Here is a 490,247-nt window from a genome sequence, read left to right as displayed (position 1 = left end):
AGTCTTATCAAAAGTGTTTTATGTACTAAAAAAAAGAATCACTATGACCTTCCTTAGACTTGGGTAGACAGTGTACTCTGTCACAAACACAGCGAATGTTCCATCTGCTGCATTGCAAGTGCACTGTAACCTGTAGCACTTGTAGTACGGCAGACCAAATATCCTCCATATTTTGTCAGAATATCCCATCCGTCGAACTCTAAATAAGGCCCTTAATCTTTGAAGAAACCCCTGGTTCACTTCAAGGCATGCAACTAACAATTTTTTTGTTTTGTTTATTAAAATGGGATCATTGTATTGGGAGTTTGAATTTCCTTTCTAATATTTTAATAGGTCATTCTCGATGTGATCTGTTTATTTAATGTTTTGGTATTTTCTTGTGATACAGATTATTTTTTTAGCGGAATAGTGCAATAACATTGTGCAGTATTTTGCAGAATGAATTTATTATTCATTGCAAATTTATGCTTAGCCCCTTTCACGCGGGGCTAATTCCCCCACGGTGCGGGGAGGGGGAGGGGCGGCGCCGCAGTGCTCGTGACAAGCACAGCTAGTCATGCTGCACAGTGGAGCTGTGCTCATGACGAGCTGGGCTCGTCACGACTCCGCCCACTCCTTTACAACTCCCGCACAGGCGGGGAATTAGCCCCACGCGGGCCGTCCGCTGCAGTTATGACGAGCTCAGATAGTCATGAGCACAGCTCCACTGTGCCACATGACGAGCTGAGCTTGTCATAAGCATGCAAGGGGTTAATACTCCATCTCCAGAGGAACTTCATGTTCGAGGCATATGAGCTGCAGATCTTACACTGTGCATTAGATCGCCACCTGGTGTTGTGCTCGGATGATTGCATGTTGTTGCCGTCTTGGAAGAAGTCTTTGTTGTCACGAGATAGGTGACTCCTCCCTTGGACGATAGTACGCGTCCTTTCGATCCAAGAAGACTATTCGAGATCGGAGGGCCCGTCGACGCGACGTGCAGAGATCAGCTCCTGAACCGGTGGATATCTTCGAAGGTCCATGTGTCCCCGGGGAAGATTCCGATGATCTCCAGATCGAATCTGACACAGACGACTCCGATGACTCCATACCATCAGGTCAACGCGTGAGTACGACTGCCCCTACCCCAGCCGAACCACCTAAACCAAAGGCTAAGGTCAAAACTCCGCCTTCGGGCCCAGTCGAGACCGAGACATTGCTTCTAAAGCCCCACCATCGAGCCCGGCTCTGAAGAAAGTATTAAAGCCTTCTGGTAGCTCCTTACCAAGCGACCGCACGTGCTGATACGACCAGCTCCCTCGGCACTGAAACCGAAAGAAGTCCCGGTTCCGAAAAAGACCCATTAACCGTTGACTCCTAAAGACAATACGGCACCGAAACCAATGAAACCTGCTTCCACCCCAAAATCTTCGGTGCTGAAACCCACTAAACCTCTTTCCAATGCCTCCAAGCCCTCGAACCAAGCCTCGACTCCGAAAACGATACCTTCGTTGCTGAAAACGACCCCACAGGACTATACAACAACTCCTAAGGCTAAAGACAAACAAAAACCAGGCCCGGAGCCGAAAAAATCGGCGCCGAAAGCAATTTCTGAACAAGAAGAGCTTTTCAGACCTGATCCTCTGCAAAAGAGGATATACATAGACCCAGAAACAGGACATGTTTCCACCACAACACACAGGAAAAGGAAGTCCGATACAGCTCCTACACCTCTAGTGCCGGTCAAGAAGGACTCTGCCACATCTCCTATGCACCCTTCTTCTCCTGTATCTCCCTCTCCTGCTCTCCCTTTAAACATTTCACCTCAAAATTCTCCTCTTCATTTTCCACAACATACACCTCTTCAGGATGCTGATGATGATCAGTATAGCATGGGGGGAGGGAGAGACCCAGATGACCCTTTTCCCTACCCTACAGGTTCACCAGACTGGGAGTATCCAAACTCACAGGATATACCAGATATTCCTGACCCACATATATATCCATCTAAACCTTCTCCTCCAGAAGACAATATTGGGTTTGGACACTGAATTAATAGGGCTGCCATCTACCACAATGTCACCATGCATTTAGATGAGGCAGAAGAGGACTTCTTACTAGATACTTTTGAACCAATCCAAAAATCTGTGCAAATACTGCCAATGATTAAAGGAGTCATTAAACATGCACCAGAAGTGTTTAAAGATCCTGTACGGGCTAGAATCTTAAACCCAAGGATAGAGAAAAAGTACAGAGCAGCTCCTTGGGATCCTGCTTACATTAAAGGACAGCTACCCTTAGACTCCCTACTAGTTTCAAACACTAGGAAAAGGGCAAACTCACAAACATCAGGAGAAGCACCACCTCCTGATAAAGAATTCAAAATCATAGATGATTCAGGGAAAAGAATAGCTGCCCAAGCTAGTAATGCATGGCTCATTGCTAACACACAGGCCCTCCTAGCAAGATATGACAGGGCTCACTATGATCAGCTAGAGAAGCTCTTACAACATCTACCTGATCAACATGGCACAAGCAGAAGACCTCCTACAAGAGGGTAATCTTCTATCTAATGCCTCCATTAAATGCGCACTAGATGTAGCAGACACTGCATCCAGGGCAATAAACACCAGTGTCCTTCTTAGACGTCATGCGTGGCTACGCATTTCAGGATGTAAGCAAGAGGTACAGACCACTATCTTAAATCAACCATTCAACCATAAACAATTGTTTGGTCCAGAAGTAGACCCAGCCCTTGAAAAAAAGAAAAGAAACTGATACAGCCAAGTCTATGGGAGCTCTGCAGTCCACCCAAGCTAGAGGCTCCTTTCGTCGCTCTTTCTACAGAGGAGGCTACAAACAAGCTGGAGCAGACAATTCAGCTTCCTTCAAGACAAATACGCAAGCATCCTCTAATAAAGGATACTTTAGAGGGGGCTACAGAGGTAATAACAATAAGGGAAGAGGTCGAGGTAACAACAACAATCGATCCTCTTCTACCATTAAACAGTGACTTCCTTCAGCTCCCCCAACAGCATACCACTCCTGTAGGGGGGAGATTAACACAGTTCCTACCTGTCTGGAACTCCATCACAACAGACAGGTGGGTAAGACCGATTATCCAGTATGGTTACTGCTTAGAGCTTACAGCTACCCCTCCAAAATATACCACCCAGACAGCGTCCAATGTCCACAGAACATCTAACGCTGCTCCAGCAAGAGGTTCTCTCATTGCTACAAGAAGATGCAATAGAGCTAGTTCCATTGCAACATCAAGGAACAGGGGTAGACTCACTCTACTTTCTAATACCCAAAAAGGATGGGACACTAAGACCAATTCTAGATTTGAGGCCTCTCAATTTGTACATACACTCAGATCATTTTCACATGATCACTTTACAACAAGTGCTCCCATTATTGCAACAAGGCGATTTCCTCACTACACTAGAGCTCAAAGACGCCTACGTTCACATTCCTATACATCCTTCTCACAGGAAGTATCTCAGGTTTGTGCTAGAAGGACAACACTATCAATTCAAAGTCCTTCCATTCGGGGTAACAACAGCACCGAGAGTGTTCACAAAGTGCTTAGCAGTAGTAGCAGCACATCTCAGAAGACAACGGATCCATGTCTTCCCATACTTGGACAATTGGCTTATAAAGGCCAAGTCATTCAACCAGTGTGGTCAACAGACATCTCACACAATTCAGACACTGCACAACTTGGGGTTTACAATAAACCACACCAAGTCACATCTACAGCCCTCTCATGTACATCAATACCTAGGGGCTACCATGAACACCAGTACAGCTCTAGCTTATCCAGTCCAGCCAGGATACAGAGCATTTAAACCGTAATCTCAAGGTTTCAAAACCAACACTCTCTCCCAGCCAGAGTGTTCATGCAACTAATAGGCATGATGGCATCTTGCATTTTTATTGTACCATATGCAAGACTGCAAATGCATCCATTGCAGGAATGTGTAGCACATCAGTGGAATCGGGCACAAGGACAACTGACAGACCTGGTGTTTGGTGGACAGCCGCACACATCGCTCTCTGCAATGGTGGAACACCAAAAACTTGCCCAGAGGGTGGCTGTTCCTCGAGCCTGTTCCACAGATAGTACTGATAACAGACGCATCCCTGACAGGATGGGGAGCACATCTGCTCCACCACACAACTCAGGGGAGATGGACTGCTCAACAAAAGGGGCTTCACATCAATCACCTAGAGTTGCTGGCGATTTACCTGGCACTAAAGTCCTTCCAAGTACACATACAAAACAAGGCTGTCTTAATCCGACACGGACAACATGACAGCCATGTACTACATACAGAAGCAAGGAGGCACACATTCCCTGCAACTGTCCCAGCTTGCACAAAACATTTGGAGATGGGCCATTCCACAAAATATATATCTGCTTGCAGAACACCTTCCAGGAGTTCACAATCAGATAGCCGATCTGTTAAGTCGACAGAACAGATTCAAGAATGGGAACTACATCTGCAAGTTCTTCGACCATTCTTTCACAAGTGGGGTCATCCCGACATAGACCTGTATGCCACACAAGAAAACTCAAAATGCCCAACCTTCGCCGCCAGGTTTCCACACCCGTTGTCCAAGAGCAATGCGATATGGATGACCTGGTCAGGCAGATTTGCGTACGCTTTTCCGCCAACCCCACTAATACCACTAGTGGCACGCAAGCTCAGACAACAGTCTCTCAAACTGATCCTGGTAGCTCCCACATGGGCACGCCAACTGTGGTTCACCACAGTGCTAGATCTCTCCCTAGTTCCACACCAAAGACTGTCTCTGACACCATCAATGCTAACGCAGAACCATGGAGACATCAGGCATCCAGATCCAAGTCAACTGAATCTGGCGATCTGGCTCCTGAAGTCTTAGAGTTTGGTTACCTTAACCTACCACCAGACTGAATGAATATCATTAATGAAGCCAGAAGACCTACTACTAGAGCTTGCTATGCTGCAAAATGGAAGAAATTACTGCATTAACAATCAAATTGATCCTCTAGATGCTTCCATCCAAAATATCATCTGTTACCTTCTCCATTTACAAAGATGTAATCTAGCTTCTGTAGTAGGGGATCTCTGTGTATAGTAATAATCTAGTGAATAGTCCCGCTCATGTGCGGGGACCCCGGAGCAATCAAAAATAATCTCTTAAGCTGTCTTCTTTGCAGTACTGCATAGACACTTAAGAGATAATTAAAGACGGATAATGCGCCTATACATGCAAGGCTACACTGTCCAGTACTTCAAGTACTTCAACTTGCACAGCAACTCCCTCCACTTTCAGTTCTTTTTTCCGGCTCCTGCTAGCAGGACCCTGGAGCATTGAGCTCTCCCTTTTTTGGGTTTTTCTACAAATTGTGCACTTTTAAAGTGTTGGGAGTGTGTTCACTCGACGTGTTTTTCCCTCTTCTCATCTTTGCTGGAGTTTCCCTGGTGTTTTGGCTGCTCTTTTATCAAATATGCCTGCCTTATTTGATTAATGTCCTGAGTGCTCCAGGAAAAAGGCAAAATCGGATCCTCACTGGGTGTGCATCCTGTGCCTGCCTTCTTCTCATGTTCCTGAGGAGTGTGATATCTGTCTACAGTTCCCTAAAAGGAACCTGAAGGACAGGGAGAAGACAAGGCTCCAAGGCTTGGAGCAGAGAAGGCAGCAAGGACAAGGTGGGTCTGGCCATGAAGGGGCTCCTTCCTCTGCCCGTGCGCCGGCCTCTGGGGGGCTCCCCAGTAAGGAAAAGGCCAGAAAACGCCACCGGTCTCTGTCGACGTCGATAGCCTCGACGTCTGCGTCAAAAGGAATGACCACAGTCTGTTCCCCGTCTCCCCAGGGCTCTGAGTCAAAGCGCTGTCGACGTTCGACATCGAGGGGACTGACGTCAAGACCTCCGAGGTCGACGTCGAGGACTGATTCGTCGTTGAGGCATCATCGATGTCGAGAGGGGTCAAGACGCTGGCGCTCGCCGTCGAGGCGACACCGCCGGTCACCGTCGACACGCAAGTCAGCGACGTCAAGGCGAAGATCAGCGTCGAGACGGAGATCGTCGTCGGGAAGACGATCGAAGTCGAGGCACCGACCGTCGAAGCGACGACCATTGACGCCGAGCAGACGCTCGTCGACGTCGAAAGGACGCTCAGTGTCGAGGAGGAAGCCTAGACGTTCTAGGACTAGGACGGTGTCCTCTGCTTCAGCGAGCACACGGTCGCGGCGGCACGGTCGCTCTTCTACGAGGGGTAGGGCCTTGATCGCCCCCCCCCCTCTGGTCAGAAGAAGAAGAGAAGGAGAGTGAGACAGTCTCCGGGCTCGGTGTACTCTCAAGTCTACTCACCCTCCAAACCGAGGTTGCCTACACCTCCTCCTTTACCCGTGGATCCTCCTCCGCGTTCTCCGACTCCTCCTCCACTGTCTCAACCTCCTACTCCTCCATCATCTCTGGTTCCTCCTCACCGTCCTCCAGCGGCTCGCCAAGGTCTATCTCGCTACCTCATTTGCTGACACCGCCTACGGGACTGCCGCAACCTAGGCTCCCGGTTCGGCCTCCACAGCGCCCTCCTTTCCGGCCCGCGGACCGTCCGAAGCCGCGGAGGTCGAGGTCTCGCTCAAGACAGAGAGATAGGTCCAGGAGTCGCCGTCACTCGTCTAGACGGCGCCGTAGGAGGGACAGGTCTAGATCCCGCCACACGGATTCGTCCAGTGCCAGGGACTACTCGCCGGCCCTGTCGGACCCCCCTCGGACGAGGGTGTCCCCGATAGACGACATTGTCTCCTTCCAGGAGGTGTTGCTGCGAGTAGCGGCTAAGCTGGGCATCACACTCACGGTGCCCGCGCCCTTGACTTCTGTCATCTTCGAGACCCTGCACAAGAAGCAGTTGTCTCGCCCCTTGTTGCCGTTGGTGCCAGGGTTGGTGGAACCCGCCATGGAGCTCTTCCTCACCCCTGCGGTTACGAAATCAGCGCCGTCCAGGCCGCAAAAGAAGTATCGGGCCCCTGACGCGTTTCTTCGCTTGGACCCTGCGCCGGACTCAGTGATTGTGACGGCGGCGAGGAAGCAACACGCCACCACCCAGTCATCGACAGTGCCTCCTGACAAGGAGAGCCGCTGGATGGATTTGGCAGGCAGGAAGGTCTGCGGGACTGCCTCCACGTCTATGAAGGCCGCAAGGGCCTCAGCCTTGTTGGGACGTTATGATCGGTCCCTCTGGGAGTCCCTCCCACGGTTCGTGGAACTCCTTCCCCGGGATAACAGGGAGGATTTCCAAGAAATCCTTAATGAAGGGCTGATGGTCTCCAACCAGGTGATCAGTTCGTCTGCGGATTCCTCCCTCCTGGCAGCGCACGGATACTGTCATGGGGTCAACCTGAGGCGCCACGCCTGGCTGCGTCTGACGTCCTTGAAACCCGAGGCGCAGCAGAGGGTTGCCAATCTACCCTTCTCTGGCGAGACCCTCTTTGGAAAACATGCGGACGAGGAGATGGCCCGCATGAAGGCGGAGGCGGAGACCTTGACGGCTGTCGGATTGGAAAAGCCGAAGGAACAGAAGAAGACCTTCCGCTCGTTCCAGAGTCGGTACGGGGCGCAAGGTAGAGGGCAAGGTCGACAGGCCTGGGCAGCAACAACAGCAGCAGCAGTTCCAGCGGCACCGTTCCAAAAGCGCCAGAGGGGCCGTGGTGGTCAGCAGGCTTCATCCGCGACCAAATGCCCGGCTGTGTCTAGGCCCTGAGGTGCTTCTTCCCCCTTATCCGTTACCTGCTCCGGTGGGGGGAAGCATCCAACATTATCTGGCAGAGTGGAGAAACATTACTCAAGACAAGTGGGTGCTGAATATTGTTTGCAATGGATACAGTCTTCGGTTCACCAGTCCGCCTCCAGCGATTCCACTGGTTGGCTCGCAGTTCCGGCTGTGGAGGCCGACACCCTGTTAAGAAAAAGGGCGATAGAAGACGTCCCTCGCTGTCTCAAAGGGGAAAGGGCCTTTACTCGCGCTTCTTCCTGGTGCGGAAGAAGGACAAGAATGAGTTCAGGCCCATTCTGGATTTGCAACAAGCAAACAAGTGGATTCGCAGGGAAAAGTTTTGCATGCTGTCTTTGCACCAGATTTACGCTCAGCTGCAAAGGGGAGACTGGCTTTGCGCGATAGATCTGCAAGATGCGTACTTCAATGTGCCCATTGCACGGAAACACCAGAAGTTCCTGCGCTTCCTCGTTGGCACCAATCACTATCAGTACACCGTGCTACCGTTTGGACTGAAGTCTGCACCCAAGACGTTTTCCAAGTGCATGGCTGTGGTGGCAGCGCACCTGCGAAAGAACAAGGCGTTTGTCTACCTGTACCTGGACGACTGGTTGATCAAGGCCTCCACCTTCCAGGATGCACAATTGCACTTCAACAGGACGGCCGTCCTGCTGAATCGGCTGGGGTTGCACATAAATATGTCCAAGTCTGTTCCGATCCCGGTCCAGTGCCTGCAGTACTTGGGAGCCTCCATCAATACGCTGTCAGCAAGCGTGTCTCCTTTGGAGGAGAGTCGCTTATCACTCCTTCGGAAGGCTCAGGCTCTCTTAACTGCTCCATCTACCACAGTGAGGACGGTGTCTTCTCTACTGGGGTCGATGGCCCCTTGTATCTTCCTCACCCCACATGCGCGCCTGCACATGAGGCAGCTGCAGGAATGTTTGGAGGATCAATGGGACCAGAGGACAGGGTGCTGGAACGACTGGATCCAGTTGTCTCTTCATGCCCAACAGTCCCTGAGATGGTGGTGCTCGGCGGAGAATCTACTCAGAGGGTTTCCTTTCCACAAGGATATCCCGACTCAGACTATCGTGACGGATGCGTCTCTCCTGGGCTGGGGAGCGCATTCATACCATCTACAGATCCAAGGAACGTGGTCTCCGGCGGAGTCCACGTATCACATCAATTTCTTGGAACTCCGAGCGGTTCACTTGGCACTGAAGGCCTTTCTGCCGGCCTTCCAGACCAACTCCTTGCTTGTACAGACGGACAATACGACCACGATGTATTACCTCAAAAAGCAGGGGTGCTCAAGAACGCGCACACTGTCGCAGGAGGCGCAGGCGATCTGGCACTGGCTGCTAGCCAGAGGACTGACGATAACGGCGACTCATCTGCCCGGTGTGCAGAATGTTCAGGCGGACGCCCTCAGCAGGTTGCTTCAAGAAAACCACGAGTGGGTCATAAACGACGAGGTGCTCGACGACATCTTCGCCATGTGTGGCACTCCAGACGTGGATCAGTTCGCCACTGCCGAAAACCGCAAATGCTGCGACTTCGCCTCGAGGTATTACCAACCGGGGACTCTGGGGAACGTGTTATGGATCAGCTGGTCGAACAGCTTTCTGTACGCTTTTCCACCCATTCCCCTGATTCCGGCGGTGCTAATCAAGCTGGCCCAGTCCCGGGCGCGGATGATCCTCATTGCTCCGGAATGGCCCAAACAGTGGTGGTTCACGGACCTGCTTCATCGTTCGATCCTACCTCATCGGCGGCTTCCGTGTCAGCCGGACCTTCTCACGAAGTTCGGAGGGCAGATGGTTCACCCCAGCCTCTCGTCGTTGAGTTTGGCGGCATGGCTCCTGAGATAGTGCAATATGACCACTTAAATCTTCCTGAGAATTGCATGGACATATTGAAGGAGGCTAAGAGCCCGTCTACTAGGACCTCTTATGCTTACAAATGGAAGAGATTCTGCATCTGGTGCATGTCTAAGAACTATGATCCGACGACCTGCAAGGAGGATGTCATCCTTCCATACCTTCTGCATCTGGCTCAGTCTGGCCTTAATTTCCATTCCATTAAGGTTCATCTGGCTGCATTGACTGCTTACAGAAAATGCCCTTCGCAGACGTCCTTCTTCTAGATTCCTGTGATTAAGAATTTTTGGAAGGGTTGAAGAAGGTGTTCCCTCCTGTTCGGCTTCCTTCGCCTGCATGGGAACTGAATGTGGTGCTGTCCAGGCTGATCAAGGAACCTTTCGAGCATATTCACAAGGCTTCGCTGCAGCACCTGTCTTGGAAGGCGGCGTTCCTCGTGGCCATTACATCGGCCCGCAGGGTGTGTGAGAATCAGGCATTTTGTTGCCAAGAACCTTATACTGTGTTTCATGCTGCTAAGGTTGTTATGCGTAGTCACCCTAAGTTCCTTCCCAAGGTGATTTCTGATTTTCATGTTAATCAGACTATAACTTTACAGACTTTTTTCCGGAATCCTTTCACTCCAGCGGAAAGTTCTCTTCATTCCCTGGATGTTAGAAGGGTGTTGAAATTCTATCTGGATAAAACCAAAGACATTCGCAGGTCCGACCAATTGTTTAACTATGGGTCGGTTAGGACTGGTCTGGCTACTTCGAAGCAATCTATCTCTAGCTGGATTGTGGATTGTGTCTTGTATCTAGCTTTGTTATCAGAAAGCGAATAAGACCTTAGGGGGTAAGCCTAAGGCTCATTCCACCAGGGGCAAAGCGGCCACTACTGCTTTGCTTCGTAATGTTCCCATTGCAGAGATCTGCAAGGCTGCCACTTGGAAGTCGGTTCATACCTTTGCTAAGCATTACTGTCTGGACTCTGATGCCAGAGCAGATGCTCAGGTCGGACAGGCTTAGCTGCGAAATCTGTTCGCATATTAGTGGTGTTGTCTTTTTTTCTCCACCGCCGGGTTGTTTTTTGGATGGGCTTGCCGTTCTATTCACTAGATTATGACTATACACAGAGATCCCCTACTACAGAAGGAGTCGTTTCTTACCTGTAACTCCAGTTCTGTAGTAGGGGTATCTCTGTTATAGTCATAAGCGCCCGCCCTCCTCCCCGGTGGAGACCAGGATGAAATGATGAATGCTACAGGTCTAGCTGATACACCTCCAAAAAGAACTGAAAGTGGGGGGAGTTGCTGTGCATTCTGAGATACCAGGAGAGTTCTGGAAAGTTTCCTTAAAGGCACGGTATACCTTTTAAAGCCACATAATGGCAGCCTATGGGGGCTTGTCTGTCCTGTCCTTACTCTCTATCATTCCAAGGATTTGGTGAAGGGGGGGAAGTGTTCTCCATAGTGAAACCTGGCAGACAGGTCTAAGTGTGATATTGATGGAATATCCTTGCATTTCAAGTAGAAGTACTGGACAGTGTAGCCTTGCATGTGTAGGCTGCATTATCTGTCTTTAATTCTCTCTTAAGTGTCTATGCAGTACTGCAAAGAAGACAGCTTAAGAGATTATTTTTGATTGCTCCGGGGTCCCCGGACATGAGCGGGACTATTCACTAGATTATGACTATAACAGAGATACCCCTACTACAGAACTGGAGTTACAGGTAAGAAACTACTCCATATTCATCTATACGTTTACATCTTGCAGCCATTACAGCATATCTACAAAACAGACAACATGTCATTATTTAGAGTACCTGCAATCAAGGCTTTTATGGAAGGATTAAAGAGAATCATTCCTCCTAGGTTACCACCATCTCCAGTGTGGAACATAAACATTGTGCTTACAAGGCTCATGGGGCCCCCCTTTTGAACCTTTACATAAATGTGAATTGCAATTTCTCACATGGAAAACAGCTTTCCTTATTGCTATTACCTCTCTTAGAAGAGTCCGTGAGATACAAGCTTTCACTAAACAAGAACCATTTTTACAATTACACCGTAACAACGTGGTTCTACGGACTAATCCTAAATTCCTTCCTAAGGTAATTACTCCTTTTCATCTAAATCAATCGGTAGAGTTACCAGTGTTTTTTTCAAAACCCTGACTCTGTAGCAGAAAGAACTCTACACACACCATATGTAAAAAGAGCTCTTCTCTATTACATTGATAGGACTAAATCCTTTCGTAAAACAAAGCAACTGATTGTAGCTTTCTCTCAACCACACAAAGGCAACCCCATTTCAAAATCAGTAATTGCAAGGTGGATTGTTAAATGTATACAAATATGCTATCACAAGTCAAAACGCACATTAACCGTTCCTCCTAGAGCGCACTCCACACGCAAACTAGGAGCCTCCATGGCTTTCTTAGGAAACATTTCCCTAGACGACATCTGCAAGGCAGCAACATGGTCTACAACACACACCTTCACTAAACACTATTGTGTGGATGTGAAAGCTGCACTAGGCTGAGCTGTCCTCAAAACCCTCTTTCAAACTACTGCAACAGATACAGGTGACCACCGCTAGGGGAGACACTGCTGTACAATCGATGCACAGTGTAAGATCTGCAGCTCATATGCCTCGGACGGAAAATGCTACTTACCAGTATGCATCTGTTCTTTGCATGTAGAGCTGCAGATTCTTACATGCCCTCCCGCCTCCCAGGGGCCTGTATCTGTTCCAGTTCTAGCTTAATTAGATATACACGCATGGACATCCTTTCTTCTTTCTACAAACTCCATCATTTCCCATCATGGCGAAAAATAATCTAAGGATGGAGCCGATGCCCATGCGCACTATCGTCCAAGGGAGGAGTCACCTATCTCGTCACTACAAAGACTTCTTCCAAGACGACAACAACATGCAATCATCCGAGCCCAACACCAGGTGGCGATCTAATGCACAGTGTAAGAATCTGCAGCTCTACATGCCAAGAACATATGCATACTGGTAAGTAGCATTTTCCTTACTGTCCTGCTAAGAGGCAGGATCCTGGTGTACTTGTATATCCAAAAGAAAGTCGTCTTCGTAAAATGACAACCAGCTTTGGCCCAAAGTTGCTTCAAAAGTGAGTTTAATTGGCAAAGTCTACCCTACGCGCTTTGCAGCGTCCGCTGCTTGATCACGAGTAAGGGCATGTCAGAAACAAAGTTGTATACAATGTGCGTAACATTCACTTCACCTGACCGTGTAAACAGACGATACATTCCGTTGTCTCTTATTAGATTTGAAACGTATACAGAGGCATGTACTTGCAACATTTTAGCATATTGATTGACCTTATAATTTTATCAAACTTTGTAGTGCACTTCATCTCATGACAGCGGCTTGAGAGAAACCAGCGCTTTCTATTCAAACTGCAATTACCCATAATACAACATTGCAGTAAAACGGCGTTCCGGTACCAAAACTATTCAGCTTGTCAATACTTCATTGCGTTTCTTGTATATATTCAAGGTTTTGTGATTTCCGCATAGTATGATAATACTATACTATGTATATGGACCTGTAAGGTAGTTTTGCTAATCTGCCTACTGGGGCTTAATGTGGAAATCAAAGACCGATGATATTGGGTTATATAATTGTTATTAAGATAATTATTGCACTGAAATATATATTGCGGCAAAAATACAATATGCGGTACGTGATGCGATGTAAACGCAATCACTGTTATGTCTCCTCACTAGGGCATGGTATAAAATGTCCGGTAAACCTTGAATATATACAAGAAACACAATGAAGTATTGACAAGCTGAATAGTTTTATTGTTTCTGACATGCCCTTACTCGTGATTAAGTAGCGGACGCTGCGAAACGCGTAGAGTAGACTTTGCCGATTAAACTCACTTTCGAAGTAAATTTGGGCCAAAGCTGGTTGTCATTTTACGAAGAAGACGACTGTTTCTTTTGGATTATTTGGGGTTGGCGAACCCCGCCGCTGCCCGCCATTGCGAGCGGCGTTGTTCTGATTGTCAAACTTGGCTGGATATAATACATTTTCTATTCAAAATAAGCTTTAGTTGATTTAAACAATGAAATCATAAAAGCACAATACATAAAAGTTAGCATCATGTCTTACACGTCCATTAAAACACTAAATCCAAAAATACAATCATATTAAATAGTTAAAAATAAAGAAATTACATTGTTTTTCTACTTCTAATCATGCCCTCATGTATTTAGTCAGGTGATTGATAAATACTTCAGATTCTAAAAGTTGTAATTTAAATAAAGCAGGACAATACGGTCTCAGGCCTAGCTCCTTTAAAATTGGCAAAATCCATCTTTTTCGTAATAAAGTATAACATTTACAAAAGAACAAGATATTTATAGTGGACTGGGTAGATATGTCCTCACATGGACAGGGGCATAAAAATCGGGACCAGTCATTCATGTTTGGGAACAATATCAATCTGTAAAAGTTGCCTAGGCGAGACCGGGTCAACAACATCCTGTCATAGCCTCCCTTTTCGGTTGCACCCCTGGCTGTATTAGTAGCAATTGGTTCTCTCTAACAGGTTTAATTATGTCAGTAGAGAATCTAATAGTCTCCAGGAGATCCATACATGCAATCTTTAGGGATATCCTTGAGATTGAAGTAATGCTGGCTGGATTGGGAAAGTATTCTGGGCAACCCAGATCGGCCACAACATTTTTTATATATCTAAGCCATGGGATGCGAGACAGTCATTTAACACGTCACGAGTAAAGCCGGTGGTGGTGCAAGACCAGATCTTGTGCCAAAGTAGGACCGGCTGTATTTTAATTAAATCCAATAAGTACGGCAATCCGAGTTCAGCATGGCAAATCTATGTAGCTGTACTATTGGCTACCGCTAATAAATATCTCAAGAAAACATTCTTGACTATTTGTAAGGGTTGTACATCAGCAAGACCACAGATTCAGGCTCCATACATGTCCGTTGACACATTTAGCTTTGAAGAGTTTTATCAAATCAACAATAGGTCATTTTCCCAGTTTTCTTGCGAAATTCACCAGTGCTGCCGTAGCTTTTGCGAATAACAGTTTTCTTGATGTTATAGCATTTGCCCAAGAGCCCCTTTTTCCAAAGACAATTCCCAAATATGAAAAGCTGTTGGCAAATTTGACTTTTTTATTGATAAGAATGTCTTGGCATTTTACACTATTGTTACCACACTTCATGACATATGTTTTAGTGATATTTATGCGGAGATCTGAATTCGACATGAAGGTTACAAAGCTAGAAACAACTCTCTGCAGCCCTATTTGTGTGTGAGATAGTAGAACAGCATCGTCTGCGTATAGTAATGCTGGGATTGGTTGGTTGCAAATGCGTGGAAAGTCCTGACATTCCCTAGACAATACTGTGCCTAGTCCATTTATATACAGGGTGAAAAGAAAGGGGGCTAGCACGCACCCTTGCCTTACCCCCTCCCCGACATAGAATTTGTAACTACACTCGCCTGAGCTTCCATATCAAACACTGGCCTGTGCATCTTCATAGAATTGCCTTAAAAAGTTGACAAGTTGGGTTTCCACACCCAGAGCCTCTAAGTTGTTCCAGAGTTTAAAGTGGTTAACACAGTCAAATGCCGAACTCAGATCGACAAATGCCAAGAAAAGGTTCCCACAATTAGCTTGTATGCATTGGCCCCAAATAAGATTTAAATTTAGGCCTTGTTAGATGATGCCTAATCCTTGATGGAATCAGTTTTGCAGTTCCGTGATTACACCCATGTCCTCAGCCCATGTCTGTAGTCCATTTAATATAATTCGCCCAGCCACTTTCATAATTGAGTCCAAAAGTGAAATTGGTCTGTAGCATGCAGGATCGTCGTGATCTCCCTTTTAAAAAATAGGTACGAGAATTGACGGACCATGATGGAGTAGAGCCCAGCTTACAGCAGGCTTTTAAAACGGACGTTAGTTGTGGGCCCCAAAGCAGAGTATTAGATTTGTATAAGTCCACAGGGGCTTTCCCTGCAGGACTTGCTTTAATTACAAGCATAACTTCCACCACAGTAAAATAGATGTCAATTGGGAGAGAATTCGTTGGCTGGGTTCCCGAGTCGTGACAGGGCGTTGCCGATGATGGCATACCAGCACTATCATCATATACTTTGGAAAAGTGGGTCATCCATTGATCCTCACCGATGCTTATCTCAATGGTGGGGTTTTTGGGATCCAGAAAAGGGGAGTTCACAGCTTTCCAAAAGCCTGTGTTGTCTATTCGTTCAGAGGCTTCTTGAAGGGCCCGCCATGCCTCTGATCTAATGGCCTCCTGACAATCTATAAGCGCAATTCTATATTTCTTACTGACCATCTTGATTTCAGACTGATCTCTGGCTGGTTTATGTAATGCATTTTTTAATGCTGCGTGGACTTTGGAGCAGTTAGTATCTAATCAACCCATCTTGTTAGTATGAGGTTTTTTATGTTCTACTAATAAATCCCTCTTTATCTCCGATGATATACTAAAAAAGGAAGATGTCGGAATCTGCAGCAGTCTCATAGAGACAAACTGCGAATTCATGTTCACAGTGGGTTAAGAGTGTCTTAGTGAATGCTAATGGATCTGTTCCGGACCACTTCATTGTATATCCATTACGTCTATAAGAGTGATGTACTGTACTAGATGTTCAGACTGGCCTTTTATATTTAACACGTTAGATGGAAAATCTATGGTGACGCTAATAGGGAAGTGGTCACTATAAGCAATGGTATGGGGTTATAAAGTTATGTATTCTACTTGCATATCTATTGAGTACTAGTACATAATCAATAATAGAACACATCCCTCGTCCATTAAAGGTGCAGCTAAACGGTATTGGGGGCGAACATAGTTCGTTAGCAAAAACCATATCAGCTGAGAACTTAATGGTGTTTAGTTTGTCCCCAAGGGGAGAATGCGAGAAGTGGGTAGCATCAGTCCCATCATCAGGCGTTAGACCACGTATACCTCTATCAGCATGGGAGCACAATGTGGTGTTAAAATCCCCTGCCCAGATTACACACACATATCCTTGTTTGTCTCCATCTGCATAATATACATTTCCTTCTGTAGGTGCCTCAAAACCAACTCTGCCTGATCTTTTCGAAAATTGTTGTAAACATTCAAATGGGCAGTACAAAATATACAGTTTCAATACCTGATAAGTTTTTGAGGCCGTAAATACTAATTTTTTTACATTCACCCTATGAGAAACATGAGTACATAAACCTCCCTTCTTCCTCCCGTGGCTGGATAATACCCCCGGGGTATGAATTGTTTATATCCGTTATTATGCAGCGTGCCGTCTACCCAGGTTTCCTGAAAGCATAAGAAATCAAAAACTTCTACAAAGTCTATCCATGCAGGGTTAGAATGTTTTTCATGCAGGCCTGCCACATTCCAAAATAATACTTTGCTTAATGATGTCCTTTCCTGTCCTTGATTGCTAGTCGCAGTACTAAGTTTATCAGTAACTGTACTAGTGTGGTAATCTGCGAGTGACCTAGGGTTACGGCAAGGAACAGTAATGTTTGTGTCCTTTATTACGTTTGTGTCAGCTCGGGGGAATTCGACCGTATCATGGGGGGTCAGTTTAGAAGTAGTATTGTGCAGCACCTTGACCTTGTTTAGATCTGCACAATTCCCCGGGACATCAAGTCAGTAGATGTCCTCCAGTGTGGGCAATATGTCAAATCTGGTCTGTGTGGGGATGCCAAATATATTCGATGGGACACCGTAAGGACCTCTCAGACGAGAGTACGTCAGCATACGGCTCAGGGGAGGATAGAAATAACCGAGGGGCAATACATTAATGTCCGTGGTCGTAATACCATCGTGGCCAAGACTAGAGAGGATCTCCCCTGTCAGCTGTGGTGTTCTAAAATACCGGATTATGCAATCTCCTGGGAGTGTTTTATCCCTTCTCCCTCCCAACCTAACCCTTCTTGCCATCTTAAATTCTCCAAACAGGGCCTCTGTTGACCCGGTTTTAGTACCGAGCCAGAAGAGAGCCTTGTTTCTCAGTGCGCCCCATGTTTCGGTCGCCTGCAATGATAAATGAGGTACATTGGCCAGGACTATAGTAAAGGGGGTGGCAGATCAACCTAATACCTACATTATCTAGATTAATTAAGCGGGACGGACCAAGACTAATTTGACCCAGTATCTGACAAACCTTTACCCCTGTAGAATTATGCCTGTGGCCATTCTTATTACTTGCAAGTATGTTCGAAAAGTTTCAACCAATGTCTATTTGGTTTTTATGAAACTCTGGTATTCCTTGCTTGATATGTGGCTCGTTATGGTAAACCCCCTTTGGGGAATGGGCAGCCTGGGAGGGCGGTGCATCAAAATCTGGTCCTACTGCCAAATTCGGTGTATTAGTCAAGGGGTTATTGGGAAGTTCTCCTATACATCTCAAAATATCTTCAATAGTGATCACCTTGTCATTAAGTTCTTTAGAGCATCAGCAAATGTGTTTTGCAGACCATCTATTTTGAGACAAATTTGATCATGGTCCTCGTCATAGCTATTTTTGCATGTAATCGAAGCTGAAGGCCCTTCTCCCCCCCCCCCTTCTCAGATTTAGACTTATTAGTTCTTTTTCACTTTTTAACTGGCGCATAGGGCCTAGTTGTAGGTGCTTCTTTAACAGGGGTCTCTTGTGTTAGCTCCAGGTTCCTATGGTGGTTGTGTCTCACATTCCTGATCAGATACATAGATATGATCAGACACGTCCTACACGCGCCCATTCGTGTGAATTTAGGTGTTTTCATTAATTATGGTGTCTGGGTGTGAAAGACGTGAGGCTAAATGCTCTGGGTTTGAGGATCCCATGAGTCCCTCTCCCACCTTAATACCTTGATTTAACGTTTCTTCTACTGAGTGGATTTCTTTTTCTATGGCTCCCATTGCTACTGATAAATACTTCATTAAAGAGTTTTGAGACCTTCCTGCCGCCTTTCACGTGCTTTCAGCTTTTCTTTTACCCATTTCTCCCACTCGAGCAATTTAGGCTTAACCTCCTGCAGATTGAGGCACGTAGGTGTAAGCCCCCACAAATGTTTCTTACAATCAAATACTATCAAACTCCTGAAGAACTATACAAATGATTAACAACCACTAACAATGCAAAACAATACGTTAAATGTAGTAGTCTCGAGGTTAAACAAATAAGAGATAAACTGGGTGTGTACACGGTCCCCTTGCTGATCTCTACTATCTGCTCTCTGTATGATCTACACAAGTCCCGGACTGAAGTTCTGTTGGGTTCAATTAGACTGCAGGCAGGATAGCGTCCCGTGATATACTACAAAAGGTATTCGGAACTCACCCTCAGTAGCTATGAGCCCTGGAGCAGAAATCATGTGAGAGAAGATGTGGCCCAGCCTCGTCCGGTCTAGGATGGGCTAAGACAGGGCCATCTTGGCACGGGCCGGGCACACCCCACGCACGTCCCGCTCTGCGGGATGCGTTGGCGACTCTTGTAGTGCTCCTGCGCTCGGTCACAGGTATTGCTGCGATCAGCACCTCCCTGGCCGGCCAGGTACCAGGGGCAGCTCTGAAGTGCGGTGTGCTGACTCTAAGGGATAAAGTGCAATGCAGTCCAGTTTAAAAGAATTTCCATTAATTGTATTTAATTAAAATAGCCAGTTTAAAAACCAGAAAGAGACCCTATTTAAATAAGAGACAAGAAAAACGTTTTGACATTTTTTTAAACGAAAAATGTGAAAAAATAAAGGTGATGTAGCCAAAGTTGATGGTTCTCTCTGCATCGACCTTCCTGTTAGCGAGCATGTGGCAGCCCTACCAGTCCACACCATGCTAGAACTTAACATAGGCCGGGAGCATTGGTGCTTTGATCAACAAGCCCTCTTCCTCTCAGGGGCTATCTTGAGGTTGTGAAGCACCAAAGAAACAATACCCCTTTTTTCAATGCCCCTCAGAACTTCCTGAAGCCTTCACTAGTTTCTGGTACCTGACCTTCTCCCTGTCCCTAGAGTCAACCTGTATATTCCTATTACAGAAAGGACTCTGTTTGGGATGATGAGAATCCAGAAGGCAAACAATGCAGACACTGGAAGCCTTTTTCCTGCCACATCAGAGGCACTTTACAAAAAGATATTGTCATTTACAAAAAGAGATGTTATTGTTTAAAAAACAAAAATTGCATCGGGAAACAGAATTATTTTTTTTTACTCACAGGCCTAAAAGACATTGAGCGTTGGATTAGAGAAGGTTTTCCCAGCAAAAAGACCAGCAAAAAGACCAGGAAAGTGACCAAGCACCGTGCTCCGGGATCCTGTAACCAGGATTCCGAAAAATAGAAATGTCTTACCTGTTATCGTCAGGGCGTGATGGATTACTAATGAATGCTCTTGCTGTCTTAAAGGAGCTGTACCATTTTCCTGCCTTTGGTGTATTACATGGTCCTTCTTTTATCACATTGTTCCTTTTATAAGGTTTTTGAAAGAGTTTTCTTTTCACTTTTATATAAATGGTGACCTCTGTTTTTAAATATTGACTTCTTTCTTAAAGAAAAGTATTGGAAATTGGCCAATACAGCCTACATTAGACTTTCAGAGTGTGTTGCCTTGTTTCCCCATTTAAAAATTGGCTTTTCAGAAATGAAGAGTGTTTTATATATTTTACTAAAACGCACTCACTGATGGCTGTGGAGGGGCGGTAGGGAGGTGGATTGCATTTAAGTAACTCTACTGAAGATTCTCCTAAAGAAGAGTTACAAATACAGGTCAGTAACGTCCGTCCCTACCGTCTGGTGGCTTCAGGCAACCACTGTAGAATTTCGAAAAAAACTCCCTATGAGTATTAAGAGCTTTCTATTGTCCAGCCATTTAGTGTAGTTACCAAGCTGTGGTTGGCATCTTCCACGAAGACTTAGCCAATGCAATTCTTTTCAATTGGGGGTGGCCTGCTGTAACCACCCTCCTTTGAAGTTGAACACATTTTACCCTCAATGAAAGTAATCCTCCCCGAAAGGCAGGTCTCCGAGAGCAAAACGCCACTGCAGACGCAATCATCCTTTATTGAAATGGCTACGTCTACATATTTTGCCCTGACATCCTCCAAATACTTGACATCCATGTCAGTCTGAAAGCATAGAACTCAAACTTGCCCCTAGCGAAAGTCCCCACGACCCACTTTCTGCAGATCATTTCAACTACAACAGATACCCCTATGTTGATATCCAATAAGCCTCAAACATACCAGCAATTCCAAATGATCTAATTTCCGCATGTAATACAGATCTCCCCTGAAACACTGTTGCTCATCACCTCCCCTTGAAAGAATACCAGTATGTACGCCAAAAGATGTAGTGTGATACCTGCTTGACATGGATGCAGGTTTTAATGGAGAAGGCATAAGATTTCATAATGACACGGAGCAGGACAGGTCAGCCCAAATAACGAGGCATACCAGAATAAAACTAGTTTATAATGCCAAGGTTCTGCAAAATGATCATGTAATAAATGTAGCTTTAGTTGGGGACTGTTTGAGTAGTTCCAGTTATTACCATGTCAGCTATGTTGACTGTGGAAGGGATGTCTTTATCAGAGCTTTCCAACCTAAGGTATTTTTTTTCCATATGTCAGACACGTCTTATATTCTAACCTTTTTTCTTTGTACTTTTTTTAGGTGCATGTATGCTGCCTTAAAAGACATGCAGAGCACCCTCTGTCATGGAGTAGTACTTCACACAACATGGAAGTCTGCAGCAAATGAAAAATTTCCTTGTATACATGAAGGAAAGTTTCAATTCTATGAAGGACTCGGAGGCGAGGATTATGCTCTGCTTTCTTTATTTTCCAACACCAGCAGATTTAACATTACAGAAAAAACTCTTTCTCAGGAACCCCAGGGAAAGGGCAGTCTAAGAAGTCAGACCATCAGCATCCACACATGTCCTCAGGGTCCGGGGAATGCTGGGTTATCTCCTCTTTCTTGACTGCAAACCGTCCAGACGTCAAAGAATTCCATTAGTCCGTTTTAGATGTGTCTGGTCCTGAAAGAAGTAAGAGAATATCGAATGAACCAGAACTTAACCAACACAAGGCTCACAAAGGTAGTACACCGATAAGAAGCAATATTATCAGAAAGATACAAGGATACACAATTGCCAATACGAATACAATTATACTTTGAATAGTAACAACCTTAAACAAAAAAATATTGAGACCAATACTTATACCTTACGGCGTATTGATACATAAGCTATGGTGGGAGAGAGTGACTGACTCCTCAGGAACTCTGGGAGGGAATAAATCTCGCCTCCGAGTCCTTAATAGAATTGAAACTTTCCTTCGTGTCTACTAGGAAATTTTTCATTCTATGGCAGGACCAGAGGAGAGGATTATCCTAGTTCCAAACTTGTCCACAACCAGGGAAGCCATGTCAATGACCGGTTTAAAATAGAATCTCTTAAACATTGAGTCTTATGACCAGTCAGCGGCATTGATAATATCATCGAGACGAGCTCCGAGGGTAAAGGCTTTGGAGGCCATCACTCCTCACTGAATCAGCACCGAAGTGCGAGATGCCAATACCCGCTTCCCGCATGACCCATCTTGCAATGGTGGGAGAAGACACAGCCTTGAAGGGTTTCCTGAGAGAGATCAGCAACTGGTTTGCACGGTGAGTACGAAATTCATCTGTCATGCTCTCATAAGCCTTGAGACAATGCACCACACATAACTTAGGTTGTCTATCAAAAGCCGGATACAAAATTACCCTGGAGTCCGGTCTGGTGCCGGGGGGGAGAGTGCGGGGTGGGCGCGGAGGAAACCCAACCAAGGAGGTCTAGAGCATCAGAAACCATCCTGCAGGAGACCAAACAAAGGAGCATGGCCAACTTTGCAGAGAGTTTCTTGCGAGACAGGTACCTATTTGAAGGCCAGGATTTTAAGAGATGCAAAACTTTAACATCCCACAGGTGTGAGTACCTAGGAAGGGATAGGCGAATACCCCTCAATAATTTACATACAAAAGGATGTTCCCCCCCCACTGCAGTGCCCTTTACCGGGTCATGGCCCGCCGAAATGGCTGACCTGTACGAATTTATGGTGGGGTAAGCCAAATCCTCTGTGGCCAGGGACGGAGTCTCCAACGTTGCCAGAAATCCTCCAAGCCATGAGGGGCATTAGATTCTGCAGGACTAACGGGTGAGCCCTCATTGGGGATCCCGAAGAATCATGTGATCGAGTAGTAGAAGGATTGGAGTATCCCAAGAAAGTTCCAGAAGAACTGGAAACAAAACTTGGGACTTCCAATAAGGTGTGACCAGCACTACCTTCGCCTGCTGACGTCGAACCTGCGCTGTGGGGCGCATGATCATCACAAACAGTGGAAAGGCGTACCCCGTCTCCAGGGACCAGTCCTGAAGGAACGAGTCTGTCTCCGCCACTAGAGGATCCGGTTTCCAACTGAAGAAACGGGGAAGCTGATGGTCCAGTCGAGAAGCAAAGAGGTTCACCGAGAAGGGGTCCCAAAGAGAGTGGAGCCTCTGGAATACTCTGGTATCCAATAGCCAGAGACTGACATCTGACCATTCTAGGGAGCCCCAGTCCGTCACCACATTGGCTGCTCCCTGAAGATACTCCGCTGTTACTGAGACACTGTTGTCCAGGCAAAAGGTCCAAAATTCCTTGGCCATGTCCGCTACGACCTTGGATTTCGTGCCCTCCAGGTGATTTATTTAGCGGACCACGGACACAAATTCCATTTTGAGAAGGACATGACAGCTGATCCTGTCTTTCGTCCAGCACTTGATGGCGAAGAAACCAGCAAGAAGTTCCAAGCGATTGATATGAAGACGATGTTCGTCAGCGGTCATTTTCCTCCGGTAAAGGAGTCCCCGCAACGTGCTCCCCAGCCCGACTTGCTGGCGTCTGACTCTATGACGATGTCCGGAGCTGAGCCGGAAATAGCCCTCCTGTTCCAGGCCTCCGTATGGTCCAGCCACCACTGCATTCCAACCTCACCTCGTCCTTGAGGGGAACGAGTTCGGAGTACTGCAAACCCTTCCTGAGGTGAGGGGCTTTCAGCCTTTGAAAGGCCCTGTAGTGCATGGGCCCCGGAAAGATGGCCTGTATGGAGGAGGAAAGAAGGCCCACCACTCTGGCCACTTGCCGGAGAGAGGTGGTGGGCCGGGCCAGCATGCGTCAGAGCTCCTGCCGTATCTTGGAAACTTTCCTGGAGGGGATACTTAATGTCGTTTTGACCGAGTCTAGAATAAACCCCAGAAACGTTGTCTGTGGGTCCGGAATCAAGAGAGATTTCTTCCCGTTGATGATAAAAACGAAGCTCTGCAAGAAATGCACCGTCGTCCAGAGTTGCTCTGTGAGCAAGGTTGAAGACTGAGCCAAGAGAAGGATGTCATCGAGATAAATGAGACAGAAGCCTCTTGCTCTGAGGTACTCCACCGCAGGTTCGAGCACCTTGGTAAAGCACCAAGGAGCCGGGAAAAGACCGAAAGGGAGCGTTGTGAACTCGTAAACCTGGCCTTTCCACAGGAATTGGAGAAACCTGCGATGAGGGGCAAAAATCGGGACGGAAAGGTAAGCGTCCTTCAGGTCGAGGCGCACCATCCAGTCGTTTGGACGCAGGAGGTCGCACAGCAGGTGGATTCCCTCCATTTTGAAATGGCGGTAAACCAACCAGCTGTTGAACTCCTTTAGATTGATAACCGGGCGCTTGTCTTGTCCACTAAAAAGATGTTGCTTAAGAAACCGCTTGGGTGGAGGGAGAAGCCCCTTTTTGGAGGAGATCGTGAACCTCTTCGTCCACCAGAACCGTCTGCGCGGATGTGAACACCAGAGGTTGTGGACGGCAATCCTGCCTCTGGGTCCCGTAGAACTCAATGTGAAACCCTCTTATGGTTGAAGAACCCAAGAATCTGCAGTAATAGTCTCCCAATTGTGAGCGAACAAAGTCAACCTGCCCCCACTCGCAAATGGGGGTAAGGGGAGAGACTCACCTGATTGATTTTGGAACTGGCCTCTGCCTCTTCCTCTGATGCCTCTGCATCTTCGAATTCTGCGAGACTGGAAAAATTCTTGCTTGGGCTGGTCACCCACCTTCTTGCAGCCTTTGTTGGGAGCTTGAATGTAGAAGCGGCCGGTCGAGCGCCCCCACCCACGACTGACCCAAACAAAAACCTTTGGGTTGAACACACTTTTGATGGAGGCCTGCGCCTTATCAAGAGTGGTGAAGGTGGAACGAATTTCGTGAGCTCCTTCACAAAGGGCTCACCGAAAAGTCCTTCATCCGCCACTGCTCCCACCTCTGAAGAGGCCAAGTCCCCTAGCTTTGGGTCCACTTTAAGCACACGGAGCAGCGTCTCTCTGCAGCTAGGGCACAGTTCGCATTCCCCAGGAAAACGATAGCTCGCGGGGCCCAGCCGGCATACTGATTCTGGGGAAAGAGTGGAACCAGAGGCTTTCGCCTCCCCCGCCAGATCTAACATTTTTGTGAGAGGCCCACAGACGTCCAGTAGCTTGTCCTGGCAAGCTTTCCAGGACCTATCGATCCCTTTCTTGGGATCTCAAATATACTTTTGGAGGGAAGTGGCCATTCTGGCATCCATCTTGGGGATGACAGCTACCTTGCCCGGAAGGGCAATCTGGGGGCATTCCGCCTGCAAGCAGGCCCCAACGCCTTCTCTAGGGGGTTCCTCATTCTGCTGGCAACTAATTGCGTTTCCTTCTCGCTCGGTGTCCACATCGAGGAACGGGGATGGACTAAATCCTCTGGGACAAGCATGTCTGCAGTTCCCTTGGGTGCACTCTGTTAGGGGCGCCAGGGCCTGGACGGGCCTGGCTCCTCAAGTGACTCCTCAGGCGATTCATCACAGTCCTCATCGTCGCCCTCCGGAGTTAAAGGGCTTCCCTCCTCTAAGGGATATTATTATTATTATTAATATTATTATTAATATTTAACATTCGTAGAGCGCCTAGCTACCCTTAGACATCCCCGCGCTATTTTGACGACAGTTAAGGACCAGCATACGAACAACCTTATTGAGGCAGATTCTGGAAGAACCACGTTTTAAGCTGTTTTCGGAAGGATAGGTGGTTGACAGTTGCACACAGTTGCTCCGGAAGTGAGTTCCATAGCCTAGCTGCATTGAAGGAGAACATCCAACCCCCTGATCCAGCTCTCTTTATTTTAGGGATTGATGCCCGCAGCTGGTTCGCTTATCGGAGGCCTGTCTCCAAAAGGGTTTTGTGTGCTATGCATAAAGCTTTAAATTTAATCCATTCTGCGATTGGCAGCCAATGAAGTTTCCTCGGTGTAGGTTTCACAGAGTGGAGGTAGGGGGTGTGGTAGAGTAGCCTAGCTGCGCAGTTCTGCACCATCTGCAACTTCCTTATAGTTGCCTTTGTAGTTCCTAATTATAAGGCATTTCCATAATCTAGTCGTGAGAGCACCATTGCCTGTACAATGACCCTTCGTGCCTGACTCGGTAGTAAAGGTAAGACTTTTCGTAGCATTCTGATAATTCCAAAGCAGCCTGCTGCCACCTTGATAGCCTGGCTCTTGAAGTTGAGAGATTTGTCTAGCCAGACACCTAAACTCTTTATATGCTCTTTCGGGGTCGGAGCTGGTCCCAGGCATTTTGGCCAGTTTAGTCCTATTTTATCCCTTGGGGGACCTGGATGCTTATTCAGGATCATGAGTGGTGTGTTTCCACGGCTGGGGTACCAGCCCGCTAGATAATGAGGAATGTAGTACCTCTAGCAGGGCTGGCAGGAGCGTTTCTTCTACTTTGCGGAGTTTTGACAATGGTGCTGGGTCTAGCTGGATCTGCCATGGGTACAGGGGAACGGGCTAAGAAGGCCGCTTTAAGGCGCTCAAAGGCCCCCACATCCACGGCCGCCTCCGCTTTACGCTTGGGACATGGGGAAGGGGGGGTTGCTCTCCCCTGAGGCATAGGCGCAAGCGACGGTCATAATGTGCCTCTCAAAAGGACCCATGGCTTCCTCGACGGCTTGGTGGATGGAGGCATCCACAGCATCGCAAAAGGCATCGTCCACAGGGAGAACCTGAAAGGTTTCCTCCTCAAAAAATTCCCCTTCCATAATAGTGAAGGCAACACTTGAAAGACTAAAAGTCAGGGGTATTTGGCGACCATAAGGGTACTAGATTTTTGGCAGAGAAAAACCCCTGATGTATTTGGGCCATGCAAGCAAGTAATTCTGGGTACCTAACCCAGGGGCTTACACCCACGAGATAAGGGGGTGTTCACTGCTGAGGAAAACTCTCTTTCCCTGACCGGCAGTTAACTAAAAGCCTGGGCTGGCTCCTTGAGGTAATGACAGCCTTTTATTAAATGCTGGCTCACTGTGCTGATTCCGGCCCTGTATCGGGTGTCAGGCTGCAGACAACAGACCCGAGATCGGGTGTCAGTGCGCCAGGCTATGTGGTCTTCACGCTCGGTGGGGACGCAGTGGCAGGAACTTCCTGACGGAAAGCGTTCCCGCCGAGCGAACGAGTTGGAGAGACGCGTTACACGAGTGCCATCTAGCGGCCGCCTATACACCACAATCCCACAGAGAAAGACTGCAAATGGAGCGATGAGAACGCTCCCATGGTCGCAACAAAACAAAGGACAAAAAAAACGCAACAATTGGGCGCAATGCTTGGAAAAACAAACAACCACAATATTTTGAATAAAAACACAGCACTCGTGCACTCAGCGCATAAAAACACACAGCTAGCGCAAACCCCAATCAACATATGAAGAAGGGGAACACAGCGATCGCACAATGACACTAAATACAAGTCACCACAATGTAAAACAAGCATTTACAATGCAATGGTTTCGCCTTTTGAAAAGTTTGAGCTATTGGCATTGTAAATGACAAAATTTGTATTTATGTGTTAGTTTTGAAAACCGATAAATAAATGGCATTGTCATTTACAATGTCAATAGTTTAATCTCTGGCAAATGCCACACAAAAACACACAGACCCACACACACACATACAGACCCACACACAGCAACAGAGCTCCCCCCCCCCCCCACACACACACACACACAGAGCCACACACACACACAGAGCGTTTCCTCTGCTTGTTAACGTTTTACACATTATGGAAATTACAGTAAACGGACCGAGTGTGACAGGCGAATGGGAAATGCTATCAAAAAGGAGATCACCTTGTAAGAGCCAGAGCACATACATCAATAATCACTATACAGGTAGGTGTTAGCAGCTCATGAGCATGTACTTACATCTGCTTAGGGCATGCAGTGAAACAGGTCCAAATATGTATGTAAAATGATTTTGCAGACAGTGAGCTTTCTTTAATGGAGGCCCAAAAGAAAGGACCTGCAAGGGAGAAAGTGGGAACGTAAACTTGAAAAACGAAATATCTCAATGGACACCACTTTTGGGTGACCACCCCTCGGGTACACATGGGTAGTTTTCAGATTTGTTTCCACAAATAGCGCCCACTCCTTTAAATCCACTCCTGCAGTAGGTGCATTACAATAAGGCTTCAAATCCATGTTGCTTCTTTCAAAAGGAGCACGGTGTTCTTTATTTTAAATGTAAGGGGATGGAATGTGAAAAAATACCAGGTGGAACCTAAACCGTTCAGATAAGACATTGCTGCCGACTGATTTCTACTCTCTCTGTACAGATAGCTTCTAATTAGAAGATCGATCATGTGAGCGTGCATCGGGGCTCGGCCTGAGTTTATAGAGCCACCGTAGGCATTCACACTGCTTCCTGGAAGCCATGTGGCCGGCAGATTCTGCTGCATTCATATATCTAGCAGCACAGGGCGGGTCTATATTCCCAGGCCTTTCCATCGTGTCCTAACAAACGTGCCTCGGTGCTGGTGTAGTGCCTAGAAGCGTCACAGCATGGTCTGGAGCCCCAGCGGGATTTAGTTTATGGAACTCCGAGTTTCTGCACTCTGAGCTGCCGGGATCACGCCGAGAAGTTAAATTACATTTCAATTCTCTGCTGACGTGGGGAGCACAAAGCCAGAGCTTGGTAAAAACTCGATTGGCCAATCTCTTTAAATAACAAGTTTACTGTGCAGTAAAAATACAAAATGACCGAACCTGCCTCGGGCCTTCTGTGGGTCCACACTTGGAATGCGGAACATACCGCACACGGACAGCGGTAGGGGGGGAGGGGGGCGGGAACGGGCACACGGACAGCGGGAGGGGGGAGGGGGGAGGGGGCGGGAACGGGCACACGGACAGGGGGGAGGGGGGGGCGGGCACACGGACAGCAGGAGGGTCCAATCTCTTTAAATAACAAGTTTACTGTGCAGTAAAAATACAAAATGACCCGACCTGCCTCGAGCCTTCTGTGGGTCCACACTTGGAATGTGGAACATACCGCACACGGACTGCGGGAGGGGGCGAGAACGGGCACACGGACAGCGGGAGGGGGGCGGGAACGGGCACACTGACAGCGGGAGGGGGGAGGGGGCGGGAACGGGCACACGGACAGCGGGAGGGGAGGGGAGCACTTACCTGGACTTCTTCCAGCGGCGGTCGGCCTGGAGAAATGACGAAAATAAACCACCGCCCACCGCCGCATGACGATCGTAAAGGGGTGGGATGAGTAAAAATCGCGGGAACGCCCGCGAATCTGCTCGCAGAATGACGAGCAGATCTCTCTTCCAATGGCTAGCCTCCATTTATGGAGCTAGCCAATGGAAAGAGAGGGTGGGACAACACACACATACTGTAAACATTAGATTTCGCCTGCGCCGAAAAGCTGCGCGCTGCGCAGCTTTCGACAGGCGAAACCTAAACACACGGAAATAGTGCCATGAACATAGAGGATATGGAAGCTACTTATCTGCTGGTGAGCAGGAAAAGAAAGTGGAGATATTCCAGGATTCCCCGTACGCTGAGGACATGCGTGGATGCTGATTGGCTGACCTCTTGGACTGCCCTTTCCCTGGGGTTCCTGGGAAAGAGAGTTTTTTCTGTAATGTTAAATTTGCTGGTGTTGGAAAATAAAGAAAGCAGAGCATAATCCTCGCCTCTGGTCCTGCCATAGAATTGCAGTATTTGCATAGTTCATGCTCTTTACTGCCCTGGGTTTGATGGCAATCCATGAGCTACTTTCCGAGACTCCCCTATGCTCTTTCATTTATTTGTATTTATTTGAAAGAGTTTATATAGCGCGAACATGACCCAATAGGGTATCCGAGCGCTGTACATAAAAGCAAGCAATATAACCAGGAGACAATAAAGAATAGCCCAAGTCATGGGAGGTAAACGGCAGATTAAAATGCAGTGTAGAACATTACAAACCGTGTAGTTGACCGGAAGTACAGTACGTATGTGGCCTTAGGGACCATTATTTCAAGTAGCTATTCAAGAGCAACCCTTTGACTTCTTTTTTGAATGTGGCGATCAAGGGGTTAGTTCTGATGTTGGGAGGAACCGAGTTGCATATTCTTGGAGCAAGACCAGACAATTATCGGTTGTAAGTTCTCTTTTTATTGAATTTTTGGGCTTCAGCAGTAGATTCTTAGAACTTCTTAGGTCTCGGTTCAAACCAGATAGTTCAACTTTTTTTGCCTGATAGACTGGAGTGTTCTAGTGCAGCGCTTTGTCTGTCAGGCAGGTTATCTTGAAATGGATCCTTGCTTCGAAAGGGAGCTACTTGAGTTGAATTAGGTCCGGCGTGAGTCATCACGTTTTCTAGAAACTGTGATGAGTCTGGCAGCAGAGTTCAGGGTAGCCCGTAAGAGTGCCAGACTAACTTTTGGAAACCTATCCAGGGTCACAATTCCATAGTCTAAGAGGGAGATAACAAGGGACTGGACTGTTCTGCATGTATTGAGTTGGTGATTGGCTCCTCAAATTGTTGCACTGATGTGGTCCTTCATGCTCCGGTGTTTTGTCCAGCGTTATGTCTAATGATCTGGTGGAATCCACATGTGAAGCGCAATTGAAGCCCGTTGTTTGAGCTAGGCTTGTATGGGGGTAGGATGATTGTGGCGGGCAATCAGGAGGAATTTCGTCTTGGTTTTTTTTAGCATAAGGTGTTTGTGAGTTAGTCAATGTTGAGTGTTCACAAGAGCAGAGTTAAGAGTTTTGGTATTGTTAGGTGAAGAAAATGTTAGGTATATTTGAGTGTCATCTGCGTACGTGTGATAATATAGGTTTGAACGCTTCAGAATTTCAGTAAGTGGTTCCATGTACAAGTTGAAGAGCGTGGATGACAGTGCAGATCCTTGAGGCACCCCAATTGAGACCGGGGTGTTGTTAGAAAGGGAATGGTTGACTTTGATTCTGTGTGATCAATTGTGTAGAAACGAGGCAAACCAATTTAAAACAGGACCAGATAATCCAATCCTTTTTTCGAGAAGATCAATCAGGTTATGTTTGACCACGTCGAACTCCGAGGAGAGAACCAGGAGAATATGTAGGCTGCTTTCATTCTGGCCAAGTAGTCTCAGAGGGCCTCGACAATGTGTGTCGGGGCAGATCCGGTACTGTGAGCGGCTCGGAAGTCTGATTGGAATTGGTTGAGGAGTTGAAACTGATTGATGTGATTACACAGTTGCGTGTGCACACATTTCTCAAGTAGTTTGACTAAAGTCATGATATTGGAAATAGGTCTGAAGTTGTTAGGATCATTTAAGTCTGCATTTGGCATTTTAGGTATGGGGGTGACTTGGCCAGTCTTGAGGCAATCATGCCTTGAAGGAGAGATTCATGGACAGCCCTAGAACATAGTGGGAGTATGGAGGGTATAAGTTCTTTGAAAAGCTTGGCGGGAATAGGATCCTTTAAATGATTTGAAGGCTTTAACAATTTTATAGTTTTGAGTAGCTTAGCATTGTCTGGTAGAAAAAAGGATTTCCATAAAGCCTGATTTTGTAAGTGAGTGATCCATGGAGCCAGAAAGAGGGAAACTCTACAAGGGGAACGGTGGGGCAATGGACTGGGTCAGGCCCAGTGTATTTGGTGAGGTGCGCTGTAATTCTTGTTCGATCTTTCTTGTCTTTTCGATGAAGCGTGCGGAAAGAACTTCACTGCTAGGGGTTTAGACGTTAAGTGTAGAGTGTTGATTAGTTGAGTGATTAGCTTGTTGTTTGATAATTTCGAACTGTTTTTGCGGCCTGTTTTTGGCGTGGTTGAGCTGAGACCTGAAGTGAGCAGTTTTGGCACCACGGATATGTTTGTTATAAGTGCTTCTTATCGTCCTCAACTGCTTATGGTTTGTTATGGAGGGATAGTTTCTCCATGACCTCTCCGCCAACTTCAGTTTGCGTCTTGACTCATTAAGAAAGCAGTTGAACCAGAGTTTGGAAGGTTTCCTGGGTATTCTTTTGAGTTGCTTCGGAGCAACTGAGTCAAGTATATCATTCATGGAGTGAATGTAGTGATTGGTAAGTTCATCATGTAGAGTTCCAGCAATGAAAAGAAGATCATCTTAAATTTCAAAATCTTCAAGTGCCACTGTAGTTCTTTCTCTTAGACATCAGTGAACTTTAATAGCTATTTAGGTCTGTGGGCCTTGAATTGGCTTTGTTTCCTTTAAGCTACTTTTACCCATCTATGTATGTTCCAGCACATTTGGAGGACTTTCAGTGGGCAGTGTGAGAAGTTGGCCTGGTATAATGTCCACTATTCTAGTGGGCACCTTGCACCAGTCCAATCGATCCTTATTGATGGTAGGTTATAAAGTCAACCTTATACAAAGCTATCCTAGTGGTTGCTGTGGAGAGCAACCTTCAGGCTAAGACTTGAAGATGAGTTAAGCAGTTGTTTTACCATTTATAATCCCTTGAGTACCAAATAAAAGCACACCACACAAGGTATATATCAAATATATATGTATTTATTCTAAACACAACCCCTCTGCACTCTTTATGAGGTTAGAGGTAAAAGTACAATACAAGGAACTTAATTAGCATACGATAAGTTGCACAGCAAACGTTTTGCCCTAGGGGCCTCACAAACCATATACTAAAATAGTGTTATAAGAACCACGTGAGGAATAGAAAGCAGGCCTAGGGCCTGGGGAATCGCTGGGGCTTCTAGGAACAACCAAGGGTTAAGATGTATGAGGCCCACGGGAGACGCGTGCAGTGTCTAAACACAGCTGCAGGTTACCATTGACTTTCTATGAAGAACGAACAAGTTACAATTTTAAAGATTAAGGGTACAAAGAGGTGAACTGCGATGGAACTCTTTTAGACTAGGACACTTGGAGAGTCAATACCCACGGGAGCACCGGAGTACTCGTGTTACCTCACCCAGGGAAGCCGGGTGCATAGGTGTCTTTTCGTGGCGGGTTTCGTCGTCAATTCCAATGGAGAGCTGCGGAGAAGTGCTGCAGGTGACCAGAGGAAAAGTGTCCGGGAGGATCCAAGGGTGGATCGGAGATGTGAAGAACCTGAAAGCAGAGGAGACAAAGTCTGGGCCACTAGCCATTGACCAGGGCGGCAATAGGAAGATGCCACCAGATGTCGGGTAATGTCATTTGAAAAGGTGAAGTTTGTCTCTTCAGCCACCAGGACCAGGAGGCGTCAACGACCAGGAGCTGGATTCAAGCTCCCCACGAAGGATCTAGTTGACTGCGGTGTTGGTATCCGGATTGGACCCAACAAGCCTTGGCAAACACAATCCTTGCAAGATGTCGAGATTGGCTTCGGTGCAGACCAGCAAGTTCTGAGGAACTTCTCCTTTGCAAGGAAGTTGGAGAAAGCCTGGAGCAACCAGGAAAGCAAGTTGATTCAAGGATTAGTCTTCTTGGGAGCTCACTAGCCAACGGACTAGGAACCACAAAGACGCGTCGAGCTGAAATGCACAAAGAGGCCCACGGGACACTCGTGGAGTGTGGGCCTCTGAGCTTCAGTGCAAAAGGTGCTCGGGGCTGGGGCTTCAAGCACCCCAATGCACAACTTCGGGATACCTCGGAAAGTCGATGCAGGTAGGAAAATTCAGGATGTCCAGGAGTTCCGGTCCCACGTCTCTCGTGTCTGCCACGGGTCTCAGCTTTGCTGGGAGCGAAGGTCGGGGTCAGAGATGTCTGGAAGTCCATGTCCTGTGTTGCCAATTCTTAAGGGTCCGGCGGTTGTTCAGTTTCACGCCAGAGCTGGGGCCCCAGCAACCGGTTTGAACTGGGAAATGCATGGAGCACCTTATGTGCCCCAGGCAGTGTCTGGAAAGCATTCACTGAATGCAGCCCTCCCTGCCCCAATACACTAAGAGCCTGTCTGGGGAGGTGCCAGCACCTCCCTGGACAAGACACCTACTGTCCAGGCCACCCCTGCCGGAGTTTCGTCCAGCAGCAGGAGGGCAGACTCGTGTCTGTGGCAGCAGCATCCATTTTTGTGATGCTGAGGCTCTGTTTAACCTGAACCGGGTAAACCAGTAACTACATGTCTTCTCCCTCTAGAAGGGTGGAATGCTACCCCTGCCGCCAGGACTGGCGTGGGGGTAGTACTCCAAAGTGTTTGACACCTTACACCACATGTTTTGATAAAGCCAAACCAAAGTTGTTTTTTTGTTTTTTAATTTAAAATTTTCTAATTTTCAAAAACCTTTATTCAAGAATGAAAACATGTCATACACAGTACATCGTGCAAATCCACATTTCTCCACAGCATAATACCGTTCAAGTTAGACATTTAGTGGCAGATAGATTACATTGCACAGCAACACAATAAGCCTGGAATGTTGAAGGCCCATCTCCACTGTACCAAGGCCACCACCCCCTCGGAAGCACACTAGAAATGGCAGCAGCAATGGGGGATCTGATAAAAACAGCGGGGGCGCTCATGGGGGGCAGTTGCATACCAGCACCGGTGGCCGCCGCGGACCCAGGGCCAGCAGGGAACGCGAGAGAGGCAGCGCCGCTGTGGTGAGATCAGGAGAGAAGGTAGGCGACCAAGGGGCCCCAAATCTCAACAGGGCGAGATCTGGCAGGCATTAGGTCCCAGAACTCCGATAGGAGAGTTTGACAACGAGAGGCATCCTCCAACCGACGTTCTACCTTCAGAGCAGGCCGCCGACCCCAACACATGGCCACTCTGCGTCTGGCTAGAACCAGCAGCATCGATATCAGACGCCGAGAGGCACCTGGGCAATACTTAACGAAACTGGTAGCACCTCTATGAGCCCATAGGTGTGTCTCCCATGGCACCAGTGTCACTATTTGCTGTACTCATTAACAGCTCAGTTCGTGAGAAAAAACGAGTTTACAACATGAAGTTCTTTGTTTTCAAATGAATTGTATTTGTATATTCCATCCAATATTCATGACGTGTAACAACTCATATTAGTTCCAATGCATTTCGGTGTTTATATCCACCTTCGTCAGGGAACGTCTTACTTGCTGTTAACGCTTAGTCCCGTCACTCCGTGTGAACTCACACGGAGTGACGGGACTAAGCGTTAACAGCAAGTAAGACGTTCCCTGACGAAGGTGGATATAAACACCGAAATGCATTGGAACTAATATGAGTTGTTACACGTCATGAATATTGGATGGAATATACAAATACAATTCATTTGAAAACAAAGAACTTCATGTTGTAAACTCGTTTTTTCTCACGAACTGAGCTGTTAATGAGTACAGCAAATAGTGACACTGGTGCCATGGGAGACACACCTATGGGCTCATAGAGGTGCTACCAGTTTAGTTATCTACTTTACACTCCAGGAGGGGAGTGATTCCCATGTCAGCACAGTAAAAGATTTAGAAACAACAGGCGGTGCACCACCCTTTTCCACGAAGCAATACTTAACGAAGCCAAGAAGGCACAGGGGTGGATCCGGCTGTAACACCGCACCGGTAATGTCAGAAATGGTGGAACACACCGCCCGCCAGAACTCAGAAACCTTAGGGCAGAGCCACGCTAAATGGGCAAAGTCCGCAGCAGGAGCAGCGCAGTGTACACAATTATCGCCAGGAGTAAACCCGAGCCAGCAAAGCTGCACTGGAGTGCGGTACAACCTATGCAAATATTTGAAGTGGATCAGGCGGAGCCGATAATTTGGTGACAGCTTTTTCGTTTGATTACAGCAGTAGAGCCAGTCGGCTTCCGTAATGGCAATACCGAGGTCCACACTCCATGCCTCCCGCGCACAATCCGAGGAAATGGGGGCTGACACTAAGGAAAAAGCGTGCAGTTTGGTGACTAACTTTTGCGGTGACTGGCAAGTGTATATGAAGTCCAGAGCCGGGAGGGTGGGCGGGGGTTGAGGGAATGTAGAGTGCAGCTTCCGGCACGTGGCGCACAGCTGATAGAATAAAAGCGTGTCCTGCAGCCCCGAGGAATCTGGGAGAGAGTAAAAGGCGTCATCAGGGTACAGATCCGCCACCGTCCTCAGACCCAATCGCGAAGCATGACGGGACATGCTGGAGGACTGAAGGGAAGGGAAATCTGGGTGGATTACAATTGGCATGGAGTTGGCAGAGAGTAGCGATAGACCAGAAAGCTGACTCAACCTAGACCAGGCCCAAAGCAGGGTCTCCACCATGTCGACCTCCGCACAAGGGTGCATAGCTGTCGCAAACAAAGCCGTGGACAAAAAGCCAAACCAAAGTTAGCATTAACCGCAAGGATTATAATGCACTTAAGAGTATATGGTATGGCTATATCATAGATCAGCTATAAGGAGATGGTTACGAAAGCTGCAGAGGGGCTCAGTTCATGCTAGGGCACCCTCTCACACAAAACAAAGCACTCTGCCTCCAGGATTGTCAAGGCCTGCCATAGGAGTGACTTATAAGTTACTATGTGTCTATATATAAGGTAGATATAGATATACTATATCTAAGTAAGGGGTGATTACACCACCTTACCCAATCTGTAAGTACAGACCTGTGGTGTCAGTTTGGAAGGCTAACCAGGGGTGGCACAATACATGCTGCAGCCCCTGGTAGGCCTAGGGTGCACCTATGCCCTGGGTACCTAGGGTACACTTATACAGGGGCTCACAAGGGTGACCCAGTAACCAATCTGGGATGTACCTAAAGTACATGGTATCCATTTAGAGAGAGAACAGCTAGCCTGTGGGCCTGATTAGCAGGGCCACAGCCATACTAAAGTCGAAAAACAAGAGAATCACAGGAAGCAGACCCTACTCTCCTACAGGCAGCATTGCCATTTTTATCAAAAAATACTTTGACTTTGACTCAAGACCCTTTGATTGTTCAGCATTGCTCTTTTTGTGGCTTTGAATGCCACAGCCTCTCTCTAGGATTGCCCTCTGGCCTTCTTTGCTAGTAGCTGTGTTGGACTACAAGACTGTGCTGACAGCTTCCAAGTGGCCCAGTCCGACCCTTGCATGGCTTGACTGCACAAGGGAAGGAGTAGCCACTGGAACCCTGCTCTGTGCTGAAAGTAATTGCATTGTCCTTTTGGGAAGAGTTATTTTTAGGTCGAGCCTCAGGCATTGCTTTAGAAATGCTTGTTTGGCGAGATTATATTAAGGCTTTCAAAAGTGTACCCAAACTGCGGATTAGGTACAGTTCGTGTGAGCCAGGCGCATGCACATCACCAGCCACATCGCACACCATTTGTCTGAGCCTCGGCATCAGACTTCAAAAGAATCCGCTCCCTCCCCCTTCAGACTTCAAAGGAATCCGCTCCCCCCCCCCGCGCCACGCAATGCCGAGAGCTTGTTTTTTTAATTTTATTATTTACAAAGTGAAAGCTTGTTTAACATAGCATTAGCCTCAGCTGGAAGTAGTGTTTTTTTTCTTTTTGTGACTTGCGGTACAGTTTTGTTTGCCTTTGTAATTTCGATTGTGTTTATGCTCTCTGCATTCCCTACATTTTCGTATTATATCTGTTATCTATTATAATATTATCTGATTTCACCAAGTTTTCTCATTATTTTGTCATTTAACTTGAGATGGAGTGTATTGCAGTTTTATTTTTTTTGAAAGGCGCAGCACTTCTAATCTGAAACACAGGCTGCCCGGTGTTGCTATTCTTCTGGGTGGCACGCCATAAATGCTAAACAATGGCGGACACACATGTCGCTCTTCTATTTTGCCATTGTTCATTTGTTAAACAGCGCACAACTCTGAATCTCCAACATAGACTGCCGGGTGTTGCTATTCCTTTAGGCGGCATGCCATTAATCTTAAACAATAGCGGCTGTGCAGCAAAGGTGTGCTTCGGTTTTGTCCCATAAACTGTAGTAGTAGTCAAGCGATGCATACATTCCTGCTTGGCTGCAGGCTCACAAGCAGCCGCAGAGGTGAGTGTCACCGGCTCATCTATGTAATAGGATAGCACGATAAGCTCCCCCTCACAAGTTTACTATGGGACGCATTATGCTGCCACCAGTACTTTTTTTATTCTTCTAAAACATAGGCGAGGTTCGGGTCCGAGTCTCCAAGACTGGATTAGGCTGTAGGTGCCTGGTCTGGAGACCAGTGCACCCTCTGGGCTTTGTAATCTCGTCTTTCCACTCTCGCACACACGGATATGATTATTCATATGCTCGCATATCGGTCGAGAGGGATACAGTGAGTAAAGGCTCCAAGTGTTCACATACCAGGGGTATGGTGTTTGAAACTGGGGTAAGGAATGGTGCCTGCATGGAAACCGACTCTGGCCATCATAGGATTTGTAGTCTGTCCTCAGTACCTTCTTAAATCACGGGCAGTTTGCTAACAAAAACTGACATTTTCTCCTTGCGTATTTAGTAATTTCTTATTGGTTACTCAATACTAATACATCATTATTTTTCATGCCGCCTACTTAGAGAGGTGTACAGTACAGTGGTGGATTTATTGACCTCGTTGTTTGATAAATATTTATGTCTGTGCTGCTCGGAGGAGCTAGCCTCCTACCTCGCTAGCAGCTTTCCAGCTGCTGCACTTGCGTCATTCTTTTCTTGCTAACTTCCTTAATCGGCCTCTTTTTTAATGAAAACATTATATGGCTATTTTCTATGTCATAGTGTGATGGTGAGAGTTTGATTCTGAGAATAAGTCAAAGTATTAGTGAATGAATTGATGGATGAGTGAGTTTATGAATCAATGGGGGAATGCACGGATGGATGAAAGGTTAGTTGTTTTTTGAATGGGTGACCGATTTGGTGCATTGATAAATGCATAATGTGCCGATTTTGGTGTATGGATGAAGGAGTGAGTGAATAATTGAACTGATGTATGAAGAGGAAGTGTGTGCATGAATTGATGAAAGAGTGATGGATAGGTGAGAGCATGGATTTGAGTATGGCTAAAATGATGAATGAACGCATGGATGATAACATTGTCCTATTTTGTTGTGTTAAAAGTATTATTTAGAATGAATCGCACCTTCTGTTAGGACTCTAGAGTTTTGCAAAGATTTCTAAAGTTCATCTCCGTGATTAAACTAATAAAATATCGCTTCATCTTCAAATTCGTTTCAGGAGTATATTTTGGTCCATAAAGTTGGCTTAGTACAGATTGTCATGTTCCCTTTGCTTCCATGTGTACTTTTGAAAAAGCGATCTACTGTTTTTTTGAAAACTCAGTTCATCTGACAGGAGCCGTGGCTGTGAACGAAGATTATTCCACGCCTTGATTAAATTACGTCGACATGTTTAATTTGTGCTTCGTTGAATAATCATCACCTCTTCATATTTGACACATTGACGTTGCCATGTCCCTTTTAAGCTTAGTAGGAAGGGTTTTCATAAACCTAGAACTTTTGACGCAGGGCGCAGATAGTGTAACCAAACTGCACTCTAGTTGAAACCGACGTACTCTTGAGGATAGTGGTGATGTGGTCATGTTTGATATCCACAGCGTATTAAGGACCTAACTCTGGAATCGCAAGTAGAAGTTGTGATCACCTATGCCTCGTCGCCGACAAATCCTAACAATAGGAGGAGATAGAGCCTTGTATGAGGATAGGACAACATGCCCTAACAATCAAGCATTGGCAAAGCCTGTTACTCTGCCTTGCATTTTGAGTCATGATTAAATGCATTAACAATCCTGATGCACTGAAAAAACAAAGGAGAACTGTGTATTGCATTCTGTACAGAATACTGTTATAAGTAAAATAAATGAGGGATAATTCAGTGTACTTTTGAAATGTAAATAAATCCCTAATGCGTTGCAAAACTAGCATGCGATAGGGGATGGAATGATACATAGTCAGTAACATGAGGTGAGAGAAAATACACCTCTGGATGGAGTCAAACTCCATTCTATATGTATTTTAGAGAATTTTTGAATACTGCATTGTTAAGCCAGACCTAAGTAATTTGAAACTGTCTTTCTTGGGTATCGTTCAGAATTAGATTTTAAGATGGATCTGGCACCTGGAGCCCAGCTATTCATGTTCCTTGCCCTATATATATATATATATATATATATATATATATATATATATATATATATATATTCACTGAAAAAACCATAGGTTATAGACCATATATAGTTAGGAATTAGCATTTAAAAAACCTTATTTTACTCACACAAAACCATTGAAATTCCATATATAGTTAGTTGCACTAACTATATATCGCGCACCCGCAATCCACTGCTGATCATGTCACATATTACATCATTCATGACATGGTCAGTGACATCACTGATGACATCACTGATGACATCTCAAATGACATCACTGATGACATCACTGATGACAACATCCAGTGACTGTATGTTTCTGTAAAGTTAAAATATGTCTTACATATTGAAGAATGAGTGGATGTATAAGTGTCTGGATGAAGGATTTAGTAGGTGCGTGACTGACTGTATGAGTGAGTGATTAAATGTGTCTCACTGAATGCATGGGTTAGTGACTAAACTGTCTTAATTTGTGCATCATTATGTCTGTTGTGATGTAAACTGCTGCATGTGTTGATCATTAGCTATACGAGAGGCTATATGTGTTATTGATTGGTTGCCCAAGTATTTGTATGGGAGATTGAGTTTGTGTAGGGGTGGCTGGGAGGTGTGTGACTCTGTGCATAGATGTGTGAGCAGTTGATTCACTAGGTGTATGAGTTCAAGAGTGCATGTGGAAACAGCTACATGGGCAGTTGACTGTGTGCATGAGTGTATTGATGAGTGAATGGATATCTCAATGCTACATGTCATAGTAAGTACATATGTAAAACACAGTACATGTGAGAGTTGGCATATATAAATAACTGTGCATGAGAGCCACTGAATGTGTGAGTGGTTGTATGGATCATTGTGAACTTGTATCAGGGATTGTATAAGAGAGTAAATATGTGTTAGTATATGTTTGAATAAGTAAGGTGTGTATAACTGTATAGTTGAAGAAATGGAGGTGAGATTGTTTCTTTGCATGACTGACTAGGTGTGTGAGTAACTCCATGGATGAGTGACAGTGTGTGAGTGTCTGTATACACTGAGTGTATCTAAGGTTATATTAGAGTCTGAAGAGGTTTATCGTATTAGCACAAGAATGATGTCAAATGAGATGTCATCATTGATGTCATCAGTGATGTCATTTGAGATGTCATCAGTGATGTCATCAGTGATGTCACTGACCATGTCATGAATGATGTAATATGTGACATGATCAGCAGTGGATTGCGGGTGCGCGATATATAGTTAGTGCAACTAACTATATATGGAATTTCAATGGTTTTGTGTGAGTAAAATAAGGTTTTTTAAATGCTAATTCCTAACTATATATGGTCTATAACCTATGGTTTTTTCAGTGAATTTTCAAGGTTTTGTAAATGCTAATTCCTAACTATATATGGTCTATAACCTATGGTTTTTTCAGTGAATTTCAATGGTTTTTTAATAGCAAATATCATAAACTGTCGAATGTCAAGTACGTGGTAAGTAAAAACATTTTCGTGTTTATGCACACTGATCTGCTTTGAATGCTGCCCCCCACCCCTCATTTCTATTAGGAGTACTCTCTCTTTGCAGATAGTGAAGGGTAGTTAACGCAGGCCTTTGCCCCCGTTGTAATCCGTCGTGCCTGCTTCTCTCTCCATTTGATTGATTGTTCTCTTTGGTTCATTCTCTATTTACAAACAAGCACAGAGTCGCAATACTCTGTTTAGTCTTTGCAGATAGCGAAAAATCGTGTAAAAAAACAAAAGGAATCGAGCAAAATCAGTAGGCCACTAATGGGATCTCTTTTTGACCTCGCTAAAATAGAAACATTAGGAACAACCTGTTGAAAATAGCAATGTGTATGTACATAAGCGGCGTTCATTTGTGTTTACAGTACCCCTTGTTGATTGTTTGAATCGAGCATTGAATTGTTCGAAGTTGGTTCTCTTAAGGATCTTCTCTGCCTGCAAACGAGGAAGAATAGGAATATTCTCTCTCCCTTTGCAGATAGTGAAGGGTAGGTAACGCAAGCCTTTAACACGTCGTACCTATTTCATTCCTCATTGATTGATTGATTGTCCGAACATTGACTGTTTGGGAATTAGTTCTTTTTGGAGGTATTCCCTGTTTGCAAATAAACGTAGGAAAATCTTTGCAAGTAGTGAAAGGGTACGTAATGCGGACCTTTCTCCCCCGTTGTAATCTGTCATGCCTATCTACTCCCCACTGATTGATGCACCTGTTTCACCCGGACCATTTACTAGAGATAGGTCATCTGGCCCGACCAGAGAGCACCCCTAGTGAAAAGGACATATGCAATAATAACGAAGTGATCACTGTATCCTGTTAACAGAAACTTTAGCATGAAACAACCTGGAAAGAAAAGAATAGGAAAACGAAAATCAGTAGGCCACTGATGAACTTTTTATTAAATAACAAACAAAGAAACGATAACAATACGTAATGATAAAACCTATTATTGTCCTAGAAACAAGAAACGTTAGAAGTAAGCCCGTAATAAGAAACCTGAAAACATCGCCCCTCACTGCCCCAAAACGTGTCTGTCCCACCGCCTGCCACAGCCAAATAACGGCAAACTGGGAAAGATAGAAGTCAGCAGACATCCGCCCCATTCTAGAAACTTCCAAAGGGCAACAGGTTTTCGGCTACGCCCAGCCGGAAGCAACACATATAAGGCGGGTCCTGCTGCCACGCCTCGGCCAGGAGATCATCACGTAGGGTGTAGCCGGAGGAGAGGCCGAGGCCAGCGGGACCCGGCCAGGGGGATTGACAACACTGGAGAGTTTCAGGGGGGGGATTGTCCGTGTCCTCGACCCTCCCCTCTCTCTCCCAGTCCGGCCGCGGTGGCCCTTGAGAGTTGCAGGTTGTCCCTCCACACTCTCTCCCGGTCCGGCCACCAACGGCCGGAGCTGGGGCCGACGGGATCCGGCTGCAGCCGATGAGCCAAGGAACCCGTTCATGAGGCCAGAGCAAAGGGCGTCCGGCCGCCATCCACCGGAGGTCCGGCCCGAAGACGGACTGGACATTTCTTCTTTCTTCTATAATTGCTGCAACAACCCTGGGGGGGGGATGTCTTGCACATGCCTCCGACCCCCCCCCCCCTCTCGTCCTCATCGCCTGGTCCGGCCATAACAAATGTCAAGCGAGACGCCGTGGGGTGCACTGGGAGGGAGAGACGGTGCGAACAGGCCTCTCCCGCCTCCCCAGGTGGAGGCTTCTCAGCTGCACCCTCAGCGCTCCAGGCGCCCGGAAAAGGATCCGGCTGCAGCCGATGAGCCAAGGAACCCGTTCATGAGGCCAGAGCAAAGGGCGTCCGGCCGCCATCCACCGGAGGTGCGGCCCAAAGACGGACGCGACATTTCTTCTTTCTTTTATAATGGCTGCTTTACTCATATTTATTATTACAGAAACCCTGTCTCCACGAGATTTTAAGGGAGAAAATCTGTTGGTCCTGAGGAAGGTGGTGTCAATCCACCGAAACGCGTAGACCTGGCGTACTTAGTCCTCTAAGTCATCTGGACTACCTCATGCACAGAAAACGTTTGATTGTATTGTATGTTGTGTGGGTAACAGTATCAAGTATGCATGAATAGTGAGTGATTGTTGTTGTATGTGTGGATAACAGGGTTTTTTCCTTTAGTATTGTTTTAAAAATTTTTTTTTCTGATTATGTATAGTATTTATTGATTTTGTATACGATGAATATGCTTAACACAAAAAAAAGTAGAAAATGAAGGTAACTCATGCGCAAAAAAAGTAAATGAATAAAAGAAAGTAATAAAAAATAGTTGCTCATGTAATTTGTGTGTCATTTGGGATTCTATTTATATTTATCATTATAGTTTGAACTATGTCGCATATGTAATCATAAGGCCATAGGGGAATTTCTCTTTATTCTGTTTATATTGTCCTCTCTCTTCCCTGGCCAAAAGTAAGTCTCAGAGGGGGTCCCATTATTTTGCTGTTTTATAATGGCTGCGACAACACTGGGGGGGGATGTCTTGCACATGCCTCCGACCCCCCTCATCCTCATCGCCTGGTCCGGCCATAACAAATGTCAAGCGAGACGCCGTGGGGTGCACTGGGAGGGAGAGACGCTGCGAACAGGCCTCTCCCGCCTCCCCAGGTGGAGGCTTCCCAGCTGCACCCTCAGCGCTTCAGGCGCCCGGAAAAGGGTTCTTCCACTGTGGCAATGCTGCAACGTCTCGCCCGGCAGGGTGGAGCCCGTCCGCTCATTTGACCCCGCGATCGCCAGTAGCTACCGAACTCTCAAAATGGCGGTCGACCTGGCAAGAGCGGGCCCAGCATAAAGAAATGGCCCGGTCACTGGTTGACTCCACCACCGTAGTCCTCCACGACCTTGAAGATTCTAGAGGAGCCGCGGGAGTCTCCGACCCCCGCAGACACCCCCGATGGGGAATGACTGCCATGATCGCCCGTGGAGTGACGAAACTGTATCCGCGGGACGTCGGCGCTCCCATGCTGCCGCCAGCCTCAGTTTGAATGACTAGAATCCTGCAGAACTCAGTTCCGGTGAAAGCACAGTGTGACCCGGTAGGAAAAATTGTTGCACCCCCTCCCCTTTTTGACTGATAGTTCAAACCACCGATCCTTTCCTTTGCCCTTTTACCGGAACTTTGGACTGCCTCCCCCTCTTTTACATTTTCTAGAGAAAACAAAACATTAACCACTACATTAGCATAGCAGTTGACACCAGAACTGTTTTCAAATTGAAAACCAACAACATCTTCAACAGAGTCCTTTTTGTTTCTGCTGTGACCCTGCTACAGCACAGGCATTGTCCCCAGCAGTAATTCTGCAATGCCGGTAAGTATAGCTGTGGTGCCTACTGGACTCACTCACCCCCGCGGCGCCCCACGCCGTTATTTGCTGGGCGGCAACTTACTAGACATCACCTTCGTGACATCCAGATTTCAGCGCTTTCTGCTGCCTTGGAACTATTCGCACAACAGACCGCTACTGACAATCCACCCCCCGGGACGCCCCACGCCGGATACCCAAATCAGTGCGGCACCCAGGCAACATCTTCTGAATTTTCATAATTTGAAAGAACTAGTAACATGTCCTCATCAGGAATTTCCTCATGAAAAGTCTGCAATGATGATTCTTGTAACTCTATGGTCTCCAAACATTCGATAAATTCGCCATCAAGAGATTGATCAAAAAAATCATTCAAGTCATCTCCTCCTTGTGAGAATATTTCATTATTGGTGCTGTCAATTTCAATAAATGTATTGGATAATTCAAAAGAAATTGCCACGGTCTCTTCGTTGTTTAAATGTTTTTACTGTTTTTGTTTTGTTGTATATATTTATAAGTTATTAAAGTTTTATAATCCTACTACTTTGTTGGAGTGCTATATATTTTTAATATGACACATAATTGTAAAAACTTTGATGTACAAAGAGTCATCCCTGGAATCTTCCGCTTCAGGCTCGGTCCCCTCCCCAATCACAATACAGGATGGTTTTCAGATAGTAGGAACACGTGTGGTGTGACGGATCTCATCGGGTGTGGGCCTTGATCTACTATAACTCCTTTGAAGAGGGGTGATTCTTTACAGCTGGGGCCATAAACTACATCTGCAGGGCTAGCTGATAGCCTGGACAATCGGACACAGAGGAAGAGGAGTGTCAGAGGGTGCGGTAGTGAATAGGGCGAAAGGGAGGTGTCGGGCGGGCACAGAGTGTGATTCTCAGGGAAGAGCAGCGCAGATGGGGGGAGGTTTATTGCCCATGCATAAGACAGAGAGCGGGGGTGACCAGTGCCTGGGGAAGATGCTTGCGAGGGTGGGGAGCCATGCTACGAATCGACAGCGTGCAGAGAGTGGGTCTGGTCAAGGCATCTAAAATGGCTGCCGTGCACGACAAAAGTGTGGCATTTCAAAAAAGGCAAGATGGCGCAGACAATGTTTTTCAACACTTCCTCATTTCCTTCGAATCGAACGTTAACAGACGTTGGTGCATATTACCAAAGTTAAGCGATATTTATCGCTAACGATGCTTAGCAACGAATTTTTTACCGCTAAGCATCGTCAGAAATTATCGAAGATAAACCTTGCTATTATCAAGGTTTATCGCAAATGCGATAAAAAACGGCCGCAATGCATGAATATCGCTAAAAAGTCAGCGATATTCATGCATTACCGAGATAATGCTCTTAGCCATGTTATCCACCTCCCATTGGATAACATGGCTAAGAACTGCTCAGGGCAGGTGTTAGTTTTTGGAGATATTCGCGCTTAGCGCGAATATCTCCAAAAGTTGGTAATAGGAGATAGATATCTTGCATGTTGTAATGCAAGTTATTGTGGTATATGGAACTCATACCATAATCTCTCAGGAAAGCAGAAACTGATCCTTTTGGGACCGCCTGAGAAGGCCTAGGAGGTGAGGGGTACTCTACTTTGCCCCCTTTTCACGTTCCAAACTATTTTTTTTACTCTCTTCTGTAATTACACAAAATGGCAGCGATAAGATGCATCAGAGACAGACAGTGAGAGAAAGGAGGCCGGAGATGAAGAAGAGATGTCAAATACACATTGGAGATAATATAGTGGGAGAAGGGAAGTAAATATGAGTAAACTTACCATGTAACATAAAAATGTTGCACTCTATACTATAAGTCTCATTTTATACTACAATCACTTCGCTACAACCTCATAAATTAAAAATAAAAATGAATAATGTCTCAAACAATTTTTGATTTCTAAATATAAATTTATTCTTCTGAATTTTCAAAATTTGAAAGAACTAGTAACATGTCCTCATCAGGAATTTCCTCTTCAATCATCTCATCTGGAATCTCCTCATGAAAAGTCTGCAATGATGATTCTTGTAACTCTGTGGTCTCCAAACATTCGATAAATTCGCCATCAACAGATTGATCAAAAAAATCATTCAAGTCATCTCCTCCTTGTGACAATATTTCATTATTGGTGCTCTCAATTTCAATAAATGTAGTGGATAATTCAAAAGAAATTGCCACTGTCTCTTCATTGTGAGCCATTTTATTTTGAAATTGCTTGCTGTAAATTGCAGAAAAAAATAATCACTTTCATTTATCGTTTTTAGTAATACATAATATAAAACTAACTTTATCAAGTATTTAGTATAACAGAAGGACTGTAAATAAATAACAGAAAACATTTTTCAAATTATCTTCAAGTGTACAACATAGTTCCCCTTACAAATTAACAACTCACCTTTTTAAAAGTAGGAGAAGTGTTAGTACTGTGTAAATCAAACACCAGCAATTGACCACCAAAAATTCCTCACAAATGTACCTCAGACAGTAGTATCACAAAATGGCTGTGGTTTCCTCTCATTTTAGATATATACATAACCAATTAACTTTCATCACACACAAATACAAAACCAAAGTAACATTTTAATTGGTTCTAAATTTCAACACTTTCAAATGTGTTTTCCCCATGCAATTTTCCATAGGACATTTAGATACGTCTACAGCCTGAATGGCTGAACGGAATTACACCAAACTTGGCAAAATGGTACATCAAACCCAAGAGGTCAGGGAGGATCTACTATGCCCCCTTATGGTCATTTGCCCCTTCGCTTTGGCCTCCTCTTGTCTCTCGATCCTACCGAGAGACAAGATGGCGGCCGCTACGGACTGTTTGGAATGTTTACAGACGCCGGAGAACCAATCAGCTTCGCAAAGCTCCGTAACGCGAAAAGTACGCGAAGCGGAGCGCTGTTACAGATATATATCTTTTTTTGAACGTTAATTTCTCAAAATCCACTGGAGCACATATATTGAGACCTAGCAAAGGCACATCGGGCTACCAGTCCCTACAATTTTGCCAAGTTTCGTGCAAATCCATTCAGCCGTTCGATTATGATTATTTTATTTTTTTTTGCCCCGCGGGCCCTTTTAAAACCTCCACAACAAACCTAGGGGGTCAGGGAGGATCTACTATGCCCCCTTATGGTCATTTGCCCCTTCGCTTTGGCCTCCTCTTGTCTCTCGATCCTACCGAGAGACAAGATGGCGGCCGCTACGGACTGTTTGGAATGTTTACAGACGCCGGAGAACCAATCAGCTTCGCTTCACAAAGCTCCGTAACGCGAAAAGTACGCGAACTGGAGCGCTGCCTGGTCCGCTGTTACAGATATATATCTTTTTTTGAACGTTAATTTCTCAAAATCCACTGGAGCACATATATTGAGACCTAGCAAAGGCACATCGGGCTACCAGTCCCTACAATTTTGCCAAGTTTCGTGCAAATCCATTCAGCCGTTCGGGCTAAAAGTGAGGCCAACCGCCCTATGGAAAACTCAATGTTAAAAACACGTTTTGGGACCCCCTTTTTTCTCGGCCCCCCCTTGACGAACCCCCCCCAAATTTTCAGGGGCTGCTCAGACACAAAATGTTCCATTTTCCTGAAAATTTCAGCCAATTCCGTCCACAAACGCCAAAGTTATTAGACATAGAATTTTCAAAAATCCCATAGAGAAAAAATCCTAACTATATATACCTACTGGCGACCGCCAGTAGGTAATATATATATATATATATATATGTTTATACAAATTGCCTGTGGCATGACAGGCACACTGCGGGGCTCTTCTCTCCGGGCTGAAATGTCTCAGCGTGCTTCCCCACGTTGCAATAAATAGTTTGCCCGACGCGTTTCTGGGGGACTCCACCCCCGTCATCAGGGGCTGCTTCCAATCAGTTCTCGGTGTGTTTCACTTGATTTGTGGACGTTTTTCTAACAAGCAAATCCCTAGGCACGCATGTGGCCAGATGGAGTTATGGGACTTGTGGTCCATGGTGAAGGCCAAACCTCGTTCTTCTTGGGTGAATAGAGTGTCAATAAAATACCTTGAGTAGGCTTGCTTTTCGTGCTTTGGCGCGCTGTTATGAAATGACGAGTCCCGCGCTTCTTTACTGCCAATAAGTTTGGATGTTTGAAGCTTCATCCTGCCGCTCCTCGTTTCACAGCGGCAGGCGATGGTGCCCTCTCCGCGGCCAGGCTGCCGCGAGAAAATGTTTATACAAATTGCCTGTGGCATGAGAGGCACACTGCGGGGCTCTCCTCTCCGGGCTGAAATGTCTCAGCGTGCTTCCCCACGTTGCAATAAATAGTTTGCCCGACGCGTTTCTGGGGGACTCCACCCCCGTCATCAGGGGCTGCTTCCAATCAGTTCTCGGTGTGTTTCACTTGATTTGTGGACGTTTTTCTAACAAGCAAATCCCTAGGCACGCATGTGGCCAGATGGAGTTATGGGACTTGTGGTCCATGGTGAAGGCCAAACCTCGTTCTTCTGGGGTGAATAGAGTGTCAATAAAATACCTTGAGTAGGCTTGCTTTTCGTGCTTTGGCGCGCTGTTATGAAATGACGAGTCCCGCGCTTCTTTACTGCCAATAAGTTTGGATGTTTGAAGCTTCATCCTGTCGCTCCTCGTTTCACAGCGGCAGGCGATGGTGCCCTCTCCGCGGCCAGGCTGCCGCAAGAAAATGTTTATACAAATTGCCTGTGGCAATAGAGGCACACTGCGGGGCTCTCCTCTCCGGGCTGAAATGTCTCCGCGTGCTTCCCCACGTTGCAATAAATAGTTTGCCCGACGCGTTTCTGGGGGACTCCACCCCCGTCATCAGGGGCTGCTTCCAATCAGTTCTCGGTGTGTTTCACTTGATTTGTGGACGTTTTTCTAACAAGCAAATCCCTAGGCACGCATGTGGCCAGATGGAGTTATGGGACTTGTGGTCCATGGTGAAGGCCAAACCTCGTTCTTCTTGGGTGAATAGAGTGTCAATAAAATACCTTGAGTAGGCTTGCTTTTCGTGCTTTGGCGCGCTGTTATGAAATGACGAGTCCCGCGCTTCCTTACTGCCAATAAGTTTGGATGTTTGAAGCTTCATCCTGCCGCTCCTCGTTTCACAGCGGCAGGCGATGGTGCCCTCTCCGCGGTCAGGCTGCCGCGAGAAAATGTTTATACAAATTGCCTGTGGCATGAGAGGCACACTGCGGGGCTCTCCTCTCCGGGCTGAAATGTCTCAGCGTGCTTCCCCACGTTGCAATAAATAGTTTGCCCGACGCGTTTCTGGGGGACTCCACCCCCGTCATCAGGGGCTGCTTCCAATCAGTTCTCGGTGTGTTTCACTTGATTTGTGGACGTTTTTCTAACAAGCAAATCCCTAGGCACGCATGTGGCCAGATGGAGTATATATATTTTAGGTCGATTCTGGGCAGTGCATGCACTGCTCTGTGAGGCATGCTGTATTGGATTATGGACTTGAAGACTCGCCCACTCTCTGCCCATATTTGTCATTGGCTTGTCATTGTCCTTCGTAAATACTGGCTTCTGAATCCTTAATAGGCTTGTTAGTCCCTGCTTAGTACCGCCTTGTCTTCGTTTGTAACCTCGCATAAGGACTGGCCCTTTTACTTTGGTTGTTCCACAGTACGTCTTATTTAGTCTGTAAGCACTATTTTCAGGGCCGGACTGGCCATTGCGGGCACTGGGCATTTCCCCAGTGGGCCGGAGAGGTGGGGGCCGGTTTTGTGCCAGTGAGGCCGCTTTTGTCACTGGGGGCCGGTAATGCAGCAGTGCTGCACTATATCTCCCCTGTAAGAAAAGTGGGAGCGGTGCTTCTTGCTAGCTCCCCCATCCCTCTCCGCCAGCTCCTAGGGCTGGTCGAACAGCAAACTGCCAGGGCTGGTTGCTGTTCCCAATCCACCACTGACTATTTTGTTTAATGAGTTTCTCCTACCTTAGGCACTACGTGCTTTCCTGCAACATTCAGCGCGCCATGCACACTTTCACCGGGCACTTTAAAAAAAAAAAAAAAAGGACTTGTTTGTCGACTTGACAAACAAATGCTTTGTTTGGTAAAAGTGCCACGTACCGTGCTTTTACTTTAGGTCTCGCCTACAGCATTGCTTTAGCAATGCTTGTTTGGCGAGATTATAGTAAGGCTTTCAAAGGTCTACCCAAACTGCGGATTAGGTGCAGTGCATGTGAGCCAGGCGCGTGCACATCGCCAGCCACATCGCACACCATTTGTCTGAGCCTCGGCATCAGACTTCAAAGGAATCCGCTCCACCACATCAGACTTCAAAGGAATGGGCTCCCCCGCAACAGCAATGCCGAGAGCTTGTTAAATAAACGTTCTCCTAAATGCATTGCAGCTTTCTTCAAAGGTACTGCAGTGATTTTAAATAAACGTTCTCCTAAATGCATTGCAGCTTTCTTCAAAAACGTTCGCTCAAATGTTCTTCCCGTCTCTCCCACCCTTCCATGTTTCAATCTTTCTTCTTGCCCACCTCGTCGCACTCTTCTCTTTCCTCGCATATCTCTCTGACTCTCTATTACGTTTCCCTCTCACACATCGCTTCGTCAGTGGTAGGACGCGGTTTGTAAATACAATTACTATCTTCAGCCACTCTTCCCATTGTATCATATCACTTTCCTCGCTTTCTTCTCTCCCATTCTTCATCTCCACTATACTATTTCTTGCAAGCTTCATGTTCTCCCTTCCTCTTTATTATTATTCGTGTTCCTATTTCTTGTTCTCCCCTTTCTCCACCCTTGAGCTCACATTTTTTTCGCTCCACTGTCCCTTCTCTACCCATGTCACTTTCCATATTTCCCTCTTCCTTATCTTCATTTTTGCTTTTCCATTCTCCTCCTCTTGCTGTACTTTCCCTCCTGCCACTCTCATCGTTTTTGTTCTCTTGTCTTCAGTTCTTCCTTTCATTCCGCCCCATATTTTACACACCGTCCCTCCTTTCTTATCTCTCGTTTCTCTTCCTCTTTATCTCCCACTCGTTTTAGCCAGACTTTCCCTCTTTTTAATTTTCACTTTCTTCTCCCCATTTTCTGCCTGAAGCTAAGGTTAATGGGTCTGTCTGAATTCATGAAAGCCAATGAAACAATAGCAGTAAGGACATAAAGTAACTACAAGGAGTCTACTTGTTTGTTTACAGTCCGTGTCACCTAATGGGCACTGCGCACGATCCCTCTTAAACGTCATTGTATCTTGAAAACATAAGGATGTCAAAGTAACGCACGCTCTTGTGTATACACTCTTGCTCTTCGTCTTGTTTTCGACTAGTCCCCTCTCTTATACACCTTTCTTCTCTCGTCCCTCCTCTGCTTTGCCGTCTCCCTTCCACGACCATGCCACCTCTCCCCACCCTGTCCACTTTCCTCTCATCTTGACTCTCTCGCATTTACTGTATCTACCCCCTCTCCATCTTGTCTTCTCCGCCTGCCCTCTACGCCACCCCCTGCTTTCCACAACTTCCCTATTCGCCGCTCTCTCCTTCTCTACTTCCCGCTTCGCTTCTCTCTCCCTTGTCTGTCTCCTTTTTTCTCTCACTGCCTCTCGTATTCAGCCCTCCATACCACCACATCCACCACCACAACATCCACCACCACCACCACATCCACCACCACCACCACATCCACCACCACCACATCCACCACCACCACGTCCATCACCACTATGTCCATCACCACCATGTCCACAACCACCATTTACACCACCACCACCATTTACACCACCACCACGTCCACCACAACCACATCCACCACCACTACGTCCACCACCACTACGTCCACCACCACTACGTCCACCACCACTACGTCCACCACCACTATATCCACCACCACTACGTCCACCACCACTACGTCCACCACCACTACGTCCACCACCACTACGTCCACCACCACTACGTCCACCACCACTACGTCCACCAACACCATGTCCACCAACACCATGTCCACCAACACCATGTCCACCAACACCATGTCCACCAACACCACGTCGACCACACCCACCACGTCCACAACCACCACCACCACCATGTCCACCACCACCATGACTACCACATCCACCACCACGTCCACCACCACCACGTCCACCACCACCATGTCCACCACCACCACCATGTCCACCACCACAGCCACCATCACTTCCACCACAAGGCCACTACCACGTCCACCGCCACCACGTCTACCTCCACCCACACCACATCCACTACCACCACCACATCCACCACCACGTCCAACACCAAGTCCTCCACCATGTCAACCACTACATCCACCAGCACCACATCCACCACCACCACAACATCCACCACCACCACAACATCCACCACCACCATAACATCCACCACCACCACATCCACCACCACGTCTACCACCACCACGTCTACCACCACCACGTCCATCACCACCACGTCCATCACCACCACGTCCATCACCACCACGTCCATCACCACCATGTCCATCACCACCACCTCCACCACCACATCCACCACCACGTCCACCACCACCACGTCCACCACCACCACGTCCACCACCACCACGTCCACCACCATCACGTCCACCACACCCACCACCAACACATCCACCACCAACACATCCACCACCACCACACCCACCACCAACACATCCACCACCACCACATCCTCCACCACCTTGTCCACCACCACCTTGTCCACCAACACCATGTCCACCAGCACCACGTCCACCACCACCACCACCACACCCACCACGTCCGCAAACACACCGTATACACCACCACCATGTCCACCACATCCACCACCATGTCCACCACGTCCACCACCACCACCACGTCCACCACCACCACGTCCACCACCACCACGTCCACCACCACCACCACCACGTCCACAACCTCCACGTCCACCACCACCACGTCCACCACCACGTCCACCACCATCACATCCACCACCACCTCCACGTCCACCACCACCACCACATCCACCACCACCACCACCACCACATCCACCACCACCAAGTCCACCACCACGTCCACCACCACACACACACCTCCACCACCACGTCCACCACCACCACGTCCACCACCACCACATCAACCACCACCACATCCACCACCACGGCCACCACCATGAGGCCACCTCACTCTATCTATCTATTGCCCTCACTCTATCTGTCGCCCTCCCTCTATCTATCTGTCGCCCTCCCTCTATCTATCTGTCACCCTCCCTCTATCTATCTGTCGCCCTCCCTCTATCTATCTGTCGCCCTCCCTCTATCTATCTGTCGCCCTCACTCTATCTATCTGTCGCCCTCACTCTATCTATCTGTCGCCCTCACTCTATCTATCTGTCGCCCTCACTCTATCTATCTGTCGCCCTCACTCTATCTATCTGTCGCCCTCACTCTATCTATCTGTCGCCCTCACTCTATCTATCTGTCGCCCTCACTCTATCTATCGCCCTCACTCTATCTATCGCCCTCACTCTATCTATCGCCCTCACTCTATCGTCCTCACTCTATCTATCTACCTATCTATCTATCGCCCTCACTCTATCTATCGCCCTCACTCTATCGCCCTCACTCTATCTATCTACCTATCTATCTATCGCCCTCACTCTATCTATCGCCCTCAGTCTATCGTCCTCACTCTATCTATCTACCTATCTATCTATCGCCCTCACTCTATCTATCGCCCTCACTCTATCGCCCTCACTCTATCTATCGCCCTCACTCTATCTATCGCCCTCACTCTATCTATCGCCCTCACTCTATCTATCGCCCTCACTCTATCTATCGCTCTCACTCTGTCTATCGCCCTCCCTCTGTCTATCTATCACCCTCACTTTGTCTATCGCCCTCATTCTGTCTATCGCCCTCCCTCTGTCTATCTATCGCCCTCCCTCTGTCTATCTATCGCCCTCCCTCTGTCTATCTATCGCCCTCCCTCTGTCTATCTATCGCCCTCCCTCTGTCTATCTATCGCCCTAACTCTATCTATCGCCCTAACTCTATCTATCCCCCTCACTCTATCGATCTGTCTATCGATCACCATCACTCTATCTGTCTATCGATCGCCCTCACTCTATCTGTCTATCTATCGCCCTCACTCTATCTAACTATCGCCCCTCCCTCTATCTATCGCCCTCCCTCTATCTGTCGCCCTCCCTCTATCTGTCGCCCTCCCTCTATCTGTCGCCCTCCCTCTATCTATCGCCCTCCCTCTATCTATCTCCCTCACTCTATCTCCCTCACTCTATCTATCGCACTCACTCTATTTATCTATCGCATCACCACAGCATCACACAGCACCACAGCATCACACAGCACCACCACAGCATCACTCAGGGGCGCCACAACATCACTATGCGCTACCACAGCCTCACCGATCGCCACAGCATCACTCGTTGCCACCACAACATCACTCAGCGCGACCACAGCATCACTCAGCGCCACCACAGCATCACTCAGCGCCACCACAGCATCAATCTGTGCAACCATTCAACAACAACTGCTTCAAATATGTTCTCTCAATGTTTCAAGCTTTATTACAAATGTCACAAAAAGATGTTAATATTTCACTTCTGTTCTTGGATTTTCATCACAATAAAATACACTGAACATAATCTTCACAAAAGTTATTTACAAAAGTTTAAGCTATTGCCATTATAAATTACAATAGGTTTTATTTAAGTATTAACTATTAAAAAAATAAAAGCCTTTGTTATTTGTAATATCAATACATCTAAGTCACGTAAATACAACACATATTGCATTACAAATGCTATAGGTGTCACATTTGAGAAAGTTAAAACTATTGGCATTGTAAATGGCAAAGCTATCAATTTCGGTATTTTCAAAAACAACACATAAATAAAAAATGTGTCATTTACAATACCAATAGCTCAAACGTTCCTAATGCGAGACCTATTGCACTGCAAATGCTTGTTTGCTTAGTGATTGTCCATTTAGTTCTTCAATGGCAGCTTTCAGGTGGCCCTTGATGGACTCGACAGTGCATTGGATTCTGGTTGGGAGATTTTGCCTGAATTCCATGTGCCTTTGGACATGCTGAAAATTTAAAATCTGACCATCAACCATTTCAACCTCTATTTTAAAATGGATTTGGAACCTCACTGAATTGGACTATTCAATTTCTTGAGCCACTCCGTCATATGTTTGAATTTTTTCAGCTGCATTTGCCAAGGCACATGACCTTAGCTTCATCTCTAATCCTTTGATTGCTAATAAAATAAATTACATTATCCATTCAGACACTTTGAACTAAACATCTTCTCTGTACCAGTGGCTTTATAGGGCGTGGATGTGTAGACCTGTCTCCAATTTTACCCAATGAGATCTTTCATATAAAATAAATTATGCTATGTATCTACCACTTGCATGCCCCAAGTCAAGTTAGTGAAGTATGTAAAGCTAGTCTGGAGAACATAGCGTGAGGTTAGGTCTTTAACAGTGAGCATTCTCATATATTTTGCTTGCAGTGCCTGCTTTCATCCTACAGCAAGAGTTGTCAGTCTCCTAAAAATGTACTATAATGGACTTGGGACCGCCCCTTCCGTCTTAAAATTTCCTTTGAAATCCCTATTGATTAGCTTGCTGTGCCTGAAATTAATCTGACGACATTCCACGTAGACCTACAAGCCACACTGTTGTATGTAGAACTTAACCACTCAAATTACTTTAATATTTCACCATACTAATTCACCAGTAATCCTTTATGGGGTTCTGGAGTAGCGTGGTACTCGCCAAAAACGCTTCAACACCCCATCGGGGGTAACAAGCGCTATATAAATACAAAACTTTTTTTGTTTTCTATCCTTCTGCTATCTTTCCGAATCCAAATAACTGACTAACCTGTCCACCACTTAAATTACTTGCATATTTCACTATACTAATTCAACACTAATCCTTTATGGGTCCCGGAGTAGCGTGCTACTCGCCGAAAAAGCGCATGGACACCTCGTATGGGGAAGAAAGCGCTATATAAATACAATTACAATATATCCGTTTCATCCAGAGTACCGAACTTTCACAGAACACATTTAGGCCTTTGTTGAAAATTATTTTCTTAGACATGTCTCATTGCTGCGCTACTAGTATTCTTTTGTTATTATTCACATTTATATTCTTTAATGCTCAAAACAACCTATACATTATTTGCTTCCTTGAGGCACAGATCTCCTGGGGTTTTCTCGAGGCTGTAAAGTCATACATGCTCATGTGGCACAACTTCTTGGTGGCACAGCATACTGAACTATTTTTAAATAGCAATCTGGTGCGGAATCAGGTGATGGGAACAATGTTATGATTGGATGAAAATGTATAAAGTGTTATAAATATTGTTTTTTTATAACACATTTTATTGGGTTTTCAATACGTAGCTGCTAGAGCAAAAAAAAGGCCAATCGTTCGAACAGGCCCTGTCTCGTCCCACCCTCTTTCTGTTGCCTTTAGCAGCTTCATAATCGAGAGTAACTGTTTCTAGATTTTTACAAATCATAACCCCCCTCCCCCCCAATTCAGTTTAGTTCTTTTATTATGAATTTGCTCTTACAAGGACTTTCTCAGTGAGTCACGTTTGTTCGAGGACAAAGCCATGGTACTCTTCCCAGGCCTCCCATATCTTGGCAATTTTTTTTAGAATATCCCCTGCCCTTATGCGATTCTTCTACTTGGGGTTGGGGGTGTTGTTACATATCCCTTCAGTGATAAGCTATATCTCTCTTCGCCACCGCTAACCCCAGCCATAGTAAGATAATTTATATCTTTTGCAGTCAAGGTCGTCAGTTATATGAAGGGTCATTTTGGGGTCCGGTCTCAGTGTCCATCCCAGTACCGTGTCCAGGCCCGTGAGCCCTGCCTCCCAGGAAGGGCCGGACCAAGCACAGCCCCATACTGTATAACAAATCTCCTTCTGGTGAGGATCATGTGAGACCGGTCGGAGAGGCCAGTACCCCATCTCTCATAACCTATGTCTTGTGAAATAAATTCTGAGTAGATATTTCAATTAAATAAGACAGAACCTGGATGCAGTGGCCACATCTCTCGGGGCCACGTTAGCCTCCCTCCATTCACCTTCTTCAAAGGGGCCCAGGTCCCTTTCCCAGGCTAATTGCAACCTATGAAAAGAATCTGTGGTATGGTGTATCAAAGTACCTTGGTTAATTTGTTGTCACCCCGTACCCCCCACTAGAAGTTTAGCTTCTAGTGGACTGAAGTCAGGGAGGTCCTCCAGTTCAGCTGTGCAAAAGCATGTCTTAGCTGAAGGTAGCGAAAAAATTGACTGATGCAAAATATATTTCTCCAGGAAGCCCTATTAGGATTTCAGTATTTTCCCCTTCATCTCATCGCCATTGGTCAATATATCCCATTTATGCAACCCCTCAAGCGCTGCTACTTGTGCCACTGTTTGTCCCTCCCAAAGAGGCATTTTCTCATTTTAGTATCCCTCCCATCCTAACATCCTTATTGAATCTTTCCAAATTTTAAGCATTATTCTGGGCGCTGGAGGAAGCGAGGATTTTGGTCCCCATACAATAAGTGTGTTGCTGATTCTACATTCATCGCCCACTTTTCATAGGTTGATCACCATGTGTGTCGTGTTGTCATTCCTTTCAATTGATTCATTGGGAGGCTCTGTAATATGACTCGATGTGCGCAGCAGCTATACCACTGTCGGGTAGACTGAAAGCATTTGGAGAGAGCTATCCGTCTGCCCCTCTTACTCCAGAGAAAACCCAGGAGGGTGGAGTTGACCTTCTCAAAAAAGGAGTGTGACATTTCAAGGTTGATCTAAAAAGTGTGGCAAAGGTACCATCTTAAATATTGCAGATCTGCCTGGTATTGACAGGGGTAGTAGTACCCAGACTTTAATGTCTGCTGCCAATTTGCGCATTAAGGCTCATATGTGCTGGTCGCAGGACATAGTGGCATTTGGGGTGAAATAGACCCCAGATATCAAAAGGCATCCTGAACCATCTGGAGGTCACTGGCCCAAGCCAGATCGTGGGGCATGTCGTTAAACGTGATATAAAGATGACTTGCATATAATCATTTGCAGGCCAGACATAGCTTAGAAGAGTCAGACGATCCGAGACAAACGTGAGCCCGAAAATAGAAGGTACATTATAAAGATGATGTCTACATATAGGGATGCTTTGTCTCAAATTCCAGAGTCCCCTCATCTGGGCATCTATCTGGAGCCACTCTGCCAGTGGCTGTATGGCATGGTAGTAGCAAACCGTAGAGGCGGGGAGTCCTAGCCGGGTGCCCCTTCAAATTGGGAAACTAGCTGGATTCTGCATCCCCAATACAAATCTCAAGTCAAAATGTCTGTATAGCAGTAGTAGGTAGGGATGCCACCCATCAAACTCTGGCCGCAAAAGTGACCAGTCTGGTCGTTAAAATGCTGATCTTAAAAGTGACAGGTCTGGTCTTAAAAATGACAGGTATGGTCTTAAACTGCTGGTCTTAAAAGTGACAGGTCTGGTCTTAAAAATGACAGGTCTGGTCTTAAACTGTTGGTCTTAAAAGTGACAGGTCTGGTCTTAAAAATGACAGGTCTGGTCTTAAACTGCTGGTCTTAAAAGTGACAGGTCTGGCCTTAAAAATGACAGGTCTGGTCTTAAACTGCTGGTCTTAAAAGTGATTGGTCTGCTTTTAAAAATGACAGGTCTGGTCTTAAAATTCTGGTCTTAAAAGTGACAGGTCTGGTCTTAAAATACTGGTCTTAAAAGTGACAGGTCTGGTCTTAAACTGCTGGTCTTAAAAGTGACAGGTCTGGTCTTAAAAATGACAGGTCTGGTCTTAAACTGCTGGTCTTAAAAGTGACAGGGCTAGTCCCAAAAGTGACAGGTCTGGCTGCAAAACAGGGGTAATTGCGTATGTGTTTAAAAGTGCGTAGAAAAGTGTGTGCATGTAGGAGGGACATGTCTGGGCATGTTTAAAACTGGGGGTTGTAGGCAGTTGTTGGCTGAACAGCTGCGGAGTAGTCCTGAGTCCCCAGCTCAGGGCCTGGGAGGTGTTTTATTTTTTGGAAAAAGTGTCTTTCTTCAGAAGCAGCTGATCGTAAAAGGGGAGCATTAAAATGTAGATTGTGGGGAACCCATAGTATGTTTTAAAAGCACAACCGGGGCCAGTGTCCCAGGAAGGCTATGGCATGTAGGTGTCAAAGTGGTAAAGGGTCCTCACAAACCTTCCTATGGCAATTCTCAAAAATAAGTTAATACAAACCTGTTATAAAATAATAAACCTACAGCCACCCAGGAGCTTTGAGATGTGAAAAAAAGACAGGTACCATGTAGAGCCAAAGCTGCCCATGACATCTGGTAGGTTGTAATTCACACACCCCAAAACTCATGGCCGCAAAAGTGACATGCCTGGCTACAAAAGTGACAGGCTGGTCCCAAAAGTGACATGTCTGGTCTTAAAATGCTGGTCTTAAAAGTGACAGGTCTGGTCTTAAACTGCTGGTCTTAAAAATGACAGGTCTGGTCTTAAACTGTTGGTCTTAATAGTGACAAGTCTGGTCTTAAACTGCTGGTCTTAAAAGTGACAGGCTAGTCCCAAAAGTGACAGGTCTGGCTGCAAAACAGGGGTAATTGTGTATGTGTTTAAAAGTGCGTAGAAAAGTGCGTGCATGTAGGAGGGACATGTCTGGGCATGTTTAAAACTGGGGGTTGCAGGCAGTTGTTGGCTGAACAGCTGCAGAGCAGTCCTGAGTCACCAGCCTAGGGCCTGGGAGGTGTTTTTTGTTTGTGGAAAAAAGTGTCTGTCTTCAGAAGCAGCTGATCGTGAAAGGGGAGCTTTAAAATGTAGATGGGGGGGAAACCCATAGTATGTTTTAAAAGCGCAACCGGGGCCAGTTTCCCAGGAAGGCTATGGCATGTAGGTGTCAAAGTGGTAAAGGGTCCTCACAAACCTTCCTATGGCAATTCTCAAAAATAGGTTAATACAAACCTGTTATAAAATAATAAACCACAGCCACCCAGGAGCTTTGAGATGCGAAAAAAAGACAGGTGCCATGTAGAGCCAAAGCTGCCCATGACAACCTGAAACAGGTTGACATCTGGTAGGATGTAATTCACACACCCCAAAACCCCTGGCCGCAAAAGTGACATGCCTGGCTACAAAAGTGAGTGACAGGCTGGTCCCAAAAGTGACATGCCTGGCTGAAAAAGTAACAGGCTGGTCCCAAAAGTGAGAGGTCTGGCAGGAAAAAACTCTGGCCTTAAAAAAATGACGGGTGGTGGCGTTTAGGATTGGAGATAGAGCCTGTTCCACGGGTCCAGCCTTCACAGGAGAAGGGCCAAACAGCTTTAACAACCGGGGCTCATTATAAAAGTGTCAAGAAGGTGTAGAAAGTTTTGCGATTGACACCCAGACATAACTATATCTCAAACATGCTGCTGGTCTGCAATGGTGCTGTAGGACTTGTAAAATCTCAATAAAATATGCTTACAAACAAAATACAACAGTATGATAAACTTCCTTTTAAATTGTGGCTAATGGAAATTTTGGGGGATGGCGACTTCAGGCACTATTGTGAAATTGCCAAAAGCTGGGAGGAAGAGAACATTTGCTTACAAAGACTTCTGACAGATGTCGAAGGACTGTTGAAAAGCTATATTCCTGATTTCAAGAGGGGTGGAGAACATCATTTTCCTTCAGGCGATGACATTTTTGGCCACACTTTAACAAGATTTACTGCATCAAGTAAGAGCTTAAAACCATTTAGAGCAAACACTTGATGGTTGCACAGGAATTGTATTAGAAAGATAAATGCACTTATGGGCTCTTATTCACTTCAAGTTATATATGGGACAGAGTTGCTCTACAGCAGCGGTTCTTAACCTGTGGTCTGGGGACCCTTAGGGGTCCGTGAAGCCTACTTGGGGAATTCGGGAAATGAACATTTTAAACATTCTGTAAATATGAAAGAACTGGAAACTTGAGGCAAAATATTAAGTCAGTATCCTTGGATTTATTCGTGGGAGCAGTGCACATGTATCTAACAGAATATAGCATTGATGATGAGTGGACTCAGCTGAATTTAGAAAAGCTTCATCATCCCTGTTAACATTTAGATTTGTTTGTATTTTTTAATGAAATTAAATATTTCAGCAATTATTTGTTTGCTGTTTGTGTCTGTATTTTTTGTATTTGTTTTGCAATTTAAATCATCGAAAATGCTTAGTGCGGGTCCCCTGCTTCCAGGAATGACTAGTGAGGGTACCCGGATTCCATTAATGAAAATGTGAGCGGGCCCAGTTGCAGTAATGATTAAGAAGGGGTCCCCAGAAGTCAAAAGGTTAAGAAACACATCTCTACTGTATTGCACTTCTAGACTAAAAAGAATGATACACATCCCTAAAAAAGGAGTTAAAACATCTCCCTCAAATTATAACTTGAAAGCTGTGCTGCCTTCTTCAAGCAAGGTTTTATCTAGGATAGTATGTACCTCGCTTGAAGACTGAATTTAGATTAAATTGACCTATTCATACCAGACACCTCCAAGATAAGTCTGGCAAAAAAAACGTCATTCTAATACTTTGAAAGCTGGTTTCCTGTAATGTGTGAAGGCCATCATTAACGAGCTTTCAGGTAAAACGCCAATCAATATGAAACATTGGTATGGAATCAGACAGAATTTGGGTTGGGTAATTGAGAATGCCAGTGTAAAATGAATGCTGGAAACCTGCGAGAGACTGGTGAAAATATTTTGCACTTGGCAGGTAAATCACTGAATTATAGGAGCTGGCACATTTTTTACGAATAAGAAAATGTCAAAAGACAGATAATTTGTATTGCTGAAACAGTTCTCCGTTTGCAAACTTGAGTTACACCCAAGAATTATCATAGAAGTAGGCACTCTGAATATCCAATGCATCCAATCAACACAATTTGCAGAAAATTAATATTTGGAGAAACTATACAAAAAGAATCCAGTAGTTGTATTAACCGATATAGGTAACTATGCGTAGTGGAGACACAAGGGATGAGGTAAAAGACCTGTTGTTTTGATTCTGGAATAACAGAAATGTAAATAAAAAAGCAATGGCTATCATTTATGAACACATTGTATTCACTGCAATATTATGCCTCTTAATTCTGGAAATTATTCATTTCCAATTGTACTGTTTGATACAAACTGTATGTTTCATTCAAGCATGTACCCTGTAGTTTGACAAAATAATAAATTTTTAGATTGGGAATCAAAATAAAACAATCACAATAAATGACAAAATTAAGCGATAATGTATAGTATTTGGGAAATTGTTTTCATAAACCATTAGAACCGCCGGCTTTCCACATACTGCTTACTTTAGCAATTCTCAAGTCGTAATCCTGGCCTTTACCTTATACAGTGCTCTGCTGCTGCTAATAAAGCACTATATAAATAAATACTGATACAAATAATAAACCCAATAATATTTTTGGTCACATTACCATAGCTATGGATTGACCAGACAGCTCCAGGCCTTTTTAGGTTTCGTCCATAGCATGCATGCAATATCAGCAAAAGCTATAGTCCTTAATAAAAAAAAATTAATGTTAAATCTCAAAGGGGCTTAGAGACAGCCCACTGCTTACCTTTACTTACCACTGGTTGAGTCCCACATGACTCGTTTCCTTGCTTCCCATTGGTCAGCTGCTCCTCCTGGACTCCAGCTTCCTCCTGGGCTTCAGAGACTTTGTCCATGTCGTGGAGCATGGACAGAGTACTGCTTTCTGTGCGCAGTGTCCTCCAACTGGCCAGCAGGTACTTTTATTTTTTTTTATTTTTTACTTACCAGAAAGCTTTCTGAGTGTATGCTCTTTAGTCCCTCTCCTTCATCCCTGTTCTCCTACTGCTCCAAAAGAATCTTTCACCCACCACCGATGTCGTGAAATAGTTGGCGATGTCTTTGCAGTCTGTAATGAGTGAGCCACCCGAACTGGAGAGGACAATGACTGTTGATGATCGGGTGCAATAAAGACAGTGTATTATATTTCTCAGTACCCACAGAGTGCGGAAATCAAGGTATTTCGTTTCTAACACCCATCTCAGCTGTGGGTAGTCATGCACCACTCTAAGGGGCAGCTCCACTGAAGATAGGTTGGAGATGCTCCAGGCCAAAGTATGTGCTCTGATCACCCGTGTCTCTGCTGTGGTAATCAAGAAGTAGCTGAGGTATGAGAATGATCTGTGTACACTTGAGTAAACAGCAAAGACGTGCTCTCTCGGGTAGAGCGGTCTCCAATTATCAGAGAGGCCCAATGCCTCCAAGAAGCATGCCACCAGCGAAGGACGATTGGGATGTACACCTTACCCTCCATCTCGGTGTCTGGACTCATTGATAACCCCATTCCAGTTACCTCCTGGAATTAGTGATCCCCTGGGTAGTGTTCCTATGAGTTGCTTTTGGGTCTCCAGAAAGACTTGTGCCATAGGTGGTGGGGCATCACCATTGACTAAAGTCAGGGGGTCATCGTCCAGAAGACCTGTGATTGCCATATATCTCCCAGATTTGTCCACCCGTTCTCATGTGACTTTAAAGGGTATATGGTGCAAAATAAGGAATGCAACACCTTTAGTGCCCCTTACAAAACAGGAGTGGTAAAATCCGTGTAGAGCCAATACTAGCCAAGAAAGGGACTTTATTACCGACAAGGTGAGTTTCCTGCAGGAGCAGTACATAATCCGGAAACCTCTTTGCAGGCACGGCCCCTTTCTTTACTTTATCTAAGAGGCCATTAACATTCCATGTAATGATTCATAACTAGTAAAATAGGAACAAAGGTAAAGATTTCACCCCCACATTGAAGAGAACTAAAAGGATGGGTTGTTTCTTCCTTCAGGTTCGCCTCCATGCAACCCTACCAAAGGCCTGGTCCCCTCCTAACGGATTGTTTCACAAGAGCCTATGCTGTTCGTCGCACACACTGACGAGGTTATGGGGGCCAACCTCAATTTCCCCCATGCTGCAAAGTATGTGCAAGGCTTGTGTGATGTGATGAGTACCATTGAGTTGGGTAACAATAAATACCTGTTATTCAGCGCCAAGATATGCTTCTGGGTGAACGTGTGCTTTACATATACACAATTTTATGTCTAGGGCATTGTCATCATTCCAGTGTCACTTCTCTCTTCTGCAGCCCAGGCTGCATCGTCCTCGGTGTCATGTTGCGTGTTCGCCTCCTGGCTGGGTTAAACAGCTGGTCCCTAGTATTCTCAGAGCGGGAGCAATTTCTGTTAGAAGAGCGAGTTTGAGACTCCCATGACTAACACTGCCTTGCTGCCTGCTGACCGCTCGTGAGGACTCACCTTTAGCTTTTTACACGCGGACCTTCCGCCAGCCTCCCGCTGCCCTGCCGCTACTCCAACTTAGAGCGGGGACGCAGTGAGGAGACCGGCGAGGGGCGGACTCCATTGTCCAGCAGCCCTTGAGGTTCGCCGCGTCACCAACAAGCGCCAGGAGGCGCATAAAACAATCTCCAGCCCCACTGAGCGGGGGACTAACACTGCCTTGCTGCCTGCTGACCGCTCGTGAGGACTCACCTTTAGCTTTGTACACGCGGACCTTCCGCCCGCCTCCCGCTGCCCTGCCGCTACTCCAACTTAGAGCGGGGACGCAGTGAGGAGACCGGCGAGGGGCGGACTCCATTGTCCAGCAGCCCTTGAGGTTCGCCGCGTCACCAACAAGCGCCAGGAGGCGCATAAAACAATCTCCAGCCCCGCCTCGCGGGACGCGAGCGGGACGCCCGGACGAAGGGCGGACAGTCTTAGACAGTCCGAGACTGTCCGCGACTGGACTGGGCCCTACTCCATGCCCCTCAAGTAAGAAAAATAGCTATTGCCCATCCATGTTACCGCATAAGTGAATCTTAGCCGAGCATCCTACTTTGTTATCCCTGTACCGCTTGAGCCAGTGACGTTATACATATTATTTTGAAGTGTGTCCGATTAACAAGTGTTAAGTATGCCTAAAAAAGGACCTCCACCTAGTTCCAACACCTTAGATAACTATTTAGTCCAGGTGGTTTCAAAAATAAACAGCGAAAGGAGACACTCACTGGGATTAAGCCAGTCACCTGTTCTCCAACCTATGAGCCCAACCCAAGCATCCTCACATGTAGATATCGCATCGCTGGATGCTCCCATTGACCTGTTAGATAATAACACACATGTAGGTGATACCGATGATCTTAATATCCTCCCGGAGGGTGAGTCAGCAATCCTCGTCGTGACAGACCCAGAGGGTGAAGTTGACCTTGAACCCGAGTCACGTGTTGCAACTACAGATGAAGATCCCTCTTTATCAGATCAGGAAATTCGACCTGCCAGAACATGTAGAAAGACTCAGCCAAAACGAGTCGGCTTACGATCAAGTTTAAAGAGGAAAAGGGCATTACCCCCTGGGAAAACCAAGGCCAAAACTGTGGAGCATGGGGTCGATGACGTAAAACGTATAATGGATGATGAGCTGTTCCTTAGGATAGCCGACATGATTGAATGTAAAATTAAGTCCATTATCAAGCCTATGGTCGCTAAAATCGACAAATTAAATGCTGAGATAAAAAAAATGGGTGGGGCCCAGAGTAAGGTTGCTGGTGAGGTTGATAAAGTGGCAACACTGGTCTCAAAGTTGGTAGAAGAAACTGGGGAGAACATTGTGAGTGTACCAGAGGAGGGGGATGGCGTGACGCCATCTATCGGCTTGATCCAGGCTCCAATAAGTATTAACAATCACTTTGTGGCTACAGATGGAGGCTTGGTAACACCAAATATTCAGCCGGTACTACGCCATGACATAGATCCCCTCCGATTTATAGTCGAAGCCTCCCCAGTGGTACTGGTGCTGGCCAATGTACCGCCGCTGGCGAGTGGGCAGCTGGAATCTCCAGCATCACTGTCCAGTAAGGCGCTGCACTGGTTAGCAGGAAAATGCAGATGGCGCCAGGAGGGAAACAGCAGCTAGCGGGCGAAATCAAGACAGCGAAAAGGGTTGCCTGGATTGGGAATCGTCCAAAAAGATTCAAAGGAGACTGTGTAGCTGTGACTTTTAACCATCCGGCCGTCTTACCCAATGTCTTGACTAACATCCTTCCGCCACAAAGAAGAAATGGGACTATTGTCCCCCTCACTCTAAAATTTTTCTATGGCAAACAGCAAAATGTAACATTCCCTAAAACCCCGGGACTTGGGTGGGAAACTGTGAGAAATAGATGGGGACCGAGGGCTGTAGCCGATGAATGGGGAATGGAATTGGGTAATAGATTTGGAATCCTATCAGGGCTCAATGATTGTGATTGACTTGAGAGAGGATATAAGATTGCTTGTCCCATACCATCTGGCTATCACCAAGTGGGAGATCCTATAGCTCAGACACCTACCTTGGCAAGTGAAACTCTCACGTCTCAGATAAGAACTATGAGCAAACAAAATACTCGAGTGGGCCTAAAAAGAACTAATGATCTCAATAAACCACCTGTTTGCAATACTAACCACAACGCAAATGAAAAAACAACTTCTAATCTGGTGGTAATAGAGAAGAGTTTGAGTGAAAGTATTGCATTCCAGGAGTGTAGGACTAGTCAACCCTCCAGCATGGATCTACCCAATGGAAATGTCTTTGCTCAATCGACCCTGCTGTCTTGGAATGTCGCAGGTTTAAAAAACAAAGCAATATCTTTGGATTGGCTAGCTTTCCTGGATACTAAGGATATAATCCTTCTCCAGGAAACCTGGCAGGCAACCCCGGAACCAAAGCAAGGTTACCTACACTTTTACATCCCAGCCATACCGAGCCTACGGGGAAGGCGAAAGGGGGGCCTGGTGATATGGGTAAAGCAGGATAGTGGGTACTCTGTTGTCCAGTTGGCTACAAACAGCTCTGATATCTTGCTAGTCAAACTTCAACGATTAAACTGCAAGGACCTCTTTATTTTTAACATCTATTCAAGGGGGCTTCTGGGTGGTAAACCCACTGAGGCAGTTGACCAGCTAGATATTCTCTTTAAACAATATTGTTTGAACGGCAATGTTATTGTTGCTGGTGATTTTAATTGTTGCTTTGAACCCCTAGACAATTATGACATAGACCTCACGGTGGAAGAGGACCATATCTGGGAAATCCCTCAGCTGTCCCTATCACCTATTAAAAGATGGACAGAGGCCGCATTGCAACTTAAAGTCTTATGTGTGGAGCACGGGTTACGGGCCACTAATGGAAGAACGGGCTCTGACAAACAGGGTTCCTCTACCTTTAATAATGGTACATCACACAGTCGTATCGATTATATCCTTACCAATAAGGAGAATTGGTCCTGTGTTGATGATATGTGGATAGAGCCACGGGTTGAAAGTGACCATGACCCACTAATTTTGCTATTTAGGCTGTTTGATCTCCCTAAAAGTGAGGGCCAGAGGGAAAGTGTGGAAATTGCCCTCTCGAATGACAGCAGACGAATCAGATGGGCCAATTGTGTAACCAATGAAGATAACGTTGCAGCTATGAGGGACTTAACTACCCAGGCTATTATAGACCTGAGAAATAATTCCACCGCGGAGGTCCCAGTATCTAACGTTAGTGAGATCCATGATGTTTTTTTAATAAACTGAGATTTTATTTTATTAAAAAGGTTATTAAAAGACAGAGTAGGCCTGTAAGGAAGGAGGATCAATGGTACGATAAATCCTGCAGGGTAGCCTACAAGTCCTTGTCAGACGCAGTAAAGACTAAAGACATAGTCAAGATAAAGTATGCCCGAGTTGTGTATAAAAAACACAGCTCAGGGCAAAAGGTGAATGGGATGAAGATTACTGGAGGGATCTTTTGAGAGTTAGCAAAGAAAGATCGATGTCCTCCTTCTGGGATATGGTTAAGTGGGGAAGGGGGATCAAAAGAGGCAAACCCATGAATTATTTCCCACCAGACGCTTGGGTTACCCATTACGCGACCCAGTTTGCTGCTGAGGTTGGAGATCAGGATGGGTGCGAGGCACCCCTAAATACAACTGTGAGTGCAAGCTACCTATCCTTTACTAAAGTTGATGTCCTAAAAACCCTGAACAGCATCCCAAAAGCGAGGGCCCCAGGCCTCGATTCAGTTCCTGCAGACCTATTTATGCATGACAAGGACTTCTGGGCTTCTTACATCCAGTTGCTACCTAATGGCATTGCGAAGGGCTCGCCTATTCCTGAGTCCTGGAAGGGAGCCGAGATTATCCCAATCTTTAAAAAAGGGGAGTGCTCGGATCCAGGTAATTATAGGCCTATTAGCCTCATCGCATGCATACAAAAAGTAGTTGCGAGGCTTCTGTTGCAGCGTATTCATGGCTGGATAGACGAAAATGACATTTTGTCGCCCCTACAGGCAGGGTTCCGCAGCCATACTAGTACCATCGATCAAGTTTTTAGATTTGTTTTATTATATTGGCGTGTAGTGTTACTTGGGGGGGGGGGGGTATGCTTTTTGCAGCCTTCGTTGATCTTAAATCATCATTCGACTTGGTCCCTTGTGTTAAGTTGTGGAAAGCCCTACAAGAACAGGGCATCCCAACAGACATCCTGTCGTTATTAATTAGATTGCACGAGGACAATTTTGCTCAAGTCCGATGGAACCAGCAAGGTAGCATAACTGACAAATCTCCATAGCAAGGGGAGTACGCCAAGGATGTGTACTAGCCCCAACCCTCTTTTCGCTATATATCAACAGGGTGATCAGGTATTTTGAGCAACAACCAACAGATGCACCCAAGTTGGGTGGAAGGCTGATCCCCCTGTTGATGTTTGCGGATGATACTTTATTAATTTCCAAAACACAACAGGGCCTTCAGAAGGCCATTGGAGTTTTTGAAGAGTTTTGTGCAGACCATGGTCTCGTTATTAATACATTTAAAACGAAATGTATGGTCTTACACAAACAGAAACACGTCAGAGGGAAGGTGGTTATGAACGGGGTACAACTGGAACAGACCCAGGCCTTTAATTACCTGGGTATTACCCTGTCATCCAAGCTAGATTGGAAACAGCACACCAACCAGCTGGTCACGAGGCATGCACAATTGACAGGAGCACTAACCAAAGAATTTTATTCATCATACACTAGGCCAATTACCCCGGTCTTAAAGATTTACAATGCTAAGGTTGGAGCAGCGGTCCTTTATGGGGCTGAGCTCTGGGGACCCAGTAACCTCACAAAGTTGATTGTTGCCCAAAATAAATTCTTGCGCAACATCACTGGTCTTTCCGGTATCCACTCCTTTGATACCTCTCCACTACGATTTGGGGTCTCATGGCTTCGAGGATATGGCCAAATATAGATCGGTCGCCTACTGGAGAAGACTGTGGGTAATCCCGGAACTCTCACAGTATGCTCAGGGCTTCCTTGAGGTTAGAGTCTCCGACAAAGCTCGTAAAATACCATGGATGAGGGAGGTGAAAGCAATTTACATGGCTATGGGCCTATCTCCATTGTGGGATGATCCTGTGAGTAATGTCTTCCCACCTAAGAAAGCACTTCGTGATTTGTATTGGAATATGGTTGGGGCAAAGACTTTTGGTCGTTGTATCGAACCATCATTCACAACTGACTTCTTAGAACTCAAGCAAGTACCGGCCCTTGAACCTTATTGGGATTGGATTACCATTCCAGGGGACCGGAAGAAGTACCATCAACTAAGGATAGGGACATTACCACTAAATGCTTTGGCTGCGAGGTGGCGCGGGAACCAAAGTTCGGTGTGTCCCTTCTGTGCTGAACAAAGGGAAGACACTGGGCATGTATTGTTCGCCTGCCCAGAATACAATGTACCTAGAAGATCCTGGCTAAAACCAATCTGTATTCAGTTAGGCCTCAAGACTGCCAGTGAGGCCATTAGGATTTTAAGAACTGACACCTCTCAGCCAGTAGTTATAGCCATGTCTAAATTCCTCCATTGGATGTGGATAATTCGGGCCCGCAAAATGAGCCTGCAACAACCCTTGGGCCCGCTGTTATAAGCTGCCATCTGATTTTGTAAAATGCACTAAGACTGATGTATATTACAGCGAATGAATTTTGATTTAATACTATTTTAATTTTTTTAAAATAATATATTTATAGATTGTAATTATGAATTTGTTAAATTTTTATCAAAAGTTGAAGTGATCAATTATGGATTTTACTACTTGATGTGTGGGGGGGGCAAGTATGATTATGTAAATGTCTTTTATGATTGAAAAATATCGAAATAAAGACTATTTTGAATTTGAATTTGACTCCCATGGCAGCCGACGAGGATTTGATGGTGAAGAGGGACTGTCTTGAAATGGTCAAGAACCTAGGACAAGGGGGACCCTACTCACAAGGAACCAGGGTAGTTAAATGATTAAAGAAAAGAATGGTTCCTGTGGAATAATATCAAAGTGATATTGATATACTTATGCACAATGGCAATGAAGAGGGTTAGAGCGATGTCAAAAGGAGAAAAGACCTCATACACCTTACTTTTTGTATTTCACAATCAAGTTTATATAGTTCTTGAAAGAAATCAAGATATGCACAAGGAAATATCACAGTAGTGCGTAGTGTCCCCGTGATAAAAAAGGAACCTAAAATATTGGTGACATATTTGTGACATATGTACAAGATTTCCAATTAATCATAGAGTCGACCATTTTGTAAGTATATAAAATGTACACCACATTTCTTATACAATAATAAGTGTTGGTTTAATGGTTCGCTTCTGTTATCTGCCCATAAGTATATCAATATCACTTTGATATTATTCCACAGGAGCCATTGTCTTGAATTGGTAGCAGTTGTCACAGCAAACAGTTTAGTTTTTAACACAATGCTGTAATTTGCATTTTTTTAGTTCAAGTAGAAGTTTATTGAGATGAACAGATATTGGTATTACAAAAAACAAAGTGAATACAGCATCAGCAATATGGATAATAAATTAGGACATCATAAAAAGTATCATAAGATAAAGTAGGGAAGAGGGGAAAAAGAAAGGGAAGAGGGGAAAAAGAAAAAGGGAAATAAAACGGAGATGAGGCTAAAAATTTAAAGATTACAATCAATGAGGCTATATAACATGGGAAGCAACGCACAAATATGCGGAGAATTAAATACTAGAGAGGAAGAAGGAACAAAAGGTTATTCAAGGGGGTTTCGAAACTTCTTGCTGAATTGGGGGTAAATGAAAGGAACGTTTGGCACAAACATCCAGGTAAAGGGTGATGGGGAGCCATAGCGCAAGTCTTTTCGGGGCTAGGGTAATGGGATAAACAAATGCAGTATCCAGTCTGTGATTATAACATACATTGAACCACCAGGCTTTAAAAGTAATGCCCTTGGAGTCTTTCCAGTTAACAGTAATTTGCTGAAACGCAACGGCTAATAACAAATCAATAATATGAACATTTGCTTCAACATCAATCCAGGAAGAGGAAAGTGAGCCAAGGAAAATGTCAGTGATAGAAAAGGGGGTAGAGGTCTGGAAGATAGAATTGATTTGATTCCAGACTTTAGTCCAGAATGCGTGCGTATGAGGACACATGAAAAGCATATGAAAAAGTGTGGCGTTAGGGGCGGAGCAAGACCAGCAGAGATCCGGAGTCAAAGGGAATCGTTTGTGAAGGAGAGATGGCGTATAAAGAAGTCGATTGTAAAGGAAAAAAAGTGTTTGTGTAAGAGAGGCAGCCCTAGAGGACTTGCGAAGCTTAGTCCATATTTTATCCCACAAGGATGTGGGCCAGGATACAGCGAGATCAGATTCCCACTGCTCTTCAACTGTGGTTTTAGGCCTAGGTGATGGAGGGTTGTGAAAGGAATGATATATGGAGGACGCTGATGAGTTAGAGCGCAATTGGGTGTGTAGAGAAGAAATGGGAGTAGTAGAAATCGCAGGTGAATTAGAATGAGAGAGGGAATCATATGCAGACATAACTGCATTCTTGAGTAGGATGTATTTGTGGACAAAGGTGGAAGGGAGAGAGAAGAGTCGACTAAGAACTGGAAAAGGTGTGAAGACAGATCCAGTGAAGAGTTGGGAGACCCAGATTAAACCTCGCTGCCTCCAAGTTTTCCAATAAAAGGGTTTCAATTTGATAAGAATGCTGTTATTGTACCAAATCGTGGAGGCGAGAAGTTCTGTAATGGAGGAGGGAGGAGCAGGAGCAGAGGCTAAAAGTAGTCTCGCAGTATAGTTGTGAATTGGAGTGGATAGAAATTGGGGTTTGCGGGAGAAGGAGAGATACTCAGCAAAGGAAAAGGGAGAAAGAGAAAGGCGTTCGAGTTCAGCCCAAAGAGGAAGAGGGTCAATAGGATCTTTAAGCCAGATGGCAGCCTGTTTCAGGAGGAAGGCTTTATGATAAGCGGGAAAATTTGGAAAATTAACTCCGCCTTCTGATTTGGGGAGGCGTAGGCGCGATAAGGACATGCGCGGCTTCTTTCCAGACCAAAGAAATGAGGATAAGGTGGAATTAATTTTAGCAAAAAATTTGGCAGGGATGGAAACCGGTATATTAGAAATGGTATAGAGGACGATTGGGGACAGCGTCATCTTAATGGTGTCGAGACGGCCCCACCAGGAAAGATATAGGGGATGCCATCTAGAGGTGAGGTCAGCCAGCTTCTGAGTGCATTTAGTAAGGCATAACGAGATAGTATCTGAAACAGAAGGAGTAATATGCAAGCCGAGGTATTTTATATGGGATGGACTCCATTTGAAAGTAGATGTAGCAAAATCAGGTTTAAAGGTGAATTTGGTGAGAGGTAGGATTTCGCATTTATCGCTGTTTAGTTTATATCCAGAAAGATGGGAATATGTACGAACTTCGGCAAGGAAGGCTGGGATAGATACAGATGGATTCGAAATGAAAAGTAAGATATCATCTGCATAAGCAGCTAATTTAATTTGTGAGTGAGCAAGAGGGAAGCCATGAATGTTTGGGTTTTGGCGTAACTTAGATAAAAAAGGTTCTAGGGCAAGATTAAAGAGAAAGGGGGAGAGAGGACAACCTTGTCGAACTCCTCTGCCAAGGTCAAAAAATGAGGAAATGAGACCATTGGCACAGACCGCTGCTCTAGGATTTGCATAAAGAAAGGAGATGAGGGAAATAAAATTAGGGCCAAACCCAAACCATTTTAATGCGGAGAAGAGGAATGGCCATTCTACCCTGTCGAATGCCTTCTCGGCATCTAAGGCGATTGCGGCTAGGGAACCATTAAAGCGTGACGACTTAGATAAAACATTAAAGAGGAGTCTGGTGTTATCGGAAATGAAGCGGCCCTTAACAAATCCTGATTGTTCAGGGCCAAGGAGATCTGGGAGAAAAGGATCTAATCTGATGGCTAAAGATTTAGCATATATTTTATAGTCAATGTTGACAAGTGAGATCGGTCTGTAATTCTTGCAATGTTGGGGATCTTTGCCCTCCTTTGGGATAACACAGATATAAGCATCTGAAAAAGTGCCCAAAGAAGCACCACTGGTCTTGAAGGAATCAAGAAGGCGAAATAGTTTGGGCAATAAAAGAGTGGCGAAGTGTTGATAAAATTCGACGGTAAAGCCATCTGGGCCAGGGGCCTTGTCTTTCTTAAGTGAGTGAAGTGCAGTATGCAGTTCGCGAATGGTAAGGGGAGTTTCAAGGGAGGCTAGGTCAACAGGAAAGTTGGGAGGAGGGTGTATGCTGGAAAAGAAAGTGGAAATAGAGTGATCAGAGGGTTGAGTGCCGGAAGAGTAAAGTGTAGAATAGAAGCGAGAAAATACCTCCAGGATATCAGCATCTTTATGTTGCAACATTGAATTAACATCAAAAACAGACTCAATATTCGATTTGTTTTGTTTGACTTTCAAATAATTAGCAAGTACTCTCCCCGCCTTATTTTTCCCACCATAAAATTTCGAACTGGATTTCAAGAGGTACAGTGAAGCATCATCAGTAGACTGTTTGTTGTAGTTCATTTTCGCATTAACAAGAGCTGTCAAACTTTCCTGGGTATGAGAGGTGTAAAAGGAATGCTCTAGGGTTTTGATCTGAGATAAAAGATCATTGGTACGCTGACGAGCAAGTTTACGTTTTGCCGCAACATGTCTGAGGATAAAGTCTCTGGCTGCAGCTTTGTAAGCGTCCCATACAGTGAGTGGGTAAGGAGGGGGTATCGTTAATAACAAAAAATTCGGTAGTAAACTCAATAAAGGTGGCGGTAAATTTGGGATCAAGAAGGAGGGTATTGTTGAATCGCCATCTTTTAGGACCAATGGATTTAGGTAAAAAGTCAATGTTGATTAGGACTGGGGCGTGATCAGAGAATACAATGGGGCCAATCTCAGCTTGGGTGAGGGATTGGGAGAGATGGTGGGAGAGAAAGATATAATCAATGCGGGATTGAGAATGATGGACCGGGGAATAGAACGTAAATTCTTTATCGGTTGGGTGACATAATCGCCAGGCATCAATTAATTTATGTTGGGAGATGGCGTGTGTAAAAAGCTTGTAGGATTTATTAGGAACAAAAAGAGATTTGGAATGTCTATCCAAAAAGGGGTCCAATGGTAGGTTACAATCGCCTGCTAAAATGAAATTATCATCAATACAGTCAGTAATACGAGAGGCAAACGCACTCCAGAAAATGGGACTCCCACCTGTAGGGGCATAGACATTGAGCAGGGAAAAGGGGACACCTTTAGAGGAAAGTTTGACAAATAACCATCTGCCATCAGGGTCAGAGTCAGAGTGCAACACTGAGTGAGTAAAAGACTTCCGAATTAACAAAACAACACCATTTCTTTTGCCATCACCAGGAGCTGAAAAAACCTTTCCCACCCAACCTCTTTGGAGCTTAGCAGCCTCACTGTCAGATAAATGGGTTTCTTGTAAAAAGGCAATGTCTACATTAAATTTAGCTAAATGGGAAAGTATCTTTTGCCTCTTTATGGGCGAATTTAAACCTTTAACGTTCCAAGAAACAATGCGTACTGACATCAAGAACGAGTAAAAAGGGAGAGTGTAGACAGGAAATGGAAGAAAGCCTCATAAAATTCGAGAAGGGAGTAATTTGCATTTTTAATTTTATAACCAAGCACTAAGTCACAGTTTCCCAGACTGGCCAGCTCCACATGAATATTATCAGTTCAGTCCATCCATCCCCCACACCAGGCCCAAATTATTCAGCACTACGTCTGAAATCCCAATTCCAGTAGCCTCGGACTCCCCTTGAAGAGTTCTCCCGCATCATAACTCCATGCCTCACCGCCATGCGCATGGCGTCATAGTCTTAAGAGCCCTCATCCCCACCCCCTCGCTCAGAGCCAAACTTTAACCTTAGGTTGTGGGGGGCAGTGTCAAGCCTGTTTTCGGCATTCTTGCGCTTTATTCGTTCAGGCACGGCACTCTTTAATCTCACACCCCGGCGTAGGGCAGCGTCGCACTCCCTTCTCCCATATCGAGCCTGTCCCCTGCTCATACCAGCAGAGTACCGAGTATATCCCTTGTACCCAGTGTGATCTCACTTACCCCCGTCTCCCATGACGCCCCATCATACACACATAATGCGGTTCGTGCACTTATAAACACAAACACATTTTTAAATCGCCTGTGAAATATTAGACACACACTGTTTCATTATGACCCAAATACATTTTTATAATGACCAGCCAAAGGCGCCTGAATCAAAAGTTGTAGTCCTTTTATGTTTTGTAACTATTTTAAGTAATCATTGTAGGAAGCGGCATAGTGTGCACAGATTCCAGTGAGTCCCCAAAGTTATGGCAGAGGTTAAAGTAGATAATACCTTACTCTCAATTTAGTGGTAGCTGGGCTGAGCAGTTAGGATTATCAGAGGGTAGTGTGAATGCATTTGGTATACATACTCATACAAGGCAGGAACACACACTCAATGACTGACTCCAGGTCAATGGTTGTAGAAAAATATTACTTTAGTTACTTTTAATTCTAGGAACCAAGTTGGACTCAGTTACAGGAAAGTAATTTATATGCAATACTTTAAGATTACTGACAAGCAATTTGCATAGCATGAACAATACTTTACATGTGTATGAAAAGCTTTTCAGTATAGAAATAAATACTTTGTATTCAACATCGTACTTCGCACAATACAGTGAGAGACAAATGCAATCATTTGGGAAAAAGACAGGTGAGTAACTTACAGGTTAGTAAACGGTTTTGAGATTTACTCTCTAGGGGACTTGGTCAACACTAGGTCAGAGTCAGACAAAGGTAGGTACTGCATCACCAGCGGCACTGGGGCGGCCGGGTGCAGAGGTCACTGGGCCCAATGTTATACTATGGAGGGTGGGGGCAATTCAAAGAGGCTCCGGTTACAGGTAAGCACCTGTGGTTCAGGGACACAGGCCCTGGGGGTTAAGGTCAGCAGGGAAGGTGCCACAAGTACCACTGAGACTGCACCACCAGCGGCACAGGTGTGGCCAGGTGTAGTGTGGGACCCCATTGAAATCAATGGAGATCCTCGGTTGGGGATAACGACTGCAGGCTTGGTTCTGGAGGCTGGTCAAAGGAATCCCACATCTGATGAGATAAGTTAGATGGGGGTGATGCGGGACACATTTGGTTCTGCGCTGCTAGGCCTGTGGGCTACAGGTGCAGGGGTGTTTTTAGCCGTCCGGTTTTCTCACCAGATCCAGTCGTGGGGACACTTCAGGTTGAGGCTGCAGGTGTTGAGGGTCAGTAGAGGTTGTTGATAGATAAGGTAGCACAGTTATTGCTGAGCATTTGGAACTATCTTTACTGGTGAAGAAATGTCATCAGCAACACAGAAAATTCAGGCAGTTCAGTGACCAAGCCACACTAACACCCCCTTGCTGTGCCTCTTTAATTTTCTCACCCTGACATAGAAGCCAGGGGTGCAGCAGACAACATCTTCAGAGATCCACCTCATTGTGTTCAGCTTCCAGCACAAACGCCAATGTGAAACCTTTGCTGTTTTGAGTCTGCTGGCCTTCATTTCCTTATCCACTTTCTCCCTTCCTTTTCATCCATCAAAAGTTGAGGAGGGTCTCCATAGCCTTTCATCTGTTGCTTTCACAGATAAGCTACTTGCACAGTGGATAATAACCTGCTATTTGAATTTCATTTTATTAATTATACAAAGCGCGCTCTACCCCAGAGGATCATACTCGGTACATGCAACATGATGATGTTAACTTACTTCATGGTACTTATAACAATATATAATTAAATACATTGTGAATGACGTTGATATACAATTATGCAATAGCATTTGTAAGGGGGGAATAGGATTAAGGATAAAGTGTAGAAAAGTGGGACAAGGGATACTTGGGAGAAAAGGAATAGGTGTGAACAAGTCAATTCAGTATCCACGAGGGAGTCACGTAAAGCTAAAAGATGCTGTAGACGTCCAGATGGGCCAATATCAAAAGAAGTTGAGACTGGGGAGAGGGAGTTGTGAGAAGGATAATTCAATGAGAAGGTATCTTCATGTAAAGATTCATCAACAGACAGAACAGTCTTAGATGAGTGAAGAGAAGAGGTTTCATTTTTTTCCTGAAAGGTCAGTAAGAATTCAGATGTTCTTAGATCAGCTGGTAATGAGTTCCTTGAAGCATTGGCTGCACCAAAGAATGATGCTCTCTTCAGTATTAAATCACTTGAGTTCAAATGGTTGAATTTATGAACTTGTTAGAATATTGATACCATGAGGGTTTTAGTGCTAGGAAGAAGATAAGATTGTTAAGTGTAGTATTTTGCAGGTAATGCATGCTAATTTATATTTTATTCTGGTCTCAAGTGGCAGTCAGTGAAGATCTTTGAGGACAGGGGACGTGTCCTGATCCGAAGATCATTTTGGCCACAGAGTGGAAAGTTACTTTGATCGGGTTTAAAGGGAAGAAGATTCCTTGGGGGAAATCGGCCTAGACTTAGTTTGTTGGTGGATTTTTGTGTGCATTAGATGTTGTAATGAGCTGGCCGGTAAGTCTCGGTGGAAGGTTTTGCACTCACTCATTAGGGTGGGTGACATATGTGTTGGCTCGTGTGAAAGGCATATCAATTCATACCATCTTTCTAGCAGAGACCTATTTCTCACTACTCCTGTGAAATACAGCTGTCTGGATGAGGAGAGCGCACAACTACATTTAAAAGAGCAGTGCTTCAAAACTTTCCGATTTGAATGTAGAACTTGAACCTCATCTTGTATGAATTACTCACAAATCATGGTTGATGACGATCAGCAGTTACAGCTTTCCTTCCTGAGGACGGTGTGCTAAAATGTGTTATATTTTATTTTTTGTAGGCTGTGCCCTCTGCACACGATTGGAGCAGCTGTGACATAACTGACTGCTCTACTACCTTGCATGCTCCTCCGAAGTCACTAGTGGTGAAGTTGCAAGATGTTGAACAGCACTGCCTGGCATTGGTGACCTGCTATTGCTGAACAAAACAATTCTTGTCGAGTCTTGTACCTGTGAGGGAACATCAACACTACAAGCCACCAGCACCTTGTCTTCTGGCAGCGGAATTGTGAAGCATAGATTTCAAGCTACTGTTAATTAAAATACGTGTAGCAAAAAACAAAATGGGTGATCTGGGGATTGGATGGTTCCTCCTGTATTTTGCTATTACACAGTGACAGTTGCCACTTTCTAGTTATGATTCGACTGCATTTGCCACTGAAAAGGATGTACATTATTATTATTTGTTTTGCATATACTTTTTGGTCAAGTGGTTTGATCGGCACCAAAATTAGCAGTGGCTTAGCATAGTCAGCCACGGTTTAGCTTGCAGAGTTTTGTGCATATCTTTGTAGGGGGAATAAGTAATGGAAGGGCTGAGATGTTTTCACTTTTTTGCTCTGAGGGGAAAGTTTAATTAAGCTTACAGCCACAACCGATGCATCGATTTACACCAGACATCCTTGAAGGTAAACGTAACTCATAAAGCATGCTTTAGCTAATGTAAATCTGTTTGGTAGTTGGATATTTAAGTATCTAAAAAGAAGTTGCTGGGTGAGCTTGAAAGGGATAACACTTTTATATCTTGGCTGTGATTGATTTGTGATGCATGTCAGTCACATTTGAATTGTTTGGAAAAGGGATTGGCTGGAAGGCTCTTTGTTCCACAAAAGTGGGTGAGTACCATGAGAGGTGTCCAACACCAGGAGTGTATTGTGTGGGACTTAGAGGTGCGGAGAACTAGAGTGCCACAACAGAGAAAAAAATGAGAATATAGTGTGTGGTTTTAGTCAACACATGATTGCGCAAACCTTCCGTTTACGCAGGGGATTGTCCACCTTTTTATGGTTCACAACATTTATACAGGGTTAAAAATAAGTGTCAGAAAGAAAGAGGGGAGACGTAAAAAACAGAGGTGGCAGAGATTAAGTCCATGCCGCGTAGGCTGGGTTCCTATGGTGAGTTTGAGGCTGGGCCTTACTGCATGTAGGGCTGTGCAGCCAAAACCAGCAGCGCACATCTTTACGGTGCAGGCAATAAAGTGTAAAGTTAGGAAATCTAGAAATTCACCGAAAACAGGCAAAACTGATGTATGGTTTTGGCTCAAGTGCTGTTATGTTGCACAACATGTACAACGCAACAGTATCAATGCACAAAACAACCATTTTCAAATGGCATTTTCTGTGGTTTGCACGTGTTAGAAATGGGGTCTCTAGTTGGCAGAGGTATGCACCCTGTCCATGTAGGGACCACCACTGTAATCTGGGTAACTACATACACACTAAAAGATTACCTGTGCTCACCATCTGGTAATGTGGTACAGAGTTGTCAGGCTTATCTAAAGAGGCAATGTATAAAGTATTTGTGCAACACACACACACACACGCGGCATAGTAGCACAATAAAAACACCACAAAAAGACTCCATACTGGCTTAGAAAAATAAACAATAATTTTATTAATACATCAAGACCAAAACAACTTAAATCAATAAGTAGATGTTGAGTAATGAATTTTTAAAGAATAAAAAGAGTTCTAGTCATTAGAAGCAATAAGCGCCTGTGGGGGTTATCTCATCGCACTGCACCGGGGAAGAGTCATCAGTTCAAGTCGACCAAGATGGAGCGCAGGCCGCGGACAAGAGCCATGCAGGTCGGGTGAACAGAGTACCTTGCTCCTGGTCGCAACAGCGAGATGCAGGATGCAGACTGGCGATGCGTCGATGTCGAGTACGTAGTCAAGGTGATGCATCAATTTTCTTCACGCTGTGGCGGTGATGCGTTAGGTCCGTTGAGCAAAGCACTGGTTCCGGGTGCAGTCGTTGCAAGGCGATGCCCAGGGTTAATCCACACTAGAGGGGCATTGCTTCGATCTTCTCCACGCAGTGCCGGCAATTTGTTGGTTCCGAAGCTGCGGTTCCTACTGCAATCTGCCAATTCTACTGCAACTGGGTCGATGCGCCGGTTCTGCTGCATGCAGACTGGAGGTGCGTCTATTTCTCTGGTGTAAGTAGCTGCGTCCACTTCCAGTGAACCAGGCACAGGAGCAAGGGTACAAACTTTGATAGCCCTGAGTCTCAAACTACACGAGGCAAGACCTTAGAGATTACTTTGGTTAAAAGGGAGAGTCGAGCTATCCCTCAAAAGGGTCAGAGAGCAGCAGGGCAGCAAAGCAGAAAGAAGGTCTTCCAGATCAGCAGCCTAACAGAGTGTTAGTCCTTGATGCAGCACAGCAGTTCTTCTGGCAGAGTTCAGTTAACAGTCCAGAATTGTTTGATTTGGAGGGATCAGAGCCCCATTACATATCCTCAGTTGTCCCTTTGAAGTGGGGGTGACTTTAAAGAAGAGCCTTTCAACTGCACAGAAGCCCTTCCGCCCCAGCCCTGGCTCCAGACTCAGTATGAGGTATTCAGCCCTTTGTGTGGGGACAGGACACTGCCTGTTCAGATGCAAGATTCAATCCCTTCCCTCCCTCCCAGGAAGAGCCATTAGAATGCAGATGAATGCTCAGACACACCTAACCTTCCTGTGTTTTTGGCTGTCTAGAGGGAATGCACAAAGTGTCACCCACCCCAGACATTTACCGGAGAAAGGATGCAGGGACACAGGACTGTAAGAGCAGAGAAATCTCCACTTTCTAAAAGTGGCATTTTGTATATAGTTCTGTTAAATCCAACTTTACCATTAAAGAGGATTTATCATTACATTTTCAAAGATCTAAAACATGACAAAGCTACTTCTTTCTAAACAGTAATTACAACTTAAAAGTGTATTATGGAATTCCCAATGTTACCCTATGAGAGGAGTAGACCTCACAGTTGTGAAAAACGAATGTAGGTGTTTGGAAAATACATGCCCTACCTTTTATTTACATTGCACTCTGCCCTAATGGATACCTTGGGCCTACCTTAGAGTGACTTTTGTGTAATAAAAGGGAAGTTTAAGGCTTGACAAGGGGTTTTACATGCCAAGTCGACATGGCACTAAAATGCACACAGGCTCTGCAGTGGCAGGCCTGAGACATGTTTAAAGGGCTACTTGTGTGGGTTGCTCAACCATTGCTGCAGGCCCACTAGTAGGATTTATTTTACCGACCCTGGGCAAATGGTATACCACTTTACAAGGGACTTGCAAGTAAATTAAATATGCCAAACAGGTGTAAACCAATTAGACCATGTTTAGAGAGAGCACATGCACTTTAGAACGGTAAACAGACAGAATATCGAGGTTTTTTTTTCCGACCTACAAGAATATTGAGTTTTAAATATTGAGGGACAAGAATATCGACGTCTAGAATATCGTGGTATAAAATATCAACAGTAAGGTAAGAAATATTGTTCTTTTAATATCGAAGACAGTAATATAGTGGCCCATTAGGATGGCAGGCGGACTATGTCCGCCCGCCATCCCGACGTAAAACGGGACCGCCTGCCATAACGGCGGTCCCGTGGGGGCCATTAGGATGCGCCCGCCACGCTGGCGGGCGCATCCCGCGCCGCAATGCTAAAAATGCACATTGGCACTTCAATGCACAATATGACAGGCACCTGTGCACAAGTGCAGGGGGTACCATAGGTACCCCCATGTGCACCCCCCCAGTCCCACCCGGAGTCCCTGGGGGCCCGCAATGGGCCACCACAAGACATTCCTGCATGCCTTTCAACTCTGCCACGGAAAAGCATGTCCCCGCCTTCACCCTAATATGATGGCGGTGTCTAACAGATACCGCCACCATATGAAACCCTTTTCCGCCTGGTCAACTCCTTGACTGGGCGGAAAAGTGGTGGACGGTCTTTCCATCTGCCGCGGTGCGGTCTCCCCGCCATAGTAATATGGCGGGGGGAAATGGGGGGCGGGCAAGGAAGGATGTCTGGCGGATCGCCACCGCCTGCATTGCGGTGGCGATCCGCCCGATATCCTAATGGAGCCCATAGTTTGTAAAAATATCATTAATAATATCAATATTTATACTAGTGTTCTGTATTTTAGTATGTTTGTTAAAAGTATGTGATGTAATTTTTTTGTATAAGTATGGCAATGTTTTTTTAATGTATGTGTTCAATTTTTAGCAATTAATAATTTTATGTTATTTAATTTTTGCGTAATTTTGTTCTGTAGCCGTTGTGGGTTTATAGGGGAATAGGGTGGGAAGTAATTTAATTATAATAAACACATTTTTAATGTTTATTTATTAGTATTTATAAGTAATTCAATAATTACCTATTCATTCGTTATTAATATTTTATTAATGGATTTATTTATTTCCCTGCTAAAACGCCGCGCACTTGTTTGTAAAACCTCGGACCCAGCCTTCCTGAGACACCACGCCTCGCCGGACCCGCTCCGCGGGTCCCGCTTCGTGGTGTGTGGCTTCTGCTCACCTCTGGGGCAATTTCTCTGACTTTGACACCGGCAGGGCTGCGAGGGTAGAGCGGAGGACTCCAGTGTCCAGGAGTCTCCGCGCGCCCGTTTTCAGCTGGGCTCCTCTCCCTGCCGGCCACGCCCCCAACACTCCAGGATTTAACGGGCTGACAAGGGCTTCACAGGTGGATTCCCTGCCTAAACGCCGCGCTTCGCGCACTTGTTTGTAAAACCTCGGACCCAGCCTTCCTGAGACACCACGCCTCGCCGGACCCGCTCCGCGGGTCCCGCTTCGTGGTGTGTGGCTTCTGCTCACCTCTGGGGCAATTTCTCTGACTTTGACACCGGCAGGGCTGCGAGGGTAGAGCGGAGGACTCCAGTGTCCAGGAGTCTCCGCGCGCCCGTTTTCAGCTGGGCTCCTCTCCCTGCCGGCCACGCCCCCAACACTCCAGGATTTAACGGGCTGACAAGGGCTTCACAGGTGGATTCCCTGCCTAAACGCCGCGCTTCGCGCACTTGTTTGTAAAACCTCGGACCCAGCCTTCCTGAGACACCACGCCTCGCCGGACCCGCTCCGCGGGTCCCGCTTCGTGGTGTGTGGCTTCTGCTCACCTCTGGGGCAATTTCTCTGACTTTGACACCGGCAGGGCTGCGAGGGTAGAGCGGAGGACTCCAGTGTCCAGGAGTCTCCGCGCGCCCGTTTTCAGCTGGGCTCCTCTCCCTGCCGGCCACGCCCCCAACACTCCAGGATTTAACGGGCTGACAAGGGCTTCACAGGTGGATTCCCTGCCTAAACGCCGCGCTTCGCGCACTTGTTTGTAAAACCTCGGACCCAGCCTTCCTGAGACACCACGCCTCGCCGGACCCGCTTCGCGGGTCCCGCTTCGTGGTGTGTGGCTTCTGCTCACCTCTGGGGCAATTTCTCTGACTTTGACACCGGCAGGGCTGCGAGGGTAGAGCGGAGGACTCCAGTGTCCAGGAGTCTCCGCGCGCCCGTTTTCAGCTGGGCTCCTCTCCCTGCCGGCCACGCCCCCAACACTCCAGGATTTAACGGGCTGACAAGGGCTTCACAGGTGGATTCCCTGCCTAAACGCCGCGCTTCGCGCACTTGTTTGTAAAACCTCGGACCCAGCCTTCCTGAGACACCACGCCTCGCCGGACCCGCTCCGCGGGTCCCGCTTCGTGGTGTGTGGCTTCTGCTCACCTCTGGGGCAATTTCTCTGACTTTGACACCGGCAGGGCTGCGAGGGTAGAGCGGAGGACTCCAGTGTCCAGGAGTCTCCGCGCGCCCGTTTTCAGCTGGGCTCCTCTCCCTGCCGGCCACGCCCCCAACACTCCAGGATTTAACGGGCTGACAAGGGCTTCACAGGTGGATTCCCTGCCTAAACGCCGCGCTTCGCGCACTTGTTTGTAAAACCTCGGACCCAGCCTTCCTGAGACACCACGCCTCGCCGGACCCGCTCCGCGGGTCCCGCTTCGTGGTGTGTGGCTTCTGCTCACCTCTGGGGCAATTTCTCTGACTTTGACACCGGCAGGGCTGCGAGGGTAGAGCGGAGGACTCCAGTGTCCAGGAGTCTCCGCGCGCCCGTTTTCAGCTGGGCTCCTCTCCCTGCCGGCCACGCCCCCAACACTCCAGGATTTAACGGGCTGACAAGGGCTTCACAGGTGGATTCCCTGCCTAAACGCCGCGCTTCGCGCACTTGTTTGTAAAACCTCGGACCCAGCCTTCCTGAGACACCACGCCTCGCCGGACCCGCTCCGCGGTGTGTGGCTTCTGCTCACCTCTGGGGCAATTTCTCTGACTTTGACACCGGCAGGGCTGCGAGGGTAGAGCGGAGGACTCCAGTGTCCAGGAGTCTCCGCGCGCCCGTTTTCAGCTGGGCTCCTCTCCCTGCCGGCCACGCCCCCAACACTCCAGGATTTAACGGGCTGACAAGGGCTTCACAGGTGGATTCCCTGCCTAAACGCCGCGCTTCGCGCACTTGTTTGTAAAACCTCGGACCCAGCCTTCCTGAGACACCACGCCTCGCCGGACCCGCTCCGCGGGTCCCGCTTCGTGGTGTGTGGCTTCTGCTCACCTCTGGGGCAATTTCTCTGACTTTGACACCGGCAGGGCTGCGAGGGTAGAGCGGAGGACTCCAGTGTCCAGGAGTCTCCGCGCGCCCGTTTTCAGCTGGGCTCCTCTCCCTGCCGGCCACGCCCCCAACACTCCAGGATTTAACGGGCTGACAAGGGCTTCACAGGTGGATTCCCTGCCTAAACGCCGCGCTTCGCGCACTTGTTTGTAAAACCTCGGACCCAGCCTTCCTGAGACACCACGCCTCGCCGGACCCGCTCCGCGGGTCCCGCTTCGTGGTGTGTGGCTTCTGCTCACCTCTGGGGCAATTTCTCTGACTTTGACACCGGCAGGGCTGCGAGGGTAGAGCGGAGGACTCCAGTGTCCAGGAGTCTCCGCGCGCCCGTTTTCAGCTGGGCTCCTCTCCCTGCCGGCCACGCCCCCAACACTCCAGGATTTAACGGGCTGACAAGGGCTTCACAGGTGGATTCCCTGCCTAAACGCCGCGCTTCGCGCACTTGTTTGTAAAACCTCGGACCCAGCCTTCCTGAGACACCACGCCTCGCCGGACCCGCTCCGCGGGTCCCGCTTCGTGGTGTGTGGCTTCTGCTCACCTCTGGGGCAATTTCTCTGACTTTGACACCGGCAGGGCTGCGAGGGTAGAGCGGAGGACTCCAGTGTCCAGGAGTCTCCGCGCGCCCGTTTTCAGCTGGGCTCCTCTCCCTGCCGGCCACGCCCCCAACACTCCAGGATTTAACGGGCTGACAAGGGCTTCACAGGTGGATTCCCTGCCTAAACGCCGCGCTTCGCGCACTTGTTTGTAAAACCTCGGACCCAGCCTTCCTGAGACACCACGCCTCGCCGGACCTGCTCCGCGGGTCCCGCTTCGTGGTGTGTGGCTTCTGCTCACCTCTGGGGCAATTTCTCTTACTTTGACACCGGCAGGGCTGCGAGGGTAGAGCGGAGGACTCCAGTGTCCAGGAGTCTCCGCGCGCCCGTTTTCAGCTGGGCTCCTCTCCCTGCCGGCCACGCCCCCAACACTCCAGGATTTAACGGGCTGACAAGGGCTTCACAGGTGGATTCCCTGCCTAAACGCCGCGCTTCGCGCACTTGTTTGTAAAACCTCGGACCCAGCCTTCCTGAGACACGACGCCTCGCCGGACCCGCTCCGCGGGTCCCGCTTCGTGGTGTGTGGCTTCTGCTCACCTCTGGGGCAATTTCTCTGACTTTGACACCGGCAGGGCTGCGAGGGTAGAGCGGAGGACTCCAGTGTCCAGGAGTCTCCGCGCGCCCGTTTTCAGCTGGGCTCCTCTCCCTGCCGGCCACGCCCCCAACACTCCAGGATTTAACGGGCTGACAAGGGCTTCACAGGTGGATTCCCTGCCTAAACGCCGCGCTTCGCGCACTTGTTTGTAAAACCTCGGACCCAGCCTTCCTGAGACACCACGCCTCGCCGGACCCGCTCCGCGGGTCCCGCTTCGGGGTGTGTGGCTTCTGCTCACCTCTGGGGCAATTTCTCTGACTTTGACACCGGCAGGGCTGCGAGGGTAGAGCGGAGGACTCCAGTGTCCAGGAGTCTCCGCGCGCCCGTTTTCAGCTGGGCTCCTCTCCCTGCCGGCCACGCCCCCAACACTCCAGGATTTAACGGGCTGACAAGGGCTTCACAGGTGGATTCCCTGCCTAAACGCCGCGCTTCGCGCACTTGTTTGTAAAACCTCGGACCCAGCCTTCCTGAGACACCACGCCTCGCCGGACCCGCTCCGCGGGTCCCGCTTCGTGGTGTGTGGCTTCTGCTCACCTCTGGGGCAATTTCTCTGACTTTGACACCGGCAGGGCTGCGAGGGTAGAGCGGAGGACTCCAGTGTCCAGGAGTCTCCGCGCGCCCGTTTTCAGCTGGGCTCCTCTCCCTGCCGGCCACGCCCCCAACACTCCAGGATTTAACGGGCTGACAAGGGCTTCACAGGTGGATTCCCTGCCTAAACGCCGCGCTTCGCGCACTTGTTTGTAAAACCTCGGACCCAGCCTTCCTGAGACACCACGCCTCGCCGGACCCGCTCCGCGGGTCCCGCTTCGTGGTGTGTGGCTTCTGCTCACCTCTGGGGCAATTTCTCTGACTTTGACACCGGCAGGGCTGCGAGGGTAGAGCGGAGGACTCCAGTGTCCAGGAGTCTCCGCGCGCCCGTTTTCAGCTGGGCTCCTCTCCCTGCCGGCCACGCCCCCAACACTCCAGGATTTAACGGGCTGACAAGGGCTTCACAGGTGGATTCCCTGCCTAAACGCCGCGCTTCGCGCACTTGTTTGTAAAACCTCGGACCCAGCCTTCCTGAGACACCACGCCTCGCCGGACCCGCTCCGCGGGTCCCGCTTCGTGGTGTGTGGCTTCTGCTCACCTCTGGGGCAATTTCTCTGACTTTGACACCGGCAGGGCTGCGAGGGTAGAGCGGAGGACTCCAGTGTCCAGGAGTCTCCGCGCACCCGTTTTCAGCTGGGCTCCTCTCCCTGCCGGCCACGCCCCCAACACTCCAGGATTTAACGGGCTGACAAGGGCTTCACAGGTGGATTCCCTGCCTAAACGCCGCGCTTCGCGCACTTGTTTGTAAAACCTCGGACCCAGCCTTCCTGAGACACCACGCCTCGCCGGACCCGCTCCGCGGGTCCCGCTTCATGGTGTGTGGCTTCTGCTCACCTCTGGGGCAATTTCTCTGACTTTGACACCGGCAGGGCTGCGAGGGTAGAGCGGAGGACTCCAGTGTCCAGGAGTCTCCGCGCGCCCGTTTTCAGCTGGGCTCCTCTCCCTGCCGGCAACGCCCCCTCGGTGTAACCTTTAAAAGGAGGCATCTGACCCGCTGCGCGGGAGCGACCGGGAGAAGCCCGGGACAAGGGCGGGACCGTCTGTGGCCGTCAGGGGCCAAAGGAGGCCGGGCCGGGCCCATTCCCTAACATCTGCGGAAATCTCCATTTAGGTTATGCCCTCGCCAACAGTGTGTGAAACCCCATCAAGGGAGGGTGTATCTAGTTCCGGGACGCTGGACAATTATTTTAAACCTTCTAAGGGAGAGGTGGCTAAAGAGACCTCACTAGAGAAGCGTAGGGCGGAGCGTAGGCGCTCCATTGAATCTATGAAAAACAGATCTTTGACAGATATTGTCCCCTACCCAATCTCCCAAGAGGATGGTATGCTCCTTGACAGCCCAATCCCCTTGACCCTTGAGGACTTTCCCCTTCTATTGAGGGAAACCCCATGTTCCTCAGGGTTGGCATCAGGTAAACAACCGGTCCTGGTGGTTGATACTCAGTCCGACACTCCGGTCAACCTTGTAGCTCAACACTCTCCTGCACAAATGGGCAAGAAGAGCAAGTTAAAACCTACTGTTGCTGTTCAGGTGCATAGGCCTCCGCCTAGCAAACGTATTAGGAAATCAATAGGGGGTGGGGGAAAACCTAAATTATCCCATCTTGATTTTGGCAAGAAACATTCCAACCCATTTTTACCAGGGAAGGTGGGTGAGAAAGTCTCCATTATTCCTCCACCAAAGGTCCAAGGTCCTATTTTAGAGGTTACTAACACGAACTTAGAGGCCAAGGTTTCTACCAAAACCCCCCCACCCATATCACTAGAGAGTATTGAAATTCTATTTCGTTCCCTCCTGCAGCCCATTAGCGTTAGTTTAGAAAAAGTGGAAAGCAGGCTCACTTTACTAGAAACATCCCTTACTACTTTGCACACCGTAGTAATTAAGTAAGTGGGTTCCAAGCTCTCGGCTGGGGACCATCTGGAAGCAGGAGTTGTAAAATCAGCTAATGTAGGCTTGCCCCATCGTGTGCCTTCTGCCCCTTCTTTGCAGCCACTTATGGCTATCAAATTCCAGGCACAGCATCACAATCAAGATAACGGGTTAGCGCAACTATCAGATTGCCCTCCCCAAAGATTACAGGTAGAGCATAAGGAAAGAGGCCAGGAAACCGGTAAAGGCACCCCACACTCTCCGGTTGGGCCCTCCCCAAGACCAAGGAGGCCAGATCTTCCGCCTGAAGCCAATAGCCTTACAGTAGTCTTAGCAGGTGCCCCCCATCTACGATCAGGGGAAAAAGAAGATTATTTATCCCTCAAGAAAAAGGTTATCAAATGGCTTAATTGGAATCGGCCACTGCCCCCTTATTTAAATAATGAGATCATTATGGTGAGAAGGGTCCCGTGGTTAGGGAAGACCAGGAAATCAATAATAGGGGACTGTGTCCTGGTAACTTTTAAAGATCAGGGTACAGTGCTGCATATATGTGAAGGCGTCAATAGATCCCTGGATTCTACTATCCAGACCCTGCCAGTTTCCTTCTTCTTCCCCCCTATTCGCATGCATAGGGCCCCAATGCATGATGAATGGACAAGGGTGGATTATAGACGCAGTCGCAAGGACTACAGCCAACGTCAGCACTTCCAAGTGCCAGAAACACCGTATTCTCATTTTAACCGTTTTAACTGTTTGAGTGCCCTGGATGGGGTTGATTGACTTGCTGCTCACAAGCCAGATACCTGGGATAACGGGGCCAGTAGACTCCTGGAATCTTCTATTTCAAAAATTGGTTTAGTTTCTGGCTTGGCGGATGTTCAAGGGGTTCCCGAAATTGATATCTGTGGCCCTTTCTACATACCTGTGGTTAATGATGACATAGCTGAGGAAAGCGCACAGGACTCTTTGACAGTGTCTGATGGCTCGTCTAGCCATTCTGAGCCATCCTTTTCTATCGCAGCTCCTGCTTTAGGCACCCTGATGGAAGGGGTACCTGGAACTGATGGCCCGAATCCCCCTGGCCTGGCCGATGTGGCGTCTGACCAGTTGAAGTTAATTTGTTGGAACATTGCGGGTCTGGCCAATAAACTGGGCGAGCCAGACTGGGAAGATTACATTAAAACGGGAGACATTTGCATGTTCCAGGAAACTTGGGCACGAGAGGACTATGGGCACCAGGGCTATGCATCATTTTCCATTCCAGCACGGTGGGAAGGCAAAGGCCGCCCATCTGGTGGGCTTACGATATGGGTAGCTTCTTACTTGGGATGTGTGGCCACTAGACGACCGCTTAACTCTGAAGATATACTCGTGGTTTCGTTAATCTGGCCGAACAATGTTAAACTGGTGCTGATCAATCTCTATTCTAGGCCGATGGGAAGGGCAAAGGAATCACCAACCATTGATGAACTATCGAGCCTCCTATTAGAACTGCCGAATGATTCATATTATGTGGTGGGTGGGGACTTTAATTCCCATTTTGAGCCATTACCTGGCCTTGTAGAAGGGCTTTCAGCGGAAGAAGATGCAAGGTGGGCAGTTCCCGCGGTGGAAACATCCCCCGCGAAAGCTTGGTCCCCACTAACGCTTCAAATTACTGCGCTTACCCTAAGGTTCGGAATCAGAGCCTGTAATGGGCGGATGAAATCCGATATCCCAAGTAAAACCACCTATAATAGACGGGGGAGAGAGTCGCATTTGGACTATGTTATGGTCCAACTCACGAGGTGGGCTACAATTCGGGATTTTAGGGTGGTAGAAAGGAATGAGAGCGATCATAATGCCCTGGAGCTTGACCTGGTGTACCCAGGCCCTTTAGCCTTGGGGCCTACAGTTGAAGGGAACAAACCCGCGCTCCTCCTTGATAACACCAGGAGAAGAATTAGGTGGGAAAATATGGTCGCAACCAAGGACAAACTTCCCCTACTATATGCTGAGATTGTCCCGATTTTGGAAGTCGTGGGAAGTTGTGACACTAAGGAAAATGATATAGACTCCCAGACTAGAGTATTTAAGGCACATGAGGACCTCACAAAAGTGGCGGCACTACACTTAACTAGTAGTCCACGTAAGACCAGAGCAAGGCCCAGAGGCAAGGCATTGTGGTACAATCGAGCATGTAGACAGGCTAAATCAGAGCTTCTCAAAGTAGTCAAGGAGGGGGTAGGAGGAGAAGGCCTGAAACATAGCAGGCAAGCATATAAAAGGCTCCTTAACCAGGCTAAATTAGAATGGGAACAAAATCAGTGGGAAGAGCTCACAAAGGCTTTGGCACTCCAAAATCAACGGCTATTTTGGAGGGTAGTCAATGGGGGGTCAGGGAATTTACAATCGGCACTGGAGCCAAACATAGCGCCTGGGGTTTGGCAGGCCCATTTCCAGTCGCTCTATAGTTCTGAGCCAGGAGAACTTCCGGCACCTATCGAGGAGGAGGGGTCGGGCCACCAAGGGGAGGTAATTACACTGGGCGAGGTCATTGTCGCTATCTCGGGCCTGGCTTCTGCGAAGGCGCCGGGACTAGATAGCCTACCGGGGGACTTGTTCAAACAGGAGCCCATTGTTTGGGCACCTTATTTCGTGGCCCTTTTCAACAGTGTTCTTGGTGGGATGGAAATCCCCAGTACTTGGCTGGGGGCAGAGGTGGTCCCTATCTTTAAAAAGGGATCCCCTCTTCTCCCAGCCAACTACAGGCCAATCAGCTTGATTGATGTCCCCCAGAAACTGTTTGGCAGGGTCTTGTTGAACAGGCTTCAGGACTGGATAGAGGAGGTGGGAGCCCTCAGTCCTTATCAGGCGGGGTTTAGGAAGGGGGTATCCACAGTGGACCAAGTATTTAGATTGAATTTAATCTATTGGAAGACAGCAAAGTTCGACGGCGGCAGTCTGTACACAATTTTTGTGGACTTACGGGCCGCTTTCGACCTGGTCCCCAGGGGGAAACTCTGGAGCGTCCTGGCAGAGATGGGCGTCCCCCCAGACATCCTGTTAATCTTGCAGAGGCTCCACCAGAGTAACTTTGCCCGAGTGAGGTGCGGGAGGTCGGGGGAGTTGACTGACAGGTTCCCCGTTGGCCGTGGGGTAAGACAGGGTTGTGTGCTGGCGCCGACCCTGTTCTGCCTCTTTGTCAACGGGGTAATCGCCCATCTCAATGCCACTGATTATACCGACGCCCCCAAACTAAATGGCCGCAGGGTGCCCGCAATTATGTTTGCGGATGACACCCTGCTGCTTTCAAAAACCCCTATGGGTATTCAAAGGATACTTGACTCCTTCACTGCATTCTGCCTTGAAAGAGGGTTAGAAATTAATGCCACTAAAACCAAATTTATGGTTCTAAATCCGAGCCATAAATTGCGCCAGAATCCGCAACTGGGAACTGCGCGGTTGGAGAGAGTGGCCACCTTCGAATATCTGGGTGTGACCCTCAATGAAACTATGACCTGGGGATCCCATCAGAGCAGGGCAAATCTTAAACTCGTGCAATCTACGGGAGGTATTGCACGAATAATGATCGGCTCGTCATATCGGCCATTGGGCCCCTTAATTCAGATATATAAGGCCCAGGCGAGGGGAGCAATTATGTATGGGGCCGAACTGTGGGGGCACACGCCCTGTTATAGCCTCTCTCTCACAGAAAACAAATTCATAAGAAAGGTGGCTGCTCTCCCCCAGAGCACACCGCTTCTTCCATTGAGGCTTGACTTAGGACTACGACCACTAGCGGATGAGATAGGTCTGAGACCCATAGTCTTTTGGCGCAGGCTATGGAGCAGCACTGATCTCACGGACTACAGGGCAGAACTGGTCGAACTATTGAAACACCCGAAGGTGCTTAGTGTCCCTTGGGTCAAAAACATTCAAGCTACTTGTATGGATTTGGGGCTCCCCGATTTATGGACAGACCCGGCCACGGCAGCACTTAATATCTCCAAGAAGTCCCTGTCGACTCTAGATCATGAACGCAAATTGGCAGGGGCTATAGCTGCCCAGTCAGATGGGTCCCTATCAGCTGTGTTCCTACAGAGTAAGGACACTTATAGGCTTGAAAAGGCCCTGGACCCCATTTATCCCATACTTGCCAGAAAATTGTACCTCCAGTGGCGGTATGGCACATTACCCCTCCGGTCTTTCACCAGTCTGTGGCCGTCGGCTGCCCCTGTAAAGCATTGCCCTGTGTGCGAGGATAGGGATGAAAATGACTTGCATGTTGTTTTTTTTTGCCCAGCCTATAGGGCAGCCAGAAAGTATTGGCTGCTTCCATTGATAAGGAATTTGGGTGGCAGGGAATATGCACCAATGTACAGGATTTTAAAAACTGATGTTACTGGCCCAACAGTTTTCGCACTTTCTAAGTTTTTCTCTAATGTGTGGTATATACGAAACCGTCTTTTAAAAAATGTTGGGTAGTGTTTAAACATTTTTTAAATTCACTTTTTTATATATATTCAATATTTTACCCGTAATGAGATTTGTATATGTGTATTGTGCATCTTTTATGACCAAATGGTCGAAATAAAGATTGGAAAGATTTATTTTTAGGAGCGGGTTGTGGGTTTATAGGGAAATAGGGTGGGAAGTAATTTAAATATAGTAAAGTAATTATACATTTTTATTTATTAGTATTTATAATTAATTTATTATTTATGGGTTATTTTTTTTAATGATTAAATTGATAATTTTGTCCAGAAGTAGGTTGTAGGTTTATAGGGGCATAGGTTGGGAAGTAATGTAATTAAAATAAAGTAATTAATATCTTTTATTAGTATTTATTTTATATTTATATTTTATAGTGTTTGTGGTAATTTATTTTAATATTTAATTAGTAAGTGTTTGAAAAGTATAAATATTTAATTGGTAAATATGTTAATTCTGTCAAATTTGTGGGTTTATAGTGGAATGTGGTGTGAAGTAATTTATTTATAAATTATTAATAAATATTTTTAGAAGTGTATTACATCGCAGCTCTGGACCCGCTTGAAGACCTAGTCGGCTGCCTTGGATCTCTGTAACAAACAGCCAGAACCCCTGCCGGAATCTCATGAGGCATTTCTGCTAATCGCAAGTGAATGCCTTAAGAGGGAACTCCCCTCTTACACATGGTGCACCTTAGAGCGTGCAACACATTTTTGATCTAACTCATAAGCTGGTTTAGATCTTACACTTCACATACACTTCTAGGTCCTGAGGAAAGCCAGAACACATCCAAGGCCTGGCTGAAACATGTAGACCGTTCTTTGGATGTAGGAGCTCCTAATTACCACTCCACGCACATCCACTGCCTTGTTTTTACTACTGCCAGTGGCCCAAACATTAAAACAAACCCTGTGATTAATGGGACAACTGCACAGTTTTAACGTCACTATCACATCACTTCATTGCACACTCAGTAAAGATACCTGCTCCGCTGTCAACAAGGTACAAAAGGGGGTGGTGATGGCCACTGGATTCAAGCAAGCCGGGCTGAAGACGGCTGTAATGCCAGAAACCGGTCCTCGGAAGCTTGTTTCCGGTCCAGGGAAGGTATGGCTTGGCAGTTCGGGCTGGACTGTTCCCATGAGGCACAGGGTCAGACTGATTTGCATATAGCCATGTCTGAACTGGGGTGGCAGAGTGGGCTAAAGAACGGTGATGGATTAAACCCAGATCGTTTGACTGGGTGTGAGTGTTTGATTGGTTCAGATGCTCCGTCCATCACCACCCCCTTTTGTACCGCTTTTGGCTGCCATAAGTGTGGCAGGGTATGCTCAGACGTGAGTCCCTTGCTCACTTTGCCACTGGATTCAAGCAAGCCGGGCTGAAGACGGCTGTAATGCCAGAAACCGGTCCTCAGAAGCTTGTTTCCGGTCCAGGGAAGGCATGGCTTGGCAGTTCGGGCTGGACTGTTCCCATGAGGCACAGGGTCAGACTGATTTGCATATAGCCATGTCTGAACTGGGGTGGCAGAGTGGGCTAAAGAACGGTGATGGATTAAACCCAGATCTTTTGACTGGGTGTGAGTGTTTGATTGGTTCAGATCCGTCCATTACCACCCCCTTCTGTACCGCTTTTGGCCGCCATAAGTGTGGCAGGGTATGCTCAGATGTGAGTCCCTTGCTCACTTTGCCACTGGATTCAAGCAAGCCGGGCTGAAGACGGCTGTAATGCCAGAAACCGGTCCTCGGAAGCTTGTTTCCGGTCCAGGGAAGGCATGGCTTGGCAGTTCGGGGTGGACTGTTCCCATTAGGCACAGGGTCAGACTGATTTGCATATAGCCATGTCTGAACTGGGGTGGCAAAGTGGGCTAAAGAACGGTGATGGATTAAACCCAGATCTTTTGACTGGGTGTGAGTGTTTGATTGGTTCAGATGCTCCGTCCATCACCACCCCCTTTTTTTTCACCACCCCCTTTTGTACCGCTTTTGGCCGCCATAAGTGTGGCAGGGTGTGCTCAGACGTGAGTCCCTTGCTCACTTTGCCACTGGATTCAAGCAAGCCGGGCTGAAGACGGCTGTAATGCCAGAAACCGGTCCTCGGAAGCTTGTTTCCGGTCCAGGGAAGGCATAGCTTAGCAGTTCGGGCTGGACTGTTCCCATGAGGCACAGGGTCAGACTGATTTGCATATAGCCATGTCTGAACTGGGGTGGCAGAGTGGGCTAAAGAACGGTGATGGATTAAACCCAGATCTTTTGCCTGGGTGTGAGTGTTTGATTGGTTCAGATGCTCCGTCCATCACCACCCCCTTTTGTACTGCTTTTGGCCGCCATAAGTGTGGCAGGGTATGCTCAGACGTGAGTCCCTTGCTCACGTTGCCACTGGATTCAAGCAAGCTGGGCTGAAGACGGCTGTAATGCCAGAAACCGGTCCTCGGAAGCTTGTTTCCGGTCCAGGGAAGGCATGGCTTGGCAGTTCGGGCTGGACTGTTCCCATGAGGCACAGGGTCAGACTGATTTGCATATAGCCATGTCTGAACTGGGGTGGCAGAGTGGGCTAAAGAACGGTGATGGATTAAACCTAGATCTTTTGACTGGGTGTGAGTGTTTGATTGGTTTAGATGCTCCGCCCATCACCACCCCCTTTTGTACCCCACGCTGTAAACAAGGCGTTGTAGCACACCAGCTACACACTCTGTGTCACCAGGTGGACCCGATGATGAAGCATGCCACCAACTAGGTTGGTGGGTGAGGGCCTCATAAAAAAGAAAAAAGTTTTTTTCTTTTTACTAAAAACAGTCTATCATTATCACGTACCCCCAGACTAGCTCTTCTTGATGATAAATAGTAATTTTTACCCCTACGCTATCCAACACTTTTCCTACTGTTGCACTCACTGGAGTGGGAATAGTAATTTTTACCCCTACGCTATCCAAAACTTTCCTTAGTGTTACACTCACTATAGTGGGAATAGTCATTTTTATTCCTACGCTATCCAACACTTTCCCTACTGTTGCACTCTCTGGAGTGGGAATAATAATTGTATCCACTCCGCTATCCAATATTTTATTTACTATTTAAGTTAATGTAGTGTCAAATGTATTTTAAAAACCTACAAATATTGTAATATTTTAATTTATTATACATATATTTTCTTTTTCTTTTCATGTTATTTGTCTATGTGTATATATATGTTTATAAATTTTAATATGTTTGCAACAAAATATAATTTATAAAAATAAGTATTCATATTAAGTAAATATATATAGTATATTTACTTATATGTATTTAAATTTATTTTTACATTATATGTATTAATTATAATTTTAAACATTTTCTAATAATTCTAACAGTGTTTATTTTAATTGTGTTATTTAATTTATTTTAATTTATTTTTTTAAGCATAAAAAAACGATATTTTTAACAACGATATTTTTAACAACAATATTTTTTTATCGATATGTTTGTACTTACCATTATGTACATAGGACTTCGAAATTCTGGACATTGATATTTCGGGTCCGATATTTTTGTCGTTGATATTCTGTCAGAGATTCACTTTAGAACTGGTCAGCAGTAGTATTGTAAGTGTATTCAGCAAAAAGAGGAGGAGGTAAAACGTTTGGGGAAACACTTTAGAGAGGGACATTTTCCAACATCACTTTTGCTCCATAACCTAGTTTTTAACTGTTTTTCCCAATTGGTGTTCTTATAATTAATATTTTCAGTTGGTACTACTAAGGATAACTCATTTAAAAGTAACCAAAAAGTGGGTGTTTTCGGTACGTCACTGCAAATAAGTAAATGATCATTTATTTATTTAGTTGCCTATTTAATTTTCTAATTTGAACAATAATAACAACAAATAATAATAAAATAGGGTTAGAATGAATAATAGGTGAATTTACAATTATAAAGGTAATTGATATACAAATAATATAATTTAAAATATATAATGTATTATAAGCTCAAAATAGCAATTGAATTCATTGCAAACCTAGCATAGATTACATAATTTACAATTGCAGCTATGCAAAAAGCACTAAACCAAAAAAAAAGTGTCAGTAGGTGTAGGTTCAATGTATTTGCTCATGATAGTGTCAAAAGCATTAACAACGTACCTGAATGATGTATTGGTCCTCAATGTAGTGATAGGTCTATATAGAAACATATAACCACAAGGGAACAGGGTCATATAAGGAATCACCAGTAGCTGCCATATCCACCTTAAATAATGTTGCTTAAGGTATGTAACTTTTCTATGATCGGATTCTCTTTGTTGTTCATAAACCAGCTTATCTCCCCATATGTGGATGCTGCAATTATTCCCACAGAAAGGAGATGTTTTTTTTATACAACCTATTAAAATCAAATATATTATTGCAGCAAAGAATTGACTAAAAACACCACTCTAAATTGCTGATTTTAAAACTGAAAAGTAAAGTAGTATCTAGTTTTCCATGAGCAGCCACTTACATTGCCACTTTCAACATTACAGAAGTAGCCCTTTCCTGCAGGGTCAGGATGGCATATTTGTAAACAATGGGATTCTATCAATGTGAGTGGTGACTAATTTTATATGATATTCTCTAAACTTGTGAAAATACTACAATGTGAAAATTAGGCCTCTCTGCGGGTGGCAGAATGAGGGCACTGTGTGTTTTTAAAATACCCCTCACACACTATGAATCCCATAGTGTCATTCTCCCATCATTGGGGTCTTCCTGTCCCTCATCGGGGCGGGGCGTGCTTCAACCTACGAGTGACGCAGGAGCACTTCTATTTTTTGACAATAGGCTATGTGATGTGATGAGGATAGTGGTATGTGTTAGGGAGTGTAGGGACCTGTTTACGTGAATGGTGGTGTAAAAAAAGGGTAAAAATTCCCTGGCTAGTCGAAAAAATTAATTTTAATGGCTTCGCAAGCTGGGAACATTAAAAAGGGGTTAGTAAGTAGAATTACAAGTGTAGTCTACTTTGTCGACATGACATGTTTCATAGGCAGACCTCTCCTGCCTACTCATCAGGACCTCTGTTGATCCCTACAAAAATACTCAATTCTAAACTAAATGTTAAATGCCTATGGTCCTAAAACTTAACAGCAAAAATCGGCTGCTAGGTTTAGCCTCTGGGCTTGAGTTGGCCCTTAGTGAGGCACTATCATGAAAAATTGTCATGAAAAATTACCTAATATGGTCTATTTGAAGCATGGTATGATAGGACCTCATGAGCCTGCATCTTAGGGTGATTAGTTGACTGGTTAGTGACCGCATGCCTAATCTGGCTTTACTCCATACCCTTCAGCAGCTCCGTGAATCATGCGGTGTTATGCGGCTGCTGAAGGCAGTGGGGATTGGGGAGAGGGCTCTGGCCCTCCTCTCCTCCTTCCTAGCTTTCTGAGAGCAGAGGATACACTGGGACAATCTACAATATGATATTTTCCATCTCCTGCGCGGGGTACCGCAGGGATCGGCCTTATCACCGACCCTATTTAACATCTATGTCACTCCGTTGTCCAGACTCATCAGAGAGCATGGTTTCACTCTGGTCTCATACGCGGATGACTCTCAGATCATCATATCCGTATCAAAAAAATCAGAGGCTACAACCATCAGCTTCCATAACTGCCTGACTGAAATCATGAGCTGGATGAATCAAAACCTTCGTAAAATTAACACAGATAAAACGGAGGTTATGGAGTTTGGTAAGGGCCTAACTCTGTGGAATCAAACATGGTGGCCAACAGAGGCGGGTGAATGTCCCTGCCGTACAACTAAGGCTAGGAATCTAGGAGTGATCCTCGATAATCAGCTAAAGTTCGCAGGCCAGATCAATCGCCTAACGTCCTCATTTTTCTTTCTACTGAAGATCTTACTCAAGATCCTAACTTTCATCACACAGGCACTCAGGAAAACTGTGATAGTAGCCCTTATCCTTTCCAAAATAGACTACTGCAATACACTTTTCCTGGGCATTGACAAAGCACAGATGACTAAACTACAATCTTTACAAAACGCCGCTGCGCGACTACTATTAAATATTCCTAAAGGTCACCCTACCTCCACTAGTATCAGGTCACTACATTAGGTCCTCACCCAACAACGAGTGGAATTTGAGGCCCTCTGTCTGGTTCACAAGGCACTGTATGGAGGAGGCGCCATGGATATTCAGAAATAGTTTTTATGGTATTCACCCACAAGATATCTTAGATCTACGAATGCGGGTCTTGTACAAATTCCCAAAACCATCACAGCAAGATGGGGAGGCAGGATTCTATCCTACTGTGCAGCTAAACTGTGGAACAAGATGCCGGCTGCTATGAGGCTGCAACCAAACAGGCAGCATTTCAGGAAATTGCTCAAAACCTGGCTGTTTCCCTCCAACTAAGTGAAGGCTCGAACTGAGCAGCTCTCCCTACACCTCCCTAGCACCAAGACGCCACAGCAATTGAGCGCTTTATGAATCTCCTTTACCTTACCTTACTCTGTATATATTTACCAATCCATAGCTGTAATACTGTGCTTGGAGTGGTAAAAGGCTTTGCCCATTTTACAGACCGGCATGGAGAGCACTGCACTAATTCTATGCTTAAAGACTTTGCTGTAGGAATGGCAAAAGACGTTGTCGCTTTCTATCGCGGCGTGGATGGCACTGTGCTAATCCTGTGCTTAAAGACTTTGATAGAAAAGCAGACATTTGAGGTGAGCAAATTTAGAGTGTCGCTGGTGGTGAGGGTGCTCTATACTGGAGCTGCTTTCAATCTAAACTGGAGAACTACCCAGAGTTCTCTGCTTCTTTTTTTGTATAACTTTTACATCACTCTATACCTGAAAGGATATGGGGGCATATTAACAAGCTGTGCATTACAAAACGCACATCGCACATTTCACTATCGCCGGATTTTTTCGCCGTGTTAGCACGTTATTATCAACGCGCAACACATAGGCGATAGTAAATCCTGCGATAGTGAACATTAGCGCGTGAAAACAAGCATTGTTTTCATGCGCTAATGTGTGCCTTGATAATATGGGGGGGTGGATTCAGCTTTATGATCCACACCCCCATGTTATCAATGCCTAACGCCTGGTCAGAGCAGGCGTTGGGAGACCTGCGATAAACGAGTTTATCGCAGGCCTTTTCCTCCCAACGCCTGCCTTGGTGATAGGGTGTTCCCACCTCCAACCACATTTTACATGTGGTTGGACGCGGGAACGCCCACTTTGCATGTCATTAGCGATGTTTCTCGCCGACATGCAAAGTGGGCTTGAGGCAGGCGTTGCAATGCCCTTGTAAATAGATCGCTGGAAGTATCGCCGCTCGGCGAATTGTGCCGAGAAAGCGGCGATACTTCAGCTTGTTAATATGCCCCATTGTTTTGACTTATACTGGGTGCTCCCTTGTGTCTGTACAAAGGTATACCTCTCTGAAGAGCTCTAATGAGAGCAAAACATGTGTCAGGGGTTGCTTTTATTCATTTCCAGTTGGCTTGGACGGTATTTTACCAATTGAAAGCTGTAATACTGTGCCTGGAGTGGTAAAAGGTTTTGGACATTTTACAGCTCGCCATGTATAGCACTGTGCTAATCCTATGCTTAAAGACTTTGCTGTAGAAATGGCAAAAGACTTTGGGGCATATTACCAACAACTAGCGATAATTATCGCTATGTTGGCTTAGCGGCAATATTTTTATCGCCGTGCTGCAGCAATTTTTATCGCTTAGGAACCTTGCTATTATCAAGGTTTATCTCCTAAGCGATAAAAATCGGCCGAAATGCATGAATATCGCTGAAAAGTCAGCGATATTCATGCATTACCGAGCTAATGCTCTTAGCCATGTTATCCACCTACCATTGGATAACATGGCTAAGAACTGCTCAGGGGCAGGTGTTAGCTTTTGGAGATATTCGCGCTTAGCGCGAATATCTCCAAAAGTTGGTAATAGGAGATAGCGATGTTAGCGACTGTTTCCAGTCGCTAACATCTTGGCACGCCCACTTTGCATGTCATTAGTGATATATTTCACTGACATGCAAAGCGGGACCCAAGATGGTCGCTATCTCCTACTAGCTGTCGCTAACTGGTGATAACGACAGCTAGGTAATAGGGAGATAATGTTATCTCCGCTTTCTTGGCTTTTAAAACCAAAAAAGCGGAGACTAACCCCCTTGATAATATGCCCCTTTGTCCCTTTCTATCTTGGCGTGGATGGCACTGTTATAATCCTATGCCTATAGACTTTGATAGAAAAGCAGACATTTGAGGTGTCGCTGGAGTTGAGAGTGCTCTATACTGGAGATGCTTTCCACCTAAACTTGAGAACTACCCAGAGTTCTCTTCTTTTTTGCACACATATATATGTGGTCCTGTATACTTCCGTTAGATGCTGTCCTTTTGGTTTTTAAGTCCTGAGGAAGACCCGCATGATGTATAGATCAATAACACACGATCATACGGTCGAAACGTCAAATAAATATCATATGTCCCACGTTAGCCATCCTACAATACAAAAAGAAAAGTATAAGGATATCCTGAACTTCAATTGTTTGGACATTTGACTATGTGTTTTTCATGTTTTCATGTTGTGTACGTGTAAACATTGGGAATTTTAGATTTGTCACATGATATATGTCAGTATAATTTAAAGTTTTGTATGTATTCTGTATGTTATGGACAGCTGAACAATATATTGAATTGAGAAATTGCTTTCTGTGTTTTGTTTCGTGGGCTATAGAATTCTTTTTGATGCAGGGGGCTCACTGGATGTAACTCTAAATGAAGCTCTCGTACTCTGTCTGAAAGGGATCATTTTTAGGCCCTCTTTAGCAATGCTTAATGAATAGCATTGTGCGCAATTCTTGGTTAAGAATTGCATCACCAGACAGAATTTCTTGTAGTTTGTAATTGTATACCCAGGTTCTGAGGGACACATGGCAGCCCCATTATACTTAATGACACAAATGTTTGTAGACCGGACTTTGCGTGAAAACCATGGGCCAGATTTGCTAACATTTTGCGTCATGGTTGCACCTTTGTTGTGACACATCCATGACGCAAAATGCTGGTAGAGATTGACAAAGCCACTCAAAGGGGCGATTTTTGCCTCCTTGTGTGGATTTGTTAAAAAAATATAACGCAATGCAACAACTTGTGCTGCATTGCGTTATATATCATTCTGAGAGGCGGTCCATGGGTGGAACATGGGTGTCCCTGTGCATCCATCATGGATTTCATGCAATCCAAGATTTTCAAAGGTTTGTGAAATCGCTACGCCTCCCAAAGGATGGCATAATGAGGAGAAAAACTTTTTTTATCTACTTTATTTCCTCTTTCTATGTGTGCTGCAATGTTCAGCACACATAGAAAGAGGAAAAAGCATAGAGAGATTGTTTTGTGCAGGAAGGCATCCCTTCCTGCACGAAAACAGTTCTTGTAATACTGGCACCCTTGCACCGTTGTGCAAAGGCGCCTGCGTTGGCACTAGGCTACCTAATGTGCGTCAGCGCTATGAGAGAGCAGAAGTGTGCCATATCTTAGCAGATATGACACATTACTACTCTTCCCCCTGGTGCGCAATACAGTGCAGCAAGTGTCTTTGCTACACTACATGGAGTGAAACGTTAGTAAATCTGGCCCCATGGGTAAAAGCATGGGAGCACCCATGTACCACCCATGGGATGCTCCATTGATAGATATTGGTGGGGGAAGGAGTAGAACTTGACATGATAGGCTGAGCTCAGGCGCTCCTTGGGGGGAGAGGGGTTTTTTTCTTGGGAAGGGTCGTTACAAAATGGAAAAGTGGACACAAGATCTCCCTACTAGACGGCTGCGATTGACTCTTGCTGTAAGAGTGATTTCTTATGGTTAACGCCGCCCGGCCTCCGGGATGTGGGCACTCGGGCTGTGTAACGAGATTTTAAGAGTTTTGTGCGTTGCAGCAGCCGGGTGTGGAACTATAGCATGTGGAATATAATAATAATAATAATAAATTCTTTATTCGGTTAATCACAAGGATAACCATAAAAGACAACAATTTCAGCAATTTATAAAATACAATTAATACAATATACGTATATTAAAAAAGTCATTGTTTTTACTTGTACATAAAGCTACAGGTTTTTCCTGTGGTTCACGATGGACTTTAAAAAGTTTGTGACTAGATAGCAAAGTTCTTCGGACTCTAGTGATTGCAGGCGATAGAAGGCCGGTCGACACTGTCTCAGACCCCACCTCTTGCATATCGGGAGGATCCAGCTTTTTCTGTGAGGGTGGTAAAATTTACAGAACATGATCACATGGATGTTCGATTGAGTAGATATCCCGTCGCAAGGACATGGGAATATGTAACTTTTATATTGTCTGCAATAAAAATATATTTAAAAAAAAATGGGATGCTCCATTGATGCAAAGTAACACAAAGCAGTGCAAAGCACAGCTTTGTGTTGATTTTAGGCACCTTTCCAGCTCAGAAAAAGTTTTGCGTATGAAGGTAAATAAGAAATCAACATTCTGTGCCAGTTGTGTCACTTTTGGTAACTTTGCACTGGTGAACAGTGTTGATGAATCTGCCCCACGCTCTGAAGTATCCTAGGTTGGCGTATGTGTAGTTGTTGAAGGGGTGAGTTGTGATGCTGTAAACTGATGGGTATATTTTGTGCGCTCTGCCAGGTGGCAGGTGAAAGTTGGTGTAGTGGCTACTTGAGATGTGTGTTTGTACCTTGTTACATGGCTACTTACATACCTATAAAAAAAAAATATATATATGTGTGTGTGTTTGTGTTTTCAATGTACACCTTGGTCATGTGGTCTATTCCATTCTGTTAGCTGTGCTCTCTATTTTAATCACTTCACAGGGTTATTTCTGCTTGTTAATTCTGTGCAAATTAACCAAAGTTGTGATTTAAGAGGACTGGTTCCAGTGATGAAGCAAGGTCTCGGAGAAAAGAGACTTGCTTGAAAGCAATCTGCTTGTGTAACTCACTAACAACTTATTAATAACGTTGAAATGAATACGCAATCACAAACATTTGGGTTAGTGAAGCTTGTGTATGCATATACCAACGCAGATAACATTGAAAAAGGAATAATTCCACTTTGAAAAGGAAATCTGCGCTTGCGTCACCTACATCTATGTAGGATGACGAACTAATGCTTGGAAGGAAATTATGGCACATGAGCAGAAGCTATAAAAATGGCGTCTAGAAGACTTGCATGCATGGTACCTGCTTATCTGAGATAAAAGCAAGCTATCTTACTAATGCTAACGCTGGGATAAGTTTAATAAATAAAATGGGATAGAGTAGAGGTGGGTGGTATACAGTGCAAACACTTTAGCTGCAAAAATTAACACCTGTCTTTTGGCTTTTATCATTAGCGTGTATTTAGGCCTTTCTCGCATAACTGAATGAGCTGAGTGACGCTAAGTCTGCACATGCCTACTGAGTGAAACCATGAAGGCCATGACAAAGCAGTTGAAAGGGAGCCAAGATCGAGTGCTACAACGTGGGAACAGGATGGTGTAACGTTCAACCATGAAGAAACACATTAATATTAAAACCAAATTTGTTATAGTATTGTTACATCTAGCACATGGGAATAAAGTTCATGAATAAAAAGTAAGGGGTTGGGTTTACGAACAATGGTTTAACTGAATCTTGTGACATGTAAGCATGGTGTGATGAAGACCCCCCCTTTGCCTGACCTATCAAATTTCGTATTTTCCCTATATTGAAACATTAATGGGTGGAACATGAAGAACAAACGGTATAATTAAGATAGCTTTAGTTAGTTAATCGGATGGAGACTTGCTGAATGCGGTGCGGAGAATGAAGGTTTGCTGCTGGGGAGAGACGCTGATGCTGTGAGATGCTGAGTTGCTGATGAAGACCTGGTTGCAGAACCTGAAGCAGAACTTTCTATCCTAATTTAATTTGGGTTAGATTAGAAGATTGCGGAAGAATCTCGAGGAGGAAGAGATTGTCAGAGAGGGTTGTGGCGGAACGGTCGGTATTCTAGAGAGGTCAATTATCCTGTCCTGATTCCTGTCCTGAAGTCTTTGTCTTCTGAATCTATCTCAGGGGACCCAAACCAGTCCTTTGGCCAGGGGCTGGGTCTTAAACACCATCCTTGGTAATTATAAATGTCTATTATTTGCTAATATTCTTGATCTTTTCTCTCTAATTTCAGCATTGATTGTTGCGTGAGTCCGAGATAAATGGATTGGCGCAGATTTACAAGCCCCCTGCGCCTCTTTTACATCGCTGTTGCGTCACTTTTGTGATGCAGCGGCAGCGCAAAAGATGCGCCATGGTGCGGGGTATTTACAACGTGACACATCTCCCAGATGCATCACGTTGTAAAGCCCTGCACCAGAAGGAGGCGTTCCATCACAGGGGAGGGCGTTCCGGCGCAGGAACGCCTCCCAAAAGTGGCTGAGTGAAATCTACAAGATTTCACTCAGTCACTTTTGGGCCCATGCTGCGTCACAACCCTGCGCCGGCTTGAAGCAGGCGTAAGGATTGGCGCAGCATTGTGGAGATAGGGCCCCCCAGAGCATTGATGGAGTTGCGTCGCGCTTGCGACGCAACACCAGCAATGCACCGCTTTTACGGCACAGATGCATGATGCATCTGTGCCGGTTTTGCCCCATGGTGCGCCGCATTGTAAATGCGGTGCATCCAGGGTGGCGGAGCTGCGGCGCACAATAACTGGCGCATCCCTGCTGATATGCAGGGATGCGCCAGTTATTGTAAATCTGCCCCATTGTGTTTATTAATTGAATTTTCTCTCCTATGAATGATGGCGACTGCATTGTATTGAGACTATGCACATGCATCTGAAAATGTAGATAAAGATTTTAAAACTTTCTTGAGTCTGTGGTGATTTACTTAAAATATAGAAAAGTTAGATTATGTTAATTATCGCCATCAACTAGTTCAACTAATGGTCCATCGACCAGAGGAAAGAACTTGTTAATCTGTGAAGGGTTAGTTGAAAAATGAACAGAGGTATTGAATAGACTGATCCTAAACAGTTTGTGAAATTTTTCTAAAACGTGACCCCCCAGCGGTTTAACCACTGTGAGTTTATGGGCCCAGGTGAGTATATGGTAGTGGAGTATCTGTTGTTGGTTAACCGCTGGATCACCAGTCTAGCAACAAAGTTTCTCTTGCTCATATAATCTCCTGATTACTACTTCTTCTCAAACAAAGAAATCAGACGATGCTTTCATAAGTACTCAAACAAGGTGACTTTAAAATAAATTGGATAGGAATATGGGGGCATATTACCAAGGGGGGCGATAGACAATTATCTCCGATTTAGCGGCCGTTTTCGGCCCCTAAGCGGCGATAATTCTATTGCCCCATTAGCAAGCTGTCGCTAACTGATGTTAGCGACAGCTTATAGGCGATAGCGAGCGGTTTGGGGCCCGCTTTGCATGTCAGCGATGTTTATCGCTAATGACATGCAGAGTGGGCGTACCCAACCCGTTAGCGACTGAAAGCAGTCGATAACGCTAAGCGCGAATATCTCCAAAAACGAACGCCTGCTCAGACCAGTTCTTAGCCATGATATCCAATGGGAGGTGGATAACATGGCTAAGAACATTTTGTCGGTAATGCGTGAATATCGCTGTATTCTCAGCGATATTCACGTTATCGCCGGAAAAATTATCGCTTTGGAGATAAACCTTGCTAATAGCAAGTTATCTCAGCGATAATTTCCGGCGATGCTTAGCGATAAAAAATTCGTTGCTAAGCCTAGTTAGCGATAAATATCGCTAATCGTTGGTAATATGCCCCAAGGTTTCAGAAAATGAAAGTGGAGCAATTGGCTTTTAGTATTAACGTCTCTTGAGATGAAGAAAAAACTATGGCAGCGGTGGAGCCAATCCTTATATGCCTTTTCCAGTGATGAAATACTGATATGAAAAACTAATATATGGCACAGCATCAACTGATCCTTTATTGTACAACTAGCAGCCCGTCCCGACGTTGTCCGGGTATGAATTGCTTCCGGCCAGTAGTATATTGTTTTGTAAGATTTCGTTTTGATAGCATTTCTTATCTGTGACAGGCCTGTGAAACGCTCCGATTCACAGTGCACTGCTGATGCACTTAAGAGTGAGCGTTCAGTAGTGTGTGAACTCGAATTTCCCTACTTTATTTTTCCTTGCAATATTATATAGCGCGAACTCGACAACATGGCATGAGCACAATTTACATTACAGAAGAACACATTCATTTGTGGTAGGCACGGAGAGACAAAGCGATTTGCCTGGAATCACAGGATGTTGAGCTGATGCCGAGATTCGAACGTAGCTCCCCAGCTCTAAAGTTCGCAATTCTAGAACTTGTGGCGGGAGGTGTGTCTAAAAGTGTATGTCGGTGCTGGCCATCAATGAGAGAGACCTGTGCATTTTTCAAATCGGAGGTGAAAAAGTATGAGTATGTTGCTGGAGAAGTGGGCCGCCGTGCCACCAATGTACTTACCGGGGGAGGGTGAACACCCATTATTCCGCAACTTTCTTTCCGCATACCATCACTCCGCAAACTTTCATTACGAAAGTACCATGACTCCGCAATGCCATTATAACGCATGGCATTACATTTTATATGCTTTTACCACGCATACATTTACAACGAAATTCGTTGTAAATGCATGAATGGTAAATCCATGTTTTTTTAAAAATGTTTGGATAAGGTAAGTATGAGTATAGGGGTATATGTTTTGGGGTACTGAGGTATATGTTTTGGGGTGTTTGGGTATTTTAAGGGTTCAGATATAGTTTTGGGTTATGGGGTACAGGGGTAGTTTTAGGGTTTAGGTATAGGTATGGGTTTTGGGGTACAGGGGTATTTTTAGGGTTCATGGCTAGGTTTGGGGTTTGGGGTATAGGGGTACTTTTAGGGTTCAGGGGTAGGTTTGGGGGTACAGGGGTATTTTAAGTGTTCAGGGCTAGGTTTGGGTTTTGGGGTACAGGGGTATTTTTAGGGTTCAGGGCTAGGTTTGGGTTTTGGGGTACAGGAGTATTTTAGGGTTCAGGGATAGGTTTGGGTTTTGGGGTACAGGGTTATTTTTATGGTTCAGGGCTAGGTTTGGGTTTTGGGGTACAGGGGTATTTTTAGGGTTCAGGGGTAGGTTTGGGTTTTGGGGAACAGGGGTATTTTAAGGGTTCAGGGCTAGGTTTGGTTGTTGGGGTACAGGGGTATTTTAGGGTTCAGGGGTAGGTTTGGGTTTTGGGGTACAGGGGTATTTTTAGGGTTCAGGGCTCGGTTTGGGTTTTGGGGTATAGGGGTATGTTTAGGGTTCAGGTGTAGGTTTGGGTTTTGAGGTACAGGGGTATTTATAGGGTTCAGGGCTAGGTTTGGGTTTTGGGGTACAGGGGTATTTTTAGGGTTTAGGGATAGGTTTGGGTTTTGGGGTACAGGGTATATTTATAGGGTTAAAATGGGTTAGTCTTTAAGGGTGTTGGGGTATTTTAAGGAGTATGGGTGGATTATGATTATGGGGTGCAGGGGTATTTAAAGGGAGCAAGGTGGACACCCGGAGCTGGAATGTACAGAACCTGGGAAGAAAAAACAATGAAATATTGGGCTCAACGCTTGCTTTTTTTTCCGTAATCCCGCTCACGCCCACGCCCCCAGCACACGCCCACAGCACACGATATGAGACATGGCATGAAGGACGGAACGTACCACACGCCCCCAGCGTTTGTCACGCCCCCAGCACATGCCCAGAGCACAACGCAGACACGCCCACAAGGGACTACTTTGCTGGCATGGTTCTTTTACCTTATAAATGTATATGGTGGGCGTCTGCATAGCCTATGTCCTTCTGCTGCAACTGCCCTTTCCAACGCTGTATTGGGTGTTGTGATTGGTGCTGTGGTTCCTGAGATTACCCGCCTCAAAGTTTTGGGCTCTCTCTTTATTATATTAGTATAGATGGGATGCCTTCGTTGTTATCATAGGAGGTGTTCAAGATTTTCAAGAACATTATTGAACATCTATGCTATTAATGTTAGACATCCCCTCACTGTGCCAGAGCACCCTTAGAACTCCCTAGAGCTCATATTTACAAACTTTGCGAGGCACCCTCGCAACACAACTAAATTTAGCCCAGCGTAGGTGGGCTTTTAAAATGGTGAAGAATTTAGGGCTATCGTTTGTGTCACAATATGTCCCTCGAATGCCCATGGTAAACTTTACTAAATATTGGGCATGTTATTTGTGTAATGACTGCAGTCCTCTTTGCACCTATTTAGACCTTACATTTGTCTGTGGGCTGTGGATTTCTGTGTCCTGACTAACATATTGCTGTCATTGTCCCAGCATAATTTTCTATAAAATTGGAACTGCTGTCTGTGGAATGAATGGTTAGTTGATCACTTATGGACAAGGAAGAAATTCTCCTTTTAAAAAAAATAACTTTCGCCAATGACTTTTTGCTTCCTTTCCTTTATAGCATCATAGTCTTGAGTTTCCCCTGATATTTATAAACTAAATACAATATGAATGTATGTTTTTCATTTTTAGATCACATTAAAGGTGACGCTGTTACATAAACTTATATCATTAACAGAATAAGTGGTTTAAAAAGCAAAACTAAGAGGGGCTTAGACTCTGCCCTAATCTTCTCTGCACGTTTTTTTATTGGGCAGAAAGTGTATGCTTTTACAGAAAAAGAGTGCCTAAATTTCACTTTTTACGTATGGGAAAGCATATACTCAATACAAGTGGCCTGAGTTGGTAATGGTGACAAAATTTATGTCAGGTGTCACAATTATGAATGTTAAGACATAGGCAGTAGAACACACTTATTTATGGTGAAAATCGTATGCTAAAGGCAATACGCCTTTAAGGATGAATTTTTATTTTACTGTATTAAAGATAGTTATTTAATTACATAGGATCTCACAGATCCCAATATTATGCAAGGATCTTGAGGGCATATTACCAAGGAATAGCGATATTTATCTCAAAATGCGCTTAGCGCATTTTTTTTTATCGCTGCCTATCGCTGGATGTGTTAGCGGAGAAAACATGCTATTAGCAACGTTTTTCTCCATTGTGCTAAAATATCCAGCGATAGGGGCGAAAAACGTGAATATAGCTGAGAATACCTCAATGTTTACGCATTAGCGACAAAATGCTCTTAGCCATGTTATCCACCTCCCATTGGATAACATGGCTAAGAACTGGTCTGGGCAAGTGTTAGTATTTGGAGATATTCGCGCTTAGCACGAATATTTCCATCGCTACGCCTGCCCTGCTAATAGGCGATAGTGACGTTAGCGTCTGCTTTCAGTCGCTAACTGGTTTGGTACGCCCACTTTGCATGTCATTAGCGATAAACATCGATGACATGCAAAGCGGGCCCCAAACCGCTCGCTATCGCCTAAAAGCTGTCACTAACATCAGTTAGCGACAGCTTGCTAATAGGGCAATAGAATTATCGCCGCTTAGCGGCCGAAAACGGCAGCTAAAGTGGCGATAATTGCCTATCGCCCTGCTTGATAATATGCCCCTTGGTTTTGCTCATCCGCTGGACCAACACCAGGGATAGAATATGTGTATTGTTATAAAACTATCTAGGCCCTCTTAGGAGGAGTTGCATATTATTTTGCTTGCTGTAATTTTTATATATTGTGTACTTGTTTTTCATTTTAAGACTGCATTCCTCATGGTTGCCTTGTGGGAAAGCTTATGCTCATTACAGAAGGCCTGAGTTATTTATAGTGACCAGCCAATTGTGAAGACCGTAGGCCTGATTATTTCAGGGGGAAAGATTATGTCAGATAACTATGGGGCATATTATCAAGCCTGTGCGATAAAAATATCGCCGCTTTATCGGCCGAAAACGGCTGATAAAGCGGCGATAATGGGCTTGATAATATGCTCTAAGGAATTCCAATCGAAGCCCATGTTAGATGTCTTCACATCTAACATGGGCTTCGATTGGAATTCCATAGAGCATATTATCAAGCCCATTATCGCCGCTTTATCGGCCGTTTTCGGCCGATAAAGCGGCGATAATTTTATCGCACAGGCTTGATAATATGCCCCTATAGGTCTTATTTTGTTAGTATGAAATATGATGACAAGGACAGTAGCCCTGAATTAGTTACTGTGACAAACATATGTCAAAGCCAACAGGCCTTTCTGAGTAGATTGTTATTACACTGTGTTAAACCTGCAGACAGGTGATATGTTCCATGGAATCTTACTGAATAATGTATTAGGCCAGGGTTCTGGTATGTTTATCCCCTTGCCGACCCCGTGGTAAGAAGATTAGCACAGTTGTAATAATTGTTAGTACCTCCTAGGAGAGGTTGTAAATTGTTTGCCAACTGTAACTTTGTACATATTTGTAATTGTATGCGCCATATTTCGCTTAGTATACATTAAAGTACTTTTTAGGTCTGACCTGACAGGGTTATCTGTCTACCAGGATCTTGTAATCAAAATATTCATCATATCTAAATTTGTCCATTCATAGATGGACTTTGGGTCAGTCCTTTTCAGTCATTCATCTGTTTAAGTCCTCTCTGGCTTATGACTAAATGTATGCCGTGATTGGTGGAATGTAAGATGAAGGTTTGGAACCATCAGCAGCATAAATTCTGGCAGACATAACTGGTGCAATCCCTGGTGTGATCTTGTGAGATGGGAGCTGAGTTCTCATCACAGCAAGGCTTACAATGGTACATATGTTTCATGATCGTGTTCACTTGATGTTGACTGGACCACCACAATTTGCATGCTTTGTGCACTTGAGTAGTCAACCCAGTCATTGTGACCAATCCAATGGTGGTGTTGTGAGGCCTCCGAAACCTAAGCATAGTTATATAGTGATTGTGAAAGGAAGTTAAGGATTGGACACTGCGGACTCTGTTGCCAGGATCATGGGCTCTTCGGTTGCCACAAGAAGAAGTGCTTGGCTTAAGTCGGAGTCCTCTCTGGATGTGCAGGCAACACTTCTGGACCTCCCCTTCGATGGTTTTGGGCTGTTTGGAAAGAAAGCAGATGCAGCCTTGGAAAGGTTTAAGGACATCAAAGCCACAGCTAAGTCTCTGGGCCTACAGGCGCAGCCTAGCGGTTCCTCTTACAGGAAGTACAGAGGTTTTGAGAGGTCGTCCTTTTAGACCCACAGGCATTAAACAAACTGTGTTTAATAGAAATAATTATTTTATTCCTAAAAGAAAACTATTTACAAAAAATGCCTTGGAACTGTGGTTTTTACGAAAAATATGCTTCTCTCTCTCCATATAGAATATGTATATATTATAAAAACATACAGTCATTTACAGTGTAACATCTACATACAAAAGTGTCAGCACGATGGCGATACATGGAGGATCCGTGTAGACATTCTTTATGGTGAGACCATCGCGTACTCGTCCCTGCTGTGTGCTCTTAAAGAAAGACCGGTTCAGGAAGCTCCTCTCTGGGCTTTGGGTGGCACAGAAACCCCAGGTTCTGTGTAGCAGCACTTCGCATAACCCTTACATTGCAAGCGCCGGGCATGGCTTAGCGTTTAGTGTGAACTTTGACCTTTGAGAACAATGAACTGGAAATTCACACAACCTAGTTTGATTCTTCAAGTGTGGATATTGTCTATTCTTGCAATGCAAGCACTTATCACTGGTACTCAAGGCTGGATCTGCTGTTGTAGGAGATGTGTGATGCCTTGTGTAGAGGATGTCTGAAACCAAGCAGGGTAGAAAGGCAAAACCATACATTCATCTCTGCAGAATCTAAGAATGTGTTTATGTTATGCTGACCTGCATGTGCTGAGATGGTTGTCATACAATGTCAAGCCCCAATTCAATTTGATCTGTCTATGCCTCAGCTGGCCATTTTGCTATCCAGTGAATCACTTTGGTTATGTCTGGGTCTTTTGTTTCTCTGTGGCCCTTTTTTACTCTTAGCGGCATCTCTTCTCTATGACATTTCTAATTCCAAAAAAACATCTTTCTGCTTCCACATGGGCACTTTGCCTCTCTGTGGCCCTTCTGTTATGTAGTTGCTTTCTTTGCCACTTTTAGTTCTCAATGGGGCCTCTGCTTCATTTTAGACCCACTGATTTTCTATGGTTCTTCCACCATGCTATGGATTTTCTTGTTCTCTATGTACTTCACTTGGCCCTTCATCTTTGCACCACATGCTTGTTGAATGCCCGTTTAATTCTCTAACGGCCTTCCTTTTCACCTTGGAGTCCTTGCTTCTCTGTGTACTTTCATTGGTATGGATTAGTTCTTCATTTATCTTGTATGTCTCTGTGGCTCTTCTGCTTCTCTGCCTGTTAACTTGCTTCTCCATGTCCCCTCTGGTTCTTTAGGATCTTCTACGCTTCACTTCTCTGTGGGCCTTCAACTTCTCTATGGGCATCCTGTTGTTTTATGGGCCTCCAGCTTGAGTCTAGGTATCCTACCTGTCTGTGGGAGTCTTCATTCTGTATGAGCTTCCGGCTTCTCTGTGAGTCATCTGCTTCACTATGGGCTTCCTGCTTCTTTACAGGATTCCGAATTCTCTATGGACCGTCTAACTCCCTATATGTCTTTGGCATCTCTTATTATGGGCTACTTCTCTGTTGGCTATTGCTCTCTATTTGTTACCAGCTTTTCCATTGAATTTCTGACAATCCTTGGGCATTTTGCTTCTTCATAGGATGTCTGCTTCCTTATGAATCTCCTGCTGCTAGCTATTTAGACCTTCTGTTTATCTACTGACCTTGTGTTTCTTTATACGTTTTTGTTGACTCTCTGCTTCTCTGTTGACTTTTTGCTTCTCCTTTTGCCCTTTCGGTTCTCTAAGTTTCTACTTCTCTATTAACTTTCATCTTCTCTAATAGCAACCTGCTTTTCCTTGGGCTTCTTGCTTCTCTATGATCCTTCTGTTGCACTGATGACTTTCTGAATATTTATGGCCATTCACACTATGGGCTTTATGATCATTTTTGGCCTCCTGCTTATCCACAAGATTTCTGCTTTTCTAATGGCTTTCTCATTCTCTATTGGCTTTCTGTTCAGCCTTTCAACAGTTCAGTGGACTTCCTACTCCTCTGTGGACTTTCTGCTTTTTTATGGGTCTTCTGAATCTCCATGGCCCTCCTGCAGACTGCCCTACATCCTTTCTCATGTGTCCCCCCTAGGAACATGCTGCCTTGCTATCAAACACATCTCATTGGAAGCACATTATTGCTCTCCTGGCTCCTAATAAATCTCTTTCTGTGCTCTTTAATATACTCTCTCTGTAGTGTTTACTTTAGAGATGAACTGGGTACTGTTGCTCATGTCTTTCTGCACCTGATATTTGGTTTTATGTTGCTTTCGTACTATTGCATGTCCCTATACAACCCATTCCTGCACATGCATCTGAAAGGATGTATTTTAAGACTGTTAGCCAACTGGAGTTGACTGTGCCACCCAATAACTGACCAGACACCCCTTGAAGCAGTTTAAACTTCAAGGGTAAGGAATAACATTCAGGCACTCCTCAATAACACAGCACAAAGTTGAAAATCTCCAACTTGTGTAAACAGCGCTCTATGCGAAACATTCCGAATTGGCACCTTCGCAGTTGCAGGCGGTCACCTTTTAAGTTGCATTTCTCCTGGAAAAACAGACAAAGTGCAATTTCTTTGGGGTCATGTCTCTTGAAGAGAAACACAGTCCAACCTAGTGATAAATGTTTTCTGGTATAAAAGTCTAATTCTTCTTGAAAAATGTGAAGCGGCGTTTCCCCTCTGCCCCAGTGGGCTCGTCCCCCTGCTGCTCGGGGTGGGTCCTGCAGATGGCTCTGCTGCCTCTGCTCCCATTGGCGTGATGGCTGCTTGAGAAGGAGTAGGCAGTCTGATTCCATTCGTCCTGATGTTTGTCCATCAGCTGCTGGTTGATGACCCTGTGCATATCATCCTATGAACAAAAGGAGAGAATGCCAAAAATGAGAAATCAGGCCAGTAAAATTGAACAGAAGTATGGTGAACAAGGGAACCCGTGTTAAATGGCTAAGGACCTCGGGTAATTAGTATTTTATCAAGAACAAAGGTCCTGAGCTTATCAAATACTTAAAAAAAAAATATAGGGGCATTATTACCAACGTTAAGCGATATTTATCGCTAACGATGCTTAGCAACAAATTTTTTACCGCTAAGCATCGTCAGAAATTATCGCAGATAAACCTTGCTATTATCAAGGTTTATCGCAAATGCGATTAAAAAACGGCCGCAATGCATGAATATCGCTGAAAAGTCAGCAATATTCATGCATTACCGAGCTAATGCTCTTAGCCATGTTATCCACCTCCCATTGGATAACATGGCTAAGAACTGCTCAGGGCAGGTGTTAGTTTTTGGAGATATTCGCGCTTAGCGCGAATATCTCCAAAAGTTGGTAATAGGAGATAGCGATGTTAGCGACTGTTTCCAGTCGCTAACATCTTGGCACGCCCACTTTGCATGTCATTAGTGATAAATATCACTGACATGCAAAGTGGGGCCCAAGATGGTCGCTATCTCCTACTAGCGGTCGCTAACTGGTGTTAGCGACAGCTAGGTAATAGGGAGATAATTTTATCTCCGCTTCCTTGGCTTTTAAAGCCAAAAAAGCGGAGATAAACCCCCTTGATAATATGCCCCAATATAATACTCATAGACTTAAACAAGAACTATGGCTTGATTTCCAATGTCCAGCTGGACAAGGATTTATTTTGAGGATTTTTTGGAAAATGAACGAATAGAGCAAGAATCAAGAAGACTGGGCACAAGCCTGTACCAAGTCAAGAAAAGAATAGAAGAAATAGAGAAAATTTAAACAGGCAAAAGGGTTGGAGCAAGTGGCAGCTTACAATACAATGCAATCTTGTGTAAGCATGCACAAACAGTTACTGCACTTAATATATACGTTATAGAAATCCAGTTCTGTTACAACAGTCGACGTGACGTTTCGATCCCTAGCTCAAATTATGTACTGGGATCATCTTCAGGACTAATGTTATTGCTATTGCCTGAGCTGTTTCAAAGCCTGTGGGAATAAACAGGAGGGAAAATGGAGAAAAGGCGTTTTCAATAAAAGCAAACATGTCATCCAAGTACGCGTTGTTTCAACACATATTAGTGAACTGTTGCGCCGGTGAACTTCAGGCAGTGATGGCTGTTAAAAGGATAATGGATGTGGTGTTTGGGATGGTGATAAACCGACTATGAGAAGTAGATTGAATACAGACATGACTTGCTGGTGCCCCGTGAGGGAGTTCGGCCAGAGCGTGTTCTCCGTGATGGCAAAGGTGATTGTGCTATTTTACAGTTAGTGGGAACCACCCAAAGGCCTGGTTTGCACCTACAGTCAACCGCTTCTTATTCAGACGCCTCGCAGGAGCTCACCCGCCGACCTGGCGCGGTTAGTACTGGTTCGTTTTCAGTCACGTAACTCACTACTCCACCGGTCACCGTCCTCACCCTTTCGCCGCATCGTGCAAACCAGGCCTTTGGGTGGTTCCCACTAACTGTAAAATAGCACAATCACTTTTGCCATCACGGAGAACACGCTCTGGCCGAACTCCCTCACGGGGCACCAGCACGTCATGTCTGTATTCAATCTACTTCTCATAGTCGGTTTATCACCATCCCAAACACCACATCCATTATCCTTTTAACAGCCATCACTGCCTGAAGTTCACCGGCGCAACAGTTCACTAATATGTGTTGAAACAACGCGTACTTGGATGACATGTTTGCTTTTATTGAAAACGCCTTTTCTCCATTTTCCCTCCTGTTTATTCCCACAGGCTTTGAAACAGCTCAGGCAATAGCAATAACATTAGTCCTGAAGATGATCCCAGTACATAATTGGAGCTAGGGATCGAAACGTCACATCGACTGTTGTAACAGAACTGCATTTCTATAACGTATATATTAAGTGCAGTAACTGTTTGTGCATGCTTACACACGATTGCATTGTATTGTAAGCTGCCACTTGCTCCAACCCTTTTGCCTGTTTAAATTTTCTCTATTTCTTCTATTCTTTTCTTGACTTGGTACAGGCTTGTGCCCAGTCTTCTTGATTCTTGCTCTATTCGTTCATTTTCCAAAAAATCCTCAAAATAAATCCTTGTCCGGCTGGACATTGGAAATCAAGCCATAGTTCTTATTTAAGTCTATGAGTATTATATTTTTTTTTAAGTATTTGATAAGCTCAGGACCTTTGTTCTTGATAAAAAACAGTAAAATTGAACAGCACAGCTATATTGACTGCTGAATTTATGGATCAGCTCCAGTGAGATCTGACATTCAGCTCCAAGCCCCACTTTTGAGAAAGAGGCCCCGTGGATGAGGTTGCGAGCCCATAACACAAGATCCTGCAGAGTTATTCTCCCGTTTAGTATTAATGCACTAGTTCGTAAATTGCGACTCATTCGGATTGGAAGCCATCACAGAAATGGTGACCTGCAAATGATAACTGACCACCATGTATGTGATCGCCTTTCAATAAAGTAAACATTTTCTAATGCTGTCTGTTTTCCTTAAAGGAAACAATGGTACATTTAAAACTAAAAGTTGACTTTCTTTATTTTTTATTAAAAGTTTGCTTTATAGTTAGCAGTGGTCCAAAACCACTTCCTGTTTTCCAACACACGTTTCATTGCATTCACAAAGGGCAATGGGTCCCAAGTAACACCTTCCCTTTGACTAGCCACCCTAACTCAAAGTGTGATAATTTTCAGGGTATATTTATCATCACATTATTTCACACAATGCTGCAAAAAAACTTGCTATGCTGTGTGAAGAGGAGAGGGCAGTAATATGCCAGATCTATCAAGATATTCCTGCTCTCTTCCTGCCATGGTGCACAAACAGCTGCCTAGTGCCAACACAGACACCCTGGCACCATGGTGCAAGGCTGCCTGCGTTGTGAGCAGGATTATTTGTGCGTGGGAAGGGTCGCCTTCCTGCACAAAAATACCCCTCTAAGACGTTTTCCTCTTTCTGTGCGTGCTGCAGAATGCAGCACATGTAGAAAGAGGAAAAAAAGAAAAATAGAGATATTTCTCCTCGTTACTACTCCTCAGGGAAGGCATAGCCTTCGAATGCATTCCCAGATCTACAAGTATTGCTAAATCTGTGAATGCTTCAGATTCGATGAGTGGATGTGTGATATATCCACGCTCCACCCCTGGAACGCCTCCCTGGGACTTCCGCTGCCTTGCATTACTCCATATAGCAAGCCATGCAAGGTGGCATTGTGTGGCTTGGTAAATCTCATTATAGGTTTTGGATCGCCCTGCACCCCCTTGTGTGGCACAAGGGTGACACAAACTCCTTGATAAATATGCCCTTTAGTGTTTTGCAACTGGATTTCGGTCACAAAACATTGGTACACCTCATACGGAATCGCTCTTTGGAAGGGGTGTCTACAACACGCTCCTTCCAAATAGTGATTTGGGTTTAATTCCCAACAAAACGACGTAGCGCTGGAAGCTATTTTGCTGTGCGGAGCTACGTAATTTTAAAAGCACTGGGATACGTCATATTTACGACAATAGACGCATCCTTGTTATTTCCCCTGCGCTGGCGCACACTTGGCTGCCATACGCCAATGCAGGCACCCTTGCACCATGGTACATGCCTTGCACCCAGAGAAAAACAGTACAACATCTTAGTAGATACAGCACTGTTCTGCTGTCTCCCGAAATGCAGGATGCTGCACCCTGTTGCATGAAAATGTAGTAAATCTTCCCCTAGACTTAGACAAACTTTAAAACGTTTCCCACTTTTGGGTGATTGCTGTACAGTGCAGCACACATGCAAAGTCAGAAACATTTGGAGAAATAAAAACAATTTCACTAGCCTTAAAGAGGTGTTATTTTTTGGCTCAAAGCCCTGTTTACAAATGTTTGTAGGTAGGTATTTGCATCTAAAACATGGGTGGTTGCATGGGAACACCCATGTACCTCGGATGTATTTCATTACAACGCATGCTTTTACCACGCATGCCTTTACATCGCAGTTTTTACAACGCATGCTGTTACAACGCTTAGTGTTAAGGGGTGCTGGATAGTGAATAGTTTAATTTACTATTCCAACTCCAGTCCCCGTGGATAGTAGGGAAGGTGTTGGATAGTAAATTAAATCTATTCCCTATCCTAGAGCGACCCCCAGCGATATGCGTTGTAATGACATGCGTTGTAATAGTTGCGTCGTAAAGGCACTGCGTGGTAAACGTTGCGTTGAAAAGGATGTTCCCCATGTGCCACACATGATATGCCCCTTTAACCAAAGCTAGCTTTACTTTGCATTACTTTAAAGCTACGTTTTAGCAAAAATAAAGTTTTGCCCTGGAAAGTAAATGCTAAATAAACATTTTCCAATGGTTTGCGTTACTTCTATGATAGAAACCTATGACAAAATGTTAGTAAATCTGCCCTCAAGTGTACTGCCTCCGATAGTCGATGGTGGTTACTGTCTCCCCTCAACAAGTTAACACTTTGCGGTAGCTGCTAATCAGCTACAGGGCACATGGACTTTTCCTGCAACTGGAGTGAGAAGAAAAGTCTGATTAGTATCTCACAAAAATAAGTTATTTACCTATTACCAGGAATGGGGAATTTGCTCCGATTTACAGATTTGATAGGTTTATTCTAAAATAGGAGCGAACAACCCTCAACCTTTCCCAGCAAGGTTTAACTTTCCCCATAACAATCTGTCTCCCAGTTAATATAGCAAGACCAACCCATGACAAATGAACCTTCTAAGACCTGGTTTGGCAGTTTGGGCTGGACTGTTCCCATGAGGCACAGGGGAAAGACTGCTTTGCATATAGCTGGGTCTGAACTGAGGTGGCAGAGTGAGCTAAAGAATGATGATGGATTCAACCCAGATCTGTGACTGGGGGTGAGTGCCTGAAAAGTTTCAGCACTCCATCCATCATCTCCTTGTGTTTGAAATGAACCTTCTATATCAGTCTCCCTGCAGCAACCAAAAAACCACTACAAGATTGCCTGTCTTTCCAATCAGGGACAATTTGTGATGGGTAGGTCGGTGGTGGAAGAGCCTGGGCCTGGGACAGTGCCACTTTCAATTGTTGCCCAGCAGCCAATCAATGTGCTGTAAACACAGAGGCCCAATTGTCATGAAGGTCTATGCTAGCCTTTACTGGTCTGCGATCCAGCGTGGGCATGCAGCAGTTTGTTGTCATTTTCAATAATGAAGTCCACCCTTCCCTATAGCCCATCCGTACAGGAGACTTTGGCACTTTTAGAAATTGAACTTTGATCCGTGAGCACACTTAAAAAAAATTGGTGGATTCCTCTCTATTAGTATTTCAGCCTCTCCTTATTTTTTAGCAGTAATTTTGTATCTTTATGCCCACCATACCTTCAACAACTGTGCATATCCCGCCATGTAGTGGTTTAAGTCACGGAGGCAGATTCATCAAGACTTTGATCTGCAGCAAAGTCCCACAAAGGGCTGCAAAGTCTTGCTTAATGCAGCACACATAGAAGTTGCAAAACAGCATTTTAAAAAAATTATTGTTTTTGTGCAGGAAGAGAGACCGGTCTGTACATAAATAATCATTGGCCTTTTAGTGTTTTCATGTGAGCTGCACAAAGCAGCACGCATGAAAACAGCAAAAATGAGGATAAATGAAACATTTCTACTTGTTGCGCCAGGGTAAGACCAGGTTTTCCCTGGTCCTAATTCTGGCACTGCCTCCTATTTATGCCTCCCTTATAAATAGGAGGCAGCGTCAGAATCAATGGGTGTTTGCGGTGGAACACCCAACGCAACACCCACTGCCCACCCCTTTCACACTAAGCATAGCGTGAAAGGGGGCCTTATTTACAAGGCAGCGTTAAGCCACGTTAAGTGGCTTAACGCTGCCTTGTAAATAAGGCGAAGCCCCTATCGCCATTACAACGTAATTGGATGTGACGTTCCAGTGGCTATATGGGCTTGTAAATATGCCCCTCAAGGTCCGATTAATCAAGGTTTTGCATCACGCTTGTACCACGCATGGGTGACGCAAAACCTAAGTGAGATTTATCAAACCCTGCATGGCCTCATTGCGTGTCCCTGTCAGGCTTAATAAATCTGGAGTAACGCAAGGCTGCGCAAATCGCTACCTTGCGTTACTCTGCAGAAGGGAGGCGTTCCATGGGTGGAGCGTTGGTGATTCCACACATCCACCCATGGATTCTGACGCATTCCCAGATTTAACATTAGTAGTAGACCTTGGAATGCAGCAAAAATTGCTGTGGAAAGGCATAACGAGGACAAATATCTTCATTTTGCCTTGTTTTTTTCCTATTTTTACGTGTGCTGAATTCTGCAGAGCACAAAGAAAGAGAAAAATGTCTCTCAGGATTGTTTTTGTGGAGGAAGGCGTCCCTTCCTGCACACAAACAATCCTGCCTACACATGACGCAAGGGTGCCTGCGTTGGCGCTAGGCAGCCGAAAGTGTGCAAGTGCTAGGAAAGGAAAGGAATGTGCCGTAGAATGTTAAATAAGGTGCATTCTGCCTTTTCCCTTTCATGCAGCACTGCGCAGCAAGGTCGCTTGCTGCGTTCCACTGCGTGTAAAAATGATTATTATGGGCTTGAGTTTGCATTTCCAAATAAGCTGACCTCAGTTTTGTCCCCATTTAACTTTAGGCAGTGTTTTTGAAATCAGCGAGACATCTCTGACAGGTAGTCCACTAGGCTCTTTTTGCAGGTGTCCACATCCTTCCCGACTGAAATATGTCGTGTGTCATCAGTATATGATATGTGGATGTTAGCCAAAGGAGCCAAAGGAGCCAAAGGAGCCATGTACACATTAAAAAGTGTTGGGCTCAGAGCCAAACCATGGGCAACACCACAATGTATGGTTACCTCATCAGATATTATGGTTGCAGATAAACTGCCTGAGTACATCCTATCAGGAAAGAGGCAAACCATTATAGAACGTCAGAGTGTATCCCAACATCTGAAAGATGGCTTTGTAGAACAGCATGCAACACTAGGGGAGATTTACTAAGATTTTGTGCTGTGATGCAAAATGGTGCAAAATCTTTTTTTCCCAATTTACTTTAACAGAAAAGTATTGCAACGCAGCGCATAGTTCTCCTTCCTTTTCCGACTTTGCATGTGTGCTGCACTTTATAGCACACATACAAAGTGAGAAAATGTTAAATTGAGTCTGTGCATAGTATTTTGTACTGGAAGGGTTCTTTCCAGCACAAAACCTATGCTAGACTCACTGAAACACCCTTGCACCATGACGCAAAGATGTCTCCCTGGTGCACGGCAGCTGATTTGAGTGCTGGCGCTAGTGAGAGGGGAGGATAGTGCCTTTTTTTTAGTAAATAGGGCACTCTCCTCCAATCTCCTTTTCACGTAGCGCAGCACAGCTTTTGCGGCTGCTGCAGTGCGCTATATGAAAAAATAGTAAATCTGCCCCACTGTATCAAACGCAGGGGAAAGATTGAGTAAGAAGAGTGCAGTAGCCTTGCCCTCATCGACAGCACATCTGATGCTGTCAGTTAACTGCCCTAAATGTACACTGCAAATAATCTAATAACTGATTGCTTTCCAAATACTTGGTGAGTCTCAAATTCACCAGTTTCACCAGAATCTTCACAGGGAAGGGAAGCAATGAGACTGGGCTAAAGTTGGCTAGATTTGTAAGATCGGCCCCAGGATTCGTCAATAATGGAAGTAGTAAAGCTTTTTGGCAGAGCCCAGGGACCTCTGCCATGCGCATGAAGCTATTCATGATGTCAGTCAAGTGCAGAGCAAGAGTCATTGCAAGTTTATTAACCGCATGCGCGCTAGCGGTTTTCCTGCTGCGCGCTGAGATTTTAAAAATCCCGCGTTACGTGACAAGGTCAGCTCGTCATCCGGGTAGGGCAGGTTACGCCCATGACGAGCTGAGCTCGTCATGAGCGTAGAAGGGGTTAAAGACAGAGGGCCTCATTTACGAGGCCCCTTGCCGCACTTTTGTGCTGCCGGAGCATCACTTTTTTTAGGCTCTGGTGGCGCAATGTGCCATAGCATATTTACTAGGCCGCGCAAAGCCACTTTAGGTGGCTATTCATGGCTTTTAAATATGTGCTCTTTTCACGCAGAACACTGTGTAAAAGGGGAATTCCAAGGGTGTTGCTGTGGGTGTTCCCATGCAACACCCATGGGCTCTGAAGCATTCCCAGATTTACAAGAAATTGTAAACCTGGGAATGCGTCAGATTTGAATGCCACTCCAGGGGTGGCGTTAAAGTGGTGCATGTGCAGCACACATAGGAAGAGAAAATCGCCTCAATGTATTGATTTTGTGCAGAAAGGTGTCCCTTCCTGCACAAAATCAATCAACCCCACAACGCAGGCACCATGGACCATGGTGCAAGGGTGCCTACATTGGTGCATGGCAGCCCATTGGGTGCCAGTGCAGGGGAAAAGGACAGGAATGCGCCGTATCTAAGAGATACGGCGCATTCGTGCCCTTTTCTTTTGACGCAGGGCAGTGCAGCAAGATTCCGTGCAGAGCTGCACTGTACCAACACCTCATAAATAAGACCCAAAGTGTGGACAACGATCCGGGGGTCGGGGGCTGACTTTATATTATCCATGATGTCGAGGGCTTCCTGTTGAAGAACTGTCTCAAAAGCCCGCCAACTAGGCCCATCATCCATCGGAGGACCGTCTTTCCTCAACTCCCGATTAATATCAGGCTGAGGATCAAACCCTGTGTAAATCATATGGATCATACCACAAAACATATGCTAGGTTGATTGCATAGTCCCAAGGATGCAGGGGTGGATCTATTAAAGGCCCCTGGCTGGAATAACTCCTTCCCAATGCGAAAAAGTTATCTGGAGGAACACTTGCTCTTATCAATCTTTAGGGTAAAATGGTTCCTTCATGCAAGCTTCAGGGACTCATAATAACTGCTTTCAGCAGATCTAAAAACTTCTTTTTCTATGCTACCTTTTGAACGTCACGTTTCTTTAAAGTCTCTTGCATCTCTGCTTCTCTTCTTTCAGCTGGGGGATGTACCAGGGTGCCGGAGGACGATTCCTACGAGAATATTTGTAGAAATAGGGCCAATAATGTCCAGCATCGACCTCAAGGCGGAGGAGAAATTCCTGGCCGCTTCATTCGGAGATGAGGTGTCCGTAATCTCTATTAAATTAGAAGTTTTCTTGACCGACTCCTCCACTAAGCTCGTCCAGTTTCTGTGGGCCAGATGTAGGTAATTCATATTTACTGACTCTTAAATACCGAATTTTACCGATTCGGTATTTAAGAGTCGGTAAATATGAAGGGGGGAGATGTAGGTATTACAGATTCTGTAAATACCGAATCGTTAAGATTCGGTATTTACCGAATCTGTAAATACCGAATCGGTATTGCCCATTGATTCCTATGGGCCTTGAAGCCCATAGGAATCAATGGGCAATACCGATTCTGTAATTACAGAATCGGTAAATACCGAATTTGGCAAGGGTGCAGGGGGTGTCACTTTGACACCCTCTGGCACCCCAAAAATAGGCATGTGTGCCATGTGGCACACAGACATGCCCTAAGGGCATGTCTGTCTGTCACATGGCTAGGTGTGCATGCACACATGTGCATGCACACCTGAATTCGGTATTTTAACACCCAATTGGATTGGGTGGTAAAATACCGAATTTGTAGGGCCTTTGGGACTCAGAAGAGTCCCACCTACATCTGGAAGGTACCGAACCGGTAAAAATACCGATTCGGTATTTTACAGATTCTGTAAATTTACCGATTCGGTAAATTTACAGAATCTGTAAAATCTGGCCCCCTACATCTCAAGATGCCAAATACCGGTCGGAAACGGCCGAATTCAGCCGTTTCCGACCGGTATTTGCCACCTACATCGGGCCCTAAGTATCTTATATTCCTTACTTTTATTTGCTGCAGGCCTCCCAAGGTGGGAAATCTTAAACTGCATAAGGAAGTGGTCCTACCATCCCAGGGGCTCAAGCACCAACTCATCCATGAACCTGTTCATGAATAGAAGATCAAGAGTATGTCCTGCCACATGGGTAAGGCCCTTAACCACTTGCAAATGATTTCCAGATCCTCCTCTAATTTATAATTGCTGGGATCATTTGGAGCTTCAAAATTATAATCAAAGCTCCCTGTTTTCTGTTTTTACGGATTTTTGCAGATAAATACAGACAGAAAACAATATGTTTTCTGACTACATTTATTTTTAAAAGTGGATAAATACAGAAAAGTGTGCTCTTTTAAGTGACTCTCCGTGCTGTCTTTCATGAATTGTAGCCCAAAAGCTGAGCAGAAGAACTTCATTGGCAATTAAATACAGGATGAAATTTCCATAAATAATGGCATATGTCAACATACATTTGTGGTATGATAATATATAGTCTATGTATTGTTACATAATATTTGGCAGCTTAAATAGCTAAACCATGGCAGACATCAAACTATGAGTGTGTGTCTATCAGATAAATAAATTTGGAAATGTACAGTTTTACAACTTCGTTTATATACAAAACACAAAATAAATATGGATAAATACAGATAAAATGGCCCAAAAATAAATATGAAAAAACACAGACGGAAATGTTAAAAAAAACATAAATACCATAAAACTGGGAGCCCTAATTATAATTAAAATCTCCCACCAGCAGAAAATATTCATATTTTACAGGCATGTGGGGCTAGTTTCTCAAGTAACTTGGTGCTGAAGGTAGCCTTGGTGCTGGGAGGGCTATAGAGAAGTGCCCCTCCCACAGGGGGAGTGTGGGAGTCAAATGCGATGTGAAAAACAATTATTTCTGTAGCAGTAGGCTGCATCATTTCCAGAGATTTACAATGTAGGCCCTTCTTATATATCAATGCGATCCCTCCCCCAACCTGACCCTTCTTCTTGAACATGATGATGTTACATCCCACACGGATTGCAATAGCCCCATCCAGCCCTGATGCCTCGTTTAGCCAGGTTTCAGTAACGAATACCAGGTCAGGCTCATTATTATTGATGGTGTCCCATATATTTATCGCGTGCCTAACCAAGGAGCAAAAGAGGTAAAATACAAACATTGAAGATTTGGAAGCTGGAACTCCCAACTACCCTAACCCCCCCCCCCCCAAAGTGATTGCCATATTAGATTTATTAGAGGGCCTCTCCACAAATACACTAATAGTAGCATGAATGATGTGTTGATGACTGCACGACCATTGCAATGGTGGCATGTAAATGACCCTTTAAAAGACCCTGCAGTGCCTATGCAACAGAATCTAGCAGACTTTTGTTTTGGTTGTAGGGCGAGCAGCTGATCAGCGGAATAATTATTTAGTCAGGGAATACCTGTATGAAAAGGGCCAGAGTTCCAGGGGCCTCATTTATGAGGCCGTGCTTGAGTTTTGCGCTTCCGATGCCTCACTTTTTGTGACGCATCGGCGGCGTAAAACATGCCTCCTGATGCGCACTATTTACAAAGTGACGCATCTAAGCAGATGCGTCACTTTGTGAACCCCTGCGCTACATTATACCTGCGTCAGGTATAATGTATGCAGAGGGGGCGTTCACCCGCAAAAAGCCTCGTAATAGTGACGCAGTGAAATCTATGAGATTTCACTGCGTCACTTTTAGGATGCTGTTGCGTCAAAATCTTGCGCCTGCCTCACAGCAGGCGTAAGACTGACGCAAGCCCTTTCACATGGGGCTTTCCCCATGTGAAAGGAAGCATTGCTGGAGTTGCGTCACTTTTGTGACACACTCCAGCAATGCGTCACTTTTGCGCCTACAGATACGTCAGAAATACTGACGTATCTGTAACTCCTTGCGACATGATGCGTCATATTATAAATATGACGCATCAATCATGTCGCAGGGAGAGCGCAGTGAAAAGTGACGCATTGCTGTTTTCACGCAGCGATGCGTCACTTTTCATAAATGAGGCCCCTGGCATCTGGTGTCGTCCAGGTGCATATGCGCTTGCCATAAGCATGCCAGCAGCGTGCTGCTGCCATATTTATGAGGCTGACTTCCCCCTGTAGGGCCCTTCTCTTCCCAACCACTGGCACGCGGCCCAGAGAAAAGCCAGCATTAGCATGAAGTGCAATTAATCCAAATATTTTTTTTTAATATTTTTATCACAATTGTAAATAAGCAAAACCCACAACAAAAAGTGAAAAGTCCATTCTGCAGCACACATAGAAAGAGGAAAACACTTCTCGTGGTTGTTTTTGTGCAGGAAGGAGTCCCTTCCTGCAAAAAAAACTATCTCCCCAAAGCACAGGCACCCTTGCACCATTGTGCAAGGGTGCCTGGTTGGCATATGGCAGCCATTTGTGAACCAGCGCAGGGTAAAGCACAGGTATATGACATATTATTATAAATATGTTGCATTCCAGTGACTCAGTGTGGCACAGCCAAATGGCCTGAGGTGCCGCGCTGAGTCACTTTCTCGTAAATTTGGCCCTTAAAGAACACCTGGTGGGTATATTTATTCAATTTCTACACTTAAGTGGCAGGCATATCACTTGCATTGTTCGTGCTGAGCACTGTAGCACACATGCAATGATATATAAACTTGTTATTGGTCAGGCAGACCTTAAAAGTGCCAAGACATATATACATCATTACAAATTACATATTCCTAATTCATTAGATTCTACAAAACAACTCATTGGTACATAAACACAGTTTACATATGGGATAAAATAAGTAAATAGGAAACTAAATTCATTAAAAATCATTTAGCTAAAAGGATTTACACATTTTTTTTAAAACAATGAGTTATTGAGTCTCAGGCCTTCTACTGTTATAAGTTGATATGTTGTGTACTTAAAACAGTCCAGACTGCTGTTCACTGGTCAGGGTTAATAAATCGCAATAGAACAATTTGACAGGGTAAATAATGTCAGTCATAACTTCCTTCTATACCTCCCCAACACACCTTAACCCCTTCGCAGCGGGGCTAATTCCCCCGCTGCGCTGGGGGGAGGGGGGCGCGCGCAGCACTACGGTGCTTGTGACGAGCTCAGCTCGTCACGCTGCACGGTGGCGCTGTGCTCATGACGAGCTGAGCTCGTCATGACCACGCCCGTTTTTCAGAACGCTCAGCACAGCGGGGGAATTAGCCCCACGTGTGAGCGCCGCGCGTGTCATGACGTGCTCAGCTCGTCATCAGCACAGCGCAACTGTGCCTCATGAGGAGCTGAGCACGTCATGAGCACGGGAGGGGTTAAAAGTGCCATTACATATAAGACTGTAGATTGATGCGCCCTAGGCCTTCAGCTTTGATATGTTGGTACATTATATGCTTTAAAACAATACAAAGTGCTGATCGCTGACCAAGGTTAGGGAATCGCATTAGAACAAGTTGTCAAGGTAGATGGTTTCAATTGTGCCTTCCTTCTGATTCCCCACATATGGCTTAAAAACTTAGCGGTCATGGTGAAACGAGGAGCAATGCTTTATTTCTCTTTGTTTTTGCTGTTTCTATGTGTGCTGCATTATGCAGTACACATAGAAATAGCAAAATGCCAGGAATCATTGTTTATGTGCAGAAAAGTGTCCCTTCCTGCATATAACCAATCATTAAAAAAATGACGATTTGCAAATCACCATGTGTCATTGTTTATGCCCAGGAAGGGACACCTTCTTGCACATAAACAATCATTCCCCCAATGCAGGCACCCTTGTACTATAGTGCAAGGGTACAACCTGGGAATGCGTTGGATACCTCAGGCTCCCCTGCCCTTTTCTTTTGGTGAACGGCAGCGCAGCAGGAAGGCTTGCTGTGATGCTGTGCATCAAAATATTGCATATGAGGCCCATAATATTTAATTGAACAACCTAGCGCCAATTTCATACATTGTTTCACAGGGTTTCAATATGTTGCCTCTAAACCTCACTTGGAGAAGCCATGTACAATGATTAATTCTAGCATTATGTTCTGGGTGTGTTTTAATGTACGCTTTCCATAAGCGTAAGGGTTTGCTTGTAAATTGTACTAAAAATAGGCAGTACACCTTTTGAAGTATTTGTTGAATGTTTATGAGTCTGTAACTCCAATGTATTCCACAAAGTGGCTTTCTTTCGGTAGGTTTTGACTGAGGCACAAATTCCAGGGAGGGGCACGATGGGAAGTAATGGGGCAGAAACTGCCAGAAGGAAGAGGTATCCACTCATAAGCTTCTTAGCTCCTTAAGCGTTACATGAATATCTGGAATATCAAACAAATAAAAGGTGATGGGAGGATGCTTGCAATAAATCCAACCACTGGAAATCTCTTGGGGTAGCATTCCAAACTATAATTCGTTTAACCATCATGCCATCTCAGATTAGATTCATCCATATGCAAATCAGTCAGGGCCTGCACCAATAAGAAAGGTACATTATGCAAGACCTCCCAATAATGATAGAATATTAGTGAGTATTTTTTTTTATCAGTATAGGTCTGTGAGGAAAGGACTGTGCATATGCTCCTCTACTCCCACATTTACTAAAGTTTGCACAGGCACTCACGTGGAACCAAAGTGACACAAAATATAGGGGCATATGTACAAGCCGCTATCGCAACCACAAGGTCAGTTTTACTGACGTTGTGGTGGCGATAGGTCCTTTGCCTGATTTAAAAGGCAGCATTAAGCCACTTAATTGGCTTAATGCTGCTTTCTATATAAGGCCCCCCTTTCACACTTTGGTTAGCGTGAAAGGGGTGGACAGTGGGTGTTGCGCTGAGCGTTCCACCATAACACTCATTGTTTTTTACGCTGCCCCCTATGTACATGGGTGGCGTACATAGGAGACAGCGCCAAAATTAAGACCATGGAAAACCTGGTCTTAAGTTGACGAAATGAGGATAAATGCATTATTTCTCCTCGTTTTTGCTTTTCTCATGTGTGCTGCCATGGATTGTTTATGTACAGGAAGGCACGCAGACACCCTTGCACGATGGTGCAAGGGTGCCTGCGTTTGCGCCACACTACTAAGTGTAGCGGCATCGCAGGGGAAAACACAAGGCTGCACCATATTGCTGTAAATATGGTGCAGCCCTGCGTTTCAGAAGTGGCAGAGAGAGGCGTTATGCCAGGAAGGCTAACCTCTCTCCGCAACTTCCTTGTAATTATCCCTTATAAAGTTAATTTGCCTACCATTGGAAAGTCTACCATGCTCAGTGTTAATTTTGTGTTGACTGACAAGAGAGCAAAACTTTATTAAATGTGAGTCCTGGCTAAAATATTCAACAACTTCATGAAGTACCATAGATGTGATAAATATTGACACCAAGGGGTTCATTTACTAATGCTCTGCATGGGTGCTCTCATGGCTGAATGACACAAATCATTGCATTGTTTACTTACCCTTATAAATAAAAAAAAACAGGTACAAACACACACCCACCCCTCCACCCCCACCCCTACCCCACACCCCAAGATACAACAAAAAGAACATTTCGTCAAATGGAGTGCAAACTGGAATAAATATGGCTGATGTAAACGGCTTTGGAAACAACAAAAATGATAGTCCGGTGTGCAAGTGTGATGGGACAGGTGTACGAATAGTAAACGTGGTAATGAGCACATGCATGGAATGAACAGCGACACACTTCACCAAGCAGTATTATCATGCCTAATGAGCAGCGGAGGAAGTACGTGCGTGACTTTCAATAGAATGGCAGGCACTTCGGCCAATGACCAATGGCAAGGATGGGCTTGGAACATGCCTGTTTCATCCCATCTCCACAGAATGCAGCCATGATGCACGTGCATGGGAGGGAGGGAAGTAGTCAGGGCTCCTGCTTGTGCCATCTTCACAGATTGCAATCATGATGGATAGTTAGAGGCTAAAAGAATAGGCATAGGCTGAGAAAGGGCAGGGCCGTGGTTCTACCATCTTTAGACAAAGCAGTCATGAAGACACAGGCTCAGGATAGGGAGGCACAGGCAGCAGAGAGGCTTAGGAGTTGGAAGGGGACATGCTTTTGCCATCCCTAGACAATGCAATCATGATGCATAGGCGCTGGATGGGGGCAGGACACATGCAATCCGAATGGGCAGTAATTACGATGGCTGCTGGAGGGGCAGATGGCATACTGCTACATCCCTGGATGATGCAATTTTGATGGACAAGCAGGGGACTGGTAGAAGGGCACAAACCATGCATCTGTTGCTGGAGATCAGAGCCATTTGAATCAGGTTGTGGCTGTAATGGATCCCTTAGCAGAACATTTAATGGGTAAATGGACATATTTCTTTCAGTGGAAAATGGAGTAGTAGTTGCTGGGATGTAGATGAAAGGGGTCAATAGTCTTTGTAGTAAAGTGCTCAATGTGAAATGGAGGTAAGGGTTTACTGGTAGGGCAAGGAAAGGGGTGGCTGATCCGTGGTTATAATGGGTTGCTAGGCCGTGCATGTAGGAAGGGAGTCACTGGGTCGTAGAGGTAAGGCTTACTCAACTATGAAGGGAGGTTACTGGACTGTGGAGGTAAGGAGGCCACTGGACTTTGGAAGTAAGAAGTCACTGTGGGGCATATTATCAAGAGGGTTTATCTCCGCTTTTTTGGCTTTAAAAGCCAAAAAAGCGGAGATAAAATGACCTCCCTATTACCTAGCTGTCGCTAACACCAGTTAGTGACAGCTAGTAGGAGATAGTGACCATCTTGGGCCCCACTTTGCATGTCAGTGATATTTATCACTAATAACATGCAAAGTGGGCATGCCAAGATGTTAGCGACTGGAAACAGTCGCTAACATCGCTATCTCCTATTACCAACTTTTGGAGATATTCGCGCTAAACGCAAATATCTCCAAAAGCTAACACCTGCCCTGAGCAGTTCTTAGCCATGTTATCCAATGGGAGGTGGATAACATGGCTAAGAGCATTAGCTCGGTAATGCATGAATATCGCTGACTTTTCAGCGATATTCATGCATTGCGGCCGTTTTTTATCGCATTTGCGATAAACCTTGGTAATACCAAGGTTTATCTGCGATAAAAATTGCCGCAGCTCAGCGGTAAATTTTTGTCTCTAACCAAGCAATAGCGATAATTATCGCTATTGCTTGGTAATATGCCCTGTATTCTGGAGATAAGATGTCACTGGAGGTAAGGGTCAACTGTGCTGTGGAGGTAACAGATCACTGGATGTTGGGAGTAAGTGAGGTATATGTCTTCCTCAGATGGACCATGGGGTCATGTTCACTAAGCTGTGGCCATAAGAGATCACTTTGCTGGTAGGTAATGGGTAAACAAAGCTGGAGACAAGGAAACACTAGCCACGGTAGTAAGGCATCATGAAGCTGCAGAGCTGAGGTGCTAACTCATTTAGACAATGTCTCATAATGGAGACTGCAATTCTGAGTAAAATCTGATGATGATACTCTTGGGCAAAAGCCAAAACTGAGTAAAAGCTGTTTCCACTAAAACCAGTATGTTTGAAATCATGAGTTTGAATTCAGAGTCTGATATATCTAAAAACCTACTTCCAATAAATTTCTGAAGTCAAAGGAATTGTAATAATATTTGTCCGTCAGATAAAAAATAAATGGAGGGGCAAAGAAAATGTTCACAAGGTGTGGTAGTCTTTTTTTCTTTGTCTAAAATTCTGAAAAGAAAAAAAGGAAGGAGCTAGGAGAGAAAAAATAAGACAGCCATTGGAGGAGAAGATAAAAAGGGAAGTATTCCAAGTGGTCTGGAAGGGAAAGGGTGGTAAAGGTCAGTTGGGTAAAAACAAGGCGAGAAAAGAGACAGCTGTTTCAGAAGCACCTCAGTGAAGGGGACAGAGGGATTTAAAGCAAAAAACTCAAAGAATGAGGATATGTGGTGGCACAGGTGGGAAGTCTCACTGATTTTTAAAAAAGAAACAGACATGGAGGGAAGTGGGGGTAAGGTGAGTTTACCAGGGGTCCTCCTTTAAATAAGAGCAGAAGAATTCAGGAGGAGAAATGTAACTAGTGAAAAAACTGCAACGCAAACTTTCCTCATGTAGGAATTCATCAGGTTGTTTCAGTCAACCTGGTGAATCTCACTCAAGATGAAATATTTGTGGAAACTGTTTCGACCAAAGTCGGTTGTCAAACCAAACCAATTTAAGCAAAATGATTTCTTCATCAGTTACACATAGAGCCTTTTTTTCACTACAGGTCACTTGGCTGGATAGATCAGAGATCAGTGGCTGTGGAGGTAAAGGGGGCATGATTGCTTGTTGAAGGATGGGTAGAGCTTCATTAGATGTGAAGGTAAAGGAGCAGACTTCTCTTTGAGGATAGATTAGCCTCGGTGTCTGTAGATGAAAGGAAGCCATGCATCACTAGCAAAGAAGAATGGAGGTTGCTTCTTTGACTGTGAAGATAAAGTCATTAAAGATTCTATATTGAAGAATGGGATTAACTTCATTGAGTCTGAAGGTACAAGGCACGCTTCTCTTCAGAGGAATGGAGTTAGTCTCATTGGCTCTGGGAGCCATGCCTCTCTATTTTGGAATGGGGTAAGTTTAATTGGCTGTGAAGGAAAGGTGGGAGTCAGACTTCTCTTTTTAGGAAAAGGTTTAGTCTAATTGCCTGTGAAGGTGGGGCCCAGGCCTCTCTACTGCAGAATGGAAATACCCTCATTGTCCATGGATTTGGAAGTAAGGACACATGCATCTCTGAAGAATGGAGTTAGTCTCCTTGGCTGTGAATGCAAGAGGCAGTAAGGCTGCTTGACTGTAGAAATTTAGCAGCCTCATTAGCTTTAAGAGTTAAGGAGCTTGCCTCACCACTGAAGAATTTAGTTACCATAATTGGCTGTGAATGTATAGGGGCATGCTCCTCAACTGACAAATTGAGTTACTCTCATTGGCTGTGGAGGTCAGGGGGCATGTTCCTTTGAACAGCAGGTTCTTGAAGTAGTTGAAGCAAAGCCATGAAGGGATGACACAGTTTTTCCCCCACACAAAGCATGGTGGTACCAGATGGCAATGACAGCTGATGAGGCGTGGTGAAGGATGGAGCTCACCTCAAAGGCAGGAGGGGCTTGCGACTAGCACTGTTGGTGTGGGAACTGGGCAAGGCTACTAGATCAGAAACCAGAGGAGCCAAATAGTGAAAAGCCCTGAGGAAGCAAACTGGAGCAAGAGAAAAAAGAGACAGCAAACAATGAGGTCAAACAAGTTGTATAACAAATACCGTGAAGGAGTTCTGATAAAACCAACACCCTGGAGTCCTTAGAACTTTATTTCAGTCAATGGGGAACAAAGTTGTTGTAAAGCTTGGCAGCCGCGGCCCAGTTAATTTTCCCTGGTGTGTCGAATCGCCCCCACGCCCGGCCCCACCGCTCTTATCTGAACGGGCCGCGGCTGACGCTTGGACAGATAGTATTTCTCAAAAGAAGGATGAGCTTGAACATGTGGACATACAGGAGGTTGTATGACCCCAAGACTGGGTAAAGAGTATGTAGCTGGTGAGTTATAAAGCATGGACATTCAGGACATTGTAAAGAACTAACAAGGGGCAAAGTTCACCCAGCTGATGAGCCCCAAAGGGGATAATGTTCAGAAGGTTTGCTGGGCTCTAACATAGGATAACATTCAAGCTGCTGCTGGGTTCTAACCTGGAGTAGAGTTCAGGAGTCGACTAAGCTCAATATGGGGTGAAGTTCTGAGATGAGCACAAACATTGGGAACATACGTAACAATGCTAACCTCGTTGTAAGATGATGGTAATACTGAGCTCAAATACAGCGAAAAGTTCCAGAGGTCAAAGAACTCTCACTTGAGGTAAAATTCAGAAGCTCTAACACAGGATAAAGTGGTGACGCTGACATGGGCGAACAGAGGGAACAATCCTAAGGACGCTAAGATGGGAGCCATTCATGGGGACACTCGGGTCTAACACAGGGCAAAGCTCTGGAGGTTTACAGAGCTCTAACATGGTATAATGTTGTAGCAGCTGCTGAGCCGTAACATTGACTAATGTTCAGGCGGTTGCTGGGATGCAACATGTTCAAACTGCTGGGCTATAAGATGGGTGGTAGGTGAACACTAGCACAGGGACTCTGAGGAAACTGCTAAGCTCTAACATTGGGTAGAGTTTGAGAAGTTTCTGAGCTCCAACAGAGACATTCTGTCGGCTGCTGAGAACTCTTGGGAGTTTTTGTGTAGTAAAACTGAGTCAGTGTTTCATAAGCATTAAAATATAATAGCTATCACATCTGTGGGAGGTTCTTTTGCTTGTCCGGTGAATCCTACTGGCCTTTCTTTCATAGACATCACCTTGTTATGGAAATCTCCTGTTTGCCCTGCAGGCTGGTCCACTTCTACTCTCATGCTGGTCATCAACAGGGAGACTCCTTAAAGGGAAATTCCTCAACCCAGAAAAAAGTGGCCAAAACACCCACCGTGGTTTCCCCCCTGCCCTATGATCCAGCTCTGGCCTTACCTGCCATGCCTCAAGCTGCTGTGACAGGTTTAGTTTCTGCTGAATGGCATCCAGGAGCTGGCTATTCAGTGACATCACGTCTATCCTACACTTCGCCAGCTCCATTTCAACAGCATTCTTCCTGAAAAGTAAAAAAGATGTCAATTCGTGGGGAGAATGGGAGGGTTCAGCAAAGTATCACTGCGGTACCATTGACTTCATGAACACTGAAGAATCATATTGTTGATGATATGAAAAGTACATCAGAGCCTCCAACTAGATTGTTGGCTGAAAACAGACATTTTGGGACTTACTCTGCAGTCACCCAATGAAATACAGTTAGCAAGTCAATAATGTAGAGATTAAGGAGCATATTTACACCAAGGCAAGTCACCTTGCTGCGCTGCATCATAGGGAAAGGGGCAGGAATGTGCTGCATCTAACATTATACGGGGCTTTCCTGTTTTTTGCATGCGCTGGCGCACAATGTGCTGCCTAGCGCCAACGAAGACAACCTTGCACAGTGGTGCAAGAGTGCCTGCGCTGTAAGCAGGATTGTTTTTGTGCAGGAAGAGACATCTTTCCACTTTCTATGTGTGCTGCAGAATGCAACACACATAGAAAGAGATAAAAACAAGGAGACATATGATATATCTCCTCATTACGCTGCACCTGAGGAGGCCTTGCATTTTAACACATTCCCAGGTCTACCAGTAATGGTAAATCTGGGAATGCACTAAAATCCATGGGTGGACGCATGGGAACACCCACGCTCCATCGGTGCAACGCCTCCCTGGGACAGAGTAAATCTAGATTTATCAAGGTCACTCATGGTGGCCTTGTGTAGCTTGAGAAATTTAACTTAAGAGTTGTGTCTCTCTTGTGCCCCATTGCTTGGCACAAGAGCGATGCAAGTCTCTAATAAATATGCCTCTATAAATACATAAGTAAATGCTAGTTTGAAGTTCCAAAATTACTGCACAGGTACGGTTAATCCGATCTTTCTCCTACTACATTTATAACCAAACACCCTCAAGCTTAGAGTGTCTCATAAATTAGGCAAAACAGAGAAACAAACTCCAGGTAGTTTGGTGGGGACAGAGATACAAACTCTGGGTAGTTAGGTGGAGAGCTCCTCTTGCTGGAGTACATCTACAACACCAGCAAAACTCTGCCCACCTCAAAGATTTAGGGCCTCATTTATGAGGTCCTACCAGCACTTTTGCGCTGCCAGAACATCACTTTTTTGATGTTCCAGTGGCGCAATGTGCCACTGGCATATTTATAAGGCCACGTAAAGCCACTTACGTGGCTTTTCATGTCCTTATAAATATAAATATAAAACTGCATGAAAGGGCATTCCATTGGGTGCTGCTAGGGGCTTTCCCAGCAACATCCATGGCTTTTTGACACTGCCCCAGATTAACGAGAAACCGTAAGTCTGAGGCAGCACCAAAAACATACGCCTCCCCAGGGGAGGTGTAAGGGAGGCACAACAAGGAGAAAGAGCAAAAAGCCTCCCATGATTGTTTTTGTGGAGGTAGGTGCACACTCCTGCACAAAAACAATCTTACCGACATGACAGACATCCTTGCACCATGGTGCTAAAGTGCCTGCATTGACTCTGCTGAAACGGCACCAGCGCAAGGGGAGAGGACAGGAATGCACTGTATTAGATAGATACGGCGCATTCCAGCCCTTTTACTTTGATGTAAGGCAGCCCAGCAAGGTGGCTTGCTGCACTACCCTACACCAAAACCCCATAAATGAGGCGTTAAGTATTGTAAGCAGCCTTGAGTTATTAGACAGAATTCTCTCAGCATGACAATTTCTACTTAACTTAGAAGATTGTGGACACCAGGTACTAACTTATGTACAAGTGCTTGTTTTGCTTCAGACGTTGGGCTAGTTGTAAAGTTTTCACTACAGTATGGCGATTGTAGCTAGTATGATCTTTACCACCTTCAGACCTCAGTTATTTTAAGTGAATAGTGCTCTTTGAACAAGTTTTGCATAGAGTGTACACTGTTCTAAGTAGATAACTTTTAATACTCTGTGGTGTATTGTTCATGAGTGTTTCACTATCTACAGTGTGGTACAGAGTAAACTCTTTCTATAGAGTAAACAGTGCTAACAGTACCCACTTTTCCACGTATATCCTCTTTTTTTCTTGATGTAAATTCAGTCACTGTCAGGGGTTTGATACAGGTAAAGACTGTTCGTAGTAGGGCATTAGTTATGTAACAGAGCTTCAGTATCCGGAGGAGCTTGGTTTTACCTGACCATTGTATACAGATTGAACACCATGTGCAGGACAGGTTACGCTTTCATCTGTGGTTCATAGTCAACATGAACTCGGCTACCCATGAAGTGTATGGTATAGGGTAAATGTTGCACTTAACACAAGCTTGCTTTACCTTTGGGGATTGATGTGTGATAGCGGTAACGATGCTTCAGATAATTCTGAGCGATATTGCACTCACTTTCCTAACTCTAATGCTATGCCTGTTTAAAGAGCAATGTGTACAAAAGAAGCTTGGATGACGCTATAAGTGATGTAATCAGTGGTGTCATTAATGAGGTAATTTGAGATGTCATCAGTGATTTCATAAATGTCATGTAGCACAAGTTTTTCAAGACAAAAAATTATACTAATTGAATCAAACGCATTCACAAAGCCAAATTCTTTGTATTTCTCATTTGCAATTAAATGCAATTTATTTGAATTACCATGATTATTAATAAATGTGGTAACACAGTTGCTATTATGTTGCAATTGAAGACAAAAAGACTTTTACAAAATGTGGTGCTCAGGTTGGGGGGGGAAGGGAATGGAGTGTAAAAGTGATTATAGGGAAAAAGTGGGGGTGCACAAGGGCAGGGTGGTGTGACATATATACATCATCATCTATGTTAGTGCTGATCCGGCCTTTCTAAAAAAATGTCAATTGTTCCATAAAAAACACATAGCACTATATGAACACTGCCGCAATGATTACAGTTGTCCTGGCTTGTGTAGAGGTTGTGGTCGACGTTTCGACCCCTCTGGATGTGCTAGATAGATTCATCCTTAGAATGGGGTCTTCCTCAGGACTCGTGGAGTATGGAGCACCTAGTTAAACATCCGTTGTGAAGAACTATGCTTACTACAATGTAAACACCCTTGCACTATGGTGCAAGGGCATCTGCGTTGGTGCATGGCAGCCAAAAGAGCACCAGCGAAGGGAGAGAGTAGAACAGCGCCACTTCTTCGAAGATATGGTACTGTTCTGCTCTCTCCAGTTCATGCAACACAGCACAGCAATTTTTTTTTTGATAATCAAGTTTATTGGAGTTTTAGGTTTAAAGCATTTTATTGCATTTCCATGAAAAAACAATACAAAAAATGAATACAGTCATCGCAAGGAGGCAGTGCAGAGTCTCGGCCCCAGGAGCGCCATCAGTATTCCAGACATTACAATCGGAACATCTTTCAGAGCCTCGGGCTAGGTGTGAATACAGCGACGACAATTTCACTAACCAACATTCCCTGCCCCAACTCCCCCCCTCCCAAACCCCCCCTTCCCCCTTCCCCCGTGCTGAGCGAATGCCCTACCCCCCTGTCACCACTGCTACGTGTCCGCACCTCTCGGCAGGCTCTCCACTCAAGCCAACTAGGTAGGCGGGCTAGTCAGGGATGTCAGTCGCATTAGCCTGAGATATCGGGGACAAGTGATTTCTTTGAATTCTGACTGTAGTAAGGTATGGAAAGATTGCCACAGTTCCTCAAACCTATCCACTTCGCCCACCACCATGAGGGACAACTTCTCCATTCCCTTGGTGCCATAACCTATGTAACCAGCCTGTAGTGGTGGGAAGGGTGGTGGTGCACCAATAGATGAGTATGTTTTGAATCGCTGAGCCTAAGGCGATCGCTATCTGTCTACCCTTTCTGGACCTCAGAGGATACATCAAACCGTTAGGTAACCCAAGCAGGACATAGGCTGGGAAGCGAGGCAATTCAATGTCAAAGCTCTGGTCTATCTCATCTAAGATCTTCTTCCAATAAGGACTCAGTAACGGACAATCCCACAAGATATGTGTCAGTGTGCCAGTCTGTCCACAGTCTCGCCAGCAGGTGCTCGTGATGGTACGGTTCATTTCATGCAGCCTCTGAGGCGTGTAATACCAATAGGTGGATATCTTAGTGAAGGTTTCAGTGAGCCCAGTGTGGTATGCAGAATGACGCGCCCGGTAGGAAATGTTGTTCCAGTCTTTGTGACTCAGCTCCCTCCCCAGCTCCCGCTCCCAGCGCTCCCGTCGGGGTTGTGAATGTGAAAAGGGGGGGTTGTAAGAGTCGGTATAGATCGGAGATGAGTTTGGAGTCAGAGGAGCGCGTCGCCAGCCACATCTCGTATGGAGTGAGTTTCCGATCAGCCAGGCTCCGTACTTGCGGCTGAAGCGCCCAGTGGCGTACCTGCAAATACCGCATACGTTCAGTCTCGGGCAGGTGGTAGTCCCGCCTGAGGTCCTGAAATGATACGACTCCCTCCGGGCCGTATATGTGAAACAAAGCACTGCATCGAGCTGCCCGCCAGAGCCAGAACGCTCCAGGTTCCATCCCGGGTTGGAAGTCGGGATTCTCAATCAATGGTGTAAGTGGTGACGGGAAGGTGGTGAGCTTGTGCGTAGCATTCACGGCATCCCAGACTCGGAGCGGAACTTGCGTGATAAAGGACGCGTAGAGATTGGGGGGGCGGTGAGCTCTGCGCATGAAGGGTATCTCCTGTAGGGTTCTGCCCGCCACTGCCTGGTCCTGAAACAGCCAATGTTTATCAGATTCCCACTTGCTCCACTCCACTAAATACCGCAGTTGCGCTGCCTGGAAGTACTTATGTAGATCCGGAATGCCAAGTCCACTGGACTCAGGTGCCAGCGTGGACAAGGCTCTCTTGAGCCTGGGTTTGCGACCCTGCCTGACAAAGCGTGCGATGTCGGCCTGAGCCTGTCGGATCCATCCCTTCGGGGGTTGAAGCGGCAGGGCCCGAAACAAATACAGCACCTGCGGTAAGAGAGTCATCTTCACCGCGGCAATCCTCCCCAGCATCGACAACGTACCTTTGCTCCAGCGGGACAGTTCCTCCTTAATTTTCTTGCCTAAGGCTGCATAATTGGCTGTCACCATGGCGGGCAAAGAGGGTGCCAGTAGCACTCCCAGGTAGGGAACCAGATCCTTAGACCAACTCATGGGGAAGCGTCCTTGTAACTCAAGTCTCGTGGCAGTGGTCAGCGAGATGTCTAGGGCTGCCGACTTTCTCATATTCATCTTGAAACCCGCTACAGTGGCGAAGGCGTCCAGCTCGGCAATGCAAGCGGGAAGCGCCTCCCTCGGGTTATCAAGCATTAAGATCACGTCATCCGCGTATAAACTAATGGTGTGAATATAGCCCCCCATCCTGACGCCAGTCACTTCCGGGTTCTGACGAATCCTCTGGGCAAATGGCTCCATGTAGAGAGCGAAGAGTAGCGGTGACAACGGGCACCCCTGTCTGGTGCCCCTCTCTATCGTGAACTGGCTGGAGCTGCAACCATTCACCCGCACCACCGCGGACGGAAATCTGTAACAATTGAATATTAAGGTGCGAAATTTCTCACCTATACCTAGTTTGCAAAGCACTTTTTCAAGGTAAGACCAATGTACTCGGTCGAACGCTTTCTCCGCGTCAACCGAAAGCAGCATTCGTTCCCCGGGAATACGGGAAGCCTTCTCTAGGATGTGGACCACCCTCTTAGTATTGTCCACCGTTTGCCTACCGGGGACAAACCCCGCCTGATTCGGGTCCGCTAGCCCCGGCAGGTGAGGAGCTAGATGCGCCGCTAGGATCCCTGTGTAGAGCTTGAGGTCCACATTCAGTAGTGAGATCAGCCGGTAAGAGCCGCATTCAGTTCGGTCCTTCCCAGGCTTGGGGATAACCGATACCGTTGCCCGAAGCAGGTCTGGAGGGATAGCCCCCGGCTCCGAAAAGGAGTTAAAGAGCCACGTCAACAGTGGCGCCAGTTCTGGGCAAAACGTTTTATAGAAAAGTGGGGTGTAGCCGTCGGGACCCGGGGCCTTCCCATGCTTGAGTCGGGATATAGCCGCAATCACCTCCTCGGGGCGAATGTCCCTCTCCAGGTGTTCTGCCTGTTCCGGGGCGAGGGTGGGGAGGTCGACCGAAGCGAGGTAATCAGCCTCAGCTAGGGCCGAGGAGGGTTCGCCCGTATATAAGTCGGCGTAGTATCGACGGAACCCGTCCGCAATCTGGTGATCCTCCGTAGCTTCGGTCCCGTCGGGAATCGACAGTTTCTTAACCCGTTGGTTCTGGTGTTTTACCCGAAGTTTGTTCGCGAGAAGACGTCCGCACCTGTCGCCGCCAGTGTAATACGCGTGCTTCAGGCGTAGCACTGCATACTCCGCTCTGTCCATGTCTAGTGCAGATAGGAGTTTCCGGGCCGCTTTGAGTTGCCTCCAGACTCTGGGGGCCCCCGCCCTCTGATGTACCCGTTCCAGCTCCCGCACCGGGTTCGTAAGTTCGTCCCTCTTTTGTTGTCGTTCCCTATTCTCCGCCGAGGAAATGGCGATAAACTTACCACGGAGCACCGCCTTCAAGGCGGCCCACTGCGTCGCTCGGGTGGTGTCGCCATTATCATTATGCTTCTGATACTCACTAATCGAGTCTCGCACGTGTTTTACAACCGTTTGCTTATGCAACAGGGTGTCCCGAAGGCGCCAGACCCCCCGTGAGGGAGACACCGGCGGCAGCTGGAAAGAGCCCGACACTGGGGCGTGATCTGACAACGTAAGAACCCCCATATCGGAAGCAGTCGCCAGTTCGCAAAGCGGTCCCGTAACCAGGAGATGATCTAGTCTCGCGTATGTCTTGTGCGCGTGGGAGTGGTAGGAGTAGGGCCGGGTAGCAGGGTGTAGGCGCCTCCACAAATCATGCATATCGAGATCTCCCAGGCGGGACTTACTCAGTTGCGTGAACTCCCCCGCTTGCGGGCGTCGCTGCGCAGATCTATCTAAGGAAGAGTTGAAGACCATGTTCAAGTCCCCTCCAATGAGTATGTGTCTATCTGGGGTGGTCGCAATGTCCTCTAGGGCCGAGTGTAAAAACAAGTCTTGGTGGTCATTAGGGCTATATATCGAGCCCACAGTAAACAGCAACCCCCCCATCTTGACCCTGTAGACCAGGAGCCTCCCCCTCTGTTCTGCTACTTTGTGCAAGACCTCTCCTTTAAACTTTCTAGATACCAAGATTGCAACCCCCGCGGTCTTGGTGGCCCCTGAGGAAAAGAGCTGTACCGGGAATTTCGGTGACCTCAGCCTGTGGCAATCTCGGGCTAGGAGGTGAGTTTCCTGCAAGAGACAGATGTCTGCCTGGGTGTTTTCGAGTAGGGACAACACTGCTCTACGCTTGACCGGGTTGTTCAGCCCTTTCACATTAAGGGTAACTATCTTAAGGGCCATTAGTGATCAACGTGAGGGCAGCACTTAATGAGCCCGACTCTCCTCCTGGGACGTCAGTAGTGACCGTAGTGTGATATGGTGGTGCGGGGTGTAACAAATGCAACAACCGACCAGCACAACACCCGAAACTCTGTAAATGTGGTGCGAGGTCAAAGCAAGAGCAACAACAAAATACGACAGCACAATACATACCCCGAATCTCCCCCCCCCCCTGTCCCCCAAACTTCCCTCAACCAGCCCAACTCCCCGTCTCCCCTCACCCCAACTAGTGGCTCGCCCTCCCCCTCTCCCGCCCCCCTCAAGCCCAACCGTTCAAAGAACACCATTGTCCCAGTCTGGTCCGAAGTGGACAAGCCCGTGGAAAGTTATTCGAGTGGACGTCCAGCCACCACCTATGCCCTCCCGGTGCCCCCCGGAACCCTCGCACCTGCAATAATGATGAGGCCAAAACGATCTCCCCCCGGAGTATGCTCAGGCCGTCAAGGCTATATCGCCAGACGACGCGGCTCTGGACGCCTCCCGTATTGCACCGTCCATTTCTGCTCGAACCGTGGGCGAGTCGGGTCGCAAAGGCGTGGGCGTGGAACGCCGCCTCCGCGTTGTCTGCCACCCATCTCTAGTGATGCGGCGGCGTTGAGGCGTGGGGGCGTCTTCATCTGTTGCAGTGAGTCCCAGAACTCCGCAAGTGTCCTGAAGGGACCGAAGCTGATGCAAAGTCCCGTTCCAACGGAAAATGATCCGAAAGGGGTGGCCCCAGGAGTACTGCGTGTCGTGTTCTCGCAAAAAGTCTGTGGCGATTTTAAATGACTTGCGTTTCTGCAGCGTGATCGTTGATAAGTCCTGAAACAGGGCCACCGGGTGTCCTCGGAAATTCAGGGGTTGCCGTCGCCGTGCCTCGCGGAGAATCCTCTCTTTCAAAGGGAAGTCCGGTAGGAAGGCCAGAATGTCCGGGGGCGGCGCCGAGGCTCGTCGTGGCGGGCCCACTCTGTGCGCCCTGTCGATTCGTACAGGGAAGTCTCCGGGTTCGCCCAGTATGTCGCGAAACAGGTCCCTCAGGTAAGCGGCTGCGTCTTCCCCTTCTGCGTTAGATGGAACGCCTCGGACCCGGATGTTGTTGCGCCTGGACCTGTTCTCGAGATCCTCAGCGTGGGCCTGGAGATCGATCTGTTGGTCTCTGAGCCGCAGGACCTCCTGCTGCAGGTGCGTGATCTCCTCATCTCGGGAGTGGCCAGCCTCTTCCATGGCGGACACTCGTTCACCCAGGGAGTCAACCTCTCTCCTCACCTCTCGAACCTCTCCGGCCACCTCCTGTTTCAGCGTTTGAAAGTCCTCCCTGAGGGTGCCGAAGAGCGACTCCAGAAAAGATCTGGTTACCGGAGGCTCCCCCCCTTCCGCACCACGAGAGTTCGTCGGGGGGCTCGGTGCAGGCTGACCCCTGTCCTGCCTCGGGGCGTTTCTGCTGAGCATTTCGGGTAAGGTGCGGTCTTCTTTCTTCCCTCCTCTATTGCCTGACATTACGGAGGGGGGGACGTGCCCCAGTAGGGAAGGGACCCACAAAGTTCTGCGCGGTATGGCGAAGCGGAGGTCGCGATGTACACCACAGCACCTTTCGGGGCGTCACCCCCCTGTCCAATCTTAACAGGCAGGTTCACAGAACCCCGAGGGTGTCGATCCAGGTAAAGCTGCAGTAGTCCGCCCTCAGTGGCTGGTCCCCCCGATTGCGCCGTGGAGAAGAAGTAGATGTCCTGAGGCGGTGACCGGTGAGCAATTCGCCTCTTCTCCAGAGGCGGACCCCCGCGTCGGTAGGGCCCCCCCCACGTCCTCGGGTCGGCGCCTTTGTTACACCAGCCCCGCTGGACTCAGAGCTGCACCCCTCCGTGCCTCTGCGAGAGGCGCCCCGGGCCGGTCCCTCTCCTGGTCACTGCCCGTCCCCGCACTCAGCGCTCCACCCCGTGCGGGATGTTCCACGTGTCCAGAGGGCCACCGGGAGGGCTCCCGAAGCAGCAGCCGGGCTCCGTCTTCGTGTATGGGAGGGCGAGGAGGCCGGGGCCAACCCCTGGGCAAGGCCGCGGGCTCACGCGTTCACTCCGCGTCACCGCCCCGGCCGCGTAGATCACTCCGGAGTCGGATCAGGGTGGGGGCTAGACTCTGTGCACGTTGTCACCGGGGCTGTGCCAGACTCCCCCAGGTGTCCGGTTGTCTCCACCAACCTGTCGGGGGCCTGGGAAAGGGTCCGGGAGTCGGCGTGTATATGCAGGACTCCTGGTCTTTCAGAACCCCGTTCTTGCGTAGCAGCCTCCCGCTGGCTCCACCCCCGCATCACCTAGGCTGGGGCGCCTCCGTCATGTCGGGATTCTCCGCCTCTCGACCTCACCGGCGGTCCGCAGCGGGAGTGCTCCTGAGCCGTCGGTCCCCGCTGTGTCCGCAATGGGTCGCCGAAGCCTCTCGCGGGACCCACTGCGGATCGCGGCTGCTGGCTCTCCGGGTTCCCGCCGACCCTCGGCCTGCTCGCGGTCTGGGGACGTCTCCGGCGAAGCGCCGCCGGGTCTGCAGGGTCACAGGAGGCCCCAGGCAGCGCCGCTGCCCACTCGGTCGTCTTGTGCGTCTTTTCCGCTCGATCTGGGGGAGATCAGCGGTGCAAGGCGGTGTAAGGGCTCCGGGGTCTTGGGAGCCCGCGGGGAAAGCGTCCTCTCAGCCCGCCATCTTGGCCACGCCCCCTTATTGGAGTTTTAGAACAAAAATACATCGGTAGCAAATCAAACACATTATTAAGATAAAGTATAATCGAGAGAAGACGGCAGAGACTCACAAGGCACTGGTGGAATGAGTACGACACTTGCCTATAGTCATACATGTACACGACACAATCAAACCCCTCAAACGGGCAATAAGTTGACCAGATTGTTGCTATATTACGCTTCGCCACCGCCACCACCATTCCCAGGAAGCGTTTATCGGCCCGGGATCCATCAAGGCCATCGAACACACCTAGAATCAAGCGTAGTGGGTCGTGGGGAACCTCCCACCCAAGGGCTTGTGTAAGCTCAAGTTCCACCCCCCCCCCCCCCCCCCCCCCAGAACGGCGCAAGAACGGGACACTGCCAAACCACGTGGTAAAAATCTGCTGGGGCGCGTCTGCAGCGCGTGCAGGCTGGGAGGGCCACATGTGGGTGCTGTACAGGCGTGCTGGGGTGAGGTATGCCATATGGTGGTAGTAGAGTTGGACTAGGTGCAGTATGGAGGAGGTTGTCAAGGTCCTGGGGGCCATAAGGGTGTCTCTCCAATCCGCCTCTTCCAGAGGACCCAGCCACCCCTCCCAGCGGGCACGGAGCCGGTCTAGGGACGCCGGGCCATTGTTCACCAGGAAGCTATAAATCCGCGACACCCCCACTCTCCCTAGGTTCCCCATCATCACCTGGGCCTCCAGGGGACTAAATTCCGAGAAGGAGGTGGGAAACGGAATGTGAGTGTGGAGGGCATGCCTGAGCTGTAGGTACTTGTAAAATTGGGAGAGAAGGAGGGAGTGGCGTTGTTGTAAGTCTGCGAAGGATCTGATATGGTCCCCCACCCAGACGTCTCCCAGCAGCGAGATCCCGATGAGATCCCAGCTACGAAAGTCCTGAAGAGACGAGACCTCTTCCAGCCAGGCTCCGCTCTACAGGGGCGTCTGTCTAGTGAGTTTCCAGTCCCACTTACAGCACAGCTATTTTACGTGCTGCTCTGCACTGCATGAATCGTATTTAAATGTTATGTTATGTTATGTTAGATACATTTATAGCGCGCTCAGCTACTCAGAAGAGTGTCCCGGCGCGTGCAAGGTAAAGGCAAGAAGTGCCAAGGAATTTAAAAAAGAAATGTTTTAAGTTTTTTTTTTTAAACATCACGTGATCCTCAATACTCCTGAGCGCCAAAGGTAAAGCATTCCAAGCCAGACTAGCTTTCTTAACAAGTGAACAGCCACCCAGCCTGTGGCGATTAAATCTGGGGTCTGCAACAAAAATTGCGAAGAAGAGCGCAGCTGTCTTGCAGGCGTGTAAAAGACAAATCTTTTCTGAAGGTAGCTAGGGCCAGTATCATGCAGGGCCCTACGAGCCATGGCAAACATCTCGAACTGAATTCGAGAAACCACCGTGTTGACAGGCCTAGTAAGAGTCTAGCGGCAGCGTTTTGAACAACCTGCAGTTTGCCCAAAAGATAGCCAGGAATGCCCACATACAGGGCATTCGCGTAGTCCAAGCGAAACAAAATCAGTGCGCGGACCACTGTTTCTCTAGCTGGTCCTGAAAGAAAGGGAAGGCATTTTTTCAAGGCTTTCAAAGTACCAAAGCACGTCCCGACGAGTTTCTTAACTTGTGTCGAGAAATTCAAATTTTCAGAAAACCATATGCCAAGATTTTTCGCAGTGGTATTCCCTGTGCTAGGCATAGGGAATCCGGGGGGCCATAGCTTTACTCTGAAGTCGTCTGGAAAGGTCCCATACAAAAGAACCTCCGACTTACCTTCGTTGCACTTCAACTGGGCTTGAGCCAACCACAGAAACACAGAGGCGAGACAATACTGAGCCAACTGCACCGAGGCGGCATCCCTTCCCCAAGAGAAAAGCAACTGCGTGTCGTCCGTATAGGCCATCACCTTGGCCCCCAATGACTCCGCCAGAAACACCAGCGGAGTCAGATAGATGTTAAATAAAAGGGGACTAAGCGATGACCCCTGCGGAACGCCAGTAGCCAGCTGCTGAGGCTCAGAAGTACACGGGGGGAGCCAGACCTGTTGCGTTCGGACTTCAAGGAAATCAGGGCGGACATGTACAACCAATGGCTGATACAGGATCATGAGTATATGCCTTATTGCTCATATCCCTTGTCTAACGCATTACCTCTCAGCACTTGTTCCTACCCAAGCAGCATGCGTATTCCACGTTAATCATTTATTTTCTAAATAATTCGGCCTCTGTATGTAAACCCATCAATGGATTAAAAACCTGTTTGATGACGACAGCCTGGGGCAGTGGGCTTTGGATCACAGCTATAGGGAGTCATCCCAGATACCCCCAAGGTGGATGCCTCTATGTTTTTAGATAAACACATTTTTATTCAGTTTACAGAAGGAATGCGCAAAATAAATGAAAAAAAACAGGCCGCAATTACAAACCCTAGCTGTGGACGGTGGAATTAAGCACAACAGGCGAATCTATAAAAGATTCAAGATACGCATATATAAAGAAGTCTTTTACGTTACAGCTGTTGCTTTGATCGTGGATGCGGCAAGCGCTTGTATTTATAGCTGTGAGGCGACACTCCTGCACTCAAGGAGCATTATTTTACAGCCGCCATTATGCATTGGGGTAACGCGGGAGCACTCCATTCCAGCTCTGCGTCTCTGCAGGGCCACTGGTGCACTCCAGGACTGTCACACTTTTCTTTACAGCCGTCACTCTGCACTCTAGGGCTGTCACAGCACCTTATCCAGGCTCCCAGCCTGCATGCTTAGATTGCCAGAGAGTTGCACTCTCCCATATGAAGAGCTCTCAAGCTGCACTCCAAGGCCACGTGGGCAGCTGTCACTGCACTCACACACCTGCACAGTATTGTGCCAATCAGTCACTCTCATGCAGTTATCGGCGTCCTGATTCTCGAAAAACATCTCTTCGCAGTCAAGCACTGATGATCCTTCCAGCGTGTTCTAGAATGTTCTGCTGGGACTGGCGCATCCCAGGACCAGCAGCTGGTCGTCATGGATACAGGAGATTGGGCGCTCTGCTCATCATGACTAATGTATAAAGAGCCAGCTCTGTTTGAGGGACCATCGCGCACAGCATGCAAAGTGAGGCGGCCAGGGGGCTGAGGAGCCCGGGGCAGCGTCACTGAGGTATCTGGGGGAGATGCTACCGTGAACGCCGCACTGGGGGCACCTGGAGGAGAGGACCCCAGGAGGGGGGGTCCTCTCCTCTAGGGGGAGATGCTACCGTAAAAATACCGCGAAGTACCGCACAGGGATACCTGGAAGAGAGGCCTCCCATGATGGCCATACTGAGGCAACTGGGAGAGAGAGGCTCTAAATACCCCACTGGAGGTACCTGGGAGAGAGCCTCTGAACACCTTACAGAGGTCACCTGGAGTACCCCACATCACCGGGGAATACCTGGGAGAGAGAGGCTCTGAATACCGCACTGGGGGTACCTGCAAGGGAGGCTCTGAACACTGCACTGGGGGTATCTGGGAGAGAGGCTCTGAACACCGCACTGCGAGGCGCCCATGAATCAGCACATTAAGATACCTGGAAGAGAGGCGCCCATGAATCAGCACATTAAGGTACATGCAGAGAGGCGCCCATGAATTAGCACATTAGGGGACATGGCAGAGAGGCGCCCATGAATCAGCACATTAAGGTACACGGCAGAAAGGCACTCATGAATCAGCACATTAAGGGACCTGGAAGAGAGGCGCCCATGAATCAGAACATTAAGGGCCCTAGAAGAGAGGCGCCCATGAATCAGCACATTAAGGGACATGGCAGAGAGGCGCCCATGAATCAGCACATTAAGATACCTGGAAGAGAGGCGCCCATGAATCAGCACATTAAGGTACATGCAGAGAGGCGCCCATGAATTAGCACATTAGGGGACATGGCAGAGAGGCGCCCATGAATCAGCACATTAAGGTACACGGCAGAAAGGCACTCATGAATCAGCACATTAAGGGACCTGGAAGAGAGGCGCCCATGAATCAGAACATTAAGGGCCCTAGAAGAGAGGCGCCCATGAATCAGCACATTAAGGGACATGGCAGAGAGGCGCCCATGAATCAGCACATTAAGGTACATGGCAGAGAGGCGCCCATGAATCAGCACATTAAGGGACCGAAAAGAGAGGCGCCCACGAATCAGCATCTTAAGGTACCTGGAAGAGAGGCACCTGTGAAGCAGCACATTAAGGTACATGGCAGAGAGGCGCCCATGAATCAGCACATTCAGAGACCTGGAAGAACGGCGCTCATGAATCAGCACATTAAGGTACATGGCAGAGAGGCGCCCATGAATCAGCACATTCAGGGACCTGGAAGAGAGGCGCCCATGAATCAGCACATTAAGGTACACGGCAGAAAGGCACTCATGAATCAGCACATTAAGGGACATGGCAGAGAGGCGCCCATGAATCAGCACATTAAGGGACCTAGAAGAGAGGCACCCATGAATTTGCACATTAAGGGACCTGGAAGAGAGGCGCCCATGAATCAGCACATTAAGGTACATGGAAGAGAGGCGCCCATGAATCAGCACATTAAGGGACCTAGAAGAGAGGCGACCATGAATCAGCACATTAAGGTACCTGGAAGAGAGGCCCCCACGAATCAGCACATTAAGGTACATGGAAGAGAGGCGCCCATGAATCAGCACATTAAGGTACCTGGAAGAGAGACGCCCATGAATCAGCACATTAAGGTACATGGAAGAGAGGCGCCCATGAATCAGCGCATTAAGGGACCTTGAAGCGAGGCGACCATGAATCAGCACATTAAGGTACCTGGAAGAGAGGCCCCCACGAATCAGCACATTAAGGTACCGGGAAGAGAGGCTTTGAATGCCACACAAGGTACACAGGGAGAGGCCTTCATTCCCATACTGTGGTATATGGTGTAGAGCCCCCCCTCCCAATCCTCATGTGAGGGTACATGGAGGAAATACCTCCCATCCCCATCCCCATGCTGGGGGACACAGAGGAAAGGCTCCCAATTCCCCCTGCTGGGCGTAGATGGTGGAGAGCCCCCAATCCTCCTGCGGGGGTACATGGAGGGAGGCTTCCTATCCCCACGCTGGGCGTACATGGAGGAGAAGTTCCCAATCCCCACACTCGGGGTACATGGAGGAGAGGCCCCTCATTCGTACACTGGGGTAAATAGAGGAGCGCCCCTGTGAGAAGGTGGTTCTGACCATCTGAGCTTTTGAACACCTGGGGGCAGATTTACAAGAACTGGCACATCTCTGCATATTAGCAGAGATGCGCCATTTAATTTGCGACATATAAAAAACCCTGCGCCACCATGGATGCGTCGCATTTACAATGTGGCGCACCATGGTGCAAGGATAGACAGATGCATGACGCATCTTTTGGCGTAAGGGCAGCGCACTGCTGGAGTCAAGTCAAAAGCATGACGCAACTCCAGCAATGGTCAGGAAAGCCCATTCCTATCATGCTGCGTCACTCCTTACGCCTGCTTCAAGCAGGTGCAAGGTTTTGACGCAGTGGCATCGTAAAAGTGACTCAGTGAAATCTAATAGATGTCACTGTGTCACTTTTACGAGGCTTCCTAATGTCGGAACGCCCACCCTGCATACATTATACTTGACGTAGGTATAATGTAGCGCAGGGCTTTACAACGTGACGCATCTCCCTAGATGTGTCACGTTGTAAATATGTCGCAACATGGTGCATTGTTTATGATGCTGCTGCATCACAGAAGTGACGCAACAGCAGCGTAAAGTTGTTGCAAGGGGCTTGTAAATCTGCCCCCTGATTTTTAAGCTTTTACTGTGGGAGAGCCTCATAAGCTGGGACTCACCCACAGTGAACTCATGATGAAATGGACTGCATGTGGATTTCACCTGTGTCCACCTTGGAGAAGAGGCCACTGCGCTGCAACCAGGGTAAAGGGCACTGGCCCGGTTACAAGAGGACACATGTGCACACGTGTGTGCACCCGTGTAAGGACTGCACAGGAGAGAGCCCTGTTGTGCGCAGCCCACAAGCTGGTATAGATAGAATGGTGTGGCGGGGATTATGCAGAGTTGGGTGGTGACATGGAATAGGCATTATAATGTGGGGGATACACATGTAAGGGAAAGTCAGTGTGCTTTACTGTTTCACTGTAGGAACACTCCATTACTCTCCTAAGGAGACAGAGGCCACATGGGGTAGTTTCAGTTCCCTAGGGCCTACAAATTCCAGACATGCACAAAGTACACTGTAAGTTGTGTAAAAAGAAGAATTCTGCTGAGTCCAAAGCCATATATGTACTGCTTGTGGGTCATCCAGAAATGTCATATTCCTCTGACTCTGCTCATAACTAGAGCCCAGCCAGGTTTGACCCTGCCAGGCTGGATTAATTACCTTCCTCCCTAAGCTGTACCATCAGAGGCCTAGCCCTCCGCTGCAAGCATTCCCAAGGGCAAAGGTCTTCTCTCCAGGAAGAAGAGATGGGGTGAAGCTGCAGGTTACCAGTCAGAAGCTGTCACCCGGTGCCAGGCACCAGGCCTGCTCTGGACCCTGCCATGAAGTCAGCAAGTGGGTAAGAGGGCTTTTCAGAGACCATTTGGCATGAGACCCCTGGACGACGCCATTTTGTACTATCCTGTGCAGGAAGGAGGGAGCAGGGCCAGAGAGGTGATATGTTGCTGCAGGATAGGACAGAAGTGCCTTCCTGCCATCCCCCTCAAATTTCTCTTAAGAGGTCTTGCACAGGAAGAGGAGCTCTCTCGGGTGTGGTCTGGCTGAGGAAGACTGGTGCTGGAACCTGGTGCCATGGGCAGTTGGAAGGAGGAACCCCCTGACTGTCCCAGGACTCTGGGCTGCACCTTTGAGGAAGTCCAGGGCCAGTGAGTAGACGCCTGGGCCTTGCGCAAGGAGAAGAGAGGCCCAGAGGAGAGCCAGGTGAATGGCTGGCACAGGGAGCCAGTGAAGACAGCTCCTTGCTGAGTCACCCTCTTGGAAGCCAGGAGGGTGGTAACAAGTGCTCCAGATGGCTAGGGCTGGCCACCAGGAGCGAGAGGAGGCCAAGTTTGTCAAAATCGGCTGCAGGGGGGCTGAGATATGCCCCTCAGAAGGTAGGCATTCTTTGACTTATGATCAGATCGACGGCAAAGAGCGTGGGGCTCCGCCGCCGGTCTTCGATGTGCCCCCGGGGTGGGTCAGGTCCCGGGGGCTGCCCCCAGATAAAGGAGATGCAGTGAGCGCTGTCGCTCCCCCGATGAAAGTGCCTACGGGGCCCAGACTCTCCATCCTGGGCCCCGAGAAGCAGTCGCTCTCCCTGTGAAGAAATTCCTGGGGCCCGGGACCCCCAACTCTGTGCCTGCAGAAGTCAGGGAGCGCCTCCCCATGAAGGTGTGTGGAGCCCAAGATTCTTCCTCAGGCTCTTGTGCCATTGAGGGAGAAGGGGGGAGTGCCGCCACACTCCCCTGCAGCAGGAAGTAGGAGGGGGAGTGGCGTTGCACTCTCCCGAGACCCCTCCCACCCAGCTTCAGCCTCCGTGCCTGGGCTCTGGCGGCAGCACAGGAGGGTGCTGGCTAGTCAGTGAGCCGGGGAGAGCAGCCAGGGGTGGGCTCCCCGAGCTGCTCTCCAATTACCAGGATGCAGGATGACCGGGCCCCTCGAGGAAGTGAAGATGTGGTGTGAGGCCGCCAACGCAGGCAGGGCGGCTCTCCGAGGAGCAGCAGGAGAGCCGCTGTGACAATATGCACAAGGAGGGGGAAAAACGCCCCATAATGCCTTGCAAGGCATGTTGAAGCCTGCAGGAAAACCTGCGTTTTCAGCGTGTGGTGACCCCAGGAAGATGGGGTCACTGCCATTTGTGTGTAAAGGTGTAGGGGGAGCTGCAGGAGCAACGAAGACTCCCCCAGCACAAAAGTGGAAAGTTCCCACCCTAAGTCTCTGGGGACTCAAAGGAAATAACCCTTCAAGGATTCAGCCATTGTTTTAAGTCAACCTAATGCTGAAACTTTTGTTTTGCAGCTGGGTGTTGATGTTTTTTGACTGCACTGACATGTGAGAGGGTGAACTGGGTATGTTCTCAGGGATACATTCTCTAGCACCTTCGCTGCGGCGGCTATTCCGCCGCAGCGCTAAACGGGGTGGGGGGCCGCGCGGTGCTCACACGCTGAGCCTCGGGTGAGCTGTGCTGATGACGGAGCGGTTCTGTCATGGCCCTGCCCGCTCAATAGAACGCGCCGCGCAGGCGCGTCGGGCGGGCCATGATGGAACCACGCCGTCATCAGCACAGCGCCACCGCGGCTGATGACGGAGCCGTTCCGTCATCAGCATCGATGTGGCTAGTGGTGAAGAGGTACAATTGCACTAGTGTTGCCTTTACATAATGTTGTTTTTTTGGGGACTGGAAGTCACATATAATATGTGAAATGATAAGTGAATTGGAAATATGTTGCTTGGTATTCTTGCCAGGGTGCCTGGCTATAATTACATAATCATATGATTAAAAGTGGGATGCTTTTTAGGGGTTGTGATTTACTTGCAATATACCTGTTATCAGATATGAAAAGTACCTGTCATTCTAAGTGCAGCTTAGACATGTATTCTTGTTACAGCGTTAGTTGAACAACCAGACTGTCAGCCACTGTGATTAAAATGTGTTTACTGTATGGTCAGTATGAGATGCTCAGTCAGGGTTATGTGTCACTATGGCAGATGGTTCCAATATAAATGCTTGTTGAAATAATGGGGTGGACTGCCACTGGCGTGGTGCCAGTGGGAAGGGCCCCCCGCTCCAGGCTATGGTCAACCTACTGCATTGGGGGCAAGATGATGTTCATACATGTGAGTGGTGATACTAGCCCCGCCCCTGGGAGAGGGGTGGGAATCTTATGCAATGTCAAGAAGTATTTCCGACAGCTTATGTATATTTGTAAATTGATGCATAGTATTGAGTAGTGTGTGTGTGTAATATATGTACTCTTCCTTTTTATGAAGAAAAGTACAGACTGGACAATCAGTTATTGAGTGTTATTTCTGCGTACCTGTAAATGGCGATTACTAGCCCACACCACCTCCCTTGAGTAAGCCTTAGACTGCTCTGCAACGCTACTCTATGAGAGTCAGGAGCTACAATATGGTGTTTGGTTCCCAGTGAAGGACAAATGTAGACCCATTGTTTGAGCAGGCCTCACAACTAATGCCATGTTTCCCAACAGCCCCCCATCCCCTCGGTGGGGTACCTAGATGAGAGGCCTCAGCCCCACACTGGGGGTATATGGAGCTCAAGCTCCCAACCCCACCCTGGGGGTAAATAGAGGAAAGGGCCCATCCCCACACTGGGGGCACATGGAGGTGATACTTCAGTAAATTCCCGGACTGAGGTATCTGGAGTAAGTGAGCAGTGAAATACCACTCTGTGGTTCGAGCAGAAGACGGCCCCCTCAATCACCGCGCTAGGTTATCTGGAGGCGAGACTCCCCTCAATCACCACACTGGGGTATCTGAAGGAGACTCTCTCAACACAAGGCTGGGGATACCTGGAGAAGGACCTGTCAATCAATATGCTGGGGTACACAGAAGAGAACCTACCAAGATCACACCCTCTGGAGGCTGGAGGAGAGGCTCCCATCCACACACTGGCTTATCTGGAGGAGAGGCTACCATCAGTCACTACTTGGGTGGGGGGACCAGAAGGGTATCTGGAGGAGAGGCCACCTGGGCTGTACCTGAAGGGTACCTGGAGGAGAGGCTGCCGTCCCCACATGGGCTTATCTGGAGGTGTGGCTACCATCAATCACTACATGGTGGGTACCTGATAGGGGACCTGGAAGAGAGGCTGCCATCAATCACTACACGGAGGGTACCTGATAGGGGACCTGGAAGAGAGGCTGCCATCAATCACTACACGGTGGGTACCTGATAGGGAACCTGGAGGAGAGTCTGACATCAATCACAATACGGTGGGTACCTGAAGGGTACCTGGAGGAGAGGCTCCCATCCCCACACTGATATATCTGGGGAGAGACTGACAGCAATCACTTAGCGGGGGTACCTGAAGGGTACCTAGACGAGAAGCTCCCATTCCTACACTGATTTATCTGGTGGAGAGACTGACAGCAATCACTATGCTGGGGTACCTGAAGGGTACTTGGAGGAGAGGCTTCCATCCCTACATTGACTTATCTGGAAGACAGACTGCCATACATCACAATGCTGGGGGGGGGCATACCTGAAGGCTTCCAGGAGGAGAGGCTACCATCAGTCACTACTTGGGTGGGGTGACCAGAAGGGTATCTGGAGGAGAGGTTACCTGGGCTGTACCTGAAAGGTACCTGGAGGAGAGGCTGCCATCCCCACATGGGCTTATCTGGAGGAGTGGCTACCATCAATCACTACACAGAGGGTACCTGAAGGGTACCTGGAGGAGAGGCTTCCATCCCCACATGGGCTTAGCTTGAGGACAGGCTACCATTAATCACAACGAGGGTTACCAGAGGGTATCTGGTGGAGAGGCTAAATGGGTGTGGGGGTACCTGAAAGGTACCTAGAGGAGAGGCTACCATTAATCACTACTTGGGGGGACCAAATGGTGTGTGGAGGAGAGGGTACACAGGGGTTACCAGAAGGGTACCTGGAGAAGAAGATGCCATTGTTAGCTAAGTGGGGGCACCTGAAGGCTACCTGGAGGACAGTCTACACAGGGGTGCCAGAAGGGTACCTGGAGGAGCGGCTGACATGAATCACTAAGCAAGGGTACCTGAAGGGTACCTAGACGAGAAGCTCCCATCCCTACACTGATTTATCTGGTGGAGAGACTGACAGCAATTACTGTGCTGGGATACCTGAGGGGTCCTTGGAGGAGAGGCTTCCATCCCTACACTGACTTATCTGGAAGACAGACTGCCAATCATCACAATGCTGGGGGCGTACCTGAAGGCTTCCAGGAGGAGAGGCTTCCATCCACACATTGGCTTATCCGGTGGAGAGGCTGCCATCAATCACTACACAAGTCTACCAGAAGGGTACCTAGAGGAGAGGCTCACATACAGGGACATATTGATTGTTGAAATCCCAAAACCAAGAAAAGCAAAACTTCAAAACAGGCCTTCTCATCTCTGGCTCCAAGACTATGGAACTTAGGGGCATAATTACAATATTTTGGTGTATGGCAGTGCAGCAAGCCTTCCAGCTGCGCAGCCCTACGTCAAAAGAAAAGGGCAGGAATGAATGAATGAGAGGATTGATGTAGCGCACAGCTATTCGAACTAGAGTGTCCTGGCGCTGAGGGTAGACAAGTGGCAGGTCACTGAGGACGTAGCTACAGTAAACAGCGTATTCCTGTTCTTCCTGCCAGTGCTGGCACACAAACTGAAGCTGAGCATCAACGCAGGCAAACTTGCACAATGAGGCAAGGGTGTCCTTGTTGTTGGCATGACTGTTTTTGTGCAGAAAGGGACACCTTCCTATACAAAAACATTCGGGGCATATTATCAAGCAGGGCGATAGGCAATTATCGCCGCTTTAACTAAGCGGCGATAATTTGATCGCCCTATTAGCAAGCTGGCGCTAACTGATGTTAGCGACAGCTTTTAGGCGATAGCAAGCTGTTTGGGGCCCGCTTTGCATGTCAGCGATGTTTATCGCTAATGACATGCAAAGTGGGCGTACCCAACCAGTTAGCGACTGAAAGCAGTCTCTAACCCTGTAGCACCCCTTAAATGCAAATTGTAACAGGTGTTGCGCACACACATGTCCGAAGGACATGTGTGTGTGCAACATGCAACTTAGAAAAATGCTTTTAAAAGCATTTTTCTTAGTTTTCGCTATTTACCACGAGGTTTGACCTCGCGGTAAATAGCGGGCCGAAATTGCGAATTCGCAATTTTTACATGGATGATGAATTGCATTTAAGGAATCTCAAATAGAGATTCCTTAAATGTAATTCCTCGCAAAATAGCGAAATCGCTATTACCGATTTTTGCATTTGGGATGATGAATCCCAAATGCAAAAATAGCGCTCGCAAAGGGCCAGATTCTCAGAATCTGGCCCTTTGCGAGCCGATTTCGGCTTGAAGAATCAGGCTGTTAGTGCCTGACTATGAGTGGGTCGGTTAATTCCGACCCTTGCGTAAACTCCTGTTTAAGCTTGGGTCGAAATTACGAGTTTTGTTTTATTTACTGCATCTGATAATTATCGGCTACGTCAAATACCTCAGGGCTCGTTAACTTTCGGCAGGTGTAACCTGCCGAAATTTAACAGAGGAGTAGTAAACGGTACTTTCCGTACCATACAGCTTTTGAGGCTTTAAACACCAACATCTGCATGTTATTCCCCATAAATTCATACCAGGTGCTATTTATCACAACCAATAAATAACTATTATTATTTATCAGGTACACTAAATAGCGCCTACACTCGTATACAGGGCTTCAAGCTCACACAGGCTTGGAGGGCAATGGAAGAGTCAGTTACCTTGTAGACTTTATGTGCTCTTTTTAGGGACCCAGGCCATAGGTTCAAGGAGGAGACACTTTTCAGCTCCCCTCTGCTTCCAGGCAAAAGCAAAAAGCCCAGTACAACTTTAGAAGATGCCATGGGCCAGAATCATAATAGTATTGCGTTGCCCTTGCTTCACACGTGTGGGTAGATTTACAAACTTTTTGCCTTTGGTTACCAGCACAAACGTATTATTTTCTAATTTACTTTCCAATGCAAAACTATTTTTACACTGGAAAGTACCCTGAAAGTAATGCATAGCAGCGCAAAGCACAGCTTGCGTTTCTTAGCGGCGAGGGGGCGTTACATGTGTGGTACTTGGGCGTTCCCATGCTACCACCTACGCTATTTGACGCAAAACCCTATTTACAAACAATGGTAGACAGGGTTTAGCGCCAAAAGTTAACACCATTTGAAATGAGGTGTTAAGAGCAAAAATGTTTTTATTTCTCCTTTCTTTATGGCTTTGCATTTGCTGCACTGTGCAGCACACATACAAAGTAGGAAAAGTTCTAAAGTGTGTCTAAGCATAGTATCTTGTACAGGGAGGGTATACAAAACCTATGGTAGACTCTGGCACGCAACCTATCACTAAGGTGCTAAGGTGTGTGCCTGGTGCACGGATGCTGAAATCAGCGCAGGTGCTAGTGAGAGTTGAAGAGAGAGTCATATCTCTGTAGTTATGGTGCTCTCCTTCTCCCTTCCTGTCCTGCAACGCAGTGCAGAATGTTTGGCTGCTGCGCTGCGTTCCGTGACTTTTATGTTAATCTGGGCCTCGGTGTCGCAAGGGCAGCACAATATTTAAGTCAGATTTACCAAGCAATGCGTGGCCCAGCGCTGCTTGGTAAATCCGGAGTAACGAAAGGCAGCGCACGTCACTGCCTTGCATTACTCTGCCCTGGGAAGGTGTTCCATGGGTAAAGCATGGGTGTCCCCGTGCATCCACCCAAGGATTTTGGTGCACCCCAGGTTTACCAAGATTTGTAAACCGGGAAATGCTGAAAATGCTAAGCCTTTCCAGGTGAGGGGGAATGAGGAGAAATATCTTTATTTATCTACGCAGAACACTTAGAAAGAGGGAAATGCCTCCAAGGATAGTTTTTGTGCAGGAAGGTGTCTTTCCTGCACAAAAACAATCCTGCCTGCAACGTAGGCATCGTTGCACCATGGCGCAAGGGTGCCTGCGATGTTGCCAAGCAGCAGATTGCGCTTCAGTGCAGGCAGAGAGCAGGAGTGAGCCATATAATGGTAAATATGGCGCATTTCTGCCATCTTCCTTTCAAGTAGTGTAGCACAGCATGGGCCAGATTAATCATAGGGTTGCGTTGTCCTTGCGTCACGCAAGGTAATGCAAGAGCAACACGAACATTAAAGTAAAATTTCCCAAGCAATGCAAGGCCAACTTGCGTGGCCTTGTAGTGCTTGGTAAATCTGGAGTAAGGCAGCACAGGCTGCTGCTTTGTGTTACTTTGCCCCAGGGCGGCGTTCCATGGGTTGAGGATGGGTAATCCCACGCACCCACCCGTGGATTATGGTGCACGCCCAGATTTACGATTAGTTGTAGACCTCGGAATGCATCAAAATGCTACCCCGCCCCTGCGGAGGCGTAGTGAGAAGAAAATACCTTTAATTTTCCTTGTTGCCTCTTTTTTACATGTGTTGCATTCTACATCAGCAAGAGGAAAAAGCCTCAGAGATTTGTTTTTGTGCAGGAAGGTGTCCCTTACTGCACCATGGCTCAAGGGTGCCTGTGTTGGTGCTCGGCAGCACATTGTGCGCCAGTACAAGAAGAGGGCAGGAATGTGCCATATAATGTTAAATATGGTGCATTCCTACCCTTTATCTTTCATGCAGCAAGGTTGCTGCATTGCGTTGCATTGCGCTTGATAAAATGATCCCTATATTTTCTTGTTGCATTAATTTGCATGGAATAATGATTAATATGGATCTGAATTTCTTCTTCCTAGCCACGGTGAAATTCTGGGATATCAGGGCATAGCAGCAGGGGGAAGTAGGATCCAACACTCTCCTCTACAAGGTACCCAGCATAGCTCCCAGTTGTCCCTGGCCTGTTAGCTACACTCCAGAGAAGCCTTTGTTATGCTTCATTTCTGTGTTGACTAGAGGTGGTGGTTTCCTTCACAGTCACTTCCAGAGTTTGGGTACAAGGTAGAGCACAAACCAACACAGACAACAAGCAATATCTTCACTTTCTTCATCTTGTCTTCTCCAAACTCTCTCGTCCTCTATTTTCTGTGTATTAGGAGCCACAAGAAATAAGTAGAACACAGTAGTCATAGGTAGAAGGCTTTTGACCTCTACTCACATAACCCCTACAGCGGGCTCTCCTAAATTGTTCAGCAGTTCCCCTAGCTTATGTGTTAAACAACCCCAGAAATTGCAACACCATAGGATTTCCAAAATTGCAGAAAGAAATTTCCATTGCATGAGTTGGCAGGTCGATTAAAATGAGGTACCTCCCTCTCCCGCCCATCAATATCTTGCTCAGTTTGATCCTGTTTCCCTTTAACGCCCCTGAGTGATGAGAGCCTGGTAAGCAGAGGCCAGCATCAAATGCAGGACCACACTATAACTGCTCTCATATAGCTGAGACCAAAAGTCCGGGTCTCAGTTGAACTTAAGATCAAAACTTAAGTTTAACTGGGACACAAGTCTAACTTTACGACTCTTAAATCCCCTTTGTGAATACCGAAAGTCGTACAGTTAGACTTTCGTCTCAGCTTACCTTTGTGAATCAGGAACCATGGGGCATATTACCAAGGGTGGCGATAGGCAATTATCGCCGGTTTAGCGCCCGTTTTCGATTCTATCGCTCTATTAGCAAGCTGTCGCTAACTGATGTTAGCGACAGCTTTTAGGCGATAGCGAGCGGTTTGGGGCCCGCTTTGCATGTCAGCGATATTTATCGCTAATGACATGCAAAGTGGGCGTACCCAACTTGTTAGCGACTGAAAGCAGTCGCTAACGTCGCTATCGCCTATTAGCAAGGCAGGCGTAGCAATGGAAATATTCCCGCTATCGCCAAAAACCAACGCCTGCTCATACCAGTTCTTAGCCATGTTATCCATTGGGAGGTGGATAACATGGCTAAGAGCATTTAGTCGCTAATGCGTGAATATTGCTGTATTCTCAGCGATATTCACGCATTTCGCCGCTATCGCTGGATATTTTAGCACATTGGAGAAAAACGTTGCTAATAGCATGTTTTCTCCACTAACATATCCAGCGATAGGCAGCGATAAAAAAAATCGTCGCTAAGACTATTTAGCGATAAATATCGCTACCTGTTGGTAATATGCCCCCATAGGCTTTGGCATAAAGTCAGACTGACTAAAGTAGTGTTATCTGACTTTGCACCAAATCCTAAGTGAAACCATGTTCAAGCAAGGAGTCAAGCGGTATATGATTTGATACACCTAAGTGTAATTTGTGTGATTTACACTAAAGCGTACATCTGACATGTCTGACCCCTCTGCGGTTGTCTACACAGAAGGGTGTACTCTGAGTACAAATAGTACTCAGAGTACACCATAGTACAAAATAGTACTCATAGTACATACATAACATAGTACTCATAGTACATAACATAGTACTCATATTACAAAACAACAGGCTTATCTCTTCCACTACACTCTTTAAAAATGAAGTAAAAGCTATCCTCATGGCTAAATACACTTGAACTATTATCTCGAACTCTGGTAAGACTATGCACCGATCTGTACTACATGTTTGATCCCTTTGCTTATTTGTATTGTTATCTTATTACCCACGTGATTGGCATTGTAGCCACCTACTTATACTGTTTGATCTATTGATATATCTGTCTGACTATGCTCCCTCATGTACCCCTCTTTGTAATGCGCTCTGATATCTGCAAAGATCTTGTCCGCGCTATATAAAACTTTCAAATAAAATAAATATGCTACAGATTGCTGGTTCAACTTTGCACCATAGGGAAATCATGCAGAACAGCCATTTTTAGTACAAGCTCGACTGATGATGTCATCAGCAGTCATCTCTTGCTAAATCTTATGCAAAACTTTGTAGTCCTTCACACAAAGCAGCACTGTAGTTTTCATACAGACCTTTGTTGCGCCAAGACAGTAAAACTGGGCCTAGATTTTTTTAACCAAATGAAATGCAGAACTATTGCTTTTTCTAGCAGTTTCTCCCTGGCCAAGAGACTATTAGGGATTTTATACATAAACAGTCCTTTACAAATGGCAAGGCTGCTTTAGCCACCACCACAGTAATCTCATTTAAAAAATGTATTAATAGAAAGATTGTGAAAATGACCTACTACACATACCTCAGGTCTACACATTTCACAATTAAGAATGAATTTAATCTATTCTTCATTAGTTCCTACAGGATGTTAGTGTAAAAGCCTGCCTCCATTGTTTTCTATGGGATTGTGCTGCAATAACAGTGGTTGCCTGGGCCTTGACTTATACTAAGGCTTGGCAGGAATTACTCTTATCTGGATGTCTGCATTATCTCAGCGTGTTCCTCACTGAAGCCCCCCTTAAATTGCTCATACCTCCACCCAATTTGTGGTCATTATTCCCCATTTTCCCAACATCCCCCATGCCCTCCCACATTCACTACTGAATAATATACTTACATGTGCAGAGAGCTGCTCCACAGCGTGAAAGGGGAGGGCAATGGGAGTTGCGGTGGGTGTTCCACCGTAACACCCACTGATTTTGATGCCCCATATTTACAGGGGTGGCATAAATATTAGGCAGCCCAAAATTAAGACCAAGGAAAACCTGGTCTTACCCTGGCGCAACGAGGAGAAATGTTTAATTTCTCCTTGTTTTTGCTGTTTCCATATGTGCTGCGTTGTGCAGCATACATAGAAAAAAACTAAACGCCATTGATTGTTTATGTGCAGGAAGGTGTCCTTTCTTGCACACAAACAATCATTAAAAAAATGACGTTTTGCAACTTCTATATGTGTTGCATTAAGCAGCACGCATAGAAGTTTCAAAACAGCATTTCAGATTGTTTATGTGCCGGAAGGGACATCTTTCTGCACATAAACACTCATTCTCCTCAATGCAAGCAACCTGCACTATTGTGCAAGGGTGCCTGAGTTGGTGCTAGGCAGCAATATTAGCACCAGTGCAGGGGGAAATTCTTCTAAATAGGGGCAGCCATACGTTTCAGAAGTGGGGGAGCGCGGCATTAAGCCAAGGAGGCTAACGCTGTGCTCTGCCACTTCCTTGCAAATATGACTTCTGTCGACTGAAATAAAAAGAAAATCAGATTTCTGTGGACAGCCGACATTGGATTACATTTTCTTGTTTGCAAAAACCTGAAGAAAATTGAGCCCAAGAACCTAGGGGACAACATCAAGACATTTTGGAAAACCTGTCCCTTTGTTTATTTCAGTCTGGCTAAAATAGCTCACTTGATAACCTCTGAGGATAGCAAGAATAAAAGCAAGAATGAATAGTAAATGAAGAACTGTGGAATATAAAACAAACTTTGGGGCATATTAGCAAGGGCATTTACGCCGCTTTAGCAGCACTTTCTGCCACTAAAGCAGCGATAATATTATCGCCCAATTAGGAAGCTGTCGCTAACAGCTGTTAGCGACAGCTTTCCGGTGACAGCGACCGTTTCCCTTGCCACTTTGCATGTCAGCGATATTTATCACTAATGACACGCAAAGTAGGCGTGCCCCACGAAAACAACAGGAATCCACTCGCAAACACATCTAACTCCTATCAGCAATGCGACCCTGGGTCCCAGTTAGCGACGATGAAAGTCATGCTAACCGCGGTTATCACAGGTTTTTTACACCAGCTCAAAACCTGACTTGTCCATTCAACTCAATAGGGGGGGTAATGTGTGGCTGAGACCACCATGGCCTATCAGCAACCAGCCCCCTAACGCTGGGTCATTATCGCTGTAATTCATGCGATAATCACGCTTTTCGCCTCTATCACTGGGTTTTCCATCGGCGTGGAGATAGCCGTTGCTAATAACCTGCTATTTCGGTGATGGAATCCAGCGATAGCCGGCGATGAAAAAATACTCGCTAAGCGCGCTTTGCAATATTTATCGCAAAGCGTTGCTAATATGCCCCTTTTTTCATTGGGAAGAATCGGTTGTCAAACTTCAAGTAATGAAGATAAACTAAATAGGTCGATTCAAGCTACAGCATGCAACAAAAGAAAGCAAGCTAGGAAGTCCAATATCTACACTAATCATCCAAAGTCTGGTCCATTTAAAATACAGAGTGAAGTGATGCAACTCCCTATATCTTTAACCATACCTGTCTCAATGGAATTGTATGATGTTCTAGCAATCTTCTTTTTAACGAAAATGGAAATACTATGGGAAACAATGATTATTCATGAGCTATCTATAGTTTCCAATCTGCCAGCCCTTAAATACTGCAACAACTCTATTGTCTATTAACCTGTGAACTTATTATAACTTAATGATGTGGTAGCCAGTGGTGATTCTGGCAATGATTAGGCAATATTTCGAGCTGTGGTGCAAGATGTATGTGATCAAATAAACTCCTAGGGCCATATCAATGACCCAGTGTGCATGCTCTTTCACAACGCAACATGGTGCAAGAGCGACACAAACCGTAAGTAATTTTTTACGCCACTCAAAGCCACTATAGTTTTGAGTGGCTCCAAAAATATAGCTTTATTTCTCCTCGTTCTTTCCTCTTGCTATGTCTGCTGCAGCACACATAGAAAGTGGAAAAAACCTCTCAGGATGTTTTTGTGCAGGAAGGTGCCCAACTTGCTTTAGGGGGCGCTGGACTTTGGAATAGTATAAATTACTGTTAGACTTAAAAATCCAACACCAGTCCAACAAGGAGCCCCCTAAAGCAAGTAGTTGTAACGACTTGCGGATTAAAGGAACATGAGGAAATTTCACAGTCAAGGTAGTGACTGCGTTGTAAAGGCAGGTCATTGTTGTGACTGTGGGGTAAAGGATGCTTCCCGAAAAGGACAGGAATGCACCTTATTGGATAAATACGGCACATTCCTGCCTTTTCCGTATGATGCAGGGCAGCTCGATAAGGTAACTTGCTGCCCTGCATCACTAAAGGCTCTCGTTTAACACCTTGGACGCTCATGACGAGCTGAGCTCGTCATGAGCCACGGCGCTCCGGTGCTCATGACGAGCTCAGCTCGTTATGGCCCGTGGAACTCTCAGGTGTGGGGAGAATTCCCCCGCTGTGCTGAGCGTTCCACGGGAGGCAATACGCCTGTGACAAGCTCAGCTCGTCATGAGCACAGGAGTGCCGTAGCTCATGCTCAGCTCAGCTCGTCATGAGCATGGGGACGCTGTGCGTGCGCCCCTCCCCCCAGCACAGCGGGGGAATAACCTCCGAAGCGAAGGGGTTAAGCCTGTCTCCTTACCATCCCTACCGAACATGCTATAGTGTCGCCATTACTGAAAAATACACTTTGACTTGTAGTGGCAGACTTCTGTAGTTATCATCACATCTCTCAGCTTCGATTACCAGCAAAACTATTAAGAAGCAACTGGCCTGCAGTACCAAGAGTTCACTGAAATTCACAGGCCCACGTTACTAAAGCCAGCATTAGCACAAGGAAAAGCGACATATGCTATTTACTATCCAGCACCCTTTTCACAGAGTAAAAAGTGCTTTGCATCAAAACTGCCTTACCAGAGTACTGGTATACACCCGTTACAACGGATCTTTTACTCCGCACTACCATTACAACGCGACTTTTACTCCGCATACCATTACAACGCATTGCGCTGGGGGGCGCTCTAGGATAGGGAATAAGTATAATTTACTATCCAACACCTTCCCTAGGGTCCACGGGGACTGGAGTTAGAATAGTAAATTATACTTACCACTATCCAGCGCCCCAAGGCGCTATGCGTTGTAACGGTATGCGGAGTAAAAGTCGCGTTGTAATGCTCTGCGGAGTAATAGTATGCGTTATAACGTCATACATCCCAGAGTACTTCAACGCAAATGCCAAAAGGTTTTGATGCTAATCTCGAACTACTATGATAGCGAGACTGAGCTTTGCATCAAAAACTAACGATTATAGGAAGGAGGTGTAAACAAGAGGAAATGTGTTCATTTCTCAAAAAAACACCACATTGCATGTGTGCTGCAGTGCTCAGTCAGTAGTAGAAATTCTTAACAGGCTGCTAGACCTTGACATTTTGTTCACTTATTTTGTTTGGGATTTGTACACAACTGCCCATGGACTAGAATTTGACAGGCGCATTAAAGCACTCCAATGGGAGAGCTTCTCAGCAGAGCTACTTAACCTTTGAGCAGACAACACAGACATTTCTCAGAAGAGCTGATATGATGCTAAAGTGTCAGGGGCATATTGGCTAAACTTTCACGCATGTAGGGCATCAAGCAAGGTTGCTGAGTTGCGTTGCGTGTGAAATGGAGAAAGCTGAAATGATCCATATTTATAAAGATATGGAGCATTTCTGTTCTCTCCTTCCACTGGTGCACTATGTGCAGGCTAGTGCCAACGCAGGAACCCTTTTTTGTGCTGAAAGAAACACCTTCCTGCACAAAAACAACCCTTAGAGGCATTTTCCTCTTTCTGTGTGTGCTGCAGAATGCAGCACAGATGGAAAGGGGAAATAACGAGAAGAAACAAAGATATTTCTCCTCGTTGCACCTCACTTGGGAAGGCGTAGCATTTTGACACATTTCCAGGTTTACAAGTCCTTGTAAATCTGCAAATGTGCCAAAATCCATGGGTAGATGCACGGGAAGTCCCAGGTTCCACTCATGTAACCCCTCCCAAGTTGAAATGAAACATAATGCAGCACAAGCAGTCGCCTTGTGTTACATTTTATTACAAAGCCACACAAATCAGGCCTTGCTTGGCTTTGCACATATTATTGAAGCCTTTGAGTTGTCCTTGCTTGATGCAAGGATAATGCAAAGGCTTCATAAATATGGGCGTCAGTATTTTGATTTGTATCAGCTTGGCTTCTATATACTTAATGAGACATATACTGCACTTCTCAGCAAGAGTGATATACTTGCAATGGCACACTGCTTACATTTATTGTCAGAGGAATATATGCAATCCTGTGAATACAGAAGGTGAGTGAGGAGAGTGGGCTTGTACATCACAAGATTGAGGTCGGAAAGACTGATCTGCACGTATGTGGACTCCTGAATATGAACTACCAACACATCATCAAGGTAGGCATATACAGATAAGCATAGATTTACCATTCCAACTCTGCATCTGTGAAACTTTATGATATGTTGGTAGTTAACAGTTGGACTTTATAGCTAAAACATAATGCTTGCACATGTGTCCTTCACCTACATGCTTTGCCCAGGTAGAATCAAGGGGCCTCATTTATGAGGCTGTGCGCCACTTTTACGCCGCCGGTGCGGCACTTTTTGTGACGCACCAGTGGCGTAAAAATGCGCCTTGCTGCGCCATATTTACAAAGTGACGCATCCAGGTAGATGCGTCTCTTTGTAAACCCCTGTGCCATATTATACCTGCGCCAGGTATAATGTATGCAAGGGGGGAGTATTGACGCAAGAAAGGGTCATGGAAGTGACGCAGTGAAATCTATGAGATTTCAGTGCGCCACTTCTAGGACTCAAATGCATCAAAATCGTATGCCTGCCTCACAGCAGGCGTAAGACTGACGCAGGCCCTTTCACATGGGGCTGCCCCCATGTGAGAGGACACATTGCTGGAGTTGCGTCACTTTTGTGACACACTCCAACAATGCGTCACTTTTGCGCCTACAGATATGTCAGAAATACTGACGTATCTATAACTCCTTGCGACATGATGCGTCATACTGTAAATATGACGTATCATTGGTGTCGCAAGGAGGGCGCAATGAAAAGTGACGCATCGCTGTTTTCAGACAGCGATGCGTTACGTTTCATAAATGAGGCCCAAGATACTTTACAGTAATATGTTTGAACTTGGTCACACTGAAACACTGAACCGCAGCTTTTGTAATTGAGAGGAAATGTGGTGTATTATATGGTGTGGATGTGAAGCCTCAACATGTAATACACTGTTGGATGCTGATGGTGCTGTGTAGTTCACAAGTGTCTTCCTGAGGTTATTCCTCGGTCCATGGTCAAGTGGGGCAACTTTGGCCACAGAGGTCGATGTCCCTAAAAGTCCTGATGGATCCAGCAAAAGTCCTGTTGCCGCGGACACTGGCCTCCGGTCACAAGGAAACCAGTTGTTTCCTTCTCCTGGCAATAACTTTACTTCTGGGCAACCAAACTGCACTCCAACAACTCCATCGGGTCCAGTAGACGTGGGTGCAACTTTGGGCATTGGGATTTAGTCTCCCATGCTGCACTTTGGCGAGGAGCGACAATCCGGTGATCTGGGCTAGCAGCTATTCATGGCAGGCTTCCTTAGCTTTTGTGGCCTTGGCACTGCCACAGGTAGTCAGCCAACTGACTCTTGGAGTGGCTTCTTCTGTCTGGGGCTCGTGGACAGCTTTCCCCCAAATGGGGCACCACAGGCACAGTCCTCTCTTGCTAACCCCTGGAGCAGCAGGTGCCACCCAACATTGGTGCATCCTCCCTTTGCACAAGATCCATGGTCATCAGGGCAGTCCTTCTTCTGTCTTCATCTCCAGAACAGATGAGATCTGAGGTTTGGGTGACATGGGTGCCATATTTATTTCCAGAAAGTGCCCTTAGGGTTGAAATGGTTAATAGCCAATGGGGTAATAGGTCCTCTCGGCCTGATGAGGTCTTCCTACAATGTGTGGCAACTATCTATCAAATCAGAATACTGTGTTCTGCCTACTCTCAAGATAGAAGAACCCCTCTCTTGGTGTGTGGAGCAACACAACCGTTGAAAACATGTTAACAAAGCATTAGACCTGCGTTTTGTGTAATTAAATGCATAGATTTGAGGTCTGCAAATTTGTGAACTGAAAAGTAGATGTTTAAAAAATAAAGCAGAGAGGTTTCAGTCTTGTTAACACCACATAAAATAAAATAACTGTCTCATATTTGTTTTTGCACTTAGCCTAAAATATTTGCTCCTGTCACACTCCAGTATTAAGGATGAATGCTTGTCAGTTGTACTTAAGATGATAGTTATATATTTATAACTTTAGAAAGGATAATAGCAATTGCTTCTTGGCAACTACGAAGTATAAAATTCCCCTGGAAATGTAGTGCGGCTATTATTCAAGTTACAAAACACCCACACTTTTGAGCCACATACATTAAAAAGAGCTATGCTTGAAAAAATCACAAATGTTATTTGCAAAATAATTTCATTACAAATAACCTGTGACCATCTAAGAACGTGTTAAAGGCTGCTGAAGAAATGAATTCTACTTCATTATTAGCTCGGAAGTTGACAAGGAGTCAGCTTCACTGAAAATGACCAGGAAGGCCAAAACATCGAAAGCTGTAGGATGTAGAGGGTAGCAAGAGCATAAAGGGTGGCTGATCTGAGGCTGCAAGTGGGGATGTATTTTTCAATGTTTGTGAGAGGCCCCTGCAATGGATCACTGTCAGTAAAAAACTCATGTGTTTATTCCCATATCTCTTAAAGTTGGAAAGTGGACGAGAGGGCATGGGGGACGGAGCCAGCTGCCATGCGGTAAGGATGCGGACGGAGTGGGCTCATTGCAAATGCCCGGCCTATCGCAGTCACTGCCCAGGCCTCACAGGACCTGGCAAAGTGCCCGTTGAATACTGTGCTCCCAGTGGGGTCCTCAGGTGTTCGAGGGGCCGCATCATTACTGCGGCAAACGTTGCCTCTTTTCCGGGTGAAGGGTTGGAAGATCTTCCAAAATAGCAGACGCACAACACTAGCAGGGCCATGTAGAGGAAGGAAGCGATTGCTCCTAGAGTGCCGCACGAACTCTTTTGGGCTCAGTGGGGTGCTCCGGAGAATTCAGATTCATGGGGGAACCTGCAAAGGGGCGTGAAGCTGGACCGCCAGATGGGGCTGCGACACGGCCCGTTTGTAGCCAGTGCCCTTGTTAAACAAGAGCGTGGCCCCACCCTACAACCAAGGCTCATGAAGCCTGAGATCTCGTTCTTGGCAGGGAGTCGGCATTGACGGAGATGGGCCATGTAGATAGCGCAAGAGTGTGTATATCTGTTTGGGGAGGCTCCCCATTGAGGAGGGGCCACGAAGTACTGGGGACTCTCCTACAATGGGGACTCTCCTACAATGGACCTAACATTTGTGGGTCAGATTGTCCCCCTACGACCCTGACGTATTGGAATTGCCTGGGGAGCTGAGGAGTCAGTGAAAGACTTCCGCTGGCATCTAGCCCTGAGAGGGGGCCTGCAATAATCCCAGATGAGGAGCTTGCCCTCCAATTGCCCGCAGCCCCCAATTCACCTGGGAAGCAATTCAGAAAACTGGGATTCTAGGGGCAGAATTCAGCCAGAGTGGATATCCCCTGCCTCGCCCGGGACTTTTGTTGTGGGCTACTGACTCACCTCCCTTGGATGCTTTGTGGCCTGGTGGCCCCTTACTGCTACGGCTCATGACCCGCACCCCCAAACTGTGTTGCAGATGACTGGGGTGGAAGGGTTGGGCCTGTCACCTGCGGTTTCGGGATCTTCAACTCAGGGAGATTCCCTGGCTGGGTACCTTGGGGGACCACCTCACTCCCTCTGCTGTCCGAGCTCTTCTGTTGGATAGTCTCGACTAATTGAATACTATCTTTGGGCCCAGACACTGCTGCCACTGACCGCAGTTTCTCACCTACACTTGGTCCCCACACAATCTGTGCTATCATGGGTCGCACTCAGCATGCCAGAGAGGACACATTGGCAAGCGCCTCCCAGGAGTGGATCAATAATGATGTGAGTGGCAGCGACACCTCCCGAATTGACAATAGGTTTGACAAGCTCCTGGCTGCAATTAACACCTCTTGGTCGCACCTGGAGGATAAAATAGATTCCATTGTAGTGGAGCTGGGCCTTATTTGGGAGGATTCCAAGGGAGGATGCTGGAGTGGGTCACTGTTTTCCAAACCTCTGTACAGGCAATGGTGCCAGCAGCCCAAACCTCGCAACACCGCCTCACCGAGCTGGAGGCCCACACATGACTGCTGGCTGCCAGGGTGGACAACCAGGAGGGGAGGGCTTGTCGGAACAATAACCGATTTGTAGGGCTGCCGGAGAGAGCTAATGGAGACTCCCTACTGGGCTTTTTGGAACGGTGGCTGCAGAAAGTGATGGCCCTGGAGGGCTTGTCTAAAATCTATGCCCTGGAGAAGGCACATAGGGTACCCACACAACCCCTCACGTAGATTAGGCAAACACTGTGGTCCTGATGAAGTGCCACTGGTCCTAAAGGGGACTAATTGAGGCAAGAAACATGTTGATCTATTTTTCAGACCTTTGGGAACATTGATACTTTAACAAAGACTCTCTGGGCCTGATTCACAGAACTAACTTAAGACAAAATCCTAAACTTACTACCATTTTGATATTCACAGAAGGCACTTACTCATTTTGGTATTCACAGAAGGCACTTACTCATTTCGGTATTCACAGAAGTTAGGAGTCCTAACTTTAGGACTCCTAAATGCCTTCTGTGAATACCAAAAGTCTTAAAATCAGGATTTTTCTCAATTTAGTAGTGGTAAAGTTAGGACTCCGAACTTTAGGACTCCTAAACTGAGAAAAATCCTAATTTTAAGACTTTCGGTATTCACAGAAGGCATTTAGGAGTCCTAAAGTTAGGAGTCCTAACTTCACTACTACTAAATTGAGAAAAATCCTAATTTTAATACTTTCGGTATTCACAGAAGGCATTTAGGAGTCCTAAAGTTAGGAGTCCTAACTTCTGTGCATAACGAAATGAGTAAGTGTCTTCTGTGAATACCAAAATGAGTAAGTACCTTCTTTGAATACGAAAATGGTAGTAAGTTTAGGATTTTGTCTTAAGTTAGTTCTGTGAATCGGGCCCTCTATCATTAAAGAAGGTTCTTCAGAGGGTCTTTGGTCAACTTTAGTTTTTCCATTTTCCTATAATTATTTTGACCAATCTTCTTTGCAATAAAATTGAGTCAGACAAATCTGGCTCTTCAGCAAATTGGAAAAGGAAATCGGGCAAAGAGCCCCCTGTGGGGCCCAACAGACATCACAGCGCCGGCCCAATGAGAAGCACAACCCAATGTTGAGGCATGTGACCATTTGGTGGGCGAGGGAAGGGAAGAGAAGGGGAAGAAGGGAAGAAAACAGATGGCAAGGGAAGGAAAGAAAAGGGAAAAGGACAGAGGGAAGAAAAAAGGGAAATAGGAGGAAAAGTTGAGATGAAGAGAGGCAGGATAGAACTCAGAAGAAAAGAGTGAGGTTCCTAAGAGTCTGCAGATTGAACAGGTTGGGCAGAGTGCAGACGGGTTGGCCAACTGAATACCAGGTATAGGTCCTGCAGTGGATGTGGCAGGGGATGGTGTGTTTAGAGGTAAGAGAGACAGGAAGTCGAGGAGGTGGGAGGCGGTACAATGTAGAAGATAGTGGCAGAACATAAGATGGGGGAGGATTAGAATACGAAACAGTAGAAGTGAGCGGAGAAACTCCTTACAGAGCTCTGATCAGTGGAGAATATCTTATCATGGCTGCTCTATTTGTAATAGATGTTTGTACACTGACCTGGGTCTGGTGGCTCAGTGGACTAATGCATCTACTGTAGGGGCCTGTGTTTGACCTCAAGGTCACAGGTTCAAATCTCAGCTGGTCCACTCAGCCTTTCATCCATCTGAGGTCGATAAAATGAGTACCGTTGGGTAACAACAAACATCTGTTATTCAGCACCAAGATACCCATAGTGGGGAACGTGCGCTTTACAAATAAACATGTTATGTCATGTTACTTCTTAGCAGGGCTGCTGTATTTTTATTGCAAAAAGAACAATTGATGAACAGAATGCTGCACAATGTCAAACATTCACCCCAGTACAGAGATCTGGGCCTAAATCAATCGTTTTCTTGCTCCCCATGCCACTACAGTTTAGACTCAGCCATATGCAAATCAGTCTTGACCCTGTTTCCCATGGGAACATTCCAGCCCGACATGCCAGGCCCTGTCCTTCCTGGGCTAGAAACAAGCATCCTGGGACCGGTTTTAGGGCATCATCCCTTATCAGGCAGGCTAGCTTTACTACAGTGGCATGGAGAGCACAGGAATGCTTGCATTGTTCAGCATTCTGTCCATCATTCTGTATGTACATCTTTTGCTTTTGTTGCCCCAAGTGGGAAGGGTATGCCCAGACGAAGGTCCTGTGCTCATTGTGCCACTGGATTCAAGCTAACCTGGCTGACACTGAGTGATGCCCTGGTCTCAGGCTGCTTGCTTCTGGTCCAGGGAGGATCTAGCTTAGCAGTTCGGGTTGGACTGTTCCCATGAGGGGCAGGGTCAAGACTGATTTGTATATGGCTGGGTCCAACCTGGGGTGGTGTGGTGAGCAAAAGAACTACGGATTAAACCCAGATCCTTGTGACTGGGGGTGAATGTTTGCATTGTTCTGCATTGCGTCCATCATTTGTTCCTTTTGTATTTTTATTGGGCATTCTTACTTCTTAACAGGGCTGCTGTATTTTTAATGAGCTGTTTTACTTCTTATTAGATCTGTTGTATTTTTATTGGGTGCATGTACTTCTTAGCAGGGCTGCTGTATTTTTTATGGTTGCTTGTACTTCCTAACAGGGTTGCTGTGTTTTGATCGAGTGCTTGTACTTCTTAGCAGGGCTGCTATACTTATAATCGGTGTATATTTGCACTTCTGAGCCTGCCCGCTATACTTGTGATTGGGCAGTACTTTCCCTTCCTAGCAGGGTTTCTATATTTTTAATGTAGCAGTTCTAACACTTATTAGGAAGGCTGCCCTATTTTACATGGGGCAGTACCAGTGCATCTAGCAGTGCAGGGCTGCTATGCTTTTGATGAGACAGTAGCCATCAGAATTATAACATGCATGCAACCACCTTAATTGAGAATGGTTATGACAACACCTTACTGCAACTTCTACGCAATTATTTAACTGCACTGGACATTACGGAGTAAGTGCAACATTATTACAAAGAGAAATTATTACATGAGTCAACGCTGAAGAACCCCATTAGGCCTTCCTTCTAAGCTAGGCGGAACAGGGTAAGGCATTTACCACAAGTGGTAAATGCTATTAGCCAGAGCCAAAGTATTTACAAGGTGTGGTAAATAACTTCCATTCTGAGTTTTAAACTTGTGAATAAGGTATAAAATATGGAATCTGTTTTAACCACAGCAAATTCCTGCTTGCTTTGCCTTTATTACAGGACTTAGTCCACCAATAAATTTAGCAAGTTTGACCTGCTAGAATTAACCAGGAGTAAAATGCAAGGATGACACAACTTATAATTCCAAACGCTGGGTAGACAGGCCTTTGTGCAGGGTTCGGAATGTAGCCCTAATCTTGTAATGAGCAGGGTGCCCATATGGCTGTCACAGTAATACAACTATACCATACCTTTAACATGTCATTGTTATCAGGTGTGTTGGTCTAATTATCTCGATTAAAATGAACCAAGACTATAGCTCCCAGAATGCACTTATATGTAAAAGGTAAGTCCAGGAATGGAAAAACAGTTAAACTTGCTGATATTTATTAGTAGAAAAAGTTCTGCTTTCACCAGAAAATGTGGATTTTGGGGGCATATTATCAAGTGGGGCGATAGGTAATTTTCGCCACTTTAGCGGCCGTTTTCGGCGGCTAAGCGGCGATAATACTATTGCCCTATTAGCAAGCTGTCGCTAACAGCATTTAGCGACATCTTGTAGGCGATAGCAAGCGGTTTGGGGCCTGCTTTGCATGTCAGCGATATTTATCGCTAATGACATGCAGAGTGGGCGTACCCAACCTGTTAGCGACTGAAAGCAGTCGCTAACGCCGCTATCGCCTATTACCAACACAGGAGTAGCGATGGAAATATTCACGCTAAGCGCGAATATCTCCAAAAACTAACACCTGCTCAGACCAGTTCTTAGCCATCATATCCAATCAGAGGTGGATATAATGGCTACGACCCTGTTAGTGATGATGCGTGAATATCGCTGCATTCTCAACGATATTCACGAATTTTGCCGCTATCGCCGGGAATTTTATCGCTTTTGAGATAAACGTTGCTAATAGCACGTTATCTCAGCGATAAAATCCTGTGATGCGCGGCGATAAAAAAATTGCCGCTAACCCTAATTAGCGATAAATATCGCTATTTGTTGATAATATGTCCCTTGGTGCGGTAGGCACCAACATCTGCACGCTATTTCCCCAAAACTCATATTCAGGTGGAATTCATCGCACCTCATAAATTCAGACTCAGTGGAGTCGGATTTTATCAGGTGTCCTAAATAGGTGAGGGCCTTAGTCAATTAAGGCCTTTAGGAAAGACAGTGCAACCAATAACTATACCACTAGATGGCGCTCCTTTCACAGACAATGAAGTGGTTTAGGTTAATAGTGTGAGTTACTGCTGTGCCTGCCCACAGTGTTGCCTTAACATTTAACACGTTTCAACAAACTTGAAAAAGTTACTTTTGGAAATAATAACAGGGACAGATTTCTGACTATTAGCCACAAAACCAATCTGTTACCCATGAGACATTAATTGTTTACAAAAATGAGACATGACTGGGGGACTACAAAGGTAAGCAGGTATTTAATTACCTGATAGATTACACATTTTGCCATTCATCACAGGATGGATGTACCTATTGCTTGGAAATATATTTTTAGGTCCCATGTGGAGAAATAGGTGGTTTGACAGATTTTAGATTGCATGCAGGGGACTGGAAGTAGATTTTTAGATGTGGCTTTCAAATGCCCCTTGCGGCATTCCAGTACGACAAATCCTTTTGGAGATAAATGTGTAGGACATGGCTATGTGCAGCAAGAGGAACTGCATGCGTGTGGTTGGTTGAGCGAGAAAGGTATTCAAGTGTTAGCATGGAAGTGTAGCCTGTGCACCATTCTAATGTCTCATCTGGGGGCATAATTACAAAAAAATATCAGAACTCAGAGTTATGCCAAATTAAGCAACACAGTGCTCCAACATTTTCAAAAATGCAGGGATGTGCCTTATTCACAAGAATACAGCGTACCCCTGTGTTTCCCCTAGCGGTGGTGCAAAAAAACTGCCTTGCGCCAATTCAAGCACCCTGCAGCCATGTTGCAAGGGTGCTTTTGTTTATGTGCGGGAAGGGACACTGAATCATTCATGGCGAGAGAGCAGCACACATAGAAAGAGCAAAAAACGAGAATAATTTCATGATTTCTCCTCGTATCACCATTTTAACAGCTGATAATCCATGGCGTTAGAATGGCGCTGATTTTGGTGCTGCCTCAGACTTGTAAATCTGGGGCAGCGTTAAAAAGCAATGAGGGTACCGATGGAATGCCCTCAGCAACACCCATTGTACTGGGGGCATATTTATAAAGTGGCGTTAAGCCACGTTAAGTGGCTTAGTGCCACCTTGTAAATATGGGAAATGGCGCTCCTCCACAGTGGCGTCAAAAAAGGGATGCTTACGTGACGAATAATGTCATGGTACTTATAGAGCGCACTGTCACCAGACGGTCACCTTGCGGTGTCGCCTATTCGGCTTCCTGGCGCTGATACTCATACCGCTGTGGAACCCCTCCTGGCTTTCCCTGTGAAGTGTCCACTCCTGGGCACCCCCAGGGTGAAGTCAGGCATCCTCAGCGTTGTTGGGGCCGTTGTAGAGATTAAGCAAGCTATTGCCCAGAGCTGCAGCGTGGGGCCCGTGATTAGAATAGGCACCGAGGCGAGAATTAACAGGTCCAAGGAAATTGAGCCCGAGACCCCGCCGAGGCAGGAATCAAAGTCTGGTCCCTTGCCAGAACTCTGCATCAGGGTCTGCCGCTCTAACCATTGAGCCACACTCCTCCACTTACGTGACGAATAGGGATTGTAAATATGCCCCCTGCTGTTTTGACTAATGGTGCTGATAGAAAAGAACCCTGTCTGGCATAAGATGTACAGCTGGGTTTCATTATCAGATCCTTTCCTGACCCTTTCACCATGGGGCAGCAGCAATTTCTTGGAGGCCCATCAGCAGGATCTATTAAACAGCACTTTCTAAGTCTCCACTAAAATGTGAACACTGCATTACGGTGTGAAATGTCAAAAATAGTTCAAATGAAAATAAAATATTTGCATGTACATATTATATAGATATATATTATATTGAACCATTGATACACATTTTTCAGAGAGGAAAAACAAAATGAATTGAATTGCTAACATCGTAAGCACATCAGTTATGTTTAGTGTGCACATTAACCTGGTAGAGCTCACGCACGCCAAGGGCAGTGTGCAACTACTGTTAGCAGAATTCACCATATTCACTAAATACGTGGGGCCTCATTTATGAAAAGTGACGCATCGCTGCGTGAAAACAGCGGTGCGTCACTTTTCACTGCGCCCTCCTTGCACCACCAATGATGTGTCATATTTAGAGTATGACGCATCATTGCGCAAGGAGTTACAGATATGTCAGTATTTCTGACGTATCTGTATGGCGCAAAAGTGGCGCATTGCTGGAGTGTTTCACAAAAATGACGCAACTCCAGCAATGTATCCTTTCACATGGGGCTTGCCCCATGTGAAAGGGCCTGCGTCAGTCTTACGCCTGCTGTGAGGCAGGCATGAGAAATTGACACATTTGTGTCCTAGAAGTGGCGCGGTGAAATCACAAAGATTTCACTGCGTCACTTCTACGACCCTTTCTTGCGTCAATACGCCCCCCTTGCATACATTATACCTGGTGCAGGTATAATGTGGTGCAGGGGTTTACAAAGTGACGCATCTACCTAGATGCGTCACTTTGTAAATATGGTGCAACAAGGCGCATTTTTACGCCACTGGTGCATCACAAAAAGTGACGCACCAGCGGCGTAAAAGTGAAGCATAGCCTCATAAATGAGGCCCGTGTTTTCTAGCCCCGGGCCATCACTTGACTCATCAGTACACCCTGGCAGTTGCAGTCTGTGCTTCATGAGGCCTTTGCTAAGAGCTGATAGCAATGATTTGTAAAGGAAACTATAAGGACCGGGCAAACCCACACCTCAGTGAAAGAACACCCAGATTTGTGTAGCTTCTATTGCAGATCAACATACATTGTTCTGCCAGTGATTAATCACCTGTAGCAAGAATCATATATGCTTATTTTATATATTGTGCATTGTCGGCTTTGGTGCTACATAATCAAGAACCACGCGATCGACGGCCAAAATGGAGTGGCTTATTTATAAGCCCCTTGCGAGCGCCCCTGAATTTCCAATAAACAAGATGGTATTCTGAATTCAACCACTAGATGGCAAAACGGGCTAACACATGACATGAGAATGTAAAATAGGCTCAGGTACAGAGAGTTATCCTTACTTGAGACAGGGCTTTAAGTGGGGTGAAAATGGGACACCTTCCTGCACAAAAACAATCCTGCAGAATGCAGCACACATAGAAAGAGGAAGTAACGAGGAGAAATAAAGATATTTCTACTTGGTACACCTCACCAGGGAATGTGAATCTTCTTGGTGCATTTCCAGGTTTACCAGGTCAAAAACCATGAAAGTTAGATGGGAATACCCATGTAAAGCCCATGGAACACCTCCCTGCTGCGGAGTAAAGCAACACAGCGATTTGTGCTGTGTTGCTTTACTCAATATTTAGGAAGCCACTCAGGGCCACGCAAGGTGGCTACATAAAGCCCTATTTTGAGTTGCTTTGCTCTTACACAACATTGCGTGGTGCAAGAGCGATGCAACGGGGCTCGTAAATATGCCCGAAGAACTTTTGCAATGATCAGAGCTGCCCCATAGCTCTGGTGTTACAGAGTGTGAGCACATCCTTAAATATTCTACCCATCTCCCTCCTGCTCCCACTCTCCCTCCTGTCCCACCGACTCTTTAACATTAATGGAGTCCTTACTTGGCTATGGCTTCATCGCGATCCCGGATCGCCTTTGCTAGCTGCTCCTTGGGTCCCTTATCCTCAGAAATCGATCGCAGACGGTCACGTTCTTCTTTGATGGTACTCATTTCCACACTAAGCTGTCTCACCTGCCACAAACAAAGACACAAAACACCCATGTTAGGACATTGAACGAGCTCTCAGAAAGCGCCTGGAGCAGAAGGCCCCTGTGTAGACCATCTCACAAACTGTAGGAGAACTGCAGATCCAGGGATGATCTGATGTGGAAGCCGATTGCCTCTACAGCTTGTGTGTTCACATGTTGACTCTCCTATTTGAATGCTGCTATTGCATGACACACCTCAGTGAATGCTTAGACTGTCTCATAGGACTCAGTGTTTACGCTGTGATCCTCTCCAGGTTATGTGAGAACTCATTAATTGTCCCACCTAATTGTGTGTTGATGCATTGGGCGTCACATGGTTCTGGCCAACTCTATTTCAAGTTATGGGTTTTTATTTAGTATTTGGCCATCCGGCTTTTGAGTGCTAAAGGCAGTGGCTGCTCCTCCGCAAAGGTGGAGGAGCATCGCCCTACGGCTCTCGGAGCAGTGTAAAAGGAAAAATATAATGATAATAACAGAAGATATCATTTTATTTTTAGTATCTTCCAGCCAGGTTAGGGTGGGGTGGGGCTGGGCTCCCGTGACGTCGAGGGAGGAGGGGTGGTTGCTGCTGCGCGAAGTGCGCATGACAGTATGGCCGGCCATCTTGGGCCAGCCAGTCAGGTGCACTTTGCAAGATCTCCACCGGGCTGTAATGCACAGCCTGGGTGGAGAACAAACCACGGTGCTCAGACCAATCACAAGGCTGCTGTTATGGTGTTAGCAGCATCGTGATTGGGTTAGAGGAGCCTGGGTGCTGCCGGGAGCCAGCAGAACATCGAGTAGGAAGAACAGGCTGCGGTGACGAGCAGGTGAGTCTTTTTCTTTTTTTTCTAACCCCCTCTTCTAACCCCACTGCCACCGTACAAGCTGCCACTGACTTAAGGTATAGAAACAATCACAAGATGGGATGGGACAAAATGCACAAATCTAGACAGTAAGTACAAGACAATGTTATATAAAAGATATGTGTTGGTGGAAAAAGTCCAACAGCAAATATATGCGTTCTCCAACCAATACCAGATGTGGGAATTTGGTAAATGTGACTTATTACCTTAGATGGAAACAAAGAGATACATTCAGACTTTACTCAAGATCTTTTTAATAGTAGGAGTCAAAAAGCACACATGCCACAGTTCAAGGGGACTGTACTTTACATCGTTTCAGGATGTTTGGAAAATTATTGGCATATGTACAAGTCCCTATCGCCACCATAACGGCACTATTTACGAAGTTGTGGTGGCGAAAGGGGCAGTGCCTTATTTACAAGGCAGCATTCAGGCACTTAGCGTGGCTTAACTCTGCCTTGTAAATAAGGCCCCCTTACACTCTATGCTTAGCGTGATAGGGGTGGGTAGAGGGTGTGGCGGTGGGCGTTCCATTGCAGCACCCATTGATTTTGATGCTGCCCCCTATTTACAAGGCCAGCGTAAATAAGAGGCAGCGCCAAAATTAAGACCAGGGAAAACATGGTCTTAACTTGGCGAAACGAGGAGAAATGCATTATTTCTCACCGTTTTAGCTTTTTCTATGTGTGCTGCCTTGTCCAACACACATGGAAAAAGCAAAATGCCATGGATTGTTTATGTAGAGGAAGGTCCCCAACCTGTACATAAACAATCTTATTAAAAAATACCATTTTGTAACTTCCATGTTTGCTGCATTAAGCAGCACACATAGAAGTGACAAAATGGCATTTAAAGATAGTTTATGTGCAGGAAGGGACACCTTCCTACACATAAACGATCCTCCCCCGCACGCAGACACCCTTGCACTATGGTGCAAGGGTGGCTGCGTTGGAGCTCCACTGCTAAGAGTAGCGCCAACGCAGGGGTAAACGCAAGGCTGCACCAGATCATTGTAAATATGGTGCAGCCCTGCGTTTCAGAAGTGGCGGAGTGAGGCGTTAAGCCATGACGGCTAACTCCTCACTCCTCCAATTCCTTGAACATATGCCCCTTAGTATTTCCAGGCTTCATCACAAAACAGCCAGGGGCAGATTTACAAGCCCCTTGCACCACTTTTGCGTCAATTTTCCCATGTTAAAAGTGACGCAAAACTGGCGCAGATATTTCGCTATACAACGAAACGTGCATTGGTGTTGTCTTTACGGGGACAGCTGTATTGGTTCCATCTATAGCTCTTCCCCCATTGATGATTTATTTTCATTCTGTCATCTTATCATCCTCTGGCGCTTATGTACCATTCAGTTTATGTGTGCGTTTGAAGTTTGAATGGTGTTTACATTTTTGAATGTTTGAGGGTCTGATTGGTGGGTTTGAATTGGATGATTGGGACCTGAGTTTATTAGATGCACATATTTCTGTGTTTTTAAGCAAAATAATCATTAAATGATCTGATATTTACAGTGTTGATGCTTGAATAAAGAATTGATTTTCAGAATATTAATCTATGTTCTTTTTGATTTGAACCTGTTACTTTGCGCATGGTTGCTCCTGTGATAATGTATGCATTTTAGGATCCTTTCCTAGGGCCTTACCTCACAATATTTGTCCTGGCAGGTATTTTCCCTTTTTTTGGTTGCAAGGGGCTTGTAAATCTGCCCCTCAGTGTCCTGGTACCATCCAGGAATACACGTTCTCAATGTGTTTTAAGGACTTGTGCCCAAACACAGGTGTAACCCACCTTCTCTTTTAGCCAATGGGTGCTTTATTTCATAAAGCCTCCTTTGAATCTCTTGCAACCCCTTTGGGTGCGCTGGTGATAATAATATATCTGTAATCCTTCGCCTGAGTCCAGTTCTGGTTGTCCTTATCTGGGGGTAAGGAGGGTTTTGTTCTTAATGTTGCTCTACTCAGGGTCTCAGCTGTTGTTTTCAGAGCCTTGGGTACTGATGTCTCCAGCCTCTGCACTTTCATTTTCCTCATGGTCAACTACTGCACGGAGAGGGCCTTCTTCCAGTTATTTGGGCCTTGGACTGGGTGCTTGTTAGTGTTGTTTGCTTTACAACACTGAGGAGGGCTTGGACCCCTTGCCAGAACATAGAGTATGAATCAATACATATTCCAGTTGACTCTATGCTGCCTCTCAGGGGATGTGAGGTTGGAGTTTGATTTGAAGACTTGGAATGGGTTCATATTGTCTATGATACTTTTGATTTCACTGAGAGTCCACAGGATCCCTGTGCAGAGCACCTGGAGTTTTTCTTTCTTGTAGTTCAGCTCTTCCACCAGTTTGACAATCACTGGCTTCTAGGTGTCAACTAACAGCAATGATTCACTGTGCCACGGCTGAGGGATCTATGACATGGATGGAGACATGTTGTGTTGTTCTAACATAAAGGGAGGCTCCTTAGGGGACTCATTAAGACCATTCTCTAAACTATCATGACCACATACACTGTTTATGGATAAATCTTCATGCACCATACGCTCTACATTGCAATTGTGAGCTACGCAACAAGCGGTGCATCTTATGAAGCTCTCTGGGGGAATGGTCAACTCTAGAATAAACCCTGGTGCTCTCGGTCTGCTCCTCCACCATAAGACACATCCAAGGAGCCACAAGAATGGGTGGTGGAACACAGAGGGTCCTTGTGGGAAACGGCTATGCTTATTTGGTACCCTCTGTACAGGCCAGGTTTACATCTCTCCTCCTCTACAATCCATCTCTTACCTCCAGCATCCTTCCTCTATAGAATGTTTTCTGCAATGGCTCCCTTTGAGCATGCAGAGCAGACTGCAGTCCAACTTACATCTGGGGTGAAAAAGGGGTAGTATTCCAAAGCGTATGACACCTTACACGACATGTTTAGATAAAGCCAAACCAAAGTTAGCAGTCAACCGCGAGGATTATAATGCACTTAAGAGTATATGGTATGGCAATATCATAGAACAGCTATAAGGACATGGTTCCGAAAGCTGCAGACAGGCCCAGCTCATGCTGGAGCACCATCTCACACATAACCAAGCACTCTGCCTCCAGGATTGTTAAGGCCTGCCATAGGAGTGACTTATAGGTTACTGTGTGTCTATATTTAAGGGTAGATATAGGAATACTATACCCAAGCAAGAGGTGATTACACAACCTTGCCCCACCTGAGTGATCAGCCAGTTGTGTCAGTTTGAGTGGCCAGCCAGGGGTGGCATAATACATGCTGCAGCCCCTGGAAGGCCTTGGTTGTACCTATGCCCTGAGTACCTAGGGTACACTTAGTACAGGGGCTGACAAGGTGAACCCATTCCCAATTGTGGATGTATCTAGAGTACATGGTGTGAATTTAGAAAGAGTGCATCTGGGCTGTGGGTCTGATTAGCAGGCCCACAGCCACATCTAAGTCGAAAAACAGTAAAGCAAAAGCAAAAAGTGGGGGTGACCATAGGAAGCAGACCCTACTCTCCTACACAACCCCCCCCCCAAACTTAGGGACATTAAACTACCCTTGACCAGTTAAGTCTTCATGTTCTAAGTGGAAATATCTGGAGAGTCCATCTGCATTGGCATGGTCAGTCCCAGGTCTATGTTCCACTGTAAAGTCCATCCCCTGTAGGGAAATGGACCACCTAAGAAGTTTGGTATTTTCACCCTTCATCTGATTTAACCACAGGAGGGGCTTGTGGTCAGTCTGAATCTTGAAGTGAGTGCCAAACAAGTATGGCCTCAGCTTCTTCAGGGCCCAAACCACAGCAAAGTCTTCCCTCTCTATAGCTGACCAACATTTCTCTCTAGGGGTCAGCCTTCTGCTTATGAAAGCAATGGGCTGCTCTTGACCATCTATATTCAGTTGTGAAAGAACAGCTCCCACACCCAACTCAGAAGCATCTGTTTGGACTATGAACTCTTTGGGGGTAATCTGGACTTTTCAGAATAGGTGCAGTGCACATGGCCTGCTTCAGGTCATCAAATGCCCTTTGACAGCTAACTGTCCACTGAACTTTCTTTGGCATCTTTGTGGAAGTGAGGTCATTCAGTGGGGTCACAATGGACCCATAGTTTTTCACAAACTTCCTGTAGTACCCAGACAGGCCTAAGAAAGCTCTGACCTGTGTCTGGGTGTTTGGAGGAGTCCAGTCTCTGATGGTCTGGATCTTGCTCTCCAGTGGTTGAACCTGACCCCCACCTACCAGGTGGCCCAGGTACACAACCTTGCTCTGCCCTATCTGGCACTTAGTGGCCTTGATAGTGAGGCCTGCCTTTTGCAGGGCCCTTAAAACATTCCTCAGGTGGACCAGGTGATCCTCCCAGGTGGAGCTAAAGACAGCAATATCATCTAGATAAGCTGCACAATAGTCATCCAGTCCTGTGAAAACTTGATTCACCAGCCTTTGGAAAGTGGCAGGTGCATTCTTCAAACCAAAGGGCATTAGCACAAATTGATAATGTCTTCCTGGGGTTGAAAATGCTGTCTTGGCTTTTGCATCCTCAGCTAATCTGATTTGCCAGTAGCCTGCTGTCAGGTCAAATGTGCTCAGGAACTTGGCAGAAGCCAATCTATCAATGAGCTCATCTGCCCTGGGGATGGGGTGGGCATCTGTCCTAGTGACAGCATTGAGACCTCTGTAGTCCACACAAAACCTCATCTCTCTCTTACCATCTTGGGTGTGAGGTTTTGGCACCAGGACTACTGGACTGGCCCAAGGGCTCTCTGAGGGATCAATAACTCCCAGCTCCAACATCTTTTGAACCTCTGTCTAATGCAGTCCCTGACATGGTCAGGTTGCCTGTAGATTTTACTCTTGACAGGCAGGCTGTCACCAGTGTCCACCTCATGGGTGCACCAGCTTGTCTGACTTGGGGTCAGGGAAAACAGATGTATGAAGGACTGAAGAACTTGTCTGCAATCCTGTTGCTGATGATCAGAGAGGCTGTCTGCAAAGACTACACCATCTACTGACCCATCATCAGGGTTCTGAGTAAACAGGTCTGGGAGAGGGTCACTCTCTTCCTCCTGCCCCTCATCTGTAGCCATGAGCAAGTCCATGTCTGCCCTGTCGACAAATACTTTTAGTCTGTTGACATGAAGCACCCTGTGGGGGCTTCTGGGAGTCCCAAGGTCCACCAAGTAGGTGACATCTCCCTTCTGTTCAACTATTGTATGGGGTCCAGATCATTTGTCCTGGAGTGCTGCTGGGGCCACTGGCTCCAACACCCACACTTTCTGTCCTGGCTGGTACACAGTCAGCACAGCCTGTTGGTCATGCCAAGCTTTCTGAAGTTCTTGGCTGGCCTCAAGGTTTTTGGAAGCCTTCTCCATATACTCAGCCATCCTGGAGCGGAGACCAAGTACATAGTCCACTATGTCAAGTTTAGGCTTTTAGAGAGGTAACTCCCATCCTTCCTTCACAAGACATAGGGGTCCTCTTACAGGATGCCCAAACAAAAGTTCAAAAGGGCTGTAGCCAACCCTCTTTTGTGGGACCTCTCTGTAAGCAAACAGAAGGCAGGGTAAAAGGATGTCCCATCTTCGCCTCAGCTTTTCAGGTAACCCTTTTATCATCCCTTTGAGGGTCTTATTGAATCTCTCCACAAGCCCATTACACTGTGGGTGATAGGGGGTGGTGAACTTATAGTTGACACCACACTCCTTCCACATTGCAGTTAAATATCCTGACATGAAGTTTGCACCTCTGTCAGAGACAACCTCCTTTGGAAACCCCACTCTGGAGAAAACTCCAAGTAGGGCCCTTGCCACAACAGGAGCTGTTGCGGTCCTCAGGGGAATAGCTTCTGGATACCTGGTGGTATGATCCACTACCACCAGTATAAATCTGTGCCCAGATGCTGTTTGGGGGTCCATTGGTCATACAATGTCTATCCCCACTCTCTCAAAGGGTACCCCCACCACAGGTAGTGGTATGAGGGGGGCCTTTGTTGTGCCACCTGATTTGCCAGTGGCTTGGCAGATAACACAGGAGCAACAAAACTCCTTGGTATCTTCTGACATATGGGGCCAGTGAAAGTGAGGGACAAGCCTGTCCCAAGTCTTGTTCTGGCCCAGGTGTCCTGCTAAGGGAATATCATGGGCCAAGGTAAGAAGGAAGCCCCTAAATTGCAGAGGAATAACCAACCTCCTGGAAGCACCAGGCTTGGGGTCTCTAGCCTCTGAATAAAGGAGCCCATCATCCCAATACACTTAATGGGTACCTTGAGCATTCCCAGCAGCCTCAGCAGCAGCCTGCTGTCTGAGGAGTTCAAGAGAGGAAGAATCCAATTGAGCCTGCCTCAGATCTGCCCTTGAGGGCCCCCCTGTCCCAAGAAACTCAACCTGATCAGGCTCAAGCTCTTCTAGGACAGTTCCCTCTTGGATCTCAGAATCATCCTCCTGGGAGGGCTGACCCTCAACCTGAGGCAGGGGGAAGGCACTGCGTTAACCCTCTTGCTCTTTCTCTTGGGTAGTGTCTGGTCTATTGTTTCAGGATCCAGCACTTGTTCAGGTAAGCACTTTTTGGCCTGTGACCTGGTCACAGCAAGGACATGTGCTGATATTCCCAGCATTTATGCATGGGTCCTATACTCCACCTCAGACCAAACTGAGGTTTCAAGATCATTACCTAACAGACACTCTACTGGGAGGTCTGAACTCACAACAACTCTTTTGAGGCCAGTTACCCCTCCCCAGGAGAAGTTAGCAACTGCCATACTATGGGAGGTAGTGGCATTGCTAGCGTTGGTCACTAGGTAGGTTTCACCTAGTATGATCTGGTTAGGGTTCACAAAGTTAGGTGTCACCATAGTGACACTGGCACATGTGTCCCTGTAGGCCTGAGCCATCTTGTCATTAATAAAAGGTGTCTGTCTGTACTTGCTCATATTACTGGGACTTACAGTAGAGGGCATTGCTATGTCCCCATCACAGACAAGAACAGCCTGAGTTGGTACTCTGACTAGGCCAGAGTCCACCTCAGTTCCCAGGGTCAACCCTACTACACCCTTTTGCTGGGAACCACCACTAACAGCTGGACTAGGGGGAACAGTTGCCTTAGGGGCAATGGTGGTTGGTGCTGTTCCCTTCTTGGTGCACTCACTAAACCAGTGAGAGACTGACTTACAGTATCCACACCAGGGCTTCTTTGGACCTTCTTGTTTTTGTTTGTTCTTTTTGGAGCCACCCTCCCCCTGTGCCTTTTGGGGGTCTGGTGAAGACTTCTGGTCTTTTTGTTTCTGCTCATTACCCTTCTAGTCTGCCTTTTTCTGATCACCCCCTTGGTTCTGGTTTTTCTGCTTGATCCTGGTTCTGAACCATTTGTCTGCCTTCTTTCCCAATTCTTGGGGAGAGGTCAGTTCAGAGTCAATCAGGTACTGATGCAATAGCTTTTTTTGACAGTTGCTAAGGATTTGCTCTCTCATGATCAAATTATACAATCCTGTGTAGTCCCTAACTTGACTTCACAATAACCAGCCTTCCAGAGCCTTAGTGGCACAATCAACAAAATCAGTCCAGTCCTGAGTCTGTGTCTTCTAGGTATCTCTGAACATCAACCTATACTGTTCAGTGGTTAGGCCAAACCGATCAATCAGAGCACTCTTCAGTACAGAGTAGTTGTTAGCATCCCCATCACTAACTGTGAGGAGCTTGTCTCTACCTTTTTCGGAAAGGGAGAACCATAAGATTGCTGCCCACTGACTTTGCGGTACCTGCTGCACTTTGCAGGCTCTCTCCAAAGCAGTAATCCATTTGTGGATGTCATCCCCTTCTTTATAGGGGGCACAATCTTGCTTAGGTGTCTATTTTCATAGGACCTATCTTTATCCTTAGGGATATTGCTGCCACCAGTGGGTTCTAACCCACTCTCTCTATGCTCTCTAGCACGAGCAAGCTTCTCTTTGGCCAGGGCAACCTCAAGTTCCTGTCTCTCAATCCTAAGAGCAGCTTCTCTCATCTTTGCCTCATGTTCCCTTCTCTGAGGGGAAGTCATCCCTCTCTGAGTAAGGCCATGAGAGCTATTTGAAGCATGAGATTGGAGAGATTCCCTGGAGTGGGATCGTCCTCTTCTCTGGCCCTGGTTAAGCCCACTTGGGGGTCTGTATGAGGGCTGCCCATACTGACTCCCATGTATGCTTAAGTTAGCCTGGCTAAGTCTTCTGACTGAGACCTGGCTGTTTGTCTCAAGATCAGAATCATCTTCTTCTACCCCCTCTTCTTCTTCTGGTACAGGAGTATCAGTATTATCATCAGTAGAGGGGAAGACTTCATCTGCACTACCTGTGTCACCTGTCTTAGGTGGCTGTTGAGCATCATACTCTTCTAAGAGCTCAACCAGGAACTTGAGGGTAGGGTTTGAACCCTGTTTTAGCCTTCTAGAAGTACACAATTGTCTAGATTGTTGGAAGGCTAAGGCTTCATATCTTGAAGCAGTCCTCAAGGGATCTACTTCTTCAGGCAGAGAACCACTGGGGTTCACTGGATGAGACATGGTTTCTATGTGTTTTCCTACAGAACCTTTCTAGGAGTTGTAGTCAGGGTGTGCTAGGCCCAGGCTCTACAACAGCTAAGTTCAGTAGAACTTAAGTATACTAAGACTTTTTTTATATGTACCTACAGGTACCTATGTGATCTTTCAAATGATATCTCAAGATTACAAGTGGTAAAACAACAGCAAGCTCTACTCCCAACCGCTGCACACCAATGTGAGAAGTTGGTCTGGTATATGATGTTCACTATTCTAGTGAACACCTTGCACCCGTCCAAACAACCCTTAGGATAGCTGGTCTATAAGGTTGACTTACAACCATCACCATAAGGGTTGTTTTGACTGGTGCAAGGTGTTCACTAGAATAGTGAACATCATATACCAGGCCAACTTCTCACAGGTACTCCCCCTTTATTTCTATCACCTTTGACTCTTAGGGACGGTGGAACAGGAGGTGGGGTGGGGGATTGAGGTTGGCCCGGGTGTGCTGGCTTTCTCACTTTCTTGCTAACTAATGTAGCTGGGCACATATCCCCAGAATAAGTTGCTGGGCTCGAATAATTAGACCTCATTGGCCTAGTGAGATTCTGCCGGGGACCTTTCCTGAAGAACTTGATTGTGCTTCTGGTTTTGGGTTGTGCCACCTAACTGTACACTTCCTTTCCATACTTCCCACATTTGTCTTTCTTTCTTCCTTTGTTCTGTCATAGTGATATTTTTTTAGGTGAGATTAGAGGAGCAAATTACGGAAAGAGGAAGGGCAGGTTGTAGGAGAAAGGGGCTTTGACCTCAGCCCATAGCAACATAAATACTAGCAGCAACAGAAGTGTCTAAAGAAATATTTATACTTAGGAGTTGGAAGGGGGGCTTGATGAGGAGACAGAGACTCCACCACAAGTCTCTAGAAGAGTGTTCTCTGTCTTGGATGGAGTCTGCTATCAATATAATAATGGGCCATTGCTTCTGATTTTTGGCAATGTCTCTTTCTTTCTGATTACCCTTTTGCCCCTCTTTTCACTCATTGAAACTCTATGTTACAGTGTGGGTGGCAAACCTGAAAGCAAGTCATTAACAAGCACATTTTGACAAGGATGTCAGTATATTTGAAAGAAGCTATAGGGGTCTGTGGGACTTGAAAGAACATTAAAGGTCAAGTCCCTGTGGAATATTACAAAACTGTGTGAGTGAAAGATAATTACCTCTACTACATCAGCTCCTGTGACTTTTGCACTTGGATTCATGGGTCCAACAGTGCAAGTGGCACCGCGTCTTGGGTTTCCTTGTTCCAGCTTTGCCTGTTCCCTAATGCCAGATACTACCCGGGACACCTCTACCTGCAGTAAGCCATCTTAATTTGAGTGTGAGCTAACCCTGGGCGTAGTGGGCGTAGTGGGGCTTCGCGGAGCTACGTGAAGTGGGCGAGAAACTACGCCCACCTCCGCACTCCGCGTAGCCCCACTACGCACCGCAGGCCTCCCTCCCGCCCTCCCTAAATACTTTAAATTAAAAGTGGAAAAGAATTAAAACGCACTTACCTTGCCCGCCGCTGCCCGCCGCTGCCCGCCGCGTCCCCGGGGCTCGCTATCTTCATGGCTGCCGTCTTGTGTACTAATGCGCATGAGCGGGCGACCGCGCATGCGCATTTCTCGTGAGAAATGCGCATGCGCGGCCGCTCGCGCATGCGCATTAGAGTGCGCATTAAAGTGCCTTTTAATTCTTTTACACTATTAATTTAAAGTATTTAGGGAGGGCGGGAGGGAGGCGGGTGGCGGCCAGCTACGCTCCGTCTGCGGAGCGTGCATAGTGCCGGATTCTACGCCTGCTACGCAAAATGCGTAGAAGCCGGCACTACGCACACTCCGTGCACGGAACGTAGCCGCCCGCCCAGGGTTAGTGTGAGCATGGTACTGACGTGTGTGAACCCAGCAACTCACGTTGTGCTAACTGATTTTCCTCTGGTTGTGTGTTGATGCATGCAGGTTGTGAGTTAACCCTCACATAGCTGTGCATTAACCTTCACTTGGTTGATGAGATAACCCTCACCAGGTCATGTGCTGATGCAGTACATCTCACCGTTAGGTACGTACAATAAGCACCCCCAGAGGTTGCGTGCTATTGCTGACCATGCAACCCTCACCTGGTTGTCTACTCATCCTGTGACTATCCCTTGGATATTTGCTGATTCTGTGGGTTTTGAATGGTTGTATGCTGACCTCTGAGCATGGTAGCGAGACATTGTGTACTAAGGGGCATATATTTACAAGCCCTTTAGTACAGATGGTCACTTTTTTTGATGTTGTGGTGGCAATACGGGCTTTGCCTCATTTGCAAAGCAACGTTTAGCCACTTAACGCAGCTTAACGTCACCTTGTAAATAAGGCCCCCTTGTCACGCTAGACTTAGCGTGAAAGGGGTGGGCAATGGGTGTTGCGGTGGGCGTTCGGCTGCAACACCCATTGATTTTGACGCTGCCCCATCATAAATATGGGGCAGTGCCAAAAGTAAGACCAGGGAAAACCTGTTCTTAACAGGGCGCCATGAGGAGCAATGCTTTATTTCTCCTAGTTTTTGATGTTTATTGCTGCAACAGCAAAATGCCATGCATAATTGTTTATGTACAGGAAGGTGTCCCTTCATGCACATAAACAATCATTCCCCACAATGCAGGTACCCTTGCACTATGGTGCGAGGGTGCCTTCGTTGGCGCTAGGCAGCTGAAATTAGTGACAGTGCAGGGGGAAACGCAGGGCTGCACTGTCTTGCTGTAAATACGGTGCAGCCCTGCGTTTCAGAAGTGGCGGAGCACGGCGTTAAGCCACGAAGGATTACTCTGCGCTCCGTCGCTTCTTTGTACATATGCCCCTAAATGTCATGCTACAAGGATATCCTAACAACAAAATAGACAGCCAAAATAATGTAGGTTGACTATACTTAACTCCAAATCTATGTATCTTGAAGATATATCAAACTTTTACATGCGTACCGCGTTGTACAGCAGATATAAATGTGGGGAAAGTATCAAAGCATAGCTTTTGTACTGAAAGGCTCTCCGTAAGGTGTGTCCATGTTGCAAGTACGTGGCAGCATAAAGTACGCATGCGATGGGGGAGAGAAAAACACTGCTATATCTTAGTAGATATATATTGTCAAGGTGTATAGATTTGAAGTTATGAATATTAAACCTATACTTTTTACCATTATATACATAACTCCACAATATTTTGGTTAGCCATAGTTTTGGCTATGGTATTCTTGAAGAACAATGTTTAGTGCACAACAATCTGACATACAACCAACCATGGGATCCTCATCTGCTGACGCTGTGCCTCTTCTCAGCATATCTGCTTACACTGAGCACCTTACATACTGTGAGGTGATATCCGCCTGGTTGGTTTACTATGCAGCCCTCACCTGATTGTGCAGTCGCTGCAGCTCCTCCAAGCTCTGTTTCATACTGTGCTGTTCACAGTGTAGAAGATCCCGAAGTGCTCTTGAGTCCTCACTCGTCCGCTTGATCTGTTCTTCTAGTGCCTCGTCATCACTTCGGCGACAGCCCTACAAGAGAACCATGATATGTTCATCACTTATCGTGGCTGGCACAGGAAATAAATACATTTACCTGTACAAGGTACAATATAAACAACACAAATTATCATTTGTCAGAAAATTCAGACAACGCTGCAATTTTCCAATGCTGGTGAGTCTTTTGTGAACTCAACTCTCAAGAATCTGGTTTGAGATCCTCTAAAGAAACTAATGTGGCTGAGTATCATAAGACACACTCAGACTTCAGCCATTGTGTGTGTGTGTGTGTGTATGTATGTGAACAAGCACTCATGGAGTGCGAAACGCGTCACGTAGGGCTTATGGCGTGAATAAACCCTACTTTATTTGACTACCTGCTGTTTGGTGTGGATTTATAGTACCTGAGTGCGCGCCTGGCACGCCGTTTTGGATTCATATATATATATATATATATATATATATATATATTGTGTGTGTGTATAGGCGCATGGCGGACTCGTCTGCCAAAACACGCCTGGGTTCATCCATGGAATAAACTTTTCTTTGATTTATCGCATCCCACAGAGTCAGTGCCTGCTTTGCATGTTTTGAAATTAGGACTGGATATATATATATATATATATATATATATATATATATATATATATATATATATATATATATATATATATATATATATAAATCTGTTTACCGCTCTCTCACATCGACTTCTTTCAACTGAAGCAGGTGTGGACCACAAGTAAGTGCATCAGTTCCTTTTTATTTGTCGGCCATAATGCGTTTCCGTCCAGCCGGACCTTGATCACATGACAATGCCGATTCATTTTACCACCCCTTTTAAAGTGACAAGTGCATACTGTGATTGGTACTGGAAAGTTAACATGGAAAACATACTGCCAGATGGTATTCTTCAGAGTTACAGTACAGTTTGATTGTGCATTACATAACACCACTTTCAATGTAGTTTGTTAAGTATTATTGGGAAATGCTATTCCTTTCCCCATATAAATATATAGATAACAGTAAATTAAGGACATTGTCAATAATAATGATAAAAACATTGAAATTGTCACACGTTGGAATAAATAGATAAATGAATAAATATTTACTATTAAAAAGCTGAAAGAACGGGGCGTGGCTTAGCGGGCAAGCATGGTGGACGCTGCCTAGAGGAGCTCCGTCCGGCCTGTCATTTATCCGATCAAATATCCTGTCTCCCCGGTCCTTGCTGATACCCAGAGCGGCGGTCGAGCCTGTGGAACCCTTACGACACCCTCCGGTGCTGTTTTCTGGGGTCTGGGGGCCAAGGTCACGGAGGGGCAGAGAGGGACGGATCGAGGCCTGGTTGGGTGCCGTGCGGCCGGGGCCTCGAGTTTGGCGATGCCGAGCCCGAGCCATACTTCGTGGCGGAACCCGGGGGGGCGGGAGTGCCCCGGGCTCCCCTGGTGTGCTGCGGAGGCTCAACAGACATCCGACGCTGGCAGTGGGGGCAAGCGGAGATCCTGAGCCCCATAGAGTGACGGTGCTGCGGGGACCTCCGCAGCGCGAGGCCTGGTGGCCCATGTGAAGCCGGGGATTACATTTTGGCAACAGTCTTGGGAGAGCCCGGGAAGTGGGCGCCCCTGGCCGGGAGGCAGTCGGCCCCTCGGGGAGCTACAGCGTCACAATTGGCCCAGGACTAGCGGCGACGGTGGGGAGCGGCCACGCTGGCACATACTGTCCCACCTGATTCAATATTGGAGGTGTGCAGCACCTGGGTCAGAGAAGCTCGCCGGCTACGCCGTTACCACTTTAAAGAGGCCCTGAACGTATCGCCGAGGACAGACAGTGGAAGGAATGGCCTAGACTCCTGGGCAGACCGGAGGTGTGGTGACCTGCTGTGGCGGGGCCGGACAGCCAATGGTGCCTCCTGCAGCGACGCCCTCAGTACCGCAACGTCGTGAGGAAGGTGGGTGACGGATCGGCCCCCGGGGGAGGCTGGAGCTGTGCACGAGGTCAGAAGTGGAGGTCGCCGCATCCCTTGGGCCTGAGGAAGGGCCGTGGCCTATGCGGGGGTCTAGGTGGAGAGCTGGAAGGTGATATCCGTGAAGGCAGCAAGGGGCCAGGAACAGTGGTGAGCAGCGGAGTGACGCAGAGTGAGCCCGAGCGGCGGTGGCCCGTCTGCCCCTGATCGGTCCTGGTGAGCCTATCGGGCAAGTCAAGTATAGGACGTGGTGAGACCCCACTAGCTCCTTGCCCCCAGCGGCACAAGTGCAGACATCCAGAGGTCCGGGCACTGGGTCCCAGGGCGACTGCCCCAGCCGCGGACCAAGATGACTAGAGGTGGAAGTGGCGGAGGGACTTCAAAGCAGGGTCCCATTGATAAATTCACGGGGCTGAGTGGCGGAGCTGGGGCCGCCGGAGGCCCACAGGGCTCGGGGCCGGACAATGCAGCAATTCTGGCGGCAATAACCCAATCCCAGGATATGTTGGATGCGAAAATAGGAGCAGTGGGGGCAGATGTCATGCTGTTGCGCGAGGACCTGCGCAACGCGTGGCCCTCATCACGGAGGCTGAAACCAGGATATCGGGGGTGGAGGACGATGTGGCGGTCTTGAAGCAGAAGGTAGCCAGTATGGAGGGGATCCAGAAAGGCCTAGCGCTCAGAGTCGAGGATGCGGAAGGGTGGGCCCGACGGAACAACTTGAGATTTGTAGGATTTCCGGAGGGCTGCGAGAAGGGCAACATGGAGAGTTTCCTGACCAGGTGGCTGGAGGGCTAGCTCCCACCCGATTCCCTCTCCAGTTGTTTCGTCATAGAACGGGCACACAGGGCTCTTATACAAAAACCGCCTGAGGGGTCGCGCCCTCGGGCAGTAATAGCCAAACTATTGAACTATCATGATCGGGACACTATTCTGCGACAGGCGCGGGCAAAGGAGCCCCTCATGTGCGACAACCACAAGATCCTGATCTTTCCGGACTACACCAGGCTCGTCCAGCAGCAGAGGCAGACCTTCACGGCGGCCAAGGCACGTCTACGGGATCTTAAGCTCCCCTATGCTTTACTATACCCGTCCCGCTTGCGAGTGGTGTACCACTCCCGCACGTTATTCTTCGACACCCCGGAGGAGGTGTTCCATTGGACCGATGAGACGGTGAAAGTGAGGGTGCATACTCCGCCGGGCCGCGACTCGGATTTGTCATCAAGCGGGCACTGAGGCGGACTCCCAGACACTCTCGGAGCCAAAACAACTGGAGATCCAGATCTCGGGGGCGCTCTAACTCCGGGAGGGCGGCGGATGGTGACCTGCCGCACACGGACCTTTGAGCTCCTGAACTTTGCGTGGCAGAACTGCAGAGTGTACGGCCGTCTGCGGTACCTGGTAGGATGGAGACACCCTAAGACGTAGTTCTGGGGAAACAAGGAATGGCTAACAGAGACTGCTGAACTGTAGTGATATTGCTTGTTTGGGGTGGCAGTGGGGGAAGGGGGGGCGATATATTAGGGGCGGATGCTTTCCCCCTGGTTTAGAGTTCTTTTCTTCTGGGGAGGGAGGTTGGGCGGGTTGTTGGGGATCCATTGGCGTGGACGCCCCCGGGTCCCACGTTCGGGATCAGGGGTTGCCCACGCCGCGACAGGTACTTCATAGTTCTTTGAGGTATGGGGGGGTTGGGTGTTTTGCGGGGGAGGGTGTTTACGGGGGGATGGTTGAGGTTGATTTGGGGGGGCGGAAGCACAGTCCTGACAATGTTGCTGTGGGGTTGAGTGTACACATAATTGGCGCATGTGGAGGTTCATTGATACAAGGGGTCATTAATGTCACGCCCGGATGATGGGGCCGCTGGGCCTAGGGGCACGCTTCGTATCCTTAGTTGGAATGTAAGGGGAGTGCTGGATAAGATCAAGCGGGGGCGGTCCTGAAACAGGCCAAAAGGGCGGAGACAGATGTAGTGATGCTGCAAGAAACACATCTAATGGGCAATACAACGCTATGCCTCCAGCGATACGGATATCATCAGGTTTTCCATGCTGGTTTCGCCAGGGGCTCCAGAGGTGTAGCCATACTGGTACACCGTAGGGTCCCCTATGTCCACTCCACTCACTGGGTAGACACACAGGGCCGATACATCTTTGTTCAGGGTACATTGGGAGAGGAACCTGTTGTGTTTGGCAGTGTGTATGCCCCACCCCCGTTGCAGTGGTCGCTGGTGGAAAAGATACTGGCGGTGTGGGCTGATATCCCGAATGCACTGGCAGTTATTGGTGGTGACTGGAATGATGTGGTTTATAGTGCACATGATAGGTGCAGGCCTGGGGGGGAGACGGTGGCAGCTGGACATACCAAACTGAGTGCTATGATTAGGAACCTGGGCTGGGTGGACACATGGAGGTACATACATGGCGCACGATGAGAATACACCTTTCTTTCACCAGTCCATAAATCTTTCTCCAGACCCGATTACTTATTTGTTCCTCTGGTGGCTCAGGGCAGGGTAGAGGCGGCAGACATATTGCCGCGAGGGCTGTCGGATCACTCCCCTACGGCTGTAACGGTGCACAGACATAATATCGACTCCAAAATATCGACTGGAAAGAATATCGAGTTTTAAATATCGTTTGGAGAAAATATCGACTAGACAGAATATCGACAGTCAAAATATCGTTTTTAAGGTAAGTGAAGTAATATCGACTGTAAATAATATAGACAGTGAAAATATCCAAGTATATAATCTAGATAGTAAAAAATATAGTTTTTTCAATAATATTTAATTATTTATAGTGTTTTTATGTTATAATATATGTGAAAAGTGTCATTTTTTTTAATAATTATTTTTAATTAATAATTTTTTTTAATTATTGTGTAATTTTATTCTGTAGCGGGTTGTGGGTTTATAGGGGAATAGGGTGGGAAGTAATTTAATTATAATAAATTAAATATGTAAATTTATTAATTGGTAGTAATAATTAATTAATTGGTAATTAAATAACATATGTTAATTATTTACAATTTAATTGGTAATTAATTTAATTTAATTGATTAATTGCTAATTATGTTAAATTAAAGGGGTATTTTTAGGGTTCAGGGTCAGTTTTCAGTTTTTGGGCAAAGGGGTATTTTTAGGGTTCAGGGTCAGTTTTCAGTTTTTGGGTAAAGGGGTATTTTTAGAGTTCAGGGTCAGTTTTCAGTTTTTGGGCAAAGGGGTATTTTTAGGGTTCAGGGTCAGTTTTCAGTTTTTGGGTAAAGGGGTATTTTTAGGGTTCAGGGTCAGTTTTCAGTTTTTGGGTAAAGGGGTATTTTTAGGGTTCAGGGTCAGTTTTCAGTTTTTGGGTAAAGGGGTATTTTTAGGGTTCAGGGTCAGTTTTCAGTTTTTGGGTAAAGGGGTATTTTTAGGGTTCAGGGTCAGTTTTTGGGTAAAGGGGTATTTTTAGGGTTCAGGGTCAGTTTTCAGTTTTTGGGCAAAGGGGTATTTTTAGGGTTCAGGGTCAGTTTTCAGTTTTTGGGTAAAGGGGTATTTTTAGGGTTCAGGGTCAGTTTTCAGTTTTTGGGTAAAGGGGTATTTTTAGGGTTCAGGGTCAGTTTTCAGTTTTTGGGTAAAGGGGTATTTTTAGGGTTCAGGGTAAGTTTGGGGTTTTTGGGGTACATATACAATATTGCCTATTATTTAATTAAATTTTGTTACTATATATATATGTTTTAAGAAATATGATGAAAAAAAAATATTTTTTTACTGTCATTAATTATTTAATTATTAAAAGTTATTTTAAGTATTGTTAATTATATTTTAGTAATTAATTTTTTATATTAATGTAATTAAACATTGTTTTTAGTAAAGTCGATATTTTTAACAACGATATTTTTGTAAACGATATTTTGTACTCGATATTTTTGTACTTACCTGTTTGTAGATAGAAACTCGATATTTTGTACTCGATATTTTCTCAACGATATTTTGGGTAGTCGATATTCTTTCAGTCGATATTCTTTCAGTGATCCTTCTGTAACTATAGGTTTGGATCGACGGCGGCGGCCATTTCGTTGGCGCCTCTCTGTCTGGCACTTGCAACTAGGAGATTACCAAGCGCACATGCGGGAGGCAATAGCGCAGTACTTAGCCGAGAATGTCGGGACAGTGGCGGACACGGCGACGTTATGGGAGTCTATGAAGCCCACGTTGCGGGGCATAGACATTGCTTGGTGTGTGGCAGCCCGGAAGAGGCATAGGGAGGCCCTAGACCAGCCTGAGGCGGAGATCAAGGATTTGGAGCACTGCAGCAGCCCTGAGGGGGGGAGCCGGACAGTGAAGCAGTTGATGTTGGTGCAGCAGTCTTATGCCTCGTTGCTACTGGATGAGGCGCGGCAGCAGTGGCTTACGACTCGGAGCAGAATATATCAATGGGGGGACTAAGCTGGGACGATGCTGCATAGACTGTGTCAGGGCCAGTTCCAGATTCAGACCCCCCCCCCGAGGATCTTAGATGGTTCCGGTTCCCTAATTACAGTCCTCAAGTCGCTTGTGGAGGGCTTTGCAGCATATTACGCGGATTTATACTCCTCACATGAATGCATATCTGCGGACCTCGTTGATAGATTCATAGCTGATTTGCCGCCGCGGGCAGTTTCGGATGAAGCCCGGGACCGTCTTGACTGTCCACTAACGGAGGACGAGCTGGGGGTAGCCCTAGGGGAGTTGAACACTGGAAAGGCCCCTGGCCCCAATGGCTTCCCCAGTGAATTCTTTAAGAAGTTCCATCTACAATTGGGGGCCCATTATAGGGCGGTGGTAGAAGAAGCTAGGGAGCGTGGCAACCTGCCCCCGGACTGGAGACATGCGGAAGTGGTGGTGTTCCACAAACCTGGTCGGCCCCCAGAGCAGTACGCCTCGTACCGCCCAATCTCCCTCTTGATTGTGGAGGCCAAAGTATTGGCCAAGGCGCTGGCCAATTGGTTATTGCCGTATATCACTGAACTTATACACCCTGATCAGGCCGGCTTTATGCCCCAATGGGCGACACGCCACAATATCAGGCGGGCTCATGTTGCAATGGCAGCGATCCAGTCCACCGGGGCGCAGGCTGCGCTATTCCTGGCTGATATGGACAGGGCGTTTGATTCTCTTAGTTTGACATATCTGTTCTCGCTCCTACCGCGGCTGAATCTGGGGCCCATATTCCTGTCTTATGTGAAGTTGCTGTATACAGACCTGACGGCTTCTGTCAGGATAGCGGGGAAGCTGTCCTCGAGCTTTGTCATCGAGAGGGGCACCAGGCAGGGTTGCCCCCTCTCGCCCTACCTATTCGCCTTGGCCATGGAGCCCCTGGCTGCTTGGGTCCGCATGGATGCACAGATGAGGGGGTTCGAGTGGGCGCGGGGCCTGTCTGATCTAATTGCGCTCTATGCGGATGACGTCCTGTTTTTTTTGACAGATCTTAATAGGTCGGGGCCTCGTCTCCTACGCATCCTGCAAATATTTGGCGAGACATCTGGCCTATATATGAACCCGCGCAAATCTACGCTCTGGGTGCTGGGGAGTGGCCCGGCAGTTGGAGTTTGGGCATCGGAGCTCCAGAGGGCAGTCGGGGGCATCAAATATCTAGGTGTGTTCCTATCCGAGATCCCCGCAGTCTCATGGGAGCGAAATGTGGTGCCAGTCTGGGACCGGACCCGGGCAGATATCAAAATATGGTCCTGTATGCCACTGACCACCTATGGTAGATCGGCCATATTCAAAATGGTGGCCCTGCCTCGACTGCTATATCAATTGCAAAATCATCCGAATTGTATCCCGCCTGCTTGGTTTAAGCAAGTTGACTCAGTCCTTGGGCAAGTCCTTGGGGTGGGCGGTTCGGTCCGGGTGGCGCTGCACACATGTTTCCGTTCAACGTATAGTGGGGGTTTGGCGCCTTCGGATGTTCTTTCCTATTACCAAGCGTCACATCTCTTAGTATTGAATGACTGGTGGTATGGGGACAGGGGAGACCCGGCATATGCACTGGAGCGGTTTCTGATGGAGCCGCACACACTCCACACATTGCTCTATGCGACGAGTTGGCGCAAGGCCTTACCGCCAGTGACGCAAGTTGTATTTGATGTTTGGAAGCGAGCGCTGCGGCGGATGGGATGGTGGCAGACCCTGACCGAAGAAACTCCTCTTTGGCGTAATGGCCGCCTACCCGGCCTAGGAGCCCTTTCGGGATTCACGGGGTGGGACGACATTGGAATTTCTAAATTGGGCGACGTCATGACGGGGACGGCGCTCAAGTCGTTTCAGGATCTGAGTGAGGAATATAATATGCCTCGCACACAATTCTTCCGCTACTTACAATTTCGCCATGCCCTGGCCTCTGACCTGAAGGGATTGACCTCGCTTCCTGAATTTAGTCCGTTGGAGGCCCGAGTTTTCATGGGGGAGATTGAGAATAAAAAGATTTCACGCATATACCAATCCCTGGTCATACACTGTTCCTCTGATTTGCAAAAACTAAAGGAGACCTGGGAGACTGATGTTGGGACACTGGAGGAGGAGGACTGGAATGAGGCGCTGATGGGTCCTAGGAGCGCGGCCATTTCGGTTCGCCTTCGACTAATTCAGTTTAAATACCTCCACAGGGTGTATTACACGTGGCGGAGGCTGTGGAGGGCGGGCCTCATTGCGTCCCCAGAATGAACTAGGTGTGGATGTGAGGAGGGCACTTTCTTTCCTACTGTGTGGAGTTGTGGATGTCTAGAGGGAGTCTGGCGTGGAGTTTGGAATGGTTTGGATGAGGCGCTGGGCTGGGTGCTCCCGCGCACACCACGACTGGGATTGCTGCATGTGCTAGATGGAGTGGGAGGCAACCTCTATAAGAGACACCTATTGTTACTGGGACTCACGGTGGCCAAACAAGATATTGCGAGGGCATGGAAGGACCCGCGGGCCCCGTCACTTGTGGCATGGAAAAGGGGCCTAGATTTTTGTATGGGGATGGAGAAACCCATCTTTTTTGCTCGAGGCTGCCCCCGTAAGCATTACAAAATTTGGAAGCGATGGGCTGACTACAGGGGCCTATGGCTAGAGCCTCCACCAGAGCAGGACCCGGACTTGGATGAACGAGAGCGAGCTGTGCCACTGATTGTGTGTATACGGATGGTCGGAATTATCTGAGACCGTGCAGGGGGGGAGGGATCCGGGTGGGATGGGGGTTGGGGGTAGTTGGGGGGGGGGGGAGGGAGGTGGGTTCATTATTTGCAATAATACCACATGTTAAAATCAGGATGGATTGCATTGCTTTATATATGTACTTATGACTGGCAAATGCCTCTGGGGTACAGGGTTCTGCGATTTCTGTGTGATCTATCAATAAAATACGTTTTGGAAAAAAAAAAATCTGAAAGAACGATGAATATTGTAAAATCAGTTACCCTCAAATATATGGGTTTGGTGTGATACATAACTGCCTAATGCAATGTTCCTGCTGTACTGATGACACAACATCTGCCTACTCCAGGTTCATACTAGGGAGCCAGTTATTTATACTCCCCCGCTTGTATCCATTGCTACCGTCTAATTCCCTTAATCTTAATGTGCTCGTGCAAATTTAATCAGTGCTGCACAGGTCCTCAACCTGTGGCGACCCATAAGATATTTAAAAGTGCATATATGCTAAAAATAGGCAAAAAAACACTATTGTCGTGGTTCAGGTCGGTTTAGCAGCCTCCTTTGTTTACAGTAAAATACATGTGCAAATTAATTCCCATTTGGACTCATCTGTACTCCCGACTGCACCCTATGTTGAAAGGAAGAGTAAATGTTATTGGTGGATTTTTTAAACTGTAGGGGTTACTCTATATAATCCTGCTGTCGGCAAGTGTACATATCCTCCGTTGTGTTGAGGCCTCCCGGAGACTTACTATCGAAATTCAATATACATTAACTGTATGACTGTGATGTACACCACTGTTTTCTGCACAGTTAATAAAAAGTAAAAAAAAAAAAAAAGAAATTCAATATATATCTGCTTTCTAGTTTCCTAAGGTTCCCCTCTCTATCACCTCCCCTTCTATTAATGTGTACTGTGTCAACGAGGTAATACTAAAAATGTTTGAGGTTATTATCCTGAATTTCCTTAAAGTGCCTTGCCACCGGGTAGTATGGATCATGATGATTGATAGCCCTGATGTGTTGTAAGATTCTTTTATTGGCAGGTAGTTTAGTGCTTCCCACATATTTTAGATTGCAGGAGCATTCTAAAACATATATGGCGTAGTCAGTTTTACAGGGAAGTGATTTATTGATTTTAATTAATTTTTCACTGAATGGAGTTTTGTATGTCTTCTTATTTATTCCATTCTGACATGCCTTTCTGCTTTTGCATTTTGCCAACCCATTCCGCTATGTCAAACAGTTTTGTTGATCCGTGGTTTCAGGGCTGCTTTTGACTAAACTATTATGCATTGATGGCGCTCTCCTATAAGTAATTCCCAAATTTTGTGGAAATGTTGTTCCTATAAGTAGGTCACTCTGTACAATAGGCCAATTGCGTTGCATAATGTTTCTTAGCGTTTTTTACTGTGCATTATAGGCTAGAATCAGTCTAAGCTTCATGGGTTCTTGTTTTTGGCTAGAATCGTTCTCCTTAGTTTTCAGTAAGAGGCATCAATCTTGACCCTGAGTTTTGGTGATCGCAGCATCTACTGTTTTAACAGAGTATCCACCGGATAAAAATCTCTTTTTGCTCGCCTGCTGTGCTTTTGCTAAATCTTTGGGGTTGCAGCAGACTCTTTTTAATCGCAACATATCCCCAAAGGGGATTGTGAGAAGTTGGCCTGGCATATGCTGTCCACTATTCTAGTGGGCACCTTGCACCAGTCCAAACGACCCTTATTGGTGGTAGGTTTAAAGACAACCTATATAGAAAGCTATCCTAGAGGTAGCTGTGGAGAGCAGCCTTCAGGCTAAGTCTTGAAGGAATGTAAAGCAGCTTGTTTTACCAGTCTATAGTCTCATGAATGGCCAAATGAAACGAGAACCACACCAGGTATATATATAAAATATATGTATTTATTCTAAACACATCCCTCTAGTCTCTTAATGAGGCTAGAGGCAAAAGTACATTCAGTAAACTTATTTAGCACATAGTAAATTAGCACAATATATGTTGAGCCCTAGGGGCGTTCCAAACCATATTCTAAGAAAGTGGTATAAGAACCATGACTGACATAGGTACAAGGCCTAGAGCCTTTAGAATCGCTGGGGCCACCAGGAACCCCCCATGGTAGTGACACAGGGGACCCACGGGGGACGCGTGAACTGTCTAAACACAGCCGCGAATCACCATTAACTTCTATCGGGGAAAGTCCCGGTTGGAAAATTACAGATTAAGGACACTTAGAAGAGGACTTGGAGCAAACCCCTTTAGAACTAGGAGGTTCTAGAGTCAACACCCACGGGAGCACTGGAGTACTCAAGTTACCTCACCCAGGGAAGTCGGGTGATTAGGTGTCTTTTCGTGTTGGGTTTCGTCATCGATTTCAATGGCAAGCTGCTGAAAAGTGCTGCAGGCGACCAAGTGGAAAGTGTCCGGGTGGATCCAAGGGTGGATCGGAGATCTGAAGAACCTGAAAGCAGAGGGGACAGAGTCTGGGTCATTTGCCAGTGACCAGGAAGGCGATGAGAAGATGTCAACCAATGTCGGGTGATTTCAGGTGAAGAAGGTGAAGCTTGACTCTTCAGCCACGAGGACCAGGAGGCGTCGGGGATGACCAGGAGCTGGATTCGAGCTGTCCCACAAAGGATGTCGAGTGCTGCGGTATCGGTTTCCGGATTGGACCCAACAAGCCTTAGCAACTGCAACCCATGCTGAAAGCAAAGATTGGCTTCGGTGCAGAGCAGCAAGGTCTGAGGGACTCACCCTTTGGAGTCAGGGCACATCTGGAGCAACCAGGAAAGTCCAAGGAACAAGGAGGAGGTTACCTTCGTGGGGACCCACCAGTCGACAGACCAGGGATCGCAAAGGGGCCTCGAGCAGAAATGCTAGAAGTGGGCTCATGGAACACTCCGTTCCATGGACCACAATCTTCGGTGCAGATGGTGTTTGGGGTTTGGACTACAAGTGGCCCAATACACAACTTCGGGAAGCTTGGGAAGTCGATGCACTAGCAAATGTGCACGGTGTCCAGGAGTTCCGGTCCCACGTCACTCATGAGGGCTACGGGTCTCAGCTTTGCTGGGATCTCGGGTCAGCCTCTGAGAAATCTGGAAGTCCATGTCCTGAGTCGCAAATCCATGGAGATCCGGCGGGAGCCTTGGAAATGCAGACCGGCAAGATGATTCTTTGGTGCCTGTTTGAACAAGGGAGTCACTCCTTGACCCCAAGGGAGATTCTTCCGTCTTCTAGTCGATGTAGAATATCGATGTTCCAGGATATATGTTGCAGAGTTTCGTCCAGGTGTAATCTGAAGTCCTAAGGACTGGGTTTCCATACTTATACTAAGTTAGGGGGTTGGACATACTCTGGGGACCCACCTATGGGAGGATCCATGGAGGGGGGTGGCTACACCCTTTTTCTCTTTGTCCAGTTTCACGCCAGAGCAGGGGCTGAGTGCCCCTGCAACCGGTTTGAACTGGGATATGCACAGGGACACCAATTGTGCCCCCAGCACGGTCTGAAAAGCATTCTATGAATGTACCCACCCAGCCCCAATACACTAAAGCCTGTCTGTGACAAGGTTACACCTCCCTGTGACAGAAAACCTATTGTACAGGTCTCCCCTGCCGGAGTTTCATCCAGCAGCAGGAGGCCAGACTCGTGTCTGTGGCTGCAGCATCCATTTTGTGATGCTGGGGCTCTTTTAAACACAGGGTCAGACTGATTTGCATATAGCCATGTCTGAACTGGGGTGGCAGAGTGGGCTAAAGAATGGTGATGGATTAAACCCAGATCTCTTGACTGGGTGTGAGTGTTTGATTGATTCAGATGCTCCGTCCATCACCACCCCCTTTTGTACCGCTCTTTTAAACTATTACCAGTTAGGTCAGTGTGTACATGTCTCTCCCTCTAGAAGGGTAGAATTCTACCCCCACCGCCAGGACTGGCGGAGGGGTAGGATTCTAAAGTGTTTGACACCAAACACGACATGTTTCCATGCAGTCATTCCAAAGTTAGCATTTACCGCAAGATTATAATGCACTTAAGAGTATATGGTCTGGCTGCATAACAGAACAGCTGCAGAGAATAGATTCTGAAAACTGCAGAGGGGTCCTGCTCATGTCTGGGCACCCTCTCACACAAAACCAAGCACTCTGCCTTCAGGATTGATAATGCCTGCCGTTGGAGTGACTTATAGGTTTATATGTGTCAGTGATTAAAGGTAGATATAGGTAACCTATATCTTAGTAAGGGGTGCACGCACCACCTTACCCAGGCTGCAGTAGCAGACATGTGGTGCCATTTTGGAAGGCTTCCCAGGGGTGGCATAATACATGCTTCAGCATCTAGTAGGCCTCTGGAGTACCTATACCCGTGCGGCCACATGCATCATTGTAGGATTTTGCGATTCATAAATTGCGAAAATTAAGGAATCGCAATTTAGGAATTGCAAAATCCTATGCATCAAGAAATCCTAAAAGTTTTGGGGATTTCTTAATTTTCGGTATTTACGATTCCTTAATTGCGAATCGCAATTAAGGAATGGCCTATAGAGGCCCATAGGAATCAGTGCCTTTTAGCATTTTTTTTTTGCGAATCGCAATTTGTTGATGCATTTCAAGGGTGCCAAAGGACCCCCCCCTGCACCCTTGAAATGTTTTTTTAAGTGCAAGTTTCACACACACATGTCCAAAGGACATGTGTTTGTGTAACATGACACTTTCAAAAATGCTTTTTTGAGCATTTTTGAAAGATTTCGCAAATTAACACGAGGGTCAACCTCGTGTTAATTTGCTCCTCCTATTTCAGAATTCGCATTTTTTTTAAAACATTCATGCATTGCATTTAAGAATCGCACAAATGCGATTCCTTAAATGCAATCGCATTTTTAGGAATTGCAAAAAATTGCGTTTTTTCAAAAATTGTTTCATGCATACCAAAAAGTGATTTTGGAATCGCAAACGGCTGAATTTTACGATTCACACCGTTTGCGACTCCAAAATCGTTTGATGCATGTGGCCGTTAGTACCTAAGGTACCATATACTAGGGACTCACAAGGGTAACGCAGTAACCAATCTGGAGTGTACCTAATGTACATGCAATCAAATTAGGGAGGGAGCAGCTATGCTGGGGTCCTGGTTAGCAGGGCCCCAGCTAGACTAAAGTTGAAAAACAGTGAAACACCAGCAAAAAGTGGGGGTAACCATAGTAAGCAGATCCGACTCTCCTACAGGGATGCTTTCAACCAGATGTCTCGGTGGAAGCTCGAGGAGTGAAGCACTGAGTATCCAGCCGTTTCCTTCCTATAAACTCTGGAAAGAAAATGAATCTTTGTATCACTAATGACTGAAGTGAAATTCAAATTGATGTAATTTTTGTTGATAGCAGCGCGACAATTGGTAGCTTCCAGCATGCTAAGTAATGGAACATGCGTAGTAAATGCATGCTAAGTAATGGCAACTGTGAACTAAAATATGCGTAGTAATGGTAATACGAAGTAATGACCGCGTGGTAAAGGTAGAATACCGGTGGACAGTTTAGTGACGGCATCCATTTCTTCTTTGCAAGACCAAGGGGAACAACTACGATCACTCAAACCAAAAGTACATGAAGTACTATTCAGAGGCTGGTTGTATATTGAATAAAACAAATATTTTCGACATAGTAGCAAGACGTGTCTGGACGCCATTCGTCAAAGGGGTTCTCACACCCACTCTCACTGTGAGATTCTTCCCTCCCTTTTCACAGAAAGAGGTAACTGTGTTCCATCTTGACTGGCTGATGGAGGTGTTTCTTTCCCACGCTTAACAAACAGGCAGCCTCCGCAATGCTGCCTCCTCAGAAATGCCTGCATATGTACAAGGAAACCTGTCCATGCAAGTGTATGTATGAATATAGTAGTGTCTCTTTAATTATGTTTCTATTTTATAAGCCTACCATACAGTTTTCTAATATTTTTGCGGCATTTAGAAAGTCTTTGACTCCGCCAACCCCCGTATGATCTCAAGTACTGGGTAAAAGAGTGGAAGGTTGGACGGTGAGACAAGTAGAACATTTAATGGATGTGTAATGCCTAAATATACTGTTCTGGGAGCCCAGTCCCTTTTAACAAGGGGCGAGTTGGGGGTAGAGGTGATTCTGTCTGGAGAAATGTCTGTTTCAAAAGGCTTGTCTTGATGGCTCTCTTGAAGGTCAGCAGGCTGGTTTGCCTCCATAAACAAGAGAGCAGTACTCTGGCCTATCAGCACCAGTGCTTCCAGAGATTCAACCTCATTTGGCTGATCCAGTTTGTGTTGCACAGAGGGCAGTAGCAGTAAAAAGATGCACTTCTGTGTGGCAAGTGTAGAATCAGGACTACCAGCAAGTAGGTCTCTGCCCCCGGGGAACATCCTTTACAACGCAACTTTCACTCCGCACTACCATTACGACGCAGCTATTACAACGCAAGTCGTTACAACGACTTGCGCTGGAGGGCGCTGTAGGATAGGGAATAGTTTAATTTTCTATCCAACACCTTCCCTACTATCCACTGGGACTGGAGTTGGAATAGAAAATTTAACTATTCCACTATCCAGCGCCCCTCAACGCAAGTCGTTGTAACGACTTGCGTTGTAAAAACTGCGTTGTAATGGCATGCGGAGTAAAAGCATGCGTTGTGATGTCATACATCCCTGCCCCCGGTAAGGGTGGGAGAGATCCAGGGCTTGTACTTAATTTCCTAAGTTGAGTTCAGGGAAACTCAGTTTGATTTACTGCAACATGATGACTGCGATTTCTTGGTGCTTTTAAGGAGAGGTTGCTGTGAATGATTAATCTAAGATATTTAACATTTGGGGAGTGTTGGGGAATGAATCTACTTCATTCCAAGAGCATTACTGGTCCAGTTAACAATTAAAGTGAACTTTGTTTCAGTCGGATGCAACTTCAAATGGGTTCTTAATGTTTATGGAACAATGAGGAGGAGAAATGAATGACTTGATAGCTGTCCCAGACCTTCTTACAGATGCATTTGTCCTCAACACACAGGAGATTCATTTTTTAATGGCTCAGAAGCAGGACTTTGAGTAGAGGTTGAAAACTAAGGGACAGAAAATTGATGCTAGAGGTACTCCACAGGTAACTGTTAAAGGCTGAGATCCAGATCTATCCATCTGGATAAACTGATATCAGTAAAAGAGACAGAAATGTAATGGGTGAAGTTCCATGTCTCAGAATCCTACATGTGTTGCTGGGATAATGATCAGAGATTAAAGATTGAAAGTGTCAAAGGCAACCAAGACGTCTAGCAGGATTGAGAGTGGTTGTCCTTATCAGGGAAGGGAAGGGAATCATCCATGACCTCAATTGTTATTATCTTTGTGTTGCAGTGTGGCCTAAAGGCAGTTTGATAGTCGTGCAGGAGATGTTGGGTGCTGATTTTCATTTAGTTGAAGATTAGCAAGTTTGTGATTAGGCCGTTAATTAGCAGAATCTGAAGGTGTGTTCTGTATGTGTTGGAGAAGACGCCTTATGTGACAAAGACAATTACTTTGTTGAAGAGCGGTGCAAGGAATATTCCAGTGAGTAATTTTATGATGGTGGAAGTCAGGATGCCTTACTTCCATCAATCGTGTGTAAGAGTTGCAAGAATCTTCATGAGTTTCATCTTTGTGGCTGAGCTAAAGGCGGTCAAGAAGAGATTGTTTGTCGTAACATGGGAGGATCAGTGGCAGGCTGCTTAGTTTTGTGGTGTCTGGACGTATTTGTCTTGTCTGTGCAGAACTTGTTTAGACCCTTCCACTTGATGATTGACTGAGATATGAATGGGTCTGTTAGAGGGCTGATGCAGAGCTAAAGCATTTTGAAAAGGGCTTTGGGTTTCTTGGAAGGTTCTGTAAAGGTTGACATGTAATATGTTGATTTGGTTGAGCTAGTGAGATTTTTATGGGCTGGTTGAGGAGCTTATAGCTCTAGACTTGTTTTATTATTTTGATTTAGTGACTTTTTTTTTCTCTTGACAGACAGGCAAATCCTTACTTGTTTAGTCCCAAATTTGAGACAACAAAATTATTAAAACAATCAACTTCCCCTTATTTACATCAAAACATAGTAAAATAAAATCATAAAAAAGAGATCATGCCAATGTCAATAATACTTTAAAAACTGCTAAAATAATGTTCACATTTTTATGGTAAGTAATTTCAATTCTTGATTATTTTAGACATACACAAACATCACTTCACTACACATTGAAATAGAGCATAAGCAACTATGAATTTCCTACGGATTGTTACATCAGAATATAAGAAACAATATGTATCATAAAGTAAATGATCACTCCGGAGGTAATATAGTTTTACAAAACTACTAAAAAGAATTAAAAAAAATTAAAACAGATCAATTAATTTTCTGGATTGGTTAAAAGTGCATGTGCTTTTCCTACAGGAAAGATGCCATTACAGATAAACAGGCGATCTAAAAACGTTAAACAAGGCATGGGCAGAGCAGGGCAAACAAACACAACAACAAAAGTCAATGATCAATCCAGAATCAAGATAGTTTTTAAAAAACTACAAAACAAACGTAAAGATTTTAAAACAGGACATTTCATTTTCTGGATTGCTTAAAGTAGCACATGCTTTATCTACAGTGAAGATGCCATTATGGATTCACGCAAAACAACAGTTGATGGACAGAATGCAGAACAATGTCATACATTCACCCCAGTACAGAGATCTGGGCCTAAATCCATCGTTTTTTTGCACTCCACACCACCCCAGTTCAGACATGGCCATATGCAAATCAGCCATGACCCTGTGCCTCATGGGAACAGTCCAGCCCGAACTGCCAAGCCATGTCTTTACTGGACATTGTTTTGCACTATGGATTCACAGCAGCTTTAAAAACTTAAAACGAAGCATGCGCCGAGCAGGACTGACAAAACCAACATGCTCAAAATCTTGAATTCCCTAAGTACATAAATTACATATTCACTCATTTCTGATATGTCTATTCTAGGTTCCTGTGATACACCATAAATGTACATTTGAAGTTTAACAGGAAGCATCAATAGTCTGACTTTGTTCTCTATATTCCATTTCAAATACGGTTGCGTTCTCTTCATGCTACAAGTAGTGTTAACCATGTCGCCTCTACAATTCAAGTAGGTAAGAAGCCAGATCTCATTCCATGCTAAGTTCTGGGCTTGAACTTTTAAGAAATGACTTAAGTTCTGACATGGACATGGGTGCCAATGTCTCTTGATTTTGTTTTAAAAGGTCTAAAGCAGCATGCAAATTCTTCCCAAAAATGCTATCCTGCATTTGCTCAATAAAAACATCTCTCTAGACTAACCTCCTCAAAGAGTTGCCATCCAACTGAATAAACCAGAGGCCCCAATGTAGGACTGCCACCAGACTCTTTACAAAACTATTTACAAGACCTAGTTGTACATGCAAAGCAGGTGTGGAGGCTAAGGTATTCAAACTAAATCATCTGTAAAGAATTTTTCCCTCAGTGGAATCCATAAAGGACCAACTGTTAATTGACTAGACCATTCCACATATGATAGTATGGGGAGATTTTTTAACGATATGACTGAATTAGAAAGAAAAAGTGTCTACGACATTGGGCATTATAGAATGTTCTCTACCAATTAGTACCGCATAATGCTTTAGTGTGCACATGAGAGGTGAAGTTCCTTTCTAACAGATTAGAGCTAAAAAAAAAATCCTTAAGTATGCATATGTCTTCCCCTCCAGTTTTTCGATCCCCAAGTGACACGTGTACTTTGTTTTCTTTAATTCATGCTTGCCTTCAAAAACTATGGGGCATATTATCAAGAAAGGCGATAAAATTATCGCCGCTTTAGCGGCAGGAAACTGCCGCTAAAGCGGCGATAATGGGCTTGATAATATGCCCTTGTAAATTCCCATAGCAGCCCAAGTTCTGGTGGTAACCTGGGCTGCTATGGGAATTCTCAAGGGCATATTATCAAGCCCATTATTGCCGCTTTAAATATTTTTATTAAACAAAGCAAATTGGGCATTTATACAAGCAGACATAATATTATGCATTGTGTGGATCCAGAGAGCAAATCAACCTTGTTCATCATTTTAGTTACATATACGGAATATATATATTGACAAATCAGTATTATTAACCTCTACATGTCCAATCTGTGTCATTCTGAGGCACTTCCATCGTCATCAATGTGCGGAGGCGCGCATATATTACCACGAAACTTGTTCCAAGCACACCAAATTTTCTCCCACTTCTTGGGGCACCCACGATGTACAAACACCGACTTCTCTGCCACCATCATTTCATCCAGATCTTGGCACCATTTACGGAGGGTAGGTAGTGTTTCTGAGCCCCACAATAGGACGATGTTACGTTTTGCCACCATCATACCTAACATTACCCAATCTTGCTGGCGGTGGTTTAAGTCGTTTGGTTCCCATACATTCAACAAACAACGTCGGGGTTCTGGCACCAGGGAAACAGATACTGTTTGGGAAATTGTACGCATGACTGCCATCCAATACGCCGCTATGTGTTTACAGTCCCAGATGGTATGGTAGAATGTCCCCGCGTCGCCACAATGTCGTAAGCAATATTTATGGGGGGTGGACCCTTTTCTGAATAACGTCGTTCTAGTGTAGTATGTATGATGTAATATTTTAAGTTGAACAAGTTTGAACCTAGAGGGTATTGCTGTTTCCCGGGGGGACGCAAGGGCCTCTTGCCATTCTGATTCATCAAAGTCGCCCACGTCACTGGATCAATTCTGTCTTAGTGTGTATGTCAGGTCCGGAAGGTTGTTGATCAACTTTCGGTAGGTCAAGGAGGTGGCCCTATCTGGCATAAATTCAGTCAGAAGTCTGTCTTCCAGAGGAGAGGAGTCCTGCAGGTCAGTACCCGCCGGTATGGCCGACTGAAGTGCATGTCTGATTTGAAGGTATCTGAACTTCTCCTTCTGCGTCATTTCGTAATGGGCCTGGAGGTGGGAGAAATCCACCACCTTTCCTCCCTTCCAGAGGTCACCCACCACTGAGATGCCTACATTGTCCCAGTCCCGGAACCCTGTACTATTACAAAGGAAACCTAACCTGTAAGAGTCCCACAGTGGTGTCATCTGTGTGATCGTCCCGGAGCACTTAAGACGCCTATTCGCTTTAAACCAAAGGTGTACAGAGTGTCGCGTGGGTCTAAGTAGATCTGCGGGCATGCGGCGACTATACAGATTTCCCAGCAGCCCTCTGTCCTCCAAGCACTGTCTGTCGGCTAGGTATGCTGGTTCAGTCTGCGGGGCATGCAACCAGTAATTTATCTGTTTAAGGTGGGCCGCCCAGTAGTATAATTCTATGTCCGGAAGCGCTATTCCCCTGTCATTCCAACTCTTTGTTAACTTAGCCTGGGCGATACGTGGCGGCTTCCCATCCCACAAAAGATTGGAAACAGTTGTAGCAATAGTTCTGAAATAAGAGTCAGGGACCAGAAATGGCGTATTCTCAAGGACATATAGAAATCGCGGGAGCGCCATCATTTTGTATAATGCCGCTTTACCCAAAAGTGTAAGAGGGAGAGTTCGCCAGACTTTAACGTCTCGCTTAAACCGCTCTAGAGGGGGACTCAGATTTAAATTGTAAAATTCGTTTGAATCTGATGTGATATAGATACCTAGGTATTTGAATGCTGTTGCAGTAGTTCGCAGGGGGCAGCTCACGGGGAGAATAGGGGGAGGGCCAGTCAGGACACGGAGAGTGGATTTGGACCAATTTATTCTGTAGCCAGAACACTCTGCCGAACTTCTCACAGACGTTCTGCAATTCTAGAATGGATTTCTTGGGGGAGGTGAAGTATAGCAAGATGTCATCCGGATATAGAGATATGCGGTCCTCCCATGTATTGGTCCATGAAAGTCCTTTGATAGAGGGTTCCCATCTGATCCAGATTGCAAGTGGTTCCAGAATCAGCGCAAAAAGCAGCGGGGACAGTGGACATCCCTGTCGCGTACCTCGACCAAGCGGGAAGTCTCGAGAGACATGTCCATTGGCAGCAACGTGTGCCAAGGGTTTCTTGTAGAGGAGGCGAATCCTGCTGCAGAATTTAGGACCGAAGCCCATGTGGCGGAGCGCCGCAAACAAGTAAGGCCATTCCACGGTATCGAACGCCATAGTGGCGTCTAAAGAAAGGATGACTGCAGGTTCCTGAATATATGATGTGCGTGCCAAGACCGCATAAAGCCTGCGCAAATTAAGTGCCGTGCTACGGTGCGGCATGAATCCAGATTGATCCGGATGCACTAAAGAGGAGAGGTGGGGAGTCAGCCGCAGCACCAGCAGTTTGGCTAAAATATTGGGTTCTTCATTTATCAGGGAGATTGGGCAATAAGATGCGCAGTCCGTTTTTGGTCTGCCAGGTTAGTGAATCGCAACTATAGTGGCAAGGCGCTGGTCTCTCGGCATATCTCCCGTTTCAAGACTGTCAAGAAACATCTCAAGCATAAAGGAAGCAGATGTCTGCGCTGTCCTTGTATACAGTTCCACTGGGAGTCCATTAGGCCCCAGCGCCTTACCAGACGCAAGGGAGTAGGTTGCAGTCTGCAGTTCTTCTACAGTAATGTCCGCCTCCAGCAGGAGTGGCGCCTCAGGAGAGAGTTGAGGGATAGTTAAATCTTTTATATAGTCATATGCTTCTTCAGACGTGTAAGACGCCCGGGGGGCATATAGTTGCTCATAATGATCTGCCAAGATGTCTACTATATCATCTGGTTTGGAGATCATGAAGCCTGTGGGGGAGAGTAGTTGCGCTATGACCTTACTCGCTCTTTCTTTCCTGTCTAGCCAAGCCAGCATCTTCCCCGCTTTATCTCCCAATTCGTATATCCTATGCCTAGTTGCTTGGATGGTAGCTATCGCACTTTCCCTTTGGTATGTCACATATGCTGTTTGCTTAATCTGGACCTCAAGGGCGATTTCAAGCGACGGGCACGTCACCTGTTTGGTTGTGGCAGTGGTTAGTTCCTCCTCAAGAGTATCAAGCTCCGCCTGTTGCACCCGTTTGTGACCTGTAATGGAGGCTATTGCTTGCCCACGCAGGACCACCTTATAGGCCTCCTAGAGCGTGCTGGGGGAGTCCACCGAGCCAAGATTCTCTTGAAAGAATTGTCTGATAGTAACTGTGAGGTGCTTCATAATGGGTCTTACATGTAGAAAACTAGCGTGGAGCGGAAACATACGCTTTCTAGAAGTCTGGTGGTGTGTGTATTTTAGCAGCAATGGAGAATGATCTGAGGTGCCCCTAGGGCGGATAACCACCTCTTCTATTCCCGGCAGGCCATCTGCTGATATTAGGAAATAATCAATGTGCGTGAGACAGTTGTGGACCCCCGAGTAGTAAGTGTATTGTTTCTCGTGAGGGTGTTTGTACCTCCAACTATCTGTGAGCCCCATAGCGTCTGTGAGGCCGAGAAGACGTCGCCCACCCTGTGTCCCAGATCCGGTAGGGAATCTGTCCAATGTGCCGTCCATTATTTCGTTGAAGTCGCCACCTATGAGTAGTGTCGCAGCAGGTAATGCTAGTAAGAATGCTGTGAGTGCAGAGTGGGTTTGTGTGTGAAGGGCCTGTGGGATATAAACAGAGACCAAATTAAATAATCGCCCCTCCCATTGAACTGCCAGTGCTGCGAAACGGCCCTGATCGTCAACTCGCTTCTGTTGTATCACCAATAGGAAATTCTTCCTGATAAGTATCCTCGTACCCCTAGAGCCTGAGGAAAACTCTGCATATGCAGCCATTTGGTATCCCCATCTATCCATAGCCCTGACAGTCGAGCCCATTAGGTGTGTCTCTTGCAGTAGTGCCACTGCGGGGCCACAACGTTTCAGGTGCAGCAGCACCAAGCCCCTCTTCACTTTGTCTCCTAAACCTCGGACATTCCTGGACAATATCGTTAAAGCTGTTTGGGGAGTCTTGGACTCCTGTGAAACTTGCTCAGCCATCAGACATACTGAAAATTGTCAAATATTCAAGGCCACGTTTGCTACACATAGATCCATCATGAAAGGAGAGTGCTGCCCCAATAACAATGCATAGAACCAACACAAAAAATTCAAACAAAACATTTACCCCCTCAACCCAGTTCCCACCCCCCCCTCCCTGCCTAGCGGCAATAATTGTATCGCCTTTCTTGATAATATGACCCTATATCTATACTTTTTGAAATGTTTCTGTTTAAAAAGTGGTCTTCTACAAAAGTTTTAAGTAGGTCGATTTTCTGCTGCTTTGGGCTGGTTTGTTTGCTATCAATAAGTGTATCAAATATCAATTTAGTGTACCACATTGTGAAGGACTTTAGGGCATATTAGCAAGAACCTTGTTAAAATTATCGCCATTTTACTGGCAGGAAGCTGCCGCTAAAATGGCGATAATGGGCTTGCTAATATGTGTTATAGAATTCCAACAGAAGACCAGGTTAGATGTGCAGGACATCTAACCTGGGCTTCTATTGGAATTCTATAACGCATATTAGCAAGCCCATTGTCGCCGTATTAGTGGCGGTATTCTGCCGCTAAAATGGCGATAATTTTAACGAGGTTCTTGCTAATATGCCCCTTTGTTTTGTGGAGACTTGCTTCAATGGGCATCCAGGGTGGCTTTTAGGATATAGATGTGTGAATCACAGAGTGTATTGAGATTATTCGCGGGCGGGTCAGTTGTGTGTGCCAAGTTGGTGAGATTCTGTCTGAGGATGTCAAACATGGAAGTCTTTTTAGGTACTGGAAAAAGTGATTGGCATGGAAATAAGGTATGAGTGAAATTTATACTACACCCATAAAGTCTGGAAAGTATGCCCTTTACGAAGGCTTGTGAAGTTTCACAACTTCCCCCAAGGAGAAGTTTGAGCTGACTGGCCATACACAGGTCCATTTGGATCATTCATCCCCAATGGACATGAGAAGTTGATGTAACTTGTAGTCATTAGTGTGGGTAGGTCAGTGACATACTGGTTGATATCCAATATGCATGCTTATAAGATTGGAGGTGCATGTTCTTTTGTGAGTGTGGGATGAGGCACATAACTGTTACTTATCTATGGTACGAAATCCAGGATTTGTCATTTTCAGGCCATATTTATCTCGTTCATATCAGACACCTGACTGGGACATCCTAGTATGTCTGAAGTTAAGGGGTATTGGTTATCCTCAAAGTTGCTCTTGTTTTGCAATTTTGAGGTGTGGTGTGGCTAGTGTCTAAAGAGACCACTCCATGCAAGTGTGCAGACAAATCTGGACATGCAGGCATGTAAGACCCCGCTGCATGAGAGTAAAAGACTCATCCCAGGGAACATTAAACATGACATAGACGAACAGACCTTTAACACACCCTTTCCCAAGCATGTACTAGAAGACCTGCACAAGCGGATATATGATAAGACTTTCCCTCCAGATGTAGACAAGTCTGTAGGGTCATATAAACAGACGTGGTCCTGTGAAAGCTTAAATTGAGAATAAGGAGAATTAGCGATTCATTTAGAGGAAGATGGTCACAGGACATGTCTCAAAAATTTGCTGAATGTGCCTTCCACCCTTTTCTCAGTTCCACAAATCATTTAGAGGTCAGAGATGTGTTTTTCCCAACAGGGGAGCGGGTGCCTACCTGGCTGTGGGGAAGACCTTTGTGGTGGCCCCAATGCGGTGTAAATGGCTTTGGAAGCCACTCCCACAGGCACCCAGTCTGTCTAAGTACCCCATGTCAAACCTGGTAGTCCTTAAAAGAAAAAGCCAAGAAATATCACCAATGCACCTACAGAAAAAGCCCAGCACGCTGAGGACATAAGTTATGTCATTTCTGAAGGAAATCCCCTTATTTTGAGGTGCATCTTTGTAAATAACATAAGTAATGGCACATCCACCATGTCGCTGTCGTCTGGTTGGCTAGCAATCAGGTTTCTTTTCCAAGAAGCAGCTGGCACGAAGGATGTGGGAGCCACTTCAGGAGATAAATGTGTGCATGAATGGTGGACAACACATTTGGTGGGGCAGGGGGATGAGAGTAGCAGTGGTTCTGCTTCTTTTGGCCAGATATATGATGGCCTACCCCATCAAACTTTAAATTAGGTCTTTAGATCAAGAACCTTTAATGTGAAAACCTTAACCTTCTGGGGGCATATTAGCAAGAAATAGCGATATTTATCGCTAAATGTGCTTAGCGCATTTTTTTTTATCGCTGCCTATCGCTGGATATGTTAGCGGAGAAAACATGCTATTAGCAACATTTTTCTCCATTGTGCTAAAATATCCTGCGATAGCGGCAAAATGTGTGAATATTGCTGGAAATCCAGCGATATTCAAGCATTAACGCCAATGGGGACTTAACCTGAGAATCCACCTCCCATTGGATAAACAGGTAAGTCATGATTTTAGCAGGTGTTAGATTATAGCGATAATTGCGCTTAGCGCGATTTTTTTATCGCTAAGCCTGCCTTGCTAATAGGCGATAGCTTTGTTAGCGACTGCTTTCAGTCGCTAATAGTTTGGGTACGCCCACTTTGCATGTCATTAGCGATAAATAAATAATCGGGCCCCAAACCGGTCGCTAACGCCTAAAAGCTGTCGCTAACTGCTGTTAGCGACAGCTTGCTAATAAGGCGATAAAAATATTGCCACTTTAGCGGCAAAAAGTGCCGCTAAAGCGGCGATATGGCCCTTGCTAATATTCCCCCTGGTTTTTAACAAAGGAATGTCCATGTATGAGTTTAATATGTATCTGTGAATGCAGGTGTGTACCACAGATCTACCTCTCTGGGATGTTCACCAGAGAGCTGTCATCGCAGGTGTATATGATGAAGTCATCCTTGCAGGAACATACCACTCTGCATGTCCCTGCAGATGTATACTGCAGACCTGTCTTTTCAGCTCTGCACAGGCGGTTTATCCCTGCATGTGTATTTCATACTTGGTCTGTCCCTAAAGGTGTTTACCAGACATCTAGATTAGCTCATGTATACCACTGACATGTCCATGCAGAATCATACCTACTCCAGAACGGTCGCTCCCCCACGCTCCCGTACTCCACAATCTCATCGTGCTGCTGCTCGCAACGCACTCTGCTGAAACGCACTCCTTGCTGGAATTGGTATCGTTTACTGTGCTACCTGTAACTGCTATCGTTTTTTGCCTGTCATCGTAGCTTTACTTTTGGAGCATTTATTTCACCAAATTGAGCGTTTTGATACGTAGTGCCGCACTCTCTGCTCTGCATTACAGCGCGACATTGCTGAGGCTTTATTTGCATGCTGGTACATTGGCTGCACACTCGGTGCCATTGTACATTTGCTGCCCCTGTCTCGCTTTCCCTTTGACCTCCATTTTCTTGTTGTGGTTTCCCCTGGCCCGCCCCTCCTCCCCGCTACCGCCTCCCAGCTGACCCTCCCACGCTCCGCCCCCTCCACTAGCCATTTAAGACAGATGTCCCAACGCGCAGCGTCCACGCGCTGCGGCCGCGCCGAAGGTGCGCCAAAGGTAAGCCCGTCTATGCCCGTCCGCGCCTGGACCGCGCCCAGCGCCAGACCCCCTGGCCCCCGCATTTCCCAGCTCTCCCGTATAACATACGACGCCGCAACCCTCACTGCCCTCAACCCTGGCCGCCCTCCAAACTGCCACCAAGCCGCACCGGGACACACCCATGGACCCTTCACATGCTACCCCTGCAAGTTCGACTGCACCAAGACCCACACCAAATCCACAAACACCAAACAGAGATCCGACACTCACCACCTACATTGCATCCTGCTCAACACCCGCTCGATCCACAGACACGCCATCGACCTTTGGAATCTACTAGACACCACTTCTCCGGACGTCGCCTTCCTAACAGAAACATGGATGAACGCCTCTTCAGCTCCAGACATCACCATAGCCATCCCGGACGGCTACAAGATCATCCGAAAAGACCGCACCAACCAAACAGGAGGAGGCATCGCCATCGTCCATAAGAACTCCATCCGCGTCTCAACCAGCTCAGACGTCAACTTCACTATCGCCGAACATCTTCACTTTCAGATCCACACCGACCCCAAGACCACACTCAGAGGCACCCTCCTTTACAGGCCACCAGGACCCCGCACACAATTCAGTGAAGACATCACTGACTTCATCACCCCACACGCACTCCCCTCCGAGGAATACATTCTACTGGGAGACCTCAATTTTCACCTGGAAAAGAGCAACGACAGCAACACCACCACCCTCCTGGACAATCTGGCCAACCTTGGACTCAAACAACTAGTAAACACCCCCACCCACTACGCAGGACACACACTCGACCCTATCTTCACCTCCAGCAAGCACATCTCCTTCAATCACACCACAGCTCTCCATTGGACGGACCACAGCTGCGTCCACTTTAACTACAAAAAAACCACAATCCACAACCACCCTCAACCTTCTCTACGAAGAAACTGGAACAAAATCACCATCGACCAGATCTCCACATCTCTTCTTCAAAACCCCCCTGCCTATTCGTCGAACCCTAACCAAGCAGCCATCAACCTCACACAATGGCTAACCCACAGCGCCGACAACCTAGCACCCTTGAAAAAACGCCAAATCAAGCTAGGCAGCAAAAACGCCCCCTGGTTCAACAATGACCTTAAGAAATCCAAGAAACTCTGTTGTTCCCTTGAGAAAGCCTGGAAAAAAGACCCAAACACTAGCACCAGAGACGCCTTCAAAAACGCCACCCTTCAACACCACCAACTGATCCGGACAGCCAAGAAATCCGCATTCAAAGACCGACTAGACAACAACGCCCACAACAGCAAGGAACTATTCAACATCGTCAAAGAGTTTACCAGCCCCACTGCCAACTCCAACGACATCACTCACTCTCAAATCCTTTGCGACTCCCTAGCTTCATTCTTCCACGACAAAATCGCCGACATCCATAACAGCTTCAACAACCAACCCGGAGACCAACCCACCGAACCTAAACCCCCCTCGAACATCCTTTACGACTGGAACCCAATCTACTCTGAGGACACTATTCGCCTGATGAACTCCATCCACTCAGGATCCCCCACAGATCCATGTCCCCACCACATCTTCAACAAAGCAGACTCCATCATCGCACCCCACCTCTGAGACGTCATCAACTGCTCCCTCAACTCCGCCACCTTCCCGGAAAGCTGGAAACACGCCGAACTCAGCGCCCTTCTGAAAAAACCCACAGCAGACCCCACCGAACTCAAAAACTACCGCCCCATCTCGCTCCTACCATTCCCGGCCAAAGTCATCGAGAAAGCCGTCAACAACCAGCTCGCCGCCTTCCTCGAAACCAACAAATCCCTCGACTCCTCACAATCCGGCTTCCGAGCCAAACACAGCACCGAGACCGCACTCATCGCAGCAACAGACGACATTCGAACACTACTGGACAACGGAGACACAGTCGCCCTCATCCTGCTTGACCTCTCCGCAGCCTTCGATACAGTCTGTCACAGCACCCTCATACAACGCCTCAAAAACATCGGAATTCAAGGAAAAGCACTGGACTGGATCACCTCGTTCCTTGCCGGAAGAACTCAGAGAGTCCGCCTCCCACCGTTTAAGTCAGAAGCCACCAAAGTCATCTGCGGCGTGCCACAAGGATCTTCACTCAGCCCCACCCTCTTCAACGTATACATGAGCCCCCTCGCGACCATCGCACGTCAACACAACCTCAACATCATCTCCTACGCTGATGACACTCAACTGATCCTCTCACTCACCAAAGACCCTAACACCGCCAAAACCAACCTACACGAAGGGATGAAAGAAGTAGCCGAGTGGATGAAGCACAGCCGTCTTAAACTGAACTCAGACAAAACAGAAGTCCTCATCTTAGGTACCTCCCCTTCCGCCTGGGACGACTCCTGGTGGCCAGCGGCCCTAGGAAAAGCACCCATCCCAACAGACCATGCACGGAACCTGGGTGTCATCCTGGACTCCTCACTCTCGATGACTAGACAAGTCAACGCCGTCTCATCATCTTGCTTCAACATTCTTCGCATGCTCAAAAAAACATTTCGCTGGATCCCCACCGAAACTAGAAAAACGGTCACCCACGCACTGGTTACAAGCCGCCTGGACTACGGAAACACCCTGTACGCCGGCACCACCGCAAAACTTCAGAAAAAACTCCAACGTATCCAAAACGCTTCAGCCAGACTCATACTAGACATCCCGCGTAAAGACCACATATCCGGTCACCTGAAAGACCTCCACTGGCTCCCTGTCAATAAGAGGATAACGTTCCGCCTCCTCACCCACGCACACAAAGCACTCTACGAACTTGGACCCGAATGCCTCAACACGCGATTATCCTTCTACACCCCCTCCCGCCAACTTCGTTCTTCTAACCAAGCCCTCGCTGCTGTTCCACGCATCAACAAAACCACCATGGGGGGAAGATCCTTCTCCTACCTAGCGGCTAAAACCTGGAACTCCCTTCCCACTCACCTCCGCCTTACTCAAAACCACCTAGCCTTCAGAAAGCAGCTTAAAACCTGGATATTCGACAAGTAATTTCCCACCCTTCCACAAGCGCCTTGAGACCCTCTGGGTATGTAGTGCGCTATATAAATTATTTGACTTTGACTTTGACTTTGACTTATCTCAGCAGATGTATGCTACAGATTTGTGTAGACATATGCTGAAGATATACACCTCTGACTGTATACAGAAGTCACCGAAGATCTGCCCCTTAAGGTGTACACCATAACCTGCCTCAGCAGGTTTTTATTGTAAAGTTGTCCTTGCAGGTGTTTAGAATACTCCTGACCCTGTGTTTTTTACAGAAGATCTGTCACTGAAGGTATTTACTGTTCATCTGGCCCACAGGTATTTACACAGGGCTTCTACCTGTAGTGGTTTATGGAAGACCTTCCCCCACCAAGAGCATAAAGTAAATCTATCCCTGCAGGTGTTTACTGTGTACCTTTACCTGCAGTTGTATACTGAAGAACTGTCCCTACATGTTCCTACTAACTTGCCCATGTTTATCAGAGACTTGGCCCTCTAGACCTGACCCTATAGGTAGGTACGAGAGATCTGACCCTGTAGGTGTCCCTTCATGTGATCATTGAAAACCTTTCCTTAAGGTGCTTACAAAAGAGCTATCTCTGCTGGTGATTGCTGAAGCCCTGTACCCACAAGTGTTTACATTATACTCACCCCATCAGGTGTTTACCAAAGACACATCCCTGTAGGTGTTTGCAACAGACCTATCCTGACCTCTTCATAGGTCCCTTAAATAAGGGGATTTCCTTCAGAAATGACATAACTGATGCCCTCAATGTGCTGGGATTTTTCTGTAGGTGCATTGGTGATATCTTTGGTCTTTTTGTGTCAAGGACCACCAGGTTTGACATGGGGTACTTGAACAGATTGGGTGTCTGTGGAAGTGGCTTCCAAAGCCTTTTACCCTGCATTGGGGCCACCACAAAGGTCTTCCCGACAGCCAGGCAGGCAATGGCTTCCCTGTTGAAAAAAGCGCTTCTCTGACCTCTAAATAATTTGCGGAACTGAGAAAAAGGTGGAAGGCACATTCAGCAATATTTGACACATGTCTTGTTGCCATGGTTGTATGATGTTATAACGCATGCTTTTACCCAGCATGCCATTAGAATGCAAATTTGCGCTGGATGTTGGAATAGTATAATTTACTATTCCAATTCCAGTGTGTGCAACTGTAGGGAAAGTGTTGGAGTTAAATCCAACACCTTATACCCCCTGCAACAAGCCATTTACGTTGTAACGGCATGCAGGGTAAAAGCATGCGTTGTAACGCCTGCGTTGTAACAGCTGTTTCCCATTGCCATCTTCCTCTAAATGAATCCCTAATTCTCCTTATTCTCATTTTACGCTTTCACAGGACCCCGTTTGTCTATATCACCCTACAGACTTGTCTACATCTGGAGGGACAAGTCTCATCTTAGATCTGCTTTGCAAGTCTTCTATTACAGACTTGGGAAAGGGCGTGTTAAACGTCCGTTTGGCTATCAATAGGTCAGGAGAGGTCTATTGTAAACACCTACAGGGATGAGTTTGTGGTAAACATCTGCTGAGACAAGTATAATGTAAACATTTGGGGGGACAGGGCTCCAGTAATCAAGGAGTTTGTTAGATGTGTGTCAGTGCAGGTGTTTACCAGAGGCTTATCTCTGTAGGTGTTTAACAGAGTTCTTCCCTCCCTATGTCACCAGGGACATTTCCCTGAAGCTCTTTACTGGAGGCAGACCGTATATTCAGAATTACCGTTAAGTCGCTGCCGTCCAAGATGCTCACGATGAGTTGCTTGAGTTCGCTGAGGGCGGTGCGAAGGCTGCCTGCTGGGACATCTTTAGCCGAAGAGGTTTCTGATGATTCGTCCATGGATGAGTCTGTGGACACGGCTGAGTCTGCGCTGTCATTGCCCCTCAGTTGCGAACATATTGATCGCACTTGGCAGTAGGCTTCCCAAAGTTGCAACTTCAGCTGGTAGGAGAAACAAGTGGCATATTAAGAAACTGCGTGACACAGGCACTCAACAACCTCTGGAAGAGGGCAACAACAGGGGGAGTTTCTTAGTTATGACAATACACACCAGTTCAGAACCACCCTGAAGGCATTACCAGCTGGTAGAGATAACCAGAGATTGCAATAACTTCTGACTGAGACCCACCTTGACGGTAATACCAGCTGGTAGATGCAACCAGTGAAGGCAGTAATCGCAGACTGAGACCCACGTGAAGGTAATACCATCTGGCCCAGATCTCAAGTGTTGCCAGTAAGATCTGGCAGAGAAGTTCGGCAATAACAGTGTCCACTACTAGACACCCATGATGACTGTAGTACTATCATTCTATGACTTTCATGATTATGTGAACCTACATAAACGAGGCTGGTAGATCAGAGAGAGGGGAGAAGGATGGCTAGGGAGGACCTAAATTAACCACCAGCCAAGTGTAAAGTGGCCTAGTGGGAATTAGCCAATGGATGGGTTTCCTTTCAAAACCAGAACTTATTCTGGGGATAGGCTGCCAAGCACCCCCTGTCACCCATCCATAATATGAGCTAATGAAAGTCTGATGACAAAAGGGCAAATGTAAGAACCCTCAAGAGAAGGGGCTCTGGCAAGTAGATTTGGCAAGAGGAAGGAAACAATAGTCCTGAGCTCACATCCCCATCTCTAACAATAGAAGTCTTCTCAACCTCCCCTACTGACTAGTTCCCTCCTCTATGAACACAGGAAGAATCTGCAGACTTCACAGCAACAGATTTTTTACAGTCAATTTACATATTCTAATGATGTTGGATTTTGGAGTATTGTGCTACAGCAAAAGGACAAGGAAGCACTGCTTAGAGTGAAAACTGTACTCAGGGCACACCCTCTAGTACAAATTTCTAGTGTTGACTGATGGCAAAGGGCAACCCATACAAAATATGTAACTTTGCAGCATTAACACATCTTATGCGTAGGAACATCTTATGTTATTATGCCTGCTACTTATCTAAGCCTGGTTTTATTTGGTGCTAGTATTTAATGCGCAGCAAGGTCACACTTTTTTAGTAAATCGAAAATCTACCATTCTTTTTGCATTGACCATGTTAGGCCCTCTTAGAATAATGACAGAGTAGGCTGGTGCTCTGCAATACAGAGCCATGTTGCACTGCTCTCCTGTCCACTTTTTTGCACCAGAAAGTTGATTGGAACTGGTGCTTGTGCTGCTTAGAATTGAGAAACGATGCTTAGTGTGGTGCAAGCATCTGTGCTAGAGTACAATATAGGGGTGAATGTGTGCTTTACAAATACAGATGCTATGTTATGGTATGGAACAGTCTCTAAACCCCTCTAATCAGGAAGGGGGTCTAGATCTACCTAACACTCCTCCGTATTTCTGCATCCGAGTTTTTGCTAAATATAGCGCCATTGGAACACAGTTCCCCTAAATAATGCAGCCAGCCAGAAATGATTATTTGTCCTCTGATGCACCCTGACTGTGCCTACATTGTCTTCCATGAGTATCTTACCTCTTGTTTTGAAGTATTTCATTGACTGACCAGAACAAACTGGATCTATCTCACAGTCCTATGTTCTGTGGATGATGGTGTATCTACATGTCTTCTTTTAGACATTTAATCATGCCTGTTTGAGTGACATATTTCCACACCTCCTTCTTCCCACATGTGCTCATCACACAGAGGTACCATTACCTCGAGCAGGTTAAGTAAACCTCAATGGACTTCACTCTGCCTACCTCCCCAGTAACGTGTAATCTGTTGTGATAACCCTTCGCCATTTCCCCCAATCCTCCAAATCACATGTATGATCATATGTACATGTCATAATATCTAAACCTATCCTAACCTCCGCTTCATGGTAACGAAAGGATCTACACTTCCTCCTTCTTGTCTTTTATATTTGCTCCTGCCGGGTCAGGGACAAAGAACTCTTTAGTGCAGCTGGTGCAGTGACACCCAGGGATGTGAAAGACCCACTGCAATCTAATCACGCCTTTCTTCTACTGCCCAGCTGAGGTGCAGGGGCATTTTCCTTGCTTGCATTAGGGTGAAAGGTCTCCTTGCTACACGCCTGTGTCTGGTCGTACCTTCACATTATATAAATGCGCTCACAGCTAAGGAGCATCCAACACTGATGCAAACGTATCGGCTCCTAAAATGATTTAGTGATATTAACTTAGATCCATTTACATACAGGGAATCTAAGGCCCCGATTACAAATGGTGTGGGATAGGGCATGGTATTTCCCACACCCGGTAAATACTGTTATCCCAGAGGGAGATATTTACAGCAAGTGGTAAAAACCTTCTGTTCAGCGGGGCCGATTCACAGAACTAACTTAAGACAAAATCCTAAACTTACTACTTTTGGTATTCACAGAAGTTAGGATTTTGTCTTAAGACAGACTTAAGACAGACTTACGACAGATTCCTAACTTAAGTCTGTCTTAAGTCTGTCTTAAGACAAACTTAAGACAAAATCCTAACTTCTGTGAATACCAAAAGTAGTAAGTTTAGGATTTTGTCTTAAGTTAGTTCTGTGAATCGAGCCCTTAGTTTTTAACTTAGAAATGAGGCATAACATGCACCATCAGTATTTAACACTCCGAAGCATGCATGTTTTGCCATTTTTATGGCCTTTTCTCATGGTATATTTAAGTAGGTTTGACCAACCAGAGTCTATCAGGGGAAAACTGAGAGGGTGTGATAATTATCAGACAAGTCCTAATTCCGATCCGTGGGCAAACTCTTGTCAGCAAAGGGATCAAAAATGAGCTGTGAACTTGTAAACAGAGCCCTGATAAAAAAAATATTATTCCATTGTGAAGTATTTGATGCAGGTGGTAAATACCCCCTATTATACATTTTCAATTTGAAAATGAGGCATAAGACAAAGAATCTCCATTGAACACACCAAACTGAGCAACTCCGCTATTTTCCCCCGGGTACATGTCCCTGATAAACTCTGGGAGGTTTGACTTGCTAGAACCTGTCAGGGGAAGACTGCAGAGGTACAGTGTTTATCATAGAATTTAGAAGTGCAATCCCTGTGCAAACTCCAGTTTGTGTAATGGATCAAGGGGAGATGTAAGGTCTTCAAGGAATGGTCCTTGCATACACACGGCTAGATGAAGAGACACAATGTTGCTTTTGAGTACTTGAGAACTCATTTACATATTCAATGGCTATCCTGAAAATCCGGCTTGGATCTCAAGGACCTGTCGGACCCACCCTGTCATAGAAATAGGTGTACTATTCGCACCTGAACCCGCTCCTGCTCCTGCTCCTCCGCTTCCATGCTCTGCTCAATCTCTGACAACAAGGAGGTACTATTGCTATTGAAGTTCTGCAGGTTGCGCTCCTCGCTTAGCTCCTCCAACTTCCGCTGCAGCTGGCGGGATGAGAGGCGCAGCTCTTGCAGCTCTTGCTGGCTTTGGCGTAGCTGGGGAAAAAAAAGAAGAACAGCAATGTTATATGATGTCGGTTGTTTTGTTACTTGAAATGACAATAAAGAAATAAAAAAATAAAAAACGTAATTTAAAAAAATGTCAGTGCTGGTTGTGATTCCCAGCCTATTAGATGGAGATGGTTTGCAATGGTCGCACCACGGCTCCCAAACATCTGTGACAACAAAAGTGGGAGTGTAAACGAGGGTGAAAGACAGGGTTGCAAAACATGCAGGATATATATAATACAGAGATATGTAGTGGGTTTAGAGATAAAGAATCTATATGAACCGTGAATATTTACACCTTTTTACCTTTTTCGAAAACAAAAAGGCATTCTCTTAATTGGTCTCTATGAAATTATAGATGCCATTCATCTTGAACATTTCTATTAAACAGTTTAGTTGAAGTGGTTTCTCAGTAATGGTATTCTCTGAAAAAGTTTTCCTATGAATTTGTTTGAAACCCCCTCCTCTCTGTCCTCGGTGTAGTTATGTTATGTTATGTTAATATGTATTTATTAAGCGCTCGTACGCCCAGGGGCTTCATGGCGCTATTGAAAGAGAACACAACACAACAGTTAAAAGTGAGATATAACTTAGCAATAGGCCTGCGAGAACAGCCAGGTTTTGAGAGAATGTCTGAAGCTAAGAAGATCTCCACTCAGTTTCAATTGTAAGGGAAGCGAATTCCAAAAGGTGGCTGCAAGGTGGTCGAAGCAGCTGCCACCAAGGCGCTTCCTTTTGTAAGATGGAACAATCAGTAAAGATTTTTGAGCAGAGCGGAGATTTAAAGATGGATTATATCTTAAGAACAATTCTTTTATAAACTTCGGGTCTGAGTCTTGTAAAGATTTAAAAATAATACACCCAGTTTTAAATGCAATTCGCTGCGCAACAGGCAGCCAGTGTAGTTGTTTCAAACCAGGTCTGATAGATTGCCATTTTGAGAGTCCCAGGATAAGTCTAGCGGCCTGATTCTGGGCCAACTGAAGTCGCTTTAACTCTCCCGCTTGGAGCCCCAAGTAAAGACTGTTGGAAAAGTCCAGTCGAGACAAAACAAGGGCAATTATGACCTGGATAAGGGCGGCCTGCGTGAGAAAGCGAGCAATTTTCCTTCTTTTTTTTAGTTGAAAGAAACTGGACGACACTACCGTGCCTACCTGTCTTTTCAAAGAAAGATCCTCACTAATTAATACTCCCAAGCTTTTAACTGAGGGCGATCTAATAGGTGGAGCCCCCATGCTAGATGGCCAAAAGCATGGGTTCCAGCTTAGTTCACTCTGCCCAGGCAAGACCAATTCAGTCTTGCCTGGGTTAAGTTTCAGATGGTTACGGCTCATCCAACCCTGAATGTGTGACATGGTGTTTTGAAATTCCTCTACCGAGTCCTTGGTGTTCAAAGGGAAGATGAGTTGCAGATCGTCTGCATAGTTAAAGATGGTAACTTTAGCATGTCTTAGGGAGTACAGTAGTGGGCGCAGGTACAAATTAAAAAGTAAAGGTGACAAAGATGAGCCCTGAGGTACCCCACATGTGGTGGAAATGGTGGGAGCTGTAAAAGGGACCAATCTTACTGATTGAGTGCGGCCAGTGATAAAGGAACGGATCCAACTCAACGCAGGCCCCCTAAGGCCAGCTTGTTCGACACGGTTGACCAAGATGGTATAGTCAACCGTGTCGAATGCTGCCGAAAGATCAAGTAAGACCAGGGCCTGGTGGATTCCCTTATCCGCGTTCCGCCTCAAAGTATTTTGTACCGCCAATATGACTGCTTCGGTTGAATGGCACGAACGGAAGCCAGCCTGGTTGGGTTCAAGATATTCTGTTTGTTCTATGAAATTAGACACGTTTGCACAGACGTGGGCTTCCAGTAACTTAGAGCTATAAGGCAGCAGTGATATGGGCCTATAATTTAACGGATCAAGCGGATCTGCTCCAACTTTCTTGATCAGAGGGATAAGCAGGGCCTTCTGAAGGCTGTTAGGAACTTTACCCTGTAAAAGTGATCCATTTAACAAAGGAAGCACGCCCCCTGGAATAGCTGTCCCCACCTCTCTCAAGATGTGCGGGGGGCAGATATCATCAGGCGAGCCCGATTTAACCCTTGTAAAAAGATTGGACAAGGTCTTACCATCAATAAGGGGAAAAGTTTCCAACGTAAGAGGGTTATAGTAAGCGTCATTCAGAGGAGGGGGGGACAAAGCACTAGAAATACTCTGTTTTATAGTACAGATTTTATTAAAGAAAAAAGAGTTCAATGAATTACAAAGATCCTGAGCAGGAGCGACCGATGGAGTAGTTCTGTCACTACCACTGAGATCCTTCACGATATTGAACAGATCTTTTGATTTATTACGAGAGTTCAATATTTTCTCTGAAAAGTAATCCGTTTTTTGTTTTAGGACAAGTTTTTGATAGTCTTTACGGGCCTTACAGTAGTTGGTTTTATCTTGTACGAATAACCAGTTCTCCATTTCCTCTTTTTTGACGTACTTCCAGTTTTTGAGACTTCAAGTGTGGCGTAAACCACTTATGTGCATCATTAGGGCGGGAACGGGGAATATTTGTACAAGGTACATGAGCGTCAGCTGCCTGGCGTAGCCAGTTAGAATAGGCTTCTTCGATGGCATCAATGTCCTTGGCCATAGGGGGAAGAGACAGAGCCAAGGTGTCCAAGAAAACTGAAATATCAATGTCCTTCCATTTTCTGACTTTCCCGCCTGTTTGGAAAGACTGCTTTTTACTCTTCTCAATGGTAAGTGTAAAGTGTATAAAAAAATGGTCCGACCAGATGCAAGGGGTTATAGAAAGAATAAAAAGGGGAATATTCTGGGACCATATTTGATCAAGGCTGTGCCCTTTCTCATGAGTTGGTAGATGGATCTGTTGAGTTAAGTTCAGATCTAAAAGTAAATCTTTAAGTTCTGCTACCTGAGTGTCTAAGGCAGTAGCATCGAACCAAAGGTTAAGATCACCTAACAAAACGATTTTCGTGTAATTAATTACAAGGGAAGCTAGTTGTTCTGCCAATGACGCAGCAAACATAGGCATAAGTTGGGGGGGCGATAAATGAGGACCATTAACAGTGATCCACTGTCAGTGTCCATTTTAAAAACAATATTCTCTGACCCTGTGAGGTCAAGAGATGATAATAAAGAGAACTTGTAAGTATTGCGAATAATGGCTGCAACTCCTCCACCCCTTTTGTCGGCAGACCTGTTAGCATTTAAGATATAATAATCAGAGGGAACAGCCGCCAAAATGTGTGGTAGTGAATCTGCGTTGAGCCAGGTCTCCGTAAGGAGCAGAATGTCGGGTTGCTCAGATCGCAGCATAAAAAATATATCCATATGGTGTTTGGCCATCGACCTAGTATTCAAGTAAAAGCATTTAAGCTTAGTCTCTAATTCTAGTAAGGGTTGAGGAGGGATACGAGGGCTGGGATGCTTAACATTACCGACTGTATAATTTGGCTTTGAAATACCGTAAGTAACGGTGCGTTTTAGTACATGCGGTAATAATGGTAGGCATAAGTTGTCTAAAGGTCTTAACAGCAGCAGATCCTGGGAAGAGTATGTGTAAATTTGACCAGGGGTTTTGGACCCCGGCCCCAGTCGGCCGCGGACGGGCGCAGACGGGCTCGACTTAAGCGCGACTTCGGCGCGCCTTCATCGCGCCCGCTGCGCTCCAGGATACACATTTAGTTTTAAGCCCTGCCTCACGGAAGAACTAGACCGCTAACTCTGGTCCAGCCCCACCCAAAATGGCGCCTCGCCTCGCCCTCCACACAAACGGCACCAGCCGCGGTGGAACGGGGCGGGGTACAGATGTAATAGACAACACAGTGCGCAAGATTAGTGAGTGCAATTAACTTTTTTTTAAATTAAAATTCAGGCATAAAAAATACACAGCGCTGACATCTCGGTCATGCCAGTGCTGCAGCAATCACAACAGGTAACTGTGCGTGAGATTGCACAAGCAATCGGTTCCCCAGAGAGCAAAGTTGCTGCCACCAACCTTCTGTTCTCGAGGGGCCCTGGGCGTTAGATCGTTTTAAGCCCTGCCTCACGGAAGAACTAGACCGCTAACTCCGGTCCAGCCCCACCCAAAATGGCGCCTCGCCTCGCCCTCCACACAAACGGCACCAGCCGCGGTGGAACGGGGCGGGGTACAGATGTGATAGACAACACAGTGCGCAAGATTAGTGAGTGCAATTAACTTTTTTTTAAATTAAAATTCAGGCATAAAAAATACACAGCGCTGACATCTCGGTCATGCCAGTGCTGCAGCAATCACAACAGGTAACTGTGCGTGAGATTGTACAAGCAATCGGTTCCCCAGAGAGCAAAGTTGCTGCCACCAACCTTCTGTTCTGTAGTAGAGTCCCATGTGCTGTCTCTGTGGTGGTGGGGCCCACCTCCTGTCAGTCCCCGGTGTAGTAGAGTCCTATGTGCTGTCTCTGAGGTGGTGCGGCCCACCTCCTCTCTGTCCCCGGTGTAGTAGAGTCCTATGTGCTGTCTCTGAGGTGGTGCGGCCCACCTCCTCTCTGTCCCCGGTGTAGTAGAGTCCCATGTGCTGTCTCTGAGGTGGTGGGGCCCACCTCCTGTCAGTCCCCGGTGTAGTAGAGTCCCATGTGCTGTCTCTGAGGTGGTGCGGCCCACCTCCTGTCAGTCCCCGGTGTAGTAGAGTCCCATGTGCTGTCTCTGAGGTGGTGCGGCCCACCTCCTGTCTGTCCTCGGTGTAGTAGAGTCCCATGTGCTGTCTCTGAGGTGGTGTGGCTCACCTCTTTGTGCTCTTAGTGTTGTGCACAGTCATGTGCTATTGCTATTGGGTAGACGGAGATCTATCCCTAAAATTCTATCTCTGCAGGTCTTTTCATAGGTCTGTCTGATGGTCCTAGTCTAGCACAGGTATGTGTAATCCCTGCAGGTGTTTTTATAACACCTTGGTTCAGCGCACGTCCCCTCAAAGCATCTAGGTTGGTCCTATTGATACTTATGGGTGGCAGTAAAGTGTCACTTCATTTAGGGCACCACAAATCTCTGCACCAGCTATGGAAGTCCTTTGATTGTGGCAGTATCAGGGCAACAGCAGTAAAGCAGAGGATGCCCTGTTACCCGATGTAGGAAAGTGCCTCCTTTCGACATGGTCACCCCCACTTTTTGCTCTACTACTGATGCTTTTCGGCTGAAAGTGCACAGGGTCCCTGCTAACCAGGCCCCAGTGCTAGTGCCTTTTCCATAAAACAATGTACATGTTCAATTGTTCACCAATTGGCAAGGACGTTAGCACCCCTGTATCTCCCTAATAAATGGCACCTCTGGTACCTAGGACATGGGTACTAAAGAGGGTCCCTAAGGAATACATCATGTATTATGCCACCCTATGGGGCCCCACACACATTGCATGCAGAGTGCCATTGCAGACTGCGTGAAATGGTGCAAACTGTTTTGAAAACACGACAAGGCACACTCCTTGTTTGCCATGCCCACACACATTGCAAATACTATATGCGAGTCACCCCTACAGCAGGCCTTGGAGCCCAAGGCAGGGTGCATGATATTATATGTGAGGACATATCTGCTTGAGCAGATACGCCCCTGTGATGTCTGGTTCCATTGCCACGATATTGCAAGTATTCAGGAAGCCATCTTAAGTATATGTGCTGGGCCTTGGTCATCACGAGTTATCCAGCTACATAATGGCTTCCCTGAAGATAAGGGTGTTTGGTATCAAATACCTTGTCTTGACAAATCCATACTGGTGCCAGTATCAGATTTGTCCTGGCGTGCACCCAGAGGGCACTTTAGAGGTTTCCCCGGAATCCTACTAGTCTCTTAGGGTCTCACTTATGAGGTTTTGCCGTAAGGCAGTGCCGCAAGCCTTCCTACTGCGCTTCCCTACGGCAAAAGAAAAGGGCAGGAATGCGCCGTATCTATAAGATACGGCGCATTCCTGTCCTTTTTCCCTGTGCCGGTGCACAATGGGCTGCCTGATCTAAACTTAACGAGACACCTGTAATCAGGTCCTTAATATTGGAGTGTTTTTTTTTAAGTACACCTAGGCCCGGATTCATTATTGTTCATGCAATGCATTTCTGCATGAAAAGTTGCAGCGCTGCATTGCTCCAAAGTGGAAGAATTATGCAGGACCCTATTCAGCAGGACTTGTGTACTGATGATGTCATTGGTCTAAAAAAAAGCTGTGTTTGCACCATAGTGCATAGGAGATGTACCAGTGCCTTCCAGGAAATTTGTATTCGAGGTACATCCTCAAGCACACATTTCAACGGGAGGACAACTGCCCAGGGGACTTGAGGTGCAGCCTTCAGTACGATTTCGAACACGAGGACAACCCTTGTTAGATGTGTAATTTTGTTGCAATTGCACATTTTGGGGCATATTATCAAGGACCGGTGTTAAAATTATCGCCGTTTTATCGGCAGGAAACTGCCGATAAACGGCGACAATGAGCTTGATAATAGGCCCTTGTTAATTCTCATAGAAGCCCATGTTAACACAAGAACATGGGCTTCTATGGGAATTAACAAGGGCGTATTATCAAGCCCATTATCGCTGTTTTATCTGCAGTTTCCTGCCGATAAAACGGCGATAATTTTAACACCGGTCCTTGATAATATGCTCCTTTGTGCCTGGGAACATCAAGCCATACTCTGCTTTCTCCATGTTCGTGCCTGGCTTCCTTTGGCATAAACATTTCTCGCAGTCCGGGTACGGTATTTTAGTGGCTCCGGCTTTACGTGAAACCTATAGGTGTTTCTGCTGTTCCACCCATTTACGCAAATGCTCCACACGCAAAAATATTTTGGCGCAGAGCTAAAGTCAATTTTCTGTGCAAAAAAAGGTTTGTGCATAGAAAATTACCAATGGTGCTGTTGGCACCACTCTGCACCGCATAGGGATGCCATGGGTGGTGTGAATATAATACATTTGAGCAGATAGGAAATCAGTTGGCTGTGAGAAAAGATGTACTGTCCAAGATGAAACATTTTGTAAAACTGGAAAGCCCTGATTCTAACTCGGGTTTCCAGGTCTGACAGCTCACTGACAATTTTTCCACCAGAAAAGAGTTTCTTAAACGCTCACTGACGTGACTCAATTTTTCTGTAACAGCCCACGTGTGATATGGCTGTGATAATGATATTATTTTATCGCTGTGTACCTCTTATCCGGAATATGCACGCTGCACCCTCCGCGCGCCACATCTCACGATGAAATAAGCGCGTTTCTGCTTCACTAAACATGAGTCGACGCTGATCAAAAACCGGACCGCTGACTAGAACGCATCTCTTCAGCCACAATGTCGCCCCCGCCTCCTTTGTCATGTTTTTGTCCTTTTTGAAGGTCAACAGGGAATTAATGAGTGGAACTGAGTGCTGAAGCTGCATTTTTCAAAGCAGCCAAAAGGGCTTTAGATGAAAGGAACCAACACTCCCAGGCAGAGCTCTCGAGGCTTCCGGGTCACGCGCGAGCGGCTCGTGCACTCTCTAGGCAGGGCTTTAAGGAGGATGAAAAAACTGGGGGGTCTCTCAAAGGGGCGTGGCCAGCGTAATTAAGGGCGTGGCTTAAAAACATAAGCTAAAAATCTGTGTTCATCCTAGTATGCAGCCCGCCTTGCATTTTGCTGTTCCTGTCATTGCGTCCAGATATATGATACAACAAGTCACATCGTACCTACAAGTCAGGACTATTGGCTTTGTCAATTGTTGCTAGTTGCATACGATAAATAACCAGCAACTATGGCTTGTATATAATATTGAAAACACTTCCACTTCAATGTTGCTGCTCCTGAGATTTTGAAAGAGAAGAGAAATCCAGAGAGAAATTACTCTATTTAAAGGATTTCCTTTCCCCTACAACGCTCACCACACGCACATCCATGTGCCTGCTGTCACTGCAGTCTAAAAAAAAAAAACGGACCGACTGTGCCGGGGCACAAAACAGACCCGTTTCGAAGGCCCCCTTAAAAAAAATTGCCGGTGCTCAGCACTGGTGAGACCTAGCCCACTTAAAGCCCTGACTCTAGGGTTTTGCTTTGCATCCTGGGAGTTAATCAAGCCTTGTGCACCCCGTTATAAAATCAGGACTACAAGTCCCAAAATTCAAAGTGAAAACCTGGACTGGATGAGGTACTCACGGACTGGCCCGGGAAACCTGAGAGCTATGGTAAAAGAAGCAGGTGTTGAGGGACAAAGCAACTCTGCTGATGATTATTTCATATTTAAAGTCTAGCCAGGCCTAGCAGGCCCAGTACTACTGTAGCGGCCCATCTCAGCCACGCCCAGCTCCGCTTAGCTTAGTCAGCCCTGCCCAGCTCAGCCCTCACCCGTGCACCCGGTGGCTGATGGCTAAGGCCAGCCCACCCTATGTACCCAGTGGCTGATGGATAAGGCCAGCCCTCCCTATGTTCCCAGTGGCTGATGGATAAGGCCAGCCCTCCCCGTGTACCTGGTGGCTGATGGCTAAGGCCAACCCTCTCCCATGTACCTGATGGCTAAGACCAGCCCTCCCCCGTGTACCTGGTGGCTGATGGCTAAGGCCAGCCCTCTCCCATGTACCTGATGGCTAAGTCCAGCCCTCTCCCATGTACCTGATGGCTAAGACCAGCCCTCCCCCGTGTACCTGGTGGCTGATGGCTAAGGCCAGCCCTCTCCCATGTACCTGATGGCTAAGTCCAGCCCTCTCCCATGTACCTGATGGCTAATACCAGCCCTCCCCCGTGTACCTGGTGGCTGATGGCTAAGGCCAGCCCTCTCCCATGTACCTGATGGCTAAGACCAGCCCTCCCCCGTGTACCTGGTGGCTGATGGCTAAGGCCAGCCCTCTCCCATGTACCTGATGGCTAAGTCCAGCCCTCTCCCATGTACCTGATGGCTAAGACCAGCCCTCCCCCGTGTACCTGGTGGCTGATGGCTAAGGCCAGCCCTCTCCCATGTACCTGATGGCTAAGTCCAGCCCTCTCCCATGTACCTGATGGCTAAGACCAGCCCTCCCCCGTGTACCTGGTGGCTGATGGCTAAGGCCAGCCCTCTCCCATGTACCTGATGGCTAAGTCCAGCCCTCTCCCATGTACCTGATGGCTAAGTCCAGCCCTCTCCCATGTACCTGATGGCTAAGTCCAGCCCTCTCCCATGTACCTGATGGCTAAGACCAGCCCTCCCCCGTGTACCTGGTGGCTGATGGCTAAGGCCAGCCCTCTCCCATGTACCTGATGGCTAAATCCAACCCTCCCTATATACCCAGTGGCTGATGGATAAGGTCAGCCCTCCCCGTGTACCTGGTGGCTGATGGCTAAGGCCAGGCCTCTCCCATGTACCTGATGGCTAAGACCAGCCCTCTCCCATGTACCTGATGGCTAAGGCCAGCCCTCTCCCATGTACCTGATGGCTAAGACCAGCCCTCTCCCATGTACCTGATGGCTAAGGCCAGCCCTCTCCCATGTACCTGATGGCTAAGGCCAGCCCTCTCCCATGTACCTGATGGCTAAGGCCAGCCCTCCCCAGTGTACCTGGTAGCTGATGGCTAAGGTCAGCCCAGCCCTGTGTAATCGGTGGCTAAATAAAGCCAGTCAATGTACGACAGTGGCAGTGTATTGATTGCATTCTTGAGGCTGGTGGGGTAAACCCAGACACTGAAGAGAAGGAGGAGGAGACAGGGCTCCCCTAAAAAATTCAATGAGGTCCTTTTAGCACAGTGCTGCTTATTGGCTCTCCCTGAGCACTGCCATATTGTAGATGGTAGGGGTGAGAGGTGGGACAGCAGTTACTGTTTATATGGGTGAGAACATTTCTAGGCAGGGCCTCTTTGCATTTTTCTGATTACTGCTTCGGAATGGTTGATGACATCCAGGCGCAGAACCATCACCCTTCACTGTGGCCTCGATACAGATACTCCTGCTTCACCCCGCATCATGATACCTGCTGTGAGAGCCATTACTGCACACAAGGGCTGTGTCTGAGCTGCAGCCAGAAAATACAGATAGTCAAAGGGGGGGGGGGGACCCAATATACCCTTGTAGGTTTGGGCAATACAATGATCAAGTAAAAGGACCTGCAAGGGATTTTGTTTACAAAAAATGACTTCTAGTTAGTTATAACATTCAATCTGAAAGTAACACTCCAGCAGGAGATGATTACAAAGTGTCAATGGACAACTAAGCAACAATGCAAAAAAGAAGAAAGAAAACACACGGGAAACCTGGGATATTTTGAAAATGTCAATCTTATTTAGACATGAAGTAATCAAATGGGGTAAAATATTTACAGCAACATCTTTATGTAAAGAAGCCAAACACACATTGTGCTAACAGTACATAAAAAATAATAGCTATTCCAAATGCAAGAATGAGAGTCACAAATTAAACATAAATATGTAACTGTCAAAGGAAATGATTTCCACTTGGAAATAGATGTATTAGTCGACGTTTCGGTCTGTTCCGCTTTTGTCTTTTCAGACCATCTTCAGGACAGTAAGTTTGGTGCTGTCTGATGAACCATTCAGATGTGAATAGGTCGCTTCTCTGTGAGTAACTATTAAAAGATGAAATTATGACTTGCAGCAGCAGCTGTCTAAATGGTGGTTGCGAATAATGAGGCCACCGAAAGATGATAAATTCCCTTTGTTCAGCGGGAGTAAAACACTGCGCTCTGAAACGGAGCAGATGGCGTCTCACTTTCCAAATCCAAATGGATTCTCCAGTTGGATTCGGAAAGTGAGACGCCATCCACTCCGTTTCAGAGCGCAGTGTTTTACTCCCGCTGAACAAAGGGAATTTCTCATCCTTCGGTGGCCTCATTATTCTCCAGTTGGATTCGGAAAGTGAGACACCATCCGCTCCGTTTCAGAGCACAGTGTTTTACTCCCGCTGAACAAAGGGAATTTCTCATCCTTCGGTGGCCTCATTATTCGCAACCACCATTTAGACAGCTGCTGCTGCAAGTCACAATTTCATCTTTTAATAGTTACTCACAGAGAAGCGACCTATTCACGTCTGAATGGTTCATCAGACAGCACCAAACTTACTGTCCTGAAGATGGTCTGAAAAGACGAAAGCGGAACAGACCGAAACGTCGACTAATACATCTATTTCCAAGTGGAAATCATTTCCTTTGACAGTTACATATTTATGTTTAATTTGTGACTCTCATTCTTGCATTTGGAATAGCTATTATTTTTTATGTACTGTTAGCACAATGTGTGTTTGGCTTCTTTACATAAAGATGTTGCTGTTAATATTTTACCCCATTTGATTACTTCATGTCTAAATAAGATTGACATTTTCAAAATATCCCAGGTTTCCCGTGTGTTTTCTTTCTTCTTTTTTGCATTGTTGCTTAGTTGTCCATTGACACTTTGTAATCATCTCCTGCTGGAGTGTTACTTTCAGATTGAATGTTATAACTAACTAGAAGTCATTTTTTGTAAACAAAATCCCTTGCAGGTCCTTTTACTTGATCGCAGCCAGAAAATGACATTTGAAAGAGAACCACCCCAAACGGGCTCCAGAACCTAAGATATTTGATCTATGTACAGTGTCTGGCAAATGAGGATAAAATGGAACCCAAAACACCCACTTTGCTTTAGTTCCAAGTTCTTCAACTACAAGGATTAATGTGTGTCCTCATGTAATGCAACTAGTGCTATGTAAAGCGCTCTGATACCCGATACTGGGTCAAGTTTGCGCTACATAAATCTCTGCAAAAAAAAAGGAAGGGAGTGATCCACTGAGTTCTCACAGGGCAGTTCCTCTAATGAGCTAAGAGAAAAATCAAACTATAAGAACGTCATTGTGTTGTCCAGCATTCCTGCGGCAGGCCCCGGAGGACTGGTGTGCCGGAGTCTGTCTGGGGTGCTCACCTGTGAGAAGAGGCCTAAGTCGGTCTACATTTCACTAGAAAAAGGGGGCAACTCAGTAACCCAGGGACCTGGGCTGGACAATTATTAAATAATAAAATGGCCCCTAGGGGGGAAGTGTAGCCCTTGACTTCCACAGCAATAGTGTTAAACCTCTCCAATAAGTAAGTATCAGTTATGCGTTTAGGGCACTTATGTATACATATCTTATTTATGAATATATATAAATCAATTCACACAGTATAGTATAATACTTTTACAAATTGCTCCTAAAGAGTGACACGCAGTGAGAGTGATATAGGGTGAATTAAAAGTGCGTCTGTGCTATATATAAAATAAGAAACTACTAGAGCAACTTTTATTAATTTTAATTATAATAGCACACAGGGAAATATGTATCAATTGGTTCTCTAGCAATGTACCTTCCTGTCCAGCTTGGCTAAAGGCAGTTCGGCGTTTTGGCAAGTTGGACTGTGCCAATGGCTCAGCTAAGAGAATCAGCACTTGGGAACCCCTTGTACTTCATAACTCCAATCCAATTAGAGAATAAGAGACTAATGGTCCACTGATTAAGACATCTAAATCCATGGAGGAGTAAAAGTGGGGGTACCCTCATCACCTCTAAGTAAAGGCTGAGTGTAGGTGTAACAGGGCAGGAATCCAACAGGGTGTGGAACCAGGCCCGAGTCTAAAACTTGACCACGCCATAACTATCGCCATTATGGATTGTCGCATATGAGGACCAAAAATAATGTGATATAGGGTGAATACAAAGTGCATCAGTGCTATGTACAAAAATATATACCTGTGGCCGATAGGGACAATAGAAGGTTCTACAGTCAGCCCTCAAACAGCCACAGCACCTCTCCCCTAGAGACAGAGCATGAACCACAGTACAACCTGCAGGCCCTTGACACACCCCAAACATTCACGGCACCTCTCCCCTAGAGACTGAGCATGAACCATAGTACAACCTGCAGGCCCTTGACACACCCCAAACATCCACAGCACCTCTCCCCTAGAGACTGAGCATGAACCTACAACCTGCAGTCCCTTGACACACCCCAAACATCCACAGCACCTCTCCCCTAGAGACTGAGCATGAACCATAGTACAACCTGCAGGCCCTTGACACACCCCAAACATTCACGGCACAGCTCTCCTACAGGCGGAGCCTGATTCTTGTACAACAGGCACTTGCCACGACACTCAAGCCTCACAGACACCGCCTCCATCTACACAAGGATGACCAGAGGCCCCGTACAACCTGCAGACCCTGCCTCGGCCTCCCACAGCTTCAGCCAGTGCTTAATTTGAGCAGGTGCTTTCCGGTGCTCAGCATCGGCACCTAATCCTCAGTACCGGCACTTAAAGCACCAATTAAGGACACACTCATTTGGAAGGCACATGATTTTCCCCAGAATCACAGGATGTTGAGGCACTTCCACAGGCAGGTCATGACGTCCAGGACAACCCTTGTCACAGCAGCTCACAGACACAACTTCCCGTGCCTGAGACAGAGACTGTGGCCGGTTAAACTACAGGCACCTGTCATAGCCTTCTCTCACTCACAGACACAGTGAGAGCGCTCCACTCACGCACATCCCCCCGCTTCCAGACCCCGGGCCAGCCCCCCCCCCCTCCCCACCCCGTACCTGCAACTCCTGGTCACAGCTCTGCCTGTCCAGGGTCACGACGCGGTCCTGCAGCTCCTCCACAGTGCCTTGAAGCAGGTCGTTCTCCTCCATCATGGCGCTGAGCCGCTGCTCCAGGTCGCGCTTCCGGTCGGACAGCATGGTAATCTGCAAGGCAGGAGCAGAGGGTGAGAGCCCGGCTTCGGCCCGGTGCGGGGGGCACGGCTCGGGGGCTGCCCCGGTTCCCTCCGTCATGACCTCTCCGCGGCAGGGGAGAGCAGAGAGTGTGTTTACGGCACCGACGGACAGACTGCGGGGCCGGGGAAGTGAGGGAGTGAGTGAGTGCGCGGCAGGAATGCGAGCGCAGCCCTGGGAGCAGGGGGAGTCAGGCTGCCGGGAAGGAGGAATGCGAGGTGCTTGGGAAAGAGGGAGACGGCACGGGCGCCCAGCCGGGGGAGGGCGCGGGGAATTCCTGGGGGATGGAGCTGGGGAGGTGGAGGCAGTGCGGACTGCGCCCCCAAAACACCGGGATTTGTTCAATCACAACCATCAGTCTATTGATCCATCGATGGGTCAGTGCACGTGCTGCGCCCACCTGCTGGATGTCAGTGGCACCTGTTGCGTCATCAGGGCCTCGGCTGACCCTTCACTACTACTTCAGACTGTTCCACTTACTAACCTATACCGTCCCCTTACTAACCTAAGCTGGCCCTGCTATGCCCTCTGCGAACCTCTCCCTGCTTCTTCACTGTCCCTTACTAACATCCCTCCTACTTCACTTCCCCTTCTAACCTACCCCTGCGTCTTCCGTGCCCTTGGGAGCCTATCCCTGCTCCTTAAGTGACCCTTACTATCACATTCCTGACCCTTTCTAATCTATTCATGTCCCTTCGATGCCCCTTACTAACATATCCCTCCGCCTTCACTTTCCCTTACTAACCTACCCCTGCTTCTTAAGTGACCCTTACTAACATATTCCTGTCTTCTTCAGTTCCTCTTACTAACCTATCCCTTCGCTTTCAATGTCACTTACTAACCTATCCCAGCCAATTTAGTGCCCATCACTATCCAATCACTGTCCCTTTCTAACCCCCCAGCCTCTTCTATATCTATTCCTAACCCATACAAGCCCCTTACTAACCTATGCCAGCCCTTATTCCGTCCTACTCCGCACTTCCCCCTACTAACCTATTCTTGCCCCTTCAATGTCCCTTACTAACACATCCCTCCACCTCATTTCCTCTTACTAACCTATCCATGTCCCTTCGATGTCCCTCACTAACATATCCCGCTTCCTTCACTTCCCTTTAGTAACCCACCTGCCCTTTCATGTGCTCTGTGAGCCTGTCCCTTCAGTGCCCCTTACTAGAGTATCCCTGCCCCTTCCATATCCCTTACTAACATATCCCTCTTCCTTCACTTCCCCTTACTAATCTATCCCTGCTACTTAAGTGACCCTTACTAACATATTCCTGTCTTCTTCAGTTCCTCTTACTAACCTATCCCTTCGCTTTTAATGTCACTTACTAACCTATCCCAGCCAATTTAGTGCCCTTCACTATCCAATTACTGTCCCTTTCTAACCTACCTAGCCTCTTCAATATCTATTCCTAACCTATACAAGCTCCATCAATGCCTCTTACTAACCTATGCCAGCCCTTACTAACATATCCTTCCTCCTCACTTCCCCCTACTAACCTAGCGTTGCCCCTTCAATGCCCCTTATTAACACATCCCTCCACCTCATTTCCCCTTACTAACCTATCCCTGCCCCTTCAATGTCCCTTACTGACCTGTCCTTGCTCCTTGAAGGCCCGATGTGAACTTAACCCTGTACCTTCACTTTCCCTTACTAACCTATCCCGGTCCCTTTAATGCCATTTACTATCCTATTCTTGCCCCATCTAACCAACCCCCTGTCCCTTCAATGCCCCTTACTAACACATTCCTGGCTTCTTCAGGTCCCCTTACTATCTTATCCTTGTCCCTTTCTGACCTCTCCCAGCCCCATCAATGCTCTCTGCGTACCTGTCCCTGCCCCTTCAATTCCCCTTACTTGCCTATCCTTGCCCCTTCAATGTTCCTTACTAACCTATTCCTTCTCATTCAACGCTCTCTCTGAACCTCTCCGTGGCCCTGAAATGTCCCTAAATAAATCACCCCTCCTGTAAATATTCTTTGCTAACTTATCCTTGCTCTATCAAAGCGCTTCTGCTGACCAGTCCCAAATTCATCAATGCCTCTCTCTGCTGACCGATCTGACATTTTTGATGTCCCTCTCTTGACCTACCCCATCTCCATCAATCCTCCTCTGCTGACCTATATCTGGCCATCAATGCTCCTCTGCTGACCTATCTCTGGTCCATCAATGCTCATCTGCTGACCTATCCCTGCTCCATCAATGCTCCTCTGCTGACCTATCTCTGGCCATCAATGCTCCTCTGCTGACCTATCCCTGCTCCATCAATGCTCCTCTGCTGACCTATCCCTGCTCCATCAATGCTCTTCTGCTGACCTATCTCTGGCCATCAATGCTCCTCTGCTGACCTATCTCTGGCCATCAATGCTCCTCTGCTGACCTCTCCCTGCTCCATCAATGCTCCTCTGCTGACCTATCTCTGGCCATCAATGCTCCTCTGCTGACCTATCCCTGCTCCATCAATGCTCCTCTGCTGACCTATCCCTGCTCCATCAATGCTCCTCTGCTGACCTATCTCTTGCCATCAATGCTCCTCTGCTGACCTATCTCTGGCCATCAATGCTCCTCTGCTGACCTATCTCTGCTCCATCAATGCTCCTCTGCTGACCTATCGCTGGCCATCAATGCTCCTCAGCTGACCTACACCTGCTCCATCAATGCTCCTCTGCTGCTCTATCCCTGCTCGATCAATGCTCCTCTGCTGACCTATCCCTGCTCCATCAATGTTCCTCTGCTGACCTATCCCTGCTCCATCAATGCTCCTCTGGGGACCTATCCCTGCTCCATCAATGCTCCTCTGCTGACCTATCCCTGCTCCATCAATGCTCCTCTGCTGACCTATCTCTGGCCATCAATGCTCCTCTGCTGACCTATCCCTGCTCCATCAATGCTGTTCTGCGGACCTATCTCTGGTCCATAAATGCTCCTCTGCTAACCTATCCCTGCTCCATCAATGCTCCTCTGCTGACCTATCCCTGCTCCATCAATGCTCTTCTGCTGACCCATCCCTGCTCCATCAATGCTCCTCTGCTGACCTATCCCAGCTCCATCAATGCTCTTCTGCTGACCTATCCCTGCTCCATCAATGCTCCTCTGCTGACCTATCCCTGCTCCATCAATGCTCCTCTGCTGACCTATCCCTGCTCCATCAATGCTCCTCTGCTGACCTATCTCTGCTCCATCAATGCTCATCTGCTGACCTATCTCTGGTCCATCAATGCTCCTCTGCTGACCTATCTCTGGCCATCAATGCTCCTCTGCTGACCTATCTCTGGCCATCAATGCTCTTCTGCTGACCTATCCCTGCTCCATCAATGCTCCTCTGCTGACCTATCCCATCTCCATCAATGCTCTTCTCCTGACCTATACCTGCTCCATCAATGCTCCTCTTCTGACCTATCCCTGGCCAAGAATGCTCCTCTCCTGACCTATCCCTGCTCCATCAATGCTCCTCTGCTGACCTATCTCTGGCCATCAATGCTCCTCTGCTGATCTATCCCTGCTCGATCAATGCTCCTCTGCTGACCTATCCCTGCTCCATCAATGCTCCTCTGCTGACCTATCCCTGCTCCATCAATGCTCCTCTGATGACCTATCCCTGCTCCATCAATGCTCTTCTGCTGACCTAACCCTGCTCCATCAATGCTCCTCTGATGACCTATCCTTGCTCCATCAATGCGCCACTGCTGACCTATCCCTGCTCCATCAATGCTCCTCTGCTGACCTATCCCTGCTCCATCAATGCTCCTCTGCTGACCTATCCCTGCTCCATCAATGCTCTTCTGCTGACCTATCCCTGCTCCATCAATGCTCCTTTGCTGACCTATCCCTGCTCCATCAAAGCTCTTCTGCTGACCTATCTCTGGTCCATCAATGCTCCTATGCTGACCTATCTCTGGCCATCAATGCTCCTCTGCTGACCTATCCCTGCTCCACCAATGCTCCTCTGCTGACCTATCCCTGCTCCATCAATGCTCCTCTGCTGACCTATCCCTGCTCCATCAATGCTCCTCTGCTGACCTATCCCTGCTCCATCAATGCTCCTCTGCTGACCTATCTCTGGCCATCAATGCTCCTCTGCTGACCTATCTCTGGTCCATCAATGCTCCTCTGCTGACCTATATCTGGCCATCAATGCTCCTCTGCTGACCTATCTCTGTCCATCAATGCTCCTCTGCTGACCTATCCCTGCTCCATCAATGCTCCTCTGCTGACCTATCCCTGCTCCATCAATGCTCTTCTGCTGACCTATCTCTGGCCATCAATGCTCCTCTGCTGACCTATCTCTGGCCATCAATGCTCCTCTGCTGACCTATCCCTGCTCCATCAATGCTCCTCTGCTGACCTATCCCTGCTCCATCAATGCTCCTCTGGGGACCTATCCCTGCTCCATCAATGCTCCTCTGCTGACCTATCCCTGCTCCATCAATGCTCCTCTGCTGACCTATCTCTGGCCATCAATGCTCCTCTGCTGACCTATCCCTGCTCCATCAATGCTGTTCTGCGGACCTATCTCTGGTCCATAAATGCTCCTCTGCTAACCTATCCCTGCTCCATCAATGCTCCTCTGCTGACCTATCCCTGCTCCATCAATGCTCTTCTGCTGACCCATCCCTGCTCCATCAATGCTCCTCTGCTGACCTATCCCTGCTCCATCAATGCTCTTCTGCTGACCTATCCCTGCTCCATCAATGCTCCTCTGCTGACCTATCCCTGCTCCATCAATGCTCCTCTGCTGACCTATCCCTGCTCCATCAATGCTCCTCTGCTGACCTATCTCTGGTCCATCAATGCTCATCTGCTGACCTATCTCTGGTCCATCAATGCTCCTCTGCTGACCTATCTCTGGCCATCAATGCTCCTCTGCTGACCTATCCCTGCTCCATCAATGCTCCTCTGCTGACCTATCTCTGGCCATCAATGCTCCTCTGCCGACCTATCTCTGCTCCATCAATGCTCCTCTGCTGACCTATCGCTGGCCATCAATGCTCCTCAGCTGACCTACACCTGCTCCATCAATGCTCCTCTGCTGCTCTATCCCTGCTCGATCAATGCTCCTCTGCTGACCTATCCCTGCTCCATCAATGTTCCTCTGCTGACCTATCCCTGCTCCATCAATGCTCCTCTGGGGACCTATCCCTGCTCCATCAATGCTCCTCTGCTGACCTATCCCTGCTCCATCAATGCTCCTCTGCTGACCTATCTCTGGCCATCAATGCTCCTCTGCTGACCTATCCCTGCTCCATCAATGCTGTTCTGCAGACCTATCTCTGGTCCATAAATGCTCCTCTGCTAACCTATCCCTGCTCCATCAATGCTCCTCTGCTGACCTATCCCTGCTCCATCAATGCTCTTCTGCTGACCCATCCCTGCTCCATCAATGCTCCTCTGCTGACCTATCCCTGCTCCATCAATGCTCTTCTGCTGACCTATCCCTGCTCCATCAATGCTCCTCTGCTGACCTATCCCTGCTCCATCAATGCTCCTCTGCTGACCTATCCCTGCTCCATCAATGCTCCTCTGCTGACCTATCTCTGGTCCATCAATGCTCATCTGCTGACCTATCTCTGGTCCATCAATGCTCCTCTGCTGACCTATCTCTGGCCATCAATGCTCCTCTGCTGACCTATCTCTGGCCATCAATGCTCTTCTGCTGACCTATCCCTGCTCCATCAATGCTCCTCTGCTGACCTATCCCATCTCCATCAATGCTCTTCTCCTGACCTAAACCTGCTCCATCAATGCTCCTTTGCTGACCTATCCCTGGCCAAGAATGCTCCTCTGCTGACCTATCCCTGCTCCATCAATGCTCCTCTGCTGACCTATCCCTGGCCAAGAATGCTCCTCTGCTGACCTATCCCTGCTCCATCAATGCTCCTCTGCTGACCTATCTCTGGCATCAATGCTCCTCTGCTGATCTATCCCTGCTCGATCAATGCTCCTCTGCTGACCTATCCCTGCTCCATCAATGCTCCTCTGCTGACCTATCCCTGCTCCATCAATGCTCCTCTGATGACCTATCCCTGCTCGATCAATGCTCTTCTGCTGACCTATCCCTGCTCCATCAATGCTCCTCTGCTGACCTATCCCTGCTCCATCAATGCTCCTCTGCTGACCTATCCCTGCTCCATCAATGCTCCTCTGCTGACCTATCCCTGCTCCATCAATGCTCCTCTGCTGACCTATCCCTGCTCCATCAATGCTCCTCTGCTGACCTATCCCTGCTCCATCAATGCTCTTCTGCTGACCTATCCCTGCTCCATCAATGCTCCTCTGCTGACCTATCCCTGCTCCATCAATGCTCTTCTGCTGACCTATCTCTGGTCCATCAATGCTCCTATGCTGACCTATCTCTGGCCATCAATGCTCCTCTGCTGACCTATCCCTGCTCCACCAATGCTCCTCTGCTGACCTATCCCTGCTCCATCAATGCTCCTCTGCTGACCTATCCCTGCTCCATCAATGCTCCTCTGCTGACCTATCCCTGCTCCATCAATGCTCCTCTGCTGACCTATCTCTGGCCATCAACGCTCCTCTGCTGACCTATCTCTGGTCCATCAATGCTCCTCTGCTGACCTATATCTTGGCATCAATGCTCCTCTGCTGACCTATCTCTGGCCATCAATGCTCCTCTGCTGACCTATCCCTGCTCCATCAATGCTCCTCTGCTGACCTATCCCTGCTCCATCAATGCTCCTCTGCTGACCTATCCCTGCTCCATCAATGCTCTTCTGCTGACCTATCCCTGCTCCATCAATGCTCCTCTGCTGACCTATCCCTGCTCCATCAATGCTCCTCTGCTGACCTATCCCTGCTCCATCAATGCTCCTCTGCTGACCTATCTCTGGTCCATCAATGCTCATCTGCTGACCTATCTCTGGTCCATCAATGCTCCTCTGCTGACCTATCTCTGGCCATCAATGCTCCTCTGCTGACCTATCCCTGCTCCATCAATGCTCCTCTGCTGACCTATCTCTGCTCCATCAATGCTCCTCTGCTGACCTATCGCTGGCCATCAATGCTCCTCAGCTGACCTACACCTGCTCCATCAATGCTCCTCTGCTGCTCTATCCCTGCTCGATCAATGCTCCTCTGCTGACCTATCCCTGCTCCATCAATGTTCCTCTGCTGACCTATCCCTGCTCCATCAATGCTCCTCTGGGGACCTATCCCTGCTCCATCAATGCTCCTCTGCTGACCTATCCCTGCTCCATCAATGCTCCTCTGCTGACCTATCTTTGGCCATCAATGCTCCTCTGCTGACCTATCCCTGCTCCATCAATGCTGTTCTGCGGACCTATCTCTGGTCCATAAATGCTCCTCTGCTAACCTATCCCTGCTCCATCAATGCTCCTCTGCTGACCTATCCCTGCTCCATCAATGCTCTTCTGCTGACCCATCCCTGCTCCATCAATGCTCCTCTGCTGACCTATCCCTGCTCCATCAATGCTCTTCTGCTGACCTATCCCTGCTCCATCAATGCTCCTCTGCTGACCTATCCCTGCTCCATCAATGCTCCTCTGCTGACCTATCCCTGCTCCATCAATGCTCCTCTGCTGACCTATCTCTGGTCCATCAATGCTCATCTGCTGACCTATCTCTGGTCCATCAATGCTCCTCTGCTGACCTATCTCTGGCCATCAATGCTCCTCTGCTGACCTATCTCTGGCCATCAATGCTCTTCTGCTGACCTATCCCTGCTCCATCAATGCTCCTCTGCTGACCTATCCCATCTCCATCAATGCTCTTCTCCTGACCTATACCTGCTCCATCAATGCTCCTCTGCTGACCTATCCCTGGCCAAGAATGCTCCTCTGCTGACCTATCCCTGCTCCATCAATGCTCCTCTGCTGACCTATCTCTGGCCATCAATGCTCCTCTGCTGATCTATCCCTGCTCGATCAATGCTCCTCTGCTGACCTATCCCTGCTCCATCAATGCTCCTCTGCTGACCTATCCCTGCTCCATCAATGCTCCTCTGATGACCTATCCCTGCTCGATCAATGCTCTTCTGCTGACCTATCCCTGCTCCATCAATGCTCCTCTGCTGACCTATCCCTGCTCTATCAATGCTCCTCTGCTGACCAATCCCTGCTCCATCAATGCTCCTCTGCTGACCTATCCCTGCTCCATCAATGCTCCTCTGCTGACCTATCCCTGCTCCATCAATGCTCTTCTGCTGACCTATCCCTGCTCCATCAATGCTCCTCTGCTGACCTATCCCTGCTCCATTAATGCTCTTCTGCTGACCTATCTCTGGTCCATCAATGCTCGTATGCTGACCTATCTCTGGCCATCAATGCTCCTCTGCTGACCTATCCCTGCTCCACCAATGCTCCTCTGCTGACCTATCCCTGCTCCATCAATGCTCATCTGCTGACCTATCCCTGCTCCATCAATGCTCCTCTGCTGACCTATCCCTGCTCCATCAATGCTCCTCTGCTGACCTATCTCTGGCCATCAATGCTCCTCTGCTGACCTATCTCTGGTCCATCAATGCTCCTCTGCTGACCTATATCTGGCCATCAATGCTCCTCTGCTGACCTATCTCTGGCCATCAATGCTCCTCTGCTGACCTATCCCTGCTCCATCAATGCTCCTCTGCTGACCTATCCCTGCTCCATCAATGCTCTTCTGCTGACCTATCTCTGGCCATCAATGCTCCTCTGCTGACCTATCTCTGGCCATCAATGCTCCTCTGCTGACCTCTCCCTGCTCCATCAATGCTCCTCTGCTGACCTATCTCTGGCCATCAATGCTCCTCTGCTGACCTATCCCTGCTCCATCAATGCTCCTCTGCTGACCTATCCCTGCTCCATCAATGCTCCTCTGCTGACCTATCTCTTGCCATCAATGCTCCTCTGCTGACCTATCTCTGGCCATCAATGCTCCTCTGCTGACCTATCTCTGCTCCATCAATGCTCCTCTGCTGACCTATCTCTGGCCATCAATGCTCCTCAGCTGACCTACACCTGCTCCATCAATGCTCCTCTGCTGCTCTATCCCTGCTCGATCAATGCTCCTCTGCTGACCTATCCCTGCTCCATCAATGTTCCTCTGCTGACCTATCCCTGCTCCATCAATGCTCCTCTGCTGACCTATCCCTGCTCCATCAATGCTCTTCTGCTGACCTATCTCTGGCCATCAATGCTCCTCTGCTGACCTATCTCTGGCCATCAATGCTCCTCTGCTGACCTCTCCCTGCTCCATCAATGCTCCTCTGCTGACCTATCTCTGGCCATCAATGCTCCTCTGCTGACCTATCCCTGCTCCATCAATGCTCCTCTGCTGACCTATCCCTGCTCCATCAATGCTCCTCTGCTGACCTATCTCTTGCCATCAATGCTCCTCTGCTGACCTATCTCTGGCCATCAATGCTCCTCTGCTGACCTATCTCTGCTCCATCAATGCTCCTCTGCTGACCTATCGCTGGCCATCAATGCTCCTCAGCTGACCTACACCTGCTCCATCAATGCTCCTCTGCTGCTCTATCCCTGCTCGATCAATGCTCCTCTGCTGACCTATCCCTGCTCCATCAATGTTCCTCTGCTGACCTATCCCTGCTCCATCAATGCTCCTCTGGGGACCTATCCCTGCTCCATCAATGCTCCTCTGCTGACCTATCCCTGCTCCATCAATGCTCCTCTGCTGACCTATCGCTGGCCATCAATGCTCCTCTGCTGACCTATCCCTGCTTCATCAATGCTGTTCTGCGGACCTATCTCTGGTCCATAAATGCTCCTCTGCTAACCTATCCCTGCTCCATCAATGCTCCTCTGCTGACCTATCCCTGCTCCATCAATGCTCTTCTGCTGACCCATCCCTGCTCCATCAATGCTCCTCTGCTGACCTATCCCTGCTCCATCAATGCTCTTCTGCTGACCTATCCCTGCTCCATCAATGCTCCTCTGCTGACCTATCCCTGCTCCATCAATGCTCCTCTGCTGACCTATCCCTGCTCCATCAATGCTCCTCTGCTGACCTATCCCTGCTCCATCAATGCTCTTCTGCTGACCTATCTCTGGTCCATCAATGCTCCTATGCTGACCTATCTCTGGCCATCAATGCTCCTCTGCTGACCTATCCCTGCTCCACCAATGCTCCTCTGCTGACCTATCCCTGCTCCATCAATGCTCCTCTGCTGACCTATCCCTGCTCCATCAATGCTCCTCTGCTGACCTATCCCTGCTCCAACAATGCTCCTCTGCTGACCTATCTCTGGCCATCAATGCTCCTCTGCTGACCTATCTCTGGTCCATCAATGCTCCTCTGCTGACCTATATCTGGCCATCAATGCTCCTCTGCTGACCTATCTCTGGCCATCAATGCTCCTCTGCTGACCTATCCCTGCTCCATCAATGCTCCTCTGCTGACCTATCCCTGCTCCATCAATGCTCTTCTGCTGACCTATCTCTGGCCATCAATGCTCCTCTGCTGACCTATCTCTGGCCATCAATGCTCCTCTGCTGACCTCTCCCTGCTCCATCAATGCTCCTCTGCTGACCTATCTCTGGCCATCAATGCTCCTCTGCTGACCTATCCCTGCTCCATCAATGCTCCTCTGCTGACCTATCCCTGCTCCATCAATGCTCCTCTGCTGACCTATCTCTTGCCATCAATGCTCCTCTGCTGGCCTATCTCTGGCCATCAATGCTCCTCTGCTGACCTATCTCTGCTCCATCAATGCTCCTCTGCTGACCTATCGCTGGCCATCAATGCTCCTCAGCTGACCTACACCTGCTCCATCAATGCTCCTCTGCTGCTCTATCCCTGCTCGATCAATGCTCCTCTGCTGACCTATCCCTGCTCCATCAATGTTCCTCTGCTGACCTATCCCTGCTCCATCAATGCTCCTCTGGGGACCTATCCCTGCTCCATCAATGCTCCTCTGGGGACCTATCCCTGCTCCATCAATGCTCCTCTGCTGACCTATCCCTGCTCCATCAATGCTCCTCTGCTGACCTATCTCTGGCCATCAATGCTCCTCTGCTGACCTATCCCTGCTCCATCAATGCTGTTCTGCTGACCGATCCCTGCTCCATCAATGCTCCTCTGCTGACCTATCCCTGCTCCATCAATGCTCCTCTGCTGACCTATCTCTGGTCCATAAATGCTCCTCTGCTGACCTATCCCTGCTCCATCAATGCTCTTCTGCTGACCCATCCCTGCTCCATCAATGCTCCTCTGCTGACCTATCCCTGCTCCATCAATGCTCTTCTGCTGACCTATCCCTGCTCCATCAATGCTCCTCTGCTGACCTATCCCTGCTCCATCAATGCTCCTCTGCTGACCTATCCCTGCTCCATCAATGCTCCTCTGCTGACCTATCCCTGCTCCATCAATGCTCTTCTGCTGACCTATCTCTGGTCCATCAATGCTCCTATGCTGACCTATCTCTGGCCATCAATGCTCCTCTGCTGACCTATCCCTGCTCCACCAATGCTCCTCTGCTGACCTATCCCTGCTCCATCAATGCTCCTCTGCTGACCTATCCCTGCTCCATCAATGCTCCTCTGCTGAACTATCCCTGCTCCATCAATGCTCCTCTGCTGACCTATCTCTGGCCATCAATGCTCCTCTGCTGACCTATCTCTGGTCCATCAATGCTCCTCTGCTGACCTATATCTGGCCATCAATGCTCCTCTGCTGACCTATCTCTGGCCATCAATGCTCCTCTGCTGACCTATCCCTGCTCCATCAATGCTCCTCTGCTGACCTATCCCTGCTCCATCAATGCTCTTCTGCTGACCTATCTCTGGCCATCAATGCTCCTCTGCTGACCTATCTCTGGCCATCAATGCTCCTCTGCTGACCTCTCCCTGCTCCATCAATGCTCCTCTGCTGACCTATCTCTGGCCATCAATGCTCCTCTGCTGACCTATCCCTGCTCCATCAATGCTCCTCTGCTGACCTATCCCTGCTCCATCAATGCTCCTCTGCTGACCTATCTCTTGCCATAAATGCTCCTCTGCTGACCTATCTCTGGCCATCAATGCTCCTCTGCTGACCTATCTCTGCTCCATCAATGCTCCTCTGCTGACCTATCGCTGGCCATCAATGCTCCTCAGCTGACCTACACCTGCTCCATCAATGCTCATCTGCTGCTCTATCCCTGCTCGATCAATGCTCCTCTGCTGACCTATCCCTGCTCCATCAATGTTCCTCTGCTGACCTATCCCTGCTCCATCAATGCTCCTCTGGGGACCTATCCCTGCTCCATCAATGCTCCTCTGCTGACCTATCCCTGCTCCATCAATGCTCCTCTGCTGACCTATCTCTGGCCATCAATGCTCCTCTGCTGACCTATCCCTGCTCCATCAATGCTGTTCTGCGGACCTATCTCTGGTCCATAAATGCTCCTCTGCTAACCTATCCCTGCTCCATCAATGCTCCTCTGCTGACCTATCCCTGCTCCATCAATGCTCTTCTGCTGACCCATCCCTGCTCCATCAATGCTCCTCTGCTGACCTATCCCTGCTCCATCAATGCTCTTCTGCTGACCTATCCCTGCTCCATCAATGCTCCTCTGCTGACCTATCCCTGCTCCATCAATGCTCCTCTGCTGACCTATCCCTGCTCCATCAATGCTCCTCTGCTGACCTATCTCTGGTCCATCAATGCTCATCTGCTGACCTATCTCTGGTCCATCAATGCTCCTCTGCTGACCTATCTCTGGCCATCAATGCTCCTCTGCTGACCTATCTCTGGCCATCAATGCTCTTCTGCTGACCTATCCCTGCTCCATCAATGCTCCTCTGCTGACCTATTCCATCTCCATCAATGCTCTTCTGCTGACCTATACCTGCTCCATCAATGCTCCTCTGCTGACCTATCCCTGGCCAAGAATGCTCCTCTGCTGACCTATCCCTGCTCCATCAATGCTCCTCTGCTGACCTATCTCTGGCCATCAATGCTCCTCTGCTGATCTATCCCTGCTCGATCAATGCTCCTCTGCTGACCTATCCCTGCTCCATCAATGCTCCTCTGCTGACCTATCCCTGCTCCATCAATGCTCCTCTGCTGACCTATCCCTGCTCGATCAATGCTCTTCTGCTGACCTATCCCTGCTCCATCAATGCTCCTCTGCTGACCTATCCCTGCTCCATCAATGCTCCTCTGCTGACCTATCCCTGCTCCATCAATGCTCCTCTGCTGTCCTATCCCTGCTCCATCAATGCTCCTCTGCTGACCTATCCCTGCTCCATCAATGCTCTTCTGCTGACCTATCCCTGCTCCATCAATGCTCCTCTGCTGACCTATCCCTGCTCCATCAATGCTCTTCTGCTGACCCATCCCTGCTCCATCAATGCTCCTCTGCTGACCTATCCATGCTCCATCAATGCTCTTCTGCTGACCTATCCCTGCTCCATCAATGCTCCTCTGCTGACCTATCCCTGCTCCATCAATGCTCCTCTGCTGACCTATCCCTGCTCCATCAATGCTCCTCTGCTGACCTATCCCTGCTCCATCAATGCTCTTCTGCTGACCTATCTCTGGTCCATCAATGCTCCTATGCTGACCTATCTCTGGCCATCAATGCTCCTCTGCTGACCTATCCCTGCTCCACCAATGCTCCTCTGCTGACCTATCCCTGCTCCATCAATGCTCCTCTGCTGACCTATCCCTGCTCCATCAACGCTCCTCTGCTGACCTATCCCTGCTCCATCAATGCTCCTCTGCTGACCTATCTCTGGCCATCAATGCTCATCTGCTGATCTATCTCTGGTCCATCAATGCTCCTCTGCTGACCTATATCTGGCTATCAATGCTCCTCTGCTGACCTATCTCTGGCCATCAATGCTCCTCTGCTGACCTATCCCTGCTCCATCAATGCTCCTCTGCTGACCTATCCCTGCTCCATCAATGCTCTTCTGCTGACCTATCTCTGGCCATCAATGCTCCTCTGCTGACCTATCTCTGGCCATCAATGCTCCTCTGCTGACCTCTCCCTGCTCCATCAATGCTCCTCTGCTGACCTATCTCTGGCCATCAATGCTCCTCTGCTGACCTATCCCTGCTCCATCAATGCTCCTCTGCTGACCTATCCCTGCTCCATCAATGCTCCTCTGCTGACCTATCTCTTGCCATCAATGCTCCTCTGCTGACCTATCTCTGGCCATCATTGCTCCTCTGCTGACCTATCTCTGCTCCATCAATGCTCCTCTGCTGACCTATCGCTGGCCATCAATGCTCCTCAGCTGACCTACACCTGCTCCATCAATGCTCATCTGCTGCTCTATCCCTGCTCGATCAATGCTCCTCTGCTGACCTATCCCTGCTCCATCAATGTTCCTCTGCTGACTTATCCCTGCTCCATCAATGCTCCTCTGGGGACCTATCCCTGCTCCATCAATGCTCCTCTGCTGACCTATCCCTGCTCCATCAATGCTCCTCTGCTGACCTATCTCTGGCCATCAATGCTCCTCTGCTGACCTATCCCTGCTCCATCAATGCTGTTCTGCGGACCTATCTCTGGTCCATAAATGCTCCTCTGCTAACCTATCCCTGCTCCATCAATGCTCCTCTGCTGACCTATCCCTGCTCCATCAATGCTCTTCTGCTGACCCATCCCTGCTCCATCAATGCTCCTCTGCTGACCTATCCCTGCTCCATCAATGCTCTTCTGCTGACCTATCCCTGCTCCATCAATGCTCCTCTGCTGACCTATCCCTGCTCCATCAATGCTCCTCTGCTGACCTATCCCTGCTCCATCAATGCTCCTCTGCTGACCTATCTCTGGTCCATCAATGCTCATCTGCTGACCTATCTCTGGTCCATCAATGCTCCTCTGCTGACCTATCTCTGGCCATCAATGCTCCTCTGCTGACCTATCTGTGGCCATCAATGCTCTTCTGCTGACCTATCCCTGCTCCATCAATGCTCCTCTGCTGACCTATCCCTGCTTCATCAATGCTCCTCTGCTGACCTATCCCTGCTCGATCAATGCTCTTCTGCTGACCTATCCCTGCTCCATCAATGCTCCTCTGCTGACCTATCCCTGCTCCATCAATGCTCCTCTGCTGACCTATCCCTGCTCCATCAATGCTCCTATGCTGTCCTATCCCTGCTCCATCAATGCTCCTCTGCTGACCTATCCCTGCTCCATCAATGCTCTTCTGCTGACCTATCCCTGCTCCATCAATGCTCCTCTGCTGACCTATCCCTGCTCCATCAATGCTCTTCTGCTGACCTATCTCGGGTCCATCAATGCTCCTATGCTGACCTATCTCTGGCCATCAATGCTCCTCTGCTGACCTATCCCTGCTCCACCAATGCTCCTCTGCTGACCTATCCCTGCTCCATCAATGCTCCTCTGCTGACCTATCCCTGCTCCATCAATGCTCCTCTGCTGACCTATCCCTGCTCCATCAATGCTCCTCTGCTGACCTATCTCTGGCCATCAATGCTCCTCTGCTGACCTATCTCTGGTCCATCAATGCTCCTCTGCTGACCTATATCTGGCCATCAATGCTCCTCTGCTGACCTATCTCTGGCCATCAATGCTCCTCTGCTGACCTATCTCTGGCCATCAATGCTCCTCTGCTGACCTATCTCTGGCCATTAATGCTCCTCTGCTGACCTATCTCTGGCCATCAATGCTCCTCTGCTGACCTATCCCTGCTCCATTAATGCTCCTCTGCCGACCTATCTCTGGCCATCAATGCTCCTCTGCTGACCTATCTCTGGCCATCAATGCTCCTCTGCTGACCTATCCCTGCTCCATCAATGCTCCTCTGCTGACCTATCTCTGGCCATCAATGCTCCTCTGCTGACCTATCTCTGGTCCATCAATGCTCCTCTGCTGACCTATATCTGGCCATCAATGCTCCTCTGCTGACCTATCTCTGGCCATCAATGCTCCTCTGCTGACCTATCTCTGGCCATCAATGCTCCTCTGCTGACCTATCTCTGGCCATTAATGCTCCTATGCTGACCTATCTCTGGGCATCAATGCTCCTCTGCTGACGTATCCCTGCTCCATCAATGCTCCTCTGCCGACCTATCTCTGGCCATCAATGCTCCTCTGCTGACCTATCCCTGCTCCATCAATGCTCTTCTGCTGACCTATCCCTGCTCCATCAATGCTCCTCTGCTGACCTATCCCTGCTCCATCAATGCTCTTCTGCTGACCTATCCCTGCTCCATCAATGCTCCTCTGCTTACCTATCTCTGGCCATCAATGCTCCTCTGCTGACCTACCCCTGCTCCATCAATGTTCCTCTGCTGACCTATCCCTGGCCATCAATGCTCCTCTACTGACCTATCCCTGCTCCATCAATGCTCCTCTGCTGACCTATCCCTGCTCCATCCATGCTCCTCTGCTGACCTATCCCTGCTCCATCAATGCTCCTCTGCTGACCTATCCCTGCTCGATCAATGCTCTTCTGCTGACCTATCCCTGTCCCATCAATGCTCCTCTGCTGACCTATCCCTGCTCCATCAATGCTCCTCTGCTGACCTATCCCTGCTCCATCAATGCTCCTCTGCTGACCTATCTCTGGCCATCAATGCTCCTCTGCTGACCTATCCCTGCTCCATCAATGCTCTTCTGCTGACCTATCCCTGCTCCATCAATGCTCCTCTGCTGACCTATCCCTGCTCCATCAATGCTCCTTTACTGACCTATCCCTGCTCCATCAATGCTCTTCTGCTGACCTATCCCTGCTCCATCAATGCTCCTCTGCTGACCTACCCCTGCTCCATCAATGCTCCTCTGCTGACCTATCCCTGCTCCATCAATGCCCTTCTGCTGACCTATCCCTGCTCCATCAATGCTCCTCTGCTGACCTATCCCTGCTCCATCAATGCTCTTCTGCTGACCTATCCCTGCTCCATCAATGCTCCTCTGCTGACCTATCCCTGCTCCATCAATGCTCTTCTGCTGACCTATCCCTGCTCCATCAATGCTCCTCTGCTAACCTATCCCTGCTCCATCAATGCTCCTCTGCTGACCTATCCCTGCTCCATCAATGCTCTTCTGCTGACCGATCCCTGCTCCATCAATGCTCCTTTGCTGACCTATCCCGCTCCATTAATGCTCCTCTGCTGACCTATGTCTGCTCCATCAATGCTCCTCTGCTGACCTATCCCTGCTCCATCAATGCTCTTCTGCTGACCTATACCTGCTCCATCAATGCTCTTCTGCTGACCTATCCCTGCTCCATCAATGCTCCTTTGTTGACCTATCCCTGCTCCATCAATGCTCTTCTGCTGACCTATCCCTGCTCCATCAATGCTCCTCTGCTGACCTACCCCAGCTCCATTAATGCTCCTCTGCTGACCTATCCCTGCTCCATCAATGCTCTTCTGCTGACCTATCCCTGCTCCATCAATGCTCCTCTGTTGACCTATCTCTGGCCATCAATGCTCCTCTGCTGACCTATTGCTGGCCATCAATGCTCCTCTGCTGACCTATCCCTTCTCCATCAATGCTCTTCTGCTGACCTATCCCTGCTCCATCAATGCTCTTCTGCTGACCTATTCCTGGCCATGAATGCTCCTCTGCTGACCTATCTCTGGCCATCAATGCTCCTCTGCTGACCTATCCCTGCTCCATCAATGCTCCTCTGCCGACCTATCGCTGGCCATCAATGCTCCTCTGCTGACCTATCCCTGCTCCATCAATGCTCCTCTGCTGACCTATCGCTGGCCATCAATGCTCCTCAGCGGACCTATCCCTGACCATCAATGCTCCTCTGCTGACCTATCTCTGGCCATCAATGCTCCTCAGCTGACCTATCCCTGGCCAAGAATGCTCCTCTGCTGACCTATCCCTGCTCCATCAATGCTCCTTGTTGGACCCGGCCGCGTGGCGTGGTGCGCGTCTGTCCCTCCACCCCCTGCGAGCGTAGGCCTGCACCCTGAGCCCCTGCGCAGCATCCCCGTAAGAGTAGCCTGCACCCCGAAGCCTGGTCGTCTCACCCCCGATAAGCCCGAACCCCCGTAATCCACGACCGGGCCCGCGTGTCCCCATCCCGCTCCCGGCTCCGAGCGCCTAACCCTGAATGCCCCACCAGGCCCGACAGCCATTTTCCCTTCCCGAGATCCCTGTCTCCCTGGGCCCAGCGTGACCCCGGCCCCAGTGAAACCCAGACTCCGAAGGCGCGCCAATCCCGACTGGGGGGGCAAAGGGCTCCCCGAGGGTGATAAGCCCGGCAGTTTCGATGGCCCCTTTGGCCTCCCCTGAGAGTCTGGTATCTGTCACACCCTGGCCCTCCCCTGTGGGCCAGTTTCGATCGCACCTTTTGGCCTCCCTGAGGGCTGGCTCCAGACCTGCTGGGTGTCTGGGAATTCCCGGGCCCATTTCTCAAAGGATCAAAGACCCCACCGCCGGACCTCGCCAAAGACCAGTCCCCAGGGCTTGAGACCTCCGCCTGCGAGGGTCCGGACATCAAAGGGCCGCTGAACTATATCTGGGCCCGCCCGACAACTAGCGGGCAGTTGTATCTTCGACCTGAAGCCTGCTGATCTGATTGTGGCTGACCCTGAGAAAGAACTCATCTTGAATCGCTGAGCCCTGCTGACGCTGTCGCGGCTCCCTCTTCACAACAAGGAACTGAACCACCGGAGCCCTGCTGACGCTGTCGCGGCTCGAGCTGAACTCGTACCCACCGGAGCCCTGCTGACGCTGTCGCGGCTCAAGCTGAACTATCACCATCGGAGCCCTGCTGACGCTGTCGCGGCTCAAGCTGAACTATCACCATCGGAGCCCTGCTGACGCTGTCGCGGCTCAAGCTGAACTATAACCATCGGAGCCCTGCTGACGCTGTCGCGGCTCCTCAGGAACTCTCCAGATCGAGCCCTGCTGACCTCGTCGCCGCTCGAGGAGTACTCTGGTCCGGCTGGACCATCGAGATCACGACCGAGCCGACTCGACGGGAGTGAAGCCGCCAGTACGCCCATCACCTTCCGTACCCCCCGGCTCGAGGATTGAGAGCTGTGCGCAGGGTACGCCCCGTACTGGCCCCAAGGCTAAAGACTGTCCCGCTTCCCTCTCCCCGAATCCTCTAAGACTTTTGTGATCCCTCGATCATTTGTACATAAGAGTGCTACTTTCATTTCTGCTGCGTATAAAGAACTTGTTACTGAAATCCAACGTTGTGGTGTCCGTTCGTAAGTGTGGTGTGAGCTCAGTGTGGGCGATCCTAGACCCGAAGTCCTCCCCGGCGAGGACCTCACGATAAGACTCGGCAAGATCTGAGGGAGAGGTGGGTCCTGGGGTGGTCGGGTGAGCACAACCTGGCCCTCTGAGATCGCCCCTTCTAACACTCCTCTGCTGACCTATCGCTGGCCATCAATGCTCCTCAGCTGACCTATCCCTGCTCCATCAATGCTCCTCTGCTGACCTATCGCTGGCCATCAATGCTCCTCAGCTGACCTATCCCTGGCCAAGAATGCTCCTCTGCTGACCTATCCCTGCTCCATCAATGCTCCTCTGCTGACCTATCTCTGGCCATCAATGCTCCTCTGCTGACCTATCCCTGGCCAAGAATGCTCCTCTGCTGACCTATCCCTGCTCCATCAATGCTCCTCTGCTGACCTATCTCTAACCATCAATGATCCTCTGCTGACCTATCCCTGGCCAAGAATGCTCCTCTGCTGACCTATCCCTGCTCGATCAATGCTCTTCTGCTGACCTATCCCTGCTCCATCCATGCTCCTCTGCTGACCTATCTCTGGCCATCAATGCTTCTCTGCTGACCTATCCCTGCTCGATCAATGCTCCTCTGTTGACCTATCCCTGCTCCATCCATGCTCCTCTGCTGACCTATCTCTGTCCATCAATGCTCCTCAGCTGACCTATCCCTGGCCAAGAATGCTCCTCTGCTGACCTATCTCTGACCATCAATGCTTCTCTGCTGACCTATCCCTGCTCGATCAATGCTCCTCTGCTGACCTATCTCTAACCATCAATGATCCTCTGCTGACCTATCCCTGGCCAAGAATGCTCCTCTGCTGACCTATCCCTGCTCCATCAATGCTCCTCTGCTGACCTATCCCTGCTCCATCCATGCTCCTCTGCTGACCTATCTCTGGCCATCAATGCTTCTCTGCTGACCTATCCCTGCTCCATCCATGCTCCTCTGCTGACCTATCTCTGTCCATCAATGCTCCTCAGCTGACCTATCCCTGGCCAAGAATGCTCCTCTGCTGACCTATCTCTGACCATCAATGCTTCTCTGCTGACCTATCCCTGCTCCATCAATGCTCCTCTGCTGACCTATCTCTGGCCATCAATGCTTCTCTGCTGACCTATCCCTGCTCGATCAATGCTCCTCTGTTGACCTATCCCTGCTCCATCAATGCTCCTCTGCGGACCGACCCCTGCTTCATAAACGCAGGGGCGAGGAGGGTGGAAGAATAGTAACTCTGCTGGGTACTCTCCGCCCCCTGCCCCCTCCCCCCCCCCCCGGGTGGGGTGGAAGTTGTGCAGTGAGATCATTGGCACATCGTGCCTGCGTCTGTGCTGTTCTTCTGTGCATGATGCTCTGTGTGGGTGTAGTTGTGGTTTGGCTGATGGCAGGCTTGCCCCCCACGGTGCCACCCCCTCTTGTGCTCTGCTTCGGACTGAGAGCATGGGATGTCTCCCGTTGTAGAAATGTATAATACCTGTTTTTACTTAAATGCCAAGAATGTCTGTGAAGTGGTGTCATAGGTGTACATGTTTGTGGTTCAGAATCTGTTGTGGTTTGCCTTCCGAGGGTGCGGGGGGGGGGGGGGGGGAGCAGGGGGGCGGAGGGTACCTCGCAGAGCTGGCCAAGTTACTAAAGTGTTACTCAAGCAAATGGAGAAATAAGTGGCGAGAATCCGAATGTTTCACTTTCTGGTCAACTGTGAGAGTTTATTTCACATTTGAAGTGACCATTCTAACTTGTTTCTCCAGGCATCTGAACAATCTTTTATATTTCTATTTGGTTGGGTTGTTTGCAAAGGAATCTCATGAAATAAACTTGCATGTGCTTAAAAAGATTTGGGATTCTGCCCTAAACACTCCTGTTTTGTTAAAAACATAACAGTGTTGTGGGGAAAAACTGTTTTTGATTTGTTTACAGTCTTCGGTTTGAAATAGAAAAATAGTTGTCTACGTAATGAGAACCAATAATTATGAAACCCCAAGCAGCTTCAGAGAAACAAAGACACTTATGAAGTATTTCGCATGCATAGAAACATCTGCACAGTAAGCGCTATATAAAAGCAACTACAATACAATACAATACGGGCCAGATTTACAAGCCGCTTGCGCCACTTTTCCGTCATTTTTCCCATGTTAAAAATGACGCAAAAATGGCGCAAGGGGCTTATAAATCTGCCCATACATCTCTTGGCAACATCATGATTGAGAAATGGGCCCCTTGCGCATGGGAGCGCCCGCCCCCTGCACGCTATGGTACTCATGGATGGATATTGTGGACAAGGGCTTCAGGACCCACATAGAGGTAGAAAGCGCTATATAAATGTTGCACTGCAATACAATACATTCCAATACAATATAGTCCACACAGTCCGGGACTCCAGCATGTCATGCAATGACAGTGGTGCATGATGGGAGCAGGCACGCGCAGAGACCAGGGGCTGCCAATGCCATGCAGAACAACCATTGGTGGCAGCAGTACTTACTTTAATGATCTGCTACTCCCATCGATAAGGAAAAGGTCAGAGGTCAGGCACAGGAAGAAGAGGCAAGGGAAACAGTGTGAGTGTCAGAAAAGGACAGGTGTGATCAAATGAAGTGGGCATGTGGCGTGTGGGGTGGCAAGGGAGGGTGGGAAAGGTTTGTATGCATTCGCAAACAGAGGAGGTGAAAGGGGAGGGAGTGAGAAAGGGTGAGGGGCAGAAACATGGAAAAGGCATGGGGATGTGCAAAGGAAAAAGGGGATGATGAAGGCAAGAGGGGAGAAAGGAGGTGGAGACGTGACAAAGAGAGGAAAAAAAGACACGTGGTGAGTTGTCAGGTAACACATTTCACCAGACCAGCCTTCCACCAGACCAAGGGCGTGCACCCGGCCAAGAGTGTTCCATCAGGTCCAGACCCCTGGTCCGGTGCATCCCACGAGAGGCAGCATTCCTAAATCCTAGGGGCAGATTTACAAGCCCATTGAGCCACAGGTACGTCACTTTTCGTAACGTATTGGTGGCGCAGGGGGCTCCTCCATAGTTACAAGAACAGGAAAAGCCACCCTGCGTGACTTTTCCTCTCCTTGTAAATACGGCCCCTTCACACGCAGAACTTTGTGTTGAAGGGGCGTTCCATGGGTGTTGCTGTGGGTGTTCCCACGCAACACCCATAGAACAAGACACATCTCTCCAGATTTACGGAAAATCGTAAATCTGGAGTTGCGTCTGAATGCTACGCCACCCTAGAGGTGGGGTAGCGAGGCGCAACGAGGAGAAATCTTTTTATTTCTCCTCGTTTTCTCCTGTTTCAATGTGTGCTGCATTCTACAGCAAGCATTGAAAAAGGAAAATGCCTGTAGTGATTGTTTTTGTGCAGGAAGGTGCCCCTTCCTGCACAAAAACAATCTACCCACAACGCAGGCATCCTTGCACCATGGTGCAAGGGTGCCTGCGCAAGCGCATGGCGGCAGTTTCTGCGCCAAAGCAGGGTGAAGCACAGAGATATAACATATTCTTGTCAATATGTCACATACCTGTGCTTCGGAAGTGCTAAAGCATGGAGCAGCCAAAGGGCTTGCGCTGCCATGCTGCGGCACTTCCTTGTAGATCTGCCCCTTTGTACCTTCTACCGTTCCCAGATGGCTCCACCGGGGGCAGCGTATTCTAAAGCATTGTATCAGGGCCAGAGTGTTCTGCCAGGCTCAAAGCATTCCACCAAGCACAATGCATTCCAGTAGGCCCAGAACATTCCATGAGGCCCAGTGCCTTACACCATGGCCGAAGCATCCCACCAGGTCAGTATATTCCACCATGCCCAAAGCATTTCACTGGGACCAGAGCAGTCCACCCGGTCAGAGTACTCCACCATGGCCAAAGTATTACACTATGCACAACGCATTCCACCTGGCCCAGTGTATTCCACCACCACAAGAACATTTAACTAAATCTAGAGAGTTTCTTGTAGCTCGAATCATTCCACTAGGCTCGCAGCGTTCTGCCTAGCCCAGAGCATTCCACTAGGCCCAGCGTTCCGCCAAGCCAAAAGCAATCCAACATATTCAGAACATTCTACCCGGCCCTGAGCATTCCATTGGGTCAAGGGTATTCCACTACATCAAGAACTTTCCACAAGGCCTGGAGTGTTCTGCAAAGCTCACCGTGTTCCACCAGAGCCTTCCATCCTCCCAGAGTGTTCCATCACACACAAAGAGCCCAATTTATGAAAAGTGTCACATCGCTGGGGTGAAACAACAACGCAACACTTTTCAGTGCACCATCCTTGGGACATCCTGGATGCGCCGTATTTACAGTACGGCGCTCCATGACACAAGGATTTACAAATACGTCATGACTCCTGAGGTATCTGTCTGCACAAAAATGGTGCACTGCTGGAGTGTGACTGGAAACAGACGCAACTCCAGCAATGTGTCAATTCACATGGGGCAGACCCATGTGAAAATGCCTGCGTCACCCCTTACACCTGCTTCAAGCATGGGTAAGAATTTGACGCAGTGACGCCATAGAAGTGGCGCAGTGAAATCTCACAGATTTCACGGCGCCACTTATATGAGGCTTTTCTGTATCGGAACGCCCACACTGCATACATTATGTCTGTCGCAGGTATAACGTAGCGCAGGGGTTTACAAAATGAGGCATCTGCCTAGATGATGTGTCACTTCGTACAAAGGGTGCAATGTGGCTAATTTTTTACGCCGCCTCAGCGTCACAAAAAGTGATGCAACGGCGGCATAACAGCCTCATAAATAAGGCCCAGAGTGTTCAAGCACAGCCAGAGAATTCTATTAGGCCTAGAGATTTCCACCAAAAGGAGTGTTCAGACAGCCCCAGAGCCCTCCGCCACATTAAGAATGTTCCACCAGATTCCGTCCGCTCTAGAACGATGCCCCAGTCTGAGCATTCCGCCAGAGAGCTTTCCAATAGACCAAAAGCATTCCACACACAGAGCACTGGTAAAGATGTGCGGGGTTCTGTCGTGACAGATCAGCGCGAGGTCTACAGCGCCGTGGCGCATTGGTCTTCAAAGAGACTGGGCAGGCAGTTTCCCAAAAACGGATGCCTGGGTATTTATTTTGTTCTGTGGGTGACTCTTCCCCAACCCTCCTGGCATTTTTGAGGCACTAGTCTGTTGGTGAAACCCCATACATTACCGAGGCCCTCCCCCTTCCAACGTCTGAGAAGATGGCTTTGACCATAACTCATGTCAGCCTATCAGGACACTGGACCCCTAAGGCTGTGAGTGGACAACTTTTCCTCTGAGGTCAGGGCTGGCGTGGACAACATAACCACGCGTGCCCCTCCCCTGTGTCTCCACGCACATCAGACAGATGAGTCCCCCAGCTCTCAGGTTTGAGATTGAGAAGACCAGGCTGCTGCGAGATCCGGTTCAGAGCCGACAGGTGCCTGCCACTGAAGAATGCGCCGGATGAGTGGTGATCCCAGCTCCACAGCCTCTGGTAACAGGCGTGTCGAACCCTGCCTGCTCACCTTTCACTGCAGGCCCCAGACAGGCCCAGGACACTCCTTGCCAGGGATGGCTCACGGCCTTCTCTTTACTTCAAAATGTACTTTACTAAAGACCTTTCATGGTGAAAGAAAAACAACAAAATTCTAACCAAACACTTGAAACCTCAGCAAAATGATCACATTCACACTTTACATTGCGTTTGCAAGTATTCGCCATGCTAATAATGCACGTACAAGCTAGCCCCCTCCTCTCAAGTTTCGGCTGACGTGGCAACCAGCTCTCACACCGAAGAGTCTTCAACAGGGCGAAACATGTCTGCAACTGCAGAGCATCTTTGAGAAACGCCATCATTTTGGTCATATAATCACATTTAATGTGCCGGTCTCAATTATGAAAGTATTCAGACACTTTTTATGGAATCTGAGTCTAAAAAGTGGGAGTTCCCACTGAGAATTAGAAAACACTGCATCTGACTACGCCATGTAGAGATACAATCCCTCCGTATAGCGCTGTATGGACACTCACAGTGCCAAGAAGACTATTTCTTATGTACTGACTTTCCAGTGGAATGTTATTTTTCAAGTCCTTTACTTGCCAAATCAGTGTGCCAATCACCGGCCATTGTTTGCCCTGTTTCCCTAGCAAATGTGTCTTCTTCAGCCTAGGCCGATTCTATGCAAATTCTATGCAAATGTTACAACAATGTTATTCTATTGCCATTTTTATAGCGCTTGCTATTATTATTAAGGCGTCACAGCGCATTTTCAAACTGGAGTCATTTTCTGCAGATCTGGAAGTGCCCTCTACCCACCGTGTCTTTTGTTTGCTACAGGTTGGTGTAAAGTTCGTTGAAAGCTGACAGATTAGAAGCAGCTTGTGTAGGCTAGTGTGAAAGTCAAATAAATTCGATCTCGGATTGTCTTTGCATTATCTTATGCTCACGCATGGCAGCGGCAAAGGGCATTAATCCTACATGATATCCAACTTGTTAAACCAAGAATGGTGGACAAGAACCGGTCACTTATGCAATAAAAAAGTTTAACATACTTCTTAGTGCGCAGGAATGCAAGATATGGTCCCTTGTGATATTGTAAATGTATTTACATCGCTTTCCAAAGTGTGACTTCTGGAGGTGAAAATCTTACAAGACACTGCAGCCCTTATTTCTGAAGGGCTTGCACAGCTGTCGCATCACTATTTTGAGACGCTGCGGCAGCGTAATCAATGCGCTACACTGCGCCCTATTTTCAAAGAGACACATCTAGGCAGATGCGTCACTTTGTAAATAAAGCCCTGTAGGAGAGTAGGGTCTGCTTTCCTATGGTCACCCCAATTTTTGCTTTTTGCTTCACTGGTTTTCGACTTAATGTGGCTGTGGGCCTGCTAATCAGACCCACAGCCTGCTGTTCTCTCTCTAAATTCACATACATGTACTATAGGTACATCACCAATTTGGTAATGGACACCTTATCAGCCCCTGTACAGTGTACTATAGGTACCCAGGGCATAGGAGCATTCAAGGCCTACCAGGGGCTGCAGCATATCTTTTGCCAACCCTAGCTGGCACTCCAAACAGACACAACTGGCTGATCACTCAGCTGGGGCAAGGTCGTGTAATCACCCCTTGCTTAGATATAGTATACCTATATCTAAACCAATATCTGGACACATATATACCTATAAGTCACTCCTATGGCAGGCCTTAACAATCCTGGAGGTAGAGTGCTTGGTTGTATGTGAGATGGTGCTCTAGCATGAGCTGAGTCTGTCTGCAGCTTTCGGAACCATTTCCTTATAGCTGTTCCAGGATATTGCCATACCATATACTCTTAAGTGCATTATAATCCTCGCGGTTATTGCTAACTTTGGTTTGGTTTTATCAAAACATGCCGTGTAAGGTGTCATACACTTTGGAATACTACCCCCTCACCAGTTCTGGTGACGGGGGTAGCATTCCACCCTTCTAGAGGGAAAAGACATGTTACTTTACTTAAACGCGGTTAATTCTAACCAGAGCCTCAGCATCACAAAATGGATGCTGCTGCCACAGACACGAGTCTGGCCTCCTGCTGCTGACCGAAACTTGGTAGGGGAGGCTTGGACAAAAGGTTTCCTGTCACAAGGAGGTGTTACACCTCCCCACACAGGAGATAGTGGATTGGGGCAGGGAGGGCTGAATGAAACTAGACACTGCCTGGGGCACACAAGGTGTCCCATGCAAAATCCAGTCAAACCGGTTCTGGTGCTCTCCAGCCCCAGCTCTGGCGCAAAACTGGACAAAGGGAAAGGGGTGTAACCACCCCCTTCCTGGGTCCCACCCATAGGAGGGACCTAGCAGGTAATCCAGCCCCTTGATTTGGAATAAAGGTAGCAGCTGTGCCCAGGAGTATTAGATTATCATGACTGAAACTTTGATACAGAACTCTGGACACTTCGACATCCCACTCGACGTGGAAGACTGAAGAATCTCCCTTGTGGTCAAGGAGTGACCACCCTGTGCAAACAGGCACCATCCAGCGCCCAACAGTTTGCTTTGTTGCAGTTCCTGCCGGAACTCGAGCAACAGAGATCAACAAGACCCAGCTTCCCTAACTTCTAACAGCCCGATCCACAGTCCCAGTGAATCTGAGACCCGCGGAGGCGACGTGAAGCGTGGGGACGGCCATCTTGGAAAAACTACGAAGTGCTGACCGTGCAGCTCCGAGGCACCCTCGAGGCTGTGCATTGGGGTTTGAGAAGCCCCAGCCCGAGCAACTTTTGCACTGAAGATCTCCCCTCCACCTTCACCGAGGGCTGCGTGGGGCCCTTTTGCATTTTCCTGCTCGACACGTTGGTCCAATCACTTGCCCGTTGGCTAGTGGCCCCAGTACTGATGAATCTTTGAATCTACTCTGCTAGTCTGGTTGCTCCAGACTGGCCCTCGCTCCCCTGAAAAGGAGCAACCTCTCTGACCTTGCTGGTCCGAGTAAGAAGCAATCTTCAAATCCTGCGTGGGTTGCATTTGCCAAGGCCTGTTGACTCCGATCCGGAAGCCGACACCGCCGACAGCGAGAGCCTTTGAGGGACAGCTAGTTATCCACTCCTGGACGCCCTCAATGCCCCAGAGCCCAACGTGGCAGTGGAGACAAGCTTTTCGACAACCACCTGATTACGCCCGACATCGCCTGGTTCCTTCCTGGTTCCATCCTGGTCACTGGCTAGTGACCCAGACTCTGTCCCCTCTGCTTTCAGGTACTTTACATCTTCGATCCACCCTTGGATCCAACCGGACTCTTCTCTCCTGGCCGCCTGCACCATCTTCATATCCAGGCTCCATAGATCTCCACGACGAAACCCGACACACTTTGGCACCCATGCACCCGCTTCCTGTGGGTGAGGTAATGATCAAACACCGGTGCTCCTGTAGTGGTTTACACCTCTAGTGTCTTAGTTTAAAGTGGGGTAATTCTATTCCAGTCGGAAGACTTCCAAAACAGTAACTTTCTAACTTTTACACGCCATTGACTTTGCATTGGTGCATGCGTGTGCTTTAGGCACTGCACCCGTGTCCCGCGGGCCTCTCCCGACTTCATCACTGTTAGTCCCGAGTAGTCCCAGCGATTCACAAGGCCCTAGGCCCTACCATTGTTCGAGAGGTGGTACTTATACCACTATTTTAGTTTATGGTTAGAGTGGCCACCGGGCTCATCCAAAATTGTGCAACTTGTGTATGTTTAACTGTGCTTTTGTTTAAATGCTTGTGCCTCTGCACTCATAAAGAGTACAGAGGATTATTCTAGTAATAAATACATATATTTTTATAATATATAACTTGTGTGGTGTCCTTTCATTTGATATTACAGGATTGCATATGGTAAAATAGCTGACTTCACATGCCCTCTTGAGTTAAGCCTAAGACTGCTTAGGTCCATGCTACCCCTAGGATAGCTAGTCTATAAGGTTGACTTAGAACCACTACCATAAGGGATTGTTTGGACTGATACAAGGTGCCCCCAGAATTGTGGACATCATACATCAGGCCAACTTCTCACAAGCCCTGTGGTACATTATACCTGCGTCAGGTATAATGTATGCTGGGTAGGCGTTACCCTGTAAAAAAAGGCTTGTGGAAGTGGTGCAGTAAAATCTATGAGATTTCACTGCGACACTTCTACGACTTTACTGCATCAAATCCTTACACCTGCTTTAAACAGACGTAAGGACTGATGCAGGGCCTTTCACATGGGACTCACCCATGTGTACTGACACATTGCTGAAGATGCATCTGTTTTCCGATTCACTCCAGCAATGCGCCATTTTTGCGCCAACAGATACGTCACAATTCCTGATGTATCTGTTCAATTCTTTCGACATGGAGTGCCGTAGTATAAATACAGCGCATCCATGGTGTCGCAAGGAGGGCACAGTGAAAAGTGATGCATCACTGTTTTTGCCCAGCAATGTGTCACTTTTCACAAATGTGGCCCTCCCTGCATGTCTTGCAGTGGGGGCAGTGAGGTGGCAGACGAAATTCTGCACCTGTCATCGGATTATTAACGGCAGGTCACCCCTTCCACTACAGGGTCTCCTGACTCAATACGAGCCTTCACGCGCACTTAGGTCCTCTGGATATGGGCGCCTTACCATCCCCAAAGTGATCAGAGCTAGGATGGGCGGCAGATCCTTCAGGTATCTTGCCGCATCCAGCTGGAACAGACTTCCGGTAGCGCTGCGTCTGGAACCTTCAGAGTCTATATTCAGAGCAAAGCTAAAAACACTCCTATATGTGAAATAGCGGCCTTCCCCTCAGCACCTCCTCTATCCTCGCTTGTATCTCAGCGCGGGGACACGCCGATGTGCGTCACCATGCGCTTTACAAGACCCCCTATTATTATTATTATTATTATTATTACGTCACCGGGACCCTTTTCGTTTAACAAACCATAGAGATTCAGGTAGATGAATCCTTGGTTAACGTCAGATGAACGAAATGGACCAAGGCATCAGATTAATAATTGTAATAAAACAGCTCAGGGCTCGATACTTCGCATGGTGTTTGGACAAAATATCGAAGAAAAAATATTGTGTGGACAAAATATCGTGTCAAGAATATCGAGAACAAAAATATTGTGAAGGCAAGTTTCTATGGGAAAGCAAAGTTTTACAATACTTAACTCCACTTATATGTACGTTGACGATATATATATATTTTCTAGGTAAGTAGATGTGGAGTTAAGAATAGTACAAGTATACGTCTCTATTTGCACTCATCTTCTCAATATTTCGGTGCTCGATATTTTTGACAAGATATTCTGTAAACAAAATATTTTTCACTTTGATTTTTTGTCAAACAATTGACAAAATATCAAAAAGAAATGTATCGTAAGAGCAGAATTTCATGTCAAAAATATCGAGGATCAAAATCTCGAGAAGGGAAGTATATATTTACTATTCTTAACTCTACATCTACCTACCTTGAATATATATATATCACCAAGGTACATATAAGTGAAGTTAAACACAGTAAAACTTTGCTTACCTATAGAAACTTACCTGCACAGTAGTTTTGTCCTCGATATCCTTGACATGATTCTTTGTCCACACAATATTTTTTCTTCGATATCTTGTCTAATTGCCTGGTCAGATAACAACCACTTAGCATGCAGTGACCTGGAGCCATTGGATATTGCCTGCTACGAGCAGAGGGCAAGGGTAAATAAAATGCCCACAAAATGCAATGCATTTTATACTGCGAAAGTAGAAAACCCAGGCTGCACAATGCTGCAAAATTAGGAAACCAAGGGTCTCATTCATGGGGAATTGGCGTAGTGCAGCGTCGCAAGTCTTCTTGCTGCGCTGCCCTACACCAATGTGAAAGGGCTGGAATGCACTGTATTTATGCAAAACATTCCATTCCTGCCCTTTCCCCCCCTATGCTGGCGCACAATGGGCTACCTAGCGCAAACGCAGACACACTTGCACTATAGTGCAAAGGTGTCTGCGTTGCATTTAGGATTGTTTTTGTGCACCCTCCTGTACAAAAACAATCCAGAGAGGTGTTTACCTCTTTAACCCCTTCCGTGCTCATGACGAGCTGTGCTCGTCATGACACGCGCGACGCTCACACACGGGGCTAATTCCCCCGCGGTGCTGAGCGTTCTAAGAAACGGGCGTGGTCATGACGAGCCCAGCTCGTCATGAGCACAGCGCCACCGTGCAGCGTGACGAGCCGAGCTCGTCACGAGCATCGTGGCGCTGCACGCGCCCCCCTCTCCCCCAGCGCTGCGGGGGAATTATCCCCACGGCGAAGGTGTTATATGTGTGTTGCAGAATGCAGAACAAATGGACGGAGGAAAAACAAGGAGAAATATAAATATTTCTCCTCGTTTCGCCTGCTCTGGGGAGGCGTATGGTTTTGGTGCTTCCCCAGGTTTATGTGATTGAGTAAATCTGGGGCAGCGTCAAAACCCATGGATGCTGTGTGAGAAAACCCACCGCAAAGCCCATGGAGCACCTCCCTTGCTCAGAGTGATGCAATGCAGCGACTTGCACCGCTTTGTCTTACTCCATATCTATGAGGCCATTCAAGCCACGCAAAGTGGCTTTGTGTGGCCTAGAGATATGGTTGAGAGGTTTGCATTGCTGGAGTGTCAGAAAAAATGACGCAAGCCTCTCATAAATAAGCCCACCCAGGCTGCATAATCCCGAGAGGTCTGTTTCCCCTTAGGTTTTTTCTATGTGCCCTTAGGACCCCAATAGTGCCATTGTCTTTCCAGCAGATTCAGGCCTTAGGCAAAACAAAACATTCTACTCACAATAGTATTCCAATCGTTTAAAGAACTATAAAGATATAACAAATTCTTGTTTGCATTTTCCCACTGGCATTTCTCATTAACACTTTACTCTTATCTTTTTCTCCTTATGTGTTTCCCTTTACATTTTGTTATGCTAGAATGCTTCTATCTAACATTCCTCTGAGGCTTAATGTTAGGCTTTCCAATTTGCCCTTTTTTCTTAGACGTTCCCGGATAATCCTTCCCTGGTAGACGTTTTCTGGTTACGGTTATCAAATTAGACTGTTACTGTTAGACCTTTTCTTTTAGACCTTTTTCTGTTTGACATTTCTAGATAGGAATTTCTTATTAGACTTTTCTTGTTAAACCTTATCTGATAAAAGTTTCCCTTTAGAAGATTCCTGTTAGACATTTACTTAGATGCCCCTTCAAGTTAGATCTTTCAAAAGAGAATTTACCCTTTAGATTTTTACTATTGGGCATTTCCTGTGAGCACTTTCTAATCAGCCTTTTCTAATTACTTTCCTTAGCAAACTTTGCCTGTTAAATTGTTCCGGTTAGACTTTCGCTGTTAAAGCTGTTTTATTAGGAGTTTTCTGGTAGTTTTCTGGTAGCCCTCTCTTGTTAGACTTTTTCCTACTGACTTTTGCTTTCCTACTAGACTTTTTTCTGTTAGCCATTTCTAGTAGGTCTTACTGGTTGGTCCTTTGCTCTCTGCTAGTCCTTTCATCATGAACATTTTCTTTTATAAACCTCTACATTATTTCTTATGCTCCTACAAATCCTATTTTTAATGCCAAAGTGCCTCACTCGTTGCTACAATGTTTATATACTAACTATGATTGGGATTATTCACCCTCAACAACTACAAAACGTGACTCATGTCTATTAGTTCAGTTTCTATTACTTCAATTCTACAGAGCACCCACCTTGATTCCATAAACTTTCTGAAGGGTGCCACCAAAGAATTTGGGGGCATATTACAAACAAGTAGCGATAATTATCGCTAAATAGGCTTAGCGACGATTTTTTTATCGCTGCCTATCACTGGATATGTTAGCGGAGAAAACATGCTATTAGCAATCACGCATTAGGGACAAAATGCTCTTAGCCATGTTATCCACCTCCCATTGGATAACATGGCTAAGAGCTGGTCTGAGCAAGCGTTAGTTTTTGGCGATAGCGGGAATATTTCCATCGCTACGCCTGCCTTGCTTATAGGCCATCTCGACGTTAGCCACTGCTTTCAGTCGCTAACAGGTTGGGTACGCCCACTTTGCATGTCATTAGCGATAAATATCGCTGACATGCAAAGCGGGCCCCAAACCGCTTGCTATCGCCTAAAAGCTGTCTCTAACATCAGTTAGCGACAGCTTGCTAATAGAGCGACAGAATTATCGCCGCTTAGCGGCCAAAAACAGCCGCTAAACCGGCGATAATTGCCTATCGCCACCCTTGGTAATATGCCCCATAGATACTAAACAAAATTCCGCCTTGATACCCTAAACTACCCAAAGGGTGCCACCAACAAAAAGTATACATTACACTTGTTCCTCAGATTCAATTTAGGGCCAGCCTCCAATTAAAGACCACCCCACCACAAGACTTGCCAAAGCCCTGAGAACAAGTTGCATCTGAAATATAACTGTTGCCAAAAGGCAAACACAGTGCACCGCCCTCTCCTGGCCTAAAGATGGATTACACTCTGATGCCCCCTTCACACTGAAGATTTACCTCTGCCTGAAGGCTTTCCAGTCGTGAGATGTGTTGACTGCTTGAAGAACTCTTCTCCCTGAACTCTTCTCGGAGGACATGGACCTGCAGGGAAAGCTGCCGCTCCACTTCTGTTGCCTGCAATCAGGAAAAATCAACAAAGCTGTGAAAGGCAAATAACAGCAATCATAATAGTATATGTGATAGTGAAATAAAGCAATGCATGTTTGAATGTGTGAAGTGTTTGCAGTCAGAATAGGGGTGCAGCCATCACAGCTGGGCCAGTCTAAGTAAAGAGGCCTGGTATTCTGAGCAGTGAGAGCCAGGTGCCTGGCAGGATAAGTGCATTTGTAAGCCCATTAGGCAAGTCACATGCATGATTTATAGGATTTAAAGAGGACTTTATAGGGTTGAGTGGGTTTTTCCACCAATATGTTTTTTTCCATAAATGTAGTGGCAGACTGTGCATTTGCAAGCCCACTGTGCCAGAATCATTTATACAAATCTCACTGGATTTAAAGGCTACTTTAAAGAGTGAGGATAAATAGTTAACTACAGCCAGCTGTTCCTGAAACAGTCTGCAAAAGCCCATCAGTGCTTCTGAGGTCCCTGGCCAGGACATCACTTTGGGGCCTAGGGGGTGCACAGTGCTGGAGACTTCAGATTTCCAGTTTTATGCCTGAGTAGCTTATTTACGTCAGTTCTTTTGTCTTTGCATTCTGGTACTTGTAGTCCTGATTTATCAGTGGGGGCTGGTGCTCGCTGCAGTGACTCAGACAATTGAAACTGACTTCATCGTGAATCTTTTCTATCTGAGAATTTTTTTTAAATAAGGAATGGGCCCAGAGAGCACAATTTTCTCACATGTGTGGCAAAATCTCATGGATTCTGAATAGAGACTCATAATATATTCTATTATTTTCATGGTGTGCCAAGCATGCCTAGCCCTGCCCAGGAGGTTCACCATCTCTACAAGACATCTTTGGAAAAGTGCTACCCTTTTTTTACCCCCAATTTCAATACAAATGTCTAAAAAGTTCATTAGTGATACAGTCAGCTCAGAAAATAAATACCACTTCACCTGGCTATCATTTTATAGCACAGATCTACACTTCTACATTTCACTTCATATCGTGTTCCATTGTGTCTCAATGTCAATCCGATTTTTAATCATATGTTATTATTATATTTTCTAAGGTAGGAGCAGCGCGGAAGCAAAAAATAATGTGTGATCGCAGACAATACCCAGCAGAGCTAGACCGATTTTATAGGACTGTACAGAAGTTCGTTCACTCACGTACGGAGGCCTTACAGGTTCAAACGGGAGATGGCTTCCACCAGCTTTACATACTAGCGTCTTAGACAGCAGTAGTGATTAGCCCTCAAATATCAGCTTTAACATATATACATATTTGGTAATACAATACAATACAATACAGTAATATTACCCCAAAACATCTGCTTGATGGTTAATGAAAATATGCAGATTTTGCTAATAAATATACACTTTTTATTTTGGAATAATAACACCACTACCCCAAACAAAAGGTTATCATATGCATGAAAAACAATGTGTGCCCTTAAATGCTAGATTTCAATTTTTAGTAAATACACATTTGGTGCCCAAACATCAGTTTGCCATTTTCATCATGTACTTCTGCAACACATGGAGTGGCTGAGTCTTGCATGACCATGTATTACACTTTCATGCCAATGATGCGCACAATGCAGCAGGAGTCATAACTAATATTCGAGGGCGAGCATTATTGAAAGGGCATGCATTGCTATGTCCTGGGTGTCCACAGCAGTCCAGGAATGACCACCATTTGCCAGGGCCGGCATTATTTCAGGGGTGGACATCACCACGATATGGAGAACCACAATACATCAGGAACGCCCAACATTAGGGCAGGAATAGCATTGTACCAGGGGCGGGCATCATCTCATGGACGTCCCAAACATGCCAGGTCGCTTCACCATTATGCCAGGGCCTGCATTAAACCAGTGGTGAGAACCATCATGCCACTGATGCCCACTACATGGCATGAATGACCGTCATTGTGCCCAGGCTACAATTCCACCCTGGGGGCCATCGTTCAATGAATGCCCACAATTCACAGAGAATTATCAACATTAGGCAAGGGCCAGCATCACACCGGAGATGACATCATCGTGCCATGGGGACCACCCTGCCATAGATGGCCACAATGTGTCAGATCCTACCACCAGTATTCCAGGGTCATCCATACTAAGTGTGGGCATGATCCTGCCAGGGATGCCCACAATATGCCAATAATTACCCCCCTTCCGCCAGTGCCTACATTTTACCAGCAGTAGGCATCAACATGCTATGGACAGTCACATAATGTTACGAATTACTACGATTTTTGTAAATGTAAATGTCCAGTATTTGTAAAGATGAACAAGTGCCCGAAGGTGTCAAGGCGCTGGGGGCCGTCGGGAAGATTAAGCGAGCTATTGCCCAGAGTCACAGGGTGCTGGACTGATCTGCCGCCGGTGCCGGGGATCGAACCGTGAGCCTTCGGTTTCCGGAATCAGTCGCCCTGGCCGCTGCGCCACACCTTTTCCAGTGCCGGGGACACTATCATGACACCTGTATCCATAATTCTTTAAAAATAACTACCTGCAGGGCTTTTAATTTCCCAGGAGACTAGAGGGGCATGAAACATTCATAAATACATAGATATGCACTTTCACAGCCTCCCAGTGCTCCCTTCTGCTCCTCTTCGGCTCTCAGCTCTGCACACATGGTGAGCATTAGTTTACACTGGCCGTGTGGCTCAAGGCCTGTCAGTGGTTTCTGACAGCTGACCGGCAGCACTCGGCTAGCAGGTTTGTGGGACGCATTTTCATGCCTCTCCTCTCCACAAGGGGGTGCGCATCAGTGCCCCAGACCAGACCATGAACAGCCCACGTCTGATGGGCTTGTGTGCATTGTGCATTAGACATTGGCAGTTTATACTTTTTCCATGCCAGTCTAAGGGTTTGGGGATGTGTGCTGCACACCTTTCGACCCTCGCAGTGGTTGTGAACAAAGAGGTATGTGTCAGAGCATCCTATTTGACAATCCGCTCATGGAGTTTGCGAAAGCACAAACAGGACCACATGTAGCAGAATGCACAAAAACGCATGAACTGGACAAGCTGCTCATGCAAGAATTCAGGGGCCTCATTTACTTTTTGTGACGCACCAGTGGCGTAAACAATGCGCCTTGTTGCGCCATATTTACAAAGTGACGCATCTAGGTAGATGCGTCACTTTGTAAACCCCTGCGCCACATTATACCTGCGCCAGGTATAATGTATGCAAGGGGGGCGTATTGTTGCAAGGAAGGGTCGTAGAAGTGACGCAGTGAAATCTATGAGATTTCACTGCGTTACTTTTAGGACGCCGTTGCGTCAAAATCTTGCACCTGCCTCACAGCAGGCATAAGACTGACGCAGGCCCTTTCACATGGGGCTCGCCCCATGTGAAAGGACGCATTGCTGGAGTTGCGTCACTTTTGTGACACACTCCAGCAATGCGTCACTTTTGCGCTTACAGATACGTCAGAAATACTGACGTATCTGTAACTCCTTGCGACATGATGAGTCATACATTAAATATGACGCATCAGGAATGTCGCAAGGAGTGCGCACTGAGAAGTGACGCATCGCTGCTTTCACGCAGCGATGCGTCATTTCTCATAAATGAGGCCCCAGGAATTTGAACAGTTCAGGGCCATACGATCATGGGTTTGCTGGCACAGCACAGACCCTAGCGATCGTTTTATGCACTTGCAGGCCCTCATTGATGTGGATCTGGCATAGAGCAACGCAGCAGTCACTTTCCTGCGCTACCCAACGCCAAAGTGAAAGAACAGTAATGCACTGTATTTATGCAATACGGCGCATTCCTGTCCTTTCTGCCCCTGCTGGCACCGTTTCGGCAGATTTGCACCAAAGCAGGCACCTTTGCACCATGGTGCAAGGGTGCCTGTGTTTGAGGCAGGATTGTTTTTGTGCATAAAAGGGCACCTTCCTGTACAGAAACAATCCTTAGAGGTGCTTACCTCTTGCTATGAATGCAGCACACCTAGAAAGAGGAGAAAACAAGAAGGAATAAAGGGGCATATTGGCAAGAACCTCGTTAAAATTATCGCCGTTTTAGCGGCAGGAAACTATGTATATCGTAATATTGACCACAGAAACATCACGCTGCTAAAATTTTGTGGCCAAAGTAGGGAGGACTAAAATATTGCGGAAGTAAGTGCATATAGGTACCTGGAAATTTATTATTCTGAGCACCACATCTATCCATCTTGAGGCTATATATATCGTCAAGGTACATATTTGTGGTCAGTAATGTACACCTACACTTCCCTATATATATGCACCCAGTTGATATTTTGGTCCCCAGTATCTGTCCACAATATTCTGGTAGTCTTGATATTCTGGAGTCGATATAAAAGTGGAGTGCTACTGCATGCATGTCATAAATCGAGAGTTAGGAAATATGAGAACTCAGGGGAATATTATCAAGCAGGGCGATAGGCAATTATCGCCGCTTTAGCGGCCGTTTTCGGCCGCTAAGCGGCGATAATTCTATCGCCATATTAGCAAGCTGTCGCTACCTGATGTTAGCGACAGCTTTTAGGCGATAGCGAGCAGTTTGGGGCCCAAATTGCATGTCAGCGATGTTTATCACTAATGACATGCAAAGTGGGCGTACCCAACCTGTTAGCCACTGAAAGCACTTGCTAACGTCGCTATCGCCTATTAGCAAGCCAGGCGTAGCGATGGAAATATTCGCGCTAAGCGCGAATATCTCCAAATACTAACACCTGCCCAGACCAGTTCTTAGCCATGTTATCCAATGGGAGGTGAATAACATGGCTAAGAACATTTCGTCGCTAATGCGTGAATATCACTTTATTCTCAGCGATATTCACGCATTTCACTGCTATCGCTGGATATTTTAGCACAATGGAGAAAAACGTTGCTAATAGCATGTTTTCTCTGCTAACATATCCAGCCATAAGCAGCGATAAAAAAATCGTCGCTAAGCATATTTAGCGATAATTATCGCTACTTGTTGGTAATATGCCCCTATGCTTCTTTTGCATTTATAGGGCCTCATTTATGAGGCCGTGCGACACTTTTACGCCGCCGGTGCGTCACTTTTTGTGACGCAACAGCAGCGTAAAAAATGTGCCTTGTTGCACTATATTTACAAAGTGACGCATCTAGGCAGATGCGTCACTTTGTAAACCCCTGCGCCACATTATACCTGCGCCAGGTATAATGTATGCAAGGGTGGGCGTTTTGACGCAAGAAAGGGTCGTAGAAATGACGCAGTGAAATCTATGAGATTTCACTGCGCCACTTCTAGGACACAAATGCGTCAATTTCTTACGCCTGCCTCACAGCAGGCGTAAGACTGACGCAGGCTCTTTCACATGGGGCTTGCCCCATGTGAAAGGATACATTGCTGGAGTTGCGTCACTTTTGTGACACACTCCAGCAATGCATCACTTTTGCGCCATACAGATACGTCAGAAATACTGATGTATCTGCAACTTCTTGCGAAATGATGCAAGGAGGGCGCAGTGAAAAGTGACGCGTCGCTGTTTTCACGCAGCGATGCGTCACTTTTCATAAATGAGGCACATAGTATTTTTTTACCTGTGGAGACATGTTTAGTATACGTCCTTCCTAAGTCCTTCACGCAGCGATGCGTCACTTTTCATAAATGAGGCACATAGTATTTTTTAGGTCTCGCCTGTCGATGTGCATGCGCATCGAGCTTGCGAGCCTATTGCGGCTTAAACAACTTTTAACTAAGAAGCAAGGAATCGTGGCGATTCCTTGCAGTGCCCGTGACTTTTAAGCTCAATGCGCATGTGCATTGAGCTTAAAAGCGCGTGCACAGCCGCAATCGCCGTCAGCCGCATTCCTCCGACACCTTTTGAAGTGAAGCTTAGCTTCACTTCAAAGGCCCGGCTTCTTAACACCCACATGCCGCTCTCCCCGCTCCGCCCCCTCCCCTGCCCGCCTTGTGCATTTCTCCTACACCCCCTCCCCACAGCAATGCCCTCCATCTCCTGATCGTCACTCATAAATATATATTGCAGACTCTCATGCTCTGAGCGGGTACTGCCTCCTCCTGCCTTTGCCCTGTGGTTTTGTTTTCCTTTTCCCCGTGTTCCTCCAGTCCTTTGTTCTTTCCCCACCTCTCTGTAGTGTTTTTACCATTCAGCTTTACCCAGCTCCACATCCGCATGATTCTCTGCTCTGCTCTCATTTCTGTACTGCCAACACGCCAAGCGCAGGCTCGGGGCTTTGCCTGTCAAGCGCCTGGGGTTCGTGCCTTCGATTAGGTTCCAATTTGGAAATGTCACACTTTTTTCTGCAAATGTTTTATTTAAACGCCACTATGATTTGTGTCTATGTTGTTGTTTTTAATGGAATCGGTGCTCTTAGCCAATTGTTGGCAAAGTTTGGGCTTGCTTAACTCGTGCCCTTTTTGTGAAGCACCAGCAGACTCCTTAATGGTAAACAGAAGTCACTCAGCCCCATGTGCCTAATGAGATGTTTGTCCCCATTCTGCAGGAGGCCGACGAGCTCACTGGGTCTCTTACTCGGGTGTGTAAATGGATCTCACAGCTGAGCAAAGCACGAGTGTCCACACACCCAACCCAGCGCCAGTAAGCGAGTCTCTTATGCCACCTCAGGAAGCTCAATTATGTCCAACAAGTCACATATTGTCTCAAAGTAAACGCATTTGCAGGTACAAAAGTACATTGATTCATTAGACCAGTGCCTAATTTGAGCCGGTGGTTTCTGATGGAGCTACCGGCACTCCTTTTTTGCGCTAGACCTTACCCCCAGTCAGCTTTCCAATTAACTGGGGCGCTTCCTGCCTTTGTAAAACTGCCGAAGAACAGCTTAATAGCTTTGGCCGAGCCTTCTGCCTGCCTCCTGCCTTGAAGGCAATCTGCTTCTCCGCCCCCCTGGCAGCCAAACGCTCTTCAAAGGCTTTGCTCCACGCCCCCCGCCTGCACCACTCTCCATACTTCTCCTGTCCAGCCTGTGCCTTCTCTCCCTACCCTTAACCCTGCCCCCACCACCTCTCGATATTGCTGCTTGTTTTTCGTGCGTTCTTTCTATGTTCTGTTTTATCTCTGTCTTTGCCGACCTTTTTTCCTCTCCTCCATCTTTTATTCTTTCTTCTCATCCACCCTCCTCTCTTTTCACTGTTTCCTGCATTGTCCGCCCATATTTGCTCCTATTACCCGTTCTCTACTTCTGTTCTTTTTCTTGTCCGCTCTCTCCATATACAGAATTCATTATTCTCTTATTGTCTCGGTTGTTCCTTCTGCAGTCTTTCCTTATCTCAACCCATCTTTCGTTGCTTTAAAGTTCCTCCCCGTTTCATGCTCTGTCTGCTCCTAAGTATAGCGCCGCGAGGGGAAGCAGTGTGCTCTATTTCAGTGTATACAGTACACTCACTCTTTCCCTCAATTCCCTGGCTCCCTCACCCCTCCTCAACTCCCCGGACCCCCCCCCCCCGCTCTTCAGACCCCCCCCCTCCCGCACTGCTGTAATTACTGCTTTGATGAGCTCCGTGCCCCTCCCCCCTCTCCATTTACTTACACAAATCTCGCAGATACCCCAAGCAGCAGTGCCCGCACTACCAATCCTTCTGTTATGCCACATCTCTCAGCTTACAGATTCGCACTTTCTTTTACTCTCAACGTTTCTGCCTCTTTCACTCTCTCTTCCAACTCTCTCCCCCCTCTCCATTTACTTACACAAATCTCGCAGATACCCCAAGCAGCAGTGCCCGCACTACCAATCCTTCTGTTATGCCACATCTCTCAGCTTACAGATTCGCACTTTCTTTTCCTCTCAACGATTCTGCCTCTTTCACTCTCTCTTACAACTCTCTCCCCCCTCTCCATTCACTTACACAAATCTCGCAGATACCCCAAGCAGCAGTGCCCGCACTACCAATCCTTCACACACGCAACGCCACTCACACACGCAACGCCACTCACACACGCAACGCCACTCACACACGCAACGCCACTCACACACGCAACGCCACTCTTCCATTTGCAAAAAGAAAAATGTCTAACTATTCTATTGCGAGACCTATTGCATTTCCAATGCTTGTTTACTTGTGGAGACATGTTTAGTATACTTCCTTCCTACAACTCAAGTGTTACACAATAGGTGCACTCTTGTACACTGTCTGACCCTAGGCTGCTTATCCCTGAACCATCTGGGTGTATGTGTATGTTACATCCTCAGGTAAGTGTGTGAAGTGCAATCCTCGGGCGTTGTGAGCCATGACCTTGGAACGCCCTTGTGGGCTTCACCTACTTTGCTTTGTATTTGCATGGCCACCCCTCTGACGCTCCCCAGATGACACCACTTTTTTTCATCTCTGTCAAAATGCACATACGTGTAACGCATGTATGTACTGCATGCAATACCTACAGGTAAAGCTCCCACGGGTACATTGCAAACTTGTTATTTTGAATCACGTGCTTTTTATGCACGCATACATTACAACCTCTTCAGCTGTGTAAAACTGATTTATGCTTTTAAAAACCTTTGTTGATTCATCCTACTGCTTCTACAACCTGTTGTGTAGGGACACTGGTGTGAGCACACGTTAGAATGGCTAACAAGATGGCTGGTTCGAGGTTTATGTCCCGAACATGGACTAAGGGCGCACGGATCACCTGTTGCCATAAATAGCATGTGTGCTTCTCGTTCCCCAGCTCCCTGTGAGACTGTTGTTATGGCCACCGGTGTAATACCGCTGGGATTAGCCCTAATCTCACACTGGACCTGCACTGCAGGCCAGAAGGGTCCTTTCTTACTGCTCTCTAAGCATCTTTCCCCTGCCAGCCACTCACAGGCTCTCACCTATGTCCAGAACACATTCTTTTATACTCTCTGGCCCACACCTCTGTAGTGCTCAGGGGTTCTATGGGAGGGTAGAAGAAAAAAACGTGATTTTAATGGCTAAGTGCAAGGAATTTTCAGAGTCCCAGGCAAAATTAAATGTTTGCTTTTTAGGATTCCCTCCTTATTTAGCAAAAGAGACATTTACAGGCCGTATTTTTGCACTTTGGTGCTGAGTGCACACCCCATGGTGGTGCACTAAGGGGGCTACTTACAATAGACTTGATGTGCCGCTGGAAGGAATCACACTTAAGTGTGGTATCTTTGGGCAGACAGCATTGAAATGGGATTTCTCAGGTGTGGCACTATTTTAAGAGGACCACCTTCCTGCTGTTGGGAACTTTGCCACCTCGCGGTTTGTCAGTGGGTGGGCATCATGTGACAAATGAGAGGGTGAACAGACCACAGCTTTCACCACTGGAATGTTCAAATATGGACTCTAGTGCCCTAATGTTCCTGTGTTTGCATGCAGTTTGAGGTTGAACTTCAACACATATAACTTCAAGTTCCACAATGCACTAGTGGGAATTGGAGCAGAAAGAGCTAAACTGTTAAAAGAAAGTAGCACAAAGGAAAGACATTAATGCGGGGTTGTTGCGGCGCCCCCACACTGTGGCCCCCATCACAGTCTGTGTAATTCCTCACTACGCAGGGGACATTATTTCTATCAGAATTAGGAATTACAAGAAATGTGGGAGTGTCGCATTACTGCAGAGGGACCTATGAAGGGGCTTCTGTTCTGAACTTGGGCCCAGATTTATAAACGTTTGTGTCAGGTTTACATTATTTATTTAAAGCAGACCCACTCAAAGTCTTCTGGTGGCATTTACAAGCCAATGCAAATCACATTTTGGTTTGTAACCCAAAGTAACGCAACTCAGTGCGAAGCACGGCATTGCCTTTCTTTGCGTAATGGAGACGTTCCATAGTGGTGCATGGGTGTTGCTGAGATTTTACCCATGGGTTTTGTCGCAAATCCATATCCACAAAGACTTGTCGAAAAGGATTTACACTAAAACTCTGCACCTCTCTGCAGCTGGCATAACACACTGGAAATTTCTACTTGTTTTTTCTCTTTGCATGTGGTGTTGTATTCTGAAACACACATACGTAGAGGAAATACTCTCAAATGATTTTGTTTAGGAAGAGACCTTTTCCTGCACAAAAACTATGCTAAACACAACACAGACGCCCATGTGCTATGGCACAAGGGTCCCTGCAATGGTGCATAGCTACAGAAAGAGCGCCAACGCATGGAGAGAGCAGAAATGCACAATTTCTTCATAGATATGGCACAGTTCTGCTCCCTCCAATTCACGCCAGAGGTTCTGGTGGGTGCAGGAAAGGAAACCCCAGCATGGCAAGTCTGTGCCCCGCCTGTGACGACGAGCCAGGGGACTCCAGCACGTCCCCTCTTCTATGAGGATCACTGTGTCGCCTTGAAGTCAGAGAGTTGGACATGTGGTTAATGGACGTAGACAAGTTCACCACCAATTGCTGGGCGGGAGGAGAACCGGTGTCTTGGAGGTGAAAGAATTCAGGAAGTAAATCACCAGGTATAGGCAACACATTACGCAGTGATGACCTGGAATCGCTGAAATACTGTTAAATGAGGTTATGCAACATGGAGAAGACGTGAAATGCAAGCATATGTCACTAGCAAGAGTAGTGGATGATGAGAAGTACCCCAGATGTATAGAAGAACTCAGTAATGTAGGGGTGCCTGACTTCAAAATGGCCGCCTGACGTTTATGAAGGACTATTGGATAATCCACTTGACTCCAAGATGGCTGCTGAGAAGGGCTGTGATCTTGCGAGACTTCAGGGCCCAGTAGAGGATGCAGAGGCCCATAGGGAGCAATAGCTGGCACACTGGGCTCCACTCCTCATCCAGCCGACGTGCAGACAGGCAGCCATTGGGAAGGCATGTGACAGGGAAAAGGCTCCCGAAGTCACATTACAAGACTTCTCTGAACTGGAGAAGGTGCACACGCCCATTGTGGGCTCCTAGCGGCGCATCACTGCAGTAACCACTTGCACTGCAGCAGTGGGCATATGTGACTGGGGTGGGCTCCCGAGGTTGCGCTGTAGCTAGATGGTCCGCTCCTCCCTAGAGTGAACACGCAATTAGGGTGAGCTCCAGAGTTTGCGTCAGGCCGCAAGTAGAGGTGCTGTCAAGGTGGGCTCCTGACCCCGCACCACCGGAGTCACAGATATGATGTGCACTTACGGGGGGGTGCTGGGACCCCCCTCGTCGCCAGTTGTCCTGTGCTTTGCTTCCCACAGGCGACTCGTATGTCACAGATGCAGGTAATCTAATCTTTATTATTTCTTTATTTCCGCTAACGCTCCTCTATCTTGCTTCTCCTTTACCTCTATATTCTAATTAATTGTTCCCCTCCCTTTCTAGTTTCTGTCCTGCCTTTCCTATCCTCCCTTCCCTTTAACTGTGGGGTCGTAGTGCCTGGACGTAAGGTCTATAACAACATTACAGTGAGGATGTAGGTTACAGTTACTTTAGGGCACAAATTAAAGTTACTTGAAATAACTATAGCAGGTGAATTTTAGTAGTTTTGTTAGTTTGAAACGTTATGTTTTAACTGAAATTTTCACTAAGCTACAACGTCCCTTTGATCTTTGTTTATTTCAGTACATTTCTACGTTTAAAAAAAAATTCAAACCAAGACATTATTAACATACCTAACTATAACTTAAAACTAAGACATTATTATCATACCTAACTAACCTTTGCTTTTTTCAGTGAATTTCTCGATTTTTAAAAAAAGTTTTGTAATAATTTATTGCTACATGTAACGCTAACCCCAAACCGAAGGCCATTGAGGGGTTGGGCACAGGCCCTGGCCTGCGTCCATCCCTTTGCAGGCAGCCAATCCCACACAGCGCACTGCCTTTTTGGCCATGTGTGGTGAGGAGTTGGCCATGAGTCAGACCCTGGGCCCAACCCCTGCTGGTGAAAAACCCATCCCGTCCCGCCAGTGTGCACAAGCAATGTGCAGCGGGGGTATTGGGCTCAGGGCCTGGCGCCCAAACACCCATGGGCGGATGGCTAAATATAAGAGGTTTCCTTTTAAGAAAGGCAGAGCTAATGACTGCCAAAAGGTCAGAACATCAAAGTATAAAATGTGGGCCTCTAGGCTTTATGAAAGGGTCAGAATATCAATATATATCAAGAACATGTACTGTCTACGTCACAAAATCTCCAATTATATAATGAAATGTACATTTCAATAATTCGCAAAGTTCAGTATGTAATACAAATGTGATTTCCACTAAAAAATTTATAAAGCTTTATTTAATAAAATCAACATGTCTTTGTGCCTTTTTCTTACATTTTTCAAGACCCAAAGGGGCTCATTAGTATGGCGGGATGACTTTGTGGGAGACTTGTTTGCCAATGCCCTATTGGCCATCTTAAAATATACGAAAGCAATCACAACATTGCTTTCTATTTTTGCACTGCATGTCGCTTGTATCACTTGGATTGGCACGTTATGCATTGAGGTCTTTGTTTTATATACTTTTAACGTGGCTGTGTGCTACTATTGGCTACTATTGGCTTTGCCAATACCGGTGGAGTTTAAAATCTCCAACATTGGCAAAGTCATTAAAGGCTATCACCATGGAGGGGCAGTAATTGATAGTGCAACAGAACAACACCCATGTCACTAGCAATGCCACCATCTGGGACCCAGCACACTGTGGAGGATCATTGAGAGGGAGGCAGCATAGGGGAGAGACAGGTTCAGTAGTGCATCCAGGTCATCAACAAGGTAGTTATCCTACACCTGGTGCACCTTCAAAGAGCATTGAAGGGAAGGAGAGTGGGAAGGGAGACGGGTTGAGTCAGGAGAGATAAAACTAAAAAAGTGAGCGCGGTCTGAAAACCGACGATACTGATAAGGAGGAGTCAATCGAACTATAGTGATGCTTCAAAACTATAGGGTGTCACACTAGAATAAATTGGATCAGTTGACTAACTTTGAAGTGTGTCACCTGGACTACCTCCTAGTGGTCTGTCCAGAATTGTATGGAAGAAACTAGTCAATATTTTTTTGTAGGGTTATTTTTTTATATTTACATGTTGTTCTTGTTCATGTACAGAATGATGGGATATATGTAATCTTTTGTGTTTTTCATTGATTAGGTGCTATTGTCCATGTAGGATATAACTCTGTTTGATATATTACTGTGAATAATAAGTGTGGTGAGGGTAAATTAAATGTACTCTACCGAATAACTGCTTTATATTTATTCCTTTATACCACCTGTTTTGCTTATAAAACCAAGACCTGCACTCCTATGGAGTGCTGACCAAGAAATGTAATTTAACAAGCAGGGACATAATCATAATCAGTCTCAACTGAATGGTTCTGACAAATCTGTGCCTGCAGCAGCCCGGGTTAGGGGAGCTAGTGTGGGGAGAGGGGGTGGGGTGGAGAGAGCAGGGCAAGCCGAGCAACTCTAGAGCCAGTGTGAGGAGAGGGAGGGGGGTGGACAGAGCAGGGCAGGCCGAGCAACACGATTGTCTGCCATGAGCCGGGTGCGCTAATTAGAAACAGATGGCCCCTATAAAGATAAGAAATTGCTTCACAACAGCAGTGAAGCAGACGGTCCAGTCCGGATGGGTGGACGAAAGGGAAAAAGGGCACTGGCCAAAAAGCATCCTTTTCAATGGGAAGCCAGTGTTTAGCATAAACGCTGACGCGACCCAATTAAAATGATGGGCGGGGCTTCAAGTCCCCTTCTGAAATCTGCTCTCTCACAATATCTCTCGCCGAACGAGCAGCGCTTTGTGCTGGAACGCCAGGCGAGACCTACAAACTATACTTCCATGACATCAGCAGTGGAAGGCTACATCCTAGTCAATCAAAAGCAGGTATAAGCTAGCTATGCTCCAGGGGTGGGACAAACACAGATTAGGCAGGAAAACCACCATAAAAACAGGGAACTGAGATTGACAAGAAAGCCATCACTTCGTTAGCAATGGGTGACTTTATTTATTTTTTATAGAAAATGCTATCTGGGACAGACACCTAGAGGTGTCTGTAGCGAGACCGCAAAAAGGTGAAGGAAAATATCAAACACATCTACCCAGATTTACCTATTTTTCATGCATTGCTTCACGGTAACCAACTGTGCTGTGGTGTGTTGTGCAAAATCACAGCACAGAGCCAGACCGAACAAGATTGGCGTGCAGCCGCTCTAATTTTCTGCATAAACGAGGCTGCTTGTTTGATGCACAGCCTCGCATCATGGTTCGAAGGCGAGTGTGCCCATTTTAAAAAGTGCTATTTTGAAGGATCACCACTGGAAAGTGGTTATTTTTTCATGACACCTGAGTGAAAAATTCTAATCTGACCGGCATTTCATTTTTAATTTAAAATTGTTAAATTACCACTTATCAGAACCATTAAACTAGCCCTTCCGTTAAACAGTTAAATCAGAAAATTGTGATAGGATCAGCGTTTAATGTCAGCGCAGACCCTCCTTCCACTTTTGGATGTTGAGGGCTAGGCAGCAGGAAAGGAAATGTGTCTTGAATGACGTGGGGCGGTTATGTGGAGGTCAGTGCTTAATTTGAGCCTGTGAGTTCCTGTGCTCAGCACTGGTACTTAAACATCAACACTGGTAATTTTCATGAGCACCAGTTAAGGGCACATTCATTTATGGTTGGCACAGGGATATTAAGTGATTTGCCCAGAATCACAGGATGTTGAGCCGGCACCGAGACTCAAACCTGGTTCCCCAGCTCGGAGGTCGGCAGCTCTGGCCATTATGCCACATCATCTCCCCACTTTCATTGTTAGTAGTAGGTTCTGTTTTAGGCAGCGCTAACAGGCAAAATGGTCTGATGCAAGCTGCCTCCTGACGAAAGTCCCAGCACTTGTTTATTTACAAATTAACAACGGGTGGAGGTGTATAGTGGGCATAGTCCTGTGTTCATGATCTCCATGGCCCAGGGGCACAATGTGGTGCTGTCCACTCTGCTCAGATATGTGTAATGTAAGGAGCTAAGGACCTGAGTTAAAAAGCCAGTTTGCGGTCACAAAGCCTGAGATTCTCTTACTCATGGGTTTGAGGCTTCAAAGTGGAAGGTTGCAAAACATTGAAATGTTACAGACTCCCTGGTTGGTAGCATGTTTGCAAAAAGGCCTGGGCCCCATTTTAAGTAAAAGTTTGTTGGGAAGTAAGCAGTGGTTCAGGGCATCATAACTACCTTTCAAACACCCTTAAAAATACACTTTTCTTTCAAAATGAAGGCTTGTTTCCTTAGAGGAAAAAAGGCTGCTTTTTTACAGTTTATTTTATTTACATGTGATCACAGAGATGGTGGTCTGCTAATCCTAGCAGCCCACCTCTCCAGTGATGGCATGCAAAAGCAGTGAGTCGCAGTTTGTGACCTACTTCATGAATATTGATGAGATATGTTGGATTGCGATCAACTATGATATGGAATTTGTGACCTGAAAATTAGAACACAGGTCAGTTTGCAAACTTCTTTTCCTTTCACAAAACCTCAGAGTGCACTTTTGCAAATGGAGATTTTGTACATCAGCCCTCTAGACTTCTAAATTTGCCAGCTGTTTTGCTAATTTGCTAATGCTTCTTCTCAAGGGTCCTATATTTGTTTTGATGGCTTATGTAGGCAGCTTCAGTCACCCTGACACACGGCGATCATGAAATATGTGAAAGCAAAACAGCATTGGGAGAAACACCAATTAATTATTCAGATTAGTATTTGTACGACGGTTGAATGGAATGCATCATGGGCACAAGAGGGAGGAGGTAGGGGCTGGGCTTTAAGAGCATGCGGGAAATGTAACCGTTGCTCTCTGCCCGGATCTTGGCTTCATTTAGAAAATGTCACTTTTGAAATTGAGTTTGCAACAAACAGTAGCAGCCCTGTAACCCAAACTAGGGGCCAATAAACAATATAAGCAAAATAATGGTTCAGGAAATAAATAAAAAGAACAACAGGTGTGACAAGTTATGGTCCATTTAGCCCGTTTGCTGCTTCGAACGTTCCGCGCCGGTGATGAACGTTCTATTAAGCGGGCGGGGCCGCGTCAGCCAACGGACTTGCACAGCACTACGGAGGTATTGTTCGCGAATGCCGTTGGCCGACAGAAGCAACAAAGAGGTTAAAGACATATATGAATAATTAAGTACTCACAAAAGTTTATCACAAAATGTGTTCATAAACGAGTACTAAATACACAAATACACAATAATACATTGGTGCTCACAAAGTTACACAAACATATACAACTAAGAAAATACAAACTCAAGTGTAAATGAAGAACGAATGGCAGGGTAGAAAATACAAAAACAAGTTTGTCCAATGACAAAAACAAAACACAATAAATGCTCCCTCTCGATTTTTTGCCAAGGAAGGCGTTGAAGGAATTTCGACCTTGGTAATTATCAGGGCATCATCATGACATAATCAAACGTAGAGAGCAACCAACAAATATTCAATCAATACTGATCCACTCTCAGGCAAGAAATCAATGAGAGTTCCACAACTGGATCAATCCAACTGTAATTTGAAAAAGACAAGTCTAGCATAGCGTGGCATGAAGGGGCCCAAGGGAAATATCTCCGAGTCACCTCCCGCTCTTCTCGTCACTGAGTCCGAAAAGAAGTGCACAGTGACGAGAAGAGTGGACAGTGATTCAAGCATCTAAAATAGAAAAGTGACTTGGAGCCGGGAGGTGGCTGGGAGATATCTCCCTTGGACCCCTTCATGCCACACTATGCTAGACTCGTCTTTTTGAAATTATAGTTGGATTGCTCCAATTCTGGGACTCAGTCATTGATTTCTCGCCTGAGAGTGGATCAGTATTGACTGAATATTTGTTGGTTGCTCTCTACATTTGATTATGTCCTGATGATGACTTGATAATTAGCAAGGTTGAAATGCCGTCGATGCCTTCCTTGGCAAAAAACACAAGAGGACGCATATATTGTGTTTTGTTTTTTATCATCTGACAAACTTGTTTTTGTGTTTTCTCCTCTTCTATTCTTTCTTCATTTACATTTGTTTGTATTTTCTTAGTTGCATATGTTTGTGTAACTTTGTGAGTACCAATATATTATTGCGTATTTGTGTTTTTTTTTATTCATTTATTAACACATTTCTTGATAAATGTTTATGGGTACTTCATAATTCATTTTTTGTTCTTTAAATGGACTATTACATGTCACACCTGTTGTTCTTTTTGATTATTTCCTGAACCATTGTTGAGCTTATTTTATAACATTTGTCATTTGAGTACATTTTATTTTCTGTATCTGTTGCTTTGTTTTGTACTCTGGAGGCATTAGCTTAACTCTGTGCTGCTGGGTCAGCATGAAGCATTACATTGTCAGCAGTAACGCCCTTTGCTGCTCTTTCTCTAGCCCTGCAGGTGCAGTCTCTTTCTGCATCTCTGTTTAATTACATGCAAGAATTATTCCCTTCACTTGCTGCTTTGTCTCCTACTCTACAGGTGTGATAGTGTATTTATTTATCATTACATTTGTATAGCACTTCCTACCTTTGAAGAGGCACTGTAGCGCTTTACAGTGGGTAGCGCGTTACTCCAGAATGCCAGGCTAGTGGTTAATTCAGTGATTATTGGCTATTGCAGGTAATTGGCTGGGTATTGGTTATTATTGATTGTATGAATTTGTCTTGTGCTATCAAGGAAGCAATTGCATGCTTTTGCTCCAGTTTCTTTTTTGTAGATTACATTAAGAGGAGTTAGATGTGGTCATTAGTTTGGGGAAATGTGGGTTCATGTGAGTTCATGCAAATGCTTGGTGAAGTACTTAGACAGACAAGAGGGGATTTTTGAAGAAGGTGGTTGTAATCTATGAGGTGGGAGCTGGCAATTTTGAGAAATACAACAATAGAGAGTAGATAGAGAGGCATGTGGCTTACGGTAGGCTAGACTCGGAGAGAGTAAGGCTTTCAGAAGAAGGACGGCAAGAAAAGGACATTCAATAGGAAGGAGAAAGACAATTCTTCATTTCTACCCTAGCATATTTAAATCTTAATTGAGCTGATTATTAAGCCTGATTGCTGCTGCACCCCTGCAGGTAGCGATCCCCCTGCTCCTGGCTGCTGCACTTCTGCAGGTAGCAACCTCTCTGCCTGCTGATGTACCCCTAAAGGTAGCAGTCACTCTGCCTTCTGTTGTACCCTTGCAGGCTCCCTGTCACCTGCTGTACAACTGCAGGTAGCAGTCTCTCTGCTGCTGTACGCTTGCAGGAAGCAGTTTCTCTTCTGCTGTACACCTGCAGGTAGCAGTCTCTCTGTCACCTGCAAACACCCTGAAGGAAGCACTCTCTGCCTCCTGTTGTAGCCCTGTAGGCTCCCTGCCACATGCTATAGCCCTGAAGGAAGCAGTCTGTCTGCTGCTGTACCCCTGCAGTTAGCAGTCTCTCTGTCTCTGGCTGTACACCTTGAGTAAGCAGTCACTCTGCTGCTATACCCATGCAGTTAGCAGTCTCTCTTCCCGTTACTGTACCCCTTCAGGTAACAGTCTTTGCTGCTGTAGAACCGCAGGTAGCAGTCTCTCTGTCTGTAACCCAGCAGGAAGCATTCTCTCTGTCTCCCGCTGCACCCCTGCGGGTAGCAGTCTCTGTCTGATGCTGTACACCTGCAGGTAGCAGTCTCTATGTCTGTACCCCAGCTGGAAGCAGTCCCTCTCTGTGGCTGTACACCTAGAGTAAGCAGTCGCTCTGCTGCTATACCCCTGCAGGCAGCAGTCTCTCTGCCCACTACTGTACCCCTTCAGGTAGCAGTCTCTGCTTATGTAACCCTGCAGGTAGCAGTCTATTTGCTGCTGTACATTTGTAGTGCGCATACTCTCTGTCTGCTGCTGTACCCCTGCAGGTAGCAATCTCTCTGCCTTCTGCTGTACCCCTGAAGGCAGCCGTCTCTCTGTCTGCTGCTGTACCCTTTCAGGTAGCAGTCTCTGCTTCTGTACCCCTGCAGGGTGCAGTCTATTTGCTGCTGTACACCTCCAGGGTGCAGCCTGTGCCTGCTGCTGTACCCCTGCAGGTAGCAGTCTCTCTGTCTGCTGCTGCACATCTGTAGTTAGCAGTATCTCTGTCTCCGGCTGTACACATGCAGGGTAACAGTCTATTTGCTGCTATACACCTGCCGGGTGCAGTCTGTGCCTGCTGCTGTACCCTTGTAGGAAGCAGTCTCTGTCTGCTGCTGTACACCAGCAGTTAGCAGTCTCTCTCTGCTGCTCTACAACTGCTGGAAATACGAGGGGATGATGGACGGAGAGCTGAAACTTTTCAGAAATCCACCCCCAGTCACAGATGTGGGTTGAATCCATCATCGCTGTTTAGCTCACTTCGGCACCCCAGTTCAGGCACAGCTATATGTAAATCAGACTTGACCCCATGCCTCATGGGAACAGTCCAGCCTGAACTGCCAAGCCATGTCTTCCCTGGACCGGAAAAAAGCATCCTGGGACCGGTTACGGGCTAACAGCCCTCATCGGCCAGGCAAGCTTGAATCCAGTGGCAAAATGAGCAATGGACCCTTGTCTGGGCATACCCTGCCAACTTATGGCAATCAAAGCAAACACAAGGAGATGATGGAAGGAGTGCTGAAACCTTTAAAACACTCACCCCCAGTCACAGATCTAGGTTGAATCCATCATCTTTCTTTTTGCATTTGTCACTCTGAATGGAACAGGGATGCCACGACGTGGGTCCCGTGCTCTCCATGCAACTGGAGTCAAGCTATGCTGGCTGATGAGGGGAGAAACCCTGAAACCGGTCCTTGGATACTTGTTTCCAGTCCAGGGAGGACCTGGCCTGGCAGTTCGAGCTGGACTGTTCCCATGAGGCACAGGGTCAAGACTGATTTGCATATGACTGGGTTCAAACTAGAATGGCATGGTGAGCAAAAAAAACTAGGAGGCAGATTTACGTTGCCTGACGCATCTCTGCAAATCGACAGAGATGCGCCAGGAAAGATACGGCACGCAAGTTCATCCTTGCGCCACCCATGATGCGCCACATTTATAATGCGGTGCACCATGGCGCAGGAATGAACAGATGCGTGTCGCATCTTGGGCGTAAAGTTGGCGCAGTGCTGAAGTTGTGTTGCGTGCGGCACGCAACTCCAGCACTCCAGCACTTTTCCAACTTGCCCTATCTTTAACGTGGTGCGTCAAGCCTTACGCCTGCTTCAAGCAGGCGCAGGGTTTTGACGCATCAGCGTTGGGAAAGTGACTCAGTGAAATTTCAGGGGCGTTCCTGCGATGGAACGCCCCCCCTGCACCGGAACGCCTACATGAAACCTGACATTATAAATGCCTCGTAGGGATGCGCCACGTTTATGCCGCCTTGCAACAGCGGCGTAAACGTGGCGCAAGGGGCTTGTAAATCTGCCCCTATGGATGTAAGACCAGATCTCTGTACTGGGGTAAATATATGTAATTGGTCAGCATTCTGTCCAGCAATTGTTCTTTTTGCATTTGTCACCCCGAGTGGGACAGGGATGGCCAAACGAGGGTCCTGTGCTCTCCATGTCACTGGAGTCAAGCTATCCTGGCTAATGAGGGCTGAAACTGGTCCTAGGATGCTTGTCTCTAGTGCAGGGAGGACCTTGCTGGACCGTTCCCATTGGGTGCAGGGTCAAGACTGATTTGCATATGGCTGGGTCCAAACTGGGACGGCATGGTGAGCAAAAAATGATCGATTTAAACCTAGATCTCTGTACTGGGGTGAATGTCTGACATTATTCTGCCTTCTGTTCCTCAATTGCTCTTTTTACAACTGCAGGAAGCAGTCTCTCTCTCTGCTGCTGAGCATCTGTAGTTAGCAGTCTCTCTGCCTTCTGCTGTACCCCTGCGGGTAGCAGTCTTTCTGCTTCTGTACACCTGCAGTTGTCTTCTGCTGTACACCTGCAGTTAGCAGTCTCTCTGCCTCGGCTCTACCCCTGCAGGGTGCAGTCTGTGCCTGCTGCTGCACCCCTGCAGGGTGCAGTCTATTTGCTGCTGTACCCCTGCAGGGTGCAGTCTGTGCCTGCAGCTGCACCCTTGCAGGTGGCAGTCTCTCCGTCTGATGCTAAACCACGGCAGGCAGCAGTCTCTCTGCTTGCAGATCTCTCTCCTGCTCTGCTAGTAACAGGTCTCTTCTCACTGCTCCTAACACCCAGCAGTTCTGTCTCACGACCTGCAGGAAGCAGTCTCTCTGCCTTCTGCTCTGTTCCATAGCCCGCAGGAAGCAGCCTCTCGTGCTGCTCGCCTCCGGTGCCTCCTTAATCACAGCACCGTGACTGGAATCCGTCCCAGCTTGGGGTTGTTTCTATGGTGACAGCCATTACCTTGTGCGTGCAATGCGTTGGACTGCCAGCGCAGGTCCGCAATGCAGTGACGTCAGATCCGGGGGCGAGTGTCGTCACCAGATCATGGCGAAGAAAGCTGGAACAGTGGCAGTGTGTGCACGGGAATGTGATCCAACAGGGCCCCCACGAAGCCCAGGAAATCCACGGATTACGTCTTAACATTGGCGTTCTTGTTCTTGTTCTCTCTACCTCCTGTCTTAATGATAAACTAGTCGTATTTCATGCAACAGGTGCCCTTTCTTAATCTGTCCTCTATTTGTTCACGTTTTCACTCCTTTTGCTCTCCCTCACGGTCTTCCTTTTGAGCATTGAGAGTATGGCGCTTGCGCAGTTCATGCCAAACATTGGGGCAGATTTCCAAACATTTGGGGGAAGATTTACAATGAAAGTGACTCAGTGCATTCCGCAAGTCATTGGGTAGGGACACCTTCCTGAACAAAAACAATCACTACATGCATTTTCCTCTTTCAATGCGTGTTGTGGAATGCAGCACGCATTGAAAGAGGTAAAAACAAAGAGAAATGAAAACATTTCTACGCGTTGCGCCTCCCTACTCAAGCATTCAGACGCATTTCCAGATTTATGATTCCTCGTAAATCTGGAAATGTGTCTCGTTCCATGGGTGTTGCGTGGGAACCCCTACAGCAACACCCATGGAACTCCCCTTTCACCCAGGTGGCTTTTCCTGTCCTTGTAAATATTAAGCAGTAAGATACGCCACCAGTACGTCACAAAAAGTGACGTACTGGTGGCGCAGGGGGCTTGTAAATCTGCCCCTTTCTGCTGGATTTGCATCACAAAACGCAAACCTGCGCAACATTTTAAAATGTTTTATTTTATTTTGCATTGGAAAGGGGCATTCCCTGAGTTGTACATGGGCATCCCCGTGCAGCCACACAGGATTTTTGACGCAAAACCCTAATAACAATAGTTGCCCCAAAAAGTAACTCCACTTCAAAGCAGGGGTAAAAAAAGAGAAATGCCTTTATTTCTCCTAACTTTTCTCACTTTGCATGTGTGCAGCACTGTACAGCACACATCTAAAGTGGGAAAAGTTGTAAAATTAGTTTAAGTATAGTACTTTGTACTAGAAGGTTACCCTTCCAGTACAAAACCTATGCTAGACTCATGCATACACCTTTGCACTGTGGCGCAATGGTATGTGTGTGGATCAGCAAACTAATTGTGGCCAGCACTAGGGAGAGTGCTAGATAGTGCCAAATCTTAGTAGATGTGACACTTTCTTGCTCTCTCCCTGTCACGCAGCTCAGCAACATTGGGTGCTGCGCTGCATTGTGTGGTAGTTATGAAAATCTGGGCCATTGTATTCTTTAACCCCTTCAGCGCTGATGACAAAGCCAGCTCGTCATGGGCGTTACTTGCGCTACGTGCATGACGAGCTGGCTTTGTCATGAATAATGGGATTCATAGGAGGTCAGCGCCCAGCGGGAATTGCCTTAGCAGGCAAGGTGTTAAGGAGCCCTTGCGTTTCCATTTTCAGCCACTGGTTTAAGACATTGTCAATCACATCTTGTCTCAGCCCACTGCAGTAATTCCATTCCCCTTTTCTGATCTCGCTTAGAGACAGATTTGGCTTTCTGTCACAGACAGCATTTTAAGCAATACTTTAACCTGTTCTTAAATTAGGCTTTGTGCCATTCTCATGGTTTGGTGACTTTCTTGTAGATCGCATCTCTGTGCTTCTCATTGGGTGCTTTGCCTCCATAGCCTTGTGTTTGACCCACCAATGTAGTATTTCTGGTTTACCATAGTTTTTGATTGAATGAGTTGAATATTGCCACTGCTGACATCAGGGACTAAGGGGCATATTACCAAGCAGGGCGATAGACAATTATCGCCGCTTTAGCGGCCGTTTTCGGCCGCTAAGCAGCGATAATTCTATCGATCTATTAGCAAGCTGTCGCTAACAGCAGTTAGCGACAGCTTTAGGCAATAGCAAGCGGTTTCATGTCAGTGATATTTATCGCTAATGACATGCAAAGTGGGCGTACCCAACCTGTTAGCGACTGAAAGCAGTCGCTAACGTCGCTATCGCCTATTAGCAAGGCAGGCGTAGCAATGGAAATATTCCCGCTATCGCCAAAAACTAATGCCTGCTCTGACCAGTTCTTAGCCATATTATCCAATGGGAGGTGGATAACATGGGTAAGAGTATTTTGTCGCTAATGCGTGAATATTGCTGTATTCTCAGCGATATTCACGCTATCGCCGGAAAATGTATCGCTTTGGAGATAAACGCTGCTAATAGCACGTTATCTCAGCGATAATTTCCGGCGATGCTTAGCGATAAAAAATTCGTTGCTAAGCCTAGTTAGCGATAAATATCGCTAATCGTTGGTAATATACCCCTAAATGTGTTTACGGTTACACACAGTTTTGCTATGTACCAAACTCATGTTAGGAGTTGGTAAAATGTTTCCAACTCATAAATTAGATTTGCAACTCCAAACCAATTCGGCATTTGAAAGGGGTGTGTTGAAGGTGTCTCTTCCAAATACTGAATCAGTATGGGATATATCAATGTTTTGCAACTGAATTCTGGTTGCAAAATATTAAAAAGTTACCTACTCACGAGTTTGGGTGGAAACCCATTCACCCATTCACTTTGGGATCCCTTCTCCTTTATGAATTTTAAAGTTCGTTGGGGAGTAGGCAGAGGTCCAGGAGAGTATTGTCAACTCTGAAACAAACACTGAAAGAAACCCTGAAAGAGCACTTTTTGAGAAAACGGAACCCCCGTTTCATATAAGGGAAATAGGCTCTATTGCCCAGAAGCTGCTGCGTTATTGGATGAAGTCTCGAAAGCGTTTACAGAGATAACTGGCTGCACAAATGTCTGCATGATAGTTGACTCATTATTGGGGCTATTTAAGCACTCGGCAACTGCAGATGCCATGAACCGTTTCATGGACCTGGCACTACTAATGATGCGTAGACTTATTGCCATGCATTGGAAAGCTCAGACTTTACCACATGTTAACCACTGGTGGGCGGCACTCTTTAAATGGGGGAGGGTGGAGACGGTAGCATTGAGGCGTGAGTAGGTCCACGGATTGCACAAGATCTCCGTAGTAGCAGATTGGGAGGCGCTAATACTGGGGCTACAGACTTACAAAGAGGACTAAATAACTGAGCTCCTGTCTAGATCGTCACTTAGACTAGACCTCTGAACACTTGGGACAGTGACCTAACTCTTCTCTCCTACTTGCAGTGATTGGATACCCCCCATATAATCACACGAATGCTGCTTCCCGTTATGGGTACAACATTATTGGATTGTATGCCTCTTGTGCATTGCATGTAGCAATGCTGTAAAAGAAGGCAGGAATGGAAGGAATGAATGGAAACATGACCTGCATTTGGATTAACTAAAAATGTCATGGTGCCACTGCATGACTTGTGATTACCCACTATTCACAGTGTTTGTTTGAAAAATCTGGACCAGTGACTCCTGTTAGTAATATGCCACCGGAACACAAGTATAAGATATGTAAGTATGCTCTCTCTATGTAAGAGTAATAATGATACTGCTGTGATATCTCTGTACATGAGCCAATGAGGAAACTCAATAAAATTGGTTAAAAAAAATGTAATGCAGCCCGGCCCATATTTTATTATATTTGACTTTAGCGGATGGGGTCCGCGTGCGGCAGGGGGTTTAGCTTTACATTTGGTGATAAAATATTACTTTACATTAAAAAAAATGAAGACATTGACTGACAAAAACAAAGGTTACAGTGAGGTATGATAAAAAAAACTTAGAACTTCACTGAAAAAAAACAATGGTTAAAGTGATGTTATAGTTATGTGAAAATGTCAGTGACAACATTATCATTTTGACACAGAAAATCACCTGTTATAGTTAGCAGAGCCAATGCACTGCTTATGACCTCACACATTACATTACTCATGACATGTTCAATGACATAATGTATGACATCCCTGATGACAACTCAAATGTCATCGCAAATGTCATCACTGACGACATTATGTAACGAGTGTGTTAGTTTGTTTCATAGTGTACATGGGGGATGTAACTATAATATTTGTTTTTTACCTAATTTTGTACAGCCTGTGTCCAGCTTATGGGTGTGAGTGTTTACCAAATGCATGTGCTCCTTATTCATAATAGGTGTGTAGAGGTATTGAACACTTTATTAATCTTTGTGTTTAAGAGTAACTCTGTGTGCACATGACATTTGATGACATGTGTCCAGTATGTTCCACACATTTTTTTTGGTTCTGTAGAAGTTTCCAACAGGGCTATCACTCAGTGCCAACCAATATATTACCCAGTGGCAGTCTCCAACGGGTAGTTACAGTTAGGAACAAATGTCCACGTTTCCAAAGAAAAAGCATTTTTTGGTTTGTTTATAACTTTGATGCCGTTTGGCGAACATTCACAAAACTTTCCCCCAAAAATATTTTTCCACCTTCCTGGAAAGTTTTGGGGTGATCTGTCAATAGGGGCCGAGAATAAGAATGCTTTTCCCCCATTCATTTTTCCATGGCAAAGTTATACGCAGCTACAGCCCAAATTGGCTTACCCGAATTACACCAAATTTGGCAGAAAGTTAGATCTTGATCCAGAAAATTTGCTTTTTGTGATTTGTTGTAAAAGCATTCAGCAGCTTTTGAGATATTAAGGCTCACAAACATTGTATATTCCAGGTTGTGGTGGATCCTCGGAGCCGACGTTCTCAAGATGAGATCTGATTGGCTGCATCAACAATGATGTGGTGGCAGCCATTTTAGGATTTGAGACTCAATCCCTTGTCTTAGAAAAAAACTAGAAAACAGATATAATAGGCAGAGTGGGGGGTTCCAGACGGCCCAAAACATATTGTTATACCATTTTTACCATGAATTTGCTGTAGATCCTTCAATCTGCAGTACTTTTTTTTTTAAGTGCTGGCTCCTGTGCTTTAAAAAAACAACCTCTCCCGGGTGGGGCAGGACCCGCCATGGCAACGTAATCAGTTTTAGAGGGGCATGTGGCCACCTTCCCCATGCCTCTGCGAGGCTCCACAGACCCCATCCCTTGTGGCCATTTTAAATCATGGGGAGGGGGCTGTGCGTTCCCCCTCGCTGAGCCTCTCTGAGGCCCCAAGCAGCACATCCCTCAAAGCCATTTTTAAAAAATGGGGAGGGGCACTTACCTCTCTCTCCAAGCCTCTCTGAGGCCATGGCAACCCCATCCCCAGGGGCCATGTTTAAAAAATAGAGAAGGGGCGTGTGCTCCCCTCCCCTCGGCTCTCTGACAGCCCAGGGAGCCCACCCTCCTGGGGATGATTCTATTGTTGTGTTCCGGGGAGCTGCGAAAATGCTCCACCAGTGGGGCTGGAAAACAGAAATTGCTCCAACCCAGCAGGAGCAGAGAAAAAAGACGGCTCCCTACAGGCAGGAGCTAAGCCAGCTCCCACTGCACCCAGGATAGGTACATACAGGGGAGCCAGCGGGGCCACGTGGTCCCTGGGACTCCCCACATGGACCCCAATGTTGTGTGGTGTGGGAGTCCCAGGTGGGTACAGAGGCACCCACCTTTAGACCCCTGGCGATAGGGTTCCCGGGCCAGTATTGGATCAGAGAGGAGAACCTCACAACCCCTCCACAATATATTTTTTAATAATCAAAAAGAATTTCCGGCTTCTGCCGGCACCCAGGTTTGGGTGCTGGAAGGGGAGATGGCAGGCCGCAGGGACCTTCGGGCTTCCACCGCAGCCCCCTACAAAAAATCAAGACCTGGAGGATGTTGTGATTGCTTTCGTACATTTTAAGATGGCCAATAGGGCATTGGCAAACCAGTCTCCCACAAGCATTCTCCATTATTGCTCCACTGTTATTTAGCTATTCAAAAATGTATCTTCTGAATGTTTCTCACTTTTTTCCACTTTTGCTACTAGAGTTTCATTTGTATATAAACTATACACCGCTATCTATTTTTGTTACCCAAAGTTAAGATGGGGGAAACTGTTGACCACAGGTCCCACGTCAACAATCAGGTAGGACAATGTGTTGAACCTTGGGTAGGAATACTGCATATAGGAATGCAAGAATAAGATGGAAGTTTAACCCCTTCGCTGCGGCGGCAATTCCGCCGCAGTGCTAAGGGGGCGGGGGGGCCGCGCGTCGCTCCCATGCTCGTGACGGAGCGGTTCCGTCACAGCCCCGCCCGCTTAATAGAACGCGCCGCGCAGGCGCAAGATCAGCACCGCGCAGGGTCGCCGAGCAGGCCGAGGCTGGTGACGGAGCGGTTCCGTCACCAGCATGGGAGGGGTTAAGAATTAGCAGAGTGAGCATGTCAGGATTGGCTGCTAGACCAGTGAGAACTTCTTATATTCGTCCTGTGAACTGTGCGATTTCCATTTGATTGTGGCATTATACGTTCCTTATATAAGTTAATAGGTTAATGAAAAATGCACTCAAGATGTCCATAAGATATATACATAATCTTGGGGTGCTGTACAAAAATCAAACTCAATGTACGGTCATAGGATGAAAAGATCATTATTTAAATAGTTTTATTAACTATCATTTTCTTAACATCTCCAATATCTTCGGCAAAAACAGTTTTCCTGCAACTTCAAGGTCCTCCCAAGCTATTAATCTGATCTCAGCTTTCCTGGTGTGTAATATTTCCGTATAGACTCACACATCAGTAAGCATGTCATCCTTTAATCGCAGATGTTTATTTAGGGCTGATTTAAGACGTTTACGGGCAGCTGGCCATGCATAATTGAACCAGCCTTGGAGATGCCGACCCTTGGGCGATTGGTGGGCAACTCGCGTGGTAGAGATAGAGGCACATAATGAATGAAAAACTTCTAAACGAATACAGGATCTTCATCTTGACTGGTAGTTACTATGATGACATGCTGATCGTCTCTTATAAGCGTGTGCATGAATTGCTCCTTATTAACTTTTTCTTACTTAATTCTAACCCTTTATTCCTTGTATATTCAATCACTTGTCACGCGACCTGGGTACTGGCTTCTATTAAATTTAAGCCAAAAGAAATGGTGAGCGGGTTATGGTTGCTCATGCAGCGAGCAATTACATTTTACTCTAACAGCAGGGGTGAAAAACCAGAGGACAAGGGGGCATATTACCAATGATTAGCGATATTTATCGCTAACTAGGCTTAGCAACAATTTTTTTTATCGCTAAGCATCGCCGGAAATTATCGCTGAGATAACGTGCTATTAGCTACGTTTATCTCCAAAGCGATAATTTTTCAGGTGATAGCATGAATATCGCTGAGAATACAGCGATATTCACGCATTAGTGACTAAATGTTCTTAGCCATGTTATCCACCTCCCATTGGATAACATGGCTAAGAACTGGTCTGGGCAGGTGTTAGTTTTTGGCGATATTCGCGCTTAGCGTGAATATTGCCATCGCTAAGCCTGCCTTGCTAATAGGCGTTAGCGACGTTAGCGACTGCTTTCAGTCGCTAATGGGTTGGGAATGCCCACTTTGCATGTCATTAGCAATAATTATCGCTAACATGCAAAGCGGGCCCCAAACCGCTCGCTATCGTCTAGAAGCTGTCGCTAACTGCTGTTAGCGACAGCTTGCTAATAGGGTGATAGAATTTTCGTCGCTTAGCGGCCGAAAACGGCCGCTAAAGCGACGAAAATTGCCTATCGCCCTCCTTGATAATATGTCCCAAGATCACAAAGTTAATAGTACTGAAGCTTCCATTGCCCTTATATGTCGGAGACAATATCATTTCAGAAGGCCTGTAGTCGCATGCATAAACCAGATTCCTAGACATTAAATTCCTATTTAAAGCATCTCCATATGGGACGTGTTTAAAGTTTGTCATTTCCGTCTCACCGAAATCCAGTATACCACATAATATAGTATTGCCTGGTTTACGTAAACAGATACCCATAGGATTAGAATCTCTTTTGTAGGCTTGTCCTGTAATTTAGCTATATGATCTTTGAGGTCTTCTATTACCTAACTGGCACTGACATCAAAGATGCTATGATAAAAATTAATCAGCAACAGGTCAGATGTTTCAGAAATCCTAAAAATCAACATTTGGTTGAAAGGAGTTAAATGAAGTTCATTAACAGCAAGTTTGGTCAATTTTACTGAAATCACAGTGGCCAGACCTCCTTTTGTTCTACCTGCACTTGAAGGGATTTCCGGGGTACACAGAGAGTAATTGCCATTCAAACAAAAAATGTGAGTGTCCCATGTTTCTTGACATCAAGTATAATGGGGATACCCAGTGACCCTCAGAACCTGGGTATCGTAAATCTATAGTGCAAAAGGTTCTATCTGGAGTAGATAATTACTTTTAATATATCATAAACATTTGTAAAAGAACATAGGACACACCTAGATTGATGAAATCAAAAGGAATTGTATTTAACTTAATTGATTTTACATTTTACAATTTGCTCTGGTAGACATGTAGTCAGGCTGTCACAGATAGCAAAAAAGTGATTAAATAAGGAACAACGCAACATAGACTAATCTGTGATAATGTGATCTAGTGGTGAGAAGGTGCTTTAGGTGAATACGATATATACAGTGCTGTACAAGCTGTATTAAAAACTGTTAATTCAGTAGACATCAATCCCTATACACTTGACTCTCTAATCCAGACACAGTTCTGCTTTTCACGTGGGGTGGAGAGAGTATGGAATCGATTGTATTGGCACGTTGATGTTTCGACCCAGGTGGTGGGTGATTCAAGAGGAGTCATAGCGGGTCTTCTGCAGGACAAGGGGTGATAGCCACTGGGGCTAGCATCAAGGGCCCAGATGAAGGCTTTAATAGATCGATCCACCAGAAGTTGGATTCTTGCTAGAGATGAGAATTGGCATCTCTGTAGAGCCACCAGGTATTGGAAATAGCAATCCGATTCAGAAAGCAGGTACGGTCATGATTCACAGCAACTGCGGCAGGCTTTCCATGTCGGAATGCCTGACATGGAAAGCCTGCCGGAGTCCAAGTATTGTAATCCCAAGGGAGGAAAGGCTGCCCTCTTCTGGATTACGGGCCGTGCCAGGGTGCTCCCCACGCTGCGGGATGTTAAGAGCTGTTTTATGCACCCGACCTGTGCTGCTGTCACTGACCCGCCTACTGGTAGACAGCAGGATTGTGTGGTTTGATGTCCTGCCGTGTACAAGTCCTTCTATATTCACGCGTTTTGTGTTGTTAAGCACTATTTTAGGCGCCTGACAGGCACTGCTGCCTCAGGCCCCACCTCTTTATTAAATGACAACAACAGTACAGTGTTAAATGTGATGACAAGTGACTGTACAACAACAGTGAAACTTAGTGGCTCTAAGAGAGAGTGAATTTACAAACATCAGTTGTGGCGCAGTACACATACAACAGCGCATCTGGCAGACATACTAAGAGTGAGACACACATGTCCCCCTAGCACAGTGCTTAATTTGAGCCAGTGGTTTCTGGTGCCTGGCACCGACACTTAATTGTCAACACCAGGGCTTGTGACAGTCTGCCACAAGGTGGGGCTGTCTGGCTAATTTAGAGATGAGCACAACAACAGTTAATTAATAATTCAATATGCATTACAAAAGACTATTACCCGCTGCCCATGTCATTATTATACCTTTGGGGGCCTGAAATAGTCTGAATTGTCACACTTGTAGGAGTGTGAATGTTAGTACTTGTGTTGTTACTATCATTGGCAGCGCTGACCGGGGCAATGTGCGGTGCAGGCTGCAGTGGCCTTGAGAGGAGTGCCCTAGCACTTATGTTTTTTACAAGTTAAGCACGGCCCTACCATCATGAGATATCATTTCTCACAGTTGTGTTGCGAGATCTTGCGCCATCAGGTAAGATTGGATTGGGCCCCAGAAGCCTTCGGGTCTTGACTTGGGGTGGAACCCGACAGCATACATATTCATTTTGTCCTTGCAATAAATCACGTTCTGAATGTGCGGAGCCTGAGTTTTGGGCTCAATCCCCTCATCCAGATAATCAACCCTCACCTCTTGGCAAGCAGTAAAGCCATGCTGATGGAAGGCCTGGAATCCAGAGGGATCTGGGCAGTGCACCGAGCAATGCCAGCTGTGGGTTTAGTGCAAGAGGGACATTAGTCTTAGTTTGCAGCACTGAAAAGACTTGCTTCCAATAGGCTGATAGTTTAGGACAGGGCCATGCCATGTGGAGAAAGCCAGTGCCAGTCTTAACGCATTTTTTTCATGCGACATGTGTGTGCGAAGTGAACCCAGCCATTCATTTTTATTTATTTATTTGTGAAGTTTTATATAGCTTTGGCTAGACCCAGAGTTCTCAGAGCACTTTACATGAGGATCAGAGCGTTACAGGTTACATAATTACATCAAGTTACAGGCTTCAAGTAAGGACATAGGAGAAAACAAAAACATGAGATGCGGGGGAGCAAAGGAAACACAATGGGGCGACGAGGAAAACAATGTCAGATGTCCGGTGGGTAGGTGTGGCCAAGGGGGGGAACCAGAGCCAAAACTCCTGTATAGCTGTATAGGACAGCTCTACCAAGTATCGGCCAAGGTTGCTCGTTATTTGGTATTCTGGGGTATAGTAATACAGGTGCGTAAACTTGAAGTGTAGTAGTTTATGTCTATAATAAAAGGTATCTGTTGGACCTACAAGCAGCAGTAGGACCACACCTTATCCAAGAGTGCAGATCCAAGCTCCCTTTCTTACTTCTATGGTACAGGCAGCTGTTCAAAAGCCCTGCCCATTATAAACTCTGAGTGCAGAAGGGAGATGGACTTTCCAGCCTCTGCTGTCTGTATGGATTGAGTGAGAAGTGTAAGAGCTTACAGGAGTCAGGGTCAGGAAAAGCACAAGAACGCTGCGCTTGTCGCCGACCACAGTCTATGGTAAAACCGAATAGTGCAGGGTGTCAAAGGATTTGACTCTGGATTCCATCAAGGGGGGAGCAGTGGGTTCCATAAAGCGGGTAATAGTGGAGAACAAAGGATCTCACGAAGAAAGCAGTATGCAATATCCTACCAAGCACTACACGTCTCATCCACCCCGCTGATGCTGCCTCTTGCTGGTGGAGGTCTGCGCCAGGTAGTAGACAGTAGTGAGGCAGCATGAACCAAAGCGCATTTTATGCACACATGCATGAGTGATGGTTGCGGATGTAGTCAATATTTAACAAATTGAGCTTGAGACGTAGGGGTTAGGGATTGATAGTCCTCCATCCTTCACTGAGTGAGTACGGATCAAACGTGTGAGCAACTGTCGCAACTTTCAGAAGAATTCCACCAGACAGGAATATTAACAAAAAGATATATAAATGTTGGTATTATTACCATCATAATCAAGGAGATGAGACCACACATCAGTATAGGGAGTTGCAGCCACCTTTAAATATGTAGGGCAACGTGCTCCAGTGTCACTCTGTAATTGCTGCGTATCAGTTTGGAAAATCCCTATTTACATTAATACCTCAGTATGTAAAATCGCTCACTGTCCACTTCAAGGGGTAGTGTATCGCTAGAGTTGTCGTAGCTTATGTCAATGGAAACATATCAGACTTATCCCAGTTGACTTGGAGTAACCCCCAAATCTCACCACTTCCCTGATGAGTGTGTGGGGGAGGTTCACATCAGTCCTCTGAATATATTGTCAGCTGCATATAGAGACAGTAGCAACGAGCAATCACCAATCCATTGACCGCAATGTGAATGGAGTTCCCATAGGAAGGAAGTCAGGGGCTCCATGGCCAATGCAACAAGCATTGGCATAGCCAATAGGTCTCGCCTTTGGGACCTTATACGTGTTTAGTTATCCAGCACAATATCCTTGGTGCAACAACATCAACTGTTGCATGGCTAAACACTTATAAGGTCCCAAAGGCGAGACCTATTGGCTATGCCAATGCTTGTTACTTAGTCCAGCCTGTCCTTCAGTTTGTAAATGGAGTCTGCGCGAACTCTCTGTTTCCAGGGGAAAAGATAACCCAAGTGTCTCTAAACTCCATGGAGCCCCTCATTGGCTTTCATCGCACCAATGGAGATTGTTATTTACATGTGAAGTAATCATCTAACGTAAGTATTCATTAACCCTCCACACAAACACACATGCGTACAATGATTTGTTAATGCCAAAACTCACTAATGCCTGTGTATCCTCGCTACTCGGAACGTAAAAAGTCTAAATTACAAAGTTCAGTCTAATTGCAAAATGATTTCTTTTTTCGTAAGCGTGCAAGGTTTCTCAAATAGTCCATTCCGGAGGATTCTTCCATAACAAGCACTGTTTCCGCCAAATCCCTGTGGCTCCTCTTAATGACCTGCCCAGATCTGGAACATCAGTTGCTGGATAGTTTGTTTGAATACGATTAGCCCCGCCCAATACTCAATTGGAAGGTGCATCGCAAACTTATTTAAAAAAATGCTTGTCACTAAGGTTGAGAAAATAACAGTCCAGGGCATGCTATTTTCCACATTACGTCACATTTATAAAACCTTTGCAGGTGCAGACCCCGCCCACAGTCAGCCACATGGTCCCTTTCTAGCTAAGTTGACTGCAGGCTTGGATGTTCTGCAGACTCTCAATGAACACTTGCATTAATATGCACAAACAATAGGGAAGCACTGTTTAGCATCGGCTCGCCTCTGCCGGAGCGAGTTATAAAACGTATACACACCTGAAGTAACCTGGTAGAACAGCTATGATCACAACGGACCGGAGTTATCAGCAAAAACAAAAAGTGATTAGAAAAACTCACCTCGACCTGACAAAGCAGCGCACTGGGCAGAGTAAGGATCATCCCGCTGGTTAATGCATATGCTGTTTATGTGAAGGGGTTCCTTCGAGGCGGCTGCAGCTCTCTGGGTGCCGCTGTCTGCTCTCTGCTCCATAGCGCAGAAAATGTGGACAGGAAGGGGTCTACACCCTGAGTCACCACTGCGTGCAGACGCTGCAGGCATGACTACTGCTCATATTGCGGAGAGGGGACTGGTGATGTCATGGTGATGGGGATTCCAGGGCTATGCCGTGTCTGTACTCGGAGCAGGGGAGAAGCAGAGCACACAGCAAATAGACTAGTCTCAGGAGTACAGATAGAAAAGGAAATAAAAGAAGACGCGTGGCCGCGAAGTAAAAGAGGATGCACGACTGCGAGACACGCTCTGTGTTGGGGGAGGGGCGGACAAGCGAGAGGAAAGCCAGATGGTGCCTGATCAGTGCTGAAAGTTGGCAGCTGTGCGCATGCACGCACGCGTAACCGCAAGCGCTAGGCCAGCAAAAGTGTGTGGTAGCACTTTAAAAGCCCAGTTACTAAATGTCTCGCAGAGCAGCACATGCGCTGGCTCAGGCGAGACCTAAAACATCAGCGGGTGACAGGGGGCATCCCTGCCTTAAGCCACTCCCCACAGAGATCGGTCCGGAATATTGTCTATTGATTCTGACCCGAGCTGTAGGAGAGAAATATAACAAGGAGAACATATTGAGAAGAGCTGGGTCCCTATGCTCATCTGACGCATGATCTCATGCTCCAAAACCCACTACAGGGTGTCAAATGCCTTCTCAGCATCTAGAAGCACCGCCATCACCAGCAGGGCCCGGCCCACCCACAGTCATCACTATACGAAGGTTAAAGGCCGTGTATCGCTGCAAAATGAACGGGTCTTGGCCAGGTGATGCCAAGAATTGCATGAGAGGCTGCAGGCGGTCAAAGAATTTTCACAAAAATGTTATCTGTGTTTACATACAAGCATTATTGCACACTTATTCATACTGATGTACAAGAAATTAATTCTGAAGTATCTGCATCAAAAGTAGATACATGTAATCATTACATGTTCCAACAAACCTAAACCTAAGTATGTTGTGTGTGTGTGTACATAGATTGTATATACATGATTTTTTTATAATTAAAAAATATATATTATATCAAATATATTGTTATGCATTCCTATTATAGTTACTTTTCCCTCTAATCATCAGGGTCGGACTGACTCTTAGGGCAATCAGGCAGTGCCCAACGAACTGCTCTGAAAGATCAATGTGTGCGATGTTTTTTTGTCTATGTGTGGGCATGATTTATGGTCTACTGGGCCGGTTTTACTGCTGATTTACCTGATATTACCACAAACATGTCATGCAGCAACCACCAATACATGCAGTTTCCCATACCTTGCAAAAAAGGTATACAGCGTGTCTGTAGAAGTTTAAAACTGCCCCGAGTTGCAAATGTGGGCCACTTATTTAACTATCTAGTTTGTTAAATTGGACCACTTTTATTTTGGATCCCCGGGCCTATTCTCTATCCAAGTCCAACATTGCTAATCATATTACATACTGTACTGTGACGTATATATATTACTGTAGAAAGGAGCAGAAACCTAAATGCAGACACTCATCTACATATATATTTTCTAAATGCAACAATATTCTGAAGGTGTAATGTATTAACTTAAATGTCTTGTTATATATGGAGTAGTTTCATTTTTTTTTTACCAAAGTCTGCAAATTATGTCAAATGCGCTAAATCCATGATTACACACAGTCATAATAAACCAATTTCATGAAAGGAAACAGAACCTAAACATTCTAATTCTGATCAGAGAGCATTGTAATGTGCAACTTTGAAGGGCACAGGTTTTTAATGGTACCCACCCCAAAAATAAACATATAATATAAAAAATACATACCTGTAACATATTATATAGTCCAGTATTGCTGCCTCAGGATTATGGTGACATTTGTGTGTGTGTGTGTGTGTGTGTGTGTGTGTGTCTGTGCATGCGTGTGTGTTCACAAATAGACAGAGAGAATACATATGCCATGCCACTGAAAATAAATCTGTCTAAAAACCATGTAAATTTGAACAAGTGTACTAAAAAGCGCAAAGGTAAAATTCAATGTTGTTACAACATAGCAATTTAACTAACTTTAAAACACAATGCTTATTATTTGACAGATTTCACTCCATAATAATTTGACAGAAAAAAAACAACTGAGACTATCCTCACCTTAGTTATTGTGCTGAAGTCGGATTTAACCCCTTGTGCTCTGGATACTATTGCATAGTCTCGTGAATATCATGGCCCTACCCCACGCTCAACAATAATAATGATAACGCATATTGCATTCTGTACGTCTACATATGTATATATACATATTTATCTATATCTATATGTGTCTGTGTGAATATTTGTTTCTATAAATTATTAATTTTCACACAGAGCTAACTTTCCTTCCAGATCCATTCAAAATAGTTCTGACAAAGTATTCTTTCAAAGGTAGCAATAAAAGTCTTGCCTGCAATCAATTTTCCAATTTTTGGTTACAACAACATAAAACAAACGATTACTCCTGAGGATGGTCCTACCCCCGTGCCTAATTTCAGGGGTTGCCGGTGGGGTCACAGACACTCGCTTTTCGGGAGCGGAACTTATTTTTTTTCTCATTGAAGAGCAAGGAAGGGAAAGACAAACAAAAGGGAAAGAAGGAGGAAGAGAAAGACAGAAAAAAAATCACGAAGGGAGAAAGCAGGAACCTGTAAGGGGGAGATAAAGGGGCAGGGGGTTTAGTGGATTAAAGTGACATGAGGTGGATTCAGGAATACGCAGCCTTGGTATTCATCGCGCTGACATATAAAAGCACCGGCCGCGGCCTTTTGAGCGGTGCTATGGGCACCGGCACTCATTATTTCACAAATTAAGCACTACCTACTCCTGAATAATATAAGTATGTTTGAATCCAATCCAGAGCAGTTGTCCACTCCAGTACGCACCTGAGGGCTTCCAAACACTGTACGTACAGGTTCACTTATAGGAGTAAAAAATGAGTGGTCAAAGCGTATTGAGAGCTTCTAATATCTCTGAGTCCCCAGTGGAAAAATACAAAGCACAAACAGCTTTGCTTGTGAAATCAGTTTCTGGAAGGAAGATTAGACCTGTAATCAGGTTGGAGCTCGGCCAAGAGGGAGGTGCTCTGCGAGTAAGAAATGCTCCTTGTAGGAAGTGTGGGCAGAAGCAGCAACATCCTGGTGATGATTTCAGACATCCTAAAGGACTGATCACCTTGAGAAGGCGGGGCAGGTGGCTCTAGTGGCCGCAGAAGCGTGAGACCTGTGTCGAAGGGCCAGTCTGAAGGCCCCCGGCTCCTTCAGGGAATCGCTGCACTGGTGCAAACTGGGCAAACTTCTCTGCATCATTTTTGCAGCGAGTGTAAAACGGGATGGAGCAGGCAGCATAGGGGAGAGGTGTGAGTGTTTGTATACAAGAGGGCTGTACGTGGTTGTAGGTACACATGGATGAGGGTTGTGAGTGTATGCATACAAGAGGGCTGTGCGTGGTTGTAGGTACACACGGATGAGGGTTGTGAGTGTATGCATACAAGAGGGCTGTGCGTGGTTGTAGGTACACACGGATGAGGGTTGAGTGTATGTATACAAGAGGGCTGTACGTGGTTGTAGGTACACACAGCTGAGGGATGTGAGTGCATGTGTACAAGAGAGCTCTACCTGGTTGTAGGTACACATGGATGAGGGTTGTGAGTGTACGTATACAAGAGGGCTGTACCTGGTTGTAGGTACACATAGATAAGGGTTGTGAGTGTACGTATACAAGAGGGCTGTACGTGGTTGTAGGTACACACAGCTGAGGGATGTGAGTGCATGTGTACAAGGGGGTTGTATGTGGTTGTAGGTACACATGGATGATAGTTGTGAGTTTTAGTATACAGGAGGGCTGTACCTGGTTGTAGGTACACATGGATGAGGGTTGTGAGTGTACGTATACAAGAGGGCTGTACCTGGTTGTAGGTACACTTGGAGGAGGGTTGTGAGTGTACGTATACAAGAGGGCTGTACCTGGTTGTAGGTACACACAGCTGAGGGATGTGAGTGCATGTGTGCAAGAGGGCTGTACCTGGTTGTAGGTACACATGGATGAGGGTTGTGAGTGTACGTATACAAGAGGGCTGTACCTGGTTGCAGGTAAACACGGATTAGGGTTGTGAGTGTATGTATACAAGAGGGCTGTACGTGGTTGTAGGTACACACGGATGAGGGTTGAGAGTATACATATATAAGAGGGCTGTACATGGTTGTAGGTACACACAGCTGAGGGATGTGAGTGCATGTGTACAAGAGGGTTGTACCTGGTTGTAGGTACACATGGATGAGGGGTGTGAGTGTATGTATACAAGAGGGCTGTACGTGGTTGCAGGTACATACTGCTGACGGATGTGAGTGAATGTGTACAAGAGGGCTGTACCTGGTTGTAGGTACACATGGATGAGGGTTGTGAGTGTACGTATACAAGAGGGCTGTACCTGGTTGTAGGTACACACGGATGAGGGTTGTGAGTGTACGTATACAAGAAGGCTGTAAGTGGTTGCAGGTACACACGGATTAGGGTTGTGAGTGTACGTATACAAGAAGGCTGTACGTGGTTGTAGGTACACATGGATGAAGGTTGTGAGTGTATGTGTACAAGAGGGCTGTACCTGGTTGTAAGTACAAATGGATGAGGGTTGTGAGTGTACATATACAAGAGGGCTGTACGTGGTTGTAGGTACAAATGGATGAGGATCACTTTGCAAGAAACCCTGTTAAGAAAAATGACTCTGGTAATGTTGTAAATACTGTGACCCCTTACACTGTGAATGAAATAAATGTGTTACAATCACTAATAACGATTGAACTTGAAACTTCTATTGATACGGATGATATTTGTAATGAGTTGGATGTGTCAGAAAATGTAACTAAATCCAGTGGTCTAAAACCAAGATCTAATTTTGTACCCGTAGGCACCCACCCCAACATAGACCTCTTTAAACAAAGAGTTACTGCAGGGTTCCATAAATTGATAGACTATCCGATCAACTGTAGTGGCAACAATCAAAATCTCAAACCACAGGAACTAACTGCCTTAAAAAACTTAAGGTCTGACAACTCTATAGTTATCCGTGAAGCGGATAAAGGGGGAAACATTGTCCTCATGAGAAAACTTGATTACATGGGTGAAATAGAACGTCAATTATCAGATACTGACTGCTATAAAAAATTGGTGGAAAACCCAGTGGGTAACCTTACTGCCCACATAAACCTGAGACTGTCAGATTGGCGAGAAACAGGTTTGATCAGTGAGGAAGAATACAGGTATCTGGCAGTAACTGCACCAAACTCGCCATGCATATATGTTCTTCCAAAGATCCACAAGGGCGGCCCCTTTCCACCGGGCCGGCCTATCATTGCAGGCATCAACTCCCCTACAGAAAGGTTGTCAGAATATGTTGATACGTACATACAACCTTTTGTTCAGAATCTACCAGCTTACATTAGGGACTCCAAGGACATCCTGTCAAAATTTCAAAATTTGACATGGTCTGAGAATATGTTATTCGTGACAATGGACGTGGCAAGTTTATATACTTGTATCAAAAAAGAATTCGGGATGAGAGCCTTGGCCTCTTTTTTGGGACAAAGGACTGCGGACCACAGATTGCACAATGAAGTACTCATGGAGATGACAGAAATTATACTGTCCAAAAACTATTTCCTCCATGATTCGATATGGTACCAACAAATACAGGGTACGGCGATGGGGTCCAGGTTTGCTCCCGCTTACGCTGGCCTGTTTATGGGCTGGTTCGAGCGGGACTACATCATATTCTGGGGCAGGTACATAGACGACGTGATCATGTTGTGGAATGGACCTGCCCCGGAGTTGCTATCATATTTTGACTTTCTGAATGATAACCCATACAATGTGAAACTCACCATGGAATACAGTGGACAACAAATTGACTTCCTCGATATAACCTTTTTTATTGAGAACAACATGATCAATAGCAAAACACACAGGAAAAGCACTGCATGCAACAGTACTCTGCACTTTAAAAGCTCACATCCTCGCCATGTGATCAACAACATACCATATGGCGAAATGTTGCGGATGCGAAGAAACTGTAGCACGGAGGACAGTTTTCAAACAAACATCAGGGAGACCGAGGAACGCTTCTATCAAAGAGGCTACCCTCAGAAAATACTCAATAAAGCGAGGGAAAGAGTAACTAAAGTAACTAGGGAAAGCACATTGGAAAACAGGGGCTGCAGAGAAGACAATAAGTTCCCCTTTGCTTTCTCTACGAAGTTTACTGATGAAAACAGTAGGGTTTATAATACCCTAAGGAAACACTGGCATCTTTTGACAGAGATCCCAAGTATCAAAAATGATCTTCCACCTAAACCTAAAATCATCTATAGGCGAGGTTATAACTTGAGGAATATGTTATGTCCCAGTTTGGTGACCACTGAAAAACGAAAACCATGTTGGCTTCCACCCAAAATTCTGGGGTTCTTCACGTGCAGAAACTGCAATGTATGCAATCTGGGAAGGGACAAAACGAAAACCTTCTGTTTCAACACGAATAAAACACATAAAATCAAACACCTCATAAACTGCAACACAAGCTATGTAGTGTATATCGTAGGCTGCCCATGTGATAAAATCTATGTGGGCAGTACGAAACGATCCCTGAAGCAGAGGATCCAGGAACATGTAAGGGCTCATCGCAACAATGATCATAAATATGCGATGACATTACACATGCAGGACAAACACCAGCCAGAGGACACACTATGGTTCATGGGGATTGATCATGTCCCCATGAACCCTCGAGGTGGTGATCGGATTTTAGCGCTAAGAAAACGTGAAGCAGAGTGGATATGTAGATTGAGGAGTGTTGAACTAGGACACAACTATGATGATGAAATGCACTATCTCATTTCATAGGTCCCATAATGAGACAAATTTAGTGACTTTAAACTCCATCCTCAATTGAAACTATAGTGTCAATATCAATGCTCTCTTGAAATTTAAATAAACTCCTTCTTCTTTGCACTAAGTTCAAGACCACCAAAAAATGTGTCCCTCTCTGATGTTTTGCTTATACCGTAAAATGAAACTATTGTGTCATGTATATAGATTTTTCTTTTAAATAACAACCATTTGTTATTACACTTTGGTATGATGTATTTGAGACATAGGTGTAAAGATCTATCTAAAGCATATGGTTGTAACATTGGTGTGTTGTCACCTCTCCCACTACACTGGGACGTTTTATAATAAGAATGTCCAATAGAGGACTTTTAGGGGAAGAGGTTTTGGAGAAACCAGCTTGTTGGGCAGATAGATACCTCCCTCTATACATTATTTGTTATATATACACCTGTAAAAACCTCTGTTGAAACATATTTGTTAAGACTTATCCATAGCATACGTTTTTTTTACATATTTGCACTGCTACTCCCTCTACCACATAGGGAGATTTAACGAACAAAATGCCCATGATGTACTCTGAAGAGAGCATTCTCCTGGGGGGGAAATCTGTATATTACTTTCTCTTCTTTCTCCTCTCTTTAGTCCTTTTGAACTTTTAATACTTACCACACAGAACTAGGGCAATATGTTTATTATGTGCTCTATATGGCCCCCACGCTATGACACAAGCATTTGACCCATGGTCACCATATTTTTCATTAATATGGCTGCAGTTTATTAGTAAACATTTGCATAGGTATCGATATCCATTTATATTATCGACCTTTATAATGATGAGAAATTATTTATATCATTTAAATGACATGTAGTAACCTCTTAAGAGAAATCATATATGAAATTATAATTGAAAACGACCAATATTTATAGTCTGCCGTTTGCCTTTATATATGCAAATAGAATAGTAGCTCTTAGCGGTGATTTTTTCGCCGTGTGTTTATGTAAATAGATCTGCCCAAACCAACATGGCCGCTGCGATTGGATATTTTTGATAGTATCGTCGCTAGGGACTGTCTCTCTTTTTTGACATATCGATATGAATCTGTCAGGGATGGTCTTCCTTCTATACTTCATCACGCAATGAATATCGACTGAAGGAAGTAAATTCAATCCGTTTTGATTATATATATAATTCGCCCATACCAAAATGGCCGTCACGCGGAGATATCAAATAGAGGATTGTCGTTATGAATGTTCTCCCATAGCTTTTTGACTCGAACAAACATGGTACTGACTATTTTGCCTTGAGGGCTTCAACTTATACATTTTTCTAATTTAAGGCAGGATCCATAGACTAATCTCTAATCCATAACGTAACTCGCTTTCAAACACAATATGGCGGCCGCGTGACTTCAGTTGGCTTTTTAACATTATACTAAACGTTTATATAATATGGCCACTGCGGCTACCATGGAAACTAATTGGCGGACCTGAACCAGGTGTATGCAATTAGCGATAGCCTCTGGGGTATATAAACTGAACAAAACATGTCAGTTTTCTGCCAGCACTTGACGGAGGGGGATGTCGTCATTTCACGCTACTCGATTAAGCCACGAAGGAACCAGGGGACGCTGCAAAACGCTTTATCAAGGTAAAGGGGATACTTAAATGGATTAGATATGGGAACCTAACAGATCTTAAGCCCAATGGATAATTTTGGGGAAATATTTATTTGGTCATCTTTTTTTAGTCCAAATTTAAGAGCTATTTCTTATCACCATTTTTTGTGAGGGTTTTTCTTATTTAATACAAGGTAGATTTTTTCTTGTTCATCTTTTCTTTAATGTATATAGACAAATGAAGTATCTTTCATGAGATGTCACATTAAGACAGGAAACTCTCCAAGGACTTCATTTTGCCTTTTTCTTACTTCTCTTAGAGTTTCCTAAAAACAGAACGTCCATACATCCCTACAATCCTACAATAAGAAGATACTAATAGGTAAGACATTGTTTTTTAAATACCAACGAAGAGGGAGTGATATAATATAGATAATAGGCCGCCCATTAGCATGTCATACATGGATGGTCAAGGGATGCAGTTTGGGCTTTTAACTTGCGGATTTAGAATTCCACCATTTTCACATTATTATTTTTTTTTATATTATGTATTTCTTTGTGTGTTTCCTTTAAAAGACGATAAACGGAGGCCCCCATTACCTCTCTACTCTGGTTCCACTGCTATTGGATTACTATCCTCATTTTTGGATGTAAGTGATCATGATGCCGCTATTCCCTTATAGTATCACACCTAGCAAACCCTTTTGTAAACCTATAACATACTAGCCCCTGCCTTCTTATCATTAGTGGCATTTTTGACACTTTTTGCTTATTCTATAGGTGGCTTGAATATATAATATTGAAGCACCTTATATCATGGGTGTGACTCGATAGTAGTGGAAATCTCAAACGGAACTAACTACACTCCAATAACAAGTGATCTGCTGAAAAGAAACCCCATTCGGACAGGTTCTGAAAGATATGGTAGGTTTAAAGTTATCAACTTCACTTAAGCCATCAGATCTGACATTGGCTTCTTGAATGCACTTACATATGGCTTGTCTCCTGCCCTGTAATTATGTTAGCACTAATGATCCATCGTTGATCATTTTTCAGATGCCATGTGACCCATAATACCATCATACAGTTATACTTACACACCCTTTAACAACGGGAGAAGATCCAGGGATACCATCGCTAGTGATTATCTTGGTAGGATTGCTTTAATGTGCTCAATACACTATTGTTAGTTTCTCTCCCCACTTCCTCTTCTTCTTCTTTACACTTTGGGGCCTTCATCTCAGAGACTCTTATGGGGAAGAATGAGCTTCGAAATTTTAAGGGCAACTAAATATATGAATGAGCTCCAAACTTTAGGGCAACCAAATATATGGAGAATGACATGTAAAAACCTGTATCATGTTTTATTTCTTATAACATTAGCCAATATGGCAAATGATAAAGCACAAATGAAACTTGACTATCTCGAAACTAGACAGAAAAGCTTAAGTGAATAAAGTTCATTTTTTTGTTTAAAATAATGTGGTTAGGGATCATCTGCTTAAGAAAATCAGGTGTGATCCAGACATAACCGATTTTGTTGACATTTGAAATATAGGACTTGGACCAAATGTAATCTTGTGATGTACTGTTGATGAAGCCTGGCATTCTTTTGTACTAGCGTAGTCGCTTTTTAAAGCTCCATTAATTCAAGTTTTTAATTGTATGTCTTGTATATTGTTTTTTTGTAAACAGCCCTGAAGAAGTCCCTTGAGGACGAAACGCGTCGGCTGTAGATCGTGTTTGCACATTTTATCATCTGATTTGAATAAAGAACTTTCAAGAACAAAAAGAAAAGAATTTGATGTGATCATTCCTGTTCATCTGATTGGAGATAATAGTCTACCAAAAACATTTAAGTGGTGCACCTTGTCCTTTTTCTTAAAATTCATTCATAGTTCATTTTTTGAACCTACACTGTAACAGTGGGTGTTTTTTTGAAGTGTGCACACAGACTGCCCTATGCACTAGAGGGTGGGCCCAAAAGAACTTGGAGAATATTTGACTAGGTGCTGCCACCTTGGGAACCTTCCACTGTTGTCCTTCTCTCTGTACAAATGGATGAGGGTTGTGAGTGTATGTATACAAGATGACTGTACCTGGTTGGAGGTACACACGGATGAGGGTTGTGAGTGTACGTATACAAGAGGGCTGTACCTGGTTGTAGGTACACACGGATGAGGGTTGTGAGTGTACGTATACAAGAAGGCTGTAAGTGGTTGCAGGTACACGCGGATTAGGGTTGTGAGTGTACGTATACAAGAAGGCTGTACGTGGTTGTAGGTACACATGGATGAAGGTTGTGAGTGTATGTGTACAAGAGGGCTGTACCTGGTTGTAGATACAAATGGATGAGGGTTGTGAGTGTACGTATACAAGAGGGCTGTACCTGGTTGCAGGTAAACACGGATTAGGGTTGTGAGTGTATGTATACAAGAGGGCTGTACGTGGTTGTAGGTACACACGGATGAGGGTTGAGAGTATACATATATAAGAGGGCTGTACATGGTTGTAGGTACACACAGCTGAGGGATGTGAGTGCATGTGTACAAGAGGGCTGTACCTGGGTGTAGGTACACATGGATGAGGGTTGTGAGTGTATGTATACAAGAGGGCTGTATGTGGTTGCAGATACACACTGCTGAGGGATGTGAGTGTATGTGTACAAGAGGGCTGTACCTGGTTGTAGGTACACATGGATGAGGGTTGTGAGTGTACGTATACAAAAGGGCTGTACGTGGTTGTAGGTACACACGGATGAAGGTTGTGAGTGTATGTATACAAGAGGGCGGTAGGTGGTTGTAGGTACACATGGATGAGGGTTGTGAGTGTACGTATACAAAAGGGCTGTACGTGGTTGTAGGTACACACAGATGAAGGTTGTGAGTGTATGTATACAAGAGGGCTGTACGTGGTTGTAGGTACACACGGATGAAGGTTGTGAGTGTATGTATACAAGAGGGCTGTATGTGGTTGTAGGTACACACGGATGAGGGTTGTGAGTGTATGTGTACAAGAGGGCTGTACCTGGTTGTAGGTACAAATGGATGAGGGTTGTGAGTGTACGTATACAAGAGGGCTGTACCTGGTTGCAGGTAAACACGGATTAGGGTTGTGAGTGTATGTATACAAGAGGGCTGTACGTGGTTGTAGGTACACACGGATGAGGGTTGAGAGTATACATATATAAGAGGGCTGTACATGGTTGTAGGTACACACAGCTGAGGGATGTGAGTGCATGTGTACAAGAGGGTTGTACCTGGTTGTAGGTACACATGGATGAGGGGTGTGAGTGTATGTATACAAGAGGGCTGTACGTGGTTGCAGGTACATACTGCTGACGGATGTGAGTGTATGTGTACAAGAGGGCGGTACCTGGTTGTAGGTGCACATGGATGAGGGTTGTGAGTGTACGTATACAAAAGGGCTGTACGTGGTTGTAGGTACACACGGATGAAGGTTGTGAGTGTATGTATACAAGAGGGCGGTACGTGGTTGTAGGTACACATGGATGAGGGTTGTGAGTGTACGTATACAAAAGGGCTGTGCGTGGTTGTAGGTACACACGGATGAAGGTTGTGAGTGTATGTATACAAGAGGGCTGTACGTGGTTGTAGGTACACACGGATGAAGGTTGTGAGTGTATGTATACAAGAGGGCTGTACGTGGTTGTAGGTACACGCGGATGAGGGTTGTGAGTGTACGTATACAAGAAGGCTGTAAGTGGTTGCAGGTACACACGGATTAGGGTTGTGAGTGTATGTATACAAGAAGGCTGTACGTGGTTGTAGGTACACATGGATGAAGGTTGTGAGTGTATGTGTACAAGAGGGCTGTACCTGGTTGTAGGTACAAATGGATGAGGGTTGTGAGTGTACGTATACAAGAGGGATGTACCTAGTTGCAGGTAAACACGGATTAGGGTTGTGAGTGTATGTATACAAGAGGGCTGTACGTGGTTGTATGTACACACGGATGAGGGTTGAGAGTATACATATATAAGAGGGCTGTACATGGTTGTAGGTACACACAGCTGAGGGATGTGAGTGCATGTGTACAAGAGGGCTGTACCTGGTTGTAGGTGCACATGGATGAGGGTTGTGAGTGTACGTATACAAAAGGGCTGTACGTGGTTGTAGGTACACACGGATGAAGGTTGTGAGTGTATGTATACAAGAGGGTGGTAGGTGGTTGTAGGTACACATGGATGAGGGTTGTGAGTGTACGTATACAAAAGGGCTGTACGTGGTTGTAGGTACACACGGATGAAGGTTGTGAGTGTATGTATACAAGAGGGCTGTACATGGTTGTAGGTACACACAGCTGAGGGATGTGAGTGCATGTGTACAAGAGGGTTGTACCTGGTTGTAGGTACACATGGATGAGGGTTGTGAGTGTATGTATACAAGAGGGCTGTATGTGGTTGCAGATACACACTGCTGAGGGATGTGAGTGTATGTGTACAAGAGGGCTGTACCTGGTTGTAGGTGCACATGGATGAGGGTTGTGAGTGTACGTATACAAAAGGGCTGTACGTGGTTGTAGGTACACACGGATGAAGGTTGTGAGTGTATGTATACAAGAGGGTGGTAGGTGGTTGTAGGTACACATGGATGAGGGTTGTGAGTGTACGTATACAAAAGGGCTGTACGTGGTTGTAGGTACACACGGATGAAGGTTGTGAGTGTATGTATACAAGAGGGCTGTACGTGGTTGTAGGTACACACGGATGAAGGTTGTGAGTGTATGTATACAAGAGGGCTGTACGTGGTTGTAGGTACACACGGATGAGGGTTGTGAGTGTATGTGTACAAGAGGGCTGTACCTGGTTGTAGGTAAACACGGATTAGGGTTGTGAGTGTATGTATACAAGAGGGCTGTACGTGGTTGTAGGTACACACGGATGAGGGTTGAGAGTATACATATATAAGAGGGCTGTACATGGTTGTAGGTACACACAGCTGAGGGATGTGAGTGCATGTGTACAAGAATGTTGTACCTGGTTGTAGGTACACATGGATGAGGGGTGTGAGTGTATGTATACAAGAGGGATGTACGTGGTTGCAGGTACATACTGCTGACGGATGTGAGTGTATGTGTACAAGAGGGCTGTACCTGGTTGTAGGTACACATGGATGAGGGTTGTGAGTGTACATATACAAAAGGGCTGTACGTGGTTGTAGGTACACACGGATGAGGGTTGTGAGTGTACGTATACAAAAGGGCTGTACGTGGTTGTAGGTACACACGAATGAGGGTTGTGAGTGTACGTATACAAGAGGGCTGTACGTGCTTGTAGGTACACACAGCTGAGGGATGTGAGTGTTTTTGTACAAGAGGGCTGTACGTGGTTGTAGGTACACATGGATGATGGTTGTGAGTGTTCGTATACAAGAGGGCTGTACGTGGTTGTAGGTACACACGAATGAGGGTTGTGACTGTACGTATACAAGAGGGCTGTACGTGGTTGTAGGTACACACAGCTGAGGGATGTGAGTGTATGCATATAAGAGGGCTGTACGTGGTTGTAGGTACACATGGATGATGGTTGTGTGTTCGTATACAAGAGGGCTCTAAGTGGTTGTAAGTATACATGGATGAGGGTTGTGAGTGCACGTATACAAAGGGCTGTACGTGGTTGTAGGTACACACAGCTGAGGGATGTGAGTGTACGTATACAAGAGGGCTGTACGTGGTTGTAGGTACACACGAATGAGGGTTGTGAGTGTACGCATACAAGAGGGCTGTACGTGGTTGTAGGTACACATGGATGAGGGTTGTGAGTGTTCGTATACAAGAGGGCTGTAAGTGGTTGTAAGTATACATGGATGAGGGTTGTGAGTGCACGTATACAAAGGGCTGAACGTGGTTGCAGATACAATTAGATGAGGGCTGTATTCCAAAAGGGAGATAGGTTTGTGCTCACGGTAAGTATATACAATCCTAGGGTAATGAGATCCCAATTTCTGGATTGAGGTTGTGGATTCAGGAAGTAGAATACTATGTTATTATAGTATTTTCTTCTTTATTTAAATGCAAGTGAACACAAAAACAGGCTGTGAATGTAGGTATACAAGAAGGCTCCACGTGGTTGTAGGTACCCACGGATGAAGGTTGTGAGTGTACGTATGCAAGAGGGCTGTAAGTGGTTGTAGGTATACACAGATGAGGGTTGTGAGTGTACGTATGCAAGAGGGCTGTAAGTGGTTGTAGGTACCCACGGATGAAGGTTGTGAGTGTACGTATGCAAGAGGGCTGTAAGGGTAAACAACCTTTACAACGCAACTTTTAACACGGAGTCCCTTTACGACGCAACTTTTACAACGCAAACCATTACAATGCATTGCGCTGGGGGGCGCTCTAGGATAGGGAATAGGTTTAATTTACTGTACAACACCTTCCCTACTATCCACGGGGACTGGAGTTGGAATAGTAAATTAAACTATTCACTATCCAGCGCCCCAAAGCACTATGCGTTGTAATGGTATGCGTTGTAAAACTCGCGTTGTAAAAGCATGCGATGTAAAAGCATGCGTTGTAATGTCATACATCCGCTGTAAGTGGTTGTAGGTATACACAGATGAGGGTCGTGAGTGTACGTATGTAAGAGGGCTGTAAGTGGGTGTAGGTATACACAGATGAGGGTTGTGAGTGTACGTATACAAGAGGGTTCTAGTTGCAGGTTGGGGTTGTGAGTGTATGTACACAGGAGGTCTGTATGTGCACTTAGATATGGGCTGTTAGCGTACGTATAATACAGGAGGGCAATTGGTGCATGACGGAGTGTTGTAAGTGCAGGTACACAGGAAGGATGTAGGTGTGCGTAGATGAAGGGTGTGAGTGTATATTTACAACAGTGGTGAAGTTGCTTGATGAGTAAGGTTGTAAGTGTATGTATAACGGAGGGCTGTAGGGGCACGTAGATGTGATATATGAGTGTACATACACTGGAGAATTGTAGGTGTGCATAGCTGAGCGTTGTGAGTGTACATATAGAGGAGTGTTGTAAGTGCACGTATGGGAGGGTAAAAAATGTGTCCATACAGGAAGGATGTATGTGCAAATAAATGAGAGTTGTGAGCAGGGCTTTAAGTGGGCCGGGTCTCACCGGTGCTGAGCATAGGCAGTCATTTAAAGGGGGCCTCTAAACGGGTCTCTATCGGGCTCAGTTTTGTGCCCTGGCACAGGCGGTCCGTATTTTTCTGGACTGCAGTGACAGCAGGTACATCCATGTGCTCTGCTCACACTGCTCACTTCTCACTAGTGAAGAAGTTACGGCATGATGTCATCCAGGTGAGTGTTGTAGAGGAAGGGAATTCCTTTAAAGAGAGTAATTTTCTCTCTGGATTTCCCTTCTCTTTGTGAAATTTAGGAGAAGCAACATTGTTGTGGTGTCACCAGGGCTTTAAGTGGAAGATTTTTCAATATTGTATACAAGCCATAGTTGCTGCTTATTTATCATAAGCAACTAACAACCATTGGCAAAGCCAATAGTCCTGAATTGTAGGTATGATGTTGCTTGTTGTATCATATATCTCGATGCAATGACAGAAACAGCAAAATACAAGTCGGGTGGCACACTATGCTAAGCAAAGATGTTTAGCTTACAAGTTTTTAAACCACGCCCTTAATTACATTGGCCACGCCCCTTTGAGAGACCCCACAGTTTATTTTCATCCCACTAAAAGCCCTGGTTGTGAGTGCACATATACAGGAGGGCTGTAGGTGTTCACACATGAGGGTTGTGTGTGTACATACACACTGAGGGCTGTAGGTGTGCATAGGTCAGACTTGTGAGTGAACGTACACAAGAGGGCTGCAGGTGCACATAGATTTGTTTGTGAGTATATATAGGAGGGTAGTGGATGTAGTGTTGTGAGTCTACATTTACAGGTGGATGTAGGTGCATGACGATGAGGGTAGTGAGTGCACCCATACAGGAGGGCTGTAGGTGCACAACCCTACACTTCCTGTCTGTTTACCTCACTCTTGCAGCTTCGTTTTTATCCCTGTGCTCACCCTTTGTCTGTTTCCTACATGCCTCTTCCTACTTCTTTCTATTCTGTGTCAAAGTCTGAGAATGAAAAATAAGTTCAGCTCCCCGAAAATCAGTGCCTGTGCCTACCACCTGCAACCACCGGCACAAATTAAGCACTGAACAAGGTTGCTTTCGTTGAACCAATTGAACTAAGACAACTGATAATTTAGAACACAGAAGCTCAGTATTGGAAACATAGCGGCCAGATAGGGAGCGAAGAGGCAACCTTTTGGTGCAGGTACAAGAAGGATGAAGGCCCACGTGCAGCAGGAGCACGTGCTGGGGGGCTGCACTGTAAGTGTACTTGTTGTAGACTTGGAAGTGCACACACTAAACAGCTGAAGACGCACAGAGATGGCCTGTTCTGTTAAATGCGATTAACAGATGATTCATGCAAGCTTTCATTCCATCGGCACATCACGTGGAGGAGAGTTCCAGCAGGTGCACATCCCGCTGTGCTATAGAGAGCTGTTTATAGCTGCTAAGTTAGGTGTTGGGGAGGGGGGCGGCACTTCTACGGACTCTGATTTCAACATTTCTTGACGTTCTCTAGAATTCCAGAATGCAAGACAATTTTTGTGCTGAGCATCTGCCTTTTCTGTCACACCCACATACATTTTTAGAGTATCTGAAAGTAAATATTTCGAAGATGATAAAAAAAGTTGCTAGATCACAAAACGATGTGCTCTGTGTACAGTCTTGACACACATCTTATCATAACCGGCGTCCTTGCAAGGTTGACGGAAACAACAGTATATAAACAAGTTGAGTCACAGGATACCAGTAAGACAGCTCAGTTGGTTGAGCGACTGCTGCAGTGATCTGTGTGAAATATGGAGGGCATTGTCCTGAATCTCTGCAGTGCTCACTACACCGCTCATCCTTTCAGAGTCGATAAAATACGTATTGCTAACTTTAGCATTATCAAACCAGTAGTTTACAGAGCTCTGTGTGTGTTTATGTGTGTGTTAAACATTTAACAAATGCAGCGACACCTGATTAGGTGTCGGCCCCCTGGGCACAGCAGTTTACACAGATGATGTGTATTAAATAATAGTTCAAATCGTTATCACCAATGTTTTGAAAAGCATCAATCTTTGAAACTTCAAGTTCTTTATTGATGTTTATCAATTCGGTTGTTCAAAAGCATAATCAAATGTTCCATAGGATGACGGTGTTAGAAGCACAACATCATGTCAATCATGTAAAGTCCCAATGCATTTCGGGCGGGGGCCCTTCATCAGGGGAACAATCTGAAAACAATGAAATGCAAAAGATGCCTGAGAGCTGGCACACACGTTCAAAAAGTAAAATAGTGCAGTATTAGTCGGTGCGTCGCATCAATATCTCATCCCAGTGTGAAGAGACAAATTGTGTATTAAGGGGCAGATTTACAAGCCCCTTGCGACACTTTTACGCCGCCGTTGCGTCACTTTTGTGATGCAGCGGCGGCGTAAACAATGCGCCACTTTGCGACTTGTTTACAACGTGACGCATCTAGGCAGATGCGTCACATTGTTAAGCCCTGCGCCACATGAAACCTGCGTCAGGTTTCATGTGGGCGTTCTGTCGCAGGGTGGGCGTTCCCTCGCAGGAAAGCTCCGTAAAACTGGCGCAGTGAAATCTACATGATTTCACTGAGTCAGTTTTACGATGCTGCTGCGTCAAATCCTTACACCTGCTTGAAGCAGGCGTAAGGAGTGACGCACCACGTTGAGTATGGGTGGCCCCTGTGCATTGCAGGAGTTGCGTCTCGCTTGCGACGCAACTCCAGCAATGCGCCGCCCATACGCCACAAGATGCGTCACGCATCTTCCCTTCTTTGCACCATGGTGCACCACATTGTAAATGCGGCGCACCTGTGGTGGCGGAAGGAGGGAATTGCATGACGCATCTGTTCTGGCGCATTCCTGCTGATTTGCAGAGATGCGCCAAAACATGTAAATATGCCCCTCAGAGTCACTGGCTTGGAATAAATGACAGTAAACGTCAGTTAAAGATGGAGAGTGAACCGTGAAACGTGCAAGTTTAGAAAAGAACAGGTCTAGAAATGGTGCGTCCAGTTTCAGTCTGTGCTGCTAAAAAACAAAAACATGCCGGTTGTATACCTTGGGACTTTTATTGTCTGTCGTTTCTGTTTATACCCCATACCGGCTTTTATTTTCGCATCGCGTCACCCGCGCATCACTCACTCTGCACGTCGAATTTACCGAGACTGTTTGATCGCGACTTCCAGTAAGTTACTAACTTTTACTGCATCAGTTTACGCATCACACGCTCTCGATTTGTTTCCACATATCGTTGAGCGACACGGGTTAGGCAGGAATTATCGGTTGGCGTATTACTGTTTTTCACTACTCTTGAATGACATATACCTTCGACCCGAGTCACGTTAATTTTAGTTTAGCACCATGCACGTTTCGCGCGGCCCGGCATGTTTTTAGTTTTTAGCAGCACAGACTGAAACTTGATGCACCATTTCTAGACCTGTACTTTTCTAAACTTGCACGTTTCACGGTTCACTATCCGTCTTTAACTGACGTTTACTGTCATTAATTCCAAGCCAGTGATACTTATTACACAATTTGGGGCAGATTTATGAAGGCCTTGCGCCGCCGGTGCGTCACTTTATTTGACGCAACGGCGACGCAAACAATGCGCCTTATTTACAACGTGACGCATCTAGGAGATGCTATTTTAAACAACAAGGGAACCCATTCGGTTATCCAGGGACCGTGGGTAGCTATACTTTATAAACAACAGTGGTCCCAAGGAGTATGTAGATATGGATTTAGCAGATAAAATACAGTCCACGATAGGAGCTATATTGGCCACTGTCCAGCCGGACAGGGTATTTTTATTTTTCAATGAAATCTATAGTGGAGTAGACAAAGGCACAATCCTGTACCATTTTGTGGACACACAGAGAGGGTTTTTAGGCAAGAGAGAGCATAGTTGGCCACTTGTAATTCAGTAGGGATTTTAAGTAGTGCCAAGCAAGTGCTAGACACAGCATCAATCAAACATAATAGTTAGGCTGTGAAAACACTTTAAACAAGTCGACGTTTCGATCCCTTATGCTCAATATTACGGGATCATCATCAGGACTAACAATCCATATATTTGCTTGCCTGGTATAAACATTTTAACACACAACCGCCTAATAGGAACAGAAATACAAATGAAAAAGAAGAATAATAAAATGGGGGAATAAAGAAGAGAGAGAGAGAGAGAGGGGGTTACCCACTGCGTTAAACTCTGAATATCACTGACATTGCACTGTCAAGGATATACAGATGTGTGTCGCATCTGCTGGCGTAAGGTTGGCGCAGTGCGGGAGTTGTGTCGCGGGTGCAACGCAACTCCACACTGTTCCAACCTGGCCTATCCTCAACATGGTGCGTCATGCCTGACGCCTGCTTCAAGCAGGTGCAAGGTTTGACGCAGCCGCGTCGGAAAAGTGACTGAGTGGAATCTTGTAGATTGTAGTGGATATAAATTCTATTCATAGAAATAGAATTTATATCCATCCATGAGACAACATTATAGATGGAGATCGTAAAGGAGATTATACTAGTGTTTTTAATTTATATCCAGGATAGACTATGATTCGAGCTCCCGGTTTTTCATTTACACCCATAGATATCCTTTTCTAAAGCATGAAAAGAACCGGATGATCATCCATCATCAATGTACCATATTTAGAGATCCACCCGAAAAATTGGGTGAGTATTATGCAAAGACAGCAATATTTACAAAACCGTGAGTTTCAACAAAAAAGCACGGATTAACTATCATATGTATGTGATTTTTATACATATAGGTCATATTATTTAAAGAAGCCTCTTCCATTATCAAACGGTGGCCCCTCCGTGCACTTAGAGGATCATATATTCGATCCATAAGGTAAACAATGATTTAATCTATGATAAGCACTACTAGAGAGCCCATAAGAACATAAGACTTAAATAAGAATGTTCCGTTGTGTTTTTTATATAGCTCAAAAAATACTGTACTGACCAAAGAAGTGTACAGCTATCTGGAAAGCAATTGAAACGCTCTCCTACGCCAAATACAGGTACATTTAACTAGAAGCACATAAAAAAATGAGAGTTGACCCGAAAAGATGTTGGGTAGAATCAATTGATTACAGATAAATTTTAGAACTGGGATTTGATGAAATGAGTAATCCTTGACAATGTTGTTTGTAATAAAATGATGTTTTCTTAATGAGTTCGCTAATAAAGTATCTCTTTAGAATTAGTTTAACTCAAGAGGCAAAATACCATTGATAATGTTTAGGTAACATAGAAAAGAGCAAGGTTTGTGGAAATAAGCACTAATAAAGTACAAAAATAAATACTAAAATACTGTTATTTAATTTGTAGATACGGAGTCAAATGTTTTTAATGTCCTGAAGAAGGTGTCAAGATTGAATAGCACCGAAACGCCGCGTCAACTGTTTTTTGACTGTACCTATATTCACTGTATTACCACTGTTGGTGGTTTTTAAATTTGTTTTTTTATCATGTTTTAGATTGTAACCCTATAGGGAGGAAAATAATAAATGTTCTACTGATATTTTTTCCTTGTATCTACTAGTTGTTTTACTTTAGTTGCCTGCTCTTTTTTGTAATTAAATCAACGATGGGTTTATGTAATAATTCCATCATCGTACTAAGACCTCCCCAATAATCTTGTTTCCAGCGATCCTAGCCTGCTACGTCTTTGACAGGTACTAAAAATCTTTTTCTGATGTAAGATCCCCTTCCCTGATAGATACAACAGGGGAACCTCCTATACCTTTGAGACTGCTAGTAATACCACCATCCCTCAACTCCTTGTTGAATTGTTGCCTTAGTGTCTGACTGACAGCCTTGTCTTTGGTAACTCTATACTCACCCTGATTGATACCCCGCTCTTGCTTTGATGTCCAGTTGCCAAACTCTTGCCTCTGTTATTAATGCAAAACTTGTCCTGGACCTGAGTGACACTGTTATACTTGTGTCTGACCACCAAGACGAGTCTTCATTACTAACGGGCCATACTCATCAAGTGTTGTATCACGTTTGCACCACGCAACAGGGTGCAAAAGCGAAGCAACTTTTGAGATGCGATTTACTAAGCCACGCAAGGCCACCTTGCTTGATCCTCAGCAGCTTCATAAATCCAGAGTAATGCAAAGCAGCGCAAATCGTTGTTGTGTTACTCTGCCCCATGGAGGCGTTCCATGGGTGGTGCGTGGGTATTCCCATGCAAAACCCATGGATTTTGATGCATTCCCAGATTTACCATAAGTTGTAGACCTGGGAAAGCGCCAACAATGCTACACCTCCCTAGGTGAGGCGTAACGAGGAGAAATATATTTCCTCCTCTTTATAGGTGTGCTGCATTTTGCAACACATGTGGAAAGGAGAAAAGGCCTCAGGGCATATGTTTGTGCAGGAAGGTCCCCTTTCTGCTCACAAACAATCCTGAAAACAACCAGGGGGCAACAGGACCTGCGTTGGCACTAGGCAGCACATTTTGCACCAGCGCTAGGAAAGGACAGAAAATTCACCATACAATGTTAAGTACGGTGCATTCCTCCCCTTTCCCTACCATGTAGCACAGAAAGGTGGCTTAAGCCACTGCGCTGTGTGATAAAATTATAAATATGCCCTTAATGTCTACTTTACTGGACCTATGCATTAATATTGCCTTGGTGTCCGACTGACAAAATCTTCTTTTCATTACTAATACAGCGCTGTCCGAGCTGCTTGTCACGTGGTTATCCCGACAGCGTCCTGCCTCTGTTAGTATTGCTGGGCTAGCACACTCTATGTCATGTTGCAGTCTTTATGTCTGACTGTCAAAGGCTTGTCTTTGTTGATAACTCTATTCTCTGAATTTACATCACACCGCTGCCTCCTCTGGGCTCTACGTCACATTGTAGTCTTGGTGTCTGACTGACAGACTTCTTTCCATTCCAGCCCACCACCCCAGCTCTGTGTCACAGTGTCGTCTCAGTATCTGACTGACAGACTTCTTTCCATTCCAGCCCACCACCCCAGCTCTGTGTCACAGTGTCGTCTCAGTATCTGACTGACAGACTTCTTACCATTACAGCGTGCTGCTCCAACTCTGTGACACATTGTTATCCTGGTGCCCAACTACAAAGCCTTGTCTCTGTCACTAACACTCTACTCCCGGACTCCATGTGACATTTTCATCCTGGTGTCTGACAGTCAAGGACGCGTCTCTTTTAGTAACAGTGCACTCCCTGGCTCTGTGGCACTCTGTTGCCTTGATGTCCAACTGACACTTGTCTCAACTTGTCTCAAGCTATCCTGGCTGAAGACGGCTGATAGCCAGAAACCGGTCCTAGGATGCTTGATTCCGGTCCAGGAAAGACATGGCTTGGCAGTTCGGGCTGGACTGTTGACCATGAGGCACAGGGTCAAGACTGATTTGCATATGGCCATGTCTGAACTGGTGTGGCTCGGTGAGCAAAATAACGATGGATTAAACCCAGATCTGTGACTGGGGCTGAATGTTTTGCCATTGTGCAACATTCCGTCCATCATCTTGTGTGTTTTGCTGTTCATCCTATGTGGGAAGGGTATGCCCAGACGTGCATTGGTGTAGGAAGAGGATCAACAATTCCAGGGATGCAATGTATGAACACACAAAGGGTATCCTATGACCGGATTCTGTACAGTTTGATGGAGTCCACAAATCTTGTACCTAAGATGAAGAGAAGTTAGACCTCTCCTTGTATTGCTACAGATGACCTCTCTTATCCATTGCCTGGCTCCTGTTGCCCCCTTTTGCAAACCACCCGAGTACATGCACCTAATTTCATTGTCGCAAGCAGCTCACTGTGCCAACCCTCATAATCTCCAAAATAAATACCAACCCGATGCTTCCGAAATGCCATTGGCACTCACCCTCGTAAGTTGGTCCATAAGTCTTTGGTTTTGCTCAGATAGGTCTTGAATGGCACGGGACTTCTCGCGGTCTGCCTCACGGAGGTTCAGCTGCTGTTTCTCCAGCTCGTCCTGCAGCACCTTCACATCACTCTCCAGCTCCGAAACCCGTCCTTCCCACTCGCCCTCCCGGTTCTCAAACCGTCGACGCAGTTCGTGTTTCTCTTGTTCCAGATGCTGAGGAGAAGAAGAAAGAAGACAACTTGTAAAATGTGTCAGCCATTCTCATCCATGCATCCTTGTGCGCTGACTCAACAGCCAGAGACTAGTGTTCGGCCCACCACCAACAAAGAGCACATTGAGGAAAGCCCAACTAAATCAACAACAAACACTGAGCACACCTAGAAAAAAGGAACTAATAAAATGGAACAATACATTGACTTATTTCAAAAAGCAAAACCATTGTTTTTTTTGTAACCCAAAGCAAACTAAACCAGTGTTTTGCTGTCCAAAAAGTATATCAGGAGATTTTGTACTGGTATTTCCTAGCAGGTTGTCTTTTTCTATAGACATGAAAACCTGCAAACACATTGTCCCAGGAACCCTGTCTCAAAACTCTGCAGGCATCTGAGGATCTGGCAGAATCAACATGTGTGGTGGCTGGAAGAGTGCTTAATCTCAGCCTTCACCCTTTATGTGTTGTGTTCATTATCACCTTCTAGTTTTGGGCAGGCTGGAGACCTTGTTTGAGAAAATCTGGTCCCGGTTTGGACCTAGTCAACATAGTTTGACCAATTTGTTCAAGCCTCTCCTCTTCTCCCAACCAGAATATCCATGGAGAAGACGCTACGTCCAAATTAGCAGAATATGATCAATGTTTTAAGTAGGATTTGGCTTCCTGGGTGTGTCCCAAAGAAGATCAAATAATGGGATCATCCAGCCAGTGGCATACTTTGTCTCGAAATCTAAACAATACTTTCCGCGGCCAACTGGAGAGGAACAGGACCATGCTGACTTCTGTTTCCCCCCAGGCAAAGACCCGGTCTTGATTCGAGACTCTCCATTCATAACATTTGGACTTACTACATTTTATGACCTACATAGACATAGAAGAAAGACCGCTATGTTAACTAGCAGGTGTAGAAGAAAGGCTAGGATGGCAGCTATTAAGGAGTTGTGCTGAATTTTTTTTCTTGCAGCAGAAATATGAGGCATATTTCAACTTTGTGTTCGTTAAACATTTTATAGACAAAGGAAATACTCTGAACCTTTTTAGGGTAGAGATTTCCAAGCTTTTTTATATGTGAAGTACATTACTTAACTGCTTCTTGGCACAACAGCAATGGAGACATTTTGACACAGAGATGTGTTCATGGGTCTCCTTAATCTCCTCGCTTAATGCCTCGCTGCAGGAAGCCGTCATTCCATCTGTATGGAAACATGCTATGATCCTTCTCCTCCTTAAAAAGGCTAATGCGGATCCTGACGTGTCCTGCAATTAGTGTCCTTTATCTTTACTTCCTGTTTTTTCATAGATTTTGGAAAGACATATTCACACACACTTAACTCAGTTTGTGACAACACATAGACTTCTTCATCCCTCTCAGTCAGGCTTCAGAGCGGGTTTTTCCACCGAAACCACCTTACTTGGGGTCACTGAAAGCATACGTCATTATCTTGATAAAGGGGACACCGTGGCGCTCATTTTACTCAGTCTGAGCGCCGCTTTTGATACGGTGTCTCATGCTGTGCTAATTAATACACATTGGCGGGCCCGCCTTAAACTGGCTTATTGTTTTCCTTTCAAATCGCACCTTCCAAGTGTTCTTACAGACAGCCTGCTCTGGAGTGCACTCTTTTGCCCATGGAGTGCCACAGGGATCCATCCTCAGCCCCTTGTTATTTAATCATTATGTAAGACCGTTGGCTGAGGTTGCTGAGAAATCAGGGTTATCCCTCTTCTCCCACGTCTATGATTCTGAAATCCTTTTCTCCCTTTCCTGACACAATACCAATGCCCCTTCTATTCTCAAAATTAGCTGAAACAAAATAGCATCTTGGATGCAGCTAAATTTTCTTAGGCTAAATGGAGAGAAAACGGATATATTGGTACTAGGAAAAAATAAAGGTCTCTGGGACCCCCCACACTGGCCATGTGAAATTAGTGATCTTCCCTCCCCTTCTCCCCAAGTTCGAAATCTGGGTATCACGATCGATGAATCACTCAGTATGCACCCCCAATCAGTTAAAGTTGCAGCGACTTGCTTCACCATTCTTAAAAGGCTAAGGAAAATCTGCTGGATGCTACTGGAATTTACCCGAAAACCCATGGTCAATGCCTTAATTACATCAAGGCTTGACTATGGTAATGTACTTTATCTAGATTTAAACAAATCTGTAGTCCGTAGACTACAGATGGTACAAAATGCTGCTGTCAGACTTTTGTGCGGAGTCCCTAAGGCCACCTCTATCTCAACCTATTGACGTAAGCTGCATTGGCTTAAAGTTGAAAACCGGATAAAGTTCAAGGCATTGAGATACATGTATAAAATCAAATCCTGTTGTGCTCCTCGTTATCTTCAGTCCTTGGTCAGTCCTTACTTTCCCACCCGTAATCTCCGCTCCGCCACCCAAGGAAGGTTCATTGTCCCAAAATTCAAATTAGCTCGATGGTCAGTAGGTCTTTTTCTTACCTTGGTCCCTCGTTGTGGAACTCTCTACCTCCAGCTCTCCATAACGAAACGAACTACATTCAGTTTCGCAAGTCTTTAAAAACATGGCTATTTGACAGATAAAGTGTCTCTTCTGTTTTCTTCTTAGCCCTGAGTTACCATTTGCGCCGGAAAACCTTTTTTGGGTAGCTGTCGCGCATTATAAATGTAAAAACTAACTAACTATGGGTACGTGAATTTGTTAATGTATATAAAACCCATGTGCTACATAGGATAGCACCGACTATGCATTGCAAAATATATAATGATTTCAAGACAGCTCTCTCTCTCTCTATATAAAGATCTTATAGGTTCGATCATTAGGTGTATTCGGCGGGTTGAAGAGATTGTAAGTACTCAGAGCTCACAAGCTAACATCTTCTAAGAAGAACTATCCATAAAATGAAATGAATCTAACAGGCTCAGGATATGGACAGTGCACCTGGCCTTAAATTACAAATTTCTTGCAATATCAGGCAGCCACCCCTCTTTAGAGGGATCTTATAGTTCAATTTACAAATGTCAGATTGAACAACGATTCTTTGTAACTGCATGCACAACCCATAGCTGCCATGCTTTCCTGCCCCTGCCAGTGTCCATCCCCAAGAGGCGTTGAAAAATGCCCCGGGCACCAATGGTGAGGAGCTCATTTTTTTGTCAATTCTTTTTTATTGGCATTTTTAGTAAGCATTTTCAACAACTCAATGTACGCACCTTAGACAGCACTTACAATTACAAATACAATGACCCCAGTGCTCCATTATCGGTACATTGACGACATCAGCCATTATTAAGACGCTGGCATATTATGACTTATACGTGGGGCGACTGAGTTCCAGGCCTTCACGCAAAGGTGAGGATCTCATAACAGCAAAACAACAGTGGTATCACCCCCACAGTGACACCCCCACCATTAGTTGACAATATGTGCTCCTCCACACTGCTTTCCATTACCCTTGCCACTTTCACTGGGGCAACTATGAATGCAGTATCCTTAAATGTTTTTATTATGTGTTGTTGTTTAATTACGGTTTACTTTTAGGCATTATTCTTTATCTGTATAAAGATTGTGAGGTCATAATCATTGGCCCCAGAGACAGCCAGCCACTGGTGCACCACTCCTTCAGCCTCTGGCACCCCCTACAATCATCTCCCCACTGGCAGTCAACAACCACAGCCCACAATCTCCAGTACTGCGTCGCAGGGTTGGCTCTCTGGCCAGTCGCTGCGCCCAACCCTGCTTGGACAGCAGCCTCTGCTGTGTACGGCCTTCAGACGTGTGCAGAAGATATTGTGGTTGGTTCTGGACTGTGGCCAGGTCCCACCACATGCAGCCAACCCCCACTTATGACCGTTGTCAAAGCACAGCATAAGTGCTCTAAGTTAGTGCTTCTCACATTTTTTAAACTCAATGCCCAATTTCTAGAATGACAAACTTTTGTGACCCACCTAGCTTTAATGGACATGAGACGGGGGACACATTTTAATGTAATGACAGTAATTGTTTGTAAATGTCACAAACTTGCAGCTCCATTTCATATTGGATTGTGGCCAAAATATGTACCTCGCTATAAATGTGGTAGATGGTGGAAGCCACTGGAGTCTGGAGTTAGAATACTTGTTAGAGGGATCCGTTCAGTAACTCACAAGGCTTCTGAAAAATCTTGGTGTTGATACCAGTGATTTTAGCAAATCTGAGAAACCCCTTCAGCAGCAGAATATGAGGTAAGGCCTCATATCTATTCTCTTATCTAGCTTTGTGATAAAATGAGGCCAAGCTGTGCATGTTGGACTCTATAAACATGTACATGTATATATATTTCAGTTTTGTAAACCACAAACACAGCCCAAGGACATCGAAGCACTTGACATGAGAACTAGATTACATTACACAAGGTCGGATTCATTTCAGTATAAGCAGAGGAGGCTTGGTGATTTGCCAAGAATCAAAGAATATTGAGCCAATGCCAGGACTCTAACCTGGTTCCCAAGATCCCAAGTCAACAACTCTGACAGCTAGGCCAGTTTTATATTTATTAATATTTATGTGTGAAAGTCATACACAAGTGGTATGGTTATGTATGATCACATATATTGAGCATATTCTTGGTTCGCCTGGGCTCTTGCTTGGGAATACCTGCAAGGGTTTGTTTTAAAACTGGACTTAGGTACATTTTTTAGCACATTTGCACAGCTTCTCAGATATTACTTACATAAAGACCCACCATGATTCTGCTCGTGACTCACCAGTGGGTCCCAACCCACAGTTTGGGAATCGCTGCTCTAGGTACTTAATTTTTTTAATATTTGCAAGCTTCGTGGATACTAAGTTGGATTTGTGAATCCTAAAGACCAGAAGGGTACAGAGGAGTGTTGGGATCGACAAATTCAGCGTGGATCCATGAATCGCGTCATATATTTGTTTTTTAATTTAATGCTTGGGAGACCTTTACGACCTCCACCCGCCCAAACATTGGCCTGGGGGTTAGGATAGGTTCACCCTGGTCCTTTTGCCCCAACACTTTGCTCAATGTTTCTGTGACAGCCAGTCAATCAGACCGTGGCCGATTCCTGCATTCACAATGCACACAGAAAAACGTCCCTACTCCAATAGATGGCTTTACTTCCCCAAACCATAAAACTCCCCTTAAAATATATAGGGTTGCTACGGGTCAAAAAAGATTTAGCACTAAGGGAAGTTTTATGTTTTTTAGATATTTTTGGTATAAGATTACGTTTTTTATTAGGATTCAGGGATGTGTATTTTATGGGTAAATATGAGTTTTTTGGAGCTGGGTTAACTGGAGTTTTAAGATTTGGGTGTTTTTTTGCTTATAAGGTTGTAATTTCTTTAGGGCTCGGGGACTTTTATAGGTAAGTGGGATTATAGGGTACTGGATTGTAGGCCTCAGGGGCGGGATTGGGTTCAGGGTGAGGGGGCAGTTTTAAGGATTCTTTTTTTTAGGTATTAGGTTTTATTTTTTTTATGGTCCAGGAAGCTTTTGAGATTCATGGGATTTTTAGGGTTCAGAGATGAGTAGAGAAGTAAAGATTTTTGTGAGTCCAGCAATATTATAATTTAACAATGAAGCTAAATAATATTATGGTTATAGATATTATATTATTGCTATTTTTTCCTCATTATTATTATTAGTATTTGTATTAATAATATTTGTATAATTATTATGTACATTTGTTATAAGATTCAGAAAGCAAATCTACCTCTTGGGTTACACATAACGTACAGATCAGGAATATGATAGCCAAGCTACCCCTCGTGTTAGTAGCTCTCACAGACCCATGCCTAGGACAGCAGAGCCCTGCACTCCAAAACATTCTCCCACAACCCCCACACACCATAACATTCCCCAACAAACCCTCTACACTATAACACTGCTCCACAAGCCCTGCAGACCATGACATTCCCCTACAGCCCGGTACACCATTCCCCACAACCACTATGCATATTACATTTTCTGACAACCTGTGCACACCATAACATTCGCTCCCAGTCACTACACAGCATAACACACACCCCACAACCCTGCATAGCATAATATTAACATTCCCCCACAACCCTGTAGACCATAGTACTAACATTCCCCTGCAAACCTACACGTCTACACACCACAACATTCTCCCATAAACACCTCACTCCATAACATTCTCCCACAAACCTTGCAGAAAATAACATTAAGCCAACACCCCTACACACCACAACGTTCCCAGCAAAGCCACTAATTCCCATAACATTCCTCCACAGCCCTTGAACACATAACATTCTCTCACAAAGCCTACACCCTGTAACATTCCCCCAGGGTCAACTCTAGTGCTGGTGGCACTCAATGCGACAATCCTTTTTTGGCACCCCCCAACCCGATTACCCCCTTTCTCATGGATTCCCTCACTACCACCCTCCAACAGTGCCCCTCATCTCCCCCTAGCCCCTCTCTCACATTCATTTAATTTGTTTTATAGTGCTAGTCATACCACTGGAGGGTATCATAGCACCTTATAAAGGGACAATGAATCAAACGAGCGTATATCAGTCTGTAGGAAATGTTCCACAAGACAATGAGGATTACAAAGTATAGGAAACACGTCATCCATACTAGTAGGAAGTACGTTTTAAGAGTGTTTGGTCTGGAAAAGTATAAACCCTGGATTTCAGACGTGCCACACTTGTTGAGGTTGGCTTTACTAATAAGAATGTATATCTACCCAATCTAACCCGTTTTAGCAAAATTAGGATAATGAAAGACAGGGGAAAAACATAAGGTTCCAACACTACGCCATGCAGTTTGCATGCAGCTCTTTGATGACAGTTCATTGTGCTATGTAAGGATTATCATTTATGAACTGCAAGTAACAAAAGAATGTCTGTGACAAAAGCAGTAACCCACTGAGCTAGCCACAAAAAATACCGTTCAATGATCTGCATGCTACACGTCCTTTGCAGCAGGCGTATTAACCTTCTGCACTACTTTATGATGAGTCAGAACTCCAACTAAACAAATCTCCACCTGCCCCAGCAGGAACATTAATCATCAGAGATATTTTGACATTTTTATTGTTGCCTGAAAAGCAATTGGGCACAACAAGGAACTCTGCAGCAGGTGCTTTTAAACCCAAAAGTTATTTCTAAACAGAGCGCCTGAGGATGCAGATGTTCACCGCCTAAGAGCCAGCTTTGCATTCCCTCACAACTCTGCACCTCTCATCATTCTGTCACAACGCGTGCACACAATAACATTCTGACACAACGCCTATGCACTGTAACATCTTTCCCCAACCCTGAGCCCCATACATTTTCCCATAGGCCCATGCACACTATAACATTTTCCCATAAACACCGGCAAATCATAGCATTCTCCCACAACCTGTGCACATCATAACACTGTCGCATAACCTCTGCAAACCATAACATTTCCAACAACCCGTGGACACCATAACACTGCCCCAAACACCCTGCAAACTATAGCATACTCCTACACCCTCTGCACAACTTAAGGTTCTCCAACATTTCATCCAGAGACTCACACTCTTGTGCCATGCTTGCACAGTGCAAATGTGTCTCAAAGCATCACTATAGTCTCACACTCTGCAAACTCTCCCAGCACCGACCACCCATCAACCCAGAGCAATCTCAGTCATCTGCATCCGGCTGCCTACTTCTGCGGACCTCTATCCCACCCAGTGCTTAATTTGTAAATAAATAAGTGGCAGACCTCTTGACAGGAGGCCACCGCACCTTGCACCACCCATTGCACCTACCAGCGCTGCCAGTGACAGTACCAACACAACTACTAAACGCCATACACCTATAAGTGTAACACTTTAGACTATTTCAGACCCCCAAAGCTATAAGAATGGCTTGGGAGGCAGGTATTAGTCTTTTTTTAATATATATTGAATTAATACACAACTATTGTTGTGCTGATCTCTAAATTAAGCAAACAGCGCTACCATGTGGCAGACTCTCATAAGTGCCAGTCTTGACATTTAAGTGCTGGTGCAGAGCACCAGCAAACACTGGCTCGAATTTAGCACCGATCCCACACCAGGAACACTGCGTATGCCAAAGACTAAAATATTGCTCCTTCACCACACAGAAAACTAACAACCACATTTTATAATTAACAGCCTTTAACTAACTGTACCGAAAGAACTCATCTAAATCACTGCACCGAGAGAGTGCCACAGGGTGCCCTGATCAAAGCCATGGTCATCTGAGTACTTCCTATTTTGAATTCACATTGCATGCACTCACAACCCCAATTTAGTGTTGAGCTCAAAATCATATATGAACAAATTTATTTAAGCAACTCGTAAAGCGTGCAAATACCCTTAGGTGTCTCGGCGCTGTAACAAAGACTAACAAATACTGAAGGATTAAGCAAAACTAGAAGTGTGCAACGTTTTTGTGGGAACATTGCCCTCCAAACTTTTGTTTGCTGTACACAATCTCTTGGAAACGTTTATTTTGTAGCCCTTACCACCTGCAGATAAACTTTTCCAAAACTGACAAGCGTAAAATTTTGCACAACCCTAATCGAAACAAAATGAGCCCCTCAATGGACTGACTGGCACGTGAAAGAGCTCTCTGCTCAGACCACAGTGGTGCAAGGACATGCAGATAAGCGTGTGAGTGTGGCCTCTGTGATCAGGGTCCCCACCATCTATCATCCCACGGAGCGGCAGTAAGCTCCTGTGTGAGTTAAATATAGGTATTGCTGGGGTTGAGCTGATACGCAGCAATGTACACAGCAATGTCTTTTGCAGAGTGCTTAATTAAAAAAAACAAAAAAACACGAGTGCACGGACCCAAGGCAAGGATGCGTGGTGTCGATACAGCATTTGTCTTTCTCGTCTACCTTTTCTCCTTCCGTCGTTCTTTGTATGCATGGAAATAATAAAGCATCAACCTAGCTACTAAGTATTAAAGCGCAGAGCATGGTGGGGGTTTGCAGTAAGCAGTGATAGCTGTTCAAACGTATCCTCTTGTAAAGTGCTCCGGTGTCTGCGCGCCATGTGCGTGGTATTGAAAACCGTAAATAAATAGTGGCGGGAGAAGGGAGGCGTTGATACAGCATCACGGGTGGGTTTGACAGCGGTGCGGAAGGATATTGGGCTGAGGCTTACAAGAAAGGTCAGAGAAAGTCAGAGCAGAGGAGAGGCGGCTGGGAAAGTGGTGGCCTGGTGGTGGAGGTAGTGTAAACTCTTCAGAGGTGACCCTACACCCATGTAGTTACCTCTGAAGAGGTGGTGCTTGGGAAGAGCAGGGGGTGTACTTCGTTGAAGATGAGAGGAGGGGGTTAAGTCTGTTGCTATGCATGTCTGATTTAATTTTTAATACATTGATCTTTTATTCGATGCACTCCATAAACTGAGCTCTTGTGCTTAAGCTACAGGTTCAAACAGCTGACTCATAAAACCAGTACAGCTAGAAAAGAGTCATAGTCAGATTGGTTAAATCACAGAGTTTGTAAAGCAACCCACAGGGGTTGTAAGAAGTGTAGCTTCCCTTAACTGTCACCAGATATAGGGGATTGCTGGAAAAATTATCAATAAACTAAGGGGCGTGGCTTGGTCATTAAGCCTTGGGGGGAGGGAGGGGGAGTTTCATAGGGCGGAGGAGCGGAGGCGCGTTGCCCCACTGACTGGAAGCAGTAAAAAAAGGAAAAAAAATCAATTATAATAACGTAATGTTATTACCATTTTATTTTTGCCACCTGCTGCAGCAGCTTTGCGTGAGAGGGGCGGGGAGGGGCTGCACAGCAGGGGAGGAGGAGTAGAAGCCGCCTAAGTGAGCATTGACTGTTTGGTTGCCCCCCTTGGGCCGCTTAAAACAGCCATGCACACTTTCCCTGTTCTCCATGCAGGCTGCATTACAGCCTGCATAGAAAACATACCCAGGACCTCAGTCCTTAGCTGTGAGCGGAACCATGGCGTTCAACCAATCACCATGCTGCATTGAAGTGTTGTGATTGGTCAAGGGAGCCTGGATGCTTACCAATCACGACGCTGCATTGCAGCATTGCGTTTAGTCAGGGGAGCCTGGCTCTTTCCTGGAGTCCGAGGCGCAGAAGAGCGGAGACACAGTGGCAAGGTAAGTGTATATATATTTTTTTAATTAATAAAGTGCCTCAACCGCCCGACACCTGCGAGCTGTGAAGGCCGCCACTGGAGCTTCAGGCTTTCCAGCAATCACAATGGCACATCATGTAAATCATTATAAGAGAAGCAGAGAATGAGGGGGCCTCAAGGGCCAGTGGGAAGGGAGAGGAGTGCGGATTGTGAGGGGGTACTTAAAGCACAGTCTTTTGTAAAATACCCATGGTTTAAGACCTTCAAAACAGAAGAGTGTGTGTTTGTTTTTGTCTGAGTGAGTCTTTAAAAATCCCAGGTGAAATCTGACAGACACTTTACCCTACTACATTTATTACGGCGCGTACCACCCCAAACACCCCCCACTGGAGCTATGTCCCTGAATAAACTCTTTTTGGAGTTAAAGGGACTGCAATGCCACTTCCTGTGATACTATTGTATGTCAATGGGGGTTTCCTCCACTAAGCCTCTGATTTTAGTGTAATGGCAACCCTGCACCATACAAAATGTTTTTACATAATATACGAGCAGTATTTAAGCCAGGGCTCATTCTTTATTAATAATTCTGTGTGGATTTTGTTCAAAATTTTCAGTGACACGCGCATAGCCACAGCAGAGTTACGGTTTTGAATGCAATGTTCGAAGGTGATACATTAAAGCTACTGCAGGGAGCTGCCTTACGGTCCTACCAGAAAGGGCCACAAGAGGGTGCCGTATTTCAAAAAATGTCCTAATAAATCTCTGTAGCTAGGTGAATGATGCATCAAAACAACAAAATGCCATTTTGTTTAGGGATGCACAAATCCTTGCCTCTAAGCTGTGTGGGACCTGAATATCGAGTAGGGAATTCCGTTGCAACTTAAAATCATAGCCAAATATTCAAGGCTAAAATATCAACTGGTAAATATGTTTGGATTTTTTGTACCTAACTCCAGATATGTGCTGCTTTTGCTCCTATTCCATTACACAGTTTTCCCTCAAAGTGAGGGGACGCTATAAAAAACCTTGTACGCATCACAATCTGCTTATGTCTTTGAATAATGCTGCTGCCCTTGCAGCGAACAACCAGGTAGCATATAGGATACGCTTGACACACTGTAATTTTATGTTCTGGATTCTAATATAGTAACAGGAGCATCTTGAATGCTGAAACTAGATAACACTTGATGTGGTGTGGCGGTGGGCGGTGAGATTTGGGACAGCCCTAGACAGCTCACCATGAAGTTTATCGTTTACCTTACACATAATTTCCTTACAAACATAGGCCCAGATTTACTAAGGCTTTGCACTGGCACAAATTGACGCAAAGCAGTGTGTAATATTAACAATCCCGGGTAAGGGGTATTTTGCACTGGAAAGTTCCCTTTTCTCAGTGCAAATGCCACTTTTGTGCTGCTTTGTGTCGCTTTGCTTCAAGCTGGTGCTACTGGGGAAGATTGGTGCAAACAAAGTCTGATCTACTAATATAGCCAGACCAAGCTTTGCATCAAAACCTAACACTTAATTCAATCAATCAATCAATCAATGCATTTATATAGCGCACTATTCACCCGGAGGGTCTCAAGGCGCTAGGGGGGGGGAGGTCCGCTACTGCTCGAACAGCCAAGTCTTGAGCTGCTTCCTGAAGGCAAGGTGGTCCTGGGTCAGGCGGAGGTGGGTCGGGAGGGAGTTCCAAGTCTTGGCGGCCAGGTAGGAGAAGGACCTTCCTCCTGTGGTGGCTCTTCGGATGCAGGGGACGGCGGCGAGGGCGTGGCCGGTCGATCGAAGCTGGCGTGTGGGAGCGTAGAAGTTGAGGCGGCTGTTGAGGTATCCTGGGCCTTGGTTGTGTAGGGCTTTGTGTGCTTGGGTGAGGAGACGGAAGGTGATTCTCTTGTTGACCGGGAGCCAGTGCAGATCTCTCAGGTGTCCGGAGATGTGGCTGCGACGGGGGATGTCCAGGATGAGTCGTGCTGAGGCGTTCTGAATCCGCTGGAGTCTCTTCTGGAGTTTGGCAGTGGTTCCGGCGTAGAGGGAGTTGCCGTAGTCCAGACGGCTGGTGACGAGGGCCTGGGTGACCGTCTTCCTGGTCTCGGGGGGGATCCACCGGAAGATCTTACGTAGCATGCGCAGGATGTTGAAGCACGACGAGGAGACGGCGCTGACTTGTCTGGTCATGGAGAGGGAGGAGTCCAGGATGAAGCCCAGGTTGCGTGCGTGGTCTGTTGGTTTGGGTGCGCTGCCCAGGGCGGGGGGCCACCAGGAGTCGTCCCAGGCGGAGGGTGAGGATCCCAGGATGAGGACTTCTGTCTTGTCCGAGTTCAGTTTCAGGCGGCTGTTCATCATCCACTTGGCTACAGATGTAAACAAGGGGAACTGTGTTTATTTCTCAAAGAAATGCATGTGTGCTGCAGTGCAATGTGTGGGATCCTTCTAAGTTTGTCTAGGCATAGGCTATGCTTTCAGTGCAAATCCTGTGCTGGACAGTGCACTCTCACCTCTGCACCGTGGTGCGATGCTGTCTATCGCGACACAAAGCGTGCACATGGGATAACAGCAGCAGGCCAATCTTAATAGATACAGGTCTGCACTGCTTTCCCTCAAGGGCAAATTTGGTTACATGAAAACTGATTAAATCTAGGCCTTCCTCTTTTGGTCAAGTAACCCAAAGGTGGGGGTTTACCAACAAATAGTAATGAAATACGATGTAAACTTTTGCACTGATTTGCTTCCCGTCATGAATGACTATGGGCGCAGCACAAAATTGTGCACTGCCACGGAAATGAATGCACATTCTTTAGTAATAAAGCCCCTACCAAGTCTCTATGCTCCTGGAACTGCAACAACTTCACCCCCCCCCCCACCCTAGCAGGAAATTTACATTAGTTTGAGGCTTAAATGTTTAATGCTTCTGCAAAATATCATTGAGTACAATACAGCTGAGGCTTTGGAGTTTACTACGATTGATATTTTTAACTCCTTGGTCAACGCAGTGAGAAGTTGGCCCATAGTGGTATTTGCTCGAAGAACGACTGTGAGGCACCTTTCAAAAGCTAACCTCTTCAATGTGTGTCAGCTGAGAAGCTCTGAACGAATTAACTACATTCAATTGCATTCTGAGAAGCATGTGTGCTTTCTGACGTCACTTTAATGCGGCATGAGTGCCAAGATATACAACTAAACTACACTTCCCAGGATTCTAATAGCTATACTTAAGCCACATCCAATCAGAACCAGAGCTGTGGGCGGGCCTTCTTTTCTCCAATCAAAGAGCTCAGAAGATTCCCATCTGGCATTTGAAGCATTTATCTGCCTGCCAGGCTTTCCTTCTTTTACAAAGACACTGGACTAAGGACGATCTGAAGCACAATGCACTGTGTCTGGCTCCAAGGTCATCTATAGATTAGTCTGAGCTGGTTTGGAGACAGCTGACTTAAAGCCACTGAAACCACAAACATTCCGTGGTACCATGGAAACCAGGGAACACATGTGTTTTACAAACGATGGGCGATCGGAACATAAGTAGAAGATAAATATGTGCAATAAAATTAATTAATGTCCAGCATGATCAAATCAACTGCAAAATCATTTTATGGAAATAAAGACCAAAAATGGAGAAAATACTACTCATGGTTGCCGGAGACAAAAAGAAGTATGCCGAAGGGTGAATGCGGGGTCTTATAGTTCAGGAGCTCCTCGGTCCAGCTGGACCCAGAGGAATTCGATTTACAAATCGGATTGTGCGAGTTTACTGAAGTTCACAAAGGTCATGACGGTTAAAAAAAAACTGCGAGGAAAATTCCTGCAGACATAGGCTTGTAGGAAAGATCCTGCAGAAAAACACTTTTTGCTGAAAATTTCCCGAATAACAATTTTTTTCAAAGAAAATTCTTCAGCAAAACTGTTTTGTGGAGATTTTTACATGTCAAGAGAGGAAACTTTGACAAAGTTTGGCAACTTTGCAAAACGCTGCAGAGCAATGCTAGCACACTCTCCTCACTGAAACCCCTTGCTGCGTGAACTTACCAAGGGAGTAGAGTCCCAGGCGCACAAGATTTGCTGGGACAGTCACGGTTTTTCACCAGCTGTCTCGGCAGATTTCGGGAAATATAGTTCATGTCCCAGTGTTTAGAAAGGGTCGAGTGAAAACGGTGGGAGGTGCCTTTTTATGTTTTGCAAAGCAGGGAGAGCAGCTGTTGTAAGAAAGCAATTTAATTAACGCAAGATACTGGCTTTAAAAATAGCATTTTATTTATGCTCTTACTTCCACTTCTGTAATTCTATGCAGATGAGCGCTGTCATTCAGTGCGGACAGTTGAAGTAAAATTGTAGCCCTTCTTTTATTTTGTGAAAATCTTCTGTTTTTTTAATTTAAAATTCTGGTCACCCTACAGGGGAGTGGCTGTCGATAGCTCATGCGGTGCAGTGGCACCAGGGGTATGAAAGGCCCACTACCAGCAGCGTAACAAAAAATGATGTGCCCCCCACTGCAGAATGGCCCCTGAGTCTCTCATATCTCACCAATGTTCATTGGCTTTGGGCTCAGTGGGACCCTCTTGAAAGGTTGGGGGGCCCCCAGAGGATTGGGAGCCCCCTGTACAGCAGGGGCTGCAGGGGCTTCCATTACGCCTCTGCCCACTGCACCCCAAGTATGGCTGTTTTTCACTACACAAACAGGAGGAAGTGGCGGGGCTTTTTCCTTGCTTGTATTAGTGCGCCATGCCCAATTGTTACACCACTGTCTGTACATTTCCCACTTTCTCCGAGGGTGTGTGCTTTTCTAAGGAGCTGCAGGCTGACCTAGCAATGCCCTTGTTGTGTGGACTGCATTAACAGACAGAAAACTGCTTCCCAGTACCACTGGTGATTGGGAACAGGGCCGGCTCTAGGGTAGTGTCACCGGCAGGGGCGGCTGGTGACATTTGAAAGTGGCGAGGCGTAAACTAATTTGCATATTGCACCGCAGGAGCTCAGCGAGTGAGCGAGCCCGAACCACCTTGCATCCATCCATACATCATTCATGCATCCACCCATCCATCCATCCACCCACCCACCCATCATTCATCCATCCATCCATCCTGCATCCATCATTCATTCATCCACCCATCCATCCACCCACCCATCCTGCATCCATACATCATTCATTCATTCATGCATCCACCCATCCATCCACCCATCCATCCTGCATCCATCATTCATTCATCCACCCATCCATCCTCCATCCTGCATCCATTCCTGCATCCACTCATCCATTCACCCATCCATCCAGCCACCCACCCATCCGGCATCCATACATCATTCATTCATTCATGCATCCACCCATCCATCCACCCATCCATCCTGCATCCATCATTCATTCATCCACCCATCCATCCTCCATCCTGCATCCATTCCTGCATCCATTCATCCATTCACCCATCCATCCACCCATCCATCCTGCATCCATCATTCATGCATCCACCCATCCATCCATCCACCCACCCACCCATCATTCATCCATCCATCCATCCTGCATCCATCATTCATTCATCCACCCATCCATCCACCCACCCATCCTGCATCCATACATCATTCATTCATTCATGCATCCACCCATCCATCCACCCATCCATCCTGCATCCATCATTCATTCATCCACCCATCCATCCTCCATCCTGCATCCATTCCTGCATCCATTCATCCATTCACCCATCCATCCATCCACCCATCCATCCTGCATCCATCATTCATTCATCCACCCATCCACCATCCATCCTGCATCCATTCCTGCATCCATTCATCCATTCACCCATCCATTCATCCATCCATCCATCCTGCATCCATCATTCATTCATGCATCCACCCATCCATTCACCCATCCATCCTGCATCCATCATTGGAACACTCATACCGTGTAGATTTTTCTGCGTGCTGAGCCAGAGCCAATGATAGTGAACCAGACACAAAATATAATTGTTGATCCGTGTTTTTTAAAAATTAGTTTGTATACCCATCTTGATTGAATGTAAAGCGCTCTGATATCTGCAAGATCTTGTTTACGACTTTTAGTATGCACCTGCACCTCTGCTCTGCGTGGTGCAGCATTAGCCCATTCAACGACCTTGGCCTCGAGCTTGCTTTGTCGCCCCACCTGCTTACCCCTCACTCAGATGTACGATCTCGTTCAGTGTGGAATTGTCTGGCGACAGATGCCTCTCCTCGCGGCCTGCATGACTCGTGGATACTGGGTTCGCGGGGGGGGGGGGGGGGAGGCGGTGTGGGGATTAATTTAATGAATGCAACAAAAAAATAAACTTACCAGGCATCTCCATTCTCCTCCAGGCCCGCGTCGCACTAACTTCTGCCCGCTCTTTTCTTTTGCAATGCTAACTGCCAAATCAGGAGGCTGGATGCGCAGGGTGTCGGCTAACCCTTGTTTACTTACTCTATATCCTGCCACTTGATAGGGCACGGGGCGACTTTGCAAAAAACGTGTCACCGCCCGAGCAGGATCCTATCTCCAGACGCTTGCACCACATTAGGCATGCGCGGCATGCCTAATGGTTTGTTAATGTGAGTGAGGGGCGACGCTCCTCACTCACATGCGCAGACGGACCATCTTCTGGACTCCTCGCCTGCGTGTGCTGTGCCTTGACACATGCGCAATTTCACCCGTGACTCACAGGCCGGTCGGAAATGTAAACAGACAAATTCGTCTGCTTACATTCCTGTTGCCCAAACTGCAGTGAGCCGTTTCTTTTGTAGGGCGCTGCCCCGTTGCCCTATGGACCAGCCGCCACTGGTCACCGGTGCCACTACACTGGGACCTGACTTCAAGGGGGCGCCGTTTTTTTCAAATACATGATGGAGCTCAAAGCAGCTGCAGCATTCCTTGCCTCGAGCAGTCTTCTGGCAACAATAAAAAGATCAAGATAACTCTGGTGATTAATGTTCCTGCGGGAGAGAGATCAGAGTTTTGTCTAGTGGAAGTTCTGACCTATCATAAAGTAGCGCAGAGGGTTAATGTGCATGCTGCAAAGGATATGTACCAAGGAGATCAATCAATCAGGGTGAGGGCTAAAGAGAGGGATGCGGGTGGAGTTGTCTAGTAGGCTGATGGAAGGTCAGGCAGTGGTTCAAGTAGGCGGGTCCGCAGTTGTGAAGGGTCTGGTATGCGTGGGTCAGGAGCTTGAACTGGCATCTTTTTTGCTGTACAGGGAGCCAGTGGGGTTCCATGAGCTAGGGGGTGATGTGGGTTCATCTAGGGGGATTCAGGACGAGTCTGGCTGCAGCGTTCTGTATGGTCTGTAGTCATTGGAGGAGGTAAGCCGTGGATCCCTCTGCAGAGAGCGTCACAGATCACAGAAGTGCATATAATGTAAATAGTTCAGTAGGTTACTGCTTTTGTCAGAGAGATACTTTTGCTACTTGCAGTTTATCATTTGAAATCCTAATATAGAGCAGTGAGCTATTACCTCTCATCAAAGAGCTGTATGCAAAGTGCATGGTGTAGGTTACAGTATTAAGATTCCCCTCCAGTCTTTCATTATCTTAATGTTGCAAAACGGGTTCTGAGGTTCTGTAATTCTCGAGTCTGACTCCATTTTGTTTTGTGCCACCATTTTGTGTTGCCCTCACGTAGGCCTGTAAAGGTAACCTGGCGAACAAAGTGGCCTGGCCTTCTTAGTTCATGTATACATTAACTAGGTTTCTTTTTGACTCTGAAATGAACTGTAAGAAACTGACCTCGCAAAGCCAATTTCCCTGATTGATCTTTATCTGGGATTGCCAATCAATGTTCAGGACATCGTTAACTTTTAGATTCCTTGCACATGCTTTATCTTGTTCAGCATCTGTTACTGTTTCTTTTTTATGTTTCTTCATTACATGGGTTATGCTTTCAATTATAGGTTTGTCCGGCTAGTAGAGATTGAATTTGGGACATTCCTAATCATTAACTTTTGGGTTGGGATACTGTAAATTGAGTTTTTGCTATGTGATACTTTGTTTGAAAATGTATCTTATTGGTTCGAATTTTGGGCAGTGGGTGTACATTTATAATGTGAATATTGATATAAAAGGAGACGTCTCGCCTTAGTAAAATGAGCAGTCTCCTGAGAATTTACACCGTGATGTATTTCTAGGATCACTGTTACTAGCTGCAGCTAATAAACCTGGTCTCTGACGCCATCCAGAAGTATTCCGTGTCTTTGAATACCAAGACAGGTGAACTCGAAGATCTTAGGCGTGTCCCTGACGCCGCTGGGTTAAACCCCGGTTCTTCAACTGGCGCCCAACGTCGGGCGACTTCAGCGGTACTGGTCCAAGCCCGAAGATTGTGAGGAGCCCCGTGAGGAAAATCTGGAGGAAGGCCGCCACTTCATTGACCCCTGCATGTCGACGTGGACCGAAGGTTTTTTTCTGCGAGGCTTCCCCTTTCCGACGGCTGCGAAGGACTGCTGCCCTGACTGTCGCCCTGTCTTGGACCCTCTTGTGATAATTTGTAAGGCGAGACGTTAGAATGTCTTCTGGTGGCGTGACAGACATTTTGGTTAAGTATAAGTGGGTCGCTCCCACGACTTTGTTTTGTTTCTTGGTTTTGATTTGGCCATTGCAATAGTCGAAGCCGAGGGGTTCGTATATTTACGAGTGTATCATTTTTTGATAACCCCTTGAAGTTTGAAGCAAGACTAGCGAACTAAAGATGCCTGGTTTTGGCAAAATTAGGAAATTGTTTTGTTGTAGTTGTAATAAGGATTCCCGATTGGAGGACTCGTGTCCGATAACTCCGGTTGGAACTCCAACCTATGAGCTCTATTCAAAGCATGGTGTGGGTCCCATTACCTATAATGAAGTATGGGTCCGTTATACAAGAAAAGATGGCATCACTGGCTCAGCCCTTGAGTGGCTTGCTAGCTTCCTCTCCAATCGCACTTTCCAAGTCTTCTCTTCCACATCAGCTTCCAAAGTACATAAATCTGTCTATGGTGTCCCTCAGGGCTCCATTTTGAGTCCCCTACTTTTTAATTTATATGTAAGACCTTTGGCCACTATTGCGGAGCAAGCTGGGCTCACCATCTACTCTTACGCTGATGATACTCAGATCATCTACTCTCTCTCTACTGGCCATCATTCTACTACGTCTTCCCTTTGCTCAGGACTTAACAACATTGCTACCTGGATGTTCGAAAATAAATTAAAACTCAACGGTGGGAAAACTGAACTTCTCCTGATTGGTCACAATGCCACCTTATGGGGCCCTCACCACTGGCCATCTCAAATGGGCACTCTTCCTGCTCCCTCCAAAACCGCTCGCAACCGTGGCATTATTTTTGATGACCAGTTGTCTATGAAACAACATGCGGTCAGAGTCTCTTCCACTTGCACGACCATTCTCAAATGGCTCAGAAAGATCTTCTGGATGCTCCCTCAGGACACTAAACAAACAGTAGTCCAGGCTTTAATTACATCCAGACTGGACTACGGTAACATGCTCTTCCTGGGGGCCTGCAAGGAAGCGACTCGTAAACTGCAAACAGTACAGAACATGGCTGTCTGGCTACTTTGCAAACTTCCCAACAAGTCCCCCACTTCCTCCTCCCTACGAAGCCTTCACTGGCTCCGCATTGAAAGTCGCACAAAGTTTAAGGCCCTCTGCTTTATGCACAAAATTAACGCAGGCAGTGCCCCTCCCTATCTCAGAACTTTAGTCCACCAATACTGCCCTTCCTGCACCCTTCGCTCATCCAACCAGCATATGTTTCAGATCCCCAGGATCAAAAAAGCCTGAATGGGCGATCGCTCTTTTGCTTATCTGGCTCCGTCGCTGTGGAACTCTCTTCCTCTCCCCCTGCGTATTGAACCCAGCCACCTTAAGTTCCGCAGGGATGTAAAAACGTGGTTGTTTAACCAATAGACCTCCCCTGTTTCCTGTCCAGTCTTTTCAGTATTCTGCCCTCAACCTGTTTTTAGTGCCGGGAAACCTCCGGGTAGCTGTGCGCTCTACAAACTTAAATATAATAATAATAATAATGGTGTTTTACGATGGCTAGTTCTGAATCAGATGTTTTAGATAACCTAGAAGTTGCGCTATTTAAGAAGAAAGCCCGGCCGGCGATGTTTGACTCTTTCCGCCTTTGGCGTAAGGAAGCCAAACAGTGAGAAATTAAGCAAGCTAAGAGAGATAGGAAGGAAAGGAATATGTCGGTAATGCAAGCTGCTAGGCAGTTTAAGGAAAATGAAGAAGACCGTGCGATTGAAGTGTTAGATAGACAACATTGTATGGCTATTGACAAATGTTACCCGGCTTTCCCACCTCCCCTTTCAGATGTGACTGAAGACCCTGAAAAGGATCCTTTGATGTCACATTTACTGAGATTACCACCTCCTTATGTGCAGGGTGCTACTGCACCTCCGTTACCTCCAGTTGTTGCACCTCTTGTTGTCATTCAACCCCCTGTTGTTGTTCCACCACCTGTTGCTTCACAGGTGGTTCTTCCTTCCGCGGTGCAGCCCCCTCCAGGGCCGCCAGCTTTGCCACAAACCTTGCCTCAAACTCCTTTGCCTTACACTCCTTTATCTTCGACCTCTCTTATTTCTGTCCCTGTGTCTCTCTTGCCTCAAACCACTTTGTCTCCTGTCCTCATGTCAACTTCTTCTCCTTCTGCTCGGCAACGAATGACTGAGACTGTCACTAGTCTTTTGTCTCCTTTCTTTGGGTCACTAAATATGACCCCTGTTTCTGAACGTAGGCAGAGACGTAGTCAGCTTCCTGGTCCTGAGGAGCGGGCAGTGTTAGATCTCCTTGCTCGTAGATGGGTTTCGAATGCCTCCAAGTACGGTCCACAAGTGGTTATGGATATCTTCCTACAGTGGGAGGCACACAAACAAAGGTATGTTTTTGATGTCATGTGTACCTTCCTTCGGCAGGAGTGGGAAGATAATGAGTTGGGTTCAATTCCACTGCAATTGATTAATGTTCAGTCTGAATTTTCTAAAGGAACAATAGTGGGTTCCGATGTTGAGGAAGCGGTAGAGACACTACTCACTTTTAGGTCTAGACTTCCACCTCAGTTATTGTTCGAACCTGACCCTTCTGTAAGGATAAAAGTGAATCAGTATCCTATGAGAGAGGTTCCCCCTGGATAGAGAGAAGAAGTTTTGGCTGGTGCCACTCATGGTATTGCGACTGCACCGGCTCATTTTCAGCGAGTGTGGGTGCATGTCCCTTGGAAGAGAGCAGAGGTCTTGGCTCTTAAGCAGACCTTGCCTGACCCCCGTAAAAATCCTGCCGGTTATTACAAGGAATTGTCTCAGACAGTTGATGCATGTGTTATGAATTTAGCTGACATAGATATGTTGATGGGTAATGTAGTTCCTCAACCCTTGTGGGCGAAGATCCGTCACGAGGATCACGCGCCAGAATTAGGAGATACATGGGTTAATATTACTGCTGCAGATGGTCGGCAGGTAGGAGGTGCCAAACCTGAACCCTTAGTTGCAGAACTACCTGGTAGAATTATTAATTTAATGAAAACTATGATGCCTCCTTTGTGGGTGAATTGGGACAAGTTAGCAGCATGCAAACAAAAGAAATATGAGAGTGTGTCTGATTTCTTCACTAGGTTTGAGGAAACATTCATTGATCATAGTGGTCAGGACATGAGTTCAGAAGGTGGTCAGAGGTTGTTTGTAGATAAGTTTGTTTTTAATTTACTTCCTGAACTTTCTAATAAGTTAAAGGACTCTGAGAGTTCATGGGCTGTTTCTTCTTCGGCCCAGATATTGGCTACTGCACAATACTATGAGAATAGAGATAAAGATGAGAAGGATAAAGTAGAGAAGAAGACTAGAGAATTAAAAACGAAAGTTCTTCTGCAGCAGGCTTATCCGCCTCGCCCTAATCAGCGTCAGTTTCATCAACCCCCACAGTTTCAGAAACTGTTGCAGAAGCCTCAGTCTTTTGCTTCGCGACTCCCGCTAGGCCCTAATCAGTGTGTTTATTGTAAAGAGGAAGGTCACTTCAAGAATAGTTGCCCGATCTTGCTACAGCGTGCGAATGGTATGTCTGGTCTGAGAGGTCGTGGTGGTTTCCAACAAGTACCTAGGGGTAGGGGACGTGGCACGTTTCCCCAGAATGAACGTTCCTTTTCCCCTCAGAATTCTATAAATTATTTTGACCAACAAAATGTTCCGACCGTCCAGTCCACTCAGTACTACACTGATGATTATTATGTTGGAAGAGAGAGTGGAGAAGCGTGGCTCAGTGGTTAGAGGCGGCAGACCCGGAAACTGAGATCGGCCGTGGACCAGGGTTCGATTCCCCGCCTCGGCGGGTCTCGGGCTAAAAAATTCCACAGACTCAACAATTCTCGCTCCGGTGCCTACTCGACTCACGGTGTCTCACTCTGTGACTCTGGGCAATAGCTTGCTTAATCTCCACTACGGCCCCTCGCGGCAGGATGCCTGGCTTTCACCTTGTGGATACCCTGCCGGGGTATCTCACAGGGGAATACCAGGACGGGTTCCCTAAGCAAGCGCTTAGATACCGTGTCGGTGATTTGCGCTATATAAATACATGTACATTTACATTTATTTACATTTAATGAGAGTTAGGACAGCCATGGACAAAGGGAGGGAGTAGTGTCAGTTTCAGTAGACCAGAGTGGACCTTATGTTGAAGTGATTACATCAGGTGTGGCAGAACCTTTTCTTTTGGATACTGGTGCAGCAAATAGTTCTATCATGCACTCTAAACTCCCTGGCGCACCCTTGTCTGGCTTGACTAATGTTTCGGTAGGATTTTCTGGCGCCCCTGTTCGTAACCCGGTTTCTTGTCCTTTGCTCCTTTCTATTGGTCCTTGTGAATTGGAGGCTCCCCTTATTCTAACGAGTGGCTGTGGCGAGAATTTGTTGGGTTTGGACTTGTTGAAAAGATTGCATGCGACATTACATTGTTCTTCTTTGGGAGTACATCTTACGGTGGGTAAGAAAGTGATTTCCCCGATGTATCTGTCTAAGTATCGCCTTCCACTGGAACTGCGTTCTCTCCCTGATACACTTTGGGCTACAGGTCCTAATGATGTTGGTCTTTTTACAGATTCCACCCTACGTTGTTACCCTTAAATCGAATGCTAAATTACCTCGCATTCCTCAGTACAAATTTTCCAGTGATGGCGAAAGAGCTCTTTTAGCGATTATCTAGGATGTGTTTGAGAAAGGTGTGGTTGAAGAAACGAGACGCAATGTGTGTAATAGTCCTGTTCTGCCTGTCCTTAAGCGTACTGACTCTTCTCAGCCACCTGTGTACCGGTTTGTGATTGACCTTCGAGAGGTCAATTAGATTGTTGTGCCACAGTTTCCTGTTGTCCCAGACATTACTGCTTTATTGACTATGATCCCTGCCTCAGCTGCTTGGTTTTCTGTTATTGATTTGAAGAACGCTTTCTTCAGTATCCCGATTGCTGAGGAAAGTAGGGATATTTTTGGCTTCTCTTTAGGAGGCCGCAGTTTCCGGTTTAAACGCGCTCCTCAAGGTTATTGTGAGAGTCCCTCCATTTATAGTCAGGCTTTGAAAACTCAGCTTGATACTTTTGCATTGCCTTCTGGTGCTACTCTTATCCAGTATGTTGATGATCTGTTGGTTGCTGCTGATGATGAAGAGATTTGTAAAGAAGTTACTCTTTCTTTGTTGCGACACCTGTCTGACCTTCATCATGAAGTGTCACCTTCAAAGTTGCAATATTGCCGGCAAGAAATGACCTACGTAGGTCATCTCTTGTCGAAGGAGGGAAGACAATTGACCCCAGAGCGTATTCAAGCGATTGCCCAAATGACTGTCCCATGCACACAGAGAGAGGTGCGTGCCTTCTTAGGTATCACCTTGTATTGTAGACAGTGGATTCCGAATTTTTCTTTGCTAGCGAAACCTTTGTTGGCACTTACTCTTAAGGACACACCACACCCTCTTCCTTGGTCTGACGAATGTCAGAAGAGTTTTTCTGAATTGCGTGATGCATTGTGTTCTGCTCCGGTGTTGGGTACCCCCGACTATAGTAAACCTTTCACACTTTATGTACACGAGAGAGAAGGTTGTGCATTGTCAGTATTGACGCAACAATTTGGAGACAAGCAGCGCCCATGTGCGTATTTTTCAGCCACTTTAGATCCGGTAGCTAGGGCATTGCCTAGTTGTCTAAGAGCTACAGCGGCAGCGGCTGTTTCTATCCGACAGTCTGCTGGTTTGGTATTAGATAATACATTGATTGTGATGGTCCCACATGCAGTGGATACTCTATTGAATAGAAAAACAGACTCAACATCTTACCAGTGCACGTTTGTCAGGTTATGAGTTGACGCTTTTGGCTAGTCATGTGCACATCAAGCGGTGCAACACATTGAACCCAGCTACATTGTTGCCAATTTTTGAAGAGACAGATGCTCAGGAACAGCATGACTGTTTTCTCTGGACAGAAGAGGAAACGAAGGGTAGAGTTGATCTGAAAAATACTCCTCTTTCGAATCCTGATGGTACCCTATGGGTAGATGGTTCATGCTTTAAGCTTCCGAATGGAGAGACGACTGCAGCATATGCTGTCACAACTTTGCACACGATTGTTGAAACAGCATGTATTGCACAGAATTCAGCACAGGCAGCGGAGTTGATAGCATTGACTAGAGCGTGTGTGTTGTCAAAAGGAAAGAGAGTGAATGTTTTTACGGATAGCCAATACGCATTTGGCGTGGTACACAGCTTTGGTCGTTTGTGGAAAGAGAGAGGATTTCTTACTTCCCATGGTACAAAAATTCAGCATGGACAATTAGTGAGTGAACTTCTTGAATCACTTACTTTGCCGACTCAAATTGCGATAGTAAAGTGTAGTGCGCATAAGAAGGTTACGGATGATGTGGGTCGAGGGAATGCGTTTGCAGATGAAGTAGCGAGAGAAACAGCAAAAGATGTGACGAGTCGGATGTATGTTGCAGGTCCTGCCAGATAGGTTGTGGAAGGAGGAATGTGTGAAGATACAACAGAAAGTGTGAAGATGATTCAGGCAGAAGCTACTGAGAAAGAATTGAGTATGTGGAGAGAGAGTACGGGAATGTTGGATTCAACAGGCTGTTGGGTTCAGTTGTCAGAGCACCGGCGATGGTTGTTGCTGGATGCATATGTGCTTCCGGTGGTTACTATGGCTCATGGGCCGGCTCACATTAGTTCAAAAGGGATATGTAAGTTGTTGGCTCCGGTATGGCAGAATGGTTGAATTCCTAAATGTGCTGAGAATTTGGTTAAACATTGCATGATTTGCTTGATGCATAATCCTGGAAAGGGAATACCAACTCCAGCGGGTCATTTTGCTCCTCCAACATATCCGTTCGAGGTGTTGCAGATAGACTACATTCATATGGAAAGATGCAATAACTTGAAGTATGTTCTTGTGGTTGTTTGTGCCTTTTCCAGATGGATAGAGGCCTACCCCCTAAAGGATAATACTGCCTTGTCTACAGCCAAGGTTTTGCTCAAAGAATTCTTTCCCAGATATGGTTTGCCGAGGATGGTATGGAGTGATAATGGAAGTGAATTTGTGGGTCAGATTATGAAGAAAGTATGTGCGGGTCTGGGTATCAAACAGAAATTTCACGCTGCGAATCACCCCCAGTCAGCAGGCCTGGTCGAGTGCTATAATGGCACTCTGAAGCTGAAGTTGGCCAAGGTGCAAGCGAGCTCTGGTCTTACATGGCCCGATGCCTTACCATTGGCACTTTTGTCCACGAGAACTACAGTACATTCTCGCGTGGGACTTAGCCCATACGAGATTGTTTTTGGACGCCCGGCGAATGTCTGGGGTGTGCCGAGGCCTAAGAAGTACAGTGATATTGAGTACCCTATGTTGGTTAACTACTTACATGATTTGACTGCTAAATTGCGTGTTCTTCACCAACAGGTCCATGACACTTTGCCTTCAGTTTCTGTAGACGCAGGCCACACGATTCAACCTGGCGACTGGATTCTAACCAGGAATTTCCAGAGGTCAAGATGGACCGGTCCATACCAAGTCCTGTTATCAACTCGGACTGCTATTAAGGTGTTCGGAAAGAAAAACTGGGTACATGGTACCCATTGCAAGAAGATACCTTTGCCCTTACCGTACGATAAGTGGGTCTGGGAAGGTGTTGCCGATTCCGAGAGTGAAAAGGTTCCGAGATTTGTACCTTTTAGCAATGCACATCTGGAATGGACTTGGTCAGAACGTGCGGATAATGAAGTCTTGCAAGAAGCTGTGCCGCCATGTTTGAAACTTGATACTACGTATCTAGAGACACTCTTTCAGGATCAAACTGTGCCTGGTAAAGAACGCTACAACTTAAGGTCTAAAAAGGACAAATAAAATGTGATTTTTTTTGTGAATTACACTCTTTCAGACAAGAGACTATTTTTCCGGGTTCAGCTGCAGGGTGGCGGTATAAGACTTAAGGGGTGGCCCGCGTATTGACGAAAGGTCTGCGGTTCTAGGGACGTCTAGGACGCCTGGATGCACACTTGAGTGAAGAAGGAAAATTGCCACGAGCAGCACGTTAGAGGATAGAGTCTGTTGTAACTGAAAGAGATGTTGAGAGAATAGAACTTAAGACAAGATTTTGTACATTGATATATAGCAAATGTTTTATAATATTGTGCTTTTTGATGTTTTTAAGTATCACATTAGCTTGTGTGGGTTGGATTGTCTATGTTACACAACAGACATCTGCACCCACGTCTCAACCTATGCTTTCTTTCACTACTGTTTCTTTGCACCAGTTTTATACGTTGCCTGAACATGAACAAACAAGGAGATCAGAATTTGTAAACAACTCGTTCAACCAGTTGTTGCATCAGCATCAGTTAGTAGTAAATACCACTAATTGTTGGGTTTGTGGTCTTATGCCTCATACGACAGATAAAGGTATGCCATATTTGGTTTTGCCTTTTCCTTTTAATGGGTCTGTGTGGGCTTTTCAGACCATGTTTATCTATGCAAATGAGGTACGCCCCTTACGTTCCCTTAAAGATAACTCCAGCAATAGTGCCTTAATAAGGGGAATAGTAGCTATGATCCGAGATATTGATGCATATAATACTATCGCTAAGGATGAGGTGCAGGCTTATGTTGCTTGGAACATGACTGGATATAGTACCAGCTTGACAGAGAAGGAGAGACGAAAAAGGTCTCCCCCTATTTGGATTGTACCCCACCGAGGCCATTTTTGTCTGCAAGGTACTGGTCGGAATCCGAAAGCTCAGCTAGGTAAGAGTGTGTGTGTGCTCAAACCTATGTCTATTCATCCCGGACTTCTCCACCGTTTTTGCCAGCTAAAGGCACATATTTTGTTTGTCATGACAGAGCCTACACATGGTTGCCACCTGATTTTTCAGGAACATGTTATGTGGCGTTTTTTGCTTCCCCCTACATACACTACTGCTTCAGACTATCATAGAACGAGACATGGTAGAGGTGTCTTCAATCAGGAAGATACTGCAGCACATGAAGTAGGAGATTTCTTCAAGGACTCCCTGCCCTTTTGGGTTTCTATGATCAATAGTAGGCATATTCGACAGCTCGTCCGCGTTGTTGAAGCTACTATTAATGAGACAGCAGGTGCTCTGAGTAATGTTACAGCTGAGCTTCAAGCGGACCACCTTATGACTTTGCAGAACCGTATGGTATGAGACATCATACTTGCAGATCGAGGAGGAGTAATTAAATTGATTAGATCTAGTTGCTGTGTTTACATACCAGATAATGCCCCTACAGTGTACCAAGCCATCTATAGGTTGCATAAGATCTCTGAGTCTATCCATGTAGATGAAGGAGACTGGTCATTGACGGGATGGTTTTGGGGACTGCTGTCCAAATGGGGATGGAAGATTCTGACATTCCTTGGTATGGTTGTAGCCATCTTTTTCTCTTGTTGTCTTTGCATCCAGTGTGGTCCCGCCATTTGTAGTCTTTGTGCTACTATGTGTGTTCGGAGACCTGTCCCGAGAGAAGTAGAGAATAATAAAATGATGCTGCAGCAACACTTTGATGACCTAATGAATATTGATATAGACCTCAATTCAGATTAACATGAGTCTTAGGTTATTGCCTACGTAATGGCAAAAGGAGGGACTGAGGTTCTGTAATTCTCGAGTCTGACTCCATTTTGTTCTGTGCCACCATTTTGTGTTGCCCTCACGTAGGCATGTAAAGGTAACCTGGCGAACGAAGTGTCCTGGCCTTCTTAGTTCATGTATACATTAACTAGGTTTCTTTTTGACTCTGAAATGAACTGTAAGAAACTGACCTCGCAAAGCCAATTTCCCTGATTGATCTTTATCTGAGATTGCCAATCAATGTTCAGGACATCGTTAACTTTTTAGTTTCCTTGCACATGCTTTATCTTGTTCAGCATCTGTTACGGTTATGCTTTCAATTATAGGTTTGTCCGGCTAGTAGAGATTGAATTTGGGACATTCCTAATCATTAACTTTTGGGTTGGGATACTGTAAATTGAGTTTTTGCTATGTGATACTTTTTTTGAAAATGTATCTTATTGGTTAGAATTTTGTGCAGTGGGTGTACATTTATAATGTGAATATTGGATATAAAAGGAGACGTCTCGCCTTAGTAAAATGAGCAGTCTCCTGAGAATTTACACCGTGATGTATTTCTAGGATCACTGTTACTAGCTTCAGCTAATAAACTTGGTCTCTGACGCCATCCAGAAGTATTCCGTGTCTTTGAATACCAAGACAGGTGAACTCGAAGATCTTAGGCGTGTCCCTGACGCCGCTGGGTTAAACCCCGGTTCTTCAGTTCCTTTGGGTAGAAATCAACTCTTATTAGTAAAGACAACCCTCAAACATTATATTACATTTTAAGTTCCGAGTCTGTGCTTTTCTAGACCGCAGACGAAGCACTCTTAACCTCTTCGATGCATCACAGTGCTCGTGTGCGTCGGACGGCCGGGGGCGTCGAAATGCGCGCGCGTCAAATTCCGCCGCAAAGCAGCAGAATTTGCACCGCGCCGAAGAGGTTATACTGTACTGCCTATCAGGATGGATGACATGTGACTCCTACACCTTGTAGTCCTCTGTCCTATGTAACATTTCCTACACACGTATGATTCATTGTCTCTGAATAATGTGTGTGTGATGTAAAGGGCTCCGAAACCTTTCACTGGTATGATTAGCGCTATAAAACTAAAGAAATGCATGAGAAGTGGGGTTATGGAGACTTGAGGGGGACTGTTAAAGAGTGGTAGTGAGGGTAGCTGTGGAGAAGGAGGTCATTGAAGGGTGTCAACAAACATTGTTTCACATGGCACCACCAGCACTAAAGCCGGCCCTGGTTCAGAAGCAAGCACTCGAACAATTCCTGTTCATTCATTTTTAGCTAGGCGATTTTCAAACACTGGAGGCTTATCCATGTGTCACAGCTGTTATTACTACTTCCTGCTTTCTTGTGCATCTGGAGTGTACTTCTATTGTCATAATCAAACGAAGCCTGCCTCCCATTTTTCCCGCCCATTTCTCACTTCCATCGGCAGTAGACGAATTTTGCAAATACCCACCCTGAACTGAACTAATTGAGCAGCAACTGAGAAAGCTTAACCTCTTCCAGTTTGATTTAGGAGGGGGGGGGGGAGGGGGTAGGGCTTACTCAAAGACAAAATTTTGAAACAACAGAGCCAAACGGTGCATTTCAGAGCACAACTATCACATGCACTGGCTGAATCTCCAGAGGTTGTAACGAACCCTCAAGAAACATGTCAATACTTCCAAGATGTGATAGGCATGCTTTATTCTCCCCTTTAGGCACACCATGCCTCAAAACAGTGCATTTTGGCTTAACTGCTGTAGGTACGGGAAACGTTGTTTACAACGCGGTCGTTACATCGCGATGCCATTACATCGCGGTTTTTAGAACACAGGTCATTACAACAACTTGCACTTTATGGCGCTCTAGGACAAGGAATAGTATAATTTACTATCCAACACCTTCCCCACTGTATGTAGACTGGAGTTGGAATAGTAAATTATGCTACTCCTAAGTCCAGCGCCCTCCAACACAAGTCGTTGTAACGACTTGCGTTGTAAGAACCGCGATGTAATGGCATACGATGTATTAGCATGCGTTGTAATGTCATACAACCGTAGGTACAGCAGTTTAAAACCTGTTAAGGCAGCTTCATGCGGCCAACCATGTTTCAAAATACATGTAGCATCTTTCTTCACGGTTACAGTCCACTTTCTTCATTTTTACATCATGCTATTTCAGGTATATTCAGTTGTGTTATGACATAGAGCTCTTAGAATGATCAGAGTCGAAAAAGCAAAAGGTATTGAAAACTCACGATTGTAGAGTGTAGAGATCAAAGTTACACAAACCTTACAGCAATGCTACTGCGCTGTCTACACAGAGTTTAAATGACCTTCATGCACCTGGCTCAGACAGAAGTGGTTAGAATTTCATAAAAACATTACCACTATAGATGATGAAATCCCGCCACACGAGTCAGTAAATAACACAGTAGCTGCATGCGCTCTCTGGTATCAAGGTACCAAGATCAGCAATTAGTCTCCAGAACCTGATTAACTTAGCACTCAAACATTATCTTTAAATACAGATCCTAAATACAATAGCATTGTTCTAAAATATCAGTAGAGCTATTTTACTATATGATACAAAATGTTCATTTTGAATAAATAAATGTATTTCCTCTCAAAGAACTTGACATTTTCCTGATTTAATATAATTTTGTTTTTGGTTCCCAATCATATGCTTGTCATTTTCGTCACCCACTCATGCGGGCCAAGTGGATTATTCCTTTGTGTAGGCTCATTCGACCTGGACATTATTTAGCTGTGCTTAGAATCGTTAGTACTGATACCAGAAGTGTAGTGGTCTTTGGTTTAGCGAAATTCTTGTTGGCTCTATGGATTAAATGTTTTTTTTAAACAAACTTTTTTTATTTTATTATTTTTACAGTACATGCACATGCATCAGTCTTATCACTTTAAACATCCTTACACATTCAGGATAACAGCAGATGAGTGATGTCAGGGTGGGATCTCAGGTTATGCATAAAAATCAAACGAAGCATGTGTGTTACGTCAAGGCGTATTCATAAAGTATGATAGTACAACAAATAACATCCCATCCCTCCCCCACCCGGCTCAACCCATACTGTTTACTAGACTGCAGTGAATTCAATATCCATCTGGAATCAGCACTTAGTCGATTGGTCTCAAGGCAAAGTGCTTCAGAACGTAGGCAATCTCGGATTTGTATTGTATTATGGATTAGACGTTCAAAGTGTTTTGTGTAATATCTTTTAATTGCAGCCTTTTAATAATATATATTTTATATAAATGATATGTATTTTTATATGGTTTTTATCCTTACATGGCTTTTTTAAGTGTTGATAGAATGCTCTATTTTCTGGTCTTTTTACAGTCACCTTTGAAGTCTGTAATATATGCATGTATATATGCACGTCCTCCAGGCCCTCTAGGCGAATTCACCAGTACACTGATGGACCACATCCTACTTAAGACTATCTCGGTCTCTAACTTTCTCCTCTTAAGGGATTTTAATATGCACTTTCTGGATCCTATGGACAATACCGCAGCAAACTTGCTCGCGGATCTTACCACAGCTGACCTCCTTCTGCAAAACCCCAAAGCAACCCATGAGAAAGGTCAACTCCTAGACCCTATCTTCTCCAACATTGGGAACCTGTATGCCCAGGACCCCACCCCCCTGCCTTGGACAGACCATATGCTGATTCCTATGCTCTGGTCACTCGACACGACACCAGCGCCCAAACAAAAAACAAGGGTACAAGCCAGACGATGGCACAAGTTAGCACCAGAGGAATGGGAGGCCAAACTACGCGATACCATCACCCCCTTGTCCACGGACCCAAACAGCGCAGACAGAGAATTCATGAATTGGCTAGTCCGACCCCTAGATAGCTCCATTCCACTGACTAGTACGCTAAAACACGTGAAAAGAATCGGCCCCTCCCCTTGGTACACACCTGCCCTTACAGCCCTTAAAAAACAATGTAAAACGACAGAACGCTCGTGGAGGAAAAATAAGTCAACAGAAGAGAAAAGCGCCTACCACCGCTCCATGAAAGCCTACAAACTAGCTTTACACGACGCCAAAAGGACTTATTATGAGGAAAAGATAAAAATTTCCGCCTGCTCATCCAAGGAGACTTTCTCCATTCTCAAAGAACTCCTCCACGTCCCGGAACCCCCACAGAAACCTATGGACCCCAAAGAAGCCGAGGAAAAATGCGTCAAGCTGGCCACCTTCTTTGACGACAAAATAAAAAAAATTCTCACCTCCCTCCCACCTCCTAACTCTGACTCCTTGATGAGAGACAAAGAGCAGATACCCCCCGCCGACAAACCCTCCCTGGAGTCACTTGGCCCAGTCTCAGAAGAAGAAGTAAGAGTCATACTTACCTCAACCAAGAGCGGTGCCCCTAGCGACCCAGTTCCCATACGTTTCGCTAAAAACATCACGCATACTATAGTGCCCCAACTGACAGCCCTGATCAATATCTCACTGGAACAGGGAGAGGTTCCATCTAACTGGAAGGAAGCTGTCGTCAAAGCGCTGCTCAAAAAACCGTCGCTTGACCCCACAGACCTCTCCAACTATAGACCTATCTCACTTCTACCTTGGATAGGTAAAGTCGCCGAAAAACTGGCAAATAAAAAGCTGTCACACTACCTCGAGTCAAACCATCTTCTCAACGACTCACAGACTGGCTTTAGGCCAGGTCAGGGCACGGACACCGCCCTCCTCGTGGCAGTAGAAAGAACCAGGGAAATCATCGATACAGGAGGATCAGTGGCAGTGGTCCTCCTAGACCTTAGTGCGGCCTTTGACACGGTCAGTCACCAGGTCCTAATCCACCGTCTCGGGACTGTTGGGGTTAAAGGCAGAACTCGGAAGTGGCTTGCATCCTTTCTCTCCCGCCGCTCCTACCAAGTTTGGGAAGGCGAAAGCCGCTCCCCCTCCATCCCCCTCCAGTGCGGCGTGCCTCAGGGCTCCTCCCTGAGCCCTACGTTGTTTAACGTTTACATGGCCCCACTGGAGGAACTCGTCTCACCCTTTGGAGTCACTATCGTCAGCTACGCCGACGATACACAACTGGTGGTGACACTCTCCCACCCCAAGCTTGAGCCCTCCAATCTCCACGACTGCCTTACCAACGTATATCAGTGGATGAGTGACTCTGCTTTGAAGCTAAATGGCTCCAAAACAGAGATCCTGCTCCTTGGACAAAAAACCACGAACCTCCCCTCTCACATCTGGCCCGCCTGCATGGGCGAACCCCCCACTCCCAAGAAGGAGGTCAAAAGTCTTGGAGTGTGGCTGGAGACCGACCTCACCTTCAGGACCCAGGCTAGAAAGACGGCCGGCACCTGCTACGGTCTACTTAAATCTTGCAGGAAGGTAATCCCACTTCTACCTTTTCAGTCGCGTCTCATGCTGATCCAGGGCTTAATTCTATCTAGGCTGGACTACAGCAATGCTATCTACCTGGGCGCCCCAGAATCCACCCTTCAAACTCTTCAGAAGGCTCAAAATGCCGCCGCCCGACTCCTCACAAACACCCCGGCCAGATCATCTGCCAAGCCTGCTCTCAGGAAACTGCACTGGCTCCCGATTAGGGAAAGGGTCATTTTCAAGGCCCTCTGCCTTGCTCACAAGACTCTTCATAACACCGGCCCTCCTATACTAAACAACTGGATCACCCCCTATAGACCCACTAGAGCGCTTCGCTCGGAGCACGGAAACCTTATTACGATCCCTAAGGTGAAAAAGGCCCGCATAGGTGGCCGCCGCTTCTCAGTAAACACTGGAAACAAGTGGAATGCGCTCCCTCTGAGCCTCAGAACAGAACCTAACCTCCTCCGGTTCAGAAAAGCCCTCAAAACTCTTCTCTTCCCCTAAAACTGTCACTTTCCCGGACTACACCCCCTCGTGAGTAAAATGGTTTTAGCGCTGGGATACCCACTGGGTGACTACGCGCTCTACAAATCCCTAAATAAATAAAAAAATAAAATATTTGGCTGTGATGTACTTTTTAAGATCTTTGTGATCGAAAATGAAGTTGTGATGACTAAGCACAGACACAACTATGTCATAAATGCCCACAATAATACAAGGAGGGGCACCATTATGCCTGGGCCACCATTATGCCACGCATAATTTGTCTTGAGTGCTGTATCCTTGAGATATGGGAATCCTTTCTGGGACCAGAGCCCCAAAGCATAACTCTCATCCTGGTTATACTAATGGGAGGCATCGGATACCTTTCTGCCTGCCCATGAGAGCTGCTCTTAGTTGATCCTAAGAGTGACCAATAACCCTTAGAAGGGCATCAAGTGGCACTATGTACCACTTGATGCCCTTTCACATCAGCACTGCCAGCTCCTCATCTGGTCTCACCACCCACCTGCCAGATCAGCACCTTGGACAGCATCTCTAAATACTAATAGAGGGAAAGTTGTAGAGGGCCGAGAATTGGGGTAAGAATGCGCTTAACATAAACTAGCAATCAATGCAATACCCGCCACTCATTGACCTATAACTTCTCAATGCTTGTTATTTATTTATATATTTACTTTGGTGGTTTATAATTTATATCCATACCCTAAAATGCAGCGAACACTTGTAAAAATTAAGAGGTAAATTCCAAGAAAGTGTGGGCCTCATTTACGAGGCTATGCGTCACTTTTACGCCGATGGTGCGTCACTTTTTCTGACGCACCAGTGGCGTAAAAAATGCGCCTTGTTGCGCCATATTTACAAAGTGACGCATCTAGTTAGATGCGTCACTTTGTAAACCCCTGCGCCACATTATACCTACGCCAGGTATAATGTATGCAAGGGGGGGCGTATTGACGCAAGAAAGGGTCGTAGAAGTGACGCAGTGAAATCTATGAGATTTCACTGCGTCACTCCTAGGACACCATTGCGTCAAAATCTTGCACCTGCCTCACAGCAGGCGTAATACTGACGCAGGCCCTTTTACATGGGGCTTGCCCCATGTGAAAGGACGCATTGCTGAAGTTGCATCACTTTTGTGACACACTCCATCAATGCGTCACTTTTGCGCTTACAGATACGTCAGAAATACTGACGTATCTGTAACTCCTTGCGCAATGATGCGTCATACTGTAAATATGACGCATCATTGTTGTCGCAAGGAGGGCGCAATGAAAAGTGACGCATCGCTGTTTTCACGCAGCGATGCGTCACTTTTCATAAATGAGGCCCCTGATCACTAACACCAGCTGCCACAGGACTGATCGGGCACATCACACAGAAAACAATAGTCTTTGTCAGGACTTCATCCTGTTAGATCTAAGATCCCCAGTAATCAACAGTCTTAAGGACTAATCAAAAAGCATTATGGAAACCTACTTGCTGATGATGTATACAGGCGGGGTTACATCCAGTAGAAGGAAACAGCCAGTTGTCCCCCAGTTTCTTCCGCCTGCACACATCCGATTCCACAGTTGCTTAAATAGTATGTGTTAGCTAGTAAAAGGTCTGTTACTTTATCCTAAAAACATATTTGGACATGGCTCATTAATTTATCCTTGCATCAAATTGTGAAGACCCTATGAAGCCTATTAAACTGCATTTGTAGAATGTGTAGCAGTACTACAGTTGTACTACTCACTTACTAGGAAATGCTATTCACTAAGTCACAGGTGGAGACCTCGCCCTCTGGCACTCCTATATTTTATATGTGGCAGTCTCCACTGATGTACAGAGGTCTCCGCACATGTGAGTTTATGTTTTAGTAGTAAACGTGGGGGCAACAGGGAAGTGGCTGGAAAATGGGGAATACTTATTGCTAATTGGGAAGGGTGGTGAGGGGGATAAGGAGGGGTTTAGAGCTGGTTATGCAAATACAAACACCCACCCACAAAAGAGTAAGCACATTGCTATTAACAAACTACACTTCTAAAGTTATTACAACCAAAAAAGGTTCCAAAACAGTAGTAAATGTACTCTAGTCCAGCCATGGACTTAGTGTTGCAACACACATTGACTTCTGACAGGTACAGCAAAACAATTCCATAGAAAACAATGGAGTCAGGGACATAAACTACCACCCCATAGACACTAATGTTAAATAAATTAAATTATTTCTCCGTAAAAATAATAATATATGTGTATATATATATATATATATATATATATATATATATATATATATATATATATATATATATATATAACTTGATGATAAAATATGTACATTAGTAAATTATGATATTATTTAAAAAATGTTATAATAAATATATTTTAATATCAAAATGAAATTACACTTTTAATATTTTGTTAACAAATGAAAAATAATTTAAGTGATTCTATTTATTTTAATACATTTTACTACATACTTAATAAAAATACAAATGTTACTTGTGTGTTTTTTCTTTATTGTTCAAGAATTGTTTAAATATTTAATAAGTATAAAGATAACTAACCATTAATATTTTTCCCTGTACTTTACCATGGGGAAATTTCTGCCACGGCTGTGGAGCACTATGTGTTAAAAGTTACTAATAGTAACTTCACGCTCATAAATCCCTGTGTAGAAGGCTCCACCAGAGAGTGAAGAACACTAAGCAATCATCTAAAAGTAACTTTGAAATCAGAAATAGTGAACAGCAAAAAAGTGTGAAGGTACTCCCAGATGCTGTTGTAGATTTATGCATCAGTAAATTTACATGTGTAATTTACCTATTGGAGCTTAGCCATGATATCCATCCTCACCATCACTGACGAATCATCCCTCAGCCGACCTAAAGTCTTAAATACAGAGTTTAATCTCTACCTTTAACCACTCTCCACCTTCATCATATCCAACCTTTTTTCTGATTTAGTTTGTCTGCCGACAACACTGGTGATTAAGCGCAACCATTCGTTTCTGCGTCCTTCTCCCACTCTACCTTTAACAGCTTCGTGTTTCACTTCACAATCCTATTGGGGCAATTCATCTAGGTCAGGTGCTAAACTGAGGCGGTGATATTTGGTAAAAAAGCATCAACCATTAATAGGTGACAGCTGACTTAGGGACAATTAGCAATATTTTTTTTGCATCATACATTGCATTTAAGGAATCGCAAATATTGCGATTCCTTAAATGCAATCGCAAAATAAGGAATCGCAAATTGTGCGATTCCTTATTTTGACCAACATTTGCTTAATACATACCATATTGAGATTTCGCATTCGCAAAGGACGAAATTCTGCGAATTTCGGCCTTTGCGAATGCAAATTTCAATGATACATATGGCCCTGAATCCAGTAACTTAATGCAGCTTTTTAAAGTTTTCAAATCAGGGTGGAGCAATTTTGAGGGCTGACGATGGGACCAGCAAAGCCAGGAAGCTTCACGATAAGCAAAACCTAACATCACCTTTCTCTGATTTCTTGCAGACTGATGATCCACCCAAGAAGGGTAGAGAACCAGCTGCAGGGAATTGGCCACATTGGCTGCCCAGCGAGGAACGTCTTTCCCACTATCACTCAGGGCTGCCCTTAGCCACAAGGGAAACACACATGCACTGTAAAAGATGCAGTGAGGCAGCTGCTGTGCCTCCCTTTCTCCACCACTGGAAGTCATGCATTAATGTCTGGTCTAGTAGCAGGGAAATGAGTAGCTGCTGGTTCACAGCAGCGGTACAAAAGGGGGTGGTGATGGATGGAGCATCAGAACCAATCAAACACTCACACCCAGTCAAAAGATCTGGGTTTGATCCATCACTGTTCTTTAGCCCACTCTGCCACCCCAGTTCAGATTTCCTATATGCAAATCAGTCTGACCCTGTGCCTCATGGGAACAGTCCAGCCCGAACTGCCAAGCCATGCCTTCCCTGGACCGGAAACAAGCATCCAAGGACCGGTTTCTGGCATTCCAGCCGTCTTCAGCCCGGCTTGCTTGAATCCAGGGGCAAAGTGAGCAAGGGACTCACGTCTGAGCATGCCCTGTCCACAGCAGCAGCAGGACCAGCCTCCTGTTGAGATGCAAGGGCCCTTTTACTCTCCCTTTATGGAACAGTTAATAAATGACCCACAGCTGCAAGATGCTCATCTTTGCAGCTTCACCCACCCCAAGCTTTAGAATTAGTAAATGGGAGATCAGTATGGGGCTTAATATTGATTAAACGTCTATAGTGATCCACACTTCATCTGCTTCCAAAAGCAGCCTCCTTCATGAGCAGGCTGAACACGATTGCATAAGAAAGTGACGGCTGAAAGATATACATTTTTTGTCTACATATGACTGTTTGTCAAATTTTATGTAAATTACAAACAGAAATATATATGTTAGAAATCTATCTAGAATCAGATCCTTTATTTTGATATTGGAGCAAAAAACATACTGTACAATGGACACTGAGGAACGGCATTTGTTTCCTTCTTTCCCTACTGCATAAGCCGGATAATAGTGCGCAAAATATTTTCATCTTTTTGCACAAACAAAAAGTTTCTGCACTACGGTCCCATGTGTCTGAGTCATCCTCGTTTCAAACTAGTTAAACCATCCCTAACTCAAAACACAAATATTTCTCCAACAGCAAGGCTAACTTAGATTTCCACTTTTCCCAAAATTAACCATAACTTTTTTCCATCTCATCCAGCTTTGCCACCAGTTCTGTGCTTAAAGTGCAGCCTGGTTAGACCACTAGCCGGGACAATCTTCAAACTTCCCCTTTAAGAGGATGGGAGCAATTTGATTTTTAACAAGAGTGTCATAGTAACTTGCAAACTCCTTCCTGAAGGCTATTACATACTCATGCCTCCCCAGAACAGACCACCATGAGTGATTTATCCTTATCATCATTACTAGCTGAATGATATGAACCTTCACGTCTTCAAATCCCAACATTTACCCCATTCCTAGGCTCTCAGATTCAGCTGGGACACAAACTTTGCCTTTAAGGAGCACAGCTGAGAACATAAAGACAGCCTGGTATCAGCTCTCTCTTCTGAAGAAAGTGAAACATGACTTCAAGAGTACCATTGAAGTCCTCAAACCCTCTCACATTGTGATGTTGCATCACCCTACTCCATAGCATCCCAGATTCTGCAATGACCCCACCTCCTACCCACTATTCCAGCCCCACGCCCGCTATTCCAGCCCACCCACCCGCTTGCCGCCCCCTTACAGAATTCATGCACACCGCAGGACATTTCATCCATGGCTTTGAGAAATATGATCACATCCATTGGCTTCCCTTGCCATGCCGCACCATCTCTAAAGCCAGCAGCATCATCTATAAAGCACTCACGACCAGAGCCCTGACTATCTGACAAGCTCACCATCCCTGGTGGTTCTCAGCACAGCCCCAGTCTGCACAACACTAGACAAAGATGTGTAAAAAAGAAAAAACAAGAAAAACAAGGAAACCAGCTCCAACTCTGCTCCTGTTCAGGAAAGGACAGACGATGCACCTCTTCAAAGAACAATACATCATGATGTAGTAAAGGTACACAAACCACCTACGTCTCAAATTACTTCATGACTATCACTGCGTTGTCCCAGTACCACACCCCGCTGCCTTTGGCGGGTTTGCACCATACAAATACCATATACATACATGTATTTATGTGTGAAACCCCCGCATCCACTGAAGCAAGACAGGAGGGCACGTATTCTCCTTCATTACCGCCAAAAACTGGAACGAGCTGCCTCTACACATCAGGACTGCCACTCCCCTCCTCAACTTCGTAAGAAACTGAAGACCTGGCTGTTTAACTAGGAGCACCGCCGGACCTACACTCCTGCTCTAGCGCCTTGATACCTTCAAGGGTGAAGAGCTGTGCCATACAAATCTACATAGCATTACAGAACATAACATAACATACACATACTAGACTACACCGAATAAGAAGGAATTACAGCAGATATTCAACAGTCAGGAAGAATCCATAAGACTTCTCCTGCACTACACTTTGGTTAGCCACCTTGGAGTATAACGTTACAACGTGCCCTCTCACCTGTACGGATGAGTGAACTAAGTATTTTGCTTCTTTCCACTCATCAGTGGGGCCCGCCTGGTAGCAAATTACAGCTGCAGGGCCCTCCTAAAAAAATACATTCAAGACAAGAGATGGGGAGGGCGAGGGAGCAACAGATAATATGTGGGTGGGAGAGTAACTGGGAGAGCATGGGGCAGGGGTATAAAAGGGAAGCAACACACAAGGGAGACATGGAGAGCAAGAAAACCATGCATGCCCAAAGAGTGCAAAAAAATAACCTTTTTCCCCCGTGTTTAAGCAGTGGAATTACATATATCACTCAATTAATGGGATGGTAAAGAAGCTATGTTCAAGGAGATGGCAAACACAAGATAAGGAAGGAAAGCCATTGAATAAGAAGTAAGCAAATGAGATTAACAAGAAAGCCAGCCAATGAAAAGTGACACGAAGTGTAAAGCCCAATGTAAGTATTGGTATAGAACATAATTAGGGGTGGGCATAACTAACATAATTCTCTGTAGCATAATTACTTGTAATTACATCTGCGTGATTACGTGAGAAGCATGACTCAACATATAGCGCTATTTCCTTAATGTAAAATGCACCCTTGCGTCCAAAATGGGCCCGGGTATGAATTTTGCGCTTTGACTTTAGCACTAAAGGCTATTGGACGCGAACAGCAGTGGCCAGTAGCCGCTCGCTCTCTCGGAGACTTCTTGTTCCTGTGCTCCTGCAGTAGGATTTGTTCCTTCAAATTACTCTTAGTTACTAAAGCTGGCATATTCGAGTAATTTTGGTAATTTCGCATCGCAAGAGTAAGGGGTAATTACTTATATTACTCCGGCTGAATTAATATTTCGCCCAGGCCTATACATAATACATCTTTCCACAACAGTCAGCTAAAGCTCTCTGTAGGTAAGATCTAAGGAAACGTAAAATGTCATTATGTAATTTTAAAAATTACTTCTTGATATTTTCACAAAGATCCCAAGCCAGGCATTTATAATCATCACCTATTGAAAATCAGCCAGCCAATGGCTATTCGGGGTGCATTGTGGTCAGTGGTCTAAGCCTCAGTGCTCCCACTACTGAACACTGCAAACTCAGATACCTTGGGAAGCAAACACTCATCTATAGATATTTTGCATCGACTCTCACCCAAGAGCACTTTGCAGGCTGTGACGTGTAGGTCCATACCTGGAGTGGAGAAACAGCAGCGCAGAAGGCAAAGAGCTCTTGGCTAAAAAGCACTGACAGGCTGAGGGAATCACACGTGACTGTGAGCCAGAAGGCAGCCACGCCTCCTTTGCCGAACCTGTCTAGTTGCCCTATGTCTGGTGTTGTGAGATGTTCTGTCACATAACTTTTTAGAACTTCACATTCTTTTGCTATTCGTCGTTTTCTTGTGTATTATAATTGCAAGACCAATGTGGTAGAATCCACACGGATTTATTCTCATAAATATTGTTGAACAACAAAAGCAGGTAAATAGAAGCAAATGCACAGAATCGTCAGGGCAGTTTACAAATGGTTCCCCTGCCAAAATCGGCAATAACCACATTAACACATCAGAATACTACCTACGTAAAAGTCATGAGGCCCTCCATTCACAAAGTCCTTTCAGCTTGTAAGTTCTAAATACACATACAAAGTGCTCGCTTCACGAGTTTAACGTTTGACAACCGGTGACCTGTATTAGTAAATCCATTTACCCATAAGTGATATTACCCCACCATGGTGTAATATTGCACACGGGTGAATCCAGCACCTGGGTGTTCCAGGTCATGGTTACTCTGGAAAGTTTGGAACACCCAACAACTCTCAAGTTTGTTGGCATTCAAAAACTTAGGGGCATATTACCAAGCAATAGTGATAATTTTCGCTATTGCTTGGTTAGAGACAAAAATTTACCGCTGCAGCGATTTTTATCGCAGATAAACCTTGGTATTACCAAGGTTTATCGCAAATGCAATAAAAAACGTCCGCAATGCATGAATATCGCTGAAAAGTCCGCGATATTCATGCATTACCGAGCTAATGCTCTTAGCCATGTTATCCACCTCCCATTGGATAACATGGCTAAGAACTGCTCAGGGCAGGTGTTAGCTTTTGGAGATATTCGCGCTTAGCGCGAATATCTCCAAAAGTTGGTAATAGGAGATAGCGATGTTAGCGCCTGTTTCCAGTCGCTAACATCTTGGCACGCCCACTTTGCATGTCATTAGTGATAAATATCACTGACATGCAAAGTGGGGCCCAAGATGGTCGCTATCTCCTACTAGCTGTCGCTAACTGGTGTTAGCGACAGCTAGGTAATAGGGAGATAATTTTATCTCCGCTTTCTAGGTTTTTAAAGCCAAAAAAGCGGAGATAAACCCCCTTGATAATATTCCCCCTAGTTTTCTTAGACCACTTCGCTCCTTGGAAGTGGTCTGAGGTTGATGCCTGACTAGGTCTGTGGAACATTCCTTTTCAGAGAGGAAAGTAGATCGGAAAACCCACAAAATTATTGGAATGTAAGGAAAGGGATACTCTACTCTGTAAATATTTGTCCCCAGGAGAAACAAATATGCCAATGCAAACATTAGCATTGTGCAAGTACACTACATACAAGTATCAATACAAAAATGGCTGGGCATACTTGCAAATGGTATTAACAAATATATCCAAGGAGTGTTTCCAGAAACCAGCAACAGTTGCAGGTTTCTAGGCTGTCCTTTGGAAACCTATGGTTAAAAAAAAAATGTAGGGCCATATTATCAAGAACGGCGATAACATTATCGCCGCTTTAGCGGCAGGAAACTGCTGCTAAAGCGGCGATAAGGGGCTTGATAATATGCCCTTGAGAATTCCCATAGAAGCCCAGGTTTGATGTCCTTCACACCAGAACCTGGGCTTCTATGGGAATTCTCAAGTGCATATTATCAAGCCTCCTATGGCCGCTTTAGTGGCAGTTTCCTGCTGCTAAAGCGGCAATAATGTTATCCCCGTTCTTGATAATATGGCCCTTAGAGTTTTATATAGCACAAACTAGACCCGAGACATTGGGTATCAGAGCGCTTTACATGAGCAACAGTTTTGTTACAGATGGACACATTCATTTTTGTTAGGCACAGGGGGCCTCATTTATGAGAAATGACGCATCGCTGCGTGAAAGCAGCGATGCGTCACTTCTCAGTGCGCACTCCTTGCGACATTCCTGATGCGTCATATTTAATGTATGACGCATCATGTCGCAAGGAGTTACAGATATGTCAGTATTTCTGACGTATCTGTAAGCGCAAAAGTGACGCATTGCTGGAGTGGGTCACAAAAGTGACGCAACTCCAGCAATGCGTCCTTTCACATGGGGCAAGCCCCATGTGAAAGGGCCTGCGTCATTCTTACGCCTGCTGTGAGGCAGACGCAAGATTTTGACGCAACGGCATCCTAAAAGTGACGCAATGAAATCTCATAGATTTCAATGCGTCACTTCTACGACCCTTCCTTGCGTCAATACGCCCCCCCTGCATACATTATACCTGGCGCAGGGGTTTACAAAGTGACGCATCTACCTAGATTCGTCACTTTGTAAATATGGCGCAACAAGGCGCATTTTTTACGCCACTGGTGCGTCACAAAAAGTGACACACCGGCAGCGTAAAAGTGAAGCACGGCCTCATAAATGAGGCCCAGGGAGATTAAGTGATTTGCCCAGAATCACAGGATGTTGAGCATGGTTGCCGAGACTCGAACCTGGGTCCCACGCTTCGAGGTCAACCGCTTAGCCGTAAGGCTACATCCTCTCACCTATGTTAATTGCGTAACCTTTGTTAATTGCCTGAAGTGGGCAGTCTGCCCTCACACAACAGCGTAACCCTACAGATGTAGATTGATGACTTTCTTTCTTGACCCCCAACCCACAAATGGACTAGGGAACAAAAACCGCATCAAGCATATAATTCATTGAAGGTTAGGCAAACATTTGAATAATTCTCCTGACACTTTAGCCTACGATGCATGAATTTCTCCTACTTGTCTAAGGCGATTAAACACAAAATCCAGAAATCTGTCATTGCATTTGGGCATACTTTGCACACCACTGGTACCTGCTTTTTGCAATAATCAAAACATCACAGGCTACGCCACTTAAGCCAAAATTAAGCCATATGTATCCCCAAAACTAAAAGAAGTGAGGAAAGTGAAAATCTAAGCAACTTAAGGACAAGAACCACATCTATATGCACAAAACCCTCTCCCCAAAAACTTAGCAACCATTCTGCCATCCCAAATCATAGGCCTCAGTGTCCCTGGGATCAGGTGAGTTTCTGTAATTCTCGAGACTGACTCCATTTTATATTGTGCCACCATTTTCTGTTGCCCTCACGTAGGCCTGTGAAGGTAGCCTGGCGAACAAAGTGGCCTGTCCTTCTTAGTCCATGTATACATTAACTAGGTTTCTTTCTGACTCTGGAATGAACTGTAAGAAACTGACCTCTTCACCTGAAACTGACCTCGCAAAGCCAATTTCCCTTATCGATCTTTGTCTGAGATTGCCAATCAATGTTCAGGACATCGTTAACTTTTAGTTTCCTTGCATATGCCTTATCTTGTTCATCATCTGTTACTGATTCTTTTTTATGTTTCTTCATTACATGGGTTATGCTTTCAATTATAGGTTTGTCCGGCTTTTGCAGATTGAATTTGGGACATTCCTAATGATTAACTTTTGGGTTGGGATACTGTACATGTAATCATGCCATGCCCTGCAGTGCCATCTAAATCAGATTAACCTTTGTGAACTATGTAATTATAATGTTTTGCCCATATCCTGCTAAAACCCCAAAGGCTACTCACCTGCTGACTCTCCAGATTTTCCATTTGTTTAGGAATGTAATTGGTACAACTCCCTTACATGCCTGGGGCAGGAGAAAGAGTATATAAGACGTGAAGTAAGACCATTCTAGCAGACTACCTCATTCAGTTGCTAAGGCTTCTGTGTGACGTAGTCTCACCTCATTTAAGGTTAATAAAAATGTTCTTTTGTATTTCAGCTTCATGCTCAAATTCTTTATTATTGGTTTGAATGGACTAAGTATCAGTGAGACCCCTGAGAAGAAGTTCAGATTTCTTCACAGGGAGGTCCTGGACTAGATGCCCCCCAGCCACTGCCGCACTGTATAAACCATGCATTTGCCCTCCCTGAACTCTTTTTCAATGTTAATTTTTTTTGTTGATTTGTTTCTTCTAATTTGACTCTCGCTTTAACTTGGTGTCCTAGGTGCCCATTTAGTTTGTCTATATGGATGGCTCACCCAAGTCTAGAATATGTTTAGAAGTCTAAAAAAATCAGAATTACACAGCACAAAGTAGATTATTTTAGCGCATACAATATTATCTATTTATTTTTCTTGAACTACATGCCAATATAAATATAATGGACCCGAATCACAAATGTAAACTGAGATGAAAGTCTAACTTTACGAATTTCGGAATTCACAAAGGGCAATTGCGAGTAGTAAAGTTAGACTTTTGTCTCACTTAAACTTAAGTTTTGGTCTTAAATTTAACTTTTTGGTCTCAGTTAAACTTAAGGCCAAAACGTAATTTTAACTGAGACAAAAGTCTAGCTTTACTTACTACTCGTAAATGCCCTTTGTGAATACCGAAAGTCGTAAAGTTAGACTTTCGTCTCAGTTTACCTTTGTGAATCAAGCCCAGTGTCCTTATAGGCAACCCATTCCTAAATCGGTCCCATTCCTAATTCTATCCACAATGATTCCTCAAACTACGCTCCAAACTCTTAGCTTTATTGTATCTACAGCCAAATATACTTCCCGGATGCTCCCTGAGCAGGACAAACTGAAGCAGTAAATTGTCATGATGCTGATTTCCTGCTGGGATGGACGCCTGCTGCAATATAGGGGCCTCTCATGGTCACTGGGCACAGGTGTTGTATAGGGTCACAGTAGTTGGAAGTGGAGCACATCAAGTGTAAGCATCAACAGCCCACACATATCAGGTGGACTTTTTGTGAGTGGGAGAGGGCACTCAGAGGAGGGGATCAGAATGTGGCTGCCAAAAGGTCACTGGCACCTTGTTGCTCTGGGTGACCCCTCAAGGCACTGAGACAGCTTCCTGCTGCCACAACAGGCCACTTAAGTTGCCCCTTTTATTTTTAAAAGTTCATAAACATAGCATCTCACAGAGCTAAAACCAAAATTGTGAAGTTGCATGTCTCAAGACTTGGCAACTTCATACAACCCTAGCAGTGACCACTCTCACATCAGGCACGAATACCAGAGGTAAATTCATAATATGCAGTATAAAATCCCTGTCAATCACCAATGAATTGCCAGTCATAACAGCAGGTGCCTACTGGCACCAAGGAAATAACATCAGCACATAAAAGGCCTGATTTAGATTTTGGTGGACGGGTTACTCACTCACAACGGTGACGGATATTCCATCGGCTGAAATTTAAATCCCACAGGATGTAATGGAATGTATATTTCGGCAGATGGAATATCCATCTCCCTTGTGACAGGGTAACACGTCCACCAAGATCTAAATCAAGCCCTTGGTCTCCCCAACCCAGCATGAACTATCGTTGAACTGCCTGCTTTATACACATTTTGGAAAGGTGATTGACTTGTCTCTAACCATCAATTTTCCAATTTCAATCTCAAATATGTGCTTTTCATTTTTGGAAAGCATGTGTAACTTCTCCAAGCAAAAGTTTGTCATTTTCTGAAAAGACACTATTTTGTCTCAAAATACAAGTTTAATTTTTAGTAACCACAAGTTTGCGCCACAAACATCAGCATTTAATTTGCATGTAGAAATGCTACACCTGCAGCTTATGCATTCAACACTGTGTCTTACATCACATGGGAGTGAGATTGCCATCAAAATACCATGGATGCCCACAATATGCTAAAGATTGGTGCATTCTGTCAGGAGGAGAGACATAATGCCAACGATGCCCACATTATGCCAAGGGTGGTTATCATTATGTAAGAGCTACCAGTGTGTCAGAGGTGGACACCAGTATGTCAAGTTTCTACAAAATACCCCTGGCATAGTCATTATTATACCAGAGGAGTTCACCACTGTCCACAAATGACACAATCAGGCCAAGGATACCCACAATATATCAAGGGTCATTATGTTAGAAGATATCACCATTTAAGAATGGCACCTATGGCATCATTATGGCAGGGAAAGTAATGATCAGGTTAAGTATGCTCAAAATATATCAGAAACACCATTATTCCAGCACTACCCATGAATATACCAGAAATCACTACCATGGTGCCAGGTCAATGCGGCATTCGGTGTCGCTGCTCTGGTCACCACCCTCCTCGGCTTTTGAGCTGTATCCACACTCAGCTCACACACTTCCACCCTAGCTCGGGAATTTCCACATGCGAGCCGCACTGGCTATCATTTGCATTACATTTGCCGGCACTAAAATCACACACACACATAGTGCGTTGGGCATCACGGGAACTGCAACATAACCAATCAGCATGCAGTTGTGCCGCATGGTGATTGGCTATGTGTCAGGTCCCTTTACTGCCATCCACACTGTGTTTGAGAGTTAGGGGCTTCTTTGCCACTTGTTTGCGTGCCTGTCCCTCCAAGGCTCTGCGGCTGAGCCAGGCTGCCTCCTGGGTATTGACTGCGGCATCACCGTCCCGACATGTCCTACTGGCTGCATGTCTGTGAGCTGTTCACGGGCAGGAGGCCAGTTATTGGTGTCTTGGGAGCAAGCCAAGATTGCAATGAGGACAATGCATTAGATTGTCACACAGAATCCCTGCAGTGGAAAAACTGTGTGTGGCGGTAAGGGAGTCTGGCCATCCTACTCTCATTCCCTGTCAAGCATGTTTACTCATGTAGTGACTGATTCACCCGTGCTTTTTTATGTACTTGTGTATTTCACAGAGCCACGCACAGCATTCCCGTACCAATAGATTCACCATAGGAACACATAAACTCAAAAACTTTAGCCTCATTAAATGCTGAAGATTTTGTGACAGAGAGTGTGGGGAAAGTGCACAGGCATGGGAGAAGCTTTGGTGGGCATGTGCCAGAACGTTTGACTGGCCTCTCTCGGATTTCTGCAGCCGCGGTCTGTGCAGGTAACAGCGGTGGAGCGGTGAGGCCAGGTAGGGGGGGATAATACAGAAGAACGGGAAAGGTGCCCTTAACTGATACTAGGGGCCCAATAGGGGTCCTCTATGGCAGAATAGCAGTGCAGAACTCACCGAGACACGAAGCAAATCAGACTGTCCAAGACCAACTCATTATAAAACAAAATTCATTCTTTTTATTATTTCATTTCTTTTATGTATAAATATGTGTTCATTTGAAGCAAAGAGAAATAAACATATATATCAAGGGATACACGTAGCAGTCATATAGCGGTTATGGCAATCAATCACAAACACCCATTAATCCCCAAAGCACATACAAACCGATTCATATCACTCCATTCAATCCACAGTTATTCAATACAGCCGAAGAATTCACACCCATTCATACATTCATCATTCGTCAACAGCATGTCGTGCAACGGTAGCCAGATCTTCGTTGGTGAGTTGTGTCCCGAAAGAATCACCCCAAGGAACTCGGGAGACTCGGAGAATAAGTTTAGGGACCGACTTAGGGCAGGTAAGGGGGGATTTCAAGGGGCGATGCAGAGAGAAAATTAAAACAATAATACATTTTTCCTCTGCATCGTCCCTCGCAATCCCTCCTTTCCCGGCCCCACTGCCACACCGCTGTTACCTGCAGGGACCACGGCAGGATTCCTGATCCAATATGCAGCTCATAATTAGGAAGGCAAGACCTCTAGGAAAAGTACTTGGCGCTACTCAGTGTCGCTGCTACCTTAGCTGCATTAAGGAGGAACATGTCAGGCGGGTTTAATTATTTAAAAAAGACCGCGCTGTGACAGAAGTACCGTACATCAAAATGCATGGGGCCTGAGGCAAGGAGCTACCGCTACTCTCATTTGTGGCGGCCTTGAAAAATAGCGCCACTCTTCTAAAATCTTCCAAATTCTTTTATTGAAGTAGAGCACTCATCGTCTCCCCCTTGCGGGTGGTGGAAAATTGTTCTTAGGACCAATATGACCTCCATATATTCAAGCATCAACATTATGTTTACCAAATGGCTCCATGCCATCGGTACACAGTATTCCAGTCTAATCTTTCAGTCTACAAAACACTGCAATGTTGACCTTTAGTCCAGCTTGCTCCAGAACGTACTGAGTTGTCAAATGGAAGCCCAGGATAAGAACGTCGCTCTCTGAGTGATCGGGTAACCTAAACCACAGTGCAGCAATGACACAGAGAATACGGTAACCATGGAGAAGGAATTCTAATGCAAGAATGGATGAACAAGCATGTACCAAAAACTCATCTTTAGCTACCCTGATGTTTAGTGCAGCAGGTTTTGACTTCTGCAAACCACAAGAACGTTTGCCCAGTTGGCTGCACAATTCCCCAGCATGAGCATGGTTGTTGTGTGGATGTAGGGATCTGGAACATGGTATTCCTGGCAATACTGGGTCATGTGGTAGCCTTTGAAACACCTCTGGTAACCTTTGACACACAAACACAGGAAGCTTTTGCTCATTGTACACCAGTGCACCGCATGCTAGCCCTTACCAAAGGCCATATAGCCTCATGTCATGTGTGACGGATTCAGCCAGTCCTGACTTTTAAGGCATTATTATGTTCAATGCTAGTGTTTGTGCATCCTTTCTAACAATGTTAAATGTGAAACAACAAATCCCATAATGCATCATGCTGCTAGCACAAAACCCGGAAGTTTTTATAATTTAGGCATTTAAAATCCGACCACTTATGAGCTCGGTCCTATATGCAAAGGGCAACCTTTTCAGAATCTGGAGAGCCACTGACCCTAGAAGTAATCAGATGTCCCACAGTAAGAGGGAACAAGGTTGCCTCCTCCATGCTCTCCTTCTCCATACACACTCCTCTTCCATTCAATGGACTGATTTTGGAGCTGCCCAGTTGGCAGTGTTCAAATTGTAGGGTCAAAGTTTAAGAGATGACTAAATATTTGGGCCCAAATAAAAGTTTAGCAGGAATAGTACACAGGTCACCTGGAGTATCAGTACTTCCGGGTTGCAGAAATATCAAGACATTACTGGTTCTCAGCTCCTAAATGGCGAGTGCCCTCAGGAATCAGGGTTTCTGCACTGATTCCTGTAGGGTTTTCTGCATTTTCAGCCTGCATTCTCCATGCCCAGTTCAGCATCTAAAACCTGGCAAATAGTGCAAAGAGAACACTATCGGGAGTGAGGTGTTTTTACTAGGCCTGGGCGGAACTCACAGAGTTAACTTCATTGAATTCCGTGGAGTTCAAACCAAATCTGCAAGATCCCGCGGAATTCCACAAATGGACGGAAAAAGGCATGTCGTCCTGATTTAGCACCGGGAGGTTGGTTTAGCACCAGGAGGTTGCTCTGCACTTAAAAATCTGTGAATACGGCACCACACAGTGCGCCAGGGAGCTCAGCTTCTCAAATTGATTTTGCTGCCGCTCGAGATTTTCTACTCAAGCGGCAGCTTTCAGACTGCGAAGGATCGTGTACTCTCGCAACCACCCACGTTGGAGAAATCTCACCGGGTGCCCTCCTAGTGACTGAAAATTGCCAACTGACAATTCTGCTACACAGCAGTTGGCGGTATTTGCTGGAACTCTATGCGACAAGCGGAACACAGAGTGTCCAAAATGCTGCCAACTCCACTAGCGGAGTGGAATATATCGCTCACCCCTAGTTTTCACTTAACTCAGAATCCTGCTTCAGCATTCTGCTTCACTTGTATTTGGTGACTTGAGAGATTTCAGGAAATGCTGCAGCAACCAGGGCTGTTTAATAGATGCACTGGCCCTCGCAGGCAATGCTCACACGCATCCTGAATGCCTTCAGCTCTTCTGCAACCAACACACAACTGTCCTCCCATTGCTGAATAAACTCTCCGCTGACCCTTCAACACTCACCAACTACAGCCCAATCTCCCTGCTACCATTCCCGCCCAAAGTCTTAGAGAAAATCATCAACTGACGTCTATTCTAATACCTCAATGACCACCGACTCTTCAACATCACTCAGTCTGGCTTCAATCCCAGCCACAGATATAAACATTTTTTACACTAGTCCAAAAGCATTCCCTCCTTGCTCTATGTTGCCAGGATATATTGTTTCCAGTCCTAGGTTTTTCTTTTACAAATCATTATCAGGTGGGCCAGTAGAATTGTAGCAATGGAAGCAAACCAAAACCACAGCAACCAGAATGCATCAGATTGTTAAATAGAAGTCATAGTGTGTTAGTGTTCTAATGGCACACAACACGATGGCTACCATAACTGGTCATTTGTTGCAAATGGAGACCTTCTAGGTTTCCCAAGTTTGAGCCTGGAGGGTGCAACAAGACAGAGAAGGGGGGCCAATCGGCCCCCACGCAGGCATGGCGGGCCCGGCTCCTCCCACACCCCGCTCCTCTTCGTGGTCGCTTGCCCCCCGCCCTCGCCCCGGAAGTAGTTGTGCACTTCCGGGGTGAGGGGGCGGGGCCGCGGCTGCGAAGGGGTTAAGAGCCTGGGGAGCGCGGGAAGCGGCCTCTTTGTGCCCGCGCTCCCAGGCTCGCTCCTCGCCCCACCGTGGGGCTGTGTAATTTTCTTTTCTTTTATTTCAGGTTCCTTTGTCGCTGCGGAGGACTCGGAGTTTCCTGGAGCCCAGACCGACGCGTTTGAAAACGGAGCGTGAGAATTGGTCGCTGCGGAGGACTCGGAGTTTCCTGGAGCCCAGACCGACGCGTTTGGAAACGGAGCGGGAGAATTTGTCGTGTTGTCGTGGAGCCAGGCGAGCGGTTGCTGCTGTGAGGACACCACTGAGGCGGAGCAGGGAGAAAGCGGCCGGGACAAAGCGAGAGAGGAGGTCACACGGCCGTGCAGTGGTTACCGATTGAAAGGGAGCAGCGGGACACGAGGTATTTTGCGGGGCGGGTGGGCAGCTGAAGGAAGCCTTAGCGAACGTGCTGGGAAAAGCCAGTTTTAAATTGCCCACAACAGCGGTGCAAGGTAGTACTTTTGACGATAATTGTGCTTACTTTACTTGAAATTAATTAAGGAAGGCTTAGCGAACGTGCGGGGAAAAGCCAGTTAAATTGCCCACAACAGCGGTGCAAGGTAGTACGTGTAACGATAATGGTGCTTACTTTGCTCGATATTAATTGTGCTTATTTTGCTTGAAATTCGTGTTTAAAAGTTATATGGCACACAACAGCGTGCATCTGTAGCTGCCAGCAACTATATAAAAAAGCTAAGCAAAGAAAGCTAGGGCACAGTGCGGATGGGAGACCAGGGAGGTTGCTTGCAGTGAAAACGCTCGAATTTAGCAGTGAATGTGGCTTCATATAATGCAACTGGTGATATGTTAAGTGCTCTGATTACATTTTAAAGTATATGAGCTGTAGTGTGTCCTATAAAAGTGATTGATCTGGTCAAGGCACACAAGGTTTAAATAATTGGTTTTACGTGAACGTGGTTTGACTTATTTACGAATTAAATAGGTACATGAGACTGTTTATTTTAATCCCTGTACAGGCCACCAATATACAAGGGGTTAGATTATAAGCTAAACAAGGAAGCCCCCACATTGTGATAAGGGGCGATATTGAACGTGCTTTTACTATTGAACTGTTAATCGCATTTTACTGATTTTACAACTTAAAGAAGTATATACCCTGTTGGGTGTAGGTAGTACAAAGCGGTGGCCTATATATTTCGTGCACCCACAACTGGAAGTTTAACGTACTTTCTTTTTCAGGACTACAGACTGGGTCAGGTAAACAAGACTAGGATCTTGGTCCGCGTATTCCAGCTCGTGCACCTTCAACTGGGTCAGGTACGGAGCACAGTGTGCTCATAAATATGTCTGCAAGAAGGGGGCATGGGAATGCGAACGTGGGTTTAATGTTCCAAAAAATGATGCGCAGAATGTCTGCAATGGATAAGCGACTGGGGAAGTTTGATAAACTAGATAGGACTGTAGCGGAATTGGGGGCTGAGGTAGATGCTCAGGCTGGGCCATCGGGGAGACCGAAACGGACGATAGTACCACCTAAGCCAAGGGGCGTATTTGTGACACCACCCAGGCGGGCGAGAAATAAGAGGGTGGGGGGTCGGCCACAGAGTCCTACTCCCAGTGTACCTCCAGCTGCACCTATCCCTCCACCTCAGGCCCCGTTGGTCGTCCCGGCACCGGTGCCCCAGCTGCCAGTGGCAGTGCCAGTCGTGCCGGCCATCCCGGTGGCGGCACCGGTGCCGCCTGTGGCGCCACCGCACATTCCGGTGCCCGTGAGTGCGGTCCCTAATTCTATCCCCGCGTCGGGGCCAATGCCAACAGACCTGGCAGCCCAGGTAGCAGCGGTCCTCCCGTGGTTGGGTGGGGGAGCGCTGCCGGCCAATACGGCCCTCACGGCGGAGCAGCAAACATTGATTACTCAGATACTGTTGGCTAGTGGCCGGGCCGCCACGCCACCTGCACCAGTTTCTCCCCAAACAGGTCCAGCGAACGATGGAGGCGGTGCCAAGACCGCGGAAGCAACGTTACCCAGCAACAATGGTAAGGAGACTGCCCTGCCACTGCTGGGCGAGGGAACATTGCCCTCCAGGGGGGAGTGTTTAGCGCAACATGTATCACAAAGTGTGAAACAAATGATATGGGCTGACAAATATGTTAATATTTTTTCATTACTGATAGATAACAGAGAATGGGAATATGCAAAATCACAGAAGGATATGTTGTTGCCTAGTGAATGGAGAGCAAAATTGTACAAATTTAGGGTGGAAGAAAACATCATCAACTGGGTGAGGGCTTTTGCAGTGTACGGCGCAGTAATTGGCGAACGCTTTACGGGAATGCAACCAGCTATGAACTGCTATCAGAGTAGAATCACAATGTTCCATGAGAATCATGCGGGGGATGTGTGGAAAGAATATGATGTAGCTTTCAGAAAAGCTAAAGAATTTGATAAGACTTTGACATGGGACAAGGTGGATTCTATGTCATGGCATTCGCAATTTGAGAAGGGTCAGGGAGCAAGCACTAGCTCTACCGCGAATAAAAGTTATTCCCCCAGTCCGCAACAGCCGTTCCAACAGCCCTTTCGATCAGCACAGGGGGGGGAGGCAGGCCAAAAACAGAGAGTCAATGGAGTGGCGAAGGGGGTATGTTGGGACTTCAACAGGCGGACATGCCACAGGGCACCGGGCACCTGTAAGTTCAGGCACGCGTGCAACCTATGCGGGCACCCTTCCCACCCAGAAACAACATGCCGAAATAAAAACAGTGGCTCGGGAAACAGGGGTAGGAAGAAACCTGAATAGTAAGATCCATCCCATTATAGCACATTCACCCATTCAGTTGTCAGCTATGATCCCCTGGCTGAACAGGTACCCTAACCACACTTCTGCTAGATTGTTGCAAGAAGGTTTCACACATGGTTTCCGAATTCCTGCTGGGGGGTATGTCGGGACATCACAGTGCAGAAATCAGCTATCAGTTCTTTCCAATCCCACGCTGGTGGGGACGAAAATAGGTAAAGAGGTGCGTTTAGGTAGAGTAGCGGGACCTTTTCATGTCATTCCCACGCAGAATTTTGTGTGCTCCCCTTTGGGGGTGGTTCCAAAGAAGGAGAAAGGGGAATTTAGGCTCATCCACAATTTGTCTGCACCTAGGGGTATATCCTTGAATGATGCTATCGATGATTCAGTTTGCAGTGTGAAGTATGCGTCCTTCGATCAGGCAGCGGACATGCTGAGGGGTTTGGGCGCGGGAACACTGATGGCTAAATCAGACATCGAGTCAGCCTTTAGACTGCTCCCTGTTCACCCAGAGGACCAGCACCTTCTAGGTTTCTCTTTCAAAGGGAAGTACTACATGGATAAGTGTATGCCCATGGGTTGTTCAATTTCATGTGCATATTTTGAACAGTTCAGCTCTTTTCTGGAATGGGCCTTAAGACAACGTACGGGTCACCAGCGGGTCATGCACTACCTGGATGATTTTCTTTTCCTGGGTCCGGCGGGTTCACGGGAGTGTGCGTCAGCATTGCAGGAATTTTGCATGCTCATGCGCTCTTTCGGGGTCCCGTTGGCGCAGGGGAAGACAGTTGGGCCAGTAACATGCCTCGAATTTTTAGGCATTGAGCTGGATTCAGTAGAGGGCTGTTTTAGACTACCAGAGGAAAAGATTCAAAGATTCAAGAATACACTAGGACTGTGCCTACAAGCGAAGAAAGTGAATTTAGGACTGTTGCAGCAGACAGTGGGGCAGTTAAATTTTGCATTAAGAGTAATTCCCATGGCACGCCCCTTTTCACGCTCAATTGCACAGGCCATGAGGGGTCTTCGGGAAAATCATCACCGGACACGGCTATCTGCTGAGGTTCGCCAGGACATGCGGATATGGATTGCATTCCTGGAGGACTTCAATGGCAGAGTGCTGTGGGGTGCACCCACGCTGTCCTCGGAGGACCTTGGCTTATGGACCGATGCGGCAGGCAGTGTAGGGTTTGGTGCAATCCTCGGCAAGAAGTGGGTGGCACAGAAGTGGCCCGCCTGGTGGGAGGAGAGCGGGCTGACGGTGAACATTGGTTTCCTCAAGCTCTTCCCAATCTGGGTGGCACTGAAAGTGTGGCCCGAGGATTTGGCCAACCGATCGGTAATCTTCTGGTCAGACAATATGACAATGGTTGAATGCATCAACCAGCAAGCTGCAAGGTGTCCACTCATTTTACGCCTGATCAAAGAGATTGTGCTGTGTTGCATGACATTGAATGTACTTTTCAGGGCAAAACATGTCCCGGGGGTGTTAAACAATGCAGCTGATGCCCTTTCTCGCTTTAAGATGCAGGTTTTCAGGGATCACTTGCCGGAGGCAGAGACAACCCCGGGCCACTTCCCGTCGACTCTCTGGCAAATTGGTGCCCCCAACTACATGACCTCGTGGCAGCCAGCCTAGCACCCAAGACAAGGACGGCATACGAAGGGGCGTTCAGGTCTTACTGTCACTTTCTGGGCCAGGGCTGGGAGAGTAGGTGGACTATGGAGGCTAGCTTCAATGGGTACATAGGCGCCTTACACAGGGAAGGGCGCACGGCGGCGACAGCCAACAGGCACAAGGCGGCTATCTCCTTTTTCGCACGTGCAAAAGGGGGAAGGGACCCTACGAACAGCTTCCTGGCTCAGAAGGCGTTGAAAGGATGGCGGCGCATGCAGCCCCCTTCCACAGATTCTAGGAAACCAATAGGTTTTGAACGCCTATCAGCAGTTCTCCTCGCTCTACCGGACACATGTAGCTCTACGTCCGAGGTGGGCCTCTTTAAAGCAGCATTCTCTTTAGCTTTTTATGGGGCATTCAGGGTGGGCGAACTGGTGGCGGCCAATAAAGGTGATAGGGTAGGCGGCCTTCAGCTGCGTGATATCAGCATAAAGGGCGACACTATGTTGATCATCATCAGGAAATCAAAAACTGATCAGGAAGCTAGGGGCCAAAGCCTGGCGTTACATCGTGCAAGGAACAATCCCTGCTGCCCGGTGGCACATGTTGAGGATCTGATAAGACAGCGGGCCCAGGAGTGTGGGGGGTCACTGCTAATGCATGGGGATGGGACCCCTTTGACCAGATTTCAGTTTCAGAGGGTACTAGCCATGAGTATGGCAAGGGCTGGTTATAACCACAAAGAGTTTGGGACGCACTCCTTCCGGATAGGGGCAGCCACTGAAGCAACAGCCAGGGGTTTGACCACAACTAGTGTGCAAAGGATTGGGGGATGGTCCTCAAGTGCCTATAAACGTTACGTGCGGTTGCACATGTTGTGAGAGCTGCCGCCATGTGGAGTATTTCTAATACCTGCTGTTTTTCTGGTTATTTACAGTTTCTCGGGCCTGTGACGCAGGACGGAAACTACCCACGGATCATCAAGGCAACTTATCTACATCATGGAGGAACCAGGAGGACAGACAGAAGAAAGTGGTTGTTTGGGTAGTGGGGCATTCGTATGTCAAGCGTGCTAATCCAATTTTTCTTGCAGGATCAGGTAAACAGAGGGTTGAGAGCAGGGGGTGCACGGTCTCATTCCATGGCAGGGGAGGGCTCCGCCTCAATCAGTTCAGGGACTATATGTCGGACTTATTAGCACGACATACTACACCTCCCTCGGCGGTGATCCTTCATCTAGGGGGTAATGATCTGACAGGTTTGGGTAGAAGGGTCCTCCTGGAAGAGATTATATCAGCAGCAGGATGGCTAGCGAAGCGGTTACCGGGTAGTGTGGTGGTATGGTCACAGCTGATACCGAGGATGCAATGGAGAGGGGGGGACTCAGTCAGCGCCTTGAATAGCTCGTTAAAGAGGGTCAACAACAAGCTGGACAAGTTATTTAGAACTCCGGTCTTACAGACCATTCCTCATGGTTGCATCTGGGGAGAGCACTTCTACCTGCGGGACGGGGTCCACTTGACAGGGGAGGGGAATGCCCTTTTTATAAGAAATATCTTGGCATGGGTGGAAGTTTTTGCAGGGAGAGTATGATCTTTCTATAAGGGGTGTGTTCTGGGGGGGGCCAGATAGTCGGTCAACTACCTGGCCTGTGGCGGTAAGGTCATTAATCGGTGAGCAGCATTTTAAGGTCCTTACGGGGGGGCGGACCCATTCACGAAAGGGGCCGCCCGCGGGAGGGGCCATTGGTCTCTCTCAGAACTTCAGGGGCAGGATATGATATCCCGTATTTTAAAGGGTGCGGGGGAGGGAGTCTACGCTTTCCTCAGGCTGGTCGCCACCCCTCACAACACTATGACGTCACTAAGGTGCGCGAGTGTCTGGGCCCTCCTGTTATGGTTAAATGGAGTTCAGGGAGCGCACGTGGGTGTAACGTGCCCTGGGTTGCGCATGCGCATCTCGAACGTGAGAGCGCAGCTGTAAAAGGATCTGACACCGGTTGGCGACCTTGCCGTAAGACTTTATTATTATTAGAATGCAGTTTAATTTTCAGGATGATTAGATTCGGTTAGGAAACACGCTGTACTAGATATTTGTTAAGGTTAGCCCATCATACCATGTCGAAACGGATGTCAATCTAATGTTCTGAAAAATTTGCATTTTAATAATTGTCAGAAATGTTTATTTGATTAAAATTTTTGATTTGTTTTTATATTTTAATAAATACGGCCAGGGGGGGGCCCTGTACCCCCTGACTTCCAAAGACCCCATGTGTTGACTGGTTGAATTGGGTAATTCAGTCAGTATGTTAAGGGGGGAGGTGGCCGGCAGTCCCAGACCATGAGAGAAGGGGGGGCCAATCGGGCCCCACGCAGGCATGGCGGGGCCCGGCTCCTCCCACACCCCGCTCCTCTTCGTGGTCGCTTGCCCCCCGCCCTCGCCCCGGAAGTAGTTGTGCACTTCCGGGGTGAGGGGGCGGGGCCGCGGCTGCAAAGGGGTTAAGAGCCTGGGGAGCGCGGGAAGCGGCCTCTTTGTGCCCGCGCTCCCAGGCTCGCTCCTCGCCCCACCGTGGGGCTGTGTAATTTTCCCCACCCTCCATCCCCTTTTTTAGCAGACCTTGGGGCCGGCCAATGGTAGGTATAAGGTGTAGCAATGTGCCGGAGTAGAATTATAGGATGCTTGATCCAGTGGGCCTTTTTTCCCGTCTACTGGTGAGTTGAACAGTGTAAATGTTTTGTGCATTGCTGTGATATTTTAACTAATTTTTCCTTAGGCCTTTTTCCCGCTGACAGGAATATCTGTATGTATATGTTGTGTGCTTTGCTGTGTATTAATAAATTTCTCCTTAGGCCTTTTTTCCCTTTTAGTATAGCAATGTCGTATTTATTATGTGTGTCTGGCGGTAAGGTCATTAATCGGTGAGCAGCATTTTAAGGTCCTTACGGGGGGGCGGACCCATTCACGAAAGGGGCCGCCCGCGGGAGGGGCCATTGGTCTCTCTCAGAACTTCAGGGGCAGGATATGATATCCCGTATTTTAAAGGGTGCGGGGGAGGGAGTCTACGCTTTCCTCAGGCTGGTAGCCACCCCTCACAACACTATGACGTCACTAAGGTGCGCGAGTGTCTGGGCCCTCCTGTTATGGTTAAATGGAGTTCAGGGAGCGCACGTGGGTGTAACGTGCCCTGGGTTGCGCATGCGCATCTCGAACGTGAGAGCGGAGCTGTAAAAGGATCTGACACCGGTTGGCGACCTTGCCGTAAGACTTTATTATTATTAGAATGCAGTTTAATTTTCAGGATGATTAGATTCGGTTAGGAAACACGCTGTACTAGATATTTGTTAAGGTTAGCCCATCATACCATGTCGAAACGGATGTCAATCTAATGCTCTGAAAAATGTGCATTTTAATAATTGTCAGAAATGTTTATTTGATTAAAATTTTTGATTTGTTTTTATATTTTAATAAATACGGCCAGGGGGGGGCCCTGTACCCCCTGACTTCCAAAGACCCCATGTGTTGACTGGTTGAATTGGGTAATTCAGTCAGTATGTTAAGGGGGGAGGTGGCCGGCAGTCCCAGACCATGCAACTTTTTCTTCACTTTCCATAACTTGTAGTCCTCTGTATCTCATTATAAATTTAGAACTACAAGTACCAGAACTTAAGGTAAAACCCTGCACTGGGGCTACTCATGTGTGGATTTAGGGCACCTGAGCTCTCTATAAATGACAGTGCCAAGAGGCTCCGCACTGGTTCAATTTGTGTATTCGGATTCCTGTAACTGCTGCACCTATTTGAGCAGCAAGTTTAGATTTTTTTCTTGCTGTGTAAATATTGATGAGGAATGAGATACGAAGACAAATAGTATTCCTAGTTTTTGCCCTGAGTTGGGTCCTCAGGGCAGAACTTTTTCCAATTTAAAATTATTACTTTTCAACCATTTCTAAAAATACTTGGGGAATTTATAACTTTCCTCAAAATATTCTAGGACTCCATGAGTGAATAGATCATCCAGTCTGCGCCTTTTGTTTTTAGAATTCTGGGATTTGAGGTACTATTAGTCTCATTCAGAGGCGCAACTAGAGCCAAATTTCAGGGGGTCCAAGAAAAAATTCGGGGGGGGGGCTGAATCTTTAATCAATAGTCAGAGTAGAGCTGCAGGGGCTCTTAGAAGGGGTGAAACAACAGCAAGGCCTCATTAACATGCAAAAGGTCTTTTAAAGACCTGTGAAGTGCTTGGGCGTGGATGTGTGTGTGCCCGGAAAGTTGTCTCATCCCGGGCTGCCACACACGACTGGGAGGGCTGAAGCCCTTTGAGCCCAATGGGTGTTGCGCGCCTGATCTCATTAACAAATCAGAACTACACCCAGAATACTAAGAAAAACCTAGATTGGATGATCTACTCATGCAAGGACCTTGACATTTTAAACTCAGAGGAGGATATTTACAATAAAATGTCGGATCGCTGTGCTACTCCAAATGATAATGCCGCACTCCGACATTTTGTGAATGCAGGGATGTGCCGTATTTACAAAACATGTGTTTCGTGCTAGGGCTAAAAAAAAGCTGCCTAGCGCAGGCACTCTTGCGCCATGTTGCATGGGTGCCAGCGCTTCAGGGGCGATGGTTTGTGTGCAGAAAGCAAAAACAATCAATAATGGTGATTTGCTCTTTCTATGTGTGCTGCAGAATACAGCACACATGCAGCACACATAGAAAGAGAAAAATATGAGGAGAAATTAATATTTAATAATTTCTCCTCGTATCGCCATCCTAAGACCAGGCATTCACTCGTCTTTGTTTTTGGTGCTGCCACATCCTTGTAAATATTGGGCAGCGTCAAAAAGCAATGGGTGTAGCGGCGGAACACGCATTGCACGCCCCTTTCACGCTAAGTGAAAGGTGAAAAGGGGCCTTATTACAAGGCGGAGGTAAGCCACGTTAACTGGCTTAACACCGCCTTGTAATAAAGAAGAAGGGGATATCTCCACCAGAGCGTCACTAAAAGTGGCGTTCTGGTAGCGATATCCTCTTGTAATATGCCCCTGAGTTTGCTGCTTTCCAGATGGCTCCCTCAGAAGTGACTGCACAGAACAGAACTTCAGAATAATAATAACCTTCCCTACATACAACAGTTGCTGAATGTTTTCCTTAGTAGCACGATTCAGGTCTTGCTGTTGCAATTCTCTGTTCTTGCACAGTTGAGGAAAACCACCGTGGCGTTGACAGGTCATGAATTCTGCTAGAAGTAGCAGGTGGGAAATGTAAAGAGACACCGAGCAGCTCGCTTCGCTGTTGCGCAAAACTGGCCCCTTGGTGCACCGAGGATGTTGCAATGGGCATCTCCTGGGTGGCGTCACGGGTGGAATGCTGAGGGCAGTGTTCCAGATTGGTGGGTGGTGCAGTCAGCTGCGGAGGCTCGTGCTGCTGTTCACTGATTGGGCAATATAATGATATATTACATCGCCAACTAAAATTGACGTAGGTCGCAGTCAGACGTCTGTGTAGTGTAAGGTGAACTACCTGAGCTTCCCTCGTAGCGTTATTTCGCGAAACTTGCTTGATATCTGCAGCACGTGCCTTAACCCCCTAATCTTTCTTTTTAAATGTTTTCTGTTTGTGATGTGACCGAGAAAGAAAGTAAGACAAGATCATTGCCAATATCTTATGGCCGAGTTTACAAAGAGTACAGCACGTGTTGAGGAATCGGGGCGGTCGCCGAGGGGGGGGCGGGATGAGAGGTGAGCGGGAGCCGGTGGTCCTTGAGGGTTCACCGAGGGTAGTAGCAACACGATGCCCCGCTGGCAGCAGGCCCCGGCATGCTGCGCGGGCCGGGGAGTGCCACCCACGCAGGCCCCCGAGGCGCTGCCCGTGCCAGGGAGAAAGCGAAAGGTCAATGGATTCATTTCAGTGATGGCAAGACGAAGGTCAGGGGTCACAAGTGAAAGGGCAGGTTGCAGGGCACGTGCAGCAGCTGTCGAGATGTCTATACATGGCCCCCGAACAGGTGCCTGCCAAGGCAGCCAACTGCTCCCCGGGTTCTGCCCACGTGCCCGCCTCATGCCCCTGTTGGACAGTGTTTGTTGCTCTGTTTATTCCTGTGTTTATTTTTGGGTTTGGAGCTCCAAGACAAGGTGCCCCCAGTTCTCAGCCGTGCAGCCCGAGCATACCCACGCTGACGCCTTCGTCTATGCAGTTTCCCTTAACCTGGCCCAAAGAATTCTGGGCGCACCCCAGCATTCGAAATGAACCTTTTCTTTGGAATCTACGACGTACGGGAGAAATATTTTATTAGGGAACTCATTACAAGTTTATAAGGAATCAATATGTGATTGGAGCCTCACAATAAAAGGTACGCACATCCTCACAATAAAAGGTGCGCATATTCTCACAATAAAAGGTATGCATACTCTCACAATAAAAGGTGCGCATATTCTCACAATAAAAGGTGCGCATACCCATACAATAAAAGGTATGCATACTCTCACAATAAAAGGTATGCTTATCGTCACAATAAAAGTGTGCATAGCCTCACAATAAAATGTGTGTATACCCTCCCAATAAAAGGTGTGCATATCCTCACAATAAAAGGTGTGTATACCCTCCCAATAAAAGGTGTGCATATTCTCACAATAAAAGGTGTGCATACCCTCACAATAAAAGGTGTGCATATTCTCACAATAAAAGGTGTGCATACCCTCACAATAAAAGGTGTGCATACCCTCACAATAAAAGGTATGCATACTCTCACAATAAAAGGTGTGCATAGCCTCACAATAAAAGGTGTGTATACCCATACACTCACAATAAAAGGTGAGCATATCCTCACAATAAAAGGTGTGTATACCCTCCCAATAAAAGGTGTGCATATTCTCACAATAAAAGGTGCGCATACCCTCACAATAAAAGGTGCGCATATCCTCACAATAAAAGGTATGCATACTCTCACAATAAAAGGTGCGCGTATTCTCACAATAAAAGGTGCGCATACCCTCACAATAAAAGGTGCGCTTACCCTCACAATAAAAGGTGCGCATACCCTCACAATAAAAGCTGCGCATAGCCTCACAATAAAAGGTATGCTTACTCTCACAATAAAAGGTGTGCATATCCTCACAATAAAAGGTGTGCATATTCTCACAATAAAAGGTATGCATACTCTCACAATAAAAGGTGTGCATATCCTCACAATAAAAGGTGCGCATACCCTCACAATAAAAGGTGCGCATATCCTCACAATAAAAGGTATGCATACTCTCACAATAAAAGGTGTGCATATCCTCACAATAAAAGGTGAGCATACCCTCACAATAAAAGGTGTGCATACCCTCACAATAAAAGGTGTGCATATTCTCACAATAAAAGATGTGCATACGCTCACAATAAAAGGTGTGCATATTCTCACAATAAAAGGTGTGCATATCCTCACAATAAAAGGTGTGCATACCCACACAATAAAAGGTGTGCATATTCTCACAATAAAAGATGTGCATACGCTCACAATAAAAGGTGTGCATATTCTCACAATAAAAGGTGTGCATACCCTCCCAATAAAAGGTGTGCATATTCTAACAATAAAAGGTGTGCATATTCTCACAATACAATGTGTGCATACCCTCACAATAAAAGGTGTGCATATCCTCACAATAAAAGGTGTGCATACCCTCATAATAAAAGGTGTGCTTACCCATACCCTCACAATAAAAGGTGTGCATATACTCACAATAAAAGGTGTGCATACCCTCACAATAAAAGGTGTTCTTACCCTCACAATAAAAGGTGTGCTTACCCATGTCCCCACAATAAAAGGTGTGCATACCCTCACAATAAAAAGTGTGCTTACCCATACTCTCGCAATAAAAGGTGTGCATACCCTCACAATAAAAGGCGTGCATACCCTCACAATAAAAGGTGTGCATATCCTCACAATAAAAGGTGTGCATACCCTCACACTAAAAGGTGTGCTTACCCTCACAATAAAAGGTGTGCTTATCCTCACAATAAAAGGTGTGCATATCCTCACAATAAAAGGTGTGCATACCTTCACAATAAAAGGTGTGCTTACCTTCACAATAAAAGGAGTGCATACCCTCACAATAAAAGGTGTGCATATCCTCACAATAAAAGGTGTGCATAACCTCACAATAAAAGGTGTGCTTACCTATAACCCCACAATAAAAGGTGTGCATATCCCCACAATAAAAGGTGTGCATACCCTCACAATAAAAGGTGTGCTTACCCATATCCCCACAATAAAAAGTGTGCATATCCTCACAATAAAAGGTGTGCATATCCCCACAATAAAAGGTGTGCATACCCTCACAATAAAAGATGTACATACCCTTGCAATAAAAGGTGTGCATATCTTCACAATAAAAGGTGTGCAAACACTCACAATAAAAGATGTGCATACCCTCACAATAAAAGATGTACATACCCTTGCAATAAAAGGTGTGCATATCCCCACAATAAAAGGTGTGCATACCCTCACAACAAAAGATGTGCATACCCTTACAATAAAAGGTGTGTATACCCTCACAATAAAAGGTGTGCATACCCTCACAATAAAAGATGTGCATACCCTTGCAATGAAAGGTGTGCATATCCCCACAATAAAAGGTGTGCATACCCTCACAATAAAAGACGTGCATACCCTTACAATAAAAGTGTGCATATATATCCTCACAATAAAAGGTGTGCACACACTCCAAATAAAAGATGTGCATATTCTCACAATAAAATGTGTGCATACCCTCACAATAAAATGTGTGCATATCCCCACAATAAAAGGTGTGCATATCCTCACAATAAAAGGTGTGCATACCCTCACAATAAAAGATGTGCATACCCTTACAATAAAAGGTGTGCAAATCCTCACAATAAAAGGAGTGCAAACACTGACAATAAAAGATGTGCATACCCTCACAATAAAAGGTGTGTACACATTTACAATAAAAGATGTGCATATCCTCACAATAAAAGGTGTGTATACCTTCACAATAAAAGGTGTGCATACCCTCACAATAAAAGGTGTGCGTATCCTCACAATAAAAGGTGTCCATACCCTCACAATACAAGGTGTGTGTATCCTCACAATAAAAGATGTGCGTATACTCACAATAAAAGGTGAGCGTACCCTCACAATAAAAGGTGTGCGTATCCTCACAATAAAAGGTGAGTGTACCCTCACAATAAAAGGTGTGCATACCCTCACAATAAAAGGTGTGCGTATCCTACAATAAAAGGTGTGCATACCCTCACAATAAAAGGTGTGCATACCCTCACAATAAAAGGTGTGCATACCCTCCCAATAAAAGGTGTGCATATCCTCACAATAAAAGGTGTGCATAGCCTCACAATAAAAGGTGTGCATACTCTCCCAATAAAAGGTGTGCTGACCCTCAAAATAAAAGGTGTGCATACCCTCACAATAAAAGGTGTGCATATTCTCACAATAAAAGGTGTGCATATTCTCAAAATAAAAGGTGTGCATACCCTTACAATAAAAGGTGTGCATACCCATACCCTCACAATAAAAGGTGTGCATATTCTCACATTAAAAGGTGTGCATACCCTGACAATAAGAAGTGTATATACCTGCACAATAAAAGGTGTACATACCCTCACAATAAAAGGTGTACATACCCTCACATTAAAAGGTGTGAATACCCGTACCCTCACAATAAAAGATGTACATACCCTCACAATAAAAGTTGTGCATACACTTACAATAAAAGTTGTGCATACCCTGACAATAATAGGTGTGCATACCCTGACAATAAGAGGTGTATATACCCACACAATAAAATGTGTACATACCCTCACAAAAAAAGGTGTACATACCCTCACAATAAAAGGTGTACACACCCTCACAATAAAAGGTGTGCATACCCTCATAATAAAAGGTGTACATACCCTCACATTAAAAGGTGTGAATACCCATACCCTCACAATAAAAGATGTACATACGCTCACAATAAAAGTTGTGCATACCCTCACAATAATAGGTGTACATACCCTCACAATAAACAGTGTGCATACCCATACCCTCACAATAAAAGGTGTACATACCCTCACAATAAAAGGTGTGTATACCCATACCCACACAATAAAAGGTGTGCATACCCTCACAATAAAAGGTGTGCATACCCCTACACTCACAATAAAAGGTGTGCATACCCTCACAATAAAAGATGTACATACCCTCACAATAAAAGGTGTGCGTATCCTCACGATAAAAGGTGTGCATACCCTCACAATAAAAGGTGTACATACCGTCACCATAAAAGGTATACATACCCTCACAATAAAAGGTGTGAATACCCTTACCCTCACAATAAAAGATGTACATACCCTCACAATAAAAGGTGTGCATACCCTCACAATAAAAGGTGTACATACCCTCACAATAAAAGGTGTGCAATCCCATACCCTCACAATAAAAGATGTGCATACCCTCACAATAAAAGGTGTGCATATTCTCACAATAAAAAGTTGTGCATATTCTCACAATTAACGGTGTGCATACCCTAACAATAAACGGTGTGCATACCCTCACAATAAAAGGTGTACATACCCTCACAATAAAAGGCATACCCTCACAATAAATTTGTGCATACCCATACCCTTACAATAAAAGGTGTACATCCCCTCACAATAAAAGTTATGCATACCCTCCAATAAAAGGTGTACATACCCTCACAATAAAAGGTGTGCATACCCATACCCTCACAATAAAAAGTGTACATACTATCAAAATAAAAGGTGTGCCTATTCTCACAATAAATGGTGTGCATATTCTCACAATAAAAGGTGTGCAAACCCATACACTCACAATAAAAGGTGTTCTTACCCATACCCTCACAATAAAAGGTGTGCATACCCTCATAATAAAAGGTGTGCGTATCTCACAATAAAAGGTGTGCGTATCCTCACAAGAAAAGGTGAGCGTACCCTCACAATAAAAGGTGTGCATAGCCTCACAATAAAAGGTGTGCATGCCCATACCCTCACAATAAAAGGTGTTTATACCCTCACAATAAAAGGTGTGTATACCCTCCCAATAAAAGGTGTGCATACCCTCAAAATAAAAGGTGTGCATACCCTCACAATAAAAGGTGTGCATATTCTCACAATAAAAGGTGTGCGTTACCCTCACAATAAAAGGTGTGCATACCCTCACAATAAAAGGTGTGTATACCCATACACTCACAATAAAAGGTGAGCATACCCTCACAATAAAAGGTGTGCATAACCTCACAATAGGGTGTGTGCATATTTTGTGGCAAACATTTTCTCGTGGTTATGCACGCAAGAAGAAACATTTCACGTTGTATGGGAGCCATTTCTGAGATAGGACACCCTATAAAGAAGAAACATTTCCTTATGACCACACAACAAATACAGGAAATGTGTTTTTTGGGTCCCACAATGTAAAGAAAGAACAGTTTCTTGGAGTAACATATAGAAGGAAAAACATATCGAGGGGCACATGGTATAACGGAGTCATGTGTTCTCAGGACTCCCCAGTATAAGGAATGAATACAAACTTTGGACACCACTCTATAAGGAAGAAGCATTTAATTGTGGGCCCCGCATAATGAAGCAGCACTATCTTGTTGAGGCAACATTGTACGCAAAACAAACATTTTCTTGAAAACCCCCCAGTATAAGAGAGTGATTTTTGGAGGAGAACCAACAATATAAAGAAGGAGGTTTTTCTTAGGCCTCAAAACAAATGGAAGGCTTTTTCTTCTTGAGGCCTTACAATTAAAATGGAGGGACATTTCATTATAAGAAAGGGACGCTCTCTGGGATGGGGCACAACACAAGGAAGGAATTTTAGGGCCTCGAAATAAAATGAGGAACCGAGGGGTATATTATCGAGGGGGTTCATCTCCGCTTTTTTGGCTTTAAAAGCCAAGAAAGCGGAGATAAAATTATCTCCCTATTACCAAGCTGTCGCTAACACCAGTTAGTGACAGCTAATAGGAGATAGCGACCATCTTGGGCCCCGCTTTGCATGTCAGTGATATTTATCACTAATGACATGCTAAGTGGGCGTGCCAAGATGTTAGCGACTGGAAACAGTCGCTAACATCGCTATCTCCTATTACCAACTTTTGGAGATATTCGCGCAAAGCGGGAATATCTCCAAAAGCTAACACCTGCCCTGAGCAGTTCTTCACCATGTTATCCAATGGGAGGTGGATAACATGGCTAAGAGCATTTGCTCGATAATGCATGAATATCGCTGACTTTTCAGCGATATTCATGCATTGCTGCCGTTTTTTATCGCATTTGCGATAAACCTTGCTAATAGCAAGGTTTATCTGCGATAAAAATCGCTGATGTGCAGCGATAATTTTTGTCTCTAAACAAGTTAGAGACAAAAATTATCGCTAGTTGTTGGTAATATGCCCCCATGTTCCAAGAGCTAACAAGATCGAACTAAAAAGTTACCTGACGCCTTGCAGTCAACAAGACCCATCACCACGACACCCTCACCATAAACAAGATCCTCTTTCCACTTCATTAGCCATTATAATGAACATTTCTCTGTCACAAGGTCTCTTACCCAAGACATTCAGACCAGAGAGGTGACACCTGTACTATAAAAAACCCATCTGCATCTTCAGATAAATCTGAAAGACCTAAGAAAAACACAACAGCCCTCTAATCCTATATCTTCTTTGTGTGAAACCTACAAGCGTGTAATCAATCCGATTGAAGAACAGAAACATTGATGGTCAACCTGCCCGATAATGTCCCTTGTGAAGAGGAATTTGGGACGCATGTTTGTCAATCCACCTGACCTTTCAGCACACTACTGTGAGATTTACTACAGGGTCCTCATTGATTCTTGAGAGCATCCATGGGAAGGCAGGGAAAGGTCATAGACTGGATTGCTTAATTCTGAGCAATTGACACAGGCTGATCAGAAAGATGAGCACCAAGTCAGGTCCTCCTAAGACATAGGCAGCTTCCTCGGTCGTCTCTCTTATTCCTTACGATGTTCAAGATGTGCCAGCAACTACTACGATCCCTGATGGAGACCCCCTGCCTTCACCATGATGCAGAAAGTACTCAACTATGCCCTTAAAATATGGGGGCATATCCATGGTGGGCGGATTCTGATAATGTTTGCTTATGATTATTTGTATTGTATTGTTTTGACCCAGCTACGGCTGGTACTGATACTGTCCGGATGCCTACAATTGTACCATGTTTCTTCATTTCTTCTGCCCGTTCGCCACTGTAATATGTTCTACCAACGATACCCGAAATGTACATTTCTACTCTTGTGTTATACTTAATAAAAATATATATAAAAAAAAAAATATGGGGGCATATTACCAAGGGTGGCGATAGGCAATTATCGCCGGCTTAGCGGCCGTTTTCGGCCGTTTTCGGCCGCTAAGCGGCGATAAGTCTATCGCTCTATTAGCTAACTGATGTTAGCGACAGCTTTTAGGCGATAGCGAGCGGTTTGGGGCCCGCTTTGCATGTTAGCGATATTTATCGCTAATGACATGCAAAGTGGGCGTACCCAACCTGTTAGCCACTGAAAGCAGTCGCTAACGTTGTTATCGCCTATTAGCAAGGCAGGTGTAGCGATGGAAATATTCCCGCTATCGCCAAAAATAAACGCCTGCTCAGACCAGTTCTTAGCCATGTTATCCAATTGGAGGTGGATAACATGGCTAAGAGCATTTCGTCGCAAATGCGTGAATATCGCTGTATTCTCAGTGATATTCACGCACTTTGCCACTATCGCTGGATATTTTAGCACAATGGAGAAAAACGTTGCTAATAGCATGTTTTCTCCGCTAGCATATCCAGCGATAGGCAGCGATAAAAAAATCATCGCTAAGCCTATTTAGCGATAATTATCGCTACTTGTTGGTAAAATGCCCCATGGATCCCACTGATGGCATTAGACATTTGCCTCTCGCCACTACAGTCTTGGCCGGAGGAATTCTCAGTGCATCAAATCTTCCTAAATTGATTGTCGAGGTGGAATATGCCAGCTTCCTTCTGAAGCCATATCATCCTCCACATTTACATATGAAGCAGGTTGCAAGATTTGTGAATGTGTACCCCTACCTCCCAAGAACATTTAAACCTGTCAGCCAATTTCATATCAGCAGGTCAGGTGCTTGTTACCAAAAACGATTGGCACAGGAAATGCGATTCTAATCAGAATAGGAGCTTAGAAGATGGCCTCTCTCAAAGCCACACACCTGTCCAACTGGGCAGAGGAGCCAGGTGATATAATCAAATTACTTACGACATTCAGGCATTCCAAATGCTACACCGAAAAACCAGAAAACTGAGGGGCATATTAGCAAGAACCTTGTTAAAATTATCGTCGTTTTAACTGAAAGAAACTGCTGCCAAAATGCCGATAATGGGCTTGCTAATATGCGTTATAGAATTCCAATAGAATTAGCCCAGGTTAGATGTCTTGCACACCATAAACACTACAAGGGAAAACAGCTAAGTAAAAATATCCAATGTGTATCCCTAGGGCTAAAAAGGCACACAATGGCTAAAAAGTATAAAAGGAATACAGCAAAGAAAAAAATAATTTGTAGATGCTATTTTTGCAAATAACCCATAGTTAACTAAACCTTTATTGCTTTCCATACACCCCTCTCGCCAATCCATAATCAATGCGCACTCTGCACCCCTTAGTTTGACGACAAAACTTTTTAAAACACAAAGTGATGGCTCATAATAATTATTCTTATATTTCCCTGTGAATTGCTTTTTGGCCATTTTTCTATTGGTTGTGTTTTATAACCACCACCTTTATTTGTCGAACAGACCTTTATCTTATATTTATGCTGAAAAGGGTAAGGGCTATACTATGTTTTAACCTTATCCAACCTGGAAACAGTTTGGGGAAAAGAGCGTTGTTTTCTACATATAGACGAGAAAAGCAGACAACACCGAGCATTTGTCGCTCTATGCTCCAGAGTCGGGGAGAGACTGTCTTCTGGATGTGTCTCATGAGGTGGTATGGAGCCTTTTCATGTCTTTCTGAAACCTCCCACCCATTCCTGCCCGCAGAGCTGTTTTGACATCAGATTTTATGAAGAAGCAACAAACGTTAGGATGAGCAGTGCAGCCAGGCCTGCTCGTGGCAGCGGCAGGCCCAAGGGAGGCTGGTGCTGTCAGAGCCCGTATGACGGCTGATGGCTGCTATGGCTGCCATGCATCGTGGTCAGAATGAGCAACAACACAAGAGGAAGCTGCTAGGACCAGTAGTCAGTCTCAGCTCAGAAACACCCGCACCATGACTGCGGAGACCACTGTGGAGTGAAACGCAAAGACGGCAAGAAGGTTTAGCAGGGACCACACTAGATGTCAGTGACATAGTGGTCAAGTGTGCAAAGCTGCGGGAAAAAACAGGTTTTTTTCTCCTTCTCTCCTGTAATTTGGAATTTCATGAATTTTGAGCCCCTGAGCCCTAAATGCATGAGATCAGCAGAAACACCCCAGGGACAACTCACCAGAAGGCCAGAAGGAGGTATCGAGCAACGAGTTGTATCAGTCGTGGAGTACGTAGAGCCTCATCCTGCACAAGAGAAGGATGAGGACAGACGCTTTTGTGTGAAATGGCATCTCTCTGCTTCTCTCCAATATCAATCACTTTGGACTCTCCAAAGTCATTGATTGAATGGATCCAGGTCAACGGCGATCAGATCTAAACTGAAGGTCCAAATGGCCTGGTCAATGAATATGCAAAGATCTCCCATTCAGATACACTGCATGTCCAATTATCCTGTAAAATATTAATTATGGAAATCTGAAAAGTCAGACTGGATTCCACCCTTGCAGCAGTAGTGGCCGCCACAAACAAACTGTGGTAGGGCGGGTGGAGAGTGTGCGGGAGGGGAGTGCAGGGGGAGTCAATAATAAAATTAAAAAACTTACCTTAAGCTGTCAGCTTCCTCCTGTGTCGCGACTCCATCTGCTTTTTCTGGTCCCAGGTTCCCAACATACATGCGGGGCAGACTCCCTGTGCAATCCGCACGCTGCTCTCATGCTATGAGGCCAGCGTGGGGATTGGCCTGAGAAGACGCACTGCTCAGGACAGGGAGTCTGTGCAGTTTCTCTAGCCCGTCAGCTCACGGGCTAGAGAAACTGCCAGGTTGGAAAAACCTAAGTGTGCATGAGTCGGCTGGCCAAACACACATGCGCACTTAGAAGTTCACATGGCACTCCTCCTCCCCCCCCCCCATGCCCCAGCCTGCCCCTCCCTGAACTCACTGGCTCAGAGCCAGCAAATGAAAAATAAAACTATGATAGAACATTGTTTTATTTTTCACCTTCTGGCTCTGAGCCAGTGGGGCTCCGCTCCTCCGCCATTGCAGAGGAGCCGCCCCTGCCTCGTATATGGACAAGTGTATTCTCTGCAATGCAGTTTCTTCTACGCTAGCACTGGTGCCATGAAGCTTGAGCGCAGAGCATTACGAGAGGAGAGGGGCAAGTAGGAGGTGAATTTTGGGAATTTGCAATCCGGGAGCAGGAGGGGAGTTTGTACAGTCCCACCCACACATGGACCAAAACAGTCAGACGTGTGACTGTGCATTGACTTTTGCAGACATCTGTGAAATCCAAGGCTCATATAGAGCTTCATCTCCATCATTTCTATGGAAACTGACTGTTCCTCCTTTGATGGTCCATGTGTTGCATCCTGCACCAGTTGATGCTCATCACCCACAGAAAAGTATTGCGTGTTGGTCCAGTTGACACTAGATTCAAAGATTAATGTGTGAGGGGGGAACAAATAATTCAGACTTTAATATGCTATTTCTAACACATTTCCATTCTACATCTTTCCATTTAGATATGTTCTATTTGCAGAATGTGTCAGCAGGGGGGGGAGCAAATGCTAAGATCACCTGCCAAAAGCCAGGCTGGAGACAGAGGTGTACTATTCTGCTGTCCAAAGAGAGAAGCGCGCAGCACCACGAGGACATAAGTAGGGTCACATCTGCTGCCTCCCCAGTGAATGGTAGTGGGTTGCAGGGTCCACTTATCAATCTAAGCAGTTTATCGATGATAGTGATCAGAGAGGTGCACAACAATAAGGACATTGCATGCAAGCAGCCGTGCTCCTGAGGGGGAGCATTGGTCTATGCAAGCACACAAAGCCGAAGGGCACAATAAAGATCCCACGTTTTTACCAGGGTTCTATCTGATATCAAAGAAAAAAGACCTTTGAGGAATCTATCCTGGTGACCATCTATTCATAAACCTCTTTGGACAAACCCCTTTTCAAAGATTTATCAAAATCAATTGTATTTATTATGTTGCCTATCATTTTGCAAATATTTCCTCAAGGTGTTTGTATCTCATTATAACACAGTCATACACAGGCAGTGGCAGATGTAGGTGTCATGTGCAACATCTGGAAGATTAATGGGCCTACTTGAGGAGCACAAGATCACACGTGTACACCAAGGAAACACAAGGCTAGTAGCATCAAAGAAGTTGGCAGGACCTAAAGGACAACACAAACCCAACAAAAGTTTATCACTGGGAGGGAGCCGGAGCAACAGAGGGCCTGTTCAGATCATGTACATGGTGTACTTGCATGTACAAGTGCATGTAAGTGATCTCATGTCTTACTGCACACTCAACAATGGTAACCATGAGTATCACTAAAGAAGAGACGAATGCTTTTCTACGAGAAATAAAAGGAATTGGAAGGATGGTTGCTTAAATGGAAGGATGGTCGCTTAAATTCTGGAAGTGTGGAGAGCAAATAGATGAAGATAGAAAACCCGTCTGAAGATCCCGCCTACGGCTATTTATATGCTGCCAGAGTAACTTCATTGGCAAAAGAATCCTGATGGTCAAAGCGTACTCGCTGGGATGACGGATGGCTGCACGAGCAAATACTCGGAAGGTGGTAAAACGGATGACAACAAATAATAAGGGATAATACTGACACCATTGGAAGAGAAAAACTAATGAAGACAAGGAACAATTTGGGGAAACAGGGAAGGAATTACAACCGGTTAAAAGATAACACTAACCATACCGACGAAACAGCCCTGAGGAAGTCGCGGCCACCTGCCATGGGTGACGAAACACGTGTTGGCTGAAAAGAGGTTAAAAAAACTAAACAAGAACATATGAGAATAAACCTAACAAATACAAAGAAAGACAAGAATTGTTGAAATCTGTTACTTATGTAATTATGTTGACATTAGGGTGTTCTGGGGAAACCAATTTTTTGTATAAACTGGGTGATTTTGGTAGTCTAACTGGGGAGTGGGTGATCTCTCCACCTCAAAGCACCACACATAATTAAGTTCACGACAACTTTCAAGTGTACTTCTGTGGAGCACCATAAAACCTTCTGCAAACCTCACCCGAGCTAGCAGACTAACAAGGAGACCTAGAAAACTGTTTGAGGGGCAATACCATTCATATCCTAGTGAACGTGGGGAAACTGTTTGAGATGACATACAACTCGAAGTCCAAGATTTTCATCGATTAATCTTGAATCACCCTGAAGGACCTCTGCCACTGCAACTGGAGCATTGACATGCCCTGGGTTCCTTCATAACTCCAAACGAGAGACAGTCTTCAAGGGCCATCACAGCTGCATCTAGACATCTCTCCAAGCTCTCTCCAAAGACAGAGAGTGGTAATAGACATTACATCAATCCTTCACAAGCTAAAGATCATTTACAAGGGAGCCCTCGTGTTGGTATTTCTCTTTGAAAGGAAGGGCATCTGTCGACTAGGATATTCAGCCCTAATAAAAGAACATGTCTTGTAGTCATGGATAGAATGGGGTGCGAGTGACATAAGGGGACATTAGTTCTAAATCTTTATAGTGACAATATTTAGCGTCTAGCAACCATGGGACTAGGCGAATGGGGGCGCAGTGCAGAGCACGAGTTTGAAATCCAGAATACTGGACAAAGATCAGAGGTATACTCTGGCTTCCCAAATGCAGTTCTAGGAAGCTGTTGCTAAGACCTTCTTAGCCTTCCTAAATTTTGGAGACTCTTAACACCTTAGTTTTATTAGCTCTCTTCATAGGACTTGCTTACCGCCTATTTCCTACCCGAAGAGTAGGTTAAAGGTTAGATATGTTCATGGGCTATATGGTGCATATTATCATGGGTGGCGATAGGGAATTTTCGCCGCTTTAGCGGCCGCTTTCGGCCGCTAAGCGGCGATAATTCTGATAGAGCAAGCTTCGCATCGCGACTTGCTCGAGTCATGAACCTCGCCCGTGTGTAATCAATTAATAAAATTTGTACGTCTTACTAATCTTTTATTTTTCATATATGAACGAAGTAGATGAAGCTTGCCTATGTGTTTTCTAATACAACTAATCCATGTTCCTAAACATGGCCGCCGCTTGGAAAATTGCTTCTGCGCATGCGTCAGTCACACTCACGTGACCTGACGTAGTTATAAGTTTGGTGGGAAAGGGTGCGCATGCGTAATACGCAGCTTTGGCAATAACGTGGTACTGCTCGTGCAGTTGCTCTTGTGACAGTGTATATTTTGCTAATTTCTAATTGCATAGTATATTTTTATAGTGATAAGAATGAAGTACAAAATTATGACATGTAATGCATTCATTTATTTCTATGTTTTAATTTGTTCTCGCTTACTTTTCATGTACTGCGGGGAATGGGGGCCCGAACCGGTTGGGAGCCATATTGAAGGTCCCTTCTGCGCATACTCGTGGTGCACTGAAAGGTGGCAACATTGGACAGTGGAACTCAGCCAGCTGGCAGCCACAGTCAAGATGCTCATGGGAAAGCCACCTCTGCCCTACGAGAATGGAGAAAGTTGCTCCTTATATGATACATTGTGTGTTGCGATATTGTTTGCTGTACAGCTTCCCATGGGAACCCCAATCTCGCTAGGCGGTACCCAGAGATGCAAAGTAGGCCTCCAAATAGTCTATTCTGATTGGTGTGTTACCCAAACCCTACCTTAGGACCAATCCAAATTGAGGGATTCTGACACTTTGCAACATTGGGGGGTGGTACACCGTCCCAAAACAGTATATCTACCCTGGGTTCACCTAGGGAAATTGTCCGACTTGTCTGGTTTAGCTGACCTGTCACTGACCCAACGCACTCAATAGGTGACCTGATACAGAGGTGCTGCGGAGCACTCTGTCCGAAATCTGACCATAGACTAAGGTTTTACTAAACCTTAAAGTGCTGGCGGAGCACTTTGCTGGGAGTTCGCTGACCCAATCGGGGTCGTGATCGATAGCTGCAGAGAGGGTGGAGCGCAGGCGTTGCTTCCGAACTGCGGGTGCCGGTCCTGTCCTGAGGGTCCTGTCCGAGTGGTCCTGTCCTGATCCTAATCTGGTCTTCCTGTCCTGTCCGGGGTGTCCATTCTGCACCTGCTGTCCATTGAGGGGTATCCTTCCTTGAGGGGTTCCTGTCCTTAACTGACCCGTGGCCAGGGTTTGGTTTTCACACCAGTCTAGGTAAATATCACTCTGAAAACTCTGAACCTTGCACCTTTCTGAATTTCTGTCTTTTGCTTCAATAAAGACATACCTTTGCATATGTTAATTTTCCATGCTTTCCGCAACCATTGAATCATAAAGTCATTTGCATTTGTTTCGTAACATGTTCCTATGTTACCCTACCTGTTAGAAATTATATTTTGCATTGCAGTTTGTCATTTCCTGATATGGTCTAGAACCTCCTTACTTAAACTGTCTAAAGAACTTTTGCCTTAAAGCATAGCGTGTCTCTCTTCATAGACTCTCCTATAGATATAAATGTCCCGAACTCCTGTCTCATTTTTCTCTGAGATAATTCTAGAATACTAGTCCTAATCGAAGCCTATCCCATCTTTAGTGATTCATCTTAAAACGTTCTAATTCCTGATCCTTCATTTTAAGTGTGTCCTGGTTCCATTAGTTTATAAATGGTTGCACTGACTTATTTGCTATTCAGCTATGTACTTTCTGTTATTCTGATTATCGATTGTTTAATTACTGTGAATTTGATGATTTCTGAATTTTACTAAATTAGATAAAGACTTTAAAACTTCCAGTTGTCCGTGGTCATTTTACAAAGATTATTGAATGTTATTTGTTGGGTTTGTATTTTGCTGCCTTTCCTTTTACAGCTAGCTCCCTGATCCATTGTGGTCATAGGTACCCGCGTCGGTGGATGGTAAGTCGGGTACGCTGAAGAATAACGAAAGGAACTCACAAATATTTGATAGTAGACCGTGAGGTCATCCGATCAATGTATATGGTGATTTGAAATATATGGGCCCGAAGCCGGAAGTGGCGAAATTATTGGTCGGGTGACCCGCGCGCTCTATCAGTAATTTTCTGGTAGCAGAGTTATGGTTAGGGAATAGTTAAAGGTTAGGTAGGACTAGTTAAGCTAGCCAAGTCGGTAGCTGCCAACATTATTGCTGCTATAAGAGCGGCCATTTCGGGGGACTTGATCACTCTCTTGAGAATGCGTTGCTTTTGAAATTTATGAATTGTTTGAAAATTGTTATTCTTGTTCTTATATTGTTATATGTATTAATCCATGCGTATGTAAAACGGTTTGTTAAGTGTTGTCGGAACTCCCCGGGGAATTGAATGGCAAAGTGGTGAATAGAATCCATTTGCCTTGAGGTCGCAGGCTCAAGGAAAGTTAGGTGCAGGTTAGGCAGAACCGGAAGCACTAACTAGGGCTTTCCTGAATACATGTGTGAATAAATGTTAGTAACGAGGTTCATTGGCAAAATTCCAATAGTGGCGTAACCTAGTAAGGGTCACATCGGAAGAGTAGCAGGTTCATCGGAGCTTGGGTGAAAGCAAAGGGGTCCGCTGGGAAACCTTAGACTCGGATATATCCCGGAAAGAGTGGATGGGTCTAGGGAAGTAACAGGTTCACTGATGCTAGAGTGAAGGGTAGGCGGAAGAGATCTACCCGCAGCGTGTGAAAAGTAAATGGAAGTAGTTTACTTGCAGTAAAACAACTCTTTCCTGTCTAGACACTTGAGCACTGTGGCGAATGTGTATTCGTTGTAAAATAACCAAGTACTAAGCACTTTAGAAAGAAAGAAAGTTTCCGTTACCTTGTGAAGGGAGGGAGTCAGTCGCGAAGCGTCTCTGACGTCACTCCGAGCCGCGCTGGGATTGGTAGAAACAGCGGGCGGGTAGCGGGGCTGGAATTGTGAAGGAGGGGTGAGCGCCGAAGCGTGAGAACGATCTCGCGAAAAGGCCGCGCACCCATTGGCCGAAATTATTTGAACTGGTGCACCCCATTGGTCGCACGGAATTGCAAGACGCATTCTGATTGGAGGTAATTTTGTAAACAAAGTTAAGCGTAGAAATCGTATGTGGCACTCGTATACTCCAGAGACTAGACCCGATCCAAGAAACCTAGGGTTTGAAAGGGATCAGTGGAAGGCTAATAGATACGGCATTATGTACGGAAATAAGCGAAAAATGTCCCTTGTAAATAAGGTAAAGAATTACTTCAAAAAGGACAAGCCGATTCAAACTAGAGAGGGCATTGTTATTCCACCACCAAATACTCCCGCCTCTTTCATGATGTTTGACAGAGGGTACAATACATGTGTGTGGTTAGAAAATTGGGTGAAATACACAAAAAATGACGGAATAATGGCCTTTCCGTTAGAAGGTACTTTTAATGGTAGGATCCTATTCAATTTAAGAACCCGAATGAATGAATTACATCCCAGACCGAGACTAATGCAGTATGAGGCATTAGAGGAATGGGAGATTGAGGCTTTCCAAAGAGAAAAGCCCCGAATGGACAAAGGGCTGACAAAGTATTACCCAAAACTGAAACAAGAAACCCGAGATAAAAAGATGAAACAATGGAGACAGAGCATGATTGTTGAGGGACTGTTTCCCATGATGCCAGCAGAAGATCCTCCTGAGGGGGGAAAAAGGACAGAGAAATCCAAACACTGGGGGCCCCTGGGAGAATCAGATGACGAATTGTTAGATGACATATGCATGAGAAGTCCGCCTCCTTATAATGAGGGACACCGACCTTCGAGTGCAGGAGATATTCCCCGGAGACCCCTACAAAGGGAAGAGGTCAGGTCCGCAAGTGTAGGAGGGGATTATCTAATTCCTCCTTATACTGAGAATCTAGGACCCGTAGAAACCAGAAGTATTTACCCCAGGAGACCCGTGGGTGGGGAGACGGGATATTCACGTGAAGGAGATCTTTGCTCTCGTCCCCCCTACGGAGGTGAGGTGAGGTCCTTGAGTTCAGGAATGCCACGATTACAGTCCCGGGATGAGGAAGATCAGAGAATTCTAGGCACAGGAAGTCTGTTTCAGAAACCTAATTATGGCGGAGGACCAAGTGAGACACATCCCACTGCCCCAAGTTATGCTCCCATTCTAACCCCGCAGGTGTTACATGGGAACACTTTGGACAGGTTATTAGAAGAGAAAGAGCGGGAAGCGCTAGGAAATCAGAGAGCTGAGATAATACAGAAAATGTCACAGCTAAATGCAAGTCCTGAAGCCTTGACGATCCCAGTAACGATCGGACCGGTGGTTCCGCTGTACGGGGACCGTCAAGGAAGTCCAAAACCTCCCGTAATTACTCCTGTCATTGCACCGACCAGACCAGAACCATTAATTGTAGATGACCAGACAAGTGAGTGCGAGTCGGAGGTCTCGCTGCTAGATCTGCCCGTTAGAAATACAGGAAAAAGGATACAGAAAAGACATAATCCTTTTAACGCGAGGGAAATTCAGATGGAATCGACCTCAGGTACGAAGAGTGTCACATTGGTGACTCCTGAAGAAATCGAAAGATGGAGTCAAGAATTGGAAAAACAAGCGTCCCCAACGAAACCTTTAGATCTCTACAAGCTGAGAATAGAAATAGAGGAATTGATGGCAGGAAACGTAGGATTAGACAGATTAAATACCTACTCTGAAGACGAAATGCTGTTTATCTGCAAGAGTCTCACTCGAAATACCCGAGTGCTTCATGAAAAACTGACAGACACGGCTGCTAGCATGGGAATAGATATTTCAAAATCAAAACCACTGCAGAAACCCTATAGGGCAGATTTCTCAGACAAGGATTTGGAGAACTTGAATGTTTCAGGGAAAAAAGCACAGGTCAAGGAACTATTGACCGTATTGCAAAAATGGGGAGATGTGGAAAGGTGGAAAGCCAGATGGGTCAAGAAAAAGGATGAGGCCAGGTCTAGGCAAGCAACTCCCGAATTTGTTCTAAGGGAAACTGAGAAACCAGAACAGTTATGCCCTATGCGCGAAGTACCAGGTGGAAAGTATGTGCACGTTCCATGGTCCAGACAGGATATTGTGTCCTTTACTAACGATTTCCCGAAATTGCGCGAAAAGCCAGTTGACTGGTACAGGCAGGTGGAAAGGTTCGTAAAGGTGCAAAAATGCCTGTGGAAAGACCTGGATGGGTTCTTTGACATTGTGGTCCCGGTAGATCTGTGGACCGAGTGTAAAATAGCCATAGCTTGGCCTAGTGAGGAATACCCGAGAGATGGCAAAACAGGGGAACCATCGAAAGAAGTGATGAGAAAATATGAACAAGTAATTCAGCATCTGAAACTAAAAGTGCCAGCAAAGGAAACTGATTGGACCAAGATAGACAGAACCACGCAGGAAAGAGACGAGACTCCTTTTATGAAAGGCTGTTGCAGGTGTTCAAAACATACAGTGGAATAGATAACATCGAGATGAAGGATATGACACATTTTATTTACAGGTTTGTAAATGGTTTAAGACCCGAAATTTGTCAGTGGATAAAAGATAACAAAATCTGTTGGCATACTAAAAAGATGGATGAGGTCCTACGGTACGCAAAGTACTGTGAGGACGAGATGGCAGAAAAGAAAAAGGCTCTCAAGGAGAAGGTTATGTGGGCTCAAGTGAAGCTCGCAGAACAGCAGGAAAAACAATTGAATAAAATGGCCAAAACTACTCAGAACCAAGGTCCTGGGGGTGGGGGTGGAGGAAAGCCCCGGCCCAAAATGAGCAGGGAGGAGGCTAAGAAGAAATTTCCCTGCCACCAGTGCGGAGAAATTGGACACTGGCGAGACGAGTGTCCCTATTTGCCGGATGATAACTCCAAAACACCTGATTTAACTCCACAGACGCAGAATGAAAGACCAAGAAAGACCCAACCACAGGTAAAAACGATTCAGTTGCCCCGAGCACCAAAGCAAGTATTTAAGGGAAAATCCACGCAGGGTGATGACGTAGAAGTCTGGGGAAGCGATGAGAACAGAAATACAGCAACTTCGCAGTATTTACTAAATGATACCTTCCTTTGTGATGACCAATACTGACGGGGCCTGAGAGGGGAGGACGAGGAGTGCGTACTTGGCGCCTCCTTGCCGGTAGACCAGTCAGGGCCATACATTGAAGGAAAGGTTGACGGAAATGATGTCACTTTTCTGTTGGACACTGGTGCTACCCATTCTACTGTAAGAACAGTGGACGTTCCAAACCTACCCCTCTCGGGAGAAGCAATCCAAGTAGTGGGGGTATCTAATCAACTGATTAGTACTCCTGTTACCGAGCCCATGGAGATCTCAATTGGAAACTTTAAAGAAATGCATAGATTTGTCGTTTGTGACACCAGTCCAGTGAACTTACTGGGACGTGATTTGCTGTGCAAAATGAACTGTACCATCTTTTGCACACCAAAGGGTGTTGAAATTCAGACCCCAGATGAAGATGGCATTTATAAATTAATGTTGATCAGACCTGACTCAGAAATTAAACGAATGACTATGCAGGATTTGCCCAAAGAACTCCAAGAAACAGTAAAGCCAGAGGTATGGGCCTTTACCGGAAAAGATGTAGGATTAATGAAAAACGTAGACCCCATACAGATAGCAATAAAGGACAATGCAGTATACCCTAATACTAAACCCTACAGAATGAATGCAGAAGTGAGAGCAGGGGTTGCCCTGGAAATACAGAAATTGCTAGAAGGAAACATCATACAGGAAGTAATGAGTAGCCCATGCAACTCACCGATTATGGGCATCAAAAAGCCTAGTGGCAAGTACAGAGTAGTGCAAGACCTAAGAAAGGTAAACAAAATAGTGGTTCCTTGTTGTCCTATTGTGCCAAACCCAGCAGTGATTCTGTACCAGATTCCCTGGGATGCTGAGTGGTTCACTGTGATAGACCTATGTCATGCATTCTTTTCCATTCCCTTGCATCCAGACAGCAAATTTCTTTTCTCATTTGCCTTCAACAGTCACGTGTATGTCTGGAACAGGGTCCCCCAGGGGTACACAGAGAGCCCCTCTATCTTTAATCAGATCTTGAAAAAATGCTTGGAAACTTTGGTCTTACCTGGAAATTCTGTCTTGGTGCAATACATTGACGACCTCTTGGTGGCGTCCAAAAGTCATAAGGATTGTGTGATTGACACCATTGCCCTACTGAATCACCTGAGTGAGAAGGGACATAAAGTGGCCCCTGAAAAATTACAGTTCTGTGCAAAATCAGTGAAATATCTGGGGCACCAGATAGAGAAAGGCATCAGGAAAGTAACATCAGAAAGAGTGAGAATAATTCAAAAGATGCAGTTACCCCGTACTCAGAAAGAAATCAGAATGTTCCTTGGAGTGATAGGATACTGCAGGCAATGGATTGTGGGATTTGCAGTCCTAGCTGGGCCTTTGATAAAAATGACCAAGAGAGGAACACCGGATATCGTAGAATGGGATGATGAAAGCTTAACAGCCTTCACAAAATTGCGAGATTGTCTGTGTACAGCCCCTGCGTTGGGAATGCCAGACTATTCCAAGGAATTTGCCCTGTTCTGTGACACTCGCGATAATTGCGCGCTGTCAGTCCTAACCCAAGAACATGGCACAACCAGAAGGCCAGTGGCATATTTCTCTGCCACCCTGGATCCAGTGGCTGCTGGATTACCAGGATGTCTGAAAGCAGTAGCTGCTACTTGCACAAGTTTAGAGCAGAGTGAATCCATTGTCATGGGACATCCTGTAACTGTGTATGTTCCACATGGAGTGGTAATTTTGCTAACAAGAACGAAAACTCAGTATCTCACCCCTAGTCGGCTGACTAAATACGAGAGGATTCTCGTGGGTGCTGCAAATATAACAATTGTCAGGTGCAACATTCTGAACCCCGCCACTCTGCTTCCCAACTCAATGGATATGGAAGATGGGGAGGAAGATGAGCATAACTGCATTGATTTAACAGAATTTTGCACAAAACCACGCCCAGACATTAAAGAAACACCTTTGCCTAAACATGACATGGAATTGTTTGTGGATGGTTCATGCCTAAGACATGAACAAGGAGGCCTGAGTGCTGCCTATGCGGTAGTCTCCTTAACCAAAATTGTAGAAGCAGGTTATTTATTTGAAGTAAAGTCTGCACAAGTAGCCGAATTGATCGCTATGATAAAAGCTTGCAAATTGGGGAAAAACGTACGCCTAACAGTGTATACTGACAGTCAGTACTGTTTTGGAGTTGTGCATGACTTTGGCCAAGTATGGCTACAGAGGGAGTTCCTGACTGCATCAGGTACCCCTATTCGAAATGGAAAAGTTGTTCAAGACCTTTTAGAGGCAATCCAATTACCAAAGGAATTGGCAGTGGTCAAGTGTGTTGCCCATAAGAAGGACTTTGACCCTGTATCTTTGGGAAATGATTTTGCTGATCGAGTGGCACAATTATGCGCCAGGGATCGATTGATCATAAATCCAAAACGGGGGGGGCCCGGAAACAGCTGCCAACTTCGAGTGTTTGAAGAAGTGCCTACATGGGATGAAGTGAGAGAGTGGCAGCAGGCGGCACCCTGGCAAGAGAGAGAGAAGTGGAAGGAAGAAGGGTGTAGACCAAGACGTGAGGATGGTGTCATCTTGGGCCCAAATGGTATGCCTGTGTTACCCAGACACTTGCTTGGCACAATGGCGAGATTGATACATGAGGGATCACACATTGGTAGGGACGCCATGATTCTAGTATTCCAACAGACTTGGTACAGCAAAAAGTTCAGGAAAGTAGCAGAGTCCCTCTGCCAGAGGTGCCTGTCATGTCAACAGATGAATCCAGGCAAGAGAACAATGGTGGAACTGGGGAAAATTGGGAGGTCAGGGGGTCCCTTTGTGAGAATACAGGTTGATTACATCACCATGCCACGTTGTGAGGGGAAATGTTATGTCCTTGTCATTGTCTGCCTATTTTCAAAGTGGGTGGAAGCTTACCCTACTCCCCAAAGTGACGCACTGACAGTAGCCAAGTGTTTACTGAAAGAACTGATACCTAGATTCGGGGTTCCAGTCACTATTGAATCAGATAGAGGCCGACATTTTCAGAATGATGTGATCGACCAACTCTGTAAGGCATTTGGGATCTCGCAAAAACTCCACTGTGCATATCATCCAGAGGGATCTGGAGTAGTGGAACAAATAAACGGGACTATCAAAACAAGACTAGCGAAATTGTGTGATGCATCTGGCATGACCTGGGTAAAGGCCCTGCCTCTGGTTCTGATGGGACTCCGAAGTATTCCAGACAGGAAGACAGGCCTGAGCCCTCATGAAATCCTGATGGGAAGAGTGATGAGACAAGCATGGGTACCAGGAAGCAAATTGTTGAGTATTACTGATAATTTGGTGCTTGAATACTGCAAGAGATTAGGTGACCAAGTGCGTTATATCTCTCGCCAGATCGGAGAAGACGCCGTCGCCAATCCAACGACTCCTCTCCACAAACTGGTTCCCGGGGACTGGGTCAAAATAAAGAAGCATACTCGGTCGAGCTGCCTGGAACCAAGGTGGGGACAGAAGCGCCAAGTGATCCTGGTAACGACCACAGCAGTGAAGTGTGCAGGTGTTCCCCATTGGATCCACGCCAGCCACACCCAGAAGGTATTACCAGACGAGGAGCCTGGAGAAGGAGGCCGTCCAGTAGAGGGGCCTGCAGAAGCAAGACCAGAAGTAGCTGACGACGTACAGCCCAGTACCAGTCGAGCTGAGGGGTCCGCAGACGTTGGTCCAGGGGTAACTGATGACGAGCTACCAAGAGTCAAGCCTGCTGAAGGGTTCCCAGAAGTTGGTCCAGAAGTAGCTGATGACGAGCTGCCAAGCATATGGCCAGATGAGTGGATACCCTTGATTGACCTCACCGAAGACCCAATCAGAACAAGAGAGCGAATTTGGAAAGGTAGAGAATGGAATAGAGAGGAAAAGAAAGGCACAGGCGAAGAACCTCAGACTATTGAGATTCATGTCAAAACTGAGGAAGGAGAAGGTCAGACAGGGACTGAGCAAATAATTGATACACCTCCACTGACTCCTGATGTCGAAAAGGGACAGACTAGACATAGTGTAATAGTTCGAGCAGAAGAAAATCAAGGGATCGAAGTGCTCGAACAGGATCAGATAGGATTAGAAGAACGTGTTCAGGACACAGAAACAGAGACATTTGAAAAGCAAACACAAAACTCTCCTGAACAAGGCCAGATTAGTAACCAGGCAGAAGAAATAGATGCAAGTCCTGGAACTAGTGAGATAGGAAGGGAAGAAGAAGAAGCAGAATTGCCACAAACTAATGAAAATAAAAGGGCAAGAGAAGAGAAGGAAGTCCCAGTGCCAACTAAAAGACTTAAGAAAAGAAAGCATATTGAGCCTGGATTCATAAAGAAATTGAGACTGAGGATAAAAACGGTAGAAGAAAAACGTGCAGAAGAAAGGAGAAGTTCTCGCATAGCAGAGCAACCAGAAGACACTTCCAAAAGAAGGAGCGATCGAATAAAAAGACAAAACAAAAAGTACAAGTCTCCTGAATGGACGCTCATTTTGGAAGAATTTGAAGATCTTGATATAACTGACGAAAGCGACGGAGAACCAGTCGCTGAGTACTCTGCCGAAGAAGAAGACGAGCCACCGTGAAATTGCACAAAAGTAAGCTACTCGTGCAAAGAGACAAAGAGGGGTCGAGAAACTTCTTCTGAGCCAAAATGTCTGATTCAATCGTGAATGGTAGACCTAGTCGCAGTTGTTGCAAAACATGCTGCAAGGTATGTGTATGTAGTATAATTATAGTGATATTAGTTTGGATAGGACTAACAGTTTTCATTCCTTTTGCGGTGAGCAAAAACACTAATGTTGACCCTACTGAGATTGTAAATACTGACAATGAGGAGCTGACAACACAGAGTGTAGCAAGACATGAGAGAGCACTCAAACAAACAAAACGAGACCTAGAAGCATCAGATGAGGGAGGACTACATTATCATGGAGTTAAGAATAAGACACATTTAAATGTTTTCGCAAACTTGTTAATACACTATGTAGAGACTATGGAAATTGAGGATTGCTATGTCTGCATGAAGCTACCTACCTCTGTAGCTGAAGGCGTGACATACCATCACCTGCCCCTGACATATGGAATATCCTGTAGCATTTTAGCAAGCTTATTTTACAAAAGAGGACCGTTACAGTACTATTACTCTAACAATGACGTGATCTTTTCTGAACTTCCTATACGTGGGAACCTGAATCCTGTACATACTAAAAGTGACGTTACTCGCTACATGGGCGAATACTTTCTGACTATAGGTAATATAGACATAGGTGACGCACACAGAGATAACTTGACCTGCTGTTTGCGTGAGCAGGAAAAGATGTTCCTGAACATGGCAGAGAAGAGGAGAATAAAAATACAAAGAAAGGCAGATGACGAAAGACAGAAAACGCCAAAATGGGCTGAGAACATGGAAGGCACCTCAAATGGTGGGGCGGGACCTGCTCTGTTGCTGGATTTTGAAAGGAAGGGAAAGCTATGTCTTCGCCGCGAGAAGACTAGCTATTATAATAACATTTTCATTGGTTCCAGTGAATGTGAACATAATTACAAGGTAATTGGAGGATGGGGTTTCAAAAATGGGTCAGAGCCTGTGTTTCCTGGAATCTATTATATATGTGGAGACAAGGCTTATTTCAAATTGCCGGATCACTGGAATGGAAGCTGCTACTTTGGCATTGTCTTCCCGAAAATATACCACGTGAATGAAGTTGCTGGAAGCAGTGAAAATACTAATGGCTTAGTGCGTAGTAAAAGAGAAAGCGTAGGTGAAATAATGGGTAGTATTTTCAGTGCACTGATACCTGGAGTGGGAGTGGTTCTGAACACTCACAGAATTTGCAAATTGTCCACAATAGTGGATGTGTTGTCTACGGACACAGCTCATGGATTTCTGCTGGTCAATACCGAAATGGTTGCGATCAGATCAATGGTTTTGCAGAACAGACTTGCTCTTGACACCTTATTAGCAAAAGAGGGCGGAGTCTGCCGGATGTTGAAGGCGCAACATTGTTGCACTTATATTCCGGACAAAAGTGTGCAGCTCAAAAGATATGTGAAAAACATTACTAATTTGGAAAAGGAACTCAAACCACTCGAGGTTGACAGTGCCTGGAAGAGACTGGTAGATGGTCTCTCAAATGTAGGTCATTGGCTTGCTAGCTTAGGTAAAAGCTTATTGTTCAAGGTACTGATGCCAATTGGAATTATAGGTCTTATCCTATTTTTCATATTTGTCTGTTGCAAATGCCGTAAGCACACCAGAAAGCATCAAGTGAATGCCAGAGGAGTGAAACGAAGTGTGGATGAGCTTGAATTAGAGGAAATTAATAATCAGATATACAAAAAGGTGAAAAATTCTCACCCTACCAAAAATGAGAAAGAGAAGCTGAATCGATTGTTGGAAGAGATAGAGTTGTATAAAGTGTGAAGAAGTTGGCATCTGGTTCCATTATTTTTGTGATGATAGTAAATATCATCAAAGAGGGGATTGATAGAGCAAGCTTCGCATCGCGACTTGCTCGAGTCATGAACCTCGCCCGTGTGTAATCAATTAATAAAATTTGTACGTCTTACTAATCTTTTATTTTTCATATATGAACGAAGTAGATGAAGCTTGCCTATGTGTTTTCTAATACAACTAATCCGTGTTCCTAAACATGGCCGCCGCTTGGAAAATTGCTTCTGCGCATGCGTCAGTCACACTCACGTGACCTGACGTAGTTATAAGTTTGGTGGGAAAGGGTGCGCATGCGTAATACGCAGCTTTGGCAATAACGTGGTACTGCTCGTGCAGTTGCTCTTGTGACAGTGTATATTTTGCTAATTTCTAATTGCATAGTATATTTTTATAGTGATAAGAATGAAGTACAAAATTATGACATGTAATGCATTCATTTATTTCTATGTTTTAATTTGTTCTCGCTTACTTTTCATGTACTGCGGGGAATGGGGGCCCGAACCGGTTGGGAGCCATATTGAAGGTCCCTTCTGCGCATACTCGTGGTGCACTGAAAGGTGGCAACCTTGGACAGTGGAACTCAGCCAGCTGGCAGCCACAGTCAAGATGCTCATGGGAAAGCCACCTCTGCCCTACGAGAATGGAGAAAGTTGCTCCTTATATGATACATTGTGTGTTGCGATATTGTTTGCTGTACAGCTTCCCATGGGAACCCCAATCTCGCTAGGCGGTACCCAGAGATGCAAAGTAGGCCTCCAAATAGTCTATTCTGATTGGTGTGTTACCCAAACCCTACCTTAGGACCAATCCAAATTGAGGGATTCTGACACTTTGCAACATTGGGGGGTGGTACACCGTCCCAAAACAGTATATCTACCCTGGGTTCACCTAGGGAAATTGTCCGACTTGTCTGGTTTAGCTGACCTGTCACTGACCCAACGCACTCAATAGGTGACCTGATACAGAGGTGCTGCGGAGCACTCTGTCCGAAATCTGACCATAGACTAAGGTTTTACTAAACCTTAAAGTGCGGGCGGAGCACTTTGCTGGGAGTTCGCTGACCCAATCGGGGTCGTGATCGATAGCTGCAGAGAGGGTGGAGCGCAGGCGTTGCTTCCGAACTGCGGGTGCCGGTCCTGTCCTGAGGGTCCTGTCCGAGTGGTCCTGTCCTGATCCTAATCTGGTCTTCCTGTCCTGTCCGGGGTGTCCATTCTGCACCTGCTGTCCATTGAGGGGTATCCTTCCTTGAGGGGTTCCTGTCCTTAACTGACCCGTGGCCAGGGTTTGGTTTTCACACCAGTCTAGGTAAATATCACTCTGAAAACTCTGAACCTTGCACCTTTCTGAATTTCTGTCTTTTGCTTCAATAAAGACATACCTTTGCATATGTTAATTTTCCATGCTTTCCGCAACCATTGAATCATAAAGTCATTTGCATTTGTTTCGTAACATGTTCCTATGTTACCCTACCTGTTAGAAATTATATTTTGCATTGCAGTTTGTCATTTCCTGATATGGTCTAGAACCTCCTTACTTAAACTGTCTAAAGAACTTTTGCCTTAAAGCATAGCGTGTCTCTCTTCATAGACTCTCCTATAGATATAAATGTCCCGAACTCCTGTCTCATTTTTCTCTGAGATAATTCTAGAATACTAGTCCTAATCGAAGCCTATCCCATCTTTAGTGATTCATCTTAAAACGTTTTAATTCCTGATCCTTCATTTTAAGTGTGTCCTGGTTCCATTAGTTTATAAATGGTTGCACTGACTTATTTGCTATTCAGCTATGTACTTTCTGTTATTCTGATTATCGATTGTTTAATTACTGTAAATTTGATGATTTCTGAATTTTACTAAATTAGATAAAGACTTTAAAACTTCCAGTTGTCCGTGGTCATTTTACAAAGATTATTGAATGTTATTTGTTGGGTTTGTATTTTGCTGCCTTTCCTTTTACAGCTAGCTCCCTGATCCATTGTGGTCATAGGTACCCGCGTCGGTGGATGGTAAGTCGGGTACGCTGAAGAATAACGAAAGGAACTCACAAATGTTTGATAGTAGACCGTGAGGTCAATGTATATGGTGATTTGAAATATATGGGCCCGAAGCCGGAAGTGGCGAAATTATTGGTCGGGTGACCCGCGCGCTCTATCAATTCTATCGCCCTATTAGCAAGCTGTCGCTAACAGCAGTTAGCGACAGCTTTTAGGTTATAGCGAGCGGTTTGGGGCCCGCTTTGCATGTTAGCGATATTTATCACTAATGACATGCAAAGTGGGCGTACCCAACCTGTTAGTGACTGAAAGCAGTCGCTAACGTCGCTATCGCCTATTAGCAAGGCAGGCGTAGCGATGGAAATATTCACGCTAAGTGCGAATATCTCCTAATACTAACACCTGCCCAGACCAGTTTTTAGCCATGTTATCCAATGGGAGGTGGATAACATGGCTAAGAGCATTTCATCGCTAATGCGTGAATATCGCTGTATTCTTAGCGATATTCACGCATTTCGCCGCTATCGCCGGAAAATATATCGCTTTGGGGATAAACATTGCTAATAGCACGTTATCTCAGTAATAAATTTCGGCAATGCTCAGCGATAAAAAAATCGTCGCTAAGCCTATTTAGCGATAAATATCGCTACTTGTTGGTAATATGCCCCTGTGTTTTTTAAGTCTGCCATTAAGATTTCTGGCACTATCCTTGACGAACAGCTCAACATTATGCTGATTATAGAGACCCGACTTTACCACTGCAGCCAACCTTGTGATTACTGAAGCAGTTCTTTCCCGCTTCTTCATTGTACACTTTGACCGCCACACAGACAGGAAGGATGGAGGAGTTGCTACTATCATTAAGCCTCCATTTACTACCTCCTGGAAGTCTGACCTTGGTATTCGAGGAATTGGCTCTCTCCTTATTACAATTTCATCTTATCTGGGTTTTCCTTCACTCCTCTACTTACTTATTGGCCCTTGAAATAAACTCTCATTTTTATTCTGCTTTGTGTGACTTTGCTACATTAGTGGCGGTGTCTTCTGCGATTCCCATTATTATCAGGGACTAAAATGTTCGAATAAAAGTACCTTATGATAAGCTTAATTAATTGTTAATTGACTTTACAGGCACATCTTAAAACAGTGTCTCTCTGGCCATGCAAACCTAGATAGAGATTCACTAAATCATCTTTAGGCTGAAGAGAACAGCATTAATAATGGTTTAGTCTGACCACTATTTTATTTGTTTTTCAGTTAAATATCCTTTTTCTCCCTCAGAGAAGGCCCGTCTGCAATGGTATAACTGGGCTAATACTTCTGTTGAGTTCCTGCAGAGTTTGCCAGTGTCTCAGAGCTCTAACTAAACAACTGTTGTGAATAACTCTTATTCAACAATCCTATTAAAATGGCCAGTGCTCTAGTAGCCTGATTGAAGGATCCCCACATCAGCATGAGCACTTCACGTTGATTCAAGGAACCTCTTACTCTGATGAGGCAAAAACCAGAACTCGCGATGTGGATCACCAGTGACAAAAATCATAACCCACTTCTCTGCGTGACCGCAAAATCTTTCTTGGCACAAAAATATTCTTGGTGATGCTTGCAGTGAATACCAGTTGTATAGACTTTCTTCTGCTCAAAATAGCCATAAAACGGACTTTACAACAATTGTAGAGCTGACAGGACTTGCTGCTCTTTGGCCGCCCTCTCTCTGATCACAGTAACTCTGCGATGACCTTAACACATTTGACAAAATTATAATTCCAAGAGCTACAATCAGAGATTTCAATAATCCATTGTTGCAACTTTCTCTTCAATGATGGTTCCGTTTTTGTCTCCTCTCATAATAAATGATCTTACGGCAGAATTGATCAAACCTGGCTCACACTGAGGCCTTTGGCCATTTAATTTTTTTAACAATTTGACCATGTTTCACTTCAACCCTCCTCACTCAACTTAAATTATTCATTTCGAAGATGTGTTCCAGATAATGTCAAGCATCTGAAGTTACTCCTCTGCTAAAACACGGTTGTATGTCATTACAACAAGGGCTTTTACCCCGCATGCCATTACAACGCGGGGATTACAACGAAAGTCGTTACAACGACTTTCGCTGGAGGGCGCTGGATAGTGGAATAGTTTAATTTTCTATTCCAACTCCAGCCCACGTTGACAGTAGGGAAGGTGTTGGATAGAAAATTAAACTATTCCCTATCCAACAGCGCCCTCCAGCGAAAGTCGTTGTAACGACTTTCGTTGTAATCCCTGTGTTGTAATGGCAGTGCGGGGTAAACCCCGCGTTGTAATGGCTGTTCACCCTAAAACACTTGAGCATATCCTATGATTCTGGGCAACAATTGCCCATTCCACTTCTCCCAGCAGCATCTAAACTCCTTGAGACCCAGAGAGTAACTTGAGGTAGCAGGGCCTCTGGATGCGGCTCAGACTGGCTTCCGACCAGTGGGGTAACAAAACATAGGAGGGCACCCTACAAAGCCCTTGGAGGGGTCCTCCTCTGGACTCACGCAGGAGCTCTCAGGTCAGAGTACGGTGCTGAGGGGGCCCCCTGGAGCTCGGGGATCCCCCCACACTGTGTGGGCTGCGGGGGCCTTTGTTATGCCACTGCTTCCAACCAGGCCACAGAACAGAGACACTTCTTTTGGGCACATTGGACAATCTTAGGATGAGGTACATTACAGCAGTGTCAAGGAGCTATCTATGCCTGATCTGTCATCAATGTTTGAAACCGTGGACCACTCTATCCTATTGGGTAATATTCATTGGAACAGGTGTTCTGATTTCACACCCTCCTGGTTGCAGTCTTTCTTCTGTAACCAGTTTCAAGTATTGGTTCTTTCCCCTCATCCATTACTCTTAGCTGTGGGGCCACTTATGTTATAATATGTCAACTGAAGTTTGTATAGCACATAATCACCAACAGGTCTCTTAGCACTTTGAAAGAGAGGCCAAAGTCCACCAACAGTCGCAGATCCAGCACTTGGCGGATGTTTTAGGCTGTGTCCAGTGCCTCCTTAAACAGAAGAGTCTTGAGCCGTTTCCTAAAAGGGAGGAGTGTGGATTCTATACAAAGGTTCTCAAGCAGTTGATTCCAAAGTTGGGGAATTAAGACAGAGGAAGCTCAGCCACCTTTGGATGCGGTTTTGACCCATGAGTAGGCCAAAAGGCCTGCCTCTGATGACCGAAGTGTACGTCCCGGCACATAGTTCCCTAGGCTCTCCTTGATGTAAAATGGGGCCTGGCCATAGATGGCTTTGTGTGCAATGCAGAAGCCCTTGAACTTTGTTCTCTGTTTGATGGGGAGCCAGTGCACTTGCACAGCAAAGGTGTAGCATGAGCCCTCTTAGATCTCTGCCCGATATCCTCTCCTTTTCAAATTTTATGTTGAACCCCTAGTCTTACTCATCTGTTCCTATGGCACTGGAGATGATACCTTGGTTCATCATTAAACATGACGTTAAAGTATTACTCCTGCACTGTTCAAGGTTGTCTAAGATTTATTTGGAGCTGCAAGGGTGGGGCCAGTGTCTTAAGATCCCCAGACGTATGGGTGACACTGGCATCTACATCAAGCTCATGGATGTACTGTCCACCAAAGATGGCACTCGGTCCTTCCTTTGTCAACACTGTCAGTAACATTGGGCGTTTCTACCACTCACTCTTTCATTGGTTCCTCAAGGCCGTTCTGGATTCTTCTGCCATAGTTTCAAGCTCTACCGCCCACGTACGTAGACTTAGGGAAGTGCTTATTTTTCTTAATGCCAACAGTAAGCTCATGGCTGTATAGCCATCATAGGCTTGAGACCTGATTACACCCATGCATTTATCTCGGCCGTCCCAAATATCAGCATTTTCAAGTTGTTCAGTATCGAGGTGCTCGCCTTGTATTTGCCATGAATTACTTCTATCATGCCTGCCCTCTTTTACAATCCTTACAATGGCTTCTAATGCACAATCACATCATATTTGAAATCCTCAGTATGTTACACCATGCTTTCTATGGCTGCTCTCCTTGTTTATTCAGAATTACATTTGTACATATATCCCAGAGGGAACTCTTAAATCGTCTATTCTCTGCTGCACATACCTAAATCCTAACACAACATGCTCTAGGGCTGTACTTGCACCCTGAGTAGGGAAATCTCTTCTTTTTACCCACTATTCAATCCCTGCTTCCATGTCCTATCACAAACTTCTTAAGAGTCGGCCCTTTGCCAATGGTTACTAGGTGAGTTTCACATACTCAATTACTAACACCACGAACCCATTTGGTGACCATGCACTTTACAAAAAACAGTAACATAACATGGTGGTTTAGGCATCCAGTGCAAGCTGTTGGATACATCTTCAGGCTGACCTCATCCTCATATATAACGATGGATTAAACTCAGATCTGTGACTGGGGGTGAATGTTTTGCCATTGTGCAACATTCCGTCCATCATCTTGTGTGTTTTGCTGTTCACCCTATGTGGGAAGGGTATGCTCAGACGTGGGTCCCGTGCTCACTACGCCACTGGAGTCAAGCTATCCTGGCTGAAGATGGCTGATACCCAGAAACCGGTCCTAGGATGCTTGATTCCGGTCCAGGGAAGACATGGCTTGGCAGTTCAGGCTGGACTGTTCCCAAGAGGCATAGGGTCAAGGCTGATTTGCATATGGCCATGTCTGAACTGGGGTGGCTTGGTGAGCAAAATAACGATGGATTAAACCCAGATCTGTGACTGGGAGTGAATGTTTTGCCATTGTGCAACATTCCGTCCATCATCTTGTGTGTTTTGCCCTCATCCTAGGCTGATATCTGAAGAAAAAAAATCCCCAAAACATTAATGTATCATTTCATTCCTGCTATGACTGGAGGTTTCTATCAAAATTTGGCAAAGATCTACGGCTATGGGGCACATATCATCCAAGTATTTGTTAGAACTTCACGTGAAAATCTTGACTGAAGTCTTAGGTATTTGATCCTGAAAAACACGAGGGAGACTGGGTAGAAAGTCATCCTTCTATCAACTGACGCTGCTCGGGCCAACTTCAGGTTCATGAAGCAGACCGTTTTCTTAGGGGACTGAGTCCACGTTCTGTATCAAGCTTCTCCTCTGGCTAATAAAACATGAATTTCAGAATTCAAATGTACTTTCTTGCTTTTGATAATGGGCCGTTTTTCAAGGTCATGTTCTGCTCTATCCATTGACCCTTGAACCCCGGTGATAACAGTGCTTAATTTGTGCTGGTGTTTGCCGGTGCTAGGCACTGACACTTAATTATTAACACTGGCATCTATTTATGGAAGTTCACCACATAGTGGCACTGTTTGTACATTTTTTGTACGAAGAACATCAGTTCAGCAATTAAATACACATTAAAAAAAAATTCAGGAGAGTCCAGGCCATTCTAACTGCTTTGGGTGACCTGGAGTTGTCCAAACTATCACATTTGAGTTTGATAGTTAGTAGGGAGTGTTTATACTGGCATGATGCTGTGATGGCAGTGAAAGTCGTTAGTGGAACCTAGAGTGGCCTCCTGGGCAATATCTGGGCCCTGCTGGCAGTTGTTTAGTTACAAAGTAGGCATTGGATGAAACAGGCATGTCCAGAAGTAGAACAAATCCAATATAGGGGTATACTTTGATATTCTGATATCAATGACTAACTAACCCTGAGTCACTTCCACTGGCACTCAAAGAAAGGAAAGTAGAAAGAAGGCATATTCACTGGTCTTCAAATCAACAGCTTGAAGGCGCAAGTACTACATTCTTCAATTAATTATGACCACTGTTGAATCCTTCCCTTTACTTTGGAATAATACAAGCATAAAATATCAGCCTATTACTATACTTAACTCCAGGATCAGGAGAATGATCATAGACTTATTGCTGGGATAATAAAGCACCTTACTAGATGTCTCGGTCAATAAATGTCATGGTTGAATAGAAGTGCCACTCTCAAAATGAGCATAGGTTCCTGTTCCTTGTATTAATTTCAGAAGCCCCCTTTACTGATGAGAGTCAAAACAATAATATCCCGATTGAGGGCCTGATTACGAGTGAAATCGTTATTTATCGCCCCTGATAAATAACGATACCAAGGTGTACGTTATTTATCGTGTGCGAGAAATAACACCTATTAGGAGTTCATGGGGAATAACATGCGGATTTTGGTGTTTAATACACCAAAATCCACATAATACGGCAAATACAGTTTGTTTTCTCCTGTTACATTTCGGCAGATTTGACCTGCCGAAATTTAACAAAGGTTGAGTTATTTAACGCGTCCGATAATTTTTGGATGCGTTAAATACCTTCAAACTCGGAATTATGACCCATGCGTTAACAGCTGTCCATGCATGGGTCAGAACATTATGAGGAACTTATAATCAGCAGCGGCGGCTCCTCTGCTTAGGCGGAGGAGCATTTCCCCACTGTATTTTGAGTAGTGGATAAATGATAATAAAACCATGTTATTTTCATTTTATTTTTCTGATTTACAGGGCAGGCAGGGCTTGGCTGTGTCACAGCCAGCAAGGGGAGGAGTAGTGAGCACTTAAGTGCGCATGAATGTTTGGCTGGCCGTCTTGGGCCAGCCAAACAGTTATGCAGACTTTGCATGTTCCCCACCAGGCTGTAATACACAGCCTGGTCAGGAACATACACAGGCTCCCACTACCTGTCTGAGCACCAAACCACAGCACTCAGACCAATCACAACGCTGCACTGCAGCATTGTGATTGGCTAGGGGAGCCTGTTTGTGCTTCCTGCTTCAAGCAGGAACAAAAGAGGATGTCGCGAGGCGGCGGTCCAGCAACAAGGTAAGACATTGTTTAGGTCGAGACGAACTCAGCGCGCATGCGTTGCACTAGGAGATGACCTTTAGAAATTGGTTTGCACTTTTCAAATACTCGCGCTTGTGGCAGCATCCACCTTGCGGGAGCGAGCAGCGGCGCGCAGGAGCCATCTGTTCTCAATTAGCATGGCTGCGCGCGCTTGTTTACATTTGCATGCTCGCACTCGCTTTCACTTTCTTGCCGGTTCTTCACTTTTCTTCCGCTTTTCTTTTCCTTTTGTCTTGTTCTGCAAAAGTATTTGTGATATTTAAGGCTGAAAAGCAAGGGAAAAGGTGCAATGATTATATACGCTCCTATAAAGAAGATATTTTATGGGCAACCGTGACGCCTAGTAGCTATACTTTTAAAGGCAGCCACTTTGGAATCATACCGATCCGAGAACGGTATGACTCCCAAGTGGCTTTCCGTCTGCATTTCACACTAATGAAAACTCAGCCATCATGAGAAAGTGATGTCCGCAACAACATGACAGAGCTTTGAGCTGCATCCCGGCTTTGGAGAAAAATTAGGAATGTAGCATTTGTCTGTGTTGGTTTTGACTGTGATTACCGGGCTTTTCAGTGGCTCCACTGTCCTCGAGATGACCCCTTGGCACTGACAGGGATTTAACACTTCTTCATTCAGCTGTTGATAATATTCGCACAACCACTCTGGGTAGCTCCTGCTGCCAGGAGGTGGAGGGGGCGGAGATGAGTGAGATCTACAATCCACGCCTGGAGCCTGGACTCATTACTCGCCCTGAGTCACATAAAGGAAGGCCCGGAACAAAGCTATCAGCCCCACAAAGCAGCACTTTGGCAACGTTACCCATGGTCACGTGTCTGCTGCTTTGTGCTGTCGTAAATGTACCTTAATTCTAGGGTGATTCATCAAATGAACGAGGAAACGGATGAGTGAATGGTGAAGAGTGGCTGGGCTGGATGTTATTCATGATATCACACCAATTAATAAAAAATACACAGACAATGTACACTCATGGACGTCAATTCCAGGTACCCAGGTGCAACCCCTGGAATGCCTTTTGGTATACCCTTCACTGTCCTTGCTGCCCATTTTCTCATGTATCTTGTAAACAACAGCAATAAGGGAAAGTAGTCATGGTACTAGGAGCTAGGTTTGTAGTTTTCACTCCTTCCCCTTTCCATGGCTACTCTGTAGAAAATAGGATGGTATTCAGAGGCTAGATAGGCAATGGGACAACCGTATTACGTCACAGGTGAGGGGTAAAACATGCATGTCACTTCTTTGATAAAACTACAATCAAGCTCGGCTATGTTCCATGTGTAGCACCCACGCACCACCGTGTCTCAGTAATAGTGTCATATAAAGAACCACAATGGCTCCAGAGAAAAATATTTCAACAAAGAACAAGCATTTGCAATGCAATAGGTCTCGCATTTGCGCGGGTTCGAGCAACTGGCATTGTAAATAACAATGCCTTTTAATTATGTTTTGGTCTTTAAAACGTAAATAAAAGGCATTGTCATTTACAATGCAAATAGCTTAAACTCGCAAAAGCGAGACCTATTGCATTGCAATAGGTCTTGCATTTGCATCTTGCAAATGCTTGTTTCATTTATTTTTCTATCCCCCACCTGTGCTACTCGGTGGTAGCTGCCATTGGTAATCAGGTCCTGGGAGTGCGTCAGAATAGGATATTTACCATACCCAGTAAATACTCTTCCTAAAACATCCGTATGACTCTAGCTGTCTTGGATCTACGCTGGACACAAAGTAAACTAGATGGCCTTCTCTGCAGTATCTCAATAATAGAGATATGAGACAAAACAGATGCTGCAGCAGTGACATGGGATATGTTGGCCCTGGAAACAGAAGCACCATCAAGCTTCTGAGCTGCTATACAAATAGAAAAGTAATGTCTTGTTTTTAGCACTTCAAACCACAACCCTGCAGATTCGAATCACTGTAAATAACAGGCGTTATTGATAGGCAAAACCAGGGTACTCAATATATATGGTTCTACAGGATGGCATAGCCTTGCTTGGGTTCAAACTAGTGCAGATCACAGAAGATACTAAAATGATGTGTTCAAGTCATGCAGCTACCTCGCTTGCACAGATACGTAATTGTACGTAATTGAACATAGGTTATTAAACGGACCAATTGGGTTCTCTCCAGTGTACACAAAGAACATTGATCCACGTTATTTAACAACTCGTCTGTTAATAATTTGCTCGCATAGTTTTGCGAGAACAGCTCTCAAAACTACCTTCGCAGTGCTTAATTTGTGCCGGTGGCTGCAGGTCTGTATGGCGCTCACTTTCGAGGACTGGGGCTTATTTTGTGTCATCACACTTTTTCTCAAAACAAGTGGAAGAAAGGAAGAAAAGGGAGATAGAAGGAAGAAAATAATTCTATTCTATTCTATTCTATTCTTGGCATTTCTAAAGCACCTGGCTACCCAACGGGCCTCCCAGAGCTAACAGATCATACCAGCATCTGCATCTCAGCAAGGTAAGTGAACAGCAAGGTCTTTGACTGCTCCCCGAAACTTAGTTCATCCTTCCTCTTCCTCAATGCTGCAGACAACGCGTTCCATAATCTGGGAATAAGCAAAAGATCTTCTACCACTTCTAGAGGAGTGATAGAAAACAGTAATAAAGGGAGAACGCACAGATGAAAAAGAACCAACAAGAGGGAGATAAAAAAGACAGGGAGTGCAGGGTGGTGGAGGAAAGAGGCATGAGTGGAAATGAAGACTAGGCGGCCTTGGGATTCGGCAAACGCGGAATTGGTCAGCGCTGTTGGTGGGCTACTACGAAAAACTCTGCGGTCCTGCACTTACGTTTTTAACAAGTTAAACACTACTTGTGTAACATTGATCATAGAGACAGACATCATTTTCATTGTAATGTCCCACCACAAAAGCGTCATAAAATAGTGTCACTCCCCAGAAATGCTGGGGCCGTCCCCTTTTTTGTGTCATTCCTTCTTTGAACTGCCTGCATTTTCTCTATGTTAAAACCATTCTTTACTATGCCTTACACCCAAACCCACCCCTCCGAGTCCTCCTGCAACAGGGCCTGTCTACCATCCTGACTATTCCTGGTGAGACAAGTGTACAAAGAGAGTGCATTGGTTATCCACTTGGAGCGCAGTGCCTCCCGCCTAGGGATACCAGGGTTAACTGAAGAGTCCTCTCTCGGGTACTATCTCCCAACCACTGACCGCCTCAGGATCCACAGAACAACAAGCCTCAGCAAAGTTCACTCGCATCAAGAGACTGCAGCCCTCATTCAGATGCTGCTGGTGAGTCAGTGAAGAGCAGCTCTCCCAGCTAGGAAGGCCCTTTCCTTTAAACTGTGTTAAACAGGACGACGGGCCTGGGGGCTGCAGCTCCAGGGCTGTGTGCTATATAAGCCAGACTTCTGTGTCCCAAATGGAATCGTGAGGCTTGTTTCCATGTCACTGACTCTGTGATGCATGGGCAGGAAATGCAGCAGTGCTGCGTGACCTACAACAATCCACAAGGTGCTGTGTGGGCGGCAACGACTGCGAATTGTGTGGTGTTTGGACAGGAATATTGTGCTGCGGTACACAGGGTGATGGCGAGGCAGGGCTGGTGCTTTTCTCCTTGACGTGAGTTAATAATAATGCAGTGTTGTGTTATGTACCATGATATACAATATGCTAACAGAGTAAGTAATAATGTGGTCTTATGTAATGTACCACAATATTCAATGCACTGCCAAGGGCTTTAATACTGCTGTGCTGTAGGGTGTTCAACAATGTACAGTGTACTGGCAGGGTAGGTAATACTGCAGTGTTATATAATGTACCACAATATACAATATGTCGATAGGGTAAGTAATAAGTGCATTATTATATGATACACCACAATATACAGTGTGTCGACAGGATAGGAATACTGCAGTGTTATACAATGTACCATAATAAACAATTTGTTCATAGGGCAAGTAACATGTGCATAATTATATGATGCAACTCAATGTACAGTGTGCTGCCAGGACAAGGAACTCTGCATTGCTGTGTATTCTTCTACAATGTGCACTGCACTGTTTGGACAGGGCATATTATGTAACGTAATGCAGTGTGATGTCATGGGACAGGACTACTGCATATTGTGTGCTGTGTGTGCAGGGAACACTGCACTGTTGTATGATGTAATACAATCTGCAGTGTGTGTCTGGACAGGGAATGCTGCATCGTTGTGTGATGTGATACAATGTGTGGTGTGATGTAAGGACAGAGAATGTTGCATCATTGTGTGCTTTGATACATTGTACTGACTGGACAATGAATGTTGCATCGTTCTGTGATTGGATACATTGTACTGTCTGGACAGAGAATGTTGCATTGTTCTGTGATTGGATACATTGTACTGTCTGGACAGAGAATGTTGCATTGTTCTGTGATTGGATACATTGTACTGTCTGGACAGAGAATGTTGCATTGTCTACTGTCTGGACAGAGAATGCTGCATCGTTCTGTGATTTGATACATTTAACTGTCGTTCTGTGATTAGATACGTTGTACTGTCTGGACAGAGACGGTTGCATTGTTCTGTGATGGGATACATTGTACTGTCTTGGACAGGGAATGTTACATCATTCTGTGATTTGATACATTGTGCTGTCTTGGACAGGGAATGTTGCATCGTTATGTGATTGGATAGATTGTACTGTCTTGGACAGGGAATGTTGCATTGTTATGTGATTGGATACATTGTACTGTCTTGGACAGGGAATGTTGCATCGTTCTGTGATTGGATACATTGTACTGTCTGGACACAGAATGTTGCATCGTTCTGTGATTTGATACATTAAACTGTCGTTCCGTGATTAGATACATTGTAATGCATGGACAGAGACGGTTGCTTCGTTCTGTGATTGGAGACATTGTATTGTTTTGGACAGGAAATGTTGCATCGTTCTGTGATTGGATACATTGTACTGTCTTGGACAGGGAATGATGCATTGTTCTGTGATTGGATACATTATATTGTCTTGGACAGACAATGTTGCATCGTTCTGTGATTGGATACATTATATTGTCTTTGACAGAGAATGATGCATCGTTATATGATTGGATACATTGTACTGTCTTGGACAGGGAATGTTGCATCGTTCTGTGATTGGATACATTGTACTGTCTGGACAGAGAATGTTGCATCGTTCTGTGATTTGACACATTAAACTGTTGTTCCGTGATTAGATACATTGTACTGTATGGACAGAGACGGTTGCATCGTTCTGTGATTGGATACATTGTATTGTCTTGGACAGGAAATGTGGCATCGTTCTGTTATTGGATACATTATACTGTCTTGGACAGTGAATGTTGCATCGTTCTGTGTTTGGATACATTATATTGTCTTGGATAGGGAATGTTGCATCGTTCTGTGATTTGATATATTAAACTGTTGTTCTGTGATTAGATACATTGTACTTTTTGGACATAGAATGTTGCATCGTTCTGTTATTTCATACATTAAACTCTTATTCTGTGATTAGATACATTGTACGGTCTGGGCAGAGACAGTTGCATCGTTTGGTGATTGGATACATTGTACTGTCTTGGACAGAGAATGTTGCATTGTTCTGTGAATTGATACATTAAACTGTTATTCTGTGATTAGATACATTGTACTGTCTTGGACAGGGAATATCGCATCGTTCTGTGATTTGATACATTAAACTGTTGTTCTGTGATTAGAAACATTGTACTGTTTGGACAGAGAATTTTAAATCGTTCTGTGATTAGATACATTGTACTGTCAAGACAGAGACGCTTGCATCGTTGTGTGATAGGATACGTTGAACTGTCTTGGACAGGGAATGTTGCATCGTTCTGTGATTGGATACATTGTACTGTCATGAACAGGGAATGTTGCATTGTTCTGTGATTGGATACATTATACTGTCTTGGACAGAGAATGTTGTGTCGTTATGTGATTGGATACACTGCACTGTCCTGGACAGTAATGTTGCATCAATCAATCAATCAATGCCTATCTAGAGCGTGCTACATACCCGTGAGGGTCTCAAGGCGCTGGAGGGAGGGGGGACCGCAACTGATCTAAGAGCCAGGTCTTGAGAAGTCCTCTGAAGGCCAGCAGGTACTGAGTCTGTCGTAGGCTGGTAGGGATAGCGTTCCAGGTCTTGGCAGCAAGGTAAGAGAAGGATCTGCCGCCGGCGGTGGTTTTCCGGATACGAGGAAACTGGCACAAGGGAGCACAGGAAGGGCACTGGAACAACAAAGAGCAGGCTCAGTGGCGATCACAGCTCACAGGGGGCTGCGGCGGTGAGGGGAGCGACCTGCCTGGTGACAGGGTCAAAGGTCGCTCGTTCTGTGATTGGAAACATTAAACTGTTGTTCTATGATTAGATACATTGTACTGTCTGGACAGAGACGGTTGCATCGTTCTGTGATTAGATACATACCATTGTGTTGTCTTAGATAGGGAATGTTGCATTGTTCTGTGATTGGATACATTGTACTGTCTTGGACAGGGAATGTTGCATTGTTCTGTGATTGGATACATTGTATTGTCTTGGACAGAGAATGTTGCATCGTTCTGTGATTGGATACATTGTACTATCTTAGACAGAGAATGTTGTATCGTTCCGTGATTTGATACATTAAACTGTTGTTCTGTGATTAGATACATTGTACTGTCTGGACAGAGACGGTTGCATCATTCTGTGATTGGATACATTGTACTGTCTTGGACAGGGAATGCTGCATTGTTCTGTGATTGGATACATTGTACTGTACTGGGGAAGGTTTCGGAGTGGATGGATCTGTCCTTTCTTAAATTGAATGGTGCCAAGACTGAAATCATGTTAATGGGCCACGCGGCCCCTAGGAAATGTTATCCTTTGTGGCCTAGCTGTCTTGGCTCCCATCCTGCACCAAAGGAGCAAATTAAGAGTCTGAGTGTATGGTTTGACCGCAACCTCAACTTTACAGTACAAGCAAGTAAAGTTGCGGCGAACTGCTATGGTCTTCTTAGATTGATAAGGAAGATTCTTCCCCTTCTCCCGTTTGAAGCCAGATGTATTTTGGTCCAAGCTCTTATTTTATCACAGCTGGATTACGCGAACGCAGTTTATCTAGGTGCGCCACAAGGAACCATTAACATCCTACAGATTGTTCAGAATTGTGCGGCCCGCCTTTTAATGAATGTTCCGAAACGTAACTCTGCTAAGTTAGCGCTCAGTTGGTTATATTGGCTACCTGTGCAGGAAAGAATCAGGTTTAAGGCAATGTGTATTGTTCATAAGTCCATTGTCGGCAATGGTCCGCCTATGATTCAGTCCATGGTGCAATTATATTGCACCAACAGGACTCTTAGATCTAACAATAAACAAATTCTTGCAGTTCCTAGAATCAAACGGTCATGTACGGGAGTCCGACGATTCCCATACACTGCTGCTAAACTCTGGAACCAGCTCCCTGATGTCAATTGTCTTGAACCTGACTATCTTAGGTTTAGGAAACAGCTGAAAACTTTTCTCTTTCCATAAGGAGTGGTGAATGATATGGTGTTACAGGAAGCGCTGCGATGCCCTTGGGTAGCCATGCGCTATATAAGTACGTATTCATTCATTCATTCTTTCTTGGACAGTGAATGTTGCATCGTTCTGTGATTGGATACATTGTATTGTCTTGGACAGGGAATGTTGCATTGTTCTGTGATTGGATACATTGTACTATCCTCGACAGAGAATGTTGCATCGTTCTATGATTTTATACGTTAAACTGTTGTTTTGTGATTAGATACATTGCACTGTCTGGACAGAGACGGTTGCATCGTTCTGTGATTGGATACATTGTACTGTCTTGGACAGAGAATGTTGCATCGTTCTGCTATTTGATACATTAAACTGTTGTTCTTTGATTAGATACATTGTACTGTTTGGACAGAGAATGTTGAATCGTTCTAGCATTTGATACATTGAACTGTTTTTGTGTAATTAGATACATTGTACTGTCTTGGACTGGGAATGTTGCATTGGTCTGTGATTTGATACATTAAACAGTTGTTCTGTGATTAGATACATTGTACTGTCTTGGACAGAGAATGTTGCATCGTTCTGTGATTTGATACAATAAACTGTTGTTCTGTGATTAGATACATTGTACTGTAAGGACAGAGAGGGTTGCATCCTTCTGTGATTTGATACTCTGTACTCTCTGGGCAGGTAATGTTGCCGTTCTGGGCGATGAGCAACACTGCAGGATTCTCTCCCCCTTCCCCAGACTTCACAATACATCACTGGAATGTAACCAGAGCTGTATTTGGTACCTGGGCAAACAAGGATTCCGTTCTACCAGTTATAACTGGTTTTGTTCCTTAAATACGTGTTTTCTGACAGTGTGAGTCAGTGTCTGTGTCTGTTTCTTCAAGAGTAGGATTTTTCTGTAACCACTACTGCCTTCAAATTGCCATCGGTGCCAGAATCTTCATTTGAAGACCCTCAGTAATTGTATACGCCACCACCAGTGCCATCCTCACCCCACCCTCTTCCTCTGCCATTGTCGCTGTTGCCTGTGTCCTCATAAGCAGCTATAGATCGGCTGAGTGTCGCGCCAGTGATGGCCTGCTCGTGACTGCAGATTCGCGGATTCGTGTAGCACATCTGGGGCCCAATTCTTAAAGACATTTGGAAAATGACACTTCTAGTTTTACACCTATGTTTCAGAGTACATTCACACAGGAGTCGTGAGCACTCATGGGAAAGCTTTAAAAGTCATAAGTACCCAGGATTATCCTTTGAAAAATTTCTGTTAATCTCCATTGATTTTCACGGTTCACAGTAATCTATTTCCTTATGTATCACTGGTCGTAATGTGTAATTTCACTGCGGAAAGGGCTTTACTTCAGTGCAACTGTGCTCTCTTTTTTCACAAGAAAACATATTGTTCTGTGTGGCACAACCCTTTCCCCTCCACCCTCGCCAACTTTGGGGGTGTTGCTTGCCACTTTCTGGCCTGGAAACAGATTTACTCCTGCACTTGACAGTGTAGTCCAACCACCAACCTTAGCAATCCACTAGGTAGGATTAGAAATTTGAGCAAGTTATTAGGCTGGCGACCAGTGTACAGCACTTTGCCAAACCAGGCATGCCGCGGAGGTCTACAGTAAGTAGTTATGGACTGAGGGCCTGATTCGCAAATGGCCTCCGCACTCGTGGAGTGTGGGGACCCCAAACTAAACAGATATAGTATCTCAGTTTCTCAAACATTTAATTTCAGATCATAATTGAAAAACGTGAGTGATCACAAGGATTCATTGACTGAAGATATTATTAATTTTACTTAATCCAATAGCATAAACCTTCATTGTGTTAACATTCCTAAACTTGTGTTGCTTGTAGCCCAATTGTAGCCGACACATGTTTCGCTTTTGTTGACTGGACGTGGTCTGACAACCGTATGAAGGCTGAAAGGAAGTGTGTTTTCGGATGTTGATACACGAGCTCTTGTAATAAATAGTTCATTTGTCAGTCTTAGTTGTTGGTCAGTATAAAATGTTTGTGATGGATCCGTTTTCTGCGTCCTCATAAAATGATTAACTGGACATTAAAATGCTCATAAAGTATTGAATTCTTCATGTGACTCAGAATAGTCATCACCGGATGACAGACACCTGACGGCAGGAAACATATTTCCCAGCAGAGAAGCAGCAAATGGACAATAGGTGACCCCCATGAATAAATGCAAGGGTGAGACGGTCCTGTTCCACTACAGCAGGCATGGGTGAGGCCTAGAGCTTGGTTTGGAAGGCTGCTAGGGAGTGCAGGTTACACCTGCTTGCATCACATGGAAGGCCTGATGCTCTATTATTAGCCTGGAACTAGGGGTGTTATCTGGGGCTCTGCAGCCACACAGGAGGACAGGCTTTGCAAGCAGAGGAGTCAGGTTCCAAAGATGGCTTCAGTAATTAATCAAGGTGTGTGGTCCAGGGAACCTTTCTGTGTCACCCTCTATCCCCCTTCTCATTTCCCTTGTCCACCAAGCACCGGGAGGGCTTAGAAGCCATTAATGTTGCAACGTGCACTATGCAGAAACCTCCCTTTTTTCTCCAGCTGGATGTATCCGCAACAGTTTGTTTTCCCAAGTTGTTTACTAAGGTGGACTATAATAAATCCCATGATTGCCTTGCCTAGCAGGTAAAGAGAACACCAACCCCATTTGTAACTAGAGATCGTACAGTGTGTTTCTGAAATGTACGTAACGTCATAAAATGTCAAATAAAAAAGCTATTTCTCTAGAGGATTTCTGGCGGGTTGTGCAAAGACTTGGCTTTCTCAGCCAGAGCCCACCCGGGAGGTTTCTGTCTCATCATGTCAACCTAAGAAGTTTCCATCTGCAAATATGTTAACGCATTTGAAAATATTGACTGAGCTTTATTTCAAAAACATTTCAAAATAATTGATTAATGTATTTGTTTCTTCTTTATAGAATTACTTCACTCCATTAACAGCTAATTCAAGTGCATCCTGATGAATGCTATTTTATGCTATTTATTTAGAATACATAATATAGTGCATGTTAGCCCCAAAGGGCTCAGAGACATGGTAAGATTAAAATAGGAATACATAAATAAGTAGCAATTAATTGCAATGCCATAAAGTGTAATATATCGGCCAAAGGGTGTATTGAGTATAAAACAGTTCGCAATTTTCAAGCCGCGCCAATTGAGCACTCTTCAGACCTATCTCCTCTCGGTGGACTTGCATGAAACTAAGATTACCACAAGCGGGCTAGACATACTACGGGGCTGATTTACAAAGGTAAACTTACACTATTGTGTAAGTTTATGATTGCTATTTACAAAGGTATTTTATGAGCAGTATCTTTACGACCGGTAAGTCTTCACGCATAGAAAAATAGGGCAGCCCTATCTTTTTATGTGCAGAGACATCACAGTTGTAAATATGCTACTAGTAAAAAGTGCTGTCTTAACCCGTTTACTGCAGCCCCGATTTTGCGGAAGTGCGGCACTTCCGCAAAACGGGCGGGGCCGCGTCGGCCGTTGAACGTTCGCAGCACCAGCCAAGTAGTGCTCCGAATGTTCAACGGACGACGGCAGCAGGAATGGGGTTAATGCATGGTCACGCTGGGCAGTTGCCTGGGGGCCCCACGATCATAGGGGCCCCACGATCATAGGGGCCCCATCCAGACCAGAATGTAACACTAATATTCCATTAAACATTTTTATTCCTGTGAGTGGTTGTGTAGGCAGGTCCAGTGTACTGCTTTGCCCGGGGCCTATAATACTGTTTAGACGGCCTTGCTAGTAAAACACCTTTGTGAATAGCAAACAACCCTACACTTACACAAAATTGTACGTTTATCTTTGTGAAGCAGGCCTGCAGTCTCTGGCAAATTTGGCGCACAGCTACCATATGGGGCCAAAGTGATGAGCAAATTAAAACTGTGAACCCTCTACCGCGTTAACTTTGTCCCATTGCATCTGCACACAAACTGATTTACCTGCAGTGGGTGTAACTTGCTAACCACCTGCAATATTTCATGCAGATTCATCAAGGACTTTAAGCAAGTAAACATTTGACCCCCCCTAACTTTACCATCCCTTCCCCCTTGAATGGGCTGGCACAAAACTTGACTTGTAATAGAATACTAATCCTTCTAAACGTCTGCCACATTTTGTGTAGATTTGTCACACAGTTGTAGAACGGTTGACCTCAAGGCTGGGGAAAAGGGTTCGAGTCTCGGCAGGGACACTCAACATCCTGTGATTCTGGGCAAATCACTTAATCTCCTTGTGCCTAATAAAATGAATGGGTCTGTCTGTAATGCAACTGGTGCTGAAGTAAAGCGCTCTGATACCTTCGGGTCGAGTTCGAGCTATGTAAAACAAGGAAACAATACAACTTTTTTTGCTACTACTTTTCAAATACCTCTCTCCCAGGATCAATGCGCACAGATCTGAAAATACCAAGAATAAGTTTAACATGCTAAATCCCTGACACATTCAGTGCATATTCGTCAACCTTATTAAAGTCATAAACAAATCAACAAATGCCCTTTCAACTGGCAAGATTTACAAAAGCGTTAACCCACATAAGCCCGCCGGCACCCTGTTCAAATGCTAACAACTCAAAAACTACTGAACGGGTTTACACCAAACCACCAAACACAAGCTACAGAGTAGAGCATTCAATTCTTGCCAAGTTTGGCATATATCTGTTCAGAGGGTTTTCCTGGGATGTACGGCATTACGGCACGTACTTTTACAACGCGTGCCGTTACAACGCGGTTTTTTCAACGCAAGTCGATACCACAACTTGCGTTGGAGGGGGTCCGGACTTAGGAATTTTTTAATTTACTATTCCAACACCAGCCTACGTACAGTAGGGAAGGTGTTGGATAGTAAATAAAAAAATTCCTTGTCCTGCAGCGCCCTCCAGCGCAAGTCGTGGTAACGACTTGTGTTGAAAAGACCGCGTTGTAACGGCACGGCGGTGTAACAGCCGCGTCGTAAAGGCTGTTCACCGTTTTCCTGTAATGTTGAGCGAATGTGAACAAAAATGGAAAACCACATAACTTTAACCACCCTTTGTATATGTTTTTCTCCTGCAAAGGATTGCAGGAAATTTTCATTATGGATCCTAGCTGCATTTGCTAAGCGAATGCCAAATTTGGTGTATGTTTGTTCAAGCAGACCAAATGCGGCTAATCAAAAAATGCGATATTAAATGGAAAGTGAAGGTGAACCTTAACTACAAAGTCACACCATCATTGTGTGAAAAAAAAGTTAAGGAGGGCTGAAAAGAGTGCTTAACCATTTTAGCTCCAATTGTAAACTTTGCTTGTGGCTCCAGCCCAAGTGGCTCAACGGATTCACAGCAAAATTTGCATAAAATTAGTACTTTACAAAGGAAGCAAGCTTTAATTGATTTTCAGTCCTTTCTGAGATATTAGCCTTTTAAAAACATGCCCAGAGGTCTTCAAATTGTTAACACTTTTATAAAGCGCTGTCACTTGGGACGCACAATTAATTAGTGAGTCCTGGAATTAAAAAAAAAGAAGCTCTCATTGGTCGAGAGAGCCTTTCCTCCTGTCGCGCCTCTTAGATCAGCGGTACTAGAGTTGCTACCACAGATCTGAGAGATTGGATTGGCTGCTACAGAAAAAATAATCTTATGAGGCAGCCATTACACAGGATTCAAAGCACAGTTCCCTTGTCCAACATTTCATTGAAAAAAAACATGGCCTATATTGAAGTGGATAGGCGCATCTCGTCTCCCAGGTCACAATGGGGGAATCTCAAAAAGGCCCCCTTATGTTAAACATTTTAAAAAATCTAAAGAAGTCCAGGCATTGCAACTCAGATTTCTTACTTTAGAATCCTTGACACCTAAAATAGTGCTCAGATTGGCGGTATCTCTCTTGGTACCACAGACCCCAGCTGCCATTTTAGCCCTTATTCCTGGCCCTACCACCACCCGAAGACACACCATCGCTTCCTGAACCATCGCCACTGCCTCTTGCTCAATGCATAATCTCTCTGCGAACATGCGTCGGAGATTTGGGGTTCCATCACCTTCCTTACCTCAACATCATTTTCCTCACAAGATCTGGCTCAACCCTGCATCCGCACCAGACATCGCTGCACCAGACGGCTACATGATTGCACACAGAGACCGCATCAACCAGCACGAAGGTTGAATAGACACCATTCACAAGGAGACCATCTACTAGACCACCACAGACAATTCCCCCAGTCATGGAACACCTCAACTTCCAGCTATGAACAGACAGCAAAACCGCCATCAGAGGCACCCTCGCCTACCAGACCCCCTTCCAGGACCTCGCCCCAGCTTATGCAATGCCATTCCCGATTTCACCGCTCCGCTCACCCTCAACTCCAAAAACGACATCTTCCTTTGTGCCCTCAATTTTCATCTCGATGACCCCAACAATACCAACATTGCCAATCTCCTTGAAAACATTAGCAACATCGGACTCACCCAATTGGTCCCCAATCCAATCCACATCGACGGACACACACTCACCCAAATCTTCACGGACAGTGACAGAGTCAAGTTTAGCCATGTTACTCAGGTCACCTAGACCGAGCACACCATTGTCTACTTGACCATTTCTAGATTCCTCGGGACTGCCCCCATGCCCCCCCGCACATCACACCGCAGCTGTAACAAGATCACAGAGAAACAAAGGACCGACACCCTCAACACGTGCCCCCCACACACTCCAACCAACCTCAAACAGGCAGTCAAGAACTTCCCTACCTGGATCACAGACTGATTACAAAAGATCCTTCAAGCAAGCCAGTTGGTACACGACGGTACTAAAAACCTTGAACCGCACCTGCAAACTCAAAAGGAAATGGCTCACCAGCAGGGAGCCTACTGACCGAACTTCTTTCAAAAGTGACCTCAATCAATACCACTGACTCCTGGAAAAGACAAAAGAAGCACCCTGACTGACTGCATCAAAGCAAGCTCATACCTCAGAAAATAACTCTTCAACGTTGAAAAGAGTTCTCCAGCCCCTCTGCCACCGAAAATGTCATCAACCCTTCACAGAAACTCTGTAACTCCCTGGCGGACCTCTTCTACACAAGATCTCCATCAGCCACAGAAACTTCCAATCCCAATGCACGGACCTCCTCTGCCTTTTCAACCCCACGACTAAGGAACACGACTACCTGCTCACCACCTGTGACTAGTTCTCCATGGAAGACACCACAGCCAACATGATCTGTATCCACTCAGGAGCCCCCACGGACCCATGCCCCCACCATATTTTCACTCTTGGGAGCAAGACCATCAGCAGCGAACTGACCACCATCCTCAATGCATTGATCACCACGCCCACATTCCCAGAAGAATGGAAGCATGCAGAAGTCAAGCCCCTACTCAAGAAACCATCCACTAACCCAAACAAACTCAAGAACTACCCGCCCATCTCTCTGCTCCCATTCCCAGCAAAGTCCTTAGGAAGACCATCAACCACCAACTCACAAAACACCTGGAGAACAATAATCTTCTGGACACTTCCCAATCCAGATTCAACACCAACCACAGCACTGAAACTTCCCTGATTTCAGCCACCGACTGCATCAGATTCCTCCTCAAACAAGAAAAAACGGCGGCCCTGATCCTCCTTGACCACTCAGCAGCGTTCGATACAGTATCACACCACACGCTGATGAAGAGGCTTCACAACATCGGAATACAAGGAGACACCCACATGTGGATCAACTTTTCCTCACAGGCAGACTCCAGAGAATACACCTCCAGCCCTTCACCTTGGAACCTAAAAACACCATCTGCGGCATCCCTAAAGGTTCATCCCTCAGCCCTACCCTGTTCAACACCTACATGACTCCCCTAGCCAACGTCGTAAGATCGCAATACTGAACATCATATCCTACGCCATCGATACACAGCTCATCCTCTCTATGTCCGAAGATCCCTCTGCCACACTAATGACCTTCCATAGGTGCATGACAAACATCACTGGCTGGATGAGAAACAACTGCCAACAACTGAACAAGGACAAGCCAAAAGTGCTGATCTTCAGATACACCTCCCCATGGAACGATGCCTGGTGGCCCCCTCGTACTAGGACCTTCATCAACTCCGATCGACCACACCCACAACCGTGGCATCATCCTGGAAAGTAAGCTCACTATGAAGAAACAGATAAAAACAGTCTCATCTGCCTGTTTCTTCACTCTCCGCATGCTATACCAGGTTTTAAAGGGGTTCCCCATCAATACCAGACACACCGTCACACAAGCCCTGCTCACCAGCCAACTGGACTACGGCAACACATTCTAAGCAGGAATCACCTCGTACCTCCTCAAGAGACTGCAGGCAATACAGAACACAACGGCCAGGCTCACCCTAGACCTCCCTTAGCGGCCCCACATCACCCCCCATCTCAAGAAGCTCCACTGGCTCCCCATTCGGAAGAGATGCCAGTTCAAGATGTTGATCCACACCTTCAAAGCCCTCCACAACCAGGGTCCAGCACACATCAACCACCGACTGAACTTCCATCTTCCCTCTAGACCCCTTTGCTTTGCCTCCCTCTGCCTCGCCCACACCCTGCATCCACCACAGCAACAGTGGAGGATGCTCCCTCGCCTACCTCGCTGTGAAGTCCTAGAGTGCCCTCCCTCTTCACTATGGACCTCACCCTCACCCTCCCTGCTGGAATTCAGAAAGGGCCTCAAGACCTGGATACTCGAATGAGCCCCTGGTAGCAGTGCTCTCAGTGCCCGCATACCCTCATGGGTGATTGGCCGCGCTTTACAAATTCTGATTGATTGATTGATTATATGTAAGGATACGCAAGTCAGAATCCAACTTGCAATCCTGATCCATGCTTCAGGGTGTGAGGCCTGTACTGGATCCTAATTGGGATTCAGGAATCAGAAATTCTGAAATTCCTATCAGTGTCCATTGCCGGCTGCACTTTGAAGACGACAGCTTTTCAAGCTAATTATTGCAAAATGAATATTTAGTAGAAAAAAATACATAACGGGTAATGTGTACTATTTTCGACCTTGCAACTGCCTGGCGATAAAGGAGGGATGGGCGCCCCATCCTTTGAGGCCTATTTCTTAGCAGCACAGCTGCAGTGGATGTCGCGCTGGACAGCACACTGGAATCTTCGGAAACAGAAGCCCAAGTAGGACAGATAACAGTCCCGGAGCTGACTCGAATGCTCCTTCCAGGCTTCGCCCCTAACCCGACTCATCCATTACTGGTCAAAATGGCCAGGGCCTGTATCATGCGGATCCACCGTACGTCCAGGGGTTTCCCGCTAGATTGCCCTTTATTGCCACTGGTGGGACTCCCTAAAGGCCGAGAGTTCTACTCAGCGGTAGATCTCAAGATCTGGACGGAACACCAGCTCACCGAAACGGAGGTTCTGTTCTCCAATGGTCAATTGCTCTCATTCGCAGGCTTGATCGAGGGCAGCGGGCTTCCAGCCGGTCAATTCCTAGTACACCGACAACTGGTGGCGGACTGCAGACGGATCAGGAACCTAGGGGAGGGGGAACCCAAGAATCACCCGGTACTGCATATACTGCTATATATGGGGGGCGGGCAGACACCATGTCACGTGGATATACAAGTCCATCATGGAACTAACCTACGCACCACTAACGCACTTACTGCTCCACTGGGAGGAAGACTTTGGCCGCGATCTCCATGACAGAGAGTAGGCGCAAGCCTTAGAGCATCACAAGAAGGTGTCCCGAAACCAGCGATTCAAAAATGTCCAGTTTAATGTGCTACACCGCACGTATCTCACACCAGCACAGCTTAAGCGTTTCTTCCCGACCTCTCACTTCGAATGCCCCCGTTGTCACGCGTCGGACGCCCCTTTTATACACATGTTTAGGTCATGCCCGGTAATACAATCCCTATGGGTGACGGTACACACCACGCTCCAAATAGTCACAGGTCTCACAGACTTCCACACATCGGAAGCATGCGCCTTAGGCATTTTTAGGCGCCAGAAACGCAAGAAGGTAGAGACCAAATTTGCCCTACTGGCCGTCCTGCTAGCTAAATGCAGTATTGCAATGCGCTGGCGTGCGGCAGAGGGTCCACCAACAGCAGCCTGGTGGGGGGCGGTAAAGAAGTGGGCAGTGGCGGAAGAAGACCTTATTTGCCAGGAAGAAGCCCGAGGCATACGGAAGCGTTCTATCTCCTTAGAATGGGCAATGCTTCTACACGACTTTAAGCAAACACACGCTGATGGCTCGGAACCCTCACAGGACACACAAGCGATGCCCGGACCAAGCACACTCTGAGCCGCCTGTTCCCTCCCCCTCCCCCCCGGCTGCACCAACGTACCCCCCGATCCTCACCCTAGGACCAGGTTTTAATGCATACACTTGAATAGTCTGCACACATTAGATCGCGTGTTACGGAGCTCCACTGCATTTGCCCTAACCATCTACGGCCCGCACTCCCCCCGTCCCCTCATGATCCCTTCACTTCCCTGGTTTTAAAGCCCAAAGTTCAGGTACATTTACGGATTTCCACTTACTGCTACCCTTTACAGGGGACAGGGGACAGCGGACTAGAGACTGTCATTCAGGTGGGGAACGGTGGCAACCTTATCAGCGACTGCACCCATGCTAACTCTCAGCTTTCCCCATGGAGATGCTGGGAGACTGCACCCCAGAGACAGTATACATCCATACCTACTCGAAGACTGCCCATGATGATATTTGTCATGACAACGATAATTCTGATTGTAATGTTGTAACAGACGAGTACGGTTGATCTCATATATGACATGTATAAGATTGAAATCCAATAAAAAGGTTTACCAAAAAAAACGGGTAATGCGTACTATATTCCTATATTGCCACGTTGGGGTTCTGACGATATTTATAAACCACTTCATGATGTCATCAGAACCTTGTAATGATAATCTTGGATCATATTATACGGTTACCTGTCTAGCTATTATGTAGTCTCTATCTATCTAGTTATATAGTATAGTCTATCTATCTAGTTATATATAACTATATATATAATCCCAACTCTCTCCTTACGGAAAGCAATGAGCCGCACTCCGCACAGTGAAAGTGAATACATTTTATTTCATTTTACCGGCAGTCCTGACGCGTTTCAGTCGTCTTCGACCTTTATGAAAGGATTAGCCTGGGCATCAGGTAGTTACCACAACTTGATTCTTTCCACCATTTTACAGTTTCTTTGCCCTCTGGTGGACATCCTTCGGTGGATTCAGATGGTGCATTCTGGGATTTGTGGTACAAAAATGAAACCCTTGGTGGGTGATGCCGCAAATTAATAAAAAAATATCTGGAAATAAAGTCTATTTTCGTTCACTGTTGCTCCGCAGCATACCCACTTTGAAGGTTGCAAGGAGACCATACCGGAGCAAGTCTCCAGTGGCGCACAATTGGCCCTTCTCGTTTTCACGTTCTGCAGGAGGGATACATTTCGGGCAGTGATAGGCGCTCTTGCCGGCAGTGCAATCCTCGAGGCTGAACCAAGCCAACTCAACCAACCCAACTCTCTCCTTCACTTTCACTGTGCGGAGTGCGGCTCATTGCTTTCCGTAAGGAGAGAATTGGGATGATATTATGATGGCTTGGTTCAGCCTCGAGGATCGCGCCGCCAGCAAGAGCGCCTATCACTGCCCGAAATGTAACCCTCCTGCAGAACGTCAAAACGAGAAGGGCCAATACAAGATTCATTTTTGTGTTTAGTTTCTATGCTGTAAGGTAAATGCTTTGATTAGAGTCACCACCATCTTAGAAGTAAGATAGGCCAGATAAGAGGTTTTTCTCTTTGTATTTATTTCCTTCCCCCTCCTCTTAGGCCTCAAAGAAATAGGGGGACACCTTTGTACCTACACGGAGTGGGCGGAATGATTCATTCCGCCAAATTGGCGGAATTTGGCGACAAAGCATTACTCTTGTAACATAAAGTTCCGGCAAAATTTCCCAATCACTGTATGGCGGAATTTCCACAAGTCTCCAGAAATGCAAGCGCCAGCAAGATTTGGCGTCCCCTTGCGCCATTTTATAATGCAGATTGACTACAAGGGATTTTATTTGTACACTGATTCGGTTTACTTGCTAGCGTGAGTCATAGAGTTTGTTATCAACAATCTAACTCAAATGTATCCGTAGGATAGCAGTAAACTAAATTGATATTAATCACAATGAACAAAAGAGAAAAAGCACACGGAAGATCCTATTTATATGAAAATATATTATATTTCATATGTCATAAATCAATTCAAGGGGATACATCAAATAATGAATTGTAAGTAGAAAGTCATGAACAGATGTATAGACAAATCAACAGATCAATTCATAACAGGACATCAGCTCCTATAGATGAAAACGAGTAACTAAAACCATCAATGCACATAAGTTACTCTTAAGCGCAAAATTGCTTGGGAGATGATGACGAAGTCGACGTTTCGGTCTTTGTTGCAGTTGTCTATAAGACCATCATCAGGACAACAGTATATTGTAGAGGAATCCCCTTAAAAAAGAGAATGTGTTGAAGATGGATTTAGTAAGTTTATGAAGCTAATGGGTGGGAATGAGTTGCCACAGCAATCTGCAGAATTCCTGAAGTCAGTGTTAATTAATTCACATCAGCAATCCAGCATCAATGAGGGAAGGCTCTTCGAATGGAAAGTTGTCCGTGTCAATTTACGGTTTCAACAGCACAGCACACCAATAGCAATCCAGCAAACAAAGGCGTTTCATCTCTGTTATGAATTGATCTATTGATTTGTCCATACATCTGTTCATGACTTTTTACTTACAATTCATTATTTGATGTATCCCCTTGAATTGATTTATGACATATAAAATATAATATATTTTCATATAAATAGGATCTCCTGTGTGCTTTTTCTCTTTTGTTTATTTTGATTAATATCAATATAGTTTACTGTTATCCTACGGATACATTTGAGTTAGATTGTTGATAACAAACTCTATGACTCACGCTAGCAAGTAAACCGAATCATGAACAAATAAAATCCCTTGTAGTCAATCTTCACATTGTACTGTGCATTGCCCAACCCTACAAGGGTTTATTGGGTTACCCATTTCTCTTTATATTTTATAATACAGGCTGTTGTGGGCGGTCACGGTCAGAGGGCTGCTTGTTGAATAGATTTGCTGCCGCTTGAATAGATTTTCTACTTGAGCAGCAGCAAAATCAACTCGAATGGCTGCTGCTCTTACACACCACATGGTTCCCTTTGCGCTGATTTTTCACTGGTGCTGAATTGCAGCACATAATGCATATTTCCAAGCATTAGCCAAACTCCGTGGAATCTCGTGAAGCTTTTAATGTGACTCTGTGGAATTCCGCAGAGTAAAACTCTGCGAGTTCCGCCCACTCCTACTTACATGCCTGTCCCTTCCTGTGACAGCATGGATTCTGTAGCCACTTGAACATCCAAACATTTTTTGTAATGTAAGTAAAAGATTAAAAACTAGGCTTGTAGAAAACTCTAGAGATTTCACAATAGGCTTCTGGTGCTTAAGGTTAGGTACAGCAAGGCTACATCAGTCACTGGCAACTGATTCTGGCTCCACCCCAACCCTACCTGTATTTAGTTCATACACTATTACCTTCAAGAGGACAGAAAACACAGGGGTCCCTTTGACATTGAGGCTACTCATACAAGTATTAATTCACAGTTTGACAGTACGGTAACAATCAATCAATCAATCAATCAGGGGTTGGTAAAGTGCGCTACTCACCGTGAGGGTCTCAAGGCGCTGGGGGAAGGGAAAGGCCGCTCCGGTCAGTCGAAGAGCCAGGTTTTGAGGGCCCGTCTGAAAGTGTCCAGGGTAGGAGAGCGCCTGATGACTACCGGGAGAGTGTTCCAAGTTTGGCCGCGGTGTAGGAGAAAGCCCTCCCACCCGCTCTGCTTCTGTGGACGCAGGTGACCTCTTCAAGTGCGAGGTCGGCTGAGCAAAGGTTCCTCCTGGGTGCGTGGAAACACATTCAGTCATTGAGGTATTTGGGTACGATGTTGTTGAGGGAATTGCAGGCATGAGTGAGGAGTTTGTAGATGACCCTCTTCTCGATGGGGAGCCAGTGGAGTTCTCGCAGGTGTAGGGTCATATGTTTGCAGCGTGGTGTCCCTAGGACGAGTCTGGCGGCCGCGTTCTGAATAGTTTGGAGCTTGCGTAGAAGGGACTTGCTGATCCCGGCATTGAGGGCGTTGCCGTAGTCCAGTCTGCTGGTGATGAGAGTGTGGCTGACGGTTTTTCTACAGTCGGGGGGATCCTCTTGAAGGTTTTTCCTAGGATCCGGAGGCAGTTGAAACTGGCGGAAGAGATAGCATTGATTTGGCGGTTAATGGAGAGGGAGGAGTCGAGGATTATGCCGAGGTACCGAGCGTGGTCTGTAGGGGTGTGTGGGGCCCCAAGGGTGTGAGGCCACCAGGAGTTGTCCCAGGCGGAGGGGCAGGGTCCGAGGATGAGCTGATCTTACATGACATGCTACTGCTAACTACAGAAAACAGACACCAGGTCAACAAAGTGAAAAATTGCCTATGGTATTTAGGACTGTTAAAAGTTTACTTCATCGCAATCTTTAGTATAACTCTAATCTCAAGTGAAGCTGAAGGAAATCAGGAGAAAACATCAGTCGTCGATCACACTGCACTAGAAAATGCTACTTACGTAAATGCTTTTAACAAGTCATTATCTAACCACGTGTCATGCTGTTCTCTAGAGCAGTCAAAGTGAAATGCAGCAGTTTATAGAAAATGACAGTAAATATAGTGATTTATCACATTTTCACCTGTTCTCTATTGGTTACATGAAAATTGGAAATGATGCCTGTCAGCTTGGAAGCAAGAAATTCAAAGGGCGTTTGCCAATGGCTCCTGTAGTAGAAAAATCAGTCACAATGTTTTGAAGGAGCCTTTGCCCCCAAAACAGTGGCAGTCTGGAACTTTGACACATCTCCATAACTCTCAACAGAGAATCCCCTTTCCTCAAAATCAAAATCTCTTATATTCCCTTTATACAGACAGTGTTGTGCTCCTGCTGCATCACACCCACCAAGCCTTTCCAACATCGTTCTAAGATCCCTTGACTCATGGACCTCACCATGTAAATGTAAATCTGCATTTGTAAAGCACAAACTACTCACGCTTACAGGTCTCAAGGCGCTGGGAGACATTGTGGAAATTAAGGGCCATATGTAGGAAAACTACATTTACTGAGTCTAAAATACCGAATTTTACCGATTTGGTATTTTAGAATCTGTAAATGCAATGTAGGTAAAAATTCGGTAAGTATTACCGAATCGGTATGATTCGGTATTTACCGAATCGATATTTACGAATTCGGTAATTCCCATTCATTCCTATGGGCCTGGAGGCCCATAGGAATGAATGGGAATTACCTTTACCGATTCGGTAAAAGGGGGAACACATTGAAGGGTGGCAAGAAGTCCCTTTGACACCCTGTTGCACCCCTCAATAGTGCATGGGTGCACATGTGGCACACATACATGCCCTAAGGGCATGTATGTCTGCCACATGTCATTGTTTTAAATTGCAAAAAATTCTTCTTTTAGGGTTTTCGATATTTACCACCAACTTGTAGTTGGTGGTAAATAATGAATCCTAAAATGGGAAAAACACTCATTTGAGTACTCCCTACATTACGGATTCGGTAATTTACCTAATCGGTGTTAAGAATTCGGTAATTTACTGATTCCTTAAGGTACCGATTCGGTAAAATACCGAATCCTACAATCATGCCACCTACATCTGAAAAGCCTAATACCGGTCGGTAACAGCCGAAATTCGGTAATTTCGGCCGGTATTAGGCTACCTACATCTGGCCCTAAGTGTTGTATTGCTTAGAGTCACATGGTGTTGAGCTGACCTGCTGCCGGAACCGGGGATCGAACCATGAACCCTGTGCTCCGAAGTCAGCTGCCCTGGCTGCTGCACCACACCTCTCCACCATGTACAAAACCAAGATGGTGGAGACCTCAATCTCTGCTTGGCACCCAACCGGCCTCTAACGTCCATGACTTCGTCCCATCCCCATGACCTCTGCCTACTTTCCTCAGCCCAAATCCACTCATGTGACTAACGCCAAGATCTGGTCATCACCAGAGATATCCCAATCACACCGCTAAACTTGCATGGTCTGTCCGGGACATATGTTTGTGCATCATTTATTCCACACTTCCACATCCTCCAAACCAAAGAACAGGCCAGACTTCCAGTTTACAACAGAAATCAAACCGTTCTCAAACCACGACAGGGGATCGATCCAACATCATCTTTTGTACAATGCACTCCTGGCCTATAGTGTGTAACCTTTAGCATCCTCTACACCCTTCGTATAGAAGCAGCTCAGGTAAAACCCCTTTACAATGCTACGGTCAGGAAATGCACCCCTAGCTGGGTCCTTCTGATAGTCACCAAGAAGTTACACCTATCCCCTCAAGAAGCAAGGTGAAATGAAATGCATTACTCCTCAAAACATGCACAGTAAAATGTGTCTTTATTGCTTGCAAAGCGAGCATAATAAAACTATATAATTCTTGGAACTTAGAAACATCATAAAATATAGACAACGAATAAAACATATCCATATCAAATTAGTCATATTCAAAATACCTTCTAAAATAAACACTTATCATAGTAATTTATGAATCACATCTAATAGAAGAAGTCAAACATCTTAAACATACAATAGAATCTCTAGGGATAAATAACCATGTTTTCCTCAGCTTTCTATAATGCATAAAAGATTATGGCTCTAAGATTTAAAGGTTAGGCACAAAGTTAGAAAATCTTCTAATACTTCTACCCACAAACTGAGGTTGGAGATCACCAATACGTCTTACTCTCTAGCTCTAAGCACTCATGGCAGGGTTGGTACTTTTTTAATTTGAAGTTTAGGGTAGCTGTGATCCAATCCTTTCGGCCACTTAGAAAGTCAAACATCTAATCTTACAATTACTTCCAACCTGCACTGCTGGCCAGTAAAGAGTAAAACCTGGCAAACTGATCTTGTTCTTGTGAAACCACACTCCATCTCCCTGACGTATTGTGTACCTTTTGCAGGTAACTGTTCTTTTAACCAGGTGTAAACAGCATTAGTCTAATTGGGTGCTTGATGGAGCTGGCATCATAACTGCACTCAAAACTTTAAGTGAAAACAGAAGAATCTTCATCTGTATTTTTAGTTGAAAAAAGTTGCATTTGATTACACTGCAGACCGATAAATCCATATTAAGATTGGCTTCTATAATGACTCCCTAGCTTGTTATCAAAGTCCTACTAGTCAAAAACAGATGGGATGGTGTTAAATTCAGGGATAGATGAAGCAAGTACGAGGTCCAAAGCATAGAAATGTTGGTTTTGTCACCGTTTAGATAAAAAGTTTGTGGACATAGCCTTTTTTCCAGACATCTTAAAACCCTGGACACAGCAGAAAGCTGCTTCTCCATGCAGTGGTGTGAAGGTCATTGCATAGGAGCGGTGTCTCATGGGAGTACGCTGTGCAAGTCTAGGTGTTTCTTGATGTAAAGGTAAATGTTGCAGCGGGGATTCATAAAGTGCTGGATTCAACCATAAGAACAGTAGCTAAAGCCACAAAATCCAAAGGCTAGAAAACCTGCAATAAATCTATGATAGCTTTGGAAGAAAGCAACAATCATATCACGAGATAAATGTAAACATATCACAAAATGTGGAACAACCAAGAAAACATCTCACATCATGGATTCTCTCTGATTTTCAAATATGGATCCAGTCTTTGAAAATCCTCAACTTTGAAAATCCTCAATCCGCATCATCGTCAGACCAGGAAGTAGTCTCACTCTCAATGATTCTTCTCCTTACTTTTATTTTTATTTTTAATTTGTATCGCAGCAAAGGTTTTAGCCTCCTCCATTGACCTGATTGAGGCAGAGACTTCCCAGCAAATGCAAAAGCGTCACATGGCTTTATTTATAAGTTCGTAACACGTTTACTGTTAATTACATTATCGCTCTCTGACTGTTACTGAATCAAAGTACCATTCCAAATCTATGAGAATCCAATTAGCCACTGATTGATGTTGATCAGCATTTAAAGTGAACACAATTATTTTAAAAGAGATCTACAACCTCTGAGTGGTGCCTGGCTTCACAGCACTCTGACATTCTCAGTAACCTTGCACTGTGATTTTAAATGTAAAGAGACATTGAAGAGTAAATTGTTGGAGCAGAGCCACTGTTTCTGTTAATTATGTAACCACTCCATATAATTTAGATTTCTCAAATTTCAAAAGAAAATGGCCAGAGCTAAACACAAAAATGTACTCCTGTGTTAGAAGGGAAAAGGAGACAACTTATCTATATAACCATAATAAGTACAATCTGTCTAAAAGAGATATCTTTATGTGGTTTCTTAAACCTAAGTTTCATTTGAAAGATATTGCCTCGTATTAGCTGCGCTGATGGTGGTGTCATATATAGTCTACTATCTCACTTTGCGATATGAACTTCATCATCCGATCATTGTTAGAGAGAAGCCATATAATATTTTCTTTGTTTTTTATCCCATGGGTTTTTAGCATAGGTCTAAGAGGGATGGATCTATAGGTTTTCAAGATAACTATCGATCATGTAAATTATTTCCAGGTGGACTCGTTATATATAAATTATTCCTATGAGGTTATCTGAAAGATCTGGCCTGTATCTGTCCCCTATGGTCATTTGATGAACATGTTTCTTTGATGATGATCCCCGGTGAATACAATCATCAATGCGTTAAAGAATTTTTCAGAAACCCTAATGTTTCTAGCCAAGCGAGATTACGAGAAAACTGAAAGTAAAAATGAGAATCTTACTCAATTTTCTAAACGTATTTACAGAGAGGTTCTGGTCTGCTCAAGAGCGACAGAGAGTCTAGATTTAAAAATGTGTTGCTTTTCGATGAGCAGTAGCTATGGCTCACAGACAAACTATTTACCTAAACTGCTCTGACCTAGGGGACCAGAGAAGAGGACCCCTGGGGATTAGTTATAGCAACCTACTTCGGAAAACTCTGGTCTCTTGGTATTTGGAGGACCTGAAATAGTTTGAGCTAATCACCACAACACATCCGAAGCCGGCGTTAGTTCAACTGCAGAACAATGCATAGTTAGTGGTGGTGGCTGCCTGTGGTGGGCACCGCCACTCATTTTTGTGGGCCAGGGTATATTTTTCAAGATCAGACTTCACCCCAAAGCAAGGGAGGCAAAGGTAGCGAATGAAAGAGAAAAAAAGAAACACAGTATCAGAAGGTGGAATCATGGGCGAAAAGGAAGCAGCAAGAATGAAATGAAGCGACACGAAGGGTAGGTTGGTTGAAGAAAGAGACATTAGGAGAAAACAAGACATGGCATACTTGGTTTTCGGGAATCCTGGCACTCAGTAGCGCCAGTGGAGAGCTCCAAGCTCCACCCTTTTTCATTTTTTGACAAATAAAGCACTGCTGTGGTACAGCTAATACTACAGCTGGGGCACATGCATTAACTCAGTCTGGCTGCATTTATAATCCTTTTTCGTTTTGAGACCTTTTTTCCTTTATTGACAAGCAGGTCTAGGTGATCAACAAATACATTTTTAACAAAACATATGATATAAAATAACGGTACAGTTCAAAATACAAATAAAGTAACGCCAGACTCTTTGCATTACACATCCTTCAAGTGTAGCCATAAGACAGAACAAAAAGCAAATGGATAAATGATGTATAGTCCTGTATCAATAATGACAATACTACAGCTGGGGCACATGCATTAACTCAGTCTGGCTGCATTTATAATCCTACCATTGAAATCCTAAGAAGCTGTGTCTGATGAGGAGTGAAGGAACTTACGTGGTCTGGTAGGTAAGCAGTCATCTGAAGAGACTTCACTTCTAATCGCCTCCCTTAGTGTGTGTTTGTGTGTGTGCGTGCCTGCATATGTGTTTTTGTGTGTGTGAACCTGACTTTATGAAGTAGAGGAGTGCTTTACAGAGGATAATTTCTCAGGACTTCCTAAATTACAAGAGAGTATAAGTAATTGACACATGGACCATTGGTTACCTTGTAATAAAGATTACAAGAGCATACAGCCTTACCCATATAAGGTTGCCAAAGACATCAACTATAACCGCCATGCTTGTGAAACAGCCATTTACGTTTCATCTCCAAATTAGACTTTGGTAACGCTGTACTGGTAGGTGTACCTTGATAAGCTACTACACCCCTTTAAAGGTGCTATACTCTGTAGCCCAGCTTGCCTACGAGGCAAAGAAATACTGCCACATAATTACTGTGCTATAGGAATTACACTGGTTTCCAGTCACAGCTCATGTGTTCTTCTAATTCTGGGCCAGATGTACTGTTTACTAGTCGCAAAATATTAGTCGCAATTTGCAGCCTTAAGAACTGGCCTGTTCTTAAAATTCCGAATTGTTGTGACAAGTGATCTGAGCTACCTTGTGAATATTTATGAGGTAGGCTGCACATTGTAACTCACGCCGACGGGAGGCCATCACAGGAATGATGGCCTGCTGGTGCCAGCAGACCGGCATGTCTGTCACTGCATGTCAACAAAGCAAACTTTTTTATAAAAATGCAGCCCCTTTTCTTTAAAGGAAACTGGGCTACATTTAAAAAGAAAAGTTTACATTTTTTTGTTTGTTTGTCAGTTTGGAGTGGGCCTGTAGACCGCTGCCTACTAGTAACTTTTTTTGTAACATACATAAAGGGGAAAGGGTCCCAAAGGGACCCATTCCTTTTGCGCATGCGTTACCACCCCAACTTGGGATCTTAAACTTTTCAATACTTTTCAACAGTTTATGAATGCTATTTCGGCCCTAGCCATTGATACATATGAATAAGAATTGTTATCTACAACACACCCCTTCTAAATAGGAATTCCATGTCCATCTCTAAATCTAGTTTAGGAGTCGTTAAAAAGTTACCAACTCTTAAAATGTGTTTAGTTCCCTACTTCAAAAATTGCCTGATCCACCTTCCTCTTAATTGTTCTGAATTTCTCCCTTGCTTTTGATGTGATATATGTATTGGATACAGGACTGTATCCCACTGTAAAAACTGTTCACTTTATTCCTTTTGATCTTTCTACATTGATTAAATTAGTATCCGGCTGGGTACTTTTTGGTTTATAGAAGACATGGTTGTCTATAATTTATTGAATGCTTGTTTAGAATTTAATTAAGTTAAGGACCTTTGTTGCCTTATAATAGTTTCTTGCTGAAAGCAGTTTTTCAGTTGCAAAATCCAAATTGGAGCATTTGTAACTGAAAAACTGCTTTGTACATCTGGCCGTCTGTTGTTTATCTCGCAAAGTCATTTGCAGTAACTACCGGCCAGTTGCGGCTGCTACGGGGCTCAGACAGGGACTGGGAGCCTGTGCATGTTCTCCACACAGGCTGTGCAATACAGCCAGGTGGAAAACATGCTGAGTGCGCATGACTGTATGGCTGGCCAAAGACGGCCGACCAAACCGTCATGCGCACTTAGAAAGTGCTCCCCACTCCTCCCCCTGCTGTGTGGCCAGCCAGCCCTGCACCTAAAGCCGAAGGGAAACATTTAATGATAATAACATGGTGCTATTATCATTTTCTTTTTCCTATGGGGCGACGCTCCTATGCCTTAGCAATGGAGCCGCCATTGCCCCTGACCCTACTTAGCCGACCTACTCAACAGCTCTGGCAGTATTTGAGGCTACTGAGGTACAACTTTACTTCACCTGGAAGTACCTAACTTCAGATATGTAATTATTTGGAGACAATCACTTACACTGGCAGCAGCTTCATCTTGGAATACACGCCCACCCAAGATGAGAAAACGAACTCCACACGGCACATTTAGGAAACACATACAACACACCTCTTTGGGCAATATCTCATAGACAACCTCGAATGGCGTTAACTTGATGGACCACTGCTACTTAAGCAGCGATTTTAATCCTAATACAGTTAATCGACTGCCTGTTGCGTTTTTAATTTTTCAGTTGCAGAGGTATAAACATTCTGCTCTACGTGAAGCTCCCGATCACCACTCTGGTCAGGGTGGGCTATAACATTGACTCAAATAAGTAAACACATTTAGGAATAAAAAAGAACTAAGCAATGTTGCTTCAATATTCACTTAGAAGGGAACGGGATGCTGATAGTCTGGCAGGTTTCTGTTGACCACGGTCAGAGGGAGTTAGGGATCTGGTCGATGGTACAAAAATAGATGTGTTTTAATTCCTATTTGATCTAAAATTGGGTTGGGGCTAATCTAAGATGGGGGGGGAGTCATCTTTGTAAAGTATTGGGTTGCATGGAGACAACCCTTAGTCAAATATCTTTGTATCTGTGCCTCGCTTCTCTAATCTGCCAACATTGAGTGTACTTGGAAAAGTATAATCTCAGTGTTGAAAGAGTAAGCAGACTTAAATAAAGTTATAGTTTTATTGTAGTAGTTTTAGTGGACCTAAGATATATATGTACCTCCTTTTTGTACCTCCAGTGGTTTAAATATATTTGAATGCTTGTGGATGCATGTCACAGGAGCTTTCTTGATTATCACTTTTAATCTATTAATTATAGTTATCTGGCTATTTCTCCTTTTTATCTATCTTTTAATCTATTTATTATCATTATCTGAGCGCATCTCCTGTTTAAAGCAAATCAATCATTGTATATGTAGAGCACACCATTTATGATCTGTTTTATATGCCTGTTGCTATTGCACTAAAGTCAATGTAATGAAACTAATAAAAATTACTTAAAAAACTAAAAAAAACAAAAGACACTAGAATCAGCAATCCCTCTAAGAACTGGACATTCACCTGAAGTTTATGGGCAACCGCATCAACCCGGCCAGGTGCCTTTCCTGGCGCTGAAGTGGCACATGCTCTGCCCAGAATAGATTAAAGAGGCGAGAGTGGTGAGCACGAGTGGCAGCAGGGGTGGACGGAAGCCGGCCTGATCCCCCCTGTCCCCGCCTACCCCCCTCTGTCTCGGTCTCACTTGCCCTGAAAGCTGGATTTGAAAAAGCTGGCTAATTCTTCAATCATCCCCCTTAGAGAGCAGCTGTTGCACTCTTTGCTGGAGGCACTGGGGTGGCTTTGTAGTGGGGGTGGCTGGGTGCTGCTGGGGATGAAACTCTCCACACTAGCATCACCCGGGCGTTTAGCACCCTGGACTCGCTGCCCACTGATGGGTCTTTACACATGGGAGTGTAAGGTGGGCCTTCGCGCCCCCCCGGGCATCGTTTGAGGCATCTGTCCGTACCCTCTGCTCTGCCCTTGGTTCTTGCATGCATTTTGGGCCCAGTTGGTAAGTATGGGGTGAGTGCTGAGGTTCACATGTATGATCTGATGGGGTTCTCAATCATCCAGCTAGTCATCGTACTTCGGTTTAACTCGTTGGGGAACAGAGGCTAAGGAAGGTGGAAGGACTTGCATTAGACACAGGGCAACTAGAATTATGAGATTGTGCGAACAAAGCGTTTTCCACATATTTATGGATTTGCTGCAGTTACCACGTAATATATGCCATTTTCTGCATGATTTATCGATTTTCCCAAAAATATGTTGCTAGCTCAAAGATTTCATCAAAAATTACAAAAATTGCTGCATAATTTAGTCAACCCAGCCACATGATTTGGTTTTCCCTTGCCGCATAATTCCAGCGGCCCCCATTAAGCATCTCCCCTCATGTTTTATCACACAGTGAGAAGTGTGGCTCAATGGTTAGAGCGGCAGACCCTGATGCAGAGGTTTAGCCCGGGACCAGGGTTCAATTCCCTGCCTCGGTGGGTCTTGAGCTCAAAAATTCCACCGACCTGATAATTCCTACCTCAGTGCCTATTCCAATCAGGGAGTCCCACTCTGCAACTCTGGGCAATAGCTTGCTTAATCTCCACAACGGCCCCCACAACGCTAAGGATGCCTGGCCTCCACTTTGGGGGTGCCCAGGAGTGGACACCTAGCAGGGAAAGCCAGGATGGGTTCCACAGCGGTATTCGTACAAGTGCCTTGAGACCCTTGCGGGTGAGTAGTGCGCTATACAAGTATCAATTTACATTAACAATTTACACATCCTTTTGAATCATATATGGGGTGTAGACAGTAGACACGTGTAGACAGCACCCTACTGCATCACTGAGTGGGTGCAGGCAATATATGGGTAGCATAGATCATTCTCCCTGGATGTTTTACTATATTACAGCTGCATCTCTTGCTTTTCTTGATTAAATGTTACCTTTGGCTCCTTCCTGTTGTTCCTTCCTTTCTCCTCCATTTCTTTTAAGTCTCCTGAACATGGACTGACAGATGTGGGAAGTATTTCTTTCATTCTCCATTGTCTCCCTGAGTCTTCACATAAAGAAGACTGGCGCTGTGGTCCACTGCAAGGGTGTCCAACAAAGATCCAGGAGGGCCAGATCCAGGCCAGATTTTGAGGATATTCACATTTGATAAACTGAAGTACAATGAATTAAAATGGAAGTCATTTATATGGTTAGTGGTTTTCCAGTAAATCTGGTGCGGACCCAGCCTTGCTGGATCTACCCATGGCCTAGTGGTTGCAAAGGTTAGCCCCTGGAGCCCTTTGTACACACTTTGCCCCTCCCCACTGCGTGGGGCCGTTCACGCTGATCTTTGGAACAAGCAGTACGACATGCCGATTTCTGCCCGTTTGTGGAATTCCGTGGAAACTCGAGGAGTTTCTTTTACCTCTGAGAGTTCCGCCAAGGCCTACTTATTATCAAAGCCCACTGAAGGCCCCTGTGTGTCACTTCCTTTTTTTTTCTAGCTGAAGCACTGGTTTCTGGGTCGGGTCTGTTGCCAGGATTAACTCTCTCAGGATCAGCAGTGTTAGGGGGACCAGACGCCCCAGCTCTCCCCGACAGTTCTGTTGTTTAGAGTCTGTCCCGTTGCCTCGACACTTTTAGTTTAAATAAATACATGTCCCGATTTCTGAGAAAGGTTGGATGAGACTGAGAGCGCACATGAAGTACTGCTCAGTGCATGCTCACCCTTTCTCTGGCCCTCTTCTCACACCAGGGACTGAAGTTGAATTCTTTACAGAGTCGCCTGGTGTGTTACCTCGCCTCATTCACAGTACAGCGGAATTTAAATAGGTGTGAATCAATGTCACATGAGCCCACCAGCCAGGGCCAAGCATGACCTGCGTCTCATCACAGGAGGGAGAGGGAGTTTATTAATCTAGGTTTCAGAGGTTTGCACAAACTTCGGACAAGGGGCCCTGAATATTTTTTTATTTACTAGTGAAAACATGTATTGAAACTTACTCATTACTTGTCGTCATGTTTTGACTTCTGGTACTTGTCGTCTTGTTGTACATTTATAAAAAACACAATTACAAGTTCCAGAATGCAAAGCAAGTGGGCTATGCTTTTCACGAGTGACCTTAGGCAACTTGAACTCTTCGCTCTTTCTTGGGCTCTCCATTTTTTGTGAAATATAGGTTGGAGGGATGTGGCAGTGTAGACCTGCCTCTGAGTTGATTGGTGATGTACTGTAGGCCTTCTGTGCCCATAGTAGGTGTTAGCAGTTAGCCCTACTTCTGTGTCTGTGGTTGTCCCTATTTTTGGTTCTGCAAATATAATCACCCTAATTAGGACACCATTACTAGATGGTTCCAAATTACAAGAAAATAGCTGAAATACTACTTTTTAGTTAGAGGCAAAAGAGTGCGCCCATCTGCAACATACCATTTCACTTGGAGCACTTTCTACTGTTCCTTTCTACTGTTCCTTTACCCCCAGTATCTACCCACCTCACTGTGGCCTGGTAAGAATTGGACAAACTGGTGACTGTTGACCTTCGCCCTCCAGGTTATTCTGCTGTTGGTATTCTTTTGAGCCTGGCTTATTTTGGTTGCATTGGTTGGAGTCGGACCTCATCTTCGTCTTAACCTGTAGCTCCTAGTTCATCTTTCCAAACTGTCTATAAGACCACATACTAGTTTATACTGGTTAGGGAGGAGGATCCTGACCCTTCCTAAACTGACGGTAAGACCACGTTCGAGTTTATACTAGTTAGAGAGGCAAATTCTGGCCCTTTCCAAACTTTCTATGTGACCACATACTAGTTACTAGTTTATACTGGTTAGAGCAGTGAATCCTGACCCTTTACAAACTGTCTATGAGACCACATACTAGTTACTAGTTTATACTGGAGCAGTAAATTCTGACCCTTTCCAAACTGTCTATGAGACCACATACTAGTTACTAGTTTACACTGGTTAGAGCGGTGAATCCTGACCCTTTCCAAACTGTCTATAAGACCACATTCGAGTTTATACTGGTTAGAGTCTTGGATTGTGACCCTTTCCAAACTGTCTATGAGACCACATACTAGTTACTAGTTTACACTGGTTAGAGCAATGAATCCTGACCCTTTCCAAACTGTCTATAAGACCACATTCGAGTTTATACTGGTTAGATTATTGGATTGTGACCCTTTCCAAACTGTCTATGAGACCACATACTAGTTACTAGTTTACACTGGTTAGAGCGGTGAATCCTGACCCTTTCCAAACTGTCTATAAGACCACATTCGAGTTTATACCGGTTAGATTCTTGGATTGTGACCCTTTCCAAACTGTCTATGAGACCACATACTAGTTACTAGTTTATACTGGTTAGAGCTGTGAATCTTGACCCTTTCCAAACCTTCTAAAAGACCACATACTAATTGCTAGTTTATACTGGTTAGAGTGGTGAACCCTGGCCCTTTGGAAGTGGATTTCTAAATTGGAATTGGAATTGGAAGTGGATTTCTAAAGCGCGTAGCTACCCGTGGGCGTCCCAGCGCTGGACTCGTCAGATTGTGTCTGTGATCAGAGTGACCTAGGGGAACAGACAAGTTTTCAATAGTTTGCGGAAAGCTAGTAGATTAGTTTCGCTCCGGATGTTGAGGGGTAGGGAGTTCCACAGCCATGGGGCATTATATGAAAAGAGACGTCCCCTTTTCCAAACTGTCCATGAGACCACAAACTAGTTACTAGTTTATACTGGTTAGAGCAGTGAATCCTGACCCTTTCCAAACTGTCTATAAGACCACATTCGAGTTTATACTGGTTAGAGAGGTGGATTGTGACCCTTTCCAAACTGTCTATGAGACCACATACTAGTTACTAGTTTATACAGGTTAGAGCGGGGGATCCTGACCCTCTTACCTCCAACCTAACCTGCAGTTTGAATCCTCATGCATTGGTTGAAACTAGTTAGCTCAGCGTTATGCAACCTAGGCATTGTGGATCAGACTCATGCTATATTTCCAGGATATTCCCTTAATATACATTTACATAAAATAAATCTAAATGGAACTCATTTACATATTCAGTGGTTATCCTGAATCTGGCACTGACAGTTGTTAATGTGCACGCCTGTCATATTCAGCCTGTCCTGCGGGGAGCCTGTGATCTTTCATCGTGTTTACAGACCACTGCGCATGTTTACGCTGCTTGTACTGGTGCACATTAGCGAGGTCTGTCACCTCATTTTTGCTTTTCAGCTCCTGTTAAAGCAGCAGACATTTTAGAAAATAATCTCACCGTCTCCGCGCCCTATTTGTTTAGACCCACCAGGAAATGAATGTCAACAATTTTGCTACAAGCTTCGACGGTCTTCATCAAATCTCCATGCCGAGTTCAACCAACTATCAATATCCCTGCTGAAAATACCGTCAGAGATCCCAAGAAAACATCCCAGCATCCTTTAAGTTCACACTGGCCCCTAAAACCACCACCAAAAGCAAGAATATCGACATCCTGAGGTCCACGCAACAGCTCTTCGGCCAGCGACAACACCCACAACACTTGGTAAATTTATAGAGCGAGAAGGCATCTTGGCCGTAGCATTACATCATCTTGTGCACAGGTCAAGTTGGCCTCAAATACGCCCCCGTGGGAACATCGAGTACAAAAATACTGATGACCAATCTATAGTGAAGGAAAGTATATATAGGTAGGTACACATTTCCTACTCTAGGCACCACATCTACATTCCTTTCAGCTATATAGTTTCAAGGTGCGTACATGTGGATGTAAGAATAGTAAGTCTATAGTTACTCATATATATTTACCTTCAAAGTATGTTGGTAGTCGATATGCTGGCTATGATATTTTGGTAGAATAATATTTCAAACTCAATATTCAGGTAGTATACCCCCTTTTTGTCTGAAAAAAACACTTTGTTTTTTACCCACAGGAGGTTCCATGTGACAACAGAGTCTGCCAAAACCTTTCATTCAATATATAGGCTCCAAGATATACAGCCTTATTCATCAACGGGCCGTTTTGCGAGCCCCTAATAGCGAATCATAGCGAATCGCTATTAAGGACTCGCAAAACGGTATTCATGTAGGAATTGCTAAATAAATAGCGATTCCTACACATTCCTTATTTGCGAGTAGCAAATTGCTACTCGCAAATAAGGAATACTCCCCATTCATTCCTATGGGCCAAAAGGCCCATAGGAATGAATGGGGAGTATTCCTTATTTACGAGTAGCAATTTGCTACTCGCAAATAAGATAGCGATTGAATGGGTGCCAGGGGTGTCCAAAGGACACCCTGTAGCACCCCTGAAATGCAAATTGAAACAGGTGTTGCGCACACACATGTCCAAGGGACATGTGTGTGTGCAACATGCAACTTAGAAAAATGCTTTTAAAAGCATTTTTCTAAGTTTTTGCTATTTACCGAGAGGTCTGACCTCTCGGTAAATAGCGGCCCAAAATTGCATTTTCGCAATTTTAAAATGCTTCATGAATTGCATTTAAGGAATCTCAACTAGAGATTCCTTAAATGTAATTCCTCGCAATTTAGCGAATTAGCAATTACCGATTTTTGCATTTGGGATGATGAATCCCAAATGCAAAAATCGCACTCGCAAAGGGCCAGATTCTCAGAATCTGGCCCTTTGCGAGCGCAATTGCGCTTCATGAATCAGGCTGATAGACTTTCTGACATCTCAAACGTACATAAATAACTCCCTGTAAAACGTATGCCGTGCATTTAATTAATTGCTCCGGCCTACCTCACTTGACCCAACTTTTACCATTCAGTGAATTTATGCTCCTAACTCCAGTTCTTTCCCTTTGGGGACGGAAAATGAATAGTGGGATGTTTTGCCCACTGAACATCCTGTAGGAAGATATTTATACAGAATTTATATTTTTGGTCGATGTTTTGAAATCTATTCCTTATCAAAATATGTTCCTCGCTGATGCTCATGATGTTGGCCATGGCTGTCTATCCCCACTACAGCTGGTGTCTGCTCACTTGAAGTGGGCTGCTCAGAATATGAGACGGCTCCTTGGAAGCATCAGACGAAGGCAAGGCATTCCCGCAAGGACTTCTAGACTGCGGGGTGAATTTAGACAATGTGAGTCACGAGATTCTGCTTTGTCACCGTAGAAGTGGCAGGACTCCTTCGCTCTTCATTCTCCTCAGCTTCAGCTTCTGTAAACAATCTAGATAACTGATTTGTACCTCATCCAAGACTCCCATGCCAATGAAACTCCACTCTGCCGCAACACCACGGACTCGCAAGACCAGTTTCAGGCATCAATCAGTTCACCTTAACACGATGAGCAGGTTGGAGCTCCCAGAAGCCTAAAGGATTCAAAACTGAACAACTGTTCCCCATTGGCAACCATACCATCACTTCCCATCCAAACTTCACCAATCATCTTAGACCTGTCGCTTATCCCCAGCACCAGCCTCACTGGCTCAGAGACTCCTTTAAGGAATCTTCAGAGTGAGGCGGATTCTGGGGTAAGTACATACCATCTTTGCCTCCATCTACTCTGGCGCTTTATCCCCCAAGGACCGAGCAGAAGTGGTGAAATTAACATCAACTCACCTCCTTGACTATGCAAATTGACCATACTGTGAGCTACGACAAAACTCCCCCATTCACGTGGCCCGAAGCAGCACAGCAAGGCAGAAACCTGAAAGAAAAGACCCATAGAACACTCCAATGGCTCCCAGTCAACACCGGTATCACTTTTGAGACCTTCTGCCTCACCAATAAATGTGACCACAGGAAAAACTCCAAAACACAACACAGTGAGCCCTGGATACGCCATGCAATTAAATCACAGACTTCTTTAGATCACCTCACTGTCTGTATTTTGAAGTGAAGAAGACATGATAACCAATGGCAACACCAATGACTTACCACCTCACTTTGAAAACAAAAATAAAAAACTCTGTTGTGCACCCAGTCCACCTATCCAGGAAGTGTTCTTAGGCTGGGACTACCTAATGAAAGCATTCATTCATTCATTCGTTTGCGGGATGTGTTTGTGCATCCAAGTGCTGATTTTTACTGGCAGGGCTGGGAGGGTCTGTCGTCCTCAGTGTCACCTGAAGCGCCTGATGAATATCTCCCTCCCTATAAAATGGCTTCTCTGGCTTATATTGACATATGCAGTGAGTTACTGAATGACTGCCACTTGGTACCCTGTGCTACTTGCAAGCCTAGGCACTTGTTTTCAATGAATATCTGTCAACAGCAGCAAGAGATCCGTGACACCAGACTATGTGCTCAGAAACAGGCATCTTATGTTACAATGGAACCTATTAGGCAAAGCCTCCCAGCTCCAGGAGGCCACACAGCGGGTACTTTCCCTGTATCGACCACTCTTTGCCTGCCGATGCTCTTGTTTTAGTTGGTGCTGGCTGTGTACTTGTTCCAATTTACCACCAGTTCCTTCTATATATACATTATCACACCATTTATGAAAGGATTAATTCGAAGCTTTTCTGATATGATTTCATGTCCAGAATCTAAACACTTGAATCAAAACATGTACTTGTAATATGTATTGACTTAATTTGTTGTAAATATCAGTGATAATAATCTATATTAATATTTGTAAAGTACCTATAATTTATCCTTTATGAACAATTGTCACTTTATGGTAACTTTATGCATTTTTAACAAAAGACAACAAAAAGTATAAAATATATTTTTCTACATAATAAATTACACAAAAATCTGACAGTACTTGTGCAGGTGTATATACAGAACCTTTGTTACACGTTGCCTTTTGCCTCATTAGCACTAAGTTTCCATCACCTCACCTAGGCTTTGTTTTTTCCAATTGTGTACTTGTTTATAACACACCTGCTGCTGCATTGCTCACATTAAGGCTCCCAGTTTTCAGTTTTTACTGATTTTTACATATAATTAAAGACAAATGTATTCATTTTCGCATATCGAAAGAACCACAGGTTGCCCATTAAGAGATTTTGAATGTTTTCCGCCATGACTGCTAGGCCAGTAGCTGTGCAGATTGAGAACTAAGGGAGTTAAAAGAGGGCCATAGTTTCCTAATGAGGCTTAAAAACCTGCAAATGTGCACGTGCTTATACCACAATACTAACATTTTCATGTGAGTGCAGGGAAATATTATGTTTGAAAATCCATAGCCCTAAAACCTATCAGGTATCCGGTATCCAGTGTACATTCATCAGCTAAACACATGCGGACATAAAGTAGCCGACGTTTCATTGTATTTCCCTACACACAAAATAAGCATGGATAAACAAATAAAATGAGCAAAAAATAAATGTAGATCAATACAGACAGACATGTCAAAAAATAAACAGCATGAAACCGACATGCCTGTTTTTATAATACCTCCAGCTTCTCTCAGAGCTGCCACCAGGCGTGCCCTTGCTCCTTGCATGTCTGTACCCTAAGTGTACTGGTGGGTGAAGGCATGTGTACCTGTTTAGAATGCAAGCAGGAGCCTTCACTTCCAGCCTGAACTTCAACTGGTACCAAGTCTGTGCCTACTGTTTACAGGCTTTGCCCTGGTAGGCTGCAGGCCTGTGAAATTATTTAAAATACAGGTAAGCATCCTCGTCTGCACCCGGCACTGGGTCTGCATATGCTGTCGGCACTCCTAGGCCCTGGTGGTTCTGGTTGTTTACATGCCTGTGAACTTGTTTATAATTCAGGTACGGGTCCTCGCCTTTAGTCTGTCTTGCGCCTGGTACTTGGTCAGGACATACTGCTTGCACATCTATGCCCTAGTTTTACTAGAAGGCTCGAGCCTCTGCTCTTGTTTATAATTAGGGCTCCCGGTTTTATGGTATTTATTTTTTTGACATTTCCCTCTGTATTTATCCATATTTCTTTTTTGTCAACTTTAACTGTATTTATCCATATTTATTGTGGGTTTTGTGAAAAAAATAAAGCTGAAACTGGTACATTTCCGCATTTATTTAACCAATAAATATGCGGTCATGCTTGTATGCCTGCCGGGTTTCAGTGATATGAAGGCCTGCAGAAGATAAATCAATGCACTTATATGAAAATATGCACATTTCTGTGTCCGCCTTGTGCATATTTACTGCTGTTTAAGCCTCTTTACTAAAATTACGTAAGGACCTATCAATCCACACAATTATTGGCTTGGCAGACATGACAAAGTGTATTTAGAATCACCCAAAAAGCACCCAAGTTCCGTTTTCCTCCACATTTAAAAATAAAAAGACAAGAAAATAAATGGTTTTCTGTATTTATCTGTAAAATTCAGTAAAAACGGAAAACAGGGAGCCATATTTATAATATAGCCAGGGTTCCTTGCCTCAAGCTGGCACTGGGTTTGCAGATACTGCTTTCACAGCTAGTCCCTGGATGTACAGGTTGGCACTGGGTGGCACTCGCTTATAATACAAGTAAGGCCGCTCACCTTCAGCTTGTCTTAACGCTGCCACTGGGCTGCAGGTACTGTTGACACATCTGTGCCTTGGGTATACTGTTTTTAATACAGGTGAGGACCCTCATCCCTACCCCGTGCCCCCTCTCTCCTACAGCTGGCACCGGTTCTGCACACACTGTTGGCAGGCGTAGGCCCTGGTTGTCCTGATAGATGATATACTTGCGCACTGGTTTACAATGCAGGTAAGGTCCATCACACTCAGCTTGTCCTGCTGCTGGTGCTGGGTCTGGACCTACTGTACCATTGTTGCTCTGGCAGGTTGAGGCCCGTGCACTGGTTTGCAATACAGGGAACCCCCCCCCCCCCCCTCACCTTTAGTCAGCAATGGATCTGCATATATTGCTTGCACACCTAGACTCTGTTTTCCTAACACGTCACTTGCACGTGTACTAGTTTATAATCTAGGTAAGGGCCTCACCTCCACCATGTCCTTGTGGTATGTAGAATATTGGGTTTACATCTTGAAAGAATCCCGTTTATGTAATCTCTTGTGTGTTAAGCAATGTGTCCTGGAATAGAGAGTCTTCTCGGCATTACTTGTCAGGCTCTTACTCTGGACTGTCGTGGGTCTATCTTCTGTTAATAAACTTTCTTCTGGGTTTTATCTACAAACCTGAATCCATCTTTATTTGCCACACTACATTTTTTGGCTACGACCCTGTGGCTTATTTATGCTATTGTGAGGATTCATGGACCCACCGGCCTATTCATCAATTTCTAGGCTGGATTTTATTTTATAAAGAGCTACAGTCCTGCGGCTGGCACAGCGCCTGCGCATTTTCTTGAAACGCCTAAGCGCTGGGAGGTCCTGGTTTAAAACCCAGGTGCGGCCTCGCCTGCAGCTGACACTGCGCCTGCACATGTTGTTTGCACGCACTGCGCCTGCACATGCTGTTTGCACGCCTAGGCGCTGGAAAGCAGTGGTTTAAAAGCCAGGTAGGGCCTCGGCTCACCTCCAGCTTGTCCTGCAGCTCCCGCTGGGTCTGCTCGTACTGCCGGCTCATGTCCTGGTTCCTCTCCAGCAGGGCCTTGCCCAGGCGGGCGGCCAGGATCAGGTCCTTCTCCTTCTGCCTGTAGACGGAGAGCAGCTCGGGGTCGGGCCCGCCCTGGGGGCCGCAGGGCTCGGGCTGCAGTCCGGGGAGCTCGGAGGCCAGCAGCACCAGCTCCTCCAGCTCCAGCTCGCCGAGCCCGGGCCGGGGGGGCCGCCCGCCGCCGTCTTCTTCCTCCATGCGGGCGCTGTCCGCCTCGGCCGGTGCTGAAGTCAGGCCCGCCAGTCCCAGGAGGCGCACGGACATGCCCCGGAGGGGGGCGGCCTGCGGGTCCGCTCCGAGCCGAGCGATGCCTCCAGAGCATGGGGGAGCCCCGCCGGCCCTCCCGCGACCCCTCCCCGCCGGCTCAGGGCGGTCTCCCTGCGAGGATCTCGGGCCCTCTCCGGGGCTGGAACTGCGTCTCTCCCGGCTGCCGAAGCCTTCTGTGCCTTCTTGGCCACCGACCCCTTGAGCTCCGGCGGTAGGCCCTGGACTCGCCTCACGAGGGTCCTGACCCTGCTTGCCCACCTGTTCCTCTCCGCCCCGGCCTACAGCCCCCCCTCCTTGTCCCCTTGATCTTCTTCTCGGGTTCTTGACCCTCCTTCCCTGTAACCTCACTCTGTCCTCCTGTTCCTCTCCTCCCCGGCCTGCAGACCCCCCTCCTCGTCCACTGGATCTACTTCTCGGGTTCTTGACCTGCCTCCCCGGTTCCTGACCTCCCGACCTCTCTGCCTGGGAATCCTTATTTTCCTTCAGAGGTTCCTGGCGAGACAGTCCCACGTCCCTTCATTAGTGCCTGACAGTCCGTATACCCGACCCCCCTCTCTGGGTTCTTGACCCCTCTCCGGTTCTTAACCCCTTCAGTTTCCTGGTCTTCCTACCTGGATTCTTGATCACACTAGGTGGGAACCAGCCCTCCGCCCTTAGCGCCTCATTGCCCTCCCCTGAGTAATGACACTGTCCACAGGTTCTCCAGCACCTCCCTGAAATCTTGAATCCAGTGTCTGGATGTTACCCCCTCTTCTAGGTCCTTAACACTTCCCTGGGTCACTGACTTACCTCCCAGGCCTCGCTCTTAACCCCTCCCTCCACCCCAGGCCCCTGCCCACTTCTCTAGGCCTCTTGATGTCTTCTTTTTTCGACCACTCGGCCTTATCTCTTAGTGTTTGTTCTCAAGGTCCTGATCTGCTTGGCCTGGCCCCTTCTCGGTGTGCCTGAACCCTTCCCCACTCTGACCCCGTCCCCAACTTCCTGTTCTCTTCCCACTCAGGGGTCTGGTCTCCTCCTGAAGTTCTCGACCCCCTTCGCTGAACTCCACCCGTGTTTCTTGCCCCCTTCTAGTGCTTGAACCCACACCCCAGGCCCGACTACCACTTTCCCCTCAGTTGCCAATCACCCACTGGGTCCCCAACTCTCCCCCAGATCACCCTATACCCCCAGTGACCCCCGCCTTCCAAAAACCCTTTCCAATTTCCAAGGGTGCTGGTTCACCGTTCCTGGTTCTCGATAACTCCCTCTGGGTCACTGACCCCCTCCTGCACCCACCCTACCACTCACATGTTCGCTCGCCCCTGCGGGCAGGTGATAGGGTGCCCCCCTCTTAAGGTTCCCGAGGCCCACCCTCTAATCTCTCCCCTTCCACCGGGCCTGATTTCTCTCAGTGCTTGCCTGGGGCTCGCTCCACCCCGGATCGCTCTACCCTGGAGCCGGGTTCCCTTCCGATGATTCTCCGCGGGTTCTTCCCGCCTCCCTGGGGGTACCTGCTCCGTCTGCACGGGTTCTAGGCCCCCTCCTCGGGTCGCCACCCACCCCCTATCCCCCCACCCCTGGGCACCCCTCTCCTTGCACGGTGCTCGGACCCCCTTCCACCGGCTCCCGCTGCCGGCCACTTGCCGCGGACTCCCTCTGGGCTCCTGCCCCCGGTTCCCGGTGCTGCTGCTCCGGATCTACCCGGCCTGGGGTTGGTGGCGTTGGTCGGGCTGCGCTGCGGTGAGCTCTCCCTGCCCTGCGGCGCCCGGCTCCCGGCTCCCCATCTCTCCTCGCTCAGGCGGCGGCGGAGAGACGTCTGACAGCGGCAGGCAGAGGCAGGCCCGGCCCCCTCCCGGCCCCCCCTGCCCGGGCCGCCCCCACCAGTGACGCCAGGCAGCACCTGTTCTCCCGGGCGCCGCCGCCATTCGCCGGCTCCGCTGTCTGCAGTGCCCGCCCCGCCCCTTCCCTTCCTCCTGCACGATCCATCACCTTCACTGGCTGCCGCCAGACCTCCGCACCCTCCAGCAGAGCACCGGCATCCCAACCTTCCCTGGCTGTCCCCAGATCCCCGGGATCTGACAGCTTTCCGCACTTCTTCCCTCCCTCCACCGCATATCCGCACTCTACCCCCACCAGACCCGCCGCCCTCTACCAACAGACCAGCACCCTAACATTCCCTGTCTGTCACGAGATCCCTCCTTTCCCATACCAAGATCCCCCTCTTGATATTATTGCCTGACTGCCACTAGATCCCCAGTATCTATCACAAGATCCCTGCCTTTCTTCTTTTCATCCACCATATATCTGCACACTACCCTCCACCAGATCCTGTGCCCTCTACCACCAGCACCAGATCCCAGGATCTGCCCCCCTGCCTTTCTTCCTTTCCTCCGCCCTATGTCTGCACACTACCTCCACCAGATCATCCTGCCCTCTACCACCGGCACAAGATCCCAGGATCTATCACAAGATCCCGCCTTTCTTCCTTTCCTCCACTATATCTGCACACTACCTTCCACCAGATCGCGCAGCCCTCTACCAGCAGCACCAGATCCTAGGATCTACCACAAGACCTCTGCCTTTCTTCCTTTCCTACACCATATAGCTGCACACTACCCTCCACCAGGTCATCCTGCCCTCCACCAGAGGCACCAGATCCCAGGATCTATCACAAGATCCCCACCTTTCTTTCTTTCATCCACCATATATCTGCACACTACCCTCCACCAGATCCTGCGGCCCTCTACCACCGGCACCAGATCCCAGGATCTATCACAAGATCCCCACCTTTCTTCCTTTCCTCCACCATATATCTGCACACTACCCTCCACCAGATCCTGCGGCCCTCTACCACCAGCACCAGATCCCAGGATCTATCACAAAATCCCCACCTTTCTTCCTTTCCTCCACCATATATCTGCACACTACCCTCCACCAGATCCTGCGGCCCTCTACCACCAGCACCAGATCCCAGGATCTATCACAAGATCCCCACCTTTCTTCCTTTCCTCCACCATATATCTGCACACTACCCTCCACCAGATCCTGAGGCCCTCTACCACCGGCACCAGATCCCAGGATCTATCACAAGATCCCCACCTTTCTTCCTTTCCTCCACCATATATCTGCACACTACCCTCCACCAGATCCTGCGGCCCTCTACCACCGGCACCAGATCCCAGGATCTATCACAAAATCCCCACCTTTCTTTCTTTCCTCCACCATATATCTGCACACTACCCTCCACCAGATCCTGCGGCCCTCTACCATCGGCACCAGATCCCAGGATCTATCACAAGATCCCCACCTTTCTTCCTTTCCTCCACCATATATCTGCACACTACCCTCCACCAGATCCTGCGGCCCTCTACCACCGGCACCAGATCCCAGGATCTATCACAAAATCCCCACCTTTCTTTCTTTCCTCCACCATATATCTGCACACTACCCTCCACCAGATCCTGCGGCCCTCTACCACCAGCACCAGATCCCAGGATCTATCACAAAATCCCCACCTTTCTTTCTTTCCTCCACCATATATCTGCACACTACCCTCCACCAGATCCTGCGGCCCTCTACCACCGGCACCAGATCCCAGGATCTATCATAAGATCCCCACCTTTCTTCCTTTCCTCCACCATATATCTGCACACTACCCTCCACCAGATCCTGCGGCCCTCTACCACCAGCACCAGATCCCAGGATCTATCACAAAATCCCCACCTTTCTTCCTTTCCTCCACCATATATCTGCACACTACCATCCACCAGATCCTGCGGCCCTCTACCACCGGCACCAGATCCCAGGATCTATCACAAAATCCCCACCTTTCTTTCTTTCCTCCACCATATATCTGCACACTACCCTCCACCAGATCCTGTGGCCCTCTACCAGCGGCACCAGATCCCAGGATCTATCACAAGATCCCCACCTTTCTTCCTTTCCTCCACCATATATCTGCACACTACCCTCCACCAGATCCTGTGGCCCTCTACCACCGGCACCAGATCCCAGGATCTATCACAAGATCCCCACCTTTCTTCCTTTCCTCCACCATATATCTGCACACTACCTTCCACCAGATCCTGCGGCCCTCTACCACCAGCACCAGATTCCCAGGATCTATCACAACATCCCCTCCCTTCTTCCTTTCTTCCCCTGGATCTCTGTGCACTTCCCTCCACCATACCACGTCATCCTGTACCAACATACCTTACCGATCTGCCGCCAGATCCCTCCGTTCTCGTGAAAAGATCCTCTTCTTAACCTTCCTTGGCTGTCACCAGGGCCCCAACATGCAGCACAAGGCCCCTGCCCCTCCCTCTCCCCTTTCATCACCATATATACCCCTTCTTGTTTCCACCAGATCACACCACCTTCTATCAACAGATCAGCAGCTTCATCTTCCCTGGCAGCCAGGCACCGCCCCCCCACCCCAACTGCCACTGGATTCCATTCTTAGCCATCGCCATATGGCACAAGATCCCAATCCTGTCCGTAGATATGACCAGATCTCCTCTAACCTTCCATATGTGCTTCTAAATCCGCAAACACCGTCTCCAGCTATACTTCTTAATCAATTATTTTGCTACATGATCCCAGGAGAAGCCTCGCTCAACCCAACATTCTCAAAAAATAGCCCATCTTACAACCAACCACCCCACCCCACCGCTTGAGATGCTTGATCCTTCCAATAAGCACCACCCCACCAACTTCCTACACCCCTTAGAGTAAAACCAGGTGCATGGATCTCCTATTGTGGACAGTGTTCTATTGAAACTAAATGGTCCCTCCTAGGGTTTAGGAGAACTGCAAAGCACCTTTCTTGTGTAGAGGACCCATTGTCACTGTGGCTGCCCTTACCTATGGAGACTGTCTTGGCAAACTGCTCCATCTGAAGAAGGTGCTGTATGTCTTCCAATGTGCCTTTAGGCGCCACAGGTCTATAGCAGAGCTTCATGGAGAACTATGTTCTAGTAAGACATTCTGCCAATTTATTGTCAAACTTTATTTGTGAAACAATGCCATACTTACCTTCCCTCGATCATGCAAGGCACAGGTAAACAAGCCGCCATTTTGAGGCATTATGTCTTAAAGCACAGTTTGTCGTGCATGGTTTTCCCCTAGCAGGGAACAGGGGGGCCAGAATGGAATAGAAGCTACACAGGCCCATTCCTCCAGAAGTTAGGTCAGGAGAGAGTTGAGACTCTGGGTTTCTGAAAAAAATATACATATTCCCGTCTGAAAATACCTGGAGGGCCGACTTCATGTGCCCATGAACACTGCTGGCAGAGACTGCTATTGAAGTGGTGAAGATGTGAGCATCTCCGCCTGGAAGTAAGAATATGATGTGGGAAAGAGATGTGCAACTTGGGAAAGAGGATCCATATCTGAGGAGATGCAGAAACTGCAGAATTCGCGATCTGCGGCAGTCAGTTACAAAGTTAGAGATGAGTTGGTCATTGCTGTGAGCTGTGACTGAGCTCTCCCAGGAAATCCAAATAAGCTGGTTCAGCCAGTGAATGGAATTGGCACTTACTAATCACCACTTATAAGTTTAAGACTGCCCTTTATGACAAACAAAACACAAACAGAGAACACAAATAATCAAAACCAAGAGCTTGGTCTTGGCTCCCACAAAGTCTGTAGAAAGTTGGATTGTTCCGAGGGGCAAATTCTCCCACCACTGTGTAATACTAGCCTGAGGCAGCCACACGGTTTCTCTAAGACCGTCTTATCTGTCCCCTCGTAGCGCATAGTCGAGACAGAAGGCGACTCCAGACAGTGTGTCAAGGGTTAGTAGTACCAGCACAGCGCTTAAATCAAGAAAGCACTCAGTGAAGCTCCCAGACAAATCTAGTACAATAAAAAGTATTTTTGATGGATACAAGTCCGAAACGACCAACATTGAATCAGTTAGTGCCGAGATATATTATTTCAAAGTGGCAGCTCCATTCAGATGTCTTCTCGTTCTGCATGGACAGTCGATGAAAGTTTGAGTGTGTATCCCTCTATTTTACCTCCATGCTTACAGACACTTAATTAATCCAGGTTCTGAGGAATACAGGTGTTGGACTTGGCTCTCTCTGCAGGGTCATTCCCAAACTTTTTGCCTTCTCCCTCCTGTTTTCTGAACCCGTTACTAGTGGTTTTTAGGACTGCACACTTTTAACACTGTTAACCACTCCTGAAGTGCTTGTGCTCTCTCTTTCAAACATGGTTACATTGTCTTACACCCCATTGGCAGATTTAATATACTAGTAAGTCCCTAGTAAAGTGTTACTAAATGTACCCAGAGTCTGTAAATTAAATGCTATTAGTGGAGCTGCAGAACTAATTTTGCCACCCACTTAAGTAGCCTTTTAAACATTTGTTCAGTCCTGCCATTGAAGCTTGTGTATGCAGTTTACACTACCATTTTGACCTGGCAAAGTGAACATTTGGCAGGACTAAACCTTCCTTTTAAATAGATATAAATCACCCCTAGGCTAAAATAGACCCGAAACAGCCATAGGGAAGGGTGCATTGTATTTAGAGGATTCTCCCTCAGCCCGACGCTGTTCAACATTTATATGGCCCCGCTCGCACACGTAGCCCAACAGCACGACCTCAACATAATCTCCTACACCGACGACACTCAGCTGATCCTCTCCCTCACCAAGGACCTCATCACCGCCAAAGTCAACCTCCACGAAGGAATGAAGGCCGTCGCCGACTGGATGAAGATCAGCCGTCTGAAGCTGAACTCGGACAAGATGGAGGTCCTCATCCTCGGCTCCAACCCTTCAGCCTGGGACGACTTCTGGTGGCTGACGGCATGGGGGCACCCAACACCCACCGACCACGCACGCACGCAACCTGGGAATCATCCTCGACTCAACGCTCTCAATGATGAAGCAAGTCAACGCCGTCTTCTCCTCCTGCTTCAACACCCTCCGCATGCTCCACAGGATCTACAGATGATCCCGACAGATACAAGAAAGACAGTCACCCAGGCCCTCGTCAGCAGCAGACTCGACTACGGAAATTACCTCTACGCGGGAGCCCCGACCAAGCTCATCAAACGACTACATCGCATCCAAAACGCCTCAGCACTACTGATCCTCAACATACCATGCCACGGCCACATCACCCCCACCTGAGAAACCTGCCCTGGCTCCCAAGAGGATATCCTTCAAGCTCCTCACCCATGCACACAAGGCACTCCACAAGAACGGCCCAGCCTACCTCAACAGACGGCTCTCCTTCTACATCCCCAACCGCCAGCTACGCTCCGCCGACCTCTCACTCGCCACCGTCCGGCGCATCCGAAGAACAACCACCGGTGGGAGATCCTTCTCCCACCTCGTCGCTAAGACATGGAACACCCTCCCACTGAGCCTACGACAGACCCAAGACCTGCTGACCTTCAGGAGGATACTCAAGACCTGGCTGTTCGATCAGTAGCACCCCCCCCCCAGCGCCTTGAGGCCCTCGCGGGTATGTAGTGCGCTTTACAAATGATTGATTGATTGATTGACATGTCCTGGTAGTGAAAAACTCTTCAATTCATTTTCACTACTGCAAGGCCTAACCCTCCCATAGGATAACATTGGGATAACTTATTACATTTAATAAGTGATAACTTTAAATGGGTTGCAGGTAGGAATATCGCGCTTGGTGTCTGAGGAATTACAATTTAAAACCTTCTAATGGCAAATGTAGATTGTAAGTCACAATTTTGAAAATGCCACTTTTAGAAAGTTGGCATTCTTGTGTCCTAACCCTTTGACATCTGCTACTTGCACCCTGTGTCACATGACTAGGTGCAGCTGGCAATTGATCTTTGTGTATCACTCCCAGACAGTGGGACAAAGGGAATATTGGTGTTGGAAGGATGGGCCATCTCTGACTTGATATGGGGAGGAGCTGTTATCTACCACACTTGCACATCACAAAGGCTCTGCCTGAGAACTCCCGCAAAGGATTTGACACTAGACTTTTGAGACCTCGGACAAGGTGGAGCAAGGGCAGACGCGAGAAATTCACTGCACCTCTGGGGGTGGAAATTTCTAGAACCTTCTCCTACTTCAAAGTGGGCATCAGGTATAAGTCATGGACCCTCAGACCAAACTTCAGTACACCTCTGGACCTGTGAAAGACTCAGAAGGACTGCTCTGGGAGAAGGGCTGCTATTCTGCTGCCCTGCAGCCTAAGTGAAGTACTGAACTTGCATCTCCAACCCAGGACCATTGGAGTGACTCCAAGAGGTAGTCGGCTGCCTCTTGACCAGAGCTTCAGAGAAAGAAAAAGTTCCAACCTCCTTGAACTGAGGTTCTTTAATTTTGACTCCATCTTATATTTGTCATCAATTTGTGTTGCCTTTACACCTCTGGACCTGTGAAAGACTCAGAAGGACTGCTCTGGGAGAAGGGCTGCTATTCTGCTGCCCTGCAGCCTAAGTGAAGTACTGAACTTGCATCTCCAACCCAGGACCATTGGAGTGACTCCAAGAGGTAGTCGGCTGCCTCTTGACCAGAGCTTCAGAGAAAGAAAAAGTTCCAACCTCCTTGAACTGAGGTTCTTTAATTTTGACTCCATCTTATATTTGTCATCAATTTGTGTTGCCTTTACACAGATTCATGAAGTGTTTCTGTCCTTTGGACTGCAACGTGTAGAAAACCCCCCTCTGTCCTTGCTTTGAAAGCAATCTCAGACACTAGCTGGCCTAACTGCATACAGACATGTTCTGCCATTACTGATTGACCTATAAGTGCTGTAATTGATTGACTTATGGGTTGGGCAGAAACACGACGTAAGGGGGACATTCTGGTTACATGATGTTTTTCTATTGGCTAATATTTTGCAGATCTTGTATGTCCATAATAGGTATTTTGTATGCTTGCAGAAGCTAGGACTGCCCCTTTCTTTTATGCTGAGTTTGTAAATCCTAAGCATATAAAAGACCTCTGTGTTCTGTATTCTTTAGACTACCTCATTCAGTTGCTACGGCTTCTGTGTGACGTGGCCTCACTTTTTAAGTTTAATAAAGTTGTCTTTAATATTTCAGCTTCTGTGCCAAGTTCTTTTGTATTAGTGAGACCCCTGAGAATGAAGATTTCAGTTCTTCAGATGGCACGGCCAACGCGGGCTTCTTTAGAGAAGTGACTTTCTGTGGGAGTGATCTTGTCAGGAGACAGAAATCTACTGAGGAGGACAAGACAGGATTCTACGAAGAAGGTACTCTGTGCACAGGGATTCTGGGGATTCTTCGTCTCTGCAGCCCAGTGTATTTCTGCCCTTCCTGATTTTGATCCTCCACATGATGTCACTCCTGACTGAGAACCTTTTTGGCGTGAGTATTCTAAAAAAGACCGTTAGGTCACGTAGAACTTGACAGTTAGAATTTGGATAACCTTTTGATTAGTAAAAATAAGGAGTACAAGTGGGTCACTCCCACGACTTTGTTTGGTTTCTTGGTTTTGATTTGGTTATTGCAATTACCAAAGCCGAGGGGTTTGGTTTCTTGGTTTTTGATTTGGTTATTGCAAATTACCAAAGCCGAGGGGCTCGTATATTTGCGAGTGTGTTGGTAGAGATAACCCCTTGAAGTTTGAAGCTAGATTAGTGAGCTATAAGATGCCTAATCTTAGCAAATTTGGGACTGCAGCTTTGGAACTTTGGAATTTGTGTTGGCCAACTTTTGGATTTGTATAGGTTTGTATATGCGAATTGCAATTTGTGTAGACAGGTAATGAGGAGAATTTTCTCTATTTGGTTTAGTTGAACTGTGCACGTACGTAAAGTACATTAAGCACTATTTTGATTATAATATTGTATATTTTGCAATATTTTTGGGCATGCTTGTTTGAAAGCTCACATAAGAAGAATGTGTTGCTTTATTTGGAAGGCACCATGTTGTGATGTGAAGTAAATTAGCCGGCTTCCCTAGAGGGAATATCTAAATAGGTTTAGATTTACAAACATATTTCTTCCTTGGTGATTTTGTATCCCCAGGGAATTAAAATATGGACATAATACATACAAGGATCCTTTGTTCTGTGCAATTTTATGAATGAAGATATGCAGAGCGATTTTTGGTGTTCTGCTAGTCAAAGCTAGTGAATTGAGTGTATTTTCGCTTCTTGGACATACATCAGTCTGTTGGGCTGTTTTTGCAGTCTTTTGGAACACAATTCAGAAGCGTTTCTTGTAAATATGACTTACAACTAGTATTTACAAATGGTTTGGTTTAAGTACAGTCTGTGGGCTGTCCTTTATTTCTGTCCTGAGTATTGATATGTGGGTTAAATGTGTGTTTAAATGTCTTACAGCCTGATTCATGAAAAACGGGATTTGCGAGTCACAAATAGCGATAAAATGCGAACCGCTATTGAGAACTCGCAAATCAGAATTCATGAAGATTACCGGAAAAAAAAAGCGACTCGCACGCGGGCGCAAAATCCGTTAGCGACTAACGATAATCGCAGAATAATCGCTATTTCCGGCTACCTGCGTCGGGAATGCGAATCGCAATCTTGTGCGATCGGGAATGCGAATCGCAATCTCGTGCGATCGGGAATGCGAATCGCAATCTCGCGCGATCGGGAAAACGGGAAGTCGCTTTTCGAGCACAGTGATGACATCACAACCAGGAAGCAGGCAGTTCCCACCCCCATTCACCACAGTGAGGCAGACCTCGAGGGAGCAAGTTGGAAAGCAGCAGCTATTCTGGTGATTGCGAATTTGCTACTACTCTGCTGCCATGTCAGAGGAACCTGTTCCTGGCCCCAGCAACAGCACAGGGCGGAAGAGGAAGCTAAAGTTTTCTGAGCAGGAGCTCGAAAATTTGATAGAAGGGGTGGTGGCCAACCACGACAAACTCTTTCGGAAAGACTCCAGGAAGGTCCCGGAGCAAGACAAAAGGAGGATCTGGCTGGGAATAGCCTCCAGTGTGAACTCCGTGGGTGTGGCCGATAGGTCACTGGAGGAGCTCAAGAAACGATGGTATGACCTCCGAGGTCGTGCCAAGGAGAGGGTGGCGGAGCGCCTTGGAGAGTCATCGGGCACTGGAGGCGGCGGACCTACAGTCCCTCCTAACACACCCTTGGAGGACCAGGTGGAGAACACCCTTGAGAGGGAGGCGTGCGTTGGCGTCACACTTCTGGACTCCTCCCGCCCCACCCAAGACACCCAAGGTAAGTGGCATGCGACTGCGACCCTGTCCCCTATGACCGTCCCTGACCAAATAGGCTCACGTAATGTCCCTTAGTCATGCCATTGTTGCGCATCAGGAAATGCCCTGAAGCATTGTGGGAGATGTAGTTTGGCCACAATGTAGTAGTACCACAATGCAGCCAGACAGGTTCCAAAGTACGCAAATCCACAGCCATCCAGGGAATGTCACCCAGCATGCATGTAACATCAGCACGTCTGACACTCACATGCAACTAATGAGTGTCCACTTACCCTCACAGGTGGCGCAGAAAGCAGCGACAGTGAAAGGCTGCAAATAGATGAGGAGGCCCAGGAGGAGGATTTTCAACCACAAACCCAGGCACCAGCCCCTGCCGCTGCAACAACACCAGCAGCCAGGCCCCCCACCGTTGTGCCCCCTGCATCTGGCGGACCACCCACAGCCAAAGCCGGGCCCACCACCGTTGTGCCCCCTGCATCTGGCGGACCACCCACAGCCAAAGCCAGGCCCACCACCGTTGTGCCCCCTGCATCTGGCGGACCACCCACAGCCAAAGCCAGGCCCACCACCGTTGTGCCCCCTGCATCTGGCGGACCACCCACAGCCAAAGCCAGGCCCCCCACCGTTGTGCGTCCAGTCCCTGCCGCACCAGCAACGCCTGCTGTGACACCACCTACAGCTGGTGCTACAACATCTGGGCCTGCGACAGCGCCAACACAGCGGCCAGCCACAGTGACAGGCCAGCAGAGCAGGCATGGGAGGTCTCGCCATCACACCACTGCTGCAATCAGCAGGAGGGGCAATGGACAGAGTTATGCCAGTTTGAGCGTCGAAAGACGCATTCTGAGGATACATCAGCGCCAGTCACAGCAGCAAGGTGCCATTCAGCTCCAGCTCCACAAGATTGGGCGCAATGTGGCCGGAGTGGGAGACCGCATGGACCGCATGACGGCGGCCATGGGCCGCATGACTGCAGCCATGGAGGCCAACACTGCTGCGATGATTAAGCAGCGCAGTGCTGCAAGCCGGCGCCACCACCAGCTCATGAGCCGGCTGGCCTCCTACAGCAGGTCCAATTATGTGGCTGCAAATGCCACTTCACAGTTGGCGCGGCGGTCACTAACACAGCAGCACCAACTTGTACAGTGCTGTGAGGACATGACCAGGGTCCTGGAGCACCTCACCACGGCGGTTACGGCACTACACCCTCCTGCTCTACCTGCCACTGTAGGGGGTGATGATGGCAGTGAGGGGGCATCCAGCATCAGCAGCCACTCTGCCACACTAGTCCCGCCACTTAGGCGCAGCACCAGGGCAACGGCAGGTACAGGTGCCCCGGAAGAGGAAGAGCCTCAGAGGCGCTTGGGCATAACGCGCGGGAGGCGCAATTGACTCATTCAGACAATCACAGACACAGGCTGACTATAAGCCTGCCCTGTCCTTTGACACTGCAGTATGAAGGAATACTGTTAGTAGTAAATAGTTGTACTGGTGACATTTTTTGTGATTGAAACAAATATATTTATTTTGCAGCACACATTAGCATTGTGTAATCATTACATTTTGCATGCAATTGTGATTTGTGGGGTGAGGGAAGAGGGAAGAGGGTGGCCTAGAAATTGTTCTCTGGGATGTGGTTGCGACGTCTGTGGCCTTCAGCTGGGTTCTCCCCGCGTGCATGGTGCACATGTGCTGGTGGCCGGTCGTCCCCTTCTGATTCACTGCCTGAGATGTCAACAGGTATCCGGCGCTTGGTTGCAATGTTATGAAGCATTGCACAGACAGCCGCAATGCGGCAGCACACAGCAGGACTGTAATACATGGCCCCACCTGTCTTGTGCAGTATACGGAACCTGCTCTTGAGCAGGCCAAATGTCCTTTCTATGCAGTTCCGTGTCCGGTTGTGCGCAACATTGTAGTGCCGTTGCTGAGGTATGGCAGGGTTGAGGTAAGGGGTCAGGAGGTATTCCCGTAGGGCGTAGCCACTGTCACCTGAATGAGAGGAGCAGATGTTGATTGCCTGTGCAGCGCAGTTACTTCATAGCATTGTGACATTGTCGACAAAGTGTACTTACCAAGTAGGTGTCCTTCCCCAAACTTTCCCCTGAGCAGTCGTGTGTGGAGTCCGCTGTGCCTGAAGAAAAAGGAGTCATGGGTACTCCCTGGGTACTGGGCGACAATGTCAGTGATGATGGTCTTGGCATTGCAGACCATCTGTATGTTGAGGGAGTGGTAGGACTTTCTGTTGCGGAACATATACTCCGTGGCAGCTGGCGACGTGGGTACAGTCTATGCAGCCGAGGACATGGGGAAAATGGGCTACATTGTAAAATTGTAGCTTTGTCAAGTGCAATTCCTGTTGGCTCGTGGGAAATGTGATGTGACGGTGGAGCTGGGTGAGCATGGCGTCAACGAAAGTGTGGAGGCAGCGTGACATGGTGGGCTGGGATATCCCCCCAGCAGCCGCTACTATGCCCTGGAAACTCCCGGAGGCCAGGAGGTACAGGCTACACAATACCTGCACATGTGTAGGCACCGAATTGTTTCGCCTTGTTGGGTGCTGCATGAGGGGGTCAAGTTCATGTATCAGCCAGATGATCATTTCCCCATTCAGCCTGTATTTAGCAAAAATCTGTTCTCTGGTTTGGCCCAGCAAGGTGACCCGCTGGCGGTAAATCCTTTCCTGCATCATGCGTCTCCTCCGTGCTGCTCGCTGTAGCTTTCGCCGCCTCACCACCATGTACATTCCTGGCATTGTGGAACGCCTAATGCTGCTGCTGAATGTCCTTATGTGTGATTGGTCAGGCCTGAACCTGTTGGTGATTGGCCAACGGTTTTTCAAATTTTATTTATTCATGGCTTTTATGGTTACCACCTGCTTTGAGTTGTCCTTAATTTGCGCCGCGCAAACTGCGATTTTGGGGTTTTTCGCTATTGGAGATTTTTCATGAATGCCGATTGAGAATATATTGCGTTTCGCTATTTATTTCGCAGATTCCGTGGTTGGTCGCTTTTTCCGTCTCGCTAATGCTCGACTACCGGGAATCTGCGAATTTTATAGCGTAATCGCTATTTTGTGTTAGCGTATTCGCTATTATGTGTTAGCGATTTCGCTATTTTGTTCTTGAATGCCAATTACGTGAATTGCACCCGCAATTGCATTTTCGCTGCGATTGCGGGCGCTATTTCGCTTCATGAATCAGGCTGTTAGTGGTTTTCCCATTAGTGCAATTTCTGTAAGTGAATGGCGTTGGCGCTATTCACGAAATGCATGGTTAAAAGCGCGCCGTATTGTGTGTCCTGAGTGTTTGCCCCCTTTCTGTTTATGTCTGAAATGAGCTCAAATGTGTGTTTGTGTTTTTTCTTGATGTTTTCAGTCTATTAAGCAAGATGTCTAAATGTTTAAAAACTAAAATGTAAATTCACATTCACTAGGAATAGAAAAGCCCCCAAAAACGAAATTGGGTGTTTTGCAAAAAAAATAAAATAAACTTACAGCATTTTCCTTAGATACATTGTGTTAGGTATTAACAGGCAAACAGATCAGCTGAAGTAAATTCCTGCTGAACTCAAAATAATATAGAACACGCATTGATATGTTTTAGTTTGAAAAAGACCGCCAGCTGCTCATGTTACAAGCACCTAGAGACAAGCTAAATAAACAGGAATATTTATTCAGCCAGGACTTTGCGCTCAGTTGCACAGGTGAAACGTTGCATTTCAGAATGTTGTTTTAAAAAGGTTTCAAAACTAAGGTTCATTATTTTGTATTATAGGAAGACATTTCAATTAAGGGTTTTCCTCTCTTTAAGCATTTCTCTAAGCATTTTCTTGGCTCAGTTCCTAAGTAATAATTAACCCATGTAGTGAAGAAACATTTAAAAAGAAAGAAACTGTAACAGATGCTGAAGCAAGATAGGGCAAGTCCAAGGAAACTAAAAAGTTAACGATGTCTTGAACATTGATTGGCAATCTCAGATAAAGATCAATCAGGGAAATTGGCTTTGCAGGTCAGTTTCGGGTGCCGAAAGTTAGTTTCTTACAGTTTATTCTGGTTAATGTGTACATGACCTGGGGAGGCCAGGCCACTTTGTTCGTCGGCCTACGTGGCACAGAGCAAAAAAAAAAAAAGAAAATGAAGTCAGATTCGAGGATTTACAGAGCCTTAATATGTGGAATTATCAAAGATGATTGGGTTATAAAAATAAGTGCTACAAAATTCGTTTTTTACTATTCATGAAGCTTAATACTTATACTGTGACCTCCTAGCATTATAATTTAATTTAAGGTATGGTATACTGCATAATGAGGGCATTAGCATATAGATTTTCACTTGACGCAGGCGTGAAAAACTCATTTTTCTCAGGATTTGCAGGAGATATGTCTAATGTCCAATCTCTGCAATTTGTAAAGAACATTCGGAGGATGATTAATATGTAACATTATTATAGGATATTTATTTTTAAGTGCCCCAAATATCAAAGTCGAATTTGGGTAAAATATGGGCATTTTTGCCATTTACAATAGCTTAAAGTGCTTTAGGCTTCAGTAAATGCATACATTTAGGTATACTACAAATTTGCAGGTTGTTCCCATTTGGGTTTCCTTTTAAATAGGTCAGTGAGCCAATGTGCCTGGTGCAGAGGTTTGAGTTTAATATCAGGGTGGAAGGTTTTAACTTTTACTGGACCTAACTGAGACCTTCATCCATTTAAGGTAGATGAAATGAGTACCACTGCAAACAAGCATTTGTTCTAAAAACTGGTATGTGTGTTATTATGTTCTGCGAATTAGTCACAGTAACTGTTTTAATAATCTAAGTATAGAAATAAATTGTAGCCCCTAACAGGAGTAATATATATCATGTGTTTTTAAATAGGGTTGGTTATTGCAGGTTAGAAAGAGTTGGGAAGGTTTTTTGTCTTTTTTTCAGCCTTAGAGTGAGGAAGAGATAGAGGGCTGAGGAGCCCGCAAGGCTGATTTTGACCTTAACCACTTGGCTGCTAATGACAAGGGTAACTCGTCATGGAGTTTCCATTGATTTCAATGGAAATTACATGGAGCTCCTAGTAAACCCCTTAGCATCCAAGTGGTTAAGGTCAGTGAGGTAGGATAGGAGTAAGTGTAAAGAGATGGAGAAATTATTGCTTGGAAAAGCAGGGCCTCAAAGGGTGTTGGCGCACGGGACACGCAGAGTGTCTGTGAAAAAGTTTTTGGAAAGTTAAAAAGGTTTAGCATGTTTTCAAAAGATGGTTGTTACAGTTGATATTTTGTGTGTTATGTGCAGAAATGTTTGTGCGTTTTACATATTTTTGCATTTTATCCTTTTATGAATTGTTCCTGCTGGTCCTGTGTGTCAGAAGCGACACAGTTAGTTGTGTTTTGACAGCCAAATGTCCACTAACTGGTGATCTGCTGTCAAAAGGATGGTGAGGATTTTAAGCCTGACAAATTAAGCAGGCCTGAATATTCTGTTTTGAGCTGCAGGTTCACAGTGCATAAAAGTGCATGCAATAGTGTTGTGTGTCACCACTTATTTACATATGCTATTGTTTTGTCTATGCTTTTTGTGCTTGATATACGCAAGTATATCTGATGGCTTGACATGTGCGTTTTGTGTGTTTTTTTAATGCATGTTTTTGTTTCATGTTGTTGCTTTTGATACTATTACAAGTTTACCTGTGTTGTGAAGGGATATACATGACGATGTGTATCCTGTACAACAGTTGGGTAGATTTGCTCTGACACTAAATTTCCCAGATAGACAGACAACACTTCATCAGTGTATGTCAAATTTGGCTTTAATGGTATTTGAAGGAAAATAAAAAAGAGATATACAGAATTAAAGTGTGTCATCTGCAATTAGTCACAATACTGTCCTCTTCCTTTAAGGAACAGGCAGCCCTAAAATTATGTATCCTTGATTGGACGTAAGGATAAATTATAGATTTGTGAGTCTTGTACATGGTGACCTAATTTCTATATTACATTAGTCAGTTTTGTTCTGCTTCCTAAGTAGTGTATGGCTTTGTACCATAAAGGAAACAAGGCTTCATTTTTACCTAGTCCCATTTCCCTTTTCCAAATTCCTTTCTTGCTTTGTGTTTTTACTTTATTACTGTTTGAAGTGCTGCATAAAACTCTACACCGTGCCTCTAAGTTAACCATGACTGCTTTTGTGCCAAGCTACCAAAGGGTTAAGCACAGGTCAATTTGGAGTTTGTTTGTGTTTCACCCTAACAGAGTTTATGGTTGCTGCTTGAGTAGGGTTTCACTTCCCTCAATCAGTAACCTAATTTCCAATAACACGGTAACCCCAAACGGTATGGTACACTCCAGAATCACAGCAGAGCTCCCAACTCTTGCCATTTGTCAGGCTAAAGGGGTAAGATGAGAGTCAGTCACCCTGTGGTAGCAGGCACAGTTTACAGCTTACAAATTTCACAGTTTCTGCAGTGGTGTCTCTGGCTTGCATCGCCAGGGCAGACAGGGGAATTGAACAGCTTCTTGGTAAACACCGCTGCTAAGCTACCTCTTCAATCATTTGTTGACTGTATCTTTGCCTTTGATCTTGTACTGTGCTACCTTTTGGCTAGGGTCGTGCTATACAAATACATATACATTGATACACGCATTAAGGTTCAGAATGGCAATACAGAAAACTTTAAAACACCATCAAGGACTATAAATCAGAATCAAAATCTCTTGTTTCCTTTTACCTTTTCATATTTGTTTATGCTTGCCCCACAAATATGATAATAGTAAATACAATCCACAATAGACATTAGCAATTCATAGACTTTTGTCTATGTCATACTTTTAAAGAATCTGCCTTTGTGATCTGTTGCTGAAAATATGGGCCTTGGTAAGCACAATACCTTTATAGATGCAAAGAGGGAAATGGCTTCTTTCACTCTTGCCACCTATATTTGTAGTTTTTGCAACAACACTAAGCACGGCTAAATGGTAGAAGTCTAGCATGTAACCATAAAAGAAAAATGTGGGAGCTTAGATATAAGAAGGAGCTTTACACATTAATTGTAAGAGATCCTTATGTTTTGGCTACACAATGGATTACCATGCTTATCGTGTGCATGTAATCGTATGTTACAGGAAATGTACGGAGCACAATGCCACCAAACAAGTCTATTGGTGTTAAATAGATGTCAGCTTGTTAGGCTTAAGAACAACATTTTATTAGTGACATTTCAATCGATGCAATTTTAATTATTTTCCTAAAATTCATATGAGTGGATGTAGATCCCAGTTCACGAGAGATAAGATTGCAGTGTATGGGCCACCGGTTCCAGATTTCTAGAACTAGGCTATTTTTCAAGTAGAGTTGGACAGAAGAATGTAGGATGGAGTTTGGAAAACAAAATACCAATCACTTTGGAAAAAAGGCTCTTTAAATAATATTCTGTAATGAACTGAAAGACAATTTAGGCGAGCTAGGAACTGCTCTGCACTACAAAAGCAGGGAGAATGAGTGTCACTTTCAGTAAAGACGGCATTAGTGGGGTGGCAAACACCCACACCTTTTCATGCAAGGCTGATCTACTATGACAGCTAAATTTCACTTCAGGACCAAAACCAATGTCTACCTGATGCAGGCATAAATACAATGGGTTTGTTCTAAATGCAACTGGTGCCTTGTGTACCTGCTGCAGTGCACAGCACACATCCAATGCATGAGCTACTTCAGAGTTTGTCTATGATTCTGAATTTGTACCAGATAGAAGGATATGCTTTCAGTACAAATCTTATGGTGCACAGAGCACACTAACCTCTGCATTATGGTGCAAGGCTGTATGTCGTGCAAGGTACCCTTGTTTGAGCACCAGTGCAGCAGGTGACCCAAGCACCAGGCCAGTCTTAGTGGATAAGACGGTGCAGCACCACAGATTTAGATGTTGTGACGGGTTGCATGAGACATGAGTAAACCGAAATCCTAAACCAGCATAGGTGACCAATGGACAGAGTTCCAAA

At 46.1% G+C, this 490,247-nt stretch overlaps 1 protein-coding gene across 1 annotated transcript; it reads right to left on the bottom strand.

The window, feature by feature from the left end:
- Window positions 1–113,026: 113,026 nt before the first annotated feature.
- BICDL1 (BICD family like cargo adaptor 1) lies at window positions 113,027–471,203 on the bottom strand. Its single transcript, XM_078667656.1, has 10 exons — window positions 470,759–471,203; window positions 332,488–332,703; window positions 274,814–274,930; window positions 241,528–241,674; window positions 227,814–227,993; window positions 224,307–224,525; window positions 192,804–192,947; window positions 179,877–180,007; window positions 136,227–136,347; window positions 113,027–115,742 (listed from the first exon to the last, which is right to left on the bottom strand). Exons 1-10 carry the CDS (start codon window positions 471,098–471,100, stop codon window positions 115,536–115,538), a joined length of 1,824 nt encoding a protein of 607 aa, XP_078523782.1. The 5' UTR covers window positions 471,101–471,203; the 3' UTR covers window positions 113,027–115,535.
- Between the last annotated feature and the right edge of the window lie 19,044 nt (window positions 471,204–490,247).

This window comes from Lissotriton helveticus, chromosome 11 (assembly GCF_964261635.1).
Source record: "Lissotriton helveticus chromosome 11, aLisHel1.1, whole genome shotgun sequence".
NCBI lineage: Eukaryota > Metazoa > Chordata > Amphibia > Caudata > Salamandridae > Lissotriton > Lissotriton helveticus.
Note: the sequence above shows the minus strand (reverse complement) of the source record. Positions and strands in the feature narration are given on the sequence as shown.

What these genes read in the sequence shown, in the direction of transcription:
- BICDL1 (XM_078667656.1), bottom strand. Translation starts at nt 471,100, where the DNA reads ATGTCCGTGCGCCTCCTGGGACTGGCGGGCCTGACTTCAGCACCGGCC. An exon ending in GCTGTGACCAGGAGTTGCAG is followed by an intron (nt 227,994 to 241,527) that starts GTACGGGGTGGG and finishes TTTTTTCCCCAG; the next exon opens with CTACGCCAAAGCCAGCAAGA. An exon ending in AGGAGCAGGAGCGGGTTCAG is followed by an intron (nt 224,526 to 227,813) that starts GTGCGAATAGTA and finishes TTCTCCTACCAG; the next exon opens with CTGAAGTTGCAACTTTGGGA.